The sequence below is a fragment of the Sparus aurata genome, chromosome 1 (genome assembly GCF_900880675.1).
Source record: "Sparus aurata chromosome 1, fSpaAur1.1, whole genome shotgun sequence".
NCBI classification, from domain to species: domain Eukaryota; kingdom Metazoa; phylum Chordata; class Actinopteri; order Spariformes; family Sparidae; genus Sparus; species Sparus aurata.
This window is the reverse complement of record NC_044187.1, coordinates 39,700,935-40,277,650: the sequence shown is the minus strand read 5'-3', so window position 1 is coordinate 40,277,650 and position 576,716 is coordinate 39,700,935. Positions and strand designations below refer to the sequence as shown.

General features: G+C 42.5%; 2 protein-coding genes, 7 long non-coding RNA genes and 1 pseudogene across 16 annotated transcripts; 4 read left to right on the top strand and 6 right to left on the bottom strand.

Annotated features, from left to right (window-relative positions):
* Positions 1-1,682: 1,682 nt before the first annotated feature.
* Positions 1,683-64,250, bottom strand: LOC115566512 (uncharacterized). Its single transcript, XR_003981079.1, has 3 exons — positions 63,141-64,250; positions 3,240-3,347; positions 1,683-2,014 (listed from the first exon to the last, which is right to left on the bottom strand). It is a non-coding gene; the product is annotated as an uncharacterized LOC115566512 (long non-coding RNA).
* LOC115565781 (uncharacterized) lies at positions 55,160-61,886 on the bottom strand. 2 transcript variants are annotated; one of them, XR_003980964.1, is made up of 5 exons: positions 61,193-61,886; positions 60,990-61,053; positions 60,864-60,899; positions 55,643-55,712; positions 55,160-55,553 (listed from the first exon to the last, which is right to left on the bottom strand). It is a non-coding gene; the product is annotated as an uncharacterized LOC115565781 (long non-coding RNA). The 2 variants fall into 2 exon arrangements; XR_003980929.1 differs by lacking the exon at positions 55,643-55,712 and having other exon boundaries at positions 61,193-61,882.
* A 5,769-nt stretch (positions 64,251-70,019) lies between the features above and the next one.
* LOC115592378 (uncharacterized) lies at positions 70,020-86,362 on the bottom strand. The gene is made up of 3 exons (XR_003986128.1): positions 86,236-86,362; positions 70,989-71,168; positions 70,020-70,231 (listed from the first exon to the last, which is right to left on the bottom strand). It is a non-coding gene; the product is annotated as an uncharacterized LOC115592378 (long non-coding RNA).
* On the top strand, positions 86,084-91,576 carry LOC115592365 (uncharacterized). 2 transcript variants are annotated; one of them, XM_030435013.1, is made up of 4 exons: positions 86,084-87,193; positions 90,826-90,972; positions 91,214-91,320; positions 91,457-91,576. In XM_030435013.1, the coding sequence occupies exons 1-2, from the start codon at positions 86,173-86,175 to the stop codon at positions 90,864-90,866; spliced, it is 1,062 nt and encodes a 353-aa protein (XP_030290873.1). In that variant the 5' UTR covers positions 86,084-86,172; the 3' UTR covers positions 90,867-90,972; positions 91,214-91,320; positions 91,457-91,576. The 2 variants fall into 2 exon arrangements, with proteins under 2 accessions (XP_030290873.1, XP_030290867.1); XM_030435007.1 differs by having other exon boundaries at positions 90,826-91,320.
* A 21,704-nt stretch (positions 91,577-113,280) lies between these two features.
* Positions 113,281-114,131, bottom strand: LOC115590066 (uncharacterized). Its single transcript, XR_003985651.1, has 2 exons — positions 113,639-114,131; positions 113,281-113,469 (listed from the first exon to the last, which is right to left on the bottom strand). It is a non-coding gene; the product is annotated as an uncharacterized LOC115590066 (long non-coding RNA).
* A 38,295-nt stretch (positions 114,132-152,426) lies between these two features.
* LOC115579487 (glycine receptor subunit beta-like) lies at positions 152,427-415,583 on the top strand. Of its 6 annotated transcripts, XM_030413060.1 has the most exons (12): positions 152,427-152,560; positions 287,214-287,362; positions 289,184-289,313; positions 291,306-291,412; positions 316,018-316,085; positions 316,405-316,631; positions 334,111-334,193; positions 348,274-348,411; positions 371,851-372,003; positions 385,242-385,390; positions 403,743-403,901; positions 414,795-415,583. In XM_030413060.1, exons 3-12 carry the CDS (start codon positions 289,189-289,191, stop codon positions 415,086-415,088), a joined length of 1,503 nt encoding a protein of 500 aa, XP_030268920.1. In that variant the 5' UTR covers positions 152,427-152,560; positions 287,214-287,362; positions 289,184-289,188; the 3' UTR covers positions 415,089-415,583. The 6 variants fall into 6 exon arrangements, with proteins under 6 accessions (XP_030268920.1, XP_030268910.1, XP_030268928.1 ...); XM_030413050.1 differs by lacking the exon at positions 287,214-287,362; XM_030413068.1 differs by lacking the exons at positions 287,214-287,362; positions 289,184-289,313.
* On the bottom strand, positions 167,994-168,398 carry LOC115579536 (uncharacterized). The gene is made up of 2 exons (XR_003983670.1): positions 168,211-168,398; positions 167,994-168,117 (listed from the first exon to the last, which is right to left on the bottom strand). It is a non-coding gene; the product is annotated as an uncharacterized LOC115579536 (long non-coding RNA).
* On the top strand, positions 228,164-230,601 carry LOC115579528 (uncharacterized). The gene is made up of 3 exons (XR_003983668.1): positions 228,164-228,714; positions 229,369-229,504; positions 230,199-230,601. It is a non-coding gene; the product is annotated as an uncharacterized LOC115579528 (long non-coding RNA).
* LOC115579521 (uncharacterized) lies at positions 229,803-232,339 on the bottom strand. The gene is made up of 3 exons (XR_003983667.1): positions 231,769-232,339; positions 230,699-230,849; positions 229,803-230,518 (listed from the first exon to the last, which is right to left on the bottom strand). It is a non-coding gene; the product is annotated as an uncharacterized LOC115579521 (long non-coding RNA).
* Positions 415,584-489,035: 73,452 nt separating the features above from the next.
* Positions 489,036-516,923, top strand: LOC115581316 (uncharacterized; annotated as a pseudogene).
* The last annotated feature ends 59,793 nt before the right edge of the window (positions 516,924-576,716 follow it).

Genomic DNA, 576,716 nt, shown 5'->3' with positions numbered 1-576,716 from the left:
TAATATATATAAAAGTCATGAACATCTGCTACTGAACAGTATTTTCTTGCCCACTCTCTTTTAGCAATCTTCAGTGTTCAAATTAAACAGAAAAATAAATGAACATTTATAAATTAAAATAAATAGAACAAAAAATAGATTGTAGAGATGCAAGAAGTAGATTAACTGATTATTTACAAACAATTAAGAAGAAAAACTCAAAATTCTCTGATTCTAGCCTTCCAAATGTGTTCTTGGTCACTTAAGGCCCTAGGAAATAGATATTTATCACACATTTCTAATATTGACCAAACAACTAATCAGATAGTCAGTAAAATAATCAGTAATCAATAACAATAATAAATAATACACTAATGAAATTAGCTTTTGTTATCAGCTAATTCCTTTCAGTGACGACAGAGATTCTCACAGGGTGGTAGTGAACTGGACTTGTGTCATGGTCACTGTTGACAGTAAGGAGGCCAACTGCAACACCATTAAGCTCTGGCTCACCAGACTTGTCCTGAATGAATGAAAAAGAGATACTAATCATAAACGAACACATGGAACAAAACAGTTGACATATCATTCATCTTTCTTTAACCAAGTCCCATTGAAATCCAATACCTCTTTTACAAGGGAGACCTGAGTCTCATAGTAAGAGGTGAACAACATAAGATCCATGTACTGCACACATGAATCAAAGAGAATCTAAGTGGTGTGAGTGACTGAAACCAAACTAAAAGACATTTACAGGAAAATGTTTTACTGAACATCTTATCACTCTGAATATAACACCAATACAGTTCCTTTGTAGTGAGGAGAAAGAAAACAGACCATATACAAAAACTGTATGGGTAGACTAAACAAAGGTAAGTCCTAAAACATGTGAACTGTTTACATAATACACAGTAGTCAGTAACTTAAGGAGACTCACTGTGCAGGTTCTGAAAAATCCAGAAACATCCTCGCACAGATACACAGGAAGGGCATACAGAATCAGAATCAGAAATCCTTTAATGTTCAGCAGACAGGGAAATTTGTTTGTCGCAACGGCAGAATATTACAAGACAGAGCAATAGCAAAATAGACAAAATAATCAAAAAGGAAAGAAAAATAGAATCGACGTATATACATATTTACATGAATAGTGCAAAAAAATTTGCAACACATTTTTATATACAGATTTTTAAATATAGATAATAAATATTGGTGTTGGAATGAGTTTGTACAGGCTTATTGCACAGTGCAGAGTGCAGGGTGAGGTCTATATGGAGCAGTGCTGGTTGTACAATCTAACAGCAGCAGGAAGGAAGGACCTGTGATACCTCTCCTTCACACACTTAGGGTGTATCAGTCTGTTGCTGAAGGAGCTGCCCAGTGCTGTAAGAGTGACCTGCAGGGGGTGGGACTCCTGCATCAGCAGCGATGACAGCTCGTTTATCATCCTGCTCTCTCCCACCACCTGCACTGAGTCAAGAGGGCATCCCAGGGTGGAGCTGGCCTTCTTGATAAGTTTATCAAGTCTCCTCCTGTCTGCTGCCGAGATGCTGCTGCTCCAGCAGACTACTCTATAGAAGATGGCTGATGCCACCACAGAGTCATAGAAAGAGGTCAGGAGTGCCCCCTGCACTCAAAAGGACCTGAGCTTCCTCAGCAGATACAGTCTGCTCTGACCTTTCTTGTATGTAGCTGCAGTGTGATCAGTCCAGTCCAGTTTATTGTTCAGGTGAACTCCCAGGTACTTGTAAGATGTCACCATCTCAATGTCTGTTCCCAGGATGTTCACCTGTGTGCAGGGTTGTTTGTGTCTGCGGAAATCCACCAGCTCTCGGAGTGGCGTCGTCCACTCCGATGCCAACAGAGAGCTCCAAAGAGAAGTAAAAAAGGATAGTTAAAAAGTACAAGAAGAACTATAAAAAGAAGAAAAAGGTCAAAAGTGAGCGAGAGCCGCTGCAACAGGCTGCCACTGACGCGGCGCCATCTTGATCTAGTACAGAACAGTAGAGCCCTTGGTGTGGATGTCATGGATTTCCTATTCAGATAAAAACAGAATTGTATACACTGAAGAATTTACTGAACAAAGCTGATTTTAAACAGTCCAATCAGAACATATGTCCACAAATACCCTGTTCACATCTTTAATGCAATCAGACAAATGGCAAACACAAAGTGGACTAATTGCAAAATTCACGAAGCTCATTTGAACCCTTGAACCTGTTCAATGCTGCGATGGTTCAACCTATGAAATGTGTAATAATCTATTTACTTGTTCATCGTGGATTTTTAAAATTTCAGCCAGAAATCTGCTGTCTTCCCAGGTTTTGATGCCTTCTGTCTGAATAAGGTCATCGATACAACTACATTGAAATAACAGCAGGAGAATACAGCAACAACACTTAAAAAAACAGTTCAGTTTGAAGAATCTAGCACACATTTATAGAGCAGACAAATGAGTAAGAATCACAATTTTCACTTTAAAGGAGTCATCACCTGGTTTTTTACGTATCCAGTCCCCCTTGGATCTCTTTGGATCAATTCTTAAAACTTATTAGAATTTATTTTTATTTTTTTTTTAAATCAAACGTAGAGCTTGTTCTGACACTTTTTCATTACGAGATTACGCGTGAGGTTTTGACTGGTCCGGATGTGCATTGTATTATTATGTAATGAGGCGCGCATTGATTGGCTGCAGGAAGGACAGAGCCGGAATGGGGGGCTAGCCTGCATGCACACAGACTCCAAAACATAAACAGCCCCCTGTCATGGCGCACACACTAAATGAAGTACCTACGGAATTCAGGCATTTATGTACGAGCCGGAGTCGGAACCCAAACGGGAGAGTGAAGAGGCAGAGACGGTGGAAGAGACACGTTTATAGCAGGATGTCTCTGAATGGTAAATTCTTTTTTTTTTCTGCTTACTTTTTCATTTCGAGTGCCTGCTCACCTTGCCTGTAGTTAGATACAAGCACCTCAATATGATAATTGCTAATTTATCAACAGTTAGGAGTTGGCAGTTAGTTATGCAAGTAGCCTCCTGTGGTAACGTCACGACAGGAGCAGAGTCAAAATCTCGTGCTGTAGGAACGCTATTCCTGTTCGGAAAAAGAGCCAAAGCGAAAAAACTGAGCCACATTCAAACTCCAGCTTTTCAGGCAAGTTTCAACTGAGGTCCAACACCAATATGCATGTTTTAACAAGAGAAATTGCGATTTCCGGGTGATGACTCCTTTAAAAGAGAGAGCTGATCCATATTACCTCAGATTCTATTTTGAGAGCAGTCCAGAGGTCCATGAGCTCGTTCACTGCTGGGCAGAACATCACTATGGTCTGTCGGCGTGGGAAAATGCGGTATCCATCATCTTTCTAATGAAGGGGAAATGTACAAATGCAATCAGTATAGAGACACATACGAGGGCTGATTCTGGAATAGTCCCAGATAGCAAAATTCTTCTGGCCCATATCTGGCCCACACCTGACATGTTCATCCGGCCCACATACCGCATGGAATGATGGCACTTGGGCGCTCCGCTTCTGTTTGCCAAAAGTGGGCCACAACCAAGCCATCACAATGCCAGGTGTCAACCAAAAACAGACCATATAACCTAGCACTCAACCGAATGTGGGCCACTGTGCATTTTTATTCTGGCCCACCTACCACATGGAATCATGACACTTGAGTGGTCCACACTTGTTTCCCAGATATGACCCACAGCCTAGTCATAATATTACGTAGCGTTATGACTAGGCTGACCACTCAAGTGTCATGATTCCATGTGGTAGGTGGGCCAGAATAAAAATGCACAGTGGCCCACATTAGGGTGAGTGCTGGTTTATTGGGTCTCTTCTTGGCTGACATCTGGCAGTGTGTTGGTTTGGTTGTTGCCCACTTTTGGCAAACAGAAGCGGAGCGCCCAAGTGCCCTCCTCTATGTGGTATGTGGGCCGGATGAACATGTCAGGTGTGGGCCAGATATGGACCAGAAGAATTTTGCTATATCAACCAAGAGCTGACCATATACATTAGAACTCACTCAAATGGGAACCACAGTTAGCTCTCAGACTTATCCAGAACTGGTTTACAGTCTATGAACTTGTCTAGCCTGCACACATAAGGAGTCACAACCAAACCATGATAAAGTTTTATGTCAAATATGAACAAATACAATAAACCAGAACTGGTCTGAATTTGTGGCTACATGCCATTATGGTACCCCCAGATACTGTGTTGAATGGTGACATGCAGAAGTCCAGTCTTGCTGGGACTCATCTGGGGGTCTAAGATGAAGAAACCTACTGAAGAATTGAAGAAATGACCAGACATGAGAAACAACTGGTGAACAGAAGAGGACTATGATTTTTTAATTTTTTTTTTTAACCTATGAGACAACAAAACAAAATTCAGGCCAAATCAGTGGAACCACTGAAAAAGGTGGAAATGTGGAGAAGCTCCAAAAAAATCTTGCCTGGGTCCAACAACATGGCTCATCTTCTTGTGGCCCTTGAAGAAATACACAAAAAAACATATTTTGTTGACTCAGTAAAGCAGTACTGTGGTTACTGAATATGGTGGCAGTGAAGTACAAAACACACGTTATCAGGAGACCAAACAAAAAGGGCCCTGTAAATTGATATAAAAGTTATACAATATTGTGTTGATGTCTTTCAAAACTTAAATCCATAGTCTGTTTTTATTTACAATTAATCTGAAGCTATAGTTGATATTATGTCTGATCACTGACCCAATATCTGCTTCCTCAACCTCACTCTGTTCAGACAAAACTGAAAGATGCGATTGATAACAAGCAAAATGAGCTGAAGTAAAGCAGCTTCATCAAACACACCCTCTGCATACAACTACATCGATATAACAGCAGGAGAATACAGCAACGACACTTAAAAAAACAGTTCAATTTGAAGAATCTAGCACACATTTATGAAGCAGAAAATAGCGGCCAAATGAGTAAGAACCACAATTTTCACTTTAAAAAAGAGAGCTGATCCAGCTGTATTTTGGAGGTGAAAGAAGCTGCGCACAACTTACACGTCCAGATCATTTTGGAACCAGCAACCTAAAAGGCAAAGGAAAAGATGAAAAAGTTTAGACCACCATCTAAAACTTTTAAAACAGAATTGCTTACACTTACTACTTAACTAACAACAAGTTAATTACTATTAGCTTATCAAAATATTATCACAGACTACAGCTATCACTACTTTGAAATGACAACATGTTTTCCTCAAAACAATTTGTTTTATATAACATCTATAGAAGGAAAATAGCTCAAGTAAACTTTTAGTTTTTAACAAGTTTTTAAGACAAATCTTGAATTAAATTTTGGACTCTTTAGACCAATCATCTTTCTTTTTTGCAAGCAAATACTAAGTTAAGTAAAATAATATCTGTGCAGTGCAAAAGGTTAAATATCAATTAGGAAGATGGTATGTATGAACAGAACACATTGATGGCTTGTTGAATTGAATACGGCAAAAAGTTTTATTTTGACCAAAATAACTTAATATAACAAGTTAATTACTATTAGCTCACCAAATTTTCCTTTAGAATTATAACGTGTTTTCCTCAAACAATTTATTTTATATAATGTCTATAGATAGAAAATAGCTCAAGTAAACTTATTAGTTTTTAACAGGTTTTTAAGACAAATCTTGAATAAAATTTTGGACTCTTTAGACCAATCATCTTTCTTTTTTGCAAGCAAATACAAAGTAAAATATTGTGCAGTGCAAAAAGTTAAATATCAGTTAGGAAGATGGTATATGAACAGAACACATTCATGGCTTGGTGAATTGAATACGGCAAAAAGTTTCCCTTGATCAAACTGGCAAGTAGAATAAACAATGTGGGAGTTCATATGATTTATGGTTAACTTACCAAACTAAAACATTGTCTGAGAAAAAAAATATATATTGGTATTTAGAGAGGCGGGAGTTGTGGTTCATAGAAGAATTCATTCATTGGATTAATGTTACCCGGTACTATCTTTATCATATCTCCAGTTATCTTCCTTAACTCTGTCTTAACTTCTTGAAACTGGAACAGAGAGATGCAATGAATACATTCATTACATATCAAAATATACTGTTTGTGAGCTTGGCTCCTCTGAGAGATCAGGTTGTAACCTAGGTTAGCTAATGTTAGCTCGCTAGTTCTAGCAGCTAACCATTACATTCATTGTCATTTGTTAGCTAGTTAGCACCATGGTGGCTAGCGGAGTTTTGCCTCTGCTGTAAAAATACTTTATTACAATCCATGGCGTTAAATAAGTAAAAGTGAATAAATATTAACATTAAAAACTTACAGTAAGTCCTGACTGCTGCCGCGTAGGTAGAACTTTCTGCCTCCTGTTGCTTCCGGCTGCCAACCGCTCTGCAACATAGACACCTCTTGTGTTTTCTGAAGGTGTTGACGGCGAAGAATTGCGAAATTACAAAAGCACAGAAGCTTATGGCTACCTTCACAGTAACAAAATAGGTAAAGTGCTGTTTAAGAAACACAGCGACTTTATATTTCTGAAGGCAGCTGTAGAGCCCAGCCAGAGCGTCAATCAGGCCAAACATGCAGCGTGGATAATGCTGAAGGAAATTGGAGTCGTGGAGACAGGCGGCTGCTCGTGCATTGCCGGGTTAGGGAAGTCGTGTAGTCATGCAGCAGCTATTCTGTGGAAGGTATTCATAAATCCAAATATCTCCGTTCTATTGTTCAAACATTTGAACAATTAAATATATTTAAGGACATTAAGAAATTGTGCTTTTATTGCCGAAGGGTATATATGGTTAGGTTCATGTTTTATAATAATGTCAATAATTAGTGGAGAAATTATGAAGATCCTAATGATGTCATTATTGCAGGTGCAGAATGCCGTAGTCAGTGGAAAGACAGGGCTTGCATGTACAGATGAACAGCGCAGGTGGAATTCAGGGACTTCAAAGAACCTTGAGCCTAAACGTCTGAGTCAGATAAACTTCAGGCACCACAAGGCAGAACAGCAATACAGTGCAAACTGTAGGGCTGTAGTGACTGAATTACTCCCAAATACACCACATCATCTTTCACACAAAGACTTCAGAGACAGTGTGGACACAGCCCCCATTCAACCACTTTTTCTCCTCAAGAACAGCTTACTAGAAAAGTGTCATAATGCCTCACCATCAGTAGAACAACCTAGCAGGAGAACCAGTGCAGTTGATGACAAGATTTTTCAGCCACACCAGACACACAGTAATGATCTCACCTGTGACTCATGCAAGACATTCTACCAGACATATGTTGAAGTTGGTGATGCACAAGCAGCTCAATTAGAATTAGAAACAAGCGAGCAGAGTGCATCTGATTTGTGGCACAATTGTAGGAAAATTAGACTAACGGCCAGCTCTGCAAAGAAGGTTCCCGTACATGCAGACACAAAAAGTGACAAATTCCTCTGTGAGCACATATACCCCTCCTTTCGCGGCAACTATGCAACCAACTATGGTAAAGAAAATGAAGTTAGAGCCTGCCTTCAACTGAAGGAACAGGGCATGAACATTACTCACAAGGGCACTGTTGTTAGTGTCCAAGAACCATGGCTCTCTGCCAGTCCTGATGGGGTCATCGACTCGTGTGTGCTTCTTGAAATAAAATGTCCTGTGCCAACCCAGCTATCACTCACTGACCAGCTAACTCAGAAATGCAGTGATATCAAACTAGTAGATGGAGAGCTGCAGCTGCAGAAAGCTGGAAGCAGGGGATATTATATGCAAGTACAGCTTACAATGTTTTGCACAGGTCTAAAGTCTGCTAAACTTCTAATCTGGACACCCAGTGAGCAGGTTTTCTTTACAATGCAGTATGACGAGGCGTTTGTGAGGGCGCTAGTAAAGCGCTTGAGAGGTTTTTACTTCTCACGTATGCTGCCCCGGCTTGTAGATGAATATGTTGCAGGACGGTTTAAGCTAAATGAAAGATACACAGAGATAATGGGCAAGGATTAGTGCACAACTGCACATGTGGCATTAACATACATGTGTGCCATACGTTAAGAGAATCAGAATGAAATATGTGATACCTTCTGGCTGTGTAAATCAACTTTCTTTCAGGTTATGCAAAAACATGCTTTTAAACTTTCTGTTCTAACAATATGATATGAAACATGATTCCTACAGTATATTTTACTGTAAAAAAAACATTGACATATCACCATGTTATTTTTAGAAAAGCTGATGACATCCAATGTTGAAAGTGGTTACAGATTTTTCACCATCTTCCAAGGTAATGTTCCAAACACAAAAAGTTGTTACAGTTAAAACAAATTCAATGTAAACATTTAAGGTGACAAGGATTCATTGCTTTAAGTAATGGCACTAAATGTATACAGTTTATATCATGTAAATAAAAGATAAAATACATCAATACATATATGTATATATGTCTATGCTCTGCAACGTTCAAACTTTTCTTCTTCTGTGTTTTTTCAAAGAGCGGTAAGGAATCAGTGTAGTATGCGCATTAGCGCCGCCTTCTGCTTTGGAGGGTGAATCAGAAATTAACTCGGAATAAAAAACTATCCCTGCAGCTGCTCAGCACTTAAGTAGAAATAAAAAATATATAGGCTCCATTAAACTGATGCCAATAAAAATACCAAACATTAATTAAAAAAATGTTTTTTACGTACTAAATCTCACTATCTAATCTAGAATTGTAGTTGCCAAATTCAACCACAATCCGAACCGGTCCAGGTCAAAATCTTTAGCCTGACGATGACGACACAGACCCACTTCGCGCATGTGCAAGCGGTTGTTGTCTGGAACCGTCAGAGCCAATAGAATCCAGTTCTAGTTCTCTTAAAGTACGCCAGGAGATGTAGAAAGTATATCACGACTCAACAAATGTTTAATTCAGAGTTGATCTTTCAACATTGTATCATTATTAATGTATCAGCACTTTTTCAACAGTTAATTGATCAGCATTGTTTGGATGTTGGAACGTTATTTTTCTACTGATATATTTCAACAAAATGTTTAGAAGTCATGGTTGTAAAAATAATGTTGATTTGACATACAACACAAAAATTGTTGATATTTAAATGTTGAATCCATAGTGAGTTAACAACACCACTTCAACTATTTGGTGTTCAACATTGTTTTGACGTTGAATTTGTGTATTTCATAAACTGACATTACTTCAACAACATTTAAACGTTTAACGTCAGTCAAATGCCAGCTGGGGTGTGTCGTTACTACATGTCGTCTTGATGTGTATTTTGGCAATGTCGTGCTAACATGTTGTTTGACAGTGTCTTTACATCCTTACTGTGTGTCGTTGCTATGTGTCGTTACTACATGTCGTCTTGATGTGTTGTTTGACATCGTCGTTATTATGCGTCATAACTATGCGTCCTTACTACATGTCGTCTTCATGTGTTGTTACTGCGTGTCGTTACTATGTGATGTTACCATGTGACGTTACTGCGTGTCGTTTGACAACATCATTACTATGTGTCGTTACTGCGTGTGGTTTGACAACGTCGTTACTATGTGTCGTTACTACCTGTTGTCTTGATGTGTTTTTTGACGACGTCGTTACTATGTGGAGTTACTGCGTGTCGTATTGATTAGTGTTGTGTCGGTCGCGAACGTGTCGTTTGGACGAAAAAATCTTTTAAGTGAACGAAGTGAACGGAGTCACTTCATGAACTGATTCGTTTTCTTAGTTCAGTTGAGCTCAGCCGCGAGCATGCCGGCCGGAAGTGGAACTGCCGCGACTCACACAGAGAACTGTGAGGACGTGATTCACGTTAGCGCTGTGATTCGTTCATGATTCGCGAACTTACTGCACACAGAGAACTGATGCTGAGGACGTGATTCTCGTTCACGTACTGTGCTGAAAGTGGCGCTGTGTCACTCACTCACTCACTCAGGACAGAGGATTTGATTAACGTTCAGTAACCGTACTGCTAAAATTAGCGCTGTGTTGCTAACATCCGTGTAGCATCATGTTAAGTGATTTTACTGCACAGTAAAAGTCACTCACGTTCGCGAACGTGATTCTCAGCAGGTCGCTTATTGAACGACAGGACGTGAATCAAATTCGCGCTGCCACTCACTCATGATTCGCATCGCTGAGGATATGATTCTCATTCATGTACTGTGCTGAAAGTGGCGCTGTGTCACTCACTCACTCAGGGCAGAGGATATGATTCACATTCAGTAACCGTACTGCTAAAATTAGCGCTAAAATTAACATCCGTGTAGCATCATGTTAAGTGATTTTGCTGTGCACAGAGGACACTTTCACCATGTAATAATTTTAGTGCATGTTTACCACCCAAAGCAGCGCTGCGTCTCCCGCGAATGATTGTGTACTATAGTCCATGAACGCACCGACCCTCAGTAAGTGAACGTGAACCTCAGGGCTGAATCATGAACTGAATGACAGATTGTTTGGCTGCTGTTCAGGGAGTTGGAGAGCACTGAACGATTTGGTGAATGAATCTTTTGAACAAATCATTTTAATGAACGGATTCTAGAGATTCAGTACAGTAAAAAGAACTGCCGTTCTGATCACTCGTCTTGATGAGTCGACTGACAACTTCGTTATGCATGGCTAGCGCAGTAGCGCCGGGCGCCCCTTTGCCGGCTTACCCTTTCCAGTCGTCGGAGGCTACCGCATTGGCACCAGGCGCTTTTTCCCAGCTTACCCTTTCCAGTCAGCCGAGGGAACCTCCCAGCAGAGCTGTACCACTTCAGTATTGTCCCCTAACACTAATTTATTTTTCATGCATCATAGCTTACTAACAAGTACAAAATGAAGTATAGCTGCTGCGCAGCAATGGGTCGTTCAGTTTTTTAGGTAAAATTCTGATATTTGTCAAACATCATCTGCCATGACTCTAAACATTTTTCAATTTTTTCATGAACATTGAAGATTTATTGATCAATTTGCAGGTATATGTTTACAGTAGGGTTCACAGAACATTCAAACATTTTCATGCACTTTAGGAAAAATTGTGGGAGGAGATAGGTTTTTATAAGTTTTACAGTTTAAAAAAAACAGAGTGATGGACTTCATAATTTTTAATAGGTTTAAATGTACAAAAAATTCTTTAGTACTGGGGCTACAGTTTGATGAAAGAGTGAAGTTCTGGCAGGTTGATTTGTTATGAATTTTCAAAGTTTTAACTTTAGACGCTTGCTGTAGCGCCACCATCAAGACTATTGGCTTGGGTTTACAGCTGAGGCAATCTGGCATGAGAATGGACCTTTGTGCAAAATTTTGGTTAGCTTTCACCCATGGTCCGGTCCAAGCTATTTGTTTTTATTTAATTTAGAGGCTTGCTGTGATGCCACTATCAGGACAATTGTCTTGTGTTTCATGTTGAGGACATCTGACATTTTGATCTGTCATCATCATCATCCTTGCTGGGTCTCGAACCCACAACCCCTGACACCAAGAATCAGCTCCTAATTCACTGTCCGGGCAGCTGTTGTCAAGGCAGATTTCAAAAATGGTCAAAATTTCAGAAATTCTGTTACCTGAACAAAAATCTGATAATACATAAATTGCATCTTGACAGCATGGAAATGTTGGTGATTTGTTTTTAACTCTAAGTGTTTTGCTTTATAAGAGAAAATCTGATGTTTAAAAATGCCACTCTTACATTGACTCCAGCTGTTCCCATGAGAGCAGAATTCAAAATGTTCTCAAAAAATCAGTTTTTGAGATAAAATTCTGATATTTGCCAAACTTCATCAACCATGACTCCAAAATGTTCTCATTTTTTTTAAGGAAGATTGAAAATGTATTTAGCAAGAATTTGATAGTATATGTTTACAGTACTGTTTACAGCCAAACATTTTGATGGACTGTAGGCTTAATTTTTGATAAATCAAAAATCGGTGAAACAAGTTTTGTGGAGGACGGTCTGAAGATGCTCTCCAGCAAGTTTGGGGACAATTGAGCAAAAATTGTGGGAGGAGATAGGTTTTATAAGTTTTCCAGGTTTTGAAAAAAACTGAGTGATGGACTTCATAATTTGTATTGAGTTTAAGTGGACTAAAGTTTCAGCAGTATTGCGGCTACAGTTTGGTGAAAGTTTCAAAACCGTAGCATGTACTGTTGATTTTGTAGGTATTTTTAAATTTTTAAAATTCAAACGCTTATTGTGCCCCCCACAGGAGGAATATTGACATGTCCTTGGAATTAAGTAAATCTGGCATGGGGCTGGACATTTCTGTAAAGTTTGGGGAGTTTTCGCCCTTGGGAAGTATGACTTCCTCGGAAGAAAGAAGAAAGAAAGAATTCCTAGGAATACAATAGTGTCCTGGCAGCTTAGCTGCCTGGACCCTGATAAAAGTCATATATCTATATCTATACATATAGATATATATCTATATAGATATTTAATATATCTATATAGATATTTAATATATCTATAGATATTTAATATATATATGGATATATCTATATAGATATTTTAGATATATATATATATATATATATATATATATATATATATATATATACACTACTCACAATAAGTTAGGGATATTGTTATTTACATGAGTGCTTTTCCTATTTGGTCTGAATTTTAATGAAATAAGTAGTAAAAGTAAAAGTTCCTTTTGATATTACTGATAATGAATGAGAAGAAACACCATTTTCATTAGTTTAATATTTATTACCCCAAAAATGTAGACAATAACAAGGATAGCCCCAAATAACAAAAATTGACAATGTCAGTAGCGGGTGTTTCCACCATTTGCCGCAATGACAGCTTGACAGCGACGTCTCATGCTCCTCACTAGCATCATGACGTTGTTCTGAGGCAATGCGTTCCACTCTTCCACAAGTGCTACATGCAGTTCTGCCAGGTCACGTGGGGGTGGGGTACGATCATCCAGTCTCTGCTTCAGCTGGTCCCAGACGTGCTCTATGGGGTTCGACACTCATCAGTGAACAGGGCGGTAGACCACTGCTGCATTGTCCAGGTCACATGGTCTTGTGCCCACTGCAAACGTTCACGGCGGTGTCTTGGTGTCAGTGGAGTCACCTGCAACGGTCGTCTGGCATTCAAGCCAAAGCGGTGGAGTCGGTTTCGAATGGTTTGTCTGGAAACCCTAGTACCCCTCACATCTCGTAACTGGGCCTGCAGCTGTGTGGCAGTTGCATAACGATGTCTGAGTGCATAGGTCCTTAGGTACTGGTCATCGTTGCGGTCTGTCACTCGTGGGGCTCCACTCCTGGGTCTGTCACAAACTCTGATGCAAGTCTGCTGATGACACTTTGAGACACACCAAGTTCACAAGCAACATCTGACTGCCTGCCACCGACCTGAAGGCGCACTATGGCCAGGTGGCGCTGCTTGTCCGTTAAGTGACGTCGTGTGTTCATGGCTGTTTGAATGATGAACTTGGAATGATTTACTGACAATACCAGCTTTTTATACCCACAGAATGTTGAAATTGATGCCACATTGAAAAGGGTTGTCTTTTAGTTTTTTGGTATTGGCCCCAATATGTAAGGCACACTGTACACAGTGAGACCATTACGTGGAAAACACAAAGTGAGGTGTGTCTATCACCCCAATACAATTGCCTCCCTATCCCAAAACTCTCTGAAGTGAAACAAACACCGTATGTATGAAAACCACTGAGTCTCTCACAATATCCCTAACTTATCGTGTGTGTGTGTATATATATATATATATATATATATATATACATATATATATGTGTGTGTGTGTGTGTGTGTGTGTGTGTGTACACACACGTAGATACTTACTGAGTATTATATAAACAATAATACCAATAAAGATTAGTCAGAGTGATCAGACTTTATTTGAATATATTTGAATATTACAATACAGTAATGCAGTAAAATAATTATCAAGGGGCAATTGTTGATCACTGCTTTCACACAAAACCACACTGGAAACACAGGGCCAACTGTTGCCAGTGTCCATTGCAACAATGCCCTCCAAGAAAAGTCCCAATTATGGCAATAGACACAGTTTGTGGCTTGTTGCATTACGGAGTGTCCACTGAGCTTCAAAGTTTACTGAGCACCTTGGGTTTAAAGATACCCTTTCATTTCGAAATTAACACAAATAACAAAAAATATTAATTAGACTGTATTTTATTCCAATTAAATCTGCACTGTCATCTTCTTTTGTATAACTATGAAGTAAGCAAGGATCTCCCACACGGTGAAAAATCGTATAAAATACTCAGATGCATAATTTTTCTATGTCTGTCTTGGGTTCCTCCTCACGGACTGAAGGAACTGAACTAGCGTGGCCCAAGGAGGGCGCTCACACCAAAGTGGTGACATCAGTTACCCACAGCCACCCTGTGGTGATGAACGAACAAACAGTTAACAGCTGTGTTTAAGAACAAATTACACATTTCCAAATGGAGTTTCATGATCAATTGACGCCATCTGTAACAAAAGCCAGGGAAGGTATGAGTGTTAGATGTTTGTTCATCACATAGAAACAAACGTAGCACACATCACAGGACCCATCAGCCTTGTGGTCACACTCAACTTGGCCCTGAACAGACACTCCTCAGCAAAACCTGTAGAGGGAAAAAACTAAATCGCAAAGTCAGTCTCCAAAACACATGTACCATTCGTACATGTGTAACCAGTCTAGTGTAACAGGTTGGATTTGACAATTCCACTTTCAAAGTAAAAGCCTATAATTGTTAGATTAACACATTTCAGCTTTCAATGCACATGCGACAAGTATTAGCGACGGCGCAAATGAAAAAATTACCGCTGAAAAATAATGACACATAGTACAAGTACAAGTACAGAACCCTGTGGCTGACAATTTAGGCATGGTGGTGTAGTACTGTATACATTACCGTGTGCATCGAACCTGCAGGAAATGCGCTGCCCCTCACAGGTAATATCTAACAGATTGTAGCGAGGACATATTCAAAATCTTTATCTCCTACAGCTTTGCTCTTGTGTGGCTCTTCGAGATTTGCTGTAAACAGTGATGCACTTTAGAATCACAGATTTTTTGCAACCAACACGGATGGAAAAACTGTTAAACTATATTCTTACAGAAATTCTCACACTTACTCCTGCCAGCACTTGATGTCTCTTGATGAAGACATTAGGCTCTCCGGTGTAAGCTCTTGCAGTTGGTGATCTTTCTCAATGGCTGAGTCGATGGGCATTCTCCAGAGTGATAACCTGACACAAAGACATCTCTGTGTGTAATAACATTATGACAGTATGAGACTCCAACATTGTGACCACAGATACAGCAATGGTAACGTTACAGACATTTGGTGCGGGGGAGACTGATCTGAGAAAAGTTTAGTGCTACGGATGCTTCCCGTCGCATATCAATGTGATTACAACAGCAAGCACCAGGTGGATGTCAACAATAAAGCTAGCGCTACTCAGCCGTTTCATTTTCTCACATTTATAACCTTATTAACATCAAAGCATGCCGTTGACCGATCACCCAGTGCGCCATCTGGTTTCCTCTTGCCTGTTGTAGGGGCTGATGGCTTCCAGTGGGGTTACAGCTGAATGTGAGCGCCAACACTGCTGGAGTCCTGAATACACAGCCGCTAGCTCGGCGGTAGCTTAGCTTGTTTGTTAGCTTTGTCGAAAACACACACTATGCTTTGACAATCTGAACGCACTGCATTTCATTTAAAATAGCAATGGCTACAATACAGTGTGCTTCGTGTCTTTAATATGACTCTTACCATAGTGCATTTACAGCAGTAACGTTCCTGTAATCAGGTGGACAGACGGTGAACCACGGAAAACTGACGAACTGCTCCACACACTCTTGCGTCACTCCCTGTTGTTGTTCTCTCACCCCCCAGCCAATCAGTAACCGAGGAACTTGACGTTGCCTCATGACCGACGAATAAGGTCGAATACAGCAAACAGCAGTGTAGGATGTACAATAAGCAGGCTAGGTGTCAACACACATAAATAGTTGCAGACAAACAACATTTTACACATTATATGACTATAACAATAACAAAGATCTGATCAAGACTTATAACTAAACTTTAATGTTGATAATGTGGAAACGTCTTTAAGAAAAATGTTATGGGAGTTTGACTTTTGTGCTCTTGTGGACAGAGACCTCATATGTTGTACCTGGAGTCTGCTGGAGCCACTCATCCAGTTTGGGGGTCACAGCCCATAATGCTCCTTTTCCCACTGGCACAACTGTTGCCTTTACTCTCCACATCGTTTGTAGCTCCTCTTTCAGCCCTTGGTATTTTTCAAGTTTGGGATTGCTACATCTACCACCACTTGCCTTCTGTTGTTTGTCAACCACCACAATGTCCGGTTGGTTAGCCATTACTGTCTGGATCTGGAAGTTCCACGGGATCTTAGTTTGATCATTCTCAACCACCTTAGGTTGTGCCTTCCACTCTGTCCCTCGGACTTTTAGCCCACAATAATCAGTGCAGATGTTTCTGTACATTATGCAGCCACTTGGTTATGACGTTCCAAGTACGCTGTTCCTAGAGTTCTCGACGGGCCTGAAAATTACGACCCGACCCGCGGGTTTTTAAGCCTGAACCTGACGCAGCCCGACGCAGCCCGACACACCAGCATGAATTGTATGCCCGAATCCAGCCCAACCCGACCCCCCGCGCGCCTGCATTGTTTTCCTCATACACTTGTTATCGTTACTTTACGCAGCGGCGTCAGGTCTGCGTCTGCCCCTCCCCATGAAGCAGGCAGCCAGACTTACTTTTCACCACACATGAACAGCGATGATTCACAACATACAATATATAATTTACAACCTGCAAGAAATGGGTTTTATGAAATGTGTTTTATAAAAAAGGAAGCCCGAGGCCCGACCCGACCCAGCTCATTTGCATATTTTTCCATCCCGAACCCGGCCCAAACCTGCAGGTCTGGTCGGGGTTTGTCGGGCCGGGCCGACCCATTGAGAACTCTAGCTGTTCCTGTCTACATCTTACACCCTGCTGTTATGTGCTGAACTGTCTGTGTCTATGCACAACCTGCACCTGGGGTCCTGTCTGCTGTGGTAGACCCCAGCCTCTATTGATCTTGTACTCAGTGTCTGTTCTGGTGCTGATTAGTGGTAGGATTTCTTGATATCAGCCATTTCTTCTATATCTGCCGGTAATACATGCCACGCAGGGGGCTTGTCCCTCCATGATGGCTCCTCCTCATCATCATCATCATCATCATCATCATCAGGTTTCTGCTGCCTGAGCACTTCATTTTTGGGGGCCATATTCCTGATGTACTCCTGGATCTTTGTTGTTTCATTTTGGACAGTTGAATCTTTCCCAGGTTCTCTGATTGGGATTATAATTGCCTCCTTCCAATTCACATGGACTCGTCCCTCCTTCCACACTTTATTCAACAATGCTAGTGTGGCGATACCAGTTGAACTGCGAGTGGCAGATCTAGAGAATCAATATAACACCAACAACGCCACCTTAGGACTTGCACCTAAAGAGTATACTCCTTTAACTTTAATTTCTCTGAGGGTTTCCCAAAAACCACCCATACACAGGTTCATACACAAATGAATACAGGCACGATGTAAAATAATTTAACAAACTTTATTACTCACAATAAAACAAGTTCATTTATCAAGTTATGTCTCTGAAACATTTATATCGTTATTTTCTTTAATCTCTAACAAGTGATGTTCCACCTACACCAATACAGTGGTTCAGTTAGGAAGTGAAAGGCAGTACACCACGGCTAGCTCTGGCAGAGGTCCCTGCACTCAAATAATTCAAAAGAAGAAACAAAACAATATATTTACAAATCACTGCAACTCAAAACGGAAGGGGGGGAAACCATACAAGAGGTATAAATGTGGCAGGTCCTCCACTATAGCTGCTGCAGTAACCCCTCCCACCCCCACTAACGTCTCGCAATCAGATTGGGGCGGAGCACACGTGAACTCAACTACACTTTAAGAGAATGTCTATACGACGACGAAACAACCGTTTCCTGCAGGCTAACTAGCAAGGCAAGGCAAACAAAGAAAGAAAAGAAGTTAGAGACAAGGCAGGGCAAACAGCAGCCTAACGCCAGACAAGCTTTAAAAGAAAACAAAGTCAACTGTTAGTGACAACATCTAACCACACTAGCAGACACAATAGCATTTAGCTTATAGCACTGGTTACCTGGGTCCCGCACACATCAGTGCTTGTAGCTGCTAGCGGCTACGGCGGCAACAGCAGCTAACCAGACGGGGACACACATACACACCACACCACACCGGCCCGATGCGTCAACCTACAACAGAGGACCGTCAGCACAGCATCATATTACATCTTCACATCATGAGACTATGCTACATACCTGCAGAACGCACACGGCCCATACACGCTCGGACACTACGGCGTGGCGGAGCTGCGAGCTGGCTGCACTCGCTTCGGCAGAGGAAAGAGACAGACTAAACGACCAGGGGGGGTATATAAACCGCCCCGCATTAGCGGGCGAGGACGCGGCTGCACTACAGGTGCCGGTAAGGGGCGTGTCACACACCTGCCGCGATCGCCATGCCTGCTGTCAAATAAACAGAATATAAACCATCTGGTTACATTCCTCCCCCCCTTTGTTTTATCAGTGACCCACTGATAAACTACACACTGAAACTACTCATATTAAGACCACGGTCTAAAAATGGCTGCAGCCATACTACTAGAACCCACTACTTGAGAAGCAGTAGCCCTGTCTGCCTCACCCCTTACAGGCCCTGGAAGGCGGTGGAGGTTTGAGTGTTGGCCTGCAGTGGTCCGGGAAGACTTCCTGGGGGCAGCTGAGCCGCCGCTGGATGCTCCTGTTGGCACAGGGGAAGGGACAGAGGCCTCTCTTGCCACTGGAGGTGAAATTGCGTGCTCTCTTGGTGGGGAGCTTGGCTGCACTGAAGTGGGTGGATGCTGGCCTGGTCCCCTCAGAACCACCCACAGTCCTTCATCCTCACTGATCTCCGACGCACTTTCGGAGGAATCCTGCGGCCCCCTCTCAGGACACTCAGGAGGCAGGGTCAAAGCCGGCTTCAACATCGTCCGGTGCACACTCCGCACCTGAGTCAAATCATGCACTGGAGCAATGGAATAGACAACCCCACCTGGCTCTGGCGCTCTCACCACTTGATAGGTTGTCGAGCTCCACACATCCTGGATCTTACGGCGCCCTCTAACGCCATGGTCCTGCAGGTAGACTCTTTGACCAAATTTCAGTGGCTCACTCAGTGCTCCTTGATCATGCCGCTCTTTCCTCCGTCTGGCGACAGTTTCCATCCGTCCCCTGGCACAGTCGAAGGCCAGGTGGAGCCGACGTTGATGCTCTGCCACCCAGTCACACACCTTCCCTGCTGTCAGCTCAGGGAGATGGCCCAGCAGGAAATCGGCAGGTAAATGAGGTTCTTGACCAAACATAAGAAAATGGGGGGACTCACCCGTTGACTGATGAGGGGTGGTGTTGTAATGAAACACCAAATGGGGAAGATGGTGGGGCCAGTGGCGTTTCTGGTCAGACGGGAGGGTGCGCAGTAGGTTATGCAGTGTCCGATTAAATCTCTCACACTGTCCGTTGCCCTGGGGATGGTATGGGGTGGTCCGGGTCTTCTGAATTCCATACAGTTCACACAGCTGTTGAACCAAAGCACTTTCAAAGCTCCTCCCCTGGTCAGAGTGGAGGCGCGCTGGAACTCCATAGCGATGGAACCACTCTCTCACCAATACCTCAGCCACAGTAGTAGCCTTCTGGTCTCGGGTCGGCACAGCTTGGGTGAACTTTGAAAACACATCGGTCATCACCATAACGAGTTCCCGTCCATCCTGGGCCGGTTCCAGCAGAGTGAAGTCAATGGCAAGGACCTGGTTGGGCTCTGCGGCTAATAGATGACCCATAGGAGCCCGGGCCTGGGGCTGTGTGCACTTCGCCAGGATACAGCGCTCACACTGTTGACACCAGTTCCGGATGTCTTTATCCATCCTCGGCCAGTAACACCGCTGCCTCACCAGCTGTGATGTCCGCTCAATCCCCTGGTGCCCATGATTTTGATGAAGCTGTTGGAGAATCTCCTCTTTCAGACACTCAGGAAGAAGAAGCTGGAGGATCTCTTCCCCACCGTCAGGACGGAAGAGCCGGCGATACAGCAAACCATCTCTCTGCACAATACGGTCCCACTGCCGCACCAGACCACGCACCTGAGGGCTTAGATGTTCTTTTTCTGCGCGACTCGGCACCCGCTTGTCACTCCAGAAATGGTGGAAAGCCCCAATAGCTGCATCGCCTGCTTGGAGTGCCTGGAGATCAGCTGGAGACCGTGAGGGGAGGGCAACGACCGCTGCCTGCACACCTATATGCTGATGCTCTCCAGCGGCCCCCTGGATATCCGGTGGTACAGCGGTGCCAGGCAGCATCTGTTCAAAGATCTGGACCCCAGTGGCTGGCTGCCTGGAGAGGGCATCGGCGTTCTTGTTAGTGCGGCCTGGTCGGTACCGGACACAATAGTCAAATGCCGATAGCTCGGCCACCCAGCGCTGCTCTGTAGCGCCTAGTTTAGCTGTCTCTAGATGGCTCAGGGGGTTATTATCAGTCCACACAACACATTTCTGACCGCACAGATACTCCTTGAACTTCTCCACCATCGCCCATTTCATGGCGAGGAACTCCAGTTTCATGGAGCTATAGTTCTTCTCAGCTGGGTGCAGGCTGCGGCTAGCGTAGGCGACTGGCCTCACTCGTCCCTCCTGCTCCTGTGACAGGACAGCTCCCAACCCAATGTGACTGGCGTCGACTTCTAAAATAAAAGGCAGGGAGAAATTAGCAAAGGCCAAGATGGGTGCATTTATTAGGCGCGCCTTTAATTCGGTAAAGCTCCCATCACAGTCCGCCGACCATGCCTCTCCACACAGCGGGCCCCGTCCTCTTCGTGGCTTACTCCCAGCCAACTCAGCAACCAGTCTGTGCAGCGGGGCAGCCAGCGTAGCAAAACCTTCAATGAATCGTCGATAATAACTTGCAAAGCCAATGAACGACCTCAGCTCAGTGACAGTGGTGGGACGTGGCCAGTCAGCCACAGCAGAGACCTTACTGGGTTCGGTGGACACTCCCTCTCGAGAGATGAGGTGGCCCAGGTATTGCACCTCCTTCTTGAAGAACCTACATTTCTCCAGTTTCACTTTGAGCCCTTCCTGGCCCAGACGGCTCAGCACAACATCCATTCGGCTCAGGTGTTCCTCTACAGAGGAAGAGAAGACAATTATATCATCCAAATACAACAGGAGAGTCTGACAGTGCTGTGCCCCAAACATTCGCTCCATGAGACGTTGGAATGTCCCAGGGGCATTACATAATCCGAAAGGCATACGATTAAACTCAAACAACCCGAATGGTGTGCAAAATGCAGTCTTTAACTTGTCTTTCTCGGTCACAGGTACCTGGTTATAACCACTAGCAAGATCCATTGTGGAAAACCACTTGGCTCCAGACAACGCATCCAAAGATTCCTCAATGCGGGGAAGGGGGAAAGCATCCTTCCTTGTTTTCTTGTTAAGCAGGCGATAATCAACACATAGCCGCAGGCTGCCATCTTTCTTCTTCACCAAAACGATGGGTGAGGCATAGGGGCTACTGCTCTCCCTAATTACCTGGGTGTCTAGAAGCTGATGTATGTGTGCCTTTACCGCCTCATACTCAGAAGGAGGGATACGTCGGTACCGCTGCCGCACAGGTGTGTCGTCTAAAAGAGGAATGTCATGACATATTAAAGTGGTACAACCAAGGTCACCTTCAAATGCAGAAAACACTGGTTCATGTTTTAATAACAATGCTCTAACCCTGCACTGCTCTGCCTCAGGGAGTACAGATAGGTCAAGGTCCCTGATCTCCTTCTGGACTGAGCTTACCCCTGCAGTCTGAGACATTATGGTTGCAGTAACACACCCTTCCTCGCCCTGTACCTCACTCAGCCCTGGAGGAAGACTCACCACCTCTGCTGACGCCAACAGGCCTATGGGACAGCGGGGCTTAAGGCTAACTGCAGTCACTCCCACATTAACTACTGGTATGTAGGCAGTGCCTCGAACAACACGTACCAGGGCAGAAGACACCAACAGGCCAGCAGGCAGACAATAGTCAGGACTCAATGGCTCAACTAAAATGGACCTGGGGGTACCAAACACAGCAGAACAGGTAGCAGCTACAATCCTAGTGGAGCCTGCAGGTATACAAACCCGCTTTCTACCCCTCAACCTGGCTAAACAGGAGCGTGAAGGAGAAGACTGAACCTCTGCTTGCTGACAGAACTGAAAAGCTGGCAGCCAGGGCCCGGATGGCTCCACCACCGCAGAGAGGTCAAACTGCTCAGGGCCACACTGACGGATGAGCCCCTGGTAACATCCCTTTATAATGTTCATACCCAAGATGCCTGGCACTTCAGGGGGGGTTACTTGTGCAGGTGGATCTTTAACCACCAAGACGCCACGTCTGGGGATTAGACAGCCGAGCACCTCAACATCTGGTTCCAAATAACCCAAATATGGAATTTCCAACCCGTTAGCAGCTCTGAGCTCTAACCAGTGACAGGACTTTAACTTATCCTGAAAATTCTGTCTGAAGAAGCTCTCTGAGATGGTGGAAACCATGGACCCTGTATCAAGAATACATTTAACATTCACACCTGCCAACTTAATGACTACCTGGGGAGAGGAAGCAATCAGGCGTTCTTTTACTACAGCATCAATTACACCATGGTCTGAGCCTTGCATGTCCCCACCTAATGTCTGGCTCTGCACATTAGGGGGAGCTAGTTTTCCATCTGTGGGGGGCTAGTGGATGCTACCTGAGAGGCGCTGACGCTGGAAGGGGGACGAGGGTGAACACGCTCATTCTCACAGTCCCTAGCATAATGGCCTGGACGCTGACATCGTCTGCAGACAACACTATTTAGGCGGCTGGACTGGGGTGCTGTAGGTTTCTGCATGGCTGCTAGTGTCTGGGTGATCTGGTTTAGCTGCTCCTGCTGCTTGTGTACTAAAGCTGTTAAAGCTGCCAGTTGTGAAGAAGTGGAGCTAACCTGTGAACAGTCAAATTTAGGCTGCAGGCTGGTGTTCTGTGTAGCACAGAAAGCAGACATAGGGTGACCATTACCCTTACTAACTGGCCCTCCCTCCCGTTCCCACCTAATAGCTTCTGACCTAATGTCCAGCAAGGTTCGGTCAGGGTCATTACGGACCAGTCTCTTCAACTCTCTACGCAGGTCAGAGTTATTGACATGTTCTACAAAGTGGTCACGTAACAGAAAGTCAGAATTAGGAACTCTAGTGGGAGAGCTTGCAACAACTTTTGCCATTAAACATTGCAACGCATGAGAAAATTCTTGGAGTGATTCACCTGCCAACTGTTTTCTGGAGAAAAAGTCTTGCTGTAATGAAATATAAGACTTAGGGCACCCATACAATTCTTTCAAGATAGCAAAGACACATTCAGGATCTTCTCGTTCGGCACGGGGCCGGTATTTTATTTCATCTCGAGCCTCACTCTCTAAATGATCATATATGAAACATGCTTGGTCGCTGGGTCCCAAATGTCTAGCCCTCATGCTGAATTGAACTTCTTCGATCCACTCATCAATATTAATACCATGACTGCCCCTGAAAACAGGACATCGTCTCTCACGTGGGAGATACACAACACGCTCGGTGGTGGCAGAGTTCACAGACAGTCCTCTTGAACTTGGTCCCGCCTGGGCTGCATCCCGATCCCGTCGTAGGCGATCATTTTCAGCCTGGAGCTGCTCCACCTGAGCCTGGAGGTCCTGTGGCTCCTGCGTCATCCTGGGGCCCCTCCGCTGTCGTCTCAGTGGGTAGCCAGAAGAGGGCAATCCGTAGCCCGAGCCACTGCCTTGCCTCCAAAAGAAAAAAGAAAAAGCCTTGCCACGCAATATACACCAGCTCTGCTTTGCTAAACTACAGTTCCAACAATAAAATTACAAACGTGCCTGATTGTGAACATCCTGCCGACAACGCCAAGATTGATTGTGGCGATACCAGTTGAACTGCGAGTGGCAGATCTAGAGAATCAATATAACACCAACAACGCCACCTTAGGACTTGCACCTAAAGAGTATACTCCTTTAACTTTAATTTCTCTGAGGGTTTCCCAAAAACCACCCATACACAGGTTCATACACAAATGAATACAGGCACGATGTAAAATAATTTAACAAACTTTATTACTCACAATAAAACAAGTTCATTTATCAAGTTATGTCTCTGAAACATTTATATCGTTATTTTCTTTAATCTCTAACAAGTGATGTTCCACCTACACCAATACAGTGGTTCAGTTAGGAAGTGAAAGGCAGTACACCACGGCTAGCTCTGGCAGAGGTCCCTGCACTCAAATAATTCAAAAGAAGAAACAAAACAATATATTTACAAATCACTGCAACTCAAAACGGAAGGGGGGGAAACCATACAAGAGGTATAAATGTGGCAGGTCCTCCACTATAGCTGCTGCAGTAACCCCTCCCACCCCCACTAACGTCTCGCAATCAGATTGGGGCGGAGCACACGTGAACTCAACTACACTTTAAGAGAATGTCTATACGACGACGAAACAACCGTTTCCTGCAGGCTAACTAGCAAGGCAAGGCAAACAAAGAAAGAAAAGAAGTTAGAGACAAGGCAGGGCAAACAGCAGCCTAACGCCAGACAAGCTTTAAAAGAAAACAAAGTCAACTGTTAGTGACAACATCTAACCACACTAGCAGACACAATAGCATTTAGCTTATAGCACTGGTTACCTGGGTCCCGCACACATCAGTGCTTGTAGCTGCTAGCGGCTACGGCGGCAACAGCAGCTAACCAGACGGGGACACACATACACACCACACCACACCGGCCCGATGCGTCAACCTACAACAGAGGACCGTCAGCACAGCATCATATTACATCTTCACATCATGAGACTATGCTACATACCTGCAGAACGCACACGGCCCATACACGCTCGGACACTACGGCGTGGCGGAGCTGCGAGCTGGCTGCACTCGCTTCGGCAGAGGAAAGAGACAGACTAAACGACCAGGGGGGGTATATAAACCGCCCCGCATTAGCGGGCGAGGACGCGGCTGCACTACAGGTGCCGGTAAGGGGCGTGTCACACACCTGCCGCGATCGCCATGCCTGCTGTCAAATAAACAGAATATAAACCATCTGGTTACACTAGCAACTTACTTAAACCTTTTTCACTCAGGTGTCTAATCATTACATCTTCTATCTTTCCCGGTGCACTCCTTCCTGTTTTGGCTAATGCCCTCTTAAATTCTACAGACTTAAACGGGATATGTAATTAATTCCCACTATTATCATTTCTCCTTAGCACATCGATATTTCCAACTTTAGTTTTTTTCCCTACCTTGCTTTTCCTCTTAGGTCAGATTGTTGGAGCTGTGGGACACAAAGGTAATTCTGAAGCAGAACAAACTGTTAACTGTAATATATGTCTTATGTATACAATATTTGCATAATATTTAAGTTAAGATTCCTGTGCAAAATACATATGTGTGTTTGTACATGCATACCTTTTTAATTGTTTGGAATATGTGTGTGTAGCCCCTGCACATAATCCCATCTGCTGGCATTTCAGCCTACACCCCCAAAGTATCACTGAACAATTGCAAGCAGCTCAGCAGACTTCCGGGACTGAGGACGAGGACCACCGCGTTTTCATCAAATGTGTATATTAGGAATCGAGGAAAATATCAACACTTATAGAGAAAATATATCACTTGGAACGAGTTTTTATATAAATTACACAAGAGACAAAGAAAATATGATAGGTTTTACCTATTTCGGCCATAAGTGGTCATATTGACCGCACATCATTTCATGGGGTTTGCTACTTTTATTGTCTCTCTTGTCTCTAAATTTTGTTAGCGGCCGCCAGATGTGCTTCTTTGTGAATATACTTGTAAGTTAATTATCATATAGTTGTATCATGGGCAAACAAAATCGGGAGTTGCCCCTCCATGAAACAGCAAGCGGAGCTGTTTGGTGCTGAAGTGATGCGACTCTGACTGTGTACCAGGGAAAGCAGAGGAAGAATCTCTGCATCCTGAGCACCGTGCACACAGGTGTGGGCACCTTTAGTGGGGCGAAGGCAAAACCAGAGTCTGTGATGTACAACAACACCAAGTACGGCGTGGATGTCCCGGACCAGATGCGAGGGCATACCCCGTCAAAGGCGGTACGCGAGGATGGCCAGTAGCGGTCTTCTATAACATCCTCGACCTGGCTGGGATCAATGCCCGCATTTTATTCAAGGAGCAGCAACAGCAGGAGAGCTCGGAGGAAAGTCATGCAGCAGCTGGCAGAGGAGCTGAGGGCAGAATACATGGAGGGGAAAGCGGCCGCGGTAATCTATATCTAGCGGTCAAAATGACCGCTTACGGCCGTTAGCAGTTTTAAAATTCAGGCCCTTCTGAAGTCCAACAGGTAGAACAAATGAGGTCTGTTCAGAAAAACGCAGTCCTAGGAACAGCTAAGATACTGTGCAGAACTCTCACAGATTTATTAATATATATACGTATACTAAAGCTGCACTAAAATAAACACGTAGTTTACTTACTTCGTCTCTTGACATGATGCTGTTCGCTGATGTAGGCTACCAAAGTAGTTCCGCGGATGCAGGCGCAGAAGTCTTGCAGTAAACGGTCGCGTGAACAGTGAGCAAACAAATAACCGTATCACAGCATCAGCTGCACTGCTGTGAAGAGTTCATGCGAGCTCCCTCGCTGGCTTGGCTTATGGCTGCAGTTACCCAAACGGCCGTCGTGTCGCTATTGAGTCTTATTTCTTGATCCTGCCCTAAGTTCCTTTGATGTTGTCACTGCATCTCAGCTATGTAATGCCTAACAGAAAACACAGCAGACTAAGTTACCAAGGGATGTTACTTGCTTACATTATACTAACGTTAGGTTATAGTTCTGGAATATTTTTTCTAAAAAATTTACTCTTGAAGGTGCTTATACAACTACATATGCAGTAATCAGTTAGGTTAGCAGATTAATACTATAACCACATTAATTTGAACAGAACACCTATAATTATAAATATGAAATGAATATCTTTAACGTTAAATAACACTTGGATTTTAATTGGAAAATGTAAGATTAGGCATATTTTGGTAATAAAAATGTACTTAAGATAGTTATAGGTTGAGTTCTATAAAAAAAAAGAAATGGACCAGTTCATAGCAAGAAACTGTGTTTCGGAGACAGAATTCACAGTGGTTTAACACCACCAGTTGATCCGACTGATGACAGCCACTATAAACAACGAGAAACTACTTTTTGTCCCATGTCATGTCCCTAGGGCTGAATCAACCAAACAAATCCTTGGTCAACAGAAGCTGTGAAATTTCGGCTAAATATCGACTAATGGGGGGGGGGGGGTGCTCTTGGCATTCCACTTATTTCATTAAAAATAAACATAAAGACTAATAGTCAATTTGCTTTAGATTAAATCGTTTTGGACCCTATTATTTTGCACTGAAATTAATCAGTTAAAATGAATTAATTAATGAACACACTTGAGTCTGGCTCTGACAGCCTTTTGCAATCTTGGTATCTGAGCAAGATCATAGCCCATGATTTCCGAAAATATACTATGTCAACTAGTGAAATCAGCACTAGAACTGTTGAGGAATGTTTAGACAATTATTTTGTCATGTTATAATAATTGACAGACACTACTATTTCACTCTGTGCAAGACTGAACACAGGAGCTCAGCTTTGGGGCTGAGACACGTATTATTGACCTAAAACTTCTACTTTTTAATACAAAAGGATAGTCCACCTTAAGAAAAAATTATTGTTCAAATACTTAAAACTGAGGGAGCAACCCAACGCAGACAAATCAGCTTACAGTTTTTTAGGTGACATACCATGTTTGCAGTCGAGCTGTGATATACAACCTGTTGGGTTGGGCTAATCCAAAACCACACTTTGGGATGTCACGTCACACCTCCAGACTCTGGCATTTCATGTCACACCACCACACCATACTCTACTCTGGCATGTCACGTCACACCACCACACTCTGGCATGTCACGTCACACTACCACACTCTGCCAAGTCACATCACACCACCACACTCTGGCATGTCACCTCACACAACCACAATCTGCAATGTCACGTCACACCACCACACAACACTACACTCTGCCATGTCACGTCACACAACCAAACTGTGGTGTGTCACGTCACACTATCACAATCTGCCATGTCACGTCACACCACCACACCACACTACAATCTGGCATATCACGTCACACCAATACTCTCTTCCATGTCACGTCACACAACCAAACTGTGGCATGTCACGTCACACTATCACAATCTGCCATGTCACGTCACACCACCACACCACACTACACTCTGGCATGTCACATCACACCACCAGACTCTGCCATGTCACGTCACATCACCAAACTCTGTCATGTGAAGTCACATCAATACTCTCTTCCATGTCACGTCACACAACCAAGCTATGGCGGGTCACGTCACACTACTACAATCTGCCATGTGACCTCACAACACCACAATCTGGCATGTCACATCACACCACCACACTCTGACATGTCACATCACACCACCAGACTCTGCCATGTCACGTCACACCACCAAACTCTGGCATGTCAAGTCACACCAATACTCTCTTCCATGTCACGTCACACAACCAAATTATGGCGTGTCACGTCACACTGTCACAATCTGACATGTCACATCACACTACCACACCAAACTCTGGCATGTCATGTCACACCATTACACTCTGCCATGTCAGGTCACACAACCGAATTCTGGCATGTCATGTCATACCACCAGACTCTGGCATGTCACATCGTACCACCAGACTCTGGCATGTCACGTTACACTGCCACACTCTGGCATGTCACGTCACACCATTACACTCTGCCATGTCAGGTCACACAACCGAATTCTGGCATGTCATGTCATACCACCAGACTCTGGCATGTCACATCCTACCACCACACTCTGGCATGTCACGTTACACTACCACACTCTGCCATGTCACGTCACACCACCACACTCTGGCATGTCATGCCACACAGCCACCCTCAGCCATGTCATGTCACACCACCAAACACTGGCATGTCAAGTCACACCAATACTCTCTTCCATGTTAGGTCACACAACCAAACCATGGCGTGTCACGTCACACTATCACAATCTGCAATGTCACGTCACACTACCAAACAACACTCTGGCATGTCACGTCACACCATTACACTCTGGCATGTCACGTCACACTATCACAATCTGCCATGTCACGTCACACTACCACACCACACTCTGCCATGTCACGTCACACCACCAAACTCTGGCATGTCAAGTCACACCAATACTCTCTTCCATGTTACGTCACACAACCAAACCATGGCGTGTCACGTCACACTATAACGATCTGCAATGTCACGTTACACTACCAAACAACACTCTGGCATGTCACGTCACACAATTACACTCTCCCATGTCAGGTCACACAACCGAATTCTGGCATGTCATGTCATACCACCAGACTCTGGCATGTCACATCCTACCACCACACTCTGGCAAGTCACGTTACACTACCACACTCTGCCATGTCACCTCACAACACCTCACTCTGGCATGTCACGTCACACCACCACACTCTGCCATGTCACGTCACACAACCACCCTCTGCCATGTCACGTCACACCACCAAACTCTGCCATGTCACGTCACACCACCAAACTGTGGCATGTCAAGTCACACCAATACTCTCTTCCATGTTACGTCACACAACCAAACTATGGCGTGTCACGTCACACTATCACAATCTGCCATGTCACGTCACACTACCACACCACACTCTGGCATGTCACGTCACACAACCAGACTCTGGCATGTCACATCCTACCACCACACTCTGGCATGTCACGATACACTACTACACTCTGCCATGTCACGTCACACCACCACACTCTGGCATGTCATGCCACACAGCCACCCTCAGCCATGTCATGTCACACCACCAAACACTGGCATGTCAAGTCACACCAATACTCTCTTCCATGTTACGTCACACAACCAAACCATGGCGTGTCACGTCACACTATCACAATCTGCAATGTCACGTCACACTACCAAACAACACTCTGGCATGTCACGTCACACCATTACACTCTGTCATGTCAGGTCACACAACCGAATTCTGATATGTCATGTCATACCACCAGACTCTGGCATGTCACATCACACCACCACACTCTGCCATGTCACGTCACACCACCAAACTCTGGCATGTCAAGTCACACCAATACTCTCTTCCATGTTACATCACACAACCAAACCATGGCGTGTCACGTCACACTATAACGATCTGCAATGTCACGTTACACTACCAAACAACACTCTGGCATGTCACGTCACACAATTACACTCTCCCATGTCAGGTCACACAACCGAATTCTGGCATGTCATGTCATATCACCAGACTCTGGCATGTCACATCCTACCACCACACTCTGGCATGTCACGTTACACTACCACACTCTGCCATGTCACCTCACAACACCTCACTCTGGCATGTCACGTCACATCACCACACTCTGCCATGTCACGTCACACAACCACCCTCTGCCATGTCACGTCACACCACCAAACTCTGCCATGTCACGTCACACCACCAAACTGTGGCATGTCAAGTCACACCAATACTCTCTTCCATGTTACGTCACACAACCAAACTATGGCGTGTCACGTCACACTATCACAATCTGCCATGTCACGTCACACTACCACACCACACTCTGGCATGTCACGTCACACAACCAGACTCTGGCATGTCACATCCTACCACCACACTCTGGCATGTCACGTTACACTACCACACTCTGCCATGTCACGTCACACCACCACACTCTGGCATGTCATGCCACACAGCCACCCTCAGCCATGTCATGTCACACCACCAAACACTGGCATGTCAAGTCACACCAATACTCTCTTCCATGTTACGTCACACAACCAAACCATGGCGTGTCACGTCACACTATCACAATCTGCAATGTCACGTCACACTACCAAACAACACTCTGGCATGTCACGTCACAACATTACACTCTGTCATGTCAGGTCACACAACCGAATTCTGATATGTCATGTCATACCACCAGACTCTGGCATGTCACATCACACCACCACACTCTGCCATGTCACGTCACACCACCAAACTCTGGCATGTCAAGTCACACCAATACTCTCTTCCATGTTACGTCACACAACCAAACCATGGCGTGTCACGTCACACTATAATGATCTGCAATGTCACGTTACACTACCAAACAGCACTCTGGCATGTCAGGTCACACAACCGAATTCTGGCATGTCATGTCATACCACCAGACTCTGGCATGTCACATCCTACCACCACACTCTGGCATGTCAGGTTACACTACCAGACTCTGCCATGTCACCTCACAACACCTCACTCTGGCATGTCACGTCACACTAACACAACCTGACATGTCACGTCACATCACCACACTCTGGCATGTCACGTCACACAACCACACTCTGGCATGTCACGTCACACAGCCACCCTCTGCCATGTCATGTCACACCACCAAACTCTGCCATGTCACGTCACACCACCAAACTCTGGCATGTCAAGTGACATCAATACTCTCTTCCATGTTACGTCACACAACCAAACCATGGCGTGTCACGTCACACTATCACAATCTGCAATTTCACGTCACACTACCAAACAACACTCTGGCATGTCACGTCACACCATTACACTCCGCCATGTCAGGTCACACAACCGAATTCTGGCATGTCATGTCATACCACCAGACTCTGGCATGTCACATCCTACCACCACACTCTGGCATGTCACGTTACACTACCACACTCTGCCATGTCACCTCACAACACCTCACTCTGGCATGTCATGTCACATCACCACACTCTGCCATGTCACCTCACAACACCTCACTCTGGCATGTCACGTCACACCACCACACTCTGCCATGTCACGTCACACAACCACCCTCTGCCATGTCAAGTCACACCACCAAACTCTGCCATGTCACGTCACACCACCAAACTGTGGCATGTCAAGTCACACCAATACTCTCTTCCATGTTACGTCACACAACCAAACCATGGCGTGTCACGTCACACTATCACAATCTGCAATTTCACGTCACACTACCAAACAACACTCTGGCATGTCACGTCACACCATTACACTCCGCCATGTCAGGTCACACAACCGAATTCTGATATGTCATGTCATACCACCAGACTCTGGCATGTCACATCACACCACCACACTCTGCCATGTCACGTCACACCACCACCCTCTGGCATGTCACGTCACACTAACACAACCTGACATGTCACGTCACATCACCACACTCTGGCATGTCACGTCACACAACCACACTCTGGCATGTCACGTCACACAGCCACCCTCTGCCATGTCATGTCACACCACCAAACTCTGCCATGTCACGTCACACCACCAAACTCTGGCATGTCAAGTGACATCAATACTCTCTTCCATGTTACGTCACACAACCAAACCATGGCGTGTCACGTCACACTATCACAATCTGCAATTTCACGTCACACTACCAAACAACACTCTGGCATGTCACGTCACACCATTACACTCCGCCATGTCAGGTCACACAACCGAATTCTGGCATGTCATGTCATACCACCAGACTCTGGCATGTCACATCCTACCACCACACTCTGGCATGTCACGTTACACTACCACACTCTGCCATGTCACCTCACAACACCTCACTCTGGCATGTCATGTCACATCACCACACTCTGCCATGTCACCTCACAACACCTCACTCTGGCATGTCACGTCACACCACCACACTCTGCCATGTCACGTCACACAACCACCCTCTGCCATGTCAAGTCACACCACCAAACTCTGCCATGTCACGTCACACCACCAAACTGTGGCATGTCAAGTCACACCAATACTCTCTTCCATGTTACGTCACACAACCAAACTATGGCGTGTCACGTCACACTATCACAATCGGCCATGTCACGTCACACTACCACACCACACTCTGGCATGTCACGTCACACAACCAGACTCTGGCATGTCACATCCTACCACCACACTCTGGCATGTCACGTTACACTACCACACTCTGCCATGTCACGTCACACCACCACACTCTGGCATGTCATGCCACACAGCCACCCTCAGCCATGTCATGTCACACCACCAAACACTGGCATGTCAAGTCACACCAATACTCTCTTCCATGTTACGTCACACAACCAAACCATGGCGTGTCACGTCACACTATCACAATCTGCAATGTCACGTCACACTACCAAACAACACTCTGGCATGTCACGTCACACCATTACACTCTGTCATGTCAGGTCACACAACCGAATTCTGATATGTCATGTCATACCACCAGACTCTGGCATGTCACATCACACCACCACACTCTGCCATGTCACGTCACACCACCACACTCTGGCATGTCACGTCACACTAACACAACCTGACATGTCACGTCACATCACCACACTCTGGCATGTCACATCACACAACCACACTCTGGCATGTCACGTCACACAGCCATCCTCTGCCATGTCATGTCACACCACCAAACTCTGCCATGTCACGTCACACCACCAAACTCTGGCATGTCAAGTGACATCAATACTCTCTTCCATGTTACGTCACACAACCAAACCATGGCGTGTCACGTCACACTATCACAATCTGCAATGTCACGTCACACTACCAAACAACACTCTGGCATGTCACGTCACACCATTACACTCTGCCATGTCAGGTCACACAACCGAATTCTGGCATGTCATGTCATACCACCAGACTCTGGCATGTCACATCCTACCACCACACTCTGGCATGTCACGTTACACTACCACACTCTGCCATGTCACCTCACAACACCTCACTCTGGCATGTCATGTCACATCACCACACTCTGCCATGTCACGTCACACCACCACACTCTGGCATGTCACGTCACACAACCACCCTCTGCCATGTCACGTCACACCATCATCCTCTGCCATGTCACGTCACTCCACCAAACTCTGGAATGTCACGTCACACCAAGACACTCTGGCATGTCACGTCACAATAACACCACACTCTGGCATGTCACGTCACACCATAACACTCTGCCATGTCAGGTCACACAACCGAATTCTGGTATGTCATGTCATACCACCAGACTCTGGCATGTCACGTCACAAAACCACCCTCTGCCATGTCACGTCACACCATCAAACTCTGGAATGTCACGTCACACCAAGACACTCTGGCATGTCACGTTACACTACCACACTCTGCCATGTCACCTCACAACACCTCACTCTGGCATGTCACGTCACACCACCACACTCTGCCATGTCATGTCACACCACCAAACTGTGGCATGTCAAGTCACACCAATACTCTCTTCCATGTTACGTCACACAACCAAACTATGGCGTGTCATGTCACACTATCACAATCTGCCATGTCACGCCACGCCACACCACCACACCACACTACACTCTGGCATGTCACCTCACACTACCACACTCTGGCATGTCACGTTACACTTCCACACTATGCTATGTCACCTCACAACACCTCACTCTGGCATGTCACGTCACACCACCAAACTCTGCCATGTCACGTCACACCACCAAACTCTGGCATGTCAAGTCACACCAATACTCTCTTACATGTTACGTCACACAACCAAACCATGGTGTGTCATATCACACTATCACAATCTGCAATGTCACGTCACACTACCAAAGAACACTCTGGCATGTCATGTCACACCATTACACTCTGCCATGTCAGGTCACACAACCGAATTCTGGCATGTCATGTCACACCACCAGACTCTGGCATGTCACATCCCTACCACCACACTCTGGCATGTCACGTCACATCACCACACTCTGCCATGTCACGTCACAACACCCTCTGCATGTCACATCACCATCATCCTCTGCCATGTCACGTCACACCACCAAACTCTGGAATGTCACGTCACACCAAGACACTCTGGCATGTCACGTCACAATAACACCACACTCTGGCATGTCACGTCACACCATAACACTCTGCCATGTCAGGTCACACAACCGAATTCTGGCATGTCATGTCATACCACCAGACTCTGGCATGTCATGTCACAAAACCACCCTCTGCCATGTCACGTCACACTATCAAACTCTGGAATGTCACGTCACACCAAGACACTCTGGCATGTCACGTCACACCATTACACCCTGCCATGTCAGGTCACACAACCGAATTCTGGCATGTCATGTCATATCCCCAGACTCTGGCATGTCACATCCTACCACCACACTCTGGCATGTCACGTTACACTACCATACTCTGGCATGTAACGTCACACAACCACCCTCTGCCATGTCACATCACACCACCACCCTCTGCCATGTCACGTCACACCACCAAACTCTGCCATGTCACGTCACACCACCAAACTGTGGCATGTCAAGTCACACCAATACTCTCTTCCATGTTATGTCACACAACCAAACCATGGCGTGTCACGTCACACAATCACAATCTGCCATGTCACGTCACACTACCACCCCACACTCTGGCATGTCACGTCACACAACCACCCTCTGCCATGTCACGTCACACCACCACACTCTGGCATGTCACGTCACACAGCCACCCTCTGCCATGTCACATCACACCACCAAACTCTGCCATGTCACGTCACACCACCAAACTCTGGCATGTCAAGTCACACCAATACTCTCTTTCATGTTACGTCACACAACCAAACCATGGCGTGTCACGTCACACTATCACAATCTGCAATGTCACGTCACACTACCACCCCACACTCTGGCATGTCACGTCACACAACCACCCTTTGCCATGTCACGTCACACCACCACACTCTGGCATGTCACGTCACACAGCCACCCTCTGCCATGTCACATCACACCACCAAACTCTGCCATGTCACGTCACACCACCAAACTCTGGCATGTCAAGTCACACCAATACTCTCCTCCATGTTACGTCACACAACCAAACCATGGCGTGTCACGTCACACTATCACAATCTGCAATGTCACGTCACACTACCAAACAACACTCTGGCATGTCACGTCACACCACCACACTCTGGCATGTTACGTCACACCACCAAACTCTGCCATGTCACGTCACACCACCAAACTGCGGCATGTCAAGTCACACCAATACTCTCTTCTATGTTACGTCACACAACCAAACTATGGCGTGTCACGTCACACTATCACAATCTGCCATGTCACGTCACACTACCACACCACACTCTGGCATGTCACGTCACACAACCACCCTCTGCCATGTCACACCACCACACTCTGGCATGTCACGCCACACAGCCACCCTCTGCCATGTCACGTCACACCACCAAACTCTGCCATGTCACGTCACACCACCAAACTCTGGCATGTCAAGTCACACCAATACTCTCTTCCATGTTACGTCACACAACCAAACCATGGCGTGTCACGTCACACTATCACAATCTGCAATGTCACGTCACACTACCAAACAACACTCTGGCATGTCACACCATCACCTGGCTTCTAGTCCTGTGTGGTGGTGGCTTTGTGTAGCCCTCCCGTTAGCCCCACTAGCTGTTTCTGATGCTGCTGAGTGCTAGGCATGGATCTATCATATCAATACATCCATGGTGCTAGCACCTCTCTCTCTCAGCAGCAGCAGTCAGGACAGCAAAGAAAAAGAAATATAGCCTGAGTGAAGCGCTGGAGCCGCGGGCCGATTCCCGTCACTGACAACTAAAGCCTAGACTGTAGACTGTTGTGGTGGTGAGCTAACTCGATGCTAACTTTGGCTAGTGGTAGGGGTTAGCATCCGCCGCTAACACCGTCTTTCCAGCTGACCTCAACGGCAACATAACACCGGAGGCTCCCGGTGTTGGTGACGGAGGCACCAGCGCTTCTCTCGGACAGTAGTTCCTTACCTTTGTGGTCCTGGTAACTGCTGCTGTCAGGGGCAGGAGGCTAACGTTACACAGTTGAGCCCGACAGGAGGGGCCCAGTTTCAATGTTTTGTTTACAAACTGTAACAAGCAATACTCCAGACTCTACTTTTAAACGTACACAACACAAATGACCTATGTATTTATACGTAAATATTACCCCAGTCACCTTTTCTCATCCTCCGTCTTCTTCTTCTTCTTCTTGTTTAAATAAAAAAAAATAATCTTCTTCATCTTAATCTTCTTCTTCTTCTTCTTCTTCTTCTTTTGAATTTCCGGCAGGCAAAGTATGGCTCACTGCTGCCTCCCCTGGTTGATTAAAATGAAAAGGCCAACTACGCAAGGCGTTCAGGTCCGCGGACTGGTGTGCGTGCTGCAGATCAACTTCCGGCTGCGAAGCATCAGAGTCGGCGACCGCACGTACGTGTGAACGCCTAACAACATTTGTCAAACAGTGACAGACAGACGTGCACACGCTGCTTCATACGTACGCAGCTTTTTGTTACGCGTGAAATACAATCTGCACGTAACAACGCACGCACGCACGCATAACAAAATAATCATGTGTGCGTGCGTGCATTGCTGCGTGTCTCTCTAGTTGTTTTGACATCGATTTAACGCCATATACACTCTGCCATGTCAGGTCACACAACCGAATTCTGGCATGTCACATCCTACCACCACACTCTGGCATGTCATGTTACACTACCACACTCTGCCATGTCACCTCACAACACCTCACTCTGGCATGTCACTTCACATCACCACACTCTGGCATGATGTCACGTCACACAACCAAACTGTGGCATCTCACCTCACACTATAACAATCTGCCATGTCACGTCCCACTACCACACTACACTCTGGCATGTCACGTCCCACTACCACACTACACTCTGGCATGTCACATCACACCATTACACTCTGGTATGTCACGTCACACCAGCACACTCTTGCATGTCACGTCACACTACCACACTCTGCCATGTCACGTCATACCACCACACTCTGCCATGTCACGTCACACCACCACAATTTGCCATGTCACGTCACACCACCACACCACACCACACTCTGGCATGTCATGTTACACTACCACACTCTGCCATGTCACCTCACACCACCACACTCTGCCATGTCACGTCACACCACCACAATTTGCTATGTCACATCACACCACCAAACTCTGCCATTTCATCTCACACAACCTGTGGTGTCTTGCGCCACACTATCACAATCTGCCATGTCACCTCACAACACCACACACTGCCATGTCACGTCACACAACCATACTCTGACAGTCACGTCATAGTACATCACACTTAACAATGTGACTTCTCCTTTCTGTAATGTCAATATTGCTCCTAAGCTCTGTGACTTATATGTAACGATAATATTTGAGAGGCACAGACAGGGGTTATCTTGAAATGTCCATTTTCATATATGAAGCCAGTAAGCTCTCTGGGGTTTTATCAGGGAAACGTGCCGAATGTCCTTCAGTAATAGACCAAGGGGTCCTTTCTTGTGCCTGTTTCCAAGCCAGAAATTCCACTTTATAACTGCAAGATGTTCTTTTACAAGTTTCTCAGTTCGGTTTCACTTAAGCTGCTAAATCATTGATTTGTATGTTAACCATGTCCTGTCTAAGTAGTAGAGGTAGAAGTATGAATTGGCGCGAGTGCTCCTTCACTCGTCATTAATGATGAATGTCCCAGGGCGCACATGATTCACCACGAGTGGAAAGAGATGGTTGTTGGACCTCCTCTTCAGCAGCTTTAGTGTCGGTCTTCGATGTTTTTCTTTCACTCCAAGCATTCCAAAAACCCACTTCTTGGGCCTCCAAGTGTTGGATACTTCACCATTAGCATCATTCTGTATTAGTGATACAGCTTGGTGCCACAAGATTACTATAATTATTTACCACTTTCAGTGTATCTTACAGATGAAAAATGTACCTATGACAACGATCATTGGCCAGGTGCATTACTTAAAGTGTGTTCAGTCCAAATCAGTCAAAATAAGCAATATTAACGTCTTTGTACTGCACTGCATTAGTCTTTTCCAGAATGATTAGCATTTTTTACACACCTCCTAGTAACAATTATGAGTCTTCACATGCACTACTACAACACATGCTAGTTTGGACCAAAATCTAGAACTATAGGTTCCTATATGGGTTTGCGTAAATGCTACTGTTCCAAGCCGGCACATAGTTTGGTAATGGCTGGTCTCTGCTGCCAGGTGATGTAACTGTTGTACTGTTGTACTGTACTGTACTGTTGTAGACTCACCACTTTGTACTACACAGTTAAAATTTTTTTGCAAACTTTTAAAATTATAATCTCTCATAGCTCTCATCATGCCAGTGTTGTGCCATGACATATCAAAATGCATACTAAGAACTCTAAACAAGCTTACATGTAAGAAGATGGGACTGAGACTTTCACATTTGTCGTAAGCAGTCTGCAGCACAGGAAAACCCAGATACTGTAGCCTTAACCTTGAGCCTAAAAAATGTACCTGTAAAAGAAAATGTACCTACTTGGTAAATGTTTCCTGAAAGCACAGAAGTAAAATCAATGATATCAGGTCGAGTCTTTTACCTCAAAAGATTTTAAATGTCGACACACCTGGATCATTGATTTTACCCGAGGAAACACTGGAGAGTTTTGCCCTGGTTGATGCGAGGACACTTGGTCCACTCCTCTCCCAAGTAAAGCCCACAACCTGCCTATTAGACCAAATTCCCACACCGTTTTTTAAAACACTTTGTGGATTCTTTGAGGATCAGCTGTTATACATGGTGAATTGCTCTCTTCAGACGGATGTCTTCCCCGCCTCCTTTAAAACGGCGGTGGTGAAGCCCCTTCTGAAGAAGAGCAACTTAGACCCCAACACCTTTAATAATTATCGGCCTGTATCCAACTTACCGTTTTTGAGTAAAATTTTAGAAAAACTTGTTTTTAATCAAGTAAATGATTTTTTAATCGCAAACAGCATTTTAGAAAAGTATCAGTCTGGTTTCAGGACAAACCACAGTGCAGAGACAGCCCTTTTAAAGATTTTAAACGACATCAGGTGCAACTTAGATAACCATAAACTCACAGTCTTGGTACTACTGGATCTAACCGCCGCTTTTGATACAGTAGACCATCACATTTTATTAAATAGACTAAGGAACCTGGTCGGCCTCTCTGGTATTGTTCTTAACTGGTTCGTCTCTTAACTCACAGATCGACATTTCTTTGTAAGTATGGATACATGTTCCTCAGAATCCCACAAAATAAAGTGTGGGGTTCCCCAAGGGTCAATTTTAGGTCCAACTCTTTTAAATCTTTACATGCTTCCCCTTGGGGACATCATCAGGAGTCACGGCATCAGCTTTCATAGTTATGCTGACGATACGCAACTGTACATCGCCGTGTCTCCTGATGACACAGGGCCTATTGATGTCCTTTTTAACTGCATTTTAGATATCAAGACATGGATGGCAGCAAATGTCCTACAGCTCAACCAGGACAAAACAGAGGTTTTACTCATTGATCCTGAAGGCCAGAAAGAGAAACTTTTACCAAAGTTAAAGAATTTTAAACCATCACAATCTGTAAAAAATCTGGGTGTGATTTTTGACTCTGAGCTCAGTTTTATTCCACACATCAAAAATATAACAAAGATTTTTTTCACCATCTTAAGAATATAGCCAGAGTCTGCCCGTTTCTCTCTCAGGCCAGCACGGAGTTGCTGATGCATGCTTTTATCTCTTGTCGCTTAGACTACTGTAATGCCCTGCTCTCTGGCCTTCCCAAAAAGAGCATCTCGATTTTACAATTATTACAAAACACAGCCACACGAGTGCTGACAAGGACCAGAGGGCGGGAGCACATTACACCGGTTTTAAAGTCGCTGCATTGGCTCCCCGTGCGTTTCAGGATTGATTTTAAGGTTCTTTTATTAGTTTTTAAGTGTCTTAACGGTCTTGGGCCTTCTTATTTATCTGACCTGCTTTTAGTCTGTCAGCCCCCGCGGACCCTGAGGTCCTCCTGCACCGGCCTTTTGACCATACCACAGGTTAGTTCAAAAAAGCACGGGGAGGCGGCTTTCAGTTATTATGGACCCCGACTGTGGAACAGCCTGCCTGAGAGCCTCAGGGTCGCAGCGACTGTTGAGGTTTTTAAATGGAGCTTCAAGGCCTACCTTTTTAACCAGGCTTTTACTTAATTCTTAAATTCTTTTTAATTCCTTTTATGCTGTGCCAACCAGAGCATTTGCATCCTTTACCCTTTTTTATTTTTACTGTTTTAATCGCTCACGTTTTTAGCCTTTGTTTTTATGCTTTAGTCTCTTGTGTTTTTAGCCGTTATGCTTTTATGTGTTAGTCTCTTGTGTTTTTAGCCGTTATGCTTTTCGGTTTGAGTCCTCTGTGTTTTTAGCCTTTATGCTTTTTTGCTTTATTTTACTGTTTTAGACTATCAGTTTTTAATCTCCTGCACTCAAAAAAATGAGACATTGACTTTAATTGAATATATTTTGTCAACAGGTTCCACAAAATTGTATTAAGTTAATTACAATTACATATATAAAGTTATTCTAACTTAATCAAATTGTTTTAGAGTAACATAATGATTGTGAATTGAGCCAAATAAAAACAATTACTTCTGATCAACAAGAGCTATTTCAGCTTGCCCTAATTAAATCAGTTGTGAGTTAAAAAATATATTTTCATCCCACATATTTTACATTTGCCCTTTCAACATACATCTTATATGTACAAATAAAAAAATACATTTAAGTTCAATTCATAAAAATATTATACTTCTATCCAATCAATTCTTTTTAAATTAGTTTGACATAATTCTAGTTTGTCAACAGGTTCCACACAAATGAATTTGGTACACCCAACATATTTTTGTTAAGTCCTTTATTCACCAATGCATTAAACATTAGCATTTTGGTGCACTTGGTCAGAAAACAACATTATAATGACATTTTTGGCATTGTAACACATACAATTATAACTGCAACTCTTAAACATGCAATTAGTTGACTGACAGATTATCTCTTGTCCCACTTTTTTTAAAGGGATAGTTCAGGTTTCAGCAGAAAAACACACTGTAGCCACATCAAATAAGGTCCATCTAAAAAAAATCTATATAATTTTAAGTTTCCACTAAATTTTGATTATTTTGTACATTATGTCGTCAGACATCCCATTACTTTGGTACTAAATTCTCTAAACCGCTGAAAATAATCAAAATATAGCAAACACAAAGAATGATTTAGATTATTTTATTTTACATGGCTACAGCGTGCTTTTCTGTTCCCACCTGCAGCTTTAAACTGGGAACGCGCTGACCCCAGTCTATTGCAGGTATACACTGACTATGTACAAGTACTTCATACAATCCCGATTCAAAAAACCCAAACTATACCTTAATGTAAATATTTTCTGGTTTATTTAGTCCTCTGACAGTTAACTGTCCATCTTTGGGTTGTGGACTGTTGGTTGTGACTAGGGCTGGGTGATATATCGCTATATGACTTATATCGATATATTTTTGAAATGTGATATGGAATTAGACCATATCGCATACATCGATATAGTTCAAATTTGCGCTGTGATCCTTGCTCCGGGCAAACCGCTGACCCGGAGCTCTCTGCACTGCTCCCCCCGCCCCTCCTCCTTCATGCACAGAGAACAGACACTCCGGCACTCTTCAACAAACACTTTGGTGGCCGCCGTTGCCCCACACTTTGGCCTTGATACCCCGTGAAAAAATATCATCGCATGGCCACCGGTCAGCGAAGCGGGCTTGCCCTGAATTACAGCCACCTGAGTGCACAGTAGTCACTCACAGTAACTTCAGTGAGTCCGCGGTTTGCGCAGGTGGAGTCTCATCATCACGATGATCTCACGTGAAAACCTCTCAAACAGCAGCAGCGTCTCAAAACAGAAGTACGAAACTTACAGCACAGCGAGCGAGCTCAGCCGGTTTTGACATGATACGTAACTGACGTATGTGGTAGGATTTAGTCCGGTAAAGTTGGAAATATATTCACAGATTCTAACTTCCCGGATCAATAACTCATAAGTGAAACCTTGTTAAAACACAACTGTCGGCGCTTTCCTACCGTAGTACGGTAGACAACGAGCTACAACCGTATGTTAATCAAAACGAACGTCTGGACATTAACTCTGGTCTGTATGGTCAGCCAGCTGTGAGACGAGGGCGCAGGGACCGTCTACAAAGTGCAACACCGAAAAGAGAAACTACAAAAAATTTTCAATAACTTCACTATTATTCAGAGTATAGTGCCACCAAAATCATTCCACACATCAGTGGTCTCCTGCTGGTTATTCTACATTTTTTTTGTTTGGAAAAAATGTGCTTTGCCATTATTTTGGGGAATTTCTATTTGGGAGAAATATTCAATAACACTAATATTCAGTAAGGTGTCACAAAACTCACCTCACTCTAACCCTACTTAAAAAAACTGTTTTGTAATGTAACATTAACTTGATATTGGTATTTAAAAAACGATTTAATACATAATCCATGTCTTATTATAAATTAGGATGTTATGGTATCAGTCTGAAAGGTAAATCAACAAATTTTACTCAGTGGCCTTTGTGCCCCTTACAAATAAAAAAGTGAAGGCCAAATGGACTTGCCCCTAAAATGACGAAATTACCACCAACATGTCATATTTGGCTTTGATTTTGACTGAACATTTGCTCTCACTTTGCATAAAAATATTGGGATATATATCGTATATCGATATTCAGCCTAAATATGTCAGGATATGACTATTAGTCCATATCGCCCAGCCCTAGTTGTGACAAAATATAAAACATAAGGTTTTACACCTTGGTGTATCAAGTCAAATGCCAATCACAGATTCCCAAAGTGACTACCAATAAGAAAAAATGGACAGATTCATCATTAATAAAAATAACCATTTTTGCATCCATCCAAATAAACTCAGTTGGCAACGATATGGTACGTGACAGTCCATGAACATCTGTAAACTGCCTTTATGCAGCATAACACATACAACATGGAACAAAAAACATCCTTTTGACTATATTTTGGTCTAACATGACAGGCTTGGTGTTTAAAAAAAAAAATCAAACAGCATAATGGTCAAAAAATCTAACAACACTTGCTGCTGTCAACATTGGCCTTTCAATTCACTTCTCAATTCTTGTAGCTTGGAACTTATTCTTTCTTTCTATTCTACTTTTATTCAGTTTTGGTCCAAAATAGAATTGTGCCTATTAAGCATAACATTCAGTATACAAATCAATGGTTGACTCATTCAAACAGTTTGTTTTTGAGCATCTGTACCTTTATTGAGAGTCTTGAAGCATCCAGATGAAGAAAGATCTTCTGAAGCACTTCAAAGAAGGCTTTCAGTTCTTGAGGATAACTGAGGTTCAGTGCATATATTACACCCATCAAGAGTGCACATGCAGTGGCAATGTCTCCCAAGTCATGTAGAACTTCAACACCCTCGATCACGATTCCCACATCTGCTGGAGGAGTGGTGGCATCACCTCCCTCAACAGTGATGCTGTAGATGCCATGGAGCATTTGTTCAACCTCCCTCTGAGTAGTAGGATCGGTATCCTTTACATGGGAGAGAAAGACATGACAAAAAAAACTATAAAATCACAAACAGATTTTGCGGAATTGAATAGCATTATTTAAAGCGAAACTCTCGCCAAAAAGCAACCAAGGCTTTATTTGGGATGAATATGAGTCAAAACTTAGTGTAAAAGCATAATTAGGACGAAAGAGGCACTTTTAAGATTTATCGTAGTTTCGGTTTTGGGCACGTTAATTTTGAACGGGAGTGCATGGGGCAGGACATGCTAAGCACCAAAATCTCTATTTTTAGAACACTAAGAAGGCTCGACACAATATGACACTTTGCTCGTAGTATCACCAGGGTCTCTACTCATGAACACGAGCACTGAGAACATTGTTTGTGTACACAGAGTTTACTAAAAAGAAGGTTTTTGAACTCACGTTAGCAGTCGCAACTCCAGCATGCTGCCATCATGGAAGACAAAAAGTGTCGATTCCCGAGTATGACCTGACAGGCACGCTTGAGGTGCGGGACGTGAAGGTCTGTCTCTCCTGCCTGTTAGGTTGCAATCGGGGATCAACACTTTTTTGTCTGCCATGACGGCAGGTTTAAACAGATGAATAAATAAATATTATCAGGTTCTCAATAGTATTTCAATTCGGGGGAGCGTGAAAAATTTCTGTCTTCTAGGGGGGCATGACAAAAAATAATTGAGAACCACTGAGAAGCATTATAAAAAAGAAAAAAGTTTGTTTGGAAATATAGTACAAATAAAACTGTTAAAACACTTACATATAATGATATGGCCAATCATGTACTCAAAAGTAGACACAAGGTTGGACAGTAGCTAAGGTATCTCCTTCACCTGCAAACGGAAGAGGATGGCAATTAGATACGGAAAATTCAGAGAAGAAAAAAAGAGACACTTATTTTTAGTCAATATTTTTAAATCAGGCTTGTCCTTTACAGGGTCACGCAGGGCTGGAATCGATCCCAGCTGACATTGGGTGAAACGCAGAGTATACCCTTGACAGTTCATCACATGGCTGACCCATAGAGACAAACAAACATTCAGGCCTACGGAAAGTTTAGAGTCACCAATTAACCTGAACGTGTTTGGAGTGTAAGGAAGCCGTAGCACCCGGAGAAGACACACGCAGACGCGGGGAAAAAATGCAAACTCTGCACAAAATGGCTCCAGACACAGAATAGCTCCAATCGGCTGGCGGGTTCAGAGACCAAGCCTTCTTGCTGTGAGGCGACAGAGCTAACCACTGCACATCGTGCTGCATTTGATGTTTAGTAGCATTACATTTACCTAAAACCGACGTCTGCTGTGACACTGCACACTATTTCACATTTCCGTTAGCATGTAGCTCACACAACTATCGGCTAGCAGTGGCTCATTCAAGTTCATAAAGACTAAAAACGTTACATAATGGCCAAATACAAGACATCCAAGGTTATACGACCAAGCATATCCACTTACCAGTGCTTCATTTCAGTTTATTGCATTTTAAATTGCAATCCTTAATGGTCCGCTAATTCTAAGTATTTGGTCGTTGACAACTAATGCTACCTTTTTTACTGGCGTGCAACACGCCGCACTTCCTGTATCTGCTTCACAATAAAAGCTTCCCGTTGGTTCGCCGATACAAAGCTTTTATTATGAAGCTACAACAAAACGATAAGTAATGCTAGCTTCAACAGCGTGTAAAATAAGTTTTATATCTGTAAATTCACACAGAAACACAAAACTAACAATAATCACTAAATCACAGAGACTCGGTTACAAAAAGTGATAACGTTTTCACGCTATGGCGGTGCTCAGCGGGTAAAAAAAAAAAGTTAGCTAGCAAAAGACCCACCTGCTCTCTAAAATTGCACAAACACGCCAACAATATATTCCATAATAAGCACAAAATACAATCACGCTCAATATGAAATTAAAATTTTAAAAAAACAGGCCTACGTAAAAAGAAAATGTCCACTTACCTTTCTCCACGACGACAATTTGTCCGCCAAAATCGACTAATTTGGAAATAAACTACGCGCTCAAGAGGCCCTGCGCATGTGCAGTCTGAAACGGCTCACTCTTCTTCTTCTTTGGGGTTTTAGGCGGCTGGCATTGCATTACTGACTAACTGACTTCTAATCCTAACTGACTTAACGTAAATAGTTTGTGATTAAACAACAGATTAGTATTCTTTACAGATAATGAGAGACACAATTTCGTGGACTTTATTAGAAAAACATGTTTAACTGTAACAAAGACAAGTATTTTAAGTAAAGTGAAATTAAAAAATAAATATAACTTGAACAACACCTCTAATTCACTTTTTTCAGTGTGTGTTTCCTCATGGGGGCCTGCCAGGCTGGGAGTTGTCTCTGGTCTGGCTGTTGGGGGTGCTGTCTCGGGGGCCGTTTCGGCTCGGGCGGTTAGAGGGCTCCGCACCGTGGTGTGGGGCCTCCTGTCTGCCCGGGTTGGGGTGGTCCCTGTGGCGGCTCTCTCTGCGGCCTTGGATCAGGATCGCTCTCAGTGTGGCTGGCCCCCCAAAGGTTGCTTCCTCCACGCCTTAAGGTCTCGCTGCCCAGCCATGTCTCTTAAGTGACAGCTAGTGTATGTGTGGGTATGAGTGTGTGAGTCTGTGTGTTTGCGTGTGTATGTGCGATTGTCTGTTTGAGTGTGTATGTCTCTGTGCATGTCTGTGGGGGTGGGAGGGTTGGGTTCTTTTAATCTTCTTCTCTTGATTTTATTTGCGGTTTCTCTTTCCTGTTGTTGTTTTTAATCTCTGTAAGGCACTTTGAGTTACTCTTCTGTATGAAAAGCGCCATACAAATAAAGATTGATTTGATTTGATTTGAACACAGCCATTATACAGTAGTGTTTCCAACACATCAATTAATTTGTGGCATACTGTCGCAATATGAACATCGGCTGCCACACATTGATTTTGTATTTTAGAAACTGTGAGTTCCGTTCCCACAAATTGACTAATTTTACTGTTAGAATTTGGGCAATTTGGAGAGTCTAGAAGAGCCAGCTGATTACATTTAATCTCACCTCCCCCAGTGGGAAACACTAGCCCTTTTTAGATAGAAAAGGTGGCACATTTGCTCCAAGGTAAGAGCGGCAATGTGCCGCCCTGTCTGTCTAAAACGGAGGCGTAATATTCCTCCTTTTCCAAAAGCCGCCTCTGAGGTAGTTGTAAACATGTGACGTAATGTGAAGCACGAAGTTGGGCGAGAACAGTGACGTATAACATATGCACCGCAAGAGTATAGAACTTCGTGATTCCAGCGCCTGTTTCAAAACAATACTGGCGGAAGAACAAGTAACACTACTGTGGTCTGCACTGTGCATTCTTGGATCGATTCAATCGCGAATGCAGCTGCTATGGTTCTTAGGTTACCAAATAGCAAAGCCTCTAATTGAAGACCATGCCAACAACCAAGACAGCTACAGAGACCGACGCCGTCCCTTAGCAAAAAGTAGTTTATTCAAGTGTACTACAAGTATACTTATTTTAAACTAAAACTGAGGCAGTATACTTGAAGTGTACTTTTTATGTACTACATTTTATATACTTAAGAAAAGTATAGTGAAGTATACTTGGCTTATACTGAAAAGTATAAAGAATAGTCTAAGACTAAGTACATTAATACTTAGACTTATACTTTAATACTAAAGCTTATACTTGTACTTTAGTATACTGTTGACTGTGGCGCAAAGACTCTTGGGTATTCTGTTGTTGGTGTAATTATGGTTTGTGAATGTGTTTGTGAATAAGATGATGTGTAAGACGGTTGCGGGTTAATTCAAATCCTTGTTATGTGGTTAAATTGTGTCGAATTAACAAAGATGATAAAAAATATTGGCACCGTGAGTGAAGGGGTGTTTTATGGGAGAGATTTCCCCTCTGTTAAGCTGTGGGCACGTATGGTAATAAATGGTGAATCTCTTGGTAGAGCTTGCCACATTATAAGTGCGAATACTTTCAATATCTTGATGTAAGTACAGAAAAAGGTTGACTCATTGAGTTGTGCTTACATTTAATTTAGCAGAATAAAAAAGTTTTTCACTACACAAATTTGCTTTGAGGTATTACCCCTGTTATAAACTTACATGTTAATAAACTAAAATGTGGACTAGAAGTATAAACCAGGTACACTAGTAGTATATAGATTAGTATACTTGTTGTATACTTGAAAGTGTACTTCTGTAAACTTAAAATAACCTTATAAAGTATACTTAAAGTATACTTTTATAAACTTAAAATGTTCCAATTTAGTCCGAAGAAGTATTAAATTAGTATACTTTCTGGTATGCTACAAGTACATGGTCCATAGTATACTTGCTATATCATACTTATACTCAAGCATACTTAATAAAATGAACTTCAAGTATATTACTTTTTGCGATTTTGAGATGTTCAGTCAGTTTCAATGTAATGCCATTAATGTCTGAAAGAGCGGTGTGGAAGCTGAATAGACCACAAGGCCCAGTGTTTTGGTCGAATGCCCTCAATCATTTCGATGATGTTGAGTGGCGGAAGCATTTCCGTATGTCGCGGCATACATTTGATTTTGTGCTTGGACTTGTTGAGCCACATCTGAGGCGCAAACCGACAAATTGGAGACAGCCACTGGAACCTCGAGTTAGGCTTGCTATTTCGCTGTGGTGGTATGCAACCCCGTCAGAATACAAATCTATCGGCTGTATTTTTGGCGTCGGAAATGCCACTGTGCACTTTGTAGTGCATGAAGTAACCGCGGTGCTCAAGATAGATGGCACACACATCCCTATCATCACACCAAGACACGACCCGGTCTCATACTACAACCGAAAAGGCTGGCATTCCATTGTCCTCCAGGCTGTTGTTGATCATAACTTCTGGTAAGGATGACTTATTATAAGTTTACAAATAAGTTGTTGTATGTGTGTGTGTGTGTGTGTGTGTGTGTGTGTGTGTGTATGTGTGTAGATACAAAAAAGGAGAGTGTTAGGGAGAAATTTTTGTGTGTGTGAGATGCTGATTGAGGGAGACTGTGTGTACAGAGCAAGGAAGAAATTTTGATTTCAGAGGTGGTGGGAACACCAGTGTTTTTAATAAAACTCCAACTCTTTCAGTTCACTCTGTTTTTTGGTTTGACTGGTTGTGAAGGATGTAGCAAAACATTATGGAAGCAAATTTGTACCAAAATTAAAATTAAAATGCATTTACAGAAATGCTTTTTCATTTTAAGAATGTAGATGCATTTTTTGACTCATAAATAAAATTAGTAATAAATCATCCAAATTGCATTTTCATTTTCTTCTTCAAGACTGCTCATTTTGTAACTTAATTCAAATGATAAAGAAAAGGACATTTAAGATTTAATATTCAAAAGATGGCCCAGCAAATAGGTACCAAATTTCAATTTGAAATGTCAAATTTGAAAATTAAAATGCATTAGCAGTAATGCTTTTTCATTTCAACATCAGAGCTGCATTTTTTGACTCATAAATAAAATTAGTAATAAATCATCCAAATTGCATTTTCATTTTCTTCTTCAAGACTGCTTATTATGTAACTTAATTCAAATGATAAGGAAAAGGACATTTAAGATATAATTTTCAAAAGATGACCCAGCAAATAGGTACCAAAATTCGATTTGAAATGTCAAATTTGAAAATTAAAATGCATTAGCCGAAATGCTTTCTCATTTCAAAGTCAGAGCTGCATTTTTGACTCATAAATGAAATTAGTAATAAATCATCCAGATTGCATTTTCATTTTCTTCTTCAAAACTGCTCATTTTGTTACACAAAGACAACGAAAACTGCTTTTTCGTCTTGAAGCCCTCCCCCCGCAAAAAAAGGTCCAAAATTCAATTTGAATTCGCAATCCCAAGTGGCGCAGGAGAGTGACGTCAGCGGCCTCTCTTCTTCAGTGTTGCCAACATGGAGACTGTCTCGCTAGACTTAGCGACTTTTCAGTCCCTCTAAGCGACGCTATTTCGAAAAAGCGACTAGCGACAAATTTAGCGACTTATTCAGATCATCGGGGGAAAGGCGAGAAATAGATTATATTGTAATTCACATGCTGCTCAGAGTTATCGCAGTCCACGGCTCCTCTGCAGCAGCGCCGGGGTCTCTCCTGTCCCCTCCCACGCGGCTGCGCAAGCGACAGGCCGGTGTGTGGAGGCTGGCTGGGGCAGGCAGGAGCGTGGATCTGATATCGGATAGCTGCCGTTTACTCTGTTTTGATCTGTTAGTGTTAGGTGTCTTTAGCAAAGGTGAGACCCAGAAGCGGACAGGAGGCTGTAGCTGGATGCATGGAGTGTTTATTGTAACACGGACAAAGTCAGAGTCGGAGGGGGTGTGCACGGGGAAGCCACGCTCCGGGGCGCCGGAGAGCTGGCAGTCCTGTCGGCACTCGGAGGAGCGCCGGGCAGGGTGGAGCTGGAGCGGATTGAGTGGATTGAGCAGTGCGGCTCAGTTTGTCTTTGAAAAAAAAAAGCAGAGGAGAAGACAATAGGCTACCTATGTATTTTTGATTCAATGAAAACTGACATGAAATTGATTGTGTATCCATCTCTTATAGCCTACACACACAAACTGTGCGCACGCAAAGGCTGTTACATTATTACATTGAATTAATAATGTCCGCAAACGTAATAAACCTCAAACACCTACTAATAATGACCGTGCGTGCAAAATCCAGCTGCTGACCCTCCGCTCCGCTGTCACACAACGAATCCCCCGTCCGCGCTCCCTCTCTCTCTTATAATTGTTTGCCCGAATAATAATTTCCATGAAGAAAACATCGCCTGACATTTAAATTTAAATTCCCATTGACAATACAAATCTCAAGAAATCTGGATGTATTGCTCATTTGTAAACACAACACTTATCAGTCTATAGGCAAGAATCTAAAGGTTTATTAATTCAATTCATTTCAAATTCGCTTTATTGGCATGAATGCCACAACAATATTGCTCCAAGCACCAAGAACAGCACAGTGGCACAGTACCATTATACTTGCTGTGTGTGTGTTTATGTGAAATAATAATAATAATAATAATGATAATAATAATAATAATAATAATAATAATAATAATAATAATAACTTTGAACATTATCCCAATTAAGTTATCAATCTGCGATGTAAAGAAAATGCAAACATTACAGACTTCTAACCATTTTCTAAAAGTGTCTGTATTTTAATTGAGAATAGTTTTTTATATAAATTACACAAAAGGAAAAGAAAATGTGATTTGTTTTACCTATTTCAGCCATAAGCGGTCATATTGAACGCACATCATTTCGCGGGATTTCATTCATTGTCTCTCTTGTCTCTAACTTTGTTAGCGGTCTCCAGCTGTGCTACTGTAACACAACTTTATATGAAGAAGGACTAACACACTGTAAACCCGAATAAGTTCAGAAAACTCAAATTTTTTGTCGTAACTGATTTCATAAGAACTTTTAAGTTATGCTGATACATTTTTGAGTTATACTGTACTTAAAAAAATATGTGTTCAGTTTACTTAATGTATATTCTAAATTCAATATAATTTTTTAAAATTTCCCTAACTTAATATTTATGTCTTCTTCATACTTAAATTATTTGATTGAATGATACTTACAAAAACTAAATTACATGGACTTGAAAAAATTAACTTAACAAAATGTATTATATAAATAGTATCTACTCAAAATATTACACCTTAATGAACTTAAAATATTTACCACTTGCCAGCTTAAAATGTACAATGACGCCCTGTTTTGTAAGTTTATAATGCTGAAAACCAAAACAGCTGCTATGGACCAGGGGTCCAGCTGCTCGCCACTCAAGTCGTTCCATGATGGCTCATGGAACATAGAGGTTCTGCCCCCCAGAGCCATGCCAAAAAATATAGTTGTGTTCATGTAACTGTAGAACTGCAACCATGTATGTATGATTGTGCAAGAGAAACATCATCCATGCAATAAAAGGTTCTTGACTAAAGTGTTCCTGTCAGAATTCCAATAATTTATTAGGGTATAAAACAGCACCTTAAAACCTACCTTTTAAAAAGGCATTAACAACTGTTACATTTTAATTTTTTTTCTTTTCAGAACAATATATCAGGCTTAGTAAAACTGTGAAATGTCGAATAACATTTAAGTGCAACACCTGGAGTCAAACTTTTTTTAAAAATATATATTTCAAGAGCCTAATTTGAATCATTGGGAATGAACAAACCTTCCCTTCTCTGCACTGTATTTTCTCATCATAATAAAAAAAATCTTTCAAAAGTAGCAGCATAGACATCTAAATTTGTGCAAATTAGTAAAATGAAAAACATACCAAATAGAATAAAATACAATAAATAAAAGAAAATATAATATAAATAAATAACTGAATTGCCATTAACATTGAGGGCATACTGATCAATGAGGTTAAGGAGGCAGTACAACAAAAAAAACAAAAAACCTCTCCCTCTCATTCTAAACTTATAAAAAGCCCACTGGGCATACGCAAAAGTGCTTTCAACATTTTAACAGACATAATATCAGACACATCTAAGAATGAACAAAAGAACAACATGGCTGTAATAACGTTGCTGACATGAATCACATTTATGCATGCCTGTTGAGTGCAGGCATGCATTTTTCAGCTTGTTTATTCCTTTAACAAATCATTTTTCAGAGAGAGTAGGCATGGTTTCATTGGTTTGTTATCATCCAGACACATCAGCACTTTCTGGATGAATGTGAATGTGTGAGTGAGTTTCTTTGGATAATCCAAGTGTAATGCGTATATTAAACCAAGCAGCACCACAAATGCATCAGCCAACCTGGGAAGCTCACTCATAACAACTTCATCCTCTATCACAATGGATATGTTCTCAGGGCTGAAGATGATGGAACCAGTGGAGTCAGGGACCACAGAGAGGAGCGCTAGCAGTGTGTCAGTGGTCTCCATCTCATCTTCACCCTGCAAAACACAAGAAAATCAATCATAACGACCAATCCAGAAGGATGTGACACAGTCCTTGTTTGTAGAGCCAAAATATATTATTCCTTTCTTAACAAGTAATTTTAAATACCATAGAAACCGAGATAGCGGCGAACTGAAGAAAACCTAAGGAGTACTGAAGACAGCAACGTGAGCTAGAGTCAAGCCAAGCACAGAGAGATCAGTCACTGTGTGTGTGTGAGAGTGAAGCACAGCTCTGGCTGCAGAGACAATGTGTGTAGGGGAGGGGCGGGCGCTGTGTGTGACTGGCAAATACTCGTCTGAAACCCTAATACTTACATTACAGGTTTTGTAGAATTCAGTGTCATCCTCCCGGAGATACACTGGAAGTGCACGAAGAGCCAGAGTGTGTCGCATGTTGATGTCATGTTCTTCCTAGATTGAGAAAAAAGAAAAAATCATTATAGAAATATTTTGCCAGCATACCCAGTCCGTGTCTCTGGTATAACAATGTAATGCTTCAGTTATTTTAAAAATAGTAATCTATCTATGATTCAGATTGACTAATATCAAGGTATCTGTAATCTGTAATGACAACACATTATATGATCAGCACTGTCAGCACTGTCCCCATGGAAAGGCTTACCTCCAAGTCATAAATTGTCAGCATCTCTCGCAGTGCCTCTGCTCCCTTTCCAGTCCTTGAAGACTTCTGTCGATACAGTGCATGTAGTTTTGGTGTGTATCGGTCAAGTTCACAGTAAACTGGTTGCGTAGATTCACATTTGTAATTCGATGGAACTCTGCAAACACCTGTACACATATGAATATTTAGGTGTAAAAACAATGTGGAGTTGTCAGATATTTTCTACATGAAATGTTAAATATCAATTACGTTTACTAATTAAAACATACTATATATTTACCTGTGACTGCGTTCGCAAGGCCAGCCACTTCTTCAGGAATTCCCACACCCGTGGACTTCCTTGAACAATGTGTTGGCGGCGAAGGGCAAAGGTTGTGTGCATAAGCTTTTCTATCAGTATCTGGTCTCTCTCAGTCTTTTCAGTCTCTTGTATGATTTGTACTCTCATTTCCTCCAAGGTTGCCTCATTTTCTCCCATGGGGAAGTTGGGCAGGTAATTCACCTCGGCTCTTCTGGCTCTTTTGATGTTGGAATGAGGATGATCATTTTCAGGGTTGGTTCGGCTCCTCTTGCCTGCATTGATGGAGACCTCTGCACAACCAGATCTGGCCAACTTAGTGCGAAAATTCCCCATCTTGAACTTGAAGGCCACCTTCCATCCATACCATCCATTCTTACTCCCATGTTCTCTGAGGCATGGATGAGCTGCTATTAGAGCTTCAGCAGCCATACCCACTTCCTTGTCATGTGGATATGGCTTGAAGTTGTACATTGCTTCAGCCATGTTTTCCAGGATATTGTGTTTTTGGGCTCTTGTTAATTTCAGTGTCTTCCCAGAACTTTCAAAGGCAGCATTTCCCTGCTGCACATACATGCTCAACTTCATAAGAAAAAGTTGGCACATGGAAACAATCTGGCCAATTTTTCTGACGCTGTCTTAAAGGTACATGTGGGAGTATGTCTGTGTCGGAGCTTCCAGTAGAGGATACATCACTTTCAGATCTCACCACTTTCAGTGTTCCTTTTTCAGGGAGCTCCTGAATATCCATAAGAACACTGAGCTGTCCATCGAAGTCAGGATCCTCATATTGAAGGGTAAAGTCACAGTCCAGCCTTGGCTTAAACTTCTCTTGCATTACATTCTTGAGCTCTTCTACTGACTGTGGTCGCTCGGTTAGAATGAGCTTCATGGCAAGATCTGTTGCAACACATACACGGAGCACAAATTTCTGCAGAGCAGCCATATCTTGGTGTGTTGACGTACTGTAACAAAAAAAACAAAAAAAAAACAGTAAATGGTTAGTTTGAGTGTGATTAAGAATCATCTTTGAACAAAGTTATTAGCCATTTACCTTAAATGAGCTGGAATTTCAGTGTATCAATATGAACCGTTTTGGTGTTAAGAGCAGTCTTCCATCTGTTCTGTATGCAGAGAGAGGCAATGTGTCATTGAGCTCTTTTAAAAGGTGGACAGTCAAGTTCCCTGGTGAAAGTTCATAAGATCTCAGATGTTCAATGTAATATGTGTGTGTCTTGCAAAGAAAGACAATCTGGTTATCGACAAGGAGAATCTGTTCAATTTTGCTGAACTTAGGCAATCCTCCCTCCTGTCCCACAGACACAAACATCTCCACGCCATAATCAGTTCCATCAACATTGACAACTGATGTGCTGTAAATCATGCTGCTGTCTGTCATGTGTTCGACATATGCCTTTGCAACATCAGGAAGCCCTGATACCATCACAGACGAGACGCTTGATGTCTGCTGGTGAGGTTTGAAGAAGGATGGGGCACTGAGAAAGTATGCCATCATGTGTTGGTGTCTGTTTGCTAGTGTTTTTAAAACATTCTTGAAGTTTTGTGCGTCATGTACTACACGCTTGAAAAAGCGGTGTTTTCCCTCAAATCTCATCGTCCAAAAGTGGACAAGAGGTCCAAAACAACATATGAGGTCAGCGTAATGCTCAGTGTAGTGATGCTTTGGTCTGAGTGTGAAATCAGGAAAAACTTCCTGCAGCATGTGTCTATGATCCTGTAATCTTCATTTGCAAGTACTGAATGGATTCATCTGTAAACACTGGGCAAATCATCAGCTCTACTATCTCTTTCAAATCCATGAGTACACTCCATGCTCCATCCTCTTCTGGAACTTTACTACCAATGATCAATGGAAGTAGTCTGAGCAAAGTAGCATTTTCATGGCCATTGCCACCAATCGTTTTCTTCACAGTGAAGGTCTTTGGGATAGGCTGAGGTCTGTCAACCTTCTCTGTGTGCATGTATGGGAATGAGGCAATTTTTCTGTTTAAATACTCCAGAGTGAAGTATTTATGATGGATCATTTTCCCAATACACAGGGCCAGCTCTACGGGCACAATGCCCTCAAGAATATCGTGCAGGATATCTGGTGGGAAGCCTGTGACTGTATGAAAATACTGTAGACCCTGCCGCATATGGAAGTTAAATCAAGTCATTAATCAAGAGCATAGATTTTCAGTTTGAGAGCACGATTTCATTCCTTTTCAGTGACACAGCTCCTTCGCGTGCTCAGATTTTTTCTCCTCATGCTCACATTTTGTGCTTGCATTTAAATTTCTTCTGCTTTCTTTCAAAATGTCTGCTTAAAGTAAAAAATCACATGCCTGTGTTCACATTTCTCCTTCTTGCAAACAAAAATGTCGCTCGCATTCAAATGTGCCCTCTGCGCGCTCAGGTCTAAGTGCACGCTCTCAGAACACACACCTGCTCACAGGTCAAGTTCTGCTCTCGGATCTCTCCTCTGCTCACTGATTTTTCTTGTGTATCAACACTGTCAACCAATAGAAGGCCGGCTACTGTTGACCAATCAGATTATACCCGCTTCTTTGCGGATGCGTTCGCTGTACTTCAAGGAACGTCTCATACGGACGGGCACTGTTTCTACCGGGTTTATCTACTTCCGTCCTCCAGGCTGTTAAATGTGGTGGTTCCCTTTATTTTATGACGACTTTTGGAATAAAATATCAGTTAATCAACACACGAGCGCTCGTGCTTTTCATTACAATAGCTACATACATCAACATAAAGTAGAACAATAGCGGCTCTACTTTCACCATATTAGCCAATAGCCAGCTGCCCAGGCAGCGGGATATGTTATATAGTATATATACTGAAGGGTTAGTATGTTTGAGACGATAGTACAGGGGTTAAGAACATCAATTTATGATGCTTTTTGCATCATGGGACGCTGGTTCGCATCCCGGCCCGGCGTACAGAGTTGGGTGTAAATGTACCGTATATTACCAAATAATAGCCGCGTGTCAATTAACCGCAGGGTCCCCTTTAAACGCCGATGCAGGTGTATATTTTGATAAATAACCGCTGGTTCCAAATAAATGCTGGGTCTAATTCATTTATTCTTTTTTAATCAAGGAAGAAGACGTGACCACTGACACTGCACGTTTTTCTTCTTCGCCTTTTTCACGCGTATTGCTTCTTTCTGTCAGTCAGTATCACACTGATGATCGCCATGGCTCCGGTGCAGCAACAAAATAAAAAGTATGACTTGAAATTCAAACTTTCTGTCGTAAAATATGCAGAGGAAAACTCGGGAAAACCGTGAGTGACAGACAGCAGAGATGAGGAGTTTGCAGCGAGTGCTCGTTGGATGAATCGTTTCCTCCGCTGCAACTTGCAGGAGGATGCCAGAGAATTCACTGAGAAGCTGGCGAAGTTTGTGACATTTTCATTCCGGATTTTGAGAGGAAGGAATTAAACGCCTGTCCCAAATAAACGCTTGGTCTGTTAAGTGATTGAAACAAATAAATGCCGCGGCTATTATTTGGTATTTTACGGTATGATAGCTCGCTCGGCCGGGGAGAGAGACATGGATCTCAGTGCTCAGCTGCAGACACAGCAGAGAGGTGACGAGACGCGACTCATCATGACTGACAGGCATCAAGGCCACTCAGCGTTACCTTACTGACCCGCCCCCAGATATTTCATTCACAAAAACAGGGCCTGTGGCAATTCTGGACAGCTGTTTTTTTTTTCTTCTTTTTTTCCTTCTTCTTCCTTCATGGGCCCCCTAACAAACGCTTAAGAAGAGATGGTGGGTAAACATACGTGATTAAAAAGGTGTAATGAAAAATACGCTATGATGATAGAGTATTTTTCATTCATTACACGAGCGAGGGTGCCGGCCGGGCCGGGATGCGAACCAGCAACCCATGATGCAAAAAGTAATATGAACAGAAGTTCTTAACCCCTGTACTATCATCACAATCATGCTCACAGATCACTATTTATACTACATAACATATCCCGCTGCCTGGGCAGCTGGCTATTGGCTAATATGGCGAAAGTAGAGCCGCTATTGTTCTACTTTATGTTGATGTATGTAGCTATTGTAATGAAAAGCACGGGCGCTCGTGCATTGATTAACTGATATTTTATTCCAAAAGTCGTCATAAATAAAGGGAACCACCACATTTAACAGCCTGGAGGACGGAAGTAGATAACCCGGTAGAAACAGTGCCCGTCCGTATGCAACGCTCCTTGAAGTACAGCGAACGCATCCGCAAAGAAGCGGGTATAATCTGATTGGTCAACAGTAGCCGGCCTTCTATTGGTTGACAGTGTTGATACACAAGAAAAATCCGTGAGCAGAGGAGAGATCCGAGAGCAGAACTTGACCTGTGAGCAGGTGTGTGTTCTGAGCGCGTGCACTTAGATCTGAGCGCGCAGAGGGCATATTTGAATGTGAGCGACATTTTTGTTTGCAAGAAGGAGAAATGTGAACACAGGCATGTGATTTTTTACTTTAAGCAGACATTTTGAAAGAAAGCAGAAGAAATTTAAATGCAAGCACAAAATGTGAGCATGAGGAGAAAAAATCTGAGCACGCGAAGGAGCTGTGTCACTGAAAAGGAATGAAATCATGCTCTCAAACTGAAAATCTATGCTCTTGATTAATGACTTGATTTAACTTCCATAGCCTCAGAACACAGACTCCCTGAACACCACTCTGACTAACCCCATGCAGTGCAGCATCAACATCAACATCATGACTGGCTTTTGTCCACACACTGAATTCTCCACTCCCAACATCATGAGCCTGAATTTGGTCTTTGGTAGCTGTGCAGAATCTACACATATACTGAGCTCTGAAACACTTTGTAAATCCTGCTAATGCATGAGCTGCAAGATTATCAGCCACGACACACAAGACTGTTCCCTTTACGGCTTTACCAATGGACTCAATAAAAACACCATCTTGCTCAAGAGTTTGGATGTCTCGTAACAAAGGACCAAACAATCTTTCATATCCAACCCGCTGAACGTCAGACACCTTACATAATGCTGCTAACTGAAGCACATGCAAAGATGATCTGTACTTACTAGGCAGATCAGCAAATACCCAGTAGACTGAACATAGTTTATGGATCTTCCGTGATGTTCCAAGTGGGTTTGCTATTTCAAGATCATCGATGTACAAAATGAGTGGTAGCTTTAGATCATCTGAGAAAGAGAATAATTCATTCTCCTTATAGTATGAGCCATCTTTGTGGCTCATGAAATGACCTTCCTGTGACATCTTTGTTTCTAGAATTTTGTCCAGAATGTCTGTATGTTTAAACATTTTCTGAATCATGTCAAGAATAGGAACATAGACTGCTGTGTGTCCTGGCTCCAGCACATACTCTACAGGCTTCACCATAGGGTAGTTTTTCTCAACAAATGTTTTCCTTCTTTTAGTTGAAGATAACTCTCTACCTTTAGCTGTGGCATTTACAAGAATGTTGCTTTCCAGAACAGCAGTAACTATGTCATCTAGAGTATTTTCACTGACAGAGATGTCATGATGTTCTAAGACTTCTCTAAGAGATTGTTTGACTAGAGGCTGGGACAGGGAAAATATTTGTGTCAGATGCTCCACTATGTCCTGAGTCGCCAGTTCAGACACATGAAGAATTGTTTTCATCTTTAAGAATAGTGATGCTAAACTTTGGTGCAGCTGCACTTTTAAAGTGTCTGTGTCACACTGACTCTCTACCTCAACAGGGTCAAAGGTGTCTGTGCTCTCACACTGAGCAGGTCCCTCCTCTACATTTTCACCAGCAGGTGTGTCTGGTGTACCATCCTTTTCTGAACACACAATGTTCATATCAAAATCTGAACTGCCTGCATGGTTTCGGCTTTTGTGTGCATTGAAGGACGAGTATGCATTTGTACTGTAAATGCAATTACTGTATGGGCATACTACCACCTCATGATTTCTTAAATGACTCCTTAAATGAGAAAATAGTGATGCCTCAGAAAATATCTGCTTGGTGCCACACAAGGGACATCTAAAAAATGCACTTACTGACTGTGAACCATCAGTCACATTTATTCTGCCTGTATCACTATGAAACCGTGACAAATGAGCTTTAACTGCATTAAATGACTGGAAAGTACAAATGCAGTCACTGTACAAACGTGGTAGAGGGCTGACTCTTGAGAAGTGGTTATGGTGCAATTGATAATGCCTAAATAACTTTGGACGTGTGTCCAAGGATACAGAGCACAACTTGCACTTCCAATCCATTTACCTTGAACTGGGGCGGGCAGAAGAGGTCACACAAATCCTGCAGGGAGAGAATAAACAAATGTAATTTATTTCCAAATCATGATGAACGTCATAACCAAATGGTGTTTTTACATAAACAAATACTCACCAAAATAATCACCAACACTGTTGCTCAGAATAACAAACTTCTCATATCCAACCGCTCTATGGTACTATAACATAACAAAGCACAAATAGTTTAATGTTGCTTAAGATGCAAAATGCGTAAATGATTGTGTATTAGGTTTGTCAACAAAAGATAACGATATGTATTCAACTTTTGCCGAACTTTTGTAACAGTACGTTACTCACCGCTTCGCGCGAAACTTTCAGTTCCTGAAGTCGTGGTCCCCGGAACACAAAACACAGATAATAAGACAATTTTGCAACCGCACGACGAAAAAATGTGCGTTGTTGTGCAGGTTTTTTGATGAATATGAATGTTTTTCCTCCTTTTTTCACTCCGTTGCATCCCCTCTTCTTTCTTCTTCTTCTTTGGTGTTTAATGGCAGTCGGCATCCTTAATGTTGCATATACCGCCATCTGCTGGACTTTACTTTTCTCGTTTTCTCTTCTTCTATATGATATCCTTTTAATTGATCCAGTTGATATAAGAAATCTGAAGATGATTATCCTCCCTTCTCTAGATTTTCCACATTCTATAATATTATTAAAGTTGTTGCATCCCTTGCTAAGGTCCAGCCATCTTGAATTTTTTTGATACATGCCCTGAACAGTCGGGTGTAGGGACGTCAGACGTCACGTCCCCTCACGTACGCCTGTTAACTTAGCCGTTTCAAGTTAAGTGACAGTATTCACTTAGACATACTAAGCCCTGTGAAATCAAAATTATATTATTCGTTAAGAATACTTAATGTTTCAGTGTCGCGTGAACTAATTAGCCCACTTTGATTTAGTTGCCGGCAATAGTTATGAGTTTGTTGTACTGTTCGGGTTTACAGTGCACTAATAGCCTAATTGATTGTTATTTCTTCCACTTACAGAACTGTTTACGACTCGAAACAATGTTATTTTATATGACGTTTCTAAACCAAATGTCGCGGCTTCAAATGCATCAAATTCCCACATCCAGTTACGCAGGCAGCTGTCCAGGGTGCTGAACCAGGTGACAGACAAAGGCTGCACTCTGTGTTCTGATGTTTGCTGGGCAGATCTGTCCCCCTTGGTTTCGGAATGGAGGGTTTCCCCAATAGACTTTTCGGAATAGCGGGGTCTTTGAAAAAAAGGGAAACCCCGCCATTACGATGAATTGAAGTCTATGTTCGGAACAGCGGGGATTCGGAAAGGCGGGGCTCCAGGCTATAAAGCGGCCGGTGATTTTGTGACCCGCTGCAGGTGCGTGGGTGTGGGAGAGAGAGAGACATTAGCTAGCACTTTGTAGAAGAAGCTTTATAAAGTTCACTCCATTGACTTGTATTAGTTCACGGGGCTGAGCTGCCACATCCAATATGGGGGCGACGTCGATGTACGGTCCAGCGCTGATACCTTCAGTTTATTACCAGTGGCGTGGCGTGATGAAAATTTCCGAGGAAGCCAAGTAAGACATAACCTCTAAGCTGTGTATGTTTTACGGGGGTGGGGTCAAAAAATCGTATGTTGCAATTTATATGTTGCTATTTCATGTAGTCGGATGAACTATTAGAGCGCCCAGCATCATTTTACCAGGACTTACACACGCTTGTTATCTGACCGACACTTTGAGCACCGACGTGCTCTCTCTCTCTGTCCCTCAGTCAGTCAGTCACTCATACACGCACACACACACAGTCCTGACAAACGTCTCATTAATATATGCAACCACCCTCCCAAAAGCACAACCAGCTACTTAATGCACAGCACACATTTGATATTGGAAAGATGCGAATTCATTCACACACTCAATCAGAAGCCGTTAAGTTTTACGTCCACGTCAAACACGACTTGTACGCTCTATGTGAGATACACAAATGCTTTTCACTTTTCAGTTTATATACATAATAATAAATGTAAATGTTCATTATACAGCAACACAACAACCCAGTACCAGTGGCTGTAAACAGCACACCTGACATGTGCATGTATTCAGACAGCCCGGCCCGTCACAGCCGCTGTCCGTGGTGCTCATTTTCTCCACATAAACAAAACAATAAACAACAACTGGAGTGGACTCACATGCTGCTTAATCAAAGCAAGCAAGACACAATAAGGACTATAATCACATCATTATGATGCGCACAGAAAAAAAAAGCGTTTTCCTCACCCTATTCGTAGAGGAAGGCCATCCTCCTGTCTCTCATGGTGGCAAAGTGATCGTGACCATGTCGTATAACTTCCCACTGGCTTTTAGGTCCTCCACAACAACAGAGTCAATGGATATCTTGGTCAAGTTTATAAGCCTGTCCTGTCCACATGTGTTCCTCAGTTTTGTTCCTCTTTAGAAAGGAGAATGAGCGCTCTGCTGATGCGCTGGTAGCCGTAATCGTGAGCATACGCTGCAGCAGTTTGAAGACCTCGGAGTCAAACTCCACAGAATTGCCCCTGTTTGCGCTGCCAGTGGCCTCACTGTGACCCCTGAACGCTTGCTCTTGGCGCGCAAGGTACAGGGCTGCAACGATGAGTCTCATTAAAATATCCCGTTTTTTCTTCACCTGCTCATTGTGCTTCTTTGTGCTCAGACTTTTTGCCAAATCCAGAGCCTCGTTAATCCAAGCTTGGCGCTACCAGCTAGCCACTCGGTGCGGACGTAATTCTCCTGATTTAAAGTCCGAAAACTTTTCTTCATCTCAGTACGGAGCTCTAGTGTTGGTGTTAGCCTGCCGTCAGATTTAATTCGGACTTGAGTTGCTGCTGTAGAGGCAGTTTAGTAAAATTATTGTTTACTAAATACTCCAAATCTCCACCCTCCATACTTGCGCTTAATATTTTTGCTAGCTTACCAAGTATTGACACAAAACAACAACTTCCGTCATTTCATTCAATGACGTTAACGTACTGTGATTTGATTGGCCTGAAGCCAACGAGTTTGTGGCTTCCCTTAACACTGTCCTGACCAATCACAGGGGAGCAGTGTCGTGCCAAACGCCTCACCTGATTGGTCAATCATTCTTTTTTTTTTCACGAAGGGAGGCCAGCTCAGCTTGGCCTCCTCACAGAGAACAGAGTGCAGTACCATGTTTTCAACGCTCATTCACCACGTAACATTTAGAGGGGCGCTGTTTTACACATTATGAAACGCTCAATAATTAATGAAGAGAGACGAGGAGGAGACGACAGACAAAACACAGAAGGATTACGTAAACTGTTAAAAAAAGTATTTTTATTAAATGACGGTTATATTCTGAAAAAAGTGAGGAAGCCTGGCTTCCCTTGGCCTCTGTAAGAAAACGCCACTGTTTATTACCGGGAATACTGACTGTAAAGTACCGTGTGTGTTTCATGGGTCTGACTGTGAGTCTGCAGTCTGACCCACCGTCACTGCCAGCAGCTCTTCAGAGCGGCTTCATTACGATCACCGTAAATGTTAGAGAATTTCGCACTGGAAAAAAAATGTGCGGCTGATTTTACCAAGCAAACGCGAACCATGGCTGGCTTGACCGCAGTACAGAACTGGACATGGTGGTGATTTACCCGCTGTTTCTGAAAACATGTACCACAGTCTATGCTACCAACACAGCCTTCACACTCTCCTCTTGTCCCTTCTCTTGCTCCAGTGTCGAATAAGCACACCGCCGATCCCTAACGTAGATGCGTAGCACGGTCGGTCAGACTGGGGGCTAAAGAAGAAGAGAGGCCGCTGACGTCACTCTCCTGCGCCGCTTGGGATTGCGAATTCAAATTGAATTTCGGACCTTTTTTTGCGGGGGGAGGGCTTCAAAACGAAAAAGCAGTTTTCTTTGTCTTTGTGTAACAAAATGAGCAGTTTTGAAGAAGAAAATGAAAATGCAATTTGGATGATTTATTACTAATTTTATTTATGAGTCAAAAATGCAGCTCTGACTTTGAAATGAGAAAGCATTTCGGCTAATGCATTTTAATTTTCAAATTTGACATTTCAAATTGAATTTTGGTACCTATTTGCTGGGTCATCTTTTGAAAATTATATCTTAAATGTCCTTTTCCTTATCATTTGAATTAAGTTACAAAATGAGCAGTCTTGAAGAAGAAAATGAAAATGCAATTTGGATGATTTATTACAAATTTTATTTATGAGTCAAAAAATGCAGCTACATTCTTAAAATGAAAAAGCATTTCTGTAAATGCATTTTAATTTGAATTATGGTACAAATTTGCTTCCATAAAACATTATCACCCAATTCTGTGTTTCACCTTCTTAGTCAACTTCACTCCAACTCAGTACCACCAATTTTCCCCCTTTTTTTGGAATATATGGTAAACAGACCTCATTTTATAGAGGAAAAAACTTAAGTTTCACAATTCTCATGAGTTTGGATGTATAAAATCACATTTGTAATCTGAGGTTTTACTGTATTTTTCCCTGAATCTTTCATTGTTAGTGTTTTTTTTAAAACAGCTGCTGCCTTTCAACACAAAAATAATACATGAAAATAAGCATTTATCTTTGGCATTAAACATAAACTTTTAGTACTTTTTGAAAGCTAACTACTTAGCTGTGTATCCTGTGTAGCTGTGAGTGATAAGCCGTTGCCATTCCTTTTGTGTCAACAAATTATTGTCAACATGAGTTTATTCACATCATCATAATACTTAGGTTTGGAAGTCATGCAATTAAGCTGCAATTCTTAAAAAGTAATGAAACACTTGTTTATTATTAGGCTATTTATTGGAGGGCAAGTGCAAACTAGAAATACAGGCTACACATCTAAAAATGTGACAAAACCAAGAAATGACTACTGTGAATGTTAGTAGGAACAACAATGTTTACAACAGCAAAGTCACGACTAACTCCATATATATAACAGCTGACACAGACAGCTGTCAGATTATTCTTAACTCTCATTACAAGCAGTTACTTAACAAGCACAAATGGGCGCTCTTCTGAAATGTGACTCATATTTAAGCACATTGAATAAGTGGAAGGCGACTTGTTAGCCCCCACAAGAAAGTTTCATCTGCGTTCGTGGTGGAGTGATGAATAAAAAAATATGCAGAGGAAAACTCGGGAGAAGCAGCCGCTAGACATTTCTCTGTCGACCCTAAAAGTATGGAGGACCAAACCTGACATAAGTATGAATAAATAAATAAATAAATAAATAAATAAATGCATAAATAAATACATAAATAAATAAATAAATACATAAATAAATGCTGAAATAAATAAATAAATGTATAAATAAATAAATGCATAAATGAATAAATAAATTAATGCTGAAATAAATGTATAAATAAATAAATACAAGTATAAATAAAAGAATAAACACTTTTTATTTATTTCTACATTTCTGTTCACCTACATTTATTTATGCTCGAGAGCGGCGTGGACACCGCTGTTAGGTGTTAGCTTTTAGCTGCTCGCTGTAGCGCTAAGAGCGTAGCGTCCAGGTTAACTGTTGACACATGTTACCATCGAGAGTGAGATACATGTCTGGGCTATCCTATGAACCATTGTCGCTACTGGTGTTTGTATCACAGGTTGATCTGGACGTCTCACGATTTGCCACAGCTGATTGACCTCACGCTGAGCTCGGGCTGGATGTCAGCGTACTCTGCAGACTGTTTGACCAGCAGGCTGTATGACAGTGTACAGTTTTCACACTGACTCAGCTTCAGCTTAATAACTATGTATGCGGCTCAGAACGATGGTTTTAAGTAACCATTTGAACAGTGCGGAATGAAAAATACCCGATGGTAACCGGTGTCACAAGGTAACCTGGGGGGTCTCCACTCCGCTCTCAAGCCGCTCGGCGTGAACAAATGCCTCAGCCTGTTCCACCCATGAGTTATTTGCGAGTACAGACATTCACGACAAAGATATGAGACCGACAACATGCACTTTTGGACGATTTGTGCTCTGTAGCGCTCGTCTAGAATACACATATACATGACTTGGAGCGATGAGCAGAATGTTTTTCCTGGTTAGCGGACATGGCTGAGGACCCCTCTCTCTCCAGACGGGATTCTCAAACCACACCACCAGCACACCTGGGACCCTCGCAAGTTAAAATGAACGCCAGTCAAATTCATAACTAAACCAGAGCTACATGAACAAATGTCAACAACGGCAGCTAACAGTTAGCTGAGCGGGCTTGCTGGTAGTCAGCAACATTCCTGTACATTGTACAGGAATCAGCGCCGCTAGTAAGGCAGAAGTAGTAGACCCTCATCGAGCACGCTCCTGTAACCAATCATGCTCTTGACTGAGGTTAGGACCTCCTACCTCCTCATTTACATATGGACACAGAAATACAGAAATAAATAAATGTAGGTGAACAGAAATACAGAAATAAATAAATGTAGGTGAACAGAAATACAGAAATAAATAAATGTAGGTGAACAGAAATGTAGAAATAAATAAAAAGCATTTATTCTTTTATTTATACTTTTACTTATTTATTTATTTATACATTTATTTCAGCATTTATTTATTTATTCATTTATTTATGCATTTATTTATTTATACATTTATTTATTTATTTCAGCATTTATTTATGTATTTATGTATTTATTTATGTATTTATTTATGCATTTATTTATTTATTTATTTATACTTATGTAAGGTTTGGTCCTCCATATAAAGAGTGAGAGACTGGCGAAAAAAATCAAACAGAGCTTCAGCGTCTGTCCGAGGAGGAGAGCAACAGGGCCAGGCTGCCTGGTGGAGGGAGGAAGAAGGCTAGCGAGGAGCTTGATATAAACAAGCGGGGATGAGTTATCAGCAAACGGGCATGCCACGAGAGAGTGTCCTGCAAAATGATGAGTGTGAAACAAATGTATGCCACCGTGAGTGACAGCGGAGATGAGGAGTTTGCGACGAGTGCTGGTTGGCTGGCTGCGCCTAATTACCAAACACACATACACACACAGCAATCACGCACTCACAACGTTAATATAAATGAAACCTCTGATATCACAATCCTTCTAGCAGATTAATAAGGACTCCTGGGCAACCAGCAGGCCAGTGTGCAAGCAAAATGGAGTGACAGCGGGGATGGCTAATCACACAAGAAACAGCAGAGCCAATCGAGGAGCTTGTGGGCGGGTCTAAACTTAGGGAAACGGGCTTCAGGTTGAGCAGCCGTTTTCCGCTTGGTCCTAGTGCTTTACCTGTCTCTGTTTACTACAGTGTAACATTGTTTTTGGACGGTAAAAACTGCAGGGGACCAAAACGGCCTTTTGAAAAAGTGCAGGGGACATGTCCCTAGTCCCCCCCGAAAAAAATTACGTCCGTGGACACAGCACGTGGAGATAAACTCCAAACTGATACGGCAAAATAAAACTCTTGAAACAAAACCTAACAATCCCATTTCAAAACTGTTTTTAGCATCAAAACATTAAACACATACACCTTTGTTTGCACTCTTTCCTAGCAGCAACAACACACAGATGTGCTTTATGCAAAACACAGCTGTATTCAGTACTTTGGATAGTTTTTGACTTTAAAAGTCTCATATACATTTTTTTTTGTGAAAGATTGATCCACTACAGTTGATCTAGACACATGAAAACAAGATGGAAACGCTTCAGAATTTATTTTTATTATTTTCAGGTTTTTGCAAAAGTAAAAAAAACTAAACACAAAGACATGGTACAACTAGAATGTTCTACAAAACATAGTGTTGTAAGAAAACGATTGGAAGACATTTAGGCTATGGATCATGTCTCCTGTTGGCAATTGGCCAAATCATCTCATCCACATCCTCCCTGTCCTCCCTTTCCAAGCAACGGGGAAAATATCTCCTTGCATGCCGAATCCAACCCTGTATGGACCTCACCTCAATGTTGCCGTATCCCTCTTCCATGGCTTGTAGAAAAGGCACGCGGGCATGTGGTTGACGGTCATAAACCTTCCAGCACCATGCTGAAAAGAACTCCCCAATTGGATTCAGAAATGGGCTGTATGGTGGCAAGTTGAGTGTAATGAATCCATTATAGTTGGTGAACCAGTCCCGGACCAGAGCAGCCCGATGGAAACTGACATTATCCCAGACGACAACAAACTGGGGCTGCTCTGGCTTGTCATGGACTACTGTGTCATGAAGTGTGTCCAAAAAGCGAATAATGAGGGCTGTATTGTAGGGACCGAGGATGGAATGGTGATGCAGGACTTCCTGTACACTAATGGCGGCACACAAGGTAATATGCATGTGACATGCACTATGGGCCTTTGCCCAATAATGTTTCAGCCCCGACGTCTGGTTTCCGCAGGTTGAACCCAACCTCATCTACAAAAATGAACTCATTTTGCTGTGGAGCTGTATCAAGTTCCAGGAATCTCAAACAGAAAAATGTAGATAATGTACAGTGCATATAGTGTGATTGAAAACACAGGACTGTCACATATACATTTACACACAATACTGTGATGTGACCTGTGATCTTTGACTCTTGCACTGTTCCTCTCGAATGGAACTCTATACAGCTGCTTCATTGAGATGTTGTGCTTTTTAAGGAGGCAGGTTTGGATGGACTCTCTACCCAGCCTCCCTCATTGTAAGGCCATGATTTATAACATGGTCCATCAAAGTGGCCCTCATGTCATTGGACATTTGTCTCCTTCTGTTGTCTGCTCCCCTTCTTCGTCCGCTTACTCGTCCTGCTGCTGCTCTTCCTCTCCCTTCCATGTTTCCAAAGTTGGCACAAAGGAGCTGAGCTCACATCAGGTGTATTTGTAGTGCTATGGCTGAGACTGATTGGTCTAGAATTAGATTTGAAATGTTTTCCTGTGTGTGAGTCTGTGTGCTTTTCCAATTTGAGTTGTGTTTAGTATTTTAAATAGATGTGTTTTCCCAATGATTGTGTAGCGAGAGATAGGCGAAAGGAAATTAAACTAAATGATCTAACTAAAAAACAAGAAAAAGAAACCAACAACGCCACCCTGGGAATTTCACCCAAGGAATTGATTTAAAGTGCAAGGCACACAGGTAAGGCCACTCATTAAAAGGCATGAGACGTGGTTCAAATGTTATAGAAAAATACAATTTTATTAAATAATTTCTCTCTTTTAAAATAAAGTCTTTATATCAGTCATCCAAAAGTTAGTAAGGGCTTGGAGCCGAGTGAGTGGACAATGACTAGTGCGGGGGGGGGGTTCCACCAAAATCACCCAACAGACGTGGCACACACTGGAGTAAACCCGCTCCCAGGATACAGCAAACGAGACAAGGGTAGACACCACCACCAAGACACCAGCACGCCACCACCGGTCTCCAACCACTAAAAAGAGAAATAAACAAATCAGTGGGCAAATGACAAAAACAACATTAAACAAAATGATTTCAGAAATTAACAAAATTATAACTATTGGGCAAATAAACTTAACCAATATCCACAACTGCCCACTATTGACTTATATGGTAATAAACAAAAGAATATGAAAACAACCAAAAGAAAGCAAACAATCCAACCGAGATAATTACATAAACTAAATAGGACTACGTAAATAGTCAAACCAAAATAATTACCAAATTACTCAAATAATCAGAACACACTTTAACACACTCATTCACACATGGGGGGGCAAGCCCCGGTTAAAACACACACTGGATGAGCCCCTGGGTAGAGCTACTCGGGAGGTGTGCACCGCGAGAGACAGGCGGCAGTAGACACAATGTGCCAGCCGGAGCAAAGCGCGTGGGGCAAACAGCAACGTCACGCAGCAGCGAGGCAAAGCAACGTGGAGACAAAGTATCAGCAAACAAAGCAGCAGCGACCCCAATAAGCTGATAGCAGTTGGTCTCAATCATAAGAAAATACTTTTAGTGTTGCGATTGTGGCGGCACGAGAAGACATTTTATGCCAAACAACGCCACCCTGGGGGTTTCACCCAGGGACCTTTTTCATCTTTTAAATTGTAAATTAAATAAGGCACTCAGGTTCGTTTTACAAAGAGGCAGAGACAGCATATCTGGGTACAAAACATTTATTAATTCTAATTTAAACAGTCTTAAAAGCTCATTAAGAAGTCACTCACTGGGGGTAAAAAGGGGGGGACCAGGGCTGAGACTTTGGGGGAGATGGGTCCAAAACAAAGGGGATCCCGGGAACACCACACGTGAAGTAAATAAAAGTGAAGCAAAATCAACCTAAAAAGTGCAAAACACAAGAGGGATGCCGCCACCAGGACACCAATCCACCACCCTAGGCTCAGCACCTGAATGGGGGAAATCAGAGGACAGCAGGTGAGAACAAACATTAAATGCAACTAATCAAACACAAGAAATCAGGACATAATTCATCACATCTCTAAAAATTAACACAATATCAACTCAAATGGAATTAAGATTTACATCAAATGAAATTCACCTGCAACCTGCAAAGACCAAAATAACCATAAAACTAACAAATCAGAATTACAGGTTGCAGTGAAACCAATTGTTACAAAAGAAAATAAAGACAAAGTCATAAACTACTAATCACAAAGAAAATGGGATAAACTCTCCCACTGTACTCTCTCATGCACACGCACGCACACACACACAAACCAACAAGTGACAGGGTTGACAGTACACTATGGAAGCAAATTTGTACCATAATTCAAATTAAAATGCATTTACAGAAATGCTTTTTCATTTTAAGAATGTAGCTGCATTTTTTGACTCATAAATAAAATTAGTAATAAATCATCCAAATTGCATTTTCATTTTCTTCTTCAAGACTGCTCATTTTGTAACTTAATTCAAATGATAAAGAAAAGGACATTAAAGATTTAATATTCAAAAGATGGCCCAGCAAATAGGTACCAAAATTCAATTTGAAATGTCAAATTTGAAAATTAAAATGCATTAGCAGAAATGCTTTTTCATTTCAAAGTCAGAGCTGCATTTTTGACTCATAAATAAAATGAGTAATAAATCATCCAGATTGCATTTTCATTTTCTTCCTCAAAACTGCTCATTTTGTTACACAAAGACAAAGAAAACTGCTTTTTCGTTTTGAAGCCCTCCCCCCGCAAAAAAAGGTCCAAAATTCAATTTGAATTCGCAATCCCAAGCGGCGCAGGAGAGTGACGTCAGCGGCCTCTCTTCTTCAGTGTTGCAAACATAACACAAAATAACAAATTGTAAAAAGCGAGGGTTTTCAGTGTGGCACGGACCGTGCCACACTGAAAACCCTCGCTTTTTACAATTTGCCTTGTAAACATCTCCACTGACGCTGTCCAGCCAAGGATGTGCCTCTTCCCTCTCTGTACTTTTGCAAGCGTTTTCGCTTGTGAGAACGTGGTGGAGTTTCGGGTGTAGTGGACATTTTTAAAAGGCGCGGGTTTTGTGAGCAGCGCCAGTGTGTGGTGTCCGTCGCTAGGCAACCGTGACAGCACCACACGTATGCGCAGACACACAGAGGACCGGAGTCGGGGCGGGGATGGTCCGCCACAACAATTTTGCTGGCCTTAGTATTCCCTGTGTTTTATTTTGATCATTATTGTTAGATTTAGTGTTGATGTGTGTGTGACAGACATGTGTATTGGACATTTACGGAAATACGGAACAAATCACGTCCCTTATTGGTTCAATACGGGACGCAACATTTAATTGCCAAATAAAGGACGATTCTGTATTTTACGGGACGGATGGCAACCCTAGTAGTCACCCTATGAGACAACACAACCGCAGTGAGCACACAGAGAGGACCAAGTGAAGCAGCGGCCATACCTGTCGGACCAGACACCCTTTGGACTGGAAGTGACGCACCAGTGACAGGAGCGCAAAAACGAAGAGACGACGGCTGCTTTTATACCAGCCCACATCATGATGGCCACTAGTGGTACTAAACAAACAGTGACACTAAATAACATGGATGGCACATCTGTGCTGCTACAATTGCATGAGTCTTCCTTTTTGAACAATGTGTCTTACAGTATATAAAAAACAGTGTTTAGTGTTTTGCAAGTGTGTTGGAGAATTTGAAACACAGCACAAAGCATAACACTAAACAAAAGCACCAAACCTGCAAACACATGCAGGTTTGGTGCTTTTGTTTAGTGCATGGTCACCAAAGTTAGAGGTTGTGATGCTTTGGGCATAGCAACCACTTATAGTGTTTAAGCATTAGGCAAAAACTATAAAAATGTACTTCTCCCTGAAAACTATATGTTTTGAACAACGTGTTTTCTATTTTTTGGTGTATTGTTTACTGACTGCTTGAAAGTTTATATCATTTTGATCGCTTTGTTTATGATTTGAGAGCAGTGTTTAGTTTTGAGCACAGGTAAATCTGCTTTGAGGCGAAAGTTTCATTTTGGATGAGGAGTCAGACGTTTTGTAAATAGTGCTTGAAGCTGAGGTTTTTTGTTTAATGTTTTTCAGAAAATGGAGCAAGGTTTCAGAAATTGTGTTTTAGCAAATGAGAAAAACTGTATTAACATTAAACTTGCTTCAAATGCCATTGCATAGCGGACCAATTGGAGCTAACTAGTTAGCCAATTTCCAGCTGACTTAACCATACTCGTCGGCAACTGTAAATACTATCAAACCGCGGTGACACTTATCGGTGGCTCAGGTGCAGTTGCTGGGTCTGGTCTGGTTGGGACTGATCCTTTAACGAGGGTCAGTGTCGAGGCAAAGCAAGCTTTGTACTGACACTCATTACTGAAGCAGTCCGATGTGAAGTGGTTAGCACACACATACAAGCTAACACAAACCGCAGCTAGCAGGTTGTCATTAAAAAAGAAACAACCACGGTCTCTTCTGTTGTTCTGTATCTGGGACAGAATATAGGCACTTATGTTGATTATTACAACCAACAACAGAGCAATTGCGTGTCTAGCTCTGAGCAATAACGTTGCGAAACAATGCTGTTTCACCGCTGGACACACCGAACTTCGCCTCGGTGATGAACGCCCCCCCTCTCTGATATCTCCTATCATTGCGCATAGGAGGCTAGCCTATGATAATGACTCCTTTTGTTACGTAACAAAACAAATACTAACAAATACTATTCACGCAGACTAAAAGTTTCTAAATGCATGTGTAAAGTGTTGTTAAGATAAGGAATCCAAGTGACGGTCAGTTGAGGTTACAGCCGAGGAGACACATCCTCAGGCAGGACTTGTATTATTTTAAGAGCGAGTTCCTATCTTGCTGATGGCTGAGGAAGTTGTGTGCTGAAAAATTGTGTTTCAAACTGCAGCTCCGTTGCTCCTCCTCTGGTGTGTATGTGAGGGGGATCCCAGCACCCCCCTGCTCTACTGTACATCCGGTGTGACGTATTCACCCTTCCTCTCTCTCCTCACTGTCGGCCGTGTCCGAGCTCAGTGAACTTTTCCTTTTTTAGTACAGCAAGGTTTTTTTGTGGTTTTTCAAGCTCCTTTCAGCATACTGTTTCATTAGCGGTTGTTATGCCCAGGCCTAGGGTATACCAGAACATAACATAGTGGTCTCTCCCTTTTTCCCACTCCCAAGAATAACCACCAAAAACAAAAGGAAATGCAGTCCAAAATAAGGGATTTTATTTACCCAAACGAAAATAGGCTTCAGGGTGAGCAATACCTAAAACAATAAACAAAACAAGCTGGTTTTTAAATCTTACTTTCCTAACCCAAAACAAAAGTCAACAAAAATACAGGTTTTCTTACCTCACTCCCTAACCAAAACAGGAGAAAAAGGTGCACAAAGAAAAAGGCTACTCACCCCTTCTAAACTGGACTGAAAAAGTAATTTAACAATATTTACAATATTTACAATGGAGTTGCAAAATCTCTGCAACAGCCACAGCGAACATCAATTTCACCAAGTCACAAAGAATCAAGACAGCAATGTGTGTGTGTGTGTGTGTGTGTGTGTGTGTGTGTGTGTGTGTGTGTGTGTGTGTGTGAGAGAGAGAGAGAGAGAGAGACGCCAGGTCTGCTGCAGGCTCCACTTTTAAATGTCCTAGTCCTATGATTCCACCAGTCAGCAGCCTCCAGGATTTCAGCCAATCAGCGGCCTCCACCTGCACTGGTACCTTTTGGGACACACAGAGTAAGACAGCACCCCCTCTTGACAGGGAGGGAGAAAGACAGACAAATACACACAACACCAAATACAAATTAAAACTGCAAGCAGTGATGAACGGGCCCTCGCAGTCCGCGCGCATGTCGGGCGTGCTGCCGTCGACGCACGCCGCCGTCGGGCTACCCGCACAACACCTTACATTTCAGTTTTTCCTATGATTTGGTGGGCTGTTCCTCCTGTCGGTAATAAAGAATGTCTGAAAAGGCTAGAAAGCTGAATGCAGTATGTTATTATTGTTGGAATAAGCAGAACAATGTCCAACATAACATTAGCAGAGGCAAAGTATGCAAAACAGCACGATGGCTTGACATACTGACTGTTAACTACAGCGGTGTTCTGTGTTATTTAACTAAAGAATTCACTTAGTTGTTTCAAATCTCAGGGGTTGCGTTCATCGCAGAAAAGTTGTGCAGAATCACAACTACAGACATCTTGTTTTGTTCCACATTGACAGGGAAGACACAACACGCAAATGGCATTCTTAGCAAATTGGCTCATTTGAAAATTGTGTGCTGTGACTTACTACCACTGACTTATCCATTATGTGGCTCTAAACATTACCTTGCAATTATGCCATGTTGTAACGTGCAATTCAGACAAAACTAGCTGCAAATGCCATGTACATCTGACTATGGCTTTGTCCAAATTCAGGGGCACAATCCTTCAAAGTGCATATTTGAAGTGCAATTACGTCACTAAGCCGCGCAAAGCCTGTCCAAATTCAAACTGTGCTCCAAATGCTCCCCACAAATGCCTCCTTCTTTTGCCTGTTCCTGGAGGACACACCGCTACTATCCTTGGCGGCTACAAATTGCCCAAGATTCATTGCGCGCCTAAAGAGAATGAATAAATAAATGATGGCAACCTCAAGTGGCGCAGATCTCTCATTCAAATGTAAGTATTGGGTCTATACTCAGTTTTTAATCATTTGAGCGTCAAACGCCAGATATGTTAAACTTCAAGGGACCTTAAAACCTCAAAATATCAGTTAAAATACGTTGGTAATGCTCAGCTTAATGCCTTTTACTTTCAACCATTAGATGTTCAGAGGTTGACTCATATCTTATATCGTATTGTGACTGTGGAGATGTTATAGACTCGTTTTACTTCTTATACATAAATGGACCAAGATTAACAGATTTAGATCAGGCTGTGATCCGTGAAAAGTCTAGTTAAACATTGGAATAAAGAGCTATGTTTATGGTTATTATCCTTATGATGATTATATTATTTTGCTGTATTAGAACTCTTCTGTCTGTTTCACATTTCATTGTGTTTTGGGGAGCAAACAGAGAAGCTTCGTCACTGTCCGAGGTCAGAACATTTGTTCACAGGGCTAAAAATTCCGCCAACTGGATGGGAGTAAGGCTATAATATATAATAATGAGAGGATGTGCTTGGGTATCCACTGGATGACGTGCTAGAGCTCATCCCACCTCCTCAGCCCGTGACAGGACGTGATGCACGCCACATGCAAATTCAGAAAGAGATTTGGGATCGACTGTCAGACTAAAAAGGACGCAAAGATTAAGGATCAACGGCAAAGACAATCTTAACTGATACTACTTAAATAGAAAAAAACTACAGGACTGCTGTCTGTTAAGTGTGTATGGAATGAAATTATTATAAAACATTATGAAATAGTTCTTGTCAATGATTTTAATGTTCAATTGAATGTTTTATGATTCAGTGATTTCATATGAAATACCCAATGACATGTTTGTTTCTTCTTTTTTGTTACAATGAAGTCAGTTTAAATGTGATAAAATAGTTTTAACGTCAGTGATTTTCATGGTAAATTAAATGTTTTATGATTCAATGATTTCAATGTTAGATATGAAATACTAAATTACAGGTTTGTCTCATCTTGTTTGTTGCAATGAATTAATTAGAGTCAATATAATTTTGATAAAATGTTGACATTTATTTTGCTGGTAAATTAATCCAAATAGTATTGAAAAGTTGATTGAAACGTCAACCCTGTTATTCTATTCAACCCTGTTACAGTGAGTTCAACCCTGTTATGTGACAGATTTTCATACATTTTTGGATATTAAAAAGAAATATTTGAGAAATCTTTGTTGAACTGTATGTAAACTGTAGAGGACAACAAGAAAATATATAAAGGTCTAATCTAATCTTAATGTCATTGCATATTTTCATAATATATGGAGGCCGTATTGACATGAAGGTATCATATCCTACTTGACATTCAAATTAGTATTACTAAGAATAAAATGAAATGTACTTACAATATATTCTTAAAACAAGGGACAGATGATTACCAAGGATCTCCAAGAATTAGTTTGAATGTGTTTTGAAATTGTATTCACACAGAGATCACATTGTCTGTTACGGGGTTGAATTAAAAATGGCTAACGTGACAAAGAAATTCCTAGTAATGTTTGGCATTCCACGTCTAAGGTGGGAAACAGTATTTTACCAGAGGTTCAAATACTCCTTTATCAGATGCAATGTTCAGAAGTACAATAATTTATGGTCTTTTTTCAAAACTCAGAGAACCCAAAAGGCACCCGTTACAGAGAATCACCCATATCTTATTAGCGTTGGAATACGCAGTACAATGTCCAACATAACATTAGCATAGGCAAAGCATGCTAAACAGCATGATGGCTTGACATACTGACAGTTAACCACAGCTGTGTTTTGTGTTATTCAAAGATCCCATATCATAAAAAACAAGTTTTCTCTGCTCTCAACATATATAAGCTGGTCCTCCCTGAGCCTGCCAACTCCCAGAATGAGGAAAACCAGTGATTCCTGCATGGTCTCTGCAGCCCACTAACTGGTAACAAGGCGCTCCTATAGGCTGTTCAGATTCTGCTCCTTTCGTTATGTAACGAAAGGAGTGATTATCATAGGCCGACCTCCTCTGCGCGGTGATAGGAGATGTCAGAGAGGGGCGCGTTCATCCCCGCGGTGAAGTTCGGTGTGTCCAGCAGAGAGACAGCAGTGTTTCACAATTTTGTCGCTCAGAGCTAGACACGCAATTGCTCTGTTGTTGGTCGTAATAATCTACATAAGTGCCTATATTCTGTCTCAGCTACAGAACAACAGAAGAGACCGTGATCGTGTTTCCTTTTTAATGACAACGTGCTGGCTGCGGTTCGTGTTAGCTTGTATGTGTGTGCTAACCACTTCACATCGGACTGCTTCAGTAACGAGTGTCAGTACAACGCTGTCGTTGCCTCGGCACTGATCCTGATCAGTCTCAACCATACCGGACGCAGCAACTGCACCCGAGCCACCTTTAATTGTCGCCGCGATTTGATTACAGTTGCCGACGAGTATGGTGAAGTCAGCTGGAAATTGGCTAACTAGTTAGCAGAGTGATACAGTTAACAGAGTGGCGACACTCCCATAGACCTCTGTTGTAAAAAATGGCGACGCTTTGTACCGCCTACTTCCGGGTTATGGAGCTCGGAATAGTTCCAAACAATGTCATTTGGGCGCTGGACCTCATTCACTTACATTGCGGCGCAGTTCCAGAGGTAAGTTGTTGAAATATCGACCTCTTTTGCATTGTCAACTGTCTATATCGTATCAGAGGCCCTTTGTGATGCTTATGCTGGTCTTCATTCGTATATGCACAGCGTAATTATCTATATTTTATCTTGGTTGTTACAACCAATTTTCAAACATTGCCAGCTAGCTAGTTAGCTAGCGCGACTTCGCCAGCTGTGAAGGTAACGAAAGAGTCCGGTAATGAATCACCAGCAACTTTCTTATGAATGATGTTGGGTAACTATCAAGCAGAATTTAGATGTATTGTCAAGGGATTTTAATTTATTGTGGCTTTTATCTTCGGAACCTGAACCTGACCGTGTCAGCCATCGTTAGTCGGTTATGTGTGTTAAGTTATACAGAACTCGTTCTAGCTGCTAACTTTAGCACTATTAGAAATAAGGGGACGTTTGTGATAAATATTTAATTTAATAATTCATTGAATTTGGGGATAAACTAATTTTTCATTATGTGACGTGTTGGCTGTACTTAATATGTTGTACTGTTCCGTGTTCACTTGGCTGTGTAGTGAACAACTAGCCTAGCACTACTTGCTGATGCATGATGGCATGCTAGCCGATAGATTCCGCTATCCTATCTGTTTAATGAGCTCATGATAAGGGCATGTCAAGGCATGTTCTAACTCGTCATTTGAGCAAGGGTTATTTCATTAGGAATAGCGGGAATTTAAATTAGTGAAACATTGCTTTGCCGAACGGATGATTCATCATTGGTAGGTAACCAGAGAAATAACACTAGTGAAATTAACATTCCTGCCTCTCTCTCTCTCTTTCTGTCATTAGTCCTGTTACAATTCAATTGGTGTGTATCACTCACTTTTTTGTCTGTCGAATTCTTTCTCTTTAACCTCTTAAGACCTGGCGTCCACATGCGTGGACATCACATTTTGGGTTGTATGTACCTTAATACTTAATTCTGCTTAATGGGGGCCTGATGTACACTTACACTGCCATCTAGTGGTGTCAGAAGTGTAAAACACACTAGAGGTCAAATTCAAAATGGCAGCCAACACAGCAGACTTTTCGAATGACCACTCCCTGCGGAAACGTTGACCAGGTAAATAAAAAAATCAAATTTCATGACTGATTCTTGTGCAGATATGCATAGAAGTGTTGTATGTTTGCCCATGGCATGCAAATTTGACAATATTAGTAACAGTAACGATTTACTATGCTGCTAAACATGATGTCCACGTATGACTTAGCTTTGTTGAAAATGGTAATGTGTCAGCAAAAAATGTTAGCGACACAGTGTTGGTATGAAAATGGGTAGCAAACAATAGTTTACAACAGTACAAAAAGATACAGCATGTTTTATAAATAAAGCTACATGGATTTGTATTTGATTTCTCTCAGCTGAAAATGTTAATATGTTAGCAAAAACGTTAGCAAAAACGTTAGCATAAACGTTAGCATAAACGTTAGCAACAAAATGAGAGTATAAATGTCGTTTGGGAAGATTTGGGTAGAAAAGAATAGTTTAAAACTGTACAAACAGATACAGCATGTTTAAATAAATATAATAAATATAAATATAAATAAATCTACATGGATTTCTATTTGATTTTTCTCATGATTTTATTTCCAGAGCGTATTTCTCTGTCAAGAGCAGAGCGAATATTGGGGACAATTGTTGCAGACAACTCAGAGGTGGAGGATTTGTCTGACATCGATGATCCAGTGTGCTGCAGATTATCAACCCCCACCACAGGAGCCGAGCAGCAGTGAGGATGAGAACCGCATTCCACAGCCCACTGAGCCCAGCAGGGGACGAAAACGTCGCCGTGGTGAAAATCGCTCAGATCGTGATCTTACCAGACCATGCACTCTTAGACATCGCTGTCAGACTCAGCAGGTTGAGGCTGATGGCTCAAACGATGGCCCTGAAGAGCCAACACCAGGACCAAGCCATCAAGAACAGTCCAAGAAAGGACGTGAAATGCACTGGAGGGCTACTCCGTTGACACCAAACCTAGAGCAGTTTGAGCATGAGGAGGAAACCGAGCAGGACAGAGAAGGCTGGACCACATTGGACTACGTAGAACAGTACATCGATAAAGATTTGATAACAATTATTGCAGACTGCTCTAATGCCACGTCACTGGCTAGAAGAGGGTACCTACTGAACACATCTGTAGACGAAATCTATCATTTTTTTGGTGCTTGTATTTTGATGTCCTGTGTCCCATACCCACAAATCAGGATGTATTGGTCCAAAGCATTACGTTTCCCTGCCATCACTGAAAGATTCACACGCGACAGATTCTTCAGACTGAGGCGATCACTGAAGGTGCTCATTGATGACAACGTTCCAGAGGACCTGAGGGAGTGTGACAAGTTCTGGAAGGTGAGACCTTTTCTGGATCGCATTCTGAAAGGCTGCATGTCTCAGGCTCGACCCAATGTGTTTCCATAGATGAGCAGATGATCCCTTTTACAGGCGCCTGTCCATGTCGACAATATCTGCCAATGAAGCCAAACCAAGTTGGCATGAAAAACTTTGTGTGCGCTACAGCAGATGGCATTGTGCTGGACTTTGAAGTGTATCAAGGTGCAGATGCACTGCTTGAGCAGGTCGAAGAACCAGAGGGTCTGGGTTTGGCAAGCTTGGTTGTCGATCGTCTGTCTCAAACTCTGCGTCCTGGTTCACAAGTGTATTGTGATCGGTTCTTCACAACCATCTAAGGTGTGGATCGAATGATGAAGAAGCAGGTGTACGTGACAGGTACAGTCATGAAAAATCGGGTCCCTGCAGCAGTGCAGAAGCTTCCATCTGACAAAATGATGAAAAAGGCTGGACAATAACGACCCTGGCTTTAAAATGGAGAGAAGAAGAAGTTGATGACGACTATTTACATTTCATTAGTTTTTCTTGCTCCGGATTGTTATTGTTGTTCTTCATTGTCGTCGGCATCGTCATCTTCTTCTTCTCTCGGTTTCAAAGCCAGGGTGGCTTAGCATGCCAGCTATCTACACATAGGTACTGAGCTGTGTCAGTCAAAAACTAATTTGGCCCACCTGAGAGGTTTGTGCCAAATCTTCAGACAAAAAAATCAGGGAGCGCAATCGAGACAGAGCTGTTGTTTGTATCTTTTGGCACAAATCTAATTCCATATCGTCCATATAAGTAAATGGATATGTTAAATGTTTGTTGCAAGTTTTGTTTTTCCATAGCCATGTTCAGAAATGACAGTTTTAGTGGCCTTTTCACTAGTTATTGGGACAGATTGATCAACTTGCGAAGGAGCTCCTGTGCCAACATAGCTTCTTAATGATATGTAACAAATGTTTTATATGTTTTCTGCTTTGTTACAGACGTAATATAATGAATTATAAACATTCAGAAATTACAGTTTTAGATGGAACAAATGTTTTAAATGTTTTCTACTTTGTTACAGACGTAATATATAATAAATAATAAATGTTCAGAAATTACAGTTTTCGATGGAACAAATGTTTTAGATGTTTTCTACTTTGTTACAGACGTGATGTATAATATATAATAAATGTTTGCACTTTGATGTTCAAAACATGTTAAAAACATGTTCATATGTGTTATGAATAAGTGCAAAAGCAGTCAGGAAACACACTGCTGTGTTCAGGTTAGAAATAAAGAGTTTTGCACTTTATTACACAATGGTGACTTTCTTTTGTTCTATGGAAATTCAGGCCGAGCGTCTATGTGGACATCATTTTTCTCAAAAACTACATCATGTCAAAAGATGATGCTTAGTTCTTATACTTATCAGGTCCCAATATAGTCCGTGGCATAATGAAATTACCATTACGGAGGTGATAAAAGCACCAAATTTTGCATGGTGTTTCCTTAGGGTCTATAGTGTAAATTTGGCCTAGGAGCCCTCAGAAAAAAAACTTCATATTAGCAGTATATCAATATCAATGAAATATGCTTAAAACACAGTGATTTTCAAGTATCTGCACAAGATAAAGTGTTCAAATGAATCCCAAAGTTAACATTTTATAGTTTTATTTATGTGTATGAACTTTTACATTACTAAAGCTTCAATACATGAAAAGTATTGAAAAAGTATAATCTTTATTGGCCCTGTAATTAATAACTATGAGTCGTTACAGGTGCATTTGCAAAGAGATGAGCAGTCTTGCCAGCCCATAGAGCCCCATTGTGAACCCGGAAATGTTGAGTACACCAAAGTTTTATATTAGAAATGTACAGTGCGGGTCCCCAGTATTAAGAAACTGCTGGTTGCTAACTTGTATATGTTGGGCAATTTGCATAATTAGCATTATTAGCATTAATTAGCATTAGCCTATATGGGCAATATTTCAGCAACTGCTTGGCCGATTTGGACAATATTGTTGAGTGGTTTTGGGGGTTATTAAGGATGCTGAATCCATTTCTGACATTTTCAAAATTCAAAATGACAATTTAAACCAAAAGTGGCCATATTTCAACTCCCAGTGGACCGATTTTTATTAATTTTGAGTCGATTTTGAGGTTATTTATATGCTTAATACATTGGACCTGCATTTCAGAATCAATAGAGCACAATGTCACTGGTGTGAATGTTGAGACCTAATTTTTCTTCAAATTGCTTCAGTTCTGCTTGCGTTTTTTGGCTGCTCAATTTTGTGTGATTGTCACTGTGGTAACTGCATCAGGCAGAATACTGGCTGGATGGAAAGATGGACAAAACAGAGCTTTTTATATTTGGATCATATCATCTCAATGCAAGTAAGTTGATCAAATAGAAGCAAATAACAGTGATTACAGTATGTATGTAGTGCATACATAAAGTCTGTGTAAAGCAAATTTAGCCATTTTCTTCAAAACACAGGTCATAAATGTATTTCCTTAAAACATGTAAAAAGCCATTCAACCATTTAGAATTTAATTTTGGAGCTAGGCTCACAAACTGTGTTTCATGATTTCTGTGTTCAGGATTTAATGGGCGGGTCAGAAATCATGGCCGCATTACGTAACACAGACATGATTTGCACAAACCCGGCCCTGCTGCGGAAGCCATATAAATACATTCAGCGCATTAGTTTCGTTGGTTTTTCCGCTCACTCTCGAGTCATAGCATCTCTTAGAATATTTTGCAGCTAGCTAACCAGTCAACCAGTCAGGCTGACAACCCGGGCCAGCTCGGACATAACGTGCACGGGCTCAGGTCAGGTCGGGTCGGGCTTGACTATTAGGCCAGATCTAAGCTCTAAGTGTAAATGTGTGCTTATGTATGTTATAAATATTGTACATTTGGGCAACTAAAAGCATTTTGCTGAAGGTGCAAATCCTGAAAGTGATGTTACATCGGGCATCCTGTCATGCCCATGTAATGTTAGCAAATGTTATTGCATTTAATCATGACATGATTTGGCCTCATTCCCTGAGCAGAGTCCATCTGACAGCACAGTGATAATCTACAGGTAATATTTTATGTGCACCAATATAGGGTTTTATGTTGGTGTGTAATGTAAAACATGGCCTGTGAGGAGCTCAATAGAGTACAACTGTCACTGAAAACCCCCCTACCTAGCCGCAATAAAGTGATGAAGGACAAGACAATTGAGTGGAGGCTAGGCGAGCTCCTTTGCACACAACATAGGAGCTCACATAAAGATGGTCAGACAGTATTGTCACTCATGACAAAGCAGCCAGGCGTGGTGCTAAAACTGTCCACATTCTCAGCGACGACACTGATGTTTTTGTGCTCATGGTCTGTTGGTGCTGGAGGGTGGGTATCACATGTCACCTGCAGATGGAGAGGTGGCTATGCATGCTCCCTAGGGTGTGACACCACCTCCTATCCCGTTGGCAAAGGGCAGGTGTCTGCGCTCAAGGCCATGAGAGTAGTACCTGGTGACCTGCGTCACTTCATTGGACAGGAGGGAGCTACTGATTTGCAAATCACAGAGACAGTGAGGGTCTTTTTTCCTGGCTCTGTACAGCCGCAGGAAGTCTGCATCTCTGAATGTCGCCAGATATGACTTATACCGAAAGTGCAAAACCCCCCCAGCACTGAAGACACTGCCTCCTACAGAGCACAACGTGCACCTCTATGGACGGCGTGCCCATCTACAGATGCTGCTTTGGAAACCAGCAGTCCGCCCTGATCCACCAGCTGTGGACATCACCAAGTTTGGATGGAACAAGAAGGAAGCTGAGAAGGAAGGAAATCATCATGCCTGTCCTGGATGCAAGCCCCCTGTACCAGCTACTGCTTCTGCGATGGCTATGACAGTACATGTTGCACCCAGCTCACACACTCACAGCAAGAAGAGCAAGACGACAAAAATGTAGTCGAAGAAGAAGATGTTGATGATGAATATATGGTTATATAGTGCAGAGTAGCAGAAGTACAAGGTGCTATTGCTTGATGAAAGTTTTCTAGTTTTCTGCAGTGATAATTTTGGGTATACTTCTGTTTTAAAATCTGTTCCAGGACTTATGTGTTCTAACTGTAACTTGTATTATACTCCTTTCTCTATATTATTTAGCCATAGTCATAGTTTGATATGATACTTGCCTTTGTTACCTCCATTGTCACCTCAAAGTGTAATGTTATGTGAATTAAAATGTACATATTCTGCATCATTTGGATAATTGTGTTCATAAATATCCTGCAATTTATTTTTATTGATTCAGTGTCCTCTAAAACATCTAAATTGACTCAAAATTAATCAAAACTGGGAGTTGAAATATGGTTTGAACTGCCATTTTGAATTTTGAAAATGTTGGATATTCCTGTCGGCATCAAATGTTGATACTTCATGGAGAGCACCTTGATCTATGCCACCCTCACAGAAGAAACACTTGTGAATATCCAGTCGTTGCATTTCATCATTACATCGGCTTTCCCCTTCCAGGTTCAACAGCAGTGCGTCTAGCTATGTACTGTCACACACAAATAGGATTTAATGTGATGTGATGCAGAACTAATGGCCAAACTATGAACTCAGTAGATGGCTAAATGAATAACCTAAAGTTGAATTAAAAAATAAAAGAGAAAACCCAAGATCTCTTTACATTTAAGCAATTTTTGCTGCCTTTTTTCTATAATTTCGCCTATATTATACAGGGCTTTTGAGTTTTTTTGGGGTCTAAGATGTCTTGGTACTCTATTTTACACTTATAATTTAGAAGATCTACTGGCCAGAGCACAAATTAACAAAAGGAAGCTTTTTTAGTGGTCTTAAATGGCCATTACCATGAAAGTTTTACTCGAGAGGAAAAAACAAAAAAACGTTTTTCTTGGATATTGTTTTGTGAGTGATTTGACACTAAATTTCAATATTTCAGCTGGGCTCCTAGGCTGAAATCATTCAGGAGGTCCTAAAGAAGCTTCATGTAAAATTTGGTGCTTTTATCACCTCGGTAACGGTAATATGTAATTTGTGCGCTAACCAACTGGACTAATAAGCCCAAATAGCAAAGAGAAATGAAAAATGCATATCAAAAAACAGCTCAGGTCTTAAGAGGTTAAGGCTGCCCTATGCCCCAGGGATGTGTCTTCCATTGGTGTGGACTTCACAGGCCTTCTTCACACAGGCCTTCTGGTGTGTTTTGTGTGTAGCTAGTAGCTAGGCTACTAGCGTGGTTTGACACGGACAAGCAGACACACACACACACTAAACTACTATGCCTACCACGCCATGTGAGGGCTACACAGTCCTTCAGAAAGCAAATAAAAAGATCGCTGACCTGAAAGAAGACATCCGTCGGCTCTCCAATGAACTAAAAAAGAAGGATTCACTCCTGTCCAGTTTCATGGAAGTAGCATCTGAGCAGTCCAAACAAATCACTTCCCTCAACACAACTATCCAGGACACCGTCAAATGGGACCCTGTCGCCAACCTTCGGCTTTCTTCCTGCTCAACTCCTAACCATCAGGAGTCATGGGCTGAGGTGGTGGTCCGTGGTAGGACCAGTCGGGAGGTCCGGTCTGCCTCGCCACCGCACCTGGACCTCTCCAACCGCTACACGGTACTGTCCGATGACGCCACGGCCCACCCAGGTGACCCGGCTGTCGCTCCAGCTGCTCCGACTCGCCTTGTCCTGGACCCATCGCCGAGCACGACATCAGCCGACACTGTCACTTCACCTCGGGAAAACAGTGTCCAGGCGGGCAGCCACTCGACCGTGAGGCCGGACCGACGGCCGCTGCCCAAAGCAACATCGTCTTCCCGCTGTAAGATGTTAAGGGACGCCGTACTCAGACGGTCTGGACGTCTTCCTCGCACTGAGCCGAGAGAGGATCCTCCGTCTGGGTTCAAGGCCCCCGGACCCCAGTCACATCACACACCTGCCCAGGCTGACCACCTCCAGCCGGTGACCACCGGCGTGCAGGCGGGTCGCGCACTTCCAGACCACGGGAGTCCCCAGCCGTCACCTCCCCGTACTCGCCCCCTCTTCACCCCGACCACACTTATAACCGGGGACTCCATCATCAGGAATATTCGGTTCTTCAACGTTGTCACTCGCTGTTTTCCTGGAGCCACCGTGCCAGATATCCTGGACAAGCTCCCGGGGCTGCTGCTCTCACTCCCCTCCTCTATCAGTCGGGTGATAGTCCACGTCGGGACCAACGACTTAGCCCAGGAGCAGTCAGAGCTGACCAAAAAGGATTTTAATGGTCTTTTATCCTTTTTAAGTACCTGTGGTAAGTCTGTTTTTATTTCTGGCCCAATCCCCACAGTGGTCCGTGGAGCAGGGCGTTTTAGCAGATTGCTCAGTCTCCACAGCTGGCTCCAATCAGCATGCACAGCCCTCAACATTGGTTTTATTGACAATTTTAACCTGTTTTGGGGGCGTTCAGCCTTCTTCAGGAGTGATGGCCTCCACCCCAGCACGCTGGGTAGCCGCATGCTTGCGGCTAATATACAGTATGCTGTACAATCTGCACAAACCACCTACTGACTCACTGCTGATACACCTGCACACGGACCCTCTACCCCCCACTCACCTTCACCCTCCCCCTCCTACACTACACACGCCCCCTGTTCAGTCGCCCCTGAGGCACAGAACAACATCCACACCATCAAAACCAGAATTTCCCACAGACAAATTACACCCAGGAATGTTTTCAGACCAAACTGTGTTTTTAACATTCCTTTAAAAAGACATGATGAGCGCACGTTCAATACAGACATTAAAATGGCTGTGCTGAACGTGCGCTCTCTTTTAAACAAATCCTTTATCATAAACGATGTAATTTTAGATAACAACCTAGACAGCATTCTCCTTACAGAGACATGGCTTGGCACTGATGCACCTGTTGTTCTCACTGAGGCTTCCCCACCAAATTTTAAATTTTTATTTTCTACAAGAGGAGGACAAAAGGGAGGCGGAACTGCGTCAATCGCCAAAGACACCATGTTGTCAAATGAAGTCTTTTTTAACAAATATTTATCATTTGAATACCATGCCTTTGTTTTTAGCAGCCCCCCCCCATCCTCTGTATGACAGTCTACAGACAACCCCGTTATTCCACCTCTTTTAACAGTGAATTCTCAGAGCTATTGTCAATAACACATAGCAATTATAACAGAATACTAATAACCGGTGATTTTAATTTACACATTGATAATTCCTCAGATCCTATGTCGAGAGAATTTTTAAACCTTCTCCATTGCCTTGATTTTAATCAACATGTCACACAGCCAACCCACGGCAGGGGGCGCACCTTGGACCTGGTCATAACCTACGGCCTGTCCGTTGGTGCCCCCTCTGCTGTGGACCTGGCTGTGTCTGACCACTTTTGTGTGTTTTTTACAATCACCAGTTTTAACCAGCAGGAGGCCCCAGTGAGAACAGTGAGGAAACGCTACCTAACTTCTGAAGTGGCTGCAAATTTTATCCAGATTTTACAGAGCACTCCTGCAGAAATTTTACCAGCACCATGTGATTTTATTGTTGACAATTTTAACCATATAATAAAATCAACGCTGGACTTGGTGGCTCCACTCTCAATAAAAATAATTAATACAAGACCAACACCCCCGTGGAGAAATGCAGAAACTAAAAAACTAAAGAGAAACTGCAGGAGTGCTGAGAGGAGATGGAGAAAAACAAAATTAACAGTTCACTATGAAATTTTACGTGGACATCTCAAAACATACAATAACGCAATCAAACAGTCAAGAATCTCCCATTTCCAAAAACTAATCGACGAACATAAAAACAACCAAAAATTCCTCTTCTCCACAATTGACCTTTTAACAAACAAAAATTTTAATAGATCCTCCAAAACACCAACTGATGCCCTTTGCGAGGACTTTGCAGACCACTTCAGAAGTAAAATCAATGACATCAGATCGAGTCTTTTACCCCAACAGATTTTAAATGTTGACACACCTGAATCGTTGATTTTACCCGAGGAAACACTGGAGAGTTTTGCCCTGGTTGATGCGAGGACACTTGGTCGAGTCCTCTCCCAAGTAAAGCCCACAACCTGCCTATTAGACCCAATTCCCACACCGTTTTTTAAAAGACTTTGTGGATTCTTTGAGGATCAGCTGTTATACATGGTGAATTGCTCTCTTCAGACGGGGGTCTTCCCCGCCTCCTTTAAAACGGCGGTGGTGAAGCCCCTTCTGAAGAAGAGCAACTTAGATCCCAACATCTTTAATAATTATCGGCCTGTATCCAACTTACCGTTTTTAAGTAAAATTTTAGAAAAACTTGTTTTTAATCAAGTAAATGACTTTTTAATTGCAAACAACATTTTAGAGAAGTGTCAGTCTGGTTTCAGGACGAACCACAGTACAGAGACAGCCCTTTTAAAGATTTTAAACGACATCAGGTGCAACTTGGATAACAATAAACTCACAGTCTTGGTACTACTGGATCTAACCGCCGCCTTCGATACAGTAGACCATCACATTTTATTAGATAGACTGAAGACCCTGGTCGGCCTCTCTGGTACTGTTCTTAACTGGTTCATTTCTTACCTCACAGATCGACACTTCTTTGTAAGTATGGATACATGTTCCTCAGAAACCCACAAAATAAAGTGTGGGGTTCCCCAAGGGTCAATTTTAGGTCCAACTCTTTTTAATCTTTACATGCTTCCCCTTGGGGACGTCATCAGGAGGCACGGCATCAGCTTTCATAGTTATGCTGACGATACGCAACTGTACATCGCCGTGTCTCCTGATGACACAGGGCCTATTGATGTCCTTTTTAACTGCATTTTAGATATCAAGACATGGATGGCAGCGAATTTCCTACAGCTCAACCAGGACAAAACAGAGGTTTTACTCATTGGTCCTGAGGGCCAGAAAGAGAAACTTTTACCAAAATTAAAGGATTTTAAACCATCACAATCTGTAAAAAATCTGGGTGTGATTTTTGACTCTGAGCTCAGTTTTATTCCACACATCAAAAATATAACAAAAATAGGTTTTTACCATCTTAAAAACATAGCCAGAGTCCGCCCGTTTCTCTCTCAGGCCAGCACGGAGGTGATGATGCATGCTTTTATCTCTTGTCGTTTAGACTACTGTAATGCCCTGCTCTCTGGCCTTCCAAAAAAGAGCATTTCGAATCTACAATTATTACAAAACTCAGCTGCACGAGTGCTGACAAGGACCAGAGGGCGGGAGCACATTACACCAGTTCTAAAGTCGCTGCATTGGCTCCCCGTGCGTTTCAGGATTGATTTTAAAGTTCTTTTACTAGTTTTTAAGTGTCTTAACGGTCTTGGGCCTTCTTACCTATCTGATTTGCTTTTACCTTATCAGCCGCCGCGGACCCTGAGGTCCTCCGGCACCGGCCTTTTAACCATACCACAGGTAAAGTCAAAAAAGCACGGGGAGGCGGCTTTCAGTTGTTATGGGCCCTGACTGTGGAACAGCCTGCCGGAGAACCTCAGGGTCGTGGAGACTGCTGAGGTTTTTAAAAAGAGGCTTAAGACCCATCTTTTTAACCAGGCTTTTAATTGAAATCTTAACTCTTTTTAATTCCTTTTAGGCTTTGCTAATCAGAGCACTTTTTATCCTTTTTTACTGTTTTATTCTCTGTGTTTTAGCCTTTATGCTTTTATTTTTTATAGTCTCTCATGTCTTATGCTCTTATGCTTTTATGTTTTAGTCCCTCATGTTTTTAGCCTCTATGCTTTTATGTTTTAGTCCCTCATGTTTTTAGCCTCTATGCTTTTATGTTTTAGTCCCCCATGTTTTTTGCCTCCATATTTTACCGGTATGATTGTGTATTTGAATAAACAGTATATTTCCTTAAACACTGAAAAGACATCTCTAACAGTATTTCTTTGACATCCACTTTCACTTCAAGATGGGAATGCTGTTGGTGGTGGCAGCTGGGGCTATTGGTGACTGGTGCTGGCGACGGCTGCAGGTGATGACTGCTGAAAGACGAGGAGGCTGGGGGCTGCTGACGGTGGACCAGGAATGGAGATGCCAAGTACATCCATGGCAACGAGTAAGGTGTTCGGCAGTGGCCTAGATGCTATGACCTTCGGTTCAGATGTCTGTTGTTTCTTCTTTGCCTTCTTACTCTGACTCTTGCTGCCAAGATACCCTTTATTTTTTTCCTTCCTCTCAGCCCTGATACACTTTGAAGCAATCCTTAACCTCAGCCTGATGTATGTGGAGATTATTTTTTTCTTCAGGTCATGGCATGAGGGAAGGTTGCTGTGCAGTAACATGGCCTTTTGTTCCAGCTGTGCCACTGCATTTGAGGACTCCATGAGGGAATCACTCGTCTGCCCACGGAACAGCTGCTCCACGTTCTGAACAAGAGTGAAAACCTCATCAGATGGACGGAAAAGTGCGCCCCTTTTAAATTCTTTTAATTCCAGCAGGACAGCTCTCTCATTTTCATTGCTGACATTTTGCACTAGTGCACACTTGCATTTGTCACAAAGTGAGAAGCTGATGACTCTTTTCACTATGTATCCTGCCAGGTGGTACAGCACACAGGACTCGGTTTTGGTGATGTCAGGTGTTGATATCAGGTCTACCAGCTGCTCCACTCTTAGAACATCAGGAGGACAGCAGGTGCTGTTCTGCGTGTCCAGGAAGTCTGCCAAGTGGTCGGATCCATCCTCCAGGTAACTGCCAGTATGCACTGGCGATAGGAACTGGCCCACGGTGACAGCATATTGGAACTCTACAGGTGTTGGGACAGAGTTCCTCAGACGAATGGACGAAAATGTGTTTTCCAGGCAGTCCTGGGTGAAGCGGCTTGTGAGGACAAATTTGTGCCCTTGACTCAACAAGTCATGCTGGACCTCCAGGATTGTTGTTGTGGCCATCACCAGTCCTGTCTGGACTGGTTTCCAGCTGCCCTTGGGACCGATCTTCAGGCCCCGAAACAGATGGATGGAGTCCCGGAGGAAGCTGATGGCCTTATCATACTCCTCCATCTTGAAATGACTCAGGGCAGTAACTACGTTGCGTGATAACATGAGGTCAAACCAGTGGTCCACCTTCTCCAAAAACCATGAAGTGGTAAGGTAGGATTCTGGTCTGTGCTCCTCCGCCACCATGTACCTCAGGGCAGCACTTGTTGACTTGCTAAAGACATGCATCGCTGAACTAACCTTCATCTTCTAAAAATGGCTAGGCTCCAGGATGCCTCTAGACAACTTGGGTGCCAGCTTTAGGGCCATGCCCTCTTGGAATGATACAAGATCTTTCAGAGGGCCGACAGACACCTGACTGGAAGGCAGCTTCTCCTTGTCCACTTCATCTTGTGGTATGGTGATAACGTGACCATTGACCAAGGCACTCTTCAAGTTCTTCACAATGTGTGGCACGTCAGCCATGAAGTACAGGCGCTGATGTGGCTCCACAGGATGTACTATCCACGGCTTGGCACAGGTCACCCCAAAAGACTTCCACATTGCCCTATTGGGGCTCCCCATGTCAGTGGTGATGTTTACCACATGAAGCCCTATCGACGCGGCTGCTTCCAAGATGTTGAGTATTATAGGCCGGTACACTGCGCCATCAGTAGAATTACTGCTGTAATGGTAAGCCACAACCTGTTTCCACCGTGTGGTCGCACCAGCCAGCATGAACACTAAGGCATGAGTGGCCTGGCCTTTGTGGCCAGGTAGTGTTGTGTTTCCAAACAGCCTCCCTGTTCCCAGATGCAGCTCGACGCTAGGGGTGATGGACATCTCATCTAAGGTGAGCACACATTTCTTTTCCATTTCATTCATGCCATCTGCCTTTAGCCTCAGCATATCAAAGACCTCCCCCAACACTCCTGGCTCCATTTTGACATGCTGCATCCTCCTCTGAAAGGTCCTGATGTCAGGCAGAGGCATATTCATGGATTGGAGGGTTTTGTATTCGGTCGTGCCACAACAGAACCTAATTCCAATTGCTTTTTTCACGGTTTCTTTGCCCCACCGTATCCCCCTTTTTTTGAATGCCCAAGTGCTCTAATTTGGTCTGTGTTAAAGATTTTTTTAAACTTTTGATTAATCAAATTGTGTTTTTTTCTTAATGCCAAATTAATCCTTTTCTGTTTTACCAGAGCCCTCTCTGCTCTCCTTCTGAGTAGCCTCTCCATTCTGAGTTGCCTCATTAGGTTCTCCACCTGAGCCCGGTCACAACTGGCCCTTGGCAATCTGGTCCCTGGAGCACCTGACCCTGGTAAACTGGCCTCTTCATTCCTCAACCCTGACTGACTGGCCCCTGGCAGTCTGCTGACATCGGTTTCACTCTCTCTGTCTGTTATGTCTCTTTCATTCCCTTTGATCTCCACCTCAATTTCTCCCTCAATCTCTGTAACAATAACAAGGTATTCTTGCTGTTACATGTGTATGCTGCCTTTAGATTTGCACCTATTTTCATTTAAGGGTACACTACACTCCTATAGTGACATTCATCTAAGTTTATCTATTGGAAATGGTAAACTATGAAGAAATCTGTAGATTATCTACATGTGGCATATGAATCTTCAGGAAATCCCTGAACTCTGGTTGTTTTGAAGCTGTATGTACTAATCTGGAGGTTGCATTAGGAGTGTAGTCTATCCTTGAATTATATAACATGAGAAACATTGTTAGCTGTATATATCGTACCGATGTTTGATGTGCCATAATAGTTGTGGTCATCATTCCTGACATTAACAGCTGGAGGCTGGAGACTCCTTGAAGTGGCTTTCCTCCTTTTCGGCTTAGGCCGATGTACAAATACTGTCGGCACAGCATCTGGCCTCAGCCTCAAATTTCCTCCTGATTTGCTGGCAATAAATTGGTCATCTTCAAAGTGTACCTGTAGGTAAGCTTGTAAAATCAGTTTCCACTGAACACTTCAAATGTCATTTAAGAGTCATAATTCTCTACACTTTGAAATATGATGCCCTTTAAAATGTTAACAAGTCATGTCACCTCTGTGAACATTACTTACATGACAGAGTTTTCTGCTGTTGTTGTCCTCTGTCAGACACAGGTTTTGTCTTTTGACCATTGCCATCCATCTCTTCCTTCGCTCTATGTTCTTAGGGAAGCCATACATATGGAACCCCTTCTCAGAACGGTTGGAGCATCCAAATGCTGCACATCCAACCATGGTAAGACCACTGATCTATTAAAATGTTGGTGGTGAACAATAGCTATCACAACTCGGACATCATTGAAAATCAGAGAGCGGGTGACAACTTCTCCCCAACCACTAATGTCCCTCTGACTTGGATTAGGTAAGAGGTCAGAGTACATGATCAAACCAGGATCCTCCTCTCTCACTCTTTATCATGTTTTGAGTTTGCTCAGGGCTGTTATGATGATGGCTGTTGTGGTAATGACACACTGTATGGTATGTTTGTGATGTTAGAATATGTTGTGATTGGGTTGTCCCAAGTATATAGTGCTACCTGCTATGTCCTCTGTTGAGTCTGCTTTCAACTGTATTCACTCCCCTTATTCACCACTGTCCCTATTCTTACTCTGCTTTTTAGGGCCCAGGAAACAGAACAGAAAAAGGATGTCCCTTTCACAAAGGAACCTTTGTTTTTTTTTTCTAATTTTCTGGATTGCTTTTTTGTAAATAGTTGAAGTAGTTGTAGAATTTTCACACACACACACACACACACACTCACACACCTTAAAGGAATTGTTTTTTTTTTTTTAAGTGGGGTCATATAAAGTACATATCTATAGTCGATCTGTTCCCTACCTACCTACCGATCAGTGCAGCCTCAGTTTGCAGGAGTAGAGAGCTGCTCCAGCCCAGACGCTCAGCTTTGTACTGCAGTGAACGTATTCCAGATGCAAAGCAAATTCTAAGCACCTAAAACAAGGCCCACATAAAAAAGTCTATATCAGTTAAATGTACGATGTATAGACTAAATTCACACTGCTTTACATCGCTGTCAGACCGCCCTTTCTTTTTACAAAATGTAGTACCAAAAGAAAGGGCAATCTGACAACGTTGTAAAGCAGTGTGAATTTTGTCTATACAGTGTACACTTGAACTGATATAGATTTTTATTTTTTTTATGTGGGCCTTGTTTTAGGTGCTTAAAATTTGCTTTACATCTGGACCCGTTCACTCCAGTACAAAGCTGAGCGTCTGGGCTGGAGCAGCTCTCTGCTTCTCCAAACTGAGGCTGCACTGATCATTGATTACAGTAGGGAACAGATCGACTATAGATACTTTATATGACCCCACTTCAAAAAACCCAAACTATCCCTTTAAAATACTTGTATTTATTTATATTCCACCGTCTATACTTTTGTTCTCACAATTGTTCTTCTTTCTCTCACACACACACACACAAACACAAGCACACGTTCTTGTTGTCTATTGTTTAATAAAAAATACTTTATTTGCAAACCTTCATTTGTATCAGCCATCCTTACATTGATGTCTCAATAGCTTTAACAGAAGTTACAAGTGTTTTGTTATAATAGAATTACTTTATTGATCCCAGTCTGGGAAATTATTTTGTCAAAGCAGCAGTGGGTCTGCAAAAAAAGAAGAAAGGAAAAACACTGTATATAACACAAATGGAAAGCAAAATATCTACAATACATAGTGCAAACTATACTACAAACAATAATAATCTATACAAGAAATTAACTATTATTTAATAACTACTATTTCACATTCAAAAGTATTGGTTCTGTTATTGCATAAGTTGGGTTGAGTTAAATCTTAATAGCTCTGCACTTATAGACCCAAACATAGGTGTAAATGAGTTTTTATTCTGTAATAGTTTTGATAATGCGTATGTTTTAATCTTAATCTTAATATGATCATGTTAAATGATGTGGTCCTGGGGGTGGACACTTTAATCAGAAGAAGTATGCTAGCTGCTAGCCGAATGCTGAACGGACCACGGCAGACCTCTGCTACCACGAAGGTAAGCTAATGGCTGAATCGGAATTTATAAGCAAAATCACGGGAATCAATAATACAGGCCAGTTGCGTTAGAATGAAAATCACGACACGTCTACCATCAGATGAATGATATGAAAAAGAAAAGTTAAACATGCACACTAAGCTTTTCCCTCCAAAAATTACAAACTTATCTAAGTAATACACAGCTTTCGTTGTCACCCTGACTCTCTAAATGCAAAACTGACATTAACAAAAATGCAATAATGCAATAACAGCTGAAAAAGTACTTGGATGTGTGTATTTTTTTTAATATTTACCACTCAAAAATGCAATCGCTGCTGTCTGTCCCATAGAAGAACATGACAGCCAGCCTGTGTTTTGGAACTATTGGGGCTTACATGAACCACGTGACCGCCCCGGCGGCGACATCACAGAGTGTCGCAACTCTTTCTCTCTATGGCGCTGCTAGTTAGCTCCACTTCGGTCCGCTATACAACGGCGTTTGAAGCGAGTGTGATGTTAATGATATTACGATGGACCTTGGTTGTCACAGTAGAAAGTCATTAGCGCATGCCGTTAGCATAACAGGCTTCCTCAGAGTGACAGCATCCAAAGCTCCCCAAGTACAAGTTGACAGACGGAGCTCATTAGCATTTAAAGGTGCAGGCACAGAAACAGAGTGCTCTGATTACAGCTCAGCAGAGCGACGTTTTGACAGCTGGAATGCAGTACCACGGATGTATTTGGGGTAATACATATCGAATACAGAGTTGTTGGACCTCTGACAGCTGTGTGACATTGATGAAAAACAGTATAATATGGGACTTTTAACCAAAGAAATCACTCAGTTGTTTAAAATGGCAGGGGAAGCCACTGTGTTCATCGTGAAAAAGTTGGTCAGAATCACTACTACACACATCTTGTTTTGTGCCACACTGACAGGGCAGACACAACACACAAATGGCATTCTTAGCAAATTGGCTTGATTGAAAATTGTGTGCTGTGGCTTTCTACCACTGACTTATCCATTATGTGGCTCTAAACATTACCCTTCAATTATTCCATGTTGTAATGTGCAATTTAGACAAAACTACCTGCAAATGCCATGTACAACTGACATTATTTGTCATCACTGCACATAAATGAGTGTCAAATAATGCTTCACTTGCCTCCTTACCAAAATGTATGTATGGCTGTCTATGACTGTCAAGCTTTTGATCTAATTTCTCCATTGTTTGCTAGTTTGTATTCCATAAAGTGAGTGCAGCCACATTTTGAAGTTTCAACAAAATCTAATAAATATGAGGCTGACTTCCTGCAATGACATGAAATTATCTAGAGGTTATCCAGAGGTTGCTAAGCACAATGGATACCTGTGTCTTGAAAGACAACAGTGCCATCTAGTGGCGACTTGTGTCACTTACAGCATGTAGGAGCCCACATTGAATGACATAAAACTTAAATTATGTTTCCAGTGGGTGACCTATGGATATGACACAGTATTGATGCACAGATCTCTTCATGGTGACTCCCTCTAGATTCCCTCTAAATTTGGCCGAGATAAGAAATAGTATGAAGGAGTTATCAGGACTTGATGCTTCATGACGAAGGATTGTTATGGCGGGCTCCGCAACTGCCAGCAGGAATGACGTAGGATAAAGATTTCAATAACTTTTCATCTTCAAGGAGGATGCTACTGAGTGACTTTGAAGTCTGTGGTGTTACATCTGTCGGAGGAGATAATTTAAGTACGAAGATTGGCATAATTCAACATGGCGGCCAAAAGCAAAATGGCAGACTAAGTGTTGATGCTGAGATTTGTTCGGGGAGACAGCCTCTACAGTTACGAGCAGTTTGATGTGGATAGGAAATTCAGTGCTTTCCACAAGCGCCGGCTGCCGGCCATATAGCCGACTACACAGTTAACTCCAGCCGGCTACTTTAATGACTATTATTTTTCGATTTTAATAAAGTTAAATGTTTTTCTAACAGACTGACAATAATGTCAAACTGAACCGCACTCATTAAAATTGTGATTCGCTGTACTTGTACTGATAATAATCACAAATTACTCCGATCATCGCCGACTTCATTGATCACAAGGGAGAGAAACTCATCCGCGGCCCCGACACGCGGTGTGTGTGCGCGCGCACTCAGCGGAGTCAGTGTGTCGGCTGTCGGGGGCGAGAAGCAGGGCTCACCATAATACGCTTATTTTGTCACCGGTAATCCACTCTTCTCTTCCAGCGTCCATTTAGCAATACCTGCGACACGTGCTGGCATCAAAAAACACTGTCGGTTGTACAAATGAAACCAAACGGACTCTAAGAGTGTATTTTCATTAGTTGCTAAGGGAGAAACGTTCACTGAGTGTTTAATTGTGTAGCCACCACTGCAGACTGTGAAGGTGTCATGCACCGACAATAAGATATTTACAAGCCCAGAACGCCTCATGATGCAATATTATGTGAGCTTGTATAGCCTATTATTTATTATTTTCAGTGCGCAAATCACAGTTTTTATTGGTGCATTAGCGTCTGGCATACTTAGTTACACTAATGAATAAAAGAAGATGCGATATTTTGTAATAATAATAATATAATATATAGAGTAGATATTGACGCTGATAATAATAATAATATTAATAATAATAATAATAATAATAGAGCAAATGTCTGAGAAATTAATATAGGCTGCCTCTTCTGCAGGCACACTTAGGCTAATAATAATGTAATAATAATATAAATAATGTAACATTATTATTATTATTATTACATTTAAGACCAGTGTATAAGATCGTGACTTTGAAGTCGGTGGTGTTACATCTGTAGGAGAAGATAATTTAAGTACGAAGATTGGCAATATTTCAACATGGCGGCCAAAAGCAAAATGGCAGACTAAGTATTGATGCTGAGATTTGTTCGGGGAGACAGCCTCTACAGTTACAAGCAGTTTGGTGTGGATAGGAAATTGTATGTTGAAGTTATAAAGCCTCGATGCTTGATGGCGTGAGGAAAAAATGGTTTCCACCGCACCGCCCACTAAAGTTTGGCGCAGCTGAATGATTTCAATAACTTTTGTTCTTCAGCATGAAGAAAATTACTGAGTTAATTTGAAGACTGTGGTGTTTAAGCTCTAGGACAAGATAATTTTCAAAGTAGGCATGAATTGGACAAAATCGCCGCCACACATCTAAATGACTTCCTGTTGGACTGACACTAGTGGTCCAAATGGGTTGTTTGTGCGTCTGGTCATGAGGAATCTGCGTATTGAATTTCGTTCTTCTACGCACTTGTGGGAGGCGGGGATGAACATTAGGGGGCGCTACAGAGCCCGCAGGTCACGACCTCGCCCAACGACATTAAATTATCAAATTTTTCGCCAAATGTGATGTATATTTCAAATTTGGTGAGTTTTTGGATATGTTCAGGCGTCCACAACTGCAGTCAAAGCGCAGAAGAATAATAATAATAAGAATTTTTACAATTTCAATAGGGACCTCACAGGTCGATGACCTGCTCGGGCCCTAAATATGACCCCCCCAGGGTCATTGGTTTGCTATGGCGCTGTATAAGGTGGCAGCCTGTAACAGCAGCTCCAGTGGGTTTTCAAGTTTTTTCAAGTTTTTTCGTAGTTTTTGTTGTATCTCTGTTCTGATTCTCGCTGAACTTTGGCGGCTCTTCTCCGGAGACTGAGAGAGGACGAACACCTTTCTTTTTTTTTTTTCTTTTTTGGACTTTTGTGGCACTTTTTAGTGATGTTTTTGCTAGCCCTAGCAACGGAGGGTCAGGAGCGCATCATTAAGCGCATTGTTTACACACGCGACCAGCTGATTGCGCTGTGTGAACCTGCACTGCTACCCGGAGCCAGGCCTGAGGTCCTGAAGGAGCTGCGGAGGAGACGCCGTGGCTGCAGAGCCGGAGTGAAATGGAGGGTGAAGAAGAGGAGACACAGACCGGCTGTACCGGCGATCGTCATGGGGAACGTGAGGTCTCTGGGGAACAAGACGGACGAGCTCGCCGCGCTGATAAAGGCTCATAGGGAATATCGTGAGTGCAGTGTGTTGTGTTTCACGGAGACATGGCTTCACTCAAACATCCCGGACCACAGCGTGGTGATTCCCGGATTCAGCACTGTTCAGGTGGACAGGGACGTGATAAGCAGCGGAAAGAAGAAAGGAGGAGGGATTGCACTGTATGTGAGTGAGAGGTGGTGTAATCCCGGACGTGTTCACGTGAAGAAACGTCTCTGTACCCCAGACATTGAACTAATGACTGTGGGGATGAGGCCTTAATATTTGCCCCGGGAGTTCACATCCGCCATCAATATCGGTGTGTACGTTCCTCCTTCAGCTGATGCAGCGCTGGCCTGTGACGTCATCCACTCCGCTGTTGCCCAGATACAGACGCAGCATCCTAACGCATTTATTGTCATCACTGGGGATTTGAATCACGTCTCACTGGACAAAACCCTCCCAACATTTCACCAGTATGTTGACTGCCCCACCAGAGACTGTAACACACTGGATCTGTTGATGCAAATGCTAAGGATGCATACAGTCCCACAGCCCTCCCCCCGCTTGGAAGATCTGACCACAACCTGGTTCTGCTGACCCCTAAGTATATGCCTCTTGTTCAGCGGCAGCCTGTCCACACTAGGAGCGTGAGGAGGTGGACTCAGGGGGCTGCTGACGCACTACAGGACTGCTTTGAGTCGACAGACTGGGATGCACTTGTTGAGCCACATGGAGAGGATCTCGACAGCATGACCGACTGCATCACAGAATACATCAGGTTCTGTGAACACACCACCATGCCAACCCGGACTGTACACTGCTTCCCTAATAATAAGCCGTGGATCACCAATGACCTGAAAGCCCTTCTTAACAAGAAGAAGAGGGCGTTCAGATCTGGAGACAGGGAAGAACTGAGGAGAGTGCAGCATGAACTCAGGGATATGCTGAGGGCCTGTAAAGATGCCTACAGGAGGAAGCTGGAGGCCAAACTCCAGCAGAACAATGGGCCTCATTCATGAACCGTTCTTACGAACAAATTTGTTCTTAAGTCCCACTTACGAAGATTGTGGCATTCATGAATTTTTTCTTATCTAGGATTTTTTCTTAGGCAATAACAAATCCTACGAACACTCAGGAGTACTCTTACGCACATTTCAGTGCCGAAATGTTGGCATGGTTGTGTTTTCTTCTCTTGTGTAGTTCAATAAAATGCAATATTACAGTGATAATTCTGTCATATTTATTCATTTATTTATTCATTTCATATTTTTGGTAATTTACAAATAATTTAAATTCTAAAATCGATTAAATGTGCCAATGATTTAAGATAAATCAAGTAAATTGGAAACATGCCATCAATTAGTAACCCCCCCACCCTATTTATACATGGCATTTCTCCTTCCAAGGCCCGCAAAACAATGGCATATATATTGCTCCTGCGGCTTTCATCAATGTAAGAACACAGCTGCGAACAATTCTGAGGCTTACGAACGAGTTGGTGAATCTGACGTAGGGTTTTCTTAAGGAACCTCTTAAGAACAACTTAAGAAAGAATCTAAGAAGATTCTTAAGAAGATATTGGTGAATGAGGCCCAATGTGAGGGATGTGTGGACTGGTATGAAGCAGATCACTGGGTGTAAGGTGAGCGGCAGACAGTCATCGGGCAGCCTGGAGAGGGCAAACGAGCTGAACAGATCCTTCAATAGGTTCAGCTCACAGCCTTCTGTCGTCTCCCTGACACCTCCAGACCCCCACACACCCTCACTGCCCCAAATGCTTCCTCCCCTCCCCCCTCACTCCCCTGCTGTGAGCACTCCTGTGCAGCACCTCTCCTGCTCCTCCACCTTCACCTCCTCCTCCACCTCCTTGTCCTCCACTGAAGACACCGGCAGCCTCCCCCGCATGACTGTGACTGCAGGCCAGGTTAGGAGACAGCTGGAGAGACTCCACCAGCAGAAGGCTGCAGGCCCTGATGGTATCAGCCCCAGGATCCTGAAGACATGTGCCAGCCAGCTGTCTCCTGTCCTACAACACCTCTACAACCTGAGCCTGGGTCAGGAGAGAATACCAGTGCTTTGGAAGACTTCCTGCCTGGTTCCTGTTCAAAAGAAGTCGACACCATCAGACCTCAATGACTATCGACCAGTGGCCCTCACATCTTACGTCATGAAGGTGCTGGAGAGACTGGTTTTGGCCAACCTGAGGCCGCAGGTGAGAGCCCTGCTAGACCCTCTGCAATTTGCTTACCAGCCCCACTTGGGAGTTGATGACGCTGTCATCTACCTGCTGCAACGAGCCCATTCGCACCTGGATGGTGGAGGAGGCACTGTGAGAATCACATTCTTTGATTTCTCTAGTGCTTTTAACACCATTCAGCCACTGCTACTGGGGGAGAAGCTGTGGGTGATGGGTGTAGACGACACAATGATCTCCTGGATTACTGACTACCTGACAGGCAGGCCACAGTTTGTCCGTATGGGCAGTGTTCTGTCTGATGCGGTGGTTAGTGATACAGGAGCTCCACAGGGGACTGTACTGTCTCCTTTCCTGTTCACCTTATACACCACTGACTTTCAGTACAACACCGGGTCGTGTCACCTGCAAAAGTTTTCTGACGACTCGGCTGTTGTTGGGTGTATAAGTGAGGGACAGGAGGAGGAGTACAGGGCACTGGTAGACAACTTTGTGGAGTGGACTGGACAGAATCACCTGCAGCTGAACATCAGCAAGACCAGAGAGATGGTGATAGATTTCAGGAAGAAAAGGAAGACAGCTACCCAACCACTGTGCATTCTGGGAAGGGATGTGGAGGCAGTGGAGGATTACAAGTACCTGGGGGTTACCATCAACCACAGACTGGACTGGAGATCTACCACTGAAGCTGTGTACAAGAAGGGGATGAGCAGACTTTACTTCCTGAGGAAGCTGAGATCCTTCAACGTGTGCAGCAAGATGTTGGAGATCTTTTATCAGTCTGTGGTGGCCAGTGTACTTTTCTTTGCTGTGGTTTGTTGGGGAAGCAGCATCGGAGCCAGCGACACCAACAGACTCAACAAACTGATCAGGAAGGCTGGCTCTGTGATTGGCTGCAAACAGGACACTCTGGAGGCTGTGGTGGAGAGGAGGACACTGAAAAAACTGTTATCCATCATGGATAATCCTCTCCACCCTCTCCAACTCACACTGGTCAGACAGCGGAGCACCTTCTCCGGAAGGTTGCTTCAGCTTCGCTGTCGTAGCAACAGATACAGGAAATCTTTCCTGCCACAATCCATCACTTTATACAATAACTCTCTCACCTCTGCCTGACAGAGAACTCTGGTCTCTCTACTGTTCTGTTGTATATATTATTATTGTTATAGTATATTTTGCATATTTTGTTTTGTTGTATATATTATTACTGTTTATTGTAAATATTTTTTTAAATTATTATTACTATTTTATTCCGAATACGCAAATAGAACACAGCTTCCTGATTGCTATTTAACAAATTATTTGCACAACTTAATATAGAAATGAAGATTTTGAGGAAGCAAAATAATAATGAAGCACGGAAAAAAATTTAAAAAATAAATAACATATTCGAAAAGGAGTGAGAAGAAGCATAGCTTGTTCGCTCTCACCCCTTTGTCTAAATGAAATTAATATACATATCTACATACACATATACACACCCACATAAACATACATATACACACATACACATATATACACATACATATACATACACATTCACATTCTCTACCTCTCATCACCATGCCACATTAATTAATAAATAATAATCATTAATGACAATTATGCATTGTACCTGCTAAATAACATGTGTTTGTACATTTTCTTGAACTGGTTGTTATTTGGACTTTGCTTGAGTTCCTCACTTAGGTTGTTCCATAGCTTGACAGCAGAAATAGATATACAGAAACTTTTCAAGGTTGTTTTCGTCTGTTTAATCTTTTGAAGTTATGTTTCCCTCTTAATCGATAACCTCCCTCCCAATTCCTAAATACATTTTGTATATTTTCTGGTAATTATCTGTTTTTTGCCTTATACATGATGATTGCTGTTTGGTAAGATAAAATGTCAGTGATTTTTAGTAGTTTTGATTGTATAAAAAGTGGATTTGTATGTTCCAAGTAGTTGACCTTGTGTAGAGTCGTTATTGCTCTTTTCTGCAGGATAGTAAGTGACCGTAATGAAGTTTTGTAAGTGTTTCCCCAAACCTTAGCACAGTAATGTATATATGGCAAGACCAGTGAACAGTAGAGTGTGCGAAGAGAATTATGATCCAGTAATTGTTTTGCTTTGTGTATGACTGCAATGCTTCTTGAAACTTTGGACTGTACATGCTCTATGTGTGGTTTCCAACTCAGTCGGTCATAACCCCAAGAAATCTGTTTTCATGCACCCTTTCAATTTAAACCACATCTAATTCTATACGCACCTCTGTGTTCCATGTGCATTTGCCAAACAACATGAACTTAGTCTTACTTACATTTAATGATAATTTATTCCAGTCAAACCATGTCTTTAGTTTTTTTCATTTCCTCATTTATAACTGTATTCTATAAATGTTTTCTCCTGAACCAAAAATATTTGTGTCATCCGCGAAATTGACCAATGTTAACGTCCTAGATACTTTACACATATCATTGATATACAGAATAAACAATTAGGGGACCCAATACTGGACCCCTAGGGGGACCCCGCAAGCAATGTCCAAATACCCTGAGCAGTGATTACCCAACTTTACAAACTGTTGCCGTCCTTTCAAATAACTCTTTACCCAGTCTAATACCAGTCCCCTTATCCCATATTTTTCCAGTTTGTTGAACAGTATGTTATGATTAGTTGTATCAAACGCTTTTTTAAGATCGATGAATACTCCTATTACATGTTTTTTGTCTATTGCATCTGTGATTTCCTCTATTGATTCTATTATTGCCTGTGATGTTGATCTGTTAACCCTAAACCCATACTGACTCTCTGAAAATAATTTGTGTTTTTCCAAAAATGCATCCATTCTATTGTTAAATTTTTTTCCCAATATTGTTGAGAGTTGTGGCAGTATTGAGACAGGTATATAGTTTGTAAAGTTGTGCTTGCTACCAGTTTTATATAGCAGAATGACCAATTTTCATCTGGTTTGGAAATGTGCCAGTTTGAAAAGACAAATTGCAGATGTGTGCTAATGGCTTTGATACCCCTTCGATGACCTGTTTAATTAATGACATATCAATGCCATTGTAATCTGTAGATGTTTTATTTTTACACTTTTTTACTATGTTGATAATTTCATTTTCCTCTATTGCTTTCAGGAACATTGAGTGGGGATTCCTTATTATTAGTTTATCCATGTAGTCTCCATCCGGCCCTGGATTTGGGATGTTTTTTGCTAGCTCAGGACCAACATCTACAAAGAACTGATTAAAACTATTTGCCACCTCATCCATATTATAATTTTCGTTATTATTAATAACAAAATATTTAGGTAAATTGTTTTGTTTAGCACCATCTCTAATAATATTGTTTAGTATATTCCATATCCCTTTCATATTAATTCTATTATCTTCTAATTTCTTTTTATAGTATTCTTTTTTGCTTAATCTTATAATATTAGTTAACTTATTCTTTTATATTTTATATTTATCTTCTGTTTCTTCTGTTCTCTGTGTTATGAAGTTCCTGTAGAGTAAATTTTGGTTTTTACATGCATTTCTTAAACCTTTAGTTAACCATGGATTGCTCTTATGTGCTAGTTTTTTTTATTATATCTCTTAATGGGACAGTGCTTATCATATAATTAAGTGAATGTAGTCAATAATTTGTTGTATGCATTATTTACATCTGTTTCGTTATATATATTGCATCCCAGTCCTGTGCCATTAATTCGTGTTTTAGAGTAGCTATTGTCTCCTCTGTTCTAATTCGTCTATATTGTTTATGTTCCTCTATTTCAATTCTATAATTATTGTCATATACTGTGAATACTGAAGGTGGCCAGTGATATCACTAATTAATAACCCACTTATTGTCTTGTTTTCTATTACATTGGTGAATATGTTATCTATCAGAGTTGCACTATGAGACGTTATTCTACTGGGTCTAGTGATTGTAGGAAAGAGACTCAAACTATGCAGTGAGTTTAAAAACTCTTCAATACTTTTCTGATTGTTGGGGTTTAGTATATCGATATTATAATCCCTACAAATGAAGATATTTTTGTTACCCATTTTTATTACCATGCTTTCCATCCATTCCTTGAAATTGTCAATACTAGAACCTGGAGCTCTATACATACAAATGATAATGATCTTTTTTCTTTTCTTCTTTACCTGTGTCATAGCCTCTACAATCTTGAAAGTCAAGTTCAGATCAACATATATTGCAACACCACCACCCCCTTTGCTCTGTCTGTTTTTATATATAAATTCATAGCCCTCCATCTCAAAATTCATTCCCTTTTCAGTGGTGATCCAGGTTTCAGAAATAGTGAATATGTTAAATGGCTGTTTGAATGTGTGCAGATAATCCCTGATGCTGTTAAAGTTTGTATATAAACTTCGGCTATTGAAGTGAATTATAGATAGTTTATCCTTTGCCATAATATTATCATTATACTGATCATTGTTGTAGTAATAGCATGTGTTGTTTATGGTGGAGAAGAAGTTATTGTCTGGATCGATATCCTGTTCTATGTCCAATGTACTGCTTTCATTGTATTCAAATGTTGTTAGTTCCAATTGTTCGTGTTCCTGTATCCACTGCATTACGTGTCCATTGTCACTTAATGTAGGTTGAGCTCTGTCACTGAGCATTATGTTTGTGTTTGTGCTGTTACCTCCATTCCGTCTCAAAACCACTCCAGTCTATTTTTACAATGGGGATACTCATTCCAGTTTTTCAAGTTCCTCTATGTTCCTCACCATCAGTACCTTGGCCTCTTCTGGTGATCCGTTAAGCTTGATGAATATTTTGCAGTTTCTCGTCCATGTGCTCTGGATTTTTTTCATTCTTCTCAGATAATGTGCTTTCTTAGCGATGTCAGTGTTGGTCTTCATCAGATGTTCATTGATGTACACATCTGTGCCTTTGAGCATCTTGCCCTTTTTCAGGAGTGCAACTTTGCTTCCACTTAATGAATCTCAGTATGACAACTGGTTTGTCATTGTTTCTTCTGGGTAGCGGATGGCAAGCTTCAACCTGTAAAGTGTCTGTTTTGATTGCATCATGATTTTCACATCAAGGTTCACATGCCTGTAACAGAAGAAGTAAAATCATCATTTGAACTACAGAAGCATCAAGCATCTAATGAAAACACACATATAATGTGTCCACAGTCACAAGGTTCAGTAGAATGTGCCAATGGAATATTAAAAACAAAAATAGCCAAAATCATGGCTGATGGTAATGGTAAACTCACCTGGGAAGATGCTTTGCCATTAGCACTAATCTCTATGCGCTCGCAAACAGACTAACCCATCTAACCCCGTATGAAATACTCACTGGACGCCCAATGCCACTGCCACAGTGTGGCGTCAGCAGCTGGAGTGAAATTTGGGGGACTATTCACAGGGTTTAACTCAAATCCACAGACTTGTCTTCCAACAGGTGAAAGACTGATAGTAGTGTCAAAGAGGCTGCAGAGGATGATGCCGCCAGCACAACCACGGGCAGTGACACCCCGGAAAGTGCACGTGCAGGATTGTCCGGCCTGCAAGACATACACCCCAGGCCAGAGTCGGAGCATTCTCTGACTCAGATTAATTTGTTTACATAGGTGACTGTCCAGATATATCAACATGTTTTGCTCTTTGTGCAATGCACATGGTCACATAGAGGCTTACACCACGAGGCAGGAGGGCTCAATGATTAGCCCAACCACGACTACAGGGTGAGCTCGCCGTTGATGATGTGGGAAGGCTGAATTTTTAATCAGAGCTTCAATCCTTTCACCATATATCCTGGCCTAAAGCTTATGTCCTATGCCCTGGTTTATCACAGCAGCCAGAAAGTCATCAACATCATGGATGAGGGGCAAAATGGAATTTGGTCAAATGTGCCAGCAAGGCTGCGAGCCTGGCTAAAGTTGCTGTCCACTCCTGGAGTTTCAGTTGTACGATGATCCTTTGTATTCCACACAGTTATGTGAGATCAAATGTTGTAAATGTGGTGTAATGATGAAATGAGTGTTTGATAAAGGTAAGCGGGCACTCATATGTGAAGGTAAGGTTTTGCCGTAACAAGCACGAGAAAGGTTTTAGACCACACTGTAAAAAAAATAAATAAATCGTAAATAAACGGTAATACTGGCACCAAAAAAATTCTGTAAAAGAACGGAAAATTACTTTCTCATAAAAATACAGTCAATTACTTTAATTTTACATGAGATTTTATGTATTTTTTTGTCCTTTTAATGTTTAATGAAGGACTTTTGCACCTGTAAAAACAATGAAATTACCTAAAAATATGGTCGAACTCTGCAATAACACAAAGAATCAGGCTTAAAATTACATAAGAGTGTTGATTTTGGTTTGTTTTATTATATAATTTTACATAAAAATCTTGTATATTTTATCAATATTTAATGTAATAAAATGATAAACCCCCCATAAAACATTTGATTTACATTTAAAAAAATGCAAAAATACTGTTGTAAAACTGGTAATCAGGTTACAATTACAACACTATACTGTTAATTTAAGATCATATCCTGTGTAATATGAGTTTTTACATGTACGATTACATACAAATCTTGTATATTTAATACATATTCAATGTAACAAAATCATATACCACCTATAAATTATTTGATTTACCTTTTAAAAAAGGTCAAACTAGTGTTGTAACACGGGTAATCGTGTTTTAATTGCAACAATATACTGTTAATTTAAGATCATATACTGTATAATACAAGTATTTACTTGTAAAATTACATAACAACCTTGTATATGTAATAGATCTTTAATATTAAAAAAAAGTATGCCCACCTATAAAAACAATGGATTTACTTTAAAAAAGTCATAATACTGTTGTAATACAGATTACCACATTCATATTTACAATATTCTGTCAAATGACAATGACAATGATTTTTTGACAAATTAAACAATGATGAGATTTAGCTTACAATAACAGCTCTTAAACAATCAGGACACACTTCATGTTCTCAACATTTATTCAATTTTGTTGAATTGACAGCAGACCAAGACAGAAAAACGTTGCCCTTCTTGCAACGTTCATGCTTACAAAACAAATGAAAAATATGAATGAAAATACTTAACAATTGGCTGCTTGTGAAGCGAGAAATTGTGTTTCAAACCAGGAACAGTTTACAGTAGCTACCACTACGGTTTACATTGAAATACAAACAGATGCCTATCTTGAAAAAAAACAAAAAAAAAACACCTCAGGTGTAACTGCAGCAACAATGGAATGCAACAATCTCTTCTGATAACTGTTCTTATTGCTCCCTCCATTCGTAGTCCACAATTTTTGTTATAAGGGAAAGAACGTTTGGACTGACCGCCAGCTGCTTTCTGGAATATATACGCTTTTCATATATTGTCAATAAAAGCAGAATAGCAAAATAGTGGGAATTTGAATTTGAGAAATAGCCTGTGTGAGGCAGGAACAGGTTTTTAAAACTAGACCTGTGCAGGGCTCCAACCCGAGTAATTGTGTTTTAATATTATGCCTGTGTGTGTCTCTTCCTCAGTTCTCCTCTGTGTTCCCTCCCCCCCATGTTTCCCTTCATTACCTCACCTGTTCTCCTCCCTCCCCTCTTACCTCACCTTCGTCTTGTCGTTAGTGTCTGTATTTCGTCTGTGTTCTGCTTCTGGGTCCACCTCTAATCTCCCCCTAAAAGGGATATTCCGGTGAAAATGTATTCCATGGTCTAACACATATGCACTTTGATTGCATTTCTATGGAGTAATAATCATAAATTTTCATCCTTGAGCTGTGGAACTCTACTGCACTCAGTAATCGACTCGTCGGGCTTCCCCACAACAGTAAGCTGCTGCAGGATAGTAGTGAGCTGTGTTGACTTTACAATAGAAATCTGGCTAAGCTAGCTGCTGTTTGATGCCTCATACTATGTGCTGGGATCCTATCAGTGGCGGCTGGCCAATAGGGAGCGCTAGGGCGCCGCCCTCCCTGATGGAAATTGATTTTTTAAAAAATATATATTTTTTATTTTTTCCAAAATAATCGTTTAAAATAAATAATTACGGCTCATTTTACAAATAAATGTGTTTTTAATTATCAAGAAACAGCCAAATATATACGTAATTTGCATCCACGGTCATTTCCTGCCATCCTGGGGCGATAGAAAAGTCACCCCAGCACTGCAGCAGCTCAGCCAATGGTAGACTGTTGCTGAGACAAAAAAACACCATAGCAACGGATAAATTAGCCAATTAGCGTCGTCAAATTTGATAAGCTTGGGGCGATGAAAATATCGCCCCAAGCCTGTGTTTAAGTATCCTGGCAACCAGAAACAAGTGTGGGAAATCGGGATGGCGGCGTCAAATATACACGAACACAGGGCTTCAGCTACCCATACATTCTGTAAAATCTCTCTCGCTAAACCCCTTCGAAAGGAGAACTTTAACGAAAAAAACTACGTATTAAAGAACTTGGACCTGATAAGCCTGGTCCGAATTTAACACAGCAGACACATGAGCAAGGCAAAGTGCACCAGAGGAGCCTCTCTCTGAGCTGGTGCGACAGGACGGCTTGGCTAACTTTAATTGGATGTACTTTTGCAACTGCAGTATTCTGCTTCCCGTGTTTACTTTTTAAAATGCTGTGGACAGATACTACATGGACTGTAACAGGAGTCAGAGACCTAAAAATTCTGTCAGAGTGGATCAAAAAACATGAATGCTCGATGGTACGCATGAACAATGCTGTCAAGCTAGCCATGCTAGGCAGGACTAGCATAGCTGCGCAGCTGGACGAAGGACACAGGATTGCGGTGAGAAAACACAATGAAGAGGTGGACATGGACAGACATATTTTATCAAAGATCATTGATTGTGTAAAATTCTGTGGAGCTTTTGAGCTGGCATTGCGATGCCACTTAAGACAGCATCCTTCGACAACCCCAGCATTTTTTGTAGCATTTTTCAGGGATTAGTCGATTTTGTGGCGTCCCTGCACTGTGTGTTAGAGGAGCACCTGAAGACCGCCACTGTCTTAAAATGCACCTCAAAGATAGTTAAAAACGAACTTGAGGACTGCGTGCTGTCGGCCCTTCGAGACTGCATTCTGGAGGATGTAAAAACGGCAGATTATCTAGCTATCCAGGCAGATGAAACAACGGACACTGCCACTCATTGTCAGCTGGTGCTTGTGCTACGTTGCATTTTACGAGTTCATCCAGCTTCCAGACGCGACCGCTGACACATTCGCCACTGCGGTGTTGGAAAGGCTGAAGACTATTCTTCCTGAGGGACAACGGGGGAAACTATGGAGGACTGAACCTGATATAAGTATAAATAAATAAATAAATAAATAAATAAATGCATGAATAAATAAATAAATAAATAAATAAATGCTGAAATAAATAAATAAATGCATAAATAAATGAATAAATAAATAAATGCATAAATAAATGTATAAATAAATAAATAAAAGTATAAATAAAAGAATAAATGCTTTTTATTTATTTCTACATTTCTGTTCATCTACATTTATTTATTTCTGTATTTCTGTGTCCATATGTTAATGAGGGGGTAGGAGGTCCTAACCTCAGTCAAGAGCATGATTGGTCAAATTGGAGAGCCAGACAAAAGCAAACGATTCCTGATCCCAAGCCTCGCTCTCTGTAACGTTGTAAACCAGCTCCAGTTAGCTTAATGGCCTCGACCAGTGTGACAGGTTAACTGGCGTTCATTTTAACTTGCGAGGGTCCCAGATGTGCTGGTGGTGTGGTTTGAGAATCCTGTCTTGAGAGAGAGGGGTCCTCAGCCATGTCCGCTAACCAGGAAAAACATTCTGCTCATCGCTCCAGGTCACGTATATGTGTATTCATTTTGACGTGGCTTGAACACTTCTACCCACACGGAGATGCCGGGGCTGCGACTTGGAAACCACTACTAGACGAGCGCTACAGAGCACAAATCGTCCAAAAGTGCATGTTGTCGGTCTCATATCGTGTTTGTTTATTTGTCGTGAATCTCTGTACTCTCAAACAACTCATTGGTGGAACAGTATTAAGCATTTGTTCACGCCGAGCGGCTCAAGAGCAGCGTGGACACCGCTGTTAGCTCTTATGTTAGCTGCTAGCAGTTAGCTGTTAGCTTTTAGCTGTTGGCTGCTCACTGTAGCGCTGAGAGCGTAGCGTCCCAGGTAACTGTTGACACGTTACCATCAAGAGTGAGATACATGTCTGGGCTTTCCTATGAACCATTGTCGCTACTGGTGTTTGTATCACAGGTTGATCTGGACGTCTCACGATTTGCCACAGCTGATTAACCTAAGCTGAGCTCGTGCTGGATGTCAACGTACTCTGCAGACTGTTTGATGTGCAGGCTGTATGACAGTTTACAGTTTTCACACTGACTTAGCTTCAGCTTAATAACGATGTATGTGGCTCGGAACGATGGCTTTAAGTAACTATTTCAACGCAGTGCGGAATGAAAAATACCCGATGGTAACCAGTGTCACAAGGTAACCTGGACGCTGCGCTACAGCGAGCAGCTAACAGCTAACATAAGAGCTAACAGGGGTTTTAACGCCGCTCTCGAGCCGCTCGGTGTGAACAAATGCCTCAGCCTGTTCCACCCATGAGTTATTTGAGTGTACAGACATTAACGACAAAGATATGAGACTGACAACATGCACTTTTGGACGATTTGAGCTGTGTAATAATAGTTTGGATATTACAGTTACACTATACAATATTGAAGGTGCTGTGAGGTGTTACTCAAAAGAGAAGTAAAATAATTCAGCAGCTGACTGATGTTAAATGGAAGATCAATAATTGATAATCGATAATCGCTAATAATCGAAAATCGATTTGTAATCGAATTGAGACTTCAATAATCGGAATCGAATCGGGAAATTGGGCTGATTAACCACCCCTACTGCATAGATGTGTTCAAATAGAGTATTTGCATTTATTGTTATCACAGCTTTGATTGCCATCACAAGGTATTATTGTTCACCACCAGAGCAGCGGCAAATGACCCTAGGCAAATTTAATCCACAACACTCCACTCAAAATACAATATTCACTAAATACCATTTCTAATGTTTCATTCTACTCTGACCTCTCTTTGCCATGAACTATTTCAATTGTTGAATGTCTTTGTAACGAAGTGCATTTCGTTACTTGTACATTTTGCACATGTGGGTAATTATGTTCTTTTGCACAATAACTTGGAAGGTACAGTAATGACGGCACTTTGCACTTTAGTCACGATAGCACTTTATTTGCCAAAGTTTGCACAGTACATTTTGCACATTGCGTATTTGCACAGTTCATACAGATATTTACAGTACTCTTTTTATTGAATAGTTGAGTTATTTATTAGACCTTGTGACCGCAGGTGATTGCATGTCTTCGGGCAGGTGCGGCACTCGGCACTCGGCTCCGCCTGCAAGAGAGTAGAGCGAAGTTGAGCTCCGACGGAAAAACTGTGTGTAATTGAGAGGATAACAGTGTGAAGCATGTGCAGAGTTTATTGGTAAATATGTGTGGTGCAATAGCGGGTGGTATAAGTGTGATTGCTGTACGAGTACGAAGTTGCTTGCGTTAACACTTACCTGTCCGGTCCTGTGTCTGCTCCAGGGTGCACGGCCAAAAGATTCCCCCGGGGGCACGGGCACCGTGATAAACGTTCCGGGAGAGACCAAGTGGCCGGATAGGAAGGGGGGGGATTTCAAATGTTTGGTGGTTCTGTTATTTATTGTAAATGTATTTTATAGATTTATTGGCAGGGGCACATCAGGAACAGAAGAGGGGTGAAGCGTTTGTGCTAAAGGTAAGAGGGGAAAGTGTCACTTGGTTGAATAGCCATTTGGGCAGATGTAAATTTACCTCAGTAGTGGAAGAGTCCAGTCATGGTTAATTGGTAGCACAGTATATAACGCGCCATTTTACCATCTGTCTGTGTTGCTGGTTAAACCTATGACGCTCACCATACTTTCGTCTGTTGCCTGATATCTGAGTGCAGTGAATAAAGAAAATGTAAAATTGGAAAACCTGACCATCTCCTCGACTTTTCTTCGGCATCATCCAGCCGCTCACCGGTCGCCCTTTCACAGTCTTTATGATTCAGAGGGACTGAAAGTCAATTTAAGCATCGGTAATACACTGAATACATACTGCATTTTGTTGTCCATGATTAAAACTGTTTTTATGAGTTCTCTGTTGTGTTTTAAAATAGTCACCGCTGTCTGACAAGCTGCTAGGTCACTGAAATATCTATGAGTGTATCCTGAGCTAATGTCCATACATTTATTTGCCACCAGACAATAACCCATGCCATCATGTCAGTGCACAGACCAATAGAATAATAATATATAATTTGTACATTAGAAATTAAATGTTTACATTAGGACTATATCCCATTAGCCACTGTTCAGATTTTTCAAAATAAAACATATCTTTACATGTCTTTGTTTTCCCCCAAAAACATACTAGTTGCTTACTGCAGAACCATATATGTATCAAAGCCTGACATTTCTGTATAGCTATCAAAGATGTTTGTCTCATTGCAGTCTATATACATCCCCGTGGGTGTAGTGGGGTAGTTGCTGGGTGAAATTATGTTAAAGTTTATTATTGTGCTCTGTTACCAGCTCTCCTGTTTGTTCTGTGTTAGACTGTACCAATCCTGAATGCTAATGCTAATTTATGTAGAGAAGTAAGCTGCATACTTGTCATATCACAGTTAAACTTTAGACCATCAGAGACACTGGGATAGACTCAATACATTTAGTATATATCTATCTATCTATCTATCTATCTATCTATCTATATATCTATATATCTATATCTATATATTTCTGGAAGGACTGTGTTGGCCCAGCTCTTGAGCCATAAACAAAACAAGAAAGACACAAGGTGTAAACTGCAAAAATGAAACCATTTATTAACCAAAGAACCAAAGAAGAACCAAACAATACTTATTTTTGTATTATTTAGAAATTTTATATGTTATTTAGAAAAGAAAAGAAAAAGCCCCCACAATGCTAGACAATCAGTGCAGACAGTTACCATGATACAAAAGACAGGAGGGAATATGGCACCATCATGCAAAATAGGACATATACAAAGCAGAAGAGTAATACAAAACAATGACAATTGTATACAGATTGTGCAGACTTTATTGTTGTATCAGTGGTAAGAGACCAAGTGGTTAAGCAGTATGTTATATGTGAGAAAACCATAGCACGAAAATAAATTTTAGCAGCTTCAGGTGTGAGATATCTGCGAATAAATATAAAATTATTTAGGTTAAATTTTGTTTTGGCAACAACTTGTTTAACTTGTTTTTTGAAGCTGAGAGTTGAGTTCATGATGACACCAAGATATTTAAAACTGGAAACCACTTGTAACTTCTCTCCTGATACAAAAATTGAATCTTAGATTCTGGACCAAACATAAACAGGCCGAGGCCAACTAAACAAACACATGGTGCTCTCAAACAGAATAGCTCAAAAAGATGAAAAAAAACAGGGCATCTCAAAGGCAGCCAGGTCTTAAATACTCGGGGAGGACTGATCAGGTGCTCCCAGGGGTATTGATTATAACTCCGCTTACCAGGAACCTGCAGGATGACAGACAAACATAGGAAAACACATACACCCACAGCAGGAGGGCCGTCACAACTGTCTGGAGCTTTGCTCGGCACGAGCCTACCGGCAATGATGACGGCTACTGGCAGCGGCGGTGCCGTCGCTACAAGCAACAGGACCGCTGGAACGGTGAATGCTGAGTCATCAGCATTCACACTATTGTTCTTCTGGGGTTTATTATTCCTGCTTCTGTACGTTTTTCAGCACTCTTCTCCTCCTTCAAATCTTGAGCTATTCAAACAATTCAAATTCAATTCAGCTTTTTAAGGACATGATGGCGTGTAGGGTTAGGGAGCCTTTTAAGCTCTTCAGCCTTACGATTTTCAGCTATTCAACTTTTTCCAAAAATAATTTAACATTGAATCAAATGGGAAAAGCTTCAAATCCTCTTCAAAACTCATCGACTTTCAACCTCTACTTGTCCCTCATACGTTGAGCGAGAGACACCATTCAAACCTTAAATGAGTCACAAAACCTTGAACTATTGACCTTGTATTCAGTTTTTAAAAATCTTGTACGGTTTTGAAATGGTCGCAGTTTTAGTTTTAAGGATTTTAAGGCCGTCTTCTGAGTTTATAATGGGTGTGTATTGCGTGAGCTAGAGTGCGTGACATCATCAACTGCCGCACCCCAGAGTGAGGAGCAGCTCTGAAAACGGGATTTTTTTTTTTGCTTCAGCTTGATTTGGATCCCATATCTTGTACTTGATGGTCTCATTTCAGCTGGAGGACTTACGGTTTTGGATTTAGAAGCCCAGGAGCGACAAGCACTCCTGAATCTTCCCCATAAGCCGCAATGTTAATTTTGAGCCAAAATTTCTGGAGGATCGCAGACGGTACATGTTTTTTCTCTCGCTCCTGCGCCCTCATTATGCACTCTACAGAATTAAAAATGACATGGGTGCGTTCAGCAATGTCTCCTGTAACTCAACATGTAGCATGTTTTGCTGATAACTATAACATTTTCCCCAAAAATCGCAGGAGTTTGGCAGGCATTTTCCCATTCATTCCTTATGCGGACATTTTCGTCTGTGTTTCTGCTCCTGCTGCAGCATGTCTGCAGCCATTTGAAGCTATTTCTGCCTTTAACTTCTCACCTTTCAGCGTTTTCTCACCTTTTTAACCTCTTCCAGGCCTCTTGCTCTACTGCTTGTCATCCTTTTAAGCCGTTTTTCACCATTTTAACCTCTTCCAGCCCTCTTACTCTATAGCTTTTCATATTTTTTCACCTTTTTAACCTCTTCCAGCCCTCTTACTCTAGAGCTTTTCATATGTTTTCACCTCTCTACCTCTGCTCCTGTTCCACCATGTGTGCAGCCATTTTAAGCTCTTTCTGCCTTTAACTTTTCTCCTTTCAACCTTTTTTCACCCCTTCAAGCTCTACAGCTTTTTAGCCTTTTCTGGCTTTATTCACCTTTTTAAGCTCTTTCAGCCCTCTTACTCTACAGCTTTTTTGCCTTTTTAGATATTCATCTTTCTGCCTTTTCAACTCCTTTAAAAATTCAACTTCATATTCAGCTAGAGAAACTGTTCAGCTATCAAAATGTTCAACTTTGTTAGCCCATTAAACCTATTGCTTTTAAGCCTCTCTGCCTTACCAGCTATTGGAAAATTCTGCTTTTTCTGCAAATTCCCAACCATTCAACCTATAGTTTTATGCATTTTCGGCAGTATGTTCAGCAGATTTCGCTTCAGCCTTCAGCATTCACACTGTATTTTCGCAGGAAATGCAATTTTTCTAGTTTTAACTAATGTGTATCACCATGAAACGTCCCCAGTTGATTACTTACATTAAGACAATCATTTTTTCTTAAATTGTATGTTTAAATATGCAAATGAGGCATTATCAAATTAAATATGCGCCAATTTGCATACATTTCCAGAATATAAATCTAAACATTGGATAAATCCAGGATCAAAATTCCTGTTTCATTTTGTTTACATATTATAGCCATTATATCAAGGTTTTTATTGAGGGAACTTTGGATATCTCTTTTTATCACTCCATAAATCAGAAAATACTGTCAATAGCCATTAAAAAAAAACAAAGTTCGCTCTGTTTTTAGGAATAAAATGTTATATAAACCAGGCTATGAATGATATATATGAACAAACCCCTCTGTCAAAACCTTCAGAATATAGATAGGAATAGAACTGGGAAGTTTGGTGTATGTAAGTGCTACTGAAGTGGAGATTTTTGGCTCAGAGTATGAGAAAAAACTCATTTTGAGAAAACGGCCTTTAAAGATATGTATTGTATAAGAAATCTATAGAAGGGTGCAGGAGGGGGGTTAAGAAACATTCGGTGCTTTGGGATTTCTGGATATCACAAACATAGACTTGGACTCTTAGATAACCTTTCAAAGTTAACTAGAAGCCAAATTATAGCCATTTTCAGTTTCTCGCAATTAGGGGAATCATGGCAGGCAAACACATCGTTTTTTATGCACTGTCAATTTTGAGATTTGGGTTTTTTTTGCTTCCATAACATGTCTTCTTTCAGACTAGTGGAAAGACAACATCCAAAATACACATTTAGGTGTTCATTTTACTTCACTTTGTCTATTTCCTTCTATAGATTTCTTAGACAATACATATGTTAAAAGGCCGTTTTCTCAAAATGAGTTTTTTCTCATACTCTGAGCCAAAAATCTCCACTTCAGCAGCACTTACAGTACATACACCACACTTCCCAGTTCTATTCCTATCTTTACTCTGAAGGTTTTGAAAGAGGGGTTTGTTCATATATCATTTATAGCCTGATTTACATAACATTTTATTCCTAAAAACAGGACGAAATTTATTTTTTTTTATGGCAGTTGACAGTATTTTCTGATTTTTTGAGTAATGAAAAGAGATATCCAAAATTCCCTCTGTTATTTATTTATTTTTATTAACCTTTATTTATACAGGTTAAATCTCATTGAGACCCAGGGTCTCATTTACAAGAGAGACCTGTTCCAGGCAGGCAGCAGCAAAACACAAAGTTACAGACTAACTGAACATACAGGAGACACAACACAGAACACACACAAAAAAACAAAACATTGCAGTAGTATAGTGCAAACTACAAAGTGCAAGGAAGAATAGAATAGGACTGTTATGTACATGTGCAGACCCCCACAGACTGTCTCATCAGCCTTCCTACAAGCAATTTGAAGTCCCCTAAAGGAATAAAGCTGGACAGCTTCAGCCTCTGCTGGAGGAAGTTCCAGGTTGCAGGCGCAGCGTAGGAGAATGCCTTTTTGCCAAGTTCAGTACGAACTGACGGGGTGGCAAATAAGATGAAATCCAGGGACCGGAGGCTGCGATCAGACTGTTTCTGTGTCAAATAAGTGGACAAATAGGAGGGAAGCAGTCCGATAATGGATTTATAGATAAATAGATACCAGTGAGTGGTTCTGCGCATGGAAAGTGAAGACCAGTTTGTAAGAGAGTACAATGAACAGTGATGTGTGAGGGGTTTACAACCAGTTATGAATCTCAAGGCCCCGTGATACACGGCATCCAGCAGTTGCAGGGAGTGGGCAGAGGCATTCATATATACAACATCACCATAATCCAGGAGTGGCAAGAAAGTAGCCGCAACAATATGTTTTCTGGCTTTAAAAGAGAAACAGGCTCTATTTCTGAAGAAAAACCCCAGCTTTAACTTCAATTTCTTCACTAACTGGTCAATATGACATTTAAAAGAAAGGCTATCATCCACTGTGATGCCTAGATATTTGTAAGTGGCCACAGACTCAATGGGGGTACCCTGAGCTGACGTAACAGAGGGTAGAACAGCAGGCACCTTTTTATTTGAAAAGAACATGAACTTAGTTTTATCTGTATTTAGAACTAGCCTGAGTTGAGACAATTGCACCTGAATGGCGTCAAATGCAGACTGCAGATCTGTGAACACCTGGGCAACAGAAGACGCACAACAATAGACAACGGTGTCATCAGCATAAAGATGTACAGATGCATTAATATTTTGTCCCACCTCATTCATATAGATGGTAAAGAGAGTGGGCCCTAAGACAGAACCTTGTGGCACACCGTTTACGGTGTTTAGGAACCCAGAGCAAAGACCATCGGTAAAAACCTTTGGCTATAATATGTCAACAAAATGAAACAAGAATATTGAACCTGGCTTTATCCAGTGTTTAGATTTATGTTCTGGAAATCTATGCAATATTTAATTTGATAATGCCTCATTTGCATATTTAAACATACAATTTCAGAAAACTCATAATACAAAAAGTAAGTGTCTTAATGTAAGTAATCATCTCGGGAAGTTTCATGGTTATACACATTAGTTAAAAAAATTGCCCTATTTTTCACCTGTAGTGTCTCCCCTTAATAAGCTCATTATGCTAATTACGCAAATTGCCCAACATGCAACTTTTAGCAACCAAGCTTAATCTTATCTGCTAAACCTATAGATGACATTTTAATAATAACAGTTCATAGGAAACAACATTTCTGGGTTTAGTTGGGGCCATATGGAGTAAAGTCTAGTGATACTACCAAGTTTGAATTTGGCTTGCCTTGCAAATGGTCCCGCGCTGTGAGCAGTTGTTTTCCGAACAATTGTAAAATGTTCCCGCGCGTCCACGGCGTCCTCCGCTGAATTACACATCTGTTGTTTGATATTTAATAAAAGTCGTCATACGCTCTCCCAAACCACAACAGTTCCAAATGCCTGCTTGTCAGTGTCAGACCGTTAGCTTCTTTCAGTTCACTGGGCTTTCTCTTGATAGCTCCTCCCCCTGCAGTGAGCTCTGTGCAGCTGGTATTTACCTCCAAAACTCTCCAAATTCTGAATGGCTGCAGAATGGTTCCTGATTTTTCATTTTCAATGCTGTTGATAAAATATTTTAAGACCTTGCAATTCAAGTAATTATGTCTCACATGATAAAGGCTATATGTGGCTGAATCTTTTTTTTGTTTTGTTTTTTTTTGAGCACAGTACCACTCCCGTTTCCGATCCTATATCGCCACTGTTTACATTTAAATCATTGAGGGCAGGCAGGCAAAAATTACATTTGTTCTAAATGCTAGAACAGTAATATAATGCATTCATGCTGTACCACACAGAGAATGGTTATTTTGAAAGTTGTACCAATAGCTTGGTGAGGGAAAAATACACAAAAGTTATCTAAAAAGCCTCTGTTACATCTAGTTTTATCCTGAGGTCTTTTATACATTTTCTTTCCTAGCGACAGATACTGATATGTTTATGCCACTACAACAGCACTCACTTTGACTGATGCATCCATGTATAACATAAACTGCATTTCATATCATAACAGGCCTACGTCCCTAAAAAAAAAAATCTGTTCTCGGTAATTAATGAGGTGGTGTACAAATTTGTATTGCAAATGTGTGAACTGGTTGGAACGTAACTTAAAAAGACCTTCACCAACATTCTCACTTAACTATATCTGTGGACTGATTTCTATGTAAAGTACTTGGGATAGTTTTGTATGGAGGACTAAAAGTGCCACAATTAAATAAGTAAATACACCATTAAATCATTAATTAAATGTGTCATTAATTAATTAAATGTGTCATTAATTAAAATTGGAATTAAATGTGTCATTAATTCATTAAAATATCAATTCATTTGTTGTAAAAAAAAAACAACCAAAAAATCATTTCACTATATAATTATTTCAAGGTCCTGTGTTGCAGTGCTTCATGAATTTATTTTATCTGTCAAACTCACCCATCAAAGTCGATGGGCGGTTCCTAACACCTGATTGGTTACCCTGCACATCAAGTCAAGGCAAATTGATTCCAGATAATGGATTGATGCAATCAAACAAAACTTTATTGGCAACGCTGTGGAAGGCTCGGTCCCCTGTCAGCCCCACTGTTGATACAGAGTGCGAGGTGCAGGATGTAGCATCCCCGGCTGACTGATGGTCAGACTCTCTAACTGATGGTCCACAGTGTTTATTACAGGAACCTTGTACACTATCAAACACATCTTCGAACACCTCATCTCCGTTCCTCCATACCGACAGGATAGCTGAGCTAATGCTAATTAGCGTTCCCGCTAGCTCAGACATGCTATATCAAACTGTACAAATCTGTAAAAGTTACAATCTGAATTAAACATTAAACATGTCATGAAGCGATATGACAACAAACTCTGTGCCCTTTATTATGGGGTTAGATTTGTGTCTTTATTACATGCGGGAAAATAAATGATCTGAGAGAAAAAAAAATTTGAGAGAAAAAATTATCACACTGATAGCAAAAAATAATTAAAACTGGGAGCAGTAATGAACGGGCCCTCGCAGTCCGCGCCTGTCGGGCTGCGACGTCGTCAGACTGCATGCTCACCTGTTACAAGCATGTCATGACGGGGAGAAAACAAGCAGTGAACGTCATGTCAATCGGATGATGTTTGTCTGACTTCCTGTGTCCAGTGGGTGGCGCTATGGATATGACAGTTTTGATGCACAGATCTATTCATGGCGACTCCCTCTAGATTCCTGAGAGATTTGGCCGAGATAGGAAATTGTATGAAGAAGTTATTAGGACTCGATGCTTCATGACGAAGGATTTTTATGGCGGGCACCGCCACGGCCAGCAGGTATGACGTAGGATAAAGATTTCCATAACTTTTCATCTTCAAGGTCAGAGGATCATACTGAGTGACTGTGAAGTCGGTGGTGTTACATCGGTAGGAGGAGATAATTTAAGTATGAAGATTGGCAATATTTCAAAATGGCGGCCAAAAGCAAAATGGCCAACTTAGTATTGATGCTGAGATTTATTCGGGGAGACAGCCTCTACACTTATGAGCAGTTTGGTGTGGATAGGAAATTGTATGTTAAAGTTATAAAGCCTTGATGTTTGACCGCGAGGGGAAAAAATGGTTTCCACCGCCCCGCCCACTAAAGTATGTCGCAGCTGAATGATTTCCATAACTTTTGTTCTTCAAGGCATGAAGATGTTAATTGAGTTAATGTGAAGACTGTGGTGTTTAAGCTCTAGGACAAGATAGTTTTCAAAGTAGGCATGAATTTGGGAAAAATGCCGCCACACATCAAAATGGCTGACTTCCTGTTGGAGTGACAGTATGGGCCCCCCCAGACTTTTTTGTGCGTCTGGTCATGAGGAATCTGCGTACCGAATTTCGTTCGTCTATGCGCATGTGGAAGGCAGGGAAGAACATTAGGGGGCGCTACAGAGCCTGCAGGTCATGACCACGCCCAGTGACAATGCAGGATCGTAATTTTTGCCACATGTGACGTATATTCCAAATTTGGTGAGTTTTTGGGTATGTTCAGGCATCCAAAACGGCAGTCAAACTTGGAGAAGAAAATTTCTTTCCTTCCAATTACAATAGGGACCTCGGAGGTTACCTGCTCGGGCCCTAATAATATTTGAGACAAAAACAAATTTTTGAGAGAAAGTATTTTCTCATAGAACATAAAAAAAATATAAATTTGACATTTTTAAAATTATTTCTAAGTCTTTGCTCTCGATGCAGTTTCTTGCTCTCGTGTCAGGATTTTGCTCTCGTTGTGAAAATGATGTCATGGGCGGGGCCACATTCCTATTGGCCAGGGTGGCCGGCATAGATCCGCTGGCATAGATGCGCTGCCGGAGACTCCAAAGTTTGAGTAAGATGATGACACACGCAACTCGATGGGTAGGTAGCTGAGTAAGTTGTAATCAAAATCATTACCATTATAGGAATGACTGTCAAGCCCTATCGCTAATTAGCCATTATGCTAGGTAAACTTACTACCTTTGTTCATCATATACAACCTCCTGTTCAGTTTTACTCCATGGACTCAGAATAAACCATTTTGTTTTGATGAACAAGCAGTTACTCTTCAGGTGCTTTGAGGCTAGCAAGTGCAAAGGTAGAAACTAGCTCACTACTAATTAAATAATTAGCGATTAGCTTTACTAGCGATTAGCATGCTAATAATATAATACACATTCATGAATATGAGTGCTATTCTTTGTCCATGACAATCTGGCAAACACATCAGTAATGGCAAACTAGTTTACAGTTAGGATAGCTTATAATGTTTAATCTTCAGTGATGTCAGCTGAGCTGAACTCCACATTACAAACTAGTTAAACATCCTTTAATACTCTCTAACCTGATAGGGCTAGACAGTGGTGCTCATGGACAAGATGCACATCTATCTATCGTATCCAATTTTTTATTTCTTTATTTTGTGAAGGCCTGCCCACGGCCCATGGCCAACCAAGAAGAACAATTAATAGTAATTTAGCTTTGAATAAAATGACCTGGCTGCCATATGATGACTGTAATTTGATGAATCTATTTCAGTATCTTTTGTGCTGCATTTGTGTTTATAAGCATTGCACATTTGTATGTACAGGGTTCGTACACATTTTTCAAGGTCAAATTCAAGCACTTTTTAAGCACTTTTAAGGGTCATCTTCAAATTTTTCCAGCACCTTATCGCTGGGGTAAAATACATATCTACAGGAATATATACACTCATTTTTATTTTTTTTTCACTTTTTATCACAATTATGTACATTGTATTATGCTGTAAACATCTAAAATGATGTTTTATAATAGCAAAAAGTTTTGAAATTAAAGGAGAACACAAAGTTTTATCCAAAAAAATGGAAACCACTTGGCGTTCTTCAGGCACACCTGCACCGAGACATAGAGAGACCTGAGAGCACCCTGTAATTTTCTTTTTTGACATAAATTTGTATGTTTCAAAATGCAGTGTTGGGAGTAACACATTACAAAAGTAATGCAATTACTGTAATGCATTACTTTTTGCTGTAACGCAGTAATGTAAGGCATTACAAAAAAATATTTTACTCGGTACAAATCCCAGTAACAGCACAAGTAATTTAACGAAACATCGAGAGCGGTGCCACACTAACATTAAGCTAGTAACCAAAAGAAAGCAAACTGAGGATGAGAGCGGAGAAAAAACCAAGCAGCAAAAACATTCTCCCGTTCTGCGATGCTTGAACCTCAAGAAGTGAGGAGACTGTGGCAGAGTATGTTGTCGAAGATATGCTGCCACTTTCAACAGTGGATTCTCCGTCTTTTAGAAAAATTGTGAGCAAGATCCCCGTCCAGGCTAGCAATAACAAGGTAAGCTATCATTGCCTCAACAGGTTAGTGCGGCTGGGCTACTGACTATAATATATCAGCCAATAGAACAGCGACATAACGTCAATCTGTTTCACATCAGTCTGTATCCAGATACAACATACAAAAACCTAATAAACATTAGCTAAGGGCCTTACAATGTAGGCTAATCTTACTTTATTAGAAGTAAGTCATGAAAACGGGAGAAAAGTGAACATTTCCTTTTCACACTTAAAGCTCTTAGGTATGTTAGTGCCTGGTGTGACGTTACAGAGACAAACTTAACAGTCAGTTTCTGACTCTGGCACTTTCAGCTCTGGTGCATCAAATTCGACCTTCTCTTCAGCCATCCTTCTCTATTGCTACCAGTCTGCATGTGTAACGACACACGGACAATCAGGCGCTAACTTAACGAGGTCACTTAACGTGATTAATGGTGCGTTAATTATTATTTAGCGTGTTATGGTTTAGCTAACGTTAGCGGTTAACATAAAGTGTTAACGTGCAGTGTTGGCCTAAGTTACTCAAAAAGTCTTAACTTACATTTCTTGTGACTGGAGACTCTAGCGCTGACTCTACCATTGCACACATCTGCAAATCTTTTTTGCAGACCTTGCATGACGCCACTCTTTGATTCAGTCCTTATCTTAACCATAGTTTGTAGTTATCATTTTCAAGCCAACGCTTGTTAAAACAACAGCCTCCCGGCATTTTGTCATCTCCTGCTGTCTCTCTTCGAAAGGGGCGGGGTCACACACAGACCGGCAGGTCACGGAGAGGAGCAGAGAGGCTCAGCGGAGCCCAGGAGGAAACATCTCCACATACGGATCTCTTACTGATTTTATTTCTCCTTGTTATAAGCAAACTATCCAGTTTGATCCCAATTTTGTGAAAGACAGAGTATATGACAGTAGCATAGACATAATGTCAAGCACTTTTAAGCACTTAAACTAAAATCCAAGCACTTTTCAGACCTTGAAAACACAAAATTGAAATTCAAGCACTTTCACGGATTTCAAGCACCCGTACGAACCCTGTATGTATTTCGCCTTCTTGCAGAGGTGTGGGTTTACTGCTCACATGTAAAACACTGACATTTTGTTTTGAAATTGAAATTTTATTTTGAAACGAAAAAAGGGAAGTTAATACGCTAACATAAGTTATATAGTTTAATACGTCCTGACTGCTGGTTCTTCTGGTGATAGTTAGCTAACTGGCTAACTGACGCTCTCTAAAGCTAACAAAAGTCCACAAATAGCTAGCTAACCAGCTACGTTAGGCTAACTGGCCCCTGGCGATAACTAGCCACATAACGATCCCTGAGACTAAATTTAGATAGTATTTATTTTCAAATTGTGAAAATGTAAATAATCTCTCTGCTTTGTCTATTCAGTGTTAACTGTTGTAAGTAAACTGCTGTATACTTTAATGATAAATATTGGTTTAATAAGGCAAAGTGGAAGTTGCCTTACTTATCATTCGCTGTAACACAGAGCAGCCAAGTGAGTAAAAAGTAACGATTTAATGCAGGTTTAAGTTTTAAGGATGTGTGTTTTGGAAATCTTTAAAGGCTTACAGTTTAATATTATTATAACCTGTGGTTTTTTTTCTTGTTTTTATTTTTTTACACAGCTCTACAGTGAATTCCAGGGGATCACCAATGACAAAATTTGCTTTTCCCCCTTTGCTTCACCCGGCAAGAATTACAACCCAGCCACTAAATATCTACAAAGAGAAGGAGGCTGGAAGTTTTGATTGCAGATAAGCAACAGGTAAAGATGCTTTAATGCATCACATTGGTGTTTTATTTTCTCTCCATTTGTGACAAAAGTAAAAAACTACATCAGATACAGAGATACTGGAATATCATTAATCACTTGTAGTTTTTAGTTGTGATAAGTCCTATCGAGTTGAAAGTGTTAATGCCGGGGCTCGACAGTGCGACTGTTTTGCTCGCATTTGCGAGTTGATCATTTCCAGTGCGAATAGAAAATTACATTCAGTCGCATCAGTGCGACTCCGACAAAACTGTAGTACATGCACCGTTTTGCTGTTTACGTGAGCACTGAGCAGTAAACACCCACATTTTTTCTGCCGTTTATCCGCAGTTTTGCACAAACGCCTCACTACAGTCGCTCAGTTCCCCTGGCTGCTCTGTGTCTGCACTCGCTGCAGCTGCCTCCTCTCCCCCTCCCTATCCTGTTGCTGCTTCAAACATGACACCGGCTTTAGGTCTGACCGGCTGATGATTGGCTGTTCTGCCTTAAGTCCCGCCTCTCTTGCTGTGTTAGATTGTATTGTTCAGCTCGTACTGATGATGCGGGAACTACCGCAAAATACCCAATAGTAGCCTGGCGTTTATTTGTTTGAATCACTTAACAGACCAGGCGTTTATTTGGGACAGGCGTTTAATTCCCTCCTCACAAAAATCCGGGATGAAAATGACACAAACTTCTCCAGCTTCTCTGTGAATTCTCTGGCATCCTTCTGGGCACAACACGTGAAAAAGGCGAAAAAGACAAACGTGCAGTGTCAGTGGTCACGTCTTCTTCCTTGATGTTTTTTCAAAATAAATTAGACTCGCAAGACAAGCATATATATAGATTATTATTATTATTGTTATTATTATTATTATTATTATTATTATTATTATTATTATTATTATTATGCATATTCTTGACTTTGAATGGGAGCTGCTGTAAAGCATTTCTGTTTCTGATTCATATATTATGCAGTCAGTTTTCCATATTTTAAGTTAAATTAAAAAAGGGGGACCGGAGGGTGTGTTCCAACTATCGGGGGATCACACTCCTCAGCCTCCCCGGGAAAGTCTATTCCAGGGTACTGGAGAGGAGAATTCGGCCGATAGTCGAACCTCGGATCCAGGAGGAACAATGCGGTTTTCGTCCTGGCCGTGGAACACTGGACCAGCTCTATACCCTCCGCAGGGTGCTCGAGGGTTCATGGGAGTTTGCCCAACCAGTCCACATGTGTTTTGTGGACTTGGAGAAGGCATTCGACCGTGTCCCTCGTGGCGTACTGTGGGGGGTGCTCCGGGAGTACGGGGTCGGGGGCCCTCTGTTAAGGGCCGTACGGTCCCTGTACTGCCGGAGCAGGAGCTTGGTTCGCATTGCCGGCAGTAAGTCAGACCTGTTCCCAGTACATGTTGGACTCCGGCAGGGCTGCCCTTTGTCACCGGTTCTGTTCATTACTTTTATGGACAGAATTTCTAGGCGCAGCCACGGGCCGGAGGGGATCTGGTTCGGGAGCCAATGGATCTCATCTCTGCTTTTCGCGGATGATGTGGTCTTGTTGGCTCCTTCGAGCCGGGACCTCCAGCATGTCCTGGGGCGGTTTGCAGCCGAGTGCGAAGCGGCTGGGATGAGAATCAGCACCTCCAAATCCGAGGCCATGGTTCTCGACCGGAAAAAGGTGGCCTGCTCCCTCCAGGTGGGAGGAGAGTTCCTGCCTCAAGTGGAGGAGTTTAAGTATCTTGGGGTCTTGTTCACGAGTGAGGGAAGGATGGAGCGTGAGATTGACAGACGGATCGGTGCAGCGGCCGCAGTAATGCGGTCTTTGTATCGGTCCGTCGTGGTGAAGAGAGAGCTGAGCCGAAAGGCGAAGCTCTCGATTTACCAGTCAATCTACGTTCCGACCCTCACCTATGGCCATGAACTTTGGGTCATGACCGAAAGAATAAGATCCCGGATACAAGCGGCCGAAATGAGTTTCCTCCGCAGGGTGGCAGGGCGCTCCCTTAGAGATAGGGTGAAGAGCTCTGTCACCCGGGAGGAGCTCAGAGTAGAGCCGCTGCTCCTCCACATCGAGAGGAGCCAGCTGAGGTGGCTCGGGCATCTGTTTCGGATGCCCCCGGGACGCCTCCCTCGGGAGGTGTTCCTGGCATGTCCCTCCGGGAGGAGACCCCGAGGAAGACCCAGGACACGCTGGTGTGACTATGTCGCCCAGCTGGCCTGGGAACGCCTTGGGGTCCTCCCGGAAGAGCTGGAGGCGGTATCCGGGGAGAGGGAAGTCTGGGTGTCCCTGCTCAGGCAGCTGCCCCCGCGACCCGGCCCCGGATAAGCGGATGACAATGGATGGATGGATGGAAGTTAAATTAAATGAATCAAGACAGATGTCACATTTACATGTCAGGGTGTGGTTATTATAGGTGCCTTTAAAAAATTCTCCAGGTATACTGATCCCTCCACTTTGGGATAATTAATGGTACTGTTTGTACAGTGCTTTCAGAAAATCAATCACCTGAAAAATGATAACATAATTATAGGAGTGAGAGAAATGATACATCTCAAAATATTAAATATGTTGTATTTTGCAGGGACAGACTCTCCAAACAATTAAATGGGAACAATTTCAGTTTATAAACAAGTCTTTTTTTTTTTCAGAAAAACAGTTATTTAAATTTTTTTCGTGGCTGGGCCACTATAATTACACATGGGGCCAGTAAAACTCGAATCTACTGGCCAAGCGGGCCAGTAAGAAAAAAATGTTATGTTGGACACTGGGAGGCAGCCGGGGCACTGTAGCTGTGAAGCTTTAAAGGCAGGAACACACCAGCCCAACCGTTGGACGTCTGAAGCGTTTGGAGAGACTCAGACGAGGTCGGGAACAAATATGTTTGGTGTGTTCAGCTCTGTCGGAAGCTTTCGGAGCCGCGCGGACGTTGTCGGATCCGACTGAGCATGCGAAGTCTGAAGAGGAGGGCCGTCGGACGTCTGAGCCATTGGATCCTCTGATTGGTTGTGTGCCAGCTGAATGGCCGTTCTGATTGGCGGTGTGCTAGCGAATCAGCGCGGTGTGTGGGAGGGATGGCTAAAGTTCTGTCTCACCCAGATGCTAGCTTACAGTCACTAACACGAGACAACACACCATGGCAGAAGCACCAGGCCCGAGCGGCGAGTCTGCCGCGGCGGCGTCTCAGTGGCACCACTAATTTTGCTCAAAAAACCAAACTCCAAAAGTCACATTTGGAACTATTTTAGCTTTAAACAAGGCACAGATGGTAAAGCATAGACGATGGCCGTCCGCTGTGCAGGCGCTGCCACCAAGCTATAGGAGCCAAAGGAGGGAACACATCCAACCTCATAAACACCTGCAGGGTCATCACCCAGATTTATATGTCGAATACCAGGTTAGTGTGCCCTGTTTATTTTCTCATTGGCTAATATTAGTCTATATGCTCCGTGTACAGGCTGAGGAATGAAGAGTTAAAGGACGTCAAAGTATAAAGCACCTAGAAAATGCATAAAAATATAGTTTTCACAGGGAATCAGTTCCTGTTTATTGTATTTTGTCCTCTATGGTTTATTATGTTATATTATTGTCAAATAGATATTTTTAAAAGACAGAGGATTTGTTATCCTAAGTTGATTATTTATATTAGTTAAACATAAATAATGTGCAAAGGAAACTAAATGATTATATGATTTCACCATATAAATTCTAACTTCATTTATTTGTTTTTTATTGCTCGTATGCTTTTGTTCATGTACTCTTATTGACCCAGTTATGAAGTAAAACCATTAGGACCATTAGGCTAATTTGTTATGTATTTCCCACTCCTTATTTTAGAGAGAGCCATCCAACCCAAAAGGGAAGCAACCCATGGTCAAGACCATACCTTTTTTATTTTTTTATTTTAACTTTTTAATAAATGTTATTCATACAAGTATTTGTTTCAGTCTAATTCATGCTTCACTAGTATTATGTTTATCATGCACCAAACAACATTATAAGTAATTAATAAGTATTTATAACTTGTATAAATACATTGCAGTTCATAAAAATAATGATAATAAAAAAAGGCTGCAGTATCGCGATAATACCCGGAACCGTGATACTTTGTCTGGTATAGTATCGTGGTTACTCATTTTGGTATCGTGACAACTCTAGTTCAATGCAACTTTTCTGCCGAACGGGTCAGACAAGAGACAACGGAGTGGTCGGATAAGGCAGTTGGACGTCTGGGCGGTGTGTGGGGGCCTTAAGACCTCCACACGAAGCAGCCTGGCCGTGTCCACAACAGAGGACCTGATGCGCATCAGCCTCGAGGGGCCTCCACTGGAGAGCTATGACCCAAGTCCAGCCGTAGAGAGGTGGCTTAGTTCCAAGCGGGTCAGGAGACCAGACTATGTTGACTGCTGGAGCAGGGACATTCTTCCAGTTTAAAAGAGCCAGTTATAACATTAAAATTAGTCTACAGGGTTAGGATTAGGCTAAATAAGTACTTTATTTGTTTGAAAATGACGTTTTTACCAAAATTGCTGAATTTTCATTGTGCTACTAAAAAATGTTGTGTGCTACTAAATTTTTCAGCATGGTAGCACAGTGCTACTTGGAAAAAAGCTCAGCGTCAAGCCCTGGTTAATGCTATCCACTCTTGAAAAGGCAGTGTTTCTCATGCCTTTAGTGTCTATTTACTAATGGCAGTTATATTGTAGATCAAGTGCTCTCAGCCTATTTGGATATAGGGACCGGTAAGAAAGTGAAGAGCATTTCATTTGCACGAGGTGGTGGTGGAGTGGGGGTGGATACATGTCTGTTCTTGCCAGATAACATATTTGCCCAGTTGTTGAGAATCATGGTTGTGGATGGTAATTTGCGTGTGTGTTTGTGATTTTTTTTCATGTTTAGTACAATTACACCAACACACTGAATCTGTATTATCTTCTCAGGATGATTAGGAGGCATGCCAGGAAGGTCCAGCAGCTTTGGTAGCAGTGGTCATTGAGAAGCAAGTAACTGCAGGAATGCCCTTTGAAACTCACCACTTGTCAATCATACTCAACCATCTCACAGATCTTGAACAGATGTACTGTTGATTTTGTTTGGCCTTATTTATGCTCACCATATGCAGAGTTCGTACAATAAGGTCCTCGTCCAGCACCTTATCGCTGGGGTAAAATACATATCTACAGGAATATATATACTCATGATTATTTTTTTCACTTTCTTATCACAATTACGTACATGGTATTATGCTGTAAACATCTAAAATGATGTTTCATGATAGCAAAAACTTTAGAAATTAAAGGAGAACAAAAAGTTTTGTCCAAAAAAAGGGAAGCCACTTGGCGTTCTTCAGGTACACTTGCACCGGGACAAAGAGAGACCTAAGGGCACCCTGTAATTTTCTTTTTTGACATAAACTTTTATAAGCTTTTTGCTTATTCATCAAAGTTTATTAATATTGAACGTGTCATCAGTCCAAATTGCATCAAATTCACCTTCTCCTCAGCCATCCTTCTCTATTGCTACCTGGCTGCATGTGTGATGATACACACACACACACACACACAGATTTTATTTCTCCTTGTAATAAGAAAACTATCCAGTCTGATCCCAATGTTGCCAAGACACATAGTTATAATGTCAAGCACTTTCAAGCACTTAAACTAAAATCCAAGCACTTTTCAGACCTTGGAAACACATATCAAACGTTGAAATTCAAGCACTTTCAATGATTTCAAGCACCCGTACGAACCCTGCATATGAGTTACCTTAAGAAGCTAAGTGGTTTCTTTGAGTTCATACACCTCTTTTGGGTTTTGTTGTGCAAAGTACTATTATACAGCTACCTGATAATGAACAGTAAAGTTGTGTAAAATAACACATAAAAGAAATGTTTTTGTTTTTTTTACTTTTCTACGTTGATTTAATTTACCAACTTTTAATCAGGTATGTACAGTATGAATCTGTATTTTGAGTGTTGCATAACTTTATAAGAATCTGTAAAATGACATTAAATATTTGTATTTGTAATCATATAACTACCACTTCTTTTACCGTTAAAGCGAAACTCTCGCCAAAAAGCAACCGAGGCTTTATTTGGGATTGAATATGAGTCAAACCTTCGTGTCAAAGCATAATTGCGACAAAAGAGGCACTTTTAAGATTTACCGTAGTTTCGGTATTGGGCACGTTAATTTTGAACGGGAGAGCTAGGGGCACGACACGCTAGCATCAAAATCGCTATTTTTAGAACACTAAGAAGGCTCGACACAACATGAAAGTTTGCTCATAGCATCACCAGGGTCTCTACTCATGAACAAGAGCATTGAGAACATTGTTTGTGTACACAGAGTTTATGAAAAAGAAGGTTTTTGAACTACTCACGTTAGCTGCTGCAGCTCCTGCATGTCGCCGTCATGGCAGACAAAAAGTGTCGATCCCTGAATGCGACCTGACAGACACGCTTGTGGAGCGGTTCACCATTACTCTCCTGCCTGTCAGGTCGCACTCAGGGATCGACACTTTTTCTACACTAATTCTATCAAAGTTTGGAAGTATTTTTACAGTATTAAACTTTAATTTAACAGTTTCATCTATTAAATGAAAAATAAATATTTGTAAAAATACAATATGCTTGCAAGCACTGCATGAAAAGTGGGATTTTCGGCCCCGTAAATGCCCGGAAATCTAATTTTCGGCAGTTAACGACAATTTACAGGCTGTGAACGTGGCGTTCGTCTGTGCCGAAAATTGTCAGAAACGAACCATCATGTCAATGGAGCTTTCGGAGGTGCGAACAGCTCTAATTTGCATATGAATAGCAGCGAAAACCACGCCTGGCCAGAGAATGTGTGGCCTAGCTTGAATTTCCTCACTCAGTATTGGATGAAACCACTACTTTTAAACACGAAAAATCAATCTTGGCATAATCTGCCCACACAACAACGGGAAGTTCACTAGAAGCCCAAAATCCTGCAGCACCGTGAAGTGTCTGTCTGCCGCCTCGGAACTGTAGGTAACTGCCGGACTTCTGTCTGAATTCGGTCCATTTTGCAGACGTCTGTGGTGCGTCGCTTTGTACTTAGGAATCGCCTCTATAATCTCGAATGCAGCGTGGCACAAAGCTCGGTGAGCTCCTAGCTCCATCCAGACACCCCGCCGTCTTCTTCTTCAGACATCAGGTGGCGCACTTCCAAAGGTCCACCTCATCCTCAGCTAGCACACTGTCTCGCTTCCAGCAGCTGTAAAAACAATCAATAAAGACAATCAGTACTGCGCGATGCACTGCGTATGGACACAACACATCTATTAATGTACCCGAATAATAGTCTCAATGACCAAAAACGGATCTAATCGAACAAGTCTTACCCTCTTTGTTCTCGGTCGACTCAGAGCTGAACTTCCCACAGCTTCAGCCTGCGATGGAAGATCTGGTTTGTTTGTACCTGAAGCTCCTGCGTACTGTCTTACAGGTAGAGTTGCCACCCGTCCCATTTTTCCCAGAATTGTTCTCTTTTTTCCATCAGCTGTCCCGGGAAAACATAATTCTCTCCAGGGACACAATTTGTCCCGTTTTTGTGGGGAAAATGTTAAACCTTAATTTGATTCCCTTCGTTCTGTAGTGCAGAAAGGTTCCCATCAAAGAAAAATGGATTAAAGTTCTCTGTCGCTACGACGGATTTCTGTCATTCAAACTTCACAGAGGCGACTTATGAGATCAATGTAGATCGGAGGAGAACAAGTGTTGGCTGATCTTTATTGACAGATTGTTACACTCTGCAGCCAATGGTATCGTTAACAGCGTGTGCGCGCCTGACCAATGACAGTGTAGTGACCCACACAGGGCGGGATCTAAACACGGAGTGGCACTCAAGTTTAGCTGCTTAGCTAGCAAGGACTCGTCGCGCTGCTACGTTATCAATTAGATTTTGAGTTTAGTCAACACGTGAGAACTCGTCTGACACGGAGAGTCTCCTGTTGTGTGCTACATGTGTGAAATAACAACTATAGTCTGGACTGTCTGCAGTGTATCTGTGTAAATGGCTTCATTCAGCGTCCCTCCCCTCTGGCACCGTGAGTTACCATGGTTACAGGAACGCCCTGAAATGTCATAATGATGATCAATAATAAGTTTTTGGTTAGTCTGACTGTACAAAATCATGAATGTAGCCTGACTATAGCTCAATGCTGAACTCTTGTATTATAACATATAGAACAAATGTAAAGCCTCAGAGCTTTATGATTATTAACAGTATGTTAGTGATGACAGAAAGGTGACAACTCGCCATCAGACTGACAAGGCTGCAAATGTTGCTGTTTGTATGATGTATTTTCCCGTTAAACGATAAGAGGCTCACTTTAAACAATATTATTAATAATAATTAATGATAATGATGATGAGAAGAAGAAGAAGTAGAAAAATAGCGCACTGAAAAGTTCTGTAGATGGTTGATTATAGGGGTGCACGATAATTATCGGCCCGAATATTATCGGGCCGATAACTGGAAATTATTACATCATTCTGATAAGTCCGATATCATGACGAATAGCCCCGATAACATATATATTTTTGTCAGCACGGCAATGCCCCGCTCCAACTATCAGACTCGAACGGCCTGCAGTGAATGCTGCGTTCAAGTGACGTTGGCATAATCAGAAAAACTCTTTTTGACTGGGAAAATTCAAGAATACCTCCTCATGTCAGAAAATAAATCATTAACTCGGTCATAATTTTAGTAGTTGCTGACTTGAATTGATATCCACAGTGTTTTCCACATGTTACACATAAACAATAGAAAAATGAACTTTCAAAGGCCGAAAGAACGACTAGCAAACGTGGAAACGGGGAATTTCCGTCACACCATGAATGCAGCACAGCGTGCTTACGTTTAAAAACAGACAACATGGCGTCGATTGTGTGGGACTTTTTCAAAGTTTCTGTAGACGACAAGTCGCTAGTTATTTGTAATAAATGTTCCAAGCAAGTTCCACGAGGTGGTAAAAGTAGCACGAGCTTCTATACGTCAAACCTGATAAGTCACCTGAAACATAGCCATCGCTTCCACGGAGTTTTGAAAGCATATCAGGACGCCCGGGCAGCTAAAGACGCTAGCAACTTAAAGCCAGCCGCAAAGAAGCCACCGGGACTTACACACATCGGCGAGGCTTTCAAAAATCCAAGAAATTCGCCAGAAATGACCCACGGGCTAAGGCTATTGAAGACTTAATCATGGAAATGATGGCATTTGACGACCAGCCCTTCACCCTCATTAAGGACAGAGGCTTTTCTCGCCTGATTAATCACTTGGAGCCTCGGTTTACATTGCAGAGCCGCCGCTACTTTTCTGATGTGTGCCTTCCAGCTAAGTATGATGCGATCGCCAGATGTATCCACACTTTGATTGATAACAACGTGAAAGACATGAGCTTCACCATGGATATATGGACTTGTGATGTCAGCCCTGTAAGCATGATGAGTCTGACCGCGCAGTGGTTAAATACAGACTTTCAACTATACAGAGCGGTGTTGCAGACCCAGGAGCTGCCCGGCTCACACACAGGTACAATGATTCACCAGACTTTTTAAGCTATGCTACAGCGGTGGAATATTAAGAAGGAGATGGTCCATGTTGTCTTACGAGATAATGCACGCAATATGGAAAAGGCAATGAAAGAGTGCGGTGTTGCAAGCCTGGGCTGCATGGCCCACTCTTTTCAACTTGCTGTGAACGAGGCTGTGTTAAGTCAAAGAGCTGTGTCTGACTGCGTTGACATTGGACGCAAGATTGTTGGACATTTTAGACAGTCTCAAGTAGCGTCCTCCGCCCTGAGGAAGTTACAAGAACGGCTGCAAGTGCCACAAACACGATTCCAACAAGACATAGCTACGCGATGGAACAGCACGTTTTACATGCTTAAGAGTCTAGTGGCGCAGAAACAAGCTATTGCAGCATATGCAGTTGAACACCATTTGCCCACAACACTCAACGCCCACCAATGGACCCTGGTCGAAAACATGCTGACCATCCTCGATCCATGTGAACAGCTGACCAGAAACATCAGCAAGGCCACAGCCACAGCTGCAGACATTATCCCCTCCACCCAAGCTTTGACACGTCTGCTTAAGCAAACTGTTCCAACAGACCACGGAGTAAAGACATCAAAGGACACCCTGTTAAAAGCAGTGCAATCACGTTTTGGTCATGTCGAGGAGGAGCCCCTGTACTATCTGGCAACAATACTGGACCCGAGATATAAGGACCGCTACTTCACTCTTGCATCAAAACGGCAAGCAACAGATATGCTTAGGGAAAAGTTGCTGGAGAATGATGGTGCCACAGCTGGCACTCCCCAGCCAGAGGAGCCACCAGAAAAGAGGAGCAGAGAAGATGGGAATAACTCATTGTTGGGAATGTTTGAGGCAATACTGGAAGAAAACACTGAAGCTGCCATTCACCAGGAAAACGGCAAAGTGGATGCAGAAGTAAGTGTATATTTATTTAACATTTTCTAAAGACAAAACTTATAAATCTTGTTAATGGTCAGAACAACATCATAATTAGATTGTATTTTTCTGCTGTGTTTTTGTTAACTTTTAGCTCCAATCATATCTGTCGGAGCCAATGCTTCACCTGAGCCGTTGTCCACTGGAATACTGGAGGAGCAACCAGTCCCGCTTTGAGTGCGTGGCCCAGCTTGCTCGGAAATATCTGTCAGCGCCTTGCACTAGCGTCGACAGCGAGCGCTTATTTTCTGCTGCTGGACACGTGATGACCGAGGAAAGAAACAGACTTGCATGCGAAAAGGCAGAGATGCTGCTTTTCATTAAAAAAAATCTTCCCCTGATCCATCAACAGGTAGAAGGGTAGATAAATAGTACAGGAACCAAAGGTTGAGTGTTGAGATATCGGGTCAGAACATGTGCCACTTTTTTAAGTATTATGATCTCTGTCTCGCTCTCTCACTCTCAAACAACTGAACCTCATTTACTTTAGTGAAAAGGTATTCATTTGAATGGAACCGTAAGCCAAAATCATTTAAACTTAATTTTTTGTTAGTATGGAATGCACCCTTTCAGTTTGTTTACATAGAAAAGTTTAACTTGTGGCAGTGCATTATGCACATTTTATTTATTATTGAGGAAATGCACTTTTTCAGTTTGTTTACATAGACAAGTTTAACTTGTGGCAGTGCATTGTGCACATTTTATTTATTGTTGCTGAGGAATGCACTTTTCAGATTGGGTTTACATAGAAATGTTTGAATATAACTTGTGTCAGTGCATCAATTTACTATACATATATTTTTTTTTTACTTTGTGAATGCACTTTTTCAGTTTGTAATCCTGATGCATGTATTTGCATCACTTCAAGGGGCCTTTACTTTTTTTGGAGAGGCTAGCCAATAGTTTTTCATTGGAAAAAATAAATATCTCTATTTAAAGAGTCAAGTGTTTTTGGGTTTGTTTATAGTATTAATGTCATGATCATATGTATATGTGTTATCGGTTATCGGTATCGGCTTTTAGGAGCTGAAAGTTATCGGTTATCGGTATCGGCTTTAAAAAAAAAGGTTATCGTGCATCCCTAGTTGATTATTTGAAAGAGTAAAACTTAACTTAAAAAAGGCACAATTTGATTTCATAGATTAAAAATTACATTGAAAAGACAAAAAACATTTTAAGTGTTGCTGTTCAGATCATCCTCCGGTAAAACACTGTTGGTAAAATATTTAAACTTTTATGCAATCAGCATCAGGGGTGCGTGTGTGTGTGTGTGTGGGTGCGTGTGTGTGTGCGCGCGCATCCTCATCCAAAGAGTTCAATAGTAATTCGGATCAGATTGCAAAACATACATTTTTCCGGTTGTGTTAATACAACAAATTGGTTGTTATTGTCTTTATGAATAAATGTATTAACACATGATTAAATTACTGTGTGTCTGTCCTCATGTTAAGCCCCCCGCTGCAACATTTGGTCAAGTGTCCCTTTTTTCCACAAATCCAAGGTGGCAGCCCTACTTACAGGCAGCTGGAAAACAATTAAATGAGAGTGGTATGAATAAAGAAAACGAAAGTCACAGTAAAATTAAACAAGGAAGGAGAAAACAGTAAACGTTACTTACACACGATGGCGTCATTATCGGCATCATGTAAATCTGGACTTGCAGACATAGCTCCGAGCTAATAGGAGGTCACGGCCTCGTTGTGATGCGAGGTTAGTCTATGAGAACAAAATGCTCGCAGCGATAAACCTCCGTGTCCCTCTGCGGCAGCGAAGCGATCTCCGTCGGCGACACTCTCCGTGGCGACCCGGCAAAGCTCCTCCCGTCAGCGCAGGCCTCCTCTCGACAATGGCCGTTCCGCTAGCCTAGCTCCTGCTAGCCTAGCTTAGCTAGCTTAGCCGAACTTGCTTCGTGTCAAATAAAACACTTCGACTAGGCTGGAGAGTCCAACTCACACACTCACGGCACGTCGTCCGACAATAGTTCACAGTCCGTTAGTGATAAAATACGACACTGACGACACACACAGTCCACTGTTAGCTGCTCAACGCCATTAACTCTCCGCTCCTTCTTCCTCGTCATTCACGCTCCGGTCAACCCGGAAGTGTAAAAACTCTTACAGGTCATGAACTCTCACACGTAATAACAATTACTTTAACTTCATTTAAACATTCAGAACCCATGAAATTCTATTTTAATGTCACACAATTTAAACAGTAATTATTTATACATTTCAATATCTTATTTATCTCAAAATATGTCATGCAAATTTTAACTTCTTAACAACTGGCGTTTTATCTTTAACTTGGTCTCAGGAGAGAGAGAGAAAAAGAATAAATAACCTTTTTTACATAACACTGGCCATTGCTAGTGACATACACAGTAATTAATCTAGCATACTTTAATATCAATAGATCAATTCAAGCTAAAATTTAAGAGTCTATAATTAGGCTATACTGAGCCTCATCTATTTATACCAGAGATTTTCTTAAAATGAAGTTAATACCGTTTAGAAAAAGGTCACCTGGGGTAAAACTCCCCCTGCTACCCTGATTTGCATTTGTATAGCTCACAGCATTTTCGTTTAAATGTTAAAGCCTCCCCTAGAATCAGGGGGAGGGGGGTCATGGGGGGACAACTGCCAAGCAAGGCCCACGTCAATTTCCGACAATTTACGTCAGTTTTCGGTGTTGCCTGCAAATTGCCGTGAATTGTCGCAAACCTGAAATTCCACGCCAATTTACAGTGCCACATACTGACAAAAATCCCACTTTTCATGCAGTGACTGGTTGGATAACATCGGGTCAGTTGGACAGCATAATACTGGGTGGATACAATGTTCTGTATACACCGTCACTCCCGTGTCATCCGGTCCACCCTGCTTTCAGCAACACTAAACCCAGTCCCTACTATATTATTAGCACATGTAGGCAGTAGGTGATTTGTTAATTTTTAACAGGGGGGATGGTCCAGTGGGAGCACCACCCTGCCCCGACACACCTATGTACACCTCCCAAAGGACATTGCAGGACGCCTTAACCATAACTGTGACATTTCCAAGTGGACAATTCCATTTTATCCAGTTATCTTCCTTCTCTCCCCACTACAATTGTCTTTTATAACTGTATTAAAGTAATGCGTAAATACACCTTTAAATTGTATGCAGTGGACTGAGTTTTTTCAGCCAGGGTTTTCTTATGTTTCTCACAATACACTACAAGCAGGGTTCTTTTAAATTACATGACCCCTTGGAATTTTTTACCGTCTAAATTCTTTGAAGGACACACATTGAACATTGTGCAAAATAGCAGAGCCTGACCGACTTATCAGTATTTGCCTTCATCGATTTATCATCTGATTTATAAGGTTTTAAAACCTTATATTTAAAAAGTATAATGCAGAAAACATGCTTGGGGTAATTAAAAATTGGTGTAATGACACAGTTTGCCCAGCAAAGTGCTGGTGTCAGGAAATGTAACAGCTACCTCACTAATAGTTAAACTACAAACCAGCACAAAAATGACAATTGGCAACATAACATAAGCCACCATGTTCTGAACAGACACACGTAGAAATGCTAACAAAAAGTAACATTTTGTTTTAGAACATAAATAGCATACTTTTGTTGATATAGTAATTTTTTTCGTTTCGAGTGTTTTATTTAAAAAATTGACCGGATGCTGTATGCCTTTCTTGTGTCTCTTCCTGTTGGCACGATCTGCTCTGTGCAGCTTGTTGCAGCTTTCGTCAAACAGAAACCGGGCAGCCGGATCGTAAAGCAGCCGTGCTCGGCTTGACTTAACTGTGCACCAAAGCTGATCGCGACCTTTTGTAATTTGTAACATACTATCTGCTGCTAGCGGATGGAGAGTGATGGCAGGTTAATAAGGGGGATGCTTTTTGGTTATTTTGCTAACAAGGGGGACGGCATCCCCCCTCAGCCCCCTCCCCCACGGGGAAATTGGGTGTCTGGATATCATCTGATATGTTTATCCAGCTGGATATCAGATGATAATGTTTATCCAGCTGGATATCAGATGATATGTTTATCCAGCTGGATATCAGATGATATGTTTCTTCAGCTGGATATCAGATGATGGGGAAATTGGGTGTCTGGATATCATCTGATATGTTTATCCAGCTGGATATCAGATGATATGTTTCTTCAGCTGGATATCAGATGATGGGGAAATTGGGTGTCTGGATATCATCTGATATGTTTATCCAGCTGGATATCAGATGATATGTTAATCCAGCTGGATAAACATATCATCCGATAGAGAAACTCTCTCATGGTCCACTGCCCCGGCAACCACACGCAGGTACTCCAATTCAAAAGCATCTTGATTACATTCTTACCCCAAAACAAAACATAAGCGTCCTCACCAAGCTAGTCAACCCATCGGGGCTGGATACGGACCTATCCCTACCTAACTAAACTATCCCTTACACGTAAAAAGAACAAAAGAAATGGGGTCACTTTCAATATGTACAAATGCTGTGAGTATTTTTCTCTTCAGTGGCTCTAGTTGGCCAATTCAGAAAACTACAACTTCAGTTAGATTGTCTGAAGTATCATCTTAATCAGTAGTAGAATAAATACATGAACAGCAATCATCCCTTAAACTGTGATGTCCTTATCTTCATCAAACAGGTTACCATATAAATCATCATCTGTCATATCAAATGTAACATTTTCTTGTGCTCATAGTTTCATAGTCCTCTTGGTGGTCATCGGTGGCGGGGACCCTTTCATACAGCATCTTTGTTTGGTCACAGCAGTGTCAATGAGTCTCTCTAACAATTCTCTCAAACCATTTTTCCGAAAATGTCCTGAAGCCATCCTGTCAGAGGATTAGTGAAACCAGAATTTTCAGCTAACTCTGCAGATAGGGAGGTTAATCCATCCAGTGCCTTAGTGATGCTGCCATCCGGTGCTGTATTATTAGGAATAAATGTACAACGCATATCTCCAAACATTCTACATACTCCTCCTTGTTCAACCAACAACATGTCTAATGCCATCCTATTCTGCCATGCCATTAAACTACTCTTATCTAACGGTGGATGTATGACCCCAATTGCCTCCCTAGTGAAATTCAGAAATCTCTGTTGATTATAATACACATAATTTATCCAATCCACATTTTTTATTAATAGTTACCCACCAAGCCAGGAATGATTCAAACCCTGCAGCGACCTGATTTCAGGCTTTAAATTTGTCTGGAACACCTCGAGGAGCACCAATTGCATCTATTTCAACTTTATTATCTAACGATCCTGCTGGTACATTACTCTTTGTAATAGGTGTATTATGTGTCGTCACTTTCTCCAATGTCTTGTGTCATATGGTAAAATGTGTGTTTGCATTAATAACTACCATGGCACAAGTTCCCTTCCAGTCAGTTGGTAATTCTGCTCTGAGTGTCTTACCTCTGTAGAACCACCATACATCAGCTCTAGCCATGATTTGATCATTAACTACACCATCAGTGACATTGTTCTCGCCCTTAATAACATAAATGATGGTTTTACAGGTTGTCAACATCCCTACTGACACGGTACCTTTGCTTCGTGTCAAGCAGGTATAATTTCCAGTGTATGGAGTAAACCAAGGTGGTTTAATCTGTGGTGACACTGGTGGGAACAAAAGTTTCAAAGTGGTGCAGTTTGTAGCACTATCCGATTTGTATAAATCTAGCATGCAGCGAAAACCTTTCAGGTCATTATCTGGATTAAGGGGGAAAGGAACTGTGCCTAACCCCGGCCTGGCTGCTGCACAGGCTAGACAGCTGGAGGAGGAAAACTTGCTGTTTCGGGCTGTATGAACAATCCATTGTAACTATACATTTGAATCTGTAAATCCTGTTTCTAGGGCATACGTTTCCTTTATGTTTTTCACGTCTATATATTTTACAGGATTATTTTTCATCGAAGTCGGTGTGGTTGGTGTAGCCATTACAGATGTTGTTTGATTACTCAGGTTTGGGGACACGTTATATGAAATATCCCAACTGGGTTTGTTCCACTTACCCATGCTCCCAACACATATGTTCTGTTGTCAGTGTGCTTGGGAGTCTTGAGTGTGATTATTACAGGATTGCAGTAGTTTATTTTACAAGTGTCTGGCATCATCTTGATAATTGTCAGTCGTTCAAGTCTCGAGTTGTATCCCCAATCTTGTGTTCCTGTATTAGCAATTACCCAATTCCACTTCTCACATCCACACCCATACCTGTTAACAGTTTTACCCCACACAATTCTATATGCGGTGCATGCAACTGTAGTGACGCAGATATATTTTTCTGACCCCAGCCAGCCAGAGTCCTGAACAAGGGAAAATCTGACATGCGTCAATCTGAGCAATGCAGTTTATCCCTTCAGTACATTGTATTATCACTGCACCTCTCCTAGTGTCCCATCTGGATTGAGTTCCTATAGCTCTTTCCCTCATTTTATCATGTACCTGGCCTTGTGTCTCTAAATTTGAGATAAGGAATGCAATTGTGGTCACACATAAAACATTTATTACACATAGTTTTAATTCCAGCATGGTGAATGCTTCTACTTATCTGACAGTGGTATTTGTGCTCTTTTGCAATGTGTGAGATGGATCCACGTCTGTCTTTCAGCTATATGGACTGCTGTAGGTGTAGACAGCAGTACTTGATAGGGCCCTTCCCAACGCGTAGCTGACAAATTCTTTCGCCTCAGGACTTTGATGAACACCCAATTTCCTGGGTTTATTGGCCCTCCTGTTGGTGCTGGACCTATTGGAGGAGATACTGTAGACATAGCACTCTTGTTCTTCATCATTTTTGACATGTAGTCAACGATTGTTTCAGTCAGTCCTGTATCATCTCCCTTTGTATCTATTAATGGTACCCTTAATGGTCTTCCATATAATATTTCAAATGGGTGAGCTACTTCTGGGAATTTACCTTTTTTTGGATGTAGTCTGCCTTGCGCATTATGCGTAGAACATATCAATCATGAAGCACAAACATTTTTTTTGAGTAGTTTTGAAATCCATATGTAGTAAATATGTTCTCTATTGCGGATACCATCCCTCCTTTTGAGACATGGATATTCCCATGACTCAATATTGCAGCAAATCTAAATAAATGTTTTGGTAATATAGGTTTTCCTGTGGACATTACCATACCTTTCCACTGTTGTGCAAACACGTAAAGTGTCGAGAATGCATACTGGCTATCTGTGTACACAGTGATATCTTTGTTTTTTCCTATTTTGCACACCTCCATAAGTGCAACAAGTTCTGCTGCTTATGCAGAGAAATGCAACGGTAAGGAACTTGACTTTGAAACTTTGTCGGATGTTACTACAACATATCCAGTGACATTTGTTCTGTCTGGATTCTTTTACATGAGCCATCTGCAAACATCACAATATCAGCAGTATTAAGTGATACATCGGTGAGATCTGGTCTTGGTAGTTCTCTAGCACTAGTTTCTCCTACACAATCATGTGCAATTCCATCTGTTTCATTTGGCAGCAGGGTTGATGGGTTTAATGTCGTGCATCTCTCTATAGTGAGATGTGGCTGTGACAATAAAATAGTCATGCAACTAAGATGTCGTGCTGGTGACATAAAAGCTATCTTGTTCTGCATTAGAAGTGCTGAGACCGCATGTGACACCTTAAGTGTCAATGGGTGAAATAACACTATAGAAGCAGAACTCTGCACACTGAGTGCAGCTGCCTGTACTGCCTGCAAACAAGGTGGCATAGCTTTTGTGATGTTATCAAGTTTAGATGAATAATATGCAATAGGTCTCTGTTTTCCACCAAATGGTTGTGTTAGAACGCTAGTCATAAAACCATTTCTTGCGTCGCAGGTCTGAACAAATGGCTTTAAGTAATCAGGGAAAGCTAATACTGAAGACCTCACTGGAACTATTTTGAGTCAAGTCACAAAGGCATCATTTTCTTCTTGAGTCCATGTTATTTTATCTTGAGCCGCCATAGGTTGATCATATATAGCAGTTTGGAGCGGTTGTGCTATTTCAGCATAATTAGCAATCCACTCTCTGCAAAAATTAGTCATGCTTAAGAAAGACATCATTTATCTTTTGGTGGTAGGTTTTGGTGGTAGGTTTTGGTGCTTACTTAAAAATACTTCAGCGATTTCTAGCGAACATACTTCTTCTTCCTCCTCATCTTCTGTGTCTTGGTGTGTGTCTGTGTGTGTCAGTGCATGACCGGATTTATTGGCAAGTCATGCTGATGAATCATCAACTCGTCTGGGTCCTCCTCCTCTGCCTCTCCCTCTCCAGCCTCCACAGTTGACATTGCTTCGGAAATATACATCAGTAAATGCATTAGCATAATTTTCACTTCACTTGCCTTTTTTGTTACGCCTTTTTTGGCCTTCTTTTCTTTCAGTACATTCTCTGCATGTACTGTATGGTCGGTCGTAGCTTGTATACCAGCTGTTCCAACACCAATTAGGTGTTTTCTTACAAACTGTGAGATCTCTGGCCTCATTCCATTCAGGAATGCATTTTTTAGCTGCATATTGTAGGGACCATTGTCAGCATAATCCTGTTGCATACCGCTGTTTGTTGCAAACACTATTTTCAGTCTGTCTAGGTAAATCAACACACCTTCATTTGCATTTTGTACACACCGTGCTATTTTACTATAGTCTGCTCTTCCCTGAAAGTGAGTTATTATTCTTTGAATTAAAACATCAACTCGGACAGTCCATTGAGCGTCCCCATGTGGTATGGTGACATTGTTGCGGAATGGGTACTATGTTCCCTTAATCAAACACCAATTTTGCTTTACAATGCACCTTAGTATACTTTCTGCCTCCAGCATTTCTATCAGCAGATACATTTCTTCTTCTTCTATATTAAAATTCACTGACTTCTTTGGCGGAGAGATTATAGGCATGACAGAAGGTTTAAAAAAGTCATACCACTTACCAGACCTTGTTGTTTTTGGACTTCCTATGGCTCTTTCTGTCGGTGCAGGAGCGGAAAGAGTAGGTGCAGAGAGAGAAGGAGGGGGAGGACGTGGAGCGGAGGCCTGGGCAGGAGGCGGCGGTAGTTTAGGGTTGATGTAAGGGTAAGGATCAGGATGAGGACCCAGAGGCACATAATAATCATCATCCTGTTTATCTCGGTTGGAATAAAAAACAGGATAAAGTTTGCTACTTCCTGAATCTTTTTCCTTTTCCTTTTTCTCTTTTTCTTCCTGTCTTTTCCTTTCTTCAACCTCTCTTTTCCCAATTTCTACTGTACGTTGTCTCACTTCCTTTTCTTTCTGCTTCTGTATTCCTCTTTTTCTGCATTCCTCTTTTTCTTGCTTCTGCCTCATCCAACCATGCCTTTGCCTGTGTATAACCTTCTTTCTTCTTTCTTGTCTTACTTCCCTTTGACTTTGCCTCTATCTTTTCTACCAATTCTTTGCATTCTTCCACCTGTAACTTTCCTCTAAACCCATACTTCTTTTCCCACTTTTTTATATATTTTACATTATCTAGTGCTTTCTGACCCATTCGTTTTGCATCCCCTTCATATTGAACCTCGTCAGGTTCATAACAACATTTATAACAACTTCTACAATTTCCCATTTTGATCCTTTTTTATTTATCTCAATTATATTCGTATTTCTATTTGAGAGAGAGAGAGACCTGCTCCCCCAAGTCCCTCACTTGCTTTATTTATTTCCTTTAGGTCCCTGACCTATTCTAAGAGAACCCTGATCTTCCAAGTCCCTGACTTGCTTTATTTATTAGAAATGGTTATTTATTACGCTTCTGATGATTTGAGTCCCCGACTCAGTGTTTGCTTGGCTGGTCCGTCTCCCCTCTTTAGTTAGCCCCGTCACTGTCCCACTCTCCAGGGGACCTGGCCTCCCTGTCCAAACGAAGCTTTAAGAGACCCGCGGTAGACGTCTTTTCAGGAGTTTTTACCTACGCCTTGCAAGGCCTTCAGGTCCACCGAAGTGGAGAGAGACAGATATTGGGGCCCCACATTGGGTGCCAAAAGTTTTGTTAAAATAATTCTGTGATAATTTAGAACTGGAGGAAGGAGACTGGAGTTAGCTCAAAGTTCAAACAAGGTTTTAATCTTGTACAAGAGGAGCATTCACAGAGCAACACACATCTGTTACAAAGTGAAGACTCAATATCTGAAGAGAAAAGCATAGTATATATCCCTCTTTGTGGGTGTGTTTTAACTCCATTAGCTCCTAATTTATGAGCTGCACTTAAAGGAATACTCCACAGAGAAGGAAGTGATAAGCTCCAGTAGTCACTCAATACCAGACATCTCTCTATAAAAGCAAGGAATCTCTGTCTGTCTGTCTGTCTGTGTGTGTGTGTGTGTGTGTGTGTGTGTGTGTGTGTGTGTGTGTTCCTCAAATATGTCTGCGGATCAGGATTAGACTGACCTGAGACTTACCACATGGCTGCTGCGTGTTTCAAGGGTGTGCGACTTCGCATTTGTTTGGACTGCAATGATACCATTAATAAATTCTTTCATAAATGCTTTACAAATTTGCAAGCATTGTCCACCGGAGCCACCACAGTCACGTGTGCACCAGAGCCAATCACTGCAGAGCCCACCGCGACCCCCCACCTTAAGAAACAAGCAGATTTATACCTGCAGCGGCGCAAGCTGGACCGGGATTTACCTGGCGGTTCGGTCCCGTTCTGTTCTGTGCATCTAAACTGACTGTGGTGGTTTAATTAGACTAAAAGAGTCCGCACCGAGTCTGTTTGGGTCTGAGGAGATCCGGAGACGCGTGGACAACAAAGTGGAATCGGAATCTGTGGATGTTCGTGTGTAGCTAGCTGCTAGCCGCTAGCTACACACAAACCGGCATGTCCCAAACCGGACTTAGGGTAAAAAATGTCTGCCACGCTTTTTCGCGAACATTGCCGTCACGTTTGCTTTGTGTCTGGTGCAGGAAGAAACGGTAAAAACGGGCTTTTGTCATGAAAGTGTCCAAGCAGCAAGTTTAGTTGTTGAGGAACAGGAAGTTGTGGGAGGGACATAGGCAGATGAATGACAGGCAACGACGGTTGGTGTACAGACAGCGATGTTGAGAGTTGAGAGATTTGTGACATTTAGTGTGTTATGTAGTGTTTGGTGTAGTGTGTTTAGTGTGTAGTGGAGTCGGTTTTTTGTTAATGAGTCAAAGCAATGAGGAGATGGCTGAATGAGCATTGCCTGCATTTAAATGTAAATAGTTACATATAATTTTGTAATGTAATGTAGGCTATTAAACCGCCGTTATTCCGATGCAACTGGTCAGATGATAAAATTGGTATTTTTGCATCTTTCAAGTAGAATTGTGTTTAGGTAATTATTGGACACATTTTATGACATGTATTTGACCTCAATGCTGGGTATGGCCATGCTTTCAGCAACACACTATGATGGGACTGCTATGAAATGGGCATGCAGAGTTTTTTATCTTCTACATGTATCCAGTTGCTGCGGAACTGACAAATTGTTTAGGTGCGCTCTGGGATGGGAGATGGGACCTTGGGTTACTGTGACAATGAGGTGCCACCTACTAGACATTAGGACTGGTGCACTTTCCTTTTTTTGGGCCTTGTGCACCATGCACGTCTCAAACAAAGAGACCAAGAAAAGCCTTTAGTTGAGATCAAAAGCCTTAACTACTAGGACCTCTGCCACGAGGAGCTGCAGAACACAGAACAGGACAGAAGGCCAACAAACTGTGAAAAACCGTGACCCAGGTTGACCTGCCCCCAAGACGTTCACCTGTTCCCTATTGGCTGTGAGCCTGGAAGCTTCGCCAGGATCACAGTGACATTATTCCCAGTTTAAAAGTTGTAAATCCCCACTACACATCACAGTCCAAGGGAGCATTAAGTTGTGGTGGGACTGGGTTCACCCAACTGCTGCCATAAAGGTGCAACTTTGAGAAATATTTTTCATTTGCTTGAGCTAACTGCAGTTCCCTCCTCGCTGTACGAGACAGAGACAGTTTTTGTTTTATTTTTGCTTTGTTCGGACATCCATCATTATTGTTTAGATCCACGAACGCTGCACAACCCAGCCATTTCCTCCCCGCCTGCAGAAGGAAGAAATAATCTTCAGAAGGAGACGGAACCCCCGAGGTCTGGTCCCTTCCATCGAGTCGACATAACGCTGTGAACAGCCTGCCGTCAGCTTTTAGGACGCTAAAGCTTGACCCCACTAAAGCTTGACCCCGCGAGATATATTGAATCCCGCGTCGTAGCTTCGAGTCAGATGGACACACACGCTAACCGCACGAGCGGTATAAAGTAAGAGGCTACTGTTTGGGCAGAAACAGGTAGTATATAGCGTGTTTTCTTTGTTGTGCTTATATTGTTGTGAAAGGACCGCTGAGTCCGATTTATGGTTTACTGTACTGGGTGCTAACTGTGTTGCTACGCTCGCTAGGAGCTCATTCAGGCTAATCCAGCCTGTACAGTCTTGCCGCCGTGTGTGACCACAATACATTGTATTCCGGCTTAATCAGTGGACGATGAGCGAACCTCGATTCGCTTGCCGGTCGCTGTTTAAGGGAGAGAAGACCGCTATGCACCCCGTGGTCATTGTGTTTTTTCTTTTTTGTCCGCTAAGCATTCGCTTAGCTTAGCTTCTTTCGTCTTTACTAACACACACACGCACACCGAGATATGCATAATCTCATAAGCGATCTTATGAAAATAAGTCCCTTCAGGACAAATCAGACCGCTTCGCGTCGGGGTTTGGTTTGTCCTGTCGGGACTTATTTTCCCGATAGTGACAGCCGTTCTATTTATTCTCCCGCTTATTACACGGTGACTTGCCAACATGAAAGAAAACTTAAAGAGGGTGTCTTTTTACAATTTATTTGTGACCGTTCATAGTGTTTTTCAGCAGAGAAATATATTTCGCCAAACCGACGCTGTTTTGCTTTTCCCTCTTCGCTGCTTTCCTCTGTTGTTTTTTTCTTGACCAGTGATGACAACTCAGCCTTTTGCCAAGAGTTGAAATTACCGTATTTTCCAAGAATATTAAAGTTTATGTGAAACTCATCCATACTAGTGGCCTAGGAGTACGTTTTTTCCGAGATGAAGTAGACAACAGATCAGCTGACATCGCTTAGCAACCAAAGACCCTGGGGTGAAAAGTGACCGGACTACTTGCAGAGAAAAGATTTTAGAGCCCGGAGTGCTAATAAATACGTAAATCAGAGGCAAAAAGGCCACTTTCCTTGACAACAGTCAAATATGCATAGCAGCAGTCAATTATTTTCGTATAATTTACCGCCGTGAGCATATTTGAATCTTGGGAAGGCCCATTCAAGTGAATGGAGCATTCTACAGCATTAAGAAGAGCTGTGTAATAAAAACTTATAGGTAATAACCTAACTATAACATCAGACACTTGTGTCTAGGCGGACCCCATTGGTAGCACGATTAGCTTGTTGGAACTGTGGGTATTATCCCCCTAAATTCACCTCGTGTGCAACCAAACTGCAGCATTTGTTAAAGTAGGTGGTTTGTGTTTTTGGAGAAAAGCTTAATATACACTGTTAATTTTTACTGAGCAGCATCTGTGATTATTTTGCACAGTCCCATATTGTAATAAAAGCTGGTTGAGATGGTCAGTGCTCGGATTCACGCCTTCCCTCTGTGAACAGCCTGCCGTCAGCTTTTAGGACGCTAAAGCTTGACCCCACTAAAGCTTGACCCCGCGAGATATAGTGAATCCCGCGTCGAAGCTTCGAGTCAGATGGACACACACGCTAACCGCACGAGCAGTATAAAGTAAGAGGCTACTGTTTGGGCAGAAACAGGTAGTATATAGCGTGTTTTCTTTGTTGTGCTTATATTGTTGTGAAAGGACCGCTGAGTCCGATTTATGGTTTACTGTGCTGGGTGCTAACTGTGTTGCTACGCTCGCTAGGAGCTCATTCAGGCTAATCCAGCCTGTACAGTAACCAAACTGCAGCATTTGTTAAAGTAGGTGGTTTGAGTTTTGGGAGAAAAGCTTAATATACACTGTTAATTTTTACTGAGCAGCATCTGTGATTATTTTGCACAATCCCATATTGTAATAAAAGCTGGTTGAGATGGTCGGCGCTCGGATTCACGCCTTCCCTCTCATCTATTTATTGATATTTTGATAATATTGACTAATTTTCAGGCTTTGAGACTAAAGGTAAATCATTTGATTATTGATTCCTGATTTCAGGGTGGTGCCCCATGTTCATTAATGACTCATAGTTACCTAAGTTTCATTAATTAACTATAATAATTGTATTAATTAACAATTATATTTCAATTAATAATCAATATCCATTCCCAACACTTTGCTTACCAGGCTTTGTTAGTGCTGACAGGCCGCATTTAAGCTTTGGTCTAAACATAGGCCCCTCTGTCACAACTTCAGCCAGACCTTAGTTTTTCATTTGTCTGTTTCCTGTTTTTCCACACTAACTCTCATGTCATTTCAGACCCTGCCTCTCCCCCCTGCTCTGCATTACCTGTTGGTTTGATCCACCTTGCCTGCTCCACCCCCATACTCACCTGCTCCTCATCAGCTTATCAGCCCCTCAGTATTTGTACAGATCCTTTTCCTCAGTTCTTTGCCAGATTGTCTAGTGTGTTAACCTAGCTCTCCAGCATTCTATCTTTTGATTCTGATTCTGATCCTGATCCTGCCTGTTCGTGTTTTGACCTGCCTTTTTGGACTTTCCCTTTTGCCTGCTCCTTTTTGGATTTGTCTGCTTCGCTGACTGATCATCTGGTTTGACCTTCGCTTTGTATTAAAACCCTGTTTTTGCACCTGAACTGTTTTTGTGTCGTGCTATTGGGTTCTTGCCTGCTATTTGTGAAGCCTGACACCCTCTATTGTCAGAACTGAGTGGTGAGGGTCCCGCAAATGGGGAAGGAGAAGCAATCTGCAGAGGAAAAGATATAAAGAATTGTTTTGAATGCTTCCAGTATTGCAGTCAGTGGTGTGCATATATCCGCCCAACAGTCCCGTCTAATTCAATCAAGTCTAATTTTGGGTGCAATTCATATGCGTATCTGAGTGAGTTTGTATTTCTTGCATATGACTGAGACAACACTAATAAAAACACTGGCCTCCATGTTGTGGACAGAGACATTTTGAGATTTGTGTATTGTCTTTTGGGGGTTACATGTATTAATTTCCATCCTTTGAGTAAGCACAACTTAACGAATATGAAAAAAACATTCCATTATTATAGAAATTCACTACTTGCGCTGAGAAGCTGTGAGTCAATAACAATACTGATTTACTTCCCCCTTGGCAGAGGTATAGAGGAACTTGGAATAGGATGCAAGAGCAGTGCAGTGGAGGAACACACACAGACAGTGCAGGGGAGAGAGATGGGGGGTGGGTGGGGCAGGGGGAGTGGGGGGCAGACAGGAGAGAGCGAGTGGGAGTGAGAGGACATATAATCAGGCTCTAACCAGAACAGCATCTCAGTGACTAACCACTGAATCCCTGTAATGCAGCATAACTGATGATCTAATGCACTGGAGGTAAGAATCAAAGAAAAATGCAATGCTTCTTTCTGTTTTGTGCTTGATACTGCCATCGTACCAGTGGGGCACAGCATATGTGTGTGCATGCAAGTGAGTGAGAAACATGGGGAGGAATAGACCTTACCTTCGACCAGAGGACAGTGTTATAAGCCTGGGGCTTTGGTACTCTTTTATTCCTATATGTGTTTAAGAGAGACTGTTTTGTGCCTGTGTGTAGAATATATATTTACATTAGTTATTACTGTTTTCCTTCAACTGGATAGAGCACAATGTCTTTGTGTATGCATGGTTGATCACAACGGCTTCAGTGAGCTGTGTCATCGCATCCTGACGGTGTAGTTGAACGCCGCAGTCCCCCCCGCCCACAACCGCACGCACGCACGCACGCACACGCGCACACACACACACACACACACACACACACACACACACACACACACACACACACACTATCCACACAGTCCTCTCTGCTACTTACCCTCTCCCTGTCCTACTAGTTTCTCTCACTATGACTCTGCAAGCTGGGCTACTGGACTGTACAATCTCCTCTTTGCTTACAATCTTTCTTATTATAGCAAGGGCCATTAGACTGAATCTTTGCTAAAGTGAGACCTAAGCTATGGTTTAACTTAATTTAAAATTAAGTAGGTAAGAAAAGGAAAAGAAAGAACGAAATAATACCTCATTTGAAAACCAGTTAACAATGAATAAAATAATGGTTGTCTTACTTATTGATAATAAGATAAAAGCCTAAAATGTGTTTATTTAAAGAAACATTAAAAGAAAACCTTGATGCGTAAAAAGATAAAATGCAATGATGCTAAAACTGGAGTAATGGCCTATAATTTCTTTAACTGGTTCTTGCTAAAACCCTGGCTGCTGAATACCGTACAAGCTGCAGCTTATATATTTATTGTCAGCAATCCTGAGTAAAGTACCTCACAATAATCCAGGTAACAAAATGTGGAAGCTTGAGTCATCTTTTTGGCATATTCTAGTGTATGGTGGGGTCTAATTCTAACAACTTCTCTTAGGTGAAAAGAACTAGTGTTTTTAATATTGTTTTAATGTGAGTTATACATACATACATATATATATATATATATATATATATATATATATATATATATATATATATATATATATATATATATACACACACACACACACACACACACATATGTATATATATGTATATGTATGTATATACACTACTCACAATAAGTTAGGGATATTGTTATTTACATGAGTGCTTTTCCTATTTGGTCTGAATTTTAATGAAATAAGTAAAAGTTCCCTTTGATATAATAATGAATGAGAAGAAACACCATTTTCATTGGTTTAATACTTATTACCCCCAAAATTTAGACAATAACAAGGATAGCCCCAAATAACAAAAATTGACAATGTCAGTAGCGGGTTTTTCCACCATTTGCCGCAATGACAGCTTGACAGCAACGTCTCATACTCCTCACTAGCCTCATGATGTTGTTCTGAGGCAATGCGTTCCACTCCTCCACAAGTGCTACACGCAGTTCTGCCAGGTCACGTGGGGGTGGGATACGATCATCCAGTCTCTGCTTCAGCTGGTCCCAGACGTGCTCTATGGGGTTCAGGTCAGGGGACATTGCTGGCCATACCATATGAGGCACTCCGACTTCCTGAAGTCGAGCTGTGACAATTCTGGCACGATGTGGTGGAGCATTATCCATGAACAGAAAGTTAGGGGTGTGCTGGCGGAATTGGGGGATGATGATGGGTTCTGTGATGTCTCTGAGGTAAGAACGTGCAGTGACTGAGCCATCTACAATAACCAAATCTGTTTTGCGCTGACTGGTGATGCCTGCCCAGACTGTTGCACCTCCTCCACCAAAGGGAACCCTGGGGACCATGTTGACCTCGGCGTATCGCTCACCTCACCTTTTCCAGCAACGCTGACGACCATCATTTCTGTGCAAGGTGACCCGACACTCATCAGTGAACAGGACGGTAGACCACTGCTGCATTGTCCAGGTCACATGGTCTTGTGCCCACTGCAAACGTTCATGCGGTGTCTTGGTGTCAGTGGAATCACCTGCAACGGTTGTCTGGCATTCAAGCCAAAGCGGTGGAGTTGGTTTCGAAAGGTTTGTCTGGAAACCCTAGTACCCCTCACATCTCGTAACTGGGCCTGCAGCTGTGTGGCAGTTGCATAACGATGTCTGAGTGCATAGGTCCATAGGTACTGGTCATCGTTGGTCTGTCACTCGTGGGGCTCCACTCCTGGGTCTGTCACGAACTCTGCCAGTAGTTCTGTGTCTTGATGCAAGTCTGCTGATGACACTTTGAGACACACCAAGTTCACGAGCAACATCTGACTGCCTGCCACCAACCCGAAGGTGCGCTATGGCCAGGTGGCGCTGCTCGACCGTGTTGGGAATCATTATTGGTTATTGATTATTAATTAATATGTTATTATTAATTAATCAAAATCATTATAGTTAATTAATAAAACCTAGGTAACTATGAGTCATTAATGAACACGGGGCACCACCCTGAAATCAGGGATCAACAATCAATATGATTTACCTTGAGTCTCAAAGTCTGGAAATTAATCAAATTGTCAATATTATGAAAATATCAATATATATATATATATATATATATATAGGTGTAAATCCGAGCACTGACCATCTCAACCAGCAGTTATTACAATATGGGATTGTGCAAAATAAAAAAAAGCATGTAATTGGGTGGAGGCATGTGTGTGTGTGTGTGTGTGTGTGTGTGTGTGTGTGCGTGTGTGAGAAAGTCCCCAACAACGACTACAAAGATGGCCAAACGTGGTTTGGGAAGTCACGTTCGTTGGACTACAAATTAGTGGGCGTGCCTTAGGAAGTCTTGTTGGAGAGACTACAGGGAAGTCCGGGCGTGACTTTGTGTCACGTGAGGACGCGTATTCTGAGGTAATGAATTCAGATTCAGTGATTCATGTACCTGGAATTCAAAATGGTGGCAGTGACGGTATCGACCGATGGTGACCACTTACACGTGCGCGCGAGGTTTGAACAAGCAGCGGTTGCGCCGTCTTTGATCTCGTGTGCGGTTTGATCACACGAGGAGTGAATTTACAGGGATAATACCCACAGTAGCAGTGCTACCGAGAACAGTCCGTCTTTAAAGTCAATAAAGGGGAAATGCTGAACACACGCCTTATGTTTAGCGGGGTTGTTAACTGTAAGTTTACAACAGATCGCCCTAAAGAGTCCAAATATCTTGGTGTGTGTGTGTGTGTCTGTGTGTGTGTGTGTGTGTGTTAGTAAAAGAGGGGAGAAGCTAAACGGGGCTTAGCAGACAACAAAGAAACAAACACGACGACCATGTGTTACACAGCGGTCGTCTCTCCCTCGAACAATGGCCGACAAGCGAATCGAGGTTCGTTTATCGTCTGCTGATCGAGCCGGAATACAACGTATTGTGGTCATACAGGGTGGCAAGACTATACAGGCTGGGTTAGCCTGAATGAGCTCCTAACGAGCGTAGCAAACACAGTTAACACACACAGTATGGGTAACCATAAATCTGACTCGGCGGTCCTTTCACAACAAAATCAAGCACAACAAAGAAAAACACGCTATATACTATCTGTTTCTGCCCAAACAAAAGCCTCTTACTTTGGATGCCGCTTGTTGCGGTAGCGTGGGTGCCCGTCTAACTCGGAGCTCCAACTCGATCGGGGGGCGAGCGCGGGGTCAGCATTAGCGTCCTAGACGGCTGACGGCAGGCTGGATCACAGCGATATGTCGACTCGTAGAAGGGACAGTTTTGTTCCTTCTGAAGATTCTTTTCTTCCTTCTGCAGGCAATGAGGAAACGGCTGGGTGCCGCGTCCCTGGATCCAAACGATACTGAATGTCCGAACAAAAACGAAAGTGAAACCAACACAGTCTCTTCTCGTCACCGAGGAGGGAACTGAACTTTAGCTCAAAAACAAAAAGGGGGGAAAAACGTTTCTCAAGTTGTAACCTTAAGACAGCGGCTGCGTGGGAACAACCTCTCTTCAAAACGTGGGCTATCGGGAAAGTACGCCGAATTGGAGGGGTCCGTGACCTTTATCGTCGGAGTGACGTCATTGTGATCCTGGTGGAGCTTCCTGGCTCACAGCCAATAGGGACCGGGAGACGTCTTGGGGGCAGGTCAGCTGGTGACGTGGTTTTCACACCTTGTAGGCCCTTTTGCCCCTTTTGTTCTTTGTTCTCTAGTCCCTTGTGGCAGGGGAATTAGTAGTTTAGGCTTCTGGCTTTAACTACAGGCCTTTCCCTTTGTTGAGACATGTGCTTATGGAGGCATGAGGCCCAACAGTCCCCCCTTTGGTTCGAAGGGCGGGGTGCTGGCCACGGCCTTCGGAGCAACCCAAGGGCCTAATCGTCCTTGAGCCCCGAAAACATGGGTGTTATATAATCCACATGTCCTTGAGACGAGAGAGTGATTATGGTTCTACCATTCAGTTCAGTTCAAGGCAAAGCAGTTCAGTTCAGTTCAAGACAGTTCAGAGGCTAATGTCTGGGCATTGACAGAGAGGCACAGTTTGGGCAGAAGGTTCTTAATTGTCCCTAGCTTATCTAAACATTTTTTTTTACAAACAACAACACATCAGCATTTCTCTTAAAAGCACCAAAACACAAATAGGAACAAAGAAGAAAGGAAAAATAGGTGAAACAAGAGGAAATGCGGTTGTTAGAAAACAGTTGGTACGCTTTCCTCAGTCCTCCTGAAGGACCGAGAGCGGCTAGAGGCATGGTGTCAATCTGTTGTTGGAAACGTGGGGGTACTAGGAGGGCAGAGTCTAGTTTGGTCTGGAGTTTTTGGATGTATCGGTACATTATGTGTGCGATTATTGCCGTGATGATCCATCCACTGAGCAGCAGCGTGATAGCGGTTACGCTAATGGTGTGCGCCAGGTGCAAGGGCCTGCCTGTCTGTCCAGATATTGTTGTTTTAAATCCATTTGGCCTCACCTTAAATTTTACTGTTTTAGTGCATTCAGCTAAGAGTTGTTGCTGAATGTCGTCTTCAATGGTGAGGTTCTGGCCGCCAAAGGCGTCCATGATCTCAATCTCTACGTCATGTTGGTCAGGATCGGGATGATGGAGGATTATGTCTTGGATGTGGACAGTGGCCCCTCGGGAAATTGTTATGAACATTGTCTGGTTAGGCAGGTTTAGCTTAGTGGCTGTATCATGGCGGTCATATGACACTATGGCTTCCGTGGCAGGTGTGCTCACGAGCCATTTACTGCCCGCTCTTTCTACTCGGGTCTCTGTTTCCTCATCCTTGAGGGACAGTCTACCTTGGCACTTTTGTTCAGGTGCGTCGGTCCTCAAACTGCAGAGGTAATTTGTCACATCTCGGGTAAAGGGGTTACTTGGGCAGACCCAGTGAATGTCTTTTGTCCTGGTACACATATTAAGGTTAGGAACGAGGTAGAGTGAGGGGTTATCGTTGTGGTATGCAAGTGTTGGTGGGGTTCTAAGGTGTATGTGGGTGTTACCTCTCCAAAATCCAACGTTTGACACAGATTTAAGTTGGTACACATTCTGTTTAGCGATTATAGGTTAGGGTTGTCACGATACCAGAACTTCAGTAGTCGATACCAATACCTGTGAATTTCCACGATTCTCGATACTAATTTGATACCACGAATTGAATTCTCTAAACAAGTCGGGGTGCCTGTATTTGAGGTGTTTGGCCAGGTTTGACCTGCTTCCTCCTTTTGTTTGAAAACTTCTGAGGCACTGTTTGCATGTCGGCTTGTTTGAGTCTGGAATTGCTCCGTATTTATCCGCTTTGAATGCAAAATATTTCCACGCGCGACTCTTAGTACCTGTCTTGTCGACGAGCCGACATGTTGTGCTTTCACTCTCACTTGCTGAAGCCATTTTTTTCTAAGACAGTAGGTTTTCTTCTTCAGCGCCGCTGACTGCTCTGTGCTGCTCACACGCGTATACTGCCCCCGTCAGTTCCGCCAAGAATTGACACGGCTCGCCGAGTGAAAAGTTGTATATTCGGTTCTGACGGTACCAGAAAAAAGCAAGTATCGAATTGTTTTTTTCCTGTCAGCATCGAATTGGTATCGAAGTATAGGTTCTTGTGACAACCCTATTATAGGTAGGTTCAATATGAAACCAATCTCCAAGTTCCGAGGGTTTACAGAAATTGGAATAGCGCTGCCAAGATTGTATGCCAGGTGTACTTGTAAAGGTTGCACAATTGAGGTAGTAGCGTCTTTGAGAATATTCTCCACTAGGTCTAAGGGTACCAGGTAGGTTGGTATCTTACCAGCACTGAGGCTGCTGACTGAGGAGCTGACTTCTCTTATGAGGTCCTGCATTAGGTCCCTCACTACCCGCACGTAAGTGATGTCCTCCTTCACTACTTCTGACAATGTTTCTAAGGCATGCACCGTGTTATTGATTAAGGCAGAATGTAGATTTACTGTGACTATAGTACCCTTGAGGGTTTCACCCAGATCTTGTAATTGTTCACGTTGGAGGGAAAGTCTCTGTTGGATCTCTGGCATTTCTTCGTCAAGTTCACCCATGTGCCTTTGTAGTGCCCCCAGGCTGACAGAGTTAGCAGCTGAGAGGCCGATAGAGAATAAGGACCCGATCCCAGTTGCTGCCGCGAGTAGGGCACCCAGGAATCGTTTGGATCTCTTTTTGTCAGTTAGGTCTCTCTCAGTTGTTAAGAATTTTTCTAATTGTTCAAGAACATGGATAGTTCTCTGTTTGGCTTGTTCAATGGTGTTGTGGGTTTGAGCCCCACTTAACCTCCCTTCTGTCAGTTTAGGAGGTAGGCGGATGTGCTTCCGATACACATCCCAAGGATCTAAACGCACATAGAATGTCTGGGTGTAGAGGTCACAATGGGTGATGAGCAGCCCGGGAGTTTCCTGTAGGATAATCCCCGTTGGAGGGCCTGGTTCAGTCATCTCAGTTGCTAGGATGACCCGTAGGCCAAAGATGATGCCAAGGATCCAAGCGAGTTCCATCCTGAAAACAGATCAAATGGTTGTACTAATGAGCATTTGGGAGGGTTTTTTTGGGGTTAGTGCATGCTAACTGTGTGATGCATGCGTGTCCCTGTTCTGCTCTGGTCACTAACACTCTTCTGAGTTTCCTTGGTTGGGAGATGATGTCTCCCGGCCAGGATTGGGGTATTTGATCCGGGGGAGTAAATGGTTTGAAAAGTTTGATTTGGGTGGCATGGACCCATTTGTAGGTCGAGGGTTGTTTTGGCTTCGTGACTCTTATTCGGTAGGCTACTGGTGAGAGCTTACCGACAACCTCGAAGGGGCCCGACCAGCGGGGAAGGAATTTTTTACAAATCCCCGTCGGTTGTGCGAACCTGAAATACAGAACTTTGTTACCTATTTCGTACTCGCGGTTGGATGTAGTTTTGTCGTAGTAGGCTTTTGCCCCTTTTACGCTGGCCTCCAGCTTTACCTGGGCCCAGGCGAAGGTAGCCTGAAGGTGTTCTCACAAGTCCGCCACGTACTGATGTGCAGTGTAGGCGGTTGCGATGCTGACATCCTCAGGATGGTACACAAGATGTATTGGCAGGGTCATTTGTCTGCCAGTCATCATCTCGAACGGTGTGACTCCCGTAGAGCGATGAGGGGTTGACCGGATTGCCATTAACACCAAAGGGAGTTTCATGTCCCAATCCTTGCCATTACTCCCAACATACTTCTTCAGCATGTTGACAATGGTACGATTGGCGCACTCAACCTGACCTGATGATTGTGGGTGATACGCAATATGGAATTTGGCTTCCACCCCCAAGATGTCGTACAAACGCGGTCGTTACGCTCGAAGTGAAGTGAGTACCCCTGTTTGAGACAACGGAGAGTGGGAGGCCCCAGCGGCTGAAAACATGGTTCATCAGCAGCATTGCTGTTGTAACGGCAGTGTCGTTGGGCGCCGGGAGGCACTCAACCCATTTGGTGAAGGAGCAGGTGACCGCAAGAAGGTACTTGTTACCTCGGGAAGACTTGGGGACAGGTCCTATCCAGTCAACCCGGTGGTGAGACCAAGGAAATGTGATTCCCCTTTCCTGAAGTGGGGCACGGTTAAGTGGTCGAGAGGGCTGGAATTGACAGCAGATCAAGCAGCCCTGAACATACAGTTTTGTGTCGCGTGCCATGAATGGCCAATAGGCTACTTGCTGGAGGGTTTTAAGCGTGGCTTTGTAACTTCGGTGTCCTCCAATAGGGGTGTCGGGAGCATGGGAGAGCATCACCCCCCTATGGTCGGATGGCACAACCCAACGGGTCGGTCCTTGACCACCCTGGCTGTATACCAGCAAGTCCTTCTCCAGCTTTAAGTCTGGAAAATCGCGATGGAAAGCCTGCAGTTCTCGGGAGCTGACTGAGAGGGGTTCAGCTCTGCCCACAGGGGTTGTTATGACCCATTGTCGAACAGTTTGAAGATTAGAATCTTGTTCCTGCATGGTGACCAGATCAGTATCATCAGGTTTTCGACCCAGGTGTAGTGTCTGACCATCAGTTTGATTGAGAGTTGTCTAGTTTCTCTCGTGCTTGTCTGCGAGTGATGGCATTGACCACGCCTGTCTGGGGAGTAGGGAGCCAGTCGGTCTGAAACTCCCATGGTGTACCCTTCTCTACACCTAACTTTGCCAAGTGGTCCGCCTCATCATTCCTGTCCTTTTCAGGGCCAGGGATCTGAGAGTGTCCCTTGACCTTTCTCCAGTACACCATTATTCCCTTATCTGTGACCAGCAGATCACATGCCTGAAAGAGTTCGGCATGTTTGATGGGTTTATTTCGAGCATTCTTCATGTCGTTCACTTTCCACGTGGGGAAGTGGGAGATGAAACTGTGGTGAGCGTAATTTGAGTCAGAGCAGATTACTAACTGCCCCACATCAAGCTTGGCCGCTTGTTGGAGTACAATCAGCATCGCTGCAATTTCTGCATATTGACTCGATTTAGGACCCAAGTGATAATGATCTGGTTCACCATTTTTATGGTCCCAGACGACCCCGACACCGGCTCTGAGTTGGCTCTCTGGTGGAACGAACAGCCATCTACATAGACCTTTGGCAGATCCTGGCAGATGTTTTCATCATAATAATGATGATTGGAAGGCAGTGTTGGTGAAGACACTGTAAGAGGGAGGGGGTTTTGCTGATTGGAGCAGTCGCAGTGTTGGCAGCCGGCCAAACCTTGTCTCAGAGCCATTTTCTGGTTCTGTGCGTGTTTCACCTCCTCATCATACCCCTGTAATGCCATCATCCAGGAGGCGATGCGGCTGTTAGATACACATCCTTCCCTGAGACGCTGACTGTTCAAGAAGGTGACTCGCTGATGGCAGGTCTCGATCACTACTTTCTGGCCCCCAATATAGCTTCGAAAGTGTTCCACTGCCCAGATGGTAGCTAGGAGGGCTTTCGCACAGTCAGAGAGCTTTACACTGCATGAAAAGTGGGATTTTCGGCCCCGTAAACGCCCGGAAATCTCCCTAATTTTCGGCAGTTAACGACAATTTACAGGCTGTGAACGTGGCGTTTGTCTGTGCCGAAAATTGTCGGAAACGAACCATGACGTCAGTGGAGCTCCCGGATGTGCGAACGCCTCTACTTTGCATATGAATAGCAGCGAAACCACGCCTTGCCAGAGAATGTGTGGGCTGGCTTGAATATCCTCACTCAGTATTGGATGAAACCACTACTCATAAACAAGCAAAATCACTCGAGATTGGTCACCCTGGGTCATTATAAATGTAAACCCCGGTGGGAATATATATATATATATATATATATATATATATATATATATATATATATATATATATATATATATATATATATATATGTATATGTATATATATATTTATATTTGTATATTTATATTTATATGATTTATTCATTCATTTATATTTATGATATCATCAATGACATGAATGAATTTACTGAGGAAAGGAACATTTGCCAGGAAGGAGTTTATTCAAAGAAAGAGTTTTATTAGCACAAACACACAGCATGTACAGAGCATTTTTTCCCACACAACAAACGGGAAGCTCACAAGAAGCCCAAAATCCTACAGCACCGCGAAGTGTCTGTTTCTGCAGATGTCTGTGGTGCTGCCCTGTACTTCGGAATCGCCTCTCATGTGACTGCAGTGTGGCGCAGAGCTCGGTGAGCTCTGAGCTGCGAAAGGACGGAGGTCGCACAATTCATCCAGACACCCGCCATCTTGTGCCGTCTTCCTCCTCAGACATCAGGTCCATGGCGGCGCACTTCCAAAGGTCCACCTCATCCTCAGCTAGCACTCTGTCTCGCTTCCAGCAGCTGTAAAAACAATCAATAAAGACGATCAGTACTGCACGATGCACTGCGTATGGATACAACACATCTATTATTTAATAGAATAATAGTCACATTGACCAAAAACGGATCTAATCTGATAAATCTTACTCTCTTTGTCCTCGATCGACTCCGAGCTGAACTCCTCACAGCCTCCGCCTGCGATGCAAGATCTGGTTGTTTGTTGTCCTGCGTACTGTCTCGTAATGTCTTACAGGCAGCTGGAAAACAATTAAAAAGACTGGTATGAATAAAGAAACGTAAGTCACAGTAAAATTAAACGAGGGAGAAAACAGTAACAGTTACTTACACACAATGGCGTCATTATCGGCATCATGTAAATCTGGACTTGCAGACGTGGCTCCGAGCTAACAGGAGGTCGCGGCCTTGTTATGAGGCGAGGTTAGTCTGTGAAAACAAAATGCGCGCAGCGATAAACCTCTGTGTCCTTCTGCGGCAGCGAAGCTCCGTCCGTCGGCGACATTCTTCGTGGTGACCCGGCAAAGCTTCTCCCGTCCGCGCAGACGTCCTCTCGACAATGACCGGGCCGCTAGCCTAGCTCCTGCTAGCTAGCTCCTGCTAGCTAGCTTAGCTCCTCCTCGCTAGCTTAGCCGAACTTGCTTCGTGTCCATTAAAAAACAAACACTTCGACTGCGATGGAGAGTCCAACTCACACACTCACAGCACGTCATCCGACAACAGTTCACAGTCTGTTAGTGATAAAACACGACACTGACGACACACACAGTCCACTGTCAGCTGCTCGACGCTATTAACTCTCCGCTCCTTATTCCTCGTCACTCACGCTCCGGTCAACCCGGAAGTGTAAAAACTCTTACAGGTCATGAACTCTCACACGCAATAAGAATCACTTTTAAACTGCTTTTAAAACATTCAGAACCCATGAAATGATAGAAATACTTTTTTTTTTTTTTACATTTTAATATCTTGGTTATCTCAAAATATTTCAGGCAAATTTTAACTTCTTAACAACTGGCGTTTTATCTTTAACTTGTTCCCAGGAGAGAGAGAGAGAGAAAATAATAAATAATCTTTTTTACATAACATTGGCCATTGCTAATGACATACACAGTAATTAATCTAGCATACTTTCATTAAATAAATCAATTCAAGCTCAAATATAAGGGTCTATAATTAGGCTATACTGAGCCTGATCTATTTATAACAGAGATTTTCTTTAAATGAAGTTAACACCTTTTAGAAAAAGGTCACCTGAGGTAAAACTCCCCCTGCTACCCTGATTTGCATTTGTATAGCTCACAGCATTTTCATTTACATGTTAAAGCCTCCCCTAGAATCAGGGGGAGGGGGGTCATGGGGGGACAACTGCCAAGCAAGGCCCACGTCAATTTCCGACAATTTACGTCAGTTTTCAGTGTTGCCTGCAAATTGCCGCGTGTAGCCGCAAACCTGAAATTCCACGTCAATCTACAGTGCCGCATAATGACGAAAATCCCACTTTTCATGCAGTGTTAGCTCTACGCTGGTTAGTGGTCAACTGGCGTAGGCTACCACTCTTTTGTCAGAGTCGTATTTCTGAGCTAGGGCTGCACTGAGGCATAGTGGTGAGAAACCTGCTTCAAGGAGAAACTCTCGGTCTTTGTCTGGGTAAGCCAGACAAGGCGCTGAGCTAAGTTTCCTTTAAATTTGTTGGAAAGAAATTTCCTGAGCTTGCTCCCATTGGAAAAGCTTGTCTTTACAGAGGAACTCCATGAGCGGTCGAGCTAACTCGGCATGAGCTTCAATGAATTGCCGTGAATAGTTGCAGACCACGAGGAAGCTCCTTAGCTCGGACACATTGGTCGGGGCTTTGATGTCTTGAATGGCCCGGATTCTCCCAGCTTGGGGGAGACTCTGTGACTCCACAGTCATTTGAATCTCTCGAGAAGATGGCCTAGAACTCTCGGAACAGCTTCCGGAGGGCATCTCTCTGATCCTCGGTTGTCAAAGCGTCAGCTTTCGCAAGTTGTTGCTCGATTTCTGCCTCAAAACCAGGGTACGCCTCTTCTTGTGGATGCTGGACCTCTGAGTTCTTTGGTCTTGTGTCTTCTGACTGGGTCACGAGCAAATAGACCATCATGTCACCCTCAGTGCCAAGACTTGCACCACAAATCACTTTGTATTGCAGGGCTTCGTGATGGGCAATGGTGATCATTTTAGTCAGGAAGGTGAAAAGGACATTTTGTAGAGAACCAGCTTGGACCAATGACGGGGGTAACTCACCAATGATGGGCACCGCTAACTCGAAGTCATAGAACGAGTTGTCGATGAGCAGTACCAGTAAATAAGTTGACCGGTTGTTCAACTCTAGCAGGTGTGTACCGCACACAGTCAGGTTGAGTTCCTCAAAGTGAGGTAGGGGTTGGAAAAAAGCTTGCGTTCCAGGAAGTTTCTGTCCTTTTATGAGGACGAGCCGGATGGGAAACCCTGCGCTTCATGCTGGAATTGTCACATCACTTTCGCTAGTGACTTGAGCTGCATGTGGTACGGTTTGACCTGACTTCAGGTGTTCCGGTTCACCGGTCAAGAAATGGTCCTCTATCTTAGCCAGGCACCACAGGACTTGGTTGACTGTGTCTAATTGCACGCCAAGCCTAACAAGAAGATCGGCTCCCATGAAGAAAGGGGAGCAAAGTTGGAGGACGACGCTCATGTAGTGTGTCAGTCGTTTTGTTCCGACCAGTACGGGGAGTGCACATACGCCGGTTGCTTTAAGAGGGATCTGAGGGGTCCCTGCTGAAAGGAGACAATGTCGTTTTTGCACAAAGGTTAGTGCGGGATTTTTCTGATGCAGGTTCTCAAAAAGGTCTTTGTCAATAGCGGACTTTTCGGACCATAGTGTCAGAAGTACATCCGGGACCGGGGTGCCATCAAGATGTGCTCCCCCAATGACTTTGGGAGTGTACAAAGTAGAGCCTGAGTTTTCCAGTGCGCAGATGAACGATCTGTGTTCCCTAAGGGTGGTCGACCCCTGTTCACCAATTTGGGGCAGAATGGGATCTGCCCTGTGTTGGAGGAGCGGGGTCAAGACTGGACTCTACTCGGGGCGTCAACATGGTTTCCCTAAGTTCAATAGCAGCTATGCTGCTATCAGGGTCCGAGTTGTTGACTCCATGATTGAGTGGTTTAGGTGTTTCCACCTGAGCCCAGATGTGTCCCTGGTGACAGTCGATGAGCGGAGCCAAGCGATCAAGAAGGTCTTGGCCAATGAGCAGCCTTTCGGTATCTAGCGAACAGATATAGATAGGGTGTATCAGTGACATCTCTTGAAAGTTTATGTCAACGCAAGCCCGTCGGGTGACTGGTCCTGAGTGTAGGACGTGATGTTCAGATTGCACGCTTCGGTCTGAAAGGGGTTTCCCAAGAGATAGCATTGCGCTGGCAACATTTTTGAACATGTCAGAGTTCATCAAACTGATTTCTGATCCAGAATCAAGCAAGGCGAGAGTTCTGATACACTGTCCTATCGTAATCGATGTGTAGATCCGTTTGGCGTTGCCTTGGCGGACAAGGTCGCCCAAGAACGTGAGAAAAGGGGACCCGGCGGGGACTGGAGTGGCCTTTTCGGGGAGACTTGTGGCTTTGCCTGTTCCTCTCTTCCAGTCCACGAGGTAAACCTTGGTGGTAGGGGAGGAAGCAGTTACACCTAGTCATTGTGACGGGGGGTTCGTGATCTGGCTCCCTTTTGGACTCTGTGGAAGAAATATATTGTTTCATTGCATTTTTAACACATTGCTGAACCATGTCTTCCATGTCTGGCTTGCGATTACCCTTTTGGGCTTGGTAAGAGGGTTTCGCCTGATACTTACCATTCTTGGTCCTCTGATCACTCCGGTTCTTTGGGCCGGCAAAGTCTCGACGTGCTGGCCTGAACTGATTTCCAAGTCCCTGGAGTTGTCGCCCACTTTGTTGGTAAGACGGTTGTCCTGGGGGTCCCAGTGGGTCATCAAAGTGTGAGGGGCTACGGCTTAGTCTGGGGTGAGGAATGTTACTCGAGGGCGGGGGTCGTCTATCGGGGATGTGGTTTCTGGCAGGCGGCCCATAGTGATCCGGCGAATCAAGATCAACAGCCGCTCTGTGGGTGGCTTGCCCCCCCCCTCTTCCCTTGTTAGACTTGTGTCTGAGGGTGGCTGTCTGTGAGACTGCGCGGTCTGGGTTACCTCATCAGCCCCTGGCGGGTCTGAGTCATACTCAGAGCCCTCACTGGCTGATTGTTCCTGCACCCTTTGCACTGGTGTAGGAACACTCGTTAGCTCCCTGGTCACCTGCTGCCACTGGGATTTTTCTTGCAGCCACTGGGATTTCTCCTGCAGTAACTGGGATCTCTCCTGCTGTAACTGGGATTTCTCCTGATTTAACTGGGATTTCTCCTGATTTAACTGGGATTTATCCTCCTGCTGCAGGGATTTCTCCTCCTGCCACAGGGATTTCTCCTGCAGCAGGTGCGAATTCTCCTGCAGCAGTAATTCCCATTTCGCGCTGGTACAACAAAGTGAGCTGACCAAGAACATCTGCTCTTGTGCGTGTTGGCTTCCCAGCAGGGCTATTAATGTAGCCTATGAGCTCCTCAATTTTTTATGGCATGTCTCCATGCTGTAACTATCTATAATGATAGATGATTGAAAAAAGCCAGTGATAGCAAATAATAAATAATCATTACCAAAAAAAATGTTTCTATTATTTCGCAACAATGAACAGACACTTCAGATCAAACTATGAAATCTGTTAGCAGTAGCTCAGACAAAAAAATAAAAAAGTACAATTATTATCTATCCTGCAGTGAGGAAAGGGGAGATGTCCACCATTGCCTTTTTTTCTTGATCCATAAAGATGTTATGAAGTGGATGATCCTGGTGGTTGTTCTGAATGGCCTCTCACATCTTCAGTGTACATCTCTCCACCATCAAGTAGTTTACCCAGCTGCCTTGCATCCTTGTGTCTGATGCCACCTCGCCAGCAGAATGGAAAAAAAGACAATCTTGCCACCACAGACTGATAAATCATCTGCAGCATCTTACTACAGATAAAATGACTCAAGGACTCAAGAAAATTGTTTTCATTTATTAAATAGCAATGAAATGATTTCTCCTTATGATAGTTGTGTCACAGGTGAGGCAGTGGAAATGGTGAGCGTCTCTGCATTTGAAGTTGCATTTGCAGATACAGTATTCTGCAAGACAAAATATTTATTACATTAGAGTTATTGACAGCCTCACACAAGTACAGTATGTGATTCTGTAGACCACATGAAGAGTGACCATACCTCCATGGCGGACTGCCGCATCTAAATGGTTTCTGAGATGGTAAACTATAGTGTGATGTTGTCTTGTCTGAAAGGGACAACAAGGACAGTCATACGCCTCTGCTGAGGGAAAAACTGGCTCCTCGCTGACTGGGAAATAGGTGGGATGCTGAACAAAAACAGAAGAACAATTGACCATTAAATTCAAGATACACGAGGTCTATTAGCATTAATATTATTTTACATTCATCCATCCATCCATTTTCATCCGCTTATCCGGGGCTGGGTCGCGGGGGCAGCTGCCTGAGCAGGGACACCCAGACTTCCCTCTCCTCGGATACTGCCTCCAGTTCTTCCGGGAGGACCCCAAGGCGTTCCCAGGCCAGCTGGGCGACATAGTCACACCAGCGTGTCCTGGGTCTTCCTCGGGGTCTCCTCCCGGAGGGACATGCCAGGAACACCTCCCGAGGGAGGCGTCCCGGGGGCATCCGAAACAGATGCCCGAGCCACCTCAGCTGGCTCCTCTCGATGTGGAGGAGCAGCGGCTCTACTCTGAGCTCCTCCCAGGTGACAGAGCTCTTCACCCTATCTCTAAGGGAGCGCCCTGCCACCCTGCGGAGGAAACTCATTTCGGCCGCTTGTATCCGGGATCTTATTCTTTCGGTCATGACCCAAAGTTCATGGCCATAGGTGAGGGTCGGAACGTAGATTGACTGGTAAATCGAGAGCTTCGCCTTTCGGCTCAGCTCTCTCTTCACCACGACGGACCGATACAAAGACCGCATTACTGCGGCCGCTGCACCGATCCGTCTGTCAGTCTCACGCTCCATCCTTCCCTCACTCGTGAACAAGACCCCAAGATACTTAAACTCCTCCACTTGAGGCAGGAACTCTCCTCCCACCTGGAGGGAGCAGGCCACCTTTTTCCGGTCGAGAACCATGGCCTCGGATTTCGAGGTGCTGATTCTCATCCCAGCCGCTTCACACTCGGCTGCAAACCGCCCCAGGACATGCTGGAGGTCCCGGCTCGAACGAGCCAACAAGACCACATCATCCGCGAAAAGCAGAGATGAGATCCATTGGCTCCCGAACCAGATCCCCTCCGGCCCGTGGCTGCGCCTAGAAATTCTGTCCATAAAAGTAATGAACAGAACCGGTGACAAAGGGCAGCCCTGCCGGAGTCCAACATGCACTGGGAACAGGTCTGACTTACTGCCGGCAATGCGAACCAAGCTCCTGCTCCGGCAGTACAGGGACCGTACGGCCCTCAACAGAGGGCCCCCGACCCCGTACTCCCGGAGCACCCCCCACAGTATGCCACGAGGGACACGGTCGAATGCCTTCTCCAAGTCCACAAAACACATGTGGACTGGTTGGGCAAACTCCCATGAACCCTCGAGCACCCTGCGGAGGGCATAGAGCTGGTCCAGTGTTCCACGGCCAGGACAAAAACCGCATTGTTCCTCCTGGATCCGAGGTTCGACTATCGGCCGAATTCTCCTCTCCAGTACCCTGGAATAGACTTTCCCGGGGAGGGTGAGGAGTGTGATCCCCCGATAGTTGGAAACCACCACCCCGGTCTGCCAGTCCAGAGGCACTGTCCCCGACTGCCACGCGATGCTGCAGAGACGTGTCAGCCAAGACAGCCCCACAACATCCAGAGACTTGAGGTACTCAGGGCGGATCTCATCCACCCCCGGTGCTTTGCCACTGAGGAGCTTACGGACTACCTCAGTGACTTCGGCTTGGGTGATGGATGGGTCAACCTCTGAGTCCCCAGCCTCTGCTTCCTCTATGGAAGGCGTGTTAGTGGGATTGAGGAAATCCCCGAAGTATTTCTTTCCACCGCCCGACGATGTCCCCAGTCGAGGTCAACAGCTCCCCACCTCCACTGTAAACAGTGTTGGTGGAGGACTGCTTCCCCCTCCTGAGGCGCCGGATGGTTTGCCAGAATTTCTTCGAGGCCGACCGGTAGTCCTCCTCCATGGCCTCCCCGAACTCTTCCCAGACCCGGGTTTTTGCTTCCGAGACTTCCCGTGCTGCCGCACGCTTGGCCTGCCGGTACCCGTCAGCTGCCTAACGATACGTTTGGGCCTGCCAGGTCTGTCCAGCTTCCTCCCCCGCCAGCGGATCCAACTCACCACCAGGTGGTGATCAGTTGACAGCTCAGCCCCTCTCTTCACCCGAGTGTCCAAGATATACGGCCGGAGGTCAGATGACACGACCACAAAGTCGATCATTGATCTCCGGCCTAGGGTGTCCTGGTGCCACATGCACATATGGACACCCTTATGCTTGAACATGGTGTTCGTTATGGACAAACTGTGACTAGCACAGAAGTCCAGTAACAAAACACCACTCGGGTTCAGATCGGGGAGGCCGTTCCTCCCAATCACACCCCTCCAGGTAACACTGTCATCATTTACATTCATGTTAATTCATTCAACATTTCAACGTTAGATAACTGTAGCAACGTAGACGTTGGGATTGCAGCCAGCCGCAGCTGTTACCCACTCGCCGGCTGCAATCCCAACATCTGCGGCGGGAGGTGGGGCTAGACCGGCTGGACGGTCAAGCCCCGCCCTCACGGAACCACCCCCGCGAAACTGGAGAAAGGAGAAATTCTGTTGGAAAGTGATGTCGGTGAGTGAGATTACGTTGCTACAATAAATGCAATAATGGTCACTATGGGACCTTAACTCGGAAAAAGTCTCCATGTAAGTGAACGGGAGTCAAAGTTTTATTTCGTGATCCGATTGAATTGTGCCATGAGAAAAAAATATGACCTCTACCTGTTTAAAACATCACGTTTCACGCCGAGAAATCAGCAGTTTGTTGTAAAACTATTGTAAAATAGAATTCAGAAGAATCCGTAACCAGAAAGACTACAAGTCGCGTAGGTGACGTCACACACCAAATGCCGCTCTTTCCCGTGTCAGTTGGTGACGTATTTTTTGTGGGACACTAGATTTGTTCTTTGTTTTTTCCGTTTAAAAACCAGATCAAAATAACAGAAAAACAACTTTGTCGGAAAAACAGAATAACACAAAATCACACATTTTGTAGCTGTTATTCTGTTTTCAAACAAAAACAGAATAACGTGAAAATTAAGTTTTTGATTTTTACTGTTTTGTTATTGTGATATTTGGATAATTCGGATTTAGGAGCGGCAGCGCAGTAATTGTAATTCATGTAATTCACACAGAAAGCTGCGCTGCCGCTCCTAAAGCGGCGTGACGGTAGACGTCATGATGATGAGATCGGGGTGTTTCCCCTGCGGTTATTTATCAAAATATACACCTGCACCCAGCGTTTAAAGGAACCCTGCGGTTAATTGAAACCTGGCTATTATTTGGTAATAAATGGTACATTTACACCCGGCTCTGTAAACCGGAGCGGCGGCGGTCATGCGCATCCGCGATTCATTTACAGCCTGGAGGCAGAGTGCTGTGTATCTCCTCTGTGCACTGACTGCAAGCTGGACTGCTGCGCGAGGCTACTGAGAGACTGACCGCCTGTGAGTGCTTTTGGACGGGGGAGGGACTCACGGCAGCACCCGCTGCTCGTTGAGCACAGTAGGCTACCTGCAGAGTGATACGTGCTTCCAAGTCAGAGTCTCCAAACACCAAAAAAGTCTCCAATAACACCAGTAAAAGTCGCTAGATTTGTCGGTAGTCGCTTTTGACAAAAAAAGTCGCCAGAAGGATGATTTGTTTGTGTGTTATAATAGTCCCAACCACTTGCATTTCGACATGGAGGGAATTGTGATTTTTTTTTATTTATTTTTTTACAATCTTTTTTCCGATTTTTTATTTTTCATGGAGCACAACCTTCGCTGTAGAAGTAGCCTATGTTTCAGACGCCGACCTGGAAACGGCTGTGATTACTTCTATAAACAGGGTAGGCTATGTGTGTATGTAGCCTATAGGCATATACTAATAAAATATTGATTGACATTCTGCTCCGGAACATTAGCTCGTCCGGTCCGCCCCCATCTCAGGAGAGAAAGAAGGAGCGACGGAGCAGCTCCAACTCCTTACTTTATGGCCATAAAGTCTGTAATAAGGGTGCACTTAAAATGTTGGAGCGGCTGGCTTGACTACGCGGAATTTTAACCAAATTCCACAACCTGTTGTAACCTACACACACGGAGCGGATCCAGTGGAAATTAGGGGTCACCCTCTCCAGGAGTGAAGTCCATATTAGGAAATGTGCGTCACGCACCGAAGGTGGACGTGATCTCTCTCATAATGAGCTGCCAATGAACACAAGAGGTCTGTCTGAGCCTCTAAAACACCTTTTTATGTGATAGTCAGCATCAGAGCAGTGGTTCTCAACCGGTGGGGCGGGTTACCCGCACAATTTGGATGAAACGGGTGAAAAATAATGTCCTGTGTCGGACAAGGGTGCGGATCGGGTCGGACGCCTAGAGAGCGCGGGTCGGGTTTTGCGATTGTCATTTTCATGGCGTCAGCTGCAAAAAAATAAATAAATCATTAGCGACACATCTACAAAAATATGCCTGCATTTTAATATGATAAGCATGTACCGTATTGACTCGAATATAGGACGAGGTTTTTTTGGATGAAAATTATGTGGAAAAAGTGGGGTCGTCTTATAATCGGGGTCTAACCGTTGACACATGCTGATAGTTGTCTGGGTCGCTACACGACCACAACAGCAGAGGGCGCCAGCTTATTGTAGAGAGGTCACTGACACTGTGGCTGGGGTTATCTGTCAATCACAGCGGAGAAGAAGTGACAGGAGATGAAAAATGGAGAGACGCGGTGATTTTACGGAGCAAAGTGGATCAAGTGTGGGGCAAGTTAACAGACATCTGAGGCGGAGCTATGATGCTGATTTTATGATAATAGTGTTCAATGAAGCGGAGGCGCCAAACAACTGTCAGCCAGCTAAGAAATATGGAGTTATGGAGTGTAACGTCCAAAGATGGCGGGTCCAAAAAGATCGTCTGAAAACGCTAACAGTAAGAGAAAAGCTTATCGTGGTCCTCCAAGCGGCCGCTTCCAAGAGACTGACAGGAGGGTATGTGAGTTTGTTATTGAGAAACGAATTTTGGTTATCAGAGTCTTTTTCTGAAGTCTTGAAAAGAGGGGTCGTCTTATAATCAGGGTCGTCCTATATTCGGGACAATACGGTATATTTCATATGAGCACCCCGATCTCACCATCATGACTTCTACCGTCACGTCTCTTTAGGAGCGGCAGCGCAGCTTTCTGTGTGAATTACATAATTACTGCGCTGCCGCTCCTAAATCCGAATTTTCCAAATATCACAATAACAAAACAGTAAAAATCTAAAAACTTAATTTTCACGTTATTCTGTTTTTGTTTTAAAACAGAATAACAGCTACAAAATGTGTGATTTTGTGTTATTCTGTTTTTTCCGTTTTTCCGTTCTGGTTTTAAAACAAAATAACAGAAAAACAAAGTTGTTTTTCTGATATTTTAATTTGGTTTTGAAACGGAAAAACCAAAGAACGAAGGGTACACGGATTTTTGTAGTCCGTAGAGCGGTCTTCACACAAAATACATTCTTCCGTTGCCGCTTTACGACAAACTGCTGATTTCTCGGCATGAAAAGTGATGTTTTAAACAGGTAGAGGTCATATTTTTTTCTCATGGCACAATTCAATCGGCAATGACGAAAATAAAACGAAATAAAACTTTGACTCCCGTTCACTTACATGGAGACTTTCTCCGAGGTGAGGTCTCATAGCGACGTTACTTCCTGCTTCCGCTTAGGCTCTTTATTTTAATTTAGCTCTGTGTGTGGGTGTGTGTGTGTGTGTGTGTGTGCACTGTATAACGTTATATCGAACGTGACAAAGTCTTATGAGGTAGCAAAAATGATAGAAAAAGTTAAATTGTTGTAACGTTTGGGTATTTTGGCAGTTTAGTGGTCAGCATTCAGCATGTGTGATAATTTAGCTGTGTGTGTGCATGCGTGTGTGTGTATGTAAGGTTATATCGAAAGTGACGAACGTGGCAAAGTCTTATGAGATAGCAAAAATAATAGAAAGTTTTCTAACGTTGAAATGTTGAATGAATTAACATGAATGTAAAATAATATTAATGCTAATAGACCTTGTGTATCTTGAATTTAATGGTCAATTGTTCTTCTGTTTTTGTTCAGCATCCCACCTATTTCCCAGTCAGCGAGGAGCCAGTTTTTCCCTCAGCAGAGGCTTATGACTGTCCTTGTTGTCCCTTTCAGACAAGACAACATCACACTATAGTTTACCATCTCAGAAACCATTTAGATGTGGCAGTCCGCCATGGAGGTATGGTCACTCTTTATGTGGTCTACAGAATCACATACTGTACTTGTGTGAGGCTGTCAATAACTCTAATGTAATAAATATGTTGTCTTGTAGAATACTGTATCTGCAAATGCAACTTCAAATGCAGAGACGCTCACCATTTCCACTGCCTCACCTGTGACACAACTATCATAAGGAGAAATCATTTCATTGCTATTTAATAAATGAAAACAATTTTCTTGAGTCCTTGAGTCATTTTATCTGTAGTAAGATGCTGCAGATGATTTATCAGTCTGTGGTGGCAAGATTGTCTTTTTTTCCATTCTGCTGGCGAGGTGGCATCAGACACAAGGAAGCAAGGCAGCTGGGTAAACTACTTGATGGTGGAGAGATGTACACTGAAGATGTGAGAGGCCATTCAGAACAACCACCAGGATCATCCACTTCATAACATCTTTATGGATCAAGAAAAAAAGGCAGTGGTGGACATCTCCCCTTTCTTCACTGCAGGATAGATAATAATTGTACTTTTTTATTTTTTTGTCTGACCTACTGCTAACAGATTTCATAGTTTGATCTGAAGTGTCTGTTCATTGTTGCAAAATAATAGAAACATGTTTTTGGTAATGATTTGCATTATTTGCTATCACTGGCTTTTTTCAATCATCTATCATTATGATATTCCATGAAAAGGGTTGAACTTTTTTACTTACTTAACCAGTCAACTGAGAACCACTGCCTGGACAAGTCCCAAAATACACTCCACACAAACAGGCACATACAGTAACAAAGGCTATGACACATCAATACAGGACATGACGCTGTATAGGTGAGAAGTGGTTAAAAAAAGTTTTCCAAGGTATCTTTTTTAGACTGATGCAGACCTACATCATTGGAAGATAGGAAAATTATATAATGCTTTCTTTGATTGTTGTACAGTCTGCTGATTGATGATGCCTACATGATAATTTATGTAGCCTATAAAATAATCACTCACTTTTCTGCATTTTGCTGTTCTCAGGTTTCTGTCAATGACATAAACAATGACAAACCTATTTATATTAGCAAAAACACAATATGTCGCTGCAAAAGACATTGCAAAGACGGTTTTTATGTTCACTAAAGTTTTATTAAAATTTTAGATCAATCTTCAGTCAAATAGTTGTTTGGTTAATGTACAGCAGTAGGGAAAAATCCTCAATCCAGGCGCTGTTTCTACTGAGTTTCCGAAATCCCAACTGTCCCTGAACTAACCACGATGACGTAATGCACTCTAGGCAGAGCTTGGCGTGTGACGTGCGTGTCATGGGCGCAGACGTTAGTATTGCAGCCGGCCGCAGCCGTTAGTACTTGGAGTCAGTGACCATTGGGGGGGCACACAGGGTGGCCAATCAGATTACAGGGGGTGTGGGTGCCCCCCGTGCCACCATGGAAGCCTCGCCTCTGTTCCTCCGCTGCAACAACTTCACTTGCAGAAGACAACTATTGCCCAGAAGGATGCCAGAGAATTCACAGAGAAGCTGGAGAAGTTTGTGACATTTTTATCCCAGATTTTTGTGAGGAAGGAATTAAACGCCTGGACCAAATTGCCGCCTGGTCTGTTAAGTGATTGAAACAAATAAATGCCCTGGCTAGTATTTGGTATTTTACGGTATTCTAAAAATACTCTGTACTTTACTTGTATCAAAAGTAAATTTTTTCACAGGATACTTTTGATATTTAAGTACATTTAATGTGAGCTACTTTAAGACTTTTACTCAAGTAATTTTCTTATGGGTGACTTTTACTTTTACCAAAGTCATTTTCAGTTATGGTACTTTTACTTTTACTTAGTTATTGTTTTCAAGTACTTTATACACCTCTGCTCATCTTACGTAGTCAGTTAGAAGAGATGGCCAGTCAGCATCTATTGGTGCAGCCTTTAGTCCTGATGCTGTGTCACTCTGCTGTGCTGAGGTAGAGGGACAGGAGCACCTGATGCTCTGGGGTGGTGGCGAAATATTTGAAAAGTGCTACTGAGAAGAGAAGAGAAGTATATGTGACCAGTGGATGTTAGGTTTTAATAAAAAAAACAACAAAAAAAAAACAACAGATGCTTGATGTGTGCTACACATAATACTAATATAATGAAAATGTGATGAGATTCATTCAACTTTATTGTCATTGCAATGCAATTCAGTCTAACCAGAGTACAAGTGCAGTGTATATATTTCACCTATGAATGATATGGGAAAGCTAAGGTGTGGAATATTAACAGTAATTGCTTTCACTGATGTTAACTTTAACAAACATAAACTGTGACATAATAAACCAAAGGCTTACAACTACACTATTACAAAGGGAATGGAAAACAAGTAGCATTTTAACTGACATACAAGCAGGAAAGACAACTGTAAAATAACAACTGAACAGGCCTAACGTTAACTTTCCAAATGTCCCTGATGAATTTAAATGGGGTAACATTAACACACGTCGACTCAGCTATTTACTGATTATTCAACAATGCTGCTATAGTCCAAAGTAAGCTAGCAGGGTAACACTCTGCTCCAACAATGATGTTTGTTAACGATGCATTAAACTATTAATTTCATTCGTGTCATCACATTGACATTAGTGTACCTGTATCTTCTTCATGTTTTTCTTCCTCTTCTTTCCTTCGTTTCTTTCTCTGGGCGCCAAAAGGTTTGGACCTTGTGGTTCTGCTACAGTATCTGTTAAATCTCTCTCTTGGTCTCGGGGTCTCAGTCCGGTCAGATTCTGGCAGCTCACCTCTCGACCCGCCACGACCCTCTTGACCCACAGGTACAGTGCAACGAGCCAGGAATCCAGAAAAAAGGCCTCTCCGTTATTTAATAGTCTTTCTTATGACTCAATGTTGCTGTGGGCTTATATTATATTTCAAAATAATAGTAGTAATGACACTGGTAAAAAACATATATTTTGGATTTTTTTTATTATTATAAATTTTTTTCTCCCCCCATTTTCGGCACCCCACGTGGATGACGGCGCCCCTAGCATTTTCCTATACTGCCTATGACCAGGGCCGGCTCTGTGTTTAGGGCACACAGACCTAGGCAGTCCACCGATCTGGTTGGCTATATCGGATCGGCCGATATTTTGCATTTTGTGCAATCTGTGAGATCGGCGTAATGCGTAATGATCCGATCAATGACGTGTTGAAACTTTTTGCAGATGCTCCCATTGCATAGATTGCAGATGGCTTGTGTTTTGTCTGTCTCATTTATTCCAAAGAAGTTCCACGGGACCAACATGTTTGTTTGCTAGTGATGATGTTGCTAGCTAATGATACAAGATTCAAAAAACTTTATTGTCCGTCACATAGTGACAAGGCTCATAAACGCCACAAAGACATGAAACGCATTTAACCCTTACATACTGTTTGGGTCAAATTTGACCCGTTTAGACATTTGACAGCAGTAAAAATACTCTAAACATCATTCTTTTAGCTTGAAATTTGATGACTTTTCCTAAAGTGACCCAAAATACACAAAAATGAAAATATTTAAAAATGTCATACTTTTGTACAGGTGCTACAAATTTTTGTACACCGAGGCTGTTTTGGGTCAAATTTGACCCGCATCTGTTTAGATGGATTATAGATCTACCAGTGTGGGTCAAATCAAGGAAAATGGCGGTTTTAGGGAATTTTGAAACTGTAAAACTATACAGGGTATGTTTTGTGTGCATTCTGTGTGGGACAGTGGTGACAGTGGCTCAAGGGGAGCTCAACACTGTAATGAGAACTGCCTGTGTTCCTACCAAATTTGCGAAAGACACCTGCTGGTCTTAGAGGGGGCATGGGGGAACCTCGAAACAGTGAAATGATAAAACAGCATAGGAGTGATCATATGCACAAAGGGTAGGGTGGGGGGCTAAAACATTATAAAGGTACCAGAGCTGCCATTTCAGTGACTAACGTCATGGCAGCAAGACTCAATGTCATACAGGCCCTTGATTTACTCTTCCAAGATGAGGTGGATAGTGATTTGGAGGAGGACGTGTCAGAGCACGAAGAAAACATGGAGGACAACTCTGATAACAGCCCCTCTGAAGAAGAAGACTTTGATGAAGAGGAGCAGGCAGCAAGGCAGACATTTATGTCTAAAAACGGTGCTCTTTGTTGGTCCTCACTTCCGCAACAAGTTGCAGGCAGGATGGCAGCAGAGAATGTAATTCGGATGACTCCAGGACTCACAAAACTGGCCATCTCCCATGCATCTGACATTTTGTCAACTTTTCAGCTTTTCCTCCCTCCAGCCATTGAAAAAATTGTCATTGCGATGACAAACTTGGAGGGGGTTAATCTGTTTGGTCAGGAATGGAAGACCATGGATGTGACTGACCTACATGCCTACATGGGGCTTCTAATACTGTCTGGTGTGTACAGGTCCCGAGGTGAGACTGCATCTAGTCTTTGGAATGCTGAGATGGGAAGACCAATATTTAGAGCCACCATGTCATTATGGCCTTCATGTTTTTATGTCTTATGTAACAGAGGACATGATACTGTGCAATACTGGATGTTTTTCTCCAAAAACTAGTCTTGTAAAACATAAGAAATACACTCTCCCTGCTCACTGAAACATTTAATAAGGGTTAATTATACATTTATTCATGTGACATAGGTTATTTAGACATTCTAAATAGTGTAGTTTAAAATCTGCTATAAATACTTCCTATAAAAGAGAATTCTTACCATACTGTGAAGGTGTAAAATATGAACAGTTTGTAAGGGTTAAACCAATAAGACGCGTTTGTTTTACTTTTAACAAACAAACAAAGCAAAACAAACACCTCTCATTGGTTTAAATGTGTGTTTTATGTCTTTGTGGCATTTATGTTTTGAGCCCTGTCACTATGTGACAGACAATAAAGTTTTTTGATCGGATCGTGATCAGTTATGGGTATATTTAAACTCTTTAATTGGTAATCGGCCCCAGAAATCCTCATTGTGTAAAGCCTACACAGGACATTTAAGGTAGCCTATCAGCAATGTTACACCATAGGTGCATAAATCATTAATCTGCTTTATCAATTCAAAATAAAATCTATATTAGCTGACCAGAAAAACACACACAATTCCTTATTACAAAAGAAAACATATTTCAGGAGAGAGTCTGTGTTCAAAGTTAAAAAGACATTATTTCACTAATAGGCTATACATCCTGTCTTTTACATCCTAACCCGTTTATCATTGTTGCTGTTATTGTTATTATTAGCTGAGAAGGCCAGTGTCAGTCATGGAGTTGATGCAGAGGGACAGGATAATGCCAGTCATAGGAGTGAGGAGGAGGAGGGGGGACAGGAGGAGGAGGAGGAGGAGGGACAGGAGGAGGAGGAGGAGGAGGAGGAGGAGGAGGAGGAGGAGGAGGAGGAGAAGAAGGAGGAAGAGTAGGAGGAGGAGTAGGAGGAGAAAGAGGAGGAAGAAGAGGAGGAGGAAAGTGGAGCAGGAACCACCAAAAAAAAAATCAGTGCCAGGTACAGGTTGAGGAAGAAAATACACATTTGGAGTGAAGGGGCCCTTTGACCTCCAGACCTTAAATGGTGATTCCTGTCTGTCTCCTATCCCTTAATCAAAAGACATCCAGGGCCGATTTGATCACTATGTTAAATGCGATCAAACTAATGTGATCAGCTGTGATGAGCTAATCACACTCCCCACAGTGCCCCCCCCGCCCTCCTTTCTTTTTGTATTTCCATTGATTGAACCTGATATTTTGTCTCCTTTGTTCTTACTGCATAAAATGCTGTTGTTTCATTTGCTCTGGGTCAACTCACCAGCTCAGACCCGCTCTGTGCTGGTTCACCAGTTTACCAGTATTCTTTGAATAAACACATCACCACAGCAAACTGCTCAACAGGACTTGAATGATTTTCTTCAACAATTTGGTGCCGTGACCCGGATGGCAACAAATCTTCTACAGAGACTCCTTTTTTCCAGACCAACGACATGCCAGTGACCTGAGAACCAAATTGCAGAGGTAAAAGGTCCTTTTGAAAACCGAATTACTGCTACTGTGCATTGTTGGAGGTCTGTCGAGGAGGGAGTCCTAAGGAAGGGTGACGCAATCCGACATTTAAGTAAGTTTGCTGTGTGTTTTGTGGAAATTCCTTTTGGTGTTGTATGGTTTAGAAACCGATGTTATTGGGAAGTTAGTTTTTAGATATATAGGAATGCTTGTTTTCATAGCTTTTGATTAGTTGTGGAATTGCTTGTGTTTTCCTAGTCTTATGAAGATTCGCTCTCATAAAGGCCAGGCATCTAGGGGTTAGCATCTTACTTAATGTCCACATGGTGATATAGAGCTCTGATTTGGGAAACAAGAGGTTTGCCCACTGAGAAGATAGGCCTATGTAGGACCAGTAGGAAGCAGTAAGGATAATTTGTTATCCCAGGGATAAGAGATCCCAATACTTGATGTTTTTTTTTCATTTTCAATGATCTGATTTATTCTCGTTACACAAAAAAGGGATGATTTGTATCTGCTGAGTAGAGCGTTGATTGAAAAGATTTGTCTGTGAATTGTTGGTTAAAGTAAGAGAGTATGAAGGAACTTTTTGTTTTCGTTTTATAGAGAGATCTTTCAAAAAGAAAATGGTAAGTTGTTTCAGTTTTGTTGTTTGTTGTCCTGTAGAAACACAAAAAAAAGAAGTACGATCAAAATAAAAAGCCTTTATCCTGTAAGAGAGATAAAAGAATCCAGTGTTGATAACACTGGTGATGACTGGGTTTTTGAATACTGATGGCCTGAGATAAATACTCAAGTAGAGGAACTAGGGTGGGTTTCAACAAGAAAAAGTTGAAAACCAAAGAAAACAAACCCAGCAAAATAAGCTCGACAACTTACAATGGGAAAAGATGTTGTCTACAAACCTTGGAGCCGAAGGGAGCAATAGTCAGAAATTTTCGCAAGGATGTAAGGACAAATTATCAAAAAATATTAAAAGAATGGAGATTCGTGTGCACGATGACAACTGCAAAGGAAAATTGTGGTCTGTCACCAAGTCCAATTGTTGGAATTCCACCTGAGTACATGCAACTGTTTGTGAATAGTCTTCAACCAAAAATCAGGACAAAGGTACAATTGAGAGTTGGGTGGTCAAGAAAACCAATGACTGAATTGGTAGAAATAGCACCACATGATTGGGATTGGGATAACACAGAACAAAGAATATGTAGAATGCATGAAATGCTAATGGTTTCTCAAGTGTCTCACTACACAGGCGGAACAACCAAAGGAGAACGCAGTGGAAAAGGAAGCTTCCAAAAAGAGAGAGGGTGCAAAAGATGCTGGCCCTGGCACCATGAGCAAAGCCACAGGCCACCTTTCTCTAACCATGAGAATTGTTTCTTATGTAGTGAGCCAGGTCATTGGGTAAGAAACTGCCCAAACAAAGTAGCTCCACGTACCCTGCCAAGGCATTTCCATCAAGTAACCAAAATAGAAGCCCCACCAACGCAACAGTATAACCAGTAGCGCTGTCAGGACAGTGACAACAGTGAAACAGGAGAAACTGTAACTCAAGCTCCACTAATTAAATTAGCAAAAACTAAAGAAAACCTAATTAAATGATAAATGTGAATTAACATAATTATTGATAGACACAGGAGATTCTCTTTTTCTCCAGTAAAACCAACTAAGTCTTCACGTTTTAAAGTTTCTAAAGAAAACAGTTAGAGCTGTGGGGGTTGGAAGTATTCCTATTTGCCTACCTGTATCTATGACTGCTCCAGTATCTATAGATCCTTTCACTGAAAGCATGTACAGTTTCACTACTTTCCACTCCTTTCTTCTATCAGATACCACACCCGTGAATCTGTTAGGACGAGATTTGTTACGCGACCTAAATGGCACCATCTATTGCAAACCTGATGGCATCTTTTTTAGAGACTAATGAACATAAAACAACTGTGTTAGTTGCTCTGATAGATCAAAATCAACCAATAGGTGAAGGGAAAGGGAAAGTCCATGATAGAGTTGTGTCTAGTGTGCCCCCGTCAGTATAGGCCTCTTCCTCTAATGACATTGGTTTGATTAAAACCACTGAGCCAGCACACATTTTGCTAAAACAGAATGCCCCCTGTCAAGGATCTCGCAGTATCCCCTCTCTCAAGAAAGTAGTGAAGGCATTCGTCCCATAATTCTATCTCTGTTAAACCAAGGGATAATGGCGTCATGGAACAGTCCATGTAACACTCCTATACTTCCTGTAAAAAGTCCTTTCTCAAAGCTTTAGCGGCGAAGGGCCACAAAAGCCTCACTAAAGGCGGCTCAGTTGTGTCAGAAATACTTTGGAGACACATGATCCGGTTTGAAGACATCTCTAGGAATGACAGGTTATTGTTGACAATGGATAATTGACTATGCCTCACTTGCTGCACCACTTCAAATTTTCTTTTAAACCTCGTCCAGACCTTTCAGAAACTTTTTTCCAACTCTGATCTAGTTTTCTACACTGATGGTTTTGCTTATAGAGAATATGGAGTGCCATGCGCAGGGTATGCAATTTGTGATAATTTTTCAACAATTGATAGCGCTGCCCTGCCACCCTCATGTTTTGCCCACGTAGCTCAGTTGTTCCACTGAAGAGACCATGTCATCTTGCATAGGGTAAAATTGTCAGCATTTACACAGACTCCATTCTTGGATGTTTACATGATTTCCTTCATCTATTTGCTGTTGTTAATTGGGAAGCTTATGTCGTAAAAAGACTTCTCTTTTCTCGGTTGGTCCAAAAGATTTCAAAGATCAAAAAGTCACCAGGAGTCTTCAAGGCTGAGTGCAATAGAACTTTATTTGCCGGCAAAAAAGAGCGGGATCAGACACAGATAAAATCCATGGAAAAACCAAACTGACCCGAGGCTCAAAGCCTCGAACATCCTCTTTTAAACACAGAAAAGTGGGTGTGTCCGTTCGGACGACATGGCCTCAACCAATCATTATTCTGCTTAATTTCTGCTGACACTGTTATTTCTCGATGGAAAAATACCATATTTCTAATGGAAAATCCCTGTACCTCTAGTGGAAAAACCCTGTATTACCTTCTGCGCTTGCACGAAGATTGGCGTATGTGCAGAACTGCATGTCGACCAGTTGCACCTCACCTCGCTTTGTTTTTTTACATTGGGACTTTCTCTGTGCCGCTATCACCAGCTCTTAGAAACTCGGGCCTTGAGGCCTTCAGGTTTTTTGATAATTCACTCCCCTCCTTGATATATCCCATTATATCTGACCACTCTTGGCACTGCATTTTTAAACATAATGAAAGTGTTACATATTTGGTTATATGATGTAATTCTTAGATTTGTGGTTACATTTTCACACTTGACATCATCTGACTATAGCAGCTTTAAACAGTAGATGCACTTTTCCGTCAGCTGGTGCCCAGTAGTATGTTTCAGCAACTCTTTCACACTTGTTACCCTTTGTTTCTTACTTTTATCATTATAACAGTTGTTATCAGTTACCATTAGTCACTATTTACTAACTGTGGTTATTTTATACTGACCACTATCTACTTACTATGGTTATTTTACACTACACTTACACCAAATACAAGAACGCTGGTTCAAGAGGCAGTGCTCTAGCTGATCATGCAGCTAAAAGTAGCTGCAAAACTTGACATTCCTGTCCTTGTAAAGCTCTGTCCTTCCCTACCTGCTAACAATCTTGCTTCTCATAATGACGTGATCCTGTGATGTGAAGGAGCATAAATTGTGGCTTTCCCATGTTTGTAAAAATGTAAATAATGTGTGGGTCTACAACGACGGCCGCGTTGTGGCACCAGCTTCCTTGTACTTAGAAATGTAATGGATATGATAATATTCTTTTATGTATAGAGACGTTCTCCAACCAGTCCGAAGCCTGGGCCTACAAGAAGGCTGATTCTGACAATATTGTTGTATGTATATACACGTTGTCCAACCCGGCTGAAGCCTGGGCCTGTAAGAAGGTTGATTTTGTTTCTTTAGCGAAATGCTTGCCAAGCAACAAGGATGAAGAAGATGAACCTCCATGCCATGGATGAGTCTATGCGAACACTGTGCTCTGCCTTAACCTCTGCTATTCAGCTACTCCACAGACAAGTAAAAGCTGTCCAGTCACCTCCTAGCAGCCAGCAGTGCTACAACCAGGAGATTGGGTCTGCATCAGAAAGTTCTGGAGGAAAAACACCCCGCTGGTCGAAAACACAACACGTCCTGCTTACCACCAACATAGCAGTCAAGCGTGAGGGTCGTTCCTCTTGGATCCAAGCATCACACTGTAAGAAGACACCCTGCCCATGCATAAGAAATCTGCAGGGTCCCTCTACATCCAGTGGACCATCTTCCTTATGGCCTATGGAGCCATAAAGTGTTGAGCCCTGGGAAGGATCTCCTGCCCCCCCAAAGGACAACGCTGGCACCAGAGACCCAGAAGAAGATGTACGCCGGCTTCCAGAGGAGCAGAGGAGCAACGCTGGCACTGGAGGCCCAGAAGAAGCTGTGTAACACCAACCAGCACATCCACAGAGCAGAGAAAGCAAGACACTTATATACACACACACAAACCCCATGGACAAGATTTTTAGTGCTCTCATTCCAAGTTATGGATTCATGGCATCCTTGGACCAATTAAGAGACCTCTCCCATGCAGTGGAAGATTTTGCAAACTCCACTACAAAAGACATGTCCATGCTCTCACAAGAGATGACCATAGTAAGAATGATGACGTTACAAAATCGAGCGGCACTGGACTACTTATTGGCCTCCCGAGGAGGAACTTGTGCTGTAATTGGAACTGATGAATGCTGTACGTTCATACCTGACCACAATGCCACCTTACTAGAAATAACGAACCACTTGCATAACTTTGCCCAGACATTTCATAACCCTGTTACCCCTTGTTAGTTGGACTGGTTTAAAGAAAAGCTAGGGTCTTTTGGTTATTTAAGTTTTTAATTTGTTTTGTTCGCGTTTGGAGCCTTGACTGTTATCACTCTCCTGATCACTTGTCTCAAATCTATGTGCAAATCCCTTATCACCCAAACAACTACTAAAATCATGTGTTCCACTGAGACCCAACCTGTTCCACTAATAGAGTAAGAAAATCCCAATTCTCTGTTGGAAATACAAATTGACCTTGTCTGTATTTGAAAAAAAAAGAAAAAGAAAAAAAAGGGTGGATTGATTAAGAAAATACACATTTGGAGTGACGGGGCCCTTTGACCTCCAGACCTTAACCCTCTGGGGTCGATTGACGCGCCGACGTAGCATCGAAACAGCGCATCTGTGAGACTTGGTTCCGCCTTCATGAGTTCGAGCAGCCTTCAAATTATATACCAGTTTTTAAATCGTGTTGATAGGCCAAGTAAAACCGGACATATGATAAATAATGTACGCCACACTTTTTCGTGAATATTGCTGTCACGTTTGATGCGCGTTTGGTGCAGGAAGAAGCGATAGACGGGCGATTCACAACCAAAGTGCTTGCAAGAAGGAAATGGTTGAAAAAACAATCATGTGACACCCCTTCCTATTTCCTATTGGTGGAAAAGTGCACCGTCTAAACCAATCAAAACACGGCATTTGGTTGCTAAGGAAGTGGGGAAAGTTGTGGGAGTTGCGGCGGCAAAAGAGAGACAGTGATATTGACGGAGATAGCGATAGTGAGATTTTGTGATATTTTGCGTGTTTTGAGTGTATGGTTAGCGTGTTTTGAGTGTATAATAGCGTGTAGTGTATTGTGTTTCGTGTGATTAGTGTGTAGTGTAGTCGTCTTTGAGTTTTGTGCGCCAAAACGATGAGGCGACTCCTGAATGTGGAGCGGGCAGTGCAGCTCTTCTTTGAGCTGGATGGAGCTGAAGAAGACGCTGAGCCAGAGTCTGAGCCAGAGAGTGAGGACTCTGACGGAGAAGTGGATGATCCAGCTTGTGTTTTGGATGAGGAGAGAGAGGAAGAGGAGCCTCCGACGTCCACACAGAGCGCTCCTCGCAGGTCTGCGCAGCGGAACGGACCGCGCGGCGCGCCCACGAGGTCCCGATCTCCGCTGGCTCGGGCAGCAGAGACACGCCCTCGCTCTGAGCCCTGGAAGACAGCGGAGGATGCTGACGCTGCCCCAGCAGTGAGCCGTTTTCAGCCAAGGAGAACACCAGGAGTCCAATTAGAGACACTTTCCTCCTACAGCCCAAAAGACCTGTTCTTGTTGTTTTTTGCTACTGACACAGTCAGGACAATCTGCAGCAATACAAACAAAAAGGCTGCAGAAAAAAACAATTAGGCTGTAAGTATCAGTGGACTGACGTGGAGATGGAAGACTTGTATAAATGTTTTGGTCTCCTTGTATACATGTCGTTGGTGTCTCTGCCAAGTCTCCAAGACTACTGGAGACAAAATCACATTTTGTCGGTGCCCCTGCCAGCCAAGGTGATGTCCAGAGACAGGTTCAGATCCATATTATGGAACATTCACCTCAGTGATCCTGAAGAGGATGTAGAGAACGAGAGGAAGAAGGGGACCCCAGGCTATGACAAACTGTTCAGAGTCAGGCCTCTTTATGATGAGATCCTCCGCGCCTGCCAGGCCTATTACCACCCGAGGAGAGAGCTGGCAGTGGACGAAAGGATGGTGGCGACAAAGGCGAAGACTGGCATGACACAATATATGAAGGACAAGCCGACTAAATGGGGGATGAAGCTTTTTGTGTTCATCATTTGGATGAGTCGTGCAGTGGATACACCCTCGGATTCAAGATATACACTGGAAAGACAAATACTGCGAGTGAGCATGGCCTGTCTTATGATGTGGTCATGAATCTTATCCAGCCATCCTGTCTCGGTACTGGGTACCATACTTATATGGACAATTTCTACAGCAGTCCGAAACTGTTCATGGACCTGGCCAAGATGAAATTTGGAGCGTGTGGAACCTACAGGGAGAGCCGAAGGGGATGCCCAAGAGGGAGGGCAAATGCTCTCACAAAGAAATCTGAACGAGGATCAGTGAGGTGGATCAGAGAGGGCCCACTCGTCTTTGTGAAGGCGATGGACACGCGAGAGGTGTCTGTGTGCTCCACCATCCATTCTGCGTTTTCTGGTGAGACAGCACAGAGAAGGGTGAAGGACAGAGCTGGACGCTGGGCTGCGAGGGACATTCCCTGTCCCACACCCATCACGGCCTACAATAAGAACATGGGAGGGGTTGACCTGTCGGATCAGCTCATCCAGTATTACTCTACACACAGAAAAACAGCGCGCTGGTACAAAACTGTGATGCTGCATTTCCTGGACATTGCGACCACGAATGCATTCATTTTGCACCGGGAGATCAGCAGTGCCAGGCAGGTGCAGGCCATGACACACAAGGACTTCATGGTGGAGCTGGTGTGTCAGCTGTGTGGCATGCACAAGACAGGCATTCCCCAGAGCAGGAGAGCTGATCATGTCCCTGTGCCCATTGATACAGCCCCAGGTCCTGGCCGAAAAGCCACAAAGGTCAGGCTGAGGTGCCAACGCTGCCACCAGGTGGAGAACAAGAGGAGGGACACACCCTGGAGATGTCAGGCCTGTGATGTGCCTCTCTGTCTTGTACTGGACAGGAACTGCTTTCAAGAGTGGCACAAATAATTTGGTGGCATCCTATTGTGGCACCTGATTGTTTTGTAAATAGATTTTTGTACATTTGTAAAAAACGCCTGAGGAATTGCCTGCATTTTAGTGTAAATAGTTGTATATAACTTTGTTTTTTGCAAATCTTGTACATAAGTTTTGAAGATTACAATTCATATTTGCATTTCAAGTGATGAAAAGGGTTCGTTAAACATGTTTGTGGTTTTCACATTAAAAAATGTAACTTTTTCCTACTCGGATTTTATGATTTTTGGGTGAATTTAGGTCCAGTGTGTTAATATAGTATGTCAAAATGAAAAAATAACTGTAAATTCATACATGTGAGGTTGTGCTGAATACAATGACACCACACAAGGCAAGATAAACAGTTTTTGAGGTGAAATATAAAGGTAAAATCAAAAGTAGTCAAAAACGGCCAATTATACCCCAGACCCCAGAGGGTTAAATGGTGATTCCTGGCTGTCTCCTATCCCTTAATCAAAAGAAATCCAGAGCCGATTTGATCACTATGATAAATGCGATCAAACTAATGTGATCAGCTGTGATGAGCTAATCACACTCCCCACAATGCCCCCCCCCCCCCCCCCCCCCCCCCCCCCCCCCCTCCTTTCTTTTGTATTCCCATTGATTGAACCTGCCATTTTGTCTCCTTTGTTCTTACTGTATAAAATGCTGTTGTTTCATTTGCTCTAGGTCGACTCACCGGCTCAGACCCGCTCTGTGCCTGTCAGTTCACCAGTTTACTGGTATTCTTTGAATAAACCACCACAGCAAACTGCTCAACAGTACTTGAATGATTTTCTTCAACAAGGTGCAGTGTGCAGGACTGGGTTGGCAATAGGTCTTGCATAGAATTATATTAAGATGTCATATGTTGATGTCCCAATTCCAGTCACACAGAAACAATAAGCCCATCCACTCCTGCAGTTATGTCCGTGGCTTTCTGAACTAGACATCTGTCTTCTTTCCAAAGTGAATAAGTTACTGTTAATATTCGTCATTACTGATGTTCTTTTTATGCAGATATAGCAGTTCATTAGATAGGTTTATACTGCAAATAAAGTATTCATGTTAAAATTACGGTTCCACTTGTGTCCGTCATGCAATTGGATAAAAGGCCTCTCCAAACCAAGCTCCTGGGCTAGATTTCAATTCCAGCCCGCCCTTGCGAATGTCTAACAGACCTCACAGTAAAGCCCCGCTCCAGGCTGTAGTTCTGCACTGTTTTGTTTCATATAATTACAATTTTTTTTTAACAAAGCCAGCTTACTTATTTTCTACTCCAGCTTCCAGCAGCTCACAAAGAGAAAGTTGGACAGGTCTGATGGTAGAGGCCTGACAAAGTGCAATCCATTTCTCCAGGTTGGGGTTGGACACATAGCTAACAACCCAATTCAATGAAGAAACAATGTTACTATAAGAGCTACAAAAAAAAAGTGCTGGAGCATGATGTGTACACATGATGCCCCCTTCACATTTCTGACTGTCCCCTCATAAATGCCTGCCTAGAACCGGCCCTGATACATACCCTTATTGGAAAGGTAAGACTAAATGACAAAGACAGCAGGCTTTCTCCACAAGGGCTAGTCAACTAACAGGACACAAGTGAACACAGAAAAGAAATGCAGGAAATAACACAACGGGAGGAAAAGCAAAACATAACGTGACACACGAGGGTAGAACTTTGAAATAGCAGAACCAAAAACTCAACTATGATAACACCTCCAGCAACAACAACAGTGATATGCTGCATACACGTTGATGGTTCAGTATTAATAATCTAATTTTGTCATAAATAATAATATATCATTCAGAGGGGGCCAACTCTGTACTTTTACTTCAGTACTTTCACAATATTTTGCTAATGATACTGAGGTACTTTTCCTTCAGTGAAGAATGTGAATGCGTCCTTTACCACTGGCTATAATGTGGCTTAGGTTCCATTTCTGGCTGAGATTCACCATCTGAATCTTTCTTATTAATATGATGTAACACCCAGGGGTCACTTATTTTCTCTCTTCAGATGCACTTTCAAAACATTTCGTTCCCACACCTGCAGATCCCTGGCCACCTGCAGATGCATACATTTACTTTGTCTTCCATGTCCGCACAGCCCAGTGACATAGCATCAAGTGCCACTGTCCCCTCCATCTCACAAGAGCCCAACAATACAGCACCTGGCACCTACAAAAGGGTTTCACTAACAGACTTTAAATACAATATAAAGTATTTATATTTTGTTTCAGGCCATTGTTACTTTAATGGTGTTTTTATTGTGTGTGGGTGTTTTATTTATAAAATGAAGAAAACCCTTCTAGAAAGATGCAGTTTCTAAGTATATCTGAGTATTAAAACATCATTGTTGTCTGATGGCAATTTTCTAAGATGAAAGGGGCACCAGCTTAAACCTTACATAGGACACAAAACTGTCCAGAGCCAATCCTTACTGAATTTGGGCAAACGGTTACACCCTCACAAGGTCGCCAGTTAATCACAGGGTTGAACAAGTAGGTTGCCTTAAATATATATTAATGTGTCCCTTGGTTGTTGCTTTTAAAGGAAAGCTTTTATGTGTTGGTCCCTTTCAAACCAGCACACAACATTTTTGATGGATATTTTCAATATTACCTTGCAGAAACAGATAATATTTTTTAGCATTGGTGTAACAACAGCATTATGCATGTAATTGTGAAGCTTCTATGTCTTTCTATGTCTAATTAATATTTTTATGGTAAAATGGAAGGTCTATTCATGTCCCAGCGTGAGCATACTACTGTAATTAATGCTCTGTCAACTGTCATTATATTCTTTTCACATTACAACTCCAATATTTATGACAGTGATACTTGAGCCAATTGCAGCCTTGATGTTGATGGTATTTCAATCTTTGCTCTTTGTCATTGAACGTGGAATACTGTTTCACTCCCCCACAAATATATATTGCCTGACAAATTCAAAGAACTGTTTAGATATCATCCCATGAATTCTGTTTTTTGCAAATATATTGTTCTCTTCTAGATAAAGATGACAAACACTCCTTTTGTAATGATATGGTGAAAACAACAGAGCATGTGTTTATTCAGTGTGAACATATGTTTTGGGCTGCTTTTCAGTTGGAATTTAAGATTTTTCTGGTGATGCAATTTTGCTTCAATATCCTACAAGCAATATTTAATTGCTTATGAAACCATTTCAGTTCAATGCTGACTCCTCCATGTGACCTACATAAGCAAATGAGAACATCAGCAAGAGGATTTGCCATTTCTTTGTTAGTGTAATTATTCTTAATGCCTATCACTGGGCTGGATGGGTTTTGACTTATCCAGGTCAGGTACTGTTAGTCATAATAATGAAACTATTTTTATGGTGGGGTGCTATGGATGAGTTGAGGAGTCTCACATAGGAAAAAAGTGCTTCTAAAGTGTGTGGGTATCAGGCCCGGTTCTAGACTGCCGTGATTGGGGGGACAGTAAGAAATGTTGATGGGTCACCAACTGCTACTGTTTTGAGTGCCATAGAGATGACGTTTTTTTTGTATGCTTACCAGTCTATGATGCCAACCCAGACGTAAGCATCGCAGATTCGCCGTGGTTCCATCGGCAAAGCTCTAACGGGAATTCTTTTTCTGGATTGACGAGGAAAACAAATTCTGTGGCCAACAAATTATTGATGTCAGTCTACTAACATATTTTCTATTTCAATTTGAAGCTACAATGTAATTGGCATTTTACATTTTAAGCCCACCTCCCCGATGTAGGACAACTTTATCAATGCCCAATTATAATTAGTTATCTAATATCAAATGGAATCTAAACCTAAATATTGCGCAACTGGCAGATAGAATTTTTGACGCACGGAAAGAACACACACTTTTGAGCCCCAGTGATGCTATAAACAAGTCAAAGTCCAAAGTCCTACAGCACCGCTTAGTGTCCGTTTTTGCAGACGTCTGTGGTGCGCTGCCCTGTACTTCGGAATCGCCTCTCATGTGACAGCAGGGTGGCGCAGAGCTCGGTGAGCTCCCGGCTGCGAAAGGACGGAGGTCGCACAATTCATCCAGACACCCACCATCTTGTGCCGTCTTCCTCCTCAGACATCAGGTCCATGGCGGCGCACTTCCAAAGGTCCACCTCATCCTCAGCTAGCACACTGTCTCGCTTCCAGCAGCTGTAGAAACAAAAAATAAAGACGATCAGTACTGCGCGATGCACTGCGTGTGGATACAACACATCTATTAATAATAGTCACATTGACCAAAAACGGATCTAATCTAATAAATCTTACCCTCTTTGTCCTCGATCGACTCCGAGCTGAACTCCTCACAGCGTCAGCCTGCGATGCAAGATCTGCTTGTTTGTTGTCCTGCGTACTGTCTCGTAATGTCTTACAGGCAGCTGGAAAACAATTAAAAAGAGTGGTATGAATAAAGAAACGTAAGTCACAGTAAAATTAAACGAGGGAGAAAACAGTAACAGTTACTTACACACAGTGTTGGGGAGTAACGAATTACATGTAACGACGTTACGTAATTTAATTACAAAATGTACGTAATTGTAATCCGTTACATTACTGGGAGAAAATATGTAATTAAATTGCAGTTGCTTTTGGAAATGTCAATGATTACAACTTAAGTTACATTTGAAAAATCGCTGCAAAAGCTCGGATTTATCAAATAGTTTTTCGCCCCCCTGGATTCATGTTTGTTTTTAGTTTTTTTTATATCAACATCCTCCTTCCAAAACTGATGCTTGTGATTGGCTCTCTGTGCCATTCGACTCAACCTACAAACCGTACGGCGGCAGTCAGACTCAGCAGCAACAGTGTCGGCGGCGCACCAGATGTTCCAAAGCTGGAAATACAAAAACACTTCCTACAGACAGAAGCCAGGCTTCCCTGTATTACAAAGGTGGCTCTCTTTTAACCCGGCTAGATCACCATGGTAACTTATACTTAGCTCACAACCTGGTCCCGACCAGGTTCTGTTCAGAGTTTAATCATAAAATCGGCTATAAAAGCGCCGCTGTGTCACTATTTAACTCATTTACAGCTGACGTCACCTTTACTTTGAAAGTCCAGTGGAGCTGGATCAGAACGGAGCATTTGTACGGAGGGAGAGATCGCGCTGATCCGCTGCTGTTTACTTTCTCTCTGAGCGTCTCCGCCTACAGATGTTCAGCTGATGGGATACGCTGCTCAGCCGATGATCCGACTCGCGTCAGGAGGTCATTTATTAGGCTATAGCCTATTTACTTTTATATACAGTCAGTCACCTCTGAAAGTTGTGCGCTCGCAGCAGGACAGATAATTTAACTTAATGTGGCCATGAATAAATTAATTGTTTCGCCTGTTATGTGTTGCCCAAACGCAAATCTTGAGTAGGTCTACTCTGTTTTCTCACATTTAAAAAGGTCTTTGTACAGAGACAACATGAGATTTGCTTTTAGCTACAGCACCTAAAAAACCCACTGTAACCCTATTTTCATACGCTCACCCAGCCTCGCTTTCAATAAAACACACACTGGCATTTTATAATTGCGATCAGTGAAATATATGAAAACAATATAAAACACAGTTTAAAACAACAGTTGTTGTTGCTCTAAAGCTTCATATTTAAAAGCAGCTCAATGTAGAGCTGTCAGAAATTAAAATCAGCCTCCTCTTGTCATATTTGCAGCAACACTGTTGCTTCAGGCTGTGATCAGGCTTTTTTGTATCGCTCATACTCTCTCCATTAAAACAACCTGCTCCTGTTGGCTGAAATCAGCCCGTTGTCGCTCCATTTAGTGAGGAATTGAGCCTCCTTCGCCTACAGGCCTAAGATCAGACTCATAATATATGGTTAAACCTTTTGAACTGAAAGGTTTATCACACTATAGGTCTTAAAATGTGAAAATGGTTAGCAGTTGAGAGATTTCATTCAAAATTAAGAAAAGTAATCATAATGTAACCAAATGTAATTAATTACATTACTTTGAGAAAGTAATTGAAATAGTTACACTACTATTACATTTTCAACAGGGTAACTTGTAATTGTAACCAACTACATTTCCAAAGTAATCTTCCCAACACTGCTTACACACAATGGCGTCATTATCGGCATCGTGTAAATCTGGACTTGCAGATGTGGCTCCGAGCTAACAGGAGGACGCGGCCTTGTTATGAGGCGAGTTTAGTCTGTGAAAACAAAATGCTCGTAGCGATAAATCCCCCCGAGTCCTTCTGCTGCAGCGAAGCTCCGTCCGTCGGCGACATTCTTCGTGGCGCCCCGGCAAAGCTCCTCTCGTCCACGTAGACGTCCTCTCGACAATGGCCGCTTGCCTAGCTCCTGCTAGCTAGCTTAGCCGAACTTGCTTCGTGTCCATTAAAACAAAAACACTTCGACTGCGAACGAGAGTCCAACTCACACACTCACAGCACGTCGTCCGACAACAGTTCACAGTCTGTTAGTGATAAAACACGACACTGACAACACACACAGACCACTGTCAGCGGCTCGACGCCATTAACTCTCCGCTCCTTCTTCCTCGTCACTCACGCTCCGGTCAACCCGGAAGTGTAAAAACTCTTACAGGTCATGAACTCTCAGCATAGTAGAACGTCTCTGCTCTCACACGCAATAAGAATTACTTTTCAACCGCTTTTAAAACATTCAGAACCCATGAAATTATAGAAATGCTTTTTTTTTTTTTTACATTTTAATTTCTTGGTTGATCTCAAAATATTTCATGCAAATTTGAACTTCTTAAAGACTTAACAACTGGCGTTTTATCTTTAACTTGTTCCCAGGAGAGAGAGAGAGAGAAACAAAAGAATGAATAATCTTGTTTACTGTGTATGACATACACAGTAATTAATGTAGCATACTTTCATTAAATAAATCAATTCAAGCTAAAATATAAGGGTCTATAATTAGGCTATACTGAGCCTCAGCAATTTATACCAGAGATTTTCTTAAAATGAAGTTAACACCTTTTAGAAAAAGGTCACCTGAGGTAAAACCACGGTGGCCCTGAAGGGCAAACGACAACGACAAAAAGAAAAACACAACAACATTAACAAAAACACAACCACAAAAACAAAAACACAACAACATTAACAAAAACACAACATTAACAAAAACACAATTACAAAAACAAAAACACAACAACATTAACAAAAACACAATTACAAAAACAAAAACACAACAACATTAACAAAAACATAACCACAAAAACAAAAACACAATTACATTAACAAAAACACAATTACATTAACAAAAACACAACGACATTAACAAAAACACAATTACAAAAACAAAAACACAACAACATTAACAAAAACACAATTACAAAAACAAAAACACAACAACATTAACAAAAACACAACAACATTAACAACAACACAGAAACAAAAACACAACAACATTAACAAAAACACAATTACATTAACAAAAACACAACGACATTAACAAAAACACAATTACAAAAACAAAAACACAACAACATTAACAAAAACACAAAAACAAAAACACAACAACATTAACAAAAACACAATTACATTAACAAAAACACAACGACATTAACTTCTACCGGAAAAGGTAGGTACCTTCTACGACACGGATCAATGCTGATTGGACGAAAGCACGTCCGTCTTTTTAACAGGTGGGAAGGGCTGCTTTACGCCACACCAGAGGGGTGTACTGCAAAGCCAGTTTAGTGGGTTAGCGGGTATGTTGAGTCTAAAGCCAGGCTTCTCTGTACTACAACGGTGGCTCTCTTTTAACCCGGCTAGATCACCATGGTAACCTATGCTTAGCTCATAACCTGGTCCCGACCAGGTTATGTTCAGAGTTTCAGCTTAAAATCGGCTATAAAAGCGCCGCTGTTTCACTGAGTAACTCATTCGGAGATGGCGTCATTCATTGAGAACCCGGTGGACCTGGGAGCAAGAATAATTCGGGCTTCTTCGAGATCGCGCTGATCCGCTGGCATTTCCTGATGAAATTCTCTATGAGCGATATAGATTTTCAGCCGAGGGAATACGGTACATTTGCTCACATATCGAGCCGAGTGTCAGTAATGCCACTCGAAGAAGCTGTGCGCTCACTGTCGGGCAAACTGTTTGTGTAGCCCTTCGTGTTTTTGCCACGGGAACCTACTTACATTCAGTTGGTGATGCAGAAAATATGAGCAAGAACACACACTGACAAAATAATGGGGCAGCTTGGCTACATACCACTCTGAATGATGTTTTTGTATTTGGCTCTAACTTGCTGCCATGTCTGACTGCTGCTTCCACATCTTAATAAAATGCAATATGAAATATCAATTAGGCCAACCTAGTATTTATTTGTCACGGATGATGAGTAAAGTAAATTATTTCCTTGATGTGGCCATGAATAAACTGATGAACTGATCAATGTTTCACCCGTTGTAGAGCAGTGTGCTCAACAACAAATCTTACAGGCTTGCTCCGCTGGCTGTTTCACGGAGGGGGGAACTCCCGTTTTTGTTTGCCCATGGTGCCAACCAGGTGATATTATACAACTATATAATAATTAACTTACAAGTTAATTCGCAAAGAAGCACAAACAATAACAATGAAACCCCGCGACATGATGTGCGGTCAATATGACCACTTGTGGCTGAAATAGGTTAAACATATATTGTCTTTGTCTTGCGTGTGATTTATATAAAAACCATTCTAAAATAAAATACAGACAAAGTTATTGCACATTTGAAAACGGCCAAAATGACCATCTCGGCAGTTGAACTGCTAGCAAGCCCTCACTTGAACTCTTCACTGCTACTAATTATTACTCCGTGCTTCGATCAGCTGAGCTGGCTTCTCTTTTGTCAGAGTTTACAAAAACGGAAGCAAATTAATATGTGGTGTTACATCGTAACGGTTGAACAAAGGGGATAATTAAGTACAGTAATTTCTATAGTTGCAAGTAGATATTGTTATATATTACTAACCTCCTAATCACCTAATGATGCAACTTCCACTTCCTTTGTGTGGGTCCAGTGCAGTTGAACATGTGAAATAAGTTGACATTTGTAAATTCCTGTAAGTTGCAGGGAAATATTGATATAGATTTCTAACCATCTAACCTTCATTTCTTCATTCATGTCCTGTTATTTCACAGCCTAGTAGATGACCCTTGAATAGTTTCACCCCTGTGATCATTCATTGGTATTTCACATAATTACTGAATAATCAACTCTGGCAACAAGTACTGATTGGGAAGTGCTATGTGCATGCCATGTACAGGAAAATATGTTTCTAGGCATTGTACAGTACACATCAACGCTTAAATATAAAAGTGGCTGGTAAAAATGTCGAGTGGCTGGTAGATTTTAGAATTTACCAGCCACAGTGGCAGGTGGACAAAAAAGTTAATTTCCATCCCTGCTACGCACACTCAGTCTCACTTTCAATAAAACACACACCCGCTTTCTATAACTGAGATCAGTAAAATGTGAAAACAATATAGACATCATTCAAAAATGAAAAAGATAGTTGTTGCTTCAGTTTATTTATTTTTAAATGGATGAGGGTTAATATGTAAAAGTTGCAGAATGTTGAGCTTTCAGAAATTAAAACACTAAGGGCTTAATATAATATTGATCATAATATTAATCATTGTTAACTTAAGCATTTACACGGTCAGCACTTTTCTGCCAGCAGCCCTCCCTCGCTCTGTTGGCGGTGACAGCTTTACTTTTTGCCGTGATGGTTTCTTTGAATTCTTCATAGCCTTGCATAATAAGAATCTGCTCATCTTGAGTAAAATATGTGGCCCGGGATCGATCCATTTTCGCACGGAAGTAGAATAATATGACGTCAAACGCCCCCTTTTATGTGAACGCGCGCAGAGCACAAAGCAGAGAACCGGACTTGACAAAGTAAGTTGATAACCACCGTCACAGAACCGTTTAACTCTGATTGGGGACTTGGGGCTTTGTTGAGCTGCATCATGAGCACAAAGCCTGGCTATGTTGAGCCCCCTTTGCAGTACACCCCTCTGGTGTGGCGTAAAGCAGCCCTCCCCACCTGAAAAAAAAGACGGACGTGCTTTCGTCCAATCAGCATTGATCCGTGTTGTAGAAGGTACCTACCTTTTCCGGTAGAAATTAATGTCGTTGTGTTTTTGTTAATGTGATTGTGTTTTTGTTAATGTTGTTGTGTTTTTGTTTTTGTGTTTTTGTTAATGTTGTTGTGTTTTTGTAATTGTGTTTTTGTTAATGTTGTTGTGTTTTTGTTTTTGTCATTGTGTTTTTGTTAATGTTGTTGTGTTTTTGTTTTTGTGGTTGTGTTTTTGTCGATGTTGTTGTGTTTTTGTTTTTGTAATTGTGTTTTTGTTAATGTTGTTGTGTTTTTGTTTTTGTGGTTGCGTTTTTGTTAATGTAATTGTGTTTTTGTTAATGTTGTGTTTTTCTTTTTGTGGTTGTCGTTTGCCCTTCAGGGCCACCGTATAAAACTCCCCCTGCTACCCTGATTTGCATTTGTATAGCTCACAGCATTTTCATTTACATGTTAAAGCCTCCCCTAGAATCAGGGGGAGGGGGGTCATGGAGGGACAACTGCCTAGCAAGGCCCACGTCAATTTCCGACAATTTACGTCAGTTTTCGGTGTTGCCTCCAAATTGCCGCTTGCAGTCGCAAACCTGAAATTCCACGTCAATCTACAGTGCTGCATACTGACGAAAATCCCACTTTTCATGCAGTGTATTCAGCACACTCCTCTGCAGAAATACGAGTTGCAGGAGAAGACTTTCATTTGGTTACAATGGCGGAGAAAATACAGCCATCTTTACTTGTAACAGCTCACCCCACTAAAAAGGCAAGGACAAGAAAGCCTGACGCAGCGGAGACGTATCCAGTGGAAATTGAGGGTCAGAGGCAGGAAAGGCTGCAACGAAAAAGGCTCTGGATAAAGAAAGAAGTCGCACCGACTCAACATCAGTGTGGTGTTTGAGCGCTGGAGACAATTGGGGCATGTGAAGGGCTTGAAAAGTGTTGCAGATGTTGCTCTCTTTCTGTTGGACAGGTAATTATTTGTTTGTTTCAGGGGGATTTGTTATTTTCATGAAATATGTGAGGTTTGCCAACTTGGCTGCGTTTGTAGCTCGTATTAGCACAATGCTAACGTTAGCTTCTTTGTGTGTTGTTTTTAGCCATGAGAATGGCTATAAGTCGGCCCAATTTCCACTGGATAGGGGTCCGCTGCGTTGCGGCTCCGATCCGGTTTTGCTCCGCCGTCCGACAATCCCCACCGACGCAACCGCGCAGTAGACAGCTGAGGGGTGTACTGCGAAGCCAGTTTAGTGGGTTAGCGAGGTATGTTGAGTCTAAAGCCAGGCTTCCCTGTACTACAAAGGTGACTCTCTTTTAAACCGGCTAGATCACCATGGTAACTTATGCTTAGCTCATAACCTGGTCCCGACCAGGTTATGTTCAGAGTTTCAGCTTAAAATCGGCTATAAAAGCGCCGCTGTTTCACTGAGTAACTCATTCGGAGATGGCGTCATTCATTGAGAACCCGGTGGACCTGGGAGCAAGAATAATTCGGGCAGCACTACGACGTGAGCGGCTTCTTCGAGATCGCGCTGATCCGCTGGCATTTCCTGATGAAATTCTCTATGAGCGATATAGATTTTCAGCCGAGGGAATACGGTACATTTGCTCACTTATTGAGCCGAGTGTCAGGAATGCCACTCGAAGAAGCAGTGCGCTCACTGTCGGGCAAACTGTTTGTGTAGCCCTTCGTTTTTTTGCCACGGGAACCTACTTACATTCAGTTGGTGATGCAGAAAATCTGAGCAAGAACACACACTGACAAAATGATGTGGGGCAGCTTGGCTACATACCACTTTGAATGATGTTTTTGTATTTCGCTGTAACTTGCTGCCATGTCCGACTGCTGCTTCCACATCTTAATAAAATGCAATATGACATATTAATTAGGCCAACCTAGTATTTATTTGTCACAGATAATGAGTAATTATTTCTTTGATGTGGCCATGAATAAACTGATCAACTGATCAATGTTTCACCCGTTGTAGGGCAGTGTACGCCCAAACACAAATCTTAAAGGCTTGAGCTATTTTCATTGTCAAAAAGGTCTTTATTGTCATTGTACAGGGACAGTAGCTACATTTGCTTGTTCATCCCGACACAGTAATACAAAAAAAAAAAAAAAAACACACGCGCATTCTATAACTGAGATCAGTAAAATGTGAAAACAATATAGACATCATTCAAAAATGAAAAAAGATAGTTGTTGCTTCAGTGTATTTATTTTTTTAAATGGATGAGGGTTAATATGTAAAAGTTGCACAATGTTGAACTTTCAGAAATGAGAACACTAGCTTAATATAATATTGATCATAATATTAATCATTGTTAACTTATGCATTTACACGGTCAGCAGTTTTCTGCCAGCAGCCCTCCCTCGCTCTATTGGCGGCGACAGTGTTACTTTTTACCGTGATGGTTTCCTTGAATTCTTCATAGTCCTGCATAATAAGAATCTGCTCATCTTGAGTAAAATATGTGGCCCGGGATCGATCCATTTTCGCACGGAAGTAGAATAATATGACGTCAAACGCCCCCTTTTATGTGAATGCGCGCAGAGCACAAAGCAGAGAACCGGACTTGACAAATTAAGTTGATAACCTCCGTCGCAGTACCGTTTAACTCTATCTGGGGACTTGGGGCTTTGTTGAGCTGCATCATGAGCACAAAGCCTGGCTATGTTGAGCCCCCTTCGCAGTACAGGCCTCAGTACGGTGGTTATCAACTTACTTTGTCAAGTCCGATTCTCTGCTTTGTGCTCTGCGCGCGTACATGTAAAAGGGGGCGTTTGACGTCATATTATTCTACTTCCGTGCGAAAATGGATCGATCCCGGGCCACATATTTTACTCAAGATGAGCAGATTCTTATTATGCAGGACTATCAGAAATCAGAATCAGAAAGTAACACTGTCGCCGCCAACAGAGCGAGGGAGGGCTGCTGGCAGAAAATTGCTGACGTAAATGCGTAAGTTAACAATGATTAATATTATGATCAATATTATATTAAGCCCTTAGTGTTTTAATTTCTGAAAGCTCAATATTGTGCAACTTTTACATATTAACCCTCATTAATTTAAAATATAAATAAACTGAAGCAACAACTATCTTTTTTCATTTTTGAATGATGTCTATATTGTTTTCACATTTTACTGATCTCAGTTATAGAATGCGCGTGTGTTTTATTGAAAGCGAGGCTGAGTGTGCGTAGGCTATAAATGATCAGTGTTTTTTTTCGTAATACTGTGTCGGGATGAACAAGCAAATGTAGCTACTGTCCCTGTACAATGACAATAAAGACCTTTTTGACAGTGAAAATAGCTCAAGCCTGTAAGATTTGTGTTTGTGCGTACACTGCCCTACAACGGGTGAAACAATGATCAGTTCATCAGTTTATTCATGGCCACATCAAAGAAATAATTAACTTTACTCATTATCTGTGACAAATAAATACTAGGTTGGCCTAATTAATATTTCATATTGCATTTTATTAAGATGTGGAAGCAGCAGTCGGACATGGCAGCAAGTTAGAGCCAAATACAAAAACATCATTCAAAGTGGTATGTAGTCAAGCTGCCCCATCATTTTGTCAGTGTGTGTTCTTGCTCAGATTTTCTGCATCACCAACTGAATGTAAGTAGGTTCCCGTGGCAAAAAAGACGAAGGGCTACACAAACAGTTTGCCCGACAGTGAGCGCACAGCTTCTTCCAGTGGCATTCCTGACACTCGGCTCAATAAGTGAGCAAATGTACCGTATTCCCTCGGCTGAAAATCTATATCGCTCATCGAGAATTTCATCAGGAAATGCCTGCGGATCAGCGCGATCTCGAAGAAGCCGCTCACGTCGTAGTGCTGCCCGAATTATTCTTGCTCCCAGGTCCACCGGGTTCTCAATGAATGGTGACGCCATCTCCGAATGAGTTACACAGTGAAACAGCGGCGCTTTTATAGCCGATTTTAAGCTGAAACTCTGAACATAACCTGGTCGGGACCAGGTTATGAGCTAAGCATAAGTTACCATGGTGATCTAGCCGGGTTAAAAGAGAGCCACCTTCGTAGTACAGGAAAGCCTGGCTTTAGACTCAACATACCTCGCTAACCCACTAAACTGGCTTCGCAGTACACCCCTCTGGCCTCACTATGTGTTCTAGTGTCAACACGGAGTGTTTTATTTTGAAAAGTAACCGGGTGTAGTTTGTTATTTTGGCGCTTGACTTCCTGTCTGCTCCGTGCTAAATTCAGCTGAATTGCTGCGTTTTGCTCCGGCATCTCCGTCTGCCTGCTGAGTCCCACTGCCGTTCAAGTTTGTGGGGGATTGGCTTTGGACTGAGCACTGACGGGACGGGTGGAACTTAGAGGAGGTGCCACTTTCAAATCTTGCTAGCTCTCTTGCTAGCTCTCCAGGATTGTAGACCCTAGCTTTAAGTAGATGTGAAGTTGTTAGAAATGCATGTTGGTCAAGCTCCAACACTTTTAATAAATTAACTGCAAGCATACAATGTCCATGCAAACAGCAAAATGTGTCCACCATGTCATGGCAAATTAAAAAGTAAATACATTGTAATTGCATAGTAATTATAAAATGTACATTTTCAGAAAGCCATTTAGTCCCTTTCTCAACAATATATTTAATTTAATGGGAAAAGTATTAAGAAAATGATGAAAATATGGCAAACTATTTGTTTCTCTATAAAATCTGCAAGAGTTGTGTTTTCTTTTCTAAATAAAATCTAACAAAAATATATCTAGTCAAAATTTCAAACAAAACTATTTGGCGCTCATTTGTTTAAAAAGGAATCATACAAAAGGTTTCACTAACTTGTGAAAATATTTGGTTTATTTTCATGAAACATGAACATGACAGGGTGGAAAATGACATGACAGGGTGGACATTTGAAAATTCATCGAATGGCCTCATGAATGCAATAATTCTAAAGTAAGTGATGCATTATTATAATTAATTATCATAAAAACATAATTTACATCCACAATACAATACATCCTTTTCCCATGTAGGGGGGAAATTACTGGTTGAACAGATGTGGCCTTCTAGCTAGTCAAACATTCAACTGTAGAACAACAAGAACAAAGTTTTTAAGTGGAGGACAGTTGATTTTTAAAAAAGGCATGTAACGGAGGATCACACACCAAACAGTCTCTCCCTTTCTGCAGATATGTGGCCCAATTCTACAGTTGCTGTTCCACACACTTCCAAGCAGACGTTTCAATCTGTACAGAGCGCTTGATCAGAGCCTGGGGTTCTGGTATTTGGAAAAGTACCTGCCCATCATGATACCAACAGATGTCCTCCTGGAGACTTGGCCAGTAGAACTTGTTTATGCCATTGTGGTGCATACACTTAACTTTCACACTGTGCCCTTCTGCATCCATGATGACACCTGGGTATGCTTCATTGTCGTAATTTACGACGCACCACTCTCCAATGTGCTTTGCCTCAATCATTTCTGGTCTCTGAGGGTTATCTGGTAACTTTCCACATGCTGGGGACTCAGATGAAATGGCAACATCAGCTAGAGTGACCTCTTGAAGGTTAAAGCAGGGGCAGTCCAAAACACCTTCCTCCCTTTTACACAGACATGAAATGTCTCGGTATTTAATCTGGTCGGGTGACAGACTGATAACTTAGTGGATTCAGATCCTTTTATGGGAGCTATTGCAAGTACCTATAGTGTGGGGGTGGAAAATCAAACATTAATAAATTTTACATAACCACAACGCATGAAAAGATGAGATTTAACAAATGTAGTCTGTAATCTGGATTGGTGAGGGGGAACAGGGAACTGAAATCAGGGCAAAAGGACTATGGGCTGAATTGGATAATGGATTATAGCTTTTACCTCAGTCTTTGATTCAATATCCCTCTCTTCATAGGCCCACCTTGATCTTCATAGATCAAGGTGGGCCTATATTTCTTGTATCTTTAATTAGGGATGTATGGCAAAGAAGAGCTCTTTTGGTGGGTGAATTCACTTTTTGATGTCAAAACAAAACCTTGACTTTTGGACGTGGTGATTATAAGAAGAAATGAGAAATATAAGAAGAGGTTCCACAGGGCCAAGAAATGATGACGATAAGGGCACTAGGATGTTGAGGGCACTAGGATGTTTAGTTTGAAGCTTGGAGATGCTGGTGTGTATGGTGCTGCAGGCAGATGTTGGGTTTGGAGAGGGAGGGATGTACAGGACAACAGTGATGACATGTGGGATCTCTCTAGGCAGATGGTATGGACAAAGTCCAACGGCCAGCAGTTCAACATCCGGGCTACAGAGCTGTTCTTTAATTGTGATGTGACCAGGATTACACCATCTGCTATTCACTAGAACGGCAAGCCCACCGCCTTTCCGGGTACCGTTCTCGGTACAATCCTGGTGGCCCGGATGGTGTGGAAACCATCCATGGAGATGTTCTGCTCCGAAATGCCCCTGTGCAGCCATGTCTCAGTAAAACACATCAGACTGCACTCCCGGTACTCCGTGTGGCTCCGCGTTAGCGCCGTTAGCTCGTCCATTTTGTTGCTAAGGGACCATACATTTCCCATAACAGAGGGAAGACACAGCTTAAATCTTCTCCTCTCCATAAGCCTCGACCCTCCTCTCATCCCCCGACGTTGCTTCCCTCTTCTGCATCCCCGGTGAGTTTTTCTCCAGAATTCAGGTGGTATGTCAGCTGATCTCATTTATAAACGTTGCTTACGCACAAAAGAAGGCGTACGCCACTCTCTACGCACACCGTGGGATTTTTTAAAAAGAGAACTTAGCGGGAAAATGTGCTGTCCTCCACGCAAACTCTGACCCATGCGTATGCACATAACTGGGGTAAGAAGAATCTGTGCCACTGATGGCAGAAGAAAGAAACGGGAGACACTGTGTGAAAATGTATGAAAAAAAAATATTTCTACATTGAATAAACAAACATACTCCCTAGAGTGCACACGGGAAACATATGATTTAGAACAATAGTAAGACAACAGTAGAGCAAATTACATTTACACTGATATGAATGCAGTTGAATATATTAATATCCTGTATCATATAGACCATTTTGTTTCATCTCCGTTTTCAATGCATAACGCACAAAACACTTTAGCCGTGTCATGCCAGACGTGTTAGGAGGTATAATTGGTTTGTTGCAGCAGTACATAAAGTTTCCTTATACGTTGGGTGAACAGGCAAATAAAAATGCGCAATTTGCAGCAATGTCTGGTTTCCCAAATCAACACATCACTCAGGAGGGATTCCTTGATGATCCCCGCCTGTTGTTCATCCAGCGAGGTGAGCTCCGGTTGGCCCGTTCCCCCGCCCGTGGCACAGACTGTGTGACGCCAGGCGCTATTTTTCCTTCCACTTTTATGTCTGATCACTTTTTTTTTCACTTTGGCCACACTCCGACCTTCTGAGGCAACATCATTTACATTGTCTGCCACATGCTGCCACTCTAGAGCCTTTTTGGCATCGGTGACCCGACCCAACACTGTGTTCACCAAATAATACAGCCTTCCTCTTCTCCGCCTCCCCGACAAGAACTTCCACCTCACACTGGGTGAAATTGCTCTTCTTCGCCTTTCTCTCTGCTTTCAGCATGCTTTCAGTCATGAATGAATATTTATTAGGGGTGTTTCTCTGAATATTCATTGGCGACTATGGGCGTGGTTTGACCCGCACACAGGTGCGCCAAATTTAGAGTGGATAGTGATTTATAAAGGGAAATCGGCGTAGGACGTGCATGCGCACTGTTTTATAAATCAGGATATTTTTGTGCTTACGCACTTTCTGTGTTTCGTGCGTACGCAACCTTTTGACATCAATCCTACGCACAGTTTTATAAATGAGGCCCCTGGTCACAATGCCAGCTGGCATTAGCGCGATCAGATGTAAACAAAAACAGCGTGTCCGGGTTAGAAGCGGCATTTTATAAAAAACAACATGAAAAAAGCACAAAAACTATCTCGTTAGAGGGGGCAGAACTACACAGAGTTACAGTGAAGAAACAATAATGAACAAAAAGAAAAAAAAAGTTAAAGTTAAAAAAGTGAACTCAAAAGCTGGAGCAACGTAACAGGCAGCCTGCAGCTTTTCGCGCATGCGCACTAATGATATGTATGTGTTAAGCTGCGTCCAGACCAAACGCGACAGACACGGATACAATTGCTTGAGAAGCTTGTATCGCGCCACTTGATCATTTTGGACTATTCGCGCTTGACGCTCAGGGGAAAAAAAAGACGCGCTTTCCCGCTCATTTTTTAACCGGTATTTCTCAACCCGCTCTCTTTCCATGTCGATCATGGTTGGTATCACCACCATTGCTGCACTCTACCTGCTGTATGAGTCCCAGAAACACCGGAAAAAACCACCCGCCGTCGTGTCTGGGTCCATGAAGTCCTCCGGAGACACACAGAGCTGGGGGAATTTCACTGTCTCCTCCAGGAGCTTTGTCTGGATGACGACCGGTTCCAGCAGTACCTTAGGCTGACAGGAGCCCAGTTCGAGGACCTGTTAGCCCGGGTCGGTGCCCACACACAGCTACAATTAGCTTCTCCTCCATGTTGGTCTGAGTGTAAACAACCGTAAGTGAGTGACGTCGTTGGCTTGAACTCGTTGCTGATTGGATGTCGCGGCGCGATGCCGCCTGAAAAGTTAGATATTTTCAACCTTATTCGTGTCGCATCAAACGCACCGCTTCAGACGCACCGCTCCAGAAGCTTCATTCGCATCGCGCTAGATGCTCCATTCGTGCCGCCGCCGCCTGTATCGCGTGTCATTGCGTCATTTACATTGATTTTCAATGTAGAGTTGCCCCTCAATTCGCATCTATCACGTTAGGTCTGAACATTCAGACCCTTTACATTATAATATGTGTAATATGTGTAACATTATCAGCATGTGGCGTTAACTATGCGCATGTCCCTACTGTTATGAACCATGTCCACCCTGTCATGGACGGCTTGCTGACAGGTTGGACAATGACAGGTTGGACCTTTTTGGCTTATGTTAGCATTTAATGAAAACATGGTGGACCTTCAGTTAGCAAGATGATTCAGTTGGAAAGGTGACTGTGTACTGTTTAACGAATATATTTCAAATTTCTGAAAAGTTTTTATATAAATGATATTTCACTATGACAGGGTGGACATGTTAAGCTTGACAACATCCAACTACACACATAATATGATGAAAATTACGAAATATAAGTGTAAATACTCTGCAACTAGCCACTGTTTCAGCCTCCACAGAAAAAAGACAAAGTGGTGGTAGTAACATCACTGATGACATCAGAGGGGTTCTTAAAGGGGCAGTTACCCCATAATAATAGGGTGGAGAGCAATTTCAGTGACACATGCAAAATAACTTGTTTTGGACAATACAACCATGTAAAAAAAAAGATACATGGTTCTATTGTCCAAAACAAGTTATTTTGCTTGTTACTAAATGATACTAAATCTTTTTTTTTTTTAATATTTTGTGATACATAAAATATTTAAAAAAAGATTTAGCATCATTTAACCACTTATTCCAGACACTGTAGTTAGCAGAGCAGTGTGTGGGACATGCCAAAATCACATACATCCAATGAAAAAACATTGTATACAATGAAGGAAACACATGTCAAGTGAATTGTACTGATATGTGTGAAAATGTTTGGCCATTTGTAATAAGACCTCAAAGTTTGATTATTCTGCTACATTTTCATGATGACTAAGTGATTCTGATGAGGACACCAAAGGCACTTTATAGTGATATTGACCCCAAGTTGACTTTATTTCATCAACTGACACCACAATCAACAAATATAGTCCCTGTTGCTGCCTCAAAGATTTTGAGTTGCCATTAATTACAATAGATGGTTGTTGTCATTGTTTCAGAAACAACGAAACACAGATTGCAACTCTTTGTTTGACGATATAAATATCAAGTATTATAGGTCCCATATTATGAAAAACACGTTCACGAAGTTCTGTGTGTCCAACGGTAAGATAGCAGTTTTTCGCAATGTCATCGCTCAGAGCTAGGCACGCAAATTGCTCTGTTGTTGGTTGTATAAATCAACATCAGTGCCTATATTCTCTTTGGGTTACACCCCGCCTTTCCGAAACCCCGCTGTTCCGAACATAGACTTCAATTCATCGTAATGGCGGGGTTTCCCTTTTTTTCAAAGACCCCGCTATTCCGAAAAGTCTATTGGGGAAACCCCTCCATTCCGAAACCCCCCCCACTCCGAACGGACTCAATCAGAAAGGAAACAGAGGCTGCGCATTTATCCTTTTTTCCTTTGTGGGTTCAAACGGATCATGTGGCTGATTAACCGCAAAACAATCCTACTTCATATTAATGACATAACGCTCATTATGCTTCAGCTGGACAAATGGCTATTTTGAATTGAAATTACTTTATCATGCTAAATATCCGAAATTGTATGAAAATTGCTCCAATGTGTTATACCGATCTTCGTGCATATTCAGACACAGCCTGATATGGGTTCTGAGCAAAGGAATGTCTGTTTTCTCCCCCGGTCTGTTGTCAGCAGGAGCGGGGGCTGCAGGCTCGCGCCTGGGTGAAGTGGGCTCAGGCCAGAGTTCAGCCGAGAGAGAAAAAATTTGTATTTCTTTTGCTCTGTGGGAGATCTCCCACAACAGAGTGGATGAGAAAGCAAGGGGGACAGATCTGCCCAGCAAACATCAGAACGCAGAGTGCAGCTTTTGTCTGTCACCTGGTTCAGCACCCTGGACAGCTGCCTGCGTAACTGGATGTGGGAATTTGATGCATTTGAAGCCGCGACATTTGGTCAGAAACGTCATATATAATAACATTGTTTCGAGTCGTAAACAGTTCTGTAAGTGTAAGAAATAACAATCAATTAGGCTATTAGTGTTAGTCCTTCTTCATATAATGTTGTGTTACAGTCGCACAGCTGGAGACCGCTAACAAAGTTAGACACAAGAGAGACAATGTATGAAATCCCGCGAAATTATGTGCGGTCAATATGACCGCTTATGGCTGAAATAGGTAAAACAAATCATATTTTCTTTTCCTTTTGTGTAATTTATATAAAAACTATTCTCAATTAAAATACAGACACTTTTAGATAAATGGTTAGAAGTCTGTAATGTTTGCATTTTGTTTACATCGCAGATTGATAGCTTAATTGTGATAATGTTCAAAGTTATTATTATTATTATTATTATTATTATTATTATTATTATTATTATTATTTACTGTGCTAGGTATTCTTTTCGTGGTTCTTGGAGCAATATTGTTGTTGTGGCATTCATGCCAATAAAGCGAATTTGAAATGAATTGCATTAATAAACCTTTAGATTCTTGCCTATAGACTGACAAGTGTTGTGTTTACAAATGAGCAATACATCCAGATTTCTTGAGATTTGTACTTTAAATGGGAATTTAAATTTAAATGTCAGGCGATGTTTTCGTCATGGAAATTATTTTTCGGGCAAGAGAGAGGGAGCGCGGACGGGGGATCTGTTGTGTGACAGCGGAGCGGAGGGTCAGCAGCTGGATTTTGCACGCACGGTCAGTGTTATTAGTAGGTGTTTGAGGTTTATTACGTTTGCGGACATTATTACATTCAATTTAATTATGTAACAGCCTTTGCGTGCGCACAGTTTGCGTGTGTAGGCCCGTGGTCATGATAGTCTATGGCTATAAGAGATGGATACACAATCAATTTCATGTAATGTTTATTGAATGCTTTTTTGAATTGCTTTTTTTTTTCAAAGACAAACTGAGCAGCAGTGCTCAATCCACTCATACATTGTTAACCTTCCACAAAGACAAGTTATGTTAAAACGGACGAGAAGAGGGGTCATTCCCCGGCAGATCGCACCCATGGGCCACAGTTTATTTCAGAATTGTGCGAGTGCGGCTGGAAGTGGGGATTTCAGCACCACGGATAGTGCGTGTAAAAAGATTAGACAAACGTTTAAATGTGTTTGCTGCAAGCGAAAATATACTATATAATAAATGAAGATAGGGACAGAGGCCTATTAGCAATAAAAAGCACTGAGTTGTGTGAGTGCGGCCGGTGAGCGGACGGCAGTGTTTGATGTAGGAAGTAATGTAAACTTGAAAATCAATTTCAGAACAGAATTTCGGAATGGCGGTGTTTTGAGGGGAGGGTCGGAACAGCGGTGTTTCGGAATGGGGGTGTTTCGGAAGGGTGGTGTTTCGCAATGGAGGGTTGTCGGAATGTCACGGCGCCCCCATTCTCTCCCAGCTACAGAACGACAGAAGAGACAGTGGTTGCGTTTATTTTTTAACGACAATATCTGGCTACGGTTCGTGTTAGCTTGTATTGGTGTGCTAACCACTTGACATTGGACTGCTTCAGTAACAAGGGTCAGTACAAAGCTGGCTGTGCCTCGACAATGACCCTCGTTAAAGGATCAGTCCCAACCATACGGGACCCAGCTACAGCATCCGAGCCACCAATAAGTGTTGCCACGGTTTGATAGTGATTAAAGTTGCCTACGACTATGGTGAAGTCAGCTGGAAATTGGCTAAGTAGTTAGCTCAGCTTCAGTCCGTGATGCAATGGCGTTCAAAGCAAGTTTGATGTTAATAATATTACGATGGAGCTTGGTTGTCACAGTAAGAAGTCTGGAAAGTGGAGACAGAGATGTGAATAGTGTCCAAGAGTTTGAAGACTGTGTTGGAGACAAGCACAGCTTTTGCTAGCTGTTAGCTACATGGTAATAACTGTAACAACACATACAAACAAACTAACATTATTCAGACACACTAACCATTCTGAAACGTCCAGCTGCAGCCGCAAAGTCTGTTCTTCTTCAGGAGCCTCTCCTTCCGGGTCCGATTCTGGGTCAAACTCGTATGGTTGAACGAAAAAATCTCCGCGAGCCTTAGCGATACATCCACCGTAAACATTAGTGCATGCTACCACTAGCGTAGGGGGCTTCCTCTCCTTGAGGGTGACGTAGCAGGCAAGGCTCTCCAAGTAGGCGTTGACAGATGGAGCCAATTAGCATTTAAAGGTGCAGGCACAGAAACAGCCTGTTCTCAGAGAGCTCAGTAGTTGAAACTTATCTGACGAAGTTTCAGGAGTAGGACCACACCTCAACCGCGCCAATTTCCGATATTCCTATAAATAACCACCTGACCCTCTCCTCTTCTTTGCTGTCTTATTCTGCCAGAAACCAGATCACGCGACATCGCCTCGAGCACATCCAAACTTTTGTACGAGCAACATCAGCCTCTACTCACCTCATCATGGAACTTGTTTCACTATCCCCGTCTGAAGATGATCTTTTCAGACGAGATCAGGATCACCATTCATCAGAAGCCGACAACTTTCCCGTCACCAACGTACACGACACCCTGATTTCAGTGGCCCAAAAGTCATCTAGGAAGTGAGCGAGTTCGAAGAGCAACTCCGTCTTATCCGTGATTCGCATACCACCTGGTTCATCTCGCCTCAACATCCAAGATTACCATAGTTCTCCCGACGACTTCTCCGTGTCTCCCAGCCCACCTCCTTTCGCAGCAAAGAGAGGACGAGGAAATTCCGGAACAGAAAATCGCCGTCGCCACAGTTCGCCGACTGCTTGGCCTTCTAGAGGCAGAACCGGCAGAACAACTCGCCGGTTGATGCATCACCAAGCTCCGGTGAGATCACCCGACCGGCCTTCATCTTAAAAAAAATCACCGATTGGACACGAGCCACTCTCCAGAAAACTTTAAAGGACAACGGAATTCTGTTTCATCGAACGAACAATATAGCCAAACTTTTCTTCACACTCTTGTTGGCTTGTTCCGTCAATACCAGCTCTCTTCCGGGTGACGGCATCACGCGCTCCCCAACACGCCGTGACATCAACGCTCCTGTTAAAGGGACAGTACACTTAAAGTTTGCAGTTGTGCCATACTCTTTCCATTTTCAGGTGATGAATTGAACAGTGCTCTGTTAGATGTTCAAAGTTAGGGATATTTTTTCATATCATAATCATGCTTAAAACTTCTCCACGACTTCATTCCTGACCGGTCTGGTGTGTTCCTAGGGCTTCATGATGCTGTTTGTTCACTAATGTTCTCTAGCAAAGCTCTGAGGCTTTCACACAACAGCTGTATTTACACTGAGATTAGATCACACACAGGTGGACTCGATTTACTAATTAGGTGACGTATGAAGGCAACTGGTTGCACTGGATTTTATTTAAGGGTATCAGAGTAAAGCGGGGGGAAATACTTTTGCACACCGCTCTTTTCTATTTTTTATTTGAATTTTATTTGAATACTTAAAAGATTTAATATTTTTAATTTTTAAAATATTTAAACCATGTATCATTTTCCTTCTTCTCAATTATGCAACACTTTGTGTTGGTGTATCACATAAAATCCGTATAAAATACATTTACATTTGTGGTTAAAACGTGACAAAATGTGGAAAAAGTTCAAGCGGGTGAATACTTTTGCAAGGCACTGTAAATGAGGTGTGTCTCACCTGATGAGAAATGTGTGTGGTCCAGGTGAGGTCGGCCGAGATGTGAACCCAAAGGAACCTAAAAATCCCCACGCCCTTACCTTTGCATGCACAGGCATGTAGAGGTCAGAGAGCTCTGTGTGTTTGGATTTCTGGAAATACATCAGTTACTTGTTTTTCGTGGTGTTTAAGTCCAGATTTTTGTCTGAACACCATTCTGTCAGATGCTGAATCTCCTCCATGTAGGCTGACTCGTTATTTGTTATCAGTCCTACCAGTGTTTCCCGTAGATTTTTTTGTAGCAGCAGTGCTCTGAGTTGGTAACCTAGCAGCACTAGGGGGGTCTGGGTGCGTGCATTTCGGCATATTAATATTCATAAAAAATAAAAAACTAGTAATACATTTGCTGCTGGTTTGGAGTCACTGGGTCACATGGCATGGAAGATATTGAAAAAACTGCAATTATTTTGTATTAATATATTTAATGATATTTTTTATTTAAGTCATTTAATGATGGTCCGCTGTCTACGTTTTTTGTGCCTCTGATTCATGTCTTCATGTCACTCCACAATCAATCCATTCATTTCTCATGACGGAACTTCATTCAAAGCAGAGCTCCACCAAAGAGCCTGTAATCTTTCGTTATGAAGTGTCAGAATTTCTCCTATATGCATTCTGCTGCTGGATTTTCAGCGCTACCGCAAGTTTTTGCAGACATGATTTCTGTAGGTTTAATATCATGGCCGAATGGCAAATTTACGTTAACTTAGGGTGTAGTGAAAGCACTACACCCTAAGTTACCTTGAAATTGATTATTATTGTCATTACTGCTATTTGTATAATTTCTATAAGTCACCATTTAAGTTGAGTGACTGAAATCCTTGTCATCCTATTCAAAGGCTGGAACAGGCAACTCATCGAACCGGGCTGAAGTTATAGTTTTAGGTTGGATAATAAAGAAAATAATGTTAAAAAAGTTCTCTAATGCTCAGGAGGTTAACATATTTTCAGTCAGCAATGTCAAATTCTACACTATTTTGTCTCATGTCTTAGATTCTGAAAATGAATTTTTTCCAAAAATCTAGAAGTTAGCAAGTTAGTTAGGGTAATTTTCAATAACCCTTTAAATGGCATGCCCCCGGAGCCCCCTAGTGTTGCTGGGTTACAGACTCAGTGCACTGCTGCTATTGAAAAAAAGGGGAAACACTTTGTTCTGAGAATTTTGGACATGAGGGGCAAACTGTTTCTTGCTGAAGAGAAACATAATGGAGCCGTATATTTTCCTGCTTTTTTGTCCTTTGCCAATCACACCTATGACTACCTTCACCCCAACTTACGTAGAGTAGCATTTTGCCTATAGTGTGGACAGCAGGTCTGAGGAGGCTTCAGACTGCTCTGTCAAGTTTACCTAGCTTGCTGCTAGCAATTTTTAATGCAAGCTAGCAACTGGGGTCTAATGAATGTAATGTTAATCCAAACATGCAGTAATTCGCTCACGAAATGGGGTACACAGTAAAATCAGAGACGGTTAATACAGGATCTAAAGTATATTTATTTGGTACTTGTTTTTATTATAGCCCAAGTTAGGCTGCCTAGCTATACAAATGTTGTCTGCATCACATCTGGCTTCAATAAGTCGCCATAGATGACAAGGATTTCAGTCACTTAACTTAAAAGGTGACTTGTAGAAATTATACAAATAGCAGTAATGACAATAATAATCAATTTCAAGATTACTTAGGGTGTAGTGCTTTCACCTTGTGCAACTTAAATTTGTCATTCACCCATGATTAAACCTACAAAATTCACATCCTTTTTTTTGGCGGCGGCAGCGCACCTGTTCGCTTAGTTAGCAAACTGGTGTTGATCCCGGTCAGCAGGGATGGAAAATCCTAACAGCTTAAACCTAAATGACGTAGCATTCAGGGCAATTCTAACACCCTAAAAAATGTAAAGTTATCAAAAGCTTGAGAATAACTCTTTTAGGTGCTGGCCTTCTATAATGTGTGATGTCATACTGCTATGGCAAGAGGGAGGGTAAGGTCATCAGTTTCATGTCTGATTATGTCACGGGTTTAGAGGAGAAAACTAAGGTGGACCCAAATGCAGATCAGAACACAGGAGGCAGGATTTGGGAGAACAAAAGGCGAGCTTCAATCTTAAACCAAAGCCAAATCAACAAAAACCAGGAACAAATGAAAAAAAACAAAATGGTCTAGGACTAAAACAAAGTGCAACTAAAAAGCAAAGTTCAAATCAAAAATGCATGACACAAAATCCAAAGTGGAGTCTGGAGACATACGAGGAAACACAGGAACAGAGACACAAACAACAAACTGACAAAGGGTACATGGGAAACCAAGGCTTAAATACACAGATAGTCTGAAGAGAGAACGAGGAACAGGTGGGGAGAGATGAGGAGGACAGGTGAGATAATGAGGAATCACAGAGGAGAAGGCATGGAGGAAACAATACTGATAGACAGAGGGAGATAAACACGCACAAGAGGGAAAGCACAGAGGGAAGAACACAGGAGACACTGAAAGGACACAAGAGGGCATGGAAAATCAAAACATAAGACACAACAAGAGACTACACTAAGACACAGAACCATGACAGATTATAGAAAGTGCAGAACAAACCGAAAGGGCTTCCAGTAGGCAGGGCCAAAGGGTCGAAGCCCTTTGGAGACCAGCAGAGACTGAAGAACTCTGTAGGCTGAGTAGGAGTGTTATTGGCTGAGTAGGAGTGTTTCTTCCCTCCAGATTCCATCACACTCTCCATGCTTCATCAGCCCGTTTGGTAAGAATACCATTATCCAAGGTGGTGGACTCAAAGAGCCGAAACTCCTCCTCCACTTCATCCACTGTAACACCATTTCCCAACAAGCAGCGGAACCTGTCTATAGTAATAATAGTAATTAAAACTGCAAGCAGTGATGAACGGGCCCTCGCAGTCCGCGCGCACGTCGGGGCGTGCTGCTGTCGACGCACGCCGCCGTGGGGCTACCCCCACAATACCTTCCATTTCAGTTTTTCCTACGATTTGGTGGGCTGTTCCTCCTGTCGGTAATAAAGAATGTCTGAAAGGGCTAGAAAGCTGAATGCAGTATTTTATTATCATTGGAATAAGCAGAACAATGTCCACCATAACATTAGCAGAGGCAAAGTATGCGAAACAGCACGATGGCTTGACATACTGACTGTTAAATACAGATGTGTTCTGTGTTATTTCAGTGCTTTCCACAAGCGCCGGCTGCCGGCCATATAGCCGACTACACAGTTAACTCCAGCCGGCTACTTTAATGACTATTATTTTTCGATTTTAATAAAGTTAAATGTTTTTCTAACAGACTGACAATAATGTCAAACTGAACCGCACTCATTAAAATTGTGATTCGCTGTGCTTGTACTGATAATAATCACAAATTACTCCGATCATCGCCGACTTCATTGATCACAAGGGAGAGAAACTCATCCGCGGCCCCGACACGCGGTGTGTGTGCGCGCGCACTCAGCGGAGTCAGTGTGTCGGCCGTCGGAGGCGAGAAGCAGGGCTCACCATAATACGCTTATTTTGTCACCGGTAATCCACTCTTCTCTTCCAGCGTCCATTTAGCAATACCTGCGACACGTGCTGGCATCAAAAAACACTGTCGGTTGTACAAATGAAACCAAACGGACTCTAAGAGTGTATTTTCATTAGTTGCTAAGGGAGAAACGTTCACTGAGTGTTTAATTGTGTAGCCACCACTGCAGACTGTGAAGGTGTCATGCACCGACAATAAGATATTTACAAGCCCAGAACGCCTCACGATGCAATATTATGTGAGCTTGTATGGCCTATTATTTATTATTTTCAGTGCGCAAATCACAGTTTTTATTGGTGCATTAGCGTCTGGCATACTTAGTTACACTAATGAATAAAAGAAGATGCGATATTTTGTAATAATAATAATATAATATATAGAGTAGATATTGATGCTGATAATAATAATAATAATAATATTATTAATAATAATAATAGTAGAGCAAATGTCTGAGAAATTAATATAGGCTGCCTGTTCTGCAGGCACACTTAGGCTAATAATAATAATAATGTAGTAACATTATTATTATTATTATTACATTTAAGACCAGTATATAAGATCGTACCCCCCCCCCCTCCCGGCTGGCTACTTATGTATTATGGCTGGCTAGTCTGTGTCTTAGTGGAAAGCCCTGTTATTTGACCAAAGAAAACAATCAGTCGTTTCAAATCTCAGGGAAAGCCACAGCGTTCATCGCGGAAAAGTTGGGCAGAATCACAACTACAGACATCTTGTTGTGTGCCACATTGACAGGGCAGACCCAACACACAAATGGCATTCTTATCAAACTGGCTTATTTAAACATTGTGTGCTGTGGATTACTACCACTGACTTATCCATTATGTGGCTCTAAACATTACCCTTCAATTATTCCATGTTGTAATGTGCAATTTAGACAAAACTACCTGCAAATGCCATGTACATCTGACTACGTTTGTGATCAATGCAGATAAATGAGTGTCAAATGATGCTTCACTTGCCTTCTTTCAAAAATGTATTTATGGCTGTCTATGAATGTCATGCTTTTGATCTAAGTTCTCCTTTGTTTGCTAGTTTGTATTCCATAAAGTGCATGCAGCCACATTTTGAAGTTTCAATAAAATCTGATAAATTTGAGGCTGACTTCCTGCCATGGAATGAAATTATCTAGAGGTTATCCAGAGGTTGCTCAGCACAAAGGACACCTGTGACTTGAAAGACAACACTGCCATCTAGTGGCGACTTGTGTCACTAACAGCTTGTAGGAGCCCTAATGGAATGAGATTAAAACTAATTTATGTTTCCAGTGGGTAGGGCTATGGATATGACACAGTATTGATGCACAGATCTATTCAGGGCGACTCCCTCTAGATTCCCTCTAGATTTGGCTGAGCTAGGAAATAGTATGAAGGAGTTATCAGGACTTGATGCTTCATGGCGAAGGATTGTTATGGTGGGCTCCGCAACTGCCAGCAGGTATGACGTAGGATAAAGATTTCCATAACTTTTCATCTTCAAGGTCAGAGGATGCTACTGAGTGACTTTGAAGTCTGTGGTGTTACATCTGTAGGAGGAGATAATTTAAGTACGAAGGTTGGCATAATTCAACATGGCGGCCAAAAGCAAAATGGCAGACTAATTATTGATGCTGAGATTTGTTCGGGGAGACAGCCTCTACAGTTACGAGCAGTTTGGTGTGGATAGGACATTTTATGTTGAAGTTATAAAGCCTCGATGCTTGACGGCGTGAGGACAAAATGGTTTCCACCGCACCGCCAACTTAACCTTGGCGCAGCAGAATGATTTCCATAACTTTTGTTCTTCGAGGCATGAAGAAAATTCCTGAGTTAATTTAAAGTCTGTGGTGTTTAAGCTCTAGCACAAGATAATTTTCAAAGTAGGCATGATTTGGACAAAAACGCCGCCACACATCTAAATGACTGCCTTCTGGTTGGACTGACACTAGGAGTCCAAATGGGTTTTTTGTGCGTCCGGTCATGAGGAATATGCGTACCAATTTTCGTCCTTCTATGCTACAAGTAGGAGGCGGGGCATCACAATAGGGGGCGCTACAGAGCCTACGCGTCACGGCCACGCCCCATGACTACACAGATCTCATCAGGGCGACTCCCTCTGCATTCCTGAGAGATTTGGCCGAGATAAGACATTGTATGAAGAAGTTATGAGGACACGATGCTTTACGGCGAAGGATTTGAATTGACCGCTTCACTGTGGCCAGCAGGTATGACGTAGGATAAAGATTTCCATAACTTTTCATCTTCAAGGTCAGAGGATGCTACTGAGTAACTTTGAAGTCGGTGGTGTTACATCTGTAGGAGGAGATAATTTAAGTACGAAGATTGGCAATATTTCAACATGGCGGCCAAAAGCAAAATGGCAGACTAAGTATTGATGCTGAGATTTGTTCGGGGAGACAGCCTCTACAGTTAAAAGCAGTTTGGTGTGGATAGGAAATTGTATGTTGAAGTTATAAAGCCTCGATGCTTGACGGCGTGAGGAAAAAATTGTTTCCACGGCCCCGCCCACTAAAGTTTGGCGCAGCTGAATGAATTCCATAACTTTTGTTCTCCAAGGCATGAAGAAAATTACTGAGTTAATGTGAAGACTGTTGTGTTTAAGCTCTAGGACAAGATAATTTTCAAAGTAGGCATGAATTGGACAAAAATGCCGCCACACATCTAAATAGCTGACTCCCTGTTGGAGTGACACTAGGGGTCCCACTGGGTTTTTTGTGCGTCTGGTCATGAGGAATCTGCAAATTGAATTTCGTTCTTCTACGCACTTGTGGGAGGCGGGGATAAACATTAGGGGGCGCTACAGAGCCCGCAGGTCACGACCACGCCCAACGACATTAAATTATCAAATTTTTCGCTTAACGTGACGAATGTTCCAAATTTGGTGAGTTTTTGGGTATGTACAGGCTTCCAAAACTGCAGTTAAAGCGCAACGGAAAAATAATAACCAAGAATTAAAACTGCAAGCAGTGATGAACGGGCCCTCGCAGTCCGCGCGCACGTCGGGGCGTGCCGCCGTCCAAACGCGCCGCGGCTTAAGCCCCGTTGCTCGATCGTTGTTCACGGAGGCGGCAACCGCCTGCGTTTGGGACCGTGCACGCGGGGGGTGAATATCAGCCTCTTCTCCCAACGTGTGTTTGTAACGCGGTGGGTTGCCCCTGCCAGTATCAAGCGCTTTAAGGTGAAGTCAGAACAACTTCCTGCAATCCACAGAAATCCAAAGGGACTGCAGGTGAATGATTTCTAAAACATTTAGTAATCAGGTACGTTTTGACAATCGATTCTGCACCGTTACGTTGTGTGAAGGGTTACAGCCTTCTCTTTGCCTTTGTCTGGAATTCAGGCATGGACACCTGTGTTTTGGCAGGGAATAGATTGGAAGTGGGACAGAGAGGGGGGGGTTGTGGCTTGCAGTAAACTTCCTCCGCCCTAAATTCGAACCTGGGTCCACTGCATATGTGGCATGCACGCCAACCACTCGACTACCGGCGCAGATAAGACACTGCCTTCTGTTGTCACCGTGAAGGCAGGAAGGCAGCGCATCATAGGGGAGGATGGAAGTGGAATGCCACAGATTAAGATAGGTAGTGGAGTGCAGCCAGAGGTGATTCTTCCTTTTGAAAAGGGACAGCGGTCAAGTGACCAGATTTCACGAGCGTCCTGCAGTAGCGGTGTTTAACCAAAGAACCCACTCAGTTGTTTCATATCGCAGTGGAATCCACTTCGTTCATCGCGGAAGAGTTGGGCAGAATCACAACTACTCACAAATTGTTGTGTGCCACCTTGACAGGGCAGACACAACACGCAAATGGCATTCTTAGCAAATTGGCTTATTTGAAAATTGTGTGCTGTGGCTTACTACCACTGACTTATCCATTATGTGGCTCAACCCATTACCCTTCAACTATGCCCTGTTGTAAGGTGCAATTCAGACAAAACTACCTGCAAATGCCATGTACATCTGACTATGTTTGTCATCACTGCACATAAATATGTGTAGAATAATGCTTAATTTGCCTTCTTTCAAAAAATGTATTTATGGCTGTCTATCAGTGTCAAGCTTTTGATCCAAGTTCTGCTTTGTTTACTAGTTTTTATCCCAAGAAGTGAATGCTGCCACCTTTTAAAGTTTCAATAAAATCTGATGAATATGATACATGTGCCTTGAAAGACAACAGTGCCGACTCTACATCTTTTTACCTGTTCATCCTTTTCTCACCTATTTGAGCTCTTACACCCTTAAACCTTTTCACTTTTTCATTCTTTTTTCACCTGTTTAACCTCTTCAAGCCCTCTTACTCTACATCTTTTTACCTTACATCCTTTTCTCACCTATTTGAGCTCTTTTACCCTTAAACTTTTTTATCTTTTCATCCTTTTCTCACCTTTTTGACCTCTTCCAGCCCTCTTAATCTACAGATTTTCATATTCTTTTTACCTTTTTAACCTCTTCCAACCCTCCTACTCTACATCTTTTTACCTGTTCATCCTTTTCTCACCTATTTGAGCTCTTACACCCTTAAACCTTTTCACCTTTTCATTCTTTTTTCACCTGTTTAACCTCTTCAAGCACTCTTACTCTACATCTTTTTACCTTACATCCTTTTCTCACCTATTAGTGGCGACTTGCATCACCTACACCATCAATTCATGTGCTCCTAAGCAAAATTGACCACTTCCTGTTTGACTGAGAGTGTGGGTGTAAATGAGTCATTTGTGCGTCTTGTCATGACACACATGCGTGCCACATTTCATTTATGTACATGCATGTAGGACGCCCAAATTGCCTGAAATAAAACTTGCTTCATGTTTCCAGTGGGTGGCGCTATGGATATGACACAGTATTGATGCACAGATCTATTCAGGGCCACTCCCTCTAGATTCCCTCTAGATTTGGCCGAGCTAGGACTTAGTATGAAGGAGATATCAGCACTTGATGCTTCATGACGAAGGATTGTTATGGCAGGCTCCACAACTGCCAGCAGGTATGACTTAGGATAAAGATTTTAATAACTTTTCATTTTCAAGGTCAGAGGATGCTACTGAGTGACTTTGAAGTCGGTGGTGTTCCATCTGTAGGAGGAGATAATTTACGTACAAAGATTGGCATAATTCAACATGGCGGCCAAAAGCAAAATGGCAGACTAAGTATTGATGCTGAAATTCGTTCGGGGAGACAGCCTTTACAGTTACAAGCAGTTTGGTGTTGATAGGAAATTGTATGTTGAAGCTATGAAGCCTCGATGCTTGACGGCGTGAGGACAAAATGGTTTCCACCGCAACGCCCACTAAACCTTGGCACAGCTGAACGATTTTAATAACTTTTGTTCTTCAAGGCATTAAGAAAATTACTGAGTTAATTTGAAGATTGTGGTGTTTAAGCTCTAGGACAAGATAATTTTCAAATTAGGCATGAATTTGTCAAAAATGCGGCCAAATTTCAAAATAACTGACTTCCTGTTGGACTGAGAGTATGCATCCAAATGGGTTTTCCTTGCGTCTGGTCATGATGAATATGCGTACCAATTTTCGTCCTTATGTGTTACAAGTAGGAGGCGGGGCATCACAATAGGGGGCGCTACAGAGCCCACGCGTCACGGCCACGCCCCATGACTACACAGATCTCATCAGGGCGACTCCCTCTGCATTCCTGAGAGATTTGACCGAGATTAGACATTGTATGAAGAAATTATGAGGACACGATGCTTCACGGCGAAGGATTCGAATTGCCCGCTCCACTGTGGCCAGCAGGTATGACGTAGGATAAAGATTTTAATAACTTTTCATCTTCAAGGTCAGAGGATGCTACTGAGTGACTTTGAAGTCGGTGGTGTTACATCTGTAGGAGGAGATAATTTAAGTACGAAGATTGGCAATATTTCAACATGGCGGCCAAAAGCAAAATGCCAGACTAAGTATTGATGCTGAAATTTGTTCGGGGAGACAGCCTCTACAGTTACGAGCAGTTTGGTGTGGATAGGAAATTGTATGTTAAAGTTATAAAGCCTCGATGCTTGATGGCGTGAGGAAAAAATGGTTTCCACCGCACCGCCCACTAAAGTTTGGCGCAGCTGAATGATTTCAATAACTTTTGTTCTTCAAGGCATGAAAAAAATTACTGAGTTAATTTGAAGACTGTTGTGTTTAAGCTCTAGGACAAGATAATTTTCAAAGTAGGCATGAATTGGACAAAAACGCCGCCACACATCTAAATAGCTGACTTCCTGTTGGAGTGACAGTATGGTCCCCCCAGACTTTTTTGTGCGTCTGCTCATGAGGAATCTGCGTATTGAACTTCGTTCTTCTACGCACTTGTGGGAGGTGGGGATGAACATTAGGGGGAGCTACAGAGCCCGCAGGTCACGACCACGCCCAATGACAATGCAGGATCGCAATTTTCGCCAGATGTAACATATATTCCAAATTTGGTGAGTTTTTTGGGTATGTTCAGGCATCCAAAACTGCATTCAAACTTGGAGAAGAAAATTTCTGTCCTTCCAATAACAATAGGGACCTCGCAGGTCTACCTGCTCGGGCCCTAATTAAAACTGCAAGCAGTGATGAACGGGCCCTCGCAGTCCGCGCGCCGCGGCTTAAGCCCCGTTGCTCGGTGTTCACGGAGGCGGCAACCGCCTGCGTTCGGGACGGTGCACGCCTGGGGTGAATATCAGCATCTTCTCCCAACGTGTGTTTGTCACGCGGTGGGCTGCCCCTGCCAGTATTAAGCGCTTTCAGGGGAAGTCAGAAATCCAAATGGACTACAGGTGAATGATTTCTAAAACACTTAATAATCAGGTACGTTTTGACAATCAATTCTGCACCGTTACGTTGTGTGAAGTGTTACGGCCTTCTCTTTGCCTTTGTCTGGAATTCAGGCACGGACACCTGTGTTTTTGCAGGGAACAGATTGTAAGTGGGACAGAGGGGGGGGGGTTGTGGCTTGCAGTAAACTTCCTCCGCCCTAAATTTGAACCCGGGTCCACTACATATGTGGCATGCACTCCAACCACTCGACCACCGGCGCAGATAAGACACAGCCTTCTGTTGTCACCGTGAAGGCAGGAAGGCAGCGCATCATAGGGGAGGATGGAAGTGGAATGCCACAGATTTAGATAGGTAGTGGAGTGCAGCCAGATGTGATTCTTCCTTTTGGAAAGGGACAGCGGTCAAGTGACCAGGTTTGACGAGCGTCCTGCAGTAGCGGTGTTTAACCAAAGAACTCACTCAGTTGTTTCATATCGCAGTGGAATCCACTTCGTTCATCGCGTAAGAGTTGGGCAGAATCACAACTACACACATCTTGTTGTGTGCCACATTGACAGGGCAGACACAACACACAAATGGCATTCTTAGCAAATTGGCTTATTTGAAAATTGTGTGCTGTGGCTCACTACCACTCACTTATCCATTATGTGGCTCAACCCATTACGATGCATGCCACATGCAAATTCAGAAAGAGATTTGGGATCGTCTGTCAGACTAAAAAGGACGCAAAGATTAAGGATCAACAGCAAAGACAATCTTAACTGATACTACTAAAATAGAAAAAAACTACAGGACTGCTGTCTGTTAAGTGTGTATGGAATGAAATTATCATAAAACATTATGAAATAGTTCTTGTCAATGATTTTAATGTTCAATTGAATGTTTTATGATTCAGTGATTTCATATGAAATACCCAATGACATGTTTGTTTCTTCTTTTTTGTTACAATGAAGTCAGTTTAAATGTGATAAAATAGTTTTAACGTCATTGATTTTCATGGTAAATTAAATGTTTTATGATTCAATGATTTCAATGTTAGATATGAAATACTAAATTACAGGTTTGTCTCATCTTGTTTGTTGCAATGAATTAATTAGAGTCAATATAATTGTGATAAAATGTCGACATTTATTTTGCTGGTAAATTAATCCAAATAGTATTGAAAAGTTGATTGAAACGTCAACCCTGTTATTCTATTCAACCCTGTTACAATGAGTTCAACCCTGTTATGTGACAGATTTTCATACATTTTTGGATATTAAAAAGAAATATTTGAGAAATCTTTGTTGGACTGTGTGTAAACTGTAGAGGACAACAAGAAAATATATAAAGGTCTAATCTAATCTTAATGTCATTGCATATTTTCATAATATATGGAGGCCGTATTTACATGAAGGTATCATATCCTACTTGACATTCAAATTAGTATTACTAAGAATAAAATGAAATGTACTTACAATATATTCTTAAAACAAGGGACAGATGATTACCAAGGATCTCCAAGAATTAGTTTGAATATGTTTTGAAATTGTATTCACACAGAGATCACATTGTCTGTTACGGGGTTGAATTAAAAATGGCTAACATGACAAAGAAATTCCTAGTAATGTTTGGCATTCCACGTCTAAGGTGGGAAACAGTATTTTACCAGAGGTTCAAATACTCCTTTATCAGATGCAATGTTCAGAAGTACAATAATTTATGGTCTTTTTTCAAAACTCAGAGAACCCAAAAGGCACATGTTACAGAGAATCACCCATATATTATTAGCGTTGGAATACGCAGTACAATGTCCAACATAACATTAGCATAGGCAAAGCATGCTAAACAGCATGATGGCTTGACATACTGACTGTTAACCACAGCTGTGTTTTGTGTTATTTAAAGATCCCATATCATAAAAAACACGTTTTCTCTGCTCTCAACATATATAAGCTGGTCCTCCCTGAGCCTGCCAACTCCCAGAATAAGGAAAACCACTGATTCCTGCAGCCCACTAACTGGTAATAAGGCGCACCTACAGGATGTTCAGATTCTGCTCCTTAAGTTATGTAACGAAAGGAGAATTATCATAGGCCGACCTCCTCTGCGCGGTGATAGGAGATGTCAGAGGGGGGCGCGTTCATCCCCGCGGTGAAGTTCGGTGTGTCCAGCAGAGAGACAGCAGTGTTTCACAATGTTGTCGCTCAGAGCTAGACACGCAATTGCTCTGTTGTTGGTCGTAATAATCAACATAAGTGCCTATATTCTGTCCCAGCTACAGAACAACAGACCGGCAGAGACCGTGGTTGTGTTTCCTTTTTAATGACAACGTGCCGGCTGCGGTTCGTGTTAGCTTGTATGTGTGTGCTAACCTCTTTACATCGGACTGCTTCGGTAACGAGTGTCAGTACAACGCTGTCTTTGCCTCGGCACTGATCCTCGTAAAACGATCAGTCTCAACCATACCGGACGCAGCAACTACACCCGAGCCACCTTTAATTGTCGCCGCGATTTGATTACAGTTGCCGACGAGTATGGTGAAGTCAGCTGGAAATTGGCTAACGAGTTAGCTCCACTTCGGTCCGCTGTGCAATGGCGTTTGAAGCGAGTGTGATGTTAATGATATTACGATGGACCTAGGTTGTCACAGTAGAAAGTCTGGACACATGTGCAGACTGGAGACAGAAACTATGCGAACAGTGGCCAATAGTTTGAGACTGTGTTTGAGACAAACACAGCTTTCGCTAGCTGTTAGCCATTAGCGACACTATAGTAACTGTAACAACACATACACACAAACTAACCATTCTGAAACGTCCTGCTGCAGCCGCAGAGTCTGTACTTCTTCAGAAGCCTCTCCTTCTGGGTCCGATTCTGGGTCAAACTGGTTCGGTTGAGCGAAAAAATCTCCGCGAGCCATAGTGTTACATCCACCGTAAACATTAGCGCATTCCATTAGCATAACGGGCTTCCTCAGAGTGACAGCATCCAAAGTACGCGTTGACAGACGGAGCTCATTAGCATTTAAAGGTGCAGGCACAGAAACAGAGTGCTCTGATTACAGCTCAGCAGACCGACTTTTTGACAGCTGGAATGCAGGACCACGGATGTGTTTGGGGTAATACATATCAAATACAGAGTTGTTGGACCTCTGACAGCTGTGTGACATTGATGAAAAACAGTATAATATGGGACTTTTAACCAAAGAAATGACTCAGTTGTTTAAAATGGCAGGGGCAGCCACTGTGTTCATCGTGGAAAAGTTGGGCAGAATCACTACTACACACATCTTGTTTTGTGCCACACTGACAGGGCAGACACAACACACAAATGGCATTCTTAGCAAATTGGCTTGATTGAAAATGGTGTGCTGTGGCTTACTACCACTGACTTATCCATTATGTGGCTCTAAACATTACCCTTCAATTATTCCATGTTGTAATGTGCAATTTAGACAAAACTACCTGCAAATGCCATGTACATCTGACTATGTTTGTGATCAATGCAGATAAATGAGTGTCAAATGATGCTTCACTTGCCTTCTTTCAAAAATGTATTTATGGCTGTCTATGAATGTCATGCTTTTGATCTAAGTTCTCCTTTGTTTGCTAGTTTTTATTCCATAAAGTGCATGCAGCCACATTTTGAAGTTTCAATCAAATCTGATAAATTTGAGGCTGACTTCCTGCCATGGAATGAAATTATCTAGGGGTTATCCAGAGGTACAAAGTACACCTGTGACACCTGTGACTTGAAAGACAACACTGCCATCTAGTGGCGACTTGTGTCACTCACAGCTTGTAGGAGCCCTAATGGAATGAGATGAAAACTAATTTATGTTTCCAGTGGGTAGGGCTATGGATATGACAGAGTATTGATGCACAGATCTATTCATGGGGACCCCCTCTCGATTCCCTCTAGATTTGGCCTAGATAGGAAATAGTATGAAGGAGTTATCAGGACTTGATGCTTCATGACGAAGGATTGTTATGGCGGGCTCCGCAACTGTCAGCAGGAATGACGTAGGATAAAGATTTCAATAACTTTTCATCTTCAAGGTCAGAGGATGCTACTGAGTGACTTTGAAGTCGGTGGCGTTACATCTGTAGGAGGAGATAATTTAAGTACAAAGATTGTCATAATTCAACATGGCGGCCAAAAGCAAAATGGCAGACTAATTATTGACGCTGAGATTTGTTCGGGGAGACAGCCTCTACAGTTACGAGCAGTTTGGTGTGGATAGGACATTGTATGTTGAAGTTATAAAGCCTCGATGCTTGACGGCGTGAGGACAAAATGGTTTCCACCGCACCGCCAACTTCACCTTGTCACAGCTGAAAGATGTTAATAACTTTTGTTCTTCGAGGCATGAAGAAAATTCCTGAGTTAATTTGAAGACCGTGGTGTTTAAGCTCTAGGACAAGATAATTTTCAAAGTAGGCATGAATTGGACAAAAATGCCGCCACACATCTAAATGACTGCCTTCCTGTTGGACTGACACTAGGAGTCCAAATGGGTTTTTTGTGCGTCCAGACATGAGGAATCTGCGTACCAATTTTCGTCCTTCTATGTTACAAGTAGGAGGCGGGGCATCACAATAGGGGGCGCTACAGAGCCCACGCGTCACAGCCACACCCCATGACTACACAGATCTCATTAGGGCGACTCCCTCTGCATTCCTGAGAGATTTGGCCAAGATAAGACATTGTATGAAGAAGTTATGAGGACACGATGCTTTACGGCGAAGGATTCCAATTGCCCGCTCCACTGTGGCCAGCAGGTATGACGTAGGATAAAGATTTTAATAACTTTTCATCTTCAAGGTCAGAGGATGCTACTGAGTGACTTTGAAGTCGGTGGTGTTACATCTGTAGGAGGAGATAATTTAAGTACGAAGATTGGCAATATTTCAACATGGCAGCCAAAAGCAAAATGGCAGACTTAGTATTGATGCTGAGATTTGTTCGGGGAGACAGCCTCTACACTTAATGGAAGTTTGGTGTGGATAGGAAATTGTATGTTGAAGTTATAAAGCCTCGATGCTTGATGGCGTGAGGAAAAAATGGTTTCCACCGCACCGCCCACTAAAGTATGGCACAGCTGAATGATTTCAATAACTTTTATTCTTCAAGGCATGAAGAAAATTACTGAGTTAATTTGAAGACCGTGGTGTTTAAGCTCTAGGACAAGATAATTTTCAAAGTAGGCATGAATTGGACAAAAATGCCGCCACACATCTAAATGACTGACTTCCTGTTGGACTGACACTAGTGGTCCAAATGGGTTGTTTGTGCGTCAGGTCATGAGGAATCTGCGTATTAAAGGAGTCATATTATACCCTATTTCTACAAGTTAATCTAGTTCCCTGGTGTCCTAATGAAATGTCTGTGACATGCTTTGGTCAAAATACCATAAGGATGAAGCACAATAGCAGTTCATAACTGTTCAATAACCCTGCCAAAACAGCCCTGTTCAGAACAGTCGGTTTTGAGTGCCTGTCTCTTTAAATGCAAATGAGACACAGGTAATCCACCCACTTCTTCCGGGAGGTGTGACGACGCCGGCACGCTCATGCTACCATGACAACAACTGAGCGTGAACCCTGGGAGAAACATGGCTGCAGGAGGAAACTTTGCTGTCCAACCTTAAATGTTTGAACCGGAGTCAGACCCTGAACAAGAAGGAGCTAGCGAATAAGTTGCTCAATGTAGACTGCAACAAGACGTTTCTGAATGGTGAGTTATGATCTTTATTTTACTTTTTTCTTAAAAATGTGTATGTTTGTACGTCGGTAAATACGGTCGCTGACTAAATACGGTCGACCGCTGACCGCTCTATGTGTAACTCACTGCTTATAAAAATCTAGATGTGTTGAGTAAACATAAGTAGCATGCTATTCCCGTTACACGAGTAAATTTCACAAGTCCGCAATGTTTTTTCGGCAGCTACGAGTGGGAATGTAGCACTTTTATTCTCAGCTACGCCATAATAATGTTAACTGTTACGTCATTATTTTGTCCGACATCTAACTCACAGCCATACACTTTTCACGTGTGTGCGGGCTGGGGCGACTGTCTGCCAGCTCCGTATCCCCCATAGTAATGTCTGTTTATCCGTTTGTACTGCGTTTCAACATAATGCACTAATTCCAATTAATAACGTTACATCGTTGCACATGCTGACCAGTCGTTATTGCTAAAAACATATTCAAATAAAAAAAACCGTTAAACTGATATGTTCCCTTTTTCCCCTCTGGTTTAGGTGTGTACTTATGTTTAGATGCATAACAATGCATACAGCGCCTGAGAATGTCTGCTTGTTGAATGAAAATGTAACTATTCAGTCATATTATCAGTCATCAAACGTCACTTAACCTTTCACATTTACAGGTTATAAGAAGACTAAATCAGCTTCAAAACTCACCTTCCTGCATGGCAGACCACCCTGGCCTCGTACCAGTGTGCATTCTAACTTCAGAATGCACTAAATATCTACAGAGCCTTTACGTCTGAGGGGAATAGAACAGTAAGTGTTTTTTTTTTTTTGCATACCGTAAAATATCAAATAATAGCCGGGCGTTTATTTGTTTGTTCCAACCACTTAACAGACCAGGCCTTTGTTTTGGACAGGCGTTTAATTGAGACCCGGCTATTATTTGGTAATATACGGTATAAATTCTGTTATTGTAATAAAAATATGAGTAATGAAATAAATTCAATTTTCCACTTTGTTACATTGCTTATTTTTCTTTTTGAAAGGCAGTTTGACAATTGTTAAAATGTTACATATCAAACACTAGGAAAGATACATTTCTGCAAAAAAATCAATTTGCAAGAACACAGTTTATTAGCAACATCTACACCTAGGTCTATGACAATCTTGCTGCTCATAAATGGTGGAAATACAAATTAGATATTGTGCAGGAATTTATGTTTTGTACTTTTGGATACTCATCCCACTCCTACGAACCTGTCTCTTGATGATCATAATTCTTATGTCTACATGTCAAACACTGAAAGTACAGAAAACAGCTTATATAATTTTATAAATACAAGTACAGCAAACAACACACAACTATTCAAAAAGTTACTGAATGTACAAGTAGTTTTTATTGCCTGTTGTTAAACAGTAGGTAATATAAATATTTACAAAAAAATAAGGTAAATCAAAAACTATGTCTAAATATAAATGTATAACTAAATATATCCACTCTGTTCAGCCGTTACAGATACTTGGCATATAGGAGCTTTGAGAGCTGGTGTTGGGGCTTTCTGGGCTGAAGAGTTTGTGGCACTGCCCAGCTGTGTGGTGCTGCGTATACGGATGGAGTTCCCCGGCACTCGAGGCATCTACGTGGGGTTCAGACCGGCCCTTGACTGAACCTTGTCACATAGTGGTCCATCACCTCCTTCTTGTCCAGCGTTTCTAACTGCGCAGAGAGCACCTCAGGAATGGAGATCTTCAAAACCTCATCTGCGTATGAACCAGGGTCCTGAAAAACCTTCTCAAACACCAGGTCCAAGATGTCATCCACCTAATCTGCAATTAGAAAAAGTGAAATATTGTGCGTACTTTATCGTGTTTTATCGTATATTTATTAAAAACAAAACTAGAAAAAGCCATAGACACTGGTTAATTATATTTTATTTATTTTACAAGTATTTTTTAATGTCTGTTTCATTTTTCTGTGTGATTTCAATAAAAAGGTTTAAAACTTACGAAAGGTTGGTTGCTCCTTCACTGGCTTTGCTGTGTATTCTCCTCCTTTCTTCCACTTTGGAAATGAAGCCTGAACAGTGGCTCACCAGCTGAGGTTGTTGCCTGTGGACGGTCTGTATTTTCATTGAAGTGCAGGGCTGCCAGGTATAGTCTTGGGAGGAAAAATAATACAATGCTAAATAAGAATGCGAGCACATTGTACACATTGCAAAAAATATTCAGAAAATGGTGATTTATTTTCGAATAAATAGCTGTATTTAGAAAAATGCAGGACTCAAATGTCCTCTGATGATGATTAAAAAATCAATTTGATGAGGAAGAATCTGGCAAATCACAATCCGAGCAAACCCATGCACATCCCTCATTTCACATTAGATTTTAGTAAGTGAGCAAAAACGTACACATTTGCGAAGCAACTTTTGTGTGTCCGTGTCTGCATATAACTAACGTTAATCGTAGCACAGCAGGCAGGGAACCCCTGTATCCGACTCCAAAACTAAGTAGTGATTGCTTTACTGCAGATAACGTTTTGGTACTCTCAGATCGGGTCTCTCATGCCAGCAGCTAACACTACACACGTAGTTACATGAATACTAACACAAAGGAAGTCTTTAGCCTCCTTTAGTACAACATGATAATAAATTAACGCAGCCCACCGTCCGTGAACAACTGAGACCATTTCATACCGTCTGCTCGGCCGTGAGCATGTGGAGGAGACGGTCTCCCATGCGTATTCACGTCGGAGAAGTTGTTCGCGGACGGTGAGCTAGCTAGCTAGCTGCTCGGCCTTGAACATGCTAGCCAGCTAGCTAGCTAGCATGTTCACGGCCGAGCAGTTGTTCACCGGCCGATTAGAAGCGATCATATATGAATATCCTAATTCATTTTCTCAATTCAGTGCCATGTTTTAAAAGACTGCTGATTAACATTACAGTGAATCATATGACCAGTAAGCCCAACGTTGCAACTTAACGTTAGTTCAGCCTCATATCTACATCAACGGTTAGCGTTAGCTCATGTGCTAAACGGCCAAAGTAACACAAACGAAACTGTTTTTTTTAAATACTTACACGGACAGTGGGTATGGATCCATCTTCTAGGAACAATCTCGTTGCCAGTCCAGCTTTATACTGACCCTGGTTGCTGAAACAGTCCGGCGTGAAGTGACTGGCACAGACAAAAACACTTTTGCTCACTGAAGCTGGGACGTTTCCCTGAAAAATAAAATTTAGCCACTTCGCTCTGATATCCTCTTTGGTAGGGAAGCGATGACGGGAAACATGAGTATCCATGCATCTCATGACATAGCAGGAGTGCTTGGCTTTCGGGTTGTACATGGTAGCGGTCAGGCTGTCGCGTACGAGTGAGGCGAGAAAATGGCGGATCATCGTTCAGGTAGCCGGCGTAATGTGGGAGGAGATATCCAGCATGAGGGTGGGAGTATTCAAATCTCCCGCTCTGTTACGTAACAGCGCGGGTGAAATCCAACTGGCTCCTTTAGAGACACATTTTCTGACTGCGTCCGTTTACAAAACATTGACTTAGTGGTCAAAAATCATTCTTAAGGGGTGGGGAGGCACTCCAGATATGCAAATACACACACTAAAGCAACGAAAAAGTGAGTTTTGCATAATATGTCTCCTTTAAATTTCGTTCTTCTACGCACTTGTGGGAGGCGGGGTTGAACATTAGGGGGCGCTACAGAGCCCGCAGGTCACGACCACGCCCATTGACAATGCAGGATCGCAATTTTCGCCAGATGTGACGACTATTCCAAATTTGGTGAGTTTTTGGATATGTTCAGGCATCCAAAATTGCATTCAAACTTAGAGAAGAATAATAAAAAGAATAATTTTTCCAATTTCAATAGGGACCTCACAGGTCGATGACCTGCTCGGGCCCTAATTAAAACTGCAAGCAGTGATGAACGGGCCCTCGCAGTCCACGCGCACGTCGGGGCGTGCTGCTGTCGACGCACGCCGCCGTGGGGCTACCCCCACAACACCTTCCATTTCAGTTTTTCCTATGATTTGGTGGGCTGTTCCTCCTGTCGGTAATAAAGATTGTCTGAAAGGGCTAGAAAGCTGAATGCAGTATTTTATTATCATTGGAATAAGCAGAACAATGTCCAACATAACATTAGCAGAGGCAAAGTATGCGATACAGCACGATGGCTTGACATACTGACTGTTAACTACAGATGTGTTCTGTGTTATTTGACCAAAGAAATCACTCAGTCGTTTCAAATCTCAGGGGAAGCCACAGCGTTCATCGCGGAAAAGTTGGGCAGAATCACAACTACAGACATCTTGTTGTGTGCCACATTGACAGGGCAGACCCAACACACAAATGGCATTCTTATCAAACTGGCTTATTTAAACATTGTGTGCTGTGGCTTGCTACCACTGACTTATCTATTATGTGGCTCTAAACATTACCCTTCAATTATTCCATGTTGTAATGTGCAATTTAGACAAAACTACCTGCAAATGCCATGTACATCTGACTATGTTTGTGATCAATGCAGTTAAATGAGTGTGAAATGATGCTTCACTTGCCTTCTTTCAAAAATGTATTTATGGCTGTCTATGAATGTCATGCTTTTGATCTAAGTTCTCCTTTGTTTGCTAGTTTGTATTCCATAAAGTGCATGCAGCCACATTTTGAAGTTTCAATAAAATCTGATAAATTTGAGGCTGACTTCCTGCCATGGAATGAAATTATCCAGAGGTTATCCAGAGGTTGCTCAGCACAAAGGACACCTGTGACTTGAAAGACAACACTGCCATCTAGTGGCGACTTGTGTCACTCACAGCTTGTAGGAGCCCTAATGGAATGAGATTAAAACTAATTTATGTTTCCAGTGGGTAGGGCTATGGATATGACACAGTATTGATGCACAGATCTATTCAGGGCGACTCCCTCTAGATTCCCTCTAGATTTGGCCGAGCTAGAAAATAGTATGAAGGAGTTAGCAGGACTTGATGCTTCATGGCGAAGGATTGTTATGGCGGGCTCCGCAACTGCCAGCAGGTATGACGTAGGATAAAGATTTCCATAACTTTTCATCTTCAAGGTCAGAGGATGCTACTGAGTGACTTTGAAGTCTGTGGTGTTACGTCAGTAGGAGGAGATAATTTAAGTACGAAGATTGGCATAATTCAACATGGCGGCCAAAAGCAAAATGGCAGACTAATTATTGATGCTGAGATTTGTTTGGGGAGACAGCCTCTACAGTTACGAGCAGTTTGGTGTGGATAGGACGTGTTATGTTGAAGTTATAAAGCCTCGATGCTTGACGGCGTGAGGACAAAATGGCTTCCACCGCACCGCCAACTTAACCTTGGCGCAGCAGAATGATTTCCATAACTTTTGTTCTTCGAGGCATGAAGAAAATTCCTGAGTTAATTTAAAGTCTGTGGTGTTTAAGCTCTAGGACAAGATAATTTTCAAAGTAGGCATGATTTGGACAAAAACGCCGCCACACATCTAAATGACTGCCTTCCTGTTGGACTGACACTAGGGGTCCAAATGGGTTTTTTGTGCGTCCGGTCATGAGGAATATGCGTACCAATTTTCGTCCTTCTATGTTACAAGTAGGAGGCGGGGCATCACAATAGGGGGCGCTACAGAGCCCACGCGTCACGGCCACGCCCCATGACTACACAGATCTCATCAGGGCGACTCCCTCTGCATTCCTGAGAGATTTGGCCGAGATAAGAAATTGTATGAAGAAGTTATGAGGACACGATGCTTTACGGCGAAGGATTCGAATTGCCCGCTCCACTGTGGCCAGCAGGTATGACGTAGGATAAAGATTTCCATAACTTTTCATCTTCAAGGTCAGAGGATGCTACTGAGTGACTTTGAAGTCGGTGGTGTTACATCTGTAGGAGGAGATAATTTAAGTACGAAGATTGGCGATATTTCAACATGGCGGCCAAAAGCAAAATGGCAGACTAAGTATTGATGCTGAGATTTGTTCGGGGAGACAGCCTCTACAGTTAAAAGCAGTTTGGTGTGGATAGGAAATTGTATGTTGAAGTTATAAAGTCTCGATGCTTGATGGCGTGAGGAAAAAATTGTTTCCACGGCCCCGCCCACTAAGGTTTGGCGCAGCTGAATGAATTCCATAACTTTTGTTCTCCAAGGCATGAAGAAAATTACTGAGTTAATTTGAAGACTGTGGTGTTTAAGCTCTAGGACAAGATAATTTTCAAAGTAGGCATGAATTGGACAAAAAAGCCGCCACACATCTACATGGCTGCCTTCCTGTTGGACTGACACTAGGGGTCCAAATGGGTTTTTTGTGCGTCTGGTAATGAGGAATCTGCGTATTGAATTTCGTTCTTCTACGCACTTGTGGGAGGCGGAGATAAACATTAGGGGGCGCTACAGAGCCCGCATGTCACGACCTTGCCCAACGACATTAAATTATCAAATTTTTCACTTAACGTGACGCATATTCCAAATTTGGTGAGTTTTTGGGTATGTTCAGGCTTCCAAAACTGCAGTTAAAGCGCAGAAGAATAATAATAAGAAGAATAATTTTTCCAATTTCAATAGGGACCTCACAGGTCGATGACCTGCTCGGGCCCTAATAATCCTTCCAATTACAATAGGGACCTCACAGGTCAATGACCTGCTCGGGCCCTAATTAAAACTGCAAGCAGTGATGAACGGGCCCTCGCAGTCCGCGCGCGCGTCGGGGCGTGCCGCCGTCCAAACGCGCCGCGGCTTAAGCCCCGTTGCTCGATCGTTGTTCACGGAGGTGGCACACGGGGGGTGAAGATCAGCCTCTTCTCCCAACGTGTGTTTGTAACGCGGTGGGTTGCCCCTGCCAGTATCAAGCGCTTCAAGGTGAAGTCAGAACAACTTCCTGCAATCCACAGAAATCCAAAGGGACTGCAGGTGAATGATTTCTAAAACAGTTAGTAATCAGGTACGTTTTGACAATCGATTCTGCACCGTTACGTTGTGTGAAGGGTTACAGCCTTCTCTTTGCCTTTGTCCGGAATTCAGGCATGGACACCTGTGTTTTTGCAGGGAATAGATTGGAAGTGGGACAGAGAGGGGGGGGTTGTGGCTTGCAGTAAACTTCCTCCGCCCTAAATTCGAACCCGGGTCCACTGCATATGTGGCATGCACGCCAACCACTCGACTACCGGCGCAGATAAGACACTGCCTTCTGTTGTCACCGTGAAGGCAGGAAGGCAGCGCATCATAGGGGAGGATGGAAGTGGAATGCCACAGATTAAGATAGGTAGTGGAGTGCAGCCAGAGGTGATTCTTCCTTTTGAAAAGGGACAGCGGTCAAGTGACCAGCTTTGACGGGCGTCCTGCAGTAGCGGTGTTTAACCAAAGAACCCACTCAGTTGTTTCATATCGCAGTGGAATCCACTTCGTTCATCGCGGAAGAGTTGGGCAGGATCACAACTACACACATCTTGTTGTGTGCCACCTTGACAGGGCAGACACAACACGCAAATGGCATTCTTAGCAAATTGGCTTATTTGAAAATTGTGTGCTGTGGCTTACTACCACTGACTTATCCATTATGTGGCTCAACCCATTACCCTTCAACTATGCCCTGTTGTAACGTGCAATTCAGACAAAACTACCTGCAAATGCCATGTACATCTGACTATGTTTGTCATCACTGCACATAAATATGTGTAGAATAATGCTTCATTTGCCTTCTTTCAAAAAATGTATTTATGGCTGTCTATCAGTGTCAAGCTTTTGATCTAAGTTCTGCTTTGTTTACTAGTTTTTATCCCAAGAAGTGCATGCTGCCACCTTTTAAAGTTTCAATAAAATCTGATGAATATGATACATGTGCCTTGAAAGACAACAGTGCCATCTAGTGGCGACTTGCATCACCTACACCATCAATTCATGTGCTTCTAAGCAAAATTGACCACTTCCTGTTTGACTGAGAGTGTGGGTGTAAATGAGTCATTTGTGCGTCTTGTCATGACACACATGCGTGCCACATTTCATTCATATACATGCATGTAGGACGCCCAAATTGCCTGAAATAAAACTTGCTTCATGTTTCCAGTGGGTGGCGCTATGGATATGACACAGTATTGATGCACAGATCTATTCAGGGCCACTCCCTCTAGATTCCCTCTAGATTTGGCCGAGCTAGGAAATAGTATATAGGAGATATCAGCACTTGATGCTTCATGACGAAGGATTGTTATGGCAGGCTCCACAAATGCCAGCAGGTATGACTTAGGTTAAAGATTTTAATAACTTTTCATTTTCAAGGTCAGAGGATGCTACTGAGTGACTTTGAAGTCGGTGGTGTTACATCTGTAGGAGGAGATAATTTACGTACAAAGATTGGCATAATTCAACATGGCGGCCAAAAGCAAAATGGCAGACTAAGTATTGATGCTGAAATTCGTTCGGGGAGACAGCCTCTACAGTTACAAGCAGTTTGGTGTGGATAGGAAATTGTATGTTGAAGTTATGAAGCCTCGATGCTTGACGGCGTGAGGACAAAATGGTTTCCACCGCACCGCCCACTAAACCTTGGCACAGCTCAACGATTTTAATAACTTTTGTTCTTCAAGGCATTAAGAAAATTACTGAGTTAATTTGAAGATTGTGGTGTTTAAGCTCTAGGACAAGATAATTTTCAAATTAGGCATGAATTTGTCAAAAATGCGGCCAAATTTCAAAATAACTGACTTCCTGTTGGACTGAGAGTAAGCATCCAAATGGGTTTTCCTTGTGTCTGGTCATGATGAATATGCGTACCAATTTTTGTCCTTCTGCGTTACAAGTAGGAGGCGGGGCATCACAATAGGGGGCGCTACAGAGCCCACGCATCACGGCCACGCCCCATGACTACACAGATCTCATCAGGGCGACTCCCTCTGCATTCCTGAGAGATTTGGCCGAGATAAGACATTGTATGAAGAAATTATGAGGACACGATGCTTCACGGCGAAGGATTCGAATTGCCCGCTCCACTGTGGCCAGCAGGTATGACGTAGGATAAAGATTTTAATAACTTTTCATCTTCAAGGTCAGAGGATGCTACTGAGTGACTTTGAAGTCGGTGGTGTTACATCTGTAGGAGGAGATAATTTAGGTACGAAGATTGGCAATATTTCAACATGGCGGCCAGAAGCAAAATGCCAGACTAAGTATTGATGCTGAAATTTGTTCGGGGAGACAGCCTCTACAGTTACAAGCAGTTTGGTGTGGATAGGAAATTGTATGTTTAAGTTATAAAGCCTTGATGCTTGATGGCGTGAGGAAAAAATGGTTTCCACCGCACCACCCACTAAAGTTTGGCGCAGCTGAATGATTTCAATAACTTTTGTTCTTCAAGGCATGAAGAAAATTACTGAGTTAATTTGAAGACTGTTGTGTTTAAGCTCTAGGACAAGATAATTTTCAAAGTAGGCATGAATTGGACAAAAACGCCGCCACACATCTAAATAGCTGACTTCCTGTTGGAGTGACAGTATGGTCCCCCCAGACTTTTTTGTGCGTCTGCTCATGAGGAATCTGCGTATTGAATTTCGTTCTTCTACGCACTTGTGGGAGGCGGGGATGAACATTAGGGGGCGCTACAGAGCCCGCAGGTCACGACCACGCCCAATGACAATGCAGGATCGCAATTTTCGCCAGATGTAGCATATATTCCAAATTTGGTGAGTTTTTGGGTATGTTCAGGCATCCAAAACTGCATTCAAACTTGGAGAAGAAAATTTCTGTCCTTCCAATAACAATAGGGACCTCGCAGGTCTACCTGCTCGGGCCCTAATAATCCTTCCAATTACAATAGGGACCTCACAGGTCGATGACCTGCTCGGGCCCTAATAATCCTTCCAATTACAATAGGGACCTCACAGGTCGATGACCTGCTCGGGCCCTAATAAGTATGTCAGTGAGGAGAATTTGGCTGTTTGCTTATATCAGCTAGGGCAGCATGACACAGCAATTAGGGGAATTTAGAGATCATGCACTCAACAGCTGTGAAATATTTCCTTACATCGCTGAAGAAAGCTCCAAGAGATAAGTTAGCCTGACTTTTGAGAAATGCCTGTATGTCATGTCCAATGGACAGCTCATCATCAGGCAGCTGGTGTTCACTGGATTTGTACAGAGAAGGTAGACATCCTTCCATCATTTCCACAACACACTCAGGTTAACCGAAGGCCAAAAACAATTTTTGTAACTGTTGCTCCAATATCTGCAGCAATGTGGGCACACATGGCTCTTCTTTCTGCGATTCAGATTTGTGGTTTCATTATAACTCTTTTTTTAAAAAAAGGGCATAAAGCCTGGACTCTGGGTCAGTCAATAAAGCATACACCCTCTATGGTTTTGTGACCTCTGTTTTCTTCTATCTTCTTTTACTTTCTGTTTTCTTTTTGGACAGATCCTTCTGTTTTTTGCCCATTTCATTTTGCTGAAAAACAAATAGATTTAAACCCCTTGTTTGGTTGAGCTGACTGCTGTGTAGTGCTTGGCCCTGCCTGCAGCTGTTTGGGTGTAGGTCCTACCCACAGCTATGTAAATGAAGACCCTGCCTGCTGCCTTTTGGGTGTGAACCCTTCCTGCAATTGTGTAGTGCTTAGTCCTGCCTGCAGCTGTTTGGGTGTAGACCCTGCCTCTAGCCGCTTGGGTATAGGCCTATTGGCCTATTGTGTAGGCCTTGCCTGTTGCTGTGAGGAGGACAAAGAATTTGAGACAGCAAGCTTACCCAAGGTAGGTGTGAGAGTTGAGGGCTTAGGGGCAGCTGGGCTCTTCAGAGCTGAGGATGTGAGAAGTTTAGCTGCCTTCTTCCCTGCTGCCTCTTCAGCAAAAAACAGAGTCAGAGGTTCCCACTGCTGGAGCCATCGATTGACAAATTTAGCAAGAGCCAGCCATCTGGTCGTGGACATTTTCAAAATCTTCCTCACAGCAGTGTTGCACAGCATTTACATAGAAGTCTTGCAGCCTTTTCCGCAGCTTTATGCATCAGGTGGCATGCACAGATGAACATGTAAATGTGTGGATTCTGTGACTTAATGAATGCTGCGACACCTTCTCTGAACCCCTGCATGACAGAGCAATGTCAGCAGCAAAGCTTACACAATTGCCCCATGGTATTTTCCTTTTGTTTAGTTCCTGGTAAATGAGAATGTTTATCCCTTTGCCGGTAGACTCTCTACACTAAACAATTTTCAGGAGAACTGCTGCCATTTTTCCAACACTGGGATCATAGACAGAGACAACCAAAGGATAAAGCTTGACATGGTAGCTTGGTAGCTTGTGCTACCATCGGTTGCAATGCTGAATGGGGAATGGCACATAAGTTCACTGATGACCTGTTCATCATTCAAGGACAGTGTGTTCATTATAGCCGCTGTCTTGGTTTGGGCACAGCCATACTGCCATATCTGGAAACATCTTCTTAAATAATGCTCCAGCATGGTCAGCTAAAGCCACCTGCAAATCGTGCTCAGCTATAAAGTTTGTGAAAAGTGTTTCTGCCCGAATGGTCCATATATCTTGATCTCCAAAAAACTTTGTGGTGACTGAGGCCGTGGGGAAGAAGCCCTTTGGAGACCAGCAGAGACTGAAGAACTCTGGAGGCTGAGTAGGAGGCCAGAACCCCTCTTGAGGGCTGAGCAGAACAGATTTGATCTTGCCAGATTTCGGTACGGAGGACCTAACTGAAATAATGCTGATTATCATTAAAGCATCATTAAATTATGATACTGTGAGTAGGTCATGTTCACACACACACACACAGACACACACACGCGCACACACACACACACACCTCATTTAAAGGAAAACTAGATACTTGCAATTACATTCAGCTACATTGTTTGGCTCATCACTACCTCCTAGATTACAATAAATTATTAATGTGTAGAGGAAGGGAGTGGATGAATGGCTGTATATGTAATGAAACTACACAACAAACACTCGTTACCTGTTGCCCCTTGGTGACTGCTGTGAATGTCTGTCTTGTACACGGTGCAGAATGCATGATGAGGTAGCCTGGACATGTGGAGGCAAGGCCATCTCTCCCGATAGCTGTCAAGAAATCTTTGTGGTTTCCAAACCTTTTGTTGAGGTGTTCAGCCATGGCACGCAAGCCTACAGTTTTGTCTGTAGCAATCATGGATTCGGGGAAACTTTACAGTTAGCCTACTTTTTGCAACACACACACAATATCGATGAACGGTAACTTTGACGAGTGGTCAACAACACCGTTGGATAAACTCAACTTCTTAATTTTTCCTTTTCAATGCTGTTTGGCTGAGAACGATAGGGATGTGGGCGATTAGCAGTGGACAGCAAGCTGCAGAAGAGGAGCCAGTTATCCAGCAACCCTGGCTTGCTTGAGGCACTGAATTGAATTGAACGTGCAAAGTATTTAGCTGGGAGGGACAGGTGAGCGAGCGTGTTAAAATGTAGTGCTCTGATTGGCCAAATGCTTTTCACTCCACTTACATGCAGATTGTTTTGGCTCAATGGCAGAATCAACTTCATAGATTAAACTTGCATAGAAACTAAAACCGACAAACTGCGAGATGCAACAAAATGCATACCTGGAGAATAGCAATTTGTACAAGCGTACTTAAGGGTCAAAATGCCTGCTGAGTATGAAAAATGCGTACATGTTGGCAGGTCAGGATGATAAATAAGAGGAACCTAAGAAAAAAAAAACATGTACAAGAAAAGATTAAGCTGTGAGGACCTCACAAACCTAAGCTGTTTAACTATACTTAGGGAAAATGCAAATACACATACACATAACATGGATTAAAGATGGCAATGTCATTGGCAAGAACGATGGTAAATACATCACAATCAACCACCCGAATAATCACTTTCTGATTGAATATGACAATGATGACAAAAAGCTTTTGGGATCGACTTAGAAGACATGCTCAGAATAGAGAAAGAAGGCAACCAGAACCAGGATGAGCTTAATTTCATCTAAATGTGCAGAAAACGAAATATCCAATGCTTTACTAAAACAAAAGCATACATCAATTTGATTCAAAAATTGGACTTCATAGGCTTCCAAATATATATCAAGAATTGGCATAAATCTAAAAATTGGTTATCATTGCAGTAAGCAATGCAATTGTGGATAAATGTGTACAGAAGAAAGTCCATAGTGACGCCTGTGTACATTTACTAATCCATAGAAACATACTGAATTATGAGAAAGGCAGTTTATACATTCTGCCAGACAAGAGCAGATACTCTAGTCTTGGTGTTTTGAATACTTAACACAAGTTGTCCTTGATCTTTCAATTGATACCACCTGTCTTCTCATAGTAGGGACATGAACATACATACTAATGAAAGGGAAGACTGGGTCACTGATAACTACCTGGCAGATGAAATGGACATGGATAAGTTTATTGGACAAATGTTGTGCATTGCTCAGAAAAACAAAAAATTAAACTGGTACTGGCTCAAATAGCACTTGTTTTCTTTAGTGGGTCAATGGGATTATTGTAAGGAGTTCCAAGTGTGATCCAAGATGGTGCCACAGATGGCAGCGACGGTGTGACAGTTCGCATAGTTTTGTTTTGTTCTGTTTGTAAACTTAACTTTTGCTTGAATACCCAGTGCTCTTTCAATGGAGAAGAACTTGTGTCCATAAGGGCAACCACTCTAGCGGACTTCCTCTCCACTTTTCTCCTCCCATTCGTTGAATCATTGGACACACTGTCAAAGGTGCGCTGACCTTTTCTCACGTGGTGGAATGCTGGAGTAGAGGGAAACGATCTAGTGCACTTGTGCATCTCCTACAGTGCAGACATCGCACACTGCTACCAGGAATATTTCTCTCCAACATGCGCAACAAACTAGTGCAACAAACTAGATGAGCTTTAGCTGCTGGTGGGGAAAAACAAAGACTTTTCTTCATCTTCTGTTTTTTTTTTTATGAAGACATGGCTCTGTGGATCAAACCCTCTGCAAACCCTTCTACTCCTCCTGTGAGTTTGTTTAATTCGTTCTGGTCGGTGTTTAAATCCCGCCTCATGATGACATGATGGAGGCGCAGCGTGTGCTAGTCAACCAGATACTGAGTGTGGAGTGAACTGACCCAGACTCTTTGGTGATTGTGCTTTGTAGGGGTGTCACGATTCTCCAAATCCCCGATTCGATTACATTTTCGATTCTAAGGTCACAGTTTGATTTGATTCTTGATATTCACATTTATTTTTTTTAAAGCACAGGTCGCTATGCCATTTTTAGACTAGACCTTTATGCAATATAATATCTGCCCTCTGTTCACAACTTACCACACTACATTGTTAAATTTAAAACATTTATCAACAACATAATGTAACAATAACTTATATCTTCAGTCAATTAAAGTCTGTGTAAAGCAAATTCAGCCATTTTCTTCTAAACACATTAAAAAGGTAATAAATGTATTTCCTTAAAACATGTAAAAAGCCATTCAACCATTTAGAATTTAATTTTGGAGCTAGGCTCACAAACTGTGTTTTAACATTTCTGTGTTCAGGATTTAATGGGCTGGTCAGAAATCATGGCCGCGTTATGATTTGCATAAACCCGGCCCTGCTGCGGAAGCAGTATTAATCAGTGGTGTAGTGGGGATTTTATCACTGGGGGAACTCTCTCTCTCTCTCTCTCTCTCTCTCTCTCTCTCTCTCTCTCTCTCTCTCTCTCTCTTTCCCCCCCCCCAAAAAAAAACATGTTATTTTAATCAGGTCACCTGGATAGACCCAAGTTGGATGCCGGGAGGTGCCACTGCGTGCCGGGAGGTGCCAGTGCTTGTGCCGCTGCATGCCGGGAGGTGCCAGTGCTTTTGCCACTGCGTGCCGAGAGGTGCCACTGCTTGTGCCGCTACCTGTGACATCTGCCGTGGCATCCAGGAGTGCCAGTAGAGATGTAGCGGCACATGTCTCGGCAAATGCCGCTGTTTGGGCGAGATGTCGCGGCACAAGCTGCTGTTTGGTGGAGGTGCCACTGCTTGTGCCGCTACTCGTGACATCTGCCGTGGCATCTAGGAGTGCCAGGAGGGATGTCGCGGAAGATGCAGCTGTTGGGGGGAGATGTCACTGCTTATGCCACTGTATAGGCGAGACAAGAGGGTCTGGCTGCCTCCAGCGTGAGGCTGCTTCCCGTACAGACTCCGCTCTTGGACCGCATCCAGCATAGACAAATACATAGACGCCTCATTCAGTGTTGGACTGTACGTCGACGTCGCCGCCATATTGGATGTGGCAGCTCCGCCCCGTGAACTAACACAAGTCAATGGAGTGAACTTTATAAAGCGCCTTCTACACAGTGCTATAAGTTAATGCCTCATTTACACATTCACACACGTACGGGTATATTCAGGAAACAGAGAGGAACCAAAAACAACGTCTGTAACGTCTGATGATTATAAACGTTAACTACTCCTCATATGTTCAGTATACTGGTCAGCACCAAACCAAAGGACGACAACGTAAGGAAATGGTGGATCGATTTTGTTAAGAGGAGCTAACGTTACTGTGGAGAGTTTAAAATCACCGCCATCACCCGTCTCTGCAGTGTCCACTTTACCCCCGATAGTTACAGCAACTGTCACCAGGTAGTGTCTGGATATCTGAAGAGTCCGTTGACGCTGGTCAATGGGACTGAACCGACCCTCTCCGTCACCGGCCTGCATCCTCCCGTCCCGCCGACAGTGCATGCTCTCATCTCCACCGCCGGCACTATGTGCCCACTTGCGACCATCCCGCCGACAACAGGTCTTTCATCCGGCATTACGTACCCGCCAGAGAGTGTAAGTAGAGTTTAGATTCTCTGCCCGAACCCGACCTGTCCCGACCAGGACCGCGGGCCGAATCGTGCCGATATTTCCCGTCAATATCCTCGGCCGGGTCGTGCTGGCCCTTGATCAAGCATTTGTGTGTGTGTGTTTTTTTTAATAACTCAAAATAATGTGTGTATTTCCAGCTACAAAAGGCGCATCTCTCTCCTCCATGTTGTCTGTGCTGCTGCGTGGCTTTACACGTGAGTGTCCTCATGCTGAAAACGTGAATTGTTGCGCACGTGGCGTCACTCTGCGAAACACAAGAATAAAGCAAAAATATACATTTTTACTAAGGAAAATGACAACAATGATAGTAACGCACAGTGATTTAAATAAGCAACTTTAATCTGATTAGTGGTTTGGAAATATTACCGTGTTAGATTACTCCTCACTGAAAAAAGTGGTCAGATTAGAGTAAGGCGTTACCGGCATCACTGCACAGGCTTGGCTCGGGTCGGGTCGGCTTGATTTTTTTTGGGCCAGATCTAAGCTCTAAGTGTAAGTGTGTGCTTATGTATGTTATAAATATTGTACATTTGGGCAACTAAATGCATTGTGCTGAAGGTGCAAATCCTGAAAGTGATTTTACATTGTGCATCATGTCATGCCCATGAAATGTAGCAAATCAGTGTCTGACTCAGAGTCAGTTTCTGGCTCTGATGGCTCAAACCAGTCGGGTTGTGTCCCCCAATGATGCTGCTAGCTTCCATTGTTACTGTAGGTTACATCCTTGTACAGTACAGGAGGAGGCTTCCCTCCCACGGGTGGGCGTGGTTCCAGCGCCTCTAACTGACACGCCCCCAGCGTTTCACAGCAGAGAGAAGTGCTTGTTTTCCATGATTTTGAGACCTAATTTTATATACTTGGCAATTTTTTGCCAAGTATATATATATGTGTATATATATATATACACATATATATATATATATATATATATATATGTGTATTATATATATATATATATATATAGATAGGTATATATATATATATATCTAACTATCTATATATATCTATATATATATATATACTATATATATATATATATATATATATATATAATATATATATATATAGATATATATATATATATATATATATATATATATATATATATATATATATATATATGGTTGGGGTTTACATTTCTAATGACCCAGGATTACCAATAGTGACAGATCTGCCAACCAATCACGAGTGGTTTTTCGTGTTTAAAAGTAGTGGTTTCATCCAATACTGAGTGAGGAAATTCAAGCCAGGCCACACATTCTCAGGCCAGGCGTGGTTTCGCTGCTATTCATATGCAAATTGGAGCCGTTCGCACCTCCGCGAGTTCCACTGATGTCACAGTTCTTTTCCGTCAATTTTCGGCACAGATGAACGCCACGTTCACAGCCTGTAAATTGCCGTTAACTGCCGAAAAATTAGGGAGATTTCCGGGTGTTTACGGGGCCGAAAATCCCACTTTTCATGCAGTGTTAATCCCTCAAGTTGTACAGTGTGTATTTTGGCTGTATCTTTGGCTAGGTGATATGTGATAGCTGCTTTGATCGGCTTTCTGAAACGGAGGCGTAATATTCCTCACGTAAACATGTGACGTGACATGAAGCCCGAAGTTGGGCTGTGAACAGTTGACAACGAATTTGTCTTCAAAATAAGAGCTTTACATTGCACCCCATTGGAGTTTAGAACTGGGTTCTTAGCGGGGGGCTTTTAATTTGAAAGTAGTGACCGTTTCTAGCTTGCGCTACAACAACAAGCTAACACAACCAAACAGCTAGAGATCCAGGAGACACTAGCATCGCCCGGATCTCAGCGGCTGTCCAGCTGCTCATCTAGCAGGCAAGGTGGAAATAAGTGTACCCTCCGAGGCGGCAAATCAGCGGACCAAAACAGACCCTCTGTATGGTATGTGAAGAAATAAGATCACATGTATGTGTGAATCGAGATTTTTTTAACGATTTTTCGTGCAGCCCTAAAGCTAACACAACGAAGACAGCTACAGAGACCGAGGAGACGCTAGCATCTCCTGGAACTCAGTGGCTGTCCAGTTGTTCATCTTAATGTCCGTGGATGAAATGATGGACTGACTGCTGTGATCAGCTGTTTACTGGTTTTAAAACTCCCCGGTTGTGGGTCGCACAACAGTGCAGGTCATTGACACCTCCTCCCACCTCATGCAGAGGCCGGCACATTTCAGCCTCGTTTTTAGATAGCAAATAAATGTACCCTCCGAGGCGGAAAATTGCCGGACCACAACAGACCCCCAATTTGCCGCCCTCTGTCTAAAACAGCCGACCGAGCCACCAAAAGGACGGGCAAATTGGCAGCTTGGTGCTCTGTCTAAAAACGGCTAGTGACACCCTTAGTGCTTAGTGACTTTAACAAAGGTAACCTCAGCCATGAACTACCTAAATTCAAGCGGTTCATTAATTGCCCATCCATAGAGTACAATATTTTGGATCACTGCAACGCCATAGTCAGCAGTGCATATCACGCTGTCTCCAGCGCTGTACTGGGCCTCTCACGTCATGGTCCACATGATTCCCTCATACAGGCAGAAACTAAAGCTCTGCAAACTTCTTCTGAGGACATCAAAGCAGTGGATTAGTGAAGCTGTGGGGAACCTGCAGGCATGTTTGGACTGTAGAAACTGGGATGCTTTCAGGACTGCCACCACCAACAGAGAATATAGAGGCTGTGACATCATACATTTGACTGTGAACCCTGGTTGATCCCTGGCTCACAGCCAAACTCAGACAGCTAAGGTTGCAAAAGGAGGATGCATTCAGGAGTGGGGAAAGAGACAGGTTTAAGAAGTCGAAGTACAGCTTTAGCAAGGCAGTGAGAGAAGCTTAGCAACAATACTCTGAGGCCATGTCCACACGTCTCGACTTCACACCTCGGGCCCCCCCTCCCCCTCCTCTACCACAGTGACGACTGTCTGCCTGCAGAAGAGGGACGTCCACAAGCTCTTCAAGAGACAGAACCCCCTCAAAGCAGTCGGACCAGACTCTTGCCCCTTTTAGATAGAAAAGGCGGCACATTTGCTACAAGGTAAAGGCGGTAATGTGCAGCCCTGTCTTTCTAAAACGGAGGTGTAATATTCCTCCTTTTCCAAAAGCCCCCACTTGGCCGCCACTGAGGTAGGCGTAAACATGTGACGTGATGGGAAGCACGAAAGTTGGGCAGTGAACAGTGACAACAAATTTGTCTTCAAAATAAGAGCTTTAGATTGCACCCCATTGGAATTTAGAACTGAGTTCTTAGCGGGGGGCTTTTAATTTGAAAGTAGCGACCGCTACTGATGATGACCAACATCATCCCCAAAAAGCCAAGGACCACAGGTCTGAATGACTGCAGACCCGTCGCACTGACCTCTGTGGTCATGAAGTCATTTAAGCGCCTTGTGCTGTCTCACCTCAAATCCTTAACAAACCCACTCCTGGACTGCAGTTTACCTACAGAGCCAACTGGTCTGTAGATGATGCAGTAAACATGGCCCTGCACTAGACCCTCCATGTACTCCATCTGGACTCCCAGGAACATATGCCAGGATCCTGTTTGTGACCTTCAGCTCTGCTTTTAACACTATCCTCCCGGCTCTGCTACAGGACAAGCTCTCCCAGCTCCGCCTGCCTAACTCCACCTGCAGATGGATCACAGACTTCCTGTCTGCATTCTTTCTCCCCTGCTCTTCTCCCAGTACACCAACGGTTGCACCTCCAATCACCAGTCCTGAAGGGCATGAGTCCGCCTACAGGTGGGAGATTGACCATCTGATGACCTGCTGCAGCTAGAATAACCTGTGGCTTAACGCTCTAAAGACAGTTGAGATAGTCGTGGACTTCAGGAAGAACCCAGCCCCACCCGCCCCCATCATCCTTTGTAGCTCCCCAGTTGAGTCTGTGGAGTCCTGCCATTTCCTGGGCACCATCATCACCCAGGACCCAAAATGGGAGCAGAACATCAGATCCCTCACCAAAAAAGCTCAACAGAGGATGATTTTCTTGTGGCAGTATTATACGCTCTGCTGAGGCACAGGTGCAAGTAGTATTGTGGCCAACCCATTCATGTGGCAGGAGCCTGTGGTCCATCAGGACCATAACCTTCCGCCCCATGAACAGTTTCTTCCCTTCTGCAGTTTGGATCCTTAACAAGTCCCAGGACCCCTACCCCCACTGCCCATTTCACACAGGAGAAGACGCATTATCTCCATAGCAGTGGTTCTCCAATTCTCCGCTCATGGTGATTCACACAGAGCAAAGCATTTCCGCCTTAAAGATGAGCCACTGTGTAATTCACACAGAAAACCGGCGCTACAGCTCCTAAAGATCCATGACAGTACACGTCATGATGATGACGTCGGTGTGTTTTCAAGGTGTTTCCCCAGTGTCCTCCCTGTCAGTCAGTTAATAATCATATGGATGCTGTTATAATGTGTTGTGACTGCAGTCCTGACCCACCAAACATTCTGGAAAGTGACGAAGTAATGTTTTTTGTGCTAAATTCCATAATTACATAATCACCATCAGTAAACTAGACTGTCTCACTCGTGGGGACGGAGGCTGTTTTCCAGAGGAAATTTAACTGAAGTCTCGGTCCGGAGGGCTGACGGTCGCAGTGATTTATTTTTTATATAGTTTTGGTAGGACGGGCGGGAGGACAGACACTTCTTCAAGTACAGCTGTGGTATTTTTTTTCCTCATGCCAAAGACAGTTGCAGTTCTACGTTACTTTTGTTTGGTCATGTAATGTTGCTTTGTGGGAAATTTCTCTATTAAGTTGAGTGAAGGACCTGTGTAGTTATCAGACTGTATGATCGACACGCCTTCGCTGCGCAAACCCGGCTTATTCGTTTACACTGGTTCGGTTTGCCGATAATGCCCTTATACCACCTCCAGAGGCGTATCGGCGCTGGAGCGAAATTTCACACCTCGCTGCCTACGAGAGAGTCACACTGAGATGGAGGCAGGGAATTGGCGCACTAAAGCCGCATTCAAACGGCAGTTTGAATGGGCCTACTGAGGGGCCGTCCAGACGGGCGAAAACAATCTTTTTTTTCTCCGTCTTCCTCAGTATCGTTTCAAGAATATTTGTGTCCATGCGGATCCACTGAAAACACGAAAAACGCTGTAGTTCATATTGCAGGCCTATAGGTGGCGCTTGACATTCACCAAAAACAGAGAAGAAGACACGGAGCATGCGCATTAAGCTTGCGTGCTGTAAATAAACAGACAGTAGATGGAGAAACCCAACACAACAAGAAGAAGATGAAAATGGCTAGTGCAAGGAAACCAGAATCGTTTGTGTGGACCGTTAATGAGGTCGAACTGCTGCTGCGACTCGCACTCAACGACAAGGCATGTAAGTGGCAAGAAAGGCTCAATATCTTCTGCGGCATGAACACGAACATGTAGTCCGCCATTGTTGTTGTTGTTGTTATGAGACGTCGCGGGGGGTGGGCCATGGCGTCATAGTTTTGAAAAGTATGTGGATTCACCATCCACGGCAGGGCTGTGTTTTCAGATTTCTCCACCCTGAGACCCGTTTTCAAAAAGAGTGCGTTTTCAGGATCCGTATGGACGGTCGGCCAAAACGATGCAATACATGTGCATTTTCGCAAAAGAGCGTTGTCGTCTGGACGGGGCCTGACACTGACTCTTGCACTCAAACCCAACACAGACCTTGAATCTTTGCATTACAATAATGCAGAATTTGTACAATTTGTATGTCTTTTTTTTATTTTATTATTTTTTTCTTTCTATTTAGAAAGGCAAACTTCCATCACATATGTCAATTACAGCAGTAGTCATTCAAGGACATAGGAAAGGATGGATGTAGAAAATGTAAGTGATTTATCCATATCGCCCTTCTGGGGTTTTCTTTTACGGACCACTAATTTCCCTGTTGTGAACAATAAAAACAAACAAAAACAAAACAGAACCAGGGAGCGCACCACTTCTGACACTCAAAACATCACATTAAAAAAAGGGTCATGTTCACCCAAAGCACAACTGTATTCAAATAAAATCAGATCTAATTGGTTTTACATACTTTGGCCCAGATCTTATAAAATGTTTCTTTTTCAACTTTCAGGGAAAAAGACATCTTCTCCATAACATGAATCTCATAGACAACTTCGATCCATTCATCAATAGTGGGAGGTTCTACTTTTAACCATTTCCTCGTTACAGATTTTTTACTGGCCACCAATAGTATAGCCAGCAGTTTTTTGTCTTTGATGTTCCATGTTTCACACATTATATTGCCCAAATACATAGTTTCACATTTAAATGGAATGTTTACATTAAATACATGTTTAATTTGTTTGTGGATCTCTTCCCAGTAAGGTCTTATTGCCTGGCAGTCCCAAAAAATATGGAAGTGGTTGGCTCCATTAGAGCTGCATAGTCTCCAACAAGCATCTCTGAATTGGTGTGATAATTTTGTTGCATGATCTGGGCTTAGTTAAAGATAAAAATACCTCCACAAACCTGACTGACCTTTTCCTAACGCCTCTTTTTAGATTTTTATTAAAACAATGTCTCACTTGCAGATAACTAAAAAAATCATCTCTTCCCAGACCATGGTCCCTCTGTAGGGCTTCATTACTCTGAAATGCCCCTTTGTGGACAAATTAATAATAGGTAGTTAAGTTAGTTGTTTTTTTTGATCCAAATCTTAAATCTGCCGTCAGTTCTATTCAATGTAAAGTCTGAATCATAGGCACACCACCTCATAATTTTAGATGTGTACTTTAATCAGCAAATTTTGATCATTTCCTGCCAGGATTTCAGAAAACTGCCTGTTATAGAGTCTTCTGGGATCTCCTGTTCTCTTTGTAATTTGTTGTCACTTAGTAGGGCTGTTATTGGGATTACCTTTATCATCATACCTTCTATTTCTTTCCATGCTGCAGTATATATGTTGGTAAACAGAAGCTGACTAAAGGTCTTAGTTGGGCTGCATGGTAGTATTCCTGAAAGCAGGGAATGCCCATTCCGCCCTTTTCTCTAATTGTAACGTCTTAAATTTAATTCTGGCCCTTTTCCCTTGCCACAAATACAGTGAAGAAAATAAGTATTTGAACACCCTGCTATTTTGCAAGTTCTCCCACTTAGAAATCATGGAGGGGTCTGAAATTTTCATGGTAGGTGCATGTCCACTGTGTGAGAGATAATCTAAAAAGAAAAATCCAGAAATCACAATCTATGATTTTCTAACAATTTATTCGTGTGATACAGCTGAAAATAAGTATTTGAACACCAACGTTATTATTTGGTAGAGTAGCCTTTGTTTGCAATTACAGAGGTCAAACGTTTCCTGTAGTTCTTCACCAGGTTTGCACAGACTGCAGGAGGGATTTTGGCCCACTCCTCCACACAGATCTTCTCTAGATCAGTCAGGTTTCTGGGCTGTCGCTGAGAAACACGGAGTTTCAGCTCCCTCCAAAGATTTTCAATTGGATATAGGTCTGGAGACTGGCTAGGCCACTCCAGAACCTTGATATGCTTCTTACGAAGCCACTCCTTGGTTTTCCTGGCTGTGTGCTTTGGGTCATTGTCATGTTGCAGGGTTCTCCCCAGAAATTCTTAGTATAGCGGCGCACCGTCTGTCGGGGGGGGGGGGGGGGGTGCGCGACCGCTCGCCAACGTCAGTCCGGGGGGGGAGACGCGGACGTACGGACAGCCGGTCATCAACTCCGTCAACCGGGGGACGGCGGACGGACGACGGACGGACGGACGGACGGACGGACGGACGGACGGACGGACGCTCGACACTGTCACGCGCGGAGTATAGCGGCGCTGACCGAGCGGTATAGCGGCGCAGCGCCGCTGTTCCACCGTCTGGGGAGAACCCTGTGTTGGAAGATCCAGCCACGACTCATCTTCAATGATCTGACTGAGGGAAAGAGGTTGTTCCCCAAAATCTCACAATACATGGCTGCAGTCATCCTCTCCTTAATACAGTACAGTCGTCCTGTCCCATGAGCAGAAAAACACCCCCAAAGCATGATGCTACCACCCCCATGCTTCACAGTAGGGATGGTGTTCTTGGGATGGTACGCATCATTCTTCTTCCTCCAAACACGCTTAGTGGAATTATGACCAAAAAGGTCCATTTTGGTCTCATCTGACCACAAAACTTTCTCCCATGACTCCTCTGGATCATCCAAATGGTCATTGGCAAACTTAAGACGGGCCTTAACATGTGCTGGTTTAAGCAGGGGAACCTTCCGTGCCATGCATGATTTCAAACCATGACGTCTTAGTGTATTACCAACAGTGACCATGGAAACGGTGGTCCCAGCTCTTTTCAGGTCATTGACCAAGTCCTGCCGTGTAGTTCTGGGCTGATTCCTCACCTTTCTTAGCATCATTGAGACCCCGCGAGGTGATATCTTGCATGGGGCTCCACTCCGATTGAGATTGACCGTCATGTTTAGCTTCTTCCATTTTCTAATGATTGCTCCAACAGTCGACCTTTTTTCACCAAGCTGCTTGGCAATTTCTCCGTAGCCCTTTCCAGCCTTGTGGAGTTGTACAATTTTGTCTCTGGTGTCTTTGGACAGCTCTTTGCTCTTAGCCATGCTGAATGTTTGGGTCTTACTGATTGTATGGGGTGGACAGGTGTCTTTATGCAGCTAACGACCTCACACAGGTGCATCTGATTCAGGATAATACAGTGGAGTGGAGGAGGACTTTTAAAGGCGGACTAACAGGTCTTTGAGGGTCAAAATTCTAGCTGATAGACAGGTGTTCAAATACTTATTTTCAGCTGTATCACACGAATAAATTGTTAAAAAATCATAGATTGTGATTTCTGGATTTTTCTTTTTAGATTATCTCTCACACAGTGGACATGCACCTACCATGAAAATTTCAGACCCCTCCATGATTTCTAAGTGGGAGAACTTGCAAAATAGCAGGGTGTTCAAATACTTATTTTCTTCACTGTACCTCGCTATTAATCTGTCCCATTCTAAGAACTGCTTAGATGGTACTTTGACTGGCAAACATTGGAAAAAATACATCATCCGCGGAAGAATATTCATCCTGATTGATTCTATCCGGGAGCTCAAACTTAAAAAGGGAATGACATTCCATCTATGTATATCAGACAAGGGCGTACCATGGTATAGATATTGGGGGGGGGGGGGGGGTCCAAATGAGAGCCCTTCCCCTGAATTTTTTTTTTAAGTACATTTCCCACAATTCAATTATATTATATATATGAAGATTCACACATTTAGAAGTTTTGTGGACAACATTGACCATTTGAATTCACATGTAAAGGAACATTCTGTGAAATTGCATGGATTCCTACAGAATCAAGATAAAACTTCTCTTTAAATTTCCATTAAGTGAAAATCAATGTTTTTATCTCAAAGTTTTGCCCTATATTTCACCTATATGCTAGTATCAGGCCCAATGCTACTAGTTTTATTTACTGCTGACATGTAGGCCGAGGTTAAAACTAATGTTATCAAGCTGTTTAAGTTCTCTTCAAATCTCACCTGATCGTCTGTATCCCCAGAGCATGTCCCTGCCTGGCCACTGCTTTCACCTTGCCTCTCCCTCTCCCTGTGTCTCTGTGCTGCCTACATCATGACCAGATACCATTATTTTACCAGAAGAACAATGACTGGCCTTGATGATCATTTTAATTAGGATCCAGTACAATAAGCGTTCAAATTTAAAACATTTAAAAATACCTACAAAATCAACAGTACATGCTACAGTTTTGAAACTTTCACCAAACTGTAGCCCCAATACTGCTGAAACTTTAGTCTGCTTAAACTCATTACAAATTATGAAGTCCATCACTCAGTTTTTTTCAAAACCTGTAAAACTTATAAAACCTATCTCCTCCCACAATTTTTGCTCAATTGTCACCAAACTTGCTAGAGAGCATCTTCAGACCGTCCTCCACAAAACCTGTTTCTCGGATTTTTGATTTATCAAAAATTAAGTCTACAGTGCATCAAAATGTTTGACTGTAAACAGTACTGTAAACATATACTATCAAATTCTTGCTAAATACATTTTCAATCTTCCTGAAAAAAATTGAGAATATTTTGGAGTCATGATTGATGAAGTTTGGCAAATATCAGAATTTTATCTCAAAAACCGAATTTTTAAGAACATTTTGAATTCTGCTCTCATGGGAACAACTGGAGTCAATGTAAGAGTGGCATTTTTAAACATCAGATTTTCTCTTATGAAGCAAAACACTTTACAGTTAAAAACAAATCACCAACATTTCCATGCTGTCAAGATGCAATTTATGTATTACTAGATTTTTGTTTAGGTAACAGAATTTCTGACATTTTGACCATTTTTTAAATCTGCCTTGACAACAGCTGCCCGGACAGTGACTCCCTGAGTCCACAAATGAAACAACACAGCAGGTCTCATTTCCAGCCAATTAGCTCAGTGAGTTAGGCGCTGGTTCTTGGTGTCAGGGGTTGTGGATTCGAGAACCAGCGATGATGATGATGATGATGATTATAGATCAAAATGTTAGATGTCCTCAACATGAAACACAAAACAGTTGTCCTGATGGTGGCATCACAGCAAGCCTCTAAATTAAATAAAAACAAATAGCTTGGACCAGACCATGGATGAAAGCTATCTAAATTTTGCATAAAGGTCCAGTCCCATGCCAGATTACCTCAGATGTAAACCCAAGCCAATAGTCCTGATGGTGGCGCTACAGCAAGCATCTAAAGTTCAGAACATTGAAAATTCATAACAAATCAATCCGCTAGAACTTCACACTTTCATCAAACTGTAGCCCCAATACTAAAGAAACTTTTGTACATTTAAACGTATTAAAAATTATGAAGTCCATCACTCAGGTTTTTATAAGTTTTACAGTTTTAAAAAAACAATCTCCTCCCACAATTTTTGCCTACAGTGCATTAAAATGTTTGACTGTGAACACTACTGTAAACATATACCTGCAAATTGATAAATAAATCTTCAATGTTCATGAAAAAATTTAACATTTTTTAGAGTCATGGTAGATGATGTTTGACAAATATCAGAATTTTACCTAAAAAACTGAATTTTTGAGAACATTTTGAATTCTGCTCTCATGTGAATAATTGCAGTCTATGCAAGCAACATTTTTAAACATCAGTTATTCACTTATGGAGCAAATCAATCATTTTTAAAAACAAATTACCAACATCTCCATGCTGCAATATGTGTATTTTCAGATTTTGTCTTGATAACTGAATTTTTTACAGTGGTTTCAAATCTGCCTGCACAACAGTGAATGGCTTACTCAATTTGTGAAGCCACTGTTGTATTGCCACTTGTCAATTAGCTCAGAGCGATAGATGACAGTCTTTGGTTCCAGAAGCTGTGAGTTCAAGCCTCAAGTGGTCCAAAATGAACATTGTTGTCAACTGTCTTGTCTTCCTATTCTGTTTGTCGCTCAGAATTGCCTAAATTTGCCAAAAATAGCCCGGACCCGACCCATCGCTGCGCAGCAGCTATAATTTGATACATTGATTTTTCTGCTTGTGTTACTAGTTTATTTTCTTTAGCTATATAGTTAGTGCATACATAACAGTGTACAATGTACGGTTGTGTAGCCCCTTTCACACATGCACTGTTCTTCTGAACTTATTTGGACATTACCTGGAAGAGCTGTATGTGTAACAATTGAGAGCAATAACAGGGTAAACAATGATATGATGATGTAGGAGATCTTCTTCATTGTGAATGTACTCCTGTCACATAACTCCACTTACATGACAACTTGACTTGAAAAAGAAGTCAATCTTCCTCTTCCTTTTTGGCATTCCTAACAAAAAGATTAATGATCATGTTGAATGATATAAAAATCAGTGGATGTTTCTAGAAAACTATCTGTCAGTTACCATTAACTTTACCTGGCTTGGCCAAATTGTTTGCCACCTGGCTTGCTTAATTAGCTAACATGCCACAAAGCAAGACAGAGTTATTTAAGACAAAATTCTATATTAATGTGGCGAGCGTAGGGGAGGACACAAGACAGTAATATCGAATTGCCTGTGTTCAAAGGGTAGGACTGCAACAACGCCACCTTGGGACTTTCACCCAAAGATTTAACTCCGTCAATTGATCTCAGGACACGCAAGTAAGGTCACTCATTAGGCATGAGACGTGGTTCACAATCAAATACATTTTATTATTAAATATTAAAACAATGCAGCGCCCACAAATTATAAAAGAGACTATTCAGCCTGTGGCCCGCTGGTGTGGGGAAACTAGTGAGGGAAGGGGTCCAAACAAAATATCATAAATCACCCGGGCACGTGACAATCACACACTCACACACACTTTGTGAATAACCAAAAATCCAAGGGAAGCACAGCACACAGGGAAGGAAGGGACACCACCACCCAGGTCACCAGCACCGCCACCACCACCAGCCTCTGCAAAGAAAAACAAACAAGAATAGTCACATAGTGAAACAAAACTAGTATAAAAATGGAAACTGGGCAAATTATGATTAAACCAAACAAAATATCTATTGCCCAGAATAAACCAACAAGAAAAGAAAGCAAATAGCACAAATTGTATGCAAACAAATTTAAACACCACCTGCCCTAAACAAATAAATTACACTAGTTAATTAAATCAAATTAACCAAAAGGATATCAAAAGTCAAGACAGGTGGGATAAAGAAAACAAGTTAACAAAAAAAACCAAGTTAAGGTGTCAAAATGAAACTAAACACATAGCCATGAAGGCACACTTAAGATAGCAGTGACTTGGCAGCGAACAGCTGCAAAGCAGCGGCAATGCAGCGGCCAAAAGCTGCGACACAGCAGCCGACAGAGCAGCGGCAAGGCTGCAACAAAGCAGCAGACAAAGCAGCAGACAAAGCAGCGGTGGTCAGCTGATCGTGACTTTTCTTATGTCACATGGATCGTTCGGCCCAATGGCTGTATCTCATCTTTTGGCCGGATCGGATACACACACACGGCGGTGAGAGAGGGAGAGACACATGCGGCTACCAGCATTTACCACCGCAACACAACGGGACCAGCGCACACCAAGCAGGGCACGTCAGCTCAGCCGCTCTGCCGAGAGCCAAAACTTCTGGACCGGAAGTGACGCGTCAGACAGGAGCGCAAAGAGAAAGCACCGGGAAGAGCTGCCCTATTTATACTCCGTTCCGCCTACCATGGTTGGCTACCATTGGCACTCAATGACCAGATATAAAAGCACCCAGCTGCTACATTCTACCCCCGCTTCTTGAATCGTCGTCCCGACGATGGACAAAACAAAGCAAGAAACAGGCTAGAACCAGGGTCTAAATAGAGCAGAAACTGCATTGGAAACGGGTGCAGGAGTTCGATGCTCTAGTGTGTGGAGCTGTTAAAGGGACACACACTGGGGGGTCGGAGTCAGATGGCAGGACTGGCATTTGGGGTGGAGTCAGAGTCACAGCAGTTGGGCTGGTAGCCGGCCTGGCCACAGACATCACTGGGGGTTGTTGTCTAAGGACCAACAGATCATAATCAAATGAACAGTCATTCTCAGCAAGTGGTTCTTCCACCGATGGTGGGTCCTGAGAGGGAGCACAACCGGGTTACTCTGCGCCAACCACAGCTTTCAACATCTTGCAGTGGACTTGCCTGACCTTGGTCGGGTTGTCCACTGGCCCGATTGTATACACCGAGCCACCTACTGCAGGTGCCCTCAACACTTGATACCTCACTGAGCTCCACCTATCCCGAGTCTTGTGAGGCCCACTTGCACTGAAGTCCCGCAAGAATACCCACTGCCCTTCCCTCAGCGGAAGATCTTTAACATGCTGGTCATGGGCTCGCTTTCGGCGGCCTGCAGCCTGTTGCAAGCGTTCCCTTGCACCTTCAAATGCCTCCTGTAGTCGGGCCTGATGTTCCTGGACCCACTCATGGACAGAACCATTAACAGGACTCTCAACTCTACCCAATAGAAAGTCTAGTGGCAGTCGAGGTACCTGGCCAAACATCAGAAAAAACGGAGACTCTCCAGTAGTCTGATGGGGAGTCGTGTTATTACAGTAAAGGACCTGAGGCAAACACGAGTTCCAGTCCCTCTTTCGGGAGACAGGCAGTGTACGCAGTAAGTTGTGGAGTGTCCGATTGAACCGCTCACACTGACCATTCCCCTCAGGATGGTACGGGGTGGTGCGCGATTTCACAATGCCGTACAGACTGCAAAGTTGCTGTATAAGGGAGCTCTCAAAGTTACGGCCCTGGTCGGAATGTAACCGAGAGGGGACCCCAAACTTATAAAACCACTCTGACACCAACACCTTGGCCACTGTGGAGGCACGCTGATCCCGGGTGGGGACAGCTATGGTATATTTACTAAAAACGTCTGTCATCACCAACACGTTTTCTACACCGTTCTGGGCAGGCTCAAGGGTGGTGTAATCAATAGCGAGGATTTCATTAGGACGCGATGCCAACAGATGGCCCATATAGCTGCAAGCTGTTGGGTGCACATCTTTGGCGACTTGACACCTCTCACATGCCTGACACCATTGAGCCACATCAGAGGACATACCAGGCCAGTAGCACCGGGACCGCAGCAGCGCCAACGTTCTCTCCACTCCCTGATGGCCATGCTCCTGATGGACTTGGGTCAAAACCTCACTAGTGAGAGCATCAGGCAGCAGCAACTGGAGCGCAGGTTCCGCACCATCTGAGTGGAATACCTGGCGGTACAGGTTTCCGTCCCTCTCAACCAGGCGGTCCCACTGACGGAGCAGGATCAGGGCAGACCGTGACAGCTGTGCCCGCTCCTCATAGTTAGGACGCTGCTTTTTCTTCCAAAATTTCAGCAGCTCTAGAATAACCGAATCAGCGTGCTGAAGGGTACAGATCTCAGGAGAAGTGTGCTGTGGCAGAGCAACAATGGCAGCTTGGGTTACCTCAGGCTCTCTCACATTCAGCGCTTGTTGCAGAGGCTTTGGCATGGCAGCATAGCCTCCATATCCACAGGGCCAGGTGGGCACCGACGAGACAGGGCATCAGCGTTCTGGTTACTCCTCCCCGACTGATAGTTAATATCGAAGTCGAAGGAGGCGAGCTGGGCGGCCCATCGCTGCTCAGCTGCAGACAATTTAGCAGAGGACAAGTGACTCAAAGGATTGTTGTCCGTGTAGACAACACACTTGTTACCCAACAGGTACTCTCTAAACTTTTCCGTCATGGCCCACTTAAGGGCCAAGAACTCAAGTTTCATGGAACTATAGTTTGCCATGTTCCTTTCTGTGGGCCTCAAACCTCGGCTAGCATAAGCTATCGGCCGCACCTTTCCCGCTTGTTCTTGGGAGAGCACTGTCCCCAAGCCACCATGACTCGCATCCACCTCCAAAATAAAATGGGAGGGAAAAATCTGCATAGGCTAATACTGGTGCAGTAGTGAGCCTAGCCTACAATACTCTGAAACCTTGTTCACAGTCATCAGTCCACTGCCCGAGGACCCAATGCTTCGACTTCTTACCCGTCTTAGTGTTACCAAACTCTGCCACAGCCTTATGCAGAGGGGCTGCCAACTTGGCAAAACCTTCCACAAACCGCCGGTAATAACTGGCAAAGCCAAGAAAAGACCGCAGGTCTGAGACTGTCTTGGGCATTGGCCAATTAGCAACTGCCTCAACCTTGCTGGGCTCAGTTGAGACACCCTCTCCAGATATCACATGGCCCAAATAATGCACCTCCTTCTGGAAGAAGGAGCACTTGCTGAGCTTGGCCTTGAGGCCCTCTTTTTGGAGTCGGTCCAGCACAACCCGCAACCGCTCCAGATGTTGTTCCACGGTCGATGAAAAAACAACAATGTCATCAAGGTACAGCAGTAATGACTCACACTGTTTATCCCCAAAAATACACTGCATGAGCCTCTGAAATGTGCTGGGCGCGTTACAAAGCCCAAAGGGCATTCTGTTCCACTCTAACAAGCCAAATGGTGTACAAAAGGCAGATTTTGGCTTGTCGGACTCAGTAACTGGCACTTGGTTGTAACCACTGGCCAAGTCCAGGGTGGTAAACCAGCAGGCACCTGAAAGCGCATCAAGGGACTCCTCAATGCGAGGCAGAGGAAAGGCGTCCTTCCTAGTTTTACTATTGAGTTGTCTGTAGTCAACACACATTCGGAGGCTACCATCCTTTTTCCTCGCCAACACAATGGGGGAGGCATAAGGGCTGCTACTCTCCTGGATTACCTGTGACGGAAGCAGTTGATTTATGTGTTCCTTCACCACTTCGTATTCTGAGGGTGGGATGCGCCTATAACGTTGCCTTACCAGGATCTCATCAGCCATGGGGATGTCATGGGAGATCAAGTTGGTACAGCCCAGATCTCCATCGTGGGCGGAGAAGATGGAGGCGTACTGCCCAAGCAGAGACCTCACCCGGAGCTGTTCCTCTGCAGACAACGATGACAGGTCTACGTCCTCGACCTGCTGCTGTACAGTAGGGGCAACTGTCTGAGCTGACAGAGTGGCAACACAAGGGGGCACCTCACTGACTCCCGAAGGGAGGCTAATGACATTCACGGCATCTAGTGTGCCAACAACAGTGCGGGCATGCAACAACACATCGGTGGAGCCTACATTAATGACCGGTATGTAAGTCGTACCTCTGATCACTTGAACCAGGGCAGGGGATGCAAGCAAGCCGGCAGGCAAACCAGAAGCAGGGGGCTCAAACAGCACTGTGGAACCAGAATACCTTTCAGCGCATGTAGCTGCCACGATCTTCATGACACTGCCAGGAATTTGCCAAGCCCTCTTACCTCTGACCTTTGCCCTCCCTGAACTATCCTGAGGGATCTGAGCATCCGCACGTTGACACTGCTGCAGTGCCTGCACGATGGGGGATGGAGTCCCCGAGACACAGGACTGAGAGAACAAAGCCTCACCATACTGTCCAAAGAGCTCTGGGTAGCATTTACGAATGATGTTCATACCCAGAACACCAGCCACTTGAGCAGGCACACCATCAGGAGGGTCTTTTACAATCAACACTCCACAATTGGGCATCAACTTCCCACAAAGTTGTACCTCAAGCTCCAAGTAGCCAATGTAAGAGATAGCTAAACTGTTAGCAGCTCTAAGCTGCAACCAGTGGCATGACTGGAGGCGCTCATGACCCCAAGGCTCAAAATACCGGCGGAAAAAGCTCTCAGAAACGCAGGACACCATGGAACCGATATCCACTAAACAAGAGACCTTCACCCCACCCATGCCCACATCTACATGAGGACAAGACGAGATTAACTTGGGAACATTTAGAATACTGGAACCAGCTTGCGAGCCAATAGCCGCCCCACCCAAACTGTGTCTCTGCAGTTCGGTGGGCTCTAGTTTCCCGACATCGAAGCAGAGCGAGACTGTCTACCTGGATTAGATGGGGGTTGTGCGGAAGATTGAGTGTAAGGAGCACGCACACCGTCACACTCCCTCGCAAAATGGCCGGGCTGTTTACAATGCCTGCATATTACAGGGTCTGCACGAGAAGGACGGCTGCGCCAGTTTGAGTCCTGCAACCGTGCAATGCTTTCAGTGAGCTGATTAAGCTGCTCTTGCTGCCGCTTTAGCATCTCTCTCATCTCACTCACCTCAGACACTGGGGGTGAACGGACAGCACCATGATGGCCACCTTGAACGCCATACTGGACACCAAATACCGAGGGGACCGAATGACTGCGGGCTCTCACCCTGCCAGGCAAACCTTCACGCTCCCACTGGATCGCCTCGGCCCTGACATCGAGCAAAGTGCAATCAGGCTGTTTACGGACAAAGTGCTTTGACTCACGATGCAGGGAACCCTCCAACACATGCTCAACGAATTGGTCTCTCAGAAGAGCTTCGGCATTTAGCATACCATTAGGTGCACGCTGTCTCACCTTCTCCACGAGAGCCATCAAAGCGAGGGAGAACTCCTGAAGAGTCTCTCCCTCTTGCTGCTTCCTAGAAAAGAATGCCTCCTGCAGAGCGACATAAGACTCAGTGCACCCGTATAGTTCCTGCAAGAATTTTATCAGGGTCCTCTCTGTCTGCACAAGAACGATGCTTGATCTCCTCCTTAGCCTCACCCTCTAGATGGTCAAACAGGAAAAATGCACGGTCAGACAAGGATAAACGCCACGCCCTCATACATGCTTGTACCTCTTCTATCCAATCACTCAGCCCTATACCCGTCCTCCCCCTAAAGATGGGACACTTCCTATCTCGGGGTACGAAGACTAATCTCTCTGATACAGGGACATTAGAAGTGGAGGGGGCAGTAGATATCGCAGAAGATGCACTAGGGCCAGCTTGCTCCTGCCGCAGCCGGCCGTTGTCAGCTTTTAACTGTGCAACCAAGGCTCTAAGTTCCTGTAACTCTTCCCCCATGACTCAAACACTCACTACACAACAGGTAAATACTATGGTGCAATAGCACCACCATCACTAAACCCGTAGCAAGAAACCTCACCCGAACCGGCACGGAGATCCGCTGAAAACCACTGCTGCTTTGTCTTTTACAGCTGCCCAATGTGCCTACAAGAAAAAACACAATATGAAGACACAAAAGGAAATGGAGAAAGAATTACACAAAGGAACACACGTCTCTGCCTTTATAGAGTAAACCCTGCCAACAACGCCAGGTTTGTGGCGAGCGTAGGGGAGGACACAAGACAGTAATATCGAACTGCCTGTGTTCAAAGGGTAGGACTGCAACAACGCCACCTTGGGACTTTCACCCAAAGATTTAACTCTGTCAATTGATCTCAGGACACGCAAGTAAGGTCACTCATTAGGCATGAGACGTGGTTCACAATCAAATACATTTTATTATTAAATATTAAAACAATGCAGTGCCCACAAATTATAAAAGAGACTATTCAGCCTGAGGCCCGCTGGTGTGGGGAAACTAGTGAGGGAAGGGGTCCAAACAAAATATCATAAATCACCCGGGCACGTGACAATCACACACTCACACACACTTTGTGAATAACCAAAAATCCCAGGGAAGCACAGCACACAGGGAAGGAAGGGACACCACCACCCAGGTCACCAGCACCGCCACCACCACCGGCCTCTGTAAAGAAAACAAACAAGAATAGTCACATGAAACAACAAGTGAAACAAAACTAGTATAAAAATGGAAACTGGGCAAATTTTGATTAAACCAAACAAAATATCTATTACCCAGAATAAACCAACAAGAAAAGAAAGCAAATAGCACAAATTGTATGCAAACAAAATTAAACACCACCTGCCCTAAACAAATAAACTACACTAGTTAATTAAATCAAATTAACCAAAAGGATATCAAAAGTCAAGACAGGTGGGATAAAGAAAACAAGTTAACAAAAATAAAACAAGTTAAGGTGTCAAAATGAAACTAAACACATAGCCATGAAGGCACACTTAAGATAGCAGTGACTTGGCAGCGAACAGCTGCAAAGCAGCGGCAATGCAGCGGCCAAAAGCTGCGACACAGCAGCCGACAGAGCAGCGACAAAGCAGCACAGGTCAGCTGATCGTGACTTTTCTTATGTCACATGGATCGTTCGGCCCAATGGCTGTATCTCATCTTTTGGCCGGATTGGATACACACACACGGCGGTGAGAGAGGGAGAGATACATGCGGCTACCAGCATTTACCACCGCAACACAACGGGACCAGCGCACACCAAGCAGGGCACGTCAACTCAGCCGCTCTGCCGAGAGCCAAAACTTCCGGACCGGAAGTGACGCATCAGACAGGAGCGCAAAGAGAAAGCACCGGGAAGAGCTGCCCTATTTATACTCCGTTCCGCCTACCATGGTTGGCTACCATTGGCACTCAATGACCAGATATAAAAGCCCCCTGCTGCTACATTCACTAGTTAAATAACTGTCTCATACCTCCGCTCTGTTTGCTGTCTGCAGCAGAGTGGAGGAAGCTAGCTCCATGTTAGCATGTAATTTAATATAATTTAATTTACTTTCCCCGGCGGCCGGGACTAGTGGGTTTCGTCAAATGGCTGTGATTGGCTTGATGGCTGTCAATCACTCATTTCAGTATGCTGTTGCACCGCGAGGGCGGGCAAACGGTTTAATACCTTAGGATGGGCACAACCAACTTTACAATTGGGAGGGGGGGGGGGGGGGGGGGTTCACACACTTTTGTTTTCTTTCAAAATGGAAATAAATTGAAAATAAATTAGAAAAAACAAAACAGATCTGTTGACAGGGTTTATAAAAGAGTGCATATTTAACATATTTTCTACTGTATATTGGGGGGGACAGATTGCCATTTTCTCAATATTGCAGGGGAGACGACCCCCCCAAAGAATGCGTGGTTACGCCCATGATGTCAGACTTTATTTTTTAATTTAAAGGAGTCATCACCCGGAAATCGCAATTTCTCTCGTTAAATCATGCATATTGGTGTTGGACCTCTGTTGAATCTTGCCTGAAAAGCTGGAGTTTGAAAGTGGCTTATTTTTTCGTTTTGGCTCTTTTTCCGAACAGGAATAGCGCAAAATAGTGCGCGTTCCAAAAGCACGAGATTTTGACTCTGCTCCTGTGGTGACGTTACCACAGGAGGCTACTTGCATAAGCTCGCATAAGCATCGGCTCACAGCCGTCCTCAGCCAGACTTTCTGAGTGAGCACGCCGAATCTGCCTATTTCTCTGTCATTTTCACGCCATACATCGTGACCGCCAGCATTAAATCTCAGGTCTTACATGTAAAACACGAGTGTGAAAAGTAAGAAGGAAAAAAAAAGAATTTACCATTCAGAGACATCCTGCTGTAAACGTGTCTCTTCCACCGTCTCTGCCTCTTCACTCTCCCGTTCGGTTTCCGACTCCGGCTCGTACATAAATGCCTGAATTCCGTAATGTTCTTCATTTAGTGTGTGCGCCATGACAGGGGGCTGTTTATGTTTTGGAGTCTGTGTGTGCATGCAGGCTCGCCCCCCATTCCGGCTCTGTCCTTCCTGCGGCCAATCAACGCGCACCTCATTACATATTAATACAATGCACATCCGGACCGGTCAAAACCTCGCGCATAATCTCGCATGAGAAAGTCGCGGTATGAAAAAGTGTCAGAACAAGCTCTATGTTTGATTTAAAAAAAATAAAAATGTCTAATAAGTTTTAAGAATTGATCCAAAGCGATCCAAGAGGGACTGGATATGTAAAAAACCAGGTGATGACTCCTTTAACATGCGTAATTGATGTCATACAGTCTCGAGAGTTACCTAGGTAATGAAACATCAAAATACTTAATGGTCTCAGCATGCCAATTCCAATTGTACATACTCTTAATTAAAGATGGAGGGTCATACTTAAATGTTAATACTTGAGTTTTGTTAATATTAATTTTATAACCAGAAATTAAACCAAATTCCTCCAGCAATTTCATCAGTTTTTGGAGTGTCTGTGTGGGCTGTGTTGTACTTATCATTAAGTCATCAGCAAATAGGGACAGTTTTTGCTCCCCTGATGTCACTAGCCGTTTTTAGACAGAGCACCAAGCCACCAATTTGCCCGTCCTTTTGGGGACTCGGTCCAAAAGACAGAGGGCGGCAAATTGGGGGTCTGTTGTGGTCCACCGATTTTCCGCTTTGGAGGGTACACTTATTTCCGCCTCGCCCGCTATCTAAAAATGAGGCTGAAATGTGCCGGCCTCTGTGGGAGGTGGGCGGAGGTGTCAATGACCTGCACTGTTGTGCAACTCACAGCCGGGGAGTTTTAAAACAAAGAAACAGCTGATCACAGCAGTCAGTCCATCACTTCATCCACGGACATTAAGATGAACAACTGGACAGCCGCTGAGTTCCAGGAGATGCTAGCATCTCCTCTGTCTCTGTAGCTGTTTAGGCCGGCACATTGCCGTCCTTACCTTGGAGCAAATGTGCCGCCTTTTCTATCAAAAAAGGGCTATTGTTACCCCTTTTATCTCTGACCTCTGCCTAATCAATTGACTCATGGGTTCTATAAACAAGGCAAAGAGGAGTGGCGAGGCACAACACCCTTGTCTCATTCCTCTTTCCAGATGAATTAATTAGTTAAATCTCCATTGATGTTAATTCCAGACGTTGGCTTGTTTTATAGCGCTGCAAACCTGTCTATTATAGTTGTATGGAAGCCAAATTTTGAAACTATTTTATATGAAAATGACCACCTCACTGAGTCGAATGCTTTCTCTGCATCCAAACTTAAAATCAGTGTCTTCAGTCTTGTGTGATTTGTCTCATAACGTGCAGTGTTTTCTGATGTTATCTTGGGTCTGTCTTTGTCTGACAAAGCCAGTCTGGTCCTTATGTATTAATACTGGTAATATTAGTTCTATTCGTTTAGATATTATGGAGGTGAATAGTTTATAATCGTTATTAAGTAGACTTACAGGACGATAATTCCCATATTCCAATTTGGGGGGGATGTTTTTGTTTTCCAAAACCCAGTTGAACGTCTTTAATAATGTTGGAATTAGTTGATCTTGCATTGTTCTGTACCATTCTGTGGGAAACGCATCTGTCCCTGGAGACTTCCACCCTTTCATTCTCCTAATTAGGGGGCCAAGCCCGAGGGGCCAAGGGAACCAGTGGGGCTAGGAACCCTATTGTAATTGTAAAGATTTTTTTTCTCCCGCGAAAAATTGTGCTGCAGGCTAAACCATGCAAGGGAGGACGGTGCAATTTGGAGGGTTGGTCCAGACACCTGCATGTACCTCAGACCGTTCAGGGGGCGCTATAACCTAGGCCAACACGTTTTTGCTTATAACTCCCACACCGTATGTGGCACATTCAAAAACCTTGTATCCCCAGATTCCCTGAATGGAGCTGAATCACTGCAGTCGGCCACGCCCACCTCCACCTCGAAAGTTTTTTCACAAAAACTGGAAAACCTACTTTGTTGAACTCCTCCTTGTGATTTTGTCCGATCTGCGTGAAACTTGGCATGTACACTCTTCAGCTAGACCTGATCTAAAGATATCAAAACAATTTTGCTAGGTCAAAAAATTTGCAAATTATTAACGAAAACATTTCGGTAGCTAGCTATAAAAATGTAAACTGTTTGATATCTAGGTCAAACTAAATGGTATTAACACCAAATTTGAGATCCTTGGTTGCCATGAGACTGAGAAGGGATGAGCCGAATTTGGCGAATTTTGGCCGCTAGGGGACGCAAAAAATATGGGAAGTTTATGTCTATTGAACAGCCACATCGATGTTGACGAAATTTGGTCGGTATGATGCAGGGCCAATCCTGAGGCTATATCTTGAAGCTGGTCTCGACTGCTCAATGTGGGCGTGGCCTATTACAAGATAAACAACAAACATTAACTTCAGAAACTATTATTCTAAGAGCTTTGAAATTTATATGGTACATATAGAATAGGACACAGTTCTTCCTTACCAAAAATTGCACATGTACTCCACTAGGTGGCGCTATAATGGATGCAATCCTGTTTTTGCCTGTAACTTCCACATTTAGAATAACTCATTCGCAAACCTTATATCCATATTGGGGGATCCCCGTTCATAATTTCTTCTTTTGTTATTTTCGATATTAATTTTCAGTTTTGTTTATCTGTGACCTTTGGCAGATTTATCTGGGCCAGAAAGGCATCGATGTGGTTGTCTTGACTGTGGTTGGGAATATAGTATTTTATAGTATCTTTTGAAGCACTGTTGAATTTTCTCTGGACGAGTTTTGATTTCGTTTGTTGTGGAGTTTCTTTTTTTTATATCTGTTTATTGTTTTCTTAACCTATATGATAGAAGTTTTAGTGATTTTCCACCCATCTCATAGTATTGTTGCTTTGTAAAAAGGAGTTGTTTTTTTTATTTCCTGAGTATTCATTATATCTATTTCTTTTTAATTTTATAATCTTACTTTTGTTGTCATTTTTTAGAGACGTTGCGTGTTCTTTCTGTAGTCTCTTCAAATCCACTTCTAATTTTTTTAGTTTTTGTTCTCTAATTTTCTTATCATATGAGGAGATTTTATTTTGCCCCTAATCACTGCTTTTAATGCATCCCACAGAATGGGTGGGGTCACTCCTTCATTATCGCTATTTTCCAAATACAATTAAATTTCGTTTTCCAATTTATCTTCAATAACTGGGTTGTTCAGGATGTTTGAGTTCAGTCTCCAGAGAGTAGATTTCTTCCTATTATTCAAATGAACTGACATATACAGTTGAAACCAGAAGTTTACATACACTATATAAAAAGACACATATGCTTTTTTTTCTCACTGTCTGACCTGAAATCAGACAATCACTTTTCCTGTTTTAGGTCCGTTAGGATTACCAAAGTTATTTCTATTTGCTAAATGCCAGAATAATGAGAGAAGGATTTTTTTAGACAATTTTTTATTACTTTCTTCAAAGTCAGAAGTTTACATACACTAAGATTACTATGCCTTTGAACAATTTGGGAAAGCCCAGATGATGATGTCATGTCTTTGGAAGCTTCTGATAGGTTTATTGACAACATTTGAGTTAATTAGAAACACACCTGTGGATTTTAAGGCACACCTGAAACACACTGCTTCTTGTGTAACATCATGGGAAAGTCAAAAGAAATCAGCCAAGATATCAGGAAGAGAATTGTAGACTTGCACAAGTCTGGTTCATCCTTGGGTGCAATTTCCAGATGCCTGAAGGTGCCACGTTCATCTGTTCAAACAATTATATGCAAGTATAAACACCATGGGAATGTCCAGCCATCATACCGCTCAGGAAGGAGACGGGTTCTGTGTCCCAGAGATGAACGTGCTTTGGTCAGAAATGTGCATATCAACCCAAGAACAAAAAGCAAAAGACCTTGTGAAGATGCTGGCTGAAGCTGGTAAGAGTGTGTCATTATCCACAGTGAAACGAGTACTGTACCGACATGGGCTGAAAGGCCACTCTGCCAGGAAGAAGCCATTACTCCAAAAGAAACATAAAAAAGCCAGATTACAGTTTGCAAATGCACACAGGGACAAAGACCTTAATTTTTGGAGACATGTCCTGTGGTCTGACGAAACTAAAATCGAACTGTTTGGCTATAATGACCATCGTTACGTTTGGTGGAAAAAGGGGAAAGCTTGCAAGCCTGTGAATACCATCCCAACTGTGAAATACGGGGGTGGCAGCATCATGTTGTGGAGTTGTTTTGCTGCAGGAAGGACTGGTGCACTTCACAAAATAGATGGCATCATGAGGAAAGAACATTATGTGGAAATACTGAAGCAACATCTCAAGACATCAGCCAGGAAGTTAAAGCTTGGGTGCAAATGGATCTTCCAAATGAACAATGACTCGAAGCATACTGCCAAACTGGTTACAAAGTGGCTTAAGGATAACAAAGTCAATGTTTTGCAGTGGCCATCACAAAGCCCTGATCTCAATCCTATTGAAAATTTATGAGCAGAGCTGAAAAGGCATATGCGAGCAAGGCGGCCTACAAACTTGGCTCAGTTACACCAGTTCTGTCAGGAGGAATGGGCCAAAATTCCTGCCAACTATTGTGAGAAGCTTGTGGAAGGATATCCAAAATGTTGACCCAAGTCATACAGTTTAAAGGCAATGGTACCAAATACTAATGAAATGCATGTAAACTTCTGACTTTAAAGAAAGTCGTAAAAAATTGTCTAAGAAAATCCTTCTCTCATTATTCTGGCATTTAGCAAATAGAAATAATTTTGGTAATCCTAACGGACCTAAAACAGTAAAAGTGATTGTCTGATTTCATGTCAGACAGTGAGAAAAAAAGCATATGTGTCTTTTTATATAGTGTATGTAAACTTCAGATGTTACATCTGCCTCAGCCACTCCCTCTACTTCAAGGGGTGAATTACCCCTTCCCCAGTCTCTCTCCCGGTGTTTGTGTGTGCATGTGTGTGTGTGAGTGTGTGTCAGGTGTGCCAAAGACAGAGCATAGAGGTAACCACCAGCTGCACCCTATCCTGCAATCAGCCGTGTAGCACCCTATAATGTAATCATTTCCTGAAAATGTAATAACGCCTGGAAATGTAATGAAATTTGCACATAACTCAATCGAAAATGTAATAACACCCAATAATGTAATAACTTCAACAAAAATGTAATAAAATATCCTGACTGATATTGTAATAACATTTTTACCGTTAATGTAATACCTTATTACATTATTGGGAATTTATTACATTTTCAGGTGGGTCTTTTTTTCAAATCTGGTAATGTAATACTTGACAGATAATGTAATATATATGTTCATTTTCAGTCATTTTGTGTTTAAAGAATCTAAGAATGTCACTAGATTTGAAACAACAGAATGACTATTGGGTTAAATTGCAGACCTTGAGTACCATACAACCAGTAGGTGATTTGTTAATTTTTAACAGAGGGGATGGTCTAATGGGAGCACCACCCTGCCCTGACACAACTATGTACACCTCCCAAAGGATATTGTTGCAGGACGCCTAACCATAACTGTGACATTTCTAATTCTACAATTCCATTTTATCCAGTTATATTCCTTCTCACCCCACTACAATTGCATTTCCTGTGTCTCTGACTTCCTGTTGGCGCGATCTGCACTGTGCAGCTTGTTGCAGCTTTCGTCAAAAAAAGACCAGGCAGCCAGATCGCAAAGCACGTGTGCCCGGCTTGACTCCACAGTGCACCGGAGCTGATCGCGACCGCTTGTGATTTGTCACACACTATCTGCTGCTTGAGGATGGAGAGTGATGGCAGGTTGACAAGGGGGATGCTTTTTGGTAATTTTGCTAACTAGGGGGACGGCATCCCCCCTCAAATCGCCTACTGCATACTACCATATGCACATGTGCAGATACTCAAGGACATGCGACTACATCCCGGTCCTACCACTGCATGAAAAGTGGGATTTTCATCAGTATGCGGCACTGTAAATTGTTGTGGAATTTCAGGTTTGCGACTGCACACGGCAATTTGCAGGCAACACCGAAAACTGCCGTGAATTGTCGGAAACTGATGTGGGCCTTGCTTGGCAGTTGTCCCCCCATGACCCCCCTCCCCCTGATTCTAGGAGAGGCTTTAACATGTAAATGAAAATGCTGTGAGCTATACAAATGCAAATCAGGGTAGCAGGGGGAGTTTTACCCCAGGTAACCATTTTCTAAAAGGTGTTAACTTCATTTTAAGAAAATCTCTGGTATAAATAGATGAGGCTCAGTATAGTCTAATTATAGACCCTTAAATTTTATCTTGAATTGACTTATACAATGAAAGTATACTTGATTAATTACTGTGTATGTCATTAGCAATGGCCAATGTTATGTAAGAAGGATTATTTATTCTTTTTTTTTTTTTTTTTTTTCCTCCTGGGAACAAGTTAGAGATAAAATGCCAGTTGTTAAGAAGTTAAAATTTTCATGAAATATTTTGAGATAACTAAGATATTAAAATGTATAAATATTTCTGTTTTAAATGTGTGACTTTAAAATATAATTTCATGGGTTCTAAATGTTTTGAAAGAAGTTGAAAAGTAATTCTTACTACGTGTCAGAGTTCATGACCTTTAAGAGATTTTACACTTCTGGGCTGACCGGAGCGTGAGTGACGAGGAGAAGGAGCGAAGATTTAATAGCATTGAGCAGCTGACAGTGGACTGTGTGTCGTCGAAGTGTTTGTGTTTTATTGGACACGAAGACAGTTCGTCTGAGCTAGCTAGCAGGAGCTAGGATAGCTAGCAGGAGCTAGCGGCACTGCCATTGTCGAGAGGAGGCCTGCGCTAACAGGAGGAGCTTTGCCGGGTCGCACGGAGAGTGTCGCCGACAGACGATGCTTCGCTGCCGCAGAGGGCCACGGAGGTTTATCGCTGCGAGCATTTGCGTTTTCACAGACTAACCTCGCCTGATTACAAGGCCGTGACCTCCTATTAGCTTGGAGGTATGTCTGCAATTCCAGATTTACATGATGCCGATAATGACGCCATTGTGTTTAAGTAACTTTTACTATTTTCTTTATTCATACCACTCTCTTTTAATTGTTTTCCAGCTGTCTGTAAGACATTACGAGACAGTACACAGGACAACAAACCACCAGATCTTGCATCGCAGGCGGAAGCTGTGAGGAGTTCAGCTCGGAGTCGTTCGAGAACAAAGAGGGTAAAACTTATGAGATTAGATCCGTTTTTGGTCAATGTGACTTTTTTCCCGGTGCATTAATAGATGTGTTGTGTCCATACGCAGTGCATCACGCAGTACTGATCGTCTTTATTGATTGTTTTTACAGCTGCTGGAAGCGAGCCAGAGTGTGCTTGCTGAGGATGAGGTGGACCTTTCGAAGCATGCCGCCGTAGACCTGATGTCTGAGGAGGAAGGCGGCACAAGATGGCGGGGTGTCTGGATGGATTGTGCAGCCTCCGTCCTTTCGCAGACGGGAGCTCACCGAGCTGCAGTGACATGAGAGGCGAGTCCGAAATACAGGGCACTGCACCACAGACATCTACAAAAACAGACACTTCGTGGTGCTGTAGGATTTTGGGCTTCTTGTGAGCTTCCTGTTTGTTGTGTGGGCAGATTATGCTTTGTACATGGTTGTGGTGTGTTTGCGTTTATGCTAATAAAGATTTTTCTTTGAATAAACAACACCTTCCTGTCAAATGTTCCTTTCCTCAATGAATTCATTCATGTCCTTGATATCATAAATATTAATAAATGAACAACGAAATTCCCACTTTTCATGCAGTGTACTGAGTGGGTGATGGACTTACCTCCTTGGGAGACCAGAGTATACATAAGCATAAGCAGTATACATATACATAAGCATTAATAACACCTACATACACATTACATGACACCTGACATACATTAACACGGCAACCCGGATGCGAGAGGACGCAGGCATGAATATCGCCGCTTCTCGATCTGTGATAAAACGTCTTTTTTCTGTTAAAAGAAGAAAGCGAAGTTGTCTTTACAAGCTCTGAGGCTGTGCCTTGTGTACCTTCGAAGCCTGCACAGCTGAAGAGTTGGGTCCATGGACTCACTTTCTCCGCTGATCAGCTGTTAGCCTCACCGATCAGCTGTTAGCATAACAACGCTAACTTATGAGCAGACGTACTCGATGTTCTGTGGGCTGTCCATCGCTGCTCCGCTGGTCCTCCCTCCACCACAACCTTGGGGTTATTCACCACCTGGCTCCGTTGTCGCTCTCCTCTGCTGCTGTGGTCTCTCCCGGCTCGCAGCGATATTCGATGGTCCCCGCTCCACCGTTGCTGGTGGGGTCTGCTGTCGCTTCGCCCCTGGGACTTGATCTCTGGGTCTCCTGCATCACCCCCTGCTGTGTGCACATGGCCTCCAGATGCAAGTTCACATCCAGACGGAGGGTGCTGTTCCCTGCGGTTCAGACGGCGGTATTGACGATGTGCGGCTGTTCCCTCCGTACTGACTGACAGGCGCTCCATTTGTTTTGTTAGTTTTCATATATGTTTGTTCCACTTTGTTAAGTGTCCTTGGGTACCCTGAAAGGCACTATATAAATTAAATCCATTATTACTATTATTATATTATAGGCCTTTATATCCACTCATAAATCGTTATTATATCACTTTCAATGTCAAATTGACATCTTACTCTATGTCAAGTGACATAGTGGTCAGTTGACATACTGTCATACTGATAGTATATTATGAGATTTACCTAAAAAAAATAGCTTTTAACCCTAAGGAGTCGACGATCACGCTGGCGTGATCAAATCACGTGACTGATTTAAGATGATGTAGCAGTGAGACTATAACTATACACCAGTTTTTTAAATTGTGTTGATAGGCCAAGTAAAAGCGGAGATACGATAAATAATGTCCGCCGCACTTTTTCCCTAACATTATCGCCACGTTTGCTGTGCGTTTGGTGCAGGAAGAAACAGTCAAAACAGGCTTTTCTCATGAAGGTGTCCGCAAGCAAGAAGTGTTTGCATGCAAAAAACATGTTCCTATTGGTGGAAAAAGGCACCACACCAACCAATCATAAAAGTATATGGCAAAACATGTGATTTGGTTGCTGAAGAACAGGGGGAAGTTGCGGGAGGTACGGGGACAAAAGATTGACAGCAGCAGTGACGGTGATAGAGAGCGATAGAGATGGTAGGTTTTGAGAGTTGAGAGATTTGTGACATTTTGCGTGTTTGGAGTGTATGGTTAGTGTGTTCTGTAGTGTTTAGTGTAGTGTGTTTAGTGTGTAGTGGAGTTGTTTTTTTTGTTTTGTGAGTCAAAACAATGAGGAGACAGCTGAATGTGGAGCAGGCAGGAGAATAATACACAATACCTCTTTTGATAACTCAACAATACGAAAGGTTCTTTGCACACAAAATAGGAAAGTTTTTTTTATTAACAACCTGTTAAAAACAAATCACTGGACACACTCTGTTTGCTTGAAGTTAAATTTCAGACAGAATAAACAAGACTGAATTGATCAGAGGTCCTGCATTAGCACCTAGATAATTTAGCTTTTAACAGCTTTGTTACTCTCCATTATGTACATATTACTTTTAACATAATTTGTATCTTTTAACACTTTATATAGAAAAAGTAGCCAAGTTTTGACAGGCTTACTTAACGCCAATGTGCAAATCAGTTTTCCATTTCAGCAACATAACTTAAAACATTATGATCAACATGGAAACTCGTTTAATCAAGTTGTTTTTCTTTGTGAGATTTTCACTCATCTTTACAGGAATCCCAAAATCTTTTATTTAGCCTCAGCAGAAGCTTGTTCTCAAAGTTCTTTGAATCAAGGCATGTACTTTTGGGTCGGAAAATCAGTCCTGCAGTGCTAAAAAGCCTCTCGCAGGCAGCTGAGGCAGGTAGAGGTGTGTTGAGATTCAGTGACAAGTTGCAGACTGCTGGGAAGGATTTCAGGACATCCATGTATCATCCGGGCAGGCCAGGTAGGACTCTAGCTTGGTTTCCTACAGTTTATGCTGCTTGGATGGGCCTTCATCTGAGGTCGACTTCCTCCTCAAGGTAGGTGCACTGAGGTTTTTGTATCTCTTCAAGTGACTCAAGTGCTTTCTGTAGGAGTGACAATACACACAAATAAGACACAGATGTACACAAAGATAAGAGAAAAGTGCTTCACCTGACAGAATTGTTAGATAAATGTCTTTGTGCGGAGTTGATGTAGATGATTAACAACTACTGGCACACAGGGGACGTTAGCCTTCAGACATTTCGGCTTAAAAGCCTTTTCTGACAGAAAATGTATTTATTTGAACCCAAATCACCATTCAACCCCGAAATCTACCCAAGAGGAGCTTTCTGGCAGAGAGCCCTGAAGAGTAATGTCTCACAACAGTGGCAAAACAGCAATTAATTGACGATTATTGGGTTGTTGTTTTTTTAAAACCGAGCGCTAGCTAGTGTTAGCTCTATACTATCAAAACAATGTGTTGTCATAGCATTGCTAACGTTGTAAACTGGCCTACAAGAAATGCTATATGAGCAAATAATAACAACAACTGAAAATACACCTTACCTGCATGTGTTTATTCAGATTTAACGGAGAGTTCTTGAACGCCAGAAGCTCGTGGTTTTTAGGTTGGCACAGGACACAACGCATTCGCCATGAGCCGACAACCTCACACAGGTTTCTTAGATAAGGTCATGGTTGGGGAATGTCTTGCTTCTCCGAATATGATGCGCCGTCGTTTCCTGGTTCACGTTCTTCCACCATGTCGCTGCTGCAAGTTTTCTCTCTAACATAACCTGTAACTCAGGCGCTTCTCTCCATGGTTAACTTTCACTCTCTAGGTAGTTATGTCTTATACGCGTTGTGTCGTCATCTGCGGAGGTTGAAAAAGTAGCGAGCCTGTTTTGACAATGTTAGGAGTAGAAAGTACAAAAAAAGCTTTTAAATGTAGGGAGTAAAAGTAAAAAGTCGTCAGAAAAATAAGTACTCAAGTAAAGTACAGATACCTGAAAAATCTACTTAAGTACAGTAATGAAGTATTTTTACTTTGTTACTTGCCACCTCTGATTATAAGTAATAAAAATGGTTCGTTAAACATATTTGTGGTTTTCACATTGAAAAAATCCAACTTTTTCCTATTCAGAATTTATGTCCATTGTGTTAAATTTGATTGATTCATTGGATGGCGGCGCGTGCAGACGCAGCGGCCCGTAGCTCCCGTGTTCACGTCTTTGTTTATTTATTTTCTATTATGTTTACGTTTACCACACTACTGGAAGCTCGGACGCAGTACAATAGTTTTGAACTACGGAACATCGGGGTACAGTTTGGACTCCACACACCCCCAAAACCGGACTTTATTCCGCCGGAGCTGTTATGGACCCCAGAGCTCACGACAGCCATCCCCCCCCTGCTGCCAAGGCGACGGAGAAGACGCCGTAAACAAAAGAGAGGCAAGAGAGCCGGAGTGCGTGCTAGGCTACAAGCTAACCCACACAGACCGGCGCTCCCCAGTCTTTTCCTCACCAACACCAGGTCTCTTGCCAACAAAATTGACGAGATGCGTCTACGGATTGTCTCTCGACGAATGGATAGCTGTGTCACCGCTGTCACAGAAACCTGGCTGGACGACAACATCCCGGACACAGCGGTTGAGTTAACCGGGCACTCTGTTCCGGGCGGACAGGACTGCGGCTCAGGTAAGAGCAGAGGCGGTGGTGTGGCGCTGTATGTGCACAATGCCTGGTGTACAGCCACACACACCGTCGGCACATTCTGCTCTCCTGATTTGGAATATCTGGCGGTGAAATGCAGACCCTTCAAGCTGGTGAGAGAACTCTCGTCTATTGTGATCGTAGCCGTCTACATACCACCGCGGGCTATTGCTAAGTTAGCATTGGAGGAGTTATACTGCCTGATCAGCGGGCAGATGAACACCAACCCGGAGGCGGCTGCGATTGTGGCGGGTGACTTTAACCATGTTGAACTGAAGGCTGTGTTTCCCAAATTCAACAAAAACATAAACTTTCCAACTAGAGACAATAACACCCTGGACCAAGTGTACAGCAACATTCCTGGAGCTTACAAGGCTGCAGCAGCTCCACACCTGGGCATGTCAGACCACATCTCCGTGGAGCTGATCCCTGCCTACAAGCCTCTGGCCTGCAGAACCAAACCGACCATCAGGACAGTACAGGTCTGGACTAAGGAGGCCTCCTCTGCTCTTCAGGACTGCTTCGAGCACACAGACTGGAGCGTGTTCGGGGAAGGGGCAGACCTGGAGGAGTACACGTCCTCTGTACTGTCCTACATCCAGTTCTGCACTGATGCTGTCCTCCCCGTGAAGACCATCAAAGTGTTTCCTAACCAGAAACCATGGTTCGACAGCACAGTAAGGTCCCTGCTAAAAGCCCGTGATGCCGCCTACAGATCTGGAGATAGGCTGACCTACAGCAGGGCTCGGTCAGAACTGCGACGTGGGATTAAGTAGGCCAAGCTCCGGTACAAACAGCGCATTGAAAAACACCTCAATGACAACAACCCCCAGAACATGTGGAGAGGCATCAGGACCATGACGGACTACAAACACAGCAGTCAGCTGGCAAGCAGCGACCCCACCCTGCCTGACACCCTAAACAGCTTCTTTGCCCGCTTTGACACGACGAGCAACAGAGAGGCCACACATCTCCCCTGGCCAGAAGAGCAGCACCAGCCCCTCATCCTGCAGCAACACCAGGTGAAGTCCACCCTGAGGAGGATCAACACCCGGAAAGCCACAGGCCCGGATAAGGTGTCAGGCCAGGCTCTGAGAACGTGTGCTGACCAGCTGGCAGGGGTGTTCCTGGACATTTTCAACCTGTCCCTGCAGCTGGCTATGGTTCCTGTGTGCCTCAAGTCCTCCATTATCACACCGGTACCCAAGAAGACATGCATCACCTGCCTGAATGATTACCGACAGATCGCTCTGACCCCGGTAATTATGAAGTGCTTCGAGCGGATCCTTCTGAGGCACATCAGAGACATCATCCCTGCAGACCTGGACAGCCTTCAGTTTGCATACAGTGGGAACCGGTCAACTGAGGATGCTGTCTACATCACCCTGCACACAGCCCTGACTCACCTGCAGCATCCCAACTCCTACGTCAGGATGCTATTCGTGGACTTCAGCTCAGCTTTTAATACCGTCATCCCAGACAAGCTGGCGCTGAAGCTATGTGAGGTGGGTCTGCCTGTGTCTCTGTGCCACTGGTTCAGAGACTTCCGCACCAACAGGCCTCAGGTGGTAAGAAGAGGGGACATGACATCGTCCTCTCTGGTCCTCAAACAGGCACGCCGCAGGGCTGTGTGCTCAGCCCAGCCCTCTTCACCCTGTTTACACACGACTGCACTGCCATCCACCCCACCAACTCAGTTGTGAAGTTCGCGGACGACACTACAGTAGTGGGTCTCATCTCGGAAGACAACGAGACCCACTACAGAGAGGAGACCCAGCACCTCACTCAGTGGTGTTCAGCCAACAACCTGGTGCTGAACACAGGAAAGACCAAGGAGGTCATTGTGGACTTCAGGAGGTCCAGGAAGACGGATCACGCCCCCCTTCTCATAGAAGGAGAAGTGGTGGAGCGTGTGGACAACATCAAGTTTCTGGGCCTCCACATCACATCTGACCTCTCTTGGTCCACAAACACCTCCCACCTGGTGAAGGAGGCACAACAAAGACTCTTCTTCCTCAGGAAGCTAAAACGTGCTGGACTCTCCCCTCGGCTGCTCATGAACTTCTACAGGGCCACCATTGAAAGCATCCTCTGCCTCAGTGTGACAGTGTGGTATGGCAGCTGCACGGCACTGGAGAGAAAACAACTGGCACGGGTGGTAAGAACTGCTCAGGGCATTGTGGGCTGCCCCCTTCCAGACCTGGACTCTATATACGCAAGCTGGATCATGAAGAGGGCCAGATCCATCGCCATGGACCCCAGCCACCCGGGCCACAGACTGTTTGTACCGCTACCATCAGGCAAGCGGTACAGAAACATACGGACTACAACAAACAGGCTAAGGGACAGCTTCTTCCCCAGAGCTGTCAGAGCCATCACCCCCTGCAGCCTCCCTCATACCCCTCACACACCTCACCACCCCTCAGACACTCACACACAGACACCTCCCCCGACAGCAATACACATACACCCATCTCCCCCTGCAGCCACACAAGAGCATACAAACACACACACACCCCCACAGTCACACACACTTTCCCTCCCATGCTGCCACACCCCAGCATCCCCACCATGAACAAGAGACAATCATCTGCACTCGCACTTGCCACCTTCACCCTGTTCTGCTGCTCTGCTGTACTGTACTGTACTTCTACTACATCTCGTATTGTATAGTACCTATAGCATTCCTACAGCACTCCACAGTATTTCATTGCATTCTTGTTGTATCGTATAGTATTTTATTGCATCTTATAGTATTTTATTGCATCTTATTGCACTTTTATCGTAATTTATAGTATTTTATTGTATTCTCTTGCACATGGGAGCTGCAAAGCCAATTTCATTGAACATGTTCAGTGACAATAAAGACAATCTTAATCTTAATCTTCATACAGTGTGTCAAAATTAAAAAATAACAATTCAATCACACATATGAGGTTGTGCTGAAAATAATGATACCAAACAGGGCAAGGTAAATAGTTTATAAGGTGAAATATAATGGTAAAATCATAAGTAGTCAAAAAAGGCCAATTATACCCCAGACTCCATCCATCCATCCATCCATTTTCATCCGCTTATCCGGGGGCAGCTGCCTGAGCAGGGACACCAAGACTTCCCCTTCCCCAGACTTCCCTCTCGATGTGGAGGAGCAGCGGCTCGACTCCGAGCTCCTCCCGGGTGACAGTGCTTCTCACCCTATCTCTAAGGGAGCACCCTGCCACCCTGCGGAGGAAACTCATTTCAGCCGCTTGTATCCGGGATCTTATTCTTTCGGACATGACCCAAAGTTCATGGCCATAGGTGAGGGTAGGAACATAGATTGACCAGTAAATTGAGAGCTTCGCCTTTCGACTCAGCTCTCTCTTCACCACGACAGACCGATACAACGACCACATTACTGTGGCCGCTGCACCAATCCGCCTGTCAATCTCACGTTCCATCCTTCCCTCACTCGTGAACATGACCCCAAGATACTTGAACTCCTCCACTTGAGGCAGGAACTCTCCCCCAACCCGGAGGGAGCAAGCCACCTTTTTCCGGTCGAGAACCATGGCCTCAGATTTGGAGGCGCTGATTCTCATCCCAGCCGCTTCACACTCGGCTGCAAACCGCACCAGGACATGCTGGAGGTCCTGGCTCGAAGGAGTCAACAAGACCACATCATCCGCGAAAAGTAGAGATGAAATCCAGTGGCTCCCGAACCAGACCCCCTCCGGCCCGTGGCTGCTCCTAGAAATTCTGTCCATAAAAATAATGAACAGAACCGGTGACAAAGTGCAGCCCTGCCGGAGTCCAACATGCACCGGGAACAGGTCTGACTTACTGCCGGCAATGCGAACCAAGCTCCTGCTCCGGTCGTACAAGGACCGTACAGCCCTTAACAGAGGGCCTCCGACCCTGTACTCCCGGAGCACCACCCACAGAATGCCACGAGGGACACGTCGAATGCTTTCTCCAAGTCCACAAAACACATGTGGACTGGTTGGGCAAACTCCCAGGAACCCTCGAGCACCCTGTGGAGGGTATAGAGCTGGTCCAGACCCTCTAGTGGCCAGGATGCCAGCGTGCAAGATTAATTAACATATAAAAGCATCATTTTTATAACAAAACTAGTGACTGTGTAATGGAAAATTCGATTTAAACATGTTACTGACATTACCAGCAGATAGCGTTGCAGAAATGATGTCATGTCAATAAAACAGGATTTAAATGGATATAAGACCTTTAGACAATTACTTTAACCACTAAAAAATTGTACTATCATAGACACAACATACAACTTTAGAAACCCTGTATAAACCCCCAAAAAGGAGTTTGAAAAATAACCATGTCAGTTGTCATCAAGTTTTGTCATTTTGATGCTGACATTTTTGTTTAACCTTTATTTATACAGCTAAATCTCATAATATACTATCAGTATGACAGTATGTCAGCTGACCACTATGTCACTTGACATAGAGTAAGATGTCAATTTGACATTGAAAGTGGTATGATAACCATTCATGAGTGGATATGTAGGCCTATGTTTATGTCAGGTGTCATGTCATGTGTATGCAGGTGTTATGAATGAAGTGTTACTGAAAGTTGTTTTGTTGGTTTGTGGTTGTTTTCACGAGGTAGTGATTTGTTGGAAATCTGTGAAGTGAAGAGGTACGTTTAGGGAAGAGTTACCTGGGGTCTCCAGTGCTGCTCAGAAGCTTATATCTAAGCTGGAATTCTGGTTTCCCAAGGAGGTAAGTCCATCACCCACACAGTAGGACCAGGATGTAGTTGCATGTCCCTGATTAGTTGCACATGTGATTATAGCTGTATGGTACTCAAGGTCTGCATTTTAACTCAGTAGTCATTATGTTGTTTCAAATCCAGTGTATATAACATTCTTAGATTCTCATAACACAAAATGTAGAACTCTGGACTGAAAATTAACATATATATCACATTATTACATTATCAGTTTTGAAAAAAAAGACCCTCCTGAAAATGTAATATTTTCCCGATAATGTAACAAGGTATTACATTATAGGTAAAAATGTTATTTCAATATCAGTCAGGATATTTGATTACATTATTGGTGAAGTTATTACATTATTAGGTTTTATTACATTTTCGATGGAGTTAAGTGCAAATGTTATTACATTTTCAGCCGTTATTGCATTTTCAGGAAATTATTACATCAGTGGCGAATCTTCAAGGCCTTCAAGGTATTCAGAGAAGGCCCTCAGATGAAAAAGAAACGTATCTTATTAATTCTAAAATAAGCTGACTTGTTTCTGTAGTTTTCTGTCCATACACTGCGCATTTGAGTGGTTTTGTGTTGTAAAAAAATTCAACCAATCAGATATTTTTCTACGGTGTCTCTGGGCAGAATATCCTCCATCCAGGGTATTCTTCTTCCCTAATAGAAGACCCTGACCATTAATTGAAATGACAGAGTACTTTTGGATTGACAATTTGATTAACCAATCATATTTGGATTTGTAGCCAGTGGGCATATTCTTTAAGATTTTCGACGCCTCCAGGGTATTGTAGAAGGCTCGCTAGCTTAGTCACGCGGAACCTAGTTTAAGTAGCAAGTTGTGATCGTGACAGCCGAGTTGAAAATGGCAACCGGAGGAGATGACATTGGTACAGCAGGTGGAGATGATATTCGTATGGCAGGTGGAGATGATATTGTCGCGGATTTATTGGCAGTGCCCTTTTCAAGACGGACGTTTCATGAAAAGATGGACATTGTCAAAAAAGGCCGACCAACGGCCGAACATCTCGAGCTCAACCAACCGGCAAAAGCAGGCTTTGTGCGCCACTTTCAGGCCAGCAACTGGAGCTGGAAAGATACAGTTGGCTATCATGCTCAGTTCGACGCAAGAGGCTTTACTGCTGGGAGTGCTAGTTGTTTGGGACCGACAAGAGTGCATGGAATTGGAAAGGCTAAGATGATCTTAGCAGTTTAACTAAGGCTGCACAAAGACACCAAAACACAGAAGGTCATCTAAAGGCAATGATTACCATGGAAACTTTTGGAGACACAAGGATTGATCTCTACAGACGGAGAGAAATGACGATGCACAATGAAAAGGTGAAAAAAAACAGGGAGATTTTGAAACATCTGATCCACTGTGTGATTTTCCTTGGGAAACAGGGGCTCCCTTTTAGAGGCCATGATGAGGGCACAGAATCAGTCAATCGTGGCAATTACCTGGAGCTACTGTCATTTTTAGCGGAATATGATCCAGACCTGCACTACCATCTGTCCACTTCCAAAGTGTTCATCGACACTTCAAGTCAAATACAGAACGACTTGATCAGTGCTGTTACCAATGTGATGGGTGAGACCATCAAAGAAGAAATAAGGAAAGCACCCTTTGTAGCTTTGATGCTGGATGAAACATCAGATGTCAGCAATACTGCACAGCTATCGCTTGTTCTTCATTTTGTAACAGACAGTGGCCTAAAAGAGAGGTTCATCAGATTTGAGGATGTAACATGGAGTAAACGGGCAGAGGACATAGCAGCCCTGGCATTTCAGTTCTTGGAGGAATATGGATGTATGGACAAACTTGTAGCCCAGTGCTATGATGGTGCCGCCGTTATGGCCTCGGGGCTGAACGAAGTGCCATCCAAGGTGAAAGAAAAGATCCCAAGGGTCTTTTCATACACTGTTATGCACATGCCCTTAATTTGTTTTTATCTCAAGGTGTAGCAAAAATAAGAGACTGCAAAATTGTCCTCTCCCACCTGTCTGGCCTGGCTGCGTTCTTTTCTAGATCGCCAAAACTAATGCAGCTGCTTGATGAAATATGTCAGAAGCGACTGCTACGAGTGGCACCAACCAGGTGGAATTTTGCATCAAGATTAGTGTGTACTGTATTTGAAAAGAAGGATGCTCTTAAGGATCTGTTTGAGTACATCGTTGAGCACCATGATGAATTTGAAGAGGCTGCCATACACAGTGCTGATGGCTACATATCAAACCTGGGCAACTTTGAATTTAGCTTTTTGCTTTCAACTTTTAACGAACTGTTTGCACATGCAGATGTGCTCTTTGACCTTTTACAGAACAAGTAATTTGACATGCAGTTTTGCATGGCCAGGGTGGAGGAGTTTTGTATTTGCCTTGAGGGGCAGAGGGAATGTTTCGATCAAATATATGACGAGACTGTCCAGAACACCGGCGTGCCAACAGGATGGAGAGCCCACGGAGATTGTCGCGCACACTACAAGAAGCTGCATGATGACATTCTTGACAATATGTTGAACCAAGTGCAAAATCGGTTCAAAGACCACGAACAACTGTCATTCCTTTCCCTTCTGGACCCCCAACAGTTCACCAGCTTTAAGACTACGTTCCCTGAAACTGCCTACTCAAGCCTGACAGACAGCTATGGGCTGAAAACCGAACTGTCTGTGATGTATTCTATGCAAGATTTTCAGGGAAAGAACCCATCTGACATCCTACTCTTTCTCCAGCGTAAAGGACTCTGTGACAGCATGCATCAGCTATATGGACTAACATGTTTAGTTTTAACAATCCCTGTCACCACTGCATCTGTGGAAAAGACATTTTCTGCCCTCAAAAGAACAAAAACATATGTGAGGAACACAACAGGACAATCCCGACTCTCTGCATTAGCTTCCATAGCTATTGAAAAGCAAGTTCTCTTGGATCTGAAAACCAGTGATCAGCTGTATGACCGGGTTATTGAAAAGTTCATTCAAAAGGACAGGAGGATGGATTTCATCTGTGAAGTCCGTATAAAACAAATTCAGCCATTTTCTTCTAAACACATTAAAAAGGTAATAAATGTATTTCCTTAAACATGTAAAAAGCCATTCAACCATTTAGAATTTAATTTTGGAGCTAGGCTCACGAACTGTGTTTCAACATTTCTGTGTTCAGGATTTAATGGGCAGGTCAGAAATCATGGCCGCGTTACGTAATACGGCCATGATTTGCATAAACCCGGCCCTGCTGCGGAAGTGGTATAAATACATTCAGCGCATTAGCTTCGGTGATTTTTCAGCCCACTCTCAAGTCTTGGATAGCATCTCTTACAATAGTTTGCAGCTAGCTAACCAGTCATCCAGTCAGCTAACCAGTCATGTGTAATCTGCCCGAGCCCTACCCTGACCCGACCGGGACCGCGGTTCGGGTCGGGCCGGGTTGGGCCGGGTTGGGCCGATATTTCCTGTCAATATCCTCGGGCTGGGTCGTGCCGGCCCTTGATCGAGCATTTGTTCTGATGGGCACAGTTCGCCACTGTATTACATTATAGAGTGCTACAAGCCGTCTTTCTTATGCATAACTAGAATAACGCAATTTTTCATTAGTGATTTTTTTTGGGGGGAGGAGGGTACAGGCGGCCCAGTTATGATGGGCACGGTTCGCCACTGTATTACATTATAGGGTGCTACAAGCCGTCCTTCTTATGCTCAGCCCTGCCACCTCCACACTGCCAAAACGTAGCCACTGTGAAGTCAGTAAACTGCGCTTCTGATCCCACTGAACTCTTATAAACTATCTGGTTTGAACTCACCACTTTGCCTCCTGTCTGTGTCCGTATCTGGGTTTCCTGTTTCGTTGGCACGTAACAATAGATGGGACCGTGATCTGAGATAGTAATGGGTCCTATTTCACAGTTGTCCAACCTAAACAGATCTCCTTTAAGCATAAAAAAGTAATCGATGCACAAGTAGACACTGTGAGCAGACAAGTAATGTGAGTTGTATTGGCTCGTCGGGTTTATCTCTCTCCACACATCCACAATCCAAACTTCACACATCCAAGTATTTAATCTTCTGCTTATGTTTTTTGTATCAGATTTCATCTTTGATGAGTCAATTTTCGGATTAAATTGGATGTTAAAATCTCCGCCACATATTAAAATCGTGTGACATTTTGTTGTCATTAAATCAACGACATGTTTATAGAGGGGTAACATACACCTTAAGGAGACTTATCACAATACTTAATACATAATATTTTGCCTGTAACCATCACAAATCTGCCTTCCTTGTCTGCCTGTCCCTGTCACCACTCCTCTCCGCCTGCCCGACCCATGGGAAGAAAAGTAAACATGTTTAAATCCTGATTTATTCAATTTAGCATGTTCAGAGTCATTGAGGTGTGACTCCTGTAGGAACGCTGCTTAGATTTTATCTTTCTTTAATTTTGATAGGATTTTCCCCCTCTTAACTGGATTGAGTATTCCATTTATATTAAATGATGCTATTTTTAAAGACCTGTTTTGCCTCAGTCCGGAGGGAGAGGCCCTTACCTGCAACAGTCGCATGGCGGAAAAAAAAAAGAAAAAAGAACAATCGAAAGTGAAACCAGCCCTGAATGAACCAGTCTTTCAATAGTGGATCTCCACCACTAAAGTCATAGTACAGTTCACAAGATTTCACAATTAACTCCGCCTTCCTCGAGCTGTGGGTTAGGTCCTTTAGGTCCCAGAGGGGGCCGGTGATGGTCTCCTGAAGGCTCTGAGCCTCTCCTTGTAACTTGAATCCCGCACCGGCTGTGCCCTTCGTTGCTCGTCTGTCCACTCTCCTCCAGGACAGGCTGCACCTGCTCCATGAGTGTGTCCAGAGGTCTGATGGTTGTCACGGTGTAGCCTCTTCTCAGCAGGTCCTGTGATGCCTATCATAGGTTATAGTAGTATAGTATAGTATAGTATAGTATCATAGGTTTTGGTTCCGTCGTCGTTTCTCACGCTCAACCTGGCAGGGAAGAGGGTCTGAAACTGAACTTTATTTTCCTTTCCTTCCCTGATTTTTCTGTATAGTCTCTTCGTTTTTTGAGTATTAGAGGTGGATAGTCGTGGTCCAGGTTTATGTGATTTTCTTGCCAGGTAAACCCCTTCCTCTGCCATGCCTTGCGGAGTAATGTCTTTTTCGTTTTAAAACTTAAAAACGTAATAACAATGGAGGCCTTTGTGTGGGTCATCCACAGGTGGCTGCTGTCCCACTGAACAGTGGGCGCTTTCAATCTGCAGGTCGGGCATGTCATCAGTCAGCACGAGACCCTCACAGAGTAAATTTTCCACAAATGAAACCATCGTTTTTGATTCCTTCTCAGATCCCTCCGGCACCCCATAGCTCCTTATGTTTTCGCATCTGGAGCGAGTTTCCAGATACAGCAACTTTAGCATAGCCGTGATGACTTCTTCTGTGTTTTGGATCCTCTCTTCTGCTCTCCCAATTCGCCTTTCCACCTTCTCCAATCTGGTATTCACCTTTAAAATTTCTTATCGTCTCTAATTGTTCTTTATTTTCTTGGCGAAACCCTCATAGTTCGAGCAGAATCAGTTCAATTGTTTGCTAGCTTAAACCTGTTAGCTGCTAATTGTTGCTGCGCCCAGTCTTGCTCACCCACTCGTCTTCGGATGACGTTTACTGCTCAAAGTGGTGATATGGCTCTTATCCTCTTTCTCTGCGCTTTTTGCAGAATGATTTACTTGGTTTGTTTGGTGTAAAATCCTTCTTGGTAATGAATCTGTTTCTGATTGTGATTTCTGATTCCTACTCGTTTTTTAGGTTTACATTGTAGGCCCATATATTTTGAGTTGATGTATAATTGTCTTTTGGAACTTCACAATGATTCACAGAGGTGAACTTTTTTTCACTTATGTTGCGTCACATTAAATTTGGTTTGAGATATTCGTCTAAATTCTCACCAATAGAGTTGATGTGAATGTTTCCAGACATACTCATTAGACAAGGCCTCATCTCTTCACAATTCCCAATTTAATTCCTGAATGTAACGCAAATTTTTCACAAAGTTGTGAGTATATTTTTTGTGTTTTATTTTATTTTGTCACATTTGGAGGTGGCATTTAAGGAAATGCACTTAGTTAATCATAGGGATAAATTGTTTTCATTCTAAATAGATAAAACTTAAAGTCAAACTATCTTTAATATACCGACACTAATCAGATCAAATCAATTTAATGTATACAGCCCAAATCACAATCACATCAGCTCAGTGGGTTCTACAGACTGTAAAGTGAATGACATCGTCTGTCCCTAAACCCTTAATTCGAGTGAGGAAAAACTTCCCAGTCTACTGCACTCTTACTGCCCGCTGTTTCCCTCATTTCTAGTCTTTGTGCAAAGCTAAGCTAAACTAAGCAGTTGCTTACCATTCAAGACCCAGGAATAAACTTACTCTCATTAACTCAGCGTAATGAAAAAAAAAATTATTAAGTTAAATGATGTACAGCAAAAACATGTTTGCCTGTCAGACAATTGGAACACGGAACATAATCAGTCCAAAAGCCACAGCCACGAGAGCATATTAAGTGAGAAATACTTAACAGAAACGTAACAAATAATTGCTAGATTTGTCACTAGACGCTTTTCTAAAGTCAGTAACTGGGTCTGAAATGCAGTGGTGGCTAGTCAATAGACAGCATCAAGAAAGTAGTTAATGATACTTTTATATTTTTTAAACTGAACAGTGCTTACAGCTAGTAAAAATGTTATGAGTTAAATGTATCACCATTAAAATAAAGATTAAAATGTTCTGCGTTATCCAAAATGGGCAGACCAGCCAAGATAGAGGAAGACAATACACTTACTGAGTTGGTTTAACAAGTATACAAGTATACACACATACATACATTTCCTTTGGTTATTTTTTTCAATTATATCTTTTAACAAGGCAGTGATTATGGTCTGGCTAAGTTTTCACATTGTTTAGAATACCTATTTATCTTTTTTTTCGCACATACACATTTTGAAATGTGTAATTCCACCACGTCCCCTCCATCTCCTGATACGAAAGTCTGGTAAGAAAAGGTCATATTAACATGATATGACACATTTATAGAAAAGTCAATGTGCTGCATAGCGTATGATACATACACATGATAGTATTTGTGTTTTTCAGAAAACTTAACTGGAGGCATTTCCAGAAACAAAATTCTAGATGTCTCCAAATCCAACTAAAAAGTCACCATGGTGGCAACATTGTTATTGTTAAGGTTTTTGCAGATTTTTGCATATACACATTGCGCTTGCTAAGGCCAGTTTTAACTCTGTTTTTAGGCACCATGGCTGGAGGATTTAGGCCAATGATCTGTGTGCTGTTGCTGCTGTCTTGTTGTCAACTGACCACAGCCAAAGAAGGAAAATCCGCAAAGAAGGGAAAGAAAGGCAAGCAAGTTGTCTGTCCATCGTAAGTAAACATACTATATTTTTCAAATGCACCCTTTCTTAATATGTTGCAGTTACTATCAACATTATGAACGATGACGGCAAAGTTTGAAGGCTGTCTGGTATTTTCACAGATTACGAGACTGAGATGGTATGATTTGGTGAAAAAAATTATATTGCAATATATTATATTGTTTCCTTTAAATTATTTCTTTCTTATTTTCAAAATATAACAAACAAAAAAAGCATTCGAATAAAACAAAATAACTGAGATCATCTGACTTATTACAAATCATCTGACAAAAAGAAAAACAAGAAAGAAAAATTAATAAATGAATTCATAAAAATGACTGAATTAGCCATGGTCACAATATATATATTTGTCTCTTCTTCAAATCACATCTGACCAGGCTAGGCTGAGGGAACCTAGGAGAAAAGTAAAGGAGCATTGTTTACTAGTCGATTGACTCGGGTGGCCTTCTAGCTTTTGGATAAAACCAAAAAATGCTAAAATGGGTTGCCAAATATACTTGGGCCGCTGTTAATATAGCTGGGTGGATCTCCAAAGTAAGGTTTATGTGTGTAAAACACTGGATCAACATCCATGTTGGGTTTGAGTCATGTATGTGTTCACTTACCTTTGCAGTACGACATTATTCATCAGTTTTCTTTAGTGTTCATTTGAAAACAGAGTACTTTTGGTGCACAGTCTTTCCGAGCCCCGTAAGGGAAAAAAATTGATGAGTCAAAAAAAAACATCACGCAAAAGTTTTGCGGGATCTCGCAAAAGTGTTTTAATGTAGGTCAAAGTATTTCTGGGTCAAGAAAACCGAAAACAAAACAAACAAATACAAAAATGGAGCATGCACACCCATGGGAGAGATTAATAGAGTTTTATTTTGAGATTGGCTTCAAATATAAAGACATTAAATCAGTGCTTAGCAGTAGACACGGTTTTGACATCTGAAGAGACTACCGAACGCCATGGTTTCATTGAAAAACGTACACTGACCTTGCAGTCCTGGTTGAATTCATTAGCAACCAACTGCAATACTCTGACCAGCTTCACAGGTACCGTTGGATGTACGGCATATTTAACGTTATGATTGTTTGACTGGCATAACTTAACGTTAGAGCAGGGAAGCTGTGAGCGCTGACATTAGTTTAGGTTAGCATAACATTAACGCTAACTCCATTTCCCCCTATATAAGTCACTATCCCAGGCTCTGTGTTGTTACGTCCTTGTCTCTTTGCATACGCGTAATGTCCTCTTTTTGGACCTCTCTTGATCAAGGAAATACTCCAAATCCTCCTCCATGACTCATACTTTTTGCTGATTCCCAAATGGCCAAGTGACTGCAAACGACCAGCAAAGTGTTACAGCTTTTGCGAGATCTCACAAAGGTTTTGCGAGATCTTGCAAAAAGGATATCTTTTTTTTAGCCATCAATTTTTTTCCCTTTTAATGTCCCTTACGTGGCTCCGTACAGTCTTCACTAGTAGTAACACTGACATGAAAATATTGCCATATAATTCTTGAGTATCCCACTTAAGGCTGAAATCAGGCTTATACAAAATTAGTGATTACACTGACAATGTGCCACTGACTAACCAAAGAAGTGTTTATCAAAAGCATGAATCAACCTTTTTAACAGCCACAAATGCAAATGATAACATTTGCAATTGTATTTCAAACCACAATCCAGATGATATCTTGACGCAATGCCCTTTTGGAGGCCACTGTGGTATTTAGATGATGTTTTGATTCTGGCCACCTGTTTGTTTGGAATTTGTCCCTGCAGTGCTTTAAGTGCTTTTTAAAAAAATGTGCTTTGTTATGTTTTATGATACTTTATGAAAACATTTTGTTAAATACACTTGACTATGTTATACCTTTAGTTCTCCTTTTTTTTTGAAATCTTTTATGTATCCAGCATTTTTGGAAGAAACCAGTGTTTTTGCTTTAGATTTGTACATTAATCATTTTTATCTCTATTGCTATCGTATTTAACAGCCAGTTGTCCCCAGAAGATTTGGCCCAGGTTCCAGCTAACTCTACCTCCAACATCTTGAACCGCCTGATGGTCAGTTATGACCCAAGAATAAGGCCCAACTTTCAAGGTAATGCAATCTATACAGATAAGTGAAACAAACATCTTCTCAAAGAATGACAGCAGGAACAAAGTTCATGAGTAATTTTCTGTGTGCTCACAGTTTCACAGAATGAATAAAAACTGACCTTTTTGAAAACTCCTACCAGAGTGAAGATATTTAAAAACTCAGACTTCAGTGGCTATGTTTAGAGACTGAGATTTTTGGAAACAAGGACACCATGTTTGTTTCCCAACTGGGTCTTAACAGCGTATGTAGCATCAGTGGCAAAATGTGAACTCAGGTTATGTTTCATAATTTTGTGGAGTTTTTGAATTGGTACATAGACAAAATAGATGTCACATTGTCTTCATTTAGAAAGACACAAACATACTTTCAAGTTATAATGGTAGAAGAGAAACAAAAGTAGTGGTTGACAGTGTTTTAAATACTGCCCATATCCGACCCTCGCACATGACTTCCTCTTCACCGGCCCTACCTAATTAAACACTGGAGATTTCTGTATGAGGCAACATAGAGAAGGGCATGAGCGCAAAGGCAAAAACACAGAATACACAAGATATCAGTACCTTAAAGTCACCGTATTGGACGCAATGATCTAGCGCCAAAGTGGTGGACAGACTGTGTACATAAAGCCAGTAGATGACAAGTTGATCCTCCTCAGGTGTGCCACTCTGCTGCTACTGCTAGTAGAAAAGTAGAAACTAGCTTTCAAAACAAAAAGGAGCAAAGTGTACACAAGTAACAATAAGAGAGCAAAAACCTCCATCTCCAGCAGTTTCTATTTGGGGGATACAGGGTGTGTTTTCCAGCTAGTCAACCAATCAGAACTCCTTTTCTGACTTCTGGTTATGGCGCAGCGCTGAGCAGTGTTGTGTTGAGGCCCCTCCAGTGATTTTGTTTCCCAGTGGCAGCTATGCAATCGTATTTAACTCATGTATTTACCCCACTTTAGCTGTCATTAACAGAACGACTGCTCCAATGCCATCAAAACCACCAAAGCAGATGCAAAAACTTGTGAAACTGGACTCCATACTAGACCAACAAACAGTCTAGCAACGTAGCTGGCAATGATGGTGGAGAGGAGGAGGTGGAGATTGGAGGCTAATATGGCATCTGATCCTGACCAAATCCTTTTGGTGATTCAAGTGATAAAAGAAGACTTCATATCGAGGTTTGATGGGCTTTTAAATGCGATTGAGGGGCTACAGGCGAAGGTGAAAGCGATTGCGGTAACAGAGGCTGAGGACAGAATTACTACTAACCAAGATAACATTGTGACCCTGCTGGCGAAGAACACAGCCATGAAAGCTACTATTCAGGAGCTGGTGCTTAAGGTTGACGACTTGGAAAATCACAGCCACCGGTCTAACCTTTACCTGGTGGGCATTCCCGAAGGAAGGGAAGTGACTGACTTATGTATGTTTCTCTAGGGATGGCTGCCACAGGGGCTTGGTGCAGATACCTGGACCAGTGCTAATTGAGCAATCCCACAGGCTTGGTAAAGTGAAGGAGGCTAGCGGAGCCGGGACACAGCGGGCAGTGTGGCACCGGGTGATTACAATGAAGCCTTTTAACTACACGGACAAGATACGAATGATGACAGCGACAAGGCTGAAGGGACCTATACTTTTGGATAACCAGACAGTCATGTTTTTTCCAGAAGTGTCTGCTGAACTGGTCACCGACTTCGGGAGGGACAGACCCAGACCTAGACCAGCTCTGTTAGGAGCAGAGGAGGTAGAGGTCATGGAAACCTGTAAATATCTTGTGCTGTGGCTGGACAACAAGCTGGATATATATAGATGTTCATATTAACATGTTATATTATAAACACATGTCGGTGGGTGTCGGGTACTTTGGTGTCTTTAACTCTGTGTGTAACAGTGCTGTGTATGACATGGAGCTTCAATTTCCCTGAGGCAACCTCCCAAAAGGATCAATAAAGTCGTCTAAGTATCCACACAACAAGATGCTTTTTTGGAAATCTCTACTTGTTTTTTTCATACTTGGTTCTCTCCTGGTGACTTGAAGCCATGTCTTCTTTACCCCCGGCATTGTTTACAATCACAACCAGCTGATCGCCCTGAGGCCCAAAACCCCCTTAGCCAGAGAGAGACCCAGAGTACCAGAGGACCTAAAGAGGAGACAGCAAGGCTGCAGAGCGTGGGTTAAACAGACAAGAAAGAGAAGTTTAAACCCTGCATCCCTGCAGTTATTACTGGAAACATACGATCCCTGGCAAATAAGATGGACATCCTGGAAGTGCTCGCCAGGGCACAGAAGGAGAGTCAAGTATCATGTGTTTCACAGAAACGTGACTATATGAGCAGATACCAGACTCCAACGCCACAATCCCTGGCTTCCACATGATCAGAACTGACAGAGACACCACCGTGAGGGGCAAGAGGAAAGGGGGAGGGCTGCTGTGCTTGTGAACAACAGGTGGTGTCACCCCGGGCACATCTCTGTAAAAGAGTGCTTTTGCAGCCCAGACATCAAGCTCATCACCATTTGACTTCGCCCATATTATTTGCCACCGGACACCCCAGAGCCTTCATCATCATCAAAGGTGACTTCAACCACGTCTCTCTCTCATCCACACTTCATGCACAACAAGGGAAAATAAGACAATGGATCTGCTGTATGGAAATGTTAAAGGTGCATACAAGTCCAGCTCAGGGAAAGTAAGGACAACTACAGGTGAAAACTAGAGTACAAACTGGAGAACAACCACACCAGGGACGTGTGGAGAGAGATTACCGGCATCCAGAGGAGAGGTGGAGGAGCAACTGAGGGTAATGAACAACGAGTTCAACCTTTTTTTGACAGTTTTGACTCCAGCATCCCCACCCCCAGCAGCCCCCCTGCTGATCCTTTGAGCAAACACTCCAGGACACATAGGTCATGGAGACGCTGGTTCAGCACACCTCAGACCCCTAGGCCATGTCCACACGTACCAAAACTATCTTTTTTCCCCCCCATCTTCCTTGGCATCGTTTCAAGAATATTTGCATCCAAACAGATCCATTGTAAACAACTCAACACGCTGTCCATCCCTACAGGTGGCGCTTGAAATTCGCCAAAAATGGAGAAGAAGAGACGGAGCATGCACATAAAACTTGCGCACTGTATAAAAACAGAAAGTAGAAGGAGAAACCAAACACAACAAGAGGAAGACAAAAATGGCTAGTCGTTCGTCGATAATCCTTTTTTTGCTCAGTGTAGTGGCAGAGGAGCATAATATTTTGCCCTAGTAATCCTAACAGGCTCAATATCACAAGCATGTAGTCCACCGTTGTTGTTGTTATGAGGAGTCGCAGGGTTAAGAGGTTGAAGGCTAGAGTTCAAGGGGTGGGACGATGGCCTCATTGATACGCAAAGTATGCGGATTTGCTGTCCACATGAGAATGCAAGGGCAGCATTTTCGGATTTTTCTACCCTTAGACCAGGTTTCAAAACAGTGTGTTTACAGGCATGGCCTTACAGGATCCATGTGGACGATCGACCAAAAGGATGCAAAACATGTGCCTTTACACACAAAAGTGTTTACATGTGGATGGCCCCCTAGTATGTCCATCACAGGACCCCCTACAGTTTGCATGTTAGCTCCATGTTGGGGTCAACGATGCAATCAATCTACCTGCAGCAGGAAGCCTACTCCTCCCTAGATAGACCCAACACCTCAGTCCGAGGCATGTTCTTCAACTTCTCCAGCCCCTTCAACCTCATCTAGCTCAGGCGGCTTAAGGCCAAACTGGAGTACATGTAGGTGGATTCTCCCCTCGTCATGTGGGTTGATGACTATCTGATGGGCAGACCGTAGTATGTGAGATTACAGAATTGTGTGCCTGACCGTCTGATCAACAACATCAGCGCCCCCCAGGGAACTGTGTTGTCTCCCTTCCTCTTCACCACCTACACTGCAGACTTTAGGTGAGTCGTGTCATTTGCAGACATTCTCTGATGACAAGGCCATTGTGGGGCGTGTAGAGGGTGGGAGGGAATATGAGTCGGCAATTTTGTAAAAGTGGTACTGAAGCTGAACGTGGCAATGATGAAAGAGATGGTGGTTGACTTAAGGAGGAACAAGCCCCCACCCTCACCAGTCTGCATCGGTGGGACAGACGTTGACATTGTGGATTCATAGAAATACCTGGGTGTGGGGATGGACAATAAACTGGAGTGGACTACAAACACGGAGGCAGTGTACAAGAAGGGCCTGAGCCGGCTTTACTTCCTGAGGAGGCTCAGGTCCCAGGTCCAAAAAACTCCAGATGTTCTATCGGTCTGCGACTCAGTTGCGAGCACCATCTTTCCGCTGTGGTGTCCTGGGGTGTTGGCATCAAAGCGAAGGACGCAAACAGACTGAATAAACTGATTAAGAAGGCAAAGTCTTTTGTAGCCTCTAAGTTTGTCACCCTGGAGGAAGTGGTGGAGGACAGGATACTGGCAAAAAACTGCTGGCAATCATGGACAATGTCTCTCACCCCCTCGACAAAACTCTGGACAGGCTTTAGAGCAGCTTCATCAACTGACTAATTCAACCCTGCTATCTATCCATCCATCCATCTATCTATCGTGCTGTGTGGGGATTTGTTTTCTCTTTCGTTTTTGTGTAAAATGGGTTATGGATAGGCTCCAGAAGATAAAAGCCAAAATAAGTTTTCTCCAGGAGACTCATTTGACCTCAGAGGACTTATTTCATCTTTCATCTTATAGATGTCATTGAAGACCAAATTGGCAGATACCTCATGTGTATCAGCAACATCCCCCAATGTGAACTCCTTCCAGTCAAACTAAATCTGGTTTATATATACGTCCCGGATATATTAACCAGATTGAAAAAATGATAATCCAACCTTCTTTAGACAACTTTTCTTGATGTTAGCTGATTTGCCTGGCCAATTTATCATGGGTGGAGACTTTAATTGTACACTTCAACCGGAGTTGGATAGATCCACTGAAGTTGAAACCTCCCACTCCCTGACTAGAAAAGAACTACTCCAGTTCATACAAGATTTTAATCTTCTGGATGTATGGAGAGGTAAACACTCTCATCAGCGAATATATTCCTGCTACTCCAGCACTTATCAGAGTTTCTCTAGAATTGATTGCCATTTGGTATTAGCCGGTCTGATGCCAAAAATCTCAAAACGCTGGTATGAAAGCATCCTGATCTCAGATCACGCTTCAATCTCATTTATCATTAAATTTTAAAATTTGATACTGTATCTGTTATATCTGTCACTGTTTCATGTTACTTAATATAACAATGATAACTTGAACTTCAACATAATGTTAACTGTTTATTAGCACAGCAACACAACTTCATAGCACACGGCTGATAACGACAACTTGGGGTCAAAGGCTACCCATAATGCAATCTTACAATGGATGCATTACAAAAAATATCAAATTTGTGTCCCCTCAAATTCTTTTGCCTTCACTATAACATAATGCCAACAATTGTAACAAACCCATTATCTTCATCTGCCCAGCTAACTGTTTACACCAACTTTCTCTTTTTTTTTTCCTTTTCATTTTTATTTATTCATTGTTATGCTACCTTAGGATTTAGGGTAGACTGCCTCAGCCCCTAACTGTACCACAAGGATTATTATGCACCGTTGATTTGGGTTAGTTTCTATCTATCTGCAGAAACATCAGTCTCTGTGTTCTCTAATGGAGATTTTGCTTCAGGTGCTGATCCAAAAGAGGGTGTCTCAGTCTCTTTTCCAGTTACATCCACAACTGGAACTTTTGTGTCTAATGTGATTGAGTTCTGCACTTGTGTAGTTAGATGACCTGGTGTGTTGACAAGCGCATCTGTAGGATCTCCAAAAGACAGACGCTGGTGATGTCTGTAGGAGTTGATTCAAGTGCCTTCTCCAAAGACTATCAGCAGTTTGAACTGTATATGAAACAGGAACTGTTTGTTCAATAACAGTCGCAGGAACCCAGTTAGGCTCGCCTCTGCCCCTGTAGTTCCTGGCCAGCACAGATTCTCCTGGAATGAAAACTCTGTTGCTCTCATTGCCCGATGTTCTCCATACATCATTTGCTTCTCCTGTTGACATTGCACAGTGTCCTTCACCACTGAGGGTTTTAAGAGATCAAAGGTGGTGCAGATCTAATGTGTTGCATGGCAACTGTAAATCAGTCACTTGTCTAGTGAAAAGCAGTCTTTCCTCAGCCTTTATAATGATTAGGAACAATACACACAATTTGTAAGGAAAGAATGCCAGAATTGGCAGGTCCGCCATTGGAACCCTGTTCTCCTAACTGATGCAGGTTCACACTGAGCACATGTGACAGGCGTGAAAGAGTCTGGAGACAGTGTGGTGAACGTTGCTGTCTGTAACATCACCAAGCATGGCTGATTTGGCAGTGGGTCTGTGATAATCTGGTGAGGCATATAGGTTGCACAGACCTCCATCTCATAGCCAATGGTACCCTGACTGCCATTAGGTACTGTGATGAAATCCTCAGATGGAGTGTCAGACCTTACGCTGGTGAAGTAGGCCCTGGGTTCCTCCTGATGCAGGATACATGGCATCACAGCACAGCTGCAGATACAACATCCTGAGGCCTTCATAATAATTTCTGGAGACTTCAATCATGTCACCCTGAACTCTACCCTGGCTCCTTTTTTCCAGGTTGTCAACTGCCCCACCAGGAAGAACAGCACGATTAACTTACTGTAGATTGACTTAGGCAAGTCAGACCACAACCTGGTGTACATACAGCCCCAGTACACCCCCTTGGCAGGCTGTCACCATTCGCTCCATCAGGAGATGGACTCCTGAATCAGAGGAGGCCCCGAGAGACTGCTACAACACCACGGACTGGGATGTGCTGCTGGGTGCACATGATGATGAGGACATAGTGTGGATGACTCACTAGCCTATTTCACACTGCCGTTTGCATGTGGGGATCCTGCGCCAATTCTCCGCACCCTCCTCTGTGTTAAAGTTTTAGATGCGGAGAGGCGGGAAATTTCGCTCCGGCGCTGATACGCCTCTGGAGGTAGTATCAGGGCCGCATTATTGGTGAGCCGTCCCAATGTGAATGGATAATCCGGAGGCGCGGAGCCTGGGCGTGTCGGTCGTGCAGTCTGATAACTACACAGGTCCTTCACTCAAATAAATACAGAGAAATGTCCCACAAAGCAACGTTACAGGACCGAACAAAAGTAACGTAGTAACTGTAACTGTCTTTGGCAACTTATATGAGGAAAACAAATACCACAGCTGTACGTGGAGAAGCGTCTGTCCTCCTGTCGTCCTCCGTCTGTCCTCCTGTCTGTCCTGCCGACTCTTCCTCACATTTCTGCTCAAAAAACAGCGTCTGTCACCGGCAAAAAACTTTAACTCACCAAGTGTTTGTTATGAAAATAAATCACCGCGACCGTCAGCTCTCTGGACCGAGACTTCAGGGAACTTTCACCCAGAAAACAGCCTCCATCCCCGCGAGTGACAGAGACAGACAGCATCCTGTTTACTGATGGTGATTATGTATAATTATGTAATTTAGCGTGAAAACTTAACTCAATCACTTTCCAGGATGATGTGACTGTGTCCCCCCTCCTCTTTACTCTGTACACAGCGGACTTCTGCTACACCTCTGAAACATGTCACATCCAGAAGTTCGCAGATGACATGGCCATCATGGGGTGTATCAGAGACGATAAAGAGGAGGAATACAGTAGCCTGGTGAGGAACTTTGTTATCTGGTGCCACAAAAACAACCTGCAGCTCAACACCTCAAAGACTAAAGAACTGGTCATTGACTTCGGGAGGGATAGACCCAGACCCAGACCAGTTCTGTAAGGAGCAGAGGAGGTTGAGGTCGCTGAGACCTATAAATATCTTGGGCTGTGGCTGGACAACAAGCTGGACTGGACGAGCAACACTAAGCAGCTGCACAAGAAGGCTCAGAGCAGACTGTACTTCCTGAGGAGGCTACGATCATTCAACATCTGCAGGAAGCTCCTGTGGATGTTCTTTCAGTCCGTGGTTGCCAGCGTTCTTTCCTACGCTGTGGTGTGCTAGGGCGGGAGCACATCAAAGGGAGACCTTTCCAGGTTGGAAAAGCTGGTCAGGCGGGCTGGCTCGGTGGTCAGCATGAAGCTGGACCCCCTGGTGACTGTGGCGGAGAAGAGAACTCTTAACAAACTACGGAGCATAATGGCCAATGCCAACCACCCTCAGCACACTGTCATCAGCTGCCGGAGGAGCTGGTTCAGCGACAGGCTGCTCCCAAAGAGCCGGACAAACAGACTGAGGAACTCCTTTGTCCCCCATGCCATCAAACTGTACAACTCCTCACTGGGGGACAAAGGAGGGCGAACAGATGATGAACAAATGCATGTACAATAACCATGTACAATACAATAACCATGTGCAATAACAACACAACTATACAAATACTGTGTATCTGTGAATACTGTGTACAGTTTAAATATATTATATAGACACACGTGTATATACATATATTTACTAGGGCTGTCAAACGATTAATTTTTTTAATCGCAATTAATCGCATTTTGTCCATAGTTAACTCGCGATTAATCACAAATTAATCGCATTTGTTTTGGCAAATTTTTTTCTGTTCTAAATGTACCTTAATGTATTTTTTTCATGTTCTTGATACTTTTAACAACATAAGAAAGGGTAAATATGCTTGCTTTATGAAAATGTTAATTCAACACTTCAAGTCATGCAGGAAAATAAAAGGCTAAAAAAATATCCCCTTACCCTAAATGGGATCAAATTATGGTGATGTCTGCTTTTGGCAAGAGGGGCTGTGGGCTCTCTGCATCTGCCATGTGTTTGGCTTGCAAATGATATCTGAGACTCATTTTCATTTCATGTCGACAGTACCTGCAGATAACTTTTGTCCTATCGACCGAACCATCTTGCAGTGTTTTGAAAGTAAATTTGCCGTTCATAAGTCCTTTCTCCATTTACTTTCACTCTCGCTTTTCAGTCCACCGTGTTTTTCCCGAACGCCAACCCAGCTTCTTCTTCTTCTGATTCCCTTTCTTAATCTTCTGCCACCCTCTGGATCAAGACTACAGATGCCATCGACGGCCATAAATCAAACAATGCGCTTTTTTTTTTATACCGAGCGTTAATAGCGCGTTAAAAAATTAACGGCGCTAAGAGCATGTTGAGGATGTTGCTGAGCTGGTGCAGAAGGTTGAGCGATACCGGCTAGAAATAGTCGGGATCACCTCCATGCACAGTCTGGGCTCTGAAACCCAACTCCTTGAGAGAGGCTGGACTCTCTTCTACTCTGGAGTTGCCCGCGTTGAGAGGCGGCGAGCTGGTGTGGACTTGCTTATAGCTCCTCAGCTCAGCCGCCATGTGTTGGAGTTTACCCCGGTGAACGAGAGGGTCGCTTCCCTGCACCTTCGGGTCAGGGATAGGACTCTCACTGTTGTCTCGGCTTATGGGCCGAACAGCAGTGCAGAGTACCTGGCCTTCTTGGCTGAAGTCCTATCGAGCCTGGTTGGCCCGGGGGACTCCTGAGGCAGCTGACGGGTTCCAGCAGGTCAAGCGTGCGGCAGCACGGGCAGTCATGGCAGCAAAAACTCGGGTCTGGGAAAAGTTCGGGGAGGCCATGGAGGAGGACTACCGGTCGGCCTCGAAGAAATTCTGGCAAACCATCCGGCGCCTCAGGAGGGGGAAGCAGTCCTCCATCAACACTGTTTACAGTGGAGGTGGGGAGCTGTTGACCTCGACTGGGGACATCGTCAGGCAGTGGAAGGAATACTTCGAGGATCTCCTCAATCCCACTGATATGCCTTCCATAGAGGAAGCAGAGGCTTGGGAGTCAGAGGTTGAACCATTCATCACCCAAGCCGTAGTCACTGAAGTAGTCCAGAAGCTCCTCAGTGGCAAAGCACCGGGGGTGGATGAGATCCGCCCTGAGTACCTCAAGTCTCTGGATGTTGTGGGGGTTGTCGGGGACAGTGCCTCTGGACTGGCAGACCGGGGTGGTGGTCCCCCTATTTAAAAAGGGGGAACGGAGGGTGTGTTCCAACTATCGGGGGATCACACTCCTCAGCCTCCCAGGGAAAGTCTATTCCAGGGTACTGGAGAGGAGAATTCGGCCGATAGTCGAACCTCGGATTCAGGAGGAACAATGCGGTTTTCATCCGGGCCGCGGAACACTGGACCAGCTCTATATCCTCCGCAGGGTGCTCGAGGGTTCATGGGAGTTTGCCCAACCGGTCCAAATGTGTTTTGTGGACTTGGAGAAAGCATTCAACCGTGTCTCTCGTGGCATTCTGTGGGAGGTGCCCCGGGAGTAGGGGGTCGAAGGCCCTCTGTTAAGGGCTGTACGGTCCTTGTACGACCGGAGCAGGAGCTTGGTTCGCATTGCCGGCAGTAAGTCAGACCTGTTCCCAGTGCATGTTGGCCCCGGCAGGGCTGCCCTTTGTCACCGGTTCTGTTCATTATTTCTATGGACAGAATTTCTAGGCGCAGCCACAGGCCGGAGGGGGTCTGGTTCGGGAGCCACTTGATTTCATCTCTGCTTTTCGCGGATGATGTGGTCTATAGAGATGCACCGATCAGGATTTTTGGGGCCGATCACCGATCACCGATCACTGAAAGCAGTATCTGCCGATCCCGATATTGCCGATCACAGATCACAGCGTCAAATCCATAAATTCTTCTATATCATTGTCTTGTATAACTTTCATATATTTAATTAATGATTCTTCTTACACAACATTGACATTGTATTATTAAGTATAAAAATTAGGAGATGAGAAAGTATCATGAATTGACCACCGTTTTATTGCAGGCTGAGGCAATGTGCAATATTTCACACTCTAAAGACTTTCTTAGAGACAACTTGGACTCAGCTTAGAGTAACTGTAGCTTACTAGTGGGAATGCATGCAGTCAGGGTGGGAATTATGTCATTTTAGGGGCAAGTCCATTTGGCCTTCAGTTTTTTTTTCAGGGGCACCAAGGCCACATGACAGGGCACAAAGGCCACTGGGTAAAATGTGTTGATTTACCTTTCAGACTGATACCATAACATCCTAATTTATAATAAGACATGGATTGTGTATTAAAACATTTTTTTTATACCAAAATCAAGTTAATGTTACATTAAAAAGTAGTTTTTGTTAAGTAGGGTTAGGGTGAGGTGGGTTTTGTGACACCTCACTGAATATTAGTGTTATTGAATATTTCTCCCAATAGAAATTCCCCAAAGTTATGGCAAAGCACATTTTTTCCAAACAAAAAATTGTAGAATAACCAGCAGGAGACCACTGATGTGTGGAGTGATTTTGGTGACACTACACTCTGAATAATAGTGAAGTTATTGAATTTTTTGTAGTTTCTCTTTTCGGTGTTGCACTTTGTAGACGGTCCCTGCGCCCTCGTCTCACAGCTGGCTGACCATACAGACCAGAGTTAATATCCAGACGCTCGTTTAGATGAAAATACGGTTGTAGCTCGTTGTCTACCTTACTATGGTAGAAAAGAGCCGTCGTTTGTGTTTTAACAAGGTTTCACTTATGAGTTATTGATCCGCCATGAAATTCCCTCCCTGCATGCAGTTAATGCACTGTCTTTATACTTAAACGTCATCTGATCGGCCTGATGTGATCTATTTTGAGAACTCTGATCAAAACTGATAGGGGCATTATCGGCCGATTGCGATCGGTTGCCGATCGATCGGTGCATCTCGAGTGGTCTAGTGTGCTCCTTCGAGCCAGGACCTCCAGCATGTCCTGGGGCGGTTTGCAGCTGAGTGTGAAGCGGCTGGGATGAGAATCAGCACCTCCAAATCCGAGGCCATGGTTCTCGACTGGAAAAAGGTGGCTTGCTCCCTCCGGGTTGGGGGAGAGTTCCTGCCTCAAGTGGAGGAGTTTAAGTATCTTGGGGTCTTGTTCACAAGTGAGGGAAGGATGGAACGTGAGGAGCTCGGAGTAGAGCCGCTGCTCCTCCACATCGAGAGGAGCCAGCTGAGGTGGCTCGGGCATCTGTTTCGGATGCCCCCGGGACGCCTCCCTCGGGACCAAGGAAGACCCAGGACACGCTGGTGTGACTATGTCACTCAGCTGGCCTGGGAACGCCTTGGGATCCTTCCATAAGAGCTGGAAGATATGTCCGGGGAGGGGGAAGTCTGGGTGTCCCTGCTCAGGCAGCTGCCCCTGTGAAGTTATTAACGCGCGTAACTTTGACAGCCCTAATATTTACATATATATTTTTTCCTCTATTCTTACAGTGTTATTTTATTTTATACTATAATGTATATGTATATTTAACAGTTCTGTGTGTGATATGGAACGAGGGAACCTCCCAAAGGGACTAATAAAGTTGTGTCTAAGTTTAAGTCTAATGTCTAAGTCAATGCCTGGTGGGTAGTATGTAGGCAGCTCCTGGATGACAAAGGCATTGATGGCATTGACCAGCCCTCTCATTCCCCTGACTTAAATCCAATTGAGCACCTATGGAACGTTACATATCGGTGCATCCAACACCACCAAGTACTGCCATAGACTGTCAAGGAGCTCACTGATGCCCTCATCAAGGTCTGGGAGGAGATCCCCCAGGACACTTTAGGCCGACTCATCAGGAGCATGCCAGGGATTGTTGCGAGTGCATACAGACATGTGGAGGCCATACACACTACTGAGTCACATTATTAGTCTAAAATGTTGGTTTGTTCTCTAGGTGATGTTGGTAAGTCTATTTACCCCGGTCTATTTCTGATTCTGGTTTGTGATCTAATGAACACAGGCTGCTGTAGAATTAGAAATGCATTATTTACATCCTGTTGGTTGTGGGTGACGGTACCTGTAGAATTAATTATAGATAATATGGTTTCTTTCTTTGTTTTTGAGTAGTAGGTTAGACATATATTTTCTTGGATTGTTACTGTATTGAAAGTTTTCATATTTGAGCTGTTGGATGAGGAGCTGTGTTTTTTTTCTTTCTGTATAATGATTTCCAGTAAGGTTTTAAGTTGGTTCAATTCATTTTGTGTTTGTGTCTTGTCAGATGTTTGATTATTTTCTCTGAATTATTCTGTTCTTGTTACTATGTCTTCCTGTGTGATGTAAGAAGGAAATAGCCAAAAGAGAGGTGATGAGACAAAGAAGGAAGTATGGAGAGAGAAGCAAGGCAGAGGAGGAAACAGGATGAGAACAGACAAAACATGAGGAGTGTGAATGGTTGATTTAATGTTTTAAGCTTTGAGCTACAACCAGATGTCCTTTACCCCTCTCTTTGTTTCTATCTGTCTGTTCAGACTCAGTTGCTCAGTGGTACATGAAGCTGAAAACACTGGACTTCCTGTTGGGGCTCTTCTGCATAGCTTCCGCATTGTGTGGCCCATAGAGCGTGCCCTCAAGAGACTTCTGTCAACCGAGCCAGCTAACTTCCTGTATAGCACCCAGCATATTTGAATGAGGATAAAATAATTTAATCTCTCTAAATATTTTTGGACTAAACGGATCAAATTATGACAGTGACATATGTATGTAAATGTATCCACTGTCTATCCACACGCTACTACAAAAACTGACCACTGAGCCTATATTTAATCAGGACTTTTAATTATTTTAAAGACTTGAATGAATGTTTAATTGACTTCCAAGGTTCAACTGCACTGACATCTGACCAGTAAACATGAAGTCACTGGGAGAATTTCTGTGATAAATAAATGTTAGGAATTAATGGTAAGGCAGGTGTGGTTATTAGAAATTCATAATTATTCATAGTAGGTATTTCAATTGAATCAACTGAAGTAATAAAAATCATGATCGAATCATTAAAGGGATATTCCGGCGTAAGTTTAATCCATGGTCTTACACACTGTGACACCGAGTAAAATCCCCCCTCAAGAGATCAAGTTTTTCGACCGCTAGCTTATGTAGTTTTAGAGATCGCACGATAACAATACACTGTTATCCCTCCAACAAGAAACCACCATCAAATAGCCACTCATAGTCACAAATAATGCTCATAACAGCACAAATAGGATCCCTATGGAGCCCCAGACATGACATGGTTAAAAAAAAATTAAGTTGTGGCCACAATATAGCTATAGCGTGCGCACGAAATACTACTTCGTGGCCACAAAATACTTATTCGTGGCCACAAAATACCAAATTGTGGACACAATTTGGTATTTCTTGGCTTACAATTTTTAAAAAAAAATTTTTGACGATGTCATCTCTTTGTAGGTCCCAGCACATAGCTCGAGGCATTAAACATCTGCTAGCTTTGCCAGATTTCATACAACTCACCACTCTCCTGCAGCAGCTTGATTTGTTGTGGGGAAGCCCTGACGAGTCGATTACTGAGTGTTGTTAGAAATGCTCAATTCCATTCTTTTCCCTGTCAGCTCTCGATAGTAACTGTTCTAAACACATAGACACATATGAACTTTAATTACATTTGGAGTAATAATTATAAATTTTCATCCTAGCTGTGGAACTCTACCGCACTCGGTAATCGACTCGTTGGGGGGGGGGGGGTCTTACTTGGTGTCACGGTGTGTTAGACCATGGATTAAGCCGGAACATCCTTTTAATGGGGCATCATCCTGGAATAAAAATAGAACCAAAATAGTCTCAAAAGAAGGGTTCACTTAAAATAATATTTGTAAAATATTTACATTTAAAAGGAACAGTAAAGGAAATGAATCCAACCACAGAACATCACAACCACTAATTATCACAAACATGCACAAATTAATCACAGAAACCTGCTCTGTACAAGAGAATAGAATTTATAATATAAGCACTTTGACTAAATCATTAATACTTTCAATAAACAAAGAACATCACTCGACTAAAGTAGCTAAACTGTGATACTAAAACAACAAACAAACTCAAGCACAAATTGCCAAAATGGCGGTCACGGGTTATCTCTTGGATGGTGACTTAACATAGTGTTCCGTGAAAGGGCTACAAAAATGGCCGAATATGATTTCGGGGAAGTCATGTTCTAAACATTACAATTATGGTCGGACATTACTTGGAGAAGTCACGCGAGAACACAAATTCAGAAATTATGAAATCATGAATCTCAAATTCAAAACTGGTGGAGGTGAATACGTCACCCAAAGGTAGGTAATGGAACGAATTGAATGGATTTGAACAGAAGTAATGGTTACAACAACAACACTGGCACACAAAAGATATTGTTCCAAAAAACGTAGTGGTGCTACGCTGATTCATATGTTAAATATGAAAGGGGGTTCCCACAATGCAGACATATCAAATGTTATAGCTAGATTATTAACAAGTTTCCAAGAAGTCGCTCATAAGGTATATAAGCGTGTCTGCTTACCCCCTAATGTGTGTGTACCTGCACATGTGGGTTAGTTAAGAGAGGCAACACTCATAACGCATTTAATCTTTGGGCTACATGCAGACTGCTCTGATGTCAGAACCATGTGGACGGTCCCAACATAAATAACTGTTTCGTTCCAACTCCTGCTGTCTTTTTAAATAGTTCAGGTATTGGTTTTGTGCACATGAATGTGAGTAGTCTTTACTATTTTGTTAAAAAATAAGCAACATGTGAAACACGGCTGACTAAATCCACTCATTATAGTTATATAATCATATGAATTGCTTGTGAAGAAAGTTTAATTTACAAAAAGCTACGTCATTTCATTAGGCAAGGTAAGGCAAGTTTATTTGTGTAGCATAATTCAGACACAAGGAAACCCAAAGTGCTTGACAGCGCACACATTTAAAAACAAGTTAAGAAATAGGAAAGTAGGCTAAAAAAGAACAGGTTTAAAAGAGACAAGACTAGAAAATAAATTATGGATTTTTTTAGAGACCCCCGTAAAGGCAACTTTACAGTTGTATAGACTACTGAAGATAAATGCCTGGATAAGTTTTTCCAAGTCCTGCAGAGACTTAAGTCCTTTTATCCTGGATATATTCTTAAGGTGATAGTAGGCTGACTTTGTACTCATCTTTGTTTGGCTGCTGAAATTGAATACTTCAGTTATTCTTCCTTGGCTCCAAAAGAAATATTTCAACCTCTATTTAATGTAAGGAAACTCTGACACATCCAATCGCTGATTACTCTCTGATATCAAAATCAGTTGAGCTGTGTTTGTTATGTCTCTTGTCTCATCACAGGCCAAAGAGAAAAACTGGACATCTCTTGCAGTATCCTTCAATGATTTGTCAATGTCAATCGAATCTGAGACGGTTTCCCCGAGACAAACTGATACTTTGGAACAGCTTGCTTTTTTCTGGCATGAGCAGCTCGACAGCAGCAATGAGGCACTCCTTCACCATTCACTGTCGGCATAAGGTTTCAGCTTCTTAGCGATTAGCTCACTCACCACGAAGGTGCATCACTTTGTCCTGTTCCGCTCGTGGTTTGGGCAAAACTGCTTGCTGGCCACCCAAACTCTGTTGAAGAGCAGCAACTTTATCGCTGTGCCATTATCCTTTCAACACATCCAGTTTAACATGATTCAGTACCCACAAACCAGACACACAGGCTTGCCTTTCACTTCCACAAAGAAGTTATCATTTGTCTGTTTATCATAGAAAGAGCATGAAAAGATAAGAACATAAAAAACATTAGATTTGATGAGAAAATTCTTTAAATGAGAGAAATTGTCTATCCATGCAAGTTAATGTCACCTAACAATAAATCTTGAAATAAAATTATTAAATCTAAAAATAGGGAGGCCCTAATATTCAAAAGGGCTTAAATAAGCAGAAATGGCTCTTTATTTGATAAAATTACTTGGAATCAAACTTCCTACAGCACAATAATAAGTAAAATATACTGAATATAAGCAAAAAAAAAGTGTTTTTAATATTTGCATCTGAGTAAAAAATCACTCTGTATTAGTGAAAAAATGATTACACTGTTTCATGATACAAGTTGCCTCATGTTGAAATAAACCTAAATCCATATTAAAACTAAAACCAAAAACTTAAAACCAGCCCTTATTCTTAGAATATACATCCTAACTGATTCTACTGAATCACAACCAAGTGTGAGTACAGTTAACATTGAATACTGTCCTGAACAATAATAGCATGTAAAAAATTCTTTCTAATTACTTGTTCACTTGTCACATGAACAAGACAAATACAAAATTAAAATTAATTTGTGCAACACTAGACAGTGTAATAAAGTATTCAAACATGTCTCAGTTCAAGTGCCATGTAAAATTTGAGACCCCTCGAAAGTAAAATATAAGACCTTTTAAGGATCTGCAGGAACCCTGGTGAATAACCCAAAGACACTGAGGGAAAACTTCAAGGACTTGATGTCAATGTGAATTTGCTAGCCAAGTTAGGAACAAAACAAGTTATTGAAAGGCATTGCAAACAAAAACAAACACAACAGACCTGACAAAATGCTGCTTGACATTAACCCATTTTTCAATAAATGATTTCCATTCAGCTATTGCTTTCATATATGTCCTAGTAGCATGTTGATCATGGATGGCATCACCATAACCTTACATTTATATGACAGAGAGGACCGTGCCAAAAGATTTGGGGTATGTTATTTGCAAAGTGTACTGCAGTGGTGGGATTCCTTCCCAGAATTCCTCCTGGGGGAATCTGAACTAAACTGAACTTTGAAGTTGTTCTGTGTGAACATGCACAACAATGTTAGTAGATGAAGGACACATCACAGTGAGTGGTAAAAGACAAAAAAAATCTCACTCAAGGATATGAAGCAGAGCCTCACTGGCATTTCCAAGCCGCTTTGGTCTTAAAGTTGGTGAGGGGAAAAGCGATGGGAGTGCATTGAGGAGGAGGATAGTAAAATCCACTATGGATCAGAGAAATTACCTTTTTTGTAATGATTTGAACATGGCTGACATAACAATGGATTTGGTATATGGAACAGCAACTCACCTCCACGCAGATTCAAAGGGAAAGGGCAGGGCCGTTTCTGTCTTTTTGGGGGCCCCTATTTTGTCAAACTACGATGGATAGATTCCTAACCCTTTTGGGTGATCCATAAAGATGCAACAATCTATTACATTTTAAGAGGAAAACAGGCTAGAGTCGTGAAAACCTCTCTCAAATTAAAATCAAACATCTTAAGTTGACCCACACTAGTAAGTTGAACTGATAGAAAATGATAATACAAGTTAAACAATAGGGATCCTTGATAGGTCAATAAATGAAACTGATGGAGTGTCCTCAATTTTATTTTATTTTAAGTTGACATTAAACATATAACATACATACACCCAAAACTAAAGTTAAAGTTGTAGAGAAAATAAAATAGGCTATTACTTAGAAAAGAAAATCACAATATGCCAGCATCCATATCAATATGCAAACAATAAAAACTAAAAAAACTAACAAGAATAATGCTGGTAGTAAGGAACCTTTCAAATGTAACACAAGCCCTTCAGGACCAACACAATAAACCAGCATACAATACAAATGCAACAATGAAAACAAACCAACAATAAAAACAATACTTTAAAGGAACCATGCAGAACTATATAACACAATCACACCACTTTGTGATGATTATCAGTATCATCTGAGTCTTGTGTTTTAAGCAGATCTACCGAAGGCCCACCTCAAAATTTCTGCTTCCTTGCCAGCATATGAGAGCTGCTTGCCAATCTCTGGTGCTGAAGGCGGCAGTGCTGCTTCCTGTTCTGCGGCTCCAAAATACTTCAGAATTGCTCCTGCAAATACGAAACTCCTCAGGTTACCAAAACAGATCCTAAGCATACTATATAATTGAGTTATGTTACACTAATGGAGAAATTCATAATCTGTTTTTATCTTAAACCGTGCAATATACAGCACAGTGTCCTTTTAAAGCATGCACCCACTTTCAAAGTTGTCACTTTTAAGCAGTTTCAAAGAGTTATAAAACAAAGATAAATGACTGATGAGCTTTATGTGATATTGAAGGAATATCTTAGTTTATATTTCACAGAGTATTACAAAGTGAACTACTTGCTTAACTGATGATTTGGTCTTAACATATATTCTGTGGGCAGAATTAACAGTCCTATATAGTATAGTTCACTTTAAATTGACTTTAATTTGTGTTATTATGATTCTTTTGAATAAAACAAAGTAATACATCAAAAACATAACTAAACTGTAGGAACAGGGGCGCTGCCAGGGATTTTGGGCCCCATGAAAAGAAATATTACTGGGCTCGGCGAAAATTTGTTATGCTGTTTACATAAAACTGTGCATTTTAATGATATTTTTGACTATAATTTCCTATATGTGTGAAAAGAACAACATGACAGTTACTTGGTAGGGGAAGCACTGAACACTCAGAATACAATGGAATTTAGATTCATTGTCTGCAAGTCTGCAACTTTAATGGTCAAAATATAAAATTCTCTTAAATTAAATTACCTGAAAAATACAAATGCATGACATACATGAATTATATAGAATTTCCTGTAATACCATTTGAAATAGCATCACCATCACCAGATTCAAGTTTCCTCCCACCATTCTGTTTTACTGTCAGTGATTTGATCAAAAATAACAAAAGAAATTGTGATTTCCACAACCAGTACCGCACTGCTCACTGTCTCCCTCTTGTAGCCCTGCATTTAGGTCTAATTTATCTTCAAAATTACTATTACTATTACTATTACTATTACTATATATAGCAATACCACACAATTTCTCTTTCAAACATGCACATCACCCCCCCCCCCACACACACACTTAGACCAGCCACTGCACTCAATGTAAAAACTGTATGCTGTCTTACATTATGTTTTTGTTGTTGTTTTTATTAAGTTTGTTATATATACGTTTATATTTTGTTTTAAAAAAATCTATTAAAAATAATAATAATAATAATTCATCTCCAAAACTGTACGTGGTGGAATTAGAGTTGGGGTGGAAAAAAATACATAAATAAGGCTCTATGGTCGTTGCGATTTAATATTAATAAAGTTTCTCTGATTGGATTGAGAGCAGTCACTTAGTCTGCAAGCACCAGAACATTTTTCCTCTTTTCCTACTGCAAAGCAAGGGGTGAGAGTCCCAAACTACTGACCAAACAGTATTTCAGTGAGCTTGAGAAATGTTTCTAAAATAAACTTAGTGTTATTATCAGTGCATTAAATGATGTATATTTATGATTATAAACTAACAAATTAGTGTCATATTATTTTTGTCAGTATTACAACTTTATTAGGGGCCTTTCTGGGCCCCTGTCAGTTATGGGCCCCTAGAATCCTTCCCCTTTCCCCCCCCCCTTTTCGGCGCCCCAGTGTAGGAATGTAGGCAAATGTGTTCAAATTATATTGTCACAATAAATGTGGAAAAGTAAGACACAACTAGCTCAGTAGATTTAACAATAATCCCCTCAAAGCAATAATCTACTGCCACAATAGTCCATAATAGCTAATCCACAGCAGGCCTCATATGCATTAGGGTTGTTTAGCACACTTCACATTAGAGACCTACAAACTGAGGAAACACTAAAATTGATAAATTAATCATAAAAACAATCCTAAAGTAATGTTATGTGACAAATATTGAAGAGCAGAGGAGGTCTATGATGGACCAGCAGCTCTACTGGATGAGGATCCAGCAGACATGAAAGATATCTGCCTAAAGGTAGGAACACACCGGCCCAACCGTTGGACGTCTGAAGCGTTTGGAGAGGCTCGGACGAGGTCGGGAACACATATGTTTGGTGTGTGCAGCTGCGTCGGAAGCTTTCGGAGCTGCGCGGACGTTGTCGGATCCGACTGAGCATGCGAAGTCTGAGGAGGAGGGCCGTCGGACGTCTGAGCCATTGGATCCTCTGATTGGTTGTGTGCCAGCTGAATGGCCGTTCTGATTGGCGGTGTGCTGGCGAATCAGCGCGGTGTGTGGGAGGGACGGAATACTGTGTGCGCTTTGTTTTTCTATGCACTCCGTTCCGTCATTCCCCGTTTTCATGTTTTGCAGTAGTGGCACCAGACTAGTTGTTACGTCCGTTCAGGACGAATTAATTTGTGTAAGTTTGGTAATGCCTCGCTGCATGTTTAGTATGCAGCTGTCTTTTATCGGAAATAGTTAAGTTTCGTTTTGATCGAAAGTAAAGAGAGTTGCGTGCATAAGGTTCTCGTTTACAACTCACAGCACAAGCGCCACCCGCTTATTGCATCTCGCGCAAGCGCAGAACGTACACGCTACTGTGGCGTAGGCAGAACGTCGAAGCGGTGTGTTCAATGCAACTTTTCTGCCGAACGGGTCAGACAAGAGGCAACGGAGTGGTCGGAGAGTGGTCGGATAAGGCAGTTAGACGTCTGGGCGGTGTGTGGGGGCCTTAACACACACACCCTCCCTCACAAATATAATGCCAACGAACTGGACCTGCTGTGATTCACCAAAACGGGTGTCACTTCAGTCAATCAGTGTTATGGCATTCACATGTGAGATACATTTTATTTTAGCCCTCTCCTAAAGCAAACACTTAAGCTAGCTAAAAAATCCGGCATTTTAGCTAGCCCCTCCAACCCACATAACGAAAAAAAAAACCTTACCTTTATCCATCGAGCGTTTTTCTTCATCTAGTTTCTTCTTTTTTCTGCGCCAGATGAATACGCTAGTTTGGTCGCGATGCCGTGAATGACCTGAACTTACGGCTCGGCGCAATTCCCCGCCCCCTCCTAGTTTAGTAGTACTGGTCGTCATAGCAACGCAGCGTGGTAGACACCAGATCTGACCAATCAGCGGGCCAGGTGTCAGGTCCTTTTCACATCTTTTCCTTCGGGTCATTCCTCAGGTATTGCAGCTGACCTTGCAACTTGAGGGGGGCCCCTAGTGGCGCGGGGGCCCTATGCACCCGCATAGTCCGCTTATAGCAAGAAACGGCTCTGGGAAAGGGGGTCTGTATGGAGCCAGAACGGTTACTTAAAAATTTGGCATCCAAAAAAATAATTGGCATTGAAAAAAAATTGGCACTCCCCTCAGGCCCCTCCCTCTCGACGCCAAAACAGTGACAGAAAGTTGAAACTGAAAATCAGTGACACTGAAAAAAAAGTGACATGAAGAAAAAATCTGAAGATTGTCATTCAAAAATATAAAAAAATCCCAATAAAATGAAATGATAAGATTTTTGGATATTAATTATTTTAATTAGTTGGTTTTTTTCAGTGCCAATACTTGTTTCAATGCCAATACAACTGTTTTCAATACAAATGTTTCAATGACAATGTTTCTTTTTTCAGTACTGGTTTTGTTTTCAATGCCAATTTTTTTTTTGGATGCCAAATTTTAAAGTCACCATAGGTCTGCCCATCTTCCCGTAATTTCCTCAGTGTATTTGTGGTTGGTGTCACCAAGGATGGGACACAGCTCATCCATTGCCTAGGACAAAATTGAATTCAGTTATTATAACCACTGAGACAAGACAGCCTGCACAGACAAAAGCACAGAGTGCCTTAGATAAAGTTTAGAAGCATACATTTCCGTGTCTTTGAAGTACAGATATGCCTTAAAATTAATGTTTTGTCCAGACACGCGTTCTTTCAATTCCCATTGAACTCACTAGAAAATAGCTTTGCCTCTTTGCCTAATTTGGCCGCATTTTCAGTCTGATAAAAAAAGATGAGACAGAGTGAGCATTCAGGTCATGCCTGATTTAAGCATGCATCAAGTGAGCTATACTGGCACATGGTTCAATTCTTGGTCACTTTCATCCCACAAAGTAAACCTGGAGCAGTGACTCAATATTTTTTGCATCAGTGTAATCACTTGAAGAGAACTTAGACCCCTGTGAAACAAACCGAACTCTGACGCCCTCAGGTGGGGGTCTGGTTGTGTTTGATTTAAGTCTGTGTTGTGGTTCACTTGACCTGTGCATTGTGAACATTGTGAGTAGGAAACTGCATTTCTCTAGATATACAGTGAAGCACATAAATGGAATCTGTCTACAAGGAAAATAAAAAGAAATTATCTTTTACAAGGAACAGGATATTATTCTGTGTAGAAGAGCCTAAAATGTAATTGAAGGGGTGTTGACGAGTAGTGTGATGAAGGTATGATATCTCACTGTCAAAGAAAATTAAAAAATCTGCTGGTCACCATTTCACCATCTGCCTTTTGTAGACAAAGCATAATGATGTTATGGGGCTGTAGGACACTTGGGACTTAACGGTTTAATCAGATTTGGATATTAAATCATAATATTTTACTTTTCTATACGAGTGTGTTTTACCTGTGGTCTCAGACTCATGTTTTAACACATTTCTTTGTCATCTGTGACATGAAAACATCAGATTACCACTCAGTAACAGATTAACAGTTAAGTTCTGAAATTTCGCTGTCAGAGCAAGGCCAGTTGAAGGCATATATATGGGCGAGATTAGGACTTGCAGCTTCTCTCATCATATTCATAGTCATACATATTTCATAAGTAGCAAAGTTATTTATCAAATTTTCGTTGTCATTAGTGGATAAAAGTAAACAAGTACAGACTAGCCATTTTTATACTGGGAAGCAATCTGCCAATTTGGCTGTCCTTTTTGCGGCTAGGTCTGCAAATTTAGACAGACCGTATAATGGGGGTCTGTTTTGGTCCGCCAATATGATGCCTCAGATGGCACTATTTTTGCAACCTCCATTGCTATATAAATCCAAGTCATTGATGTGCCGAGATGGGCGGAGGTGTCGATGACGTGCACTGTTGTCGACCCACAGCCAGGAGTTTTAAAACCAGGAAACAGCTGATCACAGCTCATCACTTCATCCACAGACGTCAAGATGAGCAACTACATTTTGTCAACCGTAGAACCTCCGTATCCCTACTGCTGAAACCCAAACAAGCGATGTGCAAGCGGCGAAATACAGAGTGAGGCCCAGTTGCGGTAATGTGTAGGTATATGGAGGTTCTACGGTTGAGAAAATGCAGTGCAAGAAGAAAAGTAGCCTACATGGATGAGAGTAAATCCTGCTTGTTAGTTACCCAACATCATTCATTCAAAAGTTGCCAGTGATTAATTACCAAACTCTTCACAGCTGGCAAAGTCGCGCTAGCTGACTAGCTAGCAGGGATAATGAAAACTGGTTATAACAAGCAAGATAAAATATAGATAATTACGCTGTGCATATACAAATGAAGACCAGTATAAGCATTACAAAGGGCCTCTGATACAATATAGACAGTTGACAATTCAAAAGAGGTCGATATTACAGCAACTTACTTCTGGAACTACTCGACGCGCAGCAATGTGAGTGAATGGGGTCCAACGCCCAAATGACAGTGTTTGGAACTAATCTGATCTCCATACCCTGGAAGTAGGCGGTAAAAAGCGCCGCCATTTTTTACAACTGAGGTCTATGGGAGTGTCGCCACTCTGTTTACTCTACCACTCTGTGCCTACCCCAGTGGCTGCTTTTTTTAAAAGAATGAATATTACACCTCCCTTTCACATAGATGAGGTGGCATAGTTGATAGATTAACAGACAGACAGAGCATATCAGTTAATTTAGTTTCTTAGCCAGCTGCTTTTTATGCTTGCAAATTGAACCTATTCCATTTTGCCCCACTGCTGTAGACTTCCACCACAGACAGAATGGGAATAAATGTAAATGACTAAATCTATCATCCATCTGTCTGTCTGTGTGCGTTTCAGGCATCCCAGTTGAGTCCAGGGTCAACATCTTCATTAATAGCTTTGGGTCCATCCAGGAGACCACTATGGTAATTCATACACACACCACAAACACACTTAATTTTAAAAAAAAATATCTTTTCTTTCAAATTCTGAATTTCTGTCAGTATAGCGCAGCTACTGCTAGATAGCACTAAGGTATGTGAAATAATGTTTTAATAATTTGAGTGACCCAACTCTTTCTCACTGGCAAAAGATTTTCATATTACTAACATTAGCTGTGTTGTCATAGTGCTGGTGACTGAAATAGCAGGAAACACTAGCCCAGGAAAATATCAGTGGTAGAAGTAGCAGCAGCAGAACTGGCAATACTAGTGGCGATTACTAATAAAATTTCTCTCTCTACAGGACTACAGAGTGAACATATTTCTTCGTCAGAGATGGAATGACCCACGCTTAAGACTTCCTACTGACTTTAAGAGTGATGCACTGACTGTCGACCCAAACATGTTCCAGTGTTTGTGGAAACCAGACCTTTTCTTTGCCAATGAGAAGAACGCCAATTTCCATGATGTTACACAGGACAACATTCTGCTCTTCATCTTCAGAAATGGAGATGTCTTGATCAGTATGAGGTATGGACACACCTTTGTCATTTTTGTTAATCAATTCCCTTAGACCCTCTGCTTTTGCCATTAGCCACTGGTATCGTTGTTGTCCTTTAGTCAGTCTCTGGGTCCACCACTTCTGTCCAGAATAAAAGTCTACTTTTTAATCACTGGATAACTACTGGATGGATTGCTATGAGAAATGGCACATATTTAAGACTTTTAGTTTACTTTGACGTTATGTTTGTCTGTCAGAGGCCCAGGGATGGGCAACTGGCGGCCCGCGGGCCGGATGCGGCCCTCGTCCTCACTCAATGCGGCCGCGAGTCAATTTCCAAATATCAATAATTCAGTGTGGACGGAAGGAACATTATGTAAACAATTTACATTGATGAGAGAGATGGGGCTACTTCTCCGCCCCGGATCACACCCCCCATACCTCCAGCCTCAAAAACACAAAGAACATACATGTTCTATCCTTTTTAATTCATAGAGATGCATTAGTGGAGCCTGTTTTATATGTCTACGCGTGCTCTCCACGGACTCCTCAGTGTGTGTGATTACTCCTTCGAGCCTGCGTTCATCTGCAAAAGGAGCGGCACCGAGTGCGCTGCGTAAACGAAGGCCACGCGTGACGCAGGAAGCACCTGCCTCAGGAGCTGGAAGACAAACAACTCAACAAGGTGGAGACACTGCGGGTGGGATGGAGGTGTCACTCAGACATGGCGCAGTTATGCGCGTCTCCGAGTGACACCTCCATCCCGGACGCGTTCAAGTCCAGCAGGCTCCGCAGGTGTTGATATAGTAAATAGCCGTCCGCAGTGTCTCCACCTTGCTGAGTCGTTTGTCTTCCAGCTCCTGCGGCAGGTGCTTTCTGAGCCACGTGTGGCCTTCATTTACGCAGCACACTCGGTGCCGCTCCTTTTGCGGTTGAACGCAGGCTCTAAGGAGTAATCACACGCCGAGGAGTCTGTGAAAGGCGAAAGAGGAGAGCCGTGTGTAGGGTAAACTCTGGCCGTGCATGTGATCGAGGTGTGCGGCGTTCAGGTGTATCGGCAGTCAGAGTCGGAGCGCATCCGTGTGCTCCGGTGTTATCCATGGAGAGGCCGTCATTAGCTGTTTGTTAACGCAGTGCTAACTTGAGCCAGTGTGCAGACGAAGTTGAGCGCACAGAAGGAGAGATTGAGAGCAAGAGTGAGCGGTCTGCAGCGCAGTCAGCAAGAGTTTGTGAGAGCGCAGAGGTTATTATTGCACGTTAAAAAAAATTTATAAAAGAAAACATACACTGAGCACAGAATATATTTCTGTTTCCGCAAATGAAATGTATGTTTTACCCGGGGAAAATTATCTTCAAAATATAATTTATGTTAAAGCAAAATATATTTTTCTGTGCTCAAAATCTCCCATTGCCTCTTCAGCAGGGATTTTTTGGATGTGAATGTGATCAAGGTAGGGCCATTTTCTAAGGAATTCAGTGTTGGTTATATTTGAAGCGCACACTGGCATCGTTTTTTGGGTGTAAACATCTGGAAGACTGTGATACCTTTCTCCATTAAGGTTAGACACTTCCAGGCCACTTACGATGTATGTTGGCACAGCTTTTTTGGGACTCATTGTTAGCAAGCATATTTTGGATTTTTTTCCATTTAGGTTCAGCTTTGGCATTAGACCTTCAGAGCAAAATGTAGATGTTGACCCACTGTCTAAAAACGCATAGGTTTGAATGAATTTGTTGCCTTCTTTTGCTTTTACCTGCTGGTAGAATTGACAGCATTCCTTTGCTTCCAGCCCCTGTTTGTCACTGATTTGTCCACCATTTTAACATGGATGTGTAAGGCTGTTGGGTGACTTTGTTTACATTTTTCACAGGTTATGTGCTCATCACAATTTTGGCTCCAATGCCCAGTGTTCAGACACCTAAAACAAGCTCCTTTTTCATCAAGACGTTTATTTTTTCGCAATGTTTGATTTTTGGGAACTTTGGACAGTCATTCACAGAGTGACGTAGTGAACAGATCAAACAACTGATGTTGCTTTGATTGATTTCCCTTGTTTCATTACGTTGGTGTTGTTTGTTAACAGCACAAACGTATGTAACAAAGTTCTCTCTCCTCACGTTAGGTTTGACCATAGACACATCTCCTTTGACATACATCCGTTTTTACTGGCAGTTCCTACTTTGACAACAGGCCAGTTGTGTACCTTATCCATGTATGCTGCTGTGATCTTGGTTTCATCTCTAAAATGTTCCTTTAGAAGAGCTTTAGCTGTTGCAAACCCTCTTTCTGCAGTCATATGTAAACAGCTGTGCACAAGGTCTCTTGGACAAATCACCAGGAGAAGATTGATTTCGTCCAGAATTTTACAGTGAATTTAAGGATTTGCTCCTCCCACTTCTTATGGATGTCATCAACTTAGCATCTAAGACTCGAACACTCCCTGAATCATTCTCTACAGCTATAATTAATAAAAGATTTAAAAAAAAAATGTCCAATTTAGATTTACGCTATGCTCGTTCCATTTCCCTGCAGGCCTGCATGAGGTTTGGAGTTTCATCAGAAACCAGGGATTAGAGTTCTTGGTCATCTTTTTTTGGTAGAGACTGGTGCAACAGAATCAAGGAGCGAAACAAGTGCTGAGTTAACATCATTAGTGAATTTTTCCACAGATTTGGTCACTATCGCAAATGGACCAGGACCCCAGGCAATTTTTCACTCAGTTTCACTATGATGGCCAAATGTAATGAGAGAGTGGTCAACACAGCAGAGGAGACGGAAGTGACGTTCAGGGCCTACACATCTAATCCATGGGAAATTATGAAATCCGGAGTGTTAACATTGGAATGAATAGTTTCATGAGCAGGCTGAATAAAGTTAGAAATATCAAAAAGTCCCATGAAAAGCTTTACTTAGAGTGTCAGAGGGATTATTTAAGTGGATATTGAAATCCCCAATATTTAGGATCTTATCTGAACGAGTCACAAGGTCTGCAATAGATTTGTAGATTAGAGCAACACCTCCCCCCCGATCAGCATGGGCGTAGTTATAGTCAGGAGAGGAGGCTTCATTTAAGAGCAGAAATGTATTAGGTTTCAGCCATGTTTCACATATTATGCTCAGTAATCAAATCATTAATCAGTCAGGCTTTGGTTGACAGTGATCTAATATTAATAAAGCCAAATTTGGGAGTTTTATGCTCATTGGAGCAGTTTCTAGCAACAGGCTGTTCAGTGGAGCTTATGGTAGATAATTTAGGAATTGGAACAAGGTACCTTTTAGTAGTAGTATATTTTGGCTGCCTATGCAGATAGGGATGCCAGGATGCCGTAGTAATTTCTTTTGGTATTTTATTATGTAAGACTGTGTAAGGTGCTTGCTGAGACACGTCCCCACTGTCAGAGGTGGAGATCCAAATTAGATTATTGTGATTTACACATTTAGAGTATCATTCAATGAAAAAGTGGCAAGGGAAGGTGACAGTTCAAGTGTTATAAACTAAGCTAACAGTCTGGTACTCTGCACTACATCCCTGATTAGTCATATTGACTAGGCTAGTAGACTCCTAGCAGCCATTTCTTCAAATATATAATTCCACAAGATGCGATCAAACTGCATCGAACAGAGCCAGAACCTCTTGGAATTGAGGATTGGAAGGGTAGTAAATAACATTCAGAACCTGCCTAATATTAAAAAAGATTTTACATTCTTAATAAAGCCTGTCTGGTCACTATGGATGAGTTCGGGCAGAAAAGGCTCCAACCACTGTGCAAGGATTTTAGCAAGAATTTTTGCATCCACAGAGCAAAGACTAATAGGTTTGTAGTTGCCACAGTTCAGGAGGTCCTTGTCATTTTTTGAAATTAAAGAAATTGAGGCTTGGCTCACAGAGAGGGGCAAGAATCCGGTTTTAAGAGCATTGTTATACATATTGACCATCGGTCTTGCCAGGACATTGTATGTGGCTTAAAAAAATTCAACAGTAAACCTGTCTGGGCCTGGGGCCTTTCCACTTTGCATTGATTGGATAGGAGAGAGACTTCATCACAGGAAAGGGGCTGGTCAAGCTGCTCCCTGCAATCAAGGCTAACAGTGGGGATTTCTATTTCATTAAAGTATGAGTCAATTGACAATTTATTTGCACGTGATTCCAACTGATAAGGGGTGGAGTAGTAGTTTAAAAAGAAGTTGTTTATATTCCTCATCTAAACTGGGAATGTCAGATGAAAGTTTTGACGGTTTGGACCTCCATTGTAGGAGGAATGGGAGATAATCTAGCCACAGATATATATGCCTTAAGTGATTCCCAAATAGTACAGGGTGACATATCAGTGGTTGTATTAATTTCCAAAAAGGTTTTAATTTGATCGTTAGGGGATAGAACATAACTCATACCTGATAAAAAGAGAAAGTTAAATCTCCACATCCTACAGCTGGTTGACTTCTCCAGGAAATGAAGACCCAACAGCGGTAGTGCATGATCAGATATTGAAATGCTCTCGTATGAGCAGGACTGAATGTTTGGTAGAATTTCCTGATCAAAAGAATTGTCTATTCTTGAGAAGGTGTGATGTACTGGGGAAAAAACAAGTATTGATATGCAGTAGGGCAGCGATCCTCAATAGGCAGCCCCCGGGCCGCATCCGGCCCGCCGACCTCTTGTCTGTGGCCCCCAAACTTTTATTCCTTCACCATGTGTTTTGGTTGGGTCAGCACGTGTGCACCGGGACTTGTCTCCATGCCAACGATACAGAGACAGCTGGGTCACTCACTGCTGCGAGCGCAACTTTTAACTTTCACTTTCGTTTTCGGAGCAGTTCGCGTATTCACATTTTGCCGGTAGTTAAAGATTGAAAATGGTGTGTTTCCAAGTAAATTGCTATTACAAAGTGAACAGTGAAAATCCGCGACTCAGAGAAATAGGGATTTAAAATTTACATTCATTCTCCCTCTGACAGGACAAGCCCCATGTATCTGACAGTGCAGCGGTAACAAAGGCCAGACGTAGTTTAACTAATTCTACTCCGTCTCATCATGTATTTTCAAACACACAAATATTGTAACGGACGGGGAGTTTCTCCCGGCAAACACCCTTTCACTCACGGTGCCAAAATGTTTATCGTCCTTGTTAAAACTCAACACCATTTAATCAAAGAACAAATGACGTGAATTAACCCACAATCATCTTACATATCATCTTATTCACAAACACATTCACGAACCATAATTACACCAACACCAACAGAATACCCAAGAGTCATTGCGCCACATTCCACAAGGGGCATTACAATATGCCAGGAGAAGCTGTGATGAAGATTTCCAATTTGAAACGGCATTATGAGACGAAGTAAAGGAATTTTGAAGAGACATTTCCTCAAAATTCAGCAATAAGCACAACACAAATAAATGCACTGAAATCGTCATATCAAGCTGCAAGCAGGATGCTTGTCACATCTATGTCACAATGAAATAAAACAATGCATGACTGAAGTGATGGACACAATGTTTGAAGGCAAACAAAAAGAGGAAATATTCAACTATGTATTTTAATTTATGTTAAAATGGAAATTACATTTTATTTTAGTTTGTATTTTGTTGTTTAGAATGAAAAGGACATTTTGTTTTGAATATTACAGTGTTATTGCATGTGGCCTGACCGACCTCAATACATGGACCTTTGATTTATTGAAAAAAATCTTTGTGGCCCTTTAAGATTTGTATTTGAGTACCCCTGCAGTAGGGTATGAGAAGCACAACACGTCTGCAATGCCATAGCTGTCTAGAAAGGATTAGATAGCCCTGGCAGTGAGAGAGCTGGAGTGTGGTCTAGAAGAAAAGCAGTCAAGAGAGGGATTCAGTGCACAATTGGAGTCACCCCCCATGATTAGCTGATGAGCGTTAAGATCGGGTAGGAGGGAAATCAATTTCTAAATAAATGGGTGGTCTTTCTGATTTGGCGCTTATATATTGCAGAGTGTGACCTTAGGTGTATAGCAGACCGGATACAATCACAAATCTTCCTAATGGATCCTCGGGAGTGGTAGAAGGGCTGAATTGCACATTATTACGGATAAGGATGGCAACACCCCTGGCTTTGTTCTGGAATTTTGAGTGAAAGGCTTGTGAGATCCAGGGCCTTTTGAGGCGATGGTGCTGAGTTAGTTTAAGGTTTGTCTCCTGTAGAAACAATATATCTGCATTAAAACTCTGAATATGATTAAACACCTTATTACACTTGACTGGTGAGTTGAGGCCCTTTACAATTCAGCTTAAAAAGTCCACAACTCCTCCCCTGACTTGAGTGGTTTTATTCATCTGGTTAACGAATTTGGCCAGTACTGAGTCCTGTATTTGCTAGACATATCCAGGAATAATCACGTAAGGAGAAAAGACAACATATAAATATAAATACTGCCAGGAACTTGCAGCACTTTGCGTTCTTCAGACACACTCGCACCTAGACAAAGAGAGACCTGAGAGCACCCTGTAATTTTCTTTTTTGACATAAATTTGTATGTTTCAAAATGCAGTGTTGGGAGTAACGCATTACAAAAGTAATGCAATTACTGTAATGCATTACTTTTTGCTGTAACGCAGTAATGTAAGGCATTACAAAAAAAATATTGTACTTGGTACAAATTAAAGTAACGCGTGTTACAATGCATTTTAAAGCCGAAATTAAGTGGTGTGTTGTTTTTATACAAATTCGCCAACAACTTCCTGTTAGTGCTGGAGAACTATTGATTGAGGAGAAGACGACTGCAGCAGCAGACAAGTTGGACTCTACACACAAGATGGACATACGCTCATTATTTTCAGTTCCTCAGAGACAAGGATGTGAAGAACATTATAGCTATGTGCACTTTGTGTGCAGAACCAAAAGATCTCTCTACCTCGCGAAACAACACAAGTAATTTAACGAAACATCTAGAGCGGTGCCACACTAACATAAAGCTAGTAACCAAAAGAAAGTAAACTGAGGATGAGAGCGGAGAAAAAACTAAGCAGCAAAAACATTCTCCCGTTCTGCGATGCTTGAACCTCAAGAAGTGAGGAGACTGTGGCAGAGTATGTTGTCGAAGATATGCTGCCACTTTCAACAGTGGATTCTCCGTCTTTTAGAAAAATTGTGAGAAAGATCCTCGTCCAGGCTAGCAATAACAAGGTTAAGCTATCATTGCCTCAACAGGTTAGTGCTGCTGGGCTACTGACTATAATATATCAGCCAATAGAACAGCGACATATCGTCAATCTGTTTCACATCAGTCTGTATCCAGATAAAACATACAAAAACTTCATAAACATTAGCTAAAGGGCCTTACAATGTAGGCTAATCTTACTTTATTAGAAGTAAGTCATGAAAATGGGAGAAAAGTGAACATTTCCTTTTCACACTTAAAGCTCTCACGTATGTTAGTGCCTGGTGTGACGTTACAGAGACAAACTGAACAGTCAGTTTCTGACTCTGGCACTTTCAGCTCTGGTGCAGCAAATTCGACCTTCTCTTCAGCCATCTTTCTCTATTGCTACCAGTCTGCATGTGTAACGACACACGGACAATCAGGCGCTAACTTAACGAGGTCACTTAACGTGATTAATGGTGTGTTAATTTTTATTTAGCATGTTATGGTTTAGCTAACGTTAGCGGTTAACATAAAGTGTTAACGTGCAGTGTTGGCCTAAGTTACTGAAAAAGTCTTAACTTACATTTCTTGTGACTGGAGGGCGCAGGCTCTCCCATTGCAAAAATCTGCAAATCTTTTTTGCAGACCTTGCATGACACCACTCTTTGATTCGGTCCTTATCTTAACCATAGTTTGTAGTTATCATTTTGAAGCCAACGCTTGTTAAAACAACAGCCTCCTGGCATTTTGTCATCTCCTGCTGTCTCTCTTCGAAAGGGGCGGGGTCACACATAGACCGGCAGGTCGCGGAGAGGAGCAGAGAGGCTCAGTGGAGCCCAGGAGGAAACATCTCCACATACGGTTCTCTTACTGATTTAATTTCTCCTTGTTATAAGTAAACTATCCAGTCTGATCCCAATTTTGTGAAAGACGTAGAGTATATGACATTAGCATAGACATAATGTCAAGCACTTTCAAGCACTTAAACTAAAATCCAAGCACTTTTCAGACCTTGAAAACACAACATTGAAACTCAAGCACTTTCATGGATTTCAAACACCCGTACGAACCCTGTGTTTTCTTCATTCCGCTCCTGCCCGCTCCCGCTGAATTTCTGACCATTAGTCCGCAACATGTGTGTTACACTCCCGCCCGCTCCCGCAATGTGTATGTCCACTTCCGCCCGCACCTGCAAAACTCTGACAATTTATGCCCGCACAATAATAGAGATGCATTGATGTTGTGTCTTCTCCTGTCCCGCAGGAGAAAACACGTCATTTTATAGGCAATTAATAAAGACACTCATGGGGTTGTTTGTTTCGTTTCCCTGGGCTGCGTGTCTTTTGACGCACTTGTCAGGAATAGCGCTCCTATTTCGTTGTTTTCATTTAGTTTTTAATTAAATAAAGGCTGTTGCATATTCTATTCTCCTCTTCATGGCCAAAATTGGTGTGCAAGTGTGCTATCTAATTTCTTGCACCTTTCACACAGGGGGGAAGTTTGAGGAAAGATTTTATGCAACCTAACCTTCGAATAGTGTAACCTGTGTATGACCTTGAATTGAATCAATTGTAACCTAGCATTGACTGAGCAATGGTGAATGTCATTTAAACCTTGTTTCCATATTTCATCTTGAATAGTGATGTTGAGATCAGCCTCCCACATTTGTTTAAATTGAACCTTTGTAGGAGAACCAGTTTTGAAATAAAACCCTTTGCTTCTGGTGGGCAAAGTAGGGACTTAAAAAAAGAATTTTCTTCTGGGAGGGAGTCAGATGATGAGATATTTTGCCTTATGTGATGACGTAACTGTAAATACTGAAAGAAGTTTGATTTTGGCAGGTCATTTTTTGTTGTTGCAATAATTCAAATGAACAGAGATGCTTATCAACATAAAGATCTGTTATGGACCGTATTCCTTTCCTACTCCACTCTTTAAAGACTGCATCCGTGTTTGAAGGGAGAAAGGCATGGTTATGCCATATAGGGGCATGCACTGATGTCTTTGGAAGTTCACAAAATGTTCTAATCTGTGTCCAAATTTTTGGAGCATTAATTATTGTGTAATGCTCATTACAAGATGCTCTCTTGGCCTTGGTGAAGAAAAAAGAATTGCCCTGAGGGAGGTTTTTTGAGGTAGACTTTGTTCTATTGCTAACCAATACGGTATCTCAGTCTGTGGATGAGCGTTATTAGCCAGTTGCCAGTATATCATCGCTCTGCTATTAGCAGCCCAGTAATAATGTAAGAAGCATGGTAGGCCTAGGCCTCCAAATTCCTTTGGCTTTTGAAGATGTTGTTTAGAAATTCTGTGCACCTTATATCCCCAGACAAATGGTAAAATCACAGAGTCAATCATTTTAAAGAGGGACATTGGAATAAAAATTGGGATGTTTTGAAACAAATAAAGGAAATCTTGGCAGGGAAACCATTTTAATTGTAATTATTCGGCCTATCAGTGACAGAGGCAATGTTCTCCATTTTTCAATATTCTTTTTCAGGGCATTTAATCTCTCTTTGAAATTATATTTAAAAAGTAACTCTGGTTTTTTAGTGAGTTTAACACCTAAATATTTAACACTTTTTTGGAAATGTTAAACTGAGTTAAGGTCATGAATGCAGGATCTAAATCAGCTGTGAGCAACAGAAGGTCGCTTTTTTGCCAGTTTATTGTGTATGCCGAAACTGTGCCAAACTCATTTATAAGATCAAGCAAATATGGGAGAGATTGTTCGGGGTCGGTCAGAAAACTAGCAATATCATCGGCATAGAGTGATATTTTATGATTAATACCATCAATAGTGATAGGCTTAATGAGCTTATTTTCCCTTATACTAATTGCCAATGGCTCAATGGCTAGTGTGAAAAGTAATGGTGAAAGGGGACACCCTTGACAGGTGCCCCTCTCGAGCGGAAATCGATGTGATCTGCTTTGATTAGTGACAATAGAAGCAGTTGGATTTAAGTTGGCCATCCGTATCCAAGAAACAAAAGCGTCCCCTAGACCAAATGACTCCATCACTCCAAAGAAGGTACCCCCACTCCACCTGGTCAAATGCTTTTTCAGCATCTAAACATAAAATGGCCTGTTTAGAACCTTTAGCATATTTATTATACATGATTTTTATTAACCATCATGTATTAAAAAAGGAATATCTGTTTGGAATAAACCCTGTTTGGTCTCTGTGAATGACCCCTCATAACTGCTTTAAACGTTTGAGTCAGAGGTATCAGAGGTGTCATTCGTGACAAAAAAAACGTCAAATTTACCTGACAAGTATTTCCAGAAATCTGCATCATTAATTAAATAAGGACGGAGCCTCCAAGTCATTTGCTGCTTTTGCTGGTTGAAATCTAAGTTTACACTAACTGGAGCGTGATCTGAGACAACAATATTGTGATATTTGGTGTCCAGCACCTTTGAAAGGAGCTTAGAATCTAGTAAAAAAAAAATCAATTTGTGAATGTGAGTTATGCAATTTTGAAAAAAAATGAATACTCTCTGTCTGTTGGATGCTGCAATCGCCAAATGTCTACAACGTTGGTTGAGGAGATTAGGCTATTTAATGTGACTGATGCATTTGAGGGGCTTGATTGTTTTTTTGAAGATCTGTCGAGATGCCAATCTAAGATCGCATTAAAATCGCCAGCGATAATCAAATTTGTATTTGAGAGGCATGGCAATTTATCAAATGTTTCACGAAAGAAGCCTGCATCGGCATCATTTGGACCATAGATATTAACCAGTGTGACATCTATAGAATACAACTGTCCAATTACAATTAAGAATCTGCCACTGTCATCACTGATAGTTATTATATGCAGACAAGGTATATTCTTTTTAATTATAATGGCTACTCCTCATGCCTTGCTAGAAAATGTAGATTGAAATATATGTCCCGCCCAGCTGCATCTTAAGTGACACTGCTCGGACGGTCTAATGAACGAGAGCTGCTATATGAATACAGAATCTGTCCATGGTGACCAACACTCATAGTCTCAAAATAATCTGACGCTCAATGTAGACAGAACGTAAAGAGATGATTATCGGCTTCTGGAGGTCAGAGCCTGAGCACACTCCTCTCAACATCAGTGGCCGCACAGTAGAGAGAGTGGAGAATATCAAGTTCCTCGGAGTGCAGATCTTGCAGGACCTAAGCTGAAATAAGAACACCTCAGGGATCATGAAACAGCCCAGCAGAGACTGTACTTCCTGAGGTTTCATGCAGACTTTTATTATGACATTTCATGCAGACTCTTATTTTGAAGTTGCTTTCTGAGCTAAAAACAGGAAGTAGTAAGAAAAAACCATTGTGGCATTGTTAAAACTATGAATGCTTTTATTAGCTCATGGACATGTTAGCATTACCAGTTGGTTAAGCTGTTGAGTAATTTGCACAGCTTTAAGTAATGCTCATGAATCTAGGAAACTTAACTAATATTTTTGCAATATATTGCAATATTTTCAGTTTTTTCCTTCTAGTTTCACTCTCTCTTATCTCATCTCTTTTGTATGGATTCAGTACAATGCAAAGAGTGAAAATAAATCTACAAACAAAACTGTGGCATTCTTCGTGTTCATGAATAGAGAGGGTTTCACTCACTGCAAAGTTGGAGTAACTCCACCTCAGCAAGGACAGAATAGTGAAAAAGCGTAATTTAGCTGGAGTTTCAACATCGTCAGAAGCAAGAAAGGGAAACAATGTAATTAGCAAGGACTGACAATTCATCTGCATGCACAAGAAAGTCAGAAAGTCAAAGAGCTCTCACTCCTCAGCATCGAGTGCAGCAGTAAAGGTGCGTGCTAAAGCAGAGGTGGCTAAGGCTAGAGCAGCAGTCGCAGAGAAAGAAGTGAAGCTCAAGTGAGAAAGTGCAGAGAAGGAAGCAGAGCTACATTTAGGAAAAGCAAAGTTGGAAGCTGAACTAAGTGCACTAGCACTTCAAAGAGAGGCAGCCACAGGCGTTAGAAGCAGCTGAAGACCTAGAGCTAGAAGGTTCAATTAAGACTGATTTATCTTCTCAACATGTTTTGCAAAATGAAACTGCAGCGTGTACTAACGAATATGTTGTAGCACAAGCTGAACTTCACGGACCACAGACTCAGGCGTCTGTCCACACCACTTTGCCTGAGGCAGTATTGTCAGAGATGAGCTACATAACAACAAAGCCCAAGACACAACATCATCCTCGCAAATCACCGCTAAAGGCAATGGTTCCATCATACATACCTGTGTATACACCATCCAACCAAAGCGTGGCACCCGGAACAGAACACTTGGCATGATACCTGGCTCGTCGTGATTTAGTGAGTACAAGTCTCTACCAATTTGATGATAAACCGGAAAATGATCTGGCATGGCAGTCATCATTCAGTAATGCTACTACTACAGGCTTAGGACTCACATCCACTGAAAGGTTAGACTTGCTGCTAATGTGGCTTGGACCAGAGTCCCTCAAGCACATCAAAAGGACTCGCTCGGAAAACCAGATGTAGCACTACAAAAGGCCTGGGACCGCCTCAAAGAGCACTATGCTGCACCTGAAGTAATGGAGAAGTCTCTGTTTAAAAGACTGGATAAATTTGTTAAGAGACAAGATGTTGTTAGGGTGTGCTCTTAAATTGACGTCATGATCTGTGAGAGACTACATGAGCAGAATAAAGCGGGCTCTCAGTTCCGGTCACTCCGATGATGAGAGTGTGTGATTATTCCTCTGTAAAGTTAGCTATGCTTAGTTAACCCGGTGTTCCTGCCCTAAAGATGGCAACTCCAACAGAAATCTCAAGAATATCAGTCAAAGATTGCGGGAAACTGAGGGACCTAGGCAATCTTCTCATGGAGCTCCAGGGTGCTAGAGAAGAAGGTTACCTCACAGGATTGACCTACCTTGACACTGTTAGGGGCATTGGGCCCATAGTGGAGAAACTTCCTCACGGGTTACAGGGGAAATGGCTCACAGTCGGCTCAAGATTTAAAGAAGAACACAACAGCTATATCCCTCCATTCGATTACTTTGCAGATTTCATATGTCAGGAAGCACATTAAAGGGATGACCCCAGCTTTATCCTTAATGTACCAGCAGCAACAGTTTAAAGTCTGACAATGTTGGCCCAAGAAACTATGGAAAGAAAATATCTGTGCACAATACGGATATCTCTTCAGGTAAAAACCCACCTGCAAACTCACTGGAGAAAAAGCCTGGTGGGCCAGAGAAAAACTGTCCTATTCATAACAAACCACATGTGCTGAGGAAATGCAGAGCATTTAGAGGGTAGACTCTAGAAGAACAAAGAACATTCTTAAGGAGAATGGGCTTTGTTTCAAGTGCTGCCCATCTGCTGGTCATCTTGCAAGAGACTGTAAGACAACCGTAAAATGCATTGAATGCAACAACGACCGTCATCATGCTGCTATGTATCCAGGCATCCAGGCCCACTGCCTCAAGTGTCCAAGACACCCCCACCAGACAATGGCAGGGAGGAAGAGGAACGGGGCGAACAGCAAGATCCTGCTTGAAGATCATTCTGGTTCGAGTGTATCATCATGGTCAACATGAGAGAGCAGCTAAAACGTATGTGATTTTGGATGATCAAAGTAACCATTCACTGGTGAGTTGAGACTTCTTTGAGCTCTTCAACATCAAGGGCCAACCATTCCTCTACTCGCTGAAGACCTGCTCCGGACTGGTCGAGAGATCAGGCAGAAAGACAGTGGGTTTTCAGGTCAAATCTCTTGACGGGCAGACCAGTTTATTGCTACCGCTGCTAATCGATTGTGATGAAATACTCAATGACCGCTCTGAAATACCAATGCCTGATGCGGCTCGTCATCACCCACACCTGCAGACTTAGTGCCATACATACCAGAGCTTGACCCCAAGGTGAAAATACTCATCTTGCTAAGCAGAGACATTGTGAGGGTCTATAAAGTCCGACAGCAAGTGAGTGGACCTCACAACACCCCTTTGCATGAAAAATGGATATAGGATGGGTCCTGGTTGGGGACGTGTGCTTAGGGAACGGGCACAAACCAGCTGTTGGCATGTTCAAAACAAATGTGCTGTAGAAAGGCCAACCTTCTATTCTCAAACCCTGCAAAGGCTTCATGAATCTGACTGAGGATGTGTCCCTTGGCGGGGAGCAGAAGAACCGACCATGCCATGCATCATTGAAAACCCTCGGACGAAGGGTCTTTAATGAGACAGATTCTGACAACAAACCCACTCCATCCATTGAGGACACAGTATTTTTGGAAATCATGGAACGAGAAATGTACAGAGACACATTAAACAACTGGGTCGCTCCTGTCCCCTGTAGAGTTCCCCGACAATGTTTATCCAACAACCTTGAACAGGTGTTTAATTAGACCAAACGCTTCTATGTCTGTGTTCATAATCGAGTCCGGCGAATTCGACAGTCAACAAGAACTGACCAATGGTTCTACGTCCATACAGAGAACAACCCGGCTAACCACGCATCCAGGTCAGTTCCTGCATCCCAACTGACCCAGAAGAAATGGATCACTGGACCAGCTTTTTTGTACAAACCAAGTCTACATAACGAAGATGCAAGCCAATCGTTTGAACTTCTAAACCCAGAATCAGACATGGAAATTCGCCCTGAAGAGATTAGTTTCCTGACTCAGACTCAAGGAAGAGGCCTTACCGCTGGACGTTTCCAGCGCTTTTCATCCATGCGCTCCCTCATCAGGGCTATTGCGCTACCTCATTCACATAGCTAGAGCTTACAGATATAACAAAAAGCCCAGTGAATGTAGATAGGGATGCTCCTCTTAGAGAACAAAAGGGGACCTGCGAAGCAGATCCCTGTATAGCCCCAATCCCCCGATCGGACTGTGGAACAAACTTCATAGCCGCTGCAAAGGAACTGGGAATAAGCCAACGACAACCTGATGTGACAGTGCAGAACTTCTTAAGCAAGCAGGGGTGCTTATGGGTGTTCAAACCTTCTCATGCGTCCCATATGGGAGGATCATGGGAACATATGATAGGCCTGTCAAGAAAGATCCTGGATGCAATCCTGCTACAAGAGAACATTCAAATTACTCATGACATCCTGTGCACACTCATTACGGAAATGGCGGCGATAATTAATGCCAGACCTCTCATCCCAGTCCCCACTGACCCAGAGTCACCCTTCATGTTGTCTCCCACAACGATACTTACCCGGAAGGTTGGGGTATCCCTACCACATGGAGACTTCACAGATGAGGATCTCCTCAGCAGACAATAGAGACAAGTGCAACCCTTCGCTGACTGGTTCTGGCGTCGCTGGCGTTAAGAGTTCCTCCTCACTCTACAAGCCTGCCAGAAATGGAGAGGTTCCCAACAGGACCTGAAAGAAGGGTACATTGTGCTCCTGAAGGACAATCAAGGTGCATGCAACGCGTGGCCAATGGCAAGGATTACAGCTGTGTTCCCAGGGAGAGACAGCAAAGTGGTGTCAGAAGTAGTTCTTCTGTCTAAAGATTGATGTTTAAGGTTCAGAAACATTTGATAATCAATAGTGTCCTTCAATGTCAGACGGGAGTGTTCTGCCTCTCAGGCATTAAAGCTGAATTTTTATGCAACCAACAGTGTATACTTTCAGTTTCATGCAGACTCTTAATTTGAAGTTTCATGCAGACTCTTATTTTGAAGTTGCTTTCTGAGCTAAAACAGGAGGTAGGAAAAAATTTGCCAGAAAACATGTAAAAAAAAGGAAGGCTGGTCATCGATGCAGTTTATCACACCAGAAAAAATACATCTCACCTGTTGATTCCCCAACAGAGGCATTGCTTGTATGTATTTCATTTTTGTTCTAGATAAGTTAACTCATAAGTATGTTAATGTAAAAATGAGGTTATAATTTAAATTTACAATTGTGGCATTGTTAAAACTATGAATACTTTTATCAGCTCATGGACATGTTAGCATTACCAGTTGGTTAAGCTGTTGAGTAATTTGCACAGCTTTAAGTAATGTTTATGAAACTAGAAAACTTAACTAATTGCAAAATGTTCATTTTTTCTTTCTAGTTTCACTCTCTCTTATCTCATCTCTTTTGTATGGATTCAGTACAATGCGAAGAGTGAAAATAAATCTACAAACAAAACTGCGGCATTCTTCGTGTTCATGAACAGAGAGAGTTTAACTCACTGTCTAGTTGGAGTTACTACACCTCAGCGAGGATAGAACAAGGGTCATCGGAGTTTCCCTTTCCTTCCGTCCAAGAACTGTACCTAAGCCACTGCAGGAACAGGGCTTAGGAAGAGTTAGAGTTAGGCCTCCTAGCCTTTCCATACATTCTTTGGACTGTTCCCATCAGAAAAACAGTACCGGAGTCATAAAGGCTGAACTAACAGACTAATCAACAGCTTCCTTCCCTTCCACAAGCTGTTAGATTGCTCAACTGCTGATCTGGAGCATGTGCACTACTGCACTTCATGAGCCTTTGCCATAGTTTTAGTTAAGATTATTTTTATTATATTTATATATTTGTTGGTGTTTATTGTGTTTGTGTTATGGGATCCTCAAGAAATGAAATCTCATTTTTGCTCCACTACTTTTGTTGGTAAAGCTAAATTTACAATAAAGCTTTGATTATTGATAATTGTGAGGCAGAAGTCACGTTCAGCATGGATCTAGTCAAGTTCGGAAAAATCTGACACATGGCTCTGGATGTCTGATTAGAAAAATACTTTGTGAGTTTTTACTTGCATTTTCAGATGATCTCTGCCTCCCCCTGACATACCTCCTACATAAGTAAAGTTAGCCTAATGTCCACCCACAATTCAAAGCATGAGAGCAACATCACCACGTGACTTTATTTTCCAGCTCAGGTCAGACAATCAACAATTAACATAAGCTACACCTCTTGATCATGCTCTTTCTCTGTATTGATGCAGAATCTTCCACGGCTACATCTTATATTCAAGAAAATTTCCACACCTCTACTGAATATGGTTTAACTTGCTTAACTAGCATGTTAGCATTGTGTTGGGAACATGTTAACATGCTGACACCTAAAACTGTGAAGCCTAATAGAACCACTTTGTTCTGTAGACTGTCCCATATAAACCAGATTGCAGTGGTGCTGGATAGATTTATTTATAATTAGAAACATTTAGATTTTATGGCAAAGTATTTGAATAATATGAAAACATACAAAACATGGAATTATAGTCTCACAAAAAATCTTTTGATCTTTTGGGCTTACAACATCTGAGGACAATACTGATGGTTCAAACTGGAAGACAAAATATAGATCTAAGTGATGAATTTAAAACTTTGAGCATTATCCTTTTAAGGAGCTGTTTCTTTCCTCTGAGAACCCTTTTGCCTCTGTCTGCGTTTGTGTGTTCATGTATGTGTTTCTTTCTGTGTGTAGGCTATCAGTGACGCTGTCTTGCCCCTTGGATCTTACACTCTTCCCAATGGACACACAGCTATGTAAGATGCAACTGGAGAGCTGTGAGTACACACACACACACACACACACACACACACACACACACAGTGAGTGTCAAAGTCAAGTCAATAAATTATTAATTTGTTCATTCGTAGGCTGAAAGAGACGATAGTGTTTAATGTCAAGAAAATATTGAAATACACAGAGTACGAATATCTACAGATGATAAAAACCCCTGAATGTTACATTACAGCCCATAAAAAGTACAAAGAATGGGCTAATTTCAAAATATTAAAAACAATGATGGAGTTGGTGATATGGTGATATCTGCTTTTGGCGAGGGTGGGCTCTCTGCATCTCCTAAGTGTTTGGCTTGCAAACGATATCTGAGACTCGACGTACTTCAATGGTAACTCATTTCATGTCGACAGTACCGGCAGATAACATTTGTCCTATCAACCGAACCATCTCGCTGTTTTGAAAGTAAATTTGCCGTTCATAAGTCCTTTCTCCATTTCCTTTCACTTTCACTTTTCAGTCCACCGTGTTTTTCCCGAATGCCAACCCTGCTTCTTCTTCTTCTGATTCCATTTCTTATTCTTCTGCCACCCTCTGGAACTACAGATGCCATCGACGGCCATAAATCAAACAATGCGCATTTCTTTTTTTTTTTTTTTAATGTTTAAGAGGATGTTGCGTTAACGAGTTAATAACGCGTTAACTTTGACAGCCCTAATATATATATATGTATATATATATATATATATATATATATATATATATATATATATATATATATACTGTATTTATTGCATATATATATATATATATATATAATAAATACAGTATCAATGCTTTTACATATAGAAGTTTCAAGGAAATTAAAATAATCATTCTTCGGAAAACTGATAGCCAATTAAAAAGTGTGTTTTTCACAGCCTTTGCAAGACCTCTGACACTGCAGTCATGCACTGTAGTCATGCAGGACCAAATAACTTCAAGAGAGGGTGTACTGAAAAGAGCTAATGAAAAGCAGTGGGCCTGGCGGGAATTGATTCTTTTAACAGAACATAGATATGCAAAGTTTTAATGGTCTGTCCAAATGAGAAAAGGCTCCATGGTCCCTTCTAGCCAATGTTGCAACTCCTATGTCGGAAGGCACAGGGATGAAGCTTGTGAGAAGAGGCGTTATGTTTGGAGAGTTCAAAAGTCCACCTCCACCATGAACTGGCAGGCCTGGTCGGGATGTTGAAGGATAGGGGACAGGGGTCTGGCTGAAGCTACCCTTGAGCTATCATGAAGCCCAAAAAGCTGACTTCAGCCGAGTGGATCTCACACTTTCCACTCGAAAAATTACATATTCTGGTTTCATGTAAAGTTTAGTGTTCAGAAGTGGTCATAGCACCAGCCTCACTTGCTTCCTCTAGTGTTCTGGAGAAAATCAGGATATCATCCAAATAAACAAATACAAAAAGGATTTAGCATGTCTCTGAGAATGTCATTCATTAGAGCTTGGAAAACAGCAGAGGCGTTAGAAAGACCAAACAGCAATGCAGGACCAGGTGGTAGCCAAGGTCCTGTGTGCTGAAAACTCGGGCGTGACACAAAGGCTCGAATGATGGGTCATTTTTTCTCTCTCTATGTGAGATTGCAATCAGCTGATATTTGCTATTGCGCCACAGTAACAGAAGCAGTGTTTGCAGTACCAGTGCAGCAGTGTACACTGTAAAAAACAAACTGTAAAAAAAAATAGTCAATGACTAGCAGCTACGGCTGCCAAACAAAAACCGTAATATTAAAGAAAAGTAAAATACAGAAGAAAAATACCATTATTTTATAGATTTTTCCTAAATTATTACAATCAAGCACTTTGAATAAAGTGACAATGCTAAGAGTTCTGCAGAAAAATATCATTATTCTACAGATGTTTCCTATATTATGATCAAACACCTTTAATATGCCTTAAAAACCATCTTGGAAAAACAGTCAAATGACTGGCAGCTACGACTGCCAAACAAAAACCCTAAATATTTTCACTGTTTCAATTAGGGGTGCACCGATCCGATATTAAGATCGGATATCGGCCCCGATATTGACAAAACGGCTGGATCAGGGATTGGTAAAATGAACAGATCCACGGGCTGATCCATTTTTTTTTTTTTTTTTTTCCTCCGTCGCAACACATCCTACGTCATTCGTCAGCGTTAGTGTGTCGCATGCTGGAAGAGCACTAGTTGTTGTTGGACCAATTTTTAATAGTTTATTCTCAGGTTCAGCTGCTATGTTTTATGTTGGATTCTTACTCACGTCACATTTCTCCGCTGATTAGCTGTTAGCCCCGCCATCAGTTGTTAGCCTCACCTCAAACCGACGTACTCAATACTATGTGGGTTGTCCATCGTTGCTCCGTGGGTCGTCCCTCCACCACAACCTCAGGGTTATTCACCGCTGGGCTCCTTTGTCACAGCAATGTTGGATGGTCGCTACTCCACTGTTGCTGGCGGGGTCTTCAGGTGTTCAGCACAGGAGCACCTGGACCTCTGCTTTCATGTCACCCCAGGCTTCTTCGCTTGGATTGGATCTCTTGGGCTCCTGCGTCCCCCCTGCTGTGTGCACGGAGCATCCAGACGCTAGTTTGTTTACGGACGGTGCTACTGACTTCGGTGCTATTGTTCCCTCTGTGCTGACTGACAGGGGCTCCATTTATTCTTTGTTTTGTTTGTTCCACTTTGTTACGTGTGTCCTTGGGTACCCTGACAGGCGCTATATAAATTAAATGTATTATTATTATTATTAATGTTACACATGTTTACAATGTTCGCTATCTGTTCGATTTTTTTGTCTTAGTTAGGAAAATCTGGTTCTTTTAGTCCCTTTCACATGGTGGAAGGTATACAGTTTATTATTAATTCAACAACGGTATCGGATCGGTATCGACAGATACACAAAGTCCAGGCATCGGTATCAGTATCGGGACTGAAAAAGTCGGATCGGTGCATCCCTACTTGCATTGTTCCAGTCCTTTAGTCCTTCCTTATTAAGTCTGCATTCTTTTGGAGATAACATTTAGCAGCAGAAGCAGTGCAAGCTGTCATTTCTGTTTGAGTACATCAGTCACCTTCTTTTGATTTTTTCAGCATTGACTAAGACTCTGTTACAAAAGTCATGTTGACACTCTCCATCTTTGTTTTTGGAAAATGTGTAACTGCTTTTTTATTTGAAATGGTCATCTGTGAACAAACTCTCATCTCACTTTGTCAGTTAGAAGAGATGTCCAGTCAGCAGGTCTGTTGGTGCAGCCTTTAGTCCTGATGCTGTGTCACTCTGCTGTGCTGAGATAGAGGGACAGGAGCACCTGATGCTGTGTCACTGGGCTGGTGCTGAAATATGTTAAATGCATCTGAAGAGAGAAGAGAAGTATATGTGACCACTGGATGTTAGATTTTAATTAAAAAAAAAAAAAAAACAGATTGGTGTGTGCCATACATAAGACTATTATAGTGCAGTGTATATAGGAGTATAGGTGTGGAGTATTAACAGTAATGCACTTTAACTGCACTTTAACACTGATGTAAACTTTAACAAACATAAACTGTTAACTGTTACATTAACTTACATACAAGCAGTAAAGACACCTGTAAAATAACAGGCCTAACATTTACTTTCCAAATGTCCCTGATGGATTTAAGCGGAGTAACATTAGCACACGTCGACTCAGCGAGTTATTGATTGTTAAACAATGCTGCTGTCGTCTGAAGTAAGCTAGCAAGCTAACACTCTGCTCCAACAACTGTAACTACGATCATTTAACTATTAATTTCATTCACTTCTTCACACTGACGTAACTGTACCTCTATCCTCTTCATGTGTTCCTTCCTCTTCTTTCCTTCTTTTCCTTCACTGAGCGCCGGATGCTTTCAGTCTTTTGGACTTTGTGGTTCCGCTACAATATCAGTAAATCTCGACCCGCCCCCCTCACAGAGGACAGGTAGAGTGCACTGAGCCAGGAACCTCTTCACCTCTCTCACTCCACTCACTCAGGTTCACTGTAACTGTAACACAAAAATATATACTTATATTTAGATATATAGCCTACCTCAAGAATATAATAACCTTTTTGTGTATCTGTTGAAGGAACATTAGTATTCCTATTTAGGCTACATGCAGATAGGTTATAGATTTAATTATGTTAAATATAATTTCCTTATTTGGCTAAAATCTTTTTCCTGTGTTTTATCGTTATTATAATCATGGTCAACTAATTAAAGGCAAAAGTACAAAATCAATAATTGATCGGAAATTTTCAAGTAAAAATCAGTATTGGTATTGGTATCGGTATCGGCAATACTGGCCCTGTATTTACTTGGTATCGCCCACTCCTAGTGGTCAGGCAGCCCGACTGTCGGTAGCGTCGTACTCAGTTGAAAGTGACGTATTTTCAAAAAGAAGGGGCGCACAGTTGTCATTGGCCAGTTTTCTTGATGACAGCCACCAATCACGTTCAAAGCAACATGGCTAGACAGCCAATAGCAATTGTATCAGGGGTGGTATCGTTTTCTTTATGAAGAAGAGATTATGAAGAAAATAAAATAAATGTTCATATATTTTTATTTTTGTAGGCTGATATATTCAATTACATAAGCATCTCTTTCTCTCTCTGTCACACACGATCTACTGTATTATGTGTAAAGCACTATATAAACAAAGGTGAGTTGACTTCACTGAATTAAGCAAAATATCAAAAGCATCAATATTTTACTTGCATTCCAGAATGTGGTCATCATTTATATTTTCAAGGTACTGTCATTTTCAATTTGCTGGATAGCAGAAAAAGGCCTATTCTGATTTAACGTAACACAATAGATAGACATTATATTAATCTTCCTTGGAATTTACAAATGCTAAGCCACTCATAACCTTTTATTTTGCATTAATCTTTGTTATTTAAGCATCGTCCGAATTCAAGCTTTACCAATCAACAAGTTTACCGATTGCACCTGAACCTTTTAACCTCCCCTTCCCCCACACTTAATGCCTACAGCTGTCTGGACTATTGCAATCCTTTTTCCTGACTTTGCCTTTATTCATTGTATTTTTGTCTGATTTAGAATTACAGTTTGAATATTAAAGTACTAACTATAAATGTCTACACCAATACTTTTATACATACCGTATAAGTACTAGTGAACAAGAGTGTGAGCGAGATTTAGATAGATGGATAGATAGATAGATAGATAGATAGATAGATAGATAAATTGATGGATAGAATTACTTTAATGATCCCAGACTGGGAAATTATTTTGTTACAGCAGCAGTGGGTCCGCAAATAAAACACTTCGTACATAACATAAATAGAATCCAATATACACATAGTGTATATATACAGTGCACAGTGTGCACAATAAACAGTAATAATATATACAACAAAACAAAATATGCAAAATATACTATAACAATAATAATATATACAACAGAACAGTAGAGAGACCAGAGTTCTCTGTCAGGCAGAGGTGAGAGAGTTGTTGTATAAAGTGATCCTGTATCTGTTGCTACGACAGCGAAGCTGAAGCAGCCTTCCGGAGAAGGTGCTCTGCTGTCTGACCAGTGTGAGTTGGAGAGGGTGGAGAGGATTATCCATGATGGATAACAGTTTTTTCAGTGTCCTCCTCTCCACCACAGCCTCCAGAGTGTCCTGTTTGCAGCCAATCACAGAGCCAGCCTTCCTGATCAGTTTGTTGAGTCTGTTGGTGTCGCTGGCTCCGATGCTGCTTCCCCAACAAACCACAGCAAAGAAAAGTACACTGGCCACCACAGACTGATAAAAGATCTCCAACATCTTGCTGCACACGTTGAAGGATCTCAGCTTCCTCAGGAAGTAAAGTCTGCTCATCCCCTTCTTGTACACAGCTTCAGTGTTAGATCTCCAGTCCAGTCTGTGGTTGATGGTAACACTCAGGTACTTGTAATCCTCCACTGCCTCCACATCCCTTCCCAGAATGCACAGAGGTTGGAAAGCCGTCTTCCTCTTCTTCCTGAAATCTATCACCATCTCTCTGGTCTTGCTGATGTTCAGCCGCAGGTGATTCTGTCCAGTCCACTCCACAAAGTTGTCTACCAGTGCCCTGTACTCCTCCTCCTGTCCCTCACTTATACAGCCAACAACAGCCAAGTCGTCAGAAAACTTTTGCAGGTGACACGACCCGGTGTTGTACTGAAAGTCAGTGGTGTATAAGGTGAACAGGAAAGGAGACAGTACAGTCCCCTGTGGAGCTCCTGTATCACTCACCACCGCATCAGACAGAACACTGCCCATACGGACAAACTGTGACCTGCCTGTCAGGTAGTCAGTAATCCAGGAGATCATTGTGTCGTCTACACCCATCACCCGCAGCTTCTCCCCCAGTAGCAGTGGCTGAATGGTGTTAAAAGCACTAGAGAAATCAAAGAATGTGATTCTCACAGTGCCTCCTCCACCATCCAGGTGCGAATGGGCTCGTTGCAGCAGGTAGATGACAGCGTCATCAACTCCCAAGTGGGGCTGGTAAGCAAATTGCAGAGGGTCTAGCAGGGCTCTCACCTGCGGCCTCAGGTTGGCCAAAACCAGTCTCTCCAGCACCTTCATGACGTAAGATGTGAGGGCCACTGGTCGATAGTCATTGAGTCATGTTGATTACCTTAACATTACAGAGAAAAACGTTGGTAGTATGGACATAAACCTTTATATAATGAGCTACATATTTTTCAAACAGAATTTGAATTCAAAAATACACAGATATAAAAACCAATCTTTACCTTATAATTACAGAGAGAAACATTAGCATGCTAGTATGGACATAAACCCAGAGGTGGAAAAAGTACTCACATTTGGTACTTAAGTAAAGTATAGATGCTTGTGTAAAAAATACTCTAGTAAAAGTAGAAGTACTGATTCAGCTCATTTACTCAAGTAAAAGTAATAAAGTACAGGCTCTGAAATGTACTTAAGTACAAAAGTAGAAATTTTTTGCCATAAATAATACACAATAACTCTTTTGATAACTCAACAATACGAAAGGTTCTTTGCACACAAAATAGGAAAGTTTTTTTTATTAACAACATGTTAAAAAACATAAATCACTGGACACAGTCTGTTTGCTTGAAGTTACATTTCAGACAGAATAATCAAGACTGAATTGACCAGGGGATGAAATCTACCCAAGAGGAGCTTTCTGGCAGAGAGCCCTGAAGAGTAATGTCTCACAACAGTGGCAAAACAGCAATTAATTGAGGATTATTGGGTTGTTGTTTTTTTTAAAAACCGAGCGCTAGCTAGTGTTAGCTCTATACTATCAAAACAATGTGTTGTCATAGCATTGCTAACGTTGTAAACTGGCCTACACGAAATGCTAAATGAGCTAATAATAACTGAAAATACACCTTACCTGCATGTGTTTATTCAGATTTGACAGAGAGTTCTTGAATGCCAGAAGCTCGTGGTTTTTAGGTTGGCACAGGACACAACGCATTCGCCATGAGCCGACCACCTCACACAGTTTTTTTAAATAAGGTCATGGGTGGGGAATGTCTTGCTTCTCCGAATATGATGCGTCGTCGTTCCCTGGTTCACTTTCTTTCTCCATGTCGCTGCTACAAGTTTTCTCTCTAACATAACCTGTAACTCACGGCGATTCTCTCTGCAGTTAACTTTCACTTTCTAGGTAGTTATGTCTTAAGCCCAGTTTATGCTTCTGCGTCGCGGCGACGGCGTAGCTACGTCGTCGACCCTACGCCGTCGGCGTAGCTACGTCGTCGACCCTACGCCGTCATTGAGCATTCGAAGTTCTGCGTCGAGGGAACGCGTTGTTCTGCTATTCACCGCCAAGCCGCTAGGGGGGTGTGGCTGTGAGTTGTTTGCCATTTGACAATCCTTGTAATGTCTTGAAGACAAGTTGTCAAGGTGGTCATTTTTTCTGACCTCCTCGATAATTCTCTCGTCTGCCTGGTCCATTTTTTCCGTGCCGCTCGTACCACAAAAACTTTAAAAATGGCGGTGTTGTTGTACTGTTTACCGGAAAAGCAACTGCCAGAAATAACGTTCTGAGCGGACTAATCACAGGCCTTGCTGTTCGCGTCTCAACGCGTCGACGTGACGCGTAGTCAGGATCTTTTGGAGGCGCATGTCAGGCTACGGCGTAGGGGTCTGCGTCGACGATGTAGCTGCGCCGTCGCCGCGATGCAGAAGGATAAATCAGGCTTTATACGTGTTGTGTCGTCATCCGCGGAGGTTGAAAAAGTAGCGAGCCTGTTTTGACAATGTAAGGAGTAGAAAGTTAAAAAAAAAATGCTTTTAAATGTAGGGAGTAAAAGTAAGAAGTCGTCAGAAAAATAAATACTCAAGTAAAGTACAGATACCTGAAAAATCTACTTAAGTACAGTAACGAAGTATTTTTACTTCGTTACTTGCCACCTCTGCATAAACCTTTATATAAAAAGCTACATATTTAATTACAGAGCTGGAATGTAAAAGTACACATACATCTAAAACTAATCAGATTTACCTTAAAATTACAGAGAAAAACGTTAAAATGTTAGAATGGACTTAAACCTTTATGTAACAAGCTACATATTTAAATACAGTTGAATGTATAATTACATGCAAATATAAAAATGATAAGATTTACCTTAAAATTACAGAGAAAAGTGTTAAGATTGTTAGTATGGACATAAACTTTGATATGATATACCAGGCTACATATTTAATTACAGATAATTGCTGTCATTCTATGTGAAGTTGAATGTCATTTAAGAAAACAGAAAAGATCATGTAAAATTAATGTAGTATTTTTCTGTAAAAAAATGAGAATTGAATGTAATTTATCATTACTGTAATAATGCTTTAAATAACAGGTGGATTGTTGATTTAATGTCTAATTTTTACAGTTTTGTACACTATTTTTAAAGAACAGAAAAACTGTTCTTGAAAAATAGAGTCATATACTGTAAAATTAGGATTCTTTTTTACAGTGTAGTTTTCCTCAGCCAACAAAGTGATGGAGTGTTAGTTTAACATTATACTACCGAACACTACTTCAGACAAGGGCTGGGCGAAAAATTAGCAAAATAAATTAATTTGAGTTTTTGGTTAAGGACGATTTTTAAAAATGAAAATTGTTTTTTTTATTTAACTTGTTCCGCCGCTGCTACTCGTGGGCTCCCGTAGTTCATAGTCAGCTCCGCCCTCCTCCCTGCATTGACTTTCCACAGAGAAACAAACACAACATGCAGCGAGCAAGGAATTCGTTCATAAAAAGGCACTGTCTCGTTAGCTTGGTTTTGTGGCGTCAGACCTCGAACAAACCACCGTCCGCTGCAAAGTTTGTTCAAAGGCCGTTGCAACTAAAGGCAGCGGACCGAACCATTTATTTCAGCATCTCAAACAGACGCCTGGATCGCAGTGGGACACTTGTTGTTCACTACAAGATGTACAGCCCACACGTATCCGCTATAAAGCAGCCAACATTAGCGGAATCATTTAATCATTGTGTCCCGTATGAGAATAAAGGGTCCCGGTGGACAGCTGTTACAGATGCAGTCACGTTGCATATCGCTAAAGATATGCTGCTCGTATTTACAGTGGAAACGCTGGAGGTTCATCTGCATGCAGAAAATGTTCGACCCCAGACTTGTGTTACGAAGCCACAATGGGGCATGATGTCTCAAGCCAGAGGAAGCAGACAGGCTCGTCTTCCTGGCCAAAAATTAGTAAAATCTACCAACATGTCATGTTTACTATGCAGTGCATGCAGATGTTTAATTTAGATTTCATATCTTCAGGGATATGAAATACTTTTTTGTAAACAAAGGCACCTTTTGCAAATTATATTAACACTTTATCAATACCAATATGGAAACTTATGTTTACAAAAGCATTTTATCAAAAAGGGACACAGTCTTTTCAAAAGGATGCACTTTTTTATGTGAGTTTGAAGCTGCACTGTTTACAATGGCAGGGCAACTTTGTTGTAAATCACAGAATTAAAATAAAAGAAATGCTTTTAATAATTTCTTTGTAATTTGAAGTTTGTTCTTGAGAAGAGAACCTCAGGCCCTTTGCAGCTCGAAACACAGTGAACAAGAGCGGTAAAACTGACGTAAATCGGTTAAACTGCATTGTGTGTAATCTTGGGGCCTAACAAACATGGAATACAGTTCCTTCCAAAACCTTTGTTATGATGTTAATGTTTGCTTGCTAGCAGCCTTTGGCTTTATTGTCTTTGTTGTCTACAAAATGCCCATTATTACAATAGCATGAAATCAGGATTTGAACACAGTGCTTTTTGTGTTACTTATGATCTAAAACTCCACTGTTTAGGACAAAATAGTTTCTTGACCTTGCGCCATGACTGGACAGTGTTACTCTAAGAGTCCACTGGCTGCATGTATGTTGCGTTCCAGTTCCAGTAAGGTTTGGCTCCATCATCTATCTCTTTCCTCGGCAACTCCCACAGACTCCATTTTGAGTCTGGCACGGCACAGCACTGCTGTGAAAAGTTCAGTATTGTGTCCTGTTGGACTCTGTTATGTAATGCACTGTGAGTGAAAGGGTACTGTGCCTTTAAGGCGTACAGCGGTGATGTACGGCAAGGTCGTAAAATGTAAGGTGTGCGGCAGTTGAGTAAAAGCAGCATGAACGGAGCTACATCGTGTGGTCATTGAATCCTACACAAACATAATATTTGGCGAACAAGGATGTCGGAACTCGTCTTACCAACACCACCCTTTCTACCTGTTCCCGGCAATCCAGCTGTCCCCTGGGATCGATGGCGGACGTCGTTTGAGGATTATCTGCTGGCTTTGGGACATACGGGCCTAGCGGAGGCAAGGAAGTGCGTGCTCCTGCACCATTGTCTCGGGCAGGAGGGACAGCGGATCTTCGCCACGCTCACCTTATCGGATGATAAGTACTGCCTACCCACAGCTGAGGAGCTCACTAGCCATTTCCATGGCTCCACTGTCTTCAGTAAGATGGACTCACGAAACGGCTACCTGCAGCTCCCCCTGGCACCGGCCAGCATTGACCTTACAGCGTTCGTCATGCACGTGGGGGTTTTCAGGTTTAAATGCATGGCATTTGGACTGTCATCAGCCCCAAGCTAGAAGATAATGTCACTCATACGGGCTGGTATCCAGGGTGTCTCCATCTACCTGGATGACGTGGTGGTGCATGCGCCCTCCACCGCATTGCATGACGCTCACCTAGAGCAGGTTTTTCAGCATTTTGAATGGCATGGGGTCACACTGAACTCTGAGAAGTGCATGTTCAGGGTTGAGGAGGTCGAGTTCCTGGGTTTCAGGCTCTTGAAGGAGGGCATCGCCCCGATTATGTCCCACACTGAGGCCATCCTGTCCCTGCCAGACCCGCAGTCGGCATCCCAGCTATCTTCCTTCCTGGGGATGGCCGCCTACTACCTCAGATTCATGCCACACTACTCTGACTCAACGGCCCCCGTGCCCCGGCTGCTCAGGAAGGACGTCACATGGGACTGGACCCCAGCCTGCCACAAAGCCCTACGTGTCATCAAACGGCAGCTCATGTCCCTGCATACGCTGACCCATTTCAGCCTGACCGCGCCAACCATGGTCACTTGCGATGCCTGGGCGCTGTACTCTCCCAGACTCAAGAGGGGGTGGAATGCCCAATGGCTTTCGCCTCACGGGCTCTCACTCCAGTGGAGTGTAAGTATTCAGTGGGGGAGAGGGAGGCTCTGGCCTGCCGTGGGTGTGCGAACACTCGCACGTTTACCTACGGACGGCCTTTCACCATTCGCACCGACCACCAAGTGCTGACTGCACAGCTGGCGACTCAAGGCTCGGGGCACAGGCCCATGAAACTGCTAAGGTGGGCTGAAAGGCTGAACCAGCACAACTTCAGTCTGGAGTTTATGCCTGGGCGGGCCAACACGGTGGGCGACCTCCTGTCAAGAGCTGTTTCGGTGACGAAGGAGACAGGCAGGGTGATACCAGACACAGAGAGCGACGACGACTGGGTCCACATCCTGCACGGGCCCCTCAGTCCAGTGGTCACCCTGGCTGAGCTGCAGCAGGTCTCAGCTGCTGATGAGGTCCTCACAACCCTCCGCACATATGTCCAGAACGGCTGGCCTGCCAAAGTGGATGACAGGCTGCTCCCCTACTACCACTTCCGCGACGAGCTCTCCTGCTGGGGGCGGTGTGCCTAGCTCGTGGCCACCGTGCTGTCGTTCCAGAGATTCTCAGGTCCAGAGTACTGTATATGGCGCATGAGGGGCACCTGGGGGTGGTCAAGGTGAAGCAGCGCTGCCGTGACACAGTGTGGTGGCCCCACATAGACTCTGACTCTGAGGAGCTAGTACGTAATTGCGCCTGCTGCCTCCTGAGTGGGAAAACTGGTCAGCCTGCCACAGCCCCTCTCACCCCGACCCCTTGACCGTCTTCACCATGGAAACACATTCAAGTCGACCTTTGTGGAGAACTTCACGGGGCACCTGCTCACGCCCGCTACCTGCTGGTTGTGCACAATCTTCATTCAAAGTGGCCAGAGGTTTTTCAATTGAGCTCCATCACTGCACACTCCATCATCGCCTGCCTGGACAACCTGTTTGGGCGCTGGGGCCTCCCCAGTGTCGTCACAATGGATAACAGGCCCCAATTTGCATCGGCGGAGTTCACAGAGTTTCTCACAATACGGTCCATCAAGCTCATCAGAATGGCGGTTTATCGCCCAGAGAGTAATGGGGGGGTGGAAAGACTGAATAAAACCCTCAAAAATGGAATCCGAGCCTGTCTGGAGGAAGGGAAAACCTTCAGCGACGCACTCAAACTCTCCTGACCATCCAGGCATCCAAGCATTCCACCACAGGAGAGTCACCTGCATTGCTTATGATTGGGCGTGAATTGAAGCAACCACTGGACCGTCTGAGAGCTAAGCCAGCTCCTGCACGTGGGAGCCCAGGGCTCCAGAAAGCCAAAGCTCAGGTGTAAGGTTCGCAGGCTTGGATGAAGGAGAGATTTGATGCCGCGCACCGAGTACAGACCCCCTCACTTTCTGCTGGGGATTGGTTCAGGGTCAAACACCTCCACCGCCAAAATAAGCTGCAGTCATACTGGTCAGAGCCTCTGCGGGTGTTTAAGCAGCTGGGGCTGGCCACTTACAGACTGGAGAATGCGACTCGTTGGCACTCAAACCGCCTGCACAGAGTTACAGCCCCCTCAGCACTTGCATCACCTCTATCAGCAGCGGCTCTGGGTAGGCAGCCCAGGCCAAGAGCTAACCGGGTGGGGGGGGTAACTTACCAGCACCGCCTGACACAGCTTCATGGCCAGCACGCCCTCAGAGAATGAGGGTCTCGCCTATCTGGCATGGGGACTATGTGACAGGGTGATAGTGACACTGGGGAATGTGGGTTGAATGTTATGTTTCGGTTTCCGGGGGGGGGGGGGGGGGAATGTTATGTCTGAAAAGTTCAGTATTGTGTCCTGTTGGACTCTGTTATGTTATGCACTGTGAGTGACGGGGTACTTTTAAGGCGTACAGGGGTGATTTACGTCAAGGTCGTAAAATGTATGGTGTGCTGCAGTTGAGTAAAAGCAGAATGAACGTAGCTACATCCTGTGGTCATTGAATCCTACACAAACATAATAGTGTCGTGCTCAGGCATCCGGTAAAAATAGAAGGCCTGCGTGTCTGCTCTGGCAGGGTTCGGACTGCTGGAGCTGGGACGGAGCAGTCAGCGACACAGCAGAGCCAGTGGAAATTAACACATATACTAGAGTAAAACTTACCAGCTCCGACCAATAAATAGTGTGGCCACAAGAAGATTGCAGGAGTATCTATCAACCATCTTATCTCCCTCCATGATAATAAACCATTTGAGCAAAATGCAAAGTGAATTGAATTTACGTTATTCCATTATTGAAATATGTTGCTGTTGTATCGAATGATTAATGTATTTATAATCTGAAATTCTTGTTGATGGTTTTATGATTGTTTATTTTTATGTTCAGTCACCACTATGCAGCAAAAGGGCTAAAGATCATTAAATAATCAGAATATATGGAAGGTAATACTTTTTAATAGTTGTACATTAAATAATACATAAACATTTTCCTTTTTTTTTGTTTTAGTTGGCTATACCACCAGTGATCTTGTGTTCATGTGGCAGTCTGACCCCGTTCAGATGGATGAGATTGCTCTACCTCAGTTCGACATCAAACAAGAGGACATAAAATATGGAAACTGCACAAAGTACTACCAAGGAACAGGTTAGTAATTGTTAATATATAATTATAACAAAGCATTTACATTGCCACTACCGTAAAAGTGCTGTTTGTAACAAAACTTGATTTTTGCATCTCATTCCCAACTTGTCAAATAATGTTGGACATGGCATCCCAAAGTGTTGGAAATGAGACTCAAAAAAATCAACTTAGTAATATCACCTTCAAGCATATATTTAGCAACTAAGCAATTTACAACTATGACTGCAAAACAATCATTTTTACTAACTTAACTGTTACATTATACTCTATATTTTATTATAAATTAGTTTACTTAGATTTATAATAGAATATGAAAAGATGCCATCTTACTTGTAAATATATTACCCTCCTCATAATGTAATCAACCATAGTCTAAATATGCAGTTAATAATATTATGTTTAATTTAACACATTCCGTATACATACATTTGACATTCAGCAAATATTTATCATTGTTTGTTTAAACTGTTAGATCGATCTACCACTTTTTGAACATTACTTGGAGTTAGAGATATTGCATGGTAACAATATGGTTTAACAAAGTTGCATGCCAAACAGTATATGGCAAGGACACTGATTATATTATACTCAAATAGGTCATCAGTTTGTTTTGTTAGTTCTTGCTGCAGGTCCAGTGGGTAGTATTCAGGAGATATGTATTCGTACCATGTTGTACAGGTTCTATCCTCAAATAGCTTTGGCTTATCCAAGAAGGCTCTTTTCATAACCCAGAATTTACTGCACACACACTCTTAACATGCTTAAAAATTCAATCTGAATGAATATGAATGGGGTGACTAAATGCTCACAGCATGGCTATAGAAACAGGCAGCTATAAGAAACATGGCTAGCAAAAGAGATGTGTCACAATCAACCTTCATACACTCACACAGAAACACTAGTGTGTATTCAAGATTTTATTTCTTTGAGTAAGAAATATCACACCAAATAAAAACTAAAGAAAGAAACAAATGATAAATTAAAAATACAAAATAAGTACAGCTTGAAATTCAAACTTTCTGCCGTAAAATATGCAGAGGAAAACTCGGGAAAAGCAGCCGCTAGACGTTTCCCTGTCAACCCCAAGAGAGTGAGAGATTGGCGATGAAATAAAACGGAGCTGTCCGAGGAGGACAGCAACAGGGCCAGGCTGCCTGGTGGAGGGAGGAAGAAGGCTAGCAAGGAGCCTGAAATAAACATGCGGGAATTAGTTATCAGCAAACAGGCACGCCACGAGAGAGTGTACCGTAAAATGATCAGGGCGATGGCGAAACAAATGTACGCCACTGTGAGGGACAGCAGAGATGAGGAGTTATCTGTGAGTGCTGGTTGGCTGAATCGTTTCATCCACCGCAACAACTTCACTTGCAGAAGAGAACTATTGCCCAGCAGGATGCCGGAGAATTCACAGAGAAGCTGGAGAAGTTTGTGACATTTTCATCCCGGATTTTTGAGAGGAAGGAATTAAAGGACTGTCCCAAATTGCCGCCTGGTCCCAAATAAACGCCTGGTCTGTGAAGTGATTGAAACAAATAAACGCCCAGGCTATTATTTATTTTCCCTTCAGTGTGAGAGACACTATTGTGACCGTGGTGAAACGTTTTCTAAAAAATATAAAAGAAAAAAAAATCAACATCTTTGTTATAACTTGGGCGATAAAAATAAGCATTTTCTGTTTATCTGTGCAGTATTGATTTATTTCAGGAAATTCCGAGACTGCGATAAAACATCAATGTCAGCTCAGAGTTCACTCATCTGGGACTAGAAAATCCTTTCTGTTGCTAGGTCGTTACAAAGGATTGAATTATTTGCTGGAGTGGTAAACTACGTTCCATTACACATATGAGTCTACTGACGTGACTGATTTTGTTTCATTTATTAGCCAGACCCCATGTGTGTCCATGGAAACGCGACACACACTCGCAAAAACCTTTAAAATTTGACAGCAAATTGTCCATCAACATTGATATATTTTGATTATACATTTTATTTTTGTTGGTATTAGTTGTACAATCGCAATATTGGGTGTGCTTTAATGACATTTGAGCATGACAGTGATGCGGTCAGGACCAAGGCACTGACTGTTTTAATTATTAGGGAAACTTCTTTCGGCAGAAGCCACTGTAACAGAAAGAGTGGCAGAAATCCTCAGAGCAACCCTCATGTTGCAGGAAAGTCAAAAGTTCCATGGCTGTCATGCTCTTTGCCGGCAATTGTGGAAAGTTTTGTATTTCTACACAAAGTTCCCTGTCATTGATGTCTGGCTGCCCTTCATCGGAGCAGTGCTCAGGGTCTGACATTGTTGTAGCAGCTCTTCTTTTGCTGAGTTGGGGAAGATGAGGAGCACTCCAAAGTTGTCCTTTACCTCTCCAAGGTTCTGCAATCTCTTATCAAGTTAGGAGACAATTATATCCACGAACACTTGCGAATGTGGTTTCCATTTTGTTAAGTGCATCATTGATAGACTCATCTGGGGACTCATAAGCAAAGTGCTTTTTGTGGTTCTCAACGGCTGTTGTTTCAGTACAGTCTCCACGTTCGTCTCTTTACACATCTCCTTTGCAGTTGTCTGTGCATCAGAAAACCCAGTGGTTCTGTAGCAGGACATGGAATCTCTGGTTTTCTTCTGCAAGACTACAGCCATATCTAGCTGCATGGAGGGTGATTGCAATAATTTACTCACTTGCTGGATTTGGTGGGGATGTCATGGCTGAACAAATGGAACATCTGTAAGATCCTATCTCCTTAGCCAAAGGCTTGGCTTCAACTCTCACCACAGAGTCTGCAGTAGTTTCCCTCGCCTCCAGAAGAGCCCCTCTGACTTGCGTAGCCTGGTACCTTACTGCCTCAATGCTTTTTATCCTGCTTTCCAATCTCGTCTCTGACCATTATTTCAGAGTGGTTTTAACATGATTCAGCAGGATATCCCATCTATGGGTTGTTGGGAATCAATATTGATTATTGATTATTAATTAAAATATTATTATGAATTAATAGAATTATTATAGTTAATTAATGAAACATAGGTTACTCACTTATGAACATGGGGCACCACCCTGAAATCAGGGATCAATAATCAAATGATATACCTTTAGTCTCAAACCCTGAATAAGTCAAATTGTCAATTATGAAAATATCAATAATTAGATAAGAGGGAAGGCGTAAATCCGGGCACTGACCACTTCAACCAGCTGTTATTATAACATGGGATTGTGTGAAATAATCACAGATAAAATCAAGTGTTTATTAAAGCTTTCTTCAAAACATAAACCAGCTACTTCAAAAAACAACAGTTGTTCTCTAGAACTAGCACCACAAAAATATAAGCAAGCCAAACATAAGTGGGTGGAAATATGTGTGTGTGTGTGTGTGTATGTGTATGTGGGGGGGGGAGCAGGGAGTCCGTTGTAAAATCTACAAAGATGACTGAATGTGGCTCAGGAAGTCACGTTCACCAGACTACAAACCAGTGGGAGTGATATGGGAAATCTCCTTGTAGAGACTACAGGAAGCGCCGAAGGTGACTTGGCCATGTCACACGAGAACATTGATTCCGAGGTGATGATTCCGATTCAACTGAATCATAAACCTGGAATTCAAAAATGGCAGCCTTGGATGTGTCAACTCAAGGCCATCACTTACATGTGCCCGCAGAGTTTCAACAAAGGCGACGGTTAGTAAAAGGGGGGCGAATTGAGGTTTGTTTATTGTCTGCTGATTGAGCTAAAATATGACGTACTGTGGTCACACACGGCGGCAAGACTACACAAGCTATCCGCTGAGTGGATTAGCCTGAATAAGCTCCTAGCAAGAGTAATAACACAGTTAGCACACAGTACAGTAAACCATAAATAGGACTCCGCGGATTTTTTACAACAAAAGTAAGCACAACAAAAACACACTATATACTATCTGTTTCTGCCCAGACAAAAGCCTCTTACTTGTGTCGCTTGTTGCGACTACAGTGTGTCCCATGTGACTCGAAACTCCAACCCGTTTTGGATGCGAGCACGGGATCAGCTGTAGCGTCCTAACAGCTGATGAAGGCAGGCAGCTGCGTCGTCGACCTGATGGAAAGACCGGACCTCCGGGGTTCCATCTCCTTCTGAAGATAATCTCTTCTTTCTGCAGGCGGTGAGGAACGACTGGGTTGTGCAGTGTTCCTCTATGGATCCAAAACAATAATGATGAATATTTGAACAATATTAAAACATAGTAAAACAAAAACTGTCTCTGTCTCGTCCAGGGAGGAGGGAACTGAAACTTAGCTCAAGCAAAGTGAAAAACGTTTCTCAAAGTACACCCTTACTGTAACAGTTGCATGAAATCGGAGTCTCTTCACAACATAACGCTCCCTGGGAATGCAACATGGAGTGGAGTCTCCTGACCTTTAAACTCTGAGTGATGTCATTGTGATCATGGTGGAGTTTCCTGGCTCGCAGCCAATAGGGAGCAGGTGAAAGTTTTGGGGGTGGTTTATACCTTGCGCTACAGTTCTGTATACTTTTTTGGCCATTGGTTCAGTTCCAGTTCAACTCCTCATGTTGATATGGCCCTCGTAGTTGGGCTTTTGATTTTCTCAAGAGGCCTTCTCTTTGTCTTTGAGTCCCAACAGAGTGGAGGCTGAGAAGAGCTTGAATAAGTTTGTTAAATGTCCAAAGTAGCTAATGGCTTTTGGTGTGCTCTTTGCAGCATCAGCTATCACCAGATTTAAAGTGTGGGCACCACATGCAACAAAAAAAGCCCTTGGATTCTGCTGAAGCAACCAAGCCTGAACACCTTTATTCTTTCCCTTCATGTTGGAACCGTTGTCATAGGATTGTCCTCTGCATCTCTCAAAGGGGATGTTCAGCTCCTCCAGCCTGTTTAGGATGAGAGGCGACAAACTTTCCCCTATTTTCTCCCCTGCCACAAGAAAGCCCAAGAAAGGTCCCATATTATACTGTTTTTCATCAATTTCAAACAGCTGTCAGAGGTCCAACAACACTGTATTAAAAATGTATTGACCCAAATCCATCCATGGTCCTGAATTTCAGCTGTCTAAAAATCGCTCAAGGGAGCTCTTTAGCGCTCTACTGAGAGCAGGCTGTTTCTGTGCCTGTACCTTTAAATGCTAATGAGCTCCGTCTGTCAACGCCTGCCTTGCCTGCTACACGACCCTCTCAGGGAGTGGATGCCACTTATGCTATCGGTAGCATGTGCTAATGTTTACGTGGATGTATCGCTATGGCTCGCCGAGATGCTGTTGTTCAATCATACCAGTTTGACCCAGAAGGAGAGGCTCCTGAAGAAACACAGACGCTGCAGCGGGACGTTTCAGAATGGTTAGTGTGTCTGAATATTGTTAGTTTGTTCATATGTGTTGTTACAGTTACTACCATGTAGCTAATGTTAGCTCCTGCTAATGGTAAATGTAACTTATAGTTCTTCATATTATATTGAATTTACCCCGTTACAAAGCAGCATAAACACATCTTCAAATTTGAGGCACTGTGCAGTCCTCCGTGATCTGCAGTTCTCCGTAACAAACGAGTCTCTCCCAGTCGGGGGACTTTGAGAGGGGAGACCTGCAACAGGTAACATCTTAAACCAGCTAGCGAACGCTGTGTTTGTCTGTGTTTTTAGTTGGGACTGATCCTTTTACAGACACTGCTAGCTTACCGCTGGACACACCGAACTTCACCTTGGACATGGACGCTCCCCCCTTGTATATCTCCTATCATCGCGCAGAGGAGGCCGACCTATGAAAATCTCTCTTCTCGTTACGTAACAACAGGAGCTGAATCTGAACAGCCTGTAGGAGCCCTATTTTGCCAGTAGTTGGGCTGCAGAGATGATGCAGGGCTCGTTTGCTTTCCTCAATCTGGGAGTTGGTAGGCTCAGGGAGGACCAGCTTATACATGTTTTCATAATATGGGACCTTTAACTTGTGTTAAGTTTTCTAGTGATACTATCCTGACAATGACAGAGAGATGCTCCTTATGACTCAGATCAGGGGTGCAATCTAGAATAATAAAGAAATATTTTATTGTTTCAAACTCATCCACGATGCTTTCCAGTGTGTTGGAGCTGATGCAGTCTATCAGGTCATTTAGGATTCTTTTGCCCAGATAATATGTGTGAATGCTAGCTCCACTTTCCACCCTAGCAACTGCTGTTTTATTTTTGGATCAAATTTGGCCATGAGTTCCACCTCTTTCAGAAAGTTGCCATTGTCTGGTTTGTTTACTGTTTCTGTGGACCCCCTTAAAGCCATGTTTCTTTCAGCTAAGGACTGAATTACTGCCACCAATTGAGAAAGAACATCATACCACCTGTTTCTCTCAGCCTCTGCGAGTGCCATCTCTTGGCCCCTTTGCAAAACGGACCTCCAACTCCTTCCATGTTGCCATGAAGGTATTGTGCTCCTGGCTATATTTTGGAGAAAACATTTTGCAGCAGAAGCGGGGTAAGCCATCATTCTTTTTGGAGTACATCAGCCAGCTTTTTTTTTTATTTTTTCCCCATTAACTAAGACTTTGTTTAAAAAAAAAGTCATGTTGACACTCTCCCATTGTTGTTTTTGGGAAATGTGTACTGTTTTTTTTTTTCAAATGGTCCTCTGTGAATTTACTCTCTTCTTACTTGTCCCCCTTTACTCTGATACCCTTAAATAAAATCCAGTGCAACCAGTTGCCCTCAGAAGTCACCTAATTAGTAAATGGAGTCCACCTGTGTGTAATCTAATCTTAGTGTAAATACAGCTGCTCTGTGAAAGCCTCAGAGGTTTGCTAGAGAAAATTATTGAACAAACAGCATCATGAAGCCCAAGGAACACACCAGACAGGTCAGGGATAAAGTTATAGAGAAGTTTAAAGCATGATTTGGATATGAAAATATATCCCAAGCTTTGAACATCTCACAGAGCAGTGTTCAATCCATCACCTGAAAATGGAAAGAGTATGGCACACCCCTTGAACCGGCACCTTATCATGGTGGAGGAGTGTGAGGACCTGAATGATCCTAGGCTTAATGCCCCTGGTAGGGTCTCCCAAGGCAAACAGGTCCTAGGTGACAGGTCATCAGGCCCCTGATGAATATGAAACCAACAAGGAAGTTTATGTTGCCCGGAAAGGCGTCACCAGGGCCCCAACCTGGAGCCAGGCCTGGGGTTGGGGTTTGAAGGCGAGCGCCTGGTGGCCAGGTCTTTGCCCACGGGACCCAGCCGGGCTCAGCCCGAACGAGTGATGTGGGCCCACCCTACAGTAGGCTCACCCCCTGCAGGAGGGTTCAGAAGGGGCCGGTGCAGTGTGATTTGGGTGCAGTCGTGGGCGGGGGCCCCGACGACCCAATCCCCAGACGGTGACTCTAGCCATGGGGATATGGAATGTCACCTCGCTGGGGGGGAAAGAGCCTGAGCTAGTGCGGGAGGTTGAGAGGTACCGGCTAGAGATAGTCGGGCCCACCTCCACGCACAGTCCGGGCTCTGGAACCCAACTCCTTCAGAGAGGCTGGACTCTCTTCTACTCTGGAGTTGCCCGTGGTGAGAGGCATCAGGCTGGTGTGGGCTTGCTTATAGCTCCCCAGCTCAGCCGCCATGTGTTGGAGTTTACCCCAGTGAACGAGAGGGTCGCCTCCCTGCGCCTTACGGGTCGGGGATAGGTCTCTCACTGTTGTCTCGGCTTATGGGCCAAACAGCAGTGCAGAGTACCCAGCCTTTTTGGAGTCCCTCGGAGGTGTACTGGAGAGTGCCCACGTGGGCAGTGACAGTGTTACCTGGAGGGGTGTGATTGGGAGGAACAGCCTCCCTGATCTGAACCCGAGTGGTGTTTTGTTACTGGACTTCTGTGCTAGTCCCAGTTTGTCCATAACAAACACCATGTTCAAGCATAAGGGCGTCCATATGTGCACTTGGCACCAGGATGCCCTAGGGCGGAGGTCAATGATCGACTTTGTAGTCGTGTCATCTGACCTCCAGCCATATGGTTTGGACACTCAGGTCAAGAGAAGGGCTGAGCTGTCAACTGATCACCACCTGGTGGTGAGTTGGATCCGCTGGCAGGGGAGGAAGCTGGACAGACCTGGCAGACCCAAACGCATTCTGAGGGTCTGCTGGGAACGTCTGGCGGAACCCTCTGTCAGGGAGGTCTTTAAAACCCACCTCCGGGAGAGCTTTGACCAGATCCCGAGAGGCTGGGGACATTGAGTCCGAATGGACCATGTTCTTCACTTCCATTGTTGACGCGGCTGTCCAGATCTGTGGCTGTAAGGTCTCAAGTGCCTGTCGTGGCGGCAATCGCCGAACCCGGTGGTGGACTCCGGAAGTAAGGGATGCTGTCAAGCTGAAGAAGGAGTCCTAGCGAGCCTGGTTGGCTTGGAGGACTCCTAAGGCAGCTGACGGGCACCGGCAGGCAAAGCGTGCGGCAGCATGGGCAGTCGCGGAAGCAAAAACTCGGGTCTGGGAAAAGTTCGGGGAGGCCATGGAGGAGGACTATCGGTCAGCCTCGAAGAAATTCTGGCAAACCATCTGGCACCTCAGGAGGTGGAAGCACCAACACTGTTTATAGTTGAGGTGGGGAGCTGTTGACCTCGACTGGGGACATTGTCGGACGGTGGAAGGAATGCTCCTTAATGCCACTGACACGCCTTCCATAGAGGAAGCAGAGGCTGGGGACTCAGAGGTTGACTCAGTCATTACTCAAGCTGAAGTCACTGAGGTAGTCCAGAAGCTCCTCAGTGGCAAAGCACTGGGAATGGATGAGATCCGCCCTGAGTACCTCAAGTCTCTGGATGTTATGGGGCTGTCTTGGCTGACACGTCTCTGCAGCATCGCGTGGCAGTCAGTGACAGTGCCTCTGGACTGTCAGACCGGGGTGGTGGTCCCCCTATTCAAAAAGCCTCAGCCTCCCTGGTAAAGTCTATTCCAGGGTACTGGAGAGGAGAATTTGTCCGAAAGTTGAATCTCGGATTCAGGAGGATCAATGCGGTTTTTGTCCGGGCGGCGGAACACTGAACCAGCTCTATACCCTCCACAGAGTGCTCGAGGGTTCATGGGAGTTTGCCCAACCAGTACACATGTGTTTTGTGGACTTGGAGAAAGCAATCGACCATGTCCCTCGTGGCATTCTGTGGGAGGTGCTCTGGGAATACAGGGTCGGACGCCCTCTGCTAAGGGCTGTACAGTCCCTGTACGAACGGAGCAGGAGCTTGGTTCGCATAGCCGGCAGTAAGTCCGACCTGTTCCTAGTGCATGTTGGGCTCCGGCAGGGCTGCCCTTTGTCACCAGTTCTGTTCATTATTTTTATGGACAGAATTTCTAGGTGCAGTCAGGGGCCAGAGGGGGTCTGGTTCGGGAGCCACTGGATTTCATCTCTGCTTTTTGCAGATGATATTGTCTTGTTGGCTCCTTCGAGCCAGGACCTCCAGCATGTCCTGGGGCAGTTTGCAGCCAAGTGTGAAGCGGCTGGGATGAGAATCAGCACCTCCAAGTCCGAGGCCATGGTTCTTGACCGGAAAAAGTGGCCTGCTCCCTCCAGGTTGGGGGAGAGTTCCTGTCTCAAGTGGAGGAGTTCAAGTATCTTGGGGTCTTGTTTACGAGTGAGGGAAGGATGGAGCGTGAGATTGACAGGCGGATCGGATTCTACATTTTGTATTTTAAGAATCTAATAATGTCATATTCACTGACAAACACTGAAACAACAGAATGACTATTGGGTTAAATTGCAGACCTTGAGTACCATACAATCAGTAGGTGATTTATTAATTTTAACCAGGGGGGATGGTCCAATGGGAGCACCACCCTGCCCCAACACACCTGTGTACACCTCCCAAAGAACATTGTTGCAGGACGCCTAACCATAACTGTGACATATCTAATTCTACAATTCCATTTTATCGAGTTATGTTACTTCTTTCCCCACTACAATTGTCTTTTTATAACTATATTAAATTAATGAGTAAATACACCGTTAAATTGTATGCAGTAGACTTTAGAGTTTATTCAGGCAGGTTTTCTCATGTTTCTCACAATACACTACAAGCAGGGTTCTTTTAAGTTACATGACTCACATGACCCCTTGGAATTTTTCACCGTCTAAATTTCTTGAAGGACACACAATGAACATGAACAAAAAAGCAGAGCCCGACCGACTTATCGGTATTTGCCTTTATTGATTTATCGGCTGATTCATAAGGTTTTAAAACCTTATATTTAAAAAGTATAATGCAGAAAAGCATGCTAAGGGTAATGAAAAATTGGTGAAATGACACAGTTTGCCCAGCAGAGTGCGTTTCAATGGGGGATAAAACAGCTGGTATCAGGAAATGTAACGGCTACCTCAGCTCAGATAAGCTTCTGAGCTGCACTCGAGACCCCAGGTAACTCTTTCCTAAACATACGTCTTCACTGCAGATTTCCAACAAATCATACATAAGCATTCATAACACCTACATACACATTACATGACACCTGACATACATTATAGGCCTACATATCCACTCATAAATGGTTATTATATCACTTTAAATGTCAAATTGACATCTTACTCTATGTCAAGTGACATAGTGGTCAGTTGACATACTGTCATACTGATAGTATATTTTGAGATTTACCTAAAAAAAACATAGCTTTTAACCCTTAGGAGTCGCGATCATGCTGGACTGATTTAAGATGATGTAGCAGCAAGACGCAGCCTTAGTGGGTCTCGGTTCCGGCGTATGTGTCGGAGCAGCCTTCAAACTATATACCAGTTTTGAAATTTTGTTGACAGGCTAAGTAAAAGCGGAGATACGATAAATAATGTCCACCGCACTTTTTCGCTAACATTATCATCACGTTTGCTATGCATTTGGTGCAGGAAGAAACGGTAAAAACAACTTTTCTCACAAAAGTGTCTGCAAGCAGGAAGTGTTTGCATGCAAAAAACATGTTCCTTTTGGTGGAAAAAGGCACCACACCAACAAATCACAAAATTATATGGCAAAACACGTGATTTGGTTGCTGAGGAACAGGGGGAAGTTGCGGGAGGGACGGCGACAAAAGAGTGACAGCAGCAGTGACAGTGATAGAGAGCGATAGAGATGGCGGGTTTTGAGAGTTGAGAGATTTGTGACATTTAGCGTGTTTGGAGTGTATAGTTAGTGATTAGTGAAGTGTGTTTAGTGTGTAGTGGAGCCTTTTTTTTTTGTTTGGTGAGTCAAAACAATGAGGAGACAGCTGAATTTATATTTGCATCATAAGTAATTACAATGGTTCGTTAAAAATATTTGTGGTTTTCACTGTGAAAAAATCCAACTTTTTCCTACTCAGATTTAATTTTTTTGTGATTTTAGGTCCATTGTGTCAAAACAGTGTGTCAAAATAAAAAAAAATTCTATTCAATTCAATTGTGCTGAAAATAATGACACCAAACAAGGCAAGGTAAATAGTTTTTAAGGTAAAAAATATAATGGTAAAATCATAAGTAGTCAAAAATGGCCAATTAAACCCCAGGGTTAATAAACATTCTCCACGATTCAACCTTTAATTAACTTCTAATCAGCATGTAACATGTGGTCAATAACAAAAATCTAGCCTGTAGCCTACCACTTTATCAAAATATTCTATCAAACTATTTTCTGATAGACATCTCAAGCTATTTAAAGGAGTAGCCAAGCCTTGGCTAAAGTGTCAAAAAGTTAGCATCAGTAAAAACTAGCATGTAGCCACATAGTCAATAAAAAACTAGTCGAAAGCCTACCATTATCAAACTTTTTCTGGTATCCTACAGAAATCTGAAGGTATTGATGCAGAGACATTGCATACTCACTTACTTACTTACTTAAGTGATCATATAAAGGGAGAAAGCTTCAATGCTGCTGGACATATTTTCAGCTAGCCAACACTGAAAGAGACCCTGCACTGCATGAAAAGTGGGATTTTCGTCAGTATGCGGCACTGTAGATTGACGTGGAATGTCAGGTTTGCGGCAATTTGCAGGCAACACTGAAAACTGACGTAAATTGTCGGAAATTGACGTGGGCCTTGCTTGGCAGTTGTCCCCCCATGACCCCCCTCCCCCTGATTCTAGGGGAGGCTTTAACATGTAAATGAAAATGCTGTGAGCTATACAAATGCAAATCAGGGTAGCAGGGGGAGTTTTACCCCAGGTAACCTTGTTCTAAACGGTGTTAACTTCATTTTAAGAAAATCTCTGGTATAAATAGATGAGGCTCAGTATAGCCTAATTATAAACCCTTATATTTGAGCTTGAATGGATTTATTTAATGAAAGTATGCTAGATCAATTACTGTGTATGTCATTAGCAATGGCCAATGTTATGTAAAAAAGATTATTTATTCTTTTTTCTCTCTCTCTCTCTCTCTCTCTCTCTCCTGGGAACAAGTTAAAGATAAAACTCCAGTTGTTAAGAAGTTAAAATGTGTATGAAATATTTTGAGATAACCAAGATATTAAAATGTAAAAAAAAAAAAAAGTATTTCTATCATTTCATGGGTTCTGAATGTTTTAAAAGCAGTTGAAAAGTCATTCTTATTGCCTGTGAGAGTTCAGGACCTGTAAGAGTTTTTACACTTCCGGGTAGACCGGCGCGTGAGTGACGAGGAAGAAGGAGCGGAGAGTTAATGGCGTCGAGCAGCTGACAGAGGACTGTGTGTGTCGTCAGTGTCGTGTTTTATCACTAACAGACTGAACTGTTGTCTGACGACGTGCTGTGAGTGTGTGAGTTGGACTCTCCATCGCAGTCGAAGTGTTTGTTTTTTAATGGACACGAAGCAAGTTCGGCTAAGATAGCTAGCAGGAGCTAGGCTAGCGGCCCGGTCATTGTCGAGAGGACGTCTGCGCGGACGGGAGGAGATTTGCCGGGTCGACACGAAGAATGTCGCCGACGGACCGCGCTTCCCTGCGGCATAGGGACACGGAGGTTTATCGCTGCGAGCATTTTGTTTTCACAGACCAACCTCGCCTCATAACAAGGCCGCGACCTCCTGTTAGCTCGGAGCCACGTCTGCAAGTCCAGATTTACACGATGCCGATAATGACGCCAGCATTGTGTGTAAGTAACCTTAACTGTTACTGTTTTCTCCCTGTTTTAATTTTACTGTGACTTACGTTTTCTTTATTCATACCAGTGTTTTCAATTGTTTTCCAGCTGCCTGTGAGACATTACGAGACAGTACGCAGGACAACAAACAAGCAGATCTTGCATCGCAGGCGGACGCTGTGAGGAGTTCAGCTCGGAGTCACAAAGAGGGTAAGATTTATTAGATTAGATCCGTTTTTGGTCAGTGTGACTATTATTCTATTAAATGATAGATGTGTTGTATCCACACACAGTGCATCGCGCAGTACTGATCGTCTTTATTTTTTGTTTTTACAGCTGCTGGAAGCGAGACAGAGTGCTAGGTGAGGATGAGGTGGACTTTTCGATGTGCGCCGCCATGGACCTGATGTCTGAGGAGGAAGACGGCACAAGATGGCGGGTGTCCGGATGAATTGTGCGACCTCCGTCCTTTCGCAGTCGGGAGCTCACCGAGCTCTGTGCCACACTGCAGTCACATGAGAGGCGATTCCGAAGTACAGAGCAGCGCACCACAGACGTCTGCAGAAACAGACACTTCGCGGTGCTGCAGGATTTTGGGCCTCTTGAGCTTCCTGTTGTGTGGGCAGACTATGCTTTGTACATGCTTTGTGTTTGTGCTAATAAAACTATTTCTTTGAATAAACAACTCCTTCCTGGTAAATGTTCCTTTCCTCAGTAAATTCATTCATGTCATTGATGATATCATAAATATAAATGAATGAATAAATCATATAAATATAAATATATAAACATAATATATATATATATTCCCACCGGGGTCTACATTTATAATGACCCATGGTGACCAATCACGAGTGATTTTGGTTGTTTATGAGTAGTGGTTTCATCCAATACTGAGTGAGGATATTCAAGCCAGCCCACACATTCTCTGGCCAGGCGTGGTTTCGCTGCTATTCACATGCAAATTGGAGCCGTTCGCACATCCGGGAGCTCCACTGACGTCATGGTTCGTTTCCGACAATTTTCGGCACAGACAAACGCCACGTTCACAGCCTGTAAATTGTCGTTAACTCCCGAAAATTTAGGAGATTTCCGGGCGTTTACGGGGCCGAAAATCCCACTTTTCATGCAGTGCTGATCATGTTCTCCCTTGCAGGCCCTCTAGTGGCCAGGATGCCGGCATCCGAGATTAATTAACATATCAAAAGCATCATTTTTATAACAAAACTATAATGGAAAATCCGATTTAAACATGTTACTGACATTACCAGCAGATAGCGTTGCAGAAATGATGTCATGTCAATAAAACAGGATTTAAATGGATATAAGACCTTTAGACAATTACTTTCACCACTAAAAAATAGTACTATCATAGAAACAACATACAACTTCAGAAACCCTGTATAAACCCCAGAAAAGGAGTTTGAAAAATAACCATGTCAGTTGTCATCAAGTTTTGTCATTTTGATGCTGACATTTTTGTTTAACCTTTATTTATACAGCTAAATCTCATAATATACTATCAGTATGACAGTATGTCAGCTGACCACTATGTCACTTGACATAGAGTTAGATGTCAATTTGACATTGAAAGTGGTATAATAACCATTTATGCGTGGATATGTAGGCCTTTGTTTATGTCAGGTGTCATGTAATGTGTATGCAGGTGTTATGAATGAAGTTTTACTGAAAGTTGTTTTGTTGGTTTGTGGTTGTTTTCATGAGGTAGTGATTTGTTGGAAATCTGTGAAGTGAAGACGTACGTTTAGGGAAGAGTTACCTGGGGTCTCCAGTGCTGCTCAGAAGCTTATATCTGAGCTGGAATTCTGGTCTCCCAAGGAGGTAAGTCCATCACCCACTCAGTAGGACCAGGATGTAGTTGCATGTCCCTTATTATTTTCACATGTGCATATGGCTGTATGGTACTCAAGGTCTACAATTTAACTCAACAGTCATTATGTTGTTTCAAATCCAGTGCATATAACATTCTTAGATTCTTATAACACAAAATGTATAACTCTAGACTGAAAATTAACATATACAAATTACATTATCTGTCAAGTATTACATTATCAGTTTTAAAAAAATAAGACCCACCTGAAAATGTAATAAATTAATACATTTGGTTTAAGTTATAACATTATTGGGTTTTATTACATTTTCAATCGAGTTAATTGCAAATTTTATGACATTTTCAGGCGTTATTACATTTTCAGGAAATTACTACATTATAGGGTGCTACCGTCCCTAAAGTCTGAAACTGGATCATATAAGGCTTTCATATCTCAGTGTTGGGGAGCTCTCTTTCTATGTTGTTTTGGGTTTCATCCACATATTGAAAAAAGAAAACCAGAAGCCTGACTATAAGGTCCTCTCAAACGAGTATGATTTTTAGAACAAAGGAACTGAGCCAACGGCCAAAGGTTTGGCAAACTTTAATTCGAGGTACTTTCCATCCCACGACCAAAGTTGCCACAAACAATAAAACTCTGGCAAGACGACCGTGACAACACTCAGGGCTTAAAGTTCTGGGGACCTCACTGAAGTGATGCTGTGAAGAGACTCAGATATAATTCAGCAGTAACTGCAAGGGTGTGGTTTGGTTAAAATAAAAACACTTTGCTTCGGCCTAGGCAACAGTTTCTAACTGACTGGACGAGTCAGAGACTGCTTTTGTTAGGGGGCCAAGCCCGAGGGGCCAAGGACCAGCGGTGCTAGGAACCCTATTGTAATTGTAAAGATTTTTATTTTTATTTTTCTCCGGCTAAAAGTGGTGCTGCAGGCTAAACCGGGCAAGGGAGGGCGGTGCAATTTGGAGTGTTGGTCCAGACTCCTGCGAATATCTCAGACACAAAAAACTACATATATCCGCCTGCAGGGGGCACTACAACCTAGGCCAACACGTTTTTGCCTATAACTCCCAAACCGTATGTCGTACATTCAAAAACCTTGTATCCCCAGATTCCCTGAATGGAGCTGAATAACTTTGCGACTGGCCACGCCCACTTCCGGTTAGAAAGTTTTTTGTCCGATCTGCGTGAAACTTGGCACGTACACTCGTCAGGTCGACCTGATCTAAAGTTATCAAAAGAATTTTGCTCGGTCAAAAAATGCGCAAATTATTAACAAACAAATTTCTGTAGGTAGCTATAACAATGTAAACTGTTTGATATCTTGGTCAAACTAAAAGCTATTTACACCAAATTTCAGATCCTTGGTTGCGATGACACTGGGAAGGGATGAGCTGAATTTGGCGAATTTTGGCCACTAGGGGGCACTAAAAACATGGGAAGTTTATATCTCTTAAACAGCTACACCGATTTTTATGAAATTTGGTCGGTATGACGTAGGGCCAATCCTGACACCATATCTTGAAGGTGGTCATGACTGGTCAATGTGGGCGTGTCTTATTACAAGATAAACAACAAACATTAATTTCAGCCAAACTATTATACTGACAGCTTTGAAATTTATATGGTCCATATAGAATAGGACACAGTTCTTCCATACCAAAATTGCACATGTACTCCACTAGGTGGCGCTATAATGGATGCAATCGCGTTTTTGCCTGGAACTTCCACATTTTAAATAACCCATTCACAAACCTTATATCCGTATGTTCACTAAGTAGAGCTGGGTTTTCTGACAAAGGACACGCCCACTTCTGCTGCACATTTTGTTCGCTAAAGCGCCACATATGCAAATCCTACTTTTTCGAACTCCTCCTTGGGATTTTGTCCGATCTGCGTGAAACTTGGCACATACACTCTTCAGCTGGACCTGATCCAAAGTTATCAAAAGAATTTGACTGGTATGTCGGCGTGGCTTATTAAATAAATACAAATAGGCACACATTCAGCCTTTTGCACTTCCCATTACAGCGAATACCACGGCTCAGACGTTGGCCTGTGTCTTCACTTTTGCCCCGAGCCCGGCATCCTTTGGGGCCAACTTCGGTGGGCTCTGCAGTGCACGGGGTCCGAGTCGCGCGGGGGGGCTTGGCCCCCGTTCATAACTGCTTGCAGTTCTAGTTCTTCTTTTATGTGGTAGAATATTCTTTATCATTTTTTTGGTCCATAGAGGAACACTGTACACAGTGTACCACACTGGGTATAGGCAATATAGGCAAATGCTAAGGGCATAAAAAAAAAATAAAAAAGTATATATTTTTTACCAGTACCATTACTACTACTATTTTCGAAACATTATATAAGCCCACAGCAACATACTGTCATAAGAAAGACTATTAAATAACAGAAAGCCATTTTTTCTGGGTTCCTGTCTCGTTGCACTGTAACTGTCCTCTGTGTGGGTGGCGGGTTGAGCTGCCTGAATCTGATCGAACCGAGACCGCAAGACCAAGAGAGATTTACTGTTACTGTAGCAGAACCACAAGGTCCAAAACACTGAAACCATCCGGCACTCAGTGAAAGAAACGAAGGAAAGAAGAGGAAGAAAAGCGCGAAGAAGATACAGGTACACTTACATCAATGTGATTAAACAATTTCGCCCTGGGGATTCATAAAGTATACTGAATCTGAATCTGAATGTGATGACGCAAATGAAATTAATAGTTAAATACATCGTTAACAACATCATGACCACACCCATCTGCTGTCAATCACAAAATTCGTATTCTTGGTGATTTTAACATTCATGTTTATTGTCCCCCTCAATCTTTCACCTCAGATTTTATAGATATTCTGGAGTCTTTTAACCTCACCCAAGCAGTTCAAGAACCCACTCACTCAAAGGGTCACATTCTGGACCTGGCTCTGTCCAATGGCCTCAGCCCAGATCATCTAACTATTAAGGATATTTGTGTGTCGGATCATAAAGCTATTTTATTTAATTTCATTTTATCCCAAACTCCTTTTATCCACAGCGCACCAGTGCGTGGCCGGGTTTTTAACACCAGTTCAGCTAGCAAGTTTTCAGAGCTGTTTTATTGCTTCTTTGACTGCTTTTAACCCTGATTTTAACACAGAGGAGCTGGTCTCCTTTTTTAACAGCTCCTGTCAGTCTGCACTCGAAGTCATCGCCCCCTACAAAAACAAAAAAAACAGTAGAGCACTGCAACCCTGGCTAAATAACCACACTCAAGCAATGAAAAGAGACTGCAGGAGAAATGAAAGAAAATGGAAAAAGACTGGCTTACATGTGTTTTATCAGACCTGGAAAGAAGCCATGACAAATTATCAAAAAGCAGTTAAAGAAGCACGAAATTCTTTTCTAAATTAATTTTTGCAAATGACTCCAAACCCAGAATTTTATTTAAAGTCATAGAATCAGTAACCTCCCCCTCCTCCACTCCCCCCTTCAATGCCTCTCAAGAAAGGTGTGAGGACTTCTTAAATTATTTTAGAAATAGCATCAATGATATCAGGCAAAACATCTCCCCCCCAGACTGAATTTTACTGACCAGCAGGGTCATCCATAGTTATTTTAGCTGCTTTGAACCAGTCTCACTGCCTTTTTTAAAGAAACTCATATCGCAAATGAAACCAGCTACGTGCAGCCTTGATTTTATTCCCACCAAGTTTCTTAAAGAGGTTATTGACACTGTTGGACCCAGTATGTTATTGATTATTAACAGCTCCCTAAAAAGTGGCACTTTCCCACACTCTTTTAAACATGCTGTGGTCCAACCTCTTTTAAAGAAACCAAACCTCGACCCTTCTGTTCTTTATTATTTTAGGCCAATCTCAAAGCTTCCATTTTTATCCAAGGTTTTAGAGAAAGTAGTTTCTACGCAACTTTTAGCCTTCAAGTCTCAAAACAACATCTTTGAGAAGTTCCAGTCAGGTTTTAGAGCTTTACACAGCACAAAGTAACCAACGACCTTCTTTTAGCAGCAAATAGGGGAGAGCGCAATTTTAATCCTTTTAGATTTAAGTGCAGCATTCGACACTGTTGATCATGCCATTTTATTAGACCGCCTGAAAACCTGGGTCGGCATCAAGGATGCTGCTTCTAGCGTTTTTTTTCCTACCTTTTAGACAGAACCTTCTCGGTCACCACAGGTAATTATTGCTCATCTACAACCTCAATTACCTGTGGTGTACCGCAAGGTTCTATTTTAGGCCCAATTTTATTTTCTATTTATATGCTCCCACTTGGCCAGATTATTAAACACCATAATGTGTCATTCCATTGCTATGCAGACGACACACAAATATACCTTCTGCTGAGGCCCGGTGACCCTGGAAGCCTAGCTGCTATCTTAGACTGTCTTAAAGATATTAACAGTTGGATGGCCCAAAATTTCTTACAGCTAAAAACACCAAAACTGAAATCATATTGTTCACTCCCCCTAACAATATTAGTCATTACCAGCAAGCCCTTGGTCCCCTCTCTGTCAACATAAAACCGACTGCAAGAAACCTAGGTGTAATCTTTGACACAGAGCTGACTTTCATCCCTCAAATCAATAAACTGGTCTAGTCCTGCTTCTATCAACTTCGCTCCGTTTCCAGAATAAAACATATGCTCACACCCCCCGATCTGGAAAAAGTAATTCACGAATTCATCTTTTCCAGATTAGACTACTGCAACTCCCTTCTGTCCGGCATTAATCAAAAATCTCTCTCTCGCCTCTAACTGGTTCAGAATTCAGCAGCTAGGCTTCTAACTGAGCTTATTACAGATATTTTAATTCCCTATGAGCCAGCTCGCAGCCTTAGATCTTCAGGCGGGGCCCTCCTAACCATTCCAAAGTCGAGACTAAAAACTAAGGGGGACCGTGCCTTCGCCATAAGGGCCCCTCGACTTTGGAATGCACTGCTAAGGAGAAAAGGCTTGCAGGATCAGTAGATTCTTTTAAATCACTTCTTAAAACTCACTTTTATAGACTTGCCTTTATGTGATGTGGCCCTTGTGTGTCTATTTTTACTCTGTCTTTGAGTCTTGTTTTTGTGTTATTTCATTTATTTTATTTATTATATTTCTGTTATTTCACCTACTTTATTTATTTTTATCTCTTTCATGTGCACTTTACCAATTTTGAATCATTACCTCTGTTATTTCAACCATTTCATGTGAGCAATTTTATCGTCCTTTGTAATTGTAAAATGTATTATTGCTTTGTCTGTCAAAGTACTTTGTAAACCTTGTTTTTAAAAAGTGCTATAGAAATAAAGTTTATTATTATTATTATATTATCATTGTTGGAGCACAGTGTTACCTTTCTAGCTTCCTTCGGATGAAACAGCATTGTTTAATGATCAATAAATAGCGGAGTCGACATGTGTTAATGTTACTCCATCAGGGACATTTGGAAGGTTTAACATTAGGCCTGTTCAGGTGTTATTTTATAGGTGTCTTTCATGCTTGTATGTCAGTTAAAATGCTATTAGTTTTCTATCCCCTTTGTAATAATATAGTTGTAAGCCTTTGGTTTATTGTGTCACAGTTGAAGCGTATTTATGTTTATATTCCACCCCTTAGCTTTCCCCTATCATTCATTGGCAAAATATATATTTATACTGCACTTGTACTCTGGTTAGACTGAATTGCATTGCAATGACAATAAAGTTGGATGAATTCTCATCACATTTTCATTATTAGTCTATATTAGTCTTATGTATAGCATACATCAAGCATCTGTTTTTATTTTATTAAAATCTAACATCCAGTGGTCACATATACTTCTCTTCTCTCTTCAGATGCACAGCTTCAGGACTAAAAGCTGCACCAATAGATGCTGAAATGCCATCTCTTCTAACTGACTACGTAAGATGAGAGCTAGCTCAAAGAGGACCATTTCAAATAAAAAGCAGTTACACATTTCCCAAAAACAAAGATAGGAGAGTGTCAACATGACTTTTATAACAGAGTCTTAGTGCAATGCCAAAAAAATCAAAAGAAGCTGGCTGATGTACTCAATCAAGAATGATATCTTGCACTGCTTCTGCTGCTAAATGTTTTCTCCAAAAGAATACAGACTTAATAAGAAAGGACTAAACGACTGGAAAAATGCAAGCCACTTGCTGAAGGTTCATGAGGATAGCCAGAAGTTGGACGTCGTTTTGCAAAGCAGCTTACAAAAGGATAAGTGAGAGACAGCACTCTGAGGCTGAGAGATAATGTTTGCGCAATGCCTTTTTTATATTGTAGTTTCATCACTTCTTTCTTCAGTTTTCATTTGGTGTGATATTTTTGACTTAAAATAAATAAAATCTTACACGCAGTTGCTGTGTGAGTGTATGAACATTTTTGTGAGACTGACTGCGATGCAAGGGGGCGCCAGCTAAGATCTTGCCTGGGGCACCAAATTACTCAGGGCTGGCACTGACTGTACAGCCCACTCCACCTGCAGAACGGAGAACATCTACATCTATCGTGCAGCTGAGAAACTGAATTTCCCTCGGGATAAATAAAGTATCTATCTATCTATCTACCTATCTAGCTAGCTAGCTAGCTAGCTTCGGAAGGAGATGGAACCTCCGAGGTCCAGTCCTTCAATTTGATCAATCTCGCTGTTTGCTTCCACTAACAGGAAGACAGCCCACCATAACTAGCTGCCACACATCCAAAACGAGTTTCAAGTTGGATAGGACACACGGTAGTCACAACGAGCGACCCAAGTAAGAGGCTTTTGTTGGGCGGAGACAGTTTATAGCGTGCTGCTTACGTTTGTTGTGAAAGGACTGCTGAGTCCTACCTATAGTATAACGGACTGTATGTTGATTATATGTGTTATTACGCTCTCTAGAAGCTAATTTTCGCTGATCCACTCGGTAGATAGCCTGTGTAGTCTTGCCACCGTGTGTAAATACAGAATGTCGTGTTTTTTTCCAATAAGTGGATCTTAGACGAACCTCGATTCACTTGCTGGCCTCTGATTGAGGGAGAGATGACTGTAGTGCAACTAACAGGTGTTGTGTTATTCTTTGTTGTCTGTTAGGCTTTCGCTTATCTTCTTTCCCTTTCACTAACCTCCACACACACACATACACATCCATATATTCATACTCGGGGTGAGGTACACATGTAATCTTATGAGTGACTTGTTAGAGACTTATGGTTAATGACCCCACGATAACACAAGATACATGTGTCTCATGATATCCTTATTATGACTTCAGAGGTGGACGCCTTGTGGTAGCACGACTACCTTTCTGACACGGTGGGTTACTATTCCTCCAATTTCATTTTGTGTGCACCCAAAGCCAACGGTGGTGTAACCATTGCTTTTGTTATTCACCAATTCTGTAGTCTGACAAACGTGACTTCCTAAGCCATGTTCGGCCAGTTTTGTGGTCTTTGCTCCCTGTTGGCCATATTCACACACACACACACACACACACACACACACACACACACACACACACACACACACACACACACACACACACTCATATATCTGTGCTTGCTAATGTTGTTTTGTAAAAATGCCTGTTGTAGTTAGCAACTGTTGTTAAAATAAGTGGTTTGTGGTTTGAGGACAAGCTTTAAAAAACACTGTTGAGTAAGTGGTTTGTGGTTTGAGGACAAGCTTTAAAAAACACTGTTGATTATAACTGAGCAGTTTTCTATGATAATTTTGCACAATTTAATGTTGTAATAACAGCTGATTGAGATAGCCAGTGCTTGGATTTAGACCTTTAATTTATCTAATAATTTATATTTCTGTAAAATTAACAATTCTTAATAAACTCTAGGCCTTGAGACTAAAAGCATATTGTTTGATTATTGATCCCTAATTCTAGGGTGGTGCTCCGGCGATTATTAATCGTCTAAATTATTCGTATTAATAGTAATAACATACATTTAACATTAATCATTTAAGTAATAGGCAATAGTCAATATATATTCTGCATTGATTTCAACAATTGCTGCCATGTTGACTGCACACTGGAAGTCCCAGGAAACACCATTCTCAACTGATCAACAGAAAATTGGAAAATTTGAAGTATTGCAAAATGATAACATGTTAAACTGAATCTAAATCCACTAGAAATAAGATACACAATATTTTCACATAAAGTACCTATTCTGTTGCTGAAATTAAGCTTGCCAAGTGAATACTATTTGAGCTGTTTGAGTCTGCAAAAGGAATAGCTTGATATACATAATTACCAATATTTATATCACATTGAACACACTGCATTTTTAGTTCGAGCAACTAAGGCAACACTGTGACAATGTAGTCTTTGAGACTTATATATACAAATTTAAAGGAAAAAGTTTTGCTGTCATTAAATAAATTGTCTGAAATACATTCCTGAGCTAGGCAGGAAATCAAACTGGGAAAACAAAACACTGAATATGCACCTTTGGTTTTCTTCTGTACTATTAAATTTTTTACTTAAATACTTAAATTACTTAAGTCTCCCACTAATTTTCATCCTCTGTAAATGTTGTATACATAACAGAATATTTTTGAGTAATCCATAATTTCTCCTTTGTTGTCTTTTTCTAGGATACTACACCTGTGTGGAAGTGATTTTTACATTGCGTCGGCAGGTTGGTTTCTACATGATGGGAGTTTATGCTCCAACTCTGTTGATTGTTGTATTATCCTGGTTATCGTTCTGGATCAACCCTGATGCATCAGCTGCAAGGGTACCACTGGGTGAGTGACATAAATATGCATTTTACATACATATTTTCATACTCAATCCCTGAACAATCCCTGAACTAAATGTGGAGCAGGCAGTGCAGCTCTTCTTTGAGCTGGAAGGAGCTGAGGGAGACGCTTATGGAGTTAGATTTGTGTTTGAGAAAATAAATGATCTGAGAGAAAAAATAATGTTTGAGAGAAAAAATTATCACACTGATAGCAAAAAATAATAATATTTGAGACTAAAAAAAGTCTTTAGAGAAAGTATTTTCTCATAGAACATAAAAAAATATAAACTTGACATTTTTAAAATTATTTCTGAGAAAAAAAAATCTGTCTCAATACTTTTTTGACTCTCTAATATATATTTTTTTGCTATCAGTGTGAAAACATTCTCTCTCAAAACGTTTTTTTTCTCTCTCTCAAACCCTCAAAAGTCTTTCTTAGCTTTACTAGCGATTAACATGCTAATAATATAATACACATTCATGAATATGAGTGCCATTCTTTGTCCATGACAATCTGGCAAACACATCAGTAATAACAAACTAGCTTACATTTAGGATCAGTGGCGTGCACAGACATTTTGGGGGGCAGATGCTCAGTGAAAATTAAGGTCACTTTTTGCAGCATGTAGAACTGACGGCTGCCTTATTATAGCAGTGTGAGATTTAAAAAATAAATAAACATTACAGGCACATGTTGAATGTAATTGAATATTTATTTATGTCAATATCTTAATAAAATTACTTGACCTTTGAACTGGTACAGTTTCACATTATAGCACTGATCAGTCAATCACTATTGTTTTATTTCTTTGGAATGAACGCACATGGAGAGGTTTTAAGCAAGTTTTAAGCTACAATGATAGATTACTGTACTCTTTTTCCCCTGTCAGAACAAAAGAAGTGTACAAAGTGTCATTTTGAAGTGAGGAGTGAAGAGTGAGCGTTACCACTCTCTAAAGCAGCATCCTCCTTGGTGCTGGTGGATGCTTTTATCCAGGAGAGCAGAGAGCTGCTCCCCTGGGCTGCCTGCTGTAGCTCCCTTTCTTTTTCCTTTCTTATCCTCTCCTTTTTAGGCATTATGCTGCAATTGGTAAATAAAAAGAGACCAACAATATGAATAAGACTGTTTGGTTATATTTCAACAAGGCACAGGGCTACTTTATCTGCAGGCAATTGGGAATTGCCTGTTTGTCATTTAGCAAATAAATTCCTGAAAGTGTTAATTATGTAGCCCAATGTATATAGCCTACTAAATATTCATCTTAAGTTAGTATACTGATAGATTCACATGCTGTAGGATACCAATGACAAACTCTACCGGTGGTCATCATCACGTCATATCTATTATTTATTTTGGGTAGCGTCTAGCTTATTAAGCAGGTGAGCAGTCGGCTAATTTATGCCCAGCTGTGTGGCGTTGAGACAGGCTACTTCACAACAGAGACAAATAAATGCAAATTATAGCTTGGCAACTGAGGCTTAGGGGGCAAACAACACACTCGACTCGATTCATTTATGTGTTACCTGGTTGGTGGGCAGGGGAGGAGGTGTGTTTGGGCTGCAGCTGTGCACTGTCTGCTGCTACAACGCGCCTCCGTTTGTGTCCGCTCTGCGCGTACACGTTGACAGAGGTGTGTGCGGGTGGGGTGGGGTGTGGAGGGAATATTAATTGGGGCATTATTATCACACGCTTTTAATCGACGAGATGATCATGTCAGCATGGGCCACAAAAAAACAAAAAAACAAAAAAAAACGAACTTTCAAAAGGGCACTTCCAGATGGCAAAGGGCAGGTGCTTTAGCACCACCTAGTGTCTACCTGTGCACGCCACTGGTATTAATCCTGGACCTGGCCTGTAGACAGAGGTGTATAAAGTACTTGAAAAAAATAACTAAGTGAAAGTAAAAGTAGCATAACTGAAAATGACTTTGGTAAAAGTAAAAGTCACCCATAAGAAAATTACTTGAGTAAAAGTCTTAAAGTAGCTCACATTAAATGTACTTAAGTATCAAAAGTACCTTGTGAAAAAATTTACTATTGATACAAGTACAAGTAAAGTACAGAGTATTTTAAGAGTACCGTAAAATACCAAATACTAGCCGGGGTGTTCATTTGTTTCAGTCACTTAACAGACCAGGCGGCAATTTGGGATAGGCGTTTAATTACTTCCTTACAAAAATCCGGGATGAAAATGTCACAAACTTAGCCAGCTTCTCTGTGAATTCTCTGGCATCCTTCTGGGCAATAGTTGTCTTCTGCAAGTGAAGTTGTTGCAGCAGAGGGAACGATTCAGCCAACCAGCACTCGCTGCAAACTCCTCATCTCTGCTGTCACTCACGGTGGCGTACATTTGTTTCGCCATCGCCCTGATCATTTTGCGAAACACTCTCTCTTGGCGTGCCCGTTTGCTGATAACTCATGTTGTGTGTCTTTCTTTCTATCTCAAGCTCCTCCCTAGCCTTCTTCCTCCCTCCACCAGGCAGCCTGGTCCTGTTGCTGTCCCCCTCGGACAGACGCTGAAGCTCAGTTTGATTTTCTCTCACTTTCTTGGGGTCGACAGAGAAAGTTCTAGCGGCTGCTTTTCCCGAGTTTTCCTCTGCATATTTTAAGACAGAAAGTTTGAATTTCAAGTCGTACTTTTAATTTTTTTGCTGCACCGGAGCCATGGCTATCATTAATGTGATACTGACTGACAGAAAGCAGCACAATACGTGAAAAAGGCGAAGAAGAAAAATGTGCAGTGTCAGTAGTCACGTCTTCTTCCTCGAGTTTAAAATAAAAAAAATTAGACCCGGCATTTATTTGGAATTTTTTATTTTTGAAATTATATACCTGCACCCGGCACTTAAAGGGGACCCTGTGGTTAATTAAAACCCGGCTATTATTTGATATTTGTGGTATGCATAATAAGAAGCAAAACAACCAAAAATGGTTCTCCCCTTGTTCTCTTATATCACTTTCAGGTGAAAGTGTCCTCTCGCCCGTTCCAGATAATCTTTTGATGATTAAATATATTTCTATTTTAGTTTGTAACAAGTAACAAGGTGGCAAACTTCAAAGTTACGAAGTAAAAGTATATTTTTTTAACTTTTAAATGTAGTAGAGTAAAAATAAAAGTCCTGATTAAAAAAAATACTCAAGTAAAGTACAGATCCTCAAAAAAAACTACTTAAATAGTGTTACGAAGTAGATGTACTTTCTATTCACCTCTGCCTGTAGACCCGTCCGCAATTTGGCGTTGGGGGAATTTCTCACTTGAACTGAGTAAGTGGGTCCCTAGAAATGAAAATTACAGAGGTCCTTGTCTGCCATAGTGCCAGGAATTGTGCAATGGTCAAATCAAATATAGCCACCATCAGCTATGATGAAAATCTATATTTTTTGTTTTTGAATGTTTATACACATGTAATACCTGCATTTAGACTACTTATGGTATGAGGAATTCATTTCTGCCATTGATATGACCATATTGGGTGATTTTGAACTTGAAAGATCATGGTTAAAGTTGTTTTCCTATTCTGAAGAATCTCAAAAACCATGTACATGTTAACCAACTGAAATTTACAGTCTGTCCTTATACTGTGTATTTGTACATCACTAGACAGATTTCACAGAAAATAAGTGGACAAGGTAAAACTTTTGTGTATGTTACCAGGAGTATCACAAGATTTCCAAGGTTCCTAAAGTTTTCACAAGTTGTATCGGGACTTTCTGGTGTTTGAGAAGGTGTGAAGTAAAGACAGAGCTCTGCCATTTCTTTGGAGTTTGGCTAGAAGTGGTGGCCATCATCAAAAATTATGTAGTCTCTGAAAGAGAAGGAAACTGGAACTGACATGTATAGAGGGGAGTATAGAGGAATCTATGCCAGAATGTTACTGCATAAACTACCTTCGTCATGGCTCATGGTATCTTGAACAAATCAAGATGCTAGAGTTCACACATCCTGAGCTCTACTGGGGCTTGTCTATAGGTCAGTGGGTTGTGCAGGATTGCCCTGGATGGTTCTGTGCCATGGGAGGTGACATGAAGGACAAGCAGACCATTCAGCGAGTGTGGAGGGGTCCTGGAGGTCACTATTTAATAGGAACCACACACAATGCAAATGCTGTAACAGAGTTTGAGGTCTTGTTCCATGAGATTGGGATGATCACTGATATCCTTTCTAACTTTCTCACCAACAACCACACTTTGAAACAGACAGAATGCCATCTCCAGCATCCACTGAGAACCACTCGCTACCTTACATTCAACCAAAATGTTTAAAAACTGTTGGACTTTGTGCTAGACTGGCTGAATCCATACTCAGTGACATTCAGTGTGCCTGTTCCACTGCACAATCTGCCCACCAAGCAGAATGTTGACCGAGGTGTCGCTCCTCGCTTGCTCAACTGTCTCAAAATGGGAAGCATGTCTACTACTCGTACAGGCAGGAGAGGTTGGTTGAGAAGACCAGGAAATTAGCACAACTGTGTCAAAGAGAAAAGTTCGGTTCATGAACAATCACAGAGGACACCAACAATCAGTATAAAAGAGCAGAAGTTTGTCTCATCCAAAGACATGGCCAAGGCACATTATGGACATTGCTAAGGAGCAGGGCATGAGTCTCCAGCAGATACTTTCTCATGATGTGCTTTTAACATCTCCCCTGTTTGATAGTGACCTTCAAGCTCATGCCAACAAGTCAAAACTTGTCAGTGAGATTGAGCATCAACTTGATCTCACCCAATGGAGGTCTGAGTCTACTCATGCCACTCATGTTTTGGTAGACTTCATGTCGAAGATGCGTCAGATGCTTCTAGCACAATTCCTCTCTTTAGGTGCTGTCATCAATACCATCATCAGCTCAATATCATCCCTCTGCCAAGAGCTGGAGTTCATCCATCCTGTACTAGATTCCTACATCGAGATGTCACTGAAGTAAGGGGAGCGCATCCATGACTCTTAAAGTCTCAATAAAAGGCATGTATATCATTGGCAGAACAGACACACATCCATCCCTCAGAAACTTGACAAGTTCTGGGCTTCTGAGGAGAACAAGCAGAATATCCAACTGTTAGTTTGGGATGTGGTGTGCAATGCTACTGTCATTGTCAGCTCTGTTGTCATTGATGATGAGGTACTACCAGCAAAGGCAGCTGGTGGCAAGAGATCCCAGGCCTCTTGAACTGGATTGAGGAGGCTCATGCCAGGTTGTTGGTGCATATTGAATGAGCTGTTCATGTGAAGCAGTGCTAGAGAGTTGTCATAGTCTTCAATGACACAGACACCTTTGCATTGTTTCTCCACTACAGCCCATATTTCTAAGAACTTGGGGTGAAGGAGATCTGGCAGCAGTATGGCACTGGTAAGAGGTGGCGAGTGCCTCCACTCCATCAAGCAATCTCTCGTCTTGGAGTCAAAGACAGTGATTAAAGCACAAATCCTGACTGGAGATGACTGTATGAGCAAGCTGGGGACTAAACATGCTGCGATGGCTACTGACCCAGTCCATTACTTAGTGAACTTTGGAGAGGAAGACACCTTGACAGAGCACAGCTAAGACATTTGATGACTTCAGGGTTGAAATCTACACCAGAGGAAGTGCTAGAATTGATGCTCTCCCTCCCACAAGTAGTTGGATCAGAGGCCACATCCAACGAGAGGCTTTTCTTTTACTTTTGACTTTCTGGTTCATACGGCATGCCACTTGCTTGCAACAGCCAAGGATCCCAAAGCAAGACTAGAGCCAACAGAACATGGATGGAAGGAGCCCTTTGGCACACTCCTGCCATCAAAAAGTTTGAAGCCCTTACCAGCAACCTTACTGCTCACAGTATGTAAGTGTGCAGACAAGTGTGACAATGGCCTATGTGGCTGACGAGCTGCTGGAGTTTCATGAACTGTATTCTGCCATGGAAAAGTCATCCTGTAAAAACCATACCACTAACTTGCATGCACACATACAGTACACTTTGACAGTGTTGGCCATGTTACTTTTAAAAAGTAATTAGTTATAGTTACTAGTTACTTCTTCAAAAACATAACTAAGTTGGTAACGGAATTACTCCACAATAAAAGTAACTAAGTACCAGGAAAAGTAACTCTTGCATTACTTTTAATTATTCCCCCTTTTGAGCTTGGCATTCATGTTAGATACTCGGCATCCATGTATTTAGAAAATGTCTTTCTGCATGGCGGACCGGCTCCTGTTCTCCCTGATATTTTTGCCAGTGAGTGCTCTGAAGGATTCTGAGTCAGCTGTTGATAACAAGAGCATGTTCTCAACAACATACCTGCCTATCATTGCATTCACTTCAGTTTGTGTCAAGTTTTTATGAAGCTGGGCAGAAAAATCCGGCTGTAGCTACTTGGACAGCTTCTTTGTTAGTGGAGCTCAAGTTAGCCACACCTGGCCTGCTGTCATCATCAACAGTGTCAACAATGGTGTTTTTGGCCTCTAGTTTTGTAGAAGCGTCTGCCACTGAGAGATGATTCATTAGATTAGAGTTGCTTACAACGGACGAAGAAAAAAGAGATTAAAGTAGTGTCTGTACTTCCACTTTTAAAACCTTAACTTTCCCTCCGGACTTGCCATTGCTGCAGCTCACCTCTGGTAGTTAGTGCGTGCGAGGCTGCTTTGTGAGTGTGTGGTTTGTGAGTAAACTGAACACTGCCTCTGATTGGCTTACGAACTCTCACTCTACCTTAGCGAGCATCATCACTTATGCGGCTGTCTCACCCCTCCCTCCTCCCTCACCAAAACTGCAGCTTCTGTGGCTGAGAGCCGAGTCGGAAGACAACAGCTTCAATGAGCAGCTGCAATTTGTAACGCAAGACATTTAATAGTTGGTAACGGTAACGGTAACGGCATTGTAACGATGGAAATAGTGTATTCTAGAGTATTCTAACGCCGTTATTCCCAACACTGCACTTTGAGAGAAATCAGACTATATGGTGCACTTTTAGTTCATTTGGTATGACGTAATTTGTATCACTTTTATTAGTACATAGTTTTATTTGCACCCAATTGTTTTAAATATCATTGTACTGACACCCAATTAAAATAAAAGTTCAAAGGGGATGTTTATAGTTGTTATGTTTCTTCTCTTCATGTCTTGTTATACTCAAAAGAAATCATTGTGGAAAAAATACAATAAAAATTGACGAAAAATGACTTTGACATTGCCATTTCAATGACAAGATGACCCTTAATGTTACAAAACAAAATTTGCAATGAATGTTAAATGTCAGATTCAGTAGAATTAGACTTTATTACATCTGGTTTTTATTCCTAATAAAGGCCAAGTTATGGCCAAGGTCTTCAGAATAGGAAAATGACCTTGACCATGACCTTTTAAGGTAAAAAATCACCCAATATGGTCATTACAATATCCCAAATGAATTCAACATACCGTCATAAGTCTAAATAGAGGCATTACATGTGTATTTACATTCAGAAACAAAAAAGTTGGATTTTCATCATTGCCGATGGTGGCCATATTTGATCTGACCATTACGTACTTCGTGGCACTATGGCGGACGAGCACCTCTGTGATTTTCATGTCTAGAGACCCACTAACTCAGTTCAATTTAGAAATTCCGCCAACACAAAATTGCGAATGGGTCTACAGGCCAATTACTGGATTAAATATTCTGATTTAGAGGATAACAGAAGTAGATGTCCGTAAATCTCTCTGTAATTATTCTCCCATCTAATATTACAGCAAAATGAAAAAATATTTTGAGCCTGGCTTTATCACACGATCTGATTTCGTTTTTTGAAATGTATGCAAATAAGTGCATTTTTTTTTATAAATTAAGGCCTCATTTGCATATTTAAACATTAAAATACAAAAAACTTGCAATACATGTTTTCTTAGCTTAACATGAGTAATCAACTGAGAAAGTTTCATGGTGATATCTATTATTTAATTTTTTTTATCCTATTCACCTATAGCAGCGGTCCTCAATAGGCGGCCCCCGGGCCACATCCGGCCCGCCAGCCTCCTGTTTGTGGCCCCCAAACTGTTATTCCTTCACCATGTGTTTTGGTTGGGTCAGCACGTGTACACCGGGACTTGTCTCCATACCAACGATACACAGACAGCTGGGTCACTCACTGCTGCGAGCGTAACTTATAACTTTCACTTTTGTTTTCCGGAGCAGTTCGCGTATTCACATGTTGCTGGTGGTAAGAGATTGAAAATAGCGTGTTTCCAAGTACACTGCTATAACAAAGTTGACAGTGAAAATCGGCGACTCAGGGAAATAGGAACTTAATATTTGCATTCTTTCTCCCTCCAACCAGGACAAGTCCCACGTATCTGACAGTGCAGGGGTAACAAATACTTGGCCTTACGCAGTTCAACAAGCTCCAGCTAGTCTAATCATGTATTCTTAAAAAGAAACAAAGTTTGATGGACTGGGACTTTCTCCCGGTAAACACCCTTTCATTCACAGTGCCAAAATTTTTATCATCCTCGTAAAAACTCAACACCATTTAATCACAGAACAAATGATGTGAATTAACCCACAACCATCTTACATATCATCTTATTCACAAACCCATTCACGAACCATAATTACACCAACACCAACAGAATACCCAAGAGTCATTGCACCACAGTCCACAAGGGGTGTTACAATATGACAGGAGAAGCTGTGATGAAGATTTCCAATTTGAAACGGCATTATGAGATGAAGCATAGGAATTTTGAAGAGACATTTCCTCAAAATTCAGAGATAAGCACAACACAAATAAATGCACTGAAATCGTCATAGCTGCAAGCTGCAAGCAGGATTCTTGTCACATCTATGTCACAATGAAATAAAATAATGCATGACTGAAGTGATGGACACAATATTTGAAGGCAAACAAAAAGAGGAAATATGCAACTATGTATTTTAATTAATGTTAAAATGGAAATTACATTTTATTTTAGTTAGTATTTTGTTGTTTAGAATGAAAAGGACATTTTGTTTTGAATATTACAGTATTCTTGCATGTAGCCTGACTGACCTCAATACATGGACCTTTGAGTCATTGAAAAAAATCTTTGTGGCCCTTTAAGATTTGTATTTGAGTACCCCTGACCTATAGTGTCTCGCCTTAAGCCACTCACATTCCTAGTAACCTTCACTGAACTTAATGTTGTTGACCTCTGAGAGTGCTATCAATGGCATACATGAGTTCCTCATGCCCAGAAGCTTGGAAATACATATTTGGTTTACATTTCTATCACATTTAGATCCTAAGATACACACATTTACAAATTTGTGCATTAAAATGAAATATTACACAGATCAATGACCTCTAGCTGATCACTATGGAGACATAAGTATAAATAAATGAATAAATAAATGCATAAATAAATACATAAATAAATGCTGAAATAAATGCTGAAATAAATAAATAAATGGATAAATAAATAAATGCATAAATAAATAAATGCATAAATAAATGAATAAATAAATAAATAAAAGTATAAATAAAAGAATAAATGCTTTTTATTTATTTCTACATTTCTGTTCACCTACATGTATTTATTTCTGTATTTCTGTTCACCTACATTTATTTATTTCTGTATTTCTGTTCACCTACATATATTTATTTCTGTATTTCTGTGTCCATATGTAAATGAGGAGGTAGGAGGTCCTAACCTCAGTCAAGAGCATGATTGGTTACAGGAGTGTGCTCGATGAGGGTCTACTACTTCTGCCTTACTAGCAGCGCTGATTCCTGTACACTGTACAGGAATTTTGCTGGCTACCAGCAAGCCCGCTCAGCTAACTGTTAGCTGCAGTTGTTGACATTTGTTCATGTAGCTCTGGTTTAGTTATGAATTTGACTGGCGTTCATTTTAACTTGCGAGGGTCCCAGGTGTGCTGGTGGTGTGGTTTGAGAATCCCGTCTGGAGAGAGAGGGGTCCTCAGCCATGTCCGCTAACCAGGAAAACCATTCTGCTCATCGCTCCAAGTCATGTATATGTGTATTCTAGACGAGCGCTACAGAGCACAAATCGTCCAAAAGTGCATGTTGTCGGTCTCATATCTTTGTCGTGAATGTCTGTACTCTCAAATAACTCATGGGTGGAACAGGCTGAGGCATTTGTTCACGCCGAACGGCTGGAGAGTGGAGTGGAGACCCCTTTTAGCTCTTATGTTAGCTGTTAGCTGCTCGCTGTAGCGCAGCGTCCAGGTTACCTTGTGACACCGGTTACCATCGGGCATTTTTCATTGCGCACTGTTCAAATGGTCGCTTAAAGCCATCGTTCCGAGCCGCATACATCGTTATTAAGCTGAAGCTAAGTCAGTGTGAAAACTGTACACTGTCATACAGCCTGCTGGTCAAACAGTACCAGAAAAAGAGTACGTTGAGTACGTTGACATCCAGCCCGAGCTCAGCGTGTGGTCAATCAGCTGTGGCAAATCGTGAGACGTCCAGATCAACCTGTGATACAAACACCAGTAGCGACAATGGTTCATAGGAAAGCCCATACCTGTATCTCACTCTCGGTGGTAACATGTGTCAACAGTTAACCTGGACGCTACGCACTTAGCGCTACAGCGAGCAGCTAAAAGCTAAAAGCTAACTGCTAACAGCGGTGTCCACGCCGCTCGGTGTGAACAAATGCTTAATACTGTTCCACACATGAGTTGTTTGAGAGTACAGAGATTCACGACAAAGATATGAGACCGACAACATGCACTTTTGGACGATTTGTGCTCTGTAGCGCTCGTCTAGCAGTGGTTTGCAAGTCGCAGCCCCGGCTTCTCCGTGTGGATAGAAGTGTTCAAGCCACGTCAAAACGAATACACATATACATGACTTGGAGCGATGAGCAGAATGTTTTTCCTGGTTAGCGGACATGGCTCTCCAGACAGGATTCTCAAACCACACCACCAGCACATCTGAGACCCTCGCAAGTTAAAATGAACGCCAGTTAACCTGTCACACTGGTCGAGGCCATTAAGCTAACTGGAGCTGTTTTACAACGTTACAGAGAGCGAGGCTTGAGATCAGGAATCGTTTCCTTTTGTCTGGCTCTCCGATTTGACCAATCATGCTCTTGACTGAGGTTAGGACCTCCTACCTCCTCATTTATATATGGACACAGAAATACAGAAATAAATATATGTAGGTGAACAGAAATACAGAAATAAATAAATGTAGGTGAACAGAAATACAGAAATAAATACATGTAGGTGAACAGAAATGTAGAAATAAATAAAAAGCATTTATTCTTTTATTTATACTTTTATTTATTTATTTATACATTTATTTATGTATTCATTTATTTATGCATTTATTTATTTATGCATTTATTTATTTATTTCAGCATTTATTTATTTATTTATACTTATGTCAGGTTTGGTCCTCCATAGACCTCAGAGGTCAAACTAAGAATGCCTCCACATCTTAAATTAAAGCTTATATCATCAAGAACAAACCCTGAAAGTTAATGCTTCTTTCACAAAAAGCAAGATTATTCAGCTTAACAGCTCCACTAATGAGACTGAATCAATGAATTTGTAATCTTTTCCTTCTTTAAGAGGGGTGGTACTGATGTTTTTAATACTTTTAACAACATAAGAATGGGCAAATATGCTTGCTTTATGAACATGTTTATTCAACACTTCAAATCATGCAGGATAATAAAAGGCTCAAAAAAATATCCCCTCACCCTAAATGGGATCAAAACATGGTGATATCTGCTTTTTGAGAGGGGGAGCAGTGGGCTCTCTGCATCTCCTAAGTGTTTGGCTTGCATATCTGAGACTCGACGTACTTCAATGGTAACTCATTTCATGTCGACAGTATGTGCAGATAACATTTGTCCTATCGACCGAACCATCTGGCTGTTTTGAAAGTAAATTTGCCGTTCATAAGACCTTTCTGCATTTCCTTTCACTTTCGCTTTTCAGTCCACCGTGTTTTTCCCGAACGCCAACCCTGCTTCTTCTTCTCCTGATTCCATTTCTTATTCTTCTGCCACCCTCTGGAACTACAGATGCCAACGACGGCCATAAATCAAACAATGTGCGTGTCTTTTTTTTTTTTAATGCCGAGCGTTAATCGCGCGTTAAAAAAATTAACGTGTTAACGAGTTATTAACACGTTAACTTTGACAGCCCTACTTAACTTATGATATAATTTATAATTATCTCTGACAATCATTTATTATTATTGATTGCCAAATTTAACCTACATTTCTTATGAATCTTGCGCAATGCCCCAACAATGCTGTATCACTTTAAATGGCCTGAGTTGTTCGCTCCTGAGAAATGTTATGTCAAATGCATATAGCTCTTGCTCTTATGAACGTTAATAGCATAAACTGTCAGTCATATTCAACCAAAGTGTCTGCTATATCCATGTATGGTCATGTACTGTATGTTATATATGATTTAAAATGTTGACACTGGTCTTCACAACTGATTACATTATTACTGATTTTAGACTGTCCAATAAAATGCAACCTAATGCAGAAATTATTGTGAATATTTGATTTAATACTGTTTTTTTCAATTTTAAGTGTCCTTATATGCTGTTTGTCTATTAATCTGTTCACATTCAGTCAACCACCCTGTCCTTATCTCGCCATTCCACAGTGTTGTTGAGTGCATTGTGACATTATCACACTAAGAATATGATTGCTATTGACCAACCACTTTTTGTCTTATTGTGCTTTCTCTCCAAGGCCTAGTCTACATGTACACAGGTTGTTTTTCTTAAAGATTTTTCTGTCCAGACTCAGCATTTCAAAAATAATTTCTGTCCATTCTAACAAAACTGAAAATGGAGCTGCCATTTGTGTCTTTCTTTTCCACCACTGTATCATCGATGTCCATTTGAGTCTTTTAAGATATAACAAAAAAATTAACAACCATTCTGTCACCCTACAAACTCAAGTACTCACACAATAATTCTCGTACTGAGAATTCACATGTGGCAATTATCCTACATACACTGATAAATGTGGATGTCTGCGTTGTGGTTTCCAAAAATCTCTGCCCATATACACATAAAAACTGAAAACATATTTTTTGAGTTTTTTCAACCCTGGAAAGAGTTTTCCAATAGTTCCATTTTCAGTGACCTGAAAGGCCAAAACGCATTAAAAGAAGCATTTAAAAAAATACCTGTGTATATGTGTATATTTACTAGGACCTAAGTAAATTTAAATTAACACAAATGTTACTTACCTGGAAATAAATATTTATATGTGTAACATTAATGTATTAACATCTCTGTGTTTCTAGGTATTTTATCAGTACTCTCTCTGTCCAGTGAGAGTATGTCCTTGGCATCAGAGCTACCAAAGGTTTCCTATGTAAAAGCCATTGATATCTGGCTCATTGCCTGTCTCCTTTTCGGATTTTCATCACTGGTGGAATACGCTGTTGTGCAGGTCAGTTGTTAATTGTACAGAGACACATATGTATATCTGTACATTTACATTTACATCTCCATCACTGGGTTGAACCCTACCTGGCTAAAGAGTCTAGGAGAAAGCAACATCGGTGGCACAGCCAACAGACTCTTACTCCCAATTTGTCAAATACACCATGTTGGTCAGGTATGCTTTTTGTACTCATACACACATTTTGCACATTCCCAATTCCCTCTTTGAGCTAAAATATGTTTTCCTTGAACATCATCTTTGTTTTGTCATGTGTCAAGACCAGATTTCTTGCATATAAACCAAAACAACTTGACAGAGAAATGACCTCAAGTCTTGTTTCCCTTTTCTGTTACACTATCAGTTTTGTAGCCGCTTCAAAATACAAATCAAAATAATAGGGATAAAATCTGATAGTCTGATGGCTTTCTGTCCATCATGTCCCAGAACAGCTTCTGAAACACAAACGTATTTTTAAGTTCCTTGAGATAGCTCAGACTCAGAGCATATATTATGTCCATCAGCAAAGAAAAGCATATACTTCCCCTCCAGGATATGGTTCCCTCAACCACAATGGTTGCAGGCTTGTAGTCAGTTACTGGGGTGGACTGGTCATGATAAAGGGAATTTTCATTACTTGCCTCTCAAGGCTTGCCACAGATTTTTCTGTATCCTTTCAAAGCAAATTTAAAGATAGGTTAGAGATAATGAATTGGATGACCAACATTTTAGACTAAAACTGAATTCAAGTCAATCAGTGTAGCCATTACTTATTTCAGACATTCATGCTGAATGGACCATCATCAGAAGGCTAGAGAAATCTATCAATAATGCTTTAGAATGAGTTATCGAGATCTGTTAAAAGCAACTGCAGGCTGTTCCTGGATATATACAATCTTGATAGTGTTTTAATCCTTTTTAATCCAGTTGTTTCATCCTTGTCGTGCAAACAGAAATTCCCAGAAGTCCCAAATGTATCTCGAAAAATGTAATTAATTTCTTCAACTGTTCCAGGGATTCCAGATGGTAATGTCAATTTCTGGACATCAGTGTCAGAAAGTAACTTTACAGTTAATGATGGCTAACGTAAGTTTTGCATTGTTATTGTAGGTCTTTATGGTTAGATTGCAGGTGGTGATGGTGGTAAGTTGTGTTTCCCTTAGAAGTTACAATGACTGCTCGGCATGTTTTACATAGTACCTGTAAGACGTCGTCTCTCCTGAATCCAAAATAAGTCCATATAGCAGAAGTGCTGTTCCTTTTTTTCACAAGGTCTTCGCCAACCACATTTTCATCGCATTTCTCTCATTCCTCATCCATCATAACCTGGCAACCACCACTGAGCTGATGCCGATTAATTTTGTCAGGGTAGCTAATGGCTAGCTGGGTTAGGGTTATAAGGGTTACAAGAATGAGCCATATGAAAGTATGTACTTTGTTTCAACAAAATAAAAAAAGTATTAAGGAACAGCTTGGACCCTATCAGAAATTATCATTTCGAGACAGGATGTAACACACAAAATGTTCAAAAATGTTACAGAATCATCCCAACAAAATTCTGTAAGGACAGCACTCTCATCAAATTGTTTTATTCTTGTCATTCTGACATTTCAGGCAAGACCTTCTGCAGCGTGTATTCTGGCAAATTCACAGTACAAACTACACAGGTGTGCTAATTATAGGTTATCAACTTGTGTGAAGAAAACATGTTAAGCAATCAAGAAGCTGTCTGTGGCTCGTCTGGCAATTTTAAAAGAACAACTGCTGCGGAGGACAATGCCAAGGCTTCCTTCAGAAGTTAAGGCAGAAGTTACACCTGATTGTAATTAACTGAAGTAGTAGTAGTAGTATCAATACACAAATGCACTTAACAACCCCAAAAATAACAATGCTAGGTTTGCATTGTACTCGGTGTGTAAAGGTGCAAGAGAGAGCGAGGGGGGGCCCACAGGGGTTAACAATGCTGTTGAATGCTGCCTACGCTCTCCAACAGCTGCAACAGTAACATATATCTTGGTAACTGGCACAGATTAAAGATAAACCTTATTATCTTTGCTATATATATATATATATATATATATATATACAGTGTATATATACATACACTGAACAAAAACATAAACGCAACACTTTTTTCATTTCATATAATATTCCATCATTCTGTTTATGTCATTTGAAACCATCAAACCCAAAACCATCTTCAAGAAAATAAAAAAAATAAATAAAAAGAATTGAGTTGGCCTTTGCATCCTTTTGGTTATCTACAGTGCTAGTAATTGGATACTCGACTCCTTTTACTGACTCGAGGTTGTATGAGCCACTCAATAAAGTGAATCGGGTTTTCGAGTCACTTGAGTCAGACACCCTGAGCGTGCAGCACACTCTATAATTTTCTAAATGTCACTTAGTAACTTGATGGGGCGGAACTGCAGGAGAGGGACAGCAACACCGTTGTAGTTTATTTTCAATTTTTATTTATATATTTTCAAGACAAACAAGATTTTGTATTGAATATAATTTCTGCGCCTTCACTCAGAGACTTCCCGTGAATGGAGCGGAGCAGCACACTGCTCAGGTGAAGGAGCAGCTCTCTGAGAGCACGGGAGCAGGAAGGGGGAAGAGAGCGAGTGAGCTGAGCTGCCTGTGAACTGTGAGTCTGAGATGCTGAGTCCTGAATGGCGCGGAGCAGCGAGTTTTTAGGGAAAGGTAGGGGCTCTTCGAGCTGGAGGGAGAGCGAGTGAGCTGCGTAGGCAAGTGAACTGCGGGTCTGAGATGCTGAGTCCTGAACGGTGCGGAGCAGTGTGTTTTCCAGGTGAGGGCTCTACGAGCTGGGAGGGAGAGCAAGTGAGCTGTGAGCTACTGGGTCAGTCAATCGTTCTTTTTCTGTATCAGCCTGTGATACAGCTCAGCTCGGGGTAGAGGGGAGACAGGGGAGTTGAGTTGAAATAATGACCAGAGCTGTGGCTTCAGCCACTGAGCTAATACAGCAATTAGCTTGATACATCTACGCAAGTGCAGTTAGAATAACAGTTGTGTGGCATGTCTCCTATTTGCTGTTAGCTTGCGGTAACAGCGGTGAGTCAGTGAACGAGTTACTCGTAACTCCATAGTCAGTAAAACGAATCTCGAGTTTTGAACGACTCGTTCATGACCCGCACATCACTATACCGTATGCAATTCGTACGTGTTGTTAGTGTGTTGAGCCTAAAGTCGCTTCTCTGTCGGCTGCAGATCTGCTCTGTCTCTCACAGAGGAGAGAGAGAGACAGAAGCCGTGGCCTCATCTAGAACTCCACCATGCACGTAGATGAGATGTGATGGAGCAACTTGAACCTTTTGAGTTATAAATCCATGAACATAACTTCCTTGTGGGGGCTAACAAGTCACCTTCCACTTATTCAACGTGCTGAAATATGAGTCATATTTAAGATAAGCGCCCATTTGTGTTTGTTAAGCTAACCGCTGGTTAATGAGAGTTACGGATAATATTACAGCTGTCTGTTTCGGCTGTTTATCTTGCCACAAATCTTAAAATTCTTTCAGATATTGAGTTTACGGCGACTTTACTAACATTCACAGTAGTCATTTCATGGTTTTGTCACATTTTCGCACATTTCGCCTCTAATTAATAGCCTATTAATAAACCAGTGTTTCATTACTTTTTAAGAATTGCAGCTGAATTGCATGTCTTCCAAACCTCAGTATTATGATAATGTGAATAAACTCATGTCGACAATAACTTGCTGACACAAAAGAAATGGCAATTGCATATCACTCAAAGCTACACAGGATACACAGCTAAGTAGTTAGCTTTCCATAAGTACTTTGTTTATTAATTTTACATGAATTTATCTACAAATTGTGTTACTAAGGTCTCAAAAAAAGTACTGCCCTTTTCTGACTTTGAGCCCCTGCCCCTCTATAATCATGTGCACGTCCCTGTTGACGAGAGTTTGGGATCCACTAACTTCTTTTGCATGTGGTCGCCCTCTGCAGGTTTGGAGTGCACCAGAGTGTCTTGTGAATGTGCTCTTGTGAAACAATTGGGATTCGACTCAACAGTATTTTTGTCCAGCATAGTCTCGGCCAGCACAACAGCCGCTGGAAGGGGCAGGTCTTCAGCGTTAGCGAATGGTTTCTTGGCTTTAGCTCTGAGCAAAGACCCTGCATAAGAGGCCTCCAGGGCTTTTGGCTGATGTCGTCGAGGCCTGAACTTGAATTCAGAAAGTTTCCTCTTAAAAAAGTGTTTGAGTAAACAAAGTGTGACACTCTCATAGACCTCCGTTGTAAAAAATGGCAGTGCTTTTTACTGCCTTCTTCTGGGTTATGGAGCTTGGATTAGTTCCAAACACTGTCATTTGGGCGCTGGACATCATTCACTTGCATTGCTGTGCATTGAATAGTTCCAGAGGTAAGTTGCTGAAATTTTGACCTCTTTTGAATTGTCAACTGTCTAGTATCAGAGGCCCTTTGTGATGCTTATACTGGTCTTCATTTGTATATATTTGTATATGCACAGCTAGGGCTGGGCGATATGGCCTAAAAATTGAATCTCCTATTTTTTCACACCAAACTGGATTTACGATTTTAAGCGATTTTTTTATCCTTCTCAAGAACAAATTTCAAATTACAAAGAAATTATTAAAAGCATTGCATTTATTTTAATGCTATGATTTTAAACAAATTTTCCATGCTGTTCTAAAGAGTGCAGCTTCAAACTCATTGGAAAAAATAAATAAAAGTGCATCCTTTTGAAAAGAATGTGTCCCTTTTTGATAAAAAATGCTTTTGTAAACATATTCAACATGTCAGATTGCTTGTTATTATAAAAACAGATCAGTCTCAATATTGGTATTGATAAAGTGTTAACATAACTTTTATTAAATACTTTATTTTGCAAAAGGTGCCTTTTGTTTCCAAATAGTATTTTATATCCCTGAAGATATGTAAACTAAATCAAACATCTGCATGCATTGCATAGTAAACACTGCATGTTGGTAGATGTACAGGACAGGTGTGTGCTGGCTGTCTTTTTAAAACATTTTTGGCCAGGAAGACAAGCCTGTCTGCTTCCTCTGGCTTGAGACATCATGCCCTGTTGTGGCTTTGTAGCACAAACCTGGGGGGGGTCGAACATTTTCTGCATGTGGATGAACCTCCGGCGTTTCCACTGTAAATACAGGAACCATATCTTTAGCGATATGCAACGTGACTGCATCTGTAACAACTGTCCACCGGGACCCTTTCTTCTCATACGGGACACAATGATTAAATTATTCTGCTAATGTTGGTTGCTTTATAGCAGACATTTGTGGGCTGCCGCGGTCTTCTCGTAGTAACTAGTGTCCCACTGTGATACATGCGTCTGTTTGAGAGGCTTAAATAAATGTCGGTCCGCTGCCTTTAGTAACAACAGCCTTTGAACAAACTTTGCAGCGGACGGTGGTTTGTTCGAGGGCCGACGCTACAAAACCAAACTATAACGAGACGGTGCCGTGTTAGGAACGAGCTCGCTGCATGTTGTTGTGTTTGTTTCTCAGTGGAAAGTCAATGCGGGGGGCGGAGCCACTATGAACTACGGGAGCCCATGAGGAGCGGCGGCGGAGCAAGTTAAATAAAAACTCGATTTTCATTTTTTAAAATCGTCCTAAACCAAAAACTCGAATTAATCGATTTTGCCGATTTATCGCCCAGCCCTATGCACAGCGTAATTATCTACAGTTGAAACCAGAAGTTTACATACACTATATAAAAAGACACATATGCTTTTTTTCTCACTGTCTGACATGAAATCAGACAATCACTTTTCCTGTTTTAGGTCCGTTAGGATTACCAAAATTATTTCTATTTGCTAAATGCCAGAATAATGAGAGAAGGATTTTCTTAGACAATTTTTTACGACTTTCTTCAAAGTCAGAAGTTTACATATATTTCATTAGTATTTGGTACCATTGCCTTTAAACTGTATGACTTGGGTCAAACGTTTTGGATATCCTTCCACAAGCTTCTCACAATAGTTGGCAGCAATTTTGGCCCATTCCTCCTGACAGAACTGGTGTAACTGAGCCAAGTTTGTAGGCCGCCTTGCTCGCATATGCTTTTTCAGCTCTGCTCATAAATTTTCAAAAGGATTGAGATCAGGGCTTTGTGATGGCCACTGCAAAACATTGACTTTGTTATCCTGAAGCCACTTTGTAACCAGTTTGGCAGTATGCTTCGAGTCATTGTCCATTTGGAAGACCCATTTGCACCCAAGATTTAACTTCCTGGCTGATGTCTTGAGATGTTGCTTCAGTATTTCCACATAATGTTCTTTCCTCATGATGCCATCTATTTTGTGAAGTGCACCAGTCCTTCCTGCAGCAAAACAACTCCACAACATGATGCTGCCACCCCCGTATTTCACAGTTAGGATGGTGTTCTCAGGCTTGCAAGCTTCCCCCTTTTTCCACCAAACGTAACGATGGTCATTATGGCCAAACAGTTCGTTTTTTAATTTCGTCAGACCACAGGACATGTCTCCAAAAATTAAGGTCTTTGTCCCTGTGTGCATTTGCAAACTGTAATCTGGCTTTTTTATGTTTCTTTTGGAGTAATGGCTTCTTCCTGGCAGAGTGGCCTTTCAGCCCATGTCGGTACAGTACTCGTTTCACTGTGGATAATGGAGTGGACACACTCTTACCAGCTTCAGCCAGCATCTTCACAAGGTCTTTTGCTTTTGTTCTTGAGTTGATATGCACATTTCTGACCAAAGCACGTTCATCTCTGGGACACAGAACCTGTCTCCTTCCTGAGCGGTATGATGGCTGGACATTCCCATGGTGTTTATATTTGCATATAATTGTTTGAACAGATGAACGTGGCACCTTCAGGCATCTGGAAATTGCACCCAAGGATGAACCAGACTTGTGCAAGTCTACAATTCTCTTCCTGATATCTTGGCTGATTTCTTTTGACTTTCCCATGATGTTACACAAGAAGCAGTGTGTTTCAGGTGTGCCTTAAAATCCACAGGTGTGTTTCTAATTAACTCAAATGTTGTCAGTAAACCTATCAGAAGCTTCCAAAGACATGACATCATCATCTGGGCTTTCCCAAATTGTTCAAAGGCATAGTAATCTTAGTGTATGTAAACTTCTGACTTTGAAGAAAGTAATAAAAAAATTGTCTAAAAAAATCCTTCTCTCATTATTCTGGCATTTAGCAAATAGAAATAATTTTGGTAATCCTAACGGACCTAAAACAGGAAAAGTGATTGTCTGATTTCAGGTCAGACAGTGAGAAAAAAAAGCATATGTGTCTTTTTATATAGTGTATGTAAACTTCTGGTTTCAACTGTATATTTTATCTGCAGGATTTCTATGCATTATCAAGGGGTTTATTTTATTTTGGCTTTTATCTGCTGAACCTGAACGTGTCAGCCATCGTTAGTTGGTTATGTGTGTTATATAGGACTAGTTCTAGCTGCCAGTAGTAATAAGGGGGCGTTTGTGATAAATATGTCATTGAATTTTGGGACATACTAACTTTTCATTACGTGATAAATTTTTGTACTGTTCCGTGTTCAATTTAACATGGTTACTCTCTTCCATGTAGGCTACTGCTGGTGGTCACGGCTGCTAATTGGCTGCTAATTTGGTCCTTCTCCTGAGTTTTTGTTTTTATTTGGTTCTTCATGGTTGCGATGTCAAGGATCACTTGCCCGTGGTTTTTCTTTTTCTTGTTCACACACGCGCACACACACACACAAGCACACATTCTTGTTGTCTGTCATTGTTTGATAAAAATACTTTCTTTGAAAACCTTCATTTGTATCAGTCATCCTTACACTGATGTCTCAATAACTGTAACAGCAGTTACATGTGTTTTGTTATTATAGTTAATTGCTTAAAGGGATAGATAAACAACAAATACGGCAACTATATCAAATGTTTGATGCCTCGAAATATCTGCTGGGACCCTATTTCTAATGTTGCTGAAGTTTGGTGCTGTTCTGAGCATTATTTGTGGCTTTTTGATGGCGGTTTTATATTTCGACCCATTTACTGCAATATATTGTTGTCGTGCGGCCGTTTCTGAGGATGCTAAAACTACGTTAGCTAGCGGTCTGCAAATTTTATCTCTCGAGAGGGAGTCTAACACAGTTTCACGGTGTGTTAGAACATGGATTAAACTTACACCAGAATACCCCTTTAAGTTACTTGGGTTGAGTTACAGCTATCCTTACCGGGCGCTCTCACCAAAAGCAATAAAATCGCCTGTGGTCGCTCTGGTTGCTCACATCGCATTGCTGCAGTCGCCTGTGTGGCAGCGGCTGCAGCGACTGAAGCGACCAAAGCGACCGAAGGATGGGTCTTTCAAGCAGCAGGCATTTCCGCCTTTTTCCGCCTTCGGAATCCAGATCAGCCCCCAATTGGATGTCGCCGCGGTCGCGCCGCTGCTCATTTGCATAAAGCTGAGCGTCTGTCAACTTTCGTCGCTCGCGTTGTGTCGCTCGCGTTGCGTCGCTCGCGTTTCGTCGCTCACGTTGCTGAAATCGCGCCACTCAAGCCGCCGGTCGCTCTGGTCGCTCCTCATCGCCAGCGTACATTGAAAATGAAAGGCAGTTGGTCACCTCGGTCGCTCAAGTCATTTTTCGTGTGAGCGCCCGGTTACTGTTACTCTGTGCACTAAACCAGAACCACAGATAAAAATCTTTATAGCTCTGCACTTACCTATAGACCCAAGCATACTAGCGTAAATTAAATTACTAGCGTAAATTCTGTAATGGTTTTAATAATATGTGTATGGCTTAATCTTAAATATTCTAGTAATATTCTTTGTCTTAACATGATCATGTTTCACATTGTGGTCCTGTGGGTGGCCACTTTCATCAGAAGAAGTGAGTTAGCTGCTAGGTGATTGCTGAACGGACCACGGCAGGCCTCTTAGCGCTACCACTAAGGTAAGCTAATGGCTGAATCCGAATTTATTAGCCAAATCATGGGAATCAATAATACAGCCCAGTTGCACTTAAATGAAAATCATGAGACGTCTATCATTAGATGAATGATATGGACAAGAAAAGTAAAAATGAAACACTAAGCTTTTCCCTCCAAAAATGTCAAAATTATCTAAGTAATACACAGCTTTTTGTTGTCACCCTGCCCCTCAAAATGCAAAACTGACATTAACAAAAATGCAAAAAATGCCATAACAGCTGAAAAAGTACTTGGGTGTGTGTTTTTTAATATATTTACTGTTCAATAATGCAATCGCTGCTGTCTGTCCCATAGAAGAACATGACAGCCAGCCTGTGTTTTGGAACTATTGAGGCTTAAATGAACCACATGACTGCCCTGGCGGCGACATCATAGTGTGTCACAACTCTTTTTCTCTATGGCACTGCTTCAAGATACTGCCAGAATTTTGCCGGCTCTGGTTTGGCCTTCTTTGGCACTTGTCCCTCTGTTTTTTCATCAGCATTGCTTCTATGCTTAATATATCACCATTTGTATCATATTTGACAGCTAAGACCTAAGGCATCAGAGACCTCAATCTTATCAGCATAATCAATACTTTCCTTAAAAACCTGTTTTATATCACCTGATACATGTATTCTTCCCACTAGTGGATAATCATTCTACTGCAGGCAGTGGAAGGGCTTTTTTTGTCTTTTTCAAAATGGCAATCATCACACACTTTTGGCAGGAAAATCTTTGCAAATTTTTCAAGAAGTTACAGTAAGAATAACATTTATATTTTTACCAGTAAATATGTTTTATATTGAATCAATGCATAATTGCTAAATGATTCATTGTATATATTACAGTTAAACCGTGTTGAAAATGTGTGTATCAGATTTGATACTGCAGGTATATAAGGTTCTTTATCCCTGAATGATCATGTCACATTTTTGTAATGTAATCTACATCATGCCTACCACAATACAAACACACACTATTTTGGAAGCACTGCACTAGCAATTACTCCTCACATGTATACTGTGAGGAGTTTAAGGTGCATCTTTGCCTGAACAAGGACAGAAACTGTTTTTCTGCCTACCACAAAGTGAAAGAAAAAGAAAGAAAAAAGCCAGCTCCTTGCTGAATCCCTGCAAGATCATGATGTCAGGTCAGGTGACCCAAGTCATAAGTCAGGTGGCTCAGGAGGGGCTGCTGTATGTGTCTTGATGGGAGAATGAGCAAAATGAATGCAGTGTGAATGACAGAAGATGCTCCAGATGGAGCTGGGGGATGTTGACCAATTTATATGGGGATCGTGGAACTGGATCATCAGTGTGCTCTCCTTCACTGACTCTTTTGGTTTAGATGGGTAAGAGGCAATGAGGTTACCAAACTGCAGTAGATACAAAGTCAGTTTTGGAAATGTCTTTGGCATTCAGCAGGTGATAGATGACTTGCATAGGTTCCTCCAAGACAGCAGGCTGAGTTCTAGCTGGGTCCGGATGATATTGCTGAAAGAACAATTTAGGCTGCCCACAATCAATTATACTTGGGAGCACATATATTATAGTTTACTGAGAACTCTGCACAAACAAACTACATTACAATCACAAAATAACTTTGCTATTATTCAAATTTACATCCAGTAATTAACCATCTCACTCAGTTTTCGCATATGCACTCTCACTGACTTGCTGGCTGCACTTCAGACAGCTGAACAATGCTTTCTCTTTCACTTCTGTGTGCTTACCTTTGAACACTTGGACATTGAAAGCTACATTCTTTTGCTGTTTCGTCTCCAACCATAGCACTTGAATAACAAGCCCAAAGAGAAGGCTTTTAGAGTTCACACCACATAACAAGGCAGAATCAATAATCAAAACATAATTGACCACAAATTAGTTTGAGGGATTTTTCAAATGTAGACCATTTTGTATTTATGTTAGCTATAAAATAGGTCTATTATTCAAGACACATTATTGACATTGAAATTAAAAAATTAAAACTCAAAAACTTTTAGCTATTTACAGTGAAACTACATATACAAACTTTGCAAATGGCTTGAAATCTACAATCCTTCACTTTAAGCTATTTATGGAAGCATTGTGCTTGAAGACAAAACAGCCCATCTGAATTCAGCTTCTGGTCTCCAGATGTCCAAAGAAGAGTGCACAGAAGAGAAAGAGCATGTAGTGTGCAGCAGTCTGCAACGCAGACAGCAAGAGTTTGTGAGAAACGTAGAAGACTGAGTGAGGCTGGTTATTCTTGCCATTAAAATGGATAATAGCAAACATGCAAATACATTTAAGGAGCACAAAATAAATGTTTGTTTGCCCAGATGACATTATGTTTTGCTCCCGCATCATCCACGCCATATTGGACCGCCTCAATGTATTACAGTTTTCTACGATGATTCACTGTATGTAACTAGGCTCAAAAACCACCATTCTTCCAGTGCCACTGGTCAGATGTTAAAATCTGTTAACTAGAACATTACTACAATTTTACATTATAGGCCAATTTACTGCCACATGTTGGACACAGAAAACGACATTTGACCCCTTCCTGCACTGTCCGAAAAACGCACAGATAACGGACGGATAAGCGATGCGTAATAATGGGCAAATGGGGCCGGGTAAGCGGCAGGCCCCGACAGCAGCATGCCCCGTCATGTGTGGACTGCGAGGGCCCATTCATCGCTGCCTGCTACTGCAGGTATGAAATAATGTACGCTGAAGTCAGAAAAACTGTGTTAACTGCTGCATGATTCCTCCACAAAGACTGAGTCGATGGTCCACTTCTGGAACTGGCTGAAGAGAATGTCCACATGAAGCATGATGCAATGAAATGGTTTCAGGAAAAAGCTTTAAGTATTATCCTCCAATAGCCTCACAAACCCTCAATCTACCTGCACAGTGGTAGGCTCAAACTCCCCTGATGGTTTCAAAACACTGGATGATGTCACCTTTGTGCTCAAACGCAGTGTTCACAGCACAGATATGGAAGTTCCATCTTACTGTGCTTGCTCTTGGTAGTCTGTATGCCACCACTCAAGCACACTGGTTCTCTTGGAAGATCATGAAAAAAATCCAGAGAATCCACCCAGGTCAGAGAATAACTGATTAACTAATGGGATGTGAGATGTCACTAGTTGCATGATGAAAGCTGAAGATGAAGAAAGATGAATATTTAAAAAGCTGAACAGGCAGAAAAGGTGAAAAGTAAGAGTGCTGAAAGAGCTTAAAAAGGTGAACAGTTTCTCTGGCTGCACATATGCTGGAGCAGTAGCAGAGCTAAAGTTGAAAATGTTTCCAAAAGAATGAATGGAAAAAATGCCTCCCAAACTCCTGCAATTTTTGAAAGAAATGTAATGGTTATTGGCAAAATATTTATATATTGAGTCACAGGATACATTGCTGAAGAAAAGAAAGTTAGGCTGAAAATGAACATTGTGGCTTATGGGGGAGTTGCTGGAGTGCTTGTCGCTCTAGGACTTCTACAGCCAAAAGTGTAAGTCCTACACCTGAAATAAGACCATCAGTTGAAAGCCAACAAGATGTCCTACATTGCTATGTATATAGTGTCTATGTGAAGTAAAAGATGTGGGATCCAAATCAAGCTGATAGAATCTTTTTCTCCAGTTCTTCCAGCTGCTCTACACTCTAGCAATGATGTCACGCACTCTAGCTCACACAGAACACACCCGTTATAAAATGAGAAGATGGCCTAAAAATCCTTAAAACTAAAACTGTGATGATTTGAAACCGTAAAAGATTTTTGAAAACTAAATACGTGCTCATTAGTTCAATGTCTTCTTAATCTTTAAAAGTTGGCATGGTGACAAGAGACAACAAGACCACATCATCCGTGAAAAGCAGAGATGAAATCAAGTGGCTCCCGAACCAGACCCCCTCTGGCCCGTGGCTGCGCCTAGAAATTCTGTCCATAAAAATACTGAACAGAACCGGTGACAAAGGGCAGCCCTGCCAGAGTCCAACATGCACTGGGAACAGGTCTGACTTACTGCCGGCAATGCGAACCAAGCTCCTGCTCCGGTCGTACAGGGACCGTACAGCCCTTAACAGAGGGCCTCCGACCCCGTACTCCCGAAGCACCTCCCACAGAATGCCACGAGGGACACGGTCGAATGCTTTCTCCAAGTCCACAAGACACATGTGGACTGGTTGGGCAAACTCCCATGAACCCTCGAGCACCCTGTGGAGGGTATAGAGCTGGTCCAGTGTTCCGTGGCCTGGACGAAAACCGCATTGTTCCTCCTGAATCCGAGGTTCGACTATCGGCCGAATTCTCCTCTTCAGTACCCTGGAAAAGACTTTCCCAGGGAGGCTGAGGAGTGTGATCCCCCGATAGTTGGAACACACCCTCCGGTCCCCCTTTTTGAATAGGGGGACCACCACCCCGGTCGGCCAGTCCAGAGGCCCTGTCCCCGACTGCCACGCGATGCTGCAGAGATGTGTCAACCAAGACAGCCCCACAACATCCAGAGACTTGAGGTACTCAGGGCGGATCTCATCCACCCCCGCTGCTTTGCCACTGAGGAGCTTCCGGACAACCTCAGTGACTTCGGCTTGAGTGATGAATGGGTCAACCTCTGAGTCCCAAGCCTCTGCTTCCTCTATGGAAGGCGTGTCAGTAGGATTGAGGAGATCCTCGAAGTATTCCTTCCACTGCCCGACGATGTCCCCAGTCGAGGTCAACAGCCCCCCACCTCCACTGTAAACAGTGTTGGTGGATGACTGCTTCCCCCTCCTGAGGCGTCGGATGGTTTGCCAGAATTTCTTCCAGGCCGACCGGTATTCCTCCTCCATGGCCTCCCCAAACTTTTCCCAGGCCCGAGTTTTTGCTGCCGCGACTGCCCGTGCTGCCGCACACTTGTCCTGCAGGTACCCGTCAGCTGCCTCAGGAGTCCCCCGGGCCAACCGGGCTCGATAGGACTCCTTCTTCAGCTTGACAACATCCCTTACTTCCGGGGTCCACCACCGGGTTCGGGGATTGCCGCCATGACAGGCACCGGAGACCTTACGGCCACAGCTCCGGACAGCCGTGCCAACAATGGAAGTGGAGAACATGGTCCTTTCGGACTCAATGTCCCCAGCCTCCCTCGGGATCTGGCAAAAGCTCTCCCGGAGGTGGGAGTTAAAGATCTCCCTGATAGAAGGTTCCGCCAGACGTTCCCAGCAGACCCTCACAATACGTTTGGGCCTGCCAGGTCTGTCCAGCTTCCTCCCCTGCCAGCAGATCTGACTCACCACCAGGTGGTGATCAGTTGACAGCTCAGCCCCTCTCTTTACCCGAGTGTCCAAGACATACAGCCGGAGGTCAGATGACACGACCACAAAGTCGATCATTGACCTCCGGCCTAGGGTGTCCTGGTGCCACGTGCACATATGGACACCCTTATGCTTGAACATGGTGTTTGTTATGGACAAACTGTGACTAGCACAGAAGTCCAGTAACAAAACATCACTCGGGTTCAGATCGGGGAGGCCGTTCCTCCCAATCACACCCCTCCAGGTAACACTGTCGCTGCCCACGTGGGCGTTGAAGTCCCCCAGTAGAACGATGGAGTCCCTGGTTGGAGCACTCTCCAGTACCCCTCCCAGGGACTCCAAGAAGGCCGGGTACTCTGCACTGCTGTTCGGCCCATAGGCCGAGACAACAGTGAGAGTCCTATCCCTGACCTGAAGGCGCAGGGAAGCGACCCTGTCGTTCACCGGGGTAAACTCCAACACATGGCGGCTGAGCTGAGGAGCTATAAGCAAGCCCACACCAGCTCGCCGCCTCTCACCGCGGGCAACTACAGAGTAGAAGAGAGTCCAGCCTCTCTCAAGGAGTTGGGTTCCAGAGCCCAGACTGTGCGTGGAGGTGAGCCCGACTATTTCTAGCTGGTACTGCTCAACCTCCTGCACCAGCTCAGGCTCTTTCCCCCCCAGTGAGGTGACATTCCATGTCCCCATGGCTAGAGTCACCGTCCGGGGATTGGGTCGCCGGGGCCCCCGCCCACGACTGCCACCCAAATCACATTGCACCGGCCCCTTCTGAACCCCCAGGGTAGGGCCCCGGTGATGCCAATCCGGGCGACGTAAACGTCCTCGTTGTTCTATCTGTCATTAGGGGCTTTTGAACCGATCTTTGTCTGACCCCTCACCTAGGACCTGTTTGCCTTGGGAGACCCTACCAGGGGCATTAAGCCCCGGACAACATAGCTCCTAGGATCATTTGGGTGCTCAAACCCCTCCACCACGATAAGGTGCCGGTTCAAGGAGGAGGCCATGGAACACGATTGGCAAAAAAATTGGCAATTACAAACTGGCAAATACATTCCGATTACCACAACATTTTGCCAACATGATTGGCAAAATGTTGTGGTAATCGGAATGTATTTGGTGAAAATATGAAACACTGTCTGTTTTGAACACAATGTGCAGGAATTTGTTGTTATATATTTTCGGTGTCTTTCGGTCTATCACAATTCTTTTGATAACTTTGTGTCAGGAGGGTCTACAGATGCTTCTTGCAAAGTTTAGTGCAAATCGCCCAAATTGTCTAGGAGGAGTGTGAAAAAGAACGTTTGTCATTTGTCGCGGTTTTGCGAATGGAAAGTTAGCGTGAAAGTAGACATGGCCTACACCACACAATTCATCTGGTTCAGGGAACACATAGGTATGGGGTTTAATAATGTGCAACATATTAAGTGGGAGTTATGAGCGAAAAGCGCTTTTGCATTGAAAATAGCGCCACTTGCTGGTCATTTTTGGTGTGTGAGTCACAGGGGCCATTCTATAGCACCTCTATGAATGTAATTTCCATAAGTGTTATGGTGTAGCTTTTTGTCAGGAGGGTCCACAGATGCTGTGTCCCAAGTTTTCTTGCAAATCGGTGAAATCACCTGGGAGGAGTTTCGACATTTTGAGAATTTGCGAAAAAAAACGGAGGCGGAAATGGGCTTGGCCTACACCACGAGATTCAGCGCAATTCAATGAACGCGTGGATATAAGGGTTTTGAATGTACGACAAAGTATATTGGAGTTATTAGCCAAAATGCACTTTCCTTAATAACAGCGCCAGCTGGTGGTGGAAATTCAGGACAACAATAGATTATAAAGTTTTTCGCCAGGTGTGACTTATATTCCAAGTTTGGTGAGTTTTGGGGTATGTTCAGGCAGTGAAACATGCGGTCATTTGGGACAAAGTGAACGGGCCCTCGCAGTCCACGCGTGTCGGGGCATGCTGCCGCCGGGCTTGTCAACGCAACACCTCCCGTTGAGGACGTTTTTCCTATGATTTGGTGGGCTGCTTCTCCTGCCGGTATTAAACAATGTATGCTGAAATCAGAAGAACTCCCTGCAATCTACATAAAGTCAAATAATGAGAGGAGTACAGTGTTTGAACTTATAGACTGCTAAACAGCATGATAGCTTTATAAACAGGCTGTTAACCACAGTAAGTAATTTGATCTTTAAACTCTAATAAGCATGGTCACAATCCCAACAAATTAGGGATGTGGAGATTCACCAATTCATATCGGTGGTCCGATACAAACGTTTGCGATGTGACTGCACCGGTAGATTCAAGGTGCGTCGGATATATTTTATGGGTGAATTTGCGGTGCATCTCTTCTAGTCTGTCTGCACCGGTTAATACCATTGTTAAATCGATTATTCCATGTTGTAGTATCTATTCCCTGTCCTATCCTATTTTGCAAGGCAACCTGAATGCACCATCGCGTCCTTGGGCACATATTTCCATGTAAAATAACACAAACGCAATGGTGATCAAATAATCCATAACTACAAGCAAAAGCCATAAGAAGATGAAGACTTTGGAGCAGGAGAACCCTTATATCAGCTAAAGTCAGCTATACCACAATGTTTCTCCAGCAATGGTCTTGGGAATTTAATCATTTATATTCAAGCTTTTTGTGGCAGGAATGGAAGCACAGAAATAACCAAAATACCTAAGGAAGCCCAAAAAATGGGCATGGGTGTTCCTGATGTTCATTTTATTACTTAGCATAAAATATCATAGTTCATAAAAGAATATGGTAAAACATATGGTCATATGGTGAAACAATAGGTAAATGTTAGGTGTCACTTGTAAAAGTCCTGTCCTGTCCAATACTTATGCATAATATATATTGTAGTGAAAAAGTCAGCTCCTGTTAAAACTAATAAGATTTATGACAGTACAAGTCAAATACAAATACAGAGTCATCTTCCTATGAGGTTCCTGGTAATCTACTGTCTAGCTGTGGCTTTGTAATTAATCACTCATGCTGCTCTCCTTACATGCATAACCTTGGAGGACACATACTCAGAGTGGGGAAAACTTTAAGAGATCCAAAGTCTTAAACAGTATCTCTTATCTCTGTAGGCAAGCTGATGATGTTTACAAACCCAAACATAACTATGGGTATTTTTATCAAACTGTGTGTCAAATGTATGGATCATGCAATAGTTTGACATCTTTGTAAAGTGTTGCAGTGGCCCCATTCACAGTGTCGGTTGAGTAGGGGGGATCCTGCGCCAATTCTGCTCCTCCTCCTCTGTGTGAAAGTCTCAAGAGGCGGCGAGGGGTGAAATTTCACTCCGGCACTGATAAGCATCTGGAAGTAGTATTAGAGGCTCAGCATTGGTGAACCGAACCAGTGTAAATGTATAAGCTGGCGGCACAAGGGCGTGTCGGTCTGACAGACTGATAACTAAACAGGTCCTTCACTCAACTAAATAAAGAGTCCCACGAAGCAACATTACATCACCTTACAATAGTAACTGTAACTGTCTTTGGCAACTTATATGAGGAAAAAAATACCCAGTTATACATGGAGAAACGTCTGTCCTCCTTCTTGTCTTACTGACTCTTCGTCACATTTCTGCCTGAAAAACAGCTTCTGTCACACAAAAACCTTTAACTCACGAAGTGTTTGTGTTAAGACTTCAGTGAACTTTCCCCCAGAAAACAGCCTCCCTCCCCGCGAGTGAGAGAGTCCGACAGTGTCCAGTGTACTGATGGTGATTACTTAATTTTATCATTTAGAACGGAAAATGTAACCTTGTCACTTTACAAGATGTTTGGTGGGTCAGGATCTCAACACAACACATAATGCAGCGATAATGCAGTGCCTCTGCATGAAAAGGGCTACTGATTCCCACCTCAAATGCCTACACTTTTATTTTGCAGAGTTAAAGAACACGATGGCACAGCTTTCCTTTAACAATCACCTTACAATTTTTTGGCTGCCTGTAAGACAGATTGTGTATAATGCTCTACATCACTTTTAGACGCTATAAATTGTGTCCATTTAAATCAACTAAATCCATCATCTCTATTGATCGCCTCTCTATTTTAATCTTTTAATTTCTCTCTCTGTATGTTTCCATCTTTCTTTCTCGGTAGGTGATGCTGAACAGTCCCAAACTGATTGAAGAAGAGAAGGCCAAAATGGCTACGAAGGAAAAAGCTTTGAAAGAAAAGGAAGGGAAGAAGTCTGCAAATAAGACTTGCAACACAGTGAATGGGACCGGTGGAACACCCATACATGTCAACACTTTGCAGGTAAACACACTCAGTTAAATGGACCAGTATTACTGTCACACACATTAGTCAAATGATGCATCACATGCATCCTTTAAGAGAACCAGAATCAGAATTCCGCTATTGTCCCACAAACAGGGACATTTCTTCAATAAGAATTTTAACTTTTTTGTAAAAAGTTAAGAAAGTGAACAGACTCATAAACATACATATAAACATAATATTGTACATAAACAGTGTGGCAGCGTATTGTTATTTACAAATAATAAATATGGGTATTCAAAAATTGACCCGATAGTGCTAACCAAAAATGAAAATTAGTAGAGTTGTGTATAGAATTTTAGAGCCTGGGATGGGAGCAGTGCTGGTTGTAAAGTCTGACAGCAGCAGGAAGAAAGGACCTGAACCACTCTTCTCCTTCACACACTTGGGTTGTATCAGTCTACCACTGAAGGAGCTTCCCAGTCCTATGATGGTTACCTGCAGGGGATGAGACCCCTTCACTAGCAGTGATGACAGCTTGTTCATCATCCTGTTCTCTCCCATCATCTGCACTGAGTCAAGAGGGCATCCCAGGATAGAGCTGGCCTTCTTGATAAGTTTTTCAAGTCTCCTCCTACCTGCTGCCAAGGTGTTGCTGCTCCAGCAGACTACTCCATAGAAAATGGCTGATGCCACCACAGAGTCATAGAAAGTGGTCAGGAGTGCCCCCTGCACTACAAAGGACCTGAGCTTTCTCAGCAGATGGAGTCTGCTCTGACCTTTCTTATATGTTGCTGCAGTGCGTGCAGTCCAGTCCAGTTTATTGTCCAGGTAAAATCCCAGGTTCTTGTAAGATATCACCATCTCAATGGATTTTGCCTGGATGTTCACCTGTGTGCAGGTTTGTGTGTGCTCTTTGGTCTTCCTGTTGTTTAGCTGGAGAATGCTGTCCTTAATAAATTCTCTCTGTAGGCTCTGTCATCCCCCTCCCTCATGAGGCCGATGATAGCAGAGCCGTCAGAGAACTTTTGTTGATTGTTTTGGGTGTTTGGTGGGAGATGTCTGCGGTGTACAGGGTGAACAGTAAAAGGAGCGAGGACTGTTCCTTGCGGGGCCCACGTACTGCAGACAGCTGTGTCCGACACATAGCTCAGAGTCCTCACATACTGTGGCCAGTTGATGAGGTAGTCGAGGACCTAGAACGTGAGGTGTTGGTCCACCCCTGTGAGCTCCAGCTTGTCCCCCAAAAGTGCAGGTTGTATGGTGATGAAAGCATTGGAGCAATCAAAGAACATGATCCTTACGGTTCTTCCAGGCTTCTCCATGCGAGACAGTGATCTGTCCAGCAGGAACATGATGGCGTCATCCACTCCAATGCCAGGTTGATAGGCAAACTTGAGTGGGTCCATAAAAGGATGGATGAGGGATGAGTTTTCTGCCTCCGTGCTGTTTGCAGGAGAGAAAGATCCAAGGAGAAGTAGATAAAAACAGTTAAAGAGTACAACAGGGGGCGCGCAGGTGGTTGAGTGGTTAGAGCGCATGCCACATACGCAGCCGACCCTGGTTCGATTCCGGCCGGAGGTCCTTTGCTGCATGTCACATCCCCCTCTCTCTCTCCCATATTTCCTATCTGTCTAATGCTTAACAAAGGTGTCTTTGCCAGAAAAAATCTTTAAAAAAAGTACAACAGGAAATATAAAAAGAGGAAAAAGCTAAAAAGTGAGCGAGAGCTGCTGTAACAGGCTGCCACTCACGCGGAGGTATCTTACAGATAGACTATCAGTGTCAATTTTAATAATATACACTCCACAAATATATCAACACAACACTTTTGAACAAACAGAATTATTCCTCTCGGATTTTTGCACAAATTTGTTTTAATCCATACTAATAGTGTTGGTCAGGTTACTTGGAAGTAGTAATTATTAACTGATTACTTATTTTCAAAAGTGATTAGTTACTTTACTAGTTACTTTACTAAGTTACTTTTCAAAAACATGAACCTGAATACGCTATAAAGCAATAGACCTTTCAGCCTAATTCTATTCTTTCTGCATATTATATCATTCAAAATTTAATCAAATGAAACAGTCTCTTTTTTAAAATTTGTTTTATTAGTTTCAATATTTTAACTTAACTCGCCCATAGAGCCACTGGATTTGGCCCCAGTATCCCCGCTCCACCTTGAAAAGGGTGGTATAAAAGCGGTAACATCACCCGCGACCCGCATGGATAAAGCGGAAGAAAACGAACGAACGAACGAATATTTTAACTTTATATTTCACCATATTTTTATGAAATAAAGCAAGTCCTTCTTCTGTTAACTTATATTTCTGCAAATTCCAGCATATAAAATAAAAATCTTTTTTATTTAATCCTTCATTCGAATAAATGTAGACAAGACCCTATGGTTTTTTGTTTTCTTTTGAGTGAAACAGTGGTTATATCACATCAGCAGAAGCTTCTCAAACCTCCTATCACACGGTCCGTTCCTTTTCGGGGAAAGCACCAATCCACCTAAACTGAACAGCCGTTCCACTGGTGCACTGGATGGAGTTGGAGTGTTGTATTTTATGTACATCTTTTTAAAGTTTGGGAACTGATTCAGAATCTCAAGCTCATACCCTGACCCTAAATAGTCAGTTACTTCTTTTTCTGCTGAGAAGCTTTCTGTGGGCTGGGCTGGCTGCCTGTTGGGACACATTAGCATTGTCAGCTGCAGGAGCAGCTTTACGACACTCTTTTGTCAGAAGCTCCTTCACATGCTCTCTCCTACGCTCATCTCTCAGCCATCGAAGTTTGAACTTGGGACAAGTGGCCGCTGCAAGAAGTCCTTCTTGGCTATCCAGTACAGCATCAAAACGAATCTTGATGGCCTGTAAAATACAATATGATATAAGTATGAATATATTTATTTCACTATATAAATCGCTATTTTGACTATGTCACTATGTTTGTGGGCTGCACTGACCTAAACCATCTCATGTGATATCAATACTGTATGAGATTTAGCCTAATTTTGGTTGGGGCGGTTTTGACCTCTTTATTTGTATCTTCTGTTGATGTTAAGATTAATATTCATGATACATGATGATCAGTATCCCTGATATTGAACAGGGGATGAATATTTGATCTTTTATTATATTCTATAATTTTAATGATTGTACAGGTGCACTCATCCCCTTGTAAGATGTCCAGTGCTACGGACAGGGGCTTCATCATGGTGCAGTTCTCTTGAAGAATAGGTACCCTCTTTCATTAAGGCACTTGGTTTCCCAGTTTTACACACAGGGGATCAGTTCATTCATTGGAATTGTGATGATTCTGGAAATGGCCTCATACGGTGAATTCTACTTTATGGATGTGGATACCATTAGCTTCCTGTGGCTTACTTCCTCCACCTGTTCAGAGGCTAATGTTGATTGACTTGCTTTAGTCCAAAGAGCAGAGCATTTTGCAATACTACGCAAAATATATGCAGTAATATGCAGCCTTGGTGTCTGCACAGGAATTTAGATGTTTGTCAACATTGCTTGTTGAAATCAGGTTAATTGTGTGTGATGCACACCTGTAGTGTGGAGGGAGGCTAAACTGTCCATCACCAGATGCGGTTGAAAGAGCTTCTATGACATCTGTTAAGTCAGTTCCTCATCATCACCTTCTTCTTCATTTTCAGAATCAGACTCCAAATTACAGGGCTGACATACTCTGAATGCATTGGCAAAATTAGATGCATCATCAGTTACATTGGCAACAACTTTGCCATGCAGTCCATATGATGATTGGATTTCTTCAATCTCTGCTCCAATAACATCATAGGTGTGCCTGCCTCTAATTCTCTGCTAGGGCAGCCTTGTTGCTCTGTAAAGTGGAATTAATCCAGTGAACTGTTAAACCCATAAAACTTTTATTATTCACCGTCCAGATGTCAGCAGTGGTGGAAACAAAGTCTACATCTCCGAGTGCAGCCTTCAAATTAGCGTCCATTATGTCTTATTCTCTCTCAAGGTATCCTACAAATGACTTTCTCTGCGGCAGCTTGACAATGCTTTGGGGCGTTTTTTTTTTTTCTATGATGCATCTGAACGATTCAGAGTCTACAGTGGAAATGGACAACATGTCCTCGACAATTTAGACAGTGATGAACTTCTTCAGTTCAGTGGTCCTGTCGCTCTTAAGTCTATTTTCAGCTGTTTAGCAGGAGAGGGGCCCTCGGAGGTTCGCCCCGTGTAATTGGTGTGGTAGACGCAGCGGTCATGTCAGTGGGGGGATCCGGGGTTTTTTCAGTGAGTTTGACATTCCTGTGCCAGCTTGCTAGGTGCTTGCTCAGATTTGAGGTGGAATTTTTCACTGTAGATAAAAATGTTTCTTCCCATGCAGAGTGTACAGCAGACGCTGATGTTTTTGTCCCCCTTTACTGAGTCAAACTCAAAGTAATGTCGGTATTCCCAAGCATAAAACGCTCAATGGTCCTGCTCTCTCCTGCGCTCCATGTTGTCTCTTATTGATCACTACATGTGTCAGTGTTTACCACTGACGTTGTGCCGCTCAAACGTTATTGTCACTCACGAGACAGTCTCACAAAACAAAATCAGTAACGCAGTAACGCAGCCTGCTTGCGGGAAAGTAACAGTAATCTAATTACTATGCAATTTGCAATTGTAACCCCTTACTTTACTCGTAACTTGAATCGGATTACAGTAACACGTTACTTATAACGCGTTACTGCCCCTCAGTGTATATAAACCAACATGCCTGTTGAAAAAAGGAGTAAGTACAAAGTAGTGACCGACCGATTATCGGCCACCGATATATCGGGGCCCGATAGAACGGCCAAATTTGTATCGGGGGTTCTATCGTATCGGTGAAATGTTGCGCCGGTAGAAAAAAAAGTGTGACAATGACAAAAGCACGCGCTGGTGTACTGATTTATTTTGTCTAGTGGGGCGTGCCGAGCTCAGCCAGAGACTTTGGCTCAGCTCACATTTCAGTGAAGTCCCTCCCCCACTCTACACCACGAAACCTCCCGACCACCTGACCAGTCAGCCGATCAACCAGCGGACTGTTAGAGCAGCAAAACAGTAAAAACAGCCCAACACATGACATGCCATTGCTGTATAATTGTGGACTGGATTGTCCTGTGTTAATTTCCCCATGTTTGTGAGACAACGTGGAACGCTCCTAGCTAAACGCTTGCTATAGTAACTTTTGATTGATTGAAAAGTTATTAAAAGTTTGCAAAAAAGCACCGAAGGGTACAGTTAAATACAAATACAATGCTAAAAGGATTGAACCAAGAAAGCACTAGTCTCCCTGACACAACGCAGGATCACTTTCATTTTATCGTTGTCATTTTGGCTTGGTTTGATTGCGTGTGTCCACAGCTGGGTTGGTTTATGGAGGGTTTATGGAGAAAGACCTTTCCTATCATTCCCCTTTTCCGTGCATTGTTGAAGGAGATCGCATCCACGCTCCGCTCCCTCCTGCGCCGAAATGTCCCCTTTAGTCACATTAACCAACCGGGGTGTGTGGACACAACCACCGCATCAACTCGCCACCCGCATCTATTTAAACTCTGTCACTATGCTTTGTTCTTTTGCCCTGATGAAGACCTCCAGGTTGAAACGTTGGCCATGTCTGTTCGATAACACAATAAATTAAGTAACGTCAGGCATATTTAACATCAAGGCTACGAGTGTGCCGCATCACTTCCTCATCAACGCTGGTGTCTCTTATTTGTGGCCGCTGCCAGCGCCACACAGGCTTTGCCTTTCAGCAATCAAGCGCTGTTTTCGTCTTTGTTATAAACAATAACAGCAGCAGCTGTAGGCAGCTGAGATTGCTGTGCCGTCTGTTTTGCATGCAAATATGAATTAACACAGTAAAATGAATGGTTCTCTATTTACAAATTGACTGAACAAGTTCAAATGTTAAATGTCATTAAAAAAAGTCTGTTAAATGTTATAAGTCTTGAATAAAGACATTGGTTTAAGAAAGCATCTGTCTGTACTACTGTCACTGTGACTGTACTATTGCATAATCATATCGGTGCCAAATCTATGCACAATCCAAGGCCTGTTTTCATTCCAGCTCAAAAACTCATTATATCGGTTGCATATCGGCTATCGGTGATTGCACCCCTCTAATATCGGCTATCGTTATCGGGCCAAAAAATCCCTATCGGTCGGACACTCGTACAAAGCAGTTATATTATATTAATAACAATATATTATATTATTATATTTATGGAAGTTTTACGTTAAAACCTGTTTACATATTGTAAGAATGTGAAAAGTTTCATGTTATAAGGTGATTAATTATATTGTAAGAACGTGATAATTTGGGGCACTGTTGAGCTTGGTTGGTAGACGGGCGTCCCATGTACAGTCTTTGTCCTCGCTGCAGCAGCCTTTGGCCCTTTGCTGCGTGTCTCTCTCCCCCTCTCTCATCCTGTTTTGTGTCTGACAAGACAAGAATGTCACCTCGCTGGGGGGGAAAGAGCCTGAGCTAGTGCGGGAGGTTGAGAGGTACCGGCTAGAGATAGTCGGGCTCACCTCCACGCATAGTCTGGGCTCTGGAACCCAACTCCTCGAGAGAGGCTGGACTCTCTTCTACTCTGGAGTTGCCTGCGGTGAAAGGCGACAAGCCAGTGTGGGTTTGCTTATAGCTCCCCAGGGTTGGAGTTCCCCCCAGTGAACAAGAGGGTCGCCTCCCTGCACCTTTGGGTCAGGGATAGGTCTCTCACTGTTGTCTCAGCTTATGGGCTGAACAGCAGTGCAGAGTACCCGGCCTTCTTGGAGTCCCTGGGAGGGGTACTGGAGAGTGCTCCAACCGGGGACCCCGTCGTTCTACTGGGGGACTTCAACGCTCATGTGGGCAGCGACAGTGTTACCTGGAGGGGCGTGATAGGGAGGAATGGCCTCCCCAATCTGCACCCGATTGGTGTTTTGTTACTGGACTTCTGTGCTAGTCACAGTTTGTCCATAACAAACACCATGTTCAAGCATAAGGGCGTCCATATGTGCACGTGGCCCCAGGATGCCCTAGGGCGGAGGTCAATGATCGACTTTGTAGTCGTTTCATCTGACCTCCGGCTGTATGTCTTGGACACTCAGGTCAAGAGAGGGGCTGAGCTGTTCTGAGAAATTACACAGTCTTCCTGTTAGTGATCAAATGTATTTGTAAAGGACAGGAGAAGGAAGAGAGATTGTCACATTGTTTGAGGTGTCACAAGAGCCACAGGTGGGGGCACAAGTTTAGATAAGATGACATTTGCTGTCCCATCTGTTACATCAAAGTGTCACTGTCCTGGGAAGACAGGATACACCCAAATATCAAAGAGTCATTACTATGTAAAGAAAATGTTTTATGACTGTTGTAAATGAAGGTAACCTCCTCTCTGTTTCGTACTTAATGGGTAACAATTCAGAGTTCGAGAGAGAATGCTTTTGCCTTCTGCTCCGCACTGCGTATTATTAAATGAGATTTGATTCATAAGCCGAAGTCTGAAGTTCTTCGGAGACTTAGCAACTCTCTACCTCACAAAGGAGAATTTCCACTACAGCTGTCAACTGATCACAACCTGGTGGTGAGCTGGATCCGCTGACGGGGGAGGAAGCTGCACAGACTTTGCAGACCCAAACGCATTGTGAGGATCTGCTGGGAACGTCTGGTAGAACCCTCTGTCAGGGAGGTCGTTAACTCCCACCTCCAGGAGAGCTTTGACCAGATCCCGAGGGAGGCTGGGTACATTGAGTCCGAATGGACCATGTTCTCCACTTCCACTGTTGACGCGGCTGTCTGGAGCTGTGGTCGTAAGGTCTCCGGTGCCTGTCGTGGCGGCTATCCCCGAACACGATGGTGGACTCCGGAAGTAAGGGATGCTGTCAAGCTGAAGAAGGAGTCCCATCGAGCCTGGTTGGCTCGGGGGACTCCTGACGCAGCTAACGGGTACCGGCAGGCAGAGTGGGCATCAGCACGGGCAGTCGCGGAAGCAAAAACTCAGGTCTGGGAAAAGTTTGGTGACCGGAGGGTGTGTTCCAACTATCGGGGATCACACTCCTCAGCCTCCCTAGGAAAGTCTATTCCAGGGTACTGGAGAGGAGAATTCGGCCGATCGTCGAACCTCGGATTCAGGAGGAACAATGCGGTTTTCGTCCTGGCCGCGGAACACTGGACCAGTTCTATACTCTCCGCAGGGTGCTCGCTTGGAGAAAGCATTCGACCATGTCCCTCTGCTAAGGGCTGTACGGTCCCTGTATGAACAGAGCAGGAGCTTGGTTTGCATTGCCGGCAGTAAGTCAGACCTATTCCCAGTGCATGTTGGACTCTGGCAAGGCTGCCCTTTGTCACCGGTTCTGTTCATTATTTTTGTGGACAGAATTTCTAGGCACAGCCAGGGGCCGGAGGGGGTCTGGTTCGGGAGCCACTGGATTTCATCTCTGCTTTTTGTAGATGATGTTGTCTTGTTGTCTCTTTCGAGCCAGGACCTCCAGCATGTCCTGGGGCGATTTGCAGCCGAGTGTGAAGCGGCTGGGATGAGAATCAGCACCTCCATGTCCGAGGCCATGGTTCTTGACCGAAAAAGGTGGCCTGCTCCCTCCAGGTTGGGGGAGAGTTCCTGCCTCAAGTAAGTAATGCAGTAAAGCGGTCATTGTATCAGTCTGTCGTGGTGAAGAGAGAGCTGAGCCTAAAGCTCTCAATTTACTGGTCAGTCTACGTTCCTACCATCACCTATGGCCATGAACTTTGGGTCATGACCGGAAGAATAAGATCCCGGATACAAGCGGCCAAAATGAGTTTTCTCCGCAGGGTGGTGGGGCGCTCCCTTAGAGATGGGGTGAGGAGCTCTGTCACCCGGGAGGAGCTCGGAGTAGAGCCGTTGCTTCCCCACATCGAGAGGAGCCAACTGAGGTGGCTCAGGCATCTATTTCGGATGCCCTCAGGATGCCTCCTTCAGGAAGTGTTCCTGGCATGTCCCGCAGGGAGGAGACCCCGAGGAAGACCCAGGACACGCTGGAGTGACTATGTCGCTCAGCTGGCCTGGGAACGCCTTGGGATCCTCCCGAAAGAGCTGGAGGAAGTTCAGGGAGAGGGAAGTCTGGGTGTCCCTGCTCAGGCAGCTGCCCCCGCGACCTGGCCCCGGATAACGCTGAAGAAGATGGATGGATGGACGTGATAATTTATATTGTGAGGACATGAAAAAGTTTACTTTATAAAAGTTAATGCTGTTGTGGTGCGTCATGTACACTATTTGTTTAAGTTGATTAAGTACTTTGATAAGTATGTGTAGAGTAAGGAGGACTTTAAAATGCGGGCTACGCAGGAAATAATCAGTTCTCCTCCCTCTGCAGGTAGCATGATTTCTCATTGATCAGCTCGAGGTACCATGGATAGAAGCTACACAACTATTGACAGTCCTATCTTTTTACATAGAGTTTGACTTTGATAGTGACCAGTGATCAATAAAGATAATAACAACAACTCTGTTTGACTGCATATGAGCAAAATGCTCTATTTAACTGGAGGATGAGGAGAGTTGCAGTGTCTCTCTGTGTGATTGATGTGATCTCAGAACAGCTGATTCACCAGGCCAGGTCAAAAGAACTGTTATTCTCATTAATAAGGGATGGAGTGTGGGTGGGTGAAATAATTCATAATTAATAAGAGCCTTTAATAATAATCCTTCATAAAAGTCTATAACCATTTACCATTAAAACATCTATATCAAACCTTATTTCTGACTTAAGTCATGTTTGCAGATAATTGGCCTACGTACAGTATAATACAGCAAACCTTAATCAAATCTTGGTTCTTCAACATCATATGCCTTCCTCCAGGTGATCCAGCCAGGGCAGATCAGGCCTCAGTGTGTCCAGGTGGCTAGCTACTTATGAATCTATGACTTTGTTGGGAATCAATATTGATTATTAATTCAAATATTATTATGAATTAATAATGAAATTATGTGTCAAATATAAAAGCCTGAAATTAGTCAAATTGTCAATATTATGACAATATAAATAAGTAGATACAAGGGAAAGCTTAAATCCGAGCACTGACCATCTCAGCCAGCTGTCATTATGAAATGGGATTGTGCAAAATGATCACAGATACTGCTCAGTTAAAATCAATAGCGTTTATTAAAGCTTTCTCCAAATCATTAACCACCAACTTCAATAAACAACAGTTATTCTCTAGAACTAGCAACACAAAAATATAAGAAAGCCAAACATAAGTGGGTGGAAATATGTGTGTGTGTGTGTGTGTGCGCGCGTGTGTGTTTGCGTGTGTGTGTGTGGGAGCAGGGAGACTACAAAAGATTGCATGGCTTGGGAAGTCACATTTTCCGGACTACAAATTAGTGGGTGGGACTTAAGAAATCTTGTTAGAGAGACTACAGGAAACGCCGGACGGGACTTGGTGAAGTCATGCGAGAACACGAATTCCGAGGTGATGATTTGGATTCAACTGAATCATATACTATACTATATATATGTACTATATATACTCTGTCCCCCTCTTTGTTTGAGCCATGTGGCATAAGGCCCAACAGCTTTCCTTTTTTAAGCCACAGCCAGCTTGAACCCCTCTCTACTGCTTCAGTTGTACTGTGGATGGCTCGACTCTTCCCCTCTAATCCTAACCCAATCAGGCCGCACAGTTTGTCTAGCTCTTCCAGGATGGCACATTCATATGTCTCCAGAAGGTTTATTATGTCTCCCAGCACAGTCCTAAGAGCATGGGAGTCGCAGTGGGTCAGACATGGTTTCCATTAACCGTTGCTACATCACTTTATAAAAATTATTCAATGTACATCAGTAAAGATTTTCTATTTGAATAATTTGTTAATCAAGATCTGGTGTGTGATTAAATTGTTTGCTTAATGTGTTTGAGCAGTGTACTTTATTCAGTGTCTCTGTCTTTTAACAGGTGGCAGAAACCCGTTGTAAAAAAGTTTGCACCTCCAAGTCAGACCTTCGCTCCAATGATTTCAGCATCGTGGGATCTTTACCTCGAGACTTTGAACTATCCAACTTTGACTGCTATGGTAAACCAGTTGAAGTGACAGGGGCCCTGAAGTCCCAGAACAAAGCCAACAAGAAACCCCCACCTCCGAAACCTGTCATACCTGCTGCTGCCAAACGCGTTGACCTCTATGCAAGAGCCCTGTTCCCGTTCTCCTTCCTATTCTTTAATGTTGTCTACTGGTCTGTCTATCTCTAAAAGCTAAAGACATGGGTGACTATAAAGTTGTTTGTATCCTGTCATTTGCCACCATAATGATATTGCATAACATGGCAAATTGATGTACTGAAATATACAGTATCATGGTAAAAAACATATTTCTAACATTTTAGAGCCATATTTACAGAGCTGTAGAGACTGCTGGGGTCCCTGGGAGTAAGTGTATATCTCCAAAACAACAAAACCTAGAGGTTGTTGACTTAAATTCCCTTTAATTCTATGTAGGCACTGCATGTATGTTTCTGTCAGATACAGGACATTGTGCTTAATGTAAATTAAACCTTTATGTGTTTGCCCCAATGCCCCTATGCTGTGCATTAGACATCAATGCTTTCAAATAATATCACAGGTAACACCTCATGTTACATGTGTAGAATGACCTATAACAACTGAATAAGACATTACAAATACATATAAGACCATACACAGAATAAATCAATTGTAAATCAATTCAATAAATCATTATAAACATAATTTGTGTGACATTTCATCATTCTGTCTTTCATATAAATAGTTTTATTTGAGAAATTGTATTTGCATTACAGTTGTAATTTTATAATGGCATATTCTCATTTTTATGAATAAGAAGGAATATAGTATTAAATATATGCAATTCTGTTAAATCTGAGAAAATGCTTTGTTGTCAAAAGGAAAATGAAAAATGTGTGGCATATCTGCAACTGCTACCATCACTTGCAGTGTATTCTGCGTTTACTTTCTTTGTAAATCATTGGTTGAAAAAGTTTAGTATTTATAAGCTGGAAGTTCAAATGAGGTACTTGAAAATGCCCAATACTGTAATGAAGAAAAGAACAAGTTCAAAAAGCATTATATATAAGAATATAAGAGCATAAAAGGTACAAAAAGGTGTAGTAGCTAGGTGTCCATTAAGAGCATGTTTTACATCTGAATATCTTTTAAAAGAATTTCTTAGATTAGCTTTATAGTAAATGTTGAAAACAGCATCGAACTTTAAAAGTTTAAAAAATAGAAAACCATGAATTGTTTGAAAAAACTAAAATTCTTAAAATTTGAACTTTTTTTTAGGTGTACAGATGTGGTAGAACTTGAAAGTGTTTCAAATTCAGAGGATTAAGAATGTACAGAGAAGAAGGAATGGGAAGAATAAGTGGAAGAATCTGGGAGATGAGGATGATGAGGCGGAAAAGATGACCAAGTGGATGACAAGAGAATAGGTGAAAGAAGGGAAGCAGAGAGACAAGGCGGAGTTGATTGAAGGCAAACTGTGTGTGTGTGTGTGTGTGCGAGAGAAAGACAGAGAAGCAGAGAAAGAGAGACCATGTCAGAGAGAAAGTTTAAACTTAAAACAGCACAAATTGTACACAAATCGTATGATGGAAATTAGAAGTAACATCTATAATAGTAATAGAAGCATTAGTAGAAGTAATATTTGTGGTGGTAGTAGTAATAAAAGCATTCACTTTTGGTAAAAGCTATAGTATTAGTGGTCATAGTAGTAGCAATACGACCAGTGAGACTACCAACACAGCATAGTGCACTGAACTCAGTTAATCTAATAGAAGACAAACTGATGCCACTACCACTGTGGTTGCGTGGATTTGTCACACCATGAGTAACAGAAGAAATAAGGACGCCTGTCATCCAAGTGAAAGATCACCAGTTATCGATATACAATCAGCACAAGGGAGCGCAACAGCTGTATCATTGCACGTTTCGTGGACCCTTGTGAAAGATGAGAGGCCATTCACTGCTGCTAAGTTGATTAAAAAGTGTGGAGTTGATATGGCTATTAAATCAGATGCCAGCAGGACACCAGAAGATTAGAAGTTTTATCAACAGTGACGTGGTCTATATTGTAACTGTTTTAAAGTCCGTGTAAAGCAAAATCAGCCATTTTCTATTAAACACATTAAAGAGGTCATAAATGTGTTTACTTAAAACATGTAAAAGCCATTCGACCATTTAGAATTTAATTTTGGAGCTAGGCTCACAAACTGTTTTTTAACATTTCTGTGTTTAGGATTTAATGGGCGGGTCAGAAATCATGCAAATCATGGCCGCGTTACGTAACGCGGCCATATGATTTGCATAAACCCGGCCCTGCTGCGGAAGTGGTATAAATACCTTCAGCACTCAGCTTCAGGTTTTCCCACTCGCTCTCCAGTCCTGGATAGCATTGCTTACAATAGTTTGCAGCTAGCTAACCAGCCAACCAGTCAGCTAACCAGTCATGTCTCCTCCACATCGCTTGTGCATCTTTCCTAGATACCACAGTGTGCAGGGTGACGGCGCTGTTAGCTTATTTAAGTTTCCTAAGGAGGACAGTAAGGAAACGGTGGATCGATTTTGTCAAGAGGAGCTAACGTTACTGTGGGGAGTTAAACATCACCACCAACACCCCTCTCTGCAGTGTCCACTTTACCCCTGATAGTTTCAGCAACTATGACCAGTACAGGTAATGTCTGGATTTCTGCAGAGTCCGTTGACGCTGGTCACTGGGCATAATGTGGCCACCGCAGCCGACCCTCTCCGTCCCGCTGACAGCGGGTCCCACCGGCGGTATGTAGCGGAAGTATATGGGCCGCATTATTGGTGAGCCGTCTCAGTGTGAACGGATAATCCGGAGGCGCGGAGCGAGGGCGTGTCGGTTCACTCAACTAAGTACAGAGAAATGTCCCACAAAGCAACATTACATGACCGAACAAAAGTAACGTAGTAACTGTAACTGTCTTTGGCAACTTATATGAGGAAAACAAATACCACAGCTGTATGTGGAGAAGCATCTGTCCTCCTGTCCGTCCTCCACCTGTCCTCCCGACTCTTCGTCACATTTCTGCTCAGAAAACAGCGTCACCGGCAAAGACTTTAACTCACCGAGTGTTTGTGACGAAAATAAATCACCGCGACCGCCAGCCCTCCTGAACGAGACTTAAATGCATTTTGCTGAAGGTGCAAATCCTGAAAGTGATTTTACATTGTGCATCCTATCATGCCCATGTAATGTTAGCAAATGTTATTGCATTTAATCATGACATGATTTGGCCTCATTCCCTGAGCGGAGTCCATCTGACAGCACAATTATAATCTTCAGGTAATATTTTATGTGCACCAATATAGCTATGACATGGAATTATATGTAGACTGGGGTTTTACATTTGTGTGTAATGTAAAACATGGACTGCAAGGAACGAGGCTGAGCACCATCAGTGTCTGACTCAGAGTCAATTTCTGGCTCTGATGGCTCAAACAGGTCCGGCTGGGTCTGTCCGATGATGCTGTTAGCTTCCATAGGTTGCGTCCTTGTACAGTACATGGAGGAGGCTCCCCTCCCGCGCATGGGCGTGGTTCCAGTGCCTCTAACTGACACGCCCCCAGCGTTTCACAGCAGAGAGAAGTGCTTGTTTTTCCATGATTTTGAGACCTAATTTTATATACTTGGCAATTTTTTTAATCTTTCAAATTTGGCTCAGTGGTTAATGACACATGTTTCTGTGGTGTGACAAACTCATAACAAAAATGTATTTCTACTTTACACGGACTTTAAGAATTAAGAAGTAACATCCAAAATACCATGTCTGGTACTGTCAGCAACTTTATTTGTGTTTATATGGCATATGGAATTGTATAGTATATGGAAGCTAACATAATGTTGAATACAATGAATGATGGGTAGTATTTCAGAGGACCTGGGGCCTCATGTACGAAGACTTTACTAAGACTAAGACGTGGATTTCTTACTGAAACATGCCGTATGCTAGAATCCAGGAACTGTCGTACGCACAAAAAAATTCAGATACAAAGTGTACGTACGCATGGATCCAAGCACTTTTCCTTTGTCCCTGTCCACGCCCCCATTTAAATATGCAAATTCATTTAAATAGGGCCTGCACCGGGGATTCCCCTCTCTGCACCATCAGATTCACACCATGAGTAAAGGGAAGAAGCGCAACTTCACCAAGTCTGAGCTCGAAACTTTATTAAATGAAGTCGAGATGCGAAGATCTGTATTATTTGGTAGCCTCTCGTCAGGGATAAACACCCAAAAAAGAAATGTGAGTGGGAGCGTGTGTGTGAGGCAGTGAACGCTGTGGGGTCGGAGCAGCGCTCTGAAATAAATTTTAAAAAATGGTCCGATGTGAAGGTGAAGCGGAGGATTTTGGCCCACCGCCGATGTCACATGTGAAATAGGTTTAGTTTCCTTTGTTCATGCACCACTTGATTGAATCACTATTGCTTTTTAAAAAAAAAAGAAATATATGATAATAATAATAATAATAATAATAATAATAATAATAATAATAATAATATCAAGTGCTACTTAGTGGGAAACAAACAGAAGGACAAAACAACTTCATTACAAAGATTGAAAAGACTGATCACACTTATATTAATGACTGCAGAAGTGCGCCGTGGCTACTGCAGTGTGACATTTCCAACTTTACGCACGTGTTTATTGACACAAATACTGAACACAAGGAGACAATAAAGGGCTTGTTAGATAGCTCTGCCACTCTATTTTCACCAGGGAAAAACAAATGCACATATTGGAATGCACGTGCCCAAATGGGCATTGTGCTGGTTTACATTCGGGGCGCAATTAAACGGATAAATTATTCTCTCACTGAGAAGCCACCCATCGCGCACCGTGCCAGCCTCCAGCCTGTTACCAACAGGGGCGCTGCCAGGGATTTTGGGCCCCATGAAAAGAAATATTACTGGGCTCCTGTATAGCCGGCCTTAAAATTTGTTATGCTGTTTACATAAAACTGTACATTTTAATGATATTTTTGACTATAATTTCCTATATGTGTGAAAAGAACAACATGACAGTTACTTGGTAGGGGAAGCACTGAACACTAAGAATACAATGGAATTTAGATTCATTGTCTGCAAGTCTGCAACTTTAATGGTCAAAATATAAAATTCTCTTAAATTAAATTACCTGAAAAATACAAATGCATGACATACATGAATTATATAGAATTTCCTGTAATACCATTTGAAATAGCATCACCATCACCAGATTCAAGTTTCCTCCCACCATTCTGTTTTACTGTCAGTGATTTGATCAAAAATAACAAAAGAAAATGTGATTTTCACAACCAGTACCCCACTGCTCACTGTCTCCCTCTTGTAGCCCTGCATTTAGGTCTAATTTATCTTCAAAATTACTATTACTATTACTATATATAGCAATACCACACAATTTCTCTTTCAAACATGCACATCACCCCCCCCCCACACACACACTTAGACCAGCCACTGCACTCAATGTAAAAACTGTATGCTGTCTTACATTATGTTTTTGTTGTTGTTTTTATTAAGTTTGATATATACGTTTATATTTAGTTTTAAAAAAATCTATTAAAAATAATAATAATAATAATTCATCTCCAAAACTGTACGTGGTGGAATTAGAGTTGGGGTGGGAAAAAATACATAAATGAGGCTATGGTCGTTGCGATTTAATATTAATAAAGTTTCTCTGATTGGATTGAGAGCAGTCACTTAGTCTGCAAGCACCTGAACATTTCTCCTCTTTTCCTACTGCAAAGCAAGGGGTGAGAGTCCCAAACTACTGACCAAACAGTATTTCAGTGAGTTTATAGTTCAGTTTCAGTGATAGCTAAATTTAAACAAAACAAAATAAAGTTATAGGCTATATGTTTTTTTAACCATTTAAATAATTCTGAAATAAATACAGACTATGTGTTTTTATTTCAGAATGATCTTTATTCATTAATTTAAATGTATCTTTTTTTTCATAATAATAGATTAATTCAACACAGAGCTGCTCACCTCCTTCCTCAGTTGTGGGTAGGCCTACTGGGGCTGGTTCAGGGGTAGGTGGGGGTCCTGGGGCTGGTTCAGGGGTAGGGGGCTCACGGGGCTCACAGACAGCTGCTGCTGCACTTGACGTGCCTGTTCAAACATGCATCATTTTTGACAGGAGGGGTGGTCAACTGATTAAATATGGGCAGCTTGCTAAACGTGAACAGTGAAATCTAAAAATCCAGAGTTTGTGAGAAAAGTGAGCTAGCTTAAAAACCACAAGGTTAACGTTAAGACAAACAACAAACTAATGTGTTCCAGAACTTTCCACCACATGAACCAAACCCACCTTGTTTCTGGAAAAACTGGGTGACATTCCGACGCCCCTTTGCTTCTCTCCCCTGCCTAATCTTTTTGTCTTTCCTTTTTTGGCTACCGACTACTGAGGCACTTTGCCTTCTCTAGGTCTCCTTACTGACTGACTGACACACGGCACTGCGCAGCAGTTCAGTTGATTTGATGGGAGGACCGAACCATTTTACGTACGGGGGGGGGGGGGCTTGAGAAATGTTTCTAAAATAAACTTAGTGTTACTATCAGTGCATTAAATGATGTATATTTATGATTATAAACTAACAAATTAGTGTCATATTATTTTTGTCAGTATTACAATTTTACTAGGGGCCTTTCTGGGCCCCTGTCAGTTATGGGCCCCTAGAATCCTTCCCCTTTTCCCCCCCTTTTCGGCGCCCCAGGTTACCCACCATGCTATTGGTAAGAATGAACGAATCATGCGTTGGACCAGGCCAACTTGCCACGATGATGGTGAGCTGCATTTGCGCATCACATATTATTTGAACACTAATTGAATGAAAATGTTTCCTGTTGACAAAAACAAATTCATCCTGTGATGGCGCTTTTATAGCAACATGCGTGCAGTCAATAGCTCCGATTACATTAGGGAAACCGGCTCTTGCTGCAAATTGCGCTTTAATGTTGGCCTGTTCAACAGCAATGTATGGGAATTGCGCACGGACAACCCCGGGCCCCTGGCTGTGTTTCGTTGTAGGGCCGGCCGCAGCTCTGCGCACAGCTCCAGTAACACTGGCCTCGGAAACCTAAAACGACTCATGAGCCAGTTGTCGTCATTTGCCAACAGATCTTCTCGTTCTCTAACATCCTCTCACATCTGATATGACCATTTGCGATGTCTTATAACAAGGCCAAGGCTGCAATTGTTAATGCCATTTTTTCATCACTTTTATATCCATCCATATGATTGCAAACACGTGTGTGTTATTTGTCCATTAATGTGTCTCTGATGTGCACATTACTTTGAGGACTAATTGTTTTCACATAACTAACAGTTTCCCAGCATCACCTCTAAGTGTCGCCAAAGTAACAATAGCTGTAGAAACATGCGTACGCCAGCCATGAAGCTAGCGTGGGACACCGCACATTTCCACGGTCATTTCACTTTTGATACATCTGAACCTTGGCGTGGAAAATGACGTACGCCACGTTTTTGTGCGTACACAACATTGATACATGAGGCCCCTGGTGACTGATGTGATGCAAATCCTACACATACCTCTTCAAGCCACTTATTGGCTGCAAGCTTGTTATCCTCCTACTGTAATAGCTCTTATGCACTTCTGTGTGTCAGTGTTGTTCCATATACTTCCCACTACAAATGCATTCATCTTCCCAAAGCAGACTGTGCTACAGAGAGAATATCCAGTTAGGCTATTCTTTATCAGTCTGGAGGACTGAAACCAGCCTCCTGTCCTAAAGAAGGGCCGGCCATGATAGGGAACACTCAACTTAAAACAGGTATCTAACAGCTTGAGAAAAGAGCTACTCTGTTGTTTGGTGATGAAGCAGTGTACAATACATACTGTACTGCCAGATGGCAGCAGACCAACTCAATTATAATGCAACACTTTATGGACTAAGGTTGCATAGGTGTCCTGAACTGATGGTCCAGTCTGGTGTAACAGCATGTGGCTAGTGAGAAGATCCCCTAGAAATGCAAATTAGCTTGGCACCAAAGGTTGCTGCCTTCCCATGTTTTATTGTGGTCTACGACAGTTTAAAGAGTAACAATATACTACTCTCACTGTCACATAAAAAGCATGAAGGTGGGCACAAATACAGTAGATGACAGGCTCACAGGAAAAGTAGTAGAACTTTTTATTTCAAACAAGCATCAGGAACGGGCAAACTGAGCAGACAATGCAAGAAAGACTGAACTGACAAGTGGACCTAAATGGAAACTAAACCAACTAAGATATGAGGTGCATGAGTAAGCTGAGAAGCTCAGGGGAGGTGATTGAACTGAAGCAATTGGAAAACAGGAAATATGCTGAAGCATCTCTTGAAGGCTGAAGGAGAAAATACTGATGAAGCTTTGCATACTGGCTATCAGCCCCGATAGTCAGGCTGGAGGTTGGGCTGGCAACTGGCAGTAAAGCCTTCTGGGGCCAGGTTTCTTCTTCTTCTTCTTCCTGGAGGGCCTCCCAGGAGGTGACTTTAGGGCATACTAAAGCTCAGAATTGGCTGGCTTTGTGTTAATTGACTGGTCATTGGCTGGAGGCTAGCCAACTTCATATCATAAGCAGGCAGTGGCCCAGCAGACTGGTAGGTAGCCGACTCTGGTGCTGGAGCTGGCAGGAACTAGAATGCTTGAGGTTGTCTGGCTCTAATGCAAGTTCTAGCTAAAGTACTGTGTGTATTGTCTGTGTTTGTCAGTGACTTGAGTTAAGCCCTCAGCCCTTCCCCCACTGCTGCACAGAATGGAGTTCCCAGTTTATTGATACTTTCTAAATATTGAAAATATTGTTTGTCCAAATTGCACCAATGGTATTAGTCACTGCACATTCTTGGGTCCTCAGCAACAAACCTGCCAAGTTTGAACAGTTCTCGAGATATGGGAACCACAGAAAGTCAGACAGATGCTTTACCGTCAGATGTCTGAGAGCAAAACGGGTTAGCAAAAAATTTCATTTTTGTTTTCTTTGAACATTCTTTATTTAAAATTTATGCATATAAAAACAAAATAAAACAGTACATTTAGGACAAAATACAAAAAACAAAACAAAGAACAATTAGTGTCTCGGCAAACATACAAACCCTAGTCTAGCTCTACTACACAATTGGACATCCCATAAGACGAAACCCCGGCTAGGGAGGAGAAAGTACATTCGACAGGCGACCCCCACAAAATGACGAAAACAGACATAACTTCTCACAATAAACTGTTCAATTCATCTGTCTGGCCACCCAAAGTGGGAGATGATGGGGGCCCACAAAGCCAAAAACAAGTCCATTTTCACATGAAGTTTTGCAGTTATCTTCTCCATTACATAAACTTTCTTTAGTCCCTCTCGCCATTGTTGAAGGGTGGGAGGTAGAGGCTTGAGCCAGGACAGGGTTATCAATTTCCTTGCCACAAGTAAGAGAATCTGTAATAGCTGGACTTTCCTTTTCTCTATATCCTCCCTTGGAGTCAAACCCAGTATATAATGTAATGGGTTCAGTGGTAATTTAATTTTCAAAATGCTTTGAATTTCTGCTTGGATCCCCTGCCAAAACGGGATCAGTATCGGGGAAATCCCAGAAGATGTAAGTGTGGTCCCCGATCTGTTTACAATTCCTCCAGCATAAATTTGAATTATTTTTGTCATATTTTGATGTAACAGCGGGTGTCTTGAAGTATCTCATTTTTAATTTCCAACTGAATTCCTTCCACACTGGGCTATGAGTGACTTTGTGACCCTGCTCACACAACACCTCCCATTCCACATTTACAACAACAACATTCATTTCTAGCTCCAACTTATGCTTTATATCTAAAGAATTTTCTGAGAAATGTGATCGTAAATGTTTATATATACTGGATACCATCTTCTTCTTACTATCATCCTCTATACATTTTACCAGAAATTGTTCTAAAGGTGATGGTTGTTGTTTCAAAGCATTGCTTTCGTGTGCGACAAAAGGTGATCCCTCAATTGTAAATACCTATAAAAATCCTTATAACACAATCCATATTTATCTTGCAATTGCTTAAATGATTTAAGTGTTACTCCTTCAAACATCTGGTTTATGGTTATTAATCCTTTCTTTGCCCAGATCTGGAACCCAGCATCCAACTTGTTTGGCAAAAAATCAACAATCTTAGCTATTCTTAGATATTGTTAGAGGTGCACCTATTTTTTTCCTCACCAGAGACCAAACTCTATGGGTACAAATAATCCATTCGTTGTCAATTTTTAGGTCTCTCCATTTCTTTAGTTCCATAAATGGCATCGTCTCAAGAGGTACTAGCGGGCACGCATGGTTATCCAATCCAATCCAGTTTGTTTCCTCATCTTGTACGAGCCATTTGACCATACTACAGAGTTGCGCCGCCCAATAGTATAATTTCAGACTAGGCAAACTAAGACCACCTTTTTCCTTCGGGCTTAATAGCAACTTCTGTCTGATTCTAGGCTTTCGCTTTTGCCAGTTAAAGGTAGAAATCATTTTATCCAACATTTTGAAGTTAGAAGCTGGTATCCAGACAGGCAGCGATTGAAAGAGTTATGATAAACGAGGAAGTATATTCATCCTGACTGTTTCGATTCTACCTAGGAGGGACAGCGGGAGAATCTCCCATCGTGTCAAGTCAGATTTTATTTGTGTGATTAATCTGCCATAATTTTCATTAAATAGCTGTGAGATTTGTGTTGTAATCACTATGCCTAAATATCTGAATCCCCTATTAGACCAATTAAATGTAACTTCTTTGTCTAACTCTGTTGGCCACTTGCCCACTAGCATCATTGCCTCTGATTTTGTTTCATTAACTTTGTAACCTGATATTTCCCCAAATTCCCCTAAACGGGACAAAAGCACTGGAATTGAATTCAAGGGGTCAGTAATATACAAAATAACATCATCCGCGTATAGCAAGATTTTATGGGCAATCCCACCTGCTGATACTGCCTGAATTCTGGGGTCTACTCGTATAGTTTCTGCCAAGGGTTCAATGCTAATAGCGAATAGTAAGGGCGAAAGGGGACATCCCTGTCTCGTCCCTCTTTTCAAACCAAAGTTCTTTGATGTATATCCATTCACCCGCACTTTTGATATGGGTCCTGAATATTACACACCGATCCACTTGGATGAAATCCCATTTTTCCCAATGTGTGTTCCAAGTATTGCCAATCCACCCTATCGAATGCTTTCTCTGCATCCAAGCTGAGAAGCATTGAGGGTTCCAGTTTTTGTTTCACCACTGAGATCATGTTTAGAGTTCTTCTAATGTTGTTTACCCCATGATGACCCGGTATGTACCCAGTTTGACCTGGTTTTATTAATGTATGTATACACTTTTGAATTCGTTTTGCCAATATTGTGGTTAAAATTTTCGCGTCACAGCAAAGCAAACTAATTGGTCTGTAGGAGGAACAGTTTGTTGGATCCTTACCTTCTTTGGGGATTATGGAAATTATTGCTTCGGACCAAGATTTTGGGGGGTCGTTCTTTGTAAGGGCATAATTAAATACTCTTTGTAAGAGGGGTGTAACTTCCTCTTGAAAATGCTTATAAAATTCACCTGGGTATCCATCTACTCCCGGCGCCTTATTGTTCTTCAGATTTTTTATGGTTTCCTCAATTTCCTTTTTTGTGAAAGTAGACAGACCAAATAGAAGACAGACTACGACGTACTGTTAACTATTTAATAAGAAGAATTGTATCATTAAGCAAAAGCAAAAAAGCTTGATCAAGGTCTTTCTCTGTTTGAAAAATCGCAGGCAGCAGAGCCCTAAGCAGCAACGCTGTTAACTGCAACCAATCGCCCAAAAAAAGAGACAGAATTTCAGCATGTAATACATTATATATTGTTGTCACAACATATGTGTTGAATTGTCATTGGTCAACCATATAGATAGGATGAATACTATTATTGGACAATCGAGTGAAAAGGTGGGGAGAAACCGTGGTTTAGACTTCCCATCGTTGGTGCACAAACTGGTCCCAGTTTCTCGGCACACGAACCATGATTCCTGGAGACGTCACCCTGTTGAAGAAAACAAATTGTTCCTGGCCTCAACTGCCTGTTCCCCGCTATCTGCCTTTGTTTATGGCGCCTTCACTGTCTCATACGCACAAGGGATTTGGGAGGTGATATCGCTGGCCTTGGAGGCCTCTTCATGTGTGAAAGGGATGAGTGAATATGTTCTGTTCGCTTTTGACCATCTCAGTCAGCAGGATATGTGCAACTCTTAATAATGTGAGATAATAGGAAAAGATGGCAAAGACAATCTATATGTGTCACAGTGTGGCAGACGTCATAATTTAATGAGCAATGAATGATGTGTGTGCAGTTTCATGAGTGGTGTGTTTGTTGAGGGGAGTCACAGGCAGTCTTTTAGTAGGCCGGGGTCATGGGGGGGGCTTACTGAGGGGTCGTGGGGCATAGAGGGGCATAATGAAAATGTATAAATCCTAACAGTCCCTCCTTTCACACCAACTAGGTGTGAATAGCTAAGGGAGAGGGAAAGAACTGCACAATCATAATCACCAAAGTTAAATAATCACAAAAATCTTAAATCATAATTAATAATCATGTATCATGAATCTTAACCATGACCATAATCATGAATCCAAAAATCATAAATCACAATCTTCGATCTTAAATTTTAATTATCAAAAATAATTGTTAATTTATAAGACATAATCACCAACCATAAAACCCTATTCATCATTAATATCACACACTAACAAAAAAAAATCTAACAAAAATCAAAACAAATGGAGACTTATTGATCTGGCGAAGCAAAACGTGATGGAGGATATATGAAAAGGTATATATTTCTCTTTTTTTTTTTTTTTTCTTTCTCTTTTCTGTTCATTTCATGTTTGTCTTTCTTCCGTATTTCCCACACCAACAGCAAAAGAAAAACATCAAGCAATTAATGAAAATAGAAAATAAAAAGGAAAAATAAAAACGTCACAATTAAGTTGAACAACTTAAATAGGCAAAAGAACTTGCGGAGGTAAACTCCCTTGGGAAGGCTCAGTATGAACGGTACCTGGTCAACCATATATAATCTCAGGATTGGAAATGAGCATGTGTAAAATCAGAAAGTGACAAGCAAATCAACAAACAAGGTGAGTTTAATCAGTGGAAAAGATATAAGAAAATATTATGTAAAATCAAAGTGGTGAATGGGTAAATGTTAGTGTTATTTTTATCATTTCATTTTATTTTATCCATACATTTTATTCTTTATTTCCATCATTAAGCCCAGTAAAAATGAAAAAATAAAAATAGAAAATAGGAAAACTCAAGTTGGTAAAAGACTGTAACAGATTGTTAGTATTGTTTTCTTCCTGAGCTTCAATAGGATAGAGTTGTGTGTATTTATTTCAAATTCAACACCAGTAACATCCATGTAATGTAAGAGGGGCATGTGGGATACCTATAGCATCATAAGGCATCATACCACTAAAGAGGGAGAATTAGTATCAGAGTTACACTACACAACAAACAATAGTTTTCTGGAGACCACAGAAGCCTGACTGTCTAAATGGGTGCCAAGGTCTGTGTCTCTTCGTCTCCATACAAGGGCGGCAGCAGGCAAAGTTTCAGCCGGTAAATTGGAGATCTGTTCTTTGGTGCCTGCAACCTGTGTTTTCAAATTAGTTCTAATCTCATTTAAAACACGAGATGGTGGTGAAGCTGGTACACAATGTGTCAGGTGGTGCCAATTAGCTCCTGTTTTACCTTTTACATGGACTACATGTGAGGTGCGTTCAATTACCTCATATGGTTCTGTCCACCTGGGTTCAGACCACTTTATCTTGTGGACCTTTACCTGTACCCAGTCACCCACACTTACAACAGGAGTCTTTGGTTGAGTTGTCTCTGGCACTCCCTCCACACTCTGCATCTGTTTACACAAAACTCGAGTCATGTTAGTCAGAGCAGTCATATAGTCGTCACAGTCAATTTGCCACAGATCCAGAGCGGGGAGGTGTCCCCCCTCTCTAAGTGGGCCTGGCATAGGACAGCCTGTCAACAACTCATGAGGAGTCAAGTGTGTTTTGCTGTGAGGAGAGTTTCTCATTGACATTAACGCCAAAGGCAGAGCGTCTACCCATGTGAGCAAATTTTGGCGATTTTTCGCTTCAATGTTTGGTTTGCTCTCGCAACTGTCCCCTGTGACGCAGGATGATAGACACTTCCGAATCTGTGTGTGATCCCTAACGCTGCCTCTACTTCTGCCAAGCGTTTGTTGTTAAAATGAGATCCGTTGTCTGATCTGATGGAGCGTGGAACTCTATATCGGGGAATGAGTTCATTTCTCAGCCATTTGACAACCGTTTTGGCGTCTTCTTTTCGGCAGGGAATTGCTTCTACCCATTTGGTGTATCTGTCAATCATCACCAGAAGGTATCTTAAACCCTGCACTCTGTTGTCTGCCCCAATGTCAGTGTAGTCGATGGTGATGTCTTTGAATGGGGCATCTGGGACAGGAAATTTGCACATTGGGCATTTGTAGACTGGTTTGGGGTTGTGGCCGTTGCACACACTGCACTCAGCCACATAGTTGTTTACCATGTCAGTCATGAATGGATGCCACCATAGAATGTCTATGTTCTTCAAGGTGGTCTTTTTGCTGTCATGTACTGGCCCATGAGCTTGCTTCAGGAGTAGCTGGCACAATTTCGAAGGAGTGACGATTCTTCCATCATGAGATCTCCATAGTCCCTCCTTTTGTGTGGCCCCTTTCTTGATCCATTTGTTTTTTTCATAGACTCCAGCTTCCTCTTGCATGTTTTTGATGTCATTCTCTGTCAGTTCTGGTAAATTTGTGGCTAGGACAGCCATCATTTGTCCTTTGTATCCTCCAGCCTTTTTGGCAGCAGCATCCGCAGCTTTGTTTCCTCTTACTACATCCGAGGATCCTTTGGCATGCCCTTTGCACTCCATGATTGCCACTTCTTTCGGGAGAAGTACAGCTTTGATCAGTTCTTCCAGCTGCTCTCTATGTTTCACAGGTGTGCTGGCAGTTGTCAGAAAACTTCTTCTCATCCATTGTGGACCATCCACATGCACAGCTCCATGAGCATAGGCGGAGTCAGTGTAGATGTTTACTCTAAGCCCTTCACTCCGTTGTAGGGCTTTTGTCAATCCAATTACCTCAGCCAGTTGTGCTGAAGCCGGTTGTGGGATTATCCCTTGGTCGATGACTTCGTGTTTCTGTTGGTCTTACTTCACGACCGCATAGGAGGCAACATTGCCATGTTCTCCTTTGTAGCAGCATCCATCTGTGTATAGTGTCAAGTCCGGTGTTAGCAAAGGCTCTGTTTGCAGGTCTGGCCTGAGTCTGATGTCTTTGGCTGCAATTACAGCACAGTCATGTGGGAGGTGTTCTTCTGTTGTCATGTTGGCAGCCATATTGGTCCCTTCGGCGTGGTAGGTGGTGTTGGGCCTCATGCCCTGATGTACATGTCTCAAACAAAGAGACCAAGAGAGGCCTGTAGTTGAAACCAGAAGCCTAACTACTAGGGCCTCACACGAGGAATTACCAAACAAAGAACAAGGAAAAAAACCGACCAGGTGTGAAAAACCTGACCAGATTGACCTGCCCCAAGACGTCACCCGGCCCCTATTGGCTGTGAGCCCGGAAGCTCCGCCAGGATCACAATGACGTCATCCCCACGTTAAAAGGTCACGCACCCCTCCTGCTCTTTCTACTCGGCAGCGTCCGTTGTGAAGAGACTTCGGTTTCACGCAACTGCTGCCATAAGGGTACAACTCCGAGAAACGTTTTCCATTTTTCCCCCTTTCTTTTGCTTGAGCTAATTTCAGTTCCCTCCTCGCTGGACGAGACAGAGACTGTTTTTGTTTCACTTTCACTTTTGTTCGGACGTTCGTCATAATCGTTGGATCCAGGAACGCGGCACCCAGCCGTCTCCTCATTACCTGCAGAAGGAAGAAAGAATCTTCAGAGGGGACAAAACTGTCCCCTTTACGAGTCGACCTATCGCTGTGACACAGCCTGCCATCAGTCGCTAGGACGCTAACGCTGATTCCGCGCCCGCGCTCCCGAACAAGTTGGAGCTTCGGGTCAGACGGACCCCACGCTACCGCAAAAAGCGGCATCCAAGTAAGAGGCTTTTGTTTGGGCAGAAACAGATAGTATATAGCGTGTTTTTCTTTGTTGTGCTTTTATTCTGTTGTGAAAGGACCGCCGAGTCCGATTTATGGTTACCCGCACTGTGTGTGCTAACTGTGTTTGCTACGCTCGCTAGGAGCTCATTCAGGCTAATCCAGCCTGTACGGTCTTGCCGCCGTGTGTGACCACAAGACGTCGTATTCCGGCTCGATCAGCGGACGCCAAACAAACCTCGATTCGCTTGCCGGCCACTGTTCGAGGGAGAGACGACCGCTGTGCGCCACATGGTTGTTGTGTTTGTTTCTTTGTCGTCTGCTAAGCCCCGCTTAGCTTCTTCGCTCTTTTACTAACACACACACACACACACACACACACACACACCGAGATACACGTACTCTTTGGCGATCTGTTGTGAACTCATAGTTAACAACCCCGCTACAACATAAGACGTATGTCCAGCATATTCCCTTTATTGACTGAAAAGACGGACTCCCCCGGTAGCACGGCTACCTTTTTGGGACAGTGGCTATCATCCTTGTAAATTCACCCCTTGTGTGACCAAACCGCACACGAGATCAAAGACGGCGCAACCGCTGACTTTGTTCAAACCTCGCGCGCACGTGTAGTGATCACCTTTGGTCGATACAGTTACAGCCGCCATTTTGAGTTCCAGGTATATGAATCAGTGAATCTGAATTCATCATCCCGGAATTGGCGCTCTCGCGTGACACTAAGTCATGTCCGGTGTTTCCCTGTAGTCTCTCAGACGAGACTTCCCAAGTCACGCCCACCAATTTGTAGTCCGGCGAACGTGACTTTCCAAGCCACGTTCGGCCATCTTTGTAGTCTTTATTGGGGACTTCCTGACACACACATACACACACACACATACACACACACACACACACACACACACCTCCACCCAGGTACCTGTTTGGCTTGCGTATGCTTCGATGTTGTTAGCTTTGTGAAGGAAATTGTTGTTTGTTAAAGTAAGTGGTTTGTTCTGTGGAGAAAGCTTTAATAAACACTGTTGACTTTAACTGAGCAGCATCTGTGATTATTTTGCACAATCCCATATTGTAATAACTGCTGGTTGAGATGGCCAGTGCTCGGATTCACGCCTTCCCTCTTATGTAATTATTGATATTTTCATAATATCTACAATTTGATTAATTCCAAGACTTTGAGACTTAAGGTAAATCATATTGATTGTTGATCCCTGGTTTCAGGGTGGTGCCCCGTGGTTATTAATGATTCATAGTAACCTAAGTTCATTAATTAACTATAATTTTAATTAATTAATATTTACATATTAATTAATATTTACATGTTAATTAATAATCAATAATGATTCCCAACAGTGATATGTGGCTGTGTCAATGCAGCTGTGATTTTGATCTTTCTTGCTGCTGAGAAAGTGAATGCACTGGAGTTTAGGAATGCCACTACTCCATGGTTTGTGTTGACTTTGAGTGGATGACACATCACCATGTGTTCCGTCTTTGTTATGGCTTTTGCCAGTGCGGCAAGGTGACGAGCACACCCTCCTTGACCTTTTTCCATGTTGTCCAGCTTGGAACTGTGATACATCAACACTCTTCTCTCTCCATCTTTTTTCTGATAGAGGATTGCATTCACAATGCCCTACTTTTCAGAAACATCCAAGTTAAATGTTGACAAGTAGTCTGGACTTGTTAAAGCTGCAGCAGATGCTAGTGCTTGCTTAGTGCGTGTGAACGCTTCTTCAGCCTCAGGTGTCCAGAACAGTGTGGCAGTGAAGTTTCTGTTTCCAACTACGGACAGCATGTCTCTGAGTGGTTGTGTCAGGTTGACATAGTCAGCAACATGATTCCTGCTGTAACCAGTCAGTCCCAGGAAAGCCAGCATGTGTTGGACTGTAACAGGCTTGCCATGAGTGAGGATAGAGTTTCGCTGGCTTGTCGTCAAAGTGTGGCCTGCTCCAGAGATGGTGCGTCCCAAGAATGTGACAGCTCTTCTGCACACCTGGATCTTTTCCTTTTTGACTTTGTAGCCAGATGCTGCCACTTTAGCCAAAAGTGAGTGTGTAGCTGTGAGACAGGTCTCAGCTGTGGGTGCTGCCAACAAAAGATCATCAACGTATTGGATCAAGACGACATCATTTGGCAACACCAAGTCAAGGAGATCTTTTCGGAGTGCAGCATTGAACAGGCCGGGGCTGTCCCTGAATCCTTGTGGGAGACGAGTGTAGGTGTATTGCACTCCTTTGTACATGAAAGTGAACAGCTGCCGTGAGGCTTGAGTCAGGGGGAGGCAGAAGAATGCATTTGGCAGGTCGATGATAGTGAAATACTTATGTTGAGGTGTGAGGTTCTGGAGAGCGAGATAGGGGTCAGGTACCGTTAGAGCCGCTACTTCAGTGGCGTCGGTGACTGCTCTGAAGTCTTGAACCATTCTCCATCCTTTGTTACCTGCTTTAGCATCAGGGAGGATAGGTGTGTTCCACTGTGAGCGGCAGGGGATGAGGACGCCTGCTTTCAGCAATCCTTCAATAGTGTCAGCAATGCCAGCTTCCTGTTCAGGCTTGAGACGGTACTGCGGCCTCCAAACTGGAGACTGATTTGGCAAAGGACGGACATCGACAGGATGTTTGGTGATCAGACCCACATCGTAAGGACTTGTCGTCCAGAGAGTTGGTGGAAGACTACTGAGCAGTCTTGATGTGTCTGGATGATCAGTTGTGTCCGACTCATAGTACCTGGTGAGGTTTTGTTTCTCCAGTGCCCCTTGATCAGTAGTGTTGCAGGAGATTCTCCACATATTAGTCTCTTCATTGCGAAACAACAGGGGCGAATCGGTGGGTGTCCAATGAAGACTTATTGCTTTTTTGATCATCGGGCCCAGTGACTTTGCCTCATGACCCACTCCAATTGCCAGGGTGATGTGAGGTTCTGCTGTGCTTGATGAAGCGTACCATTGGATTTGTTCTGGTGTTAAGAGACAGTGTGCAGCCGCACCCTGCTCACCAAGGTAGATGTGTTTGGTTGTAAGGGTTTCAGTCAGACCCTCCTTTTCCTCCTCCCAAGCTTGGAGATACTCTTCATCTGGGGCGGTGAGGTAATTGTAAGTACAATGCAGAGGGTCAGGTGGCTCAGTGTATGTCAGCTGGGTTTGAATCCATGGTCTCCATTCCATGTATGTGTACAGGATGTGTGGAGTTTTTTCTCCTGCAGGCTGTAGTCTGGACCAGAACACTTGTGTTTGCCTTTCTTTAGGCTCCTGGGTGGGTGCCATGTACAAAATCCTTTGGCAGGTGTCAGCCGGTATCGACGGGGATTGGATCAGCAGGCCTTCTTTAGAACACTGTATTGTCAGTCCCAATTTGGTGAGGAGAGCTCTTCCCAGGAGACTGACAGGGCATTTCTCACCAATGATTGTGCAGGTTACCATTGGCTCCGCTGAAGGTGATGTCAGCTGTCCTGCACCGGACTCCAGACCCCGTCAATAAGCTTATGGTTGATAGCCAGCCGGTTGTATCTGGCTGACTTGGATGTGTCGAGACACGTGGGGGCTCCTTTTTCTTGTAGCATCGTTGTCTTCTTCTTTTCCTTCTCTTTCTCGGCTTTTGCACGCCATGCTATGGTCATGAGATTACACACAGTTTTTGTTATTTCAGATTTAACTTTTTTGTGTTCCACCGTCCCTTTTCCCCATACGTGTTTTCCTCTTTTTTCCCAGTCAGTTTTAGCTTCATTGTATTCTCCGGTTGCATGTGTGCTGATGCACATGATAGAGGCAGGATTAGACAGTGAAGCAGCTGGGTTGTTGGAGATTAATCCCTTATTTTCCCACTTTGTCCATAGCTTCTCGATTTCTTTTCTGGTCTCTGTGCCTTTCTCTCCCTTCTTTTTTGCAAATCCTTCCATCTTCCAGATGACCCATTCCTTTAAATCACCTGAATTGGCGATGTTTTGAATATCTTCCATGGCTGTGACAGCAAATGCTCAAACCGTACACTCAGGCCAGAAATAAATTTTAATTTGGGCGTATATTTCTTTTCCCCACTGTTATTAATTTCTGTATTTGCGTCTAATACAGTTAGCTGTTCTGTATTTATGTAGTTTCAGTTATTCCCTTACTTTTTTTTTTATTTTTTTTAATTTTCCTTGAGAAAATTTTTTTTAAATGAATTACAAATGGGGCTCTTATTAATCAAGGCAATCTGGATTATTCGTTGTATCATCAAAGAGATAAAAAATAAAAACAAAATAAAATGAAACAAAATAAAAAAGACGAAAATGAAAATGAAAATAAAAATAATTTCATACATATATGTTTGATTGTTTGTTTGTTTCTAATGGGAAAAACAAAAATGAAACAAAATAGTTTATATTACACAATAATGGGAATACTGGCAACACAAATGGAAGGAGGGAAAAAATATATATATTTTTTTAAAATAGGGCAGACAGCTGACAAAGCAAAGCACGATAATATATTTTAAATATTTTATAAATATATGAGTTCTTCACGACACAGCAAAACAAACTTTATATCGTCTTATTTTCAAATGTATCTATTTATTTTCTTTGGTAGCGTCTAATTTTATTCAACCAAAAGTTTTAATCTACAGGTAATCACCAAATTATTTGACGAGACAATGTTTGCATCCAATGTCTTTAAAAACGCTTTGGTTCTCTGTCCAGGGGATGGAGGTAGAGAGATACGTTACTTCTATTCTCTGTCCAGACGATGGAGACAGAGAGTTATTATGCAAACTGTTGATGTTTTTTACTTCAATCCAGCTAGGTGTCAAAGGTCAATTTTAACTTTCAATTTTGCAAGACCCCAGAGCGGCCACCAGATGGAGACAATACCCCTTTCCTCCGAAAGACGATACTACCTTCACCCACTAGGTGGAGCCAACGCTCCGTCAAAATGATTCAACCAACACCTTTTGTCTCCTCAAACACTTCTCCACTCCAAAGCTATTTTCTATGCACAAAACTTTCCGTCCACAACAGCCAGTCAGTTTTTATGGAATTCACCCGAACAACTGACCCTATTGATTCTTTGAACAGTGGCCAGCCGGTTTGTATGGAGTTCACCCGAGCAACAATCCTTTTGGTGGGAGATACCGTGTACGTTTTCACCGTTTCGGTGACGGTTTTCAGCAGCACACGAACATTTCTGCTGACACCTTCAGGGTCACCCTGTTGATCTCTCCACCTTGACACCACTGTTTTCAGAACCTCGACACTGTTGTGACTTTTCTTTCCTCTCAACACTCCTTAAATTCACCAGCAATTTTTATCACCAATTCACAAAGCAGAACTGAGACTTTTCTCAGTAACTTTTCAACACTTCAACACAGCAATAACACATAAAACATCAGTAATCAGCAGCAACCATAAAAAGCATAAATTATATATATGAATATATAAAAATATAATATTGCTTTTGAGTCTACACTCACGGGCCTTCTCGCTATGCCCTCACTTTTCAATGCTTTCGAGCCTTAATTAGCCCAGGGACCATCTCTGCTCTGCCCCAAATCTTAATTGCTTCTGAGTCTTAATTACTCATGGACGTTCTCTGCTCTGCCCTTTACTCTTAATTTGCTTTAGAGTCTTAATAACTCACGGACGTTCTCTGCTCTGCCCTCACAAATACCAATAAATGTAACAGTTAATGATACAATTCTTGAGGATTTATAATAATTAATTATCTATTTATTTTTACTTATTGGTCAAATCAACATTTTTAGCGGCAGACAACCTTACCTCCTCCTCACTCGCATCAATTTGGATATAGTCAATTCACAGAATTTGGTTATTGTAACAACAGGTTTCTGCTTACCTTTTGAGAGAGGGCGCCCAGTGAGTGACAAGGAGTCTGGCCTCCGACCTCCGGCCTCCAGTCCCAGCAGGGATGTGGTTGGTCTGGTCCCGATCTGGTCTGTTCGCCTCTTCTTCTTCAGTTCATGTCAAATCACGTCGGGGTCACCAAATTTGTCAGGCGTGTTCGTTTGTTTGAGAGGTGAAAGTAGACAGACCAAATAGAAGACAGACTACGACGTACTGTTAACTATTTAATAAGAAGAATTGTATCACTAAGCAAAAGCAAAAAAGCTTGATCAAGGTCTTTCTCTGTTTGAAAAATCGCAGGCAGCAGAGCCCTAAGCAGCAACGCTGTTAACTGCAACCAATCGCCCAAAAATAGAGACAAGAATTTCAGCATGTAATACATTATATATTGTTGTCACAACATATGTGTTGAATTGTCATTGGTCAACCATATAGATAGGATGAATACTATTATTGGACAATCGAGTGAAAAGGTGGGGAGAAACCGTGGTTTAGACTTTAGCCCTCCCATCGTTGGTGCACAAACTGGTCCCAGTTTCTCGGCACACGAACCATGATTCCTGGAGACGTCACCCTGTTGAAGAAAACAAATTGTTCCTGGCCTCAACTGCCTGTTCCCCGCTATCTGCCTTTGTTTATGGCGCCTTCACTGTCTCATACGCACAAGGGATTTGGGAGGTGATATCGCTGGCCTTGGAGGCCTCTTCATGTGTGAAAGGGATGAGTGAATATGTTCTGTTCGCTTTTGACCATCTCAGTCAGCAAGATATGTGCAACTCTTAATAATGTGAGATAATAGGAAAAGATGGCAAAGACAATCTATATGTGTCACAGTGTGGCAGACGTCATAATTTAATGAGCAATGAATGATGTGTGTGCAGTTTCATGAGTGGTGTGTTTGTTGAGGGGAGTCACAGGCAGTCTTTTAGTAGGCCGGGGTCATAGGGGGGGCTTACTGAGGGGTCGTGGGGCATAGAGGGGCATAATGAAGATGTATAAATCCTAACAGTATTAATCTTCTCTGTTTTATTGTCTATCTCCTCAGAGTCATAAAGTGTCTTATAGTAAACAGAATAAACTTCTGCTATGTCTTTAGGGTGGGACAGTGTTTTTTTAGTGACAGTATTCAGTATCTTTGTCACCGTGCGATCTGCTTGTGCCTTGGCAAAACGTAATGCACCCTCAGCCTTATGTGTCAATAAATCATCTAATGTTTGTCTATGCTGGGTAAGAGATTCCAAAATATTCTTGTCATTTGTCTTTTTATGCTCCTTTTCTAACTCCTGTATGCGTTTTTCAAATTCTCCTTGTTCTTTATCATGATCTTTTTTAATTTTGGATGACAGAGCAATTAACTTCCCCCTCAGCACAACGTTTCCTGCTTCCCATAAGGTTGATACTGAAACTTCTCCATTATCATTATGTCCCATATATTCGTTCCAATCTTTTTTTATACTTTTAACTAGAGATGCACCGATCAGGATTTTTGGGGCCGATCACCGATCACCAAAAGCAGTATCTGCAGATCCCGATATTGCCGATCACCGATCACAGCGTCAAATCCATAAATTTTTCTATATTGTTGTCTAGTGTAACTTTCATATATTTAATTAATGATTCTTCTTACACAACATTGACATTGTGTTATTAAGTATAAAAATTAGGAGATGAGAAAGTATCATGAATTAACCACCGTTTTATTGCAGGCTGAGGCAATGTGCAATATTTCACACTCTAGAGACTCTTAGAGACAACTTGGACTCAGCTTACATAGAGTAACTGTGGCTTACTAGTGGGAATGCATGCAGTCAGGGTGGGATTTTTGTCATTTTAGGGGCAAGTCCATTTGGCCTTCACTTTTTTTTTAAGGGGCACCAAGGCCACCTGACAGGGCACAAAGGCCACTGAGTAAAATGTGTTGATTTACCTTTCAGACTGATACCATAACATCCTAATTCATAATAAGACATGGATTGTGTATTAAAACATTTTTTTTATACCAAAATCAAGTTAAAGTTATATTAGAAAGTAGTTTTTGTTAAGTAGGGTTAGGGTGAGGTGATTTTTGTGACACCTCACTGAATATTAGTGTTATTGAATATTTCTCTCAATAGAAATTCCCCAAAATTATGGCAAAGCACATTTTTTCCAAACAAAAACATGTAGAATAACCAGCAGGAGACCACTAATGTGTGGAGTGATTTTGGTGACACTACACTCTGAATAATACTGAAGTTGTTGAATTTTTTGTAGTTTCTCTTTTCAGTGCTGCACTTTGTAGACGGTCCCTGCGCTCTCGTCTCACAGCTGGCTGACCATACAGACCAGAGTTAATGTCCAGACGCTCGTTTTGATGAAAATACGGTTCTAGCTCGTTGTCTACCTTATTACGGTAGAAAAGAGCCGTCCTTTGTGTTTTAACAAGGTTTCACTTATGAGTTATTGATCCGGGAAGTTCGAATCTGTGAATATATTTCCAACTTTACCGGACTAAATCCTACCACATAAGTCAGTTACGTATCATGTCAAAACCGGCTGCGCTCGCTCGCTGTGCTGTAAGTTTCGTTCTTCTGTTTTGAGACGCTGCTGCTGTTTGAGAGGCTTTCACGTGAGATCATCGTGATGATGAGACTCCACCTGCACGAACCGCGGACTCACTGAAGTTCTGAAGTTACTGTTTGTGACTACTGTGCAGTCGGGTGGCTGTAACTGCGGGCAAGCCCGCTACGCTGACCGGGCCAGGGGCACAGAGGCCACTGTGGCCGTACGATGAGTTTTTTTTTCACGGGGCATCAAGGCCAAAGTGCTGGGCAACGGAGGCCATGGAATTCCCTCCCGGCATGCAGTTAATGCACTGTCTTTATACTTAAACGTCATCTGATCGGCCTGATGTGATCTATTTTGAGAACTCCGATCAAAACCGATAGGGGCATTATCGGCCGATTGCGATCGGTTGCCGATCGATCGGTGCATCTCTATTCTGGAGTAGCCTTTGTGGACCTTAGAAAAAAGGTGTAATCACGCTCTTTGGGGTGTTTTTGACGCCATATATCAACCAGCCCCATTTCTTCGATCATATTGCACAGTACTTTGGTTTTCTGTAGTTTAGGTCCCTGTTCAAATGGATGTTTATCTAATCAGTTAAAATCCCCTCCAACTATGATAAGTCCTTCAGCATGAGTGGTTAAAAGAGCTGTAATTTCTTTGAAGAAGCTGGGTTCATCTTCATTTGGTGCGTAAATGTTTAAGAAGGATATCCTAACACCTCTGATTGTACCCACAACCAAAATGTAGCGCCCCTTTTTGTCTTTGTGCATGAAGTGCACTCGGTCTGAAGTAAAACCGAGTGATCTATGACACAGAATTGCCACTCCTCTTTTTTTTCCCCCTTCGCATGAGGCACTAGCCGTTTTTAAACAGCCTCTCCGCATTCTCTCCGGAGCGGTGGTTCGGCAATTCTCCGCCAATGGTGATACACACAGAGCGAAGCATCTCCGCCTTCACATGTGTAATTCACACAGAAAGCCAGCGCTGCGGCTCCTAAAGAGGCGTGACGGTACACGTCATGTTGATGACGTCGGTGTTTCCCTAGGTGTTCCACCAGGTGTTCCCCTGTTAATCTAAACCCGCGGCCAGTTTATAATCATATAGATGCTGTTATAATGTGTAGTGATTGAGATCCTGACCCACCTGGAAAGTGACGGAGTTAAGTTTTTCGCGCTAAATTACATAATTATACATAATCACCATCAGTAAACAGGACGCTGTCTTACTCTGTCACTCGCGGGGATGGAGGCTGTTTTCTGGGGGAAAGTTCGGTGAAGTCTAGGTCAGGAGGGCTGACGGTCGCGGTGATTTGTTTTCATCACAAACACTGGGTGAGTTAAAGTTTTTTGCCGGTGACAGACGCTGTTTTTCAGGCAGGAATGTGACGAAGAGTCGACAGGAGGACGGACGCTTCTCCACGTACAGCTGTGGTATTTGTTTTCCTCATATAAGTTGCTAAAGACAGTTACAATTACTACGTTACTTTTGTTCGGTTCTATAACGTTGCTTTGTGAGACATTTCTCTGTATTTAGTTGAGTGAAGGACCTGTGCAGTTATCAGACTGTCAGACCGACACGCTATCGCTCCGCGCCTCCGGATTATCCGTTCACACTGGGACGGCTCACCAATAATGCGGCACTAGCCCTTTTTAAACAGCCTCTCCGCATTATCTCCGGAGCGGTGGTTCGCCAATTCTCTGCCGATGGTGATTCACACAGAGCGGAGCATCTCCGCCTTCACGTGTGTAATTCACACAGAAAGCCGGCGCTGCGGCTCCTAAAGAGGCGTGACGGTACACGTCATGTTGATGACGTTGGTGTTTCCCCAGGTGTTCCCCCGTTAATCCAAAACCCGCGGACAGTTTATAATCATATGGATGCTGTTATAATGTGTAGTGATTGAGATCCTGACCCACCAAACATCCTGGAAAGTGACGGAGTTAAGTTTTACGTAATTACGTAATTATCTATAATCACCATCAGTAAACAGGACGCTGTCTGACTCTCTCACTCGCGAGGCGGAGGCTGTTTTCTGGAAGACAGTTCACTTAAGTCTCGGTCCGGAGGGCTGACGGTCGCGGTGATTTATTTTCTTCACAAACACTGGGCGAGTTTAAGTTTTTTGCCGGTGACAGACGCTGTTTTTTACGGTGGCCGGGAGGTGCAAACCAAAATTACAAAATGTGAAACACTTTTACGAAGCTGGAGACAAATTTACATTTTGGAAAACATTTTTACATATCATTAAACAAAATTACATGACCGAAACAAATTTACATTTCAGAAAACAAATTTAAATTTCAGAAAACAAATTTACATTTCAGAAAACCAATTAACATGATACAAAACACTTGTACAAACACCGAAACAAATTTAAATTTCAGAAAACAAATTAACATGATACAAAACACTTTTACAAACGCCGAGACAAATTTACAAGTGGTGAAACACTTTTACAAGTCCCAAAACAAATTTACAAATAACATCAACCGGAAAGGGAATGTACCAACTCCGGGGTTGAACCGGAAGTGATAACCCGGCAGCGGCCAATTCGAGTTGTTGTTGTTGTTGATGGAGTTCATGGTGAGCTCAAGATGGACAGCCATCGAGTGAGGTTTTGCCCGTTTTGTGGACAACATATGAGCCGTTTAACGCAGTTTTGTTCTTCGTGTGGTCGGTCTTTAGAGTTTTTAAGGGGCATGGACCAGATCGACGGACCAGATATGCTGCAGCAGTGCATGAAATATTTTAATGAGGGACACTCGTACGTTGTAATCGTGGACATGATGTAATGTTTACACAGTGTTCACATCAGGAGTAGATACATTTCCACTGCTATGCGGACGACACTCAGCTGTATGTGCCCTTAAAAGCTGATGACAAATCGCAAATCATGAAGCTAGAGGCCTGCCTATGCAGTGAAGAAGTGGATGTCAGAAAACTTCCTGCTCCTAAATTCAGAAAAAACTGAGATGCTGGTCATCGCCCCCGCCAAACAGAGACACCATGTTGACCAGGTGACCGTAACTCTCGACAACTGTGTTATTTCTCAAAGCTCAACCGTCAAGAATCTAGGTGTTACTTTTGATTCTACACTCTCCTTTGATCAACACATCAAAGAAATTACCAAGATCGCCTTCTACCACCTGTGCAATATAGCTAAAATTAGGTCCTTCCTGTCCACCACGGATGCAGAGATCCTGATTCATGCCTTTGTTTCGTCTAGGCTTGATTACTGCAATGCCTTATTTTCAGGTCTTCCACGCGAGAGCACCAAAAGTCTTCAAATGGTTCAGAATGCTGCAGCCAGAGTCTTAACACGTACAAGAAAATTTGATCATATTACACCAATCTTAGCATCTCTGCACTGGCTCCCAGTGCATCTAAGATCAGACTTTAAGGTGCTGCTGATGACATACAAAACTGTACACGGCCTTGCCCCGTTGTACATGTCAGATCTCATTAAACCATATATTCCAACTCGGGCATTACGCTCTCAAAATTCAGGGCTCCTGATGGTTCCCAGGATAAAGAAGAAGTCAGCTGGCTGCAGGGCTTTTTCCTATCGGGCTCCTTTCCTCTGGAATAAGCTCCCAGCTGACATCAGACAATCTGGCTCTGTTGATGCCTTTAAATCTAAACTCAAAACTCACTTCTTCGATTTAGCCTTTAATTAGCCCTGATATCAACTGTAAGCTTCTTCAGTGGGTCGGTGTCAGTCTCAATGAGTTCCTATACTACTAGAGTTACACTGTGCTGCCGACGAGAAACAATCTGTTTATTCTGATAAATACTGCATTTCTCTAACCTTTGTTTTTGTTTTCTGTTCCCACAAGCTGCAAGCTGTGTCACTCTCTACACTCTCTATAGCTTCCTCCTCCTCTCCTCTTCTCTCTCCTCCTTCTCTTTCTCCTCCTCCCCTCTTTCTTTCAGGCTCCCTTCTGATGGACCACGGCCCCCTGGGACCATCCACCATTTCCGGGCTCCTGCTGCCTTGAAATACTGACTGATCTGGATCGTCACACCCCGAGCTCTCCCCGATCATTGCTCTCCTCTGCTTCACTATCTCCTCATATCTTTATTTCTGTAAATCTTGATGCCTCTCTCTGTCTATTACTAATTATCTTGTGTGGCCTGCCCTCTTCCAGGTCAACATGGTGGACAGGAGGTCGTCTGGCTCGGGCTCCACTTGGTGATGCCTCGTCCTGCTCGGTCGTCTCCTGGTTCCACTAACATTGCATAACTTGTATCAGATCTTCTGTTGATGTACCTGTAAACTGTGAATTGTTGCTCTTTTCTGTACACGCAACATCTATTGCATGTCTGTCCGTCCTGGAAGAGGGATCCCTCCTCTGTGGCTCTTCCTGAGGTTTCTTCCATTGTTTTTTTTACCCTGTTAAAAGGTTTTTTTTCCATCAACATGTGAAGTTTTTCCTCACTCGAATCGAGGGTCTAAGGACAGAGGATGTTGTTCACTGTACAGATTGTAAAGCCCACTGAGGCAATGTGATTGTGATTTTGGGCTATATAAATAAAATTGATTTGATTTGATTTGATTTGAGTAGAGGAGTAATCCTTTCTGCGATATAACCCGGCTCCATTCAATTTGCTTTTCAGAGACCTCAAGCTGATGTGAACACCGTGTAAACATGACATCATGTCCACGATTAAAGCATACGAGTGTCCCTCATTAAAATATTTTATGCACTGCTGCAGCAAATGTTAATTTGTCTCGGCGTTTGTAAAAGTGTTTTGTATCATGTTAATTTGTTTTGTGAAATGTAAATGTGTTTTCTGAAATGTAAATTTGTTTCGGTGTTTGTAAAAGTGTTTTGTATCATGTTAATTTGTTTTCTGAAATGTAAATTTGTTTTCTGAAATGTAAATTTGTTTCGGTAATGTAATTTTGTTTTATGATATGTAAAAATGTTTTCCAAAATGTAAATTTGTCTCAAGCTTCGTAAAAGTGTTTCACATTTTGTAATTTTGGTTTCCACCTCCCGGCCACCGTAGTTTTTTTAGCAGAAAAGTGAGGAAGAGTCGGGAGGACGGACAGGAGGACAGACGCTTCTGCATGTACAGCTGTTGTATTTGTTTTCTTCATATAAGTTGCCAAAGACAGTTACTACATTACTTTTGTTCGGTCCTGTAACGTTGCTTTGTGCGGCATTTCTCTGTATTTAGTTGAGTGAAGGACCTGTGCAGTTATCAGACTGTCAGACCGACACGCCCTCTCTCCGCGCCTCCGGCTTATTTGTTCACACTGGGACGGTTCACCAATAATGCGGCCCTGATACTAGCCTCTTTCACACTGCCGTTTGCATGCGGAGATCCTGCGCACCCTCATCTGTGTGAAAGTTTTAGATGCGGAGAGGGGGGAAATTTCGCTCCAGCGCTGATCCGCCTCTGGAGGTAGTATCTGGGCTGCATTATTGGTGAGCCGTCCCAGTATGAACGGATAATCCGGAGGCACGGAGCGAGGGCGTGTCGGTCTGACAGTCTGATAACTACACAGGTCCTTCACTCAACTAAATACAGAGAAATGTCCCACAAAGCAACGTTACAGGACCGAACAAAAGTAACGAAGTAACTGTAACTGTCTTTGGCAACTTATATGAGGAAGAAAAAATAACAGCTGTATGTGCAGAAGCGTCAGAGTCAGACAGCGTCCGGTTTACTGATGGTGATTAAGTATAATTATGTAATTTAGCGCGAAAAACGTAACTCTGTCACTTTCCAGGATGTTTGGTGGCTCAGGATCTCAATCAAAACACATTATAACAGCATCCATATGACTAGTGCAGATCCCGTAGGAAGTATGTATTGGTATAAAAAAGTGGGAGGTTAAGTAGCTTTTTCATGGATGGCCAAATGAGGTTATGCTTGAAGGTGGGACGTCAGGGACATTTAGGTTTGTTGTGAAATGTGTAGAGTGATAACTATTGTGTATTTTGGCTTTAAGCAAGGGCACTGTAGGGAGTTGAACCCCATTCCATTAATGTGAAAGTACCACTACCGGTGCCTTTTTGCTTTTTTAGCCATTGGGAAAAAGCAAAAACAGTAATGCAACAGGATGATAACTCAAAGTGTTTTGAAGGCTAAATCTAATTAGATTTCTGTTTTGAGGATAATTAATGGGTATGCATGGTCGAATATTGTAATGAGTATGAATTTGTTATCATGGTTATGCTGTTGCATTGGTGTTAAACACAAACCCTTAGTATGTTTAAACAAACATGTTTTGAATAATTTGTTTCAAGAGTAAGGTAGATAGAGAATGACGGCTGTTGTAGCACAGTGATGATTTTATTAGAATGAAAAGTTGTTCAGTAACAGTGAGGGTAAGTGTTAGTGAGGGTCATTAATGATTAAATATATGTAATATTCATACACAAAATGGGAGTAATTCAATTATCATGCATGTCACATTAGCAAGAACATACAGGTTGGCGCACATGTACTTACCCACATATTCACAGACACATACACACACACAGCTTTACGTTGAGTAGTACCTAATTCAGAATCATTTGTGTGGCTGACAGTGTAGTCCAAACAGGTTATTTACTCGTACTTAATCTGGTAAGTTCATTTTTCTGAGCTGAAACATGAACTTCCAGAGCACTGTGTTAAATGGTTTGTTGTCAGAGTGTGTTTACTGTGTCAGCACTTCTGTATAAACGACATTGCTCAGAAAGTGACGCTGTTTCTTTGTTTCTTCATCTAGAGCAAGTATGCGAAGTCTGTTTGATCTGCCAACTCTGCTGGCAGCAAAGTAGAATTTTCCATGGCTGAAGAAATCTCTTGTGCAGAAAACACCAACGCATTGTAAAGACTGACCCTGTGACTTATTCACAGTCATGGCAAAGCAGGGTCTCACTGGAAATTGTTTCCATCGCAAGGTGAATGGAAAGATGTTGTCAGATGGTATGAGGGTGATTCGTGGAATTAAGAGAGTGCGTCCGGCATTGACACCAATTACAGATTTTGCAACTAAGAGGTGTGGCAGTATTTGTTCTATGATGTATCTTGAGCCATTGCAATGTCCATTTTGTTGGTCAAAGTTTCGCAGTAGCATGATCACCATTCCCACCTTTAAAGTTATGCGATGAGGAGGCATTCCGGATGGGCAGAGTGTATTTAAAAACTCAGTTGGGTACATATGATTCAGAATGTATTCATCAGGCTCATTCACCGCTGCCCTGTGCATGAAGTCTTCACCAAGAACACGCTTGTGCCTTTCCCAGAACTGCAAGTGCTCTCCTCTAAGTACGAACATGAGCATGTTGGCAAATACTTCACGCAGTGCTGGGCCAAACGTCACATTTGCTGCCTCTTCCATAACAGAATCTACTTCATTGTCATTGTCAACAATCCCATATGCAATGCAGGCCGCCAAATATGAGTCCATCATCACATCTCCAACTTTTCGGAGGTCTCTGAATGAAGTTGGTCCTGGCACACGGTACAAAAGCATGCGAAGATAGAACAGTTCTGCAGTGTGTGGGTTGAAGGCAATCATTGGGATGCGTCCAACAGTGTCAGCCATGCAGTCATCGTGGGAACTTAGTCCTTAGAACTTTTTTTCCGCAGTTGAAATGTGCTCTGTGTGTACGTGAAGTGTTGAAATACATCTGGGTACACAATGTGTTGCATGTGTGGATGTAGAGACATGGCTCCAAAAAAGGCAGTCAGTGTAGTGGTAGGTGGCCCTGCGTTCAGTAGGTTCTGGGCTGCGCCGTCATCATTAAATGTGATGACTTGTTCATCCTCTAGGTGAATTGCCAGCATCCTTACTGGTGGTTGTTTTCATTGGATGGGGAACTTGTATATTCGCCAGTACGCCTCAGATGCAGTGATGTAATGGCCCAACTCATAGCGTGTCACCTCATCGCGACGAAGTTCCTCACGGGGCTCATCAGCTATATCTAACCTCACCAGGCACTGATCTGGACCCTTCTCCAAGTATTTGTACAGGTACTTCACACTGGAGACAGCACAGACTATTTCGAGGTTAATGTGTGCATTGTATCGGAGAAGGATGTATGGATTGTATGGCACAACCCATGCATTATTGACAGACACATTAATGCCCCCTCTGATCGTCTTTGAGATGGGAGAGCCAGGCGCTTCTTCAGATCGTCTTCTATACAGTGGGTAAGAGTTGTCTGAGAAGCATGTGTCTTGCCTCAATTGTTTGGGGTAGTCTTTGGAGCACTTTCTGTCAACCATGCATGGACTGTCACGATTCCATTGGCCACATGGTCCATGAATCATGTGTGATGTGACAATGCAAATTCTGGATTTGTTTCTTTGTCCGGAATCTCTGCAGACACAACGTGATCAATATCAGTGGAAGTCCTGGGTTTGTCGCGTGGCACCATGGTGATGAGCATATGTATATGAGGAAGATGCCTCTTCTGAGTTTCTTTCACCATCACAAATGCGTCCACATGTCCCAGAATGTCATATTTCAGGATGTCTGTGAGGAGAGCCTCCACCTTCATGTGGAAGACTCTGGCATGATGTCTGGTCTTTGGTGGGTCTGTTGACCCTCAAAAATTGATCCTTTTATTTCAGGCCAGTTAGGGTTGCAAGTGAAGGTGAGGAAGAAGTCTGGCTTGCCTTTGACTCTGACCAAGGCCACGGCGTCTTGGAATTCTTTGGCGTACCATCTTGGTGATCCATAAATTGTGGGTGGCAGGATGGTTAGGCGTCCTGGGATTATCTCAGTGTCACTACTCAGGGCATCAACAATGACTTTATACTTTTCTGCCTTGATAGATTTCTGATTGTGGCGAATCCAGTTGAGACGTTGTGACTCAATTTTTGCCATCATGTCACATACATACTGTTGTGTTAGTCTTCCACCGCGGAGCAGTAGATTGAAATGATGAGCAGTGTTTCGCACTTGCAGATGGAAACGGTAAAAGCATGTTGGGGTGACACCTCTCAGTTCAGTGTGGTATCCTTGGGACCCCTGTGGTAGAAGCAGCACAAATGATAGTGGGTCATATGCTGGATGAATGGCAAAGATTGTTTGAAGTCGTCCTCTTCTGAGGTGAAGAGTGACAGCCAGTTTCCCAAATTGCTCAATAGGAGTTGTTCCTGGAGCAATGACAGCAAAATCGCTGTCCAGTGATGGAAGATTCACAGTGCCGCGATGAAGGTCACGATGTCGAGTGTGAGCTGTTAGGACAATTCTCAGCTCATTAGCAGTGTCATTTTGGGTCACATACTCAATTGCTGACTGAAATTGTTGCACATATGGGTTGCACCCGTGAATGGCCTCTTGTGCTCTCAGCAAGAATTCTTCATTCAGCCCACTGTTTGAGGCATGATTGTGGCGGAATTCCACTTCATGGGCAGGATCATGGAAGTAGATCTGAGCAAAGAGGGGCACTTGACCCTGTTCAGGAAAGGGACTGGCAATGTAATGATATACGAACACAAGGGAAACCTTGTGTTCGTATGCCTGGGTTGAAGCCAGGAATAGCAACTTCTCTAATGCCAATGCTTGCCATTGCCAATGAATTGTTGTATTGTTTTGCTTCTTTAACAAAGTTTTGATTAATGAAGAGGTCCTTGATAGCATTTGGAGGCTGTGGTGGAATTGAGCCGTGCTTGGGATTTGTGGGACTGTATGTGAGGTCTACTTTTCCAGACATGCAACAGAATCCGTTCCTCTCCTCTTTCCATACATAGGCATTGCAGTGTGAACATGTAAGACACTCAAACAATGAGGTCTTACTAAGTGTGTATGTGTACTTACCATACAGCTTCTCTTGGAAGAAGTTTGCATCATCATGTGATTGTTTTTACGTGCCTGTTCCACACGTGCGCAATGAGTTTCCTGATGGCACAGGGCATCTCTTGCCCGCCGTTCCTCTTGCTGTTGAGGTGTATCCTCCCCTCTGTGGCGGTGGTGTTGTTCACGGTCATGCATCTGGCGCGCTGCTCGCACTTCAGGTGTTTCAGCATCTCGAAGCCTTTCATGACAGGCGGCGTCGCTGGCCAGTCGACAACTTCGTTGGTTTTCAGTTTCAGCTGCGCGGAGCCTCGAGTTGGAGTGCAGCGTCGCTGGCCAGTCGAGTGGTCCGTTGGTTGTCGGTTTCAGCCGCGCGGAGCCTTGTCTGGAGTGCAGCGTTGCTGGCCAGTCGAGTGGTCCGTTGGTTGTCGGTTTCAGCCGCGCGGAGCCTTGACTGGAGTGCAGCGTTGCTGGCCAGTCGAGTGGTCCGTTGGTTGTCGGTTTCAGCCGCGCGGAGCCTTGACTGGAGTGCAGCGTTGCTGGCCAGTCGAGTGGTCCGTTGGTTGTCGGTTTCAGCCGCGCGGAGCCTTGACTGGAGTGCAGCGTTGCTGGCCAGTCGAGTGGTCCGTTGGTTGTCGGTTTCAGCCGCGCGGAGCCTTGACTGGAGTGCAGCATTGCTGGCCCGGCGAGCATCTCTTGCTTCAGCTGACTCAGCATTACGTGCATGGCGCATTGCCTGACGTTTTAGTTCTCTCTTTGTATGATTGGTTTTCGGCATGTTAACATCCACAGGTAGGTGAATATCAAATTGGACTGCAAAAGAAAAAAAAAATACAGGATTCAGTTTAATATTGGCAAATGAAAATAATATTTTGTCTGGTAATAATAGAAGTTGGCTGTAGACTAAGGCAACATTCCTTAGAGTATTTTTAAAGATAGCCAAAACACAAACTAATTCCTTGTCTTTACCTAGTTTTGAACATATTCAAGGTCAGTTACGGATAGGTGAAGTATTTTTTTACATGACGAAATGTAAAGTGAGCACATCTGATCTGAGACAATCTGACTACTTTCTGACACACACACACACACACTTCCCAGCCCAAAACATGCCCCGTAGGCCGCATTGAAAGTGAATGAGGTGTTAACAGTCACAGCTCAGAAGGGTTTGGTGAATTCGAAATGAGAAGGCAACAAAAGGCCTTACAGTTTTGATTATGTCTATTATTCATGTCATCCTCATAGTCAGCGCATATAAATTCGCAACGAACAAAGCGAATATCATCTCAAATGGGATGAAATCTGGCAGTATAAACAGACTAACTTGTAGCTAGTCGACTAAATGAACTGTGCAGAGCATAATATTTAGCACTGTAATATAGGCTAGCATACATCTGCAGCTTGCTGAGAGAGAGAGAGAGAGAGAGAGAGAGAGAGAGAGAGAGAGAGAGAGAAAAGTAATTCAGTGTATGTGACCAGTAAGGTTTTCCACTACAAAAAAATGATTGGAAACTACCAAAATGATGAGGATACAAATTAGTAGTGGAAGTCTGAAGAAGCAGAGAGTGGGGACAGGGGCAGTATTGGGGTGGGGGTGGGGTGTGAATGACAGAGAGAGAGGGGGGGGGGCAGTGAGATTTTCCAGGCCAAAGCATAACTAACAGTATGAACAAAATGCAATATGGTTCAATGTGTTAACATTTTTTATTGTTATAGAACGCACACCAACATACTTTAACACTCCGGTTGTCATGATTCAAGCATTGGCAACGCAATAACCATTCAATTCAAAGTTAATGGGGTGGTAACAGCCATACGAGCTAAGCAGGGTTTGGGGAATTCGAACAAAGAAAGTAACAAAGGCCATAACAGTTATGAAAAACCGAACGGTAATTGTAAGTATCAAAATAAAACGGACCTACAGAAGCCCAACATGCCAGTAAGAAGAAGACTTGAGAAACAGGGCCATGATTTAGATTTAGCAAACGCGCCTTAGTTAGCTGCTAGCAATCCCGCCGGATGAACAACGTTAGCCAAGCAGACATGCTAGCAAGAAGACAAACCAAGCATTAGGTTAACAGAAGGCTAACTTTCGAACTGAGAAAGTAACAAAGGCCCCTTATAGTTCAGATACCCGAATAGTAATTGTAAGCAACAACGGCATATAGAGGCAAAGGCCAGTAAGAAGGTAGAAACGTGAGAAACAGGGCGATGTTTTAGCCTTAGCAAACGCGGCTTAGCTAACGTCAGCTGCTAACAATCTAGCCGGATGACAACGTTAGCCGGCAGTGGCAATGGATCAATAATGTAAACAAACTGTAAACACACCGGCATAAAGTTATGCCTGGAGAAACACTTCGAGACAGCGTAACTTACAGATGAGTGAAGACAGTATCCAGACATCCAGAATGTATAGGGCTAAGGGAGTGAAGATTTTATGGCCTAATGTTAACTTACATCAAGAGTGTGTCGTATAGCAGCTAGCTACACACGAACATCCACAGATTCCGATTCCAGTTTGTTGTCCTCGCGGATCCGGATCTCCTCAGACCGGAACAGACTCAGTCCAGACTCGTTTAGTTTAATTTATCCACAACAGTCAGTTTAGATGCACAGAACGGGAGCGAACCGTTGGCTATATACCGCTCCAGCTCGCGCCGCTGCAGGTACAAAGCACCCATACGTCCGTCGAATCAGGAGGTGGGGCGTCGCGGTGGGCTCTGCAGTGATTGGCTCTGGTGCGCGCGTGGCCACGCTGTGCAGTGATTGGCTCTGGTGTGCATGTGACTGTAGTGGCTCCAGTGGACAATGCTCGTGGAATTTGTAAAGCATTTATGAAATAATTTATTAACGGTATCATTGCAGTCCAAACAAATGTGAAATAGCACACCCTTGAACCACGCAGCAGCCATGTTGAAACTCTCAGGTCAGTCTGATCCTGATCCGCAGAGATATTTGAGGAACACACACATACACACACAGACAGACAGACAGAGGTTCCTTGTATTTATAGATAGATTATAAACTGTCCGCGGATTTTGGATTAACGGGGGAACACCTGGGGAAACACCGACGTCATCAACATGACGTGTACCATCACGCCTCTTTAGGAGCCGCAGCACCGGCTTTCTGTGTGAATTACAGACGTGAAGGCGGAGATGCTTCGCTCTGTGTGAATCACCATCGGCGGAGAATTGCCGAACCACCGCTCCGGAGATAATGCGGAGAGGCTGTTTAAAAACGGCTACTACCTCCAGAGGCGGATCAGCGCCGGAGCAAAATTTCCCCCCTCTCCGCATCTAAAACTTTCACACACAGAGGCGGGTGCAGAGAATTGGCGCAGGAACCCCGCATGCAAATGGCAGTGTGAAAGAGGCTCCTGATACTACCTCCAGAGGCGGATCAGCACCGGAGCGAAAATTCCCCCCTCTCCGCATCTAAAACTTTCACACAGAGGCGGGTGCGGAGAATTGGCGCAGGATCCCCGCATGCAAACGGCAGTGTGAAAGAGGCTACTGAAAACCTGCCCCACCCACTCCCTTCTAAGCTTTTTGTGTTCTATATCATTAAGGTGGGTCTCCTGAAGTAATGCAATTGAACAGTTCAATCTTTTCAGCTGGTTCATAATTTTCTTTCTCTTTATGGGATGATTAATTCCATTTATATTGTAACTAACTACCGTCAACTTGTCCATATTTTCTAACTTAAGATATTTTTATATAAACATGTTTTGATACTGTGATAGTATTATTTTTCCCTTTAAAATGTACCTTAATAACTGCGATCAAAACAAAATCATAAGCAGTAGTTACCTTGATGATATTATTTGCCGAGAGACACAGAACATTGATAACTAAGACATAAAATGAATTTTTCGAACATGAAAAACAACTGTGAACTTCCAATACTCCAGCGGTTTGCCCCTGAAATGAAATAAACAGAGTTTTAACCTTACAAGCACACTCTGGGGATCTCCACTCCCGATCTTCACTGGGCAGAGAAAAAAGTGCACAAAGTGCAATAGCGACGGTCTACCAGGTTATCCCCGGAGTGTCCTCACGTCGCCTCGAAGGCCAAATTCGCCTCCTACTCGGTGAAAGTCTTTCATCACCCAGCCCCCACCGGCCCTTATAATCACCTTATTTTCTCATAATATTACTATAGCCTGAATCAATTATTTCCAAACAGTAATTTATGATAAACGATGATCCCGCTTCATCTTGTTTCATTTCCCCGTTTTTACTCCTTCCTCGTCTGGTCTTGTAGAGCCAGACCTAGTTCCCAGCAGGACCAGTCTCATGGTTCTCTTTCTTTTTCCCTCCTTCATCACAAGTCCAGTCTCTTAATATCTCTTTCTTTCTATTGTTATTATTTTTTATTATTATTGTTCATCACCAGTCCAGTCTCTAATTGACTTTTGTCCTTATATATCACAGGTCTAGTCTTATAGTGGTTTCGTCTTTACTCACGACCAGCAACTCTGGCCTCCCTGGAGTCACCTTGAATGATGGCTCTGATCTCCACTGGCTTCAGCTGTTGGTTCTTCCTCCGGTCCTGTTGTAATGTCCATCCCTCTTGTGTCAGCTCCCTTTCCATCTCGGTCCTCCATAGCATTATCTATGCCAAGTTCTTTCAATGTTGAGTGTGCCTCCAAAAGTGAGGGGAATAGTTTTATGCCAGCATCCAGGAAGAGTCTTAGCTGTGCTGGGTATGGTGACTGACCCTGATGTTCTTTTCTTTTAACTTTTTTATTACCTCTATGACTTTTTTCCTCTTCCTCTGCAGGTCAGGCGAGTAGTCATGGTCAAAATAGATCGTATTATCCCGGAACTGAATATTTCTTTGCTTCCAAGCCTGCAGCAACACCTTTTGTTTCACATTAAAGTCCAAAAACCGAGCGATGATGGATCTCGGTGGTGCATCTGTGGCTTTGGGCTTTGGACCGAGCGCTCTGTGTGCACTCTCTAGTTTAATGTCGACTTCTTCTTGAAACTGTAATGAAGTGCTCAGAAAGTCTGTTAGGAAAGATATCATGTCATCCTTCTCCGCACCTTCTGGAACTCCGTACAGCCTGATGTTGTTGCGGCGGAGTCGGTTTTCCATGTCATCGCACTTGGCAGTGAGATAAGCCTCTCTCTGCAGCAGGTAGCCCAGGGCCCTCTCATGCCTCGGTCCTCCATTGCACTTACTCTGTTCTCTGTGTCGGTCAGTCTTCTGTCTAACCTCTCAGTTCGTTGTTTTAGTTCCTCCATGGATGACTCCACTCGTTGGAGAGAGGTTTTCAATTCCCAAAAAGAGTCTCTGTTCTCCTGTCGAAGTTTCCTCAGCTCCGCTAGCATAGCCGATTCCCCGCTAGCATCGCTGACGGCTCTCGACGGTGTAGCTTCGGCTAACGTTAGCTGCTTGGAACCTGTTACAACGACATCATTTTTGCCGACTTTAATGTCTTTCTTGCCTGTTTTCTGATTGGAACACATTCCTTTAGAGGCCTTTTCCTGCAGTCTGGTACTCATTTATCGTTTTTCTTTGCTTTATCGGCTAATTATTAACGGCTCTAGTGGAGCTGCGAGTCTACGCGTCTTTCTACTCCATTGCGTCACCCGGAAGTCCAAAAAATGTCATTTTTAAATTTTGATTTGAGTTAAAACATTGGAATTGTTTTAAGAGATTTGCAGACTGATAGAACAGCTTCAAATGTTCAGCATTGTGTGCATGGTTCTGGTTTTTGTGTGAATGCAATTGAGGAACACTGGATTAAAACTATTTTGCCAGTTTTAAACAAACGGTATTAGCATTTGAAAAAAAGCTGCATATATATGGTGTTTGGCAGGTGGAGGATTATAAATGACAGCACTAGAGGTAAGGTTTAATAAATGAGAGGTCATGGATTTTTAAATAGTGGTGACAAGTGCATTTTTTGGGGGGAAAGCAAGGAAAATTTATCTGAAGCTTGGTCAATATAGACTTCTGTTTCACTGTCTGTGAAGAGTTTTGACAATGTGACTAGAACTGTAAACCATGAGAAAAAAAACATTAACAGAATGAGAAGAAACCAAAGTGTGGACATTATGTAAAAGATGTCTATTCATGATGCTATAAGCTGGAAATCATGGGGAGGAGGGCAATGAGGGACAAAGCAGCATTACCTGGAGAGTCACTTCACTTTTCAGCAAGTGCCAGGAATGTAAGATGTCCTTTTCATTTGATTTCCATTATCTCTTTAGGCTGGCTTAGCAGCTGAGTGTATTCCAGCAACAGGCACACCTAGTGAATGTGCTGGCCATGTGCTTGTAGTGCTTTTAAGTGGCTCCTCTTTTTCCACACAATCCAGCCAAACACTAGGCTATGACACTCCTGAATAGACCAACACGTGACTATTTCTCACAGTTAATTGTTATGGAGGACCATTTGGATCATGTCATGTCATGTCATCGTCTGTAACCACTTAATCCCTTTTTCAAGGGGTTTGTTGCTGAGAAGGCTACAAACAAAAAGAAGTTGGATAGTTCAAGAGGTGAAACCAGAATCAACATTGAAGAGGCTGTTCAATGATGTTAACAACTGATTGAGTCAAAGCCCTGAAAACAGACGCCATCATATCAGTGTGTATGTTGGACATGTAATGAGCTGGTTTGTTTTTGTTGGGAAAATTTCTTTTTACACTGCATTATGTAGTCAACGAAGCTAACGCTTCTTATGTTGCACTACCTTCGTTAGCATCGCCATCTTGTAGCTAATGTTAGCTAGCTAGCTTTGATAGACTACTGCCGTATGAAATATAATGTCATTGTTAACACGCAGGCCACCTTTAAGATGTACTGTGGATCTAATCCATATCGCAGTGTTCACACATGCACTGCTACCCTGGGCTGTTTGGACATTAGCCAGACGAGCTGTATGTGAGATGCAGACTAATTCTTGTGTGCTACATGTGTGAGCCAAGTCCAGTGTTCAGAGGTCCTGGGGAGATGGCATATATTTAGGGCCTGAGCAGGGAACCTGCCCCTCGGGCCTTTCCTAGGACCAGCGGTGCTAGGAACCCTCTTGTAATTGTAAAGATTTTTAGGGGGCCAAGCCCGAGGGGCCGAGGGAACATACGCGTTTCCTAGGACCAGCGGTGCTAGGAACCCTATTGAAATTGTAAAGATTTTTATTTTTATTTTTCTCTGGCTAAAAGTGGTGCTGCAGGCTAAACAGTGCAAGGGAGGCGGTGCAATTCGGAGGGTTGGTCCAGACTCCTGTGAATATCTCAGACACAAAAAACTACATATATCCGCTTGCAGGGGGTGCTATAACCTAGGCCAACACGTTTTTGCCTATAACTCCCATGCCGTATGTTGTACATTCAAAAACCTTGTATCCCCAGATTCCCTGAATGGAGCTGAATCACTTTGCTATTGGCCACGCCCACTTCCGGTTAGAAAGTTTTTTCACAAAATCGCAAAAACTGGGAAACCTACTTTTTCAAACTCCTCCTTGGGATTTTGTCCGTTCTGCGTGAAACTTGGCACGTACACTCTTCAGCTGGACCTGATTTAAAGTTATCAAAAGAATTGTGCTTGGTCAAAAAATGCGTAAATTATTAACAAACTAAGTTCTCTAGCTAGCTATAAAAATGGAAAGTGTTTGATATCTCGGTCAAACTAAATGCTATTAACACCAAATTTGAGATCCTTGATTAACATTACACTGATCTGAATTTGGCGATTTTTGCCACTAGGGGGTGCTAAAAAAATGGGAAGTTCATATCTGCTGAATGGCTATTCTGATTTTCAAGAAATTTGGTCGGTATGATGTAGGGCCAATCCTGAGGCCATATCTTGAAGGTGGTCATGACTTGTCAATGTGGGCGTGATTTAGTACAACAAATCCAAATCGGCACACATTCAGCCTTTTGCACTTTGGGTGCACTTCCCATTACAGCGAATACCACAGCTCAGACATTCGCCTGTGTCCTGACTTTTGCCTCGAGCCCGTCATCCTTTGGGGCCAACTTCCGTGGGCTCTGCAGTGTGCAAGGTCAGAGTCGCGCAGGGGGGCTTGGCCCCCGTTTATAACTGCAGTTCTAGCTTATTTTTTTCTTCGCTAATGGTTATCGCACTTTTCACTGCCTGAACATACCCCAAATCTCACCAAACTTGGAATATAAGTCACACCTGGTGAAAAATTGCATAATCTATTGTCGTTCTGCATTTCCACTACTAGTTGGCGCTGTTATTAAGGAAAGTGCGTTTTGGCTAATAACTCCCATATACTTTGTCGCACATTCAAAAATCCACGCATTCAGTGAATTTTGCTGAACCTTGTGGTATAGACCACGCCCATTTCCGCCAACAGTTTTTTTCGCTATGTCGCGAAATGTTGAAAACCTACTTTTTCAAACTCCTCCTAGGGGATTTCACGACATTAAACTCACAATACTACTTTTCCTATGAGCCCTTGAGGCCCTGTGCAAAATTGCAAAAAAAAAGTATTTTATATCTCGACAACGATGCATCGGATTACTACAGATTTGGTACAATTATTCCCAGCGCCCTCCTGAGGTCAGCTGACAAAGAGTCTACCGATCCACCACTAGGTGGCGCTCTGGTGGCCGTCTGATTAAATATTTGGCCCTGTGCCCACACCATAACACTTGTGACTCACACACCAAAAATGACCAGCAGGTGGTGCTATTTTCAATGTAAAAGCGTTTTTAGCCAATAACTCTCACATAATATGTTGCACACTATTAAAGCTTATATCGACATGTTCCCTCAATTCAGCTGAATTATGTGGTGTAGGCCACGCCCACTTTCACGATAACTTTCCATTTGCAAAATCACGACAAATGAAAAACCTACTTTTCCGAACCTCCTAGACGATTCGACTGATTTGCACCAAACTTTGCATGTAGCATGTTGGACCCTCCTGACAGAAAGTTATCGACAGAATTTCGATAGTCCTTAAAAAGCGCATTATGAAAACCAACAATCTTGCATATCTTAATATAATACTGTCTGATTATCACGTAAATGTTCATAATTGCGCAGTATGGCCTGATGAGGCTTTGTGTAAAATTTGGTGCAAATCGGCCAATAGGTGGCGCTCTGGTCGCAGTCTAATTAGTGTGAATGGAAAGTAAATGGGAAAATCTTAAAATCCTCTTTAGAACTCATCCACTTTCAACCTCTTCTTGTGCTTCATACTTTGAGCTACAGACACCATTCCACCTTTTAAAGAGTCAGAAGACCTTGAACTATTGGCCATGTATTCAGAATTTTAAAATATTGTACGGTTTTGAAATCATCACAGTTTTAGTTTAAAGGATTTTTAGGCCAACTTCTGATTTTATAATGGGTGTGTATTGCGTGAGCTAGAGTGCGTGACATCATCGCTAGAGTGGAGAGCAGCTATAAAAAAATATTTTGGCCATAACCATTACATTTTTTTCCAAAAATGGCAGGAATTTGGGAAGCGTTTTCCCATTCATTCTTATGGGGACGTTTTCTACTTTGCCTCTGCTACTGCTCCAGCATATGTGCAGCCACAGAAACTGTAAGAAAGCTCTATAGGTAAAGGTCCAACAGCACCCTCTACTGGTGCACAGACAACTAACAAGTCAGGACATGCTCAGTTACACTGAAATGCAGCAGACCAGTCAGTGAGCAGACCCTGTGAAGCTGCATGGACTTTCTGTGTGTTTCTCTAATGATGTGTGCGTTCTGGAGGAAATGTAAGTGGTTTCTGCTTGTAGTTATGGATTATTTGATCACTATTGCGGTTTGTGTTATTTTACATGGAAATATGTTGTGTGAGTTTGAGTAAGGTCAGTAGCCTGTGTCTCAGTAGTAGTTAGCTGCACTTTGCTTGCACTGCAGCTACATTTGGATTGTGAGGACTTAATGATGAATATTTTGTTTGTAATACCGATTTTGCAATACAGTCTATTTGTTGGGATTGTGACCATGCTCATTAGAGTTTTAAAGGTCGAATTATTTACTGTGGTATATAAAGTCAGTATATAAAGCTATCATGCTGTTTAGCAGTCTATAGGGTCAAACACTGTACTACTCTCATTATTAGTTTTTTATGTAGATTGCAGGGAGTTCTTCTGATTTCAGCACACATTGTTTAATACCGGCAGGAGGAGCAGCCCACCAAATCATAGGAAAAACGTCCTCAACGGAAGGTGTTGCGTTGACAAGCCCGGAGGCAGCATGCATCGAAAGCAGCATGCCTCGACACGAGTGGACTGCGAGGGCCCGTTCATCGCTGATTGCAGTTTTAATTATTATTTTTTTCTTTGTCCTAAATGATCGCATTTTTCACTGCCTGAACATACCCCAAAACTCACCAAACGTGGAATATAAGTCACACAAAATGTTATAATCTATTGTTGTCCTGAATTTCCACCACTAGGTGGCGCTGTTATTTAGGAAAGTGCATTTTGGTTCATAACTCCCACATACTTTGTCGCAGATTCAAAAACCTTATATCAACGCGCTCAGTGAATTGTGACGAATTCATCTGAATTCATCTGAATTGTTTGGTGTAGGCCCCGCCCACTTTTGCAGTAATTTCAATTCGCAAAATTGCAAACAATGAAAAACCTTCTTTTTCGAACTCCTCCTAGGCAATTTGAGCGATTTGCACCAAACTTTGCATGAAGCATGTGTGGACCCTCATGACAAAAAGTTGTCAAAAGAATTTTGATAGTCCATAAAACGCCAGAAATATAAAACAGTTTCTTGCACATTGTGTTGAAAACGGACAATCTTGCATATCTTTACAAAATGCTGTCCGATTATCACATAATGACCGTAATTGATTGGTATAGCCTAATGATGGTCTGTGTCAAATTTGGTGCAAATTGGCCAATAGGTGGCGCTCTGGTCACAGTCTAATTATTGTGAATGGAAAGTAAATGGGAAAATCTTCAAATCCTCTTCAAAACTCAACTATTAGGCACGTAGTCAGCTTTCTAAAATCTTTTACGGTCTTGAAATCATCACAGTTTTAGTTTTAAGGAATTTTAGGCAGTCTTCAGTCAGACTAAAAAGCAGCAGACAGTCAGTGAGCAGACCGTGTAAAGCTGCATGGACTTATGTGATGTTAATTCATAAAGACTTTGAATTGGACGTTTTACAAATGTGCTGATGTGGCCTATTTCTGTGTTCTGTAGTTATGAGAGGATCGCATCAACTTCCAACCCCTTAAAACATCAGTTCAAGGCAGAGCACTTGTGTGTCCAAGTTACATGCCTGATCAATATACTGTACAAATCCAAATAGTTGTAGGTGGTGTTTTATCAGAAAACAGCCCCAGTGATGCTCTACTTGAGATACCTGCTCATGTGCAATCCTTTGAGCTTGAACAACTCCTACTGTATGTCATCTCGCTTGCGAGTTATTAAAGGTGCAGTTGGTAACTTGGAGGAGAGAGAGAACTTAGCATTAAATTTGAACAAGTACAACTTTCAGATCCCTCCCCCTCCCTCTTCGCTGTTCTCCTGCCCTGCCTCCGAAGTCCCTCCCCGAGAGGAGGCTTCCGTGCAGGCGATGCACGCGAACTGTGCACGTGACTGAAGAGGCCAGGAAAACAACATGGCACAATGAATCTGTAATAATGTGAGCTACACTCGACACAGCTAGATATAAACACTTTACAGTGACTTTCTCATGGCTATACCTTACCTTGAAACTTGTTCCTCAATTCATTACATGTTTATTCAGCAATAAAGTCTAATTTTGTGATAAAAATAAAGTTCGAAAAGTGCAGTATTTAGCTTAGCACGTCAGTCACACCAGTAAATTAGCAGCTTATTTACATTTGTCGCTTTGCAAAATGTGACATTTTTATTTATTGACATGGTTAGAGTTTTGAGACTGAGACACTGGGCTCAGATGATGAGTACACCCCAGCAGCTGCTTCTACGAGCACGGGTAGACGAGGGAGCCGTGGACGAGGTGGATCAGGCCGGGACCAGGGCACCAGGGGGTGTCGCGTGGGACAAACACCCGATGACCTCCGTACAAGATGACACTGCTCGAGTCGGACGTTTGAGATTTCAGAGGATTGCATTTGAACGTATAAGTAGTCTCAGTAGTAATAGTCTGTTTCTAAACACAAACAATTATCATTGTATCTTAGGTAATTGTTGTTTTACTATTATATACCTTATCGAGCAAACTTTGACACGGGACCCCAGCCTCATCTGTGATTGCTTCAGCCACTCAGCCCCTGCTGCTGCTCCAACAGCACCTCCTGTCCAACTCCAGCCAAGAGATGCAGGGAAATGCCCACGGTTGTGGGGAAAAAAATGCTGCAACCAACAGCCTGAGATGTGCATTTGCATTTTTGAGTGTTGTGCAACACTGTACACTGATTTCTCTTTTTTATATTGTTCAAAATGTACAAATCATATATAATAATATTTGTGATTTCATTATTTATCTTGTAAAGTTTCTTTCTAAAGGGATTTGTTTCTAATTTCATAAATGTAAAAACACACATAGCACTTTACCTTATTTGATTGAAATACCCTTCCGACTCGTTTAACAAACTAACCTTCAATATAAGAAATTAGAATCACTGTGTCTGGGTCTAGGCATGCATGTCTCAAAAGCAAATATGCTTATAAAAAACAAGTAATAACTCTATAACTATTGTCAAACTTTATTTTTCAAAGTAATATAACAATGTTGGTTGTATGCAGAGTAACAATGCACAGTTAGTTGTCAGTCAAGGTCAACATAAACTTTTATTGTTGCTGGAAGATTCTTTACTCTTCAAAGTTCAACAGCATGCCTCTATGTCTGTGGCAATCTCTGACCTGTGGAAAGAGAATAAAGAATTGGATGTAATATATACACGCATTTAGGAAGAGTCAGGGTCCTATAGTTACATTGGTTTTATTTCAACAAAGTTATTACATTGAAAGTTTGAAACAGTCAAATGATGCCTTGGTTGTTTTAGTGTGGAAGTTTGAGTTTGGCCTTGCCAGATGAGGCCTGACCAGTTTTTAAATACATGATTGTGCCTTTTATAGTTTTCAGTACACATCAGGGAGTAGGCTATCTAGCTGTGACAGCTTGAACACAACTGGCCACAGTCTGACTAATAACAGCTCACTAACATCCTGATTATGATCGTGTTTTTGGAGTATCCTGGTTATGTTTTACACATGTAAACATGTTATCCAAGTTTTGAGAAACCAGGATTCTGTTGTATGTAAAAACCTGATCCAGGTTTCTGAACATTCTTTGTTGGTACTGAATATAATGGCTGAGATGGTGAGAAATTAAGATAGACTTAATAACGTTTATTATGCTTACAGCATACTCTATGGACTGTCAGGACTTCTCTTGGCTGGTCTGTGGACATGGTGGTTGTAGTCCAGGCCAGCCAGTAAGCCTCGGGCTTCCTAGACTGGAGGGCTGACACTGAAACACTTGCTGGCATACATCAGGATGTAGTTGACCTACAAATTCAATGGGAAATATCAGATCATAATTTCTTTCTGAACTGTACTCTAAGTGTACATGTACAAATAAAAACACTAAATAATCTTTGAAAAGCGACACAAAAGGGAAATTAAACTGCTTAATCATACCTGTAATGCAAGTAATTGTGAACCTCCTTCAGCCAGCGTTGAGAATGATTTCAGACTAAACTTGATAGGCAGCAGACCACTTCCCTATCCACTCCTTCTCTCTGTCTTCCTCCAAGCGACCATGTTGACAGGCATCGAGGGACCACTCATGACATGGTGCAGAAGGCCAATCCACATGACCTAAAGCAGGACAAGAACAGGAACATAAGAGTTTGAACTTAGAAATGCAAGCCAGTCTATTTATCTGAGGGCGTTTTCACACCTATAGTTCGTTTGCTCTGGTCCGAATCAGGGACCAACTTGTTACAATGTTGCATGTTGCCTCGAGTTTGGTTTGTGTTCACACGGCATTATTTACAAGCAGACCAAAATGTGTGATGCGTGAGGATATGCAGCAATTCAGCTAAATTTAGCACCAAGCAGACAGGAAGTCAAGCACAAACAACAATATGACATCCGGTTACTTTTCAAAATAAACACTCCGTGTTGACACCAGCACACAAATCGGGAACACCTCCTTCTGTTGTTTTTATAACACATACCTATAACTGCGGTCGCAAGTGATCATGTGATTATCGTGTCTACCGGACTGCGCCGTGGCGGACTCAAACCACAACAGGTGGGGATTGCCTGACGGCGGTGCAAAACCGGACTGGAGCCGTAATGCAGCACTCACGCATCCAGTGGAAATTCGGGGTTAAGCACTGATGCTTCCTGCAGTTAGGTCGGATCGAGGTTGGATCGTGTTCTCCCCACAAACGAACTGTACCAGAGTTTGTCTGGAACTGGACCGAGACCACCTCTTCAACGAGGTCTCAGTCTGGTTGTTTCCCAAACGAACTGCACCAAGGGGGTAAGCGCTCCAGGATTCGATTCAACCTAACTAAACAAGGCAGGTGTGAAAACGCCCTGAGTTGGCTTTACTTTTACACCTAGTTCAGCTGTGAGAGCACTGAAACGTTACACATAAGCATGAGGACAAAAACAAAATCGATAAGACTGCCAGGTAACTTCATAAAGACATTTCCTGCTATTTTCTAATAAAATAATGCCTACCAGTAACGATAACATTAGCTAGTCCCCCCAGGAATCCGCGATTCCGCAATCACGGAAATTACCGCAGATTTCTCGGCCGTCCACGGATACAAAGACCTTCTGCGGAATATCACATTTTGCAGTGTATTTTGTAGTTTTTATCCAGGCCGCTAGATGTCGCTGTCAGACAGACTGGGCTCTAGACTCACAGTAGAAGTAAACTACCCACTGCATCCGGTGGACGCGGGAAACGCCAACACGGAGCGGTTGTCAGATCAGACACTTTGGACGACTGATTTCCCCCCCACGGGATAATATAGGTATCTATCTAATTCTATGTAGGTATCTTCCAGATGTATACAACATGGAGAAGGATGTCATAAAAAACCTCATCAAAGACATGCCTGTCTCTGTCATGTTTGATGAGACACCTGATGCAGAAAGACACTGCATGCTCAACATAATGGTGTCTCCTCTCGTCAAGGATGAATCTGGTAAAATACGCAGCTACCTGATTGACACTGTCTTCCTGGACAAATGCAATCATGGCAAATGCAGCAGTCAATGCTCTAAATGACTTTTGAGTGAAACCAGAGGATGTGATTTGTTTTGATACCGACAATGCCTAAGGCTTATAAGACTGCCCTCAAAGCCCTGTTTCCCAATTCCATCCACGTGACATGCCTGGCACATATCATGAATCTTGTTGGAGAATCTTTCAGGAAGCCGTTTGGAGAGGTGAACACCTTCACGAGGTATTTCTCACAGGTGTTTTACATGGCAGGTGCAAGGAAGAGGAGATACCTGAGCTTTCTCAAAACCTCAGGCACAACAGCAAGAATGGCTCCAAATCCTTGTGGCACAAGATGGAACTCATGGTACATGGCAGCAGTGTACCGTGCAGAACAGTTTGCCTTGTACAAGTCCTTCGTCAAAGAGGAGATGGAGATCTGCAGCCTGTCTGTCCCAACTCACTGGAGCAACTGTATGCCATTACACAAGATGAAGATCTCTCTATGACACTGCAGCTTCACCTCAACATCATTGTTGAAAAGTCACAAGTGCTTCTCCGGCTTTGCGACCTGTTTGAAAGCAACAGGCCTGTCACAATGAAGGTTGTTGACTTATGGGAAGATCTCCAGGTCACATTCGCAGCCAACAAAGAGCTAAAGGAGGAATCTTGTAATCACTTCTTTGTTCCAAATCTCCCATGTGCCAAGAAAAAGGAGACCCTAGCCAAATTTGAGCAGGCATACCAACTTGCTGAAGAGAAGTTGTCCAAGTACATGGATGGTGCCCAGCCGGCCATGCAGTTCTTAAGAGAATGCAGGGTTTTCAATCCTAGATGTGTCATCTTGTTCAGCGAGGACAAGGATCTGAGCAGCATCCCTGGTTTCAAAGAAATACCAAAGAAAGAAATCCACCTCTACTTCACAAAGTTTGGCCTAGCTGCAGTCAAGGCCTCAGACTCTGGAGTGATTGACACAGATCTATTTTGGGACAGCATGCAAGTGCCACTACCCCAGCTGTCCAGGTTAGCAAAGAGGTACAAGGAATGTGTCACAAATGGTTACACCCCGCCTTTCCGAAACCCCGCTGTTCCGAACATAGACTTCAATTCATCGTAATGGCGGGGTTTCCCTTTTTTTCAAAGACCCCGCTATTCCGAAAAGTCTATTGGGGAAACCCCTCCATTCCGAAACCCCCCCCACTCCGAACGGACTCAATCAGAAAGGAAACGGAGGCTGCGCATTTATCCTTTTTTCCTTTGTGGGTTCAAACGGATCATGTGGCTGATTAACCGCCAAACAAGCGGCTTCAGCTGGACAAATGGCTATGTTGAATTGAAATTACTTTATCATGCTAAATATCCGAAATTGTATGAAAATTGCTCCAATGCATTATACCGATCTTTGTGCATATTCAGACACAGCCTGATATGGGTTCTGAGCAAAGGAATGTCTGTTTTCTCCCCCGGTCTGTTGTCAGCAGGAGCGGGGGCTGCAGGCTCGCGCCTGGGTGAAGTGGGCTCAAGCCAGAGTTCAGACGGGCTCGAGCCGAGCGGGGAGAGAACAAATTTTTATTTCTTTTGCTCTGTGGGAGATCTCCCACAACAGCGTGGATGAGAAAGCAAGGGGGACAGATCTGCCCAGCAAACATCAGAACGCAGAGTGCAGCCTTTGTCTGTCACCTGGTTCAGCACCCTGGACAGCTGCCTGCGCAACTGGATGTGGGAATTTGATGCATTTGAAGCCGCGACATTTGGTCAGAAACGTCATATATAATAACATTGTTTCGAGTCGTAAACAGTTCTGTAAGTGGAAGAAATAAGAATCAATTAGGCTATTAGTGTTAGTCCTTCTTCATATAAAGTTGTGTTACAGTCGCACAGCTGGAGACCGCTAACAATGTTAGAGACAAGAGAGACAATGTATGAAATCCCGCGAAATCATGTGCGGTCAATATGACCGCTTATGGCTGAAATAGGTAAAACAAATCACATTTTCTTTTCCTTTTGTGTAATTTATATAAAAACTATTCTCAATTAAAATACAGACACTTTTAAAAAATGGTTAGAAGTCTGTAATGTTTGCATTTTGTTTACATCGCAGATTGATAACTTAATTTTGATAATGTTCAAAGTTATTATTATTATTATTATTATTATTATTATTATCATTATTATTTACTGTGCTAGGTATTCTTTTCGTGGTTCTTGGTGCTTGGAGCAATATTCTTGTTGTGGCATTCTAAAGCGAATTTGAAATGAATTGAATTAATAAACCTTTAGATTTTTGCCTATAGACTGTTAAGTGTTGTGTTTACAAATGAGCAATACATCCAGATTTCTTGAGATTTGTATTGTCAATGGGAATTTAAATTTAAATGTCAGGCGATGTTTTCTTCATGGAAATTATTTTTCGGGCAAACAATTATAAGAGAGAGAGGGAGCGCGGACGGGGGATCCGTTGTGTGACAGCGGAGCGGAGGGTCAGCAGCTGGATTTTGCACGCACGGTCAGTAGTATTAGTAGGTGTTTGAGGTTTATTACGTTTGCGGACATTATTACATTCAGTGTAATTATGTAACAGCCTTTGCGCCCTTGCCTTACAGCGCCTTTGCGTGCGCACAGTTTGCGTGTGTAGGTCCGTGGTCATGATAATCCCCTCTATGGCTATAAGAGATGGATACACAATCAATTTCATTTAATGTTTATTGAATCAAAAATACATAGGTAGCCTATTGTCTTCTCCTCTGCTTTTTTTTTTTCAAGGACAAACTGAGCAGCAGTGCTCAATCCACTCATACCTTGTTAACCTTCCACAAAGACAAGTTATGTTAAAACGAACGACCAGAGGGGTCATTCCCCGGCAGATCGCACCCATGGGCCACAGTTTATTTCAGAGTTGTGCGAGTGCGGCTGGAAGTGGGGATTTCAGCACCACGGATAGCGCGTGTAAAAAGATTAGACACGTTAGAAACGTTTAAATGCGTTTGCTGCAAGCGAAAATATAGGCCTAATACATAATAAATGAAGATAGTGACATAGGCCTATTAGCAATAAAAAGCAATGAGTTGTGTGAGTGTGGACGGCAGTGTTTGATGTAGGAAGTAATGTAAACTTGAAAATCAATTTCGGAACAGCGGTGTTTTGAGGGGAGGGTCGGAACAGCGGTGTGTCGGAGTGGGTGTGTTTCGGAGTGGTGGTGTTTCGCAAGGGAGGGCTGTCGGAACGTCACTGCGCAACTCTTTTTTTTCCTCCTGATTTCCAGTGGTAATTCTCTCATTTCAATAAGTAAAGCAGGAATAGGAGTCGTCCTAAAGGCACCATTACAGACTCTCAAGGCCTTAGCCTGAACCCTCCAGTTTACATATCACAGATTTGGCAGCTGAACCAAAAACCACACAACCATAATCCAGAATAGATCTAATCATAGCGTGATAAATCATAGTTAGAGGATCTTGATCAGCACCCCAGTCACTCACAGCCAGACATCGAAGGATATTAATCACCTTTTCACACTTACATACAACTTTCTCTATGTGGGTTTCCATGTTAGTCTTTCATCCATCCATAAACCGAGAAACTTAAACTCTTTAACTCTTTCCACTGCAAAGTCATGCAACAAAATATTCAAGGCAGGAATTTTCCTCTTATTCCCAAAAATCATAAATTTACTTTTGGAGGATGAAATTCTAAAGCCCAACCATTAGCCCACTGAACAACCTGATCCAGAGCCTTTTGCATCTGATGTAGCTGATAGTCATAATTTATCACTGTTTATAATATTATTGACATTTTTTACAGGTTTGAAGCGCCTTTGTGTGTTTGTGGTGCTTAAGAGGGCTGTCAACTTTTATTTTGAAAATACCGCTTTTATTTTGACATATTGTTTTTTGCTGCGCTGTTCCGGAGAGTAGGAAGAAAAGACGTAAGAAGGTGAAGACGCACATGTGCTGTAGTTAAGCTAAACAGTGAAGTGTGAAGTTAAGGACCAATTTAAGTGGTTATAAAGTGATTAAGGGTTCGAGAAACATCCGAAGAACAAAGATAATTCCTCCTTTACACGGCACGCAGCCAACGAGATAATTAATGTGTTTTTTTCTGTATTTTACTTTACTGAGTGTTTTTTATATTTATGTTTAATTTGCTGATGTAATCCTTAATACTGTGTTTGTATGTTATAGTTTTCACGGTGGATTTGGAGGGAGCTTCAAATAAACCAGTACCAAGAAAGCCACTTGTGTTGTTCGTGCCATGAGGGAGTTATATGCAAGTTCCTCCCCCTCTTCCAGACAGCCCTATCATCTGCAAACAGAGACTTCCCAAAATGATTAGGAACTCTTGACAATATATCATTAATCATTATACTGAAGAGGACAGGACTAATAACTGATCCTTGTGGAGTTCCATTTATGATGTTAACAGTCTCAGGGAGATCTCCCCCAATTTTAACTTGAATAGATCTATTATTAAGGAAATCCTTAATCCAATAAAACATCCTATCTTTAACACCTGCATCATGAAGCTTGATTAGTAACCCCTCCTTCCACATAGATTCATACGCCTTTTCAATATCTAAAAACACAGCAATTACCCCTTCTTTGTTAATAATGGCCTTTTTAACATCTTGATCTAACACTGCAATGGAGTCCATAGTATTTCTTCCAACTCTAAACCCATTCTGATAATTCACAAAAAAAAACTTAAGTTTCAAGGAGATAAATCAATCTATTTGTTAGCATCCTTTCCATTACTTTGCATAAAACAGCTGTTAAAGCTACAGGCTGATATGACAATGGACAAGAGAGGTCTTTCCCTGGTTTCAGAACAGAAACCACAACAGCATGTTTCCACACCTGCCTCCCACACATAATTAGACAAAGCCAGAACTTCCTCCAAAGCTACATCATCTAAATGTTTAAGCAATTCATAACTGATACTATCTTGGCCAGGAGTGGTCTTAGCCCCTGCTTGAACTGCTTGCTTAAGCTCCTTCAGAGAGAAGAATACATTAAAAAAATCATTTTCTGAAGATACGACATTTAACTTCCACCCTTCAGTTCTCAAGATATCTTCCCTCCTCAGCAAACCATAATCCCCTAAAGACTTGGAGTTATGTACCTCTTGAAAAACTTTGACACATATATTTGCTTTTTCCATATTATTGACTGCTTCACTTCTTCCATCAGACAGGGCTGGCATTAGTGACCTCACCATTTTCCCTGACATTTTATGAATCCTTGACCAGACCTGCCCAACAGGGGTATCCAGTCCCAGGGTCCCACAAAAATCCCTCCAACACTTTTTTTTAGCATCTTTTATCATTTTCCTTGCCTTTGCCCTACAGCGTATGAAATTTATACTGTTTCTCTGAGTAGGATTACTGCGTAAAAGCTTAAAAGTTTGTTTTCTCTCTTTCACTGCCTTATCACAATCACTATTCCACCACGGAACAATTACTCGAGCCTTTGGGACCCCCCACCATTGAATTGTCCTTAAAGCCACATCAAAAATCATTTTACTTAAGGAATCATTAAACTCGTCAATAGAACCTTCACTATTGATTTCTCCAAAACTTTTCCCAATTTCTACCCCAAACTTACCCCATTCTGCCCGAGAAAAATCAAACTTTTTACCTAAATCCCCCTGGACCACTATTAAGGATCTTCCAAACTGACTTAAGACAGGAAAATGGTCACTACCCATTGAATGCTTCCCCAGTACATCCCACTCACCTACTTGTGCTAGGGTTGGAGATGCAATAGTTAAATCAAGACAGGACATTTTAAGAGTATTTATGTCAAATCGAGTTGGCCTGCTATAATTCATAACAACTAACCTACAGTTATCTAACAATCAACCACAGCACCATTCCCATCCCTTACCTGACTTCCCCACAAAGGGTTATAGGCGTTAAAATCACCTACCAAAATGAGAGGGGAAGAAATCTTTTTTAGTAGTTCAGCCAAGCCTAAAGGCTTACAGGGATTATAAAAACTAAACTTAATTTTAAAACACTAACAACTTCTGCCTCACCATAGACAACACCACCCTCTCCCCTTCCCCACACAGTCACAACCTCGGAGTCATTTTTGACAACAATCTCTCTTTTCAACAACACATAAATCAAATCACCAAAACTGCTTTCTTCCACCTCAAAAACATAGCCTGTCTCCATCCATCACTCTCCTTCTCTGCTACAGAAACTCTGATCCACGCCTTCATCTCTTCCAGAATTGACTACTGCAACAGCGTTCTCTTTGGCACACCTTCCAAACTCCTCAATAAACTTCAAAACGTCCAGAACTCTGCTGCCCGCCTGCTCACCCACACCCGCACCCGTGACAACATCACCCCCATCCTCCAGAAACTCCACTGGCTCCCCATCCCTCAACGGATTAAATTCAAAATACTCCTCCTCACTCACAAAGCCCTTCACAACCAGGCACCCCCCTACCTTACCGATCTGCTCCACCGCCATAACACGTCCCGCACCCTCCGCTCCTCGGACGCAAATCTCCTCACTCCACCTCACAGAACCAAGCACCGAACCTGGGGTGACAGGGCCTTCTCAGTTGCTGCCCCCTCCCTCTGGAACAGCCTCCCCAAACACATCAGATACTGTACAGAACTCAATACTTTCAAAACACTCACCAAAACTCACCTTTTTAAAATTGCTTTCAATGTATAACCTGTTTCTTTTCTTTCTATTTCACGTGTGTGTTGTTTTTATACTTCTGTTTTAACCTGCAAAGCGTCTTTGAGTACCTGAAAAGCGCTATATAAAATAAATGTATTATCATTATTATTATTAATTTGCCCTGATGACTCCATACTTCAACTACCAGACATTCAAGAGATAATTCATACTCGCAGACTTAAAATTGGATCCCTGTTTGACAAAAGTTGCACATCCACCCCCTGATTGATCAGACCTATCTTTGTGCAGGCATATGTATCCTGGAACTACAAAATGAAGATGTGGTTTTAACGCCTTCTGAACACACAAAAAATCAGGCTTAACTTCAAAATCTCTGATTAATTTCTTAAATTCCTGTCCGTTAGCTATCAGACTTCTTGCATTCCACTAGAGGATGCAAAACATAATGAAAAGATTAAACATCATCTATATCATCTAACAGGCCACCATCGACCATGTCTTCCCCTTCCTCATCCCCCCTCTCAGACTGGCTGCTTGACTCCTGAACTGCTTGCTCCTGACTTACCCTCATATACTCATGCAGTGACTGAGGGGAGTAATCCTTTACTCCCAGAAATCTCACTGCAGCTTCAGACACAAACTTAATAACATCTGACCTTGATTTCTTTTCCCGAGCACCATAGATCACATCAACCATAAATGTCAGAAGGGCCTCCTTATTGATTACAATTTCTTGCCTAGAGAGAACCTGATGAGGTTGCTGCCTGGACACCGCCGGACCCCTTACAGGCATTCTCGCAACTGGGCCTGAGGCCTTTCCACTTTCTTTAATGCTTCGGCATAAGAGATTTTATGCTGGTCTCCTCCTCCTGAACTTGTCTCGCTTTTAGAAAGTGTCCACACTCTTTATATGAAGCCAAATGGTTTCCTCCACAATTGCAACATTTAGAAGCCAGTTGCTCACATTTCAGGATGTCATGATCTTCTTCACATTTAGCACAACGCCTGTTCCCCCTACAGGAAGCCGCCATATGGCCCCATTTCTGGCACTTGAAACACTGCAAAGGAGGTTTTTGATAGGGCCTGACTTGGAAAGACAAACATCCTATAAAGACATGAGCTGGAAGAAGACTTCCATCAAAAGTTATCAACACAGGGGTATTTTTGGTTCCACCTTCCTTGGCCTTAAACGGCTTCACATCTGTTGCTTTTCCCCCTCTTATATTTTCCTTAATTTCCACCTCTGATATGTCAGCACACAGTCCATAAATGACTCCTTTTAACTAATTTTTCTTTTCAGGAATGATCAACTCCACCTTTTTCCCTCATATTTTCCCAACTTTCATTGCTCTCCCTATTTGATCCATACTTCTGCACAACAGAAGCATTGCTCCATTAGGCAAGATCCGAGCATCCAACCCTTCCCCTACACACCTTAGAGACTCAGCAACTTTAAGAGTTTTCATAGCTCTAAACCCTCCTCCCACCTGGTCTTCCAACTTGAAAATAACCCGAAATTCCTTTTCGGACCTCACCATTTTCACCACCCTATCTCCCTCCTAATCTGTGTCTATAATAACCACATCCTGACATGTAAATGTGACATCTGTCTACCATACTGACAACTTGGTTAACCTTAAAGATATATATAAAGTACAACTGACTGAATAATATATGATTCAGAGTCAGAAATACTATTGATCCCCGACAGGAAATTGCTTGTGTTACAGCTGCTCTCATTCAAAGTCAAGAATATGCAGATTTTTTTTTTAAAATCCCTAAATAATGAATAAATAAAACAAATAATAATAATAATAATAATAATAATAATAATAATAAATAAATAATAATTATAATAATTATTATTATAATAATGAAAACTATAGATGCTGCATATTTATAAAAGTAGCCTACTGCAACTTTAGTTTTTTTTTTACCATGAAATGTTATGTTATGCAATATAATATTTTTAGAATGTTCTGTTATAGAGTATATCTCTTCACTGCTAAAAGAAAAGACAACAGGCTCACTGCCATTTGCAGTTTCTTATCTTGATTTGCAGACTTTGTTAATTTTTTGTCTCCATGATTGTTATTATTAGTACTTAGATTATCAAAAAACGCTGTATTTATAAAAACGACGTTGGTGCTTTTTATTCCCAAAGACGTCACATTTACATGTCAAGATCTGTTTATTATACACAGATTAAATATTTAACTGTCATGTATCATCACAGTAACAGTGTCATATACATTGGCAGCTGTTAACACTGAAAAACATTATAAAAATCAATTTTGGCTACTATCTGTTTCCTGAATATATTAGTATGTGTGTGAATGTGTAAATGAGTTACATTAACTAATAGCACTTTGTAGAAGGTGGCTTTATAAAGTTCAATCCATTGACTTGTCATAGTTCACAGGGCTGAGCTGCCATCTCCAATATGGCGGCAAAGTCGACGTATTGCAGCAGCCGGCCAACCCGCTCAATGAGGCGTCTATGTATATATGTCTATGGTGATGAGTGTCAGAAACGAAGTAAAAGTCATCAGGAGATGAAGATATACAAGGGTTTTATGTTGATATTATGCTGTGTTGAGATAGTATCTTTATTGTGCTCCAGCCACCAATAGTTTGATTTGACAGTATAAAATAGACCTAATACATGACATTTAAAGGGTTTGTTTTGTGGTCTATGAAACTAAGTTGCAATGATACAAAAATAGGCTATTGCAGAACTGAATAATGCACCCATAGAGTGGGGATCCACTGGTATGCATGTTAGGAAAATGGCTAACATTTTAAGTCTGGATGAAACTTCAGGGAGCACTCGCAGAGAGCTCTTCATTTGCTCTGAGGTGAGGTCAACCTGATATACATGAATTGAGGAGACTGGAATGAGAATGGATTGATTTCATAAAGAGATCTCTCTGATGTCTCTGCCTTAGATCAAACAGAGACACAAGATTTGAGACATCCTGAAACTTCATTAAGAGCTTGATGAGATCTCCTTTGAAACTTACAGGGAGCCCAAGTTGAGATTTTGTGCACCTGTTTGATCAACCTGAGATACATGAGTTGAGGAGACTGGGATAAGAGTAGATCGATTTTATAAAGAGATCTCTTTGATGTCTCTGCTTGAGATCAAAAAGAGACACAGAAGTTGAGCCAATCTGAGACTTCATTGGGAGCTTGGTGAGATCTCCTTTGAAACTTACAGAGAGCCCAAGTTGAGATTTTGTGCACCTGTTTGATCAACCTGAGATACATGAGTTGAGGAGACTGGGATAAGAGTAGATCGATTTTATAAAGAGATCTCTCTGATGTCTCTGCCTGAGATCAAACAGAGACACAAGACTTGAGACATCCTGAAACTTAATTGAGAGCTTGATGAGATCTCCTTTGAAACTTGCAGGGAGCCCAAGTTAAGATTTTATGCACCTGTTTCTCAGGAGAAACAACTGAGAAACAGGAGAAATCAGCCACAGTCTCACTGTGGTCTCACATAGATCTCATAGTTGTCTAGGAGAAATGAATGAGACACTACTGAGATCTCTTCTCCAAGAAGCCATTTATATCATATACAAAAGAGTATAAACAGATAGGGTAAGAAGTGGACGTAGGAGAGAGGACACTATGCACTGAATAAAACGTTAACAATGGGGACAGACAGGCTGGTGTGAGGGATGTAAGGTTGAGGAGTCAGGGGAACATGTAATCCTCAGTTGCAGGGGGTATGAGATGAGAGAGAGCTGATGCAGAATAGGTTGAGGGCATTAGGGGTTCAGGAACTCACATTAAGAGGTGTATTGTGTATGGGTGCGAAAGCACAGGTCAGGGTGTTGTTTGTGTTTTTAGAGAAAACAGGGGTCTTAACAGGGCATAGATAGAGATACTGAATTGCTATTAGATAAGGATAGGGTGTGTGTGTGTGTGTGTGTGTGTGTGAGTGTGTGTGTGTGTGTGTGTGTGTGTGTGTGTGTGAGAGAGAGAGAGAGAGAGAGAGAGAGAGAGAGAGAGTGTCTGAGTGTGTGCATATAGGTAGGGTTTAGACTGTATACTTTATTTTCTAATTCACACTCCGGAGCAGGAGGTTGCAGTAATGGGCCATTGGGCCGAAAAACAAGAAGAAGAAGAAGATGACATTATGGCAGCGTTAAGACCGCCAAGTGTATGGTGCTCCTAGAAGGGTTCGCGGCTCAGAAGATCATTGCTGCTGTGAAGTTTGCGTGTGTCCTGCTCATGAGTGGTTTTTACTGCCTCGTTTTCATTTATAAGTCTGATGTTTCCTCACTAGTGGATGCATTGGTGCAAAGACTGGCCCTTTTGCTGTGGCTACTGGGAGGATAGCTTCCGCCTACCATATCTTGGACCCTGTCTGATATTCTCAGGCTAAACATCACATTACACTTCACGTATAGAGCTCTTTATAACTTTTAATTTTGCTGGCCAGCACCAAAGATATGTCCGGCCATTCAATCCCATCCCTCTGGTCAGCTGTGTGCACTGTCGCATCCCAATCACGTCATCGGTATGCTGTTGCCCCTCTTGGAGTCACAGAACGGGGCAGAAAACGCGGATTGGATCTTAGGATGCTTCAGCCAATCCAGAGACTTACTATTCGTCCTAATGTCAAAATTGAACTGTTTAATGCACAATCTTTAACAAACAAATCTTGTCTCATACATGACCACATCCTGGTCAAACATCTGGATTTAATGTGCCTCACAGAAACCTGGCACAAACCAGATGTGTTTTCTGTTCTAAATGAGACCTGTCCTCCTGGCTACCACTACCTCCAGAAAGCCCGCAGCACAGGCCGTGGTGGCGGTCTGTCTGTCATCTACCGTGATGAGCTGGATCTGTCCCCCCTGCCTCTACCTGAACTGTCCTCTTTTGAATGTCTTGCGTTTAGATGTGGGCCTCCGTTCCTCATGACTGTATTTCTCATCTACCGTCCACCCAAACCACACCCAGCTTTCATTCCAGAGATGTACAACCTCTTCTCATCATTCTGTACAACATCTGCCAATACAGTTATACTGGGAGACATGAACATCCACCTGAATACCCCCTCCTGCTGTCTTGCCGCTGAATTTCTTCAATTTTTGGACTGTTTCAATCTCACTCAACATGTTGATGTACCCACTCACACCAGGGGGCACACTCTCGATCTGGTCATCACGGACTCTGCCCCTATCAGCAATCTACAGGTGTATGACCTGGGCGTGTCTGACCACAAGGTCATCTCCGTGGAGTTACCATTTCCATCCCCCCATATTAAGAAAAATCACCAACTCCGCTTTAGGAACCTGAAAAACATCAACCAAGAAAATCTGACTGTGGACCTCCAGTGCCTTCTTTCTGCTCAGCTCTCATCAGCCAGTGATTCTGTGGATTTCTATAATAAAACCCTGAGTAACATCCTGGATCTCCATGCACCTGTTAGGACCAGAACAGTCAGCTTCTCCCGTTCAACACCCTGGTTCACTAACGAACTGCGGAAAATGAAGACAGCTGGGCGCGCTTTGGAGCGGCGTTACAAAGCTTCGAAACTCACTGTGCATAAACAAGCCTATCGGGAACATCAAAGGGGCTACTCAAAATCCCTCAAAGAAGCACAATCAAAATTTTACTCCAACATAATAAAAGAGAATACTGGAAACTCAAAGCAGCTATTCTCCACCATTAATCATCTCCTCAAGCCACAAACAGCCCCGCACATAGAAACTACAAAAGAACACTGCAACAATTTCATGGCCTTTTTCAGCTCCAAAATTGACTCCATCCATGCCATCCTATCTGGCTGTCTCTCCACTCTACCTATCCTGACTGTTGACCCACAGTCTGCGATCTCCCAGCCTCTCCACTGCTTCCCTGAAGTCTCACAGCAAGAGGTTGAGGACATCATCAGGAAGATGAAACCCTCTACTTGTGCCCTCGACCCCTTTCCTACAGCCCTGGTGAAAACAAACATCTCTATCATAAGTCCTCTGATCACCACAGTGATAAACTACTCCATACAAGCTGGCCATGTTCCACCTGCCCTAAAAACTGCCATAATCAGACCAATCCTTAAAAAACCCTCCTTGGACCCTGAAATCCTTGCCAACTACAGGCCCATTTCCAACCTTCCATTTCTCTCCAAGGTACTAGAAAAAGCTGTTCTGCCCGCCTACAGGATCACCTGAAACAAAACAACCTCTTCAAAAGGTTTCAGTCTGGTTTCCGCTCCGCCCACAGCACTGAAACAGCTCTGATGAGGGTCACAAACGACTTGCTGATGACGGCTGATGCTGGCTCACCCTCTCTCCTCATCCTCCTTGACTTGTCTGCAGCATTCGATACTGTTGACCACTGTATACTTCTAAACCGGCTACATCACACCATCGGACTCACTGACACCGCTCTCGACTGGTTCCACTCGTATCTCACCGACAGGACAGAGTATGTCTCCATTGGAGGTGCAAGATCAGGGACACACACTGTCACCTGTGGGGTCCCTCAAGGGTCTGTCCTTGGCCCCACCCTTTTCACACTCTACATGGTCCCCCTTGGCCAGATCATCCATCGCTTTGGAGTCTCATTTCACTGTTATGCAGATGACACTCAACTGTACATTAAAATGGACTCAAGCCCCTCTGCAACTTTGCCTTCACCATCACCATTTTCTACTATAACCACCTGTCTGGAGGAGATAAAGTTGTGGATGAAGCACAACTTCCTGCAGTTAAACAGCTCCAAAACAGAAGTCATACTTGTTGGCACCCCTCACCAGATCCAGTCATCCTCCATAACCAGCATCACGTTTTCCGGGCAGGTCATCCCCCTCTCCACATCCGTCACTAACCTTGGGGTCATATTTGACCCTCACCTCACCTTTGAGGCTCACATCAAACGTCTCTGCAAAAACTCCTTCCATCACCTCAGAAATATTGCCAAACTCCGACCCTCACTCTCCTTTCCCGATGCCGAAAAGCTCATCCATGCCTTTGTCTCCTCCAGGCTGGATTACTGCAATTCACTACTGATTGGAACCCCCAGCAAGAGCATCCAAAGGCTTCAGTATGTGCAAAACAGTGCTGCTAGGATCCTGATGAGAGTGCGAAAGTATGAACACATCACACCCATCCTCCATTCACTTCATTGGCTTCTCATCTCCGCCAGGATTGATTACAAGGTCTCCCTCCTCACCCACCAGTGCGTCCATGGCAACGCCCCCTCCTATCTTAAAGAACTGCTAACCCCACAAACCTCATCTCGACCCCTCCGCTCGACCAACTCTCACCGTCTCCAGCCCCCCAGGACTAAGTTCCACACCTTAGGGGACCAAGCATTCTGTTCTGCCGCCCCTCGTCTATGGAACAGCCTCCCTGAATACCTGAGGGCACCACAGACTGTTGAATGCTTTAAAAAAGGACTTAAAACTTTCCTTTTTAGCAGAGCCTATGACCACTAAGTTGCTATTGACTTTCAGGTGTTTTTTTTTTTTTCTTCTACTAATGTTTTTCTTGTATTGGTGCTTTTCCTGTAGCACTTTGAGATTTATCTAAATGTAAAGTGCTTTACAAATTAAATATATTATTATTATTATTATATGTCAGACTTAAAATATCACTTGTCTCATGTTGCTGTAATTGCAAAAGTAGAATTCTGTAAGAATGTATATCTTTATTTAAATGATCTTTGAAAAAGGCCATTAAATGTATTCATTCAGTATGTTTACATGCACAACTTAGTCGGATTACAGCCGTAGTTAAACTATGCTACTCAAGCAGACAACTGCAAATGTCTGAGTGTACATCCCGGTGAGAAAATCGGATTATTGGCCAAAGCATGTCATACCCCGGTACGATGGGTGGTGCTGTACCCATTTCAACTAGTTGTAACAGAGCCACCTCCGGCTGACCTCTTTACATCACCAGCAACAACAAACTGCATTGGCATTCGAGAAAGATGGCGTACGAAGAGCGAGACAAAGCTACATCTTTTTACATTTCGTATATGGTGAACATGATAATTACACAAACTAGATGCACAAAGGCGCTCTTAATTGCGGTGATTTCGGAGGAAAGACGCCACAGTCGCCAGCCTTTTACTTACGGCTCAGGGCCCCAGGAAAGAAATCTTGCGCCTGTGCAGAACGCAAAATCCAATCCGATCTGATAGAACGTATACACTCTTAAAACTGCTGGGTTAAAACTAACCCAAATTGGGTGAAATTGCTAACCCAGCGCTGGGTCCAAAAGGGACCGAGCCAATGCTGGGTTATTTATACCCAGCGCATTGGGTTGAGGATTTGACCCAGCGCATTGGGTTGAGGATTTGACCCAATGCGCTGGGTCTAAATAACCGAGTGCTGGGTCCAAAAGGGACCGAGCCAATGCTGGGTTATTTATACCCAGGGCTGTAAACTAACTTTTTGGCTCACCTGCCAAGGGGACCGGTAGATGAAAGAATCTACCGGCCAAGTAAATTTTTTACCGGCCAAATAATAAATTGCCTCTTTTTGTTGCATATACATCTGTTTCAGTACTTTTCATGGAGATAACAGTATTATATACCAATACATGCTTAGAAAAGAGGCTAAAGTATTATTTAGAAATACATTTTAATATTATTAATAAAATTTCATAACATTGCAAATTGAAAACTTGAACATTGCAAAACTTTGACAAAGGAAACACTTATTAATTAACTATCAGGCTCTGTAATAGACTTGTCAGTGGCGACTGCACCATAATAATATTTACACTGGATTTGATAGAACCATGGTTTTACACGTTTTGTGACGTGACAACTGTTCTCATATTAAGCCACTTGATTATCAAACTGAAACCTAACTGAAGGAAGTCGTTAAGAAATTATGCGCAACTTAAGTACAACTTCCCTCAGCTCATGAGTTAGAGGTGTCGTCATTGCTGCGCTCGAATCACAGTCACTGCGCCCAGAGGTGTAGCAAGCTTTTCAAAAGTGCGGGGGATGGATGTGGTGGTGTTTTTTTTAAAACAATTTTGGGTCGGGGAGTGATGATAAATGACACTTAAATATTAAATCTGTGTCTATAATAACCACAACCTGACACGTAAATGTGACATCTGTCTTGATTCGTTTAATTATAATATAATATTTGTAATAGAAGCCTACTGCAACTGTACTTTTTTCTTTTACCATTAAATGTTATTTTATACATTATCATATTTTATAATGTTCTGTCATGGACTATGTCACTTCACTGCTAACAGAAAAGAGACCTGCTCACTGCCAGTTGCAGCTTCTTATCTTGATCTGCAGTCTTTGTTAATTTTTTGTTATGATTGTTATTATTAGTACTTAGATTATCAAAAATCACAGTTACATGTCAGGATGTGGTTATTATAGACAGATTCAATATTTAACTGTCATGTGTCATCACAGTAACAGCGTTACATACATTAGCAGCTGTAAACACATAATAAAACACATCATGTGGTTTGGTGTTGACCTGTATTCTGAACGTATCAGGAGTAATCAACGTTTATAATCATCAGAGAACGTTACAGACATTGTTTTTGGTTGCTCTCCGCTTCCAGAGAATTCACAGAGAAGCTGGAGAAGTTCGTGACATTTTCATCCTGGATTTTTGTGAGGAGGAAATTAAACACCTGTCCCAAATAAACGCCTGGTCTGTTAAGTGGTTGAGAGAAATACACGCCCGGATATTATTTGGTATTTTACGGCAGATCCCGCCTCATCAGCACGAGCTGAACAATAAATCTAACACAGCAAGAGAGGCGGGACTTAAGGCAGAACAGCCAATCATCAGCCGGTCAGTCCCAAAGCCGGTGTCATGTTCGAAGCAGCAACAGGAGAAGGAGGAGGAGAGGAGGCAGCTGCAGCGAGCGCCGAGAGCGGCCGGAGAAAGTGACTCCGGCCGCAGTAAGGCGTTTGTGCGAAACTGCAGAAAAAGTGTGGGTGTTGAACCCTCTCACCGGGAAAAGTGTGGGTGTTAAAACACACACATCCCCCACGGGTGCGACGCCCCTGACTGCGCCAAACTTTAAAGAGCGGTGACGCGCACGCTACGTTGCTTCTGAGGGGAACCATTTTCTACAGCGGTGACGTCGGGGGAGCTACTTCAGTGCGACACACAACAAATAGCCGGTTTAGCACTAACGTTCGCTACCGTCATAATTTATCACTTTACAGCTACAACAATGTTTTGCTATATCATGCAGAATTTATTGTAAGAGCACGACCATCAGGACAAACATTTACCCGCCCTGTGGCATGCATCTCTCCAAAATTAAGTCGCCAGGGGAATATTTTAGTCGCATTTGGCGAGTGGCGACCGCTAGTTTACAGCCCTGTTTATACCCAGCGCATTGGGTTGAGGATTTGACCCAGCATGCTGGGTCAAAATTTTGACTCAACAATGGGTAAAAACTACTCATGCTGATGAGTTAAAGCTCCCAAGAAATGGGTTACCAGGTTATCAGTATAGCTGTGGTTAAAAACAATATCAATTTTATTACCAACATTTTCTAAGAATGTTTCATTTAATTTACTTTAACTTCAGTGGATGTAAAATCGAGATAAATTACTATTAAATGATCAAACAACAAAATACTCTTCAAAACATTATTTTATTGGTCATGAAATGTAATTTAACTGTCGCTACATAAAACAGTATTTTAGAAAAAGATTACATCAAAACAGTTTACTTTAACTTGAATTACAGGCTGAATTCACAGAGACTTAGAGGCCATGTCTCTCAGCTGACCTGGGAACGCCTCGGGATCCCCCGGGAAGAGCTGGATGAAGTGGCTGGGGAGAGGGAGGTCTGGGTCTCCCTGCTTAGGCTGCTGCCCCCGCTACCCAGCCCTGGATAAGCAGTAGAAGATGGATGGATGGCATTAGTTCATTCAGTCAAAAAAAAGTCACTAATTGATTTGTGTTGAACATTATTACATACCTTCAAAAGTTGGGATCAACTCCGCCAGGTTCCACTCGTGAAGCTTCTCCTGGAAACTCATCCATCTTTCAAAAATGAAAACAAACATTTTTAGTGCAACATATAAATAAGCATATGTAAAACACCAAACAAAAGCTCTATGTACACAGTAAACATACCATAAGTAACAAATCATTGCCGTTATTATAATAATAACATGCAAGCTCTGGTCTGAGGTACTGTGAGGAAAACTACCAAGAGGACTTTCAGTGGGAGGAAGAAGTGAGAAGTTACTGCAACGCGCAACAATAAATAGTTAAAATCATACAGAACAACAAGCCCAAATATAAATATACTTCTCCCCACTATTCTCCATGGACAGACAATATTGTTGCACAGGCTAGCAGAGTACATCGTAGCGGGATAATTAAATGTCGAGACAATATAAATTTGATAACAACACACTGCTTGCTCGAGTGTGATGTCACAGACGTCACTTCAAACTATGACATGCCTGATCTCAAACTCACACTGCTGCACTGAGAAAAAGCTGACATCGACAAAGTTGAGGGCCACATGTTAGACCAGCTCTATGTGAATACCTGGCGAGAGTGAATCGATGTTTGCATTGAAAAGAGACAAAAACACAACTCACCCACTCTCCTCCAGTGACACGTTATGCAGCAACTTTCCGCGTCCAGCATAGCGTCCAGGCACTGACAAAACACGTCTGAGTCCTCCTGGCGTGCCTGGTGTAGCATCCCCGGCTGAATGATGGTCAGACTCTCCTTAACTGATGGTTTATTGCAGGAACCTTTAAACACTCCTTCAAACACACCGTAAGAGCTACAAAAAAGGTATAAAAAATAGATGTAAATATCTTCCTTCATGAATCATGACCTTATTGTATCATAAATTAACACAAAATATAATCATGCATTCTTCTCTTAGCTTCTTCAATCATTGTTACATTCACAGAAAAATCATTTTTTAATCTGTTTTAACTTAAATGACAACCTCTATTAGAGAGCTGTATGAATTGTTTTTAACTTATAATTAAACTTTTAACCAGGACATTTGTATTAAATATTAATTGTTAACTTTATATATTAAAGTCACTTAAAACCACACAAAATGCCTTTTTTTATATTAACAAACATACAAATGAAATGAATGAAATGACCAGCCTCATCTCTGCTCCTCTGTACCTACAGGACGGTTGGGCTAATGCTAATTAGCGTTCCCGCTGGCTTAAACAGGCTATATCAAAACTGTTCAAAACTGTAAAAGTTACGGTCTGAATCAAATACTAAACATGTCATGAAGCGACAACAGATGACAACAACAAACCTTGTGCCCTTTATCAGCCAGGTAAGTAACTCATTTTCATTATGTTCAGCAAAACCTTGCAGGCAGACTTTCAACACGGAGACACACACGATTCACCAGCACACACACCAGATGCTGTTTGTTCACAGCGAGACGGTTTCAAAATAAAAGCATTTGGCGTCTCATATAATTAATTAAATAATAACCTGGCTTCAAGGAATATTAGTAAACTGAATGAACGGAACCAAGTATTTTATGTGGTGAAAATAACTAGTTAGCGAAAAAAAAAAAAAAACTAGCTTGCCAGCAACACGAAAAAAAAAAACGGCAAGCTGCAGACTGAGGTTTAACGTTAAGTTTTTAATATATGACTAAGATACAACTATTTGGCTACCACGTTAAGCTATCAAAACTAGATGTTGTAAGATAATAAGTTAAGGTTTACTTACCATTTACATAGTTTTCTCTGGTCTCAAACTGTAGAGTGATGAACGTTTGCCTCAGCTTGTTCAAATCTAAAGCCCGCCCAAATCTGAAGCCCGCAGATGTCTTCAACCCAATCTGTTGGGTCAAAGTATTTAACCCAACCTTGGATAAAAACAACCCAATCAGCTCAAAATCCACAGCTACCCAGCAGATGGGTTATGAAAATAACCCAGCATTTTTTAGGGTGTACATGCAGGAATAATCGAATAATCTAGGTGTTTTAATCCGACTATGAGAAATCCGATTTGGTCCGATTTTAGTCAGACTAAGGTGTATACATGCTAGAGCTTAATACGTGGGCTGTTAAAACTGACGTCCCCATGCTCCATGTTGCACTTAAACTACACAATTAGTGACGTAGGTAACGCGTTACTCTAATCTTACCACTTTTTTCAGTAATGACTAATCTAAAGCGTTAATATTTCCAAACCAGTAATCAGATTGAAGTTACTTATTCAAGTCCCTGTGAATTACTATTATTTTTGTCATTTTCCTTATTAAAAATATATATTTTGCTTTCTTCTTGCGTCTCGAGAGGTGACGTGTGCGACAATTCAGCACGAGGACACACAAAAGTGCTTGATCAAGGGCCCAGCCGACCCAGCCCGAGGATAGTGACGGGAAATATCGTATAAAGTCGGGTCAGGGCCAGGCTCGGGCAGAGAATTTAAACTCTAATACATGCATCTTAAACATCCGATCATAGTCGGACTAACCCAGTAATTCGGTTTTCTTGAGTGTCATGTAAACGCACTGACAGTCACCTAACACCTTTTTAGATAGAAAAGGTGGCACATTTGCTCCAAGGTAAGGACATCAATGTGCCGGCCTGTCTTTCTAAAACCAAGGCGTAATATTCCTCCTTTTCCAAAAGCCACGTCTGAGGTAGGCGTAAACATGTGACTTCACGTGAAGCTCGAAGTTTGGCTGTGGACGGTGACATAGCATTTGTCTTCAAAATAAGAGCTTTACATTGCACCCCATTGGAGTTTAGAGCTGGGTTCTTAGCGAGGGGCTTTTAATTTGAAAGTAGCGACTGTCCTTAGCTTGCCGACACAACAACAAGCTAACACAACCAAAGAGCTACAGAGACCGATGAGACGCTAGCGTCTCCTGGATCTCAGCGGCGGTCCAGTTGTTCATCTTAATGTCCGCGGATGAAATGATGGACTGACTGCTGTGATCAGCTGTTTCTTGGTTTTAAAACTCCCCGGCTGTGGGTCGGACAACAGTGCACGTCATCGACACCTCCGCCCACCTCACGCAGAGGCCGGCACATTTCCGCTTGGTTTTTAGATAGCAGGCGAGGCGGACATAAGTGTACCCTCTGAGGCGGAAAATCAGCAGACCAAAACAGACCCCCAATTTGCCGCCCTCTGTCTGAAACCACGGACCATCTAAAAATGGCTACTCTTCTCTTCTCCTCTGTCTCCCTTGTGTTCTCTTGTTCATTTACTGCAGTGTGAGCAGGTCAGTTGTACTGGTAATTTATTGGTCATTAGTTGTGATGTTGGCAGGTCTTGCACCTCTTAATACTGGGTGGCCGTTTCACCCTGCTTCTGCCTCCCTCATGGTCAGACCCAGGATTTTGTTTGAGAACACACATCTAAGCTGCTCTATTTCAATATTCCCAAACGTGTTCTTAATCAAATAAATAAAAATAAAAATGTTTCGGTCTCACACAAATTATGTCAAAATTGTGTCCTTTCTTGTATTGTGGTGAGTTACAGTGTTGTCAAAAGCTTAATGAAAAGTGCAATACATTAATTTACTAATGTAATTGCTAAAATAGAGTACTGTTAAAATGACTGCGTAATGTCAACTTTGTCATGTTCTATGCAACCAGCTGTTGTTGAGAATCAAGAAAGTGAGTGACCTATTTTTTTTTTTTGATTGACCGGATTAAAAAACAAGAGGTCTCCAAAGAACTCAGTCATGACTTTCAAATGCATAAGCTGCATGTTCAAGAGTAGAACCCTTGAAGAATGCTAACATACATAATTCTGAGAACCAAGTTTATCACTGAGCAAATTTGGTGATGTCAATATCAATTAGGAATACACCAAAACAATGTTTTACAATTGTACCCGTTTTTATCCGACAGAACAGGAATGGGGCAGTGGTGACCTAAAGATAGGGGAGTGAGCATGTGACCAGAGAGTCCTAGTTCAAATTCCTGGAAAGGCAAGATAAATCTGGGTGGGGAAAGTAGATGTGAAAAGGTAGCGTCTCCCCCTAATTACCACCTTTTGCTAATTGGCCAGCAGATCAGACTGTGGTTGTATTGTGCAGCTTCTAACTTCTAACCCTACCTGAATAAATAAAGGTTAAAAAACTGAGACAGTGTGCTTCCAGAATCCTTTTGTTTGCACCTAGCCAGAATACAGAGCATTCATTACAATGAAACTGTTTAACATAGGTATAACTAACTTTAAAATCTCTTAGGAAATGTTTAATGCTGTATTTGTTTTCTGTTTTGTTTTTGTTTTTTCTTAATTCAGTTTAAATCTCAAAAGACTAGCATGTTGGCATAAAAGTCAAATTAAACAAAAGCTAAAATAAAAAATGATAGTATTCTATGTACTAAAATCAGTTATTACATTAAAGAATAGAATTGATTGTCCAGCCGAGGCAGGAAAATGTACTTTGCTCTCACCTAGGAAAATCTTAACACAAACTAATAAATCGAATGTGGTTGACCACATTAATCGCATTAAGGATGAGGAACCCTTATAGAGCTTTGTCTTTGCTTCAGGCTTTAACCTGATAGTAGCAGCTCAACCTGGTAGAGTGGATGCATTTTGTTGTAAATGATGGAACAAGGCTTTCCTGCGTACTACCATTCTGTAAATACAGAAAAATACAATACTATCATCTAGTTGTGTCTGTTGGCAGCCTACTGTCTTCCCTGCTGTCTTAACAACCCTAGTCAGCTTTTTTGTTATTTACTAAAGCCAAGCCCCCATAGGAAACAGAGATATTAAAATCAAGGATACCCCCCTTTCAAATTGATCCTAAAACCCCTAAAGGTTCCTAATTAAGACAGTTTCTGACTGCCGTTCTCATATAAAATCAACTTGGTCTGTGAAACTCAATTTGTCATCTATATATGTTCCCAGATACTTAAAATAGTCCCGGTGTTTGGTCACACAGTATCAGTGATAAGAGTGGATCTTTGGTTTCAAACAAGTCAGTTGTTTTTTAAATATTAATTAACAATGAGCTAGATTTGCACCATTGTTGTAGCTTTCAAACCAGAGCAAAACCTGAGCACAAAAATAAAATATATTTTCAAAAGCAATTTTTCCAGCTACATTGAATTTTAAGAGACAATTCAAAAGGAGAGTATTGTCTACGTCTAGAACACGGGGGTAACAATGGCAAAATGTCCTTTCTTGAATTTGAGAAGATCAGATGGTTCCTATTTGAGGATCTAAGGCTGATAGATGAAAGAAAGCCAGGTTTCATCCAGTAAAGCACTAATCTATGCTAACAATGGTGCAATGACGCAAACAATGCTGGACAAAATGAAGCTCCATAACGTGCATGAAAAAAAAAAAACAGCTCCTAATGATTCATTCATGGTTTCACTTTAAGTGAAAGGAGTTGATAGAGGAGATGATAATTCTATACCCATGGGTCTGTGACACTCATTTAGCAGACTTGATTAGGAAATGAGACTGTTTTAAAGACATTCAAATTGTCCAATAACACAAGTACCTAAACAAGTACCCCAGGACACAAACACACCTTGCATTAAATCATTGGACCACCCGGGTCTGAGCAGACCACCAGACTGAACAGTCCCATGCTGCATGTTTTTGATCAGTATGTCTGGGAAAATGCATATAACCTGGTAAAATGTGGACACACACACACACACACACACCCACACACACATGGTTGGCCATAACACTGTCACATACACAGCTACACACAGACAAACATGTGGACAATAATGGAGCCTTGGGTTTTATGTTTTATGTCCAGCTGTAAGTGTGTATGTGCGTGTGTGTGTGTGTGTGTGCACCTTGTTTGACTGACTGAGAGAGAAACACAGTGGGGGAGTGGAAGGGGATTAACCTGGAAGGGACCCCAGAAACATGGACATGCCTATTTAATTAGAGTTTAGCTAATGCAGACTACAGGTCGTTGATAAAAACATTTCGGTAACACTTTCTATGAAGCCCACATAACACTTATAATAAATTGTAATCACGTTATAAAGTATAATAATAGTGATTATATTGCGTTCATGAGAGATTTGTTATAATACTTTATGATACGTTATGATGCTTGAACCCTTATAAAACATCATAAAAACATTATAATCTGTTTATAATTGTTATTATAACACATCATGAACATGTGTAAGTAATTATAACACCAATTATAAATCATTATAACCTCATTATAACCGTATTATGATCGCATCATAATGCGTTATAAGAATGGGCTTCATAGAAAGTGTTACCAAGATTTTCACTGAAGATAGTTACAGTCACACATTTGAAATCTTTGCATTATATACAGTGTTTTGCAGGTGGCCTATAAATGGTAAAAAAAAGTTTCAGAATGTTGTCATTAAATTTATTCTGTGTGAAAGAAATGAAAAATTATTCACAGTCAGGACCACATGGACTTCTGTGCGCAATAAACAATATGACTATTTGAAAGTAACAGGGACACCAATAATAGGGTCTGACAAAAATGGATTTCTGAATTAGAAGTTATCTAAACGGAAATGAATGTAAGCAAATGTGCAGAGAAATTTGTAATATTGGTAAGAATTTTTATGGAAATCATATAAAACATTTTTATATCTGCAGGGAGAAATTAAAACTCCCCTGGGATAATAATATGGATGCTTTTAATCTTATCTAGGACATGAGTAGTTGTGCACTTCAGCCTCCTTGTGGTCAAAATAAGTATCATAACACTTAAGAAAACTAGGCAAGAAAAAGATCTCCAGAAAAATTGAATTTTCACTTGCCCCTCAGGGCTTATGTACCTGCGATAACGACAAATTGGATGGAAGTCCCTTTAAAAGCAGCCAGTGCACAGGCACTATCTTGGTCATATACCTGGGGCCCGTTGCACAAAAATAGGTTTAAGACATCCAGGATAAGTGACTGAACTGAGCTCAATGAATCCAAAACATGAGCGTCTAGGCTTAATTGGTTGCACAAAGACCAAGCCAGGATGAGCAGACACGGATTCATCAAGCCAGGTGAAAACAATCCTGGATAAGTGCGTGCTCACGGCTCCCTCAAATAGACCCCGCCACCAATCACAGATTCACTGATTCACCATGGCAAGTAGAGCGGCTTACATTTCCACGCCGGAGGCAGAAATCCTCATGGAGGCATACAAGGAGGTAAAAGACATAATTAAAAAGAAAGGCAACACCGCCACAGTGATAAAGCAAAGAGAAAAAGCGTGGCAAAGTATTGCTGACCGCCTGAATGCGTAAGTAGTGCAGAATGACACACTCACCGCTCCGCTGAAACATCACAATTACAATCCAATAGTTAATTCACATCTCCAAAAACGCAGTTGTACTCTGATTATGAATCAGTTGAATTTTTAATTGAAATGGACTGCAGATGAGAGTGAAACTGTGTAAATGTAACTCCATCAGACTGTATAACTCTTTGATAAGTAGATGAGCTAATAATAATAATAATAACCACCTCCGGCGCCAAATACAACTGGCAGATATAGATATGCAGTACAAGAAGAGACAGATGGAAAACCTTGCACTGGAGTCCGAAATACAAAAGAGGACAATTAGAAAATTGGACCTTGAAATAAAAAAACTTGAGCGGGAGGTGAGTTATGCCTTCAGTGCACACTGTATGCTGACTGTAACACAAATGTATTAATTATTATTCTCCTTTCCTCCCCCAGCTCCAAGAAGATGACACATCTTAAATAAAAAAATAAAAGGTCAATCCTCGTCAAGTCAAGTGAGCCACTAGCCTATATGAAGGCCCAAAATGGTGTGTTCCTTTCTGCTCTGACAATGGCAAGTGAGGGACCAATATGTGTTAAATTATTTTAGTTAATATGCATGCTTTAAATTTAAGTTAAATATGTCCTGCAGTGGTAGAGGAATTTGTGTGGGGTTTTTTTTGTTTTTTTTAAATCTAATTTAAATTGATTTGGCTTCTTATGTTTCTGCATCCATTCATTTGTCTGTTCATTTGATGTGTATGGATTTGTCCTGCATTTATTTCAGTGTACAGACATGCAGGGTGTATTATATACAGACCTTTGAATGTGTATTTATCCTTGTGTTGTATAATATGCTTTGATTCTGTGCTTTCCATCTTGTAGAGCAGTAGCGTTCACAGACATTTTGGGGGCCAGGTGCTCAGTGAAAAATAAGGGCACTTTATGCGGCACTTCTGATTCTGTAACTGTGCATAGACTTGGTGCTGCTATGGACTCAATTTATCTGTAGATGAATCTGGAGATTCATCTATCTCAACTTCTTTGCTGGTAGATGGCCTACTGCTTCCCTGCTGTAGCTGCCTAGAATAGAATAATAAGTGTTAGTATAATAAAACCTATTGCCTGTTTTTTAAGGTTGAATGTAGCCTATTAAGGTAAATACAAGATTACTGCAAGTCTTGTAACATATAAATAACTTGTTGGTACAAAATAATATAATTAGCTAAAATAGCTTAATGCCTAATTTAGAACAGCCAAACCACTTTGTGTAGTTAAAAAAAAACGCGGACAGCTTTTAAGATATTTCAGTAAAATTAGAGGAACAGTTCAACTTTAAAATCTGAGCTTTAAAATGCCCTAAACAGTGAACATAACTCTTGACTCTGACCTTTCATCTTCATCTTCCTCCTTGCTGCTGGTGGATGCTTTTATCCAGGAGAGCAGAGAGCTGCTCCCCAGTCATTATGCTGCAATTGGTAAATAAAAAGAGACCAACAATGTGAATAAGACTGTTTGGTTATATTTCAACAAGGCACAGTGCTACTTTTTCTGCAGGCAATTGGGAATTGCCTGTTTGTCATTTAGCAAATAAATTACTGTAAGTGTTAATTATGTAGCCCAATGTTACCTACACAATAGCCTACTAAATATTCATCTTAACCCTTGTACCCTCCTTAAAAAAACTACCTCTAACCACCTTCGTGGCAAAAATGTACACGCACAAAATCTGCCATAAAATCCTAATGCATCAATATTTTTTTCAGCTTTTTTTGCTTGAATCCCTTAATCAACTTGTTCCCTGATCAAAATAATCAAATGTTCATTAATTTTCAGGATTTTAACCCTTTAAATGCCAATTATATTATAATTATCTATAAAAAACCCACAAAAAATGTATTATTTTCCATATAATAAGTAGTAGGCTGATGGGGCTTTGGTGGTGATTAGAGTCTTTGATATATCAAAGATTACCAACAAAATTGATTTGATTGCATTAGTATATTTTCTGTAGTAATAAATACTCCCTCTAACCACCTTCGTAGCCAAAAATGCCCCATTGACTTCCATTAAAACCACATTTTTAAATCTCAGTACCATTACAGTATAAAATCATGAATTCTGTTATGTCAGCATGCCATTTTGAAGAAAAGTAGTTTTATTTGACATTTTTGATGTATTTCACCAGATTCAACCATTTTCCCATTGTAGGCCAATGCATGAAATTCTTGTATTTTTGCCAGTTATATTATGGAGCCGGGTGACTACCAGGGCCCAGTGTGTGTGTGTGTGTGAAATGTTTTTAAATCAACATCTGATTCATCAGTGTGAACTCTTATTGTGCAAACTGCAACAACTTTGGAAATTTAGACAACAAAAAACAAAATAGAACATATGAAATATGAACAAAATATGAAATATAAACAGAAATATCCAGGCATTGAATACACGATGTGTGTGTGTGTGTTTGAGAGAAACAGATAAATGGATTGTGTGTGTGTGTGTGTGTGTGCGCGTGTGTGTGTGCTTGTGTGTGTGTGTGTAATCTGAGGGATAAATAAAATACAAGTTTACAGCTGCTGTTGAAATATGAAAGTTATTGTTTCTTCTTCTTCTTCTGGACAGAAAGGAGGTTTCAAAGTGTGTGTGTGTGTGTGTGTGTGTGTGTGTGTGTGTGTGTGGTCCTGCAGCCTGTGACCTAGTGTTCCCTACAAATGCACACTTGGTGGTGGAAGACCTCTTTTTCATGCCTCTGCACAACCAGCACACACCTCTCCTTCTAGTGGAGCTGGTCAATGGCGTTGTCAGGATAAGAAGTCTCATGTATGCCCGAATCTCTTGGGCATCCACATCACTCCATCCTGACACTGACCGCCTCCCGTATAAGTTTGTCATTTGCAAAATGAGCTGGATCAGGTCAGGAGTGAAGAAAAGGTCAAAAGATGATGCTACATTATGGATTCTTGATATTGCATATCTCGTGGGCCCTGGCATCATGCCGATGGGTGCCTGCATGTAGCACAGAGTCTCAGCATGAGATGGAGACCACACTTGCCCATCCACTGACTTTTAGGATGGACAGGATCCTCAGTGCCCGCTTCACTCTCAGAGGATGGGTCAGAGGCACTCACAGACGTGGAAGACTCCAGTGAGCTTTCTGTGTCAGACTCCCCCTCGAAGATCGTGGTTTCCCCTGATGAATCCTGCAGCTCGCTGTCAGATAAAGGCTGCATGACCATTTCTAATGCCTCTTCTCTTCTGAAATGCCTTTTCATTTTTGCACCCTCTTTGCTCACCAATGAAATGACCCCTCAGACAAGTTGCATGTTTATCTTTGGCTGTGAAAGCAGCCAGGTGCATAAACACACTAACCGTGGTTTTTGCTTTGTTTTTGAGAACAGCAAAGGCATGTTTTCACTCAAGCACCTTTTCAAAGACACATAAACCACATTCCTCAAAAGATGACCTTTCTTCACCCCTGAAGTGATCAGTACGTGCTTACAGATTCTCTCTCTCACACACACACACACACACACACACACACACACACACACACGACCCTGGTAGTCACCTGGCTCCATAATATAACTGGCAAAAATACAAGAATTTCATGCATCGGCCTACAATGGGAAAATGGTTGAATCTGGTGAAATACATCAAAAATGTCAAATATCACTACTTTTCTTCAAAATGGCATGCTGACATAACAGAATTCATGGTTTTATACTGTAATGGTAGTGAGATTAAAAAATGTGGTTTTAATGGAAGTCAGTGGGGCATTTTGGCCATGAAGGTGGTTAGAGGGAGTATCTGTTACTACATAAAATATACTAATGCAATCAAATCAATTTTGTTGGTAATCTTTGATATATCAAAGACTCTAATCACCACTAAAGCCCCATCAGCCTACTACTTATTGTATGGAAAATAATACATGTTTTGTGTTTTTTCTTCAAATAAATAATTAGTCATTTAAATAATAAAACTGGCATTTAAAGGGTTAAAATACTGAAAAATATTGAATATTTGATCATTTTGATCAGGGAACAAGTTGACTAAGGGATTTAAAACTAAAAGAAAAGCTGAAAAATGTATGAGGATTTTTTTTGCAGATTTTGTGCGTGCACATTTTTGCCACAAAGGTGGTTAGAGGGTGCAAAATGCATTACAGGAAAATAAAAGACATGTAAGAGTAAAAGACACTTGATTTAAAAAATTTGACTAAAAAGAGTTCCTACAAAAATCCAGGCCACAAGCTGTAACACAGCCAAAATGATTGCTAAATCAAAAAAAAAAGTTGAGAAAAATGTACAAAAATGCCCGAGGTGGGCACAAGGGTTAAGTAAGTATACTGATAGATTCACCTGCTGTAGGATACCAATGACAAACTCTACCGGTGGTCATCATCACGTCATATCTATTACTGATTTTGGGTAGCGTCTAGCTTGTTAGGCAGTTGAGACAGGCTACTTCACAACAGAGACAAATAAATGCAAGTTATAGCTTGGCAACTGAGGCTTAGGGGGCAAACAACACACTCAACTCGATTCATTTAAGTGTTACCTGGCTGGTGGGCAGGGGAGGAGGTGTGTTTGGGCTGCAGCTGTGCACTGTCTGCTGCTACAACGCGCCTCCGTTTGTGTCCGCTCTGCGCGTTCACGTTGACAGAGGTGTGTGCGGGTGGGGTGGGGGGTGGAGGGAATATTAATTGGGGCATTATTATCACACGCTTTTAATCGACGAGCACTTATAAATGATCATGTCAGCATGGGTCGCAAAAAAATAAAAACGAACTTTCAAAAGGGCACTTGCTTGGTCCAGAGGGCAGAGGGCAGGTGCTTTAGCACCACCTAGTGTCTACCTGTGCATGTCACTGTGTGACTTCAGTTTTGAAAGGAGCTGATGGTTTACCTGTTTTGCTTTGTCCTTATTCAGTGACGTAACAATGTTACACTTTGATGTGTATTTTATACGGAGTATTAGGGCCACACTGAGGAAGAAAGAAAAAGTCATAAATTTGAGAGACTGGTTCTTTCTGCAGAAAAGATGCATTTTCTTTTTTAAAAGTCCTGATACTTATGACAATGTGATGCTGATGTGCCAAAAGATTAAGTATCTCGTTGTTTGTGAAACCTATACTGAAGTACAATTCCATGAAAAGCTCCACAGCCCTCATTTTAACATCTCTCCTCCTTTAAAAACAACGGGTTACAATATGACTTTATTCTCGAAGTCTGAATTTTTTTTCCCCCCCTTTCTCTGTGGCCCTAATATTCCTTCATTCTATATATAGCCTTATAGTCTATGGGAAACTGTTAATTATCTAATGATGGCATCATCTAAAATCATAATTTATCCAAAATGATTGAAATTAATGATCAAACATTTAAATAATGACAGTGGGTCTAGTTATGTGATAACAATGTGTAGTGGGCAGTAGAATATCTATTGGTTTCCATTTGTGGTGACCTCTGACTGAGATAAGGGATGAGATTAAATAGATCCTGGAACCTCGCCTGGTCTGGAGCAGGCTAGCTCCACGGTAACTTATAACATATCCTACTGCCCCCTATCCAGCTTTTGTGCAACCGGATCATGGACAAGTTGAGCCAGGATAACCAAGATATCCCGTCTTAATCCCTTATCCTAGTTTTGTGTAACAGGCCCCTGGTGAGCTTTGTTTATTTGTGACCAACTAAACAAGTTTGCCGTTTGTTTACATGGGGGAGTCATGATCCTTTTTTTTTTTCCCCCTCTGCCATTTTGGAATTCCTCACTGTACAATACAGTTTGCTTGTTTTGTAGCATAAAGAGACAAACTCCATTTTCTCAAACCCTGTTGAAAAGAAAAAAAAAAAAAAAAAAAAAAAAAAGAAACTTTAAAACTGGGGTCGGTAAAACGCCAAGCATGTCAGGCCTGGACTAAAAGGAGGACTCAGATGCAGGGCAGAATCCAAAGTCAACAGACTTTTATTCTGAAAATCAAAACCTTACCTGACTATACTAACAGTAAAACAAAACATTTAAATCAAGGAAATCAAAATCGATCCAAAAGGAGAAGGCAAAGGCTCATACACAGCAATCCATGAGGGAGGAAGAGTCTAATAAATCAAAATCGCTCCACAAGGGAGGAAAACTAAGACTAGGTAAAAAAAAAACACTGCTCTAAGAAAATAAAGCGCTCCAAAAAGAGGAGGAAACAGAGGCTAGCTATCTACTCTGAGTATGTAAAGGAAAATAAGGCGCTCCAAAATGGAGGAAAGCAAAAGACTGACTCTGAAAACCAAAACAAAGGCACTATCAAAATTACAAACAAAATTCACTCTTGAGGCACAAGGAAAAACAGAACAAAAACATGAACTTCGAAACTTAACTAGGCGAGACTGTGACAAAGGGCTGGGGTGCGCGCAGGAACGAGACACACTGGCACAAGACAAACGAAGACAGACTATTTAACACATGAGGTAGAGGGGAACAGGTGGAAACAATCAGGAATCAGGGATGACGTCAGACTGGGGACACATGAGGAAGGGCAAGTGACCTGAAACGATAGGGAGGTTAGATTTTCAAAATAAACCAGGAAATTCACGAGACAAAAACCAAGACAAGACCTCACCGCTGTGTGACAAAGCCAAGGCTTGATTTTTAAAGTGTCCAGTCAGTAACTCTCATCCCCTTTACTCAAGCTCTCTAAAACCACTCCCCCAAAAACCATAGTCTGACTGTCAAGACTAGGCAAAATGACTCAGATGCAGACAGTGTGGTTAATACAGGCTTTTATTCTGAAATTCTTCATATCTACTTCAGAAAGAGTGATGACCAAACAGACTATAAATTCTGAACTCGTCTGCGCAGATGAGGATCTAACAAGAACAAACACGGCACAAAGCACAAAACTGAAATTCGCTCCCGATGGAAGAAAAAACAAAATGCAATATCTACACTGATCTGAATAACACAATGAAATGTTACACAAAAGAAAAACACTCACAATGAGGAAAAGCAAACGGCTATACACAGAAACTACGCTACATAGAGCTAAGAAAGCTACAAATCAAAAACGCTCTAGAAAGAGAAAAGAAAAGCACTATGAAATTAAACTAGCTTCTCAAAAGAACAAGCTGACCAAAACAACTTTAACAAATAAAAATCACTCTTCTTCAGAGAAATTCAAGCGTGGCAATACTTAACAAGGACTGGGGCAAGGCTGTGATTCAGGGCTGGAGGTGCACGACAAGATGAAATACTCCGGCAACAAGACAAGGGAAGACGCAGACTATATACACATCAGGGAAGGGGACACAGGTGAGAACAATCAGGGAGACGTCAGACCGGTGACACAAGAGGAAGAGCAAGTGACCTGAAACGAGAGGAGAGTTACTTTTCAAAATAAAACATGAAATTCACAAGACAGAAAACCCAAGACAGGACAGCCCTCACCGCGGTGTGACACTGACAACTGTGGAATAAATCGCTCCGAGTCCTCACGAGCGGTTTGGAGAACAGTGTGCATCGTTTTCATCACAACAGCTAACTACAAGTAGCTGGGCTTTATTTATCCCACAATGGGGAAATTCACTTGTTACAACAGCTCAAGGTGGAAGAGGAAAAAGAATCAGACAAATATACTTAAAGTTAGACAGAGAAAAAAAACAAGATAAAGATAAAGATAATTACAAAAAACAATAAGATATTTACAAAAATAAATAAGATATTTACAAAAAAACTATAAGATATTTAAAAAAACAATGATATTTACAAAAAGCAAACAAGTGAGTGCAAAGTGATTGATCAGGTGGTGCTTGAGTTAAACAGTATGATCTGCGGTAGCCCTCCTTCTAAGCCTGAAACACACTGGGCCACACGTTGGCCATCTGAAGCGTTTGGGGAGACTCGGGCGAGTTCGGAACAAAGTGCCACCCGCTGTTAAGGAGGCTTATTGCATCTCACACAAGCGCAGAGCCTACACGCTATTGTGGGCTTGGCAGCACAACGATGCGGTATGTTCAATGCAATTTTTCTGCTAAACGGGTCAGAAGAAAGGCAATGGAGTAGTCGGATAAAGGCAGTTGGCTGTTTGTTCGAGTTTGGCTGGTGTGTGGGTGCCTTTACACAGTGGGTATAACAGCCTGCTGCTGAAAGAGCTGTTTAAGGCTTCCACAGTCTGGTGCAAAGGTGTTGTCCATGATTGACATCAGCTTGGCTAACATCTTCGTCTCAAGCACCACCTCTATGGAATCCAGTGGACAGTCCAGGACAGAGCTAGCGCTCTTAAAGTTGTATTTTTTTTGTTATATTTGCTAATAATGTCATTATGATCTGACAGTAGAATAAGACACAAGTCAGCTGTGTGAAACCCAGTGGCTGTAATTTGATTAGAACCTCCATATCCCTACGCATAAGCGGAACTGGGCAACAGGTGATCTGCGAGTGGCGAAATACAGTGCGAGGCCCAGTTGCTGGACGAGAGGTTTATTTTCGATAAAAACGAAACTTAACAGACCGTAGAACCTCCGTATCCCCACACATTAGCGCAAATGCGTAGGGATACGTAGGTTCTATGGTTCAGAACATGTAGTGCCAAAAGAAAGGCCGGTCTGACGGCGATGTAAAGCGCTGTGAATTTTCTCTATACAATGTACACTGTTATAGACTTTTTTAGGTGAGCCTTGTGTGAGAAATTAAATAGTCTTCCTGTTAGTGATCAAATGTGCTGTAAAGACAGGAGGATGAAGGGAGAATGTCACATTTCTCAAGGTGTCAAAAGAGCCACAGGTTGGGGCACATCCCCTACATGGGAAGATACACAAGTTAAAATAAAATGACATTTGCTGTCCCACCTGTTACATCAAAGAGTCACTGTCCTGGGAAAGACAGGATACACCCAAACATCAATGAGTCATTGTTTATGTAAAGAAAATGTTTTATGACTGTTGTAAATGTAGGTAACCTCCTAACTGTTCTGTACTTATGGGGTAACAATTTAGACTTCGGCAGAGAACACTTTCACACATAAACAAACTTGTACAATCCTGCTTTTTCCAACTCCGGAACATCTCAAAAATCAAAGCGATGCTAACAACCAGCCATCTTGAACTTCTAATCCACACCCTGATTTTCTCTTGCCTTGACTGCTGTAATGCTCTTTTCACCTGCCTCAATCGTGCAGCCCTGTCTCGCCTTCAGCTTGTGCAAAGCGCTGCAGCCAGACTATTAACCAATACCAATCGCAGATCCCACATCACACCTATTCTTGCTTCCCTTCATTGGCTCCCAGTAAAATACAGAATAGACTTTAAGACACTACTTCTCACATACAAGGCCCTTCATGGTCTTGCCCCTCCCTACATTGCTGAACTCCTACACCCTTACTCCACCTCTAGACCACTCAGGTCCTCCGACCTAGGCCTCCTATCTATACCCCGGTCCCTCCTCAAATCTAAGGGTGACTGCGCCTTTGCCGTCAGGGCCCCGTCCCTCTGGAACAGTCTACCCCATTCTGTCAGATCAGCTGAATCACTAAATGTCTTCAAAAAACTTCTTAAAACCCATCTCTATCGTCTTGCATTTCCTACAACTGAACAGTAATCTTCCCTGGCACGTATTCGTTCATGTATGTTTGTTTTACTTTATCTTGTTGTTTACTTTTATGCTTGTTTTTTATTATGTTTTACTTATGTTTTATGTTTACTGTACCCTGTACAGCACTTTGCAAACATTGATTTGAAAAAAGTGCAATATAAATAAAAATGTACTTACTTTACTTACTTACTTTGCCTTCTCCTTGCTGCATGTTATTAAAGAGATCTGATTCATACGCCGAAGTCTGAAGTTCTTCAGAGACTTAGCAACTCTCTACCTCACAAAGGAGAATTTCCACAACAATTTGGCGGTGAGGATGAGGATGGATGCTCCGCTGACTGTTGCCTGAGCCTGGACTGAAGGGAACTTCCGGCAGTGAAAGATCCGCTCCGACAAATGGAGGACTGGATCCCACCTAAATTCGGGCACGGGTGGCAGACAACGGACGCTCCATCAAATAAGTGAGTACCAGTGTTGGGTATAGTTACTTTGGAAAGTAGTTAATTAGGTTACAACGTTACCATCAATTAAAGTAATCAGTTGCGTTACAGTGTTACCTATGAATAAAAGGCGTTAGAGTACTCATGCGTTACCAAAAATTAAAAGCCGCTTGCAGCGCCTCGCACATGCTTCAACTTAACTGACACACACACACACAGCCTCCTTTAAATGCAACGAGAAGTCGTGATAATGATGAATAACGTCAGTCATCTAGCATTTTTTGTTTTTTAAAATTCGAAGTGGAATTTTTTGTGGTCGACAGAAGCTTTTCACCAACGCAGAGTGTGCATTTTACCGTTATGTTGTTCTTGTCCTTTTCGCTGGCGAATTGAAAATAATGTGCGTACTTCCACGATGCAAAAGCTGTCCTCTCTGCCATCTTGCCGGGGGTTCGAAAACACACACACACACACACACACACACACACACACACACACACAGGTAACGTAGGTCAGCAGCAGGGCACAGACGCATCACAGCGCTGCGCCTCCGCTGACACATCCGCAGGTGGCACAGTACTGTCTGACAAAAAGTAGGCTGCAGTCGGGATTTTCCTTTCCTTATCTGGAGAAACTCTTAAAATAACGGATTACTTTTTAAAAAAAATAACGAAGTTACTGATTGCTTGACGCACGCGTTACGTTACACGTTACACGTTACACGAAAAAAGTAATTAGAGTACTCTAACGCGTTACTTTGTAACTCACAACACTGGTGAGTACGGCGTTTTGAATCATTTGCTCAATTCTAAAAGCCTAGGTTGACTTTCGTAATCTAAATCCTGTGTGGTAGAAGGTGAGATATAATAGGGTCCGCGTTTTGGTACCGATCCGATACTAAGTAATTACAGGGTCAGTATTGCCGATACCGATACTGATACTTTTTACTTGAAAATTCCTGATCATTTAATGATTTTGAACTTTTGCCTTTAATTAGTTGATCATGATTATGATAATAATAAAACACAGGATTTTAGTCAAATAAAAAAAAATTATATTTAACATAATTAAATCTATAACCTATCTGCATGTGGCCTAAAAAGGAATACTAATGTTCCTTCAACAGATACACAAAAGGGTTATTATATTCTGCCATATTCATCCTTCAGGTTTGAGGTAGCTCTATATACCTTAAAATAAGTACATATTTTTGAGTTCCAGTAAAATAATTAAGGGGCACACAGTAAAACTGAGTGGGCAGAGTTGAGAGAGGTGGAGAGGAGCACTGCGCATAAGAGATGCTGCGATCACACAAACTCTGTGATTTGCTGAACTTAGAGAAACTACAACAAAAATATCAATCTCATCACGCTAGTATCGATCCAATACCAATACTCACCTTGGTATCGATACTATCGATATTTGGATCGATCTGCCCACCCCTACCATATAAAGCTGTGTGTTTGTGGAACGTTTGAGTTAAAGGGCTCAATGAGGAGCGCCTTTTTATTTCCCATATAATACCTGTGTGGTTTTGGGTAAAAACGAGAAATACGAAGAGAGAGAGACAAAAACAACAAAAACAAAAACGAAAGTAAAATACCGAACAACGCAACACTAAATGAGTGAGAATGCGAAAGAACCGCTTGTTTTTTATATATATATATATATATATAAACATGATCTTATGTGAGCTACTGTAATAATGATATGATACAGTATACCATTATATGAGGCCCCACTATGATAAAATGAGTGATAAATGTATACGAAATAAGTATAAAGAATAAACTTTGTTGTGACATTCAGTGACTAGTATACAGATTGTATGCTATAAGGGTGCATTGCTCTGAACGAATGTGTCGTACAAACCACCTGGCTGAAAAAGTTGCTCAAAGTTAGTGTGTGCTTTGATGAGATCCAACCATACACTGTATGGAAAGATCAGTCAGTGCGTTTACATGACACTCAAGAAAACCGAATTACTGCGTTAGTCTGACTATGAACGGATTTTTAAGATGCATGTATACACCTTTGTCTGACTAAAATCGGACCGGATCGGATTTGTCATAGTCGAATTACACCACGTAGATTATTCGATTGAAAGTCGCATTACTCCTGCATGTATACGTTTCCAGCGGATCGGATCAGATTTTGCGTTCCGCGCAGGCGCGAGATTTTTCCCCGGGGCCGTGAGCCGGAAGTAGACGGGCAGCGGCGGCAGCGGCTTTCCTCCGAAATCACGGCAAGAAAGAGCGCCAGAGTGCACATAGTTTGTGTAATTATCATGTACACCATATACGAAGTGTACAAAGATGTAGCTTCATCTCGCTCTTCGTACGCCATCTTTCTTAAATGCCAAGGCAGCTGGTGACGTAAAGAGGTCAGCCGGAGGTGCGCCGTTAACACTAGTTGAAATGGGTACAGCGCCACCTAGCGTACCGGGGTATGACATGCTTTCGGCCAGTAATTCGATTTTCTCACCGGCGTGTATACTCGGATAATTGCAGTTGTCCGACTGAGCAGCATAGGCGAATTATGGCTGTAATCTGACTAAGCTTTGCATGTAAACGCACTGACTGTGATTGTGAAGTTTTGTATGAATGATAAGCCCATTGAAAGTTTAAGCAAATCTGTCCCAGTGAGTCACTGAAATTATGGGGAACAAAACGGGGAAATCAAAACTTTGGTTATGGATGTTCCACTTTGGCACCATATAACTCAGGCGGTGTTTCCAATTAAAGGTACATTAAGCACAGAATGTTTAGAAAGGTGTGGAGTTATGTTGGAAGAAAAGAAAAAGAAAGTAGGGAAGAAAGCAATTGACTGGCAAGCTTTCCAAAAGTGGGAAAGAGAAGCAAAAATTAAAAAAGTAAAATCATTAGCAGGATTAATGATAAAACAGACAGCAGAGGAAAGAAAAGAGGAAGAAATAGAGGAAGAAAGTTTGTGTAAGAGTGAAAGGTATAAGAAACGTAGGGAAAGAGAAAGAAATCTCCCTCCTCCATATGCAATCTCTACTATTACCACCCGCCTGTTAACACCTGTGGCACACGGTGATCTGTTAAAGACTGATCTGATTAATGATCTCCATCTGGGCCTAAAGAACTGTGTCCTGACTACCTGTGTGGGCTGGGTAACGTAGCCCATGACAACTGTGTGCAATCAAACAGACTTGGATTTTAAACAAACAAACAAACTTCAATCTGCTCAGATGATGTATTATCAGAGAGATAACCCGCAGGAACCAGGACAAAAACGGTAGTCCCATCAGAAAAACAGTGGCATGAGGAGCAGAGGATGGAGGCGAGCGGGGCCATACAGATCATTTCAAAGGAGGTACGATGACACTGACAGAGGCAAGATGAAGTGCTACAGCTGTGAAGACTTTGGACATTTGTTATGTGATGGCCCTACCCCCGACTCTTATTGAGCCACACACACATAAACCTTATTGACTGCTAAAAACTAAGAACATTGCCTCCTTACACTATTAAATAGCTTGAGTGCTGTAAGCAACATACATTTTGGGGATATAAAAGATGCAAAATTCCCTAAAGCTGTTGAAGTCAATACTTTTGTCATTCAGCCAAGCATAAATTAAGGTGTTGTCTTCCTAAATCTCACCATGTACCTCCCCCATCCTCCCCCCAAACAAATAGGGGGTGGAGATCATTAAAAACACCTTAGGGTCGTAAATGAAGCTGGTCAACATCCAGCAGATGTTTTAACACAAATGGTAAACATTCTATCAGACCGGGTTGTATAGTTATTGATTTAACAAATGCATATTCTAGCACTCCTGTTCATCCTGACTCACAGTTCTGGGTTGCTTTCACAATCAATGGTAAAATGTTATACTTGGATGCAGATGCCATAGGGTTCTCTTCTCTAATTTCACTTTGGATTACAGTAAAGCTGAGAATTTAGCATTAGTCGCCATTATGTATTTATACACTTGGTCAGTATGTTGGCAATGTTTGTGTATATGTTTTCTTATGCAGGAGCATTGTCAAACTGAGACAGTGTTTCGTTCTTGTTTTCTGGCTGAAAACGGTCCTAAACTTTTAAAGGACAAGTTGCAAATTCTTTTTAAAAATGAAATGCGCTATTTTACTCCGGAAGGTCGTGAATTAGGTCCCGATTACATCCACAATCTTGGATGTTTAAAAAAAAAACTGCGAATAAAAATAATAAAAACAAAAAAAAAACTAGAACTGCAAGCGGTTATGAACGGGGGCCAAGCACCTCTGCGCAACTCAGACCCCACGCACCGCAGAGCCCATGGAAGTTGGCCCCAAAGGATGACGGGCTCGCGGCAAAAGTGAGGACACAGGCCAACGTCTGAGCCGTTGTATTCGCTGTAATGGGAAGTGCACTGGAAGTGCAAAAGGCTGAATGTGTGCCGATTTGGATTTGTTGTAATAAGGCACGCCTACATAGACCAGTCATGAACACCTTCAAGATATGGCCACAGAATTGGCCCTATATCATACCGACCAAATTTCGTAAAAATCGGTTAAGCCGTTCAAGAGATAAAAACTTCCCATCTTTTTAGCGCCCCCTAGTGGCCAAAATTCGCCAAATTCGGCTCATCCCTTTCCAGTGTCATGGCAACCAAGGAAGTCAAATTTGGTGTTAAAAGCATTTAGTTTGACCGAGATATCAAACTGTTTACATTTTTATAGCTAGCTACAGAAATTTGTTCGTTAATAATTTGTGCATTTTTTGACCGAGCAAAATTCTTTTGATAAATTTAGATCAGGTCCAGCTGAAGAGTGTACGTGCCAAGTTTCATGCAGATCGGACAAAATCCCAAGGAGGAGTTCGAAAAAGTAGGTTTTGCATATGTGGCGATTTAGCGAACGAAATGTGCAGCAGAAGTGGGCGTGTCCTATGTCAGAAAACCCAGCTCTATTCAGGGAACATATGGATATAAGGTTTGTGAATGTGTTATTTAAAATGTGAAAGTAACAGGCAAAAACACGATTACATCCATTATAGCCACTTAGTGGAGTACATGTGCAATTTTTGCATAGTTGCCAACTCTCCCGATTCACGCGGGAGACTCCCGATTTTTAACCCTATCTCCCTCGACGCTCCCGGTCAGTAATTTCTCCTGTTAATCTCCCGATTTTACAGTAAAGGAAACAAGTAAGATTGTGTCCCTATATTTGTTGCAGTATCTGGCAACCCTGGCCTGCCAAAATCATTTGATTTTGATGATGACGTGATTTTTGTCTGTTTAATATCACGAGCGAATGGGGAATTTAAGTTGCACACAGTGAAGGCACCACACCCCAAGTTATCTTGAAATCGATTATTATTGTCATTACTGCTATTTGTATAATTTCTACAAGTCACCGTTGAAGTTGAGTGACTGAAATCCTCGTCATCCTATTCAAAGGCTGCAACAGGCGACTCATCGAACCGGGGTGAAGTTAGTTTCAGTTTGGATATTCTGTGGATATCTACTCGGGTCCAGCTGAGACTTTACTGAGGTTCTCCCAGTGTCAGCAGCAGGAGGACGGTCAGCTCACCTCTCAGAGCCTCGCGCTGAATCACTGGAGACTGATTTAGGGACCGTCATTAAATTACTTAGCATAAATATATTAATAAAAAATAACTGCTGTTTTTTAGAATATCTTTCATGTCATGTGACCCAGTGACTCCAAACCAGCTGCAGATTGTATCAGTAAACTGGACGAGTAAGACACCTATTGTTATTGTATTTTAGTGCTTCCTCTATTTAATATGAATATTAATATGCAGAAATTATGATTATTTTTCTCAATAGCTTCCATGTCATGTGGCTCACTGACTTCTGAAATGCTCAGGATGTTAACATATTTTCAAGCATCAATGTCAGCTTCTACACTATTTTGTCTCATGTCTTAGATTCTGATTCTGAAATTCTGAAAATGATTTTCTTTTCAAAAATCTCACGAGTAGGTGAGATTTAAAGGGTCATTTTTTTTTAAAAAATTCCGGGGGGGGGGGGGGCATGCCCCCAGACCCCCCTAGTGTTGCTAGGTTATCACCTCAGAGCACAGCTGCTATAAAAAAAAAATAGGGGAAACACTGTTCTAAGAATTTTGGACATGTGTGGTTTAAAATACAAGGCAAGAAATTATGACAAATAAATCGCACACCTGGCGAAGGAACCTTGTTACTTGGACCTATATACCGATGAAAAAAATCTCCCTATTTTTCACAACCCAATGTTGGCAAGTATGTTTTTGGTATGGAAGAACTGTGTCCTATTCTATCTGTATCACATAAATTTCAAAGCTCTCAGCATAAAAGTTTGGCTGAAATTAATGTTTGTTGTTTATCTTGTAATAACCCACGCCCACATTGAGCAGTCATGACCACCTTCAAGATATGGCCTCAGGATTGGCCCTACATCATACCGACCAAATTTCGTAAAAATCTGTGTAGCTGTTCAAGAGATATAAACTTCCCATATTTTTAGTGCCCCCTAGTGGCCAAAATTCGCCAAATTGGGCTCATCCCTTCCCAGTGTTATGGCAACCAAGGATCTCAAATTTGGTGTTAACAGCATTTAGTTTGACCGAGATATCAAACTGTTTACATTTTTATAGCTAGCTACAGAAATGTGTTTGTGAATAATTTGCACATTTTTTGACCGAGCAAAATTCTTTTGATAACTTTAGATCAGATCCAGCTGAGAGTGTACATGCCAAGTTTCACGCAGATCGGACAAAATCCCAAGGAGTTCGAAAAAGGTAGGTTTTCCAGTTTTTGCGATTTTGCGAAAAAACGTTCTAACCGGAAGTGGGCGTGGCCATCGCAAAGTGATTCAGCTCCATTCAGGGAATCTGGGGATACAATTTTTGAATGTACGACATAAGGTTTGGGAGTTACAGGCAAAAACGCCCTCTGCAGGCGGATATATGTAGTGTTCTGTGTCTGAGATATTCGCAGGAGTCTGGACCAACCCTCTAAATTGCACCGGCCTCCCTTGCCCGGTTTAGCCTGCAGCACCACTTTTAGCCAGAGAAAAATAGAAATAAAAATCTTTATAATTACAATAGGGTTCCTAGCACCGCTGGTCCTAGACTTGGCCCCCTAAAAAACGATTGCCTTATTAAATTTAGCAGGCTATTGTTGTCCATGGATTTGATACATTTGAGATCTCCCAACCCCTATGACATCACATATGGGGGTAGACATTTGGCCATGACTGACTATTGGACTTGGGTTCCTGACGCAGAGAAAGCTTTAACTGACTTGAAACAAGCTTTATCGAGTTCCCCTTGCCTAGACTATCAGACATTACCAAATCTTTTTATCTTTTTGATTCTGATCATAACGAGTTTAGTAACAGCAAATTCTAAGTCAGTCACATGGTGATAAACGACCTGTGGGATACTATTCAAAAAAGGATTTCCACAGCAGAGAGAGGTATGTTTGCATGCCTCAAGGCTGTAGCGGCTGCTACTGAAGCAGTTCTTACCCCAGTTGACATTGTTGCTATGTGCCCTTTGAATGTACATGTCCCACATGCTGTCAAGTCTCTTATGTTACAGTAAAAACCACCCACCTAACCACAGCTAAGCTACTACACTTGCAAAATGTGTTGCTGAAAATTGTTCATGTAATTTTAAAACAAAGTACTGTCTTTTACTGTCTGTTTTTTTTTTTCATTTTAGGGACCGGGAATAATATCACAGTACATACTGACTCTCAGTATGCATTCAGTGTATGTCATGATTTCACACATTATAGGAAATCAAGGTTTCTTACTTCTACAGGATAATCTACAGCTCCCTAAAATCTCATCATTAACCCTTTGTCTGCATTACTTCTACCTGTGCAAATGTAAAGCTCATACAAGTGCTAATGACCCAGTGTCACTGGGAAAGGCAGATGCTAAAATAGCCCATCAAAATCGAAATCAGAATACTGTATCAATCCCCTAGGGGAAATTGTTTTTTGGTTCAGATTTACTCCGTGTAAAGTAAAATAGAAATACAGCATGAGTGGAAACAAGTGCTATGATAAACAGTAAAATAGACAATAAAATGAAATTAAAAATCAAATAATACAATAATAAAGTAGACAATCTTGGAATATATACAATATACAGTGAAATAGTAAGCATTATAAGTGAAAATTAAAGCTGCAAGTAGCATTGAACGGGCCCTCGCAGTCCACGCGCGTCGGGGCGTGCTACTGTCGATGCATGCTGCTGTCAGGGCATGATGCCGTTGGGGCATGCTCAAGCAACACCTTCCGCTGAGGAAGACTTGCTTTATAATTCGGTGGACTGCTATTGCCGGTATGAAATAATGTACGATGAAGTCAGAAAAACTGTGTGACCTGCTGCATGATTCCCCAGATAAAGACTGAGTCGATAGTTCGCCTCTGGAGCTGGCTGAAGAGAATGTGCACACGAGGCATGATGCAATGAAATAGTTTCAGGAAGAAGCTGAACAAACCTTCCAGCTTCTCGCACAGTGGTAGGCACAAACTCCCCTAATGGTTTCAAAACACTGGATAATGTCACCTTTGTGCTAAAACAGTGTTCACTGCACAGATATGGAAGCTCCATCTTACTCTGTTTGCTCTTGGGAATCTGTGTGCCACCACTCTCTCACACACATTGGTTCTCTTGAAAAAAATCCAGAGAATCCAGCCAGGTCAGAGAAGAACTGATTAACTGATGGGTTGTGAGATGTCACCTGCTGCATGATGAAAGCTGAAGAGGAGGAAATTGCAGCTCATGGGGGAGTTGCTGTTGTGCTTGTCCCTCTGGGGCTTCCACAGCCAAAAGTGTAAGTCCTACATCTGAAATAAGACCATCAGCTGAAAGCCAACAAGATTTCCTACATGTCTATGTATATATTGTCTATGTGAAGTGAAAGATGTCGGATCCAAATCAAGCTGAAGATAATTTTTTTCTCCAGTTCTTCCAGCTGCTCTCCACTGTAGCTATGATGTCACGCATTCTAGTTCACGCAATACCAGTGTTGGGAATAACAGCGTTAGAATAAACGGCGTTACTAACAGCGTTACTTTCTTTCAGTAACTAACCAATTACTATTTCCATCGTTACAATGCCGTTACCGACTATTAAATGTGGCGCGTGACAAACTGAAGCTGATCATTGAAGCAGTTGTCATCCGACTCGGCTCTCAGCCACCGGAGCTGCAGAGCTGTATTTTTTTTCCTCTGGTGAGAGAGGAGGGAGGAGCGAGACAACCGCATAAGTGATGATGATTGGCTCTGTAAAGTTGAGTGAGAGTTCTTAAGCCAATCAGTGGCAATGTTAAGCGTACACACAAGCCACATACACACACAGCAGCCTCACACACTCAAACTAGCAGAGGGGAACTGCGGCAATGGCGAGTCCGGAGGGAAAGTTATTGTTTTCAAAGTGGAAGTACAGACACTACTTTAATCTCCTTTGTCCACGTCCGTTGTAAGCAACTCTGATCTAATGAAGCATCTCTCAATGGCACACGCTTCTACAAAACTAACACTGGCCAAAACTCTGTTGATGATGATAGCCAGCCAGGTGTGGCTAACGTTTTGATAACTTTTTGTCAGGAGGGTCCACAGATGCTACATGCAAAGTTTGGTGCAAATTGTCTAGGAGGAGTTCGAAAAAGTAAGTTTTTCATTTGTCGCAATTTTGCGAATGGAAAGTTATTGCAAAGTGGGCGTGGCCAACACCACACAATTTAGCTGTATTGAGGGAACATGTAGATATAAGGTTTAACAATGTGTGACACATTATGTGGGAGTTATGGGCCAAAACTCTTTCACGTGTAAAATAGTGGACAATAGCGCCACCTGCTGGTGATTTTTGGTGTGTGAGTCACAGGGGCCATTCTATAGCACCTCTATGAATTTCATTTCCATAAGTGTTATGGTGTGGGCACAGGGCCAAATATAAAATTAAACTGTCACCAGAGCGCCACCAAGTGGCGGATCAGTAAACCCTTTATCAGCTGTCCTCAGGACGGCACTGACAATAAATGTACAAAGTTTCGCATTAATCCGATGAACCGTTGTGGAGATATAAAATAGTTCAATTTAAAGAGCGCCACCTTGTGGTCATCGCCTCAAATTTTGCTCAGGGGCTCATGGGGAAGTAGTATCCTGAGTTTCATGTCACTAGACCTGACCACTGTGGAAATATCTAAGACTTCCTGTTTTGATCAAAATCTGCAGGAAGTTGTTATTTAATAACTTTGAAATAATTTGTCCTAATTAGAATCCTATAACAAATTTTTGTCAGGAGGGTCCACAGATGCTGTGTGCCAAATTTCGTGCAAATCGGTGAAATCGCCTGGGAGGAGTTCGTAAAAGTAGGTTTTTTATTTGTTGTGATTTTGCGAATGGAAAGTTATTGCAAAAGTGGGCGTGGCCTATACAACACAATGCAGCTGAATTGAGGGAACATGTAGATATGAGGTCTAACAATGTGCAACACATTATGTGGGAGTTATGGGCCATGATTCACGTGTAAAATCGGTGAAATCGCCTGGAGGAGTTCGAAAAAGTAGGTTTTCGACATTTTGCGACGTAGCGGAAGAAAACGGAGGCGGAAATGGGCGTTGCGGAAAAACCACGAGATTCAGCACAATTCACTGAACACGTGGATATAAGGTTTTTGAATGTGCGACAAAGTATATGGGAGTTATTAGCCAAAACGCACTTTCCTTAATAACAGCGACACCTAGTGGTGGAAATTCAGGACTACAATAGATTATAACATTTTTCGCCAGGTGTGACTTATATTCCAAGTTTGGTGAGTTTTGGGGTATGTTCAGGCAGTGAAAAATGCGATCATTTTGGACAAAGAAAAATAATAATCCTTTGAAAAACAATAGGGTCCTTGCAGGTTCCCTGCTCGGGTTCTAATAAGAATTAAAGCTGCAAGCAGCGATGAACGGGCCCTCGCAGTCTGCGCGTGTTGGGGCATGCTGCCGTCGATGCATGCTGCCGCCGGGCTTGTCAACGCAACACCTCCCGTTGAGCACGTTTTTCCTGTGATTTGGTGGGCTGCTCCTCCTGCCGGTATTAAACAATGTATGCTGAAATCAGAAAAACTCCCTGCAATCTACATAAAGAACTAATTATGTCAGGAGTACAGTGTTCGACCCTATAGACGGCTAAACAGCATGATAGCTTTATATACTGACTGTTAACCACAGTAAATAATTCGACCTTTAAACTCTAATAAGCATGGTCACAATCACAACAAATAGACTGAGTTGCAAAATCGGCATTACAATTGTAATATTCATCATTAAGTCCTCACAATCCAAATGTAACTGCAGTGCAAGCAAAGTGCAGCTAACTACTAATGAGACACAGGCTACTGAGCTAACTCAAACTCACACAACATATTTCCATAATGCTTATGGATCCATTCCCCATAAGCTGGTGAAAACGGCACTGGATCGGCACCATGTCCGAGGTAAGATCAGGGACCTCATCTTGGACTACTCCAAGAGTTTCAAGCTGAGAGTCACACTGCATGAAAAGTGGGATTTTCGTCAGTATGCGGCACTGTAGATTGACGTGGAATTTCAGGTTTGCGACTGCAAGTGGCAATTTGCAGGCAACACCGAAAACTGACGTAAATTGTCGTAAATTGACGTGGGCCTTGCTTGGCAGTTGTCCCCCCATGACCCCCCTCCCCCTGATTCTAGGGGAGGCTTTAACATGTAAATGAAAATGCTGTGAGCTACACAAATGCAAATCAGGGTAGCAGGGGGAGTTTTACCCCAGGTGACCTTTTTCTAAAAGGTGTTAACTTCATTTTAAGAAAATCTCTGGTATAAATAGATGAGGCTCAGGCCCCGTCCAGACGACAACGCCGTTTTGCAAAAACGCACATGTATTGCATTGTTTTGGCCGACCGTCCATACGGATCCTGAAAACGCAGCGCCTGAAAACGCACTTTTTTGAAAACGGGTCTCAGGGTGGAGAATTCCGAAAACGCAGCCCTCCCGTTCTCATGTGGACGGCGAATCCGCATACTTTCCAAAACGATGACGCCATCGCCCCACCCCGCGACGCCCCATAACAACAACAACAACAACAACGGCGGCCTGCATGCTCGTGTTCGTGCTGCAGAAGATATTGAGCCTTTCTTGCAACTTACATGCCTTGTAGTTGAGTGTGAGCCGTAGCAGCATTACCGGTCCACACAAACGATTCTGGTTTCCTTGCACTAGCCATTTTCATCATCTTCTTGCTGTGTTCGGTTTCTCCGTCTACTGTCTGTTTTACAGCGCGCAAGCTTGATGCACATGCTCCGTGTCTTCTTCTCCGTTTTTGGTGAATGTCAAGCGCCACCTATTGGCCTGGAATATGAACTACAGCGTTTTCGGTCGTTTTCAGTCGTTTTCAGTGAAGACGTGTGGACGCAAATATTCTTAAAACGATGACGAGGAAGACAGAGAAAAAAAAGATTGTTTTCACCCGTGTGGACGGCCCCTCAGTATCCACCTTATTCCTGACTTCGTGAGTTTACCCATGGTTCATAGCGGTATTCGGTTATGCTCTTCCGGTTGAACTGGCTGACCTCGGTGTTTACGTTAATGTAGCTGTCATGCTCGATCTAAAACCGGCTTTTAGCACAAAGAAAGCGACAGAATGGATAAAAATCGGCGGTGGATACACAGTACAGATGTTTTAATAAGTCGTGAGGACAGTTCTCACAGTGCCTCACCCGTCAGTTCTCACGGAGTAGGCAGATGACATGAAGCATTAGCACGGCATTAGATTATGCTAATCTTATATTTTCTGAAGATGTTGACGGTGGAGAAGTACGCAGTTACAAAAGCACAGAAGCATACAACTACCTGCACAGTAACAAAATAGGTAAAGTACTGTTGAAGAAACACAGCGAGTTTATATTTCTGAAGGCAGCAGTAGCGCCCAGCAGGAGTGTCAATCAAGCTAAACATACAGCGTGGATAATGCTGAAGGAAAGTGAAGCCGTGGAGACAGGCGGCTGCTCGGACATTGCTGGGTTAGGAAAGTCATGCAGCAGCTATTCTGTGGAAGATATTCATAAACCCAAATATTTATTTTAGTGTCAAAGCCGCGAGCCGCGCTAGTCTCCGTTCCTCCTTCCTCAGCATGGCGTGTAGGGCGCAGGGCAGGACAAGTTTGTCTCAGTGGTTGATGTACTACACGAGACGTTTCTGAAAAAAACTTCAATTTTCATGAATTGTTGTGGCAACCAACAACGGCACATGTTGTACCTGAGCTCATTTTAAAAACAATTTAGCTCGTATGACCTAATGCTAGTTGTTTAGGGCTAGCTTAGCGGCAGCGGCCATCATGCAGTTGCAAGGCAACCGGAAACAGAAAACTGCTGGCGGAAGTAGTTATCTGTCATGGCAGCCCCCATAGGCTCCCGAGGAAACAGGTGGATAGCCTAATTATAGACCCTTATATTTTAGCTTGAATTGATTTATCTAATTAAAGTATGCTAGATTAATTACTGTGTATGTCATACACAGTAAAAAAGATTATTCATTCTTTTGTTTCTCACTCTCTCTCCTGGGAACAAGTTAAAGATAAAACTCCAGTTGTTAAGAAGTTCAAATTTGCATGAAATATTTTGAGATAACCAAGATATTAAAATGATAAAATAATAAATAATAAAAAAAAAAGAAAAAGTATTTCTATAATTTCATGGGTTCTGAATGTTTTAAAAGCAGTTAAAAAGTAATTCTTATTGTGTGTGAGAGCAGAGACGTTCTACTATGGTGAGAGTTCATGACCTGTACAAGTTTTTACACTTCCGGGTTGACCGGAGCGTGAGTGACGAGGAAGAAGGAGCGGAGAGTTAATGGCGTCGAGCCGCTGACAGTGGACTGTGTGTGTCATCAGTGTCGTGTTTTATCACTAACAGACCGTGAACTGTTGTCAGACGACGTGCTGTGAGTGTGAGAGTTTGACTCTCCATCGCAGTCGAAGTGTTTGTGTTTTAATGGACACGAAGCAAGTTAGGCTAAGCTAGCTAGCAGGAGCTAAGCTAGCTGGCAGGAGCTAGGCTAGCGGAACGGTCATTGTCGAGAGGACGTCTGCGCGGACGGGAGGAGCTTTGCCGGGTCGCCTTGAAGAATGTCGCCGACGGACGGAGCTTCACTGCCGCAGAGGGACACGGAGGTTTATCGCTGCGAGTATTTTGTTTTCACAGACTAAACTCGCCTCATAACAAGGCCGCGACCTCCTGTTAGCTCGGAGCCACGTCTGGAAGTCCAGATTTACACGATGCCGATAATGACGCCATTGTGTGTAAGTAACTGTTACTGTTTTCTCCCTCGTTTAATTTTACTGTGACTTAAGTTTCTTTATTCATACCACTCTTTTTAATTGTTTTCCAGCTGCCTGTAAGACATTACGAGACAGTACGCAGGACAACAAACAACCAGATCTTGCATCGCAGGCTGACGCTGTGAGGAGTTCAGCTCGGAGTCAGAACAAAGAGGGTAAGATTTATTAGATCCGTTTTTGGTCAATGTGACTATTATTCTATTAAATAATAGATGTTTTGTATCCACACGCAGTGCATCGCGCAGTACTGATCGTCTTTATTTTTTGTCTCTACAGCTGCTGGAAGCGAGACAGTGTGCTAGCTGAGCATGAGGTGGACCTTTGGAAGTGCGCCGCCATGGACCTGATGTCTTACGAGGAAGACGGCACAAGATGGCGGGGTGTCTGGATGACTTGTGCGACCTCCGACCTTTCGCAGCCGGGAGCTCACTGAGCTCTGTGCCACACTGCAGTCACATGAGAGGCGATTCCGAAGTACAGGGCAACGCTGCCCTGTACTTCGGAAGATGTCTGCTAAAACAGACACTTCGCGGTCCTGTAGGATTTTGGGCCTCTTGTGAGCTTCCCGTTTGTTGTGTGGGCAGATTATGTTTTATACATGTTGTGTGTTTGCGCTAATAAAACTCTTTCTTTGAATAAACAACACCTTCCTGGTAAATGTTCCTTTTCTCATTAAATTCATTCATGTCCTTGATGATATCATAAATATAAATGAATGAATGAATTATATATATATGTGTATATATATATATATATATATATATATATATATATATATCTCACTGGGGTTTACATTTATAATGACCCAGGGGGACCAATCACGAGTGATTTTGCTTGTTTATGAGTAGTGGTTTCATCCAATACTGAGTGAGGATATTCAATCCAGCCCACACATTCTCTGGCAAGGCGTGGTTTCGCTGCTATTCATATGCAAATTGGAGCTGTTCGCACCTCCGGGAGCTCCACTGACGTCATGGTTCGTTTCCGACAATTTTCTGCACAGACAAACGCCACGTTCACAGCCTGTAAATTGTCGTTAACTGCCGAAAATTAGGGAGATTTCCGGGCGTTTAAGGGGCCGAAAATCCTACTTTTCATGCAGTGTCACCTCTGGGACAGTCACATCCAAGTGGCATCGGCTGGAGAAGGGGATCATCACTGGATGCACTAGTTCAGTGATTCTCTTTGCCTTGGGGATGAACATGCTGGTCAAGTCAGCCGAAGTGGAGTGCAGAGGCCCACTCACCAAGTCTGGAGTCCGCCAACCCCCCATCAGAGCCTTTATGGACGACCTGACAGTTACAACAATGTCAGTGCCAGGGTGCCGTTGGATCCTCCAGGGCTTGGAGAAGGTCACTACCTGGAATCGGATGTGTTTCAAGCCTGCAAAATCCAGGTCCCTGGTGCTCAAGAGAGGGAAAGTGACTGACAAGTTCTGCTTCTCTCTCGACGGCACCCAAATTCCATCGATCTCCGAGAAACCCATCAAGAGCCTCGGCAAGACCTTCGATCACAGGACGCTGCATCCATCAAGGCCACAAATCGGGAGCTGGAGGCATGGCTGTCAGCAGTGGACAAGTCGGGTCTGCCTGGTAAATTTAAGGCTTGGATTTACCAGCACGGTATTCTCCCCAGGATTCTGTGGCCCCTGCTTGTGTATGAGTTCCCAATAACAGCAGTAGAGGGCTTTGAGAGGAGGATCAGTCATCACATCCGTAGATGGCTGGGTCTGCCACAAAGCCTGAGTAGCATCGCTCTGTAAGGGCAGAACAACAGACTGAAGCTCCCCATTAGCAGCCTGAATGAGGAGTTTATGGTTACCTGTGCAAGAGAGGTGCTGCAGTACAGGGAATCCAATGACCCGAAAGTCTGGGTAAAGACAGACGCAGACTGGTCCGAGACGAGGTGAGAGCTGGGGTGGAGGAACTACGTGCTAGCCAGATGGTGGGGATGCGACAGCAAGGCGCATGGATGAGATGGGAACAGGCAGTGGACTGCAAGATCTCCTGGTCCGAGCTTTGGCAAGCTGAGCCGCACCGGATCAAGTTCCTGATTGCGTCCGTCTATGACGTCTTACCCAGCCCATCCAACCTCTTCTGTTGGGGCAAGGTTGACACACCATCATGTCCTTTGTGTCTCAGAAGAGGGACACTAGAGCATATCCTCAGCTGTTGCCCAAAACCCTGGGAGAAGGACGCTATACTTGGCGCCACGACAAAGTGCTAAAAGCAATAGCAGAAACCATCTTCACCAGCATCACCCAGAACAAGCCTCTTCGACCAGCAAAGCAGGCGATTGCTTTCGTCAAAGCAGGGGAAAGGCCAAAGGCCCAGCCAAGGGGGGCAGTTAGACTCCTTGGAACCGCACCGGACTGGCAGATGAAGGCCGACCTGGGGAAGCAGCTCAGATTCCCACAGCACATCGATGAAACCACCCTGAGGCCAGACATAGTTCTGTTCTCAGATTCATTAAAACAGGTGGTCCTACTGGAGCTGACAATTCCCTGGGAGGAGCGTATGGATGAGGCAAATGAGAGAAAGCGCGCCAAGTACACCGACTTAGTGGAGGAGTGCCGCAGACGGGGATGGTGTGCCCGGTGTGTGCCAATAGAGGTGGGCTGTAGAGGCTTCGCAGCACGATCTCTCTGCAAAGCATACAGCCTGCTTGGCATCACAGGTGCACGCCAGAGAAAGGCTATCAGAACCACCACAGAGGCAGCTGAGAAGGCCTCTAGATGGCTGTGGATCAAGAGGGGCGATCCGTGGGTACACGCTACATAGACACAAGTGGAGACTTGATCAATCCTGGCTGGGTCGCCTGGGTGAGGGTGTATGGTGTTGAAAGACCCGAAACACCCAATGACCCCAGGTTCCATCACTGACGATGTGTCTAAGTGCATCAATAGATGTATATTCAACTACCTTTGTGCAGTCCTAGTGTAGTGGGCAAGATGGCGCCTGTGACTGGCAGTGCCACGGCTCGTCTCCTGCTGTATAGTTTTCTAATGGTCATCTTTACAACATATGTGATCATATCAGCCCGTATTTCAAATGGATGTGTCTCAGCCTTACGGATCTATGATCGGGACTCTGTTTAGTATCAAAGAGTCGATTTCCTCCTCCCTTCATCAACGACTCACCTGAGTACTGGCTGCTTTGTCGGGCGCCGGGCAGAGTCCGCAGGAAATCGAGGAAAAGAGGCTCGCGTTCCGGATTCCAGGTCAAGCGAAGACGCGCTGCAGCACGCCTGGGCTCTGCCATCCTCGGCCATGGAGAACGCGCAAGCTGTCTGCGCTGGATTCCTCTCCTCAATGTGTGTGACAGCACGTCCACGCTGCTGTCTGCTTGGGCCACAACGGAGGTCCTGGAGCCTACACAGCGCTGGAGTAGTGGTCAGTGGCTTTCATCGCCTCCACGCTCTTCCGTATTTACACCGGTTCTGCCCGCATGGTCCAGCTGGAGCCCACGTGACCGCTGGACATGCCTTCGACCAGTCCCGCTGCGCTCCACGGACACTGCCTCAATGACGTCATCAACTTTGCATATCGGCCTGTTGAATGCTCAGTCCATTGCAAATAAATCCTTCTCTCTGAACGATCTTTTCACAAGAGAAAAGCTGGATTTAATGTGTCTTTCGGAGACATGGCAGAGAGAGGAAGAGTTTATCCATCTTAATGAACTTTGTCCAGCTGGCTGCTCTGCTGTTGGGAAGCCCCGCCCCTGTCGTCGTGGGGGGGGGGGGGTTCTGGCTGTTGTATACAGGGACAGTTGCACATGCAAAGTGATTCAGACACAGGAATTCACTTCATTTGAGTCCCAGATGGTCATGGTGGGTTCTTCTAGTCCATTCTACTGTGTGTCAATCTACCGTCCTCCTGGTCCTGCTGCTGTGGTTTTGAAGGATTTTAGTGACTTTTTATCCTCCATAATAAAGTTGGAATCTGTTCTAATTCTTGGAGACTTTAACCTTCATGTTGATGACAGCTCATCTTGCTCTGCAAAGGAACTTTTAACTTTGACTGAAACTTTTAATTTTGAGCAACATGTTTCTGAGGCCACATTTTAGACTTGCTTTTTATGTTTGGCCGAGACATTTCAAATGTGTCTGTACAGGACGTCCATCTGAGTGATCATTGTCTTGTTTTGTTTAATCTGCACTTCAGCCCTGAGCCTAACCCCTTAGAAGTTAGGTCTCAGAGGCGTGTTATCTCTGCTAATACTGCAGACAGTTTTTCTGCTATGTTTGACCCTCTTTTGTTCGTGGATTGCCTCGATGTGGACAATTTCATTCACAGTTTTACCAATCATTGTGTTGAAATTCTGGATCAGGTGGCACCTGTTAAATCGAACTTGTCAATACAGAAAAAACTGTGCCCTTGGATAAATGAAGATACCCTGAGTCTGAAGAGACTATGTTGAACGACTGAGCGTCTTTGGAAATCCACTAACCTTGAGGTGCACAGACTTTATCTCAGGGATCTTGTGTCGTCATACAATGAAATGGTGGAAAATGCCAGATCTGACTATATTCGCCAACTGTTAACAGTAAATAAGAAAAACCCCAAAGTGTTGTTTGACATGCTCAATTCTCTTGTATATCCTGCTGCTCCAATTACCCTTGTCTTTTGTGAAGCTGACAGCAATGTATTGTTGAGATTTTTCACTGACAAAATTATGATGATCCCTCCCCTTTTGTGTGGAACCCCTCCTGTCAATGAGCCTGTCTCTAGCTTGTGGTCCTCATTTTAGGGGCCGTCCACACGGGTGAAAACGATCTTTTTTTTCTCCGTCTTCCTCGTCATCGTTTTAAGAATATTTGCGTCCACACGTCTTCACTGAAAACGACCGAAAACGCTGTAGTTCAAATTCCAAGCCAATAGGTGGCGCTTGACATTCACCAAAAACGGAGAAGAAGACACGGAGCATTCGCATCAAGCTTGCGCGCTGTAAACAAACAGACAGTAGACGGAGAAACCGAACACAACAAGAATAAGATGAAAATGGCGAGTGCAAGGAAACCAGAATCGTTTGTGTGGACCGGTAATGAGGTCGAACTGCTGCTACGACTCACACTCAACTACAAGGCGAGTAAGTTGCAAGAAAGGCTCAATATCTTCTGCAGCACGAACACGAGCATGTAGGCCGCCATTGTTGTTGTTGTTGTTATAGGACGTTGCGGGGTGGGGCGATGGCGTCATCGTTTTGGAAAGTATGCGGATTCGCCGTCCACCTGAAAACGGGAGGGCTGCGTTTTCAGATTCCTCCACCCTGAGACCCGTTTCCAAAAAAGTGCGTTTTCAGGCGCTGCGTTTTCAGGATCCGTATGGACAGTCGGCTAAAACGATGCAATACATGTGCGTTTTCACAAAACGGCGTTGTCGTCTGGACGGGACCTAAGTCTGTGACTCTGGCTGATATCTTGGCACTGGTGACCAAGATGAAACCCTCCTCTTGCTCATCCGACATCCTTCCGTGTAGGCTCTTTGTGAAAGTGTTTGATGTAATTGGCCCCTGGGTTACCAAAATGGTTAACCTCTCTCTTTCTACGGGTGTTTTTCCCAATACATTTAAGCATGCCATAGTGGAGCCTTTACTCAAAAAAAAAACTTTAAAAGTTGTCACTTTTAAGCAGTTTCAAAGAGTTATAAAACAAAGATAAATGACTGATGAGCTTTATGTGATATTGAAGGAATGTCTTAGTTTATATTTCAAAGAGTATTACAAAGTGAACTACTTGCTTAACTGATGATTTGGTCTTAACATATATTCTGTGGGCAGAACTAACGGTCCTATATAGTATAGTTCACTTTAAATTGACTTTAATTTGTGTTATTATGATTCTTTTGAATAAAACAAAGTAATACATCAAAAACATAACTAAACTGTAGGAATGTAGGCAAATGTGTTCAAGTTATATTGTCACAATAAATATTCTAATAAATGTGGAAAAGAAAGACGCAACTAGCTCAGTAGAGTTAACAATAATCCACTCAGAGCAATAATCCACTGCCACAATAGTCCATAATCATCCACAGTAGGCCTTACATGTATATGTGTGTTGTTTAGCACACTTCACATTAGAGACCTATGAACTAAGGAAACACTAACATTGATAAATTAATCAATCCTAAAGTAATGTTATGTGACAAATATTGAAGAGCAGAGGAGGTCTATGACGGACCAGCAGCTCCACTGGATGAGGATACAGCAGACATGACAGATATCTGCCTAACACACACACCCTCCCTCACAAATATAATGCCAATGAACTGGACCTGCTGTGATTCACCAAAACGGGTTTCACTTCAGTCAATCAGTGTTATGGCATTCACATGTGAGATACATTTTATTTTAGCCCTCTCCTAAAGCAAACACTTAAGCTAGCTAAAACATTCTGCATTTAAGCTAGCCCCACCAACCCACATGATAAAAAAAAACCTTACCTTTATCCAGCGAGCGTTTTTCTTCATCTAGTTTATTCTTTTTTTCTGCGCCAGATGAATATGGTAGTTTGGACGCCATGCCGTGAATGACCTGAACTTACGGCTCGGCGCAATTCCACACCCCCTCCTAGTTTAGCAGTACTGATTGTCATAGCAAAGCGGCGTGGTGGACACCAGATCTGACCAATCAGCGGGCCAGGTGTCAGGTCCTTATCACATCTTTTCCTTTGGGTCATTCCTCAGGTATTGCAGCTGACCTTGCAACTTGAGGGGGTCCCCTAGTGGCGCGGGGGGCCTATGCACCCGCATAGTCCGCTTATAGCAAGAAACGGCTCTGTCTCCAAACTTAGGAAAATGGTGTCACAAAATGATTTGGAGCTGATAATTCATGCATTTGTGTCTTCACGTTTAGACTATTGTAATAGTTTGTTTTCATGTCATGAACAAGAAGGAGCTGTCTCGCCTGCAGTTAGTGCAAAACTCTGCAGCGAGAACTCTGACCCGCTCTAATAGGAGGACACACATATCCCCTATTCTTAAAGCTCTTCATTGGCTGCCAGTTTCCTCTAGGATCAATTTTAAAATTCTGGTTTTAACTTTCAGAGCTTTGCATGGTCAGGCTCCACTTTACATCAGTGATCTGATCCAGCCTTACACCCCAGCTCGGGCTCTGAGGTCTGTGGATCAGAATCTGCTGATGGTTCTACGCACCCGTTTCCGAACCAGAGGAGACCGATCCTTCCAGGCTGTTGCTCCCAGGCTTTGGAATGATCTTCCGCTCTCTCTGTGTTCGATGGAGTCTGTTGACTCCTTCAAATGGCAACTTAAGACCTATTTATTTGTGCAAGCCTATGCTTAATTGTCTTGGGGCTGCTATGATTGTCACTGAGTTGTCTTGGCCTTTTAAGTTTAAATTTGTATGTACTTTTTAACTGTGTATTGTTTTGTTGTTAAAGCGCTTTGTGACCCTGGTCTGTGAAAGGTGCTGTACAAATAAAGCTTACTTACTTACTTACCTTGTAAAATAATACAAACTGCAATAGTGATCAAATAATCCATAACTACAAGCAGAAACCACTTACATTTCCTCAAGAATGCACACATCATTAGAGAAACACACAGCAAGTCCAAGCAGCTTCACATGGTCTGCTCACTGATTGGTCTGCTGCATTTCAGTATGACTGAGCATGTCCTGACTTGTTCACTGCTAGTTGTCTTTGCACCAGTAGAGGGTGCTGTTGCACCTTTACCTGTAGAGCTTTCTTACAGTTTCTGTGGCTGCACACATGCTGGAGCAGTAGCAGAGGCAAAGTAGAAAATGTTCCCATAAGAATGAATGCGAAAACGCCTCCCAGACTCCTGCAATTTTTGGAAAGAAATGTAATGGTTATGGCCAAAATATTTTTTTGTAGCTGCTCTCCACTCAAGCGATGATGTCACACACCCTAGCTCATGCAATACACACCAATTATAAAATCAGAAGATGGCCTAAAAATCATTAAAACTTAAATAGTCCCCCCAGGAATCTGCAGAGAAAAAGTTCAAATTCAGCGGAGAGAAATGTTGATTCCGCGGAGAGCAATTCTTGATTCCGCTGCTTGAAAGTTAAAATTCCGCGAACATTAAAAAAACATACTTTTTTAATGTAATAATGAATTAAATATTCTCTTATGAAATTAATTGCAATACCAGAACACTGTAAAACATTGTGGAACCTAATATTAGTGGTTTTAAAACAATCAACATCAACATTTTCTTTGTCCCTGTTGGGCAGATTTATTTGTGAAATAAAAAGTGCAAAACTTCAGGAACAGAAAGTGCCTACTGCATACTGCAGAGAGTAAATGTAAACATTCAGTTTCAGCAATAAAATGCTGACATAAAATGGACAAAGTCCAAATTTTTAAACAGTTTTTTCTTTTGTAAACAAAATAATAACAATAATAAACTTGAAACCAATCAACTCTGCAATTTAAAATACATGTTTCATAAAGTGTAAACTATCCACAGTATACAGTGGATATGGGAAACAGTCTGCGTACAGCAGAAAGTAAATGTAAACTTTCAGGTATAGCAATGAAATGCTAACATAAAATGTGCAATCAGTGCAACTATATACAGTCACAGTTTTTTTTTTTAAACAAAACAAAAAGTCATTGACATAGACACAAATTTGAATCCAGTGCATAACATAACACAGCAGTCTGCCCATCTCTGTGTGAGCCAGATGCCATTACAGCATTTCATCATCAGCATCATTCTCACTATCTGACTCAGGACCACACTGCACTTTGAGATTGAAGTACAGAAACACCAGTGCCTTGATGTTGGGCTCGGACAGTGAGCGTCTCCTGGATGATAGCACCAGTTTGTAAATGCTATTTGACCTTTCCACATCAGCTGAGTTTGTGACACATTCCTTGTACCTCTTTGCTAACCTGGACAGCTGGGATAGTGGCACTTGCATGCTGTCCCAAAATAGATCTGTGTCAATCACTCCAGAGTCTGAGGCCTTGACTGCAGCTGGGCCAAACTTTGTGAAGTAGAGGTGGATTTCTTTCTTTGGTATTCCTTAAAAACCAGGGATGCTGCTCAGATCCTCGTCCTCGCTGAACAAGATGACACATCTAGGACTGAAAACCCTGCATTCTCTTAAGAACTGCATGGCCGGCTAGGCAACATCCATGTACTTGGACAACTTCTCTTCAGCAAGTTGGTATGCCTGCTCAAATTTGGCCAGGGTCTCCTTTTTCTTGGCATATCGGAGATTTGGAACAAAGAAGTGATTACAAGATTCCTCCTTTAGCTCTTTGTTGGCTGCGAATGTGACCTGGAGATCTTCCCATAAGTCAACAACCTTCATTGTGACTGGCCTGTTGCTTTCAAACAGGCCGCAAAGCTGGAGAACAATGATGTTGAGGTGAAGCTGCAGTGTCATTGAGAGATCTTCATCTTGTGTAATGGCATACAGTTGCTCCAGTAAGTTGGGGGCAGACAGGCTGCAGATCTCCATCTCCTCTTTGATGAAGGACTTGTACAAGGCAAAGTGTTCTGCATGGTACACTGCTGCCATGTACCATGAGTTCCATCTTGTGCCACAAGGATTTGGAGCCATTCTTGCTGTTGTGCCTGAGGTTTTGAGAAAGCTCAGGTATCTCCTCTTCCTTGCACCTGCCATGTAATACACCTGTGAGAAATACCTCATGAAGGTGTTCACCTCTCCAAACGGCTTCCTGAAAGATCCTCCAACAAGATTCATGATATGTGCCAGGCATTTCACATGGATGGAATTGGGAAACAGGGCTTTGAGGGCAGTCTTATAAGCCTTAAGCATATATGCAGCATTGTCGGTATCAAAACAAATCACATCCTCTGGTTTCACTCCAAAGTCATTAAGAGCATTGACTGCTGCATTTGCCACTGTTGAATGATTGCATTTGTCCAGGAAGACAGTGTCAATCAGGGAGCTGCGTATTTTACCAGATTCATCCTTGACGAGAGGAGACACCATTATGTTGAGCACACAGCGTCCTTCTGCATCAGGGGCCTCATGTATCAATGTTGCGTACGCACAAAAACGTGGCGTACGTCATTTTCCACGCCAACGTTCAGATGTATCAAAAGTGAAATGACCGTGGAAATGTGCGGTGCGCCACGTCAGCTTCATGGTTGGCGCACACATGTTTCTACAGCTATTGTTCCTTTGGCGACATTTAGAGGTGATGCTGGGAAACTGTTAATTATGTGAAAACAATTAATCCTCAGTGTAATGTGCACATCAGAGACACATTAATGGGCAATTAACACACACGTGTTTGCAATCATATGGATGGATATAAAAGCATGCGCAAAGTGATGAAAAAATGGCATTAACAATGGCAGCCTTGGCCTTGTTAGAAGACATCGCAAATGGTTATATCAGACGTGAGAGGGTGTTTAGAGAACGGGAAGATCTGTTGGCAAATGACGACAACTGGCTCATCAGTCGTTTTAGGTTGCCGAGGCCAGTGTTGCTGGAGCTGTGTGCAGAGCTGCGGCCGACCCTAGAACGACACACAGCCAGGAGCCAGGGGTTGTCCGTGCCCACACTGGTGCTGACCACTCTGGGGTTTCTGGCAACAGGAGCCTTCCAGAGGGAACTGGCCGACCGGTCAGGAGTGTGCCAGTCCACTCTGAGCCGAGCCATGCCAGCTATGAAAATGTCACAAACTTCTCCAGCTTCTCGGTGAATTCTCCGGCATCCTGCTGGGCAATAGTTGTCTTCTGCAAGTGAAGTTGTTGCTGCGGAGGAAACGATTCAGCCGACCAGCACTCGCTGCAAACTCCTCATCTCTGCTGTCACTCACGGTGGCGTACATTTGTCTCACCATCACCCTGATCATTTTGGGGGACACTCTCTCCTGTCGTGCCCGTTTGCTGATAACTCATCCCCGCATGTTTATCTGAAGCTCCTCGCTAGCCTTCTTCCTCCCTCCAGCAGGCAGCCTGGCCCTGCTGCTGTCCTCCTCGGACAGACGCTGAAGCTCAGTTTCTGTCCCTCTCTTGGGGTCGACAGAGAAACATCTAGCGGCTGCTTCTCCCGAGTTTTCCTCTGCATATTTTACGACAGAAAGTTTGAATTTGAAGTTGTACTTTTTATTTTTTGCTGCACCGGAGCCATGGTGATCATCAATGTGATACTGACTGACAGAAAGCAGCACAACACGTGAAAAAGGCGAAGAAGAAATAACGTGCCGTGTCAGTGGTCACGTCTCCTTCTTTAATAAAAAAAAATAATAATAATTAGATCCAACATTTATTTGGAACCGGCGGTTATTTATCAAAATATACACCTGAATCCGGCATTTAAAGTCACCTGATGTTTTCACGAGCAGGATGCTTCCATTGAAATCCATTAGAGGGCACCGGCAAGTCACAGTCCACAGCCACGCAGTAATGGCGGCAGGCAAGATGGCGGTGCCCATAGATTTCACCCCGGATTTGTGTATAAATGTGAGAATAAAATTTGGAAACTGTTATTGGACCAACCTGCTGTCAATCTTGCATTCTGATTGCTGATTGGTAAGGGAGGACGACCTCCCTTAGCACGTCATTTTACGTGTCTTAGCCAATCATAGATCAGCATGAAAAAATCCTTAATGCATTGAGTCAATGGAAGGAGATCCCTCCCACGGAGGACAGAAGCCCTCCGTCCTCCTCTAGCCCCCACCTTCCTGCTCCCTGCTCCTCTCACAGACTGCTCTGTCTCCTCCGTCTGCAGCTGTCGCTGTTGAACCATTTTAAGTGGATTTTCTTCCAAAGAAGAAAGTTTTTTATGATATAATATATATATATATAATGTTTTATAAATGATACTGAGATTTGGTAATGATTTATTTCAACCAGTTACTCTTTCTTAAAAAATTGATTATTGAAATTGATCTTCCTCTTGCCTCTTAAAAATAGAGGAGGACCAACCTCCTCTGCCTCTATGGACGAGCCTCCTCTGCTATATATATATATGTATATATATATATATAAAAAATCTTTGAATCACTTTTACTTTTTTTTAATCAAGTGGTGCATGAACAAAGGAAACTAAATCTATTTCACATGTTGTATTCTTCCTTCATTTGACTCCAGGGGACAGTGGTTACCCCCTGAGAACGTGACTGTTGACCCCTCTCACTAACCCCGGCACCGAACAAGAGAGGAGCTACAACGACCGCCATTCCTGAACTTTGGCAGTGGTGGAGAGGGCAATTGGCCTATTGAAGGGGCGCTGGCGCTGTCTAGACAGGGCAGGGGGGGTGTTGCTGTACACACCTGAGAAGGTGTGACGCATTGTGCTGGCCTGTGGTGTCCTGCACAACGTGGCACACCGCCATGGCACCGCCAGGTTGACGGGTCCGGCATCCGGTTCCTCTGGTGCCAGAGCACATCCCCCACCACAGGAACCGGATGCCGGACCCATCAACCACGACCCACCCCGGGAAGCGATACGGGCCCGGCAGCATCTGATTTCAACGATGTAAAGAGGCAAGGACACAATTTACTTTTTAAGTGCATTTATTGCATTACAAATATCTCCCAGTACATTGACAATTTGATCTAGACAATCACTGACGCCACGGATTGCTCTCACTATTTCCTCCTGTGATTCCAGCACAGCACCAGGGTGCGAGGTGCCGGTGGAGACGCCAGGGCGTGCGGTGCAGGGGGAGGAGCCCTCTCCTGGCTCATCGTCTATTGAGAAATAATGATAATAAAAAATGAAGTAATTAAACATGAGTCAGTGTGTTTATATCCTGGCAACTTTAGCCACGAGCATGTGTAATGTGAGCAGCCTATTGTACGACCAGTATAATGACATTTCTGAGTTTAACACATTTACCTTGGGGATGATCTGTGTCGCCTTCATGGGCCCCCACAACTCCGCTTAGAGCTGTGTCCCCCACAATAGCCGCCACTCTCTGATCAAAGGGGGTCAGTTCCTCCCCTCCTGTCTCCCCGCCCGTTGTGGTGATGCTTCGGCAGTGGGCCGAAATCCTCCGCTTCACCTCCACCTTCACGTCGTACCATTTCAAACATGACAGAGACAGGCATGTCTTTGATGAGGTTTTTTATGACATCCTTCTCCATGTTGTATACCTCTGGAAGATACCTACATAGAATTAGATAGATAGATACCTATATTATCCCATGGGGGGGGCGGGGAAATCAGTCGCCCAAAGTGGTACAGCAGTTTAAGGTTACAAATTTACAGGTAAGAGAATAAAAAGAAAAAAAATGTTGTGTACCTCTCTTGTAGTTGTTTATGGTTAGGGATGGCTCCTCCATTCACTACTCTGTTTAGCAAGAAACTTCTCATCATGGCATTGTCAGATCTGGACAGTGTTGTGTTTGTTGCTGTGCAAGCCTTAATCCATTCCATGCAAACCTGCAAAAACAGAATACAAAACAAAATGCATTGATTAATTGTACATTATTTAATAATTTCAATTTAAAGAAAATGTTATATTAAATTCATGGTAAATATCTGCGTACATATTCATCTACCTTGAATAAATTATTTATGTTAAATAAGAGACCATCTTAACAATAAACACCGAGTCTGACTTCTCTCTCTTTCTCTCTCTCTCTCTCTCTCACACACACACACACACACACACACACTACTGACTATTTGTGTAGCCTTTGAGCACAGGAATCAATTGCTATATGAAATAAAACAATTCAAATCTAACAGCATACCTTTTCTCGTTCTTCAGCAGCAATGGTATGCCTCGCGATTCTTGATGTTATGGTCGTCTGTCTTTTTAAAGCAATGTCGGCGGGAGTTTCACTCTTTCGCTTCTGATGATTAGCGGAAGACAAGTGGTCTCTTTTTGTTGAATTTCTTCTGTGATCCACAACTATGTTGCATGGTGTGCAGAACAGCTTGCCCCCATCCTCGTGTAGTTCTTTATACTGTTTAGCTCTTTCAGCCGCTGTAATATTTGCAAGCTTGGAGTTACTTGCTGTCGGTGGGTTGAGTCGGACAAATCGCTCCATGGTTAAGTGCATTCATTGAGGCCGCTACCTGGTAGTCGCCGGTTGCTAACTGCTCCGTGTTGGCGTTTCCCGCGTCCACCGGATGCAGTGGGTAGTGTACTTCTACTGTGAGTCTAGAGCCCAGTCTATCTGACTGCGACATATAGCGGCCTGGATGAAAACTACAAAATACACTGCAAAATGTGATATTCCGCGGAAGGTCTTTGAATCCGCGGACGGCCGAGAAATCTGTGGTAATTTCCACCAAATTCATCACACATGTAACGATGTCACCCTGAAAACCTCCATGCATTAACATTGTGTCATATCCATAGTGCCACCTACTGGACACAGGAATTCAGACAAACATCCTATTTACATGACATGTATAGGTTTTTTCCTCCATATCATACACTACAAGATGACATGCAACTAAAAGGTGAGTGCAACTGCTGCGAATCAATAATCAAAACACAACTCACCACAAATTCATCTGAGGGACTTTTCACGTGTAGTCCATTTTGTATTTATTATAAAATAATAATAATGGATTGGATTTGTCTGGCGCTTTTCTAAACACTGAAAGCGCTTACAGGGTTCCAGGTTCCATTCATTCACACACAGTCATATTGTTGGTGGTAAACTACGGTAGTAGGCTAGCCACAGCTGCCTTTGGGCAGACTGAAGGAAGTGTGGCTGCCATTCAGCACCTACGGCCCAATATACATTCATAGTGACAGCGCCACATGTTGGACACAGGAAATGACATTTAACCCCTTCATGCACAGTCCGAAACATGGACACTTAAGAGATGTGTACACAGAAATAAGGCAATGGGGCCAGGTACGCAGCATGCTTCCGACAGCAGAATGCCCCGACACATGTGGACTGCAATGGCCCGTTCATCGCTGCTTGCAGCTTTCATTTTTATTTAATTCATACATTTATTATTGAATTCATAACTCCATTTTTAATGTTATTCTTAATTTCATTTATCATTTCATTTGATCTAAAATGTCTTTTTAATTCAGTAGGTGGCCCTGTTAAGAAAAACTTTTAGAAAAATGATTTAATTGGTTAATTTCAGTTTAGCTGAATTGCTATTGGATAAAACAACGCGTCTCTCGCCTCCTTCACGGAAAAGATGCTGTGCAGTGTTGTGGAGAATACACAGAGGGCAGCGAAACGATAGCAGAAACATGGTTTTGGAGTGATGAAATACTTGGTAATGTGGTATATTTTTGAAAGGAGGAACTGTGCAAGCAGATAAAAATTCGGTGAACCACTGAAGCGACCCTGGGAACATCTTGTGTTTGTTTGATTACTTCTTTTTTTTTTTTTTACTTCTTTTCTCTGCGAGTACTGTGATACATTAGCAAATAGCTCTGTGAATTGGCTTAGCCTCGAGGTGTTTTAGCCGCTGAGAGGGAGCATGACTCACAATGTTGTGGCTTTTTTCTGTTGATAGTAAAAGAAAAAGGGTAATATGTAAGTAAAATGAGTATGTGTGCATGTTATTTACATTGTATGAACAGAAAAAACCTCATTTAGCTGAGTTTCATGGGTTATGAAGCTACAGATTCCGTATATTACTGCGCTGTGGCGTGTGTAGGTACGAGGTATCATTTAACTGTACAGTTGAGAAAAGGTTGAACAGATTTATATAAGCCCTGTTATGTTATACAGACTCGGTTTTTTGGATACCCTGAGATTCTGGGCCCTGGATTTGGAGTGATTCTCCCCCTGACGGGAGGATGGCGAGTTACCCTTGTGAGCATCAGGGCCGGTTCTAGGCAGGCATATATGAGGGGACATTCAGAAATGTGAAGGGGGCATCATGTCTGCACATCATGATCCAGCACTTTTTTTTGTAGTTCTTATAGTAACAGTGTTTCTTCATTGAATTGGGTTGTTAGCTATGTGTCCAGTCCAAACCTGGAGAAGTGGATTGCGCTTTGTCAGGCCTCTACCATCAGACCTGTACAACTTTCTCTGTGTGAGCTACTGGAAACTGGAGTAGAAAATAAGTAAGCTGGCTTTGTTAAAAAAAAACAAAAAATAAAACGAGTAATTATATGAAACAAAACAGTGCAGAACTACAGCCTGGGGCAGGGCTTTACTTAGGGGTCTGTTAGACACTGGCAGGGGCGGGCTGGGATTGAAATTCAGCCCGGGTATTTGGTTTGGAGAGGCCTTTTATCCAATTGCATGACGGATGCAAGTTGAACCGTAATTTTAACATGAATACTTTATTTGCAGTATAAAAACTATCTAATGAACTGCTATATCTGCATGAAAAGAACATCAGCAATAACGAATATTAGCAGTAAGTTATGGGCGGATCTACCGGGGTGGCATGGGGTGGCAAATGCCACCCTCAAAGAAAGTCTTGCCACCCCTGCTGCCACCCCAGTTGGCAGCAACGAATTCAAAGAGAAGTTATGGCCATTTTGACATTTACGAGCGAGAATCTGCAATGTCCGACTGCAGTGAATGCAGCACGACATAATGCGAGAGCGGCAACCCTTACGCAAGAAAAATATATTTCTCAATATATTATGTGACAATATATTTCATGTGTATTCATATAATGTGAAATGTAGATATTAATATGTTATATGATATATTATAATAATATATTATATATATGCATGTCATATATTGCAATATATGGAAAAATACTGCAATTATTGCCGTTTTCATATATTGAATAAATACATAGTTATACTATATAATATATTGTTATATATTGAAATATGTCCTACATTAGATATGAGATTATATATTGGAAGACATTGTACATATACGTAATTATATGTACGATGAGATAATATACCTCAATGTACAAGATATTATCATTAGATCTATATGGGAATATGTCTTAAATATGTTGAAAACATTGATTTACAATAAATATATAAATATGATATATTGTATACATGGTAAATATGAAATAATCTCACGTACAATGTCTGTCATATTTTAATATAAAATATATATCAAATAAGACACCACTTTAGTTTACATTAACTGAATGTTAATGCAGCAGCTGAAAGAAACACACAGAATGAAAGGCACTTTTCAATGGCAACACAACAATAAATTAACAGAAACACTGAGAAAACATGTCCAATAGGACAACTGTCCATTACAATAAAAAAGTAATCAGTGCAACAAAACACAACAGTCCCTCAGTGGAAAAAAACAGGACAACAATCCCTGCCAACATCAAGACCCGCTCTGATTGGCCAGTCCTTCAGTTGTCCTTGGACTTTTTCTTCTCCTGGTGTCTTAACTCACAGATCCTCTTGTTTATTGCCGTCCGTATTTCTGGAATCTTCGCCCTTGGGTGTTGTTGGACAACTGCATCTGTAAAAGATAAGAAATTAAGCAAGACATCCATAATGTTAGCCTCTGATTGTTGCAAAAGTAAAGATGAGGTGAATCCCAATACTGGTAATATTTTCCTTGTATGCCTAGTACTAGCACCTCAGTCGTTTACCTGTAAATAGTTCAGTCTTGGCTTCTCAAGGATCCAAGGTTCTCCATGGGGGCTTTTAGAGTGAGGAGGTTATATACTACTTTACCCACTTTAAGTTTTCCAGGAAGTATTGTGGTCAGTGAGAGCAACTGTACTTTGCTATAGCCAAGCGCCTGCCTATGGGAGGTGAACTGGTGCTGGGATTTTGAAGGTACTACAGGGATTCATTTTAATGCTGATACACTGTTTGATGACTTCTAACTAGATAGAGAAATTGCTTTATAACTAAAAGAATATCAAAGCTGTTAAAGCGTTTTATCTAATCCATCTGTTTCGCTATTAGTTGTGTACATTTCAGTTCTAAAGTGTTTGTTACCCTTAACTTCAGCAAAATATATTAATCCATTAAACTTTTTTTTTACTGTCTTACTGAGTAAAGCTTTAAGCTTCTCTGGGTCCAGAGGCTGGCGTCTCTCCGCAGAGGGATCGACCTTGCCGTCTCCCAACAATGGGCAGACACTGCGGCGGCGGCACCATTCCCTAGTTGCACCTAATTAATTGTAAGAAGCAAAGAATTACAGGAATAAAAAAGAAAATCACCAGTGACAGAATGTTTTATGTTTTTAATTGATCAGTAAAAAAATTTACTTACTGTTGTTGGTTTGGGTGATGTGGGTTGAGGAGGTGGAGATGGTAGAAAAACCTCATATTCGCCTTCAGCTTCATAGCTCTCTGTGACCTTAGCTGAATTTAGGGCTCTCACAGCTGCCAAGAGTGATGGAATTTCTGGAAAATATAGCCCACCGAATTTACCACAACAGGACTCCAAACAAGTTGTACATACATAACATGTAAACAAAATACAACTCCGCTCATTTTTGGTGTCTCAAAGTGTAACAAAATGTGTTGGTGAGGGCTTCTGAAGGAATTACATGGTTTCTGCCAGACCAATTTTGCCTCAGTGGGGAGTTGAGGCAAACCTTGCTCCAATGTTTAACCCTAGGCTAAAAAAAATTCCTACAGGAAACCCTATACTCCATCCAGGGTTCATACACATTTTTCAAGGTCAAATTCAAGCACTTTTCAAGCACTTTTAAGGGTCATTTTCAAGATTTTCCAGCACCTCAGAAATTAATTATCCAGTCTGATCCCAATTTTGTGAAAGACAGAGTTATAATGTCAAGCACTTAAATAAATCCAAGCACTTTTCAGACCTTGAAAACACAACATTGAAATTCAAGCACTTTCAAGGATTTCAAGCACCCGTACGAACCCTGTCCATCTGTAAATTTCCCCTAAAATGTAGGCAGTTATATCTTTAAGAATAACACCAAAAATTAGGAGAAAATCCAAACACAATCTAAAAGAATCCCTATTTTAATCTAAAAGAGATGGTTGCCTTTAACTGCCATGCCTGGTGTTCTCCTTCTGTAAAGCCTTGACTCGGATCTCAAGATCTTTACTGGCTGCAGAAGATGCTACACTCTGCTGGTCTCGCAGTCTTTTATTCTCTTCCCTGAGGGCCCTGATCTTCTCAAGTGCCTCTGAAGAAGTCTCCACTGGGCTGAGCTTAGGTTCTTCTTGGGAAAGAACCTCTAATTCAGACTGTCTTGCTGCTACGAGTCTGTAGTTTTTCTGTTGGATAAAAATTATCAAATCAATTATGTATGAAACAATACAAACAAGAGTTAGGAAAATGAAACCAAAAGATTCATAGCTGTAGTACTATCCACCTTTTAACGAACGTCAAAAACGTGAGCCGGTTTTGCTCTTCCGGTGGAATAGTATATTTATGTTTCCATGGTTTCAGTAGTTTTCATAATTGCGGTAAACGCATGGATCTATTAATGCTAGCGTACTCAGAAAGAATAAGAAACTCCACACAGAAAGGCCCCAGCCAGCCGGCAGGTTCAAACCCAGAAACCTCTTGCTGTGGTGTGACAGTGATAACCACTGCCCCACCATGCCGCTGGTCCCAAAACAATTACAGTTAATATTTTCCATTGTTTGTGTTAGTCTGGCTCACAACCCAACTACAAAACTGACAGTAATGTAAAAATATATTCAAATAGCTGTCACGAAAAAAAACCCATTACCTTTTTTGCAGCTTGTCCAACAGTTTCCTCTTGTGTGTCCAGGAAAAGTTTGTTGGGTACCCTCTTTCTCTTCTTGCTTTTTGGTAGGTCCTCTTGCAAGAGATTCTGCTCAGCAGTCTTCAGTGTAGACTCCTTTTCTGTTAGTAAAAAATAGTAGCAAGACAGAATTTAATGACTAGAAACAAAAAAAATGTGGATTACATTACATCAAATACTGTATTTAATAAGTTTAGTCTATTCATTTTAACACGTTAAATTTTGGCTGACAATGTTGACTGACAGTCAAGTATTATTATTAACCCAAATCTTACTAATATCTATCGTTAGCTAGCTATAGATAACGTTAGCTACGTTAGCTAGCGACCGTCGCTAACGATAGCTAGCTGGTTAAAGACCGCCAACTGCCGTTTGCGAGCTAGGTACCGGTCGCTAACGTTAGCGGCCTTTGGCTGGCTAAGGACTGCCAACGTTAGCGAGCTAGCGACCGTCGCTACCGGTCGCTACCGATAGTTAGCTGGTTAAAGACCGCCAACGTTAGCGACCGTTTGTGAGCTAGCTACCGGTCGCAAATGTTAGCGGCCTTTAGCGCGGCCTTTGGCTGGCTAAACACTTTCAATGTTAGCGACCGGTCGCTAACGTAGCGAACGACCGTTAGTCACACGAGTCCTGCTTCATTTGAACTTTTCGCCAGCTAGCTAATGTTAGCTAGCTCATCACTGTCCCGGAGCTTTAGCCTACAGCGAACTTAATTGGTCAATAATGCAAAAACCTCAACAGGATATTCATGATTAATGTTGCATGACTAACAAAGTAAAAAAAAAATGAAGCACTGTACTTGCCTGCCAACTGCAAAATGCGTGCTGGTTCAACTGGCCAACCATTAGTAGGCCTCTTGCAACCCAAGTTGCAGCACTCGACAAGTAAATCCTTTTGACAATTTTTAGGATCGAAGTCTACGATCCAATGTACGGGGACTATACTAAGCGCATCTTTGTCCTCCCCCTTTGTCCAGCTTACTAGAGCAAACTTCATTTTCCTTTCTCTCCTCTCACTGCTGAGGCAAAGCGGTGTCTCGTTCGCGGTGTCTGTCTCGTTCGCGCCACTGCTCTGCTTCGCGCTATTCTGCCGTCCCATAAACCATTGCAGTTCATGTGTCCATGGTAACAACTAGCTCCACCAATCAGAGACGCTGCTTTTACACCTGTAGAATTAGAAGAAGAAGAAGAAGCATGGATGGAAGGAGAAGAAAATACACTGCCCCTGGTTCAGAATATGAGATTCCATCAAGAACAAGGAGATACTGGAAAAGGAGGTTTGTGTTTTACTCCATCTTAGCCTGGTTAAGTTACGTTATTAAACAGTTCTGTATTTACTGTTGTAGTTGCGTGGTTTGTGTGGGTTTTTACAAGCTTGTGGCTTAGCTAAACGTAGCTAACATGATGTAGCACACTTGCTCATAAACTTTATTTAAACAACAGACATTGGCGGTTTTTGGCGATGATGCAGTCTGTTTAAGGGCGCACAGCACAAAAAAGAGAGAGAGAGATAGAGACTATAACCAGTATAGCCACTTATTTCCAGTCAAGTTAACATTACTTTGTGGAGGCGGGGGGTACAATAACCTCTGGATCCCAGGCCAAACACCACTGCTTCCAAGTACATTTTCTTTCCTTCATAAAGTTTATATAGACTCATAATGTCACATACATGTCACACACCCCAGACAGCTTCTGACAATAGATATTCATTAAAATAAGGAATTTTTTTCATTCTTATCACAGGAAACTGATTGAGGCCATCAACGTGCATCAGTCGAACCAGGAAACGGTGAGTTGTGATGAACATGACCTTTTGTGCGTATTTTGTAGACATTAGACAGTAGTAAGCTGCACTAAATGGCCACATTTTAACCAGTTAATTGAAATGTAATCCTTCTTGATTAGTATCTGTTTAGAAAGTTGAGCAAATATGTAGTCAGACCAAATGTTGAGTGGGATAATAGGAAAGCCCTCCATTTGAGACATTTTGCAGAAAAATCTTATCTTTGCCATCCACTTTGCAGGCGGTCAGCATTAGACATTTATCGCCCTCTTTTAAGAGAGTCTCTTGGAGTAAATTTTTTGCTAGGGTGCTTTAAATATTGATATATGAAGTACAGTTTAACTATAATGCATATCAAACATACAACATATAATATGTATATATATATATATATATATATATATATATATATATATATATATATATATATATATATGCTTTGTCCAAAACTGTTCTCTATTCTTACACAACAGAAGCTGGATCAGGATTCCTCTGACAACAGATCTGAAGATACACATGATAGTGATGACATTACAGTAAGTATAATTTACTTTTGACAGAGATATACTGATTGGCTGGAATATTGTCTTGAACCATTCCATCCACTTTGCACTTGACACTTGACACCCTTCCTCCTCTTGTAAGGAAGTCCCTTGGAGCCCCTTTTATTGCTAAATAGTGTTGAATATTTAGATTATTAGATTAGATAGAATAGATAGAATTACTTTAATGATTATGAATTATATAATGATTATAATTTATATCTAACATAAAACAACAGAATCAAATATAATCAGCCGTGTATACCATACACATGCTTTGTCTGAAACTGTTCTCTGTTCTTACACAACAGAACCTGGATCAGGATTCCTCTGACCACAACTCTGACAATGGCTCAGAAGACGAACATGATGGTGGTGGGATTACTATAAGTAATCTACTACTAACTACTACTACTAATGTACTGGCTTCTGTGTTTGACTATGTCTGACAGCACTTCCTCTAAGACTTCTGTGTTCTTACACAACAGAACCTGGATCAGGATTCCTCTGACCACAACTCTGACAATGGCTCAGAAGACGAACATGATGGTGGTGGGATTACTGTAAGTAATCTACTACTAACTACTACTACTAATGTACTGGCTTCTGTGTTTGACTATGTCTGACAGCACTTCCTCTAAGACTTCTGTGTTCTTACACAACAGAACCTGGATCAGGATTCCTCTGACCACAACTCTGACAATGGCTCAGAAGACGAACATGATGGTGGTGGCATTACTGTAAGTAATCTACTACTAACTACTACTACTACTAATGTACTGGCTTCTGTGTTTGACTAACTCTGACACATTACACCTTTTAATTATGATTTCTCAGATCTGCTTCTTTGCAAAACAACAGTTCACCTGACACATACAAGTCGTTCGGGAACTGCTCGGCTCTGTACTGAGGGGTAAATGTCAAGTTTCTCACCTTTTTCGGCGACGAAGATGGAGCCGTGGGCAGCCGCTTCGCCATGCTTGCATTGTTTTGACGGGGGAGCTCAGTCTGTGGGGAGGGGGGCGGCAGCGACTTGTTGTGCCACCCAGATTTGGTTCCCCCCGCGCAGTTTTCCCCAGACAAACGTTCCTCTTCCACACGAGAACAACATTTCAGTGAAATTATGTCAAATTCCGCGATATTCCGCCTTAAAAAGTAGATTCCGTTTTAATCGGCCAATTCCGCGATTCCGTCCGCGATTCCGTGATCGCGGAAATCATAGGCCCTACTAAGCCTTATTTTTCCCTGTATACAACAATGCCACATCTTTAATATTTTTTGTAAGTTTTAATTTTGTGCAAATTTCCTAGCGCCTATGTTTGTCAACTATTCCTTGGACTTACTGTATTTTCCCGTTATAGAGCCTGCAAACAGACCCTGGTGATGATATCCTCAGACATCCTTCCTCCCCACTCTTGTTTGAGGACAGTGTTGATTTTGGTTTCTTTGAACCACTGTGGCAGTCTTTTACTGACTGAATCCATTGGCAGTGGAGAGGAATTTCCCATGGAAGACAGCACTGACAAGTCAGAAAATGAAGAATCACATTTGGTAGTAGGCGGTAATGAAAAGTTTCCTTTGGCAAATGATGAGCCACTTTACACAGGCTCACAACTAACGAAAGCTCAGAGTTTTATTATTATACTTTCATATGCTTTGAGACACTCACTTACTGGTGTGGCCCTGTCTGATCTTTTAGATTTGATTAATATCCACTGTCCGGAAAATGTTCTAACTTCAAAGCATCTGTTCTTAAAAGAGCTTAAACCAATACAAGGTCACCTAGAATGTCACGTATACTGTCCCAACTGTGAATATTACATCAGCGACCAAGTCACTGAAGGGCAGTGTTCTGTATGTAACTCCGCATGGGATAGAAACAGCTCACTGAAGAATGGAAATTTCATCCTATACTTATCCATCCAAACACAACTGGAACATCTTCTTCAAAGAGAAGATATTGCATGTTGTCTCAAGTCAGGAAATGGCACGTGCAATTCAGAAAGTTATGATGACATGTGTCAGCTTCCTTATCATGTCCGTAAAGAGAATGTTTTACTTTTTGGCCTATGGTTTGGTACTAAAAAGCCAAATGTTAATACATTTTTAAAACCATTCACACAAGAGTGTCAGTCATTGTCAACTGTTGGCTTCAAGTTACACAGCAACAACATTGTGAAGCAGTGTAGAGTGATAGCAGCTGTTATGATGTGTGATTCAGTTGCCAGACCCATTCTGCAAAACATGACCCAATTTAATGGTCATTATGGGTGCAGCCTCTGTCTACATCCTGGTGAACAAGTTCCAAAGGGAAATGGAACTGTTAGGGTTTATCCATACAAAGATGTTCCCAATAGAGATCATGCTTCAACCCTAACTGATGCAAGGGAGGCTGTGCGTACCACACAATCTGTGAGGGGCATTAAAAGGCCCACATGTCTTGTCAACATCCTTTGACATCATATCTGGAATGCCTCCGGACCATATGCATAATGTACATCTTGGAGTTGTTCGGCAAATGACAAAGATGTTGCTGGATAGTGAACACCATGAGGAGCCATACTATATTGGTAATCTTGTTCCTGAGCTCGACCAACAACTCTTGAGAATTAAACCACCTTGCAACATCACAAGAGTGCCCCGCTCTTTTCAGCAAAGGAAGTTTTGGAAAGCTAGTGAATGGCAGAACTGGTTGCTTTTTTATAGCATCTTTGTGCTAAAGAGAATACTACCCCATGCATTTTACCAGCACTGGTTAATCCTTGTCACCTTCATGTTCTTGCTATGTAAGGACACTGTCACATCAGAGGAGTTAAAAAGATGTGAAAAACTAGTTGTTGAGTTTGTCAAACAGTTTGAAACACTGTATGGAAAGGAAAATGTGTCATTTAACGTACATTTATGTCTTCATTTGCCGGACTCTGTGAGAAATTGGGGACCCTTGTGGGCACATTCAGGATATATTTTTGAGTCTTTTAATGGGGAGATACTGAAGATGTTTCATGGCACTCAGTGTGTTCCCTTACAAATAATGAAACAATTCACATATAGACAAGTGTTGCCTCTTTTGAAAAACAATGCACTGAGAAATGCTGTGCCTGGATGTATACAGCTGTATAACAACTTGACCGGTGAAAAAAAGCTGAAACAGTTTGAAAAAGTAGCAGATCAGGTTGTGACCCTTGGTTTACACTATGTACGTAAACTTACTGACAAAGAGATACTGGCTTTGAGAGAGAAACTTTCAGTCACCACGGATACAGTTGTAAAAATATTCAGTAGAACTTTAGTCAAAGGAGAACTGTATTATTCAGAGCAGTTCACTAGAGTAATGAAAAGGAACAGCTTCACTATTTTGTTGGATGATGGACACATAATCACTGTGTATTATTACATTGTGGTAGGGAGACTTGATAACAGAAAATGTTTTGCTGTTGGAAGACAGTATGACAAATCATACAGTTCAGTGCCAAATTTAGAACATGTAGTTGGCTTGAAAAGAGTGTTACAGGGCAGGAAACAGGTTTTTGATGTGATGAAATTCAACAGGAAATGTATGTTAGTTGATCTGCCACATTATGCCAACCTTTATGCATGTGTACCTCCACGTGTGGAGGACTTAAATGTTGGGGATGAAATGTCATTTATGGAAAAAAATGTTGAAGATGGAATGTCATTTGTGGAAAAAAAATGTTGAAGATGAAATGTCATTTATGGAAAAAAAAAGATGAAGATGAAATGTTAAGATGAAATGTCATTTATGGAAAAAAATGTTGAAGATGAAATGTCATTTATGGAAAAAAAAATGTGGAAGATGAAATGTCATTTATGGAAAAAAAAGATGAAGATGAAATGTCATTTATGGAAAAAAATGAAGATGAAATGTCATTTATGGAAAAAAAAATGTTGAAGATGAAATGTCATTTATGGAGAAAAAAAATGTTGAAGATGAAATGTCATTTATGGAAAAAAAATGTTGAAGATGAAATGTCATTAATGGAAAAAAAAGATGAAGATGAAATGTCATTTATGGAAAAAAAAATGTTGAAGATGAAATGTCATTCATGGAAAAAAAAGATGAAGATGAAATGTCATTTATGGAAAAAAATTGTTGAAGATGAAATGTCATTTATGGAAAAAAAAATGTTGAAGATGAAATGTCATTCATGGAAAAAAAAGATGAAGATGAAATGTCATTTATGGAAAAAAATTGTTGAAGATGAAATGTCATTTATGGAAAAAAAAGATGAAATGTTATTTATGGAAGAAAATGTTGAAGATGAAATGTCATTTATGGAAGAAAATGTTGAAGATGAAATGTCATTTATGGAAAAAAAAATGTTGAAGATGAAATGTCATTTATGGAGAAAAAAAATGTTGAAGATGAAATGTCATTTATGGAAAAAAAATGTTGAAGATGAAATGTCATTAATGGAAAAAAAAGATGAAGATGAAATGTCATTTATGGAAAAAAAAATGTTGAAGATGAAATGTCATTCATGGAAAAAAAAGATGAAGATGAAATGTCATTTATGGAAAAAAATTGTTGAAGATGAAATGTCATTTATGGAAAAAAAAATGTTGAAGATGAAATGTCATTCATGGAAAAAAAAGATGTAGATGAAATGTCATTTATGGAAAAAAATTGTTGAAGATGAAATGTCATTTATGGAAAAAAAAGATGAAATGTTATTTATGGAAGAAAATGTTGAAGATGAAATGTCATTTATGGAAGAAAATGTTGAAGATGAAATGTCATTTATGGAAAAAAAATGTTGAAGATGAAATGTCATTTATGGAAAAAAAATGATGAAGATGAAATGTCATTTATGGAAAAAAATGATGAAGATCAAATGTCATTTATGGAAAAAAAAGATGAAGATCAAATGTCATTTATGGAAAAAAATGATGAGGATGAAATGTCATGTGGAGGAATAAAAAGTGGACTCAAAGAAAAAAATGTTGTCATTTTTTGCTGCTGTTAATGATAATTTAATTCATAATACTCTGTCATCTACAATTTACAAAATATGAATCAACACATAGCCATGTATGGTCCATCCATATGGCTACAAAATGTACATTATATGGCGGTTGCTATGGCGCCGTACTAGGTGGCAGCCTGTAACAGCAGCTCCCGTGGGTTTTTAAGTTTTTTTCGTAGTTTTTGTTGTATTTGTGTTGTGTTTGTGTTCTGGTTTTCGCTGAACTTTTGGCGGCTCTTCTCCGGAGACTGGGAGAGGACGAACACCTTTCTTTTTTTTTCTTTTTGAACTTTTACGGCACTTTTTGTTATGTTTTTGAGATGTTTTTGCTAGCCCTAGCAACGGAGGGTCAGGAGCGCATCATTAAGCGCATTGTTTACACACGCGACCAGCTGATTGCGCTGTGTGAACCTGCACTGCTGCCCGGAGCCAGGCCTGAGGTCCTGAAGGAGCTGCGGAGGAGACGCCGTGGCTGCAGAGCCGGAGTGAAACGGAGGGTGAAGAGGAGGAGACACAGACCGGCTGTACCGGCGATCGTCATGGGAAACGTGAGGTCTCTGGGGAACAAGACGGACGAGCTCGACGCGCTGATAAAGGCTCAGAGGGAATATCGTGAGTGCAGTGTGTTGTGTTTCACGGAGACATGGCTTCACTCAAACATCCCGGACCACAGCGTGGCAATTCCGGGCTTCAGCACTGTTCGGGCAGACAGGGACGTGACAAGCAGCGGAAAGAAAAAAGGAGGAGGGATTGCACTGTACGTGAGTGAGAGGTGGTGTAATCCCGGACATGTTCACGTGAAGAAACGTCTCTGTACCCCGGACATTGAACTGTTGACTGTGGGGATGAGGCCTTATTATTTTCCCCGGGAGTTCACATCCGCCATCATTATTGGTGTGTACGTTCCTCCTTCAGCTGATGCAGCGCTGGCCTGTGACGTCATCCACTCCGCTGTTGCCCAGATGCAGACGCAGCATCCTAATGCATTTATTGTCATCACTGGGGATTTTAATCATGTCTCACTGGATAAAACCCTTCCAACATTTCACCAGTATGTTGACTGCCCCACCAGAGACTGTAACACACTGGATCTGTTGTATGCAAATGCTAAGGATGCATACAGTCCCACAGCCCTCCCCCCTCTTGGAAGATCTGACCTCAACCTGGTTCTGCTGACCCCTAAGTATATTCCCCTTGTTCAGCAGCAGCCTGTCCACACTAGGAGCATGAGGAGGTGGACTGAGGAGGCTGCTGACGCACTACAGGACTGCTTTGAGTCGACAGACTGGGATGCACTTGTTGAGCCACATGGAGAGGATCTGGACAGCATGACCGACTGCATCACAGAATACATCAGGTTCTGTGAACACACCACCATGCCAACCCGGACTGTACGCTGCTTCCCTAATAATAAGCCGTGGATCACCAATGACCTGAAAGCCCTTCTTAACAAGAGGAAGAGGGCATTCAGGTCTGGAGACAGGGAAGAACTGAGGAGAGTGCTGCATGAACTCAGGGATATGCTGAGGGCCTGTAAAGACGCCTACAGGAGGAAGCTGGAGGCCAAACTCCAGCAGAACAATGTGAGGGATGTGTGGACTGGTATGAAGCAGATCACTGGGTGTAAGGTGAGCGGCAGACAGTCATCGGGCAGCCTGGAGAGGGCAAACGAGCTGAACAGATTCTTCAATAGGTTTAGCTCACAGCCTTCTGTCGTCTCCATGACACCTCCAGACCCCAACACACCCTCACTGCCCCAAATGCTTCCTCCCCTCCTCCCTCACTCCCCTGCTGTGAGCTCTCCTGTGCAGCACCTCTCCTCCTCCTCCACCTCCTCCTCCTCCACCTCTTCCTCCTCCACCTCTACAACCTGAGCCTGGGTCAGGAGAGAATACCGGTGCTTTGGAAGACTTCCTGCCTGGTTCCTGTTCCAAAGAAGTCGACACCATCAGACCTCAATGACTATCGACCAGTGGCCCTCACATGTTACGTCATGAAGGTGCTGGAGAGACTGGTTTTGGCCAACCTGAGGCCGCAGGTGAGAGCCCTGCTAGACCCTCTGCAATTTGCTTACCAGCCCCACTTGGGAGTTGATGACGCTGTCATCTACCTGCTGCAACGAGCCCATTCGCACCTGGATGGTGGAGGAGGCACTGTGAGAATCACATTCTTTGATTTCTCTAGTGCTTTTAACACCATTCAGCCACTGCTACTGGGGGAGAAGCTGCGGGTGATGGGTGTAGACGACACAATGATCTCCTGGATTACTGACTACCTGACAGGCAGGCCACAGTTTGTCCGTATGGGCAGTGTTCTGTCTGATGCGGTGGTTAGTGATACAGGAGCTCCACAGGGGACTGTACTGTCTCCTTTCCTGTTCACCTTATACACCACTGACTTTCAGTACAACACCGGGTCGTGTCACCTGCAAAAGTAATCTGACGACTCGGCTGTTGTTGGGTGTATAAGTGAGGGACAGGAGGAGGAGTACAGGGCACTGGTGGACAACTTTGTGGAGTGGACTGGACAGAATCACCTGCGGCTGAACATCAGCAAGACCAGAGAGATGGTGATAGATTTCAGGAAGAAGAGGAAGACGGCTTTCCAACCTCTGTGCATTCCCGGAAAGGATGTGGAGGCGGTGGAGGATTACAAGTACCTTGGTGTTACCATCAACCACAGACTGGACTGGAGATCTAACACTGAAGCTGTTTACAAGAAGGGGATGAGCAGACTTTACTTCCTGAGGAAGCTGAGATCCTTCAACGTGTGCAGCAAGATGTTGGAGATCTTTTATCAGTCTGTGGTGGCCAGTGTACTTTTCTTTGCTGTGGTTTGTTGGAGAAGCAGCATCGGAGCCAGCGACACCAACAGACTCAACAAACTGATCAGGAAGGCTGGCTCTGTGATTGGCTGCAAACAGGACACTCTGGAGGCTGTGGTGGAAAGGAGGACACTGAAAAAAACTGTTATCCATCATGGATAATCCTCTCCACCCTCTCCAACTCACACTAGTCAGACAGCGGAGCACCTTCTCCGGAAGGCTGCTTCAGCTTCGCTGTCGAAGCAACAGATACAGGAAATCTTTCCTGCCACAATCCATCACTTTATACAATAACTCTCTCACCTCTGCCTGACTGAGAACTCTGGTCTCTCTACTGTTTTGTTGTATATATTATTATTGTTATAGTATATTTTGCATATTTTGTTTTGTTGTATATATTATTATTATTTATTGTTTATAGCACACTGTGCACTGTATATATACACTATGTATATATTAGATTCTATTTATGTGCTTTAAGTGTTTTATTTGCTGACCCACTACTGCTGTAACAAAATAATTTCCCAGTCTGGGATCATTAAAGTAATTCTATTCTATTCTATTCTATTCTATTAAATATAATGACCTAAGCATGACTCAAAAAATACTTGGGCAACATACGCAATAATGTATCAGTTTTTTTTTGCACAGCAATGTATATTACAATATATGAATCAATATATAGCAATAGTTTGTCCATCCATATATCGCTATATATCTTCAAATATATGATCAAGTTTATCATATATTGAAATATATTTTCTAATATATTGCAATATAAATTCTAGTATATTGCAATATATTTTTGTTTTGTAAGGGAAGAGACGGCTTTGTTTGGGAAACTGAGTGGCGCGAAGCAAGGGAGCCAGGAGTTGCGACTGGAAAGGAGACACGGGAGGAAAGAGGTAAAAACTGATTAACTATTATCTATCAAGAAATGAAATAATAATGAAAGAACAGTGCTAGTATAGTCGCGAAGCTGATTTTGAGGTGATAAAAATCAGGTTGAAGAACGTTATTTCGCTAACTATACATCATGAACTAACGTCAGACCTAGCTAACATTAACGTTACATGTAATGTTATAATACATGTAATGTTTGCTAGGTCTGACGTTAGTTCTGTGTAAAGTAAGCTACAAAAGCTAATATTGAGTCAACGTCTGTCAAGGAAAACATTGTAAAGTTACTTTGAATCTTACAGAAATGAAGAGGAAAGGTAGCATTAGTAGTTTTTTCTCACCAAAGAGAAAGGCGACTTAAGTAAATGAACAACTGAGCAAGATAGATGGTGGAGATGAAGTGGAAGGAGAGAGAGAAGAGGTGGAAGGAGAGAAAGAAGATGAAGATGAGGTGGAAGGAGAGAGAAAAGAGGTGGAGGGAGAGAAAGAGCACGAAGACGAGGTGGAAGGGGAGAAAGAAGGGCAACAGAAACCTGACAGAGATAGAATACAAGGCCGAGGCGACCAGGTACAGGAGGAGGTGGGAGAACACCACAGTGGTGAAGATATGGAGGAGGGAGAAAGCAACAGACTAGATAACGTGCAGGGCTCAGACCGTGAAAGGGAAAGGAGAGTGCCTGAGCCATCACCAACGATCTCCAGTCGAGCTGGTCCACATGGTATGGAAATAATTGCTGCATAGTATACTAAGTTACATATGAATACGAACAACAAATGACGAGACATTTTGCTATAAGGTGCATTTAAGAGACATTGCTTATACTTCTTCAAATAGATATAAATATTCATGTTTGCTTAAATATGAATAATTGGGGAAACTTGAAAGTGTGATGAGATGGGGACGGAATTTTAATATTTTGTGTAAGATGTATTTTAGATCTATTGCTCAGGTTAAATTCCAAAATTAAACAAGTGAACCTAAAAATACTCTCCCAGGCTAAAATGTTAGTGTGTGTTAACACAGTCTGATGGTTATAACTAATCAATGATGGTTACAAATTGGTTGTGTTTTTACTAGTTGTTATATTGTATAATTATTTCAGATGTAATGCAGTTTGAATCTTTCTTCCCCTCCATCTTCTAGGCATATCCGAGTCCAGGTGTGAGGTGCCAGTGCAGCCAAAGAGAGAGAGTTTCCCTAAGACCCTTCAGGGAGGAGCCAGGAGAAGCTTCCGTAGCAACTGGTACAAATCTCATCCCTGGCTGGAGTACTAACAAACGAAAGATGCAGCATTCTGTTTTGCTTGTAGACATGTTTCCCTCCCTGATGCTCCAAGGACTGTTTTCACCTCATTGGAGGGTTATTGTAACTGGAAAAAGGCTACAATGAAAGACATCGTTTCTGTTCTCATGCCAGATCTGATGGCCATGTAAATGCAATGTTTGCATGGACAGAGAACAAGAAAATCATGGATAAAAATACCTCAATGTTTGGAGTAATGGATGAGCAAAAAAAGAAGCAGGTGGCTGAAAATCAGTACTACATTAAATCATTAGCTAAATTTTAGTTCTAACAGCCACAGAAAACATAGCACAGCGGGGTCACAGGGAGTCTCTCGACTCAGAAAAAAAGGGTGTTTTTCTGTCCATGTTAGACTTGCTGGGTAACCATAACCCCATCATTAAAAAAAGACTTGAGCAACAAGCTAAAAATGCAAAATACACCAGTAAAACAATACAGAATGAAATATTTGAATACTTGGCTGCAATGGCCAAAGAGGAAATCATCCAGGAGGTTAAAACAAGCAAGCAGTTTTCAGTTATTGTTGATGAAACTGTTCAGAAAAAAGGCAAATGTCATTTGTTCTGAGATATTTTTACAACGGCGTGGTTCATGAGCGCTTTCTGGAGTTGGAGGAGGAAAACTCCAACAGTTGAGTGATACATGTTGGGCCTGTAGGCACATAGCATGTCGCAATGTTATGGACAGGTTACCTGCAATAGTACAGGTGCTTGAAGAGATTGCATCTGAGAACCATCCACAAAGAGCTGTTGAAGCAAGAGGGATATTGGCTCAAATTGATCTGAATTGTGTACTATCCAGTTCTGGATAACATGATTGGAGAAATAGAACGAAGATTTTCACACACAAATTGTAACATTATGCAGGGTGTCCAGGCACTAAATCTGTCAAGTCAAACTTTTTTGAGAGAGGAAGCTGTTCTGTTATTGGCTGAAGCTTATGATTCAAACATTGAGGATCTCAAACACAAGTTACATCAGACGAGGAGAGTAATAGACAGAAAAAAGGGGGAAAAGGAGAGTCCTACCACTCTTAATGGAGTTCACTCAGTTTTTGGACCCATACCAGGACGTTTTTTATGAGTTGTTCAGGTAAAATAGCGGCCAGTTTTTATACTGATAAAAACTGTCTAGAAAGGGCCTGTATGAACCTACTCACAAAGTGTTTTTGTAGTTTTTCAGACTGGGAGCATGTTTATTTGACTTCTCTACAGGTTTGAGGAGATTTTGATGTACCATACCCTTTAGTAACTCTGTGAGCTTCATCTCATCATATTTCTCATCAAACTGTAACAACTGTGATTCAATTCAGTGTATATATATGTCTGCTATATGTTGCCACCCCTCAAAAATTCCTGCCACCCTCTCGCCACCCCATAAATAATGTTCTAGATCCGCCCCTTGCAGTAACTCATTAACTTTGGAAAGAAAACAGATGTCTAGTTCAGAAAGCAACTGACATAACTGTAGGAGTGGATGGGTTTAATGTTTCTGTGTGACTGGAATTGGAATATCAACATATGACATCTTAATATAATTCTATGCAAAGACCTATTGCCAACCCAGTCCTGCACACTGCACCTGTACCACCTGTAAATGCGTTTTATGTCTTTGTGGCGTTTATGTTTTGAGCCCTGTCACTATGTGAAGTTTTTTGAATCTTGAATCATAAGCTTGCAACATCATCACTAGCAAACAAACATGTTGGTGCCGTGGAACTTCTTTGGAGTACATGAGACAGATAAAACACAAGCCATCTGCAAAAAGTTTCAACACGTCATTGATCGGATCAGTGAATTAAGACATTACGTCGATCTCACAAATTGCACAAAATGCAAAATATCGGCTGATCCGATATAGCCAACCAGATCGACGGACAGCCTAGATCTGTGTGCCCTGAACACATCCAAAAACACAAACTAGAGTTCTCAACGGGCCTGAAAATTACAACCGACCCGTCCCAGCCCAATATACCGTCATCGGGTCTGCTGCTCGGTACCCTGTCGTCACTGGCCTGGCTGACTGAAGCCGCGCTGACCTTCACCCCTCCACCACTAAAAGCTCTGGTAATTTGGTGCATTTGACTGCATTTGTATTAACCGCTTTTTTCTTTTTTTCCCTTAATTTTTCTGCTCCACCCATCTCTTTCACTGGTTTCTTTCTTTTGAGCACATTTGCTAATTTGAATTTATCCCGCTCCTCTTGCTTTTTTTTAAGTAGGGAACTAACGGTTTAGTGACTGACTGAGCGGCTGAGCCAATCACATTTCAGTAGAAACAAGGACCAGCTTAAGTTGGGAGGGGCCACTCATATTCCCCCTTCATATGCTAAATATTTGATTGACCCATTCTGACGTTCCACTCTGTGCCACCTGTGGCCGTTTTATGGGGGAAAAAAAACGTTCTGCCCACCGGCCGGTTCAGCCTGAAACAGACAGTCGGTTCGGGAATACTCCCCATGGCCAGCCCACCCCTGGACACAGAATATTTATCTTCAGTTTGTCACATTGTCTTCATCTTCTGTCCTGTCAGCGTGGTAGGGCTGTGGGAAAGGAATTCCAAGGACAAATGAAGGGGGAAAACATTTTATTTCATTTTATTTAGTAGTGGTGTCAACAATAATCGATTCGGCGATGCATCGCAATGCGGGGCATGCACAATTCAGCATCGATGCGGCAACGTGCCATAATCGATTATGTCACTGTTTATTTTCTGGCCTTGAGTGGACAGTAAAGTTGTGAAGTTTCAATTACTTCCGGGGGCATTTCCGGAGCAACGTTGCAATGACATGCGCAGCCTGTAGCTACATGCTAAGCGGCAGCACTAGCTAGCATAACAACAACAGTAGCCTTCTTTCACACTGCCGTTTGCATACGGGGATCCTGCACCAATTCTCCGCACCGTCCTCTATGTGAAAGTTTCAGATGCGGAGAGGGGGTAAATTTCACTCCAGCGCTGATCCGCCTCTGGAGGTAGTATCAGGGCCGCATTATTGGTGAGCCGTCCCAATGTGAATGGATAATCTGGAGGCGCGGAGTGAGGGCGTGTTGGTCGTGCAGTCTGATAACTGCACAGGTCCTTCTCTCAACTAAATACAGAGAAATGTCCCACAAAGCAACGTTACAGGACCGAACAAAAGTAACGTAGTAACTGTAACTGTCTTTGGCAACTTATATGAGGATAACAAATACCACAGCTGTACGTGGAGAAGGGTCTGTCCTCCTATCTGTCCTCCCGACTCTTCCTCACATTTCTGCTCAATAAACAGCGTCTGTCACCGGCAAAAAACTTTAACTCACCGAGTGTTTGTGGCGAAAATAAATCACCGCGACCGTCAGCCCTCCGGACCGAGACTTCAGGGAACTTTACCCCTAGAAAACAGCCTCCGTCCCCGTGAGTGACAGAGTCAGACAGCGTCCTGTTCACTGATGGTGATTATGTATAATTATGTAATTTAACATGTAAAACTTAACTTCGTCACTTTCCAGGATGTTTGGTGGGTCAGGATCTCAATCACTACACATTATAACAGCATCCATATGATTATAAACTGTCCGCAGGTTTGGATTAATAGAGGGGAACACCTGGGGGAACACCTGGGGAAACACCGACGTCATCAACATGACGTGTACCGTCACGCCTCTTTAGGAGCCGCAGCGCCAGCTTTCTGTGTGAATTACACACGTGAAGGCGGACATGCTTCGCTCTGTGTGAATCACCATCAGCGGAGAATTGGCGAACCACCACTCCGGAGATAATGCGGAGACGCTGTGTAAAAAGGGCTACTAAAGAATCAAGATGGTTGAGGCGGAGGGAGATGACCGTGATAGGCGGGTAATTGTGATTTATGTTTTCTTTTTCAGGTTTGAAAATGCCATATCCAATACACTGTACCATTCGATTTTATTTTATTTAATGATATTTATGTCAAAGACACAGCAGAGTGATAATACACACATAGCAGCCAATAAAATCTGTTGTTCAATATCTGACTGCTTGTATTGCTTAATGACTGATAAAAAATTTGCCTTGTTGTGTGCAGTAGAATTTTGATGAATTGCAATGCATCGTAGAATCAATTTGAATCGACGTTACTTGGTGAATTGAATCGAATTGTGAGGGCAGTGCCAATGCACACCCCTATTATTTAGAATGCTCCTAGTTAAAAGACATTTCAAAAGATAACAAAAAAAATGACGGCAGTATTTGTAAATGGTTTGTGCTCATTTAATACAGTGTTTTGCTTAAACTTACTGGTGTGTTCCTTTTACTCATTGTGGTGTCCTTTTCTTCTTACTTTCTCCTTCTTTCTTACTCTTCCAATAACGCAAATAACAACACCATCTGCAGTTCCTTCTCTCACACAACCTCCCTCTGCCCAAGAACTGCTTTGCAAGATCTGTCCACCCCAAAGCCTCAGCAAAAAAATCTTGTGTTAAATCCTGTAAACCATCCTCCAAAGCTACAGGTATCTTTTCCCTCAGGATTCAAGTCTTCCACCTGCATTAATTTCAATGACAATGTTTTTACTTATCCTAATTGTACATTTATGCATGTGTGTAGCTGGTGTGGAGACAGCCACCCATGCTCTGTGTGTCCCCGGAGGTTTCATCCTGCAAAATTGAGGAAATAAATAAGAAACATCCTTCGACTCCAGTGAATGTTCCAGCTCTCTCCAAAGCTCTTTAAAATCACCCTGATAGATGCTTCGTCAATTATCTCCTCACCGGCTTGGTTCAAGGATTCCTAGCAGGTCTATGCTGGCTCCCAAAAGCGACCCATGTCTTTAAAAACCTGCAGTCAGCTTTCAAGAAGCCAGAAATGGTAGATGAACTCATATCAAAAGAGGTTAAAAAGGGCTATATGATAGGTCCATTGTCAAAATCCCCCTTTTCCATTTTCAGAGTAAGCCCAATAGGTGTCGCTACCAGGAAATATTCAAACAAAAAACGTCTCATCATTGATCTCTCAGCTCCTCATAATTCTTCCATTCCAAGTATAAATGGCTTAATCCCTCAAGAGCTTTTTTCCCTGTTCTACGCCTCTGTAGATAATGCTGTGCAGATGATTAAGTCGGCAGGGGTTGGTGCATGGCTGGGAAAAGCAGACATCGTAGATGCCTTCAAAGTCATGCCACTACATCCCTCGCAATGGCATCTTTTCGGTGGAAAATGGCATTCTAAGTTTTACGGATCCGTTAAATTAACATTTGGTTGCCGCAGTAGCCCTCGCATTTTTGACACCCTGTCAGAAGCATTATGCTGGATCCTCTACAACGTCTGCAAACTCCCTTTCGTCTTGCATCTTCTAGACGATTTTTTAGTTGTTGACTTTCCCTCGTCCCGGCGCATTATCCCTCAAGATCGTTCATTTGTATCACGCTTGCTAGTATTGGCTAATTCCGGTCAAAATCTAGGAGACACTGTAATTTTAGATGAAGGCTGTCACTCAGATCTGCGTTTCTGGGCCTTGTTATGTGAGGAATGGAATGACATTTCTTTCTTTTATAACGACTTTGTAGATTCTTCGGATTCCCTCCAGTTTTTCACTAATACGGCACCTTCGGTTCCAGGCGAAAACCAGCTAAAACACACCGTGAACAGGCCTTAATATGTAGCGGAGAAAAACACCCAATCTGGCTGTTGTGTATAAAAAGGACGCTGGACGAGAGGTTTGTGCAACTCGCTTTGATCAAAACGAAACTTAACTATTTCAGACAGAAACAGCTGTATACCAAACATGCAGTGAGGCATTACCAAACAAACACAGATTAATTCGTCCTGAACAGACATAGCACTGGCAACACCAGCCACCACAGAGTCGCACCGCAGCATACGTCATCAACATGTGAAGTATGGAGGCAAAAACAAATGAAGGCAGCAGCACTACCTTAGACTCTGCCGCCACCATTAATACAGCATCTTTGTAGGATTACTTAAAACAATTTAATGAGAAGGTCAGTGATGATCCAGGTGGGAAAAATCTGACCCTTTGTGTAAACTTTGCCCACCGGGTTTCAAGAAGCAACTCTGTACATCAACAACGTCAACAGCAAGCCTGAAACGGCACATTGAACTAAAGCACCAGGCCAGCCTTTCAAGGTATGTGCGAGTGAATAATAAATCAAAAGACACGGCAGCCAAAACAGATCCTCTACCACCCTCTACCACCTCTACCACCCTAGTCACATCAACGGCGTACAGTAGGGGCTCCGCTGTCTTCATCTCCCAGCTGCAGCTAGACAACTGGTTTTGCTGTATATTGTCGGACACCTGCAGATTCAGGGCTCTATCTTGCACAAAGCGCAATTGACTTTGTACACTGGCGCTTGTATAATTCCTATTTTGCATTCGACGCACATTGGAATTTCCCCTCCACAGACGCACGTCCTTAAATTAGGGAATGAATTTGCGCTCCCGGGGCAGTTCAGCGAAAAGAGGAGGCGTGTTCCGGCGCAAACGTTCACTGGTGCTATTTTGCTGTTTCAGAAAGCAATTCAGCAACAGACCAGGAAAAACCTAGTCTAAAGTCAGTGGCGCTTATTCAGATGCTATTTTGAGGGCGCATGCTTGGCCATATTGTAGCGTGTGCTCAACGTACATACACTTTGCTTCTCTCATCTACAGGGAAGCAGTTCCCATTTTTGCAAAGCATACAAAAAAAAGTTGAAAAGATTTGAACAGAAGAACTAATTCTTTTTCCCTCTGATATGCGACGCGCCCGCCATAGCCGTGAGGGTCCGGGAGTGGCAATGCGCGATGTGCTCCTAGTGGAGCAGGTGGATGGAGATGGAGTGGGAGGAGGAGAAAGAGGCACAACAGGAGCAGGTGGTGCGTTTGGAGACTTGAGGCGATGCGCCTGAGAGGTCGCAGCAACATCGCCCCCTGGTCAAGACGGGCATTAATACTTTGCCGCATCCCGGACAGTGTGGTCCGGTCTGACAATGCTGCCACGGCATGTAGTGGGTCTGGATCCTCTGCACCTTGGTGTTTGCGCTGCTCCGTCATCAGCTTGCCCTTGTGCACTGCTCGGCCCGTGCGCACTGCTCCCGAGGCCAGGTGCGATGTCCTGGGGATGCCAGCCGTAGAAAAAATTGTGGCAATTTCCTCCCACGCTCGTTTAACCAAAGCTAATTTGGATGGGTTTCTCCCATCCCCATACAATGCCACTTCTCGGTCTTTTACGGCCCTTTCACTAGCAAGGACCACACCTTCAACAAGATACGTTTAAACGATTTATTATGAAAGAAAGAGAAAACGGAAACGTTGACGATCTTGGTTCTTCGAGCTCTTTGAGTGCGTTGTGGGGAAGCTCTGTAGAGAATCTGTAGAATCTGTAGAGGCAGCGACGGACCCCCAAAAACCTCCAATCATTTGAGATGAGATTGTGCGGATCTGAGATCTTTGAGATCTGAACGGATGTATTGGTGAAACGTTTGGAAGGACCAGTGGTCCATGGGTCGCATGTAGTGTTCTGGGATGCCTTTACGGGAGGCTGAAGTGGCCGCTCCGATCCTGAAGGAATGTCCGGAGTAGTTAACGCATAAATTACCAGACAACGAGAGCACGTGGCAAAAGTAATGGTGGAATGAGAAACGAGTAGCCATTTGTCTGAATTCGGAGATGAAGAGACAATCTGTCATGGTTATGCTCTGACATTTGCAGAATTGCAAGAAGTTAGCAATGGTTTGAAAGGATTCGGTGGTGATTGGACCTTGGATTAGAAGATGGGTGTAGGCGGACCAGATCGATTGCTTTTAGTTAGCTTTAAATAGAAAACAATGGTCTGAAAAGTGAGACAAGTCTGAAATGCATGCATGGCGGCTTTAGTCGATGTGAATGGTTGAGGTGGTGAATTCGGAGCACCAGGAAAGCGAAAAAGCAAGCAAGAACGTGGCTTCCAGGGTTCGGGCGACCCGAGGAGTGCCGTACCCGGAACGGATAGTGTGGAGGCAGATTAACTGCAATCGGCGGTGAGAGGAAGACGGTGAGGGCTTGACGAACTGTTAACGAACTACCGGTTATTGTCTTAGAAAAGAAGCTGATACCCCTAAGGTAAGTTTGATGATGTGATTAATTGTCATGGTGGAATGGGCGTGAGTACTGAAAGAAGTCGCGGTGATGAGATCGAATGACGAACAGGTTGTGTTGTATTGGTCGTGAAAGTGATGGACGTTTTTTCCAAGCTGAAGGTGAAAGTGGAAGGTATCTGCGTGAGATGCCAAGCTTTTGAACTTCTGGCATTCATTAGCGACCTCCGGGGGTGATTCTGCTGCAACCATCTTCCATTGTAGAGACCCCCAAAACTGGCCTAAGGAGCAGCATCGATGTATAGATGGATGCTGTGCGGGTGAGTCAGTTGGTCGTTGTAAAAGAAAGCGATTCCGTTCCAATTGGTGAGAAGGTTAAGTCACGGACAGATTTCAGCAAGGCTCGAGCTATTCAGGGATATGGAGGTCAAGAGTGATGGGACGGAAGAAGCGATGGATGGTAAGTTGGAGATAAAGGCTCGCCCTTGGGGGATGTGCGTAAGGTGAAGTTGAGGTGGCCCAAAGGGACAGAAGTTGATGATTGGTGTGTCACAGGGCGCAGAGGAAGATTCGTTTGAGCTTTCCGACCGGGAATGAAGCCTAAAACTTGTTTGTGTCAAGAGTGATTCTGAGGAACTCAAGGGATGTGGAGGGGCCCTCTGTTCTCTCTGCGACGATGGGACCCCGAGGTCGGAGGAGAATGAAGTCAGGGTAACCAGGCCGGAAGCGGGTGGTGATGAGGTGGGGGGAAATGATGAGAATTCTTCCAAGGATGGACGAGTAATGGAATCCCATGGTTGTTAGACTGAATCCAGCCGAGGGCTTCAAGAGTTTAGACTACTTTGCAACCAACAGCGAAGTAATATGTACCACGCCAGTGGATGCTGAAGAGAGCCGTGGCCTGGTTGATGGTGGTGTGAAGGGAGAAGTCCTCACTCAGGTTAGCTCGGGTCAAGCTATTGATCATGGGTGATACTGCCGAGGGGTGCTGAAGGATCGATGATGATGCGCTTCTCTCCGGAGAATTTGCTGGTTGCGATACCGAGGGGCTGATGCGGAAGTTAGGAAATGGAGGACGGGCAAACAGTCCGATCATTAAAAACTTCCCTTAACTTCCTTAGCGAGCGTGTGGTTGACTGAAGATTTTTTGATTTCGAAGGAGATGGATGATTGTGTGGAAGTCCGGGTTGAAAACCTTCTTCAAGTCCTTTATGAAAAACTAGCTTCGGCGAGGTAGGTTGTACGGGCATGTAGGGCGGGCAAGGTGGAGGAAGCGGCACTGGGACACGGTGCATCCGGTACTGTTGAAGCCATTGTAAATCAAACGACCTCCTTGGTGCATGACGGGCCTGCCTTTCTTATCTACCCCCTTTATTACAGGAAAGATGACAGAAGGGGTAGATGACACCTGTTTTGGAGGTATGGGTGCTTGTGGAGCTGCCGACGTCAGGCGAGTGAAGGCTGAAGCTCTCGTTTGGTTTAGGTGCAGCTCAGTGTGGGTAGCTGTGTATAAAGTGAATTAGTGGTTGCCTGCTGGGGGGGAAGAACGGGTGCTGGCATCCCGGTGCCGACGACCCCAGCCGACATGAGCTGCTGGGACTGATGGAGCCTAGAGATGGAAGCTCCCTGCATCCAGCGTAGGGCGCTGGCACCCGGTGCCCGGTGCTGCGGTTGATGCAAGCTGCTGTGATTGCTGGAGACGGGTAGCAGAGGGCGCTGGCATCACGGAGCCAGGAGCCCCGGTTGAAGCGAGCTGCTGTGGTTGCTGGAAACAGGAAGCAGGGGGCTCTGGCATCTCGTGCCAGGAGCCCCGGTTGAAGCGAGCTGTTGTGGTTGTTGGAAACAGGAAGCAGGGGGCTGTGGCATCTCGTGCCAGGAGCTCCGGTTGAAGCAAGCTGCTGTGGTTGTTGGAAACGGGAAGCAGGGGGCGCTGGCATCTCGGTGCCAGGAGCCCCGGTTGAAGCGAGCTGCTGTGGTTGCTGGACACGGGAAGCAGGGGGCTCTGGCATCTCGGTGCCAGGAGCCCCGGTTGAAACGAGCTGCTGTGGTTGCTGGAAACGGGAAGCAGGGGGCTCTGGCATCTCGGTGCCAGGAGCCCTGGTTGAAGTGAGCTGTTGTGGTTGCTGGAAACAGGAAGCAGGGTGCTCTGGCATCTCGTGCCAGGAGCCCCGGTTGAAGCGAGCTGTTGTGGTTGCTGGAAACAGGAAACAGGAAACAGGGGGCTCTGGCATCTCGGTGCCGGGAGCCCCCGCAAAGGTTAGCTGCGGTGATGGCTGGAACTGGACGGCGGTGGGCACTGTGGCGTTTGCCCTTGAGGTTGTAGGTTGCTGTAGCTGATGATGATAATCCTGACAGAAGTTGGAGGGTCCTGGAATGCATCTGGCGCTCCCTCTGGAGTGTAGTGATGCGAGAAGTGGTGGCGGAAACTCTGGAGATGTTTGATCTGGCAGAGGATCTCTGTCTCTGCTTTTGCTGCTGCTCTTTGTTTTCTTTGGGCTGTGTTATTTGATTGTACTGTCCCTTGAACAAGAGTGTAGACGTCACTGCCTGTAGGGCTGTGCGTGATGACGTCACCTGGAAGCGATCTGGTGTTAACGGAACGAGCAGCCATGAGTTATTTTTTTTTATTTTTTTTTATTTTTCTTTTCTTTATTTCTTTATTTTTTTTATTTTTTTTATTTTTTTATTTTTATTTTTTTTATATTTTTTTTTATTATTTATTTATTTATTTATTCATTTTTTTTTCAAAGATTGGCTGTTGTGGTGGCTAGAACTGGATGGCAGTGGGCACCATGTTGTAGGTTGCTGGTGTCGATGATGAAAATCCTGATGGGGATTGGAAGGTCCTGAAATCCATCTGGGCACTCCCTTTGGAGTGGAGTGATGACGAGAGGTGGTAGCAGAAACTCTAGAGTCATTTGATCTGGCTGAGGATCTCTGTCTCCACTTTTGCTGCTGCACTTTCTGTTGTCTATGAGTTTTCTGCTGTCTTTGGGCTGTAGTATTTAATTGTACTGTCCCTTTTAACAGGAGCGTCGACGTTGTGGTGTGTTGCGTGCGCGTGATGACATCACCCGGAAGAGAGCTGGTGTTGACGGAAGAAGCACACATGCGTGTGGAGAAAGTTTGGCTTTATAGTCCATTCGGTGAAACAGAATTCATTTGTCGTTTAAAGTTGTCCAATCAGTGACTGTAGAAGATGAAAGCCGGTCGGGGGGAAACTCACCGGTGCGTGGAGACGTTGAGACCGGCGAGTTGTTCGGCCGGTGTTGGCGGAACGATGGCGGGAAGCTTCGCTTCTTGGAGGTGAAGGAGTCGGCGAACTGTGGCGAACTGCAGCGACAGTGAGTTTCTGTTCCGGAATTTTCTCATCCTCTCTTTGCTGCGGAAGGAGGTGGGCTGGGAGACACGGGAGAGTCGTCGGATGAACTATGATAATCTTGGATGTTGAGGAGAGATGAACCAGGCGGGATGCGAACCATGGATGAGACGAAGTTGGTGCTCTTCGGACTTGCTCGCGCCCTAGCCGGCTGTAGGGCCACTGGAATCAGGGTCTCGGGTACGGAGGTGACGGGAAAGTTGTCGGCTTCAGATGAATGGTGATCCTGATCTCGTCTGAAAGATCGTCCCACGGGGATAGTGATACGAAGTCCATGATGAGGTGAGTAGAGCCTGATGTTGCTCGTACAAAAGTTTGGATGTGCTCGGACGAGGCAATGTCGCGTGATCTCGTTTCTGGGTGCGAGAGCGCAGAATACGAGAGCGAAGACGAGGAGAGGGTCAGGTGGTTATTTATAGGAATATCGGAAGTTGGCGCTGTTGAGGTGTGGTCCTGCTCCTGAAACTTCGCCATATAAGCTTCAAGATGAGAACGTCGGTCTCCTCGGCTGTGAACCCCTCCTGGCGTGCGCCTGGAAAATTCGCCATTATAATAGCAATCCGCCATGGAACAAGCGCGCCTGCTTTCAAAGGGAATGTGAGATGATGCTCTGATTGGTTTATTGCACGTTACGCCCAAACCACACTTATGAGCAATGTAGCTACTTCAGCCCAACCCATTTTTAGATTTGCGTCGGGCTCAAGAGTCATTTATCCCGCCGGCATAATAGCAACAGCGCCTTAGATCCGCCCACAAAGCTACTTGCGTTTGATAGTTGCGTTTCAGATCGTTAAGATATAGCCCTCAGTGTTTAAACTGATAAATAGCTGTCTGTGGTTCTACATGGGCTGTGGCAATCATTTAGAAAAATAATAGCTCGCAGCAACATCTCAAAAAAAAAAAAATGAATGAACTAGTTCATTTTTGGAACTGTGAACTTATTTCAAAATTTTGAATTATGAACTATGAACTGAACTAATTCATGTATACATTTGGCCACCTGAAATGCAATCCCTTGGCGATGAACCCAAATCCACCGCTCTTTATGAGCTTTACCCTATAGTTGTCGCTTGTTCACTATGGGGCAGTAGATGGAGCAGGAAACAAATTACGGTGTTCTGTGACAACGCTGCTACAGTAGAAATAATCAATAAGGGGTGCTTTAAAATGCCAATGATTAACAGTCTCATGTGACGTTTAACTTGGACATGCGTTCTAAACAACTTTGTTTTGCGAGCTACTTTCATTCCTGGTCATGAAAATCGTGTGGCTGATGCTCTCTCTCGCTTTAAATTTCAGGAGTTCAAAACTATGCGTCCCCAGGCCAAGCCCTCCAGCATGCCCTGCCCTCCATTCAGTCAGATGACTCTAGATTAAGTATGTCCAAGCCTCTGCAGGATCTCTTGTACTCTGCCTCCAACAACATGAGACTTGGTTTAGCCAAAAGCACAGTTAAAGCATATGATTCAGCTTGGTATTTCTTCTCTTCTTTCTGCACCAACCTCCTTCTAAGTCCTTTACCAGTAGATATCTCAGTAGTTTGTGCATTCATTGTATTTTCATGCAAATTATTTATTCCCCTGTCCATCACTACATCAGGCTCCACAAGAAGGAGATATTGTCCACACAAAAGCTCATGAGCTTCTGCACCCTTTAATGCAGGGGTCCCCAAACTACAGCTCGCGGGCCACATCCGGCCTGCCTAAACAACTGGAGTGGCCCGCTTAATGACCCCAAACAAACTCTCTAAGCATGCCTATTTTTTAAAAATTACATTTCCTACAGAGCTTGGCAACGTGCCGCAGTGTCGGGCGCCATCCTCGTTGCAAGACGCCAGAGCAAGAGCGAGAGAGCTCTCGATAATCATATCTATGTAACGGGGAAAGAATTATTGTATGTCTTCATTACACTGCAGGGATCAAAATTAGCACCCGCCATCCGCCAAATGGAGGGGAATTTGTGTGCTGGCGCCTGGTGGGTGAATTTAATCAGTTTACCAGCAACTGTGATGGATTCATTCCAGTCAGATCTGATCCAATTAATCTTAATGATATATATCTTGGTTAAGGCATAACAGTGCGCTTTACACGACCCAAGGTCCGGTCAAATTATATGTTTCTGATTGAACCAAAGTGTCAGCTGGACTTCAGAAGGCCGGAAATCCACAACTACTTGAACGGCTGTAAGCAGTCATTTGGACTGCTAGATTCTAAACTCTATAATCTCTCCTGTAAATACCCGATTGAGTGATGAATGCATTCATTATGTCATGATATATTTTTCTTAAACTAAATTACACTAAAATGTAGTAAACCGTTATTTTTGCATATTTATACAAGAACTTAATAGAGAAAAGTTAGAACAATTAAAAGTAACTTATTTGATTATGAATGATTTTATAATAATATATAAGTTAAAAAAATATCATAATCGAAAAAGCTGGAAACGAGCTGATCTCAAACAAAAAAAGAGCTGTTGCGATCACTGGTCACAGTCTGCAGATTACCTCCGCTCTCCTCACACAGTCACCACACACGGGCTTGTGGCATTTCAAGTGTCCAAGGTTTGGTTCCGTTTGCAGCTCTTTCGGACCGGCCCTGCCTCCGTCAAAAAGGTCCCCACTAAAGGTGCCCACGCCTGTGTGCAGGTGCTCAGGATGCAGACATTCTTCCTCGGCTTTCCCTGGTACACAGTCAGAGTCGCATCACTTCAGCACCGAACAGGCTATTTAATACAACTATATAATTATTAACTCACAAATAAATTTACAAAGAGGCACAGCTGGAGACCGCTAACACAGAGACAAGAGAGACAATGAAAGCAGCAAACCGTGCGAAAAATGGAACAATGAAACCCCGCAAAGTGATGTGATGTTTGACCGCTTATGGCCGAAATAGGTTAACATATCATATTTTGTGTAATTTATATAAAAACTATTCCAAGTTAAAATACAGACACTTTTAAGAAAAGTCATGTAACAGCAGCATTGAATTTTTTCATTCAATGTTATTATAAGTCTTATATTTTCTCTATATGTATTGATGTTTTCCTCAATTCCTAATATATACAATTAATGAAAATGAATTAAATGATAAATAATCTTGATTTAACATGGTAGATCCCTTTGTATTGTATTTCATATGCAGTTATGGTGCAACACTTTGAATTGGGACATTGAGATTAATGGTTAATTGTTCTGTACCATGGTAAGGACTTGGTGTTTAATAGCTGAACTGTGGTAGTTGGCCCATATCATTTCCTGTTATAGATTGACACCGGCCCCCCACCGCAGAAAGGAAAGTTGATGTGGCCCCCACCGTAAAAAGTTTGGGGACCCCTGCTTTAATGCATCAATAAATGTTGGTAGATACCTCGCTGTCTAATTCTATTATTGCATATCAGGTGGTTGCTGGGTTAGTATTTATTCGTCGTAGCATTTCTATCGCATGTGCAACAGTAGGATTGCTGCTCATTAGATAGAATATTCCCTTCATGGCTGAGGTGCCCATGGGGAATGGCCACACGGCGACTGGTGCCAGGCCCGCACATAATAGTTTCACCAGATAGTATATTTCCTTCATGGCCGAGGTGCCCATGGGGAATGGTCACACGACGAGTGGTGCCAGGCACACACATAATAGTTTCACAAGATAGTATATTCTCCTAGTAGCCGAGGTGCTCATGGGGAATGGCCACATGGCGGCTGGTGCCAGGCCCACACATAGTAGATCCTCACATCAGTAGCATCGAGCTCCAAATCCATGCAGTTTTGGGGGAAATATATTTAATCATGAGGTCAGAGCCAAGACGTCAAACTCTTACATGTTCTGCTTTGTAATAAACATTTCAAACGTGAGTTGTCTGGCTGAAAGGAAGCGACTTCCGCGAGCTAGTTCAGGCAGTCAACTCGAGCTGCACTGCCACATACACATGTGACATGCTTCACTCTCCAGACCATCTCACAAACCCACCCTCTCTATTGGGCGAGCTATTTAAGCTGCATGAATTTCCCTTCAGGTCAGAGCCTAGACGACAAACTCTTACATGTTCTGGCAGTCATACAGAGCTCATGGTTGGACATGTGCTGCTGGAGTTGGGCGGCAACTGCTCTTTCCAGGATTTTGCTAAGGAAAGGAAGGTTGGAGATTGGCCGGTAGTTATGTAAGTCATCTGGGTCCAGACCTGGCTTCTTGAGAATGGGGGTAACTGAAACTGTTTTGAAGGTGGACGGTACAATGCTAGATTCTAGGGATGAGTTGATCTTTTCCATTATGAGCGGGCATAGGGCAGGCAGTGTAGACTTCACCAGAGTTGTTGGCATGGGGTCCAGAGATCAGGTGGAGGCTTTTGCCTCGGAGACCAACTTAGCTACAGAAATAGAGTCCACAGGAGAGAAGGAGGAGAGAGATCACTGGGGCAGGAGAGAGTGCGACATCGAGAGGGCTAAGGAGCCGGTTAATGGTGGAGAATAACTTGCTGGGGTTATTTTGCCGGTCTCCAATGAGAGTGGTGTTTGTTTGTTTTAGCCTTGGAGAGAGCTTCTTTATAAGACCTAACGTGGTCTTTGTAGGCTTCATGGTGGACGGTGAGGCCAGATCTTTTATAGAGCCTCTCTAGGCGGCGACCGGTAGTCTTAAGGGTGTGGAGTTCAATGGTGAACCAGGGGGCAGAATGGGTAAAAGACACAGTCTGGGTTTTAAGAGGGGCAAAGGAGTCAAGACCCCAGGAGACAGAAGCATTATAGTGGGCCACCAGTCCATCCAGTGAGGAGTCGAGGGGATGTTGGTCAGGGCCAGAGTGTTCACTGTCTTGATGTTCCTGTATGTGATGTTTCGACTTATGCGCTGCTTGGGCACAGGGACAGGAACAGTGAAGAGGACAGCATAGTGGTCAGAAATGGTGAGGTCCAGGCATTGTAGATGGGAGGGAGCTGCGCCAGTGGACCACACCAGATCCAGTGTGTGGCCTTTGACATGAGTGGGACCTTTAACATGCTGAGTGATGTTGAAACAATCCAGGAGTGACAGGAATTCAGAGGCAAAGCGGCAGCTGGTGGAGTCCAAATGGATGTTGAAATCACCAAGCAGGAGTGTAGATGTAGATATAGAGCAGATGGAGGTGAACCTGCAGCTGTGTATGCCCAGCCAGAGAGAAGGCTCCACATTCAAATGAGGTGACATTCAGCACTGGAAGTTGTTTTACCAGGATGTCGGCTCGATGTATGACTGCCAGCCCACCACCACGGCCCTCAGTGCGGGGTTTCTGGATGTAAACATAGCCTGGGGGAGTGGCTTGATTCAGAGTAAAGAAGTCCTGTTGATGCTGCCATGTCTCAGTTAGGCAGAGAAAGTCAATTTTCCTGTCTGTAATGATGTCATGGGTGAGTAGTCCTTTGTTGTTTAGTGAACGTGGATTTAGCAGCATGAAAGCGGCAGTGTTGTTCACAGATGCTGATGCATCTTAACTTAAGAGCTTGGCTTGAAATATGCACTGTTGCCCGCTTTCTACTTTACTGCTGACCTACGCAGATGATGGTCAGATATTGATTTACACATTGTTACAGTTGCAAATCAGTCATTGCTTCCTTCCTGATGACTTGAGTTCATGAATAAAAAGTATTTGTATTTGAGTATTTTATGTTAAAGGTACAATGGATAATTTTTAGAGACTGTCTGGTCTAAGTACAAGACAGGCATTGTACTTTTTTAACTGAACTGACAACTGAGTTAAAGAATTAATATAATTTAAACATGATTTTTGTCTCATTTCATTTGCCACCTTGACCACGTGACCATACCCACATGAACTCCCCTGTCCCGAATTTCACTCATTCTCATCTGATCACTCTAGCTGTGTTGAAGCCCATGACCCAAAATGGTCGAGTGGAATTATTTGAGATGGAGGCCAGGCTGACCAACATATGTTGTTGTTCATGTGACTGCATCAATGTAAGCTTAAACAAATGACTCACATGTCAACTGTACATGTTCAAGCAACAGTGTTATGTGCACATAGTATGTAGAAAAGCAGACTAAATCATAGATTTGTGGTAGTATTAGAAAAAAATGCTAAAGCATGACACCAGTAACATTACCAGTATCACTGCACCGGAAATGTACAGAAATAATTCAAATGTTAAATGAAACATTTTAGATTTGACAAAAAAGACATGTTTTTAATGCATTTTGTATCTCCATGCGAACTTACAAATCTCCCAGGTTTTGATACAAAGAGTAAAGACGTTGGACAGCTTTTGTGCTCGGCAGTGGAAGACAGAAAAAGGTTCCCTCCTGAGGAGGAGGAGGAGCAGGGAAAACAGTGAAATCAGTGGCAAGGTGGCCAATCTTGTGTGGGAGCCAAGCCAGCCTTCCTGGCACTGGAAACATTTATGACTTACATACTATTGCCCAAGTGTACCATCATCACAGATAACAGCCACTGTGTCACATCTCCAAAGCCAATCTAGGGGCTATTCAAAAGCAATGAGTGTCTTGGCTGTTTGATTTTGATGTAGAGTGTCACCCTAGCCAATGTAATATTGCAAACAAGTCTCAGTGCAGGTAGCATGCCACACCATTGTGGTGAAGAGAGAGCTCAGCCAGAATGCAAAGCTCTCAGTTTACCAGTCCATCTATGTTCTAACCCTCACCTACGGCCACGAGCTGTTGGTAGTGACCGAGCGAACGAGACTACGGATTTAAGCAGCCAAAATTAGTTACCTCCATAGGGTGGCTGGGGGAGGAAGTCAGACATCTGTTGAGAGCTTGGAGTAAATCCATTGCTCCTTTGCTTTGGAGGTAGTCAACTGAGGTTGTACGGGCATCTGATTAGAATGCCTCCTGGTTGCCTCCCCTTGGAGGTTACCAGGCACAACCAACTTGGAGGAGACCCGAGCAGAGCCAGAACCCGCTCAAGGGTTTATTTATCTCATCTGGCCTGGGAACACCTCGGGATCCCCTAGGAGGAGCTAGAAGTCATTGCTGGGGAGATATTTGGAATACCCTTCTAAGCCTGCTTCCTTCGCAGCCTGACTGAAGAAAATGGATGGATGGATTAATGAATGGATGAAAATAATTCACTCTCAGCAGCCAGGAGCTGATATGGCAGTGCATGAAGATGTAGAGTAAGGTGGATGTGTAGACATACTGGTCCTCATTTATCAATTTTGTGTGAAAACGGGCACAGATCTGAGCGCAGAATTGGTCGTACGACAGGACATACGTGTGATTTATGAAACATTCGTATCTGACCAATCTCAGCGTACGAATGATCGGGTCTTGATAAATGCGACGGCTGAATTCGATCGTCATTAACATGTTACTCCCTTAAATATTCCTGGTTCGGAGGCCACGCCCACTGAGGTCAAACATGGAGAGAAGAAACACTGGCAAGAAAATAAACTTTTCCGAGATGGAGATCGGCATCCTGACATCTGAGGTGGAGCAAAACAAAGATGTACTTTTTGGCAGTCTGAAAAATGGAATTAAAGGAGCTCATAAAAACGCTAGATGGAAGAGAATAACGGAGGCAGTCAACTATGGAGTTATTTTTGGCTCATAAATACCTGTAAACGCACAGAGGGTGATCTACAAACATTCCTTGGTTTGCACACGTGTTTTGCTATCCACAAATACAAATTTCTAATTTGTAACTTGTATTTTGGTTTTTACAAATACATGTGTATTTGTAAATAAAATGTGTATTTTGTAAATATATATTTTTATATTTGTGAAACGGAAAATTCTGCTTGTGAAGTCTGATTCATCATTTGTAAATCACCAATCGCACACACGCATCTCTTTCCTCAATGACGTATTTCTGAGACGTTCTTGTCGAGATTCACACAGATCCACAAACAAATAGGTCATGACTCACAAATGGCCCGCCCTCCTCACCACTAGGTGGCAGTTAGGATTTGTAACGTGTGTGTTGGTTTTTACAAATAAATGTGTATTTGTAAATAAAAAAAAATTCATTCGTTAAAAAAATGACATTTGCAAAAACGGAAAATTCTGCTTGTGAAGTCTGATTCAGCATTTGTAAATCACCAATCACACACACGCATCTCTTTCCTCGATGACGTATTTCTGAGACATTCTTGTCGAGATTCACACAGATCCACAAACAAATAGGTCGTGATTCACAAATGGCCCGCCCTTCTCACCACTAGGTGGCAGTGTTTTCAGCCCCTCTCGGAGGGCCTGCCCGCTACAAGAGTGCCCATCTGCAGTCAAGATGGGCGACAAGGGCTCCGCCATATATCCAATCCATACCGGAAGTCCGAACTGGAAGTTGGTTAATCACCAAAATAAAAGCCGCCATTTATCCAATGCATACCGGAAATCTCAAGCGGAAGTTAGTTAAACACCGAATGAAATCAAAATGTAAATGTAAATGTGCCTATTTTTTAAATTTGCATTTCCTATAGAGCTTGGCAACGTGCTGCAGTGTCGGGCGGCATCCTCGTTGCAAGACGCAAGAGCAAGAGTGAGAGAGAGAGAGCTCTCATAATCATATCTATATGTAAGGAGGAAAGAATGAATGTATGTCTTCATTACGCTGCAAGGATCGAAATTAGCAACCGCAATCCACCAAATGCGGGGGAATTTGTGTGCTGGCGCCGGGTGGGTGAATTGAATCAGTTTACCAGCAACTGTGACGGATTCATTCCAGTCAGATCTGATCCAATCTTAATGATCTATATCGTGGTTAAGGCATAACAGTACGCTTTACACAACCCCAGAGTTAGATCCGGTCAAATTATATGTTTCTGATCCGACCAAAGTGTCAGCTGGACTTCAGAAGGCCGGAAATCCACAACTACTTGAACGGCCGTAAGCGGTCATTTGGACCGCTAGATTTTAAACTCTATAATCTCTCAATACCCGATTGAGTGATGAATGCATTCATTATGTAATGATATATTTTTCTTTAACGAAATTACACCAAAATGTACATTTTAACAAGTTTAATTATACGTTTATTAATAACATAGCAAACCGCTATTTTTGCATGTTTACACAAGAATTTAATAGAGAAAAGTTAGAACAATTTAAAGCAACTTATTTGATTATGAATGATTTTATGATAATATAGGCCTATAAGTTAAAAAAAAATAATAATCGAAAAAGCTGGAAACGAGCTGATCTCAAACAAAAGAAGAGCTGTTGTGATCACTGGTCACAGTCTACAGATTACCTCCGCTCTTCTCACAGTCACCACACACTGGCTTGTGGCATTTCAAATGTCCGACGTTTGGTTACTTTTGCAGCTCTTTCGGACCGGCACTGCCTCCGTCTCCGTGTCTGCTGCTGCTGCGGTGGTTGCTTCCGCTGCTGCCCAGCTTGTGCCGACTGCTGTGGCCGCTTTCCCCTCCATGCATTCTGCCCTCAGCTCCTCTGCCAGCTGCTGCAGGACTTTCCTCCGGCCTCTCCTGCTGCTGGTGCTCTTTGAATGAGATGCGGGCATTGATCCCAGCCAGCTCGAGGAGGTTATAGAAGACCGCCACTGGCTATCTTTCCGCCTTTGACGGAGTACAGCCTCGCCATCTGGTCCGGGACGTCCACGCCGTACTTGGTGTTGTTGTTGTACATTACAGACTCTGGTTTTGCCTTCGCCCCACTAAAGGTGCCAACACCTGTGCAGGTGCTCAGGATGCAGACAGTCTTCCTTGGCTGGTACACAGTCAGAGTCGCATCATTTCAGTACTTCGTGCTGTGAACAGTTCCGCTCGCTGTTTCGTGGAGGGAGGAACTCCAGTTTTTGTTTACCCATGGTGCCAAAACAAGCTACTTAATACAACTAGTATATAATTATTAACTCACAAGTAAATTCACAAAGAGGCACAGCTGGAGACCGCAAACACAGTTAGAGACAAGAGAGACAATGAAAGCAGCAAACCGCACGAAAAATGGAGCAATGAAACGCCGCGAAGTGATGTGCGGTCAGTTTGACCGCTTATGGCCGAAATAGGTTAACATATCATATTTTGTGTAATTTATATAAAAACTATTCAAAGTTAAAATACAGAGACTTTTAGGAAAAGTCATGTAACAGCAGTATTGCATTTTTTCAGTGTTGTATTTTCTCTATAAGTGTTGATGTTTTCCTCAATTCCTAATATATACAATTAATGAAAATAAATTAAATGTTAAATAAACTTTATTTAACATGGTAGATCCCTTTGTATTGTTTTTCATATGCAGTTATGGTGCAACATTTTGAATTGGGACATTGAGATTAATGGGTAATGGTGGTAAGGACTTGGTGTTTAATAGCTAAACAGTGGTAGTTGGCCCATATCATTTCCTGTTATAGATTGACACCGGCCCCCCACCACAGAAAGGAAAGTTGATGTGGCCCCCACCGAAAAAAGTTTGGGGACACCTGATGTAAATCATTGGTGGTGATGCAGTGCAAGGACTGTCTTGCCCATATATTATACAGGATCTTGTTTGCAGGAAGCTGGCATGCTCTCTCCTTCTTTCTTGTATATGGCCGAGCCTGCTTTCCAGAGGATGCTTTCATTAAGCACAGTACAGACTACCCACACATTGTTTGCTCAAAAGCATAATAAAGAAACTAAGCTAAAAGACATCAGTCTAGCTGGTCGTTTCCTCACCCACCAGGGATCTTCAGGGATGAGGGGGGCATCATGAGCAACACAGTGGCCACAGATAAGTGTGATGCAACAGAACGGGGAGTTCCTGGGTCTGGAGATGTGTTCATTTTTATGTGCAACTATTAAATTACAGTGTTGGCCTTATTTTTCAGTTCTAGCGTGAATGATATGTGTGAGTAGCCCCCCACATACATATATATACTCACACACACACAAACATTGTATTTGTGTTTAATAACCGTAATATTAATATTTACAATCAATATTAATTGTAAATCAATGAAACAGTAACATAAATTAACATTTACCATGTACTAATTTGATAGTAAGTATGACATTTGTTGTGACCGTTTTATCAATTCTCTATTTAATTTGAGAATTCAGTTTATTTATTCTTAGTTATACTTCAGTCCTACCGTTTGTGTGTGTGTGTGTGTGTGTGTGTGTGTGTGTGTGTGCCCCCTACCACCACCACACAAACATAATATTCACATTTTTATTCATAACGTTGATATTGAAGCTAAATCCATGAAATGTTAATGTAGGACAGGTAGGTAGACTATGCGGGCCTCACGTGGACGGCACCATAGATATAAATGTAGGGGACTATCACTGCTTGATAATCAAGGTCATTAATCACTGGTGATTAATTTTACACTCGTAGATGGGGCACCACCTCCGTGTTTGATTTACTGGAATAGGCTGGAGGGAACTATTCCAAACATCTAACTGTACAAGTTTGACTTGGACAGCTAGAGTATCAATTTCAAATCAATTTATTCAATCTCAGTATTCTGAAGCAGTGAATTCTTTGCACGTATCCATCGATTCTCCACATCAAAATTAAGTTCCAGACAAAAACAAATGATTATATATATTTATTGACTAAATAATTTGGAGTAACATAAATGAACTGACAATTTTAAGACGAACAACAGATAACAGAAAAGGTAAAGAATGTAATAAGCAAGTAATAAAGTTATGTGACCGTCGGTAGATGGTAAAGTTAAAGGGTGGTTTTTTTTTAATATATTAAATATTACGGGAGTAATCTTTTAATACTAACGAGACCCTAACCTCAACTTTCTTAAGTTTATAAGATAGACAGATAGACACCACTCATTCTCACGTGTATGGATCCAGCTGTATGAAGACGTTCAGCCTGTTTTGTCTGGGCGTCAGGAGGCACTTGAAGCTTGGTCTCTTTGAGAGTTCTGGGTTGGACCACGGCACGGCGCGTCGGTCCAGTAGCCAGAGGGAAGGCCGGTACTCTGTTGAGGGACTCTTGGTCCGAAGGCCCAGCTGGGTTTCCGCCTTGGGAGCACTGGGGGCAGAGTTGATCTCGGCTGGGAACAAAGTCTCTTTTGTGGAGACTCCTTGCACGGCTTCTGAGGCAGACGATGGACTGCAACGTTCTTCATCAGATGAGCACAGTCTTGAGAAAGACTTTTCTTTGATGTTTCAAGGTGGTTCTCAAGTTCTGATCCTTTCACTAATTCAACTTCTTCTGGATCAGGTGGTGATACTTTAACGTTATATTAAAATCAAATCAAAAATCAAAAAGAAAAATATTTGTTCTATTAAAAACTTGGATAAAAGTAGAGCACTTAAAGTAGTTATTCAATTCGCTTTCTTAGAGCTCTTTGCAAAAATAAAAGTAAAGATTACTTTAAAAATAAAAATAAAAATGAAAAACAAAGAAGTGAAGAGAAGAGAAGAGAGAAGGAGAAGAAGTCAGGAGAAGAAACAGGGGGGCAAGAGAGCCCGGAGAAGAAGACTCCAAGTCATGACCGAAGTCAGGACCCAAAAAGGAATTGAGAGTGAGCGAGTGAGCAGAGAAGAGAGAAAAGAAGAGAGAAGTCAAGAGATGTGCAGAGCATCTTCTCTGTTTTTATGACCTGCAGCAGACACACCGAGAACAGGGGTGGGGCTGGCTGACAATACTCCTTCTGTGTTCGGAGTTGTGACCCAAAACACTTTAATCTAACTAAACTATTGCTTTAATGTTTCGAAATCGTATTCTAACTTCCCAAAAACTTTACCATCTTAAAAGTCAAATTTTTGTCTTCGTTAAAAGATGTAACATGAATATGATCCAAGAATGAAAGAATTAAAAACATGATTAAGACATAAAACAATAGTAAACAACATAAACCATAAAGCATATAATACACAGTAGGACCAAGGACTTATACATATTCCTTGTAGTTCTATCTTAAGAAAACATCAGACATTTAACTGGTAAATAACACAAGCATTACACACAAAGAGGATCCTGATATGCAAGTCTGTGCCCATCGCAAAGGTGGGGGCTGGTTTCTTTCAAACCCCAAATTCATTAAGTAATAAACTTCATTTGGGCTTTATAATAATATGGGAAAGATCTATTGTATGGCCTTCTTAGGCTATTTGGAAATCTGATAAAATTAAGAAGATGAAATTTAGTTAATAGTTATTCAGAACATATTGAAATGTGGATGAGTATAGGATTGGAATGCAGCAAAGATTGAAATGTCACGGACAGGGTCGTAAAACGCTTTGGCCTGTGAGGGAGGGGGACTGGGTCATCTTTACCCCAACCAACATCAACCCCCACTTCTTGTCATCTGATGTGGAGAGAGAGGACTCTATTGTACTTAGTCGTTAAAATTAATAACAAAACGTCTCCAATGATCTGTTTATAGCAAGAGCAACACACCGTCTTAATCTATAGGGAGAAGAGGCCATAGTTTGGCCTGAAGAAGAAGGACTTCATCTTTGTGAGGGGGGAGAAGAGGCAAATATTCAGTCAAACAGATATGCTTTGTTTGTTAAATTAGTCTTGTCTTGTGGTTAAGAGGTCAGAGGTCAGAGGACGGGGAAAGGAAGCAGAGCCTCGTGATGGAGACATAAGGGCTGGTGTTCCTACATTAACATTATAAGTTAGTGATTATTATAGGCTTCTAACTAACTTCTGAGTAAAGTCGTGGCGAGACAATTAACTAATCAATTATACCGTTACGATAAACATGTAAATGCACAAAATGCATAGAATTATGTTATGTGTTAACCATACAGTCTATGGTTAAACGTAGGTGTTTTTTAAGCTTTTATTTTGGTGATTAACTAACTTCCGCTTGAGACTTCGGGTATGGAATGGATACATGGCGGCTTTTATTTTGGTTTTATTTTGGTGATTAACCAACTTCTGGTTGGGACTTCCGGTATGGATTGGATATATGGCGGCGCCCTTGTCGGCCATCTTGACTGCAGATGAGTACTCTTGTAGCGGGCAGGCCCTGCGAGAGGGGCTGAAAACACTGCCACATAGTGGTGAGGAGGGCGGGCCATTTGTGAATCACGACCTATTTGTTTGTGGATCTGTGTGAATCTCGACAAGAATGTCTCAGAAATACGTCATCGAGGAAAGAGATGCGAGTGTGTGATTGGTGATCCACAAATGCTGAATCAGACTTCACAAGCAGAATTTTCCGTTTTTGCAAATGTCATTTTTTTTTACGAATGAATACAAATACAAATACACATTTATTTGTAAAAACCAACACACAAGTTACAAATCCTAACTTTGTGTTTGTGGAAGGAATATTTACATGCATAGAACAACACTGCCACCTAGTTTTGAGGAGGGCGGGCCATTTGTGAATCACAACCTATTTGTTTGTGGATCTGTGTGAATCTTGACAAGAACGTCTCAGAAATACGTAATTGAGGAAAGAGATGTGTGTGCAATTGGTGCTTTACAAATGATGAATCAGACTTCACAAGCAGAATTTTCCGTTTCACAAATATAAAATTATATATTTACAAATACACATTTTATTTACAAATACACATGTATTTGTAAAAACCAAAATACAAGTTACAAATTAGAAATGTGTATTTGTGGATAGCAAAACACGTGTGCAAACCAAGAAATGTTTGTAGATCACCCTCTGTGCGTTTACAGGTATTTATGAGACAAAAATAACTCCATAGGGTCAACAGTGTTGCCAGAGGAACGGACTCCGGCTGAGGTGACGCAGACGCACTTGCGTCAGAGCCAGAGCAGAATGGTAACTAACAACCCCCTTTTGCTTGCATTGTAAAATCTATCAAACTCTGACTGTTAACATTTCTTACACATAATTAGTCTTACACATGTTACATGGGTATGCATTTTTATTGTATTTTTAAATGTTTCACAGCCAGGCACCAGCATCATGTCGGCGAGGTCTCCTCCCCAGAGCGCGTGCCCTCTGGCCCCGGTGCTGCGCCCAGACCAAACAACATCACGGCAGAGGTCCTGGACAGACAAACAGAAATATGCAGTTTATGGGCCTCAGTTGTCGGCGCACATGAGGCAATAAATAACACATTAAATTCACTAATACAATGTTGTGCAAAACTTTCAAACTGTGTCTGTTTTCCAAAGATTGCTACAATTATGTACCAGACTTATACTCCTGCCATACCCACTGTTTAAAAGAAGCACTGCCAAAAATCTGACCAGATTCCAGAATCCATTTTTGCTTTGTCCTGAAATGGTTCTGATACAAGAGGTTGTTTTGTTGGTTTGATTCACAATTTTGAACGGGCGACGTCAGTTGTTGTTGTTTTTATTATTTGAACCTTGAACAGTTTTAAAGAAGTGAGTTTGTGACAGGAAAGTTGTCATTTATATTCCTCTGTTCAGTCATACAGTTCTTTGTGGGTTTCAAAATGGACTCTGAGCTGAGCTCAGTTTCCCAGAATTCGAGAATCCCAGAACTTTGAGTTGGTTAGGGTGACAAACCCCCTTCTGACCAGATAATTAAAACTCAAGTGATTTCCTTTGTACCTTCCCCGCCCTCGACTCCTTTAACTCCTTATCTTCAAGGGCTCCTCTCCATCTCTCCCCAGCGGGGCTGCCTGCTCTCAAGATTTCTTCCTCTGGGCCTTACAGTTGTGGAGAGCTGCAAGCTGCATTTGCAGCAGGCACAAAGAACTTCTCCTCACTGCTGCAACACGGGGTCCAGCCAGTATTCCAGATCAGTTAGCACCAGCAGCTGCAACGCAAAGCTTGCCAGCTAATTTCAAAAGCTGAGGAACACCAAGCAAGTTGGCACCAAACTGCTATCCGTGCCAAAGAAAGGAGCAAACTGTTTTCTCCTCTTACGACTTTCATCAGTCCTTGCACAGCAAGAACAGCATTGTTCAGCATTGGAATCCAAACTTTCTCCTGCAACCACCACCTTTTCTTCAAAGACTGGTAATGTTGAACTGGGCTTAGATATCATAGCATAACATGGCTGAGCACAGGACTTAAAACTCTGGTTGATGTAATGCACATGTGTTCAATGTATGTGTTTGTCCATTGTTTGAGTGTTATTGTGATCTCAGGTCAGGTTATTGGTAGTTTGCTTTCCTGGATGGCTAATTTGGTGTGGGGTCAGGGTCTTTGCATGCAAATAACCATCTTCTCTAACCTGACATCAGGTCACACACACACACAATAATGTTAGTTAATGTTAGTTAGATGGGGTGTTTTCATCTGTGAGGGTTCTGTGTTTTTTTCGTCTCTTCCCTGTCTGTTTTCCCTGCCTCCTTGTTCTTCCCCTCTGCAGGGCTTGGCTGATGAGGCACACCTGCAGCACCTCTGGCTCCACAGCTAACTGAGCCATTAGCTACTTAGCTAAGGATAGCTAGCTAGAGCCAAGGGTAGCTAGTCAGTTACTGTCGCTTACTCTGGTGATATGCTGGCCCCTATATTTCTGGAGCTACGTTTGAATTCTGGCCATATCCTTGTAACCCTTTTACCACCGGCTCGAGACCCACCTTATGCTGTAATACGTAGCCTTACTCCTCTTCAGGATCTTAGGGTAAAAGAGACTTTTCAAATAGTGAATAACTGCCTAGGGTAACGTATGACCCTCACTCTCAATAGTAACTATGTGGAGATAGTCGGAAAACACCTTGACCTGCAAACACTCAGTACAGAATCAAATACTTAAATGAGGAACACAATTCAATCACACAACCACAGGTTATCAATTTCAGAAAATGTATTGGTGTAGGTGAATGTGGTAATGTGGTCGGGGCACGGCTGCAGGAGAGAGAGAGGTGGAGAGCGCTCAGGAAAGCAAAGCCTGGTGAATGATTGAGTGTCCAGTGGCTGAAGGACGCCATGACCAGGTGGTTGAAGCCGGGGGAGGCAGCGTCGGAGAAGAAAATGCTGGAGCTGATCGTAGTGGAGCAGTTCATAGAGGGGCTCTCGACGGGGACATCAGGGTGGGTGCAGTGCCACCGACCAGAATCACATCGCGGTCCGCAAGAAATGAGCCTGGTACGACTCGGGGCTTTAGCAACCTCAGTGGGCACGGGATATTCACAATTACCCCGTGGTGCCAGTGGTAATTAGACACAGGATGAAAAAGCATAGCGTTAAGGCTGTGGTTAGCTCCCGCCTGGTGCACCCTCTAATTTTGTGCACGGATTGGGCAGGGTTTATAAAATTAGTAGGGCAATGGGGCCATTATTGGGCCATTTCATCGGTGCACACGGGGATATCATTTTGTGTTAGAACACCACGGGGGGCTCTGGACCTGGTTAAAGGAAGCTGGTAGGGTCCGAGCCCGAGTAAAAATGAAGTCAAGACGTCCTGGACCTTAGAGCACTCCACACACTAGGGTGGCCATCACGGGAGAATTTGTATTACTCCCGTCATCCAGCTCCAAATTACTCGCCAAGTGGCAAGGACCCTTTGTGGTCACACGACGAGTGGGCGATGTTGACTATCAGGTGGTGCATTCCTGACAGGGGAGGAGCAACACAGATTTACCACTTCAACCTCCTCAAAGCCTCAAAAGAGGCAGAACCTGTTTCCCTGGTGACAATGGCAACAGAGAGAGATGAGCTGAGGCCGGAGGTGCTGAATTCCACTAAGTCCACCTCCCTCCTCTGTGGTGACCATCTCACGCCGTCCCAGGGGGCAGATGTTGCCAGGTTGCAGAAGCGTTACGCTGATGTGTTCTCCCCCCTGCCAGGACGCACAGACCTAATACAGCACCATATCGAAACGCGCCCGGGCGTGACGGTGTGTTCACAGCCCTTTGGTTACCAGAACACAAGAGAAAAACAGTTTGGGAGGAATTGACGACTATGCTGGAGATGGGGATTAAAGAAGAGTCCAACAGTGCCTGGTGCAGTCCCATAGTTCTGGTGGCCGAGAAGGATGAGGTGGTAGGGTTCTATGTGGACTATCGCAAGGTGAATGACCTTTCACAGTTTGACGCCTACCCGATGCCGGGTCAACGAGCTCCTGGATCGGTTGGGCACGGCTCGCTTTTTTATGACACTGGATTTGACCAAGGGCTACTGGCAGATTCCCTTGTCTCCAGGGTCTTAAGAAGAGACGGCCTTCTCCACCCCGTACGGTTTGTACCAGTTTGCTACGCTACCATTTTGGTTGTTCGGTGCCCCAGCTACCTTCCAGCGCCTCATGGACTAGGTGCTTTGCGGTTTTACCTGCTGGGGCGGCCGCTCGTCCTCTATTCAGATCATGCTCCCCTCCAGTGGCTGCACCACATGAAAGATGCCAACGGCCGCATCACCCGCTGGTAACTGGCTTTGCAGCCCTTTAAGTTCAGGCGGAAGAGCCGAGACGCATGAGCAGCGATCAACCCCGTAGCCGCATCATTGTGTGGGTTAAAATAATAACGTGTGCGTGTGTGTAGGCGAGTAGTTCGTGTGTGAAGAACTCACAGTAGCTTGGAAAAGGGCTACAGTATTAAACATGTGCGAGAGAAAACACATACATCCTTGTTGTGAACAAGAGAAAAATTGTAAAAAAAAAAAAAGACCCGGGTAAAGATAGTGTCTTTCGAATTTCAAATAGTCTAATTTTTTTGAGTGCACTCTTATGGGGGAAACCCTATTTGCTAGCAGTACCTCCATGTGTTGGTGCAGTTAGCAGGGCCAGGCCGCAGCTTATGAAGTGCTCCCTCGTCGTGGTGATGACTGTTTCTGCCCGCAGCAGCTTGCAGCGAGAAACCCCTGTCTCGACGAAAAAAACTCTGTCTCTCTCTCAGCAGCAGCGAAGAAAAAACTTTGTCTCTCTCTCTGCAGCAGTGAAGAAAAAAACTCTGTCTCTCTCTCGGCAGCAGCGAAGAAAATCTCTCTCACGCTCCAGTCTACCCGGAAGTGCAAAACTCCCAAAGGTCATGAACTCTCACACATTATAAGAATTACCTTTTAACTTCTTAAACGCATTCAGAACCCATGAAATTATATTCTAAAGTCACATCTTTCAAACTAAAATCATTTATAAATTTTAACATCTCCATCATTTATGCAAACTTTAACTTGTTCCTAAGAGAGATAAAAAAAAGAAACAAATACAACTGATATTTGTCAGAGTATTACATCTTTAATTCCAACTGCTCTAGTGGAGCTGCTCAGTGGCCAGCAGATCAGACTGTGGTTGTACTGATCACCTTCCTGGTGTGAATGTGTGTCACTGTGTGAATGGGATCAGGACATTACTGAAAAAGACACATTGCTCTGAAATTGTAAATCTTTAAATGTGTTTATTTTAGGGGAATGGAACCTGTCTTTCACTGATGTATAATGGATGTTTAAAGTACGGAATTTTTAGGAGTAACATTTTTTAAGTGTCCTTTTAAAGGAATTGGTTTGCATGGTTTTAAGTAAGTAATATACTTAGTAAGTAAATCAGATTGCTTCAAGTAAAATACAAGTAAATCTAAGTTACAGGAAATGTCAGATGAGCCAGCCCAACTTAAATAAATGAGATATATGATATATGTAGACAGAAAACATTCTACATTCTTGAAATGATTTAGTTTTCTGAAAAAGTGTCAACATTTACATTTACATTTAGGGCATTTAGCAGACGCTTTTGTCCAAAACGACTTTCAATAAGTACATTTGTCACAAGAGAGAAACCAGGACACATCACTGACAATGGTGTAAAAGAAATATAGAAACAATTGTCAAGCCCTCATCTGAGGATCATAACTGGTATTTGTCAAAGAATTTTTGAGTGCATAAGTGCTATGATAAATGTGCTAACGACATGAACATATAATTGCATACAATTGTTTATTTTTCTGTTCTGGTTCACTATGTTTTGTGTTTGCGGTTTGCATGTTTTAAGGTAAGATTGACTAATTAAAACATCAAGTGTTACCATGACAATTGATAAATTAAGAGTTTAGTACAATATGTACAATCATATTTTAAGGGCCCAAGATGACATCCTTTGCCTTACTA

Bases quoted from the DNA above. Each gene is read 5' to 3' on its own strand.
- LOC115592365 (XM_030435013.1), top strand. From the start codon at position 86,173: ATGCCTACCACGCCATGTGAGGGCTACACAGTCCTTCAGAAAGCAAAT. The intron at 87,194-90,825 runs GTAAGTCTGTTT...TTTCACTTCAAG, and splicing joins ATCCTTTTTAAGTACCTGTG to ATGGGAATGCTGTTGGTGGT.
- LOC115579487 (XM_030413050.1), top strand. From the start codon at position 289,189: ATGGCTGGAGGATTTAGGCCAATGATCTGTGTGCTGTTGCTGCTGTCT. The intron at 291,413-316,017 runs GTAATGCAATCT...TGTGCGTTTCAG, and splicing joins AATAAGGCCCAACTTTCAAG to GCATCCCAGTTGAGTCCAGG. The intron at 372,004-385,241 runs GTGAGTGACATA...CTGTGTTTCTAG, and splicing joins AGCTGCAAGGGTACCACTGG to GTATTTTATCAGTACTCTCT.